Here is a 576,716-nt window from a genome sequence, read left to right as displayed (position 1 = left end):
ATGGACTGTGGTCTGAGCAAGGCTGGCTAGAGTCACTGGCTTTGGATACTTGGTGGTGGTGCCAAATGTTCCAGAATAGTTGAGTGCTAAATGCTTACCAAAGTTATGTCTGGGATATAGAAAGTGGGGGAAAGACTATAATGGGAGGTTATAGGGTATGGCAGCTAAGCCTTGGAGTCAGACATATCTGGATTCGTATATAAACTCTGATAGTTACTAGTTAGTATATGCATCCTTGGTTGGTTATTTAGCTTCTCTAAGCTCCAGTTTTCTTATCTGTAAAATAGAGACAGAAGTTCTGAGTTAGGTGGAAGTCATACAAAACAAGACTCAAATTAGCAGAATAAAAAAATAAAAATTATTGGGGCCGGCCGGCCCTGTGGCTTAGCGGTTAAGTGCACGTGCTCTGCTACTGGCGGCCCAGATTCAGATCCTGGGCATGCACTGGTGCACCGCTTGTCCGGCCATGCTGAGGCGGCATCCCACATACAGCAGCTAGAGGGATGTGCACCTGTGACATACAACTATCTACTGGGGCTTTGGGGAGAAAAAGGGAAAAAAAGGAGGAGGATCGGCAATAGATGTTAGCTCAGGGCCTGTCTTCCTCAGCAAAAAAAGGAGGATTGCCATGGATGTTAGCTCAGGACTGATCTTCCTCACACACACACGCAAAAATAAATAAAAATAAAATAAAATAAAAATTATTAGTGTGTAGAACTGAAAAGTCCATGGGCAATCTGGGCTTCAGGTAGGGCTTGATCCAGGGGCTCAATTGATGTCTTTCTTCACCTCTCAGCTTTTCTTTCCTCTGTATTAACTTCATTCTCAGGCATGTTCTTCCCTCCTGGTGGCAAGATGGCTGCTTGATGCTCTAGACCCACATATTTTACCCTGTAAGTAACCCCAACGAAGAAAAAAAGTATTTCTTCCCTGCTAGGTAAAAAAAAAAAAAAAAAACAAACAGATCGACTCTCTTGGTTCATTAGGCCATTATGCACACTTGAACCAATTGCTAAGAACTAGGTCGCTCTCCAGCCCTGGATCCCGGAATGGGGTCAGCCCCACCTAAGCTACAAGGACTGAAGGGATGATATTTTTCCAAGTGAAGAGAAATCATGGGGCCAGTACCAGAGGAAGGGAGGGTGAATGCTGAGCAGGCAAAAACTATAGGTGCCCACTGAACAGTAGTCCATATCCAGGTCATCCTTGTGAATAAGGAAGTGGGAAGGCGGGAACAGAAAAACTACTGTTGTTTATAAGGATCTAGTGCCAACAACTCCCTGCCTTGCCTTTCTTCACAGTATGACAGTCTTTGTACTATAGAAATTTGGTTACAGGTTGAGTGTGACATATAACCTACACTGTTTTAAACTCTCAAGGCATCAAGCTTTGTTTTGTTATTATTTTCTCTCAAGGTTTGGTATGTTTTCCTCTGCATTTTCTGGTGTGCCTCTTGGCTATGGATAAGTCCAGATGGTGATTACTGACTGTGGGCATGTGAGGCCGGGAAGTCCAAAGAGTGAGGCTGGCAGTCACTACTGACTGATGAAGAGGGCTCCTTCAGGGGACAGAGGTCAGGGCCTCTCACCTGAGGCCCTTCTGAGCCAGGTCACACAGGCCGGTGCCTCAGGGAATCTGGGGATGAGATTCTGGGATTTCCTGGGAGGCACGGGGCTTTCTATATACCTCAGAGAGGGCTAGGAGTTTTCACTCCCCCTTTCCAGGCCAGTGGCCTACTCTCCATCCTTCTCATGCCCCTTACTCTGGGGCATACATCTCCTTAGCTCCCTCTTGTCTTCTCTACATTATGTGTCTGTTCCTTTGGGGATAAGTCCTCCCAGGCCACCCCTCATCAATGTGGCTGGTAGAGGGACACACATGTGGGTGGGCATCTTCCAACACTGGACAGTGCCAGTTAAGGGATGGACGTAGGACCGGCCACACAGGTGAAGTCCCTGAGGCTCAGAGAGACGGCGGGATTTACCTTAGGACGTAGAGCAGAGGTAGAGCAGGACAGAATTAGAATGGATTTGTAACAACGTGAAAAAGATTGTTCACAAGAAATGTTCCACACAAACTTATTACAAGAACATCAGTCAGAGAAACAGATGAACTCTACCTGGTGGTGGTGGTGGGCTCTGCGTACCTCCCTCAGGCTAGGTTGTGGTGAGGAAGGAGGTGGTCAAGAGAGAATTATAATTTTAGACGAGTTGCTCAAACTGGGGGACTAGGAGAAAAGGAGGCAGGACCTAGGAGGGGCATGGGCTAATTAGGTTGGGTAGGTGAGTGTCCAGATGATTTCACCCAGGAGTCCAGGGGGTGGGCCTGGGAGCGGAGCAGGGAAGACATTTCCTCCTTCAGCCATCAAAAGGGGTCTGGAGGAGATGCCCAGCCCTGGGCCAGAGTGAGAAAGAAGAGGAGAGCTTTGCTCCGAGGATAAGGGTTTAGAGTGGAGAGAGCAGAGACCACCCAGAGAGGGGAGCCTTTCCTGTCGCAAGGCGGGAGACTTGGGAGCCTGTGCGCAGTCATCTCGGACCTTCGAACGCCTCTGTTTCCTTAATCTGTGGTCAAGCTTCGTTTAGTACTTGAACCAGCTGTGTGAGGACAGGCGTGGGAGGACAGGGTGATAAACTGATACTGAGGGAGAATCCGGGGCCAGCGTCAGGGAAGCCTGGGTCTCAGGACTGAGGCCTTTGACAGAAAGCTCCTCTTCCTCCTTATGCTGGGGTGGTGGTCACGAGGTGTGGACTGGGGAACCATAGGCCGTATTATAGGATGGCCCCTTCAGCCCGCTGCGGGGGCTCAGCCTGCCTGTTGCAAGGGCAGGGTTGTGTCCTCTTTCTTACCCTGCATGGGGGCCATTGTGAGGTCGTCCCCCTACTCCGCCCCTCCCCTCCCCCTTCTAAATCATAAAGCACTCCGGGCTCCAGCCCAACCTAGAGGAACTGTTTGTTCTCTTAAGCTTTATTCCAATTTCCATAGCACAGAAGAAAAAAAAAGTCCAAAATGAAAAGTAAAACCATTTTAAACAACTAAGGGTTTTGTTTTGGTTATTTTTGGAAGGGTGTGTCTTGGCGGGGAGGCAGTCAGGAGAGTTCTTCATCCCTGGAGAATCTAAATCAATGAAAAAAGTAAATTAAAAATTGGCTCCCAAGATTACACTGAAAAGTTTCAACCCAGAATAAACTCTGAAAGCTACATTTACAGCCCGAAAAATGAGGGCTTTCTAATGGAAATGTGGGCACTCCTGGCTCTGAGCCCTGGCCCTGGGCAGTGCTGGGAGAGGAGGACGCAGCCCAGGCAGTGGCCCCTCTTGGGAGTGTGGTCTTGGCAGCCCCGAGCCCGCCCTGTCTCCTGTTTGTGTGCCTCTCCCTTCCACAGAGTCCCTCCCTTCCACGCAGCCCTTTCTCTGGGCCCCATCCCTAAAGGGCTCTTCTTGCAGATCAGTCCTGAGCATCTGCCTTAAGTTACCTTTGCCTTTGCAAGAAGGCACTGCCGCTTTCCACCTGCCTCTCTTCAAGGAGGATATTCTTTCTGTGTGCGTGGGAGGGGGTGCAGCTGGGCGGGAAGGGCGAGGGGCCCACTGGCTGTTGAAGTGAAGGGTGAAGCCACAGGAGGCCCCCATGGGACTTGTCTGCTGGTCCCCATGCCCCGTTCCCCAGAGGCGGTCTCCTGCAGGCTGGCCGCTAGGCCCCTCAGCTGTGCTTGGACCTGGAGGGAGAGCCCTGTGTGGCTGTGTGAGAATGGCAGGGTGTGTGTGGGACGGGGCAGAGTGGTGGTGGGGAGGGGGAGAGGGACAAGGACAGTAAGGATAGTGATTAGAAGTACTGGCTTTTCAACAGGACAGAAGTGGGTTTGAATCTTGGCCCCAGGGCTTACTGGCTGTGTGACTTTGTGCTAGTAGCTTGACCTCTCTGTGGACTAGTTTCTTGATCTTTAATACATCGATAATAATATGTAGCCTAGATAAAGGCTTAGACCTTTCATGTCCCCTAACATATCGTGTGATTTTTAAGTCAAAGTCTTGAACTCAGACCTCTAGGCCGTGGTTTATGAAAATCCAAATCCTTCTCCACAAATGGGGCGTATGCTCCGGTGGGCTCCCCTGCCCCAGCTCTGAGCGGCACCGCAGCCTCTGTTTTGCCTCCACATCAGCCCACACTCGGAACTCAGGTCCTCAGCAGCTTCCGCAAAATCCACTCACAGCAAGCATTTGGCAGGTCGGCTGTACTTGATGGACAACCTGGGGACAATGAACAAGCAGTTCCTGTCTTCTTGCTAGTTCTTTCTCCTCACATCTCTTCACTCCTGTCCTCCTGGATTGCTCAGAGTTCCAGATTCTTCTCCCTCTGTTTGCAGAGTGATTCAGTTCTCCCTACTTCCTGCTCCCCATAGTGCAAACCCAAACTTATACAATTGTTCAACAAACAGATTTCAACAGACCCAAATGTCTTCGAAAGCAGTGGAATAGCAAATAACAAATCTGCCCCAAATAGTGCCTATTTCATAGCATTTTCATGAGTATTAAATAAGGTGAAGTAATACTGTCACCACAGTGACCAGTGAGTAGTTAGTGGTCTATGTCTCTAACCATTTGAAAAAGCAGGGGGTGAGTGTGTCTGAGCATCCAGAAAGGCTATTCACACATTGGTGGAACAAAAAAGAGCAAACATTGGGGTCCGCACGTCCTGCTGTAAGTTCACAGCATTTCTCCGTCTCAGTGACGCTCAGGGGAGCTGTGCGAAGTGGGCAGGACAGCTTTCATCACGCTCTTTTTACAGAAAGACAATGTGACTCGCCCAGGTTCACTAACTGGAAGAGACAAGTGTGAAACCGAAACACCCGATGAGGTGGGGCTGCTGGGTGTCTGTCCCAATATCTGTTCCCCCGTCCCCATAATTATCCCCTTGATTGTCAACTGGGGATTGTGGCCACCCAGAAGAAAGGCACCGTGTACCAGCCTCCCTTGCAGCTGGTGTGACCACGTGATGCAGTTTTGTCCATCAGGATGAAAGCAGAGAAGCTTCTAGGACCTTCCTTAAAGGCTGCTGGTGCCTACATTGTACTCCCTTTGTCCTTACCCCTCCCTCCGTCCTGCCATCTGCGAGGTGGATGTGGCTTGCACCCTGGGATGGAGAGCTGTGAGCTGGAAGGAGCCTGGGCTCCCCAGGAGACTGTGGAGTCGCTTTGGCCTCCTGGCCTGGTTTCTCTGCCTTTTTATGTGAGGGAGAAATAAGCGTCTCTGTTGTGTAAGCCACTGCTCCTCTGGGTCCCTGTTACTCATGGCTGAACTGTGTTCTCTGAGGCAGCGGATTTCTTGGCTCCAGGCCCAGCGCTGCCCTATCATGGGCTGCCCACAGGGTGGTGGGCTGCAGGCTCACTGGGGGGCACTGGGGTGTCCTGCACTGACGACAGGAATGGTAAAGCAGGGCTTCAGAGCGTTCTGGGTGGCATTCTGAATGCGGCCTGTACCCCACCCTCTGCTTGGCTTCCATGAGGCCTACAAGGAGGCAGGCAGCCTGTCATTTCCAGGAAGCACTGGCCCCAGGGTCAGAGTTTTAGGTTTATCTTGAGTGCCCCCCTCTCCACCTTCTCTTTCTGCACCTCTGCCCCCCGCCTCCCCCCGGGTACTACCACCCACAGGCTCACTTGCTTCTTGCTCCTATCAAAACCTGCTCCCAGGAAAGGATCTCCATGTCTATCATTATCACAGTGGTCAGAACCACAGCCTACATCCCGTATTAATAAAACGTCATGCTTCCGTGGAATATAGAAGTATGCTGGGGCGACTTGCCCGCTGTGTCTAAACCATTCACTGTATAGCCGGTCACCCACCCTCTCTGCAGTGAAATGGGCCTGCCTCCTGCCTGGAGGGGTAAGGATCACAGGGCAGTGGGATCTGGTGAAAGGACCCTGGGCTTTGGCACCAGCAGTCCAGACTTCCAGTTGTCGATGTGGCGTGTGGAGAAGCCTCAGGTCCTTTGTAGCAGGGGGAGGTTTCTGGAAGCAGGCGTGGAGAAGGAGTTTGCCCTCCAGGATGTTTATTATGGATCAGCGTGTGCCAACTGGAGGGGGACGGAGTAGAGCTGGACAAAGGAGAAGTTGATCAGCAACCCCCACAGGAGCTCTGGAGCGTGCACAGCCCGTCAGAGGTCAGAGCTGTCCTATTATGGGCCGGAATGTCTGGGCCTTGATACCCACCCCACTGTCAGTTGTGCGTGTGCTGCCGGGATGGAGAAGGCATGCCCTTGGGGAAAGCGGCTCTCTGCAGCTAGGCACACCTGAAGGAGCTGACAGCTGGAGGCAGCACCTCCTGCCTGAAGGGGGCTCTGGGCAGTGCGTGTCTTGCTCCACCACATTCTTCCTCTGCAGAGTGGGGGTAATAACAGTACCAACCTCACAGGTTTAAGTTTGATGACGTGTGTGCATGTCCTTTGTAACCTGACACCAGTTATTTCTATGGGCACTGAGGGCATTCTCCTGCCAGCAGCCTTCATGTGGGAGCCCTTCCCAGCGGAGCTGCCCTGGGAGAAAGGCCTGGGTAAGTCACCAAGCTGACACCAGCCCTTTGTGATAGGAGTAATTTCCTGGGAATGTCAGGAGTGGTAAATCCAGAGCCCTCCGAGTTAGGTGCTGTGAAGATGATCATTTTATTGTCTCCACTGCTCCTTCCTTCACTCAGCTGTTTCACATGCAATCTGGGTTCAGAGCAAGATGGTTTGGGATCAAAACCAGTGAAATTAAATATGGGGGAGTCCAGAAAAAGAGGAAAGCTGAAGGAAGCTGTTTCATTCCATTCTGATATATTCAGGGCTTGCATCTCCCTGCTCTAAAGCCACACAGCATGGAGGGCCCAGGTTTTCTATTCTGCGTCATCAGGATCTGAGTCGTCTCAGACCCAAGTCTGAGTTGGGGTAGATGATTAGAATGATGCCTATAGAAGATGTCACAAGGATGGCCCCCAAGGAATTGCTCCTCCGATGTTCACACCCTGCGGAGTCCCTCTCCCACACTGGCTCTGGGCTTGGCCATGCGACTTGTTTAGACCAATGGGACGTCAGCAGATGTAACACAGTGGAGACTTGGTAAGGGCTTGAGCACTGGGATTTGCTGAGGTTTGGGCTGGACTCCTTGAGGATGAAAGACCGGGTGGAAAGAGAGGCCCCACCCTCCTCCAACTCTCAGAATGGAGCCTAGGAGAAGCCAGCAGAGCCTCCCCACTGTCCCACAGAATCACGAGAATTAATAAATTACTGTTAGTATTATCTAATTGACGTGAAATTCACATGACATAAAATTAACCATTTTAAAGTGTGGCATTCACTTTATGGAATTCAGTGGCATTTAGTACATTCACAATGTTGGGAAACCACAACCTCTTTCTGGTTTCAAAACATTTTCATCACCTCAAAAGAAAACCCTATACCCTTTAAGGAGGCACTCCCCATTCCTCCCTCCCTCTGGTTCCTGGCAACACCAATCTGCGTTCTGTCTCTGTGGAGACAGACCTTCTGTGACTGGCTTCTTTCATTTAAAGTAATGTTTTCCATATTCATCCACATTGTAGCAGGTATCAGTGCTTCATTCCTTTTTGTACTAAAACAAATACTGGATGGTCACAGTAGCATTATTCACAAACAACCCAAATGTTCATCAATGGATGAGTAGATAAATATTGTGGTATATACATACAATGGAATATTATTCAGCCATAAATTGCTATTATTTTAAGCCCTTAGGTTTTGGGATGGTTTGTTACTGTAGTAATAGATAACTGATAGAGTTTTTAAAGTCATGGAAGTAATAACAAGAGCTATCAATTCTCACACGGTCTCTGCGCACCAAGCACTGTGTGAAGCACTGTACGTGCGTTATGCTTCAATCTTCACAAGAACCGTGTGGTTTAGGTACTAATATTGATCTCATTTTCCCATATGGGAAAACTGAGAGATTAAATAATTTTCGCAATTTAACCCAGATGTTCTGGTTCCAGAGCTCATGCCTTATCCACTCACTGTACACAATGCAGCCCTAAACGACAGGCCTGCTCTGGAAGACGGAAGGGCACGAGCTCACAGCAGTCTGTGGCTTTGCTATGAAAGAGACATCGCTCTCAGTTTTCTATACAGTTCATAATGAATATCACTGGCAGAAGTGATTGACAGAAATTAAAGCCAGTAGTGTTTAAAACCTGTACCATGTAAAATGCTAATCTGTGAAACCTGACTTGGGGCATTGAACTTTGCAGAAATAATGTCTATAAAGTAAATTTTCAAATGCAGAAGTTACAATCATAATACTTGATATAAACAAATATGCTTGTTTATAAACAAGTATATATACTTGATATAAGGCACACTGATTGATGGGTCAAAGCTTTATTGTAAAATTTCATGGGAACGAATTAAGCCCAATGAAAATAACTTCAGCGAAATACAATACAAACAAAAATGGAAAGAATTGGAAAATATTTAACTGGGCTATTTTTAAAAATTGATCAGGGAATTAAATTGACTTAATGGAGTTTGCTTCAGAAAATACTTGCAGTACAAAAATGTATCCATGATGATATAATTGTGGTGTAAGTGGTAGTATTCTTAGGAGTCAAAGTATCCTCAGGACAGAACATCTTTCATCTTTCATAAAGATTCCTTGAAGCGTGTACAATGCTATCAAAATGTGAGTGGGTCACTCTGGGATGCCAAGACATTTCTAAGACCCTTTGGAGAATAAGAGCATTGGGACTTAGACCCCCAGATACTGGGATTACTTACGAAGCAAGATGAGGAGGTGAAGGCTGCCCTGGGGAGTCAGGCATTCACTCCACTACAGGAGAGAGCCAAGTTCTGGTGTCCCTCTTGAGAGACAGGTTCTGGGCAGGGAGGAGAGTGGCACTGGGAGAAGCCACATGAGCAACCTTGGGACCCAATATTTAGGAAGCTTAATACAAGCTCTCCATAGGAAGGAGCCTTAATCATTCACAGAGAATGAAGAGGAGCAACTCTGTGGGGTGCGGTCATCTCAGGTAACCACGGGACCCAGCAGCACTATTCACCTAGTAGCTAGGATATGGGAGCAGGAGTTACTTGGGATCCACTAGAAAGCGATTTGGGGCTGGCTTGGGTAGTGTGGGGATAGGGAGAGAAGTATGGGGCTGTTTATACATTAGTCCCCATATCTAGGCCTACAAGCTTTTCATGTCTTATAAAAATATTTATCAGCTATAAATATATGAAGAAAATTTCAAAGCTAAAATGAGTGAATAAATAAATTGTATGTAAAATGTAACATTAGGCCATCTAACAATGGATTTTGTATAGGTCTCAGATAGTTATTGTCAATGTAAAAATCAAATTTGCCTGTTATTTTATCCTCAAAATGAGTTTATTTGGGACTAGCCAAAAAATTGCAATTTGGAATGTGCATGCTATGGCAAACCGTAGGCAAATCCAGAAAACAAGGGGAGCTGCTTTTATAGAGAAGAAGGGGGAGTAGCGAGGGGCTGTTCTAAAGGGAAGTCCATTGGGGGAAAGTAACAGTTCAGGGCGGCAGCAGCTTCTGATTGGCTGAGCTGCGGCATTTCTTATTCGTTGGGCTGTTGCTGGGTGGGGAGAGAAATCTTCCTTAGTAGTAAAATAGTTTTACTTCCTGTCCAAGATGCGAGTGTCTGTCTCTTTCTGTTTGGAGTAATTGACAATGTGTGATAGGGTATGAGAGCTCCCCCTACAGGCCTTCCCGACTCCAATTTAGTTAAGGTTTTTCTTATTAATTTCCAGATTATACATAAATATAAAAAGTTTGGATCATAAAAATAAAACGATAATTCTTCAAAAACTCAAATTTATGAAAATTATCCCTTCCAAAAATTTATAGCAAAACAATACAGAATATAATAATATAACTATATATATATACACTATATATATGACTCTTTCTATCCATGAAAGCTATGGGTATGTTTTAATGTATTTGACATGATGTAGGGGTGGTCTATGGCCTACAAAGGTCTTCATCTGACATGAGTGGGAGTAGGGGTATGACTTGAAGGTGAGGTAAGGGTACTTAGCCTGTTAACAAAATTGGGTGGCGTCTGTAGTCAGTGACCTTGTTAATTAGCCCAAGAGCTTGATTTTTCTTGAGGCTGATGTGGCCTAGGAAATAAGAACTGTGTACAATATTATTAGAATTTGAGCAGAAAAAATACTGAGTACACAGGTAACACATAGATCTAGGTTTTAAGATTAAAAATGTAGGTTGTGGTTCAGTGATATACTAGGTGCTAAGTGGGGTTAAAAATAAAACCCCAAAACCACATCCTGGGGCCTTCGTGTGGATGGAGCCTTCTGGAGTTATGCAACATGGCCACCCTGCCACATCCCTTGGATTCATAGAAACATGGAAAGCAGGATAGAACCATGGAGATTGTTCATCCTGCATTCCATTCAGTGTGATCCTACTGAAGATGTAATGGATGGGAGTCACTACAGGGCAGAGGAAAGAAATATCCTCCAGAGAGAAGAAACGCCCAGGTTGAGCCCTACACAAACCGTCACCTCTCCTTCCTTCCTTGTAGGAGCGGGGCCAGGAGCCTTGGGGATGACACGGCTCTATCTCTGTTCCTAGGGAGGCTGAACAGGTCTGCGCAGCTTGTGTGGGCTGGGCAGACAGATTGACATGTAGGGAACACTAATTTGTTAGGAATCCCTGAAGCCCTCTGTCACAGGCCGTGAATTATTTCCTAGATGCTTTCTTACAGGGGCTTCATGAACACATCCATAAACTTAATGCCTTTGTTTTCTAAGAGGAGAGAATGTAAGTCAAGGGCTACCGCAGTAGTTCCCCGCTCTCCGAGCACTGCACACTGGCACTGTTCATCTTGTTGAATGCCGACAGGTTGGCCTCTGTGGAGAAAACAATTGAGTTCAACTTCACTTTTGGAGAGAACTTGAAATTTCTTCTGATTCCCAGCCTCAGTGCTGATTCCCCTGAAACAGGAACCTCTCCCCTGGATGCTTTAGAAGCCAAACGTAACGGAAACACTTCCCTGATGGATGCCGAGAAATGGATGCTCTGCAAACACCACCCTTCCCAAATTCCAGGAGAGCTTAGCAGGAATCCATTTGACCAGTGTGTTCTCATGGATAATCTTGCAGTCACTTGTAGGACATTGGTGGGAATTTGAATAAACGGTCTTTATCCTCTTTATTTTTGCACCAGGTGACAGTTCCTGTTCATTCTAACCTTGCCCACCTTTCTGCCTTTGCTCTTCCTGATTTAGAATCCCAGAATATCAGGTCTGACAAGAACATGGAATTACCTCATTTTTTTTCCCCTGGGGAAACAAGGCCCAGAAGGGTGAACAAAATGGCCAGCAGTTATTCAGCTTAGCATCACAGCTGGGGCTAAGTTTGGTCCATAGAAGCAGGGCTGTTTCCACCAGGGCTCAGGACTTGTGTTCCTTGTTTTTTACCTAAAGAAATTGGGCTGAAGACCCTTTGATCACACGCGTGGTGATCCCAGGCTCCTATTGGGAAATTTGTGGGAATGAGCTGTATTCCAGCCTCACAGATACAGATTGACTAGGACCAAGCTCCGCTGGATATACAGGCTTTGCTTTGTGGACCAAACATGATGCTGAAAATTTTATATAAAAATTTGTTTTTGGTTAACAGTTGCATTTTATGAGCACAATGATGGTGGCAAGTTTAAGGATATCTAAAGGAATCCTTTTGTGAAACAAATTAATGCTTCTTAATCTTGCCTTTATGATAAATCTGGATTTTTACAAACCGTGAGAATCTGTGTATTTGGATACCATAGGAAACCTTGGATCAAGTAACCTCTCTGTCTTTGTTTTCTCACCAATCACATAATATTGATATTTTTCAGCATCCCGAAACAGGACAGTTGTGAGGTTTTAACTTGCTAGGCTATAAAGGAGGTATTAGTTCCCTTGCCTAGTACCAGTATTACCAGCAGTTTCCATTCTGTCCATAGCCTGTTGCTGATGTTAGCTGGAAATCTCCTGTCCTGAAACAGTGAGGGTAGCTTGGTGTGTGTGAGAGAGCCTGGCAGGTAGTTCTCATGTCACAGAAACTGTGCACAGTTAAAAGAAGCACAAAGTGGGGGTGTGACAATCCAATTCAATCGGTGTATTGAGCACCTACTGTGTACCAGGTGCTGTATTGTGCCTGGGGAATGGGGGGCTCAGTGACCGTCAGTCCCTGCCCTCTAGTGGTGGGAAGGGTCAGGGCCCCTGTCAGAGCCCTGCTTGGAGACAATAGAGTAACTCCCCACCTTCTGTCTCAGTTTGGTCCATCCAGGGCAGCAGAGCCATTTTCTACCAAGGTATTTTTGTTGTATTGAGGTGATCCCAGAGAGTTAGTCAGATGTCTCCTGAAGAGCAGAGGAGGCAAGAGAAACACAGAAGAAAGGTATAGAAATACATGGTGACTTGAAGCTGGAATTTTGTCACTCTGAAGTCAAGACTCTTCTTTGGAAGAGTTCTGATCAAGCTTTCACTCTGCAAAGAAACTTCTACCCTACTTGCCTCCAGCACTTGAAGCTGCAAGTTCTGAAGGTGAGCTCAGGCCTTCAGATCCCTCCTCTTGGCTCCCAGGACACCAGTAACCATGACAAGTTGCACCTGGCCATGGCAACAGTCTAATTTTTTAGAAAAGCCGATCCAGAATGCTTACCATGCTTAAAGGAGCAGTGACAGATAAGTAGGCTTCAGGATGCCATTTCCAAAAATCCGTCTCTAACGAGGCATAGCTAACAAAGTGTGTATGGTGATTATTTATTCCACCAGCGAGTCCCAAGGTGATAGAATCAGTTGCATGTGAAATCTGCTTTGACAAACCATCCCTGATTATGTAAGCCCTCCACTGTGCTCCGGACCGAGGAGGTTCCACTGTTGACTGAAGCTTCTGATCAACTCTTCCTGCAAGTGGCAGAATATAGATTGAAGTCATTGCCAGGTCTTCAGTCATGCACCATTTCCTGGGACTGCAATCAGAGAAGCAAGCTGCTGAACAGTGGGAAGTTTAGGGGCTGTAAGATACAGGGCAAAACACTGTCGCCTCCCGGGGGAGAAGCCCGTTGCTGCTTCTGTGGGAGACCAAGAAAGGGTGATGTGTGGGGAGGCATAGAAATCCAGGTGGTAATGGTAGTGACTCCAGGGTTTCAGAGACCCCTGTCAGATCAGGGCTTTGTCTCTCAGCATGTACCTCAGTTTCCCCAGTATCAAAAGGTAAGAAATCATGCCTGCCCTGGGAATTCTGGAACCTCAGGCTGCCTGCAGTTTATCTGACATTATCTGTTGTGTTTAGAAAGCAACATGTTGAGACTTTATGGGTTTAATTTTGTAGCATAGAGATGTGTCAACATTTTTCCAGGACAGAGGACCTGGGGCAAGTGGGTGGTTTACTTTGATTCAAGATAGTAAAGTCTTTCTTAAAAGAATTCATAAATATCATGCAATCTGTATCTGTTAGCATTAGGTCTAGCTGCTAGAAACAGACAATAGAAATAAAATTGGCTTCAGTAATATAGAGGTTTATTTTCTCTCACATAAAATAAGCCCACATACCTAGATAAGTTCAGAACTCATCCTCTAGCTTCCATGGCCCAAGATGGCTTCTGGAGCACCAGCCATTATCTCTCTGTTCTAAGCAGGAAAAGAATGAAGGGGGAAGGATAAAAAGAATGCCTCCTGATGGAATTCATTTCATTTAAAGGAGCTCCACACAATGACTTCATTTACTTTTATTGGCCATCATTAGATGCAAGGGAAGCTGAGAAAGGTATTATTTTAGCTGGGCATATTGCTGCTGAGAATATATTGGGCAGGCAACAGGCAGGCTCTGCCATATCATCTTTTAGTGGCAGCCTCTGAAGCTTATGTGGAAAGAATATTGCTTTAGAACATAGACATAACTGCATTTGAATCCTGGCTCCATCGCTTTTTAGCTGTGTGACAATGTGTAGTTTATTTTGATTTTTCTAGATCTGTTTCTTTAGCCTTAAAAGTGAAGATAATAATCCTACCTGATGGGGCTGTTATAAGGAGTAGACGAGCCAGCTCATGTAAAGCGCTCACACAGGGCCTGACATCTGAACAGTAGGCGTTCCATCACTGTTAATGTCCTTTTTCTGTCTGTGCGTTAGACTCTATTACTGACCTGCATGCAGGCTTCCCCCTCCAGCTTCCTCAGCTGAGGCCCACAGTGCAGATTCCCTGGCAGAATGCCTAAGAGGATGACAATCGTATTTGAACAATTGTACCCACAGCAGCAACAGCAACAATAAGAGTGGGCACGTGTCCTGTGCCTGCTCTGCACCAGGCACTGTGTTAGGTGTTTAACACGAATCATCTCATTTAACCCTCACTGTGTCAGATACCATTCGTCCTCTGCCCCAATCCTTCAGTCTGTTTTAACGTAATGACGTTCCTAATGGGTCACACCTCTGGCTCTTATCAGAGGTCTGCCTGAGGGAGCACCTGGAGTTTGCCTCCCCCTATGGCCCTCAGCCCCTGAGCAGGAGCACAAGGCCCAGCTCCCTTGCGAGAGTAGGGACAAACTGATGTGCAGCATCCTCCCGAGTGCCAGAGGGTCAGGCTGGGAAGCGGAATCTTGCTTTGACTTCCCCCCTGCCCCCGCCTCCCTTGGTGGGAACATGTCCTAAATAAATTACCTACACATGAAGCCTCCTCTCAAGGTCTGCTTCTGGGGAGTCTGACCTAAGATACACTGCAAACTCCAGGAGGCAGACCTATTAGTGAAACTCTTCTCATTTTATAGAAGGGAAATCAAAGTTTAGACAGGTCAAATAATTTGCCTGAGGTCACACAACTAGAAAGGGGGTAGACATGTGAGTTGAACCCAGGTCCGCCTAGCGGCACCCTGAGATCTCACCTTCCCGCTGTGTGTCTTCTCTGAATGGTGGCCCAGGACTTGCGGGGATGGAGTCCCAACGACTCTGGTGTGTCGAATTCCTCAACCAACCTGCTGGTAAGGTGGGGCCTTATTGTTTCCAAGGGGTACTGATGAGAACGTCTAAGTTAAGTCCTTGATGACAGGTCATCAAGGGTGACCTGAAACCCCAGATCTTTTGATTGAGGTTTGGTCCTCTTTAGTGTGAGGAGGGAGCAATGAAGCCACTGGAGTGAACGCACCATGCATCTGCCTCCCCAGCTGGAGTGGCCAGTCCAGCCTGGTGGTCCAAGGGATACACAGGCCATGGCGTTCGTGCCTCACAGCCAGTCCCTGCCACGGCCTCTCCACTGAGGGAGATGGGGAAATAATGAAATTAGTGATAATAATTCAATAATTATAAAAAAATCCTCATTATCTGAGAATGCTTGATATCAGGGAAAAAAGCTCCTTGAAAGTGAATCCATTAAAACATTCACTGAAAGATCATGGTAAATAGTTAAAAAAAAAACAAAAGCCAAGAAAACAACAAAATCCTTGTTTGCAATTTTGCCTAAAAAAATGAAACATTTTATTAAAACTTTTATAAAAATAAGTTTATTTTCTGTTGAACAAACTTTAGGTCATACTGCAAACTATCTGCTAATTCTTAAAGAATTAATAAAATAAACATTTTTCTACATGTGAAAATTTTCCAACAAAATTACAGGATTGCCTGATACTAAATTCTTCACATTTAACTTTTGTAGCACAATCCAAAGAGAGTAATTTTTATAAGATACTTGAGGTTTTTTTTAATCTTTTTCCCTGAGTCCCTTTAAAAGCTTTGCATTTCAAATGGTTTTCTTTGAAGCGTCACTAACCTTGCTTTTTTCTCTCTTTATTTGGTAATTGGCTACCTCTGCCTGTACTCCTTGGTCAGTGGCTCAGCTGACTAAACTGAGTAGTCTCCAACATCACTGTCATTGACCTCATGAAATCTCTCATCTATTGCAAGGTTTGCAGTTTTATTTTGCCCTCCATTTGCACTGCATTTTCAAATAGGGTCAAAGATTATGGGGATCAGACCACCAGGAAAGGGTAGACCTCCTGCTTCTGGCAGGAAGAAGTGCTTATATTAATTGTAAGGAAGTTTGGAGTGGGGACTAATTTTCTTTTTTTTTTGAGGAAGACCAGCCCTGAGCTAACATCTGTTGCCAATCTTCCTCTTTTTGCTGAGGAAGATTGGCCCTGGGCTCACATCTGTGCCCATCTTCCTCTACTTTATATGGGACAGTGCCACAGCATGGCTTGACAAGCGGTGCATTGCTGCACACCTGGGATCCGAACCTGGGAACCCCGGGCCGCCGCAGCGGAGCGTGCGCACTTAACCACTACGCCCCCGGGCCGGCCCCAGGACCAATTTTTTAAGTACTGTACTTTAGCAGTGAATATTTTTGTGATACGAAACCTTTTGCTTTCTGGTGCCACTCCATACTTCAGGCACCCACATAATGAATATTCTGGTAACAGGGCCCTCTCTGTGTATCTGTACAGTGTTTTAAAGTTTATGAAGCACTTTGACATTTCATTTGATCCTCACAGGAACCATCCTTTTCTGGATGACCTTTCTGAGAGCCATAAAGGTTAAGTGACTTGCCCAAGGTCCCACAGGTGCTTGAGAAGCAGAGGCAGGGCTGGACCCCAGGTCTGTTGGTTGTCGGTCCTGGCTCTTTCTCTTGCTCATCCACGGTGCTGGTTTACCCAAGTGGGGAACTGAAAAATCCTCCTTTAGAAAGAATTTGATATTTCTAAAAGATGCATTGAAGTTATCATAGTAGAAAAAATCAGAACATCATTAGAATTCATTGAATTAACTTTAAGGTTTGCTACTATATTATTTTAAATTATGTATTGTGGTGGGCTGTATTTTTTTGGTGCTTACATTCTCTGGAAATTCTTCCTTTGGGCATGCTCACCTGGGCACCCAGCAGAGCAACTGCAGATCCTGAATGGAGGCCTGGAATGCACAGAACCCCTGATTCTGTCTGTCCCTTCTGCTTAGCAAGGAGGCCTATATAAGGCAGAATCTGACACATTGCTCTCCTTAGATCGAGCTCCATATCCAGGTTTAAAAGTCCCATTAGCAAAGCTCGTTTCTAAGCTTCACCAAAACCAAAGTCAGCTCTTCTGCTTACAGAAGAGTCCGCCGTGGGCAAGAAACTCTCTCTCTGGTCCAGAACTGCTATTTGGTTCACCTTGGCAACATCATTTCAATTAGGGTCAACAACCCTCTTAATTATGCACTATTCTTTAAACAACAAGGTAAAGCTTCATTCGTCAGAATTTTATCTCCTAGTTATACTGCTAAGAGTCCCTTTGGTCTGCTCCACTCAAATTATCAACAAGAATATATCCGAGGGTTCGGTATTACTGCAGAGCTATCAGTTCAGTAGGGCTTGTTTTATTAGTTTCCTGCAGTGTGGGGCTGCCAGGAAGTGGGCAGTGGGCTACCAGTGAAGCCTGATATGTTGCACCTAGCTACGCAGGCACGGTGGCCAGGCTGGCTCCGAGGCCACCCAGGGAGTGGGGAGGTGGCTCTGGGGAGGGTTCTGGGGGAAACTGAGGGGGAAGGAGCCAGCCTGTCTTCCTCTAATCACTTCTAGCAGGTGATGCATTCTCTCCCATTTCTTTCCAAGGATGTGACCAGAGAGGTTGAGGACTCCCAAGAATCACCTGGCTTATTCCTGTCCCTCTAAAGCATGGCTCCTACCTGCCGGTCTTGTACCCGGGAGGACTGAGGGGCTATTGCAGTAGGTCTGGGCAGCCGTGAGTGCATCCAGCACTGTATGCACGGCAATTTCTCAAATGTTTCCAGATGCCTCTGGGATGAATAAAATAAAAATTCATTTTAGAGCTATAGAATTCACAGGAGTTGTTTCAACAGCCTTTTGAGGGGCATCTTCTCAGCCTCCAAAGACTTTTCCTCTGAGAACTAAGCTTCTTCTCCCAATAGAAACTGGCCCCCGGCCCATGTTTATATCACGTGAGCCCCCTTCTTCCAGGCACAGCTGATTGGACCCGGGGACAATGCCTTGTCCATGCTTAGTTGACCAGAGTCTTGCTTTCAGAACTTGGAATTGGGATCCAATGGACTTTGGGTGCCGGTGACTGGTGCAGAGGTAACATGTAGTTGGAAACCTGGGGCAGCATTATCTTCCTGTTTTAAGCATGGAAAGCGGGGATGTGGGGGGACAAGTGTTGCAAACACATGGAGAGAAGCAGAAATTGAGGCAGCCACAGCTGGATCCCGACCACTCTCCTGCTCTGGCTTTTCTCTTTCCAGAGGATTGAAGGCTTCCCAGGAATCCTTCCAATACATAAAAAATTGACTAAGGTAACTGAAACATTGACAAAATAGTAATTTCTTGATATGTTTTCCTCATACAATAGATACTCAATAAAACTTATTATATGGGGATTCTGAATTTTGTATGTTATAAAGTTGCCTTAACTCTTAATAAGAATGTTTTAGAAGGATGGTGGTCTCTGCTTTGCCTGAAAATTCTCTATAGAAGGAGATGCATCATTTACAGGAGTGAAATTCATGCCAAGCACTCAGTTCAGCATCGTTCATAGACTTTGTGCTCAGCAAGGTCAGTAGTGACTTTCCTAACCACCGTAGACTCATGACCAGTGCTCACGGTGACCAGGTCCAGAAACATCTTTCTGAAGTCTGTTCTATATCCAACTGTCATAATTCGAGCATGTCCCCTCATCTTGAATATCTTTGCAGCCACAGTGGACTCCTGTGCTTTTAGGGGCAGGAAGAGCATGCGCAGGGATTGGTTGTGGATGTGAGCTGGTCTCACAAGCATCACCTGGAGAGCGTGTTGAATTAAAATGCCCAGGCCCCATCCCAGACCCATTGAATAGATGCCCCAGGGGAGGAGGCTGGGGAGCTGCAGCTTAGCAAGTGCTCCAGGTGGCTCTCACGGTCAGGGAAGTGTGGAAAACACTGGTCTGTGGGGATCGTCAGTCCCTGTCTCTAAGGGGACAAGCCACAGATCTGAGGAGATGTCTTAGGTGCAGGAAATCATCTCATGTTTAACCTTGGGGGCACTTTTGTTTTCACAATTACCCAGCGTCCACTTGCCCACATTTTCCGTTCCTAACAGTATGAAGATTTTCATTCGATTTTCTTCTTCTTCCCCACAAAGCCCAAGTGCTTCTGGGAAGCTGACGCCCCTCCCAGGTCCAGGAGTGAGCCCTGATTAAATCAAGTGAATTGGTACATTCAATTTCCTGGTTCAAGTGTGGACATGTGACCCAAGCTGGTCTCATCAAGGGGATTTTAGGACTGTTGCTTGGAAGGGATGGTGTGCTATAAGGATGTGAGGCCTGGAACTACTGCAGCTATTTTGCCACCACGGGGGAAATAGCTTTCAGATGACTCTGACCCTGTGGAAAGCAGAGTAGGAAAGAGAAAAGAAGGCAAGCCCTAATTGGCATTATTAAGGTGCCAAAGCTCAACTTACCTCTGTACTTTCCATTTGTGGGGATCAAAGATCTCTAGCTCCATCTACCTAACTCTCCCAGTGCTTTGCTCACACTTCTCATGTCCTAGTTAGCTGTTTATGGGACTCCATTCCTAGACTGTGCATCCTCAGCTTAAAGGCTCTTTATTGTTTTAGTCACTGAGTTGGGTATTTGAAACTTGCAACAGAGTGCGAATAGGTACACTTCACAACATTTTAAAAAACCATTAAGTTTATTTCACATATTGATGCAAATTGATCAAGGCATTAAATCCTTGGCAGATCCCTAAACAAGAGGGAATGAATTTGAATTTCAGCAAGAGGGATTTGGGTTAGAAAGAAGGAAAACTTTTCTTCTCGCGAAGGTTGTGAGGTATTTAAAGGGGTCATCCAGGGAGGTTTTAAGTTTCCTATTCTGGAGATTAAAAGAGAAAGATGGCGAATTTTCTAGGATAATTTCAGTGCTGTCCTGCAGAGCAGTGGGGAGATAGATTGATGATCCTCACTTAGGATCTCTTCTGCTTCGTGATTTCATAAAAACATCCAAACTTTATTCTGGATGAGATTCCTGATTTCAGTTATGGAATTCATCATCCCAGCTCTCCTAGAGTTACTCGAATGACACTTCACAAACATTCTCGGGCAGACCTGCCCGATACGTTCTCCTAGGCTGCTGAGAAATGAAAGAGTTCCTTCTCTCCCTCGTTGTGACTGACCAGATGTGTCACTTGGCTAGCTAGGAATATTTTTATTGTAAACTCGGCTGTTTTCACTGACCATAATTCCAAAGCCGTTAAGACAAAAACAGAAAAAAAGATCATATTCTGGTTTGTTTGATTTTCTAATGTGGACTTGATGAAGCAGACATTATTCCAGGGTCTTAAATCTTTCCCATTAAAATGTCCCACAGTGTCCAAAGCCTGCTCATTTATGCAATGAATATAGCAGTAGAGATAACTTTGTTTTTTCTGTACAGGGTGCAACAAGACCAGAGTGCTTTTAGCATGTTGGTTTGACGGCTCCAAGGGCCCAGCCCAAGTTCATTCATTCATTTATTATTTATTATTCATTTATCACACTAGGCATGGGGTAGTCAGAGTTGAACCACACACTGGCCCTGCCTTTGACCAACTCACAGTCTAGGAACGGAGTCCCGCAGACAGCCAACGAGGACGTGAGAAGCGTGAGCAGGGCCCTGGGGAGTGACGGGGTGGAGCTAAGGACCTGCCAGGGCCAGGCTCCCGAGAGGAGGCCAACCCGCTTGGCTCCCAGCGGACACCTTCAGCTGAAGAGAACTGAAAATAACTCTTGTCCGGGAGTTAAAGCTGTGGCCTCTTAGTCCTGACTCTGCTGTGTTTGGTTTTTTTTTTTATCTTAAGCCGGTCACTAAATTTTCCTGAGCTCCTTTCCTCAACAGTCGGGCAGAGTTTGTAAACCTACCTCACAGAGCGTGTGACCGTGCTTTATAAAGCATGACGTGCCCCTGCAGGTGAGTTGCCTGTGAGGCTGGGAGGGGCTGGATCGGGATCTGCCTTCCGTGAAGAGAACGTGGGCTGAGGAGAAGGGCCGAGCGACCGCAATGACCTCAAGGACAGGTCAAGGGGTTCCTGCGAGGCCTGACAACGAGGAGCGCTCTGATGGCCTGTTGCTGGTCTCTCCTTTCGGCTGAAAACAGCAGAAACTGTAGGCTCTCCTAGATGGTGGGGTCAACTGTTTCTATGGGTGGGAGTCAGAAATCAAAATTCCAATCCCACGTCCCTGGCCAAGCAGAAAGACTCAGTTTGTCTGCTTGGGTTGTTTTCCACTCTCTGAAGGCTCAGTGTTAATTGGCAGACCAGGCATCGTCACCAGGGAGACGCGAACCTGCCCAGGCTTCCCTGGGCAGGACAACACAGACCTCGAGGATGCCCAGCTCGGGGCCTGACTTCAGACTCCAGGAAGGCCTCAATTCCTTACTTTCTCCAAGACCCTCAGGGCTTGCTTTTCACTTTTTTTTTTGGACCTCCTCACTAGAATATATATTTCCTTTAATGAGGATAAAGCCTTTTGTTCCCTAATTTGCTATAAGGGCTAAGTTGCCATTGTCCCCAGGGAAAGAAAGCGTGATGTTGGCGCAGAGATATAAACAACGTATATGACATCCTTTGAGAAGGATGTTGGTAGCTGGAAATGGGGGAGAAGAGGGCCCAAAAGTACTCAGTGTTTGGGTACATAGGAAGGGCCCCATGGCAAAAAGAGAAGGGAGCAGAAAGGCTGCTGTCAAAATGATTCTTGCTTCACAATTTTCTCTAGGGTTGGTGATATTAATGGTGCCTGAAATTTGTGGCTGCTACATGTCTTCTGTCAGAAGACTGGAGTGATCAGGCTTATATCTCGGTTTTCAAAACAGGAAAAAAATGTATTTTTGGGAAAATATTGGGTTTACTGTTGATCCTCACGTAAATTCTGAAATAGATTATTTGGTAGAAGTTTGTGAGCCCCTTTCAGAAGAAAGTAGTTACAAGCTCATGAGTTACAAGCAAAGGCCGAATTACGAATTGATAGCCTATAGCTCATCTCCTTCTGGGCAAGTGCTGTGGGAGGCAATGAAAAGTATTTGTTAAATGAAGACAAATTTGAGGTGGTCTATAATAATAAAAATATATCCTAAAATAGATAATTAGATATAAGAAAGAAAAAATAATAGAGAAACAGAAAAAATAGGTAAAAAAGAAAGAAAAAGCAGAAATAAATATTTTAGTGTTTGGAGTGGTTGAATGACTGCAAATGAACTTGAGATGTTGCTTCCAAATTCCTGGAAGCCAAAGCAAAAGAGTAATTTTTAGGCTTTCTTATTCTCTTGATGTTTGGCCAAAAAAATAGAATTGCACCTGAATAGATGTTTTAAATTTTTTTTCCTGGCATAAATTCTATGTGAAATTTATTGCATGAAAATTGTATTTTACAATGAACGGTGAGCAACACAATATGTTTCAAAAGATTCAGAAACATTCTTCAAATAGACCTTGTAACATTGATTCTCTATAAAAACTGAGGACTTCATATAGAATCATAACTCAGTTAAGACCTTTTTGCAGGGAACTATTAAAATACAGACCAGATAAATTTCTTTAGAGACCCTAAAGGAAATAAATAAATAACATGTCTTTTGTTATCTCTTTCTTTAATAGTAGATAGGAAGATGGAGTTCTAGATCATATAATACTAACAGAAGCCCGAAATGTCCATATTCTGTATTTGTGATGAGAGAGAGAGCTAAATGCTTTAGGTATCAGACATGCAGAAGCAAATTTGATATTATGTTATAAAACCTTAGGAATTTGATAGAAATTCTCACCTAGAGAAGCAATGTGGTATAGAAAAATAAGAACCCAGGAAACTGTTCAGATAGACTGGGTAAACCTGCCTCAACAATTATTATATGACTACCTTGGCTAAGCTACTTAACTTCTCTCAGCCTGGGGATTCTATTTGCCAAAATATTGATAATAGACCTTACTTTCAAGGTTGAATGAAAATTGGATGACATAGTATATTAGTTACTATTAGTTTCAGCTATGAGTAGCAAAAAAAAAAAAAAAAAACAAAAAAAACAAAGTAGCAGTGGCTCAAATAAGATAGAAATTTATTTCTTGCTCATGTTCTGGACCACAAACAAGGCTCTTTCTAGCTTTTTGCTCTACCATGAATGGCTTCCATTCCTAAGATTATCTCATAGTCCAAAATGGCTGCTAGAGCTCCAACATTACTCTCATATTCCAGCAGGCAGGCAGGAAGGAGAAAGAGGGGCACACCACTTCCTTTAAAAAACGTTTTTATTTATATTCCTTTGGGCAGAATTTTGTCATGTGGTCTCACCTAGCTTCAAAGGAAACTGAGAAATGCCATCTTTATTCAGGGCAGCCCAGTGCCAGATTTAACAAAAAAACAAAACACTTAGGTAAATTAGAATTTTAGATAAACAATGAATATTTTTTTAGCATAAGTATATCCCATGCAATATTTGAGACATACTTTTACTAAGAAGTTTTTCACGTTCATCTGGAATTCAGACTTAACTGAGAGTCCTGTATTTTATCTGGCAACTCTAGCCCCATTAAAAATCCAGGGTCCCACTGCTGAGGTGGGGGGAAAGAATGAATAGTTGGGGACAGCCAGCAGTCTCTGCCCCAGGGGCGTGTGTGGAAGTGTGTTTCACTGAGTGGGTCTCCAATAAGTGTTGACTGTCTCTCCCGTGTCCCTATGAGACAAGGCAAAGCCAGAGGGCAGTCTCAGGATAGCTGCTGGTAGAGTCGAAATTTGTTTTTGAAATAGAACTTTGAGGCTGGTTTAAGCACATGAAAGCACGTGTACCTGGTTAAGACCTCAGAGATCTATGCCCTATGCATGAAAGGGACGGTTTTGGCCGAAAAATTAGCAACGCAGTGCCCTTTTTAATCACAAAAATGTGCAGTCTCCTATCTGCAGAGTGTCCTTTTCTGAGCACATCTGTAAGACGGTGGACCTGCCAACTGAGTTGGCTGCCAGGGATGAAGGACAGGCCTGCTGGGTAGGGAGGGGGCAGGGGAGGTATTCAGTCTGTTGCTTACCGGCTTGCCCTCACTTGCAAATATTTTCACTTCAGCATAGCTGATGCGAGATTGTTCTTTCTAAGCCAAGTTAACCAAATGTTTCAGCTTCTTCTCAAGGCCACTCTAAGTTTCTACCATAAAACCATGTCATCAGGACAGCGGAAGAAGTCTGCAAGTGTTGTGGCAGGGAGAGCATGAGTTCATTTCAGTTAACTAGTGGAAATAAATTATTTGGGTTTAAGGTAAAACAAAGTGGAGCTAGGTGCAGTGTTGTTTTGCAGCATTTAGAATTAGAATTTGCTTTGTCAAAAGACTGTTCTTACTAGCAATATTGTGTTACAGGTTTTGACAAAAAATTAATTGCCTGTAATCTACTTTGACAATGGCAGATTCACCCCAACCTTGAGTTTTCAGATTGGCAGTAGCCTCTGAACTGGTCATCCTGGTGCCACTCTCCTCTCTCCTCAAATCCATTCTTCACCCAGCAGCAAGAGTGACCATTGTAAAATATGTCTCAGTACGAACCCTGCCTGAGACCTCCAGTGGCTTCTCCTTGCTAGACTAAATCCCTTGCCAGGCTGAAAACATCCTACCCCATCTTTCTTTTTATTCTTTGACCACACTGTAGTAGGTTGAATGGTGGCCCCCAAAAGGTATGTCGAAGTACTAAGCCCTAGAACCTGTGAATATTACCTTATATGGAAAAAGTGTAAATATTACCTTATATGGCAAAATATGTGATTGAGTTAAGGATCTTGACAGAAGGAGCTTATCCTGGATCATCCAGGCGGGCCCTGAATGCAGTCACATGCATCCTTATAGGACAGACACCCAGAGGAGAAGACACAGAGAAGAGGGGGAGGCAATGTGACTACAGAGGTAGGGATTGGAGTGATGTGGCCACAAGCCAAAGAACGATGGAGCCACCAGAAGCTGGGAGAGGCAATGGACGGATTCTCCCCTAGAGCCTTCAGAGGGAGTATGGCCCTGCCACCTTGATTTTGGACTTCTGGCTTCCACAACTGCAGGACAATACATTTCTGTTGTTTCAAGTCGCCTAGCTCGTGGTAATTTGTTACAGCAGCCACAGGAAGCTAATGTACCTGCCATGAGTATTACAAGTCTGCTGGTTCTTCTTGTCATTCAAGGCTCAGCTAAAAAGCCACCTCCTGTGATGTCCAGTCTTAAGATGTCCCCCGATCGTCCAGTCTTAAGTCAGCTCCCATTGACTCCTCAATTTTTCTTTGGGTGTTTCCAGAAGGCAGACTGATCAAGTAATTACATGCCACTACCAGGAGAAGTAAGGTTAAGTATTGAGAACTGAGGAAATGAGGCACAAAGAGGGTAAATAACTCGTCCATTGTGGCACATTAAGCGGAGGGGCCAGGGACTAAATCCATGCCTTCTGACTCCAGAGCTGGTGCCCTTTCTCACGAGCTGAACAGCCTCTCAGCAGTGGGAGAGGATACTGCCAAACGGCTCTTTAAGCAGCGTAGGATATATTCTTTTGTCCACCAACATATATATAAAATTGCAGAGACCCTTGCTGCACTTGATCCTTCTTACATTCCTCTCTAACAACATCATCTCTCCTGCTGTGCTTGCATACAGAGGCAGAGGAAGCATAAGTGGGAAATGATCACTCACTTTCACCCACATAAAATAGCCATTCTGAAGAGTGAAGATAGTGCAACAGGGCTACATGCTGTTAAACCATCAAAACTGATAGTCCATAAGGTGCATAATTGGACATGGACTTACTGGTCTTAGCAGTAGTGATTAAATGAAGGTTATAAACGTGTTTGATCTGGGTATTTTCTTCTTTGCTTCAGGCAGCTCACCCTAATTATTCCTGGAGAAATTGTCTAGAGAGAAGCAGTATTCCCGATCTGGGCTCCCCAAGGGGAACTGTTTGACAGAGCCATTGTCAGTTTTGGCATTCGTGTGTCAGAGTTAACAGATGTTTTGCAGATATAAAGCTCAGAAGAATGGCAAATTAGGTCCATATATTTCTAGAATGTGTATGTATTTTTGTAAGATAAGGGACAACAAGATGGCCTTGGGAGCAGCATCAACATCAACATTTAGAGGGACAAGATACCAGGCATGCAGAGATGACCTGTAATTTTCAGACTATTACTTTTAATGAGAGGACATAGATCTTAGTGATTAGGAGCTTTGTGGCAAATTAAATATGGCCACAAATCCTTTGACTCTCTTCCCATTGAGAGATGAGATCCAGTTCATCTCTCTTTGAACCTGAGCTGGCCATAGTGTCTTGCTTAACTAATAAAATATATGTTCTGGGATATCTGAGGTTATGTCATAAGAAGTGTTGCAGCCTCTGCCTGGGGCTCCTGGAACGCTCACTCTCGGAATGCTCCCTCTTGGAACCAGGTGTCATGCTGCCAGAAGCCCAGGCTACATGTAAGTGCTCCACTTGAGCTCCCAGCCACAGCCAGCCTCAGCTGCCAGCTGTTTGAGTGAGCCATCTTGAACATCCACCATGCCAAGCCTTCAGATAACTGCAGCCCCGGCTGCCCTCTGACTGCAATTGTATGAGAAACTCCAAGTGGGAACCACCTGGCTGAGCTCAGTCAATCTATAAAGCCATGAGAAATAACAAATTGTTGTTTTAAGCCACTAAGTTTTGAGTGGCTTACGATGCAACCATAGATAATTAGAACATAATTTGGTACCTGGAAGTGGAGTACTGCCATAATGTAAAACTTAAATCATGGGACATTGGCTTTGGGGCCAAGCAGCAGGAAGAAGCCAGGAGGTCCTTGAGGAAACTATAAATGAAAATGGGAAGAAAAAAGAGGAAATTGTTATTGGAGACTAGAAAAAGGCATATTTTTGTAATGGTGGATAATTTGGTACACTATTGCTTGTGGTAATGTGAAAAACAGAAAATAAACCTATGAAATAGCAGATTTGGCTAAGGAGACTTCCAGTCAGAATGTTGAAAGTGCCTACTGGGTTTTTTTACACAGGTTTAATAAGGTATGGATATAGAGAGATGAGCCAAACACTGACCTATTCAGTTTCAAGCAAACTTAGATGAAATATAAAGAAGTAGACTTTCTGGGTTTAGAAATAAAGCTGTTTCTCATTCCCAGCCTCCCTAGTTGGCAAAAGGTTCTTAAAGTAAGACATGATGTGAGAGTACTGATCATCTTGAAGGTATGGCTATAAGATACTTGTTAAGCTTTAGAAAATTTTAAGAGAATGGCTCATAGACCTTCTCAGCTAGACAGAAAAGTTTCAAAGGAATCTGAGGGCATTGTTCCACAGCATGTGACTCTCAGCCCAAGGCAGAAAGGGGCTCATCTCAAAGAGATTTGTGGTTGTATATTTTGACTAATGGAGGGAACCCAAAAGAGGCCTTAGGAAGCTCACAAAAATGTAAGAGCATTGTACATGTGGAAGCACCATCAGCTTGGACTAAAAAGGACAGAGACAGTTCAAAATGCAGAGAGCCTTCTTTGGGTAGGAAACAGGATAAGAAGGCTACTAAGCTGCAAACACGGCCATTTCTTACGGAAAAGGAAGAATGATCCAGAAGGCAGAAGCAAAACCCCAGTGAATGGAGCTGAGAGCCACGGAAAATCATTCCCAGGAAGCAGGACTGGGCACTCGTTAATCTAAAGACCTGGCAACCTGTGCTTGGCTGGATTTCAGAATTGCTATGAGTCAGTGACTGCTATGTGCCTCCCATTTCCCTCCTTTCTGAGTGAAGTTGTCCTACCTCTGTGTCACCACTGTGTGTTGTATGTGTGTGGGGATGGGACAGACAATGAGTCCCTTCATTTCACAGGTCTTAACATTAAGAGGTAGTGTACTCAGGGCACTGCACCCAAAAAGCCTCATCTGCATCGGGACCTGATTTAGGTGATAAAATCCTGGATGTTAAGCCTGAGCTGATGTCATAATGGCATGAGACTTTTGGGTCTTGGGAGGGGATGCATATATTTTCCATGTGGGAGGAATATAAATAATATGTGACCAGAGGGCCAACTTTGGCAGATTAAAGATGACTGCAAATTCTTTGACCCTCTTCCTGTTGAGAGGTTGTATCTAATTTCCCTCCCCTCAAATCTGAGCTGGCTTTGGTGAATTGCTTGACCAATAGAATGTACAGGAGGTGAAATTCTGGAGCTTCCAAGGTTAGGGCATAGGAAGCCTTGTAGTTTTTGGGTCTCGGGACAATTTGCTCTTAGCTCACTCCTTTTTAGAATCCACTGCCATTCTGTGAGAAGCCCAAACCATGTAGAGACCACATACTAGTGCTCAATTAGTAGTCCCAGAAGAACTCCCAGCCCACAGCCAACACTAACTGGCAGCTATATGAGTTGCCATCTTGGACGTCCAGCCCAGTTGAGCCATCAGATGCCTGCAGCCCTGACCTCCATCTGACAGCAACCATATGAGGGACCATTAAGTGGAAACTTCTCACCTCAGCCCAGTCAACCCATAGAACCATGAGAGATAACAGTAAATTGTTCTTTTAAGCCACTAAATTTTGGAGGTAGTAATAGATAAACAGACAAGGTTGAATGTTAGAGGTCAACAGTCATGGTTTCAAATCTGAAGCCCCTCACTTACTAGCATGTGACTGTGGGAAAATCACCTAAAATCTCTGAGCTTCCTTTTCCTCATCTGTAAAGTGAGAATCACAGGAGAACTTACCTAATGGGTTTGTAATGGGGGTTAAAAGAGAGAATGTATAAAATGCAACAAGCACAGTGACAAAGTCTTGGTGAATGGGTCAGTAGGTAGCTACTACAGTTAGTACATCAGTGTGAGACATCTGCTTTTGTCCAAAAGGTAGATGAGGAACTTGGCACATGTGGGAGGAATTAATTTAAGAGTCTGGTCTTTTGGTCTTTTGCTAATGACCTGAGAGTAAGGTTAGGTCATTAGCACCTTTGCATTTGCTTTCCATTTGTTCCACAAACCAAGAGAGGATTTTGAGTCACTGGAGAAATGTTCCAAAGAAATTCTGGGGTATGAAGAAATATTACCACATGGTCTTTGAAAATGTGGCTGTTATGATCCCCTAGATGGCACTTACCACCACCACATGAGCTGAGCAGGCCTGGTTCATAAGGGGCACAATGAGCAGTTGAGCAGACCTGGTTCTTGTCTCAGTGAGATCTGTGGGCTTCCTAGCGTAGAGAGGAGGAGGAGGGCTCCAAAGTCCTGTGGGGGCCTAGGATGGTGCTGTCGTCCAGTGTTATGTGTGTGTGTGTGTAGGGGGGGTTGCTGGAATTCAGAGTGGGTGAGGGCAAGCTTAAAGAGGCAGGACCCCAGCAGAGAGATCTAAAGGAACATCATATTGATGTTCAATGCATCATCATACTGATGTGTTCCAGCAGAGTTTTGTCATTCATTCATTCATTCATAGATGCATTTGTTCATTCAACAACTATTTATTGCATACCTCTATGTACTAGACTCTGTGCTATGCTCTGGAGACCCATGGTGCATAAGAGACAGTCCCTCCCCAAGGGGCTCATAATCTAGTGGGGGAGACAGACAAGCAAACAGGAAGTATAACCAGCAGGTAAGTACCACAGGAGAGGTAATGTGAGAATGCAGAGGAGGGGCCCCAATCCTGACATAAATCTGCTCCACTTCATCACAAAGTTCTAAAAGGAGCAGCGAGTGGGGCATGAGCTGTGTGTGGAGAAAGGGACAGGCTCAGGATTGACAAAATGTGAGCTGCAGGCAGAAGCCACAAACAGACCAGAGGCATCAAAGGACAAGCTCCCACTGGCCTCTTGGGGGCCATAGACTGACCCCTCTGAGGCTCTGCTCCTGGAATCTGGTGGGTCTGTTCCAAGCCTCCCATGGGGCCTACAGAGAGGGAGCATCTCTCATAGGCACAGATGTAAAGCAAAGCATCTCAACTATGTCTTGGTTTTGGATCCGAAGACGACTTCTGTGTGGGCGAATCTTTTTCTTCAAGTGTTCTATTACTCTTTGTTGTCCATGTTCTAAAACATTTTTTTTTTTTTAAAGCTAAAATAAACTTCCACAGAGTTCAAAATGGCAGACTGTGATTAGAGCCAATGTCCTTTTCCTTCCAATGTTGGCTTGTCTGCCAAGTGATCTCATACATACTTGGTGAGACTGTGCCGCCCCCTCCCATCTTCTCCTTCCTCTTACCTCCCCAAATTCCCACCCATATGAGTTTCATCAACAACAGCTGTGGTCAAAGTCTAAGACCCGGGGTGAAGTTTACCCTGAACTCTCTTTGGGACTTGGCTGAGGGACTTTACTTGTATCCCTATTTGGAAGTTGAATTCCCTACATGGGATAGGGACCCAAGATGACATTTCTGTCAGTGATGGTATGGAACTCTCTCCTTCCTTACCCAACTAACTGTCTAGCCTGAGTCAGGAATTGATTTCTCCCTGGAGTAATAACACAATGTGGGCCAGAAGCCACGGTCAAGTCCAATCCGAATGTAATGTTCATCAGCATCAGTTGATGGGGGTCCCAGTTGGTCTGAGAGCTCCTGGAGGGCAGGAACCAGACCTTCTTGCCCCATTTGCCAGCACCTAGCAAGCTCTCTGGCTTCTGGAAGGGGCTGGTAATGTTTGTTGAATTCAACCTGGATATCACTTAGGCAGACAACAGCCCTCAGGTTCAGGCCCCTTCTACAGCCAAATAATAATAATGATAATGGTAATAAAAAAACTAATACCATTTATTGAGCCCTACTGCTTTGTCAGGTACTAGGACAAGCACTTTACATGCATTAGCTCATTTGAGACTCAGAACCTCTGGTGTGTAAGTATCATTACCCTCATTCTATAGATGAAGAAACGGAATCTCAGAGGTGAGGCGTCTTGCAATAGCCTGGTTCATGGGACTTGGACCTCAACCTAGGATGGGCAATTTTGAAGAATGACTCTCAACCGTGACATTTTGTTCTGGATGCCTGGGCTAATACTACTGGAGGGGCCCAACCCTGCAGAGTATGCCAGGTACCAGGGGACAAACTGACACCCTGGGACCCTGTCAGGTGTCACCTTTGTCTAGGCTATAATCCCAACTCTCTCTTCCTATGGAGGCCCAGGAAGCAGAAACCAGCTGTATATATGCAGTGGGCAGGTGAGTTTTGGTACCTAAGTAGCAAAGAGATAAAGGCCATCTGAATTCCCACTCAAAATAAGCAAACCAGCCCAGGGCTCACATGGACAGAGCAGGGGGCTGAGGGATTCAGTAGGTCTGTTTATTTCAGTCTGTATTTGACCTTGCACTACGTTCGCCAAGCAACTCCCAGTGAATGCAGAAACCTTTCCCCTGCCCTGGGAACATTTCCATACAAACAGAAACACTGCACAGATGACAAAAATTAAGATGTACTCTCCTACTCGCCTTGCTGTATTATTTAAAACAATTACTGTATGATTTTGCTTTCACATAGCCATGGAAACTCTGCTGAAAGGATTTAATACAATTTATTGTGTGAAGCTTAAGAAGAAATATGTTTCCCCAGTGCTGGAAAACAAAGCAAGCCAATTCCTCCCCACTTCCACACAAAGTGTGATGGATGCAAATTGTGGACCGGTGACCTCGCGCAGCAGGCGATGGAGCTTTGGGAAAGCATTCTGGAGATAAGTGGACCTGCTTCCTTTAGATGTGTGGGAAAACAAAGCCGGTGCCAGAGGAACGATAATCTTCTTTGATGTGCCCAGAGCTGATTTACTATTTTGGAAAGGGAAGCGCAACTCTGAGTGACAAGACCACAAAGCTTTGCAGTAAACACAATACAGAAATTTCCCCTGCCAGGTTACCCCAGGAGCCTCCATTCACAGGCTCCTCTTACAGGTATCTCAGGCCACAGTGATGGGATCCGTGAAGGAGGGTAGCTTCACATCGGGGTCTCATAAGTGAACATGGGTTCGCTCTGGAGCCTACTGATACCTATGGCGTAGTTTTACAGCATTGGTTCTCAACCCTGGCTACATATTAGAACCCCCTGAGGGGCTTAGAGAAATACCAGATGCTTAAGCTCCAGACCTTATTGATTAGATTAGAACCTATGAGGCTAGGGTAGGCAGTGGTATTTTTAAAAAGCCCACCAGGTGATTCAAAGGTGCAGCCAGGGTTGTGAACCACTGCCCCAGGGCTTGGACTTCTTCAGGCTGAACTCTTTTATGCTTACTCTGGTTCCCAGCAAGAGGCGCAGTGCCTGATGATCTGTCAACCTAACAGCCCGCTTTAGCACAAAACTCCAGTCTCTGCAGTTTAATTCTTTATCCCTAGTTTCAGTGGGTGGTGGGAAGAACATTAATTTGCAGGCAAAGTTGGGGAAGCTGGGTGAAGGATTTCTCTGTACTATTTTTGCAACTTCTTGTGTATCTATAATAATTTCAAAACAAAACATTAAGCAAAATTGCAGCTGAAGACTTGGGTTCAAATTCTGGATTTGTTCCTTATTAGATATGGGTCTTAGGGAAATTACTTATCCTCTCTGGGCCTTTTCCTTTGGAAGATGAGGGTAATTATGTCTATTTATTGCATGATCAAAAGAGATAATAAAAGTGTAAAACCTAGATGTTAGCCAGGGTCTCTGCCCCATAGTGGCTGGATGAGATTGTTCAAACCCTCAATCTACAGATATGGAACATCTAAATACTTTCTCAAGAATCATAGGAATTTCTGAGCAACTTAAAGCCTTGTGGTCACCTTATGTTGTGAGCTCCTGCTTCCACTATATTAGTCAGTTCAACCGTTGTCTCACCACCTCGCCTGGGTTATTCAACCCAAATGTGCAACTCAGTCATTTCTCTTACCTTCCCCAAACAAACCTCTCACAGGCATTTTTGAGTGTAGGTGACTTTACTGAAGGTTTGGGAAGATAAAGAGAATTACACTGTAGCATCAGAAATGACTTATAACCCAATGTCATGCAATCTTGTTTCTAAAGTTTCTTGGCCACTGTGGGGAGATCAAAATTGGCCACCCCGAAATATGTCTCTTTACATTGATTATTTTCTCTGACGGATATTTGACCTCCCCCAAATTGCCTAAAGAATTTAACATAGAGGGCCTGTTTCGGGAAGGAGCCACTGCCATATGATGGCTGTAGTATAATATAAAATAGATGCTGCAATAGGAAAGGCACCAGCAAGCCCATCTTATTAAAAATTCTGTCTCTCCCAGGCCACATTCTCTAGGTCACCCTGTAAAGGCTTGTCAGACAAACATTTGCATTTCCATCTCCATGTGAATTGTCTTCTTTCCCCCTGAAATCCCCCATAGCTGTCTCCTCCCCCACCCCCAACATCCTCCTTTGTCTGCATCTAAATCTATTTAAGGTGAAAAACCTCTGCCATTTGTTGAGAAACTCAGTTTCCCTGGTTTCTCCCATGTATACATGTTGTTAAAGTTTTATTTTCTCCTGCTAACCTGTCTTTTAATGATTTGGCCAGCCATAAGAACCTTAAGGGAAAGGGCAGAGGGGGATTCTCCCTCTCTCCCAACACCACTTCCACGTTACTGAGTCTTCATCTCTTCTGCTCCTGTCTTCCTGTCTATATTTTTCCTTCATCCTCAAGTTTCTGTGCATTTCTAATGTGGAACATTTATTTATGTCATTTATTTCTTTGGCTCTCAGTCTTTTCTCCAGAGAGGTTATCAAAATATTTCCTAACACATCCAGTCCCTCCAAAGCTCCATGGAGCTTCAGTAGGTCAACAAAAGCCAGCCCCGACTCTGACTGGGTGTGATGATAATAGCAGGACTGTGCTCTCAGCTCAGGCTCACGGTCCACAGAACCCCCACCCCCCACCCCCACGTCTTACTGCTAATCCTGTGAAAGCCCCAGGTGTCAGGGGTGGGAATGGGTCTAACTCAGACTTTCTCTGATTTTCCAGGTTCAGATCTGAAGACACATTCTGGACTTTGAGGTTTTAAAAATGCAGACTTTTGGGGGAATAAAAAAACAGCTTTCCAAGAGAGTGGATCTTAAAAGTTCTCATTACAATTAAAAAAATTATTTTTGTAACTGTGTATGGTGATGGATGTTAACTAGACTTATTGTAGTGATCATTTCACAATGTATGCAAATATTGAATCATTATGTTGTACACCTGATACTAATATAATGTTATATGTCAATTATACCTCAATAAAAAAAGAATAACCAAAGTGACAGAAAGTTTCCAAGGAAGCATCAGTAATAATAAAAAGTGTTGCAATGATGACCCAAAAAGTGCGTCAGCATTTGTAAACAAACAAACAAATAAAAACAGCTTATAGAGGCTTCTGGTACCTTGAATAAAGAATGACAGTTTGAGGAATATAAACAAGTCAGAAACCCAAGAATGACATTTCTTCTGAAATATACACGTTTACAAAAATTGAAGGAAAATGCACTGGGCAAAGTGCCCCCTGGCAAACCCCAAACATTCAATGGGAACTTGAGTGGTGCTGCTGCCCATAGGCCTCCTACCAGCAAGCCCACCTGGGAGGGCCTGGGCCCTGGAGGCCAGGAGGGGCTGGTGCTCAGCAAATGGTCCCTCTGTTCTCCTTCCTGGGCTGATGACGGGAAACTAAGAGTCTTGAAGCAGATAACTAAAAAACAGAGGGGATCCAATTGGTTCCTACTGCCTAGGAATAGCTCCAGAAAGCTTCTCTCCCTTCCCTCCCTTGCGCATGTTTCTCTGCATCCTGCCGGACCCAAGGCGGCCTCGCAAGACAGTGTTCCTGAGAACTGTCTCCTTAGCAGGCAGAGCTGATCAGCCTCCCCCGCTGCCATGGGACACTGTTCATCCCTCCATCAGAATAGACTTCCCCTCTGCTTACATGTTGGTCCCTCTCTTCCCCCACTCCCCGCACTAGCTCGTGGGGTCCTCAAAGGCAGGAAACATGTCATTTCCAACACATAACACAGTCCTTGGTGCAGAAAAGGCATTTGATAAATGTTCGCTCTAAGAATCAGTGAATGAATGAGGGCTCACCCAACAACAGCACCGAGTTTGCTAGTGTCGTTTATTTTAATACCATGCAAAACACAGAGTGGGCATTATCTCCTGCTCCTGACTCTTGTGATTGGTTTATCAACAAGCTGTGACTAAAGACAGCTGCAGCCTAAGAACTAGGTGAGAGGGAAGCAATGGTGACCATATTCTTGGAAAGGTTTACAATCAACTGTCAACAATATTGCTACATGACGTTGTTAGAGCCATTCTTTAGGGCTCAGCCATTCTTTAGAGCTTATAAAGTGCTTTGCTTAATTAAAAAAGATCTGAGCAAGGATAAAGGACAGCACATTTTATAATCACTTGCCAGTAATTACCAGCTAGCCTGTGATAGGGCAGGATTAAAATTCAAATCTTTGGGACTTCAGACTCTGCTCTCATACGCTTTTCTTGGAATAATTTGTTTCTGGAGAGAGAAGCTCAATACCTCTAGCAGGCAGGGTGTGTCTCTTAGTAGCACAAGGCAGGGCTCAGTTCCCAGCAGCCCCGTTGTCCTTCTTCCTCTGGGATCCTCTGAACCTGGCCTGTGGCATATCTGGACTTCTCTGCTTCCAGGTCCATGCTGGCACCGGGGATGGAGAGGGCAATGGGTAGTTGTGGAGGAGTTTGTCAAACCTCAGTGCTCGTGCTTCTTCAGTGACATTAAATTGAGACAGCATGACATGTACTCGTCTATACTTCATGGAAAGTCAGTCCACACATATTTATTGAGTACCTTCTCTGTGCAAGCACTGTTCTAGGTGCTGAGGTTTCTGAAGCGAACAGAAAAATCATGGTCCCTACCCTGATGGTCTAGTGGAGAGGATGGACATCTAACACACAAATGATTATAAATGTGCAAATTGCTGTGAAAGAGAAGTGCAGTGCAAAAGGGTATAATCAAGGGAGTACTGGTGGAGGCTGAGAACAGGGTCACCATGTTGTGCAATCTGTAGTCTATGTGAATGGTGCCCCCTGCAGTTGTATATTGTACCTCTATCTGTCTGATCAGTATGGCAGTCCTGGCTGAGAGGGAGAAAATGACATGTAAACTGAAAAGGATGAAAAAGATTGGCCAGGTGAAGAAAGGAGGAATGACGTGTAAAGGCCCTGAGACAGAAAGGAGCTGAGCATGGCCAAAGAAGTAAAGGAAGAGTAGTGTAGAGTAGAGGGGAGTGAGGGACAGCGTGGGGGGCCCTGTGCCTGGAGGAGAAGGAGGAGCCGGATCAGGCAGGGCCTCGTAGGCCACTGGAGGTAGTCTGAATACCATTCTAATTGCAATGGGAAAACATTGGGGGATTTTAAAGCTGGGAATGACATGATATGATTTACATCATTTTGGCTGCCATTGAGGGATGGATTGGGGTAGAAGCAACAAGATTGGAGGTTTAGAGAGTGCTTGGGAGGGTACTGCCAGGAAGATTTGCAAAGTGCCTGGTATACACTGTGTGCACAATAAACTTTGGCTTCCTTTTTCTTCTCTCTCTTACAGTTGTGACATGCTTTGCAATTCCCAAAGCACTTCAATTCATTATTTCATTTGATCTGCATAATAGCCCTAGGAGGTGAGGTGGGTATTATCCCTCTTCACACCCACAGTAACAGAGGCTTAGAAGGAAAAATGGCTTTCCCAAGATCCAACACCCTGAAACGCCTGGAGCTGGTTCTCAGATCAAATCCAGGAACTTGACTGATCTCTAATTCTACCACATTGTGCAATATCCAAACTAAATTATATAATTGCTTACTTTTTTAAACACTAAGAAGTAATTTAAAATTTCCAGGAGTCATGATTAGCAAGCAGAAAAAGAAAGAAAGAAAGAAAAATACCAGTGAAAGAGCTGATCTTTTCCCAGGAACAGCCCAAGTCATGCAAACTTCAGATTAATTGAGTTAAGAACACTATATTTCATCGGAGCCACAGCGGCTCGCTCTTCTTTTCATCTTTATTTACCCCAGTGTGGCCCACTAAAAAGGATCCAGTGTGCTCTAAGTCTCAGAAGATATATTTTTGCTCATTAATCACCAAACAGAGGTTAAGACATAAACAAATCAACATTATTTATACTGAATGAGGCAAACATTCCTTTCAAAGACTTTCGTTTCCTCTGGGAACACGTGCTACCTGAGCCATAGCCACCGAAATATGTATTTTCTTTCCCTTTTAAGGAAATGCCACCTCATTGCCAAACCTCAAACACAACATCCCAAGTGGAAGGAGATGTTTCAAGTGTAGCAGGGAGAAAATTCAGATTCAAAAGCCTCTCAGTTCTCCACTAGGAACGCCATCCGAAACTGTCTGTGGATAGTGTCTAACGTTCTGCAAATCTTCTACTGAAAAGAGATTTTCATCACAATTGCATTATAGTGTTTTTCCCCAAGATCCCTCCTTTTCTAGGAGCCAACAGCTCAAACTTTGAACAAATCGTTCCCAGACCTTGTTTCCAATGCCCTCATTAAGAAGAGGGCAGGCGTGAAGGAGGACCAGGCTTATTTCGCCTTTGGGGAACACTGGATAAGTTATGAGTTTGAGGTTTGAGGACTATAATATGAAATTGGCCCTCTTCCTTTTTTTTGGCTAGAGTTTTGTCAGGATTAATTCACTTGAATTTGTTGTTTTGCTAGAATCTCTATGGAAATTACTAATCCAGAGCATTACAAGCATAGTCCTCATGAAAGTATAAAACTTAGATGTGGGCCAATATGGCCCTGGGGAAATGGAGAATGGTAAATGGGAAGAGGGGATTTTTTCCAGCAAGCTGGGGTGGGGGGAGGGGTGGAAGGTACTAGAACCCAAAGCTGCCATGGTCTCAAGGCGTGTTCAGTGGAAGGTCTGGGCTTGGGCACTCAGGAGAGACTGCTTATGAGGATGCAAGGCTGCCAAACACACCCTCCTTGGCTTGGCTTCACTGTCACCACTGAGAACACCACCCCCTTTTCCTGGGGCCCCTGCCCAGAGGTGGAAGGAAGGGGTGGGTGCAGCTGTTGTGTGGCTGCATCTGCTGGGGTTTGTCTCAGTTCTGGGAAGGAAGCTCAGAGGAGGAGACCTGGCTGTGGCTGTCACAAGGAGGCAGCAACAGAGGTGGCACTTGGGACAATTGCAGGACTTATTGCAGGCTTCCTGGATCTCTGCCCCTACCATTCTCCCTACCTGCTCCCCCCACTGCTACCATTCTCCTCCTCCCACACAGTTTTCCTCTCTCAGTGGCACTTGGTGATACCATTAGCATTTACCACACCCACTGAGGATTATCTGTACACAAATTTGTATCCTTTAGGGTTCCTTGATTGCAAGTGACAGAAAGTGATTCTGATTAGCCGCGGGGGGTGGGCGGGGGAAGGGATTTTATTGGGAGGTAGACCAGGCACTCACAGAATCAACAGGACTGTTGACACACTAGGCTAGGAAACAGACAGGAGGCAAGGTGGCCCTGGGGGGGCTGGAAGGGAAGCCCTGGGAGTCACATTTAGCAGGACTGTGCACTCAGGATGGCACCATGGGGGTGGAAGGACCACATCACTGCCCCTTGGGACACCCACCCAAGACCCAGAAATGGAGGAAAGCATCTATTTACTGAGCTTAGTCCAGTCTGGTCCCTGTGACATGGGAGCACTGAGGGAGGCTTTGGGGAAAGGAGCTTCTGATTTCTCTATTTGGAGGGCAGGTGCGTGGATTTGCTACCCCACTAAAACCAAAACTAGAAGGAAATCAGGTGCTGTTAGGGAAGGTGCATGGATACTGAGCAGGGGGCGGGGGAGAACGAGGGTAACTACACTTCTCAGTCTCCCCCACCAGACGAGCCCTTCCAGGCAGAGCACCAGGTGCTGTTTCTCTCCTCTTTGTATCCCCACGGCGAGCCTCTGTTTAATACAAATATCCCAAAACAGAGGGTAGACCTGAAGAGTCTCATCCAGGGAGCTTGGGTTGGGCTTGCTGCTGCAGGTTCAATGCCAGAAGGGAGAGGCCCTCAGAGAGGAGGTAAGAGGTGTCCACGTGCTCCTTCTGAGTAACTCTGGCTGTGAACACTCCTCTCTGCAGGAGCTTAGGGAACGGGTCACAGGCCTCTGGGGAACCTGGGAGGCACCTCTCCCAATCCCTGGCAGTTGCCAATCCCAGCTATTCAGGCGAATCTCCAGGAGCAAGTGAAAGGCAGGAATAAGTGCAGCTGAGAACTTGAGAGAAAGCACACCTGCCGTGCCTCTCTCTATGGATCCCTTGCTACCCTAATGGCAAATGATGGCTGCCTTCTCCCCTTCCCTTCTTCTCCTCCCACAAGCTAGGACACCAGAATGCATGTATTTATTTCTGAAGCAATTAGAAAAATGATTCCTAATGATTGGTGATTGAGTTACAATTTTAACCCAGGCTGAGACTTATGTTGTAACTGTGGGCCCTCCAGGACCAGTTCACCTGACCCCATCTCTTATCAACAGAGTGACTAAGAATTGCCTTTTCAGAAAATCTGCAAAGTCATGTAGCCAGGGCACGTGCAAAAGAAGAAATCATGACCTGAAACAACCGCAGAACTAAAGATCCTCCTTCCCACGGAACCCAAGGACCAGGACACGACTAGAACTTGAAAATCAGACTCTTATCAGAAGCAAGGAGTCCCTTATTCAGGAAGATCCAGTGTTAAAGTTCCTTCCCCACCTCATCAGAAATGTCTAGAAACCTATCATAAATGTTTAGAATCCTGTCAGAAATGTTTAAAACCTTAACATAAACACTTGAAGTCCACCAATCAAAACCTGTCCCACCAGCATTTCCACATGCCAGCCTGTTCTCCCTAACCTCTTAAATTTCCCCCTAAATCCTGAATCAGGGAGACAGATTTGAGGGCACATGCCCCCCGTTCTCCCTGCAGATCTATCTCACAGAATAAAGCTGATCTCTTTTCCCAAAGGCTGATGCCATAATTAATTGGCTTGTTTATGTGCATTGGGCAAGTGAACCCGAATTTTGTGCAATAACAATGTTTTAATGAGAAAAGCATTGGCACTGTGATGTTGGGAAAGCCACATCATCTCCCTGGGCCCCTGTTTCCTCTTCTCTAAAGTGGTAGGGGCAGAGGGGTGAGCTCAAAGTGCCTGCATTCTCAATGGTCCACCATGCTAAATGAGTGGTCCCACTGCTCAGCTAGGATGCACTTGAGCCTCATTTATTTGGGGGCTGCACTCAGAATTGAGAGGCACAGCTGGTCTCCTAGGTGATTGCCAGGCAACACCGCAGTAATCTATTACCTGTGCCTGCTTTCCCCTGTAAAGGGCTCTGGTAAAAGATCCCAGAGGTGCTGCAGAGGGGGGAGAAGTGGAGATTTTAGCATACATGCGGAGACTTTTAGGGCCACGTCAGCATCTCCAAGCTGAGCTAGCACACGCTTACAGCTCACAAGATGATGCCTTTGGCTCGTGTTCTGTTTAAAAACAAAATGGAAATCCACTAGGAATCTAAAATATCCTGTAGCAGAAAAGGAGGGACACCTGATACAAGTCAGGTGTTTGGGTGGGTCGAAAGGAAGAGAGATTACAACTGATACTCATCTTGGAAAGTTGCATATTAACATATTAAAGACCCCTCAAGGTCCCGACTTAAAGAAAAATGTTTAACTTTTTATAACCTAGCACTCATGAAACTTATTTGAACATGTAATATTTTCTTGTCATGGAATACTTGTTGATTGCTGGCAACTTTGCATTATCTATTTGCACACATACTTTTGTATGGGATGGGAACTTCCCATGTGAACTGACCCAAGGCCTCTCCAGCCTCTCTCCATAGAGTTAAGACATGTTAGGCAGCTTGTAAGGAAATGACTAAGATAATAAGGTTATCAAATATTCTTTGAGTACTCATCATGGATCAGGAACTACGCTGGGTATGAAAATGATAAATTTGTAAGAACATGTAATTTCTTTCCTCAAGGAGCTTATAGAATAGTTGAAAAGAGACACATGAAGAATGACATGAACTTGCCTTCAGTACTGCTATGGACTGAATGGTGTCCCCTTGTTATGGACTGAATGTTTGTGTCCCCTCAAATTCATATGTTAAAACCCTACCTCCCAATGTGATGGTATTAGGAGGCGGGGCATTTGGGCATAATTAGGATTAGATGAGAACATGAAGGTAGAGTCCTCATGAATGAGATTAGTGCCCTTATAAGAGTCCCAGAGAGCTTGCTTTTCTCTGCTCTCTGCCATGTGAAGATACAACAAGAAGTCAGCAGTCTGCAACCTGGCAGAGGGTTCTCAGCAGAACGTAATCATACTGGCACCCTGATCTGGGACTTCCAGCCTTGAGTACTGAGAGAAAAAGAAATGTCTGTTGTTTATAAGCCACCCAGTCTACGGTACTTTGTTATAGCAGCCTGAACTGACTAAGACAACTCCCAAATCATATGTTGAAGCCCTCACCTCCAATTTGGAGGTAGGGCCTATAAGGAGGTAATTAAGGTTAAATGAGGGTGTGGCCCTAATCTGGTAGGACTGCGGCCTTACGAGAAGAGGAAGAGAGAGAGAGATCTATCTCTCCGCACATATCGAAGAAAGGCCAGGTGAGGACACAGAGAGATGCTGGCCATCTGCAAGCCAGGAAGAAAGACCTCACCAAGAGACCAAACTCTGCTGGAACCTTGACCTTGGACTTTACAGCCTCCAGAACTGTGAGGAAATAGAATTCTATTGTTTAAGCCTGCCAGTCCATGGTATTTTGTCATAACAGCTCAAGCTGACTAATACAAGTATGGTACGTGTTAGGGCAGGAGTGGAGGATTTGAAGTCAAAAGCGGGCAGCCACGGAAGTGTCAGAAACTAGACCCGGGTGAGCTGTGCCTGTTCCCTGCAGTATACCGTCCTTGCCGTGGACTCTCTGTGGACTTTTGGAAGCTGCATCTCTGGGCCTCAGCTTCCTCATCTGCTAGGTCTCAATGGCTCTAACAGTCTGTAATTATGTGGCCATTCTATTAGTTTCCTAGACCTGCCATAACAAATTACCTCAAACTTGATTGCTTAAAACAATAGAACTTTATTGTCTCACAGTTCTGGAAATCCAAGTGTCACAGGGCCATACTGCCTCTGAGACTCTGGGTAGACTCTTTCCTCGCCTTTCCTAGGGTCTGGGTTGCTGGCACTCCCTGGCATTCCTTGGCTTGTAGCTGCCTCACTCCAATCTCTACCTCCTTCTTCACATGGACTTCTTTTCTGTGTGTGTGTGTGTGTGTGTGTGTGTGTGTGTTCAATTCTCCCTGTCCTTATAAGGTCACCAGTCATTGAATTTAGGGCCCACTCTAAACCTAATGAGCTTAACTTGATTATATCTGCAAGGATCCTATTTCCAAATAAGGTGACATTCACAGGTACTGGGAGTTAGGACTTCACATATCCTTTTAGGGGACACAACTAGGGGAAGGCTTTCTACTACAGCCTTCCATAGAAAGACGAGATCCACTTGCCCAAGGCTTGTTGAATCACCATGTAGACTATGTCATAAGCCAAAAAAGATTCATCAAGATTGGCCATGTGTACAACCAAAAATATGCAAGGTGGAAAACATGGTATTCTACTCCTGACTGGTCCCCCTGCTGTTTGTCTCACCCTCTCCTGTCCATTCTCCACTGTGCTTCGAGAATGATCGTAATAAAATACGAATCTAATCATGCTACTTTCCTCTCCAAAGTTATTTGGGGCTCCACCTTGCCTGAAGCATAAGCACTTTATTCCATTGTAGAACATGCCACCCCTTCATGACTTGATCACTGCCCAGTTCAGCGTGGGTTTAAGTCCTTGATCCTCCAACTCATCAGAGCACTGGGATGTCAGGAGGCACAGTCAGGTGGACAAGAGGCAATAGTCACCCCCAAAAGCTCCACAGTTCGGGGTGCAAAGGGTAGACGGGGTGGGGGCTGCAGATCGGTGGAGGCTGCCCCAGAATGGAGCAAAGAGGAATGCAGTGGGAGTTCTGCCAGAAGAATCTCGAAAGTGACCAATCGATGCCTAAGGATTTCCCTGGGTTAGGGGTCGTCAGCTAGTTTGTGTGGCCCTCCCGTCACTGCCAAGTCTAGAGACCGAGTCAGATGAGAGTGCTGACCATGGCAAGAGGACAAGAAACTCACCACAGGCACTCGCATGAGGAGGTGCCTTCCCGCCTTCTCCTCCTCGCCCAGCACCAGAAGATGAGGACCTGGAAGAGGCAAGGGGAAGAGGGTGGCGAGAAAGCAGGTCCTGACCCACCCCTGCCCATGCTCCCAACCCATAGGAGCTAGAAATCCAGTCAGCACTGGAAGGCCGGCAGGAGAAGAACTTAGAAACAACTATGAACTTGCACTTTAAAAATAGATAGCATCAACTCCTACTAGAGGGAACACACAATGTAATGGCTGAAAGTGACAGAGTGTGGTTGCCTGCAGTTACTGAAGAAACAAAATTGTGCTATCTTTATGCCTAGCAAGTTAAGACTCTTCAATAATCTTTTAGAAAAGGAAACCGAGGCAAAAAGATGTTAAGTAGCTATCACATTCAGTTCAGAGGAAAATTAAATTGTGCATGGTTCTTGGCATATTACTAAGCACTCTGTAGATCTTAGTTTTTATTATTTCAGGCAGAGAAAAACACGGCATGCTCTACTGAACCCTGTATTGCCACCATTTGGCGGTTGTCATACACATTCCAATTCTTGCTATGCATGTCTGCTTGCCTCCTTGACTGTGTGTACTGTGCCTGGCACATAAGTGATGAATGAGTGAATGAATAATGAATGAATGGAGTAATAAATTGAATGGTATTCCTGTTTCAAATTGCAAGAGTTGAGAGGAGACTTGGCTGGTAGGTTTAGCTAAAATTGTTGGGATGCTGAATAAAGATGGTGATAAACTCGGGTTTTGGAATACTTTCTTTGAAATGTAGGTGTTAATAAACTTGAGTTTGTGTGAGAATAGGTGAGAATGATCTGACATCTTTAACCCAAGCTTGACCAGTGAGGTAGGGTGCGGGGGAAAGGGTTGTCTCTCTGGTTTCTGGGGAGCCCTAGGCAGCTTTAGGACCAGTGAGGTAGGGTGTGGGAGAAGGGGCTGTCTCTCGGGTTTTTGGGGAGCCCTAGGCAGCCTGGAGTAGATGGTGACGAGTGACAATGGGAATGCAAAGCTCTCCATTTGCTATTTGTGCTTCTCCTGTGTTCATTATGTCAAGTAGTTGTGCATCAGATTCAGTCCTTTAGAGATCGATGTGACATGGAAGAAAGTGTTCCATGTGAGCCCGTTCTGCTGCAATAGTAAAAGAGAACCATGGGAACCCAGCTTAGAAAGGCAAACTTCCAACTAAAAAGGCAGTGCTGGCCCTGTTTGCTGAAATTCAGCAAAGCATTTTGCTTACTTAGAGTTTTACAGAGACATTCTCAGAAGAAGAAATTATTCCCAAGCAGTTGTCCTTAGAAGAGAAGCACTGTTCGTGCTGCTGGAGCCTGAGTGTCGCAGCCTTCACCAAGTGAAGTGTGAGCTGTTCTGTCCCCAGCTTCAGAGTCTGGCACACAGCGGCTGCTCGATAAAGATGTGTGGATTAGAATGGAATTGAGCTGGAGTCCCAGGGGGAAAATAGCTGGCTTGTATAGGGCAGAGCTCACCGCGCTCACGAGGCCATCTTCTTACCTGGAAATAAGGGGCAGACTGAGAGCATGATCGCACAGAGCAGGCGATGTGGTCCGTGGGCCTCAGGATCAGCTTGGTTTCAGAAGATTTTAATGACCAGTCCTTTCTTAAGGTGAAAGGCCTGTATCCAGGGTTCTCCTCTCTGCCCCTTTGATTTTAAAAGGAACCAAGTACGTTTATGTAGCACCTCCAATGGATGTCAGAGGCATATAGATCTTATTTAAAGCATTGAGACTGATTGAAATAATCTACAGAGTGACTATAGTTGAGAGAAGAGAAAAGGTCTGACGACAGAACCCTGGTACACTAACAGAGTGCAGGGAGAAACCAACAAAGGAGACTAAGAATGAGCAGCTCATGAGGGTAGGAAAACCCAGGGAACGTGGTGTTCTGGAAGTCAGGTAAAGAAGGTGTTTCCAAGAGGAGGGACGATCAGCTGGGTGAAATCTATTGAAATGGTCAGGCAGGCTGAGGACTGAACAAGGACTGATTTAGAGACTTGGGCGTCATTAGGAAACTGTTTCAGAGGGACAATGGGAGAGGAATTAAGGCCAGAGTGGGTTCAGGAACGAATGAGAAGAGAGGAATTGGAGACAGCAAGTAGAGACAACGCTTTTAAAGAATTTTGCTGCAAAAGAGGGAGCAGAGAAATGGGACTATAGAGAGGGATGTGGGGTAAAGGGAGTTTTTTTATGGGAGAAATTATATTTGTGTGCTAATGGGAAAGTTCTAGGAATGAGTAACAAATGAGCGATGCAGGAGAGAGATTAGATAACCGCTGGAGCAGGGGGCCTTGAGCCGGCAAGAAGGCGTGCCCAGGAGGCGGCGGGTCTCAGGGGCAGGAGAGCTCATCCAGAGTAACCACAGGCCGGCTGGGGGAGGGAAGGCCACGCCTCTGAGCCCACGAGGAGGGGGTACAGCAGGTGACCGGAGAGGGTGCAATTTCTTTTTGGCTTGTTTCAATTTCACAGTGGATTAGGAAGCCGTGAGTGAGGATAGGGAAGGGGTGTTTGAGGAGGAGAGAGTGTGAAAGATTCGTCTCTGAGAAGAATGGTGTGAGCGTCCAAGGAGAAGATTCTTAACTGGCTCTGGGAAGCTTTTAACAAGATATCAGTGCCGAGCATGAAGGACGCCTTCCCCAACTCCATCCAGGCCTGGTTGTCCTATGAGGGGTGTGGGAGGGAGAAGAGGCATCATGGGAGAGGCCCTCAGAGGACGCAGTGCCTGTGGGGGCAGTGGCATTCAGTGAGAGTAAGAGAAGACGGTGAGGACCAGGGGTTTGCTGCCACACACCACCCGCCACTCTCCATCCCTTACCCCGCTCTGTGCTCTTCACAGTTTCAGCCTCCCGACGTGGCTGTCTCTGTTAACTTGTTTATCTCACCTGACTGGAAGGACCACCTCCCGAGGGCGGGGACGAAGGCCTGTCCATTGCTTTATTCCTAGTATCCTGGACACTGCCTGGTGTATACCAGGCCAACGGTTCTCAGACTTTTTACTCTCGGGACTCTTTTACACTCAAAAAGTTGTTTTTATAAGGGCTATGTCTGTCAATATTTACCATATTGAAAGTCAAAGCAGAAAATTTAAAAATACTTAATTTAAAAATATTTATTAGTTCATTTAAAAATAATAATAAACCCATTGCATGTTAACCTAAATAATCTTATTTTTATGAAAAATTACTATATTTTCTAAAGCCAAAATAATTTAATGGGGAGAATGGCCTTGTTTTACAAATTTGCAAGTCTGTTTATGTCTGACAGTAAAAGGCCAGGGGATTCTCAAATCCACTCACGCCTTCACTCTGTTATGCTATCCCTGGTCGTGTAGCCTCTGGAACCCTCCACGGACATTTGTGAGAGAATGAAGGTGAAAGAGACAAATAACGTCTTAGTGGTATCATGAAAATAGTTGTGAGCATTTGGATGTCTCTGAAAGGGTCTTGGGGCTCCCTGGGGTGCCAGATCATGCTTTGAGAACTGCTACAATCTTTAAATATTTGCTGATTGACTGGATGCCTGACCGACTGAACAAATGCGTGAATGACTCTCTCATGGCAACACGTTAATAGTTTTCTAACTGGGCTTCCTGCTGCCACCCAGGTCTCCCTCTCTAATTCACCTTCCAGATTGTTGCAGAGTGACCTTCCCATTGCACTCTCTGTTACCTTCAGGGTCAAATGCAGTTTGGTAGCATGACATCCAGATCCAGCCCCTGCCCACCTCTCGGGCCTCTTCTTTCTATTCTCCCCACCTCAGCCCCTCGCTAGCCTCCAGCCATACGTAACTGCTTCTTCTTTTACTCACATTGTTCCCGCTGCCTAGAATATCTTTTCCCATGTCCTATTCTCTCCTCAGTCCCCACAACACATTGTCTGGCAAACTTGTACAGCTCCTTCAAAACCCTACCAAAGGCCACCTCTCTGAAGCCTTGCCTGACTACCTGTCACCTGACCCACAGAGAGACGAAGAGGCACTTAGTCCAGACTTTGTTACGTGGAGCACAAAGACCTTTGTATTCATGGTGTTGACCAGAGTATTGCAAACACTTGCCTTACGCCTTTAATCCTCGCAGCAACCCTGTGACTCAGACACTGCTCCACAGTGGCAGAGTGGCCACATTGGGGTGGGACCCGGGCCCCTTTAGGTTGATGCTGTGCGGCCAATCAGCTCTGAATCAAATCCTGAGAAGCTTAGTCTGAAGCACCCCACCTGTATGATGTTAGGCACGTAACTTAAATAGCTAAGCCCCAGTACCCTCATCCGTGAAATGGGGTGCTATCTGGACCTATTCCAGAGGGTTTTGTAAATTTAAACCCAGTAATAAATGACAGTGGTTTAGGACACACAGCCTCTGGCACAGAGTAAGTGCTTAATAACTACTAGCTCTTATTATTTATTGCCATACGTTTATTAGTTCTTCTAAGTGTAGGTAGATATTTCTGTCACTTTTCTCTATTTGACTCTGAAATCATAAAAGCAGGAGCTGGGTCCTGTGTATCTGTGTGTCATGGCATCCACCATGGGGCATGGCTCCCGCAGGTGCTCAGGAAATATATCATCAATGGAAGAATGACTGGGCGGCAGAGCTGCAGCTGAATCAGGGACGTGGGTCCCCTGTTGACGGGACTCTGTGCTGATGAACTTTCATCTTCCCTGTGTCTGCTGAGCTACACATTCATGTCAGCATCTTGGAAAGGGTCTTGATGGTGCCTCCCTCTTTTAGGGTGACCAGAGGAATTTCCCCAGACATTCCTCCCTCAGAGGGAACCTGCCGGGGGGTATAATTTGAGGAGAAATGTTGGTGAAGGCAACACTGAGATGTCCCTTGAGATGTGCCCTTTGAAAGCACATGCATTTTCAGAGGCAAAAGCAAAGTCAGGGCGCCTGGTGGCTCCAGGTGCAGACCCTGCTGGACACCGTTGTGCTCCCAGCTGACACAATTCTGCTGCGCCCCTCCTGTTGTCGACCCCGACAGTGCCCTCTGACCTGCTCTGTGAGAAGAAAGGCTGGCCTTTGTGGCCTTGGCTCTCATGTGGGCATTTCACACTGAGATCCTCGGGCCTTCTCTTTGGGGAATGGCTGGGGTGGGGCCTGACTTGGAGGAAGGAGAGCTGGGTTCTAGTCCCTTCAGACACTCACTGCCGGCCTTGCACACACCACTGCTTGTCATTGCTTTTATTATTGTCATTGTTGTGGGAGTGTCATTACAAGTCTATCCCTGGTCAGGAAGAAAACAGCCTCTAGTTCAGGACTGTGGACTAGAGGCAGGTTATACATTGCAATGGCCAAGGGCACCAGTTTTGGGGTTGTTGGGGAAGAGGGAGAATCCCCCTCCACCTTTTCCCTTAAGGTTCTTCTGGCTGGCCAAATAATTAGAAGACAGGTTAGCAGGAGAAAATAATACCAAGTTTAATAACATGTATACATGAGAGAAACCAGGGAAACTGAGTTTCTCAACAAAATGGCAGAGATTCTCATCTTAAATACCATCTTCAGCTAAAGACAAAGGAGGATGTTGGGGTTGGGCGGAGTCGGTTATGGGAGATTACCAGAAAAGCACAGTAAACAAGAGTAAGGTTATTATGCAGATTTAAGGTCTCACTTTCCACATTGATAAGTTTCTAGAGATGAAGTCATCCCCCCTCTTCCCAGTACAGAGAGGGAGATACCTTTACTAATGGAGATTTCTCTTATAAATGTAAATGTTTGTCTGGCAACTCTTTCCGGGGCCAACTAGAGAATGTGGCCTGGGAGAGACAGAATTTTTGATAAGATGGGCTTGTTGGTGCCTTTCCTATTGTAGCATCTATTTACATTATATTACAGCCATCATATGATAGTGGCTCCTTCCTGGAACAGGTCTTCTATGTTAAATTCTTTAGGCAGTTTGGGGGAGGTCAAATGTCCCTCAGAGAAAATAATCAAGGTAAAGAGACATATTTCAGGGTGGCCAATTTTTGATCTCCCACAGGTTCAAATAAAACTAAACACAAACCCCAACTCTGCTTCTTTCATGTAATCTCCCAAGCCACAGCTTCCTCATCTGCAAAATGTGGATAAAGATATTTCCGTCAGAGTGTAGTTGTGAGACTGAATAAATTAGAATAGGTAAAGCTCTGGGACATTCCTCAGCACTCAGTAAATCTTCCAGAAATTCTAGCTATTATTGGACGTAAGATCACAGGATAAACCAGGTACATTTTTTTCTGGGAAATCAATTTTACTCAGAGAGTTGGGAAGAAGTTTTGAATTTTGATTATCTTAATAGAGCAAATACATGATGTAAATATTTTATAAATCTAAAGATAAAATAGAGCCTTTGGAGAAAATAAAATTGTGCTTTCAGTGTCTGTTTTGCCCTTTCTGAACCTGACTCCAGAGCTCCCAGGCCTGAGACCAGAGTTCACCCTCCTCTGGTGGGGGCGTCCTTCAGGTCTGCACATCAGGCTCCCCTCTGTGGAGTGTTAACAAATGTAGAGACCTGGCCCGGATCTCACTTGGAGGGACTGTCCCCCAGCAAGGCAGTCCCCTTAGGGCAGGAGAGGGGGCAGGGTTTGCCCTCTCTTTCAGGGACTCTAACTTGTCATGATGAGTCGGCAATTAATGTGCTGCTGAGGCCAGGCCGGAGCTGCTCCCCCAGGGAAGGGGGTGGCAGTTTTATTCCTTTCTCTACTCTAAAGTCCTTCAATGCCCCCAAATGTTTGTATCCCCAGAATCCATGCCCGTATCATTTCCTCCACCCTTGAACTCACTTCGGAGCTTTGCCCTGGCTGTCTGGAAGGTGGACAGGACTGTTAAGAATGTGGCAATTACCTCACCCGCCCCTTGGCTTTTTCCTTGCCTTGGTGGCAAGGCTTGAACATATGGTTTTCAGTGGCTCCTCCAGGGTCATTAGATACTAAAGGGCAAGTGGGATAGCAGATGCGGGCTAGGGAGCTGCTCCACTCACATCTCTGCAGGGCCATGCTGGCAGCTCATGGCTTTAATGTGGGGGCACGGGACAACTCGAGGTCTCTATGTCCCTGGGTCATCATAGGTCTATTTAAGGTCAGTTACAACAAGCTCTGAACAAAGGATTAATATAAATCTGTCAAATCAGGTTAGGCAATGTATTTGTTTTCTCAGATTTCCCGAGTAGCAGCGTTTCTCGGTTCAGGCTGAATGATGGCATTCAACGTGCATCTCATTCATCTTGACAGCTAACAAGGTAAACGTGTCAGCATGTGATTTGCCAAATACGTTCCCAGGGATTTCAGATAGAAGTCGCCAATGGTAGGCACTTTGGAAAAGGGATGAGTGTTGCCTTCAAGGTAGTAGATGTAAAACAAATTGGTTTCTGCCTGCTCTGCCCAGGTGTTTGCCTCTGATGGCCGGGGCAGCCATGCCCGTGCCCAGCTGGCGAGCTCAGGATGAAGCATCGTGGTTAGAGGGCCACTGGCGGGAAGCTGAGAGCCTGGTCAGGGGTGATCTGTGGGTACTGCTGATTTGCATCTTGGGGCACTTGCTTCGTCTATGGCATTTGCATAGCCACTGGTGTGCTAGGAGCTATGGCACAGGACGCACCTGGCACTGTCAGACTGCCCAAAGAGCGCCAGAATCCAGCCCTGGGGAGGACCTCATGGTCTCAGAAGGAACCTAAATGGCCGGGGCCTGGCAACACAGCAGACAGGGGTTCCAATGTGGGGGGTTCCCTTTGATTCTTTGCATTGCCCGCCGGGCATTGGCTTGTCAGGGACCATTTCCCTGGGGGCCGCACTGGCAAGACAGGGCACTTCCAGGTTAATTTGGTCCTTTTCCTTGCCTCCGGTTCCTGTTGATGGGTGCCCATGGACTCAGGATGTTTTCAAGTTCAAGGTACAGTGGACCTGAATTTGGAGAACATACTTTCACAAGAGGGTCATGCTGGTGCCACAGAAGAGTCGCCCTCCCCACCCACCGTCTCCTGTGGTCTAGACAGTTTCCAGCCATGTTTCTGGTCTCCCGACTTAGAATGCAAACTCCCGGATGGGAGGGGCCCTGGTTTCCTTTTAGTCGCCCCCACAACATCCAGGTAGGTGTTCAACGCATTCTTGTTGGTTGACCAAGTTACTGAACATACTTCTCATTTTGCCCAGATAGAAGGCGACCGATAGATAAGGCAGTCTTCCATTTTCTCAGTGAGATTTCCCCAAAACTGTTTTGGTTTTTCCCAACCTGAATCTACAAACTAGAATCCTACTAACCTAGGATATAGGTTAACTAGTTAGGCAGCTACTTAAGTATTTAATCTATTAATTTAGGGCTGTACACATATTTAAAATTACACAGCACATAAAGTATTTTATTTCATTAAAATATTTGATCACATACAGTGTCTTTGGCGCCAGCGTCCTTCTCTTGCCAGAGCTGCGCTGGCCGTCAGCTTTCCAGATCTCGTCCCTCGTCTTTTTCTCCTTCTACCCTGCTGAGCTACAGCCCTTCTGAATCCCCGTAGGACATTGGCAGGAACCTGTCCCTTGTGTGTATGGGGCATTTCAAGGGAGTCACCGACACTGTATCACAAGGGCCCTTTGGCATGCTTGTTCACAGTGTCTAACACAACTGGGAGACCACAACCCAGCAATAATCACTAGTTTTGTGTTATATTCCTCTGCCTTCTTTTTTTTTCGCCAAATTTATATGGTCATCTCTGTAAACATCCCTATAACTAGCACCCTTGTATAACATTTCTGTCCACTAGCATCTACTGAGGTGGTGTCAGCCTAATACACTTGCTCTAACTAGGCCTTTGTTGGTCCAGATAAAGTCTCAGAGACAAGGCTCTTTGCTGTGAGAAATGAGACTTTCTAAAGACTCAGATACAAGCAACTCCTCCTTCTCCTTTTTTTGAAAGGCAATTTTTGTGGGAAAAAAGAGCTCAGCTTCTTTGAGGGCATATATAGTATCTCCTGTTTAATAATGAGGGAGTATTATTACTACTCACTAATCACAGCTGAAGTGCCTCTTCTTCCAGGAAACCTCTCTGGCTCGGTTGGCACAGCTGCTCCTGCTTTATCCCTAGAGCACCCGCCTTGCCCCATTGAGCATTCGCCATGCTTCACTGTGATTGCTCATTTAGTTGGGTCTCTCCTAATAGATTGTAAATTCCAACAGGCCTTTGTTTTACCCTCAGTGTCTAGCAGAGGGGCTGGCATAGGTAGGAATTTAGTAGTTATTTTAGAAAGTACAGATAAAGCCAAGCACAAAAAATAGGTGATTTTGGTGGTATGATGATTTCCACCCTCCCTCGGCAGAAGAGGTAACTAATCCCTCCAGCTACATGATCAGGGCTGTACAAAGGGCCTAGGGCCCCCTGAGGTCAAGACAAGTAGCCCAGAGTTTCAGCTAAGGTGGTGACACATCTCCCCAAGGCTTGGTCGAGTTCTCTTTCAGACCTGACCTGAGCCGACCTGGTCAAGATGGCCGAGCCTTATTCAGCCCGCGGGCTAGGGGTCTGGACTTAGTCTTGGTGCTGAAGGCCTGGTGTTGAGGAATCGGGACCAGGAGGCGTGTCACTCATGAGTGGGCTGGAGCCGCTGGATCTGTTGCACGCTAGTTTCCCATTTCTCCTTTTCGGGCTGAAGACTGCCACTAACACCAAAGGGCAGGGCTGACTCACTACCTCTACGTCTCCTCTCTGAGTGTGAGGTGGGGGCACTAGATCTCTTCCCGCACACCAGGGGAGTGGACTGATGGTCCAGAACCACGGCATGTCATTCCCGAGTGTCGCCCACCACCTGAGTTCACGCTGTTTTGTTCCCTGGGCCAGAGCCGGTACAGGTCTTCACAAGTTTGAACAGAGTAACAGCTATTTCAAGTCTTTACCAGGTGCTGGACATGGCTCTAAGCTGTATACCTGTCTCACAGCAATCCTGTGACTAGGGTTATATTATTCCCATTCATTCGACAGAACTGTTCACTTACCGAGTGCCTCATATACGCTGGACTCTATCCACAGATCAGGAAGCTGCAGCTGAGAGGTTAAGTAATGTGCCCGATGAGAGAGCTAGTGGACGGCAGAGCAGGTGTGCCCTCGGGCAGTCTGACCAGGTGCTGGTGCCGACCCGCGGTGTCTGATGACGGTCTGTGCTGAGCTGAGGGGCCAGCTTTCAGCTAGATTGTTTGAGCGGCCCCGGAGCCCCTTCAGTGCTTTTAACTCAGAGGATTGATGCCCTGGGGCTCTGGTCTGCCGCTCTGAATCCCAGGGTATAGCTGAGTTATTCACAGAGTCCCAAGAACCATCTGGGGGAGGGTGGGAGCTCAGACTTCCCTTTGGCCTGGATTATTTCAGCCCTCACATGGAGATCTTCCTCTCCTAGACCACATCGACCACACTTCAGAACCACCATATTCATTGTTTGGGGTTAATAAGTCTTTTCTAAAGGTAGAACTTAATAAGTATTTCTTTTTATTGAGGTAATTTTTATGGTTAGTGGTTTTCTATTTATAGTAGTGATATAAAATTTGCTTTGTAAGAAAACGGATTTAAGGGGTTTTTTTGCATTTAAAAAATATACATAGTATAACACTTACCATCTTAACCATTTTTAAGTGTACAGTTCGGTAATGTTAAGTACATTTACATTGTTGTGCAACCAATCTCCAAAACTCTTTTCATCTTGCAAAACTGAAACTCTATACCCATTAAACAACTGCCCGTTCCTTCCTCCCCCTAGCCGCTGGCAACCACCCTTCTACTTTCTGTCTCTATAAATCTGACTACTCTAGGTACCTTATATAAGTAAAATCCTACAGTATATGTCCTATGACTGGCTAATTTTGCTTAGCATAATGTCCTTAAGGTTCATCGATGTTGTAGGATATGTCAGAATTTCCTTCCTTTTTAAGGCTGAATAATACTCTGCTGTATGGATATACCACATTTTGTTTATTCATTCATCCTATGTTAATGGACACTTGGGTTGTTTTTACCTTTTGGTTATTGTGACTAATGCTGCTATGAACATCAGTGTATAAATATCTCTTCAAGACCCTGCTTTCAATTTTTTAGGCGTATACCCAGAAATGGAATTGCTGGATCATATGGTAGTTCTATTGTTAATTTTTTGAGGAACCACCATACTGTTTTCCACAGTAGCTGCATCGTTTCACGTTCTCACCAGCAATGCACAAGGATTCCAACTTCTCTACCTATTTGCCAGTGTTTATTTTCTACCTTTTGATAGCAGCCATCGTAATGAGTGTGAGGTGGTATCTCATTGTGTTGTGATTTGCATTTCCGTCGTGATTGGTGATACTGTGGATCTTTTCATGCACTTGATGACCACCTGCATATCTTCTTTGGAGAAATGTCTGTTCGAGTCATGGGCTCATTTTTAACAAGGTTGTAAAGTTAACAAGTTTTTAAAGCACAAATGCCCCTGGGAGAGGCAACAGACATCATCAACCTCTGTTGGCTCAGTTGACTGAGTTCAGTAGTATTTGCTCCAGAAGTATTTGAGCCAGGGACACTGAGAGCATGGGGATTGGATGAGGTGGCAGGAAGATTATGGGGAAATAGAGGTGCTTGGGTTGAGGGGGTACCAGACAGAGAGAGGTGTCCTGTGGACTCTGGGAGAGAAACACCAAATGGAATGCAGGAAAGAACCAAAAATAAATTTCACTGCCTTCTCAGTTTTGTCAAAGACTGATCACACTTCTGGGGATCCCCAGAGAGAAATGGAGATGAGAGGCCTCTGGGTTAAATTCAACCCCTGCCAGGTTTCAGGAAAGACACAAAGAGGCCTGTAATGAATGAAAATTCTCCTGGCCTGGCTCAGGACAGCTGAGCCCCTCTGGTCCCACGTGTCCCACAGCCACCTGGAGGCCCCACCCCAGCGGTGGGGTGCTCCTGTAGATCATCTGTGTAGATGTGTGGGTGCTGTGGCAGGAGGGGAGACTCAGAGCCGGGCTCCAGACTGAGCGTCTTGCCTCTCTGGGTCTCTGTCAGGTAGTTCTCAAGCGGGCCACATGGGGGTGCTGGAAATGTGTGGGGTGGTTTGGGTTGTCACAACGACAGGAGGATGCTACAGGCACTAGGGATGCGGGTCAGAATGCAAACGTGTGGGCAGTACCATTAAGGACAAATTGTCCTTCCTGAGTCCCAACAGTGTCCCCACTGAGAAATGCTGGTCCATACCTTAAAGGGACAGCACATATAGCGGAAAGACCACCGTCTGCCTTAGTCACCAACAAACTGCATTGGAATCCTCACTCTGATACTTACTTGCTGGGCTGCTTTGTGATAGTTCTTAACCTCTCTGAGCCTCAAATCTCATTTGCAAAATGAGGATGATTGTACCTCACAGGATCCCTGTGTGGCTTAATGAACAGGCTTTGCTCTGGATAGACCCTAGTGAATAGCAGTTCTTATTCCAGATGGAGGGAAAAGATGTTCCATGTGCTGTGATTCTCCTGAAGAGAACATGGGCCTGGCTGCTGCTTTGAAGGAAGCTGATGGTTACCTGTCATTTGACAGTCAAGCGGTGACCCTTAAACTGTGCCTTACCACCTTCTTATGCTGGGAAGCAGGGCTGGCCTCCTAGGCCTTGGAAATGGGCGCATCAACGCGATATTCCAACCTCTCACAGCTGCAGAGGTGGGAGGTTGCTGGCAGACAGAAGGGCTACACCAGCAAAAGTGGGCAGTGTCCACCCACTGTGTTGGCCCGGCATCCATTCCCTTGGCAGTGCCTTCCCTCTGCCCTAGAACAACCCTGCCTGGGTCAGATCAGCTGGAAATCACAGCCCTTTACAAAAAGAGGCCACCCCTGTAGAGGAAGGTCTCCCGACGGGCCAAGGCCCTGCGATTTCACCTGTGCCTTTCCCGACGCAGAGAGAAGCTCTTGGTGCTTCTGTTTGACGAGCTGCTGGCAGCACCCCTTGGGGCACTCAATTACAGCCTGACTCAGCTGAATGCTTTTGGTCTCAGGTTATGAAACAAATACCCACTGAGCCCTGGACGCCCGAGCTCTGAGGCCATTCAGATTTCACAACATCACTCTTGAAAAATGAAGTGACAGATCTCCTGTCTCATTTAGATCCTTATCAGTCCCCCATGTCATGTCATCGCATTCTTGCCTCCAGTTCTGGCTTTGGAGAACGCTTCCTCACACCTTTCCCCCACCTCCTGTCCACGTGCATGTTCTCCCTGCACGAGAGCACGTAGCTGCATACCTGGGCTGGTAAACTTGGGGCTGCAGCTCGGGGTATGGTGCGTCATGGGGTGGGTGGTTGTATCCAGGATGTTAGTGGCAGAGCATTTCTGTCTTCTAGCCTGTGCAAAAGTCCATTTATCAACCACCTTTCTGGCACTTGCTAATAAAGTCTTGTGATCTTGCTCATCTTATGGGGGCTCAGGTGAGCTAGGTTCAGCTGTTCAGGGGACTTGGGATAGCCCTCTCTCCATTCTCTGTGCTCTCCGAGGATGGTGTCACTTGGTGGCTGTGCTCTCTACTAACTGCAAATACATTGCAAGTTCACTGCAAATAGAAATCCCAAATCTTGGAAAAGATGCATTGTTTTGTGAAGCTGATAAAAACAATGTTGGAGAATTGCTGGAATCACATACAAAGCCATCAGTAAACGTTGTTTGGCAGGATCAGGACAGTTGACGATGAAACAGGAGAAACTCAGCAAGGGGACGTTATGGAAGGTGGTTTAAAAGAGTAGGATATTAAAGGGTAAGAAAGGCCTTTGGGGAACATGATGAAGCCCTCAAATATCTATGCGATGCTTTTGCAGAGGTCTTCATTATGATCATGCTGCAATTCACATGAGAACATTGTCGTGTTATGCCATCATATCAGTCACCTCTGATGGCCAGGCTCACATGCTCTTGGCCTTACCTTGACCACAGCCAGGGCTTCAGGATGGAAGAAGCTTCCTTGTGGCCTTCCATACTCATGGCTCCTACCCTTCACTTCCTTCCTGGGCTTCTCTGATGCTGTAGACCCCAGCACTGCTTTTCGAACAGACACAAGTAGCCCAGAGTGCTGGGAGCATTATGGCCCCAGGAACAACCCACAAGCAGTGTAGAGCAAGGAGCTGATGGACAGGTAGTCCTCCTGGTCAGTGGCCAGGTGGACAACTCTACGAGCATTCTCTGCCCTCCTCAGAAGGTTGCTCGTGGAATTATGCCCCAGTTGCTCCCAGAAGTGACCTTGATAATGCACCCTACGTTGTGTTCCTTCCTTCCCTTCCTCTCCAGGGTCCCTCAGCCCTGCTACTTGGGATTCCTCCTGAATTAACAAGCAGCACACGAGTCCTTGACTCGGGCTCTGCCTCCGGGAGGACTCAAGTCACTATCATGTAGTTTGTCAGAAAGATTATATCCAAACCTCCTTTCAATTTGGGTTCTAAGAATTAGCTCAAAGTTTTAGTTATAACCTATATATGTAGTGTTAAATATAAGAGAAAATAAAATACTATAATTTTTAATTTTTCAAGATAAAACTCTAATCAATCCTTTTCTTGCTATTCATTATAACACTTGTTTATGTTTTAAGTGGATTTACTTTAAGTGGCCTTTTCCCATCAGATAATGGGAACCTTATACATATTTTTGTCCCAGAATTCTATAACTGATTTTTTTTCCACTCACATTGTATGTCTTTGTCCATTCATCAAATATTCTTCTAAAACATGCATTCCACCATATGGCTGTGCCACCATTTACATACGCAATCCTCTATTACTTTATTTTGAAGTTATTTCCATTTTTAAAAATATCACAAAGGTGAAGAGAATAATCTCAATGTATGAACACTGGGCAGGTTTTCAAGTCTTGTGGCTCAGTTTTCTTATCTGTTATATGGGGACAAGAATAGCACCTATCTCATAGAGCTGTTGTGAGGATTAAATGTGTTGTCACTTGTAAAGTGCTCAGAATAGTGCCGTACCCATGCTCAGGGATCTATAAAGGTTAGCCGTGATGGTGATGATGATGATGATGATGATGATGATGATGACGATGATGACGACGATGATGATGACTCTCATTTTAATGACATCATCTCCCCAGTTACTCAATCCAATCAATTACCAAGACTTGTGAATTCAGTCTTGAATTCCTCCCCACTGCCTGTAGTCCTGCCCCCAAGTGGTCTCCTTGCCTTCAGTTTTGCCCCTTCCAATCTGTTCTGCCCCTTCCAATCCATTCTGCCTCCTGTAGTTAAAGCGCTCTTTCCAAGACAAGACTCTGAATAAGTGAACCAATTTATATTCCTACTAGCAGTATATGAGAGTACCTAGTTCCCAAACATTCACTAATATTGTCTATAATTATTTAAAAAACATCTTGAAAAATGGTATCATTTTATATTTCATTTCTTTGCAAAGGCTGAACTTCAAAAAAACACACGCTTGCCATTTTTATTACTGCCGTTGGATAATGACTGTTCATGTCCTTTGCCCTAAAAGGCTTTTATTATCACAACTCAGTAGATGCTATCTGTGCTGTGGAGCTCAGTTTTGGGTCCTGCGACATTTGCCCTGGCCAGCCTTGGCTCTGGGCCTGGGGCCATACAGAAAAGCCTCTTTTAGTTGCTTCTGATCATACAACGTCACGCGCCCATCTGTTTTAATTTGGCCCGGCCTATGAGGACTTGAGACTAGGACCCCTTGAAGCACACAGTAATCGTTTCTTCTAAGTGGCCTGTTCCTCATCCCTGGATCACTTTTATATCCAGCTCCTTCTGGATGGCCATTTTTAGCTCAGATGACCATGCCATTTTGAAGCCTGCTGCTTTTGGGGGCTAAATATAATTTCTCTGGGAAAGGGGCCAACTGCGACAGTTTATTTCCATTTGGCCTGTGTTTTGAGGCAAGACTGAATGTGAGAGGAAATGTGGAGCCAGCATGAAGTAACAGTGTGGCACTGCTGAGTGCCAACCACTGCTGCACACAGGCCTTCTGGTGACAAATGGGACCAGAGGACAGGTGGAGTGTTCCCACTTTTGAGCTTTCAGAGGGTATAGGCAACTTAGTCGTGACGTGTGACCAGGTTCTTTCAGTCTGAAATGACAGGAGTGTTTGGGTGTGTGCCTACTCAAACCCTATTGGAAAGTTCTGCCTGAATTCACTTTCTTATTCTGATAGTTCATTCTGCTTGGGATAACACAGACAGCCATCCATAATGCAATCTCTGACCTTTCAGTCTTGACACAGCCCATCCCAATTACTGCACACACCTCTCCTGCCATATTGAGCAACTACAGTTCCCCAAGTGCTTCAGGCTATTTCACAGCTCTATACTTTTGCATGTACTATTTTCTCTGCTTGGGTTACAACTGGGAAACTTCTACTCATCTTTCCAAACCCACACCCAATGCGCCTTGACCCATCCAAACAGAAGCAATTAGCCATTCCTTTGTTTCAGTATGGCTCCCAGTTCACACTTTTGTTGTTTTAGCACTGAATTTTCCATGCTTGTGTCTCCTCTATTGGAGTGTGAAAACCCTGAGGGCAGAGACTGTCTTCATTCATTCATTCATTCATTCATCCATTCAACACACGTGTGCTGAGCATCTACCCTGTGCTATGCAGTACTCACTTATCTTTGCATACCTTCTGCTGAGCATGCGCAGGAACACGGCAAGTGCTCAAGAATGGATGGTGAAGAGGACAGAGTTACTGGGAATGGCTACATAACCAGTACTGGAGAATTTCCCTCAGGTGCAGTGTATTTAATTATCCTAGGCATTCACTCACTGCTCACGAGTGGGGGTTCTTAATGTGGTCTCACTGTGTGGAAGAGACGCACCATCGTCTTCCCCCTCCACCCCACCCCCAACTCCTCACCACTTCCTGGCTGCCCAGCCTCATTCTGTGTCTAGAGCTGCCAGATGCAATCAGGAGAATCACCTGGACTCGCACCCTCTTCCTCCACAGCTGTCTTGCTCTCCCAGTGGAAATTATGTTTCATGTTGCACATGCTACTTCATGGCACGACTCTGGCCAGAATCCTGGGAGCTGTGCTAGGACAGCATGATACCAATGTGTAGCAGATAATAGAAGTGGGTGTTGGCAACAGTCACCATTTTTTTAATCAGAGAGAGAGGATTGTAAGAACAAGGCACACAAAATTGGTTTTAGTGACCCAAGTCCTGTTAGTGTTTGGAACATCCTGTCCTTGGGGATGGAGTTGGGGGGAAGGGAATGAATCTGAGAACAGACAAATGACAGACCCACTCTGCCCACATACCACTGACAGGAGTGTGGGCTGTGCTCTGTCTTCTGGATGCACTTGCCATTGTAGAGTCATGTTCTCATTCTTGGTTTCCAGACTCTAGACCCCGTGGCCCCTCCCGCCACTGAGTCCCTCTGCCCTCTCTCAGCCTGGTCTGTTCTCTGAGAGCTCTAAAAAGCCTCGCTGAAGGAACCTCTTTGTCTTCAACCTGTTCTGTGATTGAACTCCACATTGGCATTGGGCATAGAGCAGCATCCTGTAACCATTAACTTTAGTTAATTACTCATTTTGTAAGTTTTTTTTTCTTTTGGGGTCTTTTTTTGGTATTTGTGTTTGACATATATTTTATGCTACTTCTTTTAAAAAATAGATTAAGCCCTTCCCTAATATGTAGTTCTATACTTCATTTTTTCCAAAAGGAACATTTATTATGTAAATTCATAGTAACTGTTTCATCTTTTTTTCTCTTATTCCAATGACTGATTATGAGTTAGTATGGTTTGAAATGGGATTTCAGAAACAGAGCACAAACTTTTTTCCAGTTTTATTGAAAAATAAGTTTTATAACATTAAAATATACTGTTCATTTTTTACACAAGAACTTTAAATGTATTTTTTGGAGCATTTGTACTAAAAGATGACTTTCAGTGTTTTTAAACAGAATTCTTGTTAGGATGTCCTAAGAACCCAGAATCTCACTTTAAGTTGCTATCCAAAACCAATAATTTTCTTTATAAAACTCAGTGTCTCGCTTCAGATTCTTTATAAGAATGTTGGGAAGATCCCTCTGTCCTCTCCTCTGGGCCCACCTGTCTCCTGCCACAGGCTAGCTGCCCAAGCTCTCAGGCGGGCAGCGCACGGGTTTGCTCCAAGTGGACATCCAGATCACCACTGCTTCCTCGATGGAGTGATTGGTCTTTTAATGTGTCCTCTCATCTGATCAGAAATTCCTACATGGAAATCAAGTCTTGGTAATGCTTTTCACTGTGTGGTGGCATCTCTAGGGGAAAAGTCACATCACAGTCCATCTGGGAGGGTCACTGAGCCACTCACTTTCAGGTTTGTTTCCAAGTCTCAAGGGTGTGAGAAATGAGTCATTGGACATCTTGGGAGCTATGGTGCACACTGGTAGATGTAAAATAAAAGTCCTTTCAAACAATTTACCCTTTTAGGTATGATTACCCAACTGGATTGAAGATCCCACAGCAGTGGCATTGCATCCCACTCCAGACTCTTGGTAAAGTGAAAAGCAGATGAGAACTCAGACTTGACCTTAAAATATATGTGCTTTTACTTTTCATTCCTTAGAATGAAATTCATATATGAGATAGTAGAAGGTATTGAGTAGAACCAAGGGTTCTTGAAAAACCCGATTTAAAACCTTAACTCCACACTTCTTAGCTGGGTGACCTTGGGCATATTGTTTAACCTCTTTCCGTCTCAGATTAGTCACTCATAAAACGGAGATAATGACACTGACCTCAGAGGGCTGTTGAGAAGATTCAAGGAGACAAATGTATTGAAGTGACACCTGGTGGCTAGTACTCAATAAACAGTAGGCGGTAAAGAAATGAAAATGGACCAGGCTTTGGAAAGATCTGGAATATCGAAGGCAGATTTTCTTGTCTAACCTAGGCCTTGAGATTTCTTCTTTTGCTTGGTGCCTCTTCACATTGCTCTCCTTAAGTCAACTGCAGGGCAACCACAACACGTGGAATGAGGTCCATGTGCGGTGGGGGCATCAGTTCAAGGGTGTAGATGGCTATGTGCCAGCATCTTGATTTATTACTGCCCTGGGTCATTCTGTGGAATGCTGTAGTCTTATAATAAAGTCCCATTATCTGAGGTAACTTGAAGGCATTCTTTAGAGTTAACATAGCTTAAGTAAAATATTGATCAAGTTCAGGGGTTGGAAATCTTTTTCTATAAAGGGCTAGATAGAAAATATTTCAGGCTTTGTGGCCCATATGGTCTTTGCTGCAGCGACTCTATCTTTGCAGCATGAAAGCAGTCAGAAAAAACAAGTAAATGAATGCGTGAGGCTCAGTTCTAATAAAACTTTACTTGTGAACACTGAAATTTGAATTTCATACAATTTTCACGTGTCACAAAATATTCTTGTTTTTATTTTTTTTAAATGTAGAAAGTGGGAGAGGAGGAAGTCAGGATGGCGGTGTGGGCAGGCTCTGAGCTCACCTCCTCCCGCAGACACAGCCAATTTACAACTACTCGTGCAAAAATTACCCCTGAGACAGAACTGAAAACTGGATAAGAGGAATTCCTGCAACAACGGACAATCCTAACTGAGGTGGAAGAGGCAGAAACTCCCTTCTGGAGAGGAAAAAGGCCATCTCCACAAGCCTCAGTGCCTCACCGCCGCCCGGAGCAGCCCACAGGTATGCAGCCTCCCTGGAGGAGCAGGGCCCTGAGCCGGGGAGCGCCCCCGCTGTGGGCATTTTGTAGACCCAGCACAATCGAGACGAGTGGCATAACATCTGACTTTGCCTGCTACTAAAACATTGGGGAGTACCCCCAGAAAAGCTGGTTCACAAAGAAATTAAAACCGGCTCTTAAAGGGCCCACGCGCAAACTCATCCGTTTCAGAAAGCAACCTAAAATCACCAGAAAGAAAGGTGCACGGTGCTTTGGTGAAAAGAGACTCACCTGATAGGCCCTGAGTGCATCTCGATGAGAGGTGAGACCTCTCCAGGGACTGGGACATTGGTGGTGGCCATTGTTGTGGCCTGGTGTGGGCGTGCTGACACAGATGCCATTGGAGTTCTCCCTGAGGCCTGCTAGCCCACCCACTAGAGCACCGACTTAATCCAGCTCAGCCAGGGTGGGCAGCCCACCCTAGAGACTGGCCCCACCCAACAACAAGCCCTCAGGTAACCTGTGGGTCTGCATAGATTGGTGACTGGATTCTCTGCAGCCTGGCGACTGGGCCCAATTCAATGGGGCAGGGTGTGCTCAAGGAGCGGGTAGAGAGTGTGGGGCGGTGGTGGAGTGTGTGGGGCTCCCACCGTGGAGAGACTGGGTCCGCTTCGGGAGGTCGGGGCACGCACACAGGGCAGGACTGTGTTGACTGTGTGTGTGGACCTGTGGGTGGCAGGGCTTCTCAGCTGCAGAAGACTTGTGCTTCTCAAAGACCCACATAGGGGGTTTGCCCCACCTTCCAAAGCCTGAAACAATTGGGTGCTCCCGTGCCTGAGGCCAGCCCCACCCAGCTGCAACCCTCACAGAGCTGACAAGAGACCTAAAGGCTGGAGACTTATAGCAATTGTAAGGCCCTGAGCCTAACAACCTGCCACACTGGGGGCCTACTCACTTAAAAGAAATACTGCAACACAAATGTGGTATTAGAACTTGCAGCCAACTGTGCTGGGGCTCCTCACACCTGATAAAGAGACTGAAGGGCCCACAACAACTAGAAACAGCTGAGCATTACAACAGATGGCCAGGAGCATAACTCAGCCTCCCTGGTTACCTACAGGGAGAACAAACAGGCCACAACAGAAGGACACACGTAGCCCACATAGGGGTCACCCCTGGAACATTGAGAACTGAGGGAAGCACACTGCAGGCCTCCTAAGCCATCACTTACATAAGGTCACCTATCTAAGAGCAGGAGACGTAGCTGACCTACCTAATACGTAGACACAAGCAGAGGGAAAGAGGCAAAATGAGGAGGCAAAGGAATACATTCCAAGTAAGGGAACAGGACAAAACCCCAGAAAAGGAACTAAATGAAACAGAAATGAGCAACCTACCCAACAGAGAGTTCAAACAAAGAGTGTTAAGGATGCTCACTGATCTGGGAAGAAGAATAGATGAACTCAGTGAGAATGTCAACAAAGAAATGGAAGATATAAAAAAGAACCAATCAGAAATGAAGAATACAATACTGGAAATGAAAATTTCACTAGAAGGACTCAAAAGCAGAGTAGAGGATACAGAAGAACGGATCTGTGAACTGGACGAAAGACTAGAAGAAATTACCCAAGCTGAACAGGTAAAAGAGAAAAGAATCAAAAAGAGTGAGGACAATCTAAGGGACCTCTGGGACAACATAAAATGCACTAATATCCATGTTATAGGTGTCCTGGAAGGAGAAGAGCGAGACAAAGGGGCAGAGACTCTATTTCAAGAAATAATAGATGAAAACTTCCCTAACCTAAGGAAGGAAACAGACATCCAGGTACAGGAAGCACAGAGAGCCCTAAACAAGATAAACCCAAAGAGGCCCACACCAAGACACATCATAATCAAAATGTCCAGAATTAAAGATAAAGAGAGAATCCTAAAAGCCGCAAGAGAAAGTCAAGTTACATACAAAGGAAATCCCATAAGGCTATCAGCTGACTTCTCAGCAGAAACCTTACAGGCTAGAAGAGAATGGCATGATATATGTAAAGTGCTAAAAGGAAAAAACTTACAGCCAAGAATACTCTACCCAGCAAGGTTATCATTCAAAATGGAAGGAGAGATCAAAAATTCCCCAGACAAGCAAAAATTAAAGGAGTTTGTCACCAAGAAACCAGTGCTACAAGAAATGTTAAAGGGACTGATTTAAGGGGAAAAGAGAAGACCACAAATAGGAAACATTATCTATTTCCATGATAAGAGGGTAATAGATACAAATGCACAAAAAGGGGTTAGATATGATATCAAAAACATAAAAGGAGGGAGGAGGGGAGTTAAGGAGTAGAGCTTTCAGACAGAGGTCAAACTAAAGAGACCATCAATTCTGTATAGAAGAAGAAAGGAACAGAGAAGGACTACTAAAACACTGAGGAAAAAAAAGTTAAAAAATGGCAGTAAGTACATATTTATCAATAGCTACTTTAAATGTCAATGGACTAAATGCTCCAATTAAAAGGCATAGGGTGGCTGACTGGATAAAAAAACAAGACCCATATATATGCTGCATACAAGAGACACACCTCAGACCTAAAGATACTCACAAACTGAAAGTGAAGGGATGGAAAAAGATAATACATGCAAATGGCAATGAAAAGAAAGCTGGGGTAGCAGTGCTCATATCAGACAAAATAGACTTTAAAACAAAAACTGTAAAAAGAGACAAAGAAGGGTATTACATAATGATCAAGGGAACAATCCAACAAGAGGATATAACACTTGTAAATATCTACGCACCCAATGTAGGTGCACCTAAATATATAAAGCAATTATTAACAGACATAAAAACAGAAATAGACAGTAACACAATAATAGTAGGGGACTTTAACACTCCACTTACACCAACGGATAGATCATCCAAACAGAAGATCAATAAGGAAACATTGGCCTTAAATGATACACTAGAACAGATGGACCTAGTAGATATATAACAGAGCATTCCATCCAAAAACCGAAGAATACATGTTCTTTTCAAATGCACGTGGAACATTCTCCAGGATTGATCACATATTAGGCCACAAAACAAGTCTCCATAAATTTAAGAAGATTGAAATAATACCAAGCATCTTTTCTGACCACAATGGTGTGAAACTAGAAATCAACTATAGTAAGAAAATCAGAAAAGCCACAGATACGTGGAGATTAAACAAAATGCTACTGAACAACGACTGGGTCAACAAAGAAATCAAAGAAGAAATCAAAAAATACCTGGAGACAAATGAAAATGAAAATACGACATGCCAGAATTTATGGGATACAGCAAAAGCGGTTCTAAGAGGGAAGTTTATAGCAATACAGGCCTATCTCAACAAACAAGAAAAATCTCAAATAAACAATCTAACAATGTACCTAAAGGAAGTGGAAAAAGAAGAACAAACAAAGCCCAAAATCAGTAGAAGAAGGGAAATAATAAAAATCAGAGCAGAAATAAATGAAATAGAGACCAAAAAAACAATAGAAAAAATTAATAAAACCAAGAGCTGGTTCTTTGAAAAGATAAACAAAATTGACAAACCTTTAGCTAGACTCACCAAGAAAAAAAGAGAGAAGGCACAAATAAATAAAATTAGAAATGAAAGAGGAGAAATTACAACAGACACCTCAGAAATACAAGATTATAAGAGAATACTATGAAAAGCTATATGCCAACCAATTCGACAATCTGGAAGAAATGGATAAATTCTTAGAATCATACAACCTTCCAAAACTGGATCAAGAAGAAGGAGAGAATTTGAATAGACTAATCACCAGTAAGGAGATCGAAACAGTAATCAAAAACCTCCCCCAAAATAAAAGACCAGGATCAGACAGCTTCCCTGGTGAATTCTACCAAACATTCAAAGAATACTTAATACCTATCCTTCTCAAACTCTTCCAAAAAATTGAGGAGGGGGGGAAGCTCCCTAACTCATTCTATGAAGCCGACATTACCCTGATACCAAAAGCAGACAAGGACAACAGAAAAAAAGAATATTACAGGCCAATATCACTGATGAACATCGATGCAAAAATCCTCAACAAAATACTAGCAAATCGCATACAACAATAAGTTAAAAAGATTATACACCATGATCAAGTGGGATTTATTCCAGGTATGCAGGGATGGTTTAACATTCGCAAATCAATCAACGTAATACACCACATTAATAAAATGAAGAATAAAAAATCACATGATCATCTCAACAGATGCAGAGAAAGCATTTGACAAGATACAGCATCCATTTATAATAAAAACTCTGAATAAAGTGGGTATAGAAGGAAAGTACCTCAACATAATAAAGGCCATATATGAGAAACCCACAGCTAATATCATCCTCAATGGTGAAAAACTGAAAGCTATCCCTCTAAGAACAGGAACCTGACAAGGATGCCCACTGTCACCACTCCTATTTAACATAGTACTGGAAGTCCTAGCCAGAGCAATCAGGCAAGAGAAAGAAATAAAAGGGATCCAAATTGGAAAGGAAGAAGTAAAACTGTCACTATTTGCAGATGACATGATTGTATATATAGAAAACCCTAAAGAATCCACCAGAAAACTTTTAGAAGTAATAAACGAATATGGTAAAGTTGCAGGATACAAAATCAACATACAAAAATCAGTTGCATTTCTATACACTAACAACAAAGTAGCAGAAAGAGAAATTAAGAATACCATCCCTATTACAATTGCAATAAAAAGAATAAAATACCTAGGAATAAACTTAACCAAAGAGGTGAAAGAGCTGTACACGGAAAACTATAAAACATTGCTGAAAGAAATTGAAGAAGACACAAAGAAATGGAAAGATATTCCGTGCTCTTGGATTGGAAGAATTAACATAGTTAAGATGTCCATACTTCCTAAAGCCATCTATAGATTCAATGCAATCCCTATCAAAGTTCCAACAACATTTTTCACAGAAATAGAACAAAGAATCCTAAAATTTATATGGAACAACAAAAGACCCCGAATAGGTAAAGGAATCCTGAGAAAAAGAACAAAGCTGGAGGTATCACACTCCCTGATTTCAAAATATACTACAAAGCTATAGTAACCAAAACAGCATGGTACTGGCACAAAAACAGACACATAGATCAATGGAATAGAATCGAAAGCCCAGAAATAAACCCACACATCTATGGACAGCTAATCTTTGACAAAGGAGCCAAGAACATACAATGGAGAAAAGAAAGTCTCTTCAACAAATGGTGTTGGGAAAACTGGATAGCCACATGCAAAAAAATGAAAGTAGACCCTTACCTTACACCGTACACAAAAGTTAACTCCAAATGGATTAAAGACTTGAATGTAAGACTAGAAACTTCTAGAAGAAAACATAGGCAGTACGCTCTTTGACATGGGTCTTAGCAACCTATTTTCAAGCAACATGCTGACCCGGCAAGAGAAACAATAGAAAAAATAAACAAATGGGACTACATCAAACTAAAAATCTTCTGCACAGCAAAGGAAACCATCAACAAAACGAAAAGAAAACCTAACAATTGGAAGAAGATATTTGCAAACCATACATCTGATAAGGGCTTAATCTCCAAAGTATATAAAGAACTCATGTGTCTCAACAACAAAAAAACTACCAACCCAATTAAAAAATGGGCAAAAGACCTGAACAGACATTTCTCCAAAGAAGTTATACAGATAGCCGACAGACACATGAAAATATGTTCAAAATCATTAGCTATCAGGGAAATGCAAATCAAAACTACAATGAGATATCACCTCATGCCCATCAGAATGGCCATAATTAACAAGACAGGAAACAACATGTGTTGGAGAGGATGTGGAGAAAAGGGAACTCTCATACACTGCTGGTGGGAGTGCAAACTGGTGCAGCCACTATGGAAAACAGTATGGAGATTCCTCAAAAAAATCAAGGATAGAACTACCATATGATCCAGCTATTCCACTGCTGGGTATTTATCCAAAGAACTTGAAAACACCAATGCGTAAAGATACATGCACCCCTGTGTTCATTGCAGCGTTATTCACAATAGCCAAGACTTGGAAGCAAGCTAAGTCCCATCAAGGGACGAATGGATAAAGAAGATGTGGTATATATACACAATGGAATACTACTCAGCCATAAGAAACGATGAAAATCAGCCATTTGTTACAACATGGACGGACATTGAGGGTATTATGCAAAGTGAAATAAGTCAGAGGGAGAAGGTCAAATACTGTATGATTTCCTTCATTAAGTAGTAGATAATAACAACAATAGACAAACACATAGAGACAGAGATTGGATTGGTGGTTACCAGAGGGGAAGAGGGGAGGGAGGAGGGTGAAAGGGATAATTCGGCACATGTGTGTGGTGATGGGTTGTAATTAGTATTTGGATGGTGAACATGATGTAATCTATGCAGAAATAAAAGTATAATGATGTACACCTGAAATTTATACAATGTTATAAACCAATGTTACTGCAATAAACAAAAAATTAAAATAAAATAAAATAAAATGTAAAAAAGTGGGCCATACAATGATAGAGTTGACTCCTACACCATTTTGCTGACCCCTGGTCTAGAATGATGTTCTGTAAAGGATAAAATTTGGATGTACATTGGCCTGTTTTAGCTTTCTTCCTTTTAAATGTGTGTGTTTATTGAATGTTGACTTGTGCCTGTGCTGTGTTAGGTTCTCTATATACATTATAAGAACTTTAAGAAGAAATCAACAAATCCACCATCATGGTGAAAAGTTGCACACTCTTCTCCCCATAAGTGACTCATAAATAAGATATATATTATCTCTTTTAATATTCACTCAACACTTCAAGGTAGATTTTATCATCCCTCTTTTACAGTTGAGGAAACAGAGGTCCAGAGTGGCTACTTAACTTGCCTAGAGTCACATACTGAGGAAGTGGTAGAACCAAGATATACCCCAGTTTGCATTATACCCTCAATGTCCATCCATGTTGTAATTAGTATTTGGGTGGTGAACATGATGTAGTCTATGCAGAAATAGAAGTATAATGATCTACACCTGAAATTTTTACAATCTTATAAACCAATGTTACTGCAATAAACAAAAAACAAAAAAAAAAGATATACCCCAGGATTGCGTGATTTCAAAGCCTGGGCGCTTTGCATTGGCATCACCCACCAACCTCAGAATCATTTAGAAACTCATGGGGTAGCAGAAAAGAAGACCGGGAAAGATGGGGGCCGTGTTGAACAGTGACGTCACTTTTTAAAACACAAGTCAAGATTTTTTCCAGAGATATGGGTTCCATTGGGGTAACACTGAGGAAGTTTGGTCAAATGACTAGCAACTGAAATAGCAATTTATATTTGGTTTTGTGTTTTTAATCACACGACCAAGCATTACTATTAGCCAGGAATTGATGGCCACACATGGTGAGACACCCAGTAGTGGAGCAACGATTACTGAGGTCATAGATCTCTTTGGGGCAAAGCTGACTCAGAGGTCTTATCACTGATGGAAGCAATGATGGGCAAGCCAGTGAGCCACCCTGGATATAGTTCAAGGCTGTCTGCATTAAAACGGTGTCAATTAAACTGAAGGAATTCAGAGACCAGAAAGATAAATAATAATGGCTTTGGAAGGAGCTGATTCAGGAAGCTCAGTTTCTGATTTGACAGAGTTGCAGTGATGATGGAAAGTTCTCTAGGAGAGCCATTGGCCTGTATTTGGCTTGAGAGTAGAGGAAGGAGGCCAAGTGATCAACTTGAATTGTTCTAGATGTCATTAACCAGTCTCTTCTAAGAAAAAAAAGTAAAAAACAACAGAGAGAGAGAGAAAGAAATGGGTAAAAAATGAGAAACAAGCAAAATAGGTAGAAAAACTTGAGGTTTACCATACACTGGCCTTGGAATAGCTTCTGAAAGGAAGTACGTGTGTGTGTTTGCTGGGGGAGAAGCTAAACTAGGGTGTAAAAATGAGATAATAAGCGAGCAGGAGGGAACCGTCTTGTCTGACAGAGAACAGTAAGGAGATGCGGGGCCACATCCACTTTCTCACACCATGACCAAAGGACCAGATTTCAGGGTGGGAACCTGTCACAGTGGATAGGAAAGTTGCTCCTCTGAGGCACCATGCCCATGGGCATGTAGGGAGCACAGGTGGTCCCAAAGTGATGACAGGAGGATGTCCTAGCTCGGGTGTCTCCCAGAAGCAGACTCTGAGACAAGTATTTGAGTGCAAATAGTTCTTTTGGGAGGTAATTGCAGGAAGCAATAGGGGAGTGGGGAAGTGAGATTGAGATGGGAAGGCAGCCAAATAAAGGTACCTCATCCAGAAATTTACCACTGTAGACAAACAGCTTACCCCCACCAGGAGGGCTGGGGGCCAGTGTAGAAGGTGGGCCTTGGAGTTATTCTGCCCGAGGACAGAGGGAGCTGGGGTATTTGTCCGCTACCTGTCAGCAGTTAGTCAATAGCCTTTTCCTGAGCAGTGTGTGATTATTGACTCCTCATGGGCTCCAGGGGGCACAGCGGGTGGGGGGCTTTAGCAGCCAGAGAGAGCCCTGGGGCCAAGTGTCACAGGTGCTGGCTGGCAGTTGGAGTTGGGCTGGCGTTTATGGCAGTGTGAATGCTGAGAGGACACGGCCGGGGCACTGACAGCATCTGCAGCATGGCATCCTCCAAAGAACCACCTCGGAAGTGAAGATCTAAGGGTTCTGGTACACATGCCCCCAACTAAACAAGAAGGGGGTGAGTGGGAGAGAAGAGAAGGAGACTAAAGTTGTAGAGAAGAAGGACAACCATAGAGAAGGAAGCAAGTTCATGAGAGACTAAAGGTGTCAGTGTGAGGACCAGAGCAAGAAAGCTGAAGTCTAGAATTTTCTTGCCTGTTGCCCATTCCCATGAAAAAGGAAAACTGGATATTGTTCATCAAGCTCAATAAATTTAAGTGCTCCATGTTTTCATGCTGAGTGTTACGCTGGTGGATATGAAGATAGATGGTTTTTTCCTTGAGAGTGGAGCTGGACATGGGAGAAAGTGTGTCATGTCAAAAAGGTTAAGCTGCTTTTGTTGGCGTGGAAAACTCCACAGATCAGGAAAAAGGAACCTCTGAGTCTTCCCTTTTAAGTGGTCTAGTAGTGAGACTTTTTCTCAAATGAATTCCTGGGCCAATATGAACTTCTGCTGGGGCTGACTCTGCCCCTCCTCTCTCGACCCATCCCCCCAGAAGAATGAGGCCACCCAAGGCCTCTTTCGATACAAGCTAAGCTTTTGGAAGGTGTCCAAGGAGTCAGGCTTGTGTAGGGAGAGTGTGTCTTTGTTCAGCAAACATGCCCCATTCATCCGCTGGCTCGTGGGGTGGGCTCTCTCAGGTGCCCACACGGCAAGCTCTCTTCCCATTGGTGGGGCTGTGATTGTCGCTGTTACCCAGGGATGATGTGAACTCCTCTGAACTCAGGGCATCAGCCCAGCCCAGGGAGCCAAGTTGTGGGAGGCCAATTGTGGCCCTGATTCCTGGAACCTGTAAATGTTACTTTATTTGGGAAAAGGGTCTTTGTAGATGTAAGTAAATTAAGGATCTGGAGATGAGGAGACTATCCTGGATTATCCAGGACCTAAATGCTGTCACAAGTGTCCTTATAAGAGAAAGGCAGAGGGAGAGCTCACATACACAGAGGAGAAGGTGATGTGAAGATGGAGGCAGAGATTGGAATAATGCAGCCGCTGGCCAAGGAGTGCCGGCAGCCCCTAGAAGCTGGAAGAGGCACAGAATGGATTCTCCCCTGGAACCTCTGGAGGAAGTGCAGCCCTGCTGACACCTTGATTCTGGCCTTCAGAACTGTGGGAATAAATTTATGTTGTTTTAAATCAAGTTTATGATAATTTGTTACAGCAGCCACAGGAAACTAATAAATGAGTGTATAAAATTTCCGATCATGGGGCCGGCCCGGTGGCGCAAGCGGTTAAGTGCGCGCGCTCCGCTGCGGCGGCCCGGGGTTCGCTGGTTCGGATCCCGGGCGCGCACCGACGCACTGCTTGGTAAGCCATGCTGTGGCGGCGTCCCATATAAAGTGGAGGAAGATAGGCACCGATGTTAGCCCAGGGCCGTCTTCCTCAGCAAAAAAGGAGGAGGATTGGCGGATGTTAGCTCAGGGCTGATCTCCTCACAAAAAAAAAAAAAAAAAAAAAAAAAAAATTTCCGATCATAAGCTGTTCTGGCTACAGCCAACTGTGGATTGAGTTGGGTAATATCTTAACAGCGGCTTCTTCTGAGTTCTGGTGAAGGTGGGGAAAGGAGAAGGTAGGGAGATGTTTGTTTCTAGCAGTAGCATTCCTGTGGTTGCAAACTTGCTCCCAGAGGCCTTGGGGAAACTAAACAGGTCCTGAATTTTATCTACCAAGTGGCCATGCTGCTACCTAAGGGGGGGGTGACCCCATGAAGGAATATGAGGTGTGGTGTGGCTCTGGGCCCGGGGTCCAGTTCCAGCTTCACTGCTTCCTCACTGTGCAGTAAGGTGACTGGCTTGGGGTAGAGCTGGGATTTGTACCCAGGTCTCCTGAGTCAGTCGTGGATAGCACAGGGACAGGAACATTTCCATCTGCCACTGGGCTGTGAGGAGGCTGTTGGTCTCAGATCCTGTTCTTTGGGGGAACCAAAGTTCTCTTATAGGTAATACTGAACACTTATAGTGTACCAGGTACCATCCTGAGAACTTGCCGATATCTTTGCAAAGTAGAAATTCTTATTCCCTGTAGTACTCAGGGTTCTCCAGAGAAACAAAACCAATAGGATGTATGTGTGTATGTGTGTGTATATACACACACATACACACATACACATACATACACACACACACACGGAGACAGATTTTAAGGAATTGCCCCAGGCAATTGTGGAAGGCTTGGTAAGTTCAAACTCAGCAAGCTAGAAACTCAGGGAATTGTTGATGTTGCAGCTCAAGTCTGAAGGCAATCTACTGGAAAATTCCCTCTTCCTTCAAGAAGGTCAGTCTTTTTCTAAAAGCCTTCAACTGATTGGATGAGGCCCATTCACATTATGGAGGGTAATCTGCTTTACTCAGAGTACTGGTTTAAATATTAATCTCATCTAAAAAAATTCCTTCACAGCAACATCCAGATGTGCTTGACCAAACATCTGGGTACCATGACCTAGCCAAGTTAGCACGTAAAATTAACCATCACACTTCCCCCAGCCTCCCTTTTTTTTTAACAGATGAGGAAACTGAGGCTTAGAGAAGTAAAACAACTTACTCAAGTCGTGAAGCTAGTGTGTGATTTGGCTCAAAAGTCATGCCTTCACCGCCATGTTATAGATAAGTAGATTTGTAGATATACCCTGGCATTAGGCTGAATTGGCCGTGCAGTGATACCTCATTCTTTGAGCAGGTGGGTAGTTCACTCATTCTCCTTTGTCACACCCAGTCTAGACAACAAGCCTGGGTGACTGTCATCAACTCTAATTCTTTTTCTTCCTTGTTGACTGCTCACCCTTAACCTTCTGATTCTTTCCTTCAGCGAGCGCCTGTCACTCAGACTTCTCTGTTCGCTAGCTAAGTTCCCTTCAGCACATGCTTCCCCCATTTGTGTTCTAGCTTTTTCAAGTTACTTCTAACACATGACACAGATTTCAGGTACCATATATTTACTCAGAGAAAGCTCTCTGTCTCCAGCAATGAGTCAATTAGTTGGACACATTTAGTTGTGGCTAGTGTGTGGGTTTTTCTGTACTCATCACTTAGAGAGACGTGAGAAGAGAAACGAACCCGAATGTTCTTGCTCTTGAAGGGCAAGACAGCCGACCTTGAAGGCAGGGCCACCCCTTAGACATCTTTGTGCTCCGTGTCAGTCAGTGTCCAACCAGGAAAACCGAAACATTTCAGAGATTTGAAACAGAGACTTTGATTTGGGGAATTGATCAAAAAATCTGAACAGCACAAAGGGAAGGGTAAGGGAATCCAAAGATTAATAACTACTGGCAGCTGGTGCCACTCCCCAGGCAGGGGAGCAGAAGGGAAAATGGCACATCCGGAGTGTTCACTGGACCAGAGAGGCGGCTGCCTTGGAACCAAGTTGCTGTTGCCTCTGTGGCGCTGTAGTCTTTGCTGCCCTGGGTCTTGTCTTGACCCCCGGTATAGCCACAGCCACTGCTGCTGCCACCGCTGCTTCTAGAAGCTAGAAAACATGGCTTCTCCTGGATTTGCAGGTGTGTTTTTGGGGAGATGCCTGAAATTGATGCAGAGGAGGAGTGAAGCTCAGGGTACAGCTATGGTTACAAAGCTCCGTGGATATGTGTATGTTAGTGGGAGTGTGGGGGCTTTCACCACCTATTACCCAGATTGGGTTGGGTCCCCATTTCATGCTCCCATAACCCACTGTCTTCCCTCACAGCACTTGGTACCTGACAATTATTCCATTTCCCATTTGTGATTATTTATTTTAGCCAGCTTCCCATCGAGGCTGCCAGTTCCAGGAACTAAGGACCACGTCCTCCTTGTTTTCTCTCATCTCGCCCGTGCCGGGCACTCAGTGGCTACTCAGTGTGCATGTGTTGACCGACCACCATCTGGGACCTCAAGAGATATCCTTTTCTCTTCTCATCTAGACCATACGCAGAGAATCAAAAGGCCTTGGTCGGAGCACATGGTTTTTCAAGAAGAAAGCTGGATTTGCAGTCTGTGTTTCACCTCAGCTATGGCTGTATCATTCAACTTTTCACAGAGAAAAGGCAGTGAGAATACAAAGGCAAAGTGCAGTGGAAACAGAATCCAGGAGGACACACACTTTTTCTGGAGGCATCTCTGAGCAGAGATTTGGTGGTTACTGAAGCAGGCAGAACCAGGAGGCAGCAGCAGCCAGGAGCCTGCCCAAACACCCTCCCATCATCCTCTTCTCCCTTCAACCCTTATTCACAGCTTGCGGCCGTGATCCCACAAGCTCCTCCTCACTCCCAAAGGAAAAAGAAGTAAAAGACATTGATAGGGTGCTCTCATCTGTCTGAGAGTCGGTATGTTTTGCCCATGAGCCCTGTGGGAGTCGGCATTCTGAGAGCAGCTACCATTCTCCCAGAGAGGACTCTCCATGGTCTGGGTGTGGACTCTCCCTGAGAAGCTGCTCTTTCTCTCTCCTGGCTGAAAGCCAATAGACTAATTCCTGTCTTCAGAGGCATTAAGCTCTCACAGTGAGAGCTTATGAGTGTGACTGTCAGATCTGACCGATGACCACAGCTTGGGCTACCCTAGATGTATTTTAACCTTGTCCCTGGCAAATGCATTTAGCAGGCCTTGCACTTGCCCAAGAGGCTGCCACCTGTCTGCCATTTGACCGCTAAAGTATATCCTTGAGACATCTGTAAGGTATATATATATATATATATATATATTTTTAACCTAGATATTCTTCTATAGGAGGGATATAAAATGCATTTTATCTTGCACATGCATTTTGATCATTTGTTGGTGGCTGTCTGGGGCACTGTGTTGAGAAGGATTCTGAAGTGCTGTGATCACTGAGTTATGGGCACCAGAAGACAGACTCTTTTATAAGAAATACGCTTAAAACCAAAAGGCTCAATAATGCTCATTTCTAAGCTACCCGGGAGGAATTCTGCTGCTTCTCTAGAATGCTGAAGTGGCTGCGGGCATTTCTCTCATTCTTCTTTTTGTTAATAGCAAAATTTCCCTTCCCATCACCCAGACATGGCTTATCACCAGACATGGCATATTTCATGGTATCATCGAGTGTTAGAGCTGGATGATTCTTTAGAGAACCTTTAGTCTAAGCATCTTGTTTTACAGAAGATGAAAATGAGGCCGTAGGAGTCTGATTTTCAAAAGGTCAAACAGCTGGTTAATCCAGGTCCTCTGTCTCCCGTTTGTCTTCTTTTGGATCCTCTGCTTCAAGGCAAGAAACCTGTCTTGACCTCGGCTCTCTAGTGTTGTGTAGGACTGTACCAGCAGCGCATCTGGAGCCATGGAGTGCCATCTTCGAGCCACATAGTCTGGCTCTCTCAGCCGAGTGGACGTGAGTAAGGGCTTAATCTCGCTAAGCCTCAATTTCCTCCTCTGTAAACTGGAGATGGGGGTTGTGAGGATTATATGAGATAATGAATCGAAAATGTGTAGCACTGGGCCTGGCTCAGCAAACGTTCGCTATTTTTATCATCTGTAGAACGATCTGGTTGGACTCAATGATTCCTTCTTGTTCTGAAAGCCTACGATTCGGAACGTCAGCTGATGATATACGGGATTGCCTCCAACTACCAGTGATGAGACCCAAGCTTTCATCAGGACTGTTCTGTCAAATAAGATGATATGTGGAGAGTGAGTTCTTTGCTAACTATAAAGCATTATTCATTGTTTATTTGAGGTAACTTATTTATCATCATCATTATTACTACTATTATTTATAACTTCCAGGGTATATTCTATGAATATGGCTCTGATTCCACTGGCAAGTTTCACATCCATGAAGGACTCTGCGGAATTCTCAATCCCCCTAAGTACAACCTCTTTTACCAACCTTTATATTCTGACTTGTATCTTTAAACTGATTCTTCGCAACAGGGTGGTATTTTTAGACTGATCTTTATATTTTGCTACAGTTTTAATTAGTATTATATTTATATTTGCTTTTTATTGATATCTTATTCCTGGGCTTGCATCTGCAGTTGTTTCCTAAAGGGCCCAGTTTTTAAAAACCTAATAAATAAATTATAAGTGTGTGTGTGTCTAGGCTTAAGTCAGCACCAGCTTCTGAACAGTGAGCATTAGGTATTTGTGAAACGGGATGGCATCTTGAGGCAGAATCATCTCTTGTGCCTCAGGATGTTGTCTGGGCACAAGTCTCAAAATGTGTCATTTCTCTGCTAAACTTCACAGGGAGAGCGTAGTCTCCAACCCAGAACTATAGTCCTGATCCACACATGTGTACCAGGAAATCGGCTGGGAATGCTGATTCATTAATTTATGCAACACATAGTTATTGAGCGTCTGCTGTGTCCCTAACACTTTCTGGGAGCTGAAGATATAGCAGCGAACAAAACAGACACACAAGTAAGTACATAAATAAAAAGATCATTTCAGATACAGATTCAAAGTCAGAGTTCCGGGTGGGGCCAGGACTCCGCATTTTAGCAAGTGAGTCTGAAGCCACTGGTCTGTGGTCCACACTTTACTGGAAGGTATAAACACAGTATAGAGAATGTGCTCCAAAGGACCAGGGAGCAGCATTTAGTACAAGTCCCCCTTTTGCACTGGGAAGTTTGCAAAAGTGAACAGTGTGGCTAGCAACACACCAATGAGAGCTACAGGATGGACAGGAAAACAGCCTGTTTGCTTGAAGGGCAGGAGTGGAAACTGTAATTGTTTAAGGTATCACTTCTCACCCCGGAAGGCCCCATCACCACCCAAGCCAACACTCAGTTACTTCCCGCAGATATAAAAATGAGGATTTGTTTGCTTCCTCCCTTTCCAGCTTAAATATTTGTAAAGATTCAGTCTGTGTGTGAACTAAGCATTTTGTGCTCTAGATGCAGGTCTACTGGTTTAGGGTCCAGTATTCATTTATTGTGGTTGATGATTATTCCACTAGCTATCCCTCCTCCTTCCCTCCACTCTTCCTTTCAGGAAAGCCTATTATATCTCATTTCCTTCCCATCCTCTAGAAGGCAAATCCTTGCCAAAAATGTTTCTATGTGTGGTGGTCTAGAGGCTTGTTTCTTAGAGGCAAAGAGTGAGAGAGGCTTTGAAATCTGGTTTTACAAGCCTCCCAGTTTTGCCAAAGGTGAGAAACCAAAGCAGAGACAGAGTAATGCCAGACAGCACTTCTGGACCCTTTCAATCAAACTGTCCCGAGGCCACTTCTGTACGCTTCTCCCGCTCCTTTCCTAGCTCCTCCTGATTGCTTCCCAGGGAAAAATCTTTATGCCGTGTGACCTTCTTTTCCTCTGAACTTTCTCTCTTGCATTCCAGCCTTTGGTCACTATCTTTCCCCTCTCTGAAGATCAGAAATAGAGGCCTTGCCATGTAGTGTATATAGAAGTGTTCAATGGATGTTTATCAAGCAAATGAATGATTGCCACAGTTGAGTGTGGGGAGGGGAAGATAATTATAATGAAACAAAAGGAGGGCAGGGCACAATACCCTGGAAATAAGCAAGTAGGCGAATCCTTACTGGATGCATTAAGTATTATATGTAGAATAAGCAACTGATGTGATACCCCTTCCTGATAATAGGGAAGAAGAGGGTTGGAACTACTCCTTTAGAACCCTCCTTCTGGATCATTCACAGATCAGTCACTTAAACCGAAGCACAGATTAAAAGTGGAGACTTAGAACTCTGAGAGAGCAGAGTGGAAGTGCCTCAGAGCTCATCCTGTCTGGGCTCATTGGACAAAAGAGGGAGGTGAGGCTAGCCAAGTGGGATGGTTTGACCAAGGACAGCCAGGACCTTTCACTGACAAAGCATTGCAAGTCACAGACTGAAGCTGGGGAGGCCAAGTGTGGCTAAGATTCACCCAGGAGCACAATTCTTAAAGTCTGTCCAGTTATATAATGAAGAAAAAGTTGATATCACTTAGTCATTTATGAATAAAGGAATGATATGAGTCAAATTCGGCTTTTCTCACAAGTTCTTCCCTTTGTGGCAAGATGCTTGATAGAGTGTGGACAGCTCCATTTGGAGCGGAGAATATTTGGAAATGAAATGGCAGCCCCTGATTTCCCTCTGTGCCTCAACAGCCTCCTGACTGATGACCTCTGGTTCTTTTGGGTCTGGCAATTTCCTCTCTTTTTGAAGAGTGTCTTGAATAGAATCTGAATCCTAATTATAAAAACAATAATAATAAAATAAAAAGATGAAGTATTAATTCAAATGATATGTCATTTCCTGCCTTCAACCCTCCAATCCAAAGTTCTTAGCAAGACTTTGGTCCTTAGCCAGTCTGCCCTGCCCACTCTCTGAATATGTCACCAGTTTGAGCCACTGGCTTCATTCTTCCTAAGACTAAGTTATGCGTTGAAATTCATCAAGTCTGGGAAAGTGGGTTATCTGTTACAATATGTGAGAAATTATCTCCTTTTTAAAATTTTATTCGAAATAGTCAGATGAATTGTCAGTACTAATGCCTATACTATGAGAGTTGAATCCAAATGAAATGGTGGGGGGGGGGGTGGAGAGGAGAGAAGAAATACAGTCAGGCATTCACTTAAAAAATATTAGCTTGACCTTGTGTACTAAGGTGAATGGGGGTCGAAGTTCCTGAAGCCAAGTTCAGATGTGACATCCTTTCATAAAGAGGCCCAATTAGGATCATATGTCAAATCACCTCCCAGATTAGCATGTGAAAAGGTGTAGTTATTGCTGTAGCAGACTGTTTGCACAACAAATTATAAGGAAATGTTTCTTCCTTCTGTCATCAAGATACTATTTCAGCCATTTCCATATTAATTTTGTAGGCTGGAAAGCCCTTGTTGCCATTAATTATGTCTGTTCAAAACTGGAAAGAGTGGAGATAGGTTGGTAATAAAATAGGATGAGGCAGAAAATCTTGCAGAATACCTCAGTAGCTGAAAGTGCTGGGAAAGGGCAGGTTTGGAATTATTTGTGCAAAGACCCCAGCCCGCCAGAAGGCAGGAGAATGAAACGCTTTCAGGAGCAGAAGACCCCTTTCACATCTCCTAATCCCCATGTCTTCTCCTCTTGCTCCCACAGGGGCAAGTTTGTAGAGTCACTCCACAGTGTTGGGGCCCTCGTTTCCCTCCACCTGCATCTTAAAGCACTAGCCCATCCCTTTGCCACAACGTTTTCTTGGTTCAGTTTGGCTGACAACACTCAGGTAGATCCATTCCAGCCAAGATGAGTACTTTGGTTCTCACACTCTCTGTGCATTAAGATCACCTAGGGAGATTTTTAAAAATACTGACGTCCAGAGTCACCCCCTGAGGGTCTGGTGGGTCTGGATGTTCATTTTTTTGTTCTGTTTTGTTTTGTTTTTTTAGCTTTCCCCATTCTAATGTACAGGGAGAGTGGAAATTTAAAGCATTTGAGAAAAGCATAAACACTTTGGAGAAGCTGTTGCTTTCATAATTCTGTTTGGTTCCGCCAGGGAGCCCTCAGAGCTGGCGCTCCCGGGAAACATGCTGGATGGAGGAGGCCTGTTTCTAGACTCATCACCCCACTGGCCAAGAGCCTCAACCCCTCTGGGCTCGGTTTCCTCACAAATGAAATTAGGAGGGAGGGCTGGTCTCTGTTTCCTCCAGGTCTCCAGGAGGTGACACTCTGACTCCTACAGGACTTCCACTCCTCTGCCCAACTGAGGTACAGTTGGAAAACCAGCCCTCTTGCTTCGTGCCTCATTGAGCCCAGTTGGTAAAAGGGACCCCACTTTACTCTCTCTTCTCTTAGATTTCAGTTTTGGTATAACTTTAGGTTGGTGATTGCATTCTGTATCAAAACATTTTCTTACATTCAACCCTAATTGGTTTGAGAGGGGCATCACAAGGCCTAATGCAGGAGGAAAACGGTCAGGATGTTAGGTCTCAGATGACCAGCAAACCCAGCCCCTATCAGAGCTAAAAGGGTGGGGCATCAGATCTCCAAGGGCGCCTTGGACTTGACCTCTCTAGCCCGGTAGCCCAGATGCCCACGACACTTAGAAACCTCAGAGTTGAAAAAGAAATGTCCATCTCTTGGAGGCAAAAAACTCCCCACAAATCCCTGGTTTAGATACAAAAGACGTAAATGTCCACTTAGCCATAGGAGACTGGAGTTGTTACACAAGAGCAGCTGTATGTGTTAATAAATAAAAGGTGGGTTAACAAATCTTAAAATTGCCTTAAGATCTTAAGGGCAAAATTGAAGTGGAGGCAAATTAGAAAGATGCAGATTACATTTTCCTTGAAATGTAGCACACGGTGAAAAATAAAATAAGACACGGGCTTTGGGCTGAAATATGCTGAGGGCTCACTGAATCCAAGCTGTGCACAGAAGCAATTCAAGGTGCTTCTGTATGCGAGTGTGTGCCTGGTTCTTTTTTTGTCTCGCTGAACCTGCTGCTAGAATCTATCGTCCTGTCCTTTTTCATAACCTTCTCTGCGGGTTAGATGTACTTTCCCCACTGGGGCTCTATTTTCCCTGCCAAATCGCATTCTGAAAATCAACTTGTGAAATGGCAGCTTTAAGGGGCCACAAACAAGGCTGAAAACCAGGAAGCGACCTAAAGGAATGGTTTGAGTTTGGAAGTTAAAGAGAATCTGAGAAGCCCTGTGGAGCAAGCTCATATTTCCTGAGGACCCTGCTGGCTTGTGCCAGTTGAGGTGACAGGTCTCTCCAGATGGGACGTGCGACTTTGTGCGCTGGGCTGTAATTGCCCATGACAATTGCAGTCTTCTCACTGCACCAAGAAAAAGAGATATACCAACAAAAGCAGCAACCAGAAACCCACAGTGTTGGAGGCGGATGTCCTATTAAAACTGTAATTGTCTCCATTAGAGAAATTCCTCCCCATGTTCTCATTTTTTCTTTCATGTACCTATTTTTCAGTAGTCTTCCTCCAACCCCCTCCCTCAAATCTCCTGGTATCTCTTTTGTGGAAGAGAACCAAAAGTATTGTTAACCTTGGCTTCTCTGACTGTTTGAATATGTAAGAAAGTATTTTTTTCTTGTAATTTTCTCATCATAGAGACCCTTGCCTTGGGCATTGAATTTTTGCATGTATTCACCCATCCATCCATCCATCCAACCATCCGTCTCTCTATCCAATATTCATCTGTTTACTGAACTCTGTGAGACAATTGGTTGTTTTTGCCTACCCAGAATTGTTCCCTCTTCTTTTGGCAACAATTCCATTTTCCTCTGGGGGAAATGCCCTCATTCATTTTCAATCCGTGTAATTCAAGTGAGACTGACCCCAGCAGCCAGCAGCAAGGGTGGGTACATTACCCAGGCCACTGCCTCGCCTCAGTGACTGGATTAATTGGGCAAATCAGAGTCAGTCCAACTCCTTGATCTATGGTTAGAACTCTTGGGAAAGAGAATCTCTCATACAGCTGAGGTTGCCAAGCTGTAGGAATGTGAGCTTGGAGTTGCCAATAGCCAGGAGGGAAGAGAGGCCAACAGAGAAGAAACAGCACTGAGAGATGATGAGTGGGCGGCCAAGTGCTGACAGCTTGGTTGAGCCCCTGGATCCAGCTGTTTCAGTTCTATCACCTGAAATTTTCAGATGTGTGAGTATGTAAATATTTCTTTTCACTTAAGTCATTTTGAGTTGTGTTTCTGTCACTTGCAAGTGAAAGAGTTCTGTCTACTCTGTGCCAGGCCCTGAGACCAAGACAAACCAATTTCAGAGCGCAAGCCACCTGGTAGAGTGGTTAAGAGTGTGAACTCCGTCACCTGTATTTGCATTCTGGCTCCACCACTGACAAAGCTCGCGACTCACACAAATTCCTTTGTGTCTCCATTTACTTGTCTACAAAATGGTGAAGGTGTAAACAGTACCTACCTCTTGGGTTGTTGTGAGGATAAGCTAATTCATCTAGAGTATTTAGTATGGTGCCTGGTCTGTAGTGAGCTTCCAATACATGTGAGCCAGAGGCAAATCGTGGTCAGCAGTGCCTAGAGGCAGTGAACAAGACCACAGCCATAGCGATACTCTCATGAATCCGCTTCCTTATCTTTCTCCTCCTATCTATATCATTGTATTATTTCTCCTCCTTTCCATCCCACTTACATAGATTGTATTATTTTTCCTAATTCATAACAAACCAGGGTGGTTGTAAGCATTGGTATTGTTTGCTCCTGTGGCATATCTCTGCAAAAGTTAACTAATACATCACCTCTGTCCACCCACCCCAACAAATGATGAAGGCAGGACATATCATGTGGGAAATTAGCCCCAAGTACATGAAATGGTAGCCTCTAAATCCACTATCAGGCAAGCTACCCCAGAAAGAGTCACAGATCAAATTAAAATACTTAAGTCACAAGTTTTGTTAAATGTATTTAAAACACACAGCAAGGAGCAAGAGGAGAAAGATGGGGAAAGTTAATGCATTTAGAATAGGGTGCAAGTAGGGTGGAAGGACCACATTACCTGAATCCTGGCGTACACAATGTTCACATGCCCTGTCCCTCTCTGCCACTTCAGCTCTCCCTGCTGACAGGGTGGTTACCAGGACCAGAGTTGAGGTTTGAGCAAGAGGACTATGCAGTAAAAGGTTAACTCAGCAGGCTTGGGGTGTTCAAACCCTGTACATTGCAAAGAAAGGACTGGACCATGATCAGCTCCTGGGAGATCATCCTTGAGCCTTTGGGATATCCTGCCTGATAGGAGTATTTTTGTTTACCTGGGGCCTTGGGCCCTGCTAGATAGTTTATGCTAACAATGTGATTTATGGTAGGAACTTGGGCTTCACATTATCAGTTGGACCTCTGGGGGGTGGGGCCTGAGTAGTTAAGGTCAGTCACATGGGTTCTCCATGCCTTTGTGATTGAATCTCAATAAAAACCCTGGACACCAAGGCTTGATTGAACTTCCTGGTTGGCGACACTTTGTATGTGATGTCACACATCACTGCTGGGAGAATTAGGTGTTGTCCATACAATTCCACTGGGACAGGCAACTAGAAGCTTGTTCCTGGTCGCTCCTGGATTCTGCCCTATGCACCGTTTTCCTTGGCTGATTTTAATCTTGATCTTTTTGCTGTGATAAACCATAACCATTAGTTTAACTGCTTTTCTGAGTTTTGTGAGGCCTAGCAAATCATCAAACCTGAGGGTAGTCTTGGGAACTCCTGACACAGGGGCCCACAGATGAAAGGTGCCCTGAACCAATGTCACATACTTGTTCTACTAGAGAGATGTAGGGACAAGTATGCCTGGCCTCTGCTATACTTGCCAATTAGCCAGATGAATGGCTATGCGATCTATTTGAGTTTTTTGGGAAGAGGACACATGGGACCAGAAGGGTATAACCAATAGGTTGCCAAATTAGGAGATCATGAATATTAAATGACCATGTATATTTAATAACTCTAGATATTTAGTCTTATGCATATTTAGTACATTACAAATATTTAGCACTCAGGGTCATCATAAATATTAGGTATTTCTGGGCTCTTCCATCCTTCTTTACCTGTATTTTACAGGCACATGTTCTACTTGCTAACTACTTATGTTATACTAAACCATCCCATGAATTCTGCCTATGAAAACCGTACTTTTTGCTTACTAGCTACTTATTTCTACCTAAACATCTTAAGATAGTTTGTTAATGTTTGTAAACTACAAGCTTATTCATTTACTAGCACTGAATATTCTCAAAAGCATGCAGATTACAGAGCACTGTCTGATAGGGGAGGAGAGTCATTGGATATATCACTAAACGCTTTAGTTCTCTGAGTACGTCAGTTCTGGAAAGTCATGGTGGTAGAGCGTAACACATACAAGTCCTGGCCTCATGGTGGCTGCCTCCCAAAATGTCTAGCTCCTATTCATTGTTCTTGCTGAATAAGGATACTAGTGATATAGTAACAGGAATCACATGTATAGAGCTACGATGTTCCAGGCATTTTTCTAAGCACTTTCACATAAATTAATGCTTCACAGGAACTCTACAAGGTAGGGACAATTTTAACCTCATTTTTACAGAGGACGGAGAACATAAGATGCAGACGAGAGAAGTAACTTGCTCAATATCAGCAGCAGAAGTGACGGTATAGCCAGGAATCAAACTCAGGAAAGCTGGCTCTAGAAACCATGCTCTTAGTCACTGCAGTGTGAGTGCAGAACAGTGTCAGCCCCTCATCTGCACACTGCTTTGGCTAAACTCAAGTGGAAATGCCTTATAAACACTGTTAAGTGTAAAATATTTGAAAACTAAAGATGCTTAGGCTGAATGTTGTTAAGAAACTAAAGTGAAGGTAGAAATGCATTAATTTCTATTAACCCGTGACAAGGCCGTTGTTCAGGAGGGTCTCTTATAATTACCTTAATTGCAGGATGGATATGAAGAGCAGAAGTTCAAAATGGTAGAATTTCATCCAGTGCTAGCACAGTGAAGTAGATATTCTTAAGAGATCATTCAATTTGGAAGTGTTATGAGGGAAAAAAATTACTTATCTATACAGATACTAAAAATATATAATAAAAATGGAACATCAACACACACAACCACTTCAGATTTGCCAGATATTTGACACAAGATTTACCTGCCTATTCACTTACTCCATAGTTGGGAAGAAAAAAAAAGCTCTAGCAGCATGACCAGGTGAGTGAGATTGGAGGATGTCACACTCAGAGGTAGACATTTTAAAATTCCTTCCCTTAAGCTATATACTTTTGAATGCTTATGGCAGTGGCTTAACTTCCATTACAAGTAACTGTTTGGGTCATTCCATTGAGGCAGAGCCAAAGAGTGGAAAATGACCAACATCAGCCAAGGACTTGAAAACAGATGCTGGCTCTGCTCTCATTGTATGGCCTTTGGTGGGTCTGTGAGCCTGACTTTGGGTGTGTTCATCCTGCAGAGCTGGTGACTGTACCCCGTGCTAGGGAGTTGTGGGCTCTGTGAGTAGAGTGGAGCAAGGAAGGAAAAGTGCTCTGTACAGTGTCTGGCATACAGTAGGTGCTCAGTTAACAATAGTGGACTCAGAAATACACATTTTGTCAAAAATCCCCTTTGGAGATGAGATCTTCAATTTTGCCCATCCTGGATTCCTATTTGTCCTCAGAATGCTGGTGGGGGATCAGGGGAGCAGGGTGGGTTGGGAATTGGGTTCGTGGCTTAAAATAAAATTATCTTGAGAAAACACAACATTTTGTTTTCAAGGGCTTCCGAAAAAAAAAATCTCAAGCAGTGTCTCGGAAATAAGTGCTTCTTACGAGAGCATGTTTTAAGGCACAGCTGAATGCAGAATCGTCGGGAATGGATGAGAGTGGGGAGTAAGATCTGGTAAAAAGCTGTCTATACCTACTTAATAATCCTGACAGATCAGAAAGCCAAGATCCAAAAGTCTGTTTAGAGTTTTACCAAGATCCTAATTTTATAGAATGAGAAACTCTGCTGAGTCTCACCAGTTCATCTTGCTCCTGCCCGCTTTCCCCGGGCCACTAGTTAATGATCCCCATGGGCACTAATCCCTGCAGCCAATGAACCCAAACAAACAGGCCTCCTGGTCCCCACACAAGCCCAAACACTGCACGTGGCATCAGACTCCCCAGTAAGCCTTTGCCCAGGGAGGGCTGTTGCTACCACAGGGGGCCTCCTGATTAGCCCCCTCACTGGGGGGCTCCCTCAGCTTCGGCCACGAGCTCTCCTCATAATTAACCTCTCTTTTTATAACTAGTGGTTCTTACAACTGGGCCTCTAATGTAGTGCAGTCAGTACTTCACCCTGAGGGCTTCTTTCCTCATATGAAACCAAATCGTTTTTTAAAAGAGTCTTTCTGCGGCACAGCAGCAGCCTAAAAGTTGCTTAGAAAGCTGATGGGAAAGGCTTTTATTGCTCTGAGGATAGTCCCACTCGACCTGTGTCTGATTTCCTTGTTCTTCTTCCTCTTTATCTTTTTTTAACCAAAAGAATCAAGTTCATTCCCATTTAAGTGTGTTCTGTGATTGCAAATGTGCCCTTTTGGTGTTCCTGGGACTATCTGACTGTGGGTTGCTGGAAGCTGGGATTTCAGAGAACTTCCAACCTGAGAGTGACATTGTCTTCAGGAAGCCTTGAAAGACAGAGAAGCTATATTGCCCACTTGTGAGTTCAAGGACACATTTATTGAGGCTAAAGGACAAAGGCTAGAACCTTTCAGTAGACAACTTGCTGATAAATAATCCCCACCAGAATGCCAAATAAATATAAACAAAAACAAACATGCAAATGAACAAACAAAAATTCCAAAATCCTGAAACAAGAAAGAAAATGAGTGTGGCCTGCTGGCAGGAATGTAAATTGTGCACCCACTGTGGAAAAAATATGGAGATTTCTCAAAAAATTAAAAATACAACTACCATATGATCCAGCTATTCCACTTCTGGGTATTATCCAAAGAACACAAAAATACTAATTCAAAAAGATAAATGCACCCCTATGTACATTGCAGCATTATTTACAATAGCCAAGACTTGGAAACAACCTAAATGCCCATTGACAGATGAATGGATAAAGAAAATGTGGTATATATATACAATGGAATACTGCTCAGCCATTAAAAAGATGAAAGCTTGACATTTGCAACAACATGGATGGACCTTGAGGGTATTATGCTAAGCAAAATAAGTCAGATGGAGAAAGACTGTATGATTTCACTCATATGTGAAGATAGAACAACAATAACAACAACAACAAACAAACACATAGACACAGAGAACAGATTGGTAGTTACCAGAGGGGAAGGAGGGAAGGTAGGAGGAGAGTAAAAGGGGTAAAGGGTGACATTTGTATGGTGACAGATGGAAACTAGACTTTGGGTGGTGAACACAATGTAGTCTATCTATACAGAAGTCGAAATATAATGATGTACACTTGAAATTTATATAATGTTACAAACCAGTGTTACCTCAATAAAATAAATAAATATATTTTTTAAAAAAAGAAAATGAGCATGGCATTTTCCAACTCTATTTGTAAGAGTAATCAGTTTGATGATAATCATAATAAGAAGAGCTAACATTTATTGCCAACTGAGGCCATGCCAGACACTCTTCTATGCACTTGATAATTGTTCCTTCACATAATCCTCAGGACAACCCTATAAGATGGAAGCTATTAGTCCTATTTTACAGATGAGAACACTGAAGCAAACACACAGGAAGCCAAAAAGTGTCAGCATATGGCCATGAGCTGGCTCCTGGCCATGCTCCAGCCAAGTTCGTACAGTTGCCTGTGTAAGGATGTCCTCTGAGGGCCAGTCTTGGGTGACCTGCTGGTCTTCCTGGCTGTATGTGGCAGCTGATGCTATATTTTCTATTGCACAGCATTATAGCTCCAGGAAAGTTCCCCCTTCTAAAACCACATCTCCAGGCTGTTCTGTCTGAACTTCTCAGCCCAGTTGGGCTCTAGATACAAATCCTGCAGCTATGTCAAAGCAGAGGGTGTGTAAGAGAGAGCATCATTCACTGAGCATGCACTGGGCTCTTGCAATGTGAGACTTTTCCATCTCGGGGACACAGAGATGGAAAAGTCAAGGTCCTTGGACTCAAAGACTTCATAATCTAGTGGTGGAGACAGAAGAGTAAACAGACCATTTCAATACATGTAACAAATGTTATTATAATAGGTACAAATAGCACTTAATTTGTACCAGGCACTGTTCTTAGCACTTTTCATACATTTTTCTCATTTAATCTTCCCAACAATCCCATTAGTAGTTGTTGTTAACATTTTGCAGACAAGGAAGTGGATGCAAGAGGCTACGTGACTTAGCTGAAGTGGAAGAGACAGGATTCTGAGTCCAGGCAGTCTGGCCCTAATCCTGCACTTTTAACCAAGCTGCGCTGTGGCCTCTGTTCTGATGGAGGCAAGCACAGAGGACTGTGGGAACACTGAGGAGGAACACTCCACCAGGCAGGGAGGGGCTTTTCCAGATGAGGGGGCTCCTAATGTGGGTGATGTGATCCATAGAACCCACTAGTCCATGACTGGACAAGACATGGGTTGGAGGAAAAGTAAAATGTGGTGCAGGCACATCATGGAGTATATGCTGTGGCCAGAAGCCATGGGCTAGCAACATGGCAACATGGATATAGCTTATGAACATCAGACTGAGTGGCAAAAGGAAGACACAGAATGGGACCTATAGCCCAATGTCATGTGTGTAAAGTAAAAGTGCATGCACACAATATACATTATCTAAGAACACGTGAAGAAAATACTATGATTCCTATAAAGCAAAGTAGAATGGTTGCCTTTGGGGATAGGGAGGAGAATGGGAGTGGAGAAGAGGAATAAGAGGAAATAAATAAAGCCAGAGATGCATCATGATGATAGTGTGCTGTGAAATGAAGAGAATAATTAAGTCAACCTCGGGCCCCTGAGAGAGGAGGAGGGAGAGGAGGAAGATGACCCTTATGAGTGTCTGTCAAGCATTCCTTTGGGAGGATTTGCCCCTTCCTCCTTCCTCCCACAGGGTGTAGCAGGAGACCAAGTTGCTTTCTACAGTGTGATCCCACCCACTTCTCATCGTTGATTGGTTCAGAGGTGGGCACCTGATGCAAGCTTGTCCAATCAGATCACTTCTCAATAGAGGCACTATGGCTGAGGGTTAAGGGAAAACTGGAGCCAAAGTCAATTCAAATCCTGTCTCCACCATGAGCCACATGACCTTGGGCACATAGCTTAGCCTCTAAGTACCTGGGCTATCTTGTCTGTAAAATGGGCAAATATACTACCTGCTTATAGGATTGTGTGAAAATTTAATGAGTGAATGAAATGCACATACAGTGTTTAGAACAGCGCCTGCCACACAACAGGAGCTCAATAAACATTGGCCATAATTGTTTCCTAAAAACTTGGGAATTGAGAGACTAAAAAGGCTTTATCTGGGTGGCTGATCAGTATGCCAAGGAGTAAGTCACTTTCAATTGCATGGAGAAGCCTCGTTCTTTTATCCCCATAGGCCATAGAAATATCATAATTTTATATAATTTTTGTGAGGTGAAAAAGGTTGGGAAGCACTGCTGAGCAGGAATCAGTCTCTGGTTCAATTCCTGAAGCCTCACTGTGTGCAAGACCTTGAGTTCACATGATCCTTCAGTATTTTTCCATTCCATCTCTTATTTTTTCTGAAGTGAGTTTAAATGTATTTCTGTCACTTACCTACAGAATCCTGATTAAGAGGGTCATAATCACAGTGAAGACCCCAAAGCCTCTTAGCTTGTCTCAATACATGGTAACTTCAGTGGTGTCTTCCTCACCATGAAGAGAGTGAGTCAACCTCAAGGGCTGATTACTGAGTTAAAAATTGTTGAAAAACAAGTAGAAAATCATATATCCCTCCCTCTGCCATGATCAATCCCCAGTTCACACAAATGGTAAAGTACCTACCTCAGCACACTGGATTTACATAGAATTTTCTAGTGTAATAATGCATTTGGGATTTTTGTCAACTTTAAATATGTTGGTAAAAGAATCAGTTCCTGCCCTTCCTCATTTACCTCTATGCTGGTAAGTTCTATTTACTATTTCCTAATAGAATGTTTATACAACTGTTTCAAAAATAATCATTTTCAGTCTTTAGAAAAGTTGCGCAAATCTTTACTGGAAATTCAAACTTGCATATCAAACAGATAAATGATGGATTTAAATTTTCTAGAACAAAAGTACCTAGAAGAGAATGTGAAAGTGTCTCTGGAAGGAAGAACAAACAGAAAACCTTCCCTGACCTTTGGCAGTCAGAGGATAGTCAACAAACTGATTTAGGCAATTTCACTTTGAAGGGTTTCAAAGAAGACTGATTTCTGTTTGTTCAGCCGCCATTTGAAAGTGCAAAGATCCAGGACATCAAAAGCTTTATCTGAGCTTTTGAGTGTGTTTGTGAAAGCGCTAGTATGTCATGGAGGCAATTCTCAGAGATCTGCATCGTGGCAGCTTTTATGTGTCAGTTTGGCAGGTGCCATCTGATCAAGGGAGTGGTCCTTCCCGCCTAGCAAGCGCCTTCCACATGCCTTCCAGAGGCATGCCAGAGGGAAAGGAAAACCAGCCATTTCCTGTGAGGGGGAGTCAGAGGCAACCAAAGGGGTCTATAAGGACTTCCTGAGGATGTTTAGTCAAATTACTACTGTGGCTGAAAGCTTGTGCTGAAGCTTGTACACTTCACAAGTAGCACTATTAAATCTTTAGAATCATAAAGAAGCCCAGTTCCCCTTTAGTAGGAAGTATGACTTCAGTACAGTTTATCTGAGGGAGACAGTCCAGAGCTGAAATGATACTCCAAAGTATCAGGGACCCATACTCCTTCCTGTTTGCTTCTCTGCCATGTGTGACTTCCATTCCCAAGTTAACTTCATGGTCCAAGTCTGCTGCTGATGCTTCAACCTTCCAAGAGGAATGAGGATAGAGGAGAGGAGCACGCCCATACCCGCAGCTCCCCTTAAGGAGACTTCCTGGAAGATTCTCATGCCACTTCCAGTTATAACCCATTAGCGAGAACTTACTAACATGGCTATACCTAATTACAAGGTGGGGTGGGAGAATAGAATCCAGCTAAAATTTAGGGGTGCCGTTACCATAAAAAAAGGTAGAATGGATTTTGAAAGACAATTAGCTGTCTCTGCTCCATCATCCTTCAGGACTCAGCTCAGATGTCCTCTGTAGAGAGACCGTCTGAGCCCATCCTGTCAATAGCAGGCCTTCACCACTTACTCTTTCTCATAGAACCTATTCAGTTCCACCATAGGAATTATCTTGTTTATTTGTATATTTTTACTTTTTATGGTCTTGCTCCTCCACTAGAACAAAGGTCCTTGAGTGCAGGGACCTTATCTGTCTTGCTGCTCACCACTATACCCCCAATGCCTTGAAGTGCCTGGCATGTGGTGGAAACTTAATAAATATGTGGAATGAATGAATAAATCATGAATGAGGGTCCTTAACAGAGAAAACCAATGTGACATTGAGGCTAAATGTATACGCTGGGGTTAAACTGCTTTGACTAAAATCCTGGCTCCACCTCTTATTAATAACGTGACTGTGGGCAAGTGACTTGTCTAAGTCTTGACTTCTTTATTTGTGAAAACGGAGGCAAGGGCTTTTGGGAAGATGAAAAGAGTTAGTACATATGAAGTGCTATCTCTCTGCCTATTGGATAGCAAACACTCAATAAATGTTAGTCTTTATACATGACCATCAAAACAATTATTATTTTTGTTATTATTGGGATCTAGCTAGTCCAAAGATTCAAAGGAGGCTTCCAGGAGGAAGGGACCTTAGAGATGAGTCCAATAGATGGGTAGGAGTTAACCAGATGAAGAAAGGGTAAGGCAAGAACATCATAAGGAGAAGGAACCACATGTGCAGAGGTCTTGGGGCAGGAGAGGATATGCTGGAAGAACTAGAACAACGCCAATGTGGCCAGAGTGAAGAGAGAAGGAGTGATATATAAACTATTACTAGAGAGGAAGGCATGGCTAGAGCATGCAGGGCTTCCATATTATGAACTTTATCCTGAGTGCAGAGAGAAGCTACCAAAGGGCTCCAAGCAGGGGAGTGCATAATCAGATTTGTAATGTATAAATATTATCCTGGTTGCAGTATAGGGAGGGGATTATCTCATTAAAGTAACTTCCATAAATGGGAATCTACTGTATTTGCACTTTCAAATGCAAGTCTGCTCCTAATGTTTGTGGGGCTCTGGGCAAGGAGAGCACAGATCTGAAGACCAGCCCAGGTGGGCTATTCTTGGGCTTCTTGATTGTGAGAGAGAAACTTTTAGATATGCCTAAATATTTAAAAGTTATATAAAAAACTAACAAACTGTTAAACTAAATGTGTTCTAGCATCCTGCTTTGACAAATATACATTCATGATGACTAAGTCAGAAAAATATCAGAGATATTTTGATTTTGATATTTTGAATTTAATTATTATTGCCCATGCCTGGGTATTTATTATTGCACCAGTCAAGTCTGGATGATAATAAAGACATACATAATTCACAATTGAATATATATATATATTCCATAAACATTATTTTTCTTGTCTTCAGTTCCGCAAAATCATGAATTGTGTTCTTATAATCCAGATTTTTCACATAATTTGTATTCTGCTGAAAGTAATGCTTGAAGGACTAAAAAATAAAATGCATGCATATTCAAAGCATAGAAAATTTGAATTTATTTACTAAAAATGTAAATTAAAGTATATGTAAATAATTAAAAACATTTTTGTGTGTGTGTGTATGAGGAAGATCAGCCCTGTGCTAACATCTGCCAATCCTCCTCTTTTTTTTGCTGAGGAAGACTGGCCCTGGGCTAATATCCATGCCCATCTTCCTCCACTTTATCTGGGACGCCGCCACAGCATGGCTTGCCAAGCTGTGTGTTGCTGTGCGCCTGGGATCCAAACCGGTGAACCCCGGGCCGGCGCAGCGGAGTGTGTGCACTTAACTGCTTGTGCCACCGGGCCGGCCCCTAAAAACATTTTTGTAGATGTTTTCAAAAAAAGTTATTTTTCTTCTAAAATATTCAAAATTAATTATTGAATCCAGAGTAGCTAGTCAAAAAAGAGAAATAAAAGGCATCCAAATTGGAAAGAAAGAAGTAAAATTATCTCTGTTCACAGATGACATGATCTTATATGTAGCAAACCCTAAAGATTGCACAAATAAACTGTAAGACCTAATACACAAATTCAGCAAGGTTGCAGGATACAAAATCAACACACAAAAATCAGTTGCATTTCTATAAACTAAGAATGAACAATTTGAAAAGGAAATTAAGAAAACAATTCCATTTGCAACAACACCAAAAAGAATAAAATACTTAGGAATAAATTTTTTTTTTTTTTTGTGAGGGAGATCAGCCCTGTGCTAACACCCATGCCAGTCCTTCTCTTTTTTGCTGAGGAAGACCAGCCCTGAGCTAACATCTATTGCCAATCTTCCTCCTTTTTTTCCCTTTTTCTCCCCAAAGCCCCAGTAGATAGTTGTATGTCATAGTTGCACATCCTTCTTAGTTGCTGTGTGTGGGACGCTGCCTCAGCATGGCCTGACAAGCGGTGCGTCAGTGCACGCCCGGATCCGAACCCAGGCTGCCAGTAGTGGAGCGCACCCACTTAACCGCTAAGCCACGGGGCCGGCCCCAACTTAGGAATAAATTTAACCAAGGAAGTGAAAGACTTGTATGCTGAAAACTACAAAATGCTGCTGAAAGAAATTGAAGACACAAATAAATGTAAAGACATCTGCTACGGACTGAAAGTTTGTGTTCCCCCAAAATTCATATGTTGAAGCCCTAATCTCCAATGTGATGGTATTTGGAGGTGGGCCATTTGGGAAGTAATTAGGGTTAGATGAGGTCATGAAGGTAGGGCCTTCATGAAGGGATCAGTGCCCTTATAAAAACAGAAAGCGACATGGGATCTCTCCATGGGCACACACCCAAGAAAGGCCATGTGAGTGCATGTTGTGAAGGAGGCTGTATACAGGCCAGGAAGTGGGCCTTCACCAAGGACCAAATCTTCTGGCACCTTGATCTTGGACCTCCCAGCATCAAGAACTGTGAGAAATAAATGTCTGCTGTTTAAGCCACCCAGCCTATGGTATTTTGTTACAGCAGCCTGAGCTAAGACAACATCCTTTATTTGTGGATCGAAAGACTTAATACTGTTAAGATTTCAATACTATCCAAAGTGATCTACAGATTTAATGCAATCTCTATCAAAATTCCAATAGTGTTTTTTGCAGAAATGAAAAATCCATCCTTAAATTCATATGGAATCTCAAGGGACCCCAAATAGTCAAAACAATCCTGAAAAAGAAAAAAGTTGGAAGTCTTACACTTACTGATTTCACAACTTATTATAAAGTTAGAGTGAATCAAAACAATGTGATACTGTCATAAAGACAGACATATAAATCATTGGAATAGAACAGAGAACCCAAAAGTAAACCCTCTGTTATGTGTGGTCAAATAATTTTCTACAATGGTGCCAAGACCATTCAATGAGGGAAAGACAGTTTTTTCAACAAATGTTGTTGGAAAAACTGGATATCTACATTCAAAAGAATGAAATTGGACCTTTACCTTACACCATCTACAAAAGTTAACTCAAAATGGATAAAAGACCTAAATATAAGAGCTAAAACTATAAAACTCTTTGAAGAAAACATAGGAGAAAAGCTTCATGACATTGGATTTGGCAATGGTTTCTTGGATAAGACACCAAACGAATAGGCAACAAAAGAAAAAATAAACTGGACTACATCAAAATTTTAAAATTCTGTGTATCAAAGGACACAACCAAAAGAGTGAAAAGGTAACCCATGGAATGGGAGAAAATATTTGCCAATCACATCTCTGATAAAGGGCTAGTATCCAGAATATATAAAGAACTCCTACAACTCAATAACAAAAAATAATCTGATTCAAAAATGGGCAAAGGACTTGAATAGATATTTCTTCAAAGAAGATATATACAAATGACCAATAAGCACATGAAAAGATGCTCATCATCTTCCCTAATCATTAGGGAAATGCAAATCAAAGCCACAATAAGATACCACATCATACCCATTAGGATGTCCACTATCAAAAAAACAGAAAATTACAAATATTGGTGAGGATGTGGAGAAATCAGAAACTTTGTGCACTGTTGGTGGGAATGTAAAATGGTGCAGCTACTGTATAGTGGAAAACTGTATGGTGGTTCCTTAAAAAATTAAAAATTGAATTACTGTATGATCCAGTAATTCCACTTCTGGGTATAAGCAGGGTCTAGAAGAGATATTTGTATACCCATGTTCATAGCAGCATTATTCACAATAGCCAAAAAGGGAAACAACCCAAGTGTCCATCAACATCGATAAATAAATGGATAAACAAAATGTGGTATATACATACAATTGAATATTGTTTAGCCTTAAAAAGGAAGGAAATTCTAACACATCCTACAATATGGATGAATCTTGGGGAATTATGCTAAGTGAAATGCCAGTCATAGGGCAAATACTATATGATTTCATTACGTAAGACAACTAGAGTAGTCAGATTCATAGAGACAGAAAGTAGAAGGGTGGTTGCCAAGGGGGCAGAGGGTAATGGGGTGTTATTGTTTAATATGTACAGAGTTTCAATTTTGCAATATGAAAAGCGTTCTGGGGATGGATGGTGGTGATGGCTGTACAAAAATGTGGATGTACTTAATGCTACTGAATTATATACCTAAAAATGGTTAGGATGGTAATTTTATGTCATGTGTATTTTACCACCATTAAAAATAATAAGAAATTAACTACTGAATTAAAGAGAAATATAAATTATAATTACTGAATATAAAATTTTTAAATAAAAATATTTAAATAAAGAAAACATTTTCTATTTAAATTTAAGAATGCTTGTTGTATATTATTAATTTTACAAAAATAAAACTATCTTCAATTCTAGCATGAAATGTCCATTTTGTTACCAATTTAAGTTATGGATATTAAATTTAAAAAGTGTTATGCCTAGGCCAACAGACATCAAATTTATGAGGAATATAAATTATTTAATATCACAAATATTAAATAATGCAATACGCCACCATGTACGACTGTTGCAAATACCATGCTTATTCAGGAGTACCTTAAGAACCACAAATTGGAACATGATGAGAATCCAAAAAATAGATGCTCAACACTTCTGGGTAACAATACCTCATTATGCAAGAATCTATTGTATTCAGGCTCTCTGAGAGGAAGGATTTGACAAGTTAATGAATTTGTCTTTTCTTCTTGAGTACTTTTGTTCCTCAAACCTTCTTCGTGCTGAGGCAGTGTCTATGTTCACAACATTCAGATGAAGTCTTCTCTCAGAGGCAGGCTCTGAGCAGCAGCATTTCTCTGGAGCCAGAATGGTGTTAGCCTGAAAGTGGATGCTTACAGTCGTGGGTCATGCTCTGCCAGCCCTGAGTGTCAGATCCCTGGTGACAGAAGCACCCATATAGTCTTTAATAAATTTGTTGTTGGTGTGTGTTTGTGATATGTGGGGACCTCTAAGAGCACAAGACCCCTCTTTCTTAAGCCAAAGCATGGTGCTGTTCAAACCCCACTTTCTATTCTTTGAAGTGAAAATGCACCAGTTAGACTGGGTCTCTCCACAGTGTGAAGGATAGAAGGGTCACTATCCAGAGAATTTATATTTGTTTGAGGAGGATATTAAGGTTTGAATTTTCTAGATTTCAGCCACATTTTATCAGCTCAGTGACCTTGGAAAAATTACTTGTGAGCTGTATATCCAAGCTTTCTCATCTCTAAAATGGGGATTAAAATAGGACCTGTCTTATTGCATTGGGTGAGGATTAAATGAGAAAATGCATGCAAAGTTCTTAGCAGCATAACTGGCCCAGGGCGGGTATTAGCGATAATGGTGAGATGATTTGGATGGCAAGGCAGAGCTTGGGGAAAATTCATATTCCATTACAATCTAAATACCAGCCAGTGGGATAGACTGGCTGGTATTTAGAATTAAAAGAACTAATTGGATGGGAGCATAACTTTATCAAGATCTAAGGCAAAATGTTCTTTAAATCGGAAAGAACAAGGCTTTCTGAGGTACCATCAAACTCATAGATTGTTGTATGGCAGCTTGAGCAGACCCGGAATGATCACCAATGATATTAAGAACGTCAGGTTCTCTGAAGGACTTGACCACTCAGGAACTGCTGCAAAAGTGTTTATCTGTCAAGTTTCAGGGCCACAGCAGGGCCCTAATGTCCAGAGAAAAGGTCTTTGCCTTAAGTTGAGTAACTGATTGATTGAAAGACCTGATTTGATGAGAGCTGAGTTCACCTGTCTCATTTTGTGTACAGAACTGCATTAACCATTGCTTTCCAGCATTCCTCTGCTGAACTGTGAGGCATGTAAGGGAGAGAAAAGGAGAAAAAAAAGACAATTCAATGGTAATTTCTTTCTGCTCCAAAAACAGTCTTGGGTTTTCTGGTTTAACAGAGAATTGAGAAGTAAGCATGCATCATTAATTTCTACGCAAAAAACATTCTTCACTTCAAATGGCAATTAGTGATAACATTTCTATCTCGTGTCATGATGAGATTTTTATGCTAATCATCACATAGCAGTAAATTAATCATTTGGGCACAGTTAGAGAGGATGTATATTTCATGAGACAGATATAGATATCAAGATCTGTTTGATATTTACTCAAGGTAAATGGGAAGCATCTCAAATTATTATGAAGGAAGCATACTGAGCAAACAGGACTGCATGGCAACAAAATATATGCAGTAGAGACACATGAGGATTTTGAAAACACTCTTGGTGTCATTAGTGTAATTATTGTGAGGAAGGTGGAACACTCCGGGGAACTTAAATTCCAAATCATTCATAGACACACCAGAACCCTCAAAACCACATCTTAACAATGTCAAGGGCAAAATCAGCAATTGACTTCCCTTTCATCTAATACTCTCCTTTTTCTGTTATAGGCTCCATCCTTTTCACATTATACAATATTTAAATGGATTTCTCTCCTCAATTTGCACTTAAGTCTACTCAGCCAAATGAATCAGAAAAGCAACTTGACCCTAAAGTCAAATTGGAAAGCTGCAGAATGCACAGGAAATAGGCCACTGCTCAGATGAGACACCATTTCTTAGCAGATGAACAGTTCCTTTTACAGCAATTTATGGAAAATAAGAGAATTGTACTTCAAAACACCTATAGCTGTAGTTATTCAATAGCATGTGCCAGGCTCCACAGCTGGCTGGGAGACCTAAGCAGTTATGATGTGCAGGTAGAATTGTCACGAGAAAAACTCTATAGACTCCTCTCTTTCTTCATATTTCTTCTTCCATCCTTCTGCTTTCCAACTCCCATGTACTTCTCATATCTCCTCTATCAGTGCTACTGATAACCACACTCAGCGACACACTCCTCCACCTGCACATATTCACATTGTCCCGGACCCAGTCCCTCCACACTCCTCCAGGAAGGCAGCAGTAAATGGCCCAGTTAGGAAACAGGACATTTCTGCTATCATTTGGCCCTAGGTAATTTTTTTTTTTTTTTTTTGGAGAAATAGACAACCTTATGGGGAAAGTCAAAGAGATGGGATAAGATCTGTTTCCTCAGAACCACTTCTAGGATATAGGCAATGGGAATACAATCCTAAGCCCAGTGCAGAAAGTGGGGGTGGAGAAAGAATTTAGTTTCCTGGAGGGAATAGGTGGGCGCAGTGACTCAGGAGAAGGTTGGTGGGGGAGAAAATGAGTTTTGCCAACTGGTGGGAATTTGAGACTAGAATACAGCTTTGTGATAGTCTTCCTCTTTCAAAGTTGCTCTAAAGTTTAAAATTCCGGAGTGAGTGAGGAGGGTGGGGGTGGTAATGAGTGGAGAATACAAAGTGGAACTTAACTTTGGGCTCCACCCTCACAGGGACGATCTGAAGATGTTGCTCAGGGCTGACAAGCAGAAAGCACAGTAGCTCCAAGTCAGGGAGGTGGAGCTCGTGAGCATGGCTGTCTTCCTCGTGAGAAGTCCTTCTCTGCTGATCTTGAAGAAAATGGAAGCAACTAGTCCATAAATGCTCCATTTTAGGAAACAACAAAGAAGCAACCAGTTAGCTCATGAGTTTTTAGAGCTGAATATAAAACTGGATATATGCTTCCTAGAAAGCAACCCTTGGAACTAAGAATGCTTACCAGATAAACTATGGATTATCCTTGGGCTCTGATAATTCATAGATACCATGAATTTTAGCTCAGTTTTTGGACAGTTCATGAAATCCCTGAGAATCTACATTACCAAATTGGAGTCAGGTAGTGAAAAAAGAATGAATCAAAATGTACAAAATGTAAAAAGAATATTAGTGTATACTTTAGACAAGTATTAGTGACTTGACACCACTTCTGACCAAGAGTAACAGCGATCAGACTTGTCTTTATGTATGAAATAATTAAAAATCCAAATAAAATGTATGAAACAACATGTTCAAGAGACCAGGCATCAGGAAATGAAGGACAAGAGTGCTCAAGAGACGGAAAACATATGAGGTGAGCCCTATGATGGCCCTAGCTTACCGCCTTGAGGGAGTTTCCAGTTGCAGTGCAGGGAAGGGAAACCCGAGCAGAGCCCAGTGACGACCCTGAGTTGAAGAGAGGAATCTGAATGTCCGGGGAGGCCAAGGCAGCTAGAATTCACAGGACACAGTCCCAGAGAGGAGAGAGCTTCACAGAGTGACAATGCCAGAGATCTCAGAGGGTCTCCCCACCCACCCCCCCAGGCCCTCAGCTGAATCTTGATTAGTGCGTGCGTTGGAGTAGACTATCAGAGGCTGGGGAAAGAACCAACGGAAAGGAATAGAAGAAACAACACTAAGAGCTCAGAGAAGGACAGAAATAGTTCATTCCTCCAGTCAGAGAGGAAAACCTCATAATTGATGGGACATTAAGTGGAGTACTCAAAAGGGTTTAGCCTCAGTAGTGGGGCAAAATTAGCCCTACACTAAACACTGCTGTAGCTCCACCTCATAGATCTTGGTTAAAGAATCAGGATGGGCTATGTTTCTCAACCTAGCGTGAACCTGAGTGATTGGATTTTGGATTGAGTTGGAAGACCTCCTCCTGTAAGCTGCATGATCAATATTACTCAGTCAAAAGATCTTCTGTCTCTCCAGGGCTACTGTAGTAGGAATTGTTACCCTTGTGGCTTACTTGGTGGTGCCTTCCAATCCAAGTCTCCATTTATGGCTACTTGTCTCCTTTGTGAAGATAGGAAACAAATGGTACCACCTAAAGCACAACTGTGATGAAGACCTCCCACTCTGGCAGTTTCCACATTTCCTGCCTAAGCCTGTTCTCCCTTGAGAGAATTCTAAGACTTTCACGCTGACACTCAGTTTAGCTCTCCCTAGGAAGAGAAGAAGTGATAAATGGAAACTGAGAAATGGATTTGTCATAAAATAGAAGTAGTTGACATTCCCCAATCAGAAGACATTTACTGTGGATCTACTATGTTCTGGGCACTGTTCTTGGTGCTTTCAGATATGTTTCAAGGGACTGTGCCCTTAAATTAGGGAAGTGATTCAATCACTTGTTTTCAAACTACAGTATTCCCAACAAAAGACTCTACAGAGGAGGTATGAGGTGGGAGTACAATTTAATTATTAACTTAGAGATAATTGTTCTAGTATTTATTGAAAAGTATGCCTTTTTTTTTTTTTTTTTTGCTGATCTTCTATAGCAACCTGGTCATAAACCAAATCTTCATATGTGTGTGTGGTTCTGGATCTGGACTCTCTGTTCTGTTCCATTGGTCTATTTTGTGTGTGTGTGTGTGTGTGTGTGTGAGGAAGATCAGCCCTGAGCTAACATCCATGCTAATCCTCCTCTTTTTGCTGAGGAAGACCGGCTCTGAGCTAACATCCCTTGTCCATTGGTCTATTTATCTATCCTTGTGCTAATGCCATGCCATCTTAGATACTATAGGTTGATAATAAGTCTTGACAGCTGGCAATGTAAGATAAAAAATCAGTCAGAATCCACTGTGGTGACAAAATTCCCACAAAATTATCAGTGGGTTAACACGATACAGGTTTATTTCTTGTTCATGCTTCATGTCTACTATGGACTATGGGTGGACTGGAAGTTCTGCCATGCCTGGTCATCACTCTGGATCTAGGCTTCTGGAACAGGCACTATCTAGAACATTGTCATCTGCCACTGAAGGGGAGGAAGAGAATTCCTCTACCCTCTCCGGCCTTCTGGCTGGGCTGAATTGACATGAGACAGAATAACAACAGGAGAAAATCAAACAAAGCTTTGTAACATGTAACATGGGAAAGACTCAGGAAAACTGAGCAACTCAGCCATCTGGCCGAGGTTGTCGTCTTAAATAGCATCTTCGGCTAAAGACAAAGGAGGATGTTGGGGGTAGTGGTTTGGGACTTCAAAGAAGAGAGAGGCAATTCACAAGGAAATGGAAAAGCAAATGTTTGGTAAACAGAACTTTGAGAAGGATGGGCTTAGCAAGGACCCTCATAGTCTACCGATAACCAGAGTTATCTATGGAGATGGCCCGTCCTGGGGACAGGCCTTTTATCTTAAATTCTTTTAGGCAGTTAGAGGGAAGGCCAAAGTTTCTTTCTGAGTCTTTTGTTCTTAAAAATAATCAAGCCAAGTCAAAGAGACACATTTTGGGGTGGCCAATTTTGATCCCCCACACCATGATGAGGGAAAAAGAGAGTGTGGCATATCATGCACTGGATCTTAAGATTTCCATCCAGAAGTAACCACTTCTGCTTATATTTATTTGCCAAAAGCCCATGGTAATACAAAATTACAAGGGATCAGATGTAATCTTGCCTAGAAAGAAAATGGAAAATATTTGGCAATCACATTAATAGCTACTATGATCCCCTACTTTTAAATATATTAAATATTTCAGGAATGTTTGGGTATTCTTAGTCATTTGTCATCCAATTACATTTTAGAATCACCTTGGCATATTAAACAAACAAACCAAAATCAAGAACTCAAACCCCAAAAATCTCAATGTGAAATTTTGATTGAGATTGTATTGACTCCATAGATAAAATCTGGGGACATTTTTACTATTGAGTCTTCCAAAACATGAACATGGCATATTTCTCCAATTATTTAGTTGTACCCAAATATATTTCAATGACGTTTTATAATTCTTCTCTAAAAGAATGTTTCACATCTTTTTTGTAAAATTCATTTCTAGATATTTTATATTATTTGATGCTAATGTAAATAGTATCTTTTTGGTTGCATTTTCAAAGTATTTGTACAGAAATGCTTCTCATTATACTTATTGATTTCTCTTCTTGAGTAACTTTCTTAGACTTTATTTTTAATTCTGATTTTTTTTGTAGATTCTTTTGGATTTTATACATAGGCAATCACATCTATCTACAAATAAAAAGTATTTTTTCTTCCTTTCCATTGCTGGTACTTATCCCCCCCAGCCTTATTGTTGTGGCTAGGACATCCAAGGTACTATTGATGAGAAGTAGTTCCAGTGAACACCCTTATCTTATTCCTTATCTTAAAGGAAACATTTTTAGTATTTTATGTTATTATGATATTTCTTTACCTTTTTTGTTGATTTTTTTAAATCAGGTTAAGGATGTCTTTAATTTTTATCACAAATGGATTTTGGATTTTATATGACTTTTTCTGCATCTAGAGATAACTGGATAATTTTTCCCCTTTAATTTGTTAATGTGGTGAATTACATTAATAGATATTCTAATGACAAAGGAATCTTGCATATTTGGCATAAACCCAACTTTGTCATCATGTGTTCTCTTTTTATTCAGTGATACAGTTTGTTAATATTTTATTTAAATTTTTTTCATCTATAATCTTGAGTGAAATTGGCTTGTGATTTTTCCATACTGTCTTTAATCAAATTTTAGAATCAAGATGAATTGAGAATTAGTCCCTCTTCTATACTCTGAAATAATTTTGTAAAACTGAAATTATTTTTTTATTCAAAGTTTGGTAGAACTTGCTTATAAAACTGTCCGGCCCAAAGAATTGGGGAGGGGTGGTGTTTTAAATTAGTGACTCAACTTATTTAATATTTCTAGAGTTATTAAGACATTAAGTTTATTCATCAGCTAACTTAATTTACATTTTTTAAGAAATTGGTCCATTTATTCAAGGTTCCAAATTATTGGTGTAAATCTTCGCTTAAGTATTTTTAGCAGTATTTTCAAAGAACCAACTTTTGGCTTTGTTGATCCTATTGAATGCTTGTTGTTTGTTTCACTGATTTCTACTCATATTTATCATTTATTTCCTAATTATTTTTTTGGTTTTATCCTGCTACTCTTTTTTCTTCTTAAGTTGAGTTCATTAATTTTTTTGCCTTTTTATTTTTAGCATTTCCAACTTTAAATTTGCCTCTAAGAAACTGCTTACCTGCATTCTACAAGTTTTGATATGGAGTTGGTTTTTTTGTGTGTGTGCTATTATTCAGTTAGAGAACTGTTTTAATTTCAATTATGATTCCTTCTGTGACTCATGGGTTACTTAATGGTCATTTCTACATTTCATTAAGTCATTTCTTATTTTCCAAACTAATGAGATATATTTTTTAGTTGATTAGTGCTATTGTGGTTACTGAATATGGTATCAAATTTGTTGAGCCGTTTTTTTCTCATTCCATTTTTTTGGGAGGGGATTGTTTTGTTGTTATACACTCTACCTCTATTTTTGGTGGCTATCTCCCCAAATTTAATATTCATACTTAACTTAGCAAAGCCTAAAGTGAGACAGTACATTTATTATCTTCTAGAGTAATATAAGGACCTTAGAACACTAATTCTCGTAATTTCCTATTTTATTTATATGCTACTCTAGCCAAGTATCTCCTTTCTTTTCAAATACCACATTATTATTATTGTTTTATTTAGTCCATGTTTGTTTAAAATAATTACCACTTTCTTTGCTCTTAATTTCTGTTGAGCTGTTAGATTGAGGTAATCAATTAAGACAAGGAGCCAAACTGAAATGAACAATCAAGCCTTTATTACTTATTTATGGAGATAGTATAAGCAAGAGGCAAAAATAGGCACCAGCTCTCCCATGAACAGCACTGGGCAAGGGTCAGGTCAATCAGCTAGATGGAGGGGAATCATCTCACTGCGGAAGAGCTCTGAACAAAACATTGTTCAGAGCCCTGACATTTTATGGGGAGTCGGGGAAGGCTAGGGAGAGGGAGAGGGGAAAGGGCCAGAAGTGGAAAAGGACTGAGTCAGTGTGGACAAAAGTGTCTTAGTCGAGACCCTCAATAAGGAGGCCTCCGAATGGAGGTGTCTGGGCTAGGAATACAGATACGTGTATGATCATGGTTGGCCAGATGTCCTGAGTCTTTGATTGCAACTCCCTTCAGAAGACTATAATACACTGGCTGTGCACCAAGCCTGTGTTGGGTAGCCTTCCCCCAGGCCTGCCAGGCAAAGCCTTCGTAATTGCCTATAGTTGGGCCTGAAAGATCACACATAGATTTTTGGTGTGGATAATACCTTCACTTCTTGTTTATTGGTCTTTATTCTAGGATCATTTAATTTTGCCAGGAGCACACATTTTCAAATTTCCCTTAATGAAGGTCTACTTATGGTAAACTCTCAGTTTTAGTTTATGTGAAAATATCCTTATTTTGTTCTCATTATGGAAAGATATTTTTGCTGAGCATAGAATTTTTAACTTGATAATTGTCTTAGCATGTGGAAGACAGCATTTCACTGGCCTGCATTGTTGCTATTATTAAGAAGTTATCTATTATTAATTGTTGCTCCTTTTAAGATAATCCATCTCTTCTCTCCTGCTTCAAAGATCTTCTCTTTGTCTTTTGTAGTCTGTAGTTTCTCTATAATATGTCTTGGTGTAGATTTCTTCTCATTTATTCTATTTGGGATTCAGTGGGTTTCTTGATTCTGTGGATTGGTATATTTCATTATTTCTGGAAGTTTTTCATTTATTATTTTTTCAGATAATTCTTTGTCCTATTTTCTCTTTTCTGGAACCTTGATTAAACATATATTAGATAATATATAACTCTATCCTTCATATTTTCCACATCTTTTTCTTTCTGTGCTAAATTCTCATTAATTTCTCCACTATTATCTTTCAGTTCATGAATTCTCTCATCTGATTTTCAAATTTCACTTGCTATAGTTTACATTTCTACAAGTTCTATTCTGTTCTTTTTACAATATGCTTGGTCACTTTTTATAGTCCTTTGCTCTCTATTCTATTTCCAAGTCCTTCTTTTACTTTCTTAAACATAAGGACATAGTTTAGAAAATTCTCAATCTAAAAATTCCAATACGAGAGGACATTGTGGGTTAATACTGCTGTTTTCATTTTTGGTTTGCTCTTGCTCAGAATGCTACGGTTCCTGTTTTTTATTTTTAATTTTTTTCACTTTTGACTATGAGTTCATATTTTTTTTTCTTTTCTTTTTTTTTTTTTTGTGAGGAAGATCGGCCCTGAGCTAACATCTGCCAATCCTCCTTTTTTTGCTGAGGAAGACTGGCCCTGGACTAACATCCACGCCCATCTTTCTCCACTTTCTATGAGATGCCGCCACAGTATGGCTTGCCAAGCGGTGCGTCAGCGCGTGCCCGGGATCCGACCCAGTGAACCCCGGGCTGCCACAGCGGAGTGTGCACACTTAACTGCTTGCGCCACTGGGCTGGCCCCATGAGTTCATATTTATTATAACTTTATCTGTGGGAATTTCTTTGGACCCTCCACTCATTACTTATTTAATAATGGTAATTTTCCTTGCATTCTTCAGAGTTATTTTTAGTTCACCATTGTACTGAGGTATACAGGCACACCTCGTCTTATTGCACTTCACTTTATTGTGCTTCACAGATACTGCGTTTTTTACAAGGCCCTCCACCAGGAAAATATTATGACTCGCTGAAGGCTCAGATGATGGTTAGTATTTTTTAGTAATCAAATATTTTCTAATTAAGGTATGTACATTATTTTTTAAGACATAACGCTATTGCACACTTAATAGACTATGGTATAGTGTAAACCTATCTTTTATATGCACTGGGAAACCAAAAAGTTTGTGTGAATCACTTTATTGCGACATTCGCTTTACTGTGGTGGTCTGGAACCAAACCTGCAATATCTCCAGGGTATGCCTGTAATCCTTTGGGGTCTCAATTTTATTGGGGTTCTCTAGTATCCCTAATGTGGTAGGCTCTGGGATTTGTCTACAGTCCCCTGAGGCCTCAAAGGCTGTGAAAATGGAATTTAAGTTCAACACATTCTGCAAATCTTCTCAAAGAGAAAGCTGGTTTAATGTTCTGTGTATCTCTCTTGGTTTATGCCTTCATTTAAGTTTTTTGTCTAATATTCTTTACCTTTTAACCAGTTTCATATATTTAAATAGTGTTTCTCAGATGTTATCCAGTACTTTTAGTTGTCAGTGTAAGGGTCAGTCAGAGTACCAGTCTGCTGCCTTGCCAGAAAGGAAGGACCTTACTGTGTCTTTCAATCCTTTTAATTATTACCAATTATAAAACTGACACTTTGTCGTCTTCTGGGAATCAATCACATGTATATTAGACCACTTGATATCCAATTGCATGTGTATTAGACCATATATATATTAGATCACAACTCCTGGATGATCCATTCTAGTATGTCTTTGTTTTCCTTTACTATTCCCTAAGTGTTTTAGTTTGGATAATTTTTATTAACCTATTTTCAAGTTCATTGATTCTTTCCTCAGCCTTGTCCAGTCTGCTGATGAGCCCAACAAAGAAATTCTTTATCTCTGATGTTGTTTTTTTTTATTTTAGCATTTTCATTAGACTCTGCTTTATAGTTTTCATCTCTCTGTTGAAATTCTCCTTCTGTTCATGTATGTAGTCCACCTTTCCCACTAGATCTTTAACATATTAATCATAATTACGTTAAAGTCCTTCTCTGATAGTTCCAACATCTGGGTTCTCTCTTAGTCTGATTCTCTTAATTTCTTAACTCTTGACAATGAGTTCATTTTTTCTTGCATTTTTTTGGTGTGTCTTGTAATTTTTTCTATTGAATACTGGACATTATGTGTAGAAGAATAGTAGCCATTGCTCCCAGAATGGATGAGGATCAATGTTTTTGCTCTATAGAACCCTATGAATATTATTTAGCCTCTTTGAGCATCAATCCTGTTATCAGCAAAATGTGAATAAGCCCCAACTTCATAGAAATATTGTGTGAAATATATAAAACATAAATGTAAAATAGTATCATTTATCTTGTGTTAGACCCTAGTACTCATCTGTAATAATGCAACTGGATTATACATACTTATATTTTTCCCCAAATGCTGACATTTTTCTCCGTTTAAAAAAACTATATCTCATTTAAAAATTTCTAGTAATGTAAAAATGTAAAAGTTAGAAAGCCAAATGCCTCTATATATTCAATGAAAACCACCCTACAATTGTGTATTCCTCTACTCCTTCAATAAACAACATAAAACAACAAAAAAATTGGTGTCACTGTATTTGATTTAATGTTATCCATACACACATAAAAATCAGAGGTGTTCCAAAGATTTATGCAGTGTTTACTTTCAAAATAGAAATAATATTTTTTACAGGTGGTATAAAGAAATGTCCCCACTGTGATCCCTACCATACGTTGATCCTATGTCGGGGTGGAGATCATTCCCTACCCTAGAAACAGAGAATTTGGAAAGTATCAAGAAAGATAACAGAAAGTATGGATTAGTGTTGTGCTTTGAAAATGGATCAGGCGAAAGTGTTAGGTGAAGAGGGGCTTCCTGAAGCTGCAGACTCAGGATTCCTGCCCAGAAATGACAAAAGTGCCTTCTTTCTTGTTCTTGTTAAGACCTGGGCAGCATTTCTTCCATGTCTGCAATGACGTAAGAGACAACGGCCCAAACAGCAGCAGCAACATTCATCTGCTTTGGATCCATGACAGTCATGGTGTCTCCATGGGAGTGATGGAAGAAGAAATATTTATATAGGTCATCAAGGAGACTGGCTCCTGGGGAGAAAACAGGAAGAATTCTTAGTGAAGTATTTTGACAGACATTGCTGAACAGCTGCTCAGAAACCATTGTCACTCCTTCCTGCTTGTTCTTGCCTGCTCTTACTGTACAGGCTAGAATGGCAAAGTAATTACTTTCCCAGCCTCTCTTGCAGCAAGAAAGGGCCATGTGACACCACTCTGACTACTAGGATACGAGGAGCAGGCTGTGGGAGAGTTCTAGGAAAGCCTTTTCTTTGCTGACAAGAGAGTCAGGAAAATGTCCTAGTGCTGCAGTAAAAGTAGATGAGAAGTTTAGAGCTGCATGGGGCAAAAAGCCCACACACTGAAAATGGCAGAGTGGAAAGACAGAAGGAGCCCGGATTTAGAAAATATTGCCAGCCCACTGAACAGGCTGTCTACTTCTGGACTTCCTGCCACATGAAGGAAAATAACCTTTCATTTGCTTAAGTAACTGATATAAATGTCCTCTTTATTTATAAAAAGACAGTATCTTTTTTGTATCTGCAAGAGTGCAAATTATGTACCTTCCTGGATACAAAAGAAAGTCAATACTCCTTTGCTCAAGTTTTTCTTCTCAAATCATTCATTTACTTCCCATGAAATTCCCCAGCCACCTCCAAGGGTGCCAGCAGGAGTCTGTACCCCACTTGAAAGCTTTCTTCTCATTCCAGAGTGAGGCTCTTCTCTAATTTCAGCCACAGATCAGAGCCTCAGGGAATCTTCACTGCCTCTTATTCATCCTTCAGAACCTACTGGACCCATTTTGTGGATTCCAGTTTGCAGTTCTTTAGGCTCTGGCCTTATTAACTTACTTATCATTTTATTGTGAAATATACCACACCCACTTAAGATTGTAGAGAACATAAATGTATGTTATAAGGAGTGACAATATAAAAAGTACACACAGGTCCATAATTCAATGCAAGAGAGATATTACCAGTACCTTCGAAGCCCATTTTATGAGCCCCATCTTGCAGACCCTTTCCTCCCTTCAGAGGTACCCACTATCCTGTTCTGCTTGTATGTTAATCACTCTTTGCTTTTCTTTATAGTTTTACCATATATATATATATATATATGATTTATTGTTTAATACTGCCTGCTTTTGAACCATATACTCCAGATATATTTCTGTGACTTGCTTTTTCCGTTCAATCATATGTAAGATTTATTTACCTTATTGTGTATTGCTGTAGTATTTTCATTTTTATCGCTGTACATTATCTTGTATTTATTTAACCATTTTTCTGATAATGGGCATTTAGGTTGTTTCCTGTTTTCTGTTATCAATATGCCACTCTCAGCATTCTCTAGGGTCTAAATGTAGGAGTGGAATTGCTAGGCTATAGAGTATGTGTGTGTTTAATTTTATCATGCAATTCCAAAATGTTTTCCTTTTCAATTTATACTTCAACTGTCAGTATATGAGTCTTTCTCTTGCTTCACATGCTCTCTAGCACTCAGTATTGTCAAGCTAATTTTTGCTAATTTTGTGGATGTGAAATATCTCATTATGGTTTGAATTTTTAAAACTATTAATGAGATTGAGCATGTTTTCATATATGTATTTTTTTTGTCATTTATGTTTTCTCTTTTGTGAAAGGCCTGTTCATGCCTTTTGCCCATTTTTCAATTAACTTGTTTGTCATTTTTACTGATTTGTAGGAGTTCTTTATATATTTTAGATACTAATCTTTTGTTGGTAGTAAGTTTGTAAATATCATTTCCCAGTTTGTAGCTCATCTTTTTTACTCTGTTATTGCATGTTTTGCTGAGTAGATGTTTTTACTTTTAATGTAGTTGAGATTATGAATCTTTTCCTTCATGATTTGCACTTTTTGTATCTTGTTTAAGAAATCCTTCCCAACCTCAATATCATAAAATTTTTTCTGAGGTACTAAAACTTTTAAAGTTTTGCTTTTCATTTTTAAGTTCTTCATCCATTTAGAACTGGAATTGATTTTTGTGTAGAGTAGGTTTCTATTTTTATTTTTCATTTGTCCTAGCAAAATTTATTGACTAGCACATCCTCTTTTCCCACTGATCTGCAGTACCAATTTTGCCATATATCAAGTTTCTGTATTTGTGTGGGTTTGCTTTAGGGCTTTTGAATTCTGTCTCATTAGTCTATTTGTCTATCCCTGTGGCGATATCACAGTATTTTAATTACTATTGCTTTCTAATCCTTGTTAACTGACAGGGAGAGTTACCTCAGCTTCTTCTCTTCCTTCTCCTTCAGAATTGTATTATTATTCTTGACTGCTTGTTCTTTCAGATAAAGTTTGGAATCATTTTTAAATTCCACAAAAAATATTTTTGGATTTTGATGGGAATTGCATTAATCTACACATCAATTTGGGGAAATCTAGCATCTTTATATTAGGATACTGTGTTCTTATTCATAAAAACGGTGTGTTAATATGTTGCTATTTATTTAAGTCTTCTATAATGTCTTTAAGATTTTGTAATACGGTTTTGCATACCTTTTGTTAGTTTTCTCCATGGCTTACACTATTTGTTGCTAACTGTAAATTATACACTTTTTAAAATTTGCATTTTCTTTTTGTGGTTTTCCATTTTTAGCATCAAGGATATATCCGATTCATAAAATGGCAAGCGCTCGTTTTTTTCTACATTCTGGAATAGTTTGTGTAAGATTAGAATGATTCATTTCCTGGTTATTTTGCAGAACTGTTTACAAAACCATCTAAGTCTGATGCTTTCTTTATGGTAAAAATTTTCACTAATTATTCAATTTCCTTCCCGGTTATTGGGCTATTCAGGTTTTGTATTTCTTCTTGAATTAACTTTGGAAATTACATTTTTCTAGGAGTTTGTGAGTTTTGCCCAAATATTCAAAATAATCATCATGAAGTGGTCAATAATATCCTGTTTTTATCTTTCTGTCTGCAGCATCTATAAGGATGCCCTCTTTTTCATTCCTGACATCGGTTATTGGTGTTTTCTCTCTTTTTTGTTCATCATTCTTGCCAGCAGTTTATCAGTTGTATTCGTCGTTTGAACAAAAAAAGAAGACAATTTTTTTTTTCTGATACTCTCCATTGTGTAGTAGTTTTTCTTCATTGATTTCTACTCTTATATCTGTTATTTCCCTCTTTCTTCTTTCTTTGGGTGTATTCGCTTTTCTTTTTCTAATTTCTTGAGTTGAATGCAGACTCTCTTGGTCTCTAGCATGAGCAGTAAGGCTACAGTCCTCACCCTAATCCTACTTTAGCTATCTATAGCCTGCCAGTTCTGATGAGGATTTTCATGATCATTCAGTTCTAAACATTTACTAATTCCTACTTCTATTTTTTCCTTTGACTCATGACTTAGAATGTGTTTTTTAATTTTCAAAAGTATGGGGTTCCATTAATTATTTTTCATTATTGATTTCTAATTTAACTGTTAGAGAATGTGGGCTGTATGATATAGATTCTTTGAATTTTGTCGAGCTTTTTCTCTACGGCCTCTTGTGTGATTCATTTTTATAAATGTTCCATGTGTTGAAAAGAATGTGCTTTTGGTGTACTGTGTATGTCCATTAGATCAAGCTTGTTAACTGTGTTCTTCAAATCTTATTCTCTATTTATTCATCAATTTTGAGAGAGATGTGTGAAAATGACCCTCTGTGATTTGGGATGTGCTTATTTTTCTTATAGTTCCAACAATTTCTTTTTTACATATTTCCAAGTTATACTATTAACAAATTTAGAATTATATCTTCCTGGTAAATTGAACATCTTTATCAATATGTAGTCATCCTCTTCATCTGTAGTAATGCTTTTTGTCTTGAAGTCTAGTTTTTCCTCATCTTCCATACAGCCACACTGCTTCCTTTTGCAGAGCATTAACTTAGTACGTCTTTTCCCATCATTTTAGTTGCAGTCTTCCTCTGTCCCTATGTTTTTAGGAGTTTCTCTTATGAACAGTTTAAAGTTGAACTTTTAAAATCTAGTCTAGGGGCCGGCCCCGTGGCTTAGCGGCTAAGTGCGCGCGCTCCGCTGCTGGCGGCCCGGGTTCGGATCCCGGGCGAGCACCGACACACCGCTTCTCCGGCCATGCCGAGGCCGCGTCCCACATACAGCAACCAGAATGGATGTGCAACTACGACATACAACTGTCTACCGGGGCTTTGGGGGAAAAATAAATAAATAAAATCTTTAAAATCTAGTCTAACAATCTCTGATTTTTACTTGGAGAGTATAACTCGCTTATGTAGATTGTGATTATTGTTAAATTGGATTCACTTTTACCAGCTTAGGTTTTGCTTTCTATTTGTTCATTTTGTTTATTAGGTTTGATTTTTTCCTTTCTTTCTTGCCTTCTTTTGTGTTGATTTTTTTTTCCTCTTCTCGTTCCTTTTTTTTAATCCCCACTCTACTAGTTTGTAAGTTACACACTTTATTTCAATTCTGTCAGTAAAAACTTTAGAAATCATAGGTCACATATTTATCTTAATGAATCTAAAGTTAATCAACACCTTATATGAGGACACTAGGGCCCCAAGTTTTGTCTCCTGTCCCACATGCACTCACTGCTCATCGAAGCCCATGCTCTAGGAAAACAGGCATTGACAGATACTCTCAGGAAAATGCCAGGCTCCAGCGTTTTCTTATCTCTATAGATTCTCACTTTATCATTTTTTTCACCCCTATTTTGCCTCTCACTAAGCCATGTATTATAGAAAGACAATTACTGTTTCATCCAACAATTATTTTTTAGGGGGAGGGATGTTTCTATGAACTTCTGGTCTACCACATTGCCAGAGCTCTCTTCTCCTGATCCTCTACTCCTTGCCTTGTGGATTGGACACTGTCATTGTTCCTGAGCCCTTTGTCGCCTCAGGATGCTGTCTAGATTTTCTCTACCCTAATCCAAGTTTTTAAAACTTTATGCCAGGGTTTTCTTCTACCTATCCCCCCAAACTCCTTGCTCTGGAGTAGAATTTGGATTTACCTCATTCATATTTCACACTGAGTTCAGCCACAGTGCTATTAAACACAACACAAGCCAGTGATGGAAAAAAGAATTATAAAATAAAGCTCCACTTTATTGACAATCAGCCTTGACAATTAATGGCTCCAATCCCTGTCAGCGAATATCCAAAACAGGGTCTATTAAGCTGACAATACCTATCAAACCCTTCACCCATATTGAGGAGGCTTCTTTCTCTTCAGTGATTTTTCTTTCTAAACTAGTAAAAGATGTTTTCTATTAGCCCAGTAGCTCAGAAAGGGTGGGATCTCACCATCACCCAGCCTGATAACGTATAACCTTGTGTGGGTGGGCTGGAGCTGAGGCCCATAAATGGTCAAAAGGTTCAATCCAATTCAATTGGACAAACATTTGGGTTTCTACGGTATTCTAGGCAGTGGGCTAAGGACTGAAGCAGACATAAAGGTTAAAAAGACACAGTCTCTGCTCTCAAAATTGTATTCTGTAGTAGAGGCAGAGAAAATGTGTCCATGAATAATAATAACACAGTCAGAATGTACTGAGTGCTATACGAACAGGACCAAGAAATGGTTGATAGTTCATGTAGTTGAATGACCTTCTCTGACTCCTAGACTAGGTCCCTTGCTGTGTGCTCTCCATACTTCTCTTATCATAATCTTCGCTATCCTCTGTTATAATTGCTTATTTCACATCTGTTTTCCCCACTATATTGTAAGCTCCCTGAAGGCAAAGCCTCTGTTTTGTTCCCCACTCTGTCGCCAATACCTATAACATGGCACCAAATAGAAGATGAATGTATATTTGTTGAGTGAATGAATAAAATCAGCAAATTTTATGAGTGAACTGGGCCTTGAGTGTTGCTGTACCAGTCAAAGTCCTTGTAGGAAACAGGTGGAACACTCCATAAAGGTAACTTGGAGAATTTAATGAAAGGCTTGTTTAGAAAGAGTGGTCACGGATAAATAAAACCAACAAGGAATGCTGAAACACTGCAGGGCTAGCAACAAGGAGAGCTATTACCACCTCTAGGCCTAAAAGGGCAAAGAGACAGTAGCTATAGCTGTAGTTATAGCTACAGGAGAGGGCCATCAGAGGAGCTGTAGTTGTTTGAAGAAGCCAGGGAATCAGTCCCCTGCTGGTGCCTCCCATATCCTATGGGGCTTCCCCTTGGCTAAACCCAATCATAAACCAGAGGGCAAGGGTGACTTGTCAAGGCAGTCCATAACAGTTAGCCTCCAGGGGCACAGTATAGGGTGGAGAAAGGTGAGGAATGATATGGAGTAGTAAAAAAGAATATCTAGCAAAAGTATTTAGGATGTCAACAGACAGAGATGGGGCACAGACATTCCAGGTGAATAGAGCATGTGAGCATTCCAGTTTGGGTGATGTCAGGGGTAACTTGGGTTAATTATTGGCAGATCAAGTTGGCAACCAACTATGGAAGGTCCTAAATGTAAGGCTGAAAACAGACTGAATGTAGTTCATAAATGGGGAGCCAGTGGGGCCAATGGGCAGGAAGATGGGGAGACTGGAGCTACACCTCAGGGAAATGCTCCAGAAAAATGTAGAGGTGGAGTTGTGCATATGATCATGGAGGTGAGGAGACAGCTTGGGAAGAGGTATAGTCTGGGGGACAGGTGGCAAAGACCAGGGCCAGAGGATGACATTCCAGCCTCTGAAATTCTCTGGAAAACATGTGGATGAAGACAACCAAACTTCCCAGTGGAAAGGCCAGAGGTCCATTTTAAAATTAGAAGACTCTTTATGCCATGAGCTCACAGCACACTCAGGAGAGACAAATCTGTGTGTTTGCTTTGGTAGTAGCTAGAAGCATTTAAACAGAAACCATGACATTTTAGAAATAGTCGGAGTTGGTGGGGAGCATATGCTCTTCGGATCCCAGAGAGTATCAAGTGGATCTAATTCATGTACAAGTTAAGGACAAAGTCAAGGAGTTCAAAGAATGGAAGTCATTGAGGGTGGATGGAAGATGAATCAGAATTGTGGATGTCAAGAAAGACGCAAGGACATTTAATTCCAGCAGACAAAGTGTGGCTTTCTTGAAGCTGTTTTCCTCCCATACAGACCTTCTTAAAGACACTGCATGGTGGCCGACAAAAAAGGCTCCAAAATCCATACTGAAAAAATAGAGGCAAGAAATATTTGTGCATGCCCTCTTCAGGCCTCTGACATTCCTTTTCTGTCTCAGACTGAAAGAACTTGACTGCCAGATGGGTGGGAATTTGGCTGTCTCCCTTTAGAACTAGTGACTTAAGGAAGGCATTTCCTCAGAGATCATCTAAGTTCCCATGAACATTTTACAAAACTAAAACAACTCCAGAAAGTCCAGTTTCACCAATGAGAATGCTCATAACTACAGGAGATACGAGGGTGTGCTTGTTGGTTGCCTTGCAGCTTTGTCTCTGCAACTCCAAGGAGACATTTTATCAGTGATAGCTACTGATCTAAAAGACCAGCACTGAGGGAGAGCCTGCATTTCAATTTCTGAGAGCACCTGACATCACAGGGTGGGGGGAGTTTTAACTATCCCTAGGGATAAATTGTACAGTATCTTTTGGCAGGTGTATGAGCTCTGAACAGGGAATCATCAAATGACTTTTAGAAATAGAAAGCTAGTAGGAAGGAGCCTGCTCTGAAGGCCGAAATTCACCTCCTGGAAACAAACTACAGCATTATTAGGGCAGTTCACCATTAGGAAATGATTTCTAAGGGAGGTTTAGAATTTAAAGATGTGAAGACATAGCCTTGAGCATGTCAGTCAAGGGGAAGTTGGACCTAGGCAGGGAGATATAGATGAGAGAACAAAGGGGTTAGAGTCAGATGGGCCTGGTCTAAATTCAAACTCTTCTGCTTAATGACTGGCTGCCTTTGGGTGAATCATGGAAGGTCATTCAGCCTTAGTTTCCTTATTCATGAAATAGGGCTAATGATACCCACCTTTCAAGATGCTGGTGAGGATTAGTAGGCACTCAATTAATACTTTATTACAGATGTTATATATCCACAAGGATGACCCAACATATCCAAAGCAGCATGATCAATTAAATACAACTTGAAGGACTTAAGGGGCCAGCCCAGTGCCATAGTGGTTAAGTTTCCATGCTCTGCTTTGGCGGCCCTGGGTTTGCGGGTTTGGATCCTGGGTGCAGACCTACACACTACTCATCAAGCCATGCTGTGGTGGCGTCCCATATACAAAATAGAGGAAGACTGGCACAGATGTTAGCTCAGAGCCAATCTTCCTTACACACACACACAAAATTCTAACTTAACAAATCAAAGTTCTGATATTTGTTCTTAAAGATGGATAGTTGGACTGTGAGGTCTATTCTATATGATCCTGCCTTGACCCTGGTTTGGATTATTTTTCCTTCTCCTCCCTCCCTTCCCCCTTCTATCCTCTCTGAATCTTTTTTGTAAACATTCATCTCAGAAAATATTTTCTAGCTGTGTAGTCAACTGGGTGAAGATGGTCCAATGAATATTGTAAGAAATACCCGACCTGCCCCATACTGTTCACAGCAGATTCCAATCTTCACAGACAGATCCCAGTAATGACTGTGATCTGTGCAGGATATTGGAACAAGATTGAATACCTGCTAATTCCTGGAGAAATGGGTAGGTAAATACACAAACATTCTCATAGCCCCGTTATTGTAGGTTGACTCTCATTTATATGTAATCAGTGGGTTTTCATGTACACAAATTAAGCAATTCGTGTTATGAGAAGTTTTTGAAAGGCATTTGAAAGCTTGGAAAGTTTAAATTCAAGTCTGTTATTTCAGTGCATACATTGGCTGCTGCAATGTTGCATGAAGGATGTGCTCACAGGCAAGCAGCTGTGAAAAATCTTTTTCTCCCTTATAAACAGATCTTGAACAGTCTGGGGTATGCAATTTAATTGCAATGGAATGTATTACAGACGTTCCCCTGATCATTATAATTACGGGGTTAGAGAAGAACGTTATGGTCTTAATTTATTCCCTGCAAGAAAACTTAGTCTCATTAGAATCTATAAAATCTAAAAGTACATTTAAAATTTAATTAAAATTATTATTTCTTTAGCAACATTATCAAATGAAAAAACATTATTGTCAAAACAATTAGAAAATCAATTCATAGAATTTGCAGATATTTAATCTCTCTTTTCAAAAAGGGCAGTTTTATCCCTACTGTATTAAATCTCATTGAAAATTAAAGTGAGAAGCAGCTAATTAGTAGCTTCCTAACCCATAGCTCTCCAGATGAGAAAGCAACCTGTAAGAGGGAAGGGAAAAAACAGCAAAACAAAGGACAAGATGGGACAGGAAAGGGAAAAACATACCTGATCAAACCTTCATGAAAAGTATTATAATTTCAGTTTCTAAACGCTCAATCCACCCAAGAATCACACACCCAATCAACAGATCCAAGCTTGTGCTAAAAAGTTTCAGGTGTGCCGCTAAGCCCCTGCACTTCCCTCTCTTTGGAAAACTTGGATTGGTTGCTGGGATAACTTTGACCACACAGCTTAGGTCAACACCAACATACGTGGAGGGCCTCCAGTTCACATGTACCTAAACTCTGGGATAATGATTCATCTTTCCATAAAGTTGAAGAACCATACGGCAGTGGTAAGACTAAGTAATCACTATTACATGAAGATGGTACTACACTCTCCAAATGTGGGAATAACAAGAATAATACTCTTTGTTGAGTGCTTCCTTGTGTGCCTAGGGCTTTTTGGAGATTATTTCACTTAATTCTCCCAGTGACCTCATGAGGTAGTGATCATCTTGTGTCACGAATGGATGGAAAATAGATTTAAGCAACTTGTCTAAAGTCGTATCGTAGTAAGTGGTAGAGAGAGGATTCAAACTCAGGTGTCTCTGATCTAAAATCCATGCTCCTACCCAGTTTTCTGTACCTTCTCTCACTGCCCTATCGCAGGACACCTGTAACTGCTTTTTCCCCAGTGGGAAACTATCTGCATGATTCACTCCATTCGCTGCTCTGGTCCCCAATCCCTATTTCTACCTCATGACAAGGAGATGGAAATTCAAGTTGGAGGTATCTTGGGCCATGAAACAGAGTGAAGACTTGAATTATGTGCATACAATGGGCTCAGGCAGTCTGGGATTATCTATCAGAAGATGAACAGCAGAGCCCCACCTGACACCAAGTCCCCTGCTCTGGCTGGTCACACTCTGCAGGGCCTGCCAATCCTCCTGGGAGTTCCCAACCGTTCTATCTAAAACCCATGCCTCCTCTCTCATCACTCATTATCCCCTTTACCCTGCTTTTTTTTTTTTCTTTTTCATAGTATTTTCTACCACCTAAAACTATATTACTCTTGTACTGGTTTTATTTTTGCTGCCTGTCTTTCCCACTAGAATGTAAGCTCCACAAGAGCGGGACTTGGTCTCTTCACCCCAATTCCTGGTGCCTGGCATGTAGCAGATGCTTAATAAGTATTTGTTGAATCACTGAATGGATATATGAAAGAATTATTAAATATCTAATGGGACAAATGCAGAGATGAATATTGGCTTCATCCTCCCTCTCTACAGCAACTTTTGGTAAACGAATCCTACTTTCTGGGGTATCTACTTTCAGCTCCTGCCTTGGGGAATGACAAGTAGGTTCTTATTACCAAAAACATGGGATATATAAGCTGAGATCCAAATGTTCTATCACATACTATGCAATATGTTCCTATACCTTTCACCACTGTTATGGAAATTATCCACAAAGGCAAAAAGGTGGGCAGCACACCCTTTCAATGTCATTTAGGGGCAAAGTCCACCCAAAGATTAGCTAGGAGAACATACTTAGTTTGACTCATTGCTTAGTATTGATTAAAGGTCCCAGACTTAGTGAAGTTACATGTTAACTCATAGATTTTTGTCTAGCAGAGATGAAAATTTCTGTCCCACTGAACAGATAATTCCGAGGTTAGTTTATTGGCCTCTAAGACATTAACCAGTTTTAATCTAACCTAGCAAGCTTATCCTACTATTTCTTTATTAAAGTGCATAAACTTGGTTTCTCAAATGCTCTGTAAATTGGTGTTAATGTCTTACTGATTTCCTCATTAATTAATTGAATAAAATCTTTGATATGTTCATTTCATATTTGCATGACAATCATGAGTTTTACCTTTCAGAAAATCATAACTTAATACCACTCACCTACAAACCTTAAAAGAACAATCACATTCATGTTTCTTCTCAAAAGTTAAGTGACTTATAAAGTCACCATTGATGATTTTATCCATGATTACCCTAATAAGCAAGAGCACTGAGCAAACTGGTCGCTAACATAGGGCTGGCCTTCTGCCTTCTCCCTGTATGGAGTAGATGGTCTCCAGGTATGAGGAGGATTGGAGGGAGAATAAATATAAATTTTATACACACAGAGAGATACACAAATATAAATGTGTGTGTACATGTCTGTATGTATACATATAGAAAAATAAATATATATGTCTGTGTCTGTTTGTGTATAATATTGGGCTTGTCCTCAACACCTACCCACCCCTTAATATCCTTGTTTCTCTGTGGACCTGCCTCACACCTTCCACATGAGAGTCATGATTTTCCCTTTAGAAAATTATAATTTAGTACCATCCACCTACAAACTTTAAAAGATCATGTTCATATGTGATAGGGTCCTTGTCTTTGAGTTTATGATTTTATGTGTGTGCGTGTGTATTCATAGCTTCATATATAGCTATAAAGAAACACCGATACCACTTTCTCCTTCTCCCTGGCTTTGTAATATGAACTGATATTGACACTTCTTCTGAGAGGGGTAATTTTGAATCTTATTCATGTTTATATATCAGTCCCAATGTATTATTCTCCCTTTGTCCATACAGAACTTATTGCCCACTCTTTCTTCATGGCCTGATGTCAATAAAGTTCCCACCTATCTGAGCCAGTGCGACTCCTTGTAAATGCCTTTCTGCAGTTCTCTCCACACCTGGGGAAAGATGATCACTAAGAAAACATCAGTAAAAATTGTTTCTGGCAGAGTATGTCATGAGAATATTCAATGCATGTGGGTCTCTGACTTGAAGACTCTAAAGATTGTTTCCAGTGTGGAGTTTATAATGAAAGCCTTAGAATCATCATGGTTTTTCTATAATTGTGTTCAAATCGACAGATTTTGATTTCTGGCTACAGACACAAAAAGGTTACAAAGGCCCTGTGCAGTAGAAGGCAGGTCTTAAGATACAAACCTTTGTTTCTGCTTGTCACCTCCTATTCTGTTGGCAAGCAGAGACAAAGGAATGAGACAAATTGGAAGCCTTACATGGACATGCTATCCTAGACCTACTTCCCATACTGAATGTTGATAATCCTGCAAGGCTGGTGGGCAGGAGTATTGCAGGAATGCCTGGGTGACATGGTAGAGCTAGAGTCCCAATTTTGTCACCCACTGTTAAAGGATTATGGTATTTGAGGCCAATTGGTTGATAGGAATATGTCCATTCATGAGAGAGGTCACATGTGAAACTCTCAATGTCTGGCCAGTGATTCTCAGTTCCTCGTGGCCAGGCTAATGGATTTATAAAATCCAAGGTTTATTATTAAGCACTTAAGCACATAGTTTATAGGGAAAAGGAGATCATGGCTTTCGTAAAAGGAAGCCTTGGCTTATTTTTACAATCTTTAAAAAGATAAAAAAAAAAAAGTTGTAAGCAAGGAGAAGGGAGGTATTTTACCTATTCAAACAACCTTTGATTAAATGATACTGACAATCAAAAACGCTGGGCTGCTGTGAGATTGAAGGGAATGTTCTGCTGAGGATCGGGAACTAACTGGCTATGGGACAAGGAACAGAAGCAACAGGTATTTCTCTACACCACCTGGGGATTGACATCATTATTTGGATTTGGAATCAGTCTTGAAAACCTGCAAAGGCTCTTCCATCCACTTACCCTGTGGATCACCATTATCTCCCCAACACATAGGACAGCCTAATATTGTCCCTTTTAAGGGATCTAGTATAAATTCACAGCTGATTAAGCCACACTGGGTTACAAAGAGAAATGAGACTATTTTGAGAGGGTGCACCCAATAATTTCAGGTCATCTTAAGGTGGGCAGCCAAGTCCTCCACAAAATGCCTCTGGGGGCCATTACCAGAAGTAGAATTATGGGCTGGATGGACCAAGAGTCTGCACCAAGATGGGCTTTTTTCATTTCTGGATACCATACTGTCAAGGTTACAGGAAGCTGTATCATGGAAAATAGGAAATAAACATATAGAAGAAAGTTTTACTACTAAAAAAATTACACTGAAAAGACGCTGCATTAAAAATATAATAAAATTTTGGGCTGGCCCCGTGGCTTAGCGGTTAAGTGCATAGGCTCTGCTACTGGTGGCCCGGGTTCGGATCCCGGGCGCGGAACCAGTGTGCTGCTTGTCCGGCCATGCTGAGGCCGCGTCCCAAATACAGCAACTAGAAGGATGTGCAACTATGACATACGACTATCTACTGGGGCTTTGGGTAGAAAAAGGGAAAAAAATATATATATATAATAAAATTTAAGTGCTAATGAATAACATGCATCATGTCCAGAAACCAGGGGTATAGTGTCATGTGAATTAATTTAGAGGCACCTCAGGCCAATGAAGAAAATTGATATGGGAGTGAGGGCCTCTGGATTCCTTTCTTTTTTTTTTTTTTTTTGTGAGGAGGTCAGCCCTGTGCTGACATCTGCCAATCCTCTTTTTTTTTGCTGAGAAAGACTGGCCCTGGGCTAACATCCGTGCCCATCTTCCTCCACTTTATATGGGACGCCTCCACAGCGTGGCTTGCCAAGCAGTGCGTTGGTGTGCGCCGGGATCCGAACCAGCGAACCTGGGGCCGCTGCAGTGGAGCGCGTGCACTTAACCGGTTGTGCCACCGGGCCGGCCCCTAGATTCTTTTCTATTGTCCACATTTGTTTATATGTCAGACAGCATGGATTTATCCAAAAGCAGTGCATCCATGCTTTTGTGTAAGGCAGTTGGTTACGAAAAGATGACAAACTAGTTGGCTAATGCTGTAAAATATCAGTGAAGTTTCCTCCACCTCAGCTTTGGAAGAAAGAACCACAAGGAGGACAGAAACATGGTGAATAATCCTTGCCTCAAATCCTAATCCTTGAAGATGAAGCAGATTTAGCCATTGACAATGGTGAAAAATTTGGTGATGTTGGCTCTGTTATTCTAATATGCTTTCATTTTATTTACGCAAATAGCCTTTTTCTTTCTTGGTCACCTGGCAGGTTCCCATTTGTCAGCTAAATTCCGGCCCTTTGATTGACTATCTGCAAAAGGGATGCAATTTTTTTTTTTACACAAAACCTTCTAAAATATAACCTTCTAAAAATCACTATGCAGTGAGGGAAAAAATGAGCTAAACATGGAAAGCTTTGTGAATTCCAAAACAAAGGAAACAAATGTATTAAGAAGGAGCCTGGGAAATGAATATGCTTTTAATGCACACACATTTCACTTAAAGTAAAACATCGGTTCAAGGAATATCCATTAAATGCCAACCCTCATGAAAAGATCTGGGCCCATGGCAATCCATTTATAGGGAATCTACAGGGCTGAGATGCAAATTTAACATTTAAATGTAGCTCAGTTCCCAGTGCCATTATGGTTGACCCTCATTAATGTAATTTTTAGGACAATCTTGGTAATGAAGAAACAGTGATTATTCTCAGTAGCCACCCAAAATATAATTACAGTACATTTGATTAAATGCTTCTGTGGTGAGATAAACTGCAATTTACACATTTCTGTCTGTTCTTTAAAAAAAAAGGCTGATTATGATAAAGGAAGCTAATGCTACTTTGTGGGATAACATGTCATTAGCTGTTCCATCATTAACACTCAAACTCCAGAATTATGGGGTAAGGTAAATGATGCTTGAGATTCGCTGCTACAGACCCTGAAATAGTTTTCAGCACAGAGTTTATAAATAACACCAACAGTCCTGCTGTTTCACCTCTTGAGTCATTTTTCTTAAAGCCTTTAGAATCCTTGACAAAAGGTGGAAAGTATGTTGTCCTTTACTCACTAATTAAACTGGTAAGAAGACCTCATTATGAAGGACATGGAACATGAAGCATGAATTATTTCTTGTTCAATTTCATACAACTGAGCAATAATCTTCCAATAGCTGCGAACAGGTTAAATGACTACTCAGGAAGATCCAAGTTACGTTTACAATGCATTAACCTTGCACTCATTGCTGCATAGCAAGGCAGCCACCAGGGATTCTGTCAAACATGACTTGTATACAAGGCTTTTAGAAAGGAGATCATATTCATTCATTTGATATCTATTAAGCTCCTACCAAGTGCCAAGCACCTTCCTAGGCCCTGGGCAAATAATAGTGGGTATAACTTACAGGTGTCTGCTCTCCTGAATTTTCATGCAACTTTCAGTCTAGTGGAGTACATCTCTGTAGAAATGAGGTTGACTGGAATATAGACGATCACATCCAAAATTGCTTGGGACTCCACAGACAAAGCTTAAAAAGGAAAAAGCCTCAATCTTCCCAAGTCTCTGATTTTAATGCAGTAAAGATTGTTTATGAGCATGTTAGAGGATGGCACAGGCTGTTTCACTGTGGGCATGTACCGAGACTGGGAAATAGCACCCCTACTTATTGTCTGTGGAGTACAGGGTATGTACAATGATGTATCATTTAATGATGAAAAGATAACAAAATCATAACCATAATCATAGCCAGGATTTACTAAGTACTTTCTATGTGCCATGGCCTTAAGTAAACATTTGACATCCTTTATCTTATCAAATCCTCACAATGATTTTATAATTGTAATTATCCTCATTTCACAGGTGAGTAAACTTAGGCTTAAAGGTTATAATGATGATTAAAAGCAAAGGAGTCTAGTGAGAGGATCAGTAGACCTTTATATGTGTGCTGAATTCATCCCACAGGAGTGGGGAGTCTTGGCCTCATAGAGTGGAGTGAAAGGGCAAGTCTATGAATCTGCCATCATGCTCACACCACCATTTATCTTTTCTTTCCAGGGAACTTCTCACATGAACCTGTGTTTTTTGAAATTCCTTCTATTAGATTTCATGATAGAATGTATGACTGCATTTCCAAAATTACATCCTTTCCTTGCTTCTAATTCAACCTCACATGCTTGGTAACAGATATCTAATCTGACTCTGCTGGTTTAGGGTGAACCCCACTCTGCCTGTCGTCAGTGGATTGTCAGGATGGCTACTGTCCCTTTTAACTTGTAGGATTACTTCTCTCTGTGGAGGAACACTTCATCCCCTTGGAACTTTCTTTTCACATAAATCAGAGCTGGGAGAGAACATCTCTAGTCCAACCATCATCTAATGTTTGAATCACTTCATAACATTCTTAATATATGATTGTTCAGTTTTCTCTTTTTTTTTTAGAAATATTTTATTGTATGTCATAGTTGCACATCCTGCTAGTTGCTGTATGTGGGACGCGGCCTCAGCATGGCCAGAGAAGCGGTGTGTCAGTGCGTGCCTGGGATCCGAACCCGGGCCGCCAGTAGCGGAGCGCGCGCACTTAACCGCTAAGCCACCGGGACGGCCCTCAGTTTTCTCTTGAACACCTCTATTGACAGGAAACTCAGGACTTTCCAAAGTAGCCCAACCCAATTGCTCTCCAGTAATGCATTCATTCAACATTAACTACATTCATAAAATGAGCTGAGGGGAAAGTTTTAAGCACTGTGATAGTTGCACTAAGCCCCTGCCCTTGAGGAGGCCCAACTAGGGGAGCTAAGATGAGCTCTCCACCAAGAGCTAGAACACGAAGTCCAAAATTCTGTAAGAGCTCAGGAGACAGAAATGTCAATTCCAATTGTGACACCCAACCAGGCCAAGAGAATCCATGCTAATCTCTCAAATCTCGGATTAACTAAAGAAATTCATGGTACCGCACAACCTTGGGAAAGAGCTAGATAATAGCGAGTACTCACATTGCTTATGCAACAAAATGATTAGTTTCTTTTTATACATAATTTACATACTATAAAATGTACACATTTTAAGTGTACATTCGTCAAGTTTTGACAAGTTGTAACTATCACAGCAATCAAGATGTAGAACATTTCCATCACTCCTAGAAGTTCCCCTGTACCCCCCTTTCAGTCCATTCCTTCCTATCCTCAGGCAACCACTGATTTTCTTCCTGTCACTACAGATTAGATTTGCCTTTCCTAGAATTATACATGAATGGAATTATAGAGTATGTAATCTTTTGTGTTTGGCTTCTTTTATATAGCATAATAATTTTAATTTTGGAATTCATCCCCATCGTTGCATAGTTTGTTCTTTTTTTTTGGCCATTTTAGTGAGTACGTAACAATGTCTCAGTTTTAATTTGCATTCCTATGACGACTAATAATGCACCTTTTCATGTAATTATTGGGCATTCATGTATCTTCTTTGTGAATGTAGTGTTTGTAAAAATATTTTGCCCACTTTTATTGAGCTGTTTGTCTCTTTTTGAGATGTAATAGTTACAAGTCCTTTGTCAGATATATGTTTTATGAGTATTTTCTCATCTGTGGCTTACTTTTCATTTACTCAATGATGTCTGTCTTCCAAAGAGCAGAAGCTTTTAATTTTGATGAAGTCCAACTTATAAATATTTTCTTTATGGTTAATGCTTTTTGTAATCTAAGAAAACTTTGCCTAACCTAGGTCAAAAAATTTTCTCCTATATTTTCTTCTAGAATTATTGTAGTTTTAGATTTTAAATTTAGTTTTATGATCCATTTTGAGTTAATTTTTGTGTATGGTGTGAGGTAAGGGTTAAGATTAATTTTTTTCCCATAAGAATATCTTTTTGTTTCATTACTATTTGTCTTAAAGACTATCCTTTCCTCATTAAATAATCTTGCACTTCTGTAAAAATTACATGACCATATATGTATGGATTTATTTTTGGATTCTCTACTCTGTTCTATCAATCTATTTGCCTACTCGTATGCCAATATACCACACTGATTTAATTAGTGCAGATAGGACATTTTAAAATCAGACAAAGTGAGTCTTCTAACTTTTTTCTTCTTTTTCAAAATTGTTCTGAAGATTCTAGGCCCACAGCATTTCCACATAGATTTTAGAATCAGCTTATTATTTTGTACAATAAAGTTTACTGAACTTTTTTATTGCAATTGCATAGACAGTATGTATCCATTTGGGAGAGACACCGTGTATCCATTTGGGAGAGAATTTTAGCATATGTGCTGCCGAAACGAGCACTTTTGGGGGACAATTAATATCTTAATATTGAGTCTTTTATTCATGAACACAGTATATTTCTCCATTTATTTAGTTCTCCTTTAAAGTCTCTCTGAAATATTTTGTAATTTTCAGCATATAAATCTTACATGTATTTTGTTAAATTTATTCCTGAGTGTTTCATGTTTTTGATGCCGTTTTAAAAAATTTTATTTTCTAGTTGTGGTTAGTATACAGAAATACAATTGGTTTTTGTATATCGTGACCTTACTAAATTTACTTATTAGTTCTAGCAGCATATTTTTGTAGTCTTCTTAGGATTTTCTGTGTATACAAATCATGGTCTTTATTTATAACAATAATTTTACTTCTTCCTTTTTAATCTATAACCTTTTATTTCTTTTCCTTGGTTAATTGTACTAGGTAGGACCTGCAGTATGATGTTGAACAGAAGTAGTGAGAATGGGAATCCTTGCCTTCTTCCCCATCTTAGGAGAAAAGCATTCAGTCTTTCATAATTAAGTGTTATGTTGGCCATAGGTTTTTCACAGCTCCCTTTTATCAAGTTGAGGAAGCTTCTTACTATTCTTAATTTGCCAAGAGCTTTTTATTTTTTTTAATCATGAATGGGTGTTGAATTTTGTTCAATGCTTTTTGTGCATCTCCTGAGATTATCATATTTTTTATCCTTTATTCTCTTAATGTGGTAAATGGTATTAATCGATTTTTAAATATTAAACCAACCTTCAATTATTAAGATAAAGACCACTTAGACATAGAGTATTGTCCTTTTTACATATTGCTGAATTGCATTTGCTAATGTTGTGTTAAGGATTTTGTTACGTTCATGAAGGATATTGATCTGTAGTTTTCTTATGATACCTTTAACCAGTTTTGGTTTCAGTGTAATACTGGCCTTGGAAAATGAGGTGGGAGTACTTATTTCCTCTTGTGTTTTCTTTTTTTTTTTTTGTGAGGGAGATCAGCCCTGAGCTAACATCCGTGCTAATCCTCCTCTGTTTTTTGTTATTTTGTTTTTTTTTTGCTGAGGAAGACCGGCTCTGAGCTAACATCTATTGCCAATCCTCCTCCTTTTTTCCCCAAAGGCCCCTGGTAGATAGTTGTACGTCATAGTTGCACGTCCTTCTAGTTGCTGTATGTGGGACACGGCCTCAGCATGGCCGGAGAAGCAGTGCGTCGGTGCGCGCCCGGGATCTGAACCCGGGCCACCAGGCGCACTTAACCACTAAGCCACCGGGCCGGCCCTCCTCTTGTGTTTTCTTAAAGTTTGTGTAATATTGATATTATTTATCCCTTAAATGTTTGATAGAATTAACTAGGGAACCACAAGGGTTTGAGGTTTTCTTTGAGTAAAGGTTTTAACTTATGAATTCATTTCATTTAATTTATAGGGCTAATTAGGTCTTTTATTTCTTCTTGAATCAATGTTGGTAATTTGTATCTTTTAAGGAATTTGTCCATGTCAACTAAGTCGTCAAATTTATTGGCATATGTTTGTTTATATAATAGTCCCTTATTAACCTTTCAATGGCATGATCTGTAGTGATGTGCCCTATTTCACTCCCAATATTAGCGGTTTGCATCATCTCTCTTTTTTCTTGATCTGCTAGTTTATCAATTTTATAGATTTTTTTAATAAACCAGCTTTAAAATTCATTCGTTTTCTCTATTGTTTGTTGTTTTCTATTTCATTGATTTCTACTCTTTCTTATTTTCTTCTTTCCCCTTCTCTGGGTTAATTTATTCTTTTTTTTAGCTTCTTAATGTGGAAGCTAGATCACTGATTTTAGAACTTTCCTATTTTCTAATATAAGCATTTGAAACTATAAATTTTCATCTAGGCACTACTTTAGCTTCATTCCACACATTTTCATATGTTGTATTTTTATTATCAAGAAGATTCAAAATAATTTCTAATTTGTTCTTGTGATTTCTTCTTTGATCCATGTGTGTGGTTAAATTTTCATATATTGGTCATATTCTAGATAGCTTATTGTTTTTGACTTCTTATTTAATTCCATAGTGGTCAGCAAACTTAATTCATATGATTTCAATCCTTTTAAATTCATTGAGACTGCGTTTATGACCTAGCATATGCTCTATCACGGTGAATTCTCCATGTGCACTTAAAAAAAAGAATGTGCATTCTGCTATTGGTGAACGCATCCATAATATGAATTTGATCAAGTTGGTTGATAGTGTTGTTTGAGTCTTCCATATCCATACTGACTTCCTGTCTACTTGTTCTAACAATTATGAAAAATAGTGTTGAAATCTCCAACCACACTATGGATTTGTCTATTCTCTCAATTCTGTCAGTTTTTTCTTCATGTATTTTTGAAGCTCTCTGAGTGCATTCACATTTAAGATTTCTATGTTTTATTGATGAATAGACTATTTTATCATTATAAAATGTCTCTTCTTAACAATATTCTTTATTTTTGATGTTTACTTTTACAGATATTACAGTTATTGTAGTATTCACATGTTCAGAATTTGCTATATATCTTTTATCTATCCATTTACTTCTAATCTACTTGTGTCTTTATATTTAAAATTTATTTTTGGGGCCAGCCCGGTGGCGCAAGCGGTTAAGTGCTTGCACTCCACTGCGGCGGCCCGGGGTTCGCCAGGTCTGATCCCAGGTGCACACCGACGCACCACTTAGCAAGCCATGCTGTGGCGACGTCCCATATAAAGTAGAGGAAAATGGGCACAGATGTTAACCCAGGGCCAGTCTTCCTCAGCAAAAAGAGGAGGATCGGCAGATGTTAGCTCAGGGCCGATCTTCCTCACAAAAAATAAATAAATAAATAAAATAAAATTTGTTTTTTGCAAACATTATATAATTGAGTCTTGCTTTTTTATTTGGTTTGACAATCCCTGCCTTTTAATTGTACAATTTAGTCCACTTATGCTTAATGTAAGTATTTATATGCTTGAGTTTCAGTCTACCATCTTGCTATTTGCTTTGTATTTGTTTCATTTATTCTTTGTTCTTCTGTTCCTCCTTTCTCCCCTTCCTCTTAAATAATTGAGTTTTTAAAAATTCCATTTTATCTCCTCTATAGCTTATTAGTTATACTTTTTTATTTTTTAGTGGTTGCTCTAGCATTTACAATATGCATTTTAACTTATCATAGTCTTCATTCAGATATTACTTACTTCATACATTCAAGAATCTTACAATGCTTACATTTCTTCTCCTGTTCTTTGTGCTATTGTTATTACACATTTTACTTCCTCATATTTATAAACCTCAAAACATATCATTATTTTTGTTTTAAACAATTACCTTTTAAAGATACTTTATAAACAACAAAAATGCCTTTTATATTTACTCATATATTAATCAATTTACACACTCTTCTCTTTTGTGCAGATCTGAATTTCTATCTGACTTTAATGAAGTCTTTTTATTTCGGCTTGATAAACTTGCTTTAACGCTTTTTGTAGTACAGGTCTTCTGGAAAAGAATTTGCTCACCAAACTTTGTCTAAAAATTTCTTAATTTCATACTCATTTTTGAAGGATATTTTTGCTAAATATAGAATCCTAGGTTGGCAGGTTTTTGTTTGAGTACTTTAAAGATGTCATCCATTGTCTTCGCTAAGAAATTAAATTTACCAAAAATATCAGTGCTTATTCTTACCTTTTTCTCCTTTATGTAATGTGTTTCTTCTCTCAGAAGCTTTCAAGATATTTCTTTATTGCTAGTTTTCAGCAAGTTAATTATAATGATTTTCTTGTTATTTATCTTGTTTGGGTTTTATTGAGCTTTTTGGATATGTGAGTTTATAGTTTTTATTACATTTTGAAAAATTTTAGCCATTAACTCTTCAATTGTTTTCTTCAGCCCTTCTTTGCCATTTGTTGGGACTTCATTTATACATATGTTAGACTGCTTGACTTTGTCCCACAGGTCACTGAGAATCTGTTCATCTTTATCAGTCTTTTTTTCTCTCTGTTTTCAGTTTAGACTGATTCTATTACCATGGTTTCAAGTTCATCAATCTTTTATTTGGTGGTACCCAATCTGCTGTTGAACCACTTGGTGAATTTTTAAATTTTACATATTGTACTTTTCAGTTATACAATTTCATTTCTTTTACAGTTTCTATTTCCCTTCTCATTATGTTTTTGGTTTCCTTTAAATTCTTGAATGTATTTATAATAGTTGTTTATATCCTTGCCTGCCAATTTCATCATCACTATCATTCCTGGGTCTGTTTCTCTTGACTGAGTACTCTCCTGGTACTATGTCACATTTTCTTGTTTCTTCACATGTCTAGTAAGTTTTTGATTGAATGGTAGATCTTGTAAATCTTAAACTGTTGTCTAGATTTTCTTGTCTTCCTTTAAAGAATGTTTAATATTGTTTTGACAGTTACAGATGTGCACAATCTTTTCAAGGCTTGTTTTTAGGTTTTGTCAAGGTGAGTCTAGAGTAGTCTTGATTCAAGGGCTAGTTTAGCCCTCATTAAAGTGAGGCCCTTCTGTGGTCTCTGCTGAATGCACCTCACACTCAACAAGTTTGTTCCATTTTCGCAGATCAGAATTCAAAATTTGGCAGCCCTGTGGGCTCTGGGAATTGTTCAGCCTCTAGCTCCCTGATAGCTGTTCTTTGCTGAGTCTTGTGGAATTTTCTCCTATACATGCTCAGCTTACTATGCAGCAAAAGACTTGAGGGGACCCTTTCTATCTTCAAGAAGCTAATAACAATATCTGCTTCAGGCCATAAGAGAGAAACTGGTGTTAGACTTGTCCTTTGCAAAAAACTAGGAAATTAGACAAAATATATCAAACAACTAATTCATCCTTTGGACATTTCTGGATGTCCAGATTTCTGGAGCTCTTTTTCTGTATAGCTCCCTCCTCTCTGGTACTCTGTCCTACAAAACATAGCTGCCTCAGACTCCCTGAACTAATCTCTGTCTCTGAAATTTAGTGAGACTACTGTGCTATGCTTGAGTTTTCCCTCCTTGCTCTATGGTCTGAAATGAGCTTCCAGACAGAAAACTGGGGCAATCATAGGGGTCATCTTTTGTTTTCTTTACCTCAGCGATCATACTCCTCACCTTCCTGTTGTCCAATGGATGAATTAGTTGTTTGATATATTTTGTTTAGTTTCCTAGTTTTTTTTTTACAAAGGACATGTCTAATACCAGTTTCTCTCTACTGCCTGAAGCAGATATTGTTATTAGCTTCTTGAAGGTAGAAAATATGACATATGGTGCTCCTGCTCCTACATTTCAGCACCTGACAGTCGCTTTACCTGTCAATATAGCACAGTGGATGATGGCACAAATTATAAAGCCAGCCTCACTGAGTTTGAATCCTGACTCTGCATGTATCAGCTTGTGACATGGGAAAGGATAGTTTACTTCTCTGTGCCTTAATTTTCCTGTCTATAATATAGGAGTGGGAATAATTGCACCTAGCGTTTAGGTGAGTTTGAGCTTCAATGAGATAATGAGTTAGAATGCTGCTTGGCATAATGCTCAATATTGTGGCTATTGTTAATATTATTATGACTCATCATCAATAGGCCAGTTAGCTTATTCCTGTATGACTCATCCTTCATTTTTTTTGAAATCTCACCCTGACAATCAGAGTGAGTTAGTCAACAAAATCACATAATATTGTTTCATTGTTGTAGCAAAGAATGACGTACCCCATCTCTCCTGGCCAATCATAAGTAACAAGTAACATTAAGCTTCTAGTCTGAGAAAAAAAGGCCTTGACAAAAGCCACGTCTTAAGATCTAAGGGGATTATAAATGCACCCTGCTCTGCATCTTTCCATCCAGGTTAGCAATGAAAAAGCATATGTGTGCTGCATTTCTATCAATGAGATTTTATTGGAACTGCACTAGTGGCAATAGATCAGTAAAGGAACACGGCAGTGAATCTGCTTGTAAAGTGAAGACTCCTTTTATAGAGCAAATGATTTCCCTCTGATTTATGTATGCCATAAATCTGGAGTTTTGTATGTAGGGTCTGTAAATGGGCTGCACCTGGGCCAAGGGAACTTGCAAACACCAGGCTTGGCTTCCTTACATGGCTGCTTTCAGACACATTAAGCTCCTCCCTGGAGCTTTGAGGGAGTTCTTGGGAAAGAGGAGTTCCCAATATTTACATGTGTTAGGCAAAGGTTTGTTAATCACTTGTGCATGCGCTTAACCAGCCTGGATATCAGTCATGCATCCAAGAATCAAAAACGAATTCAAGTTTTAACATGAACAAATATCTTTGGTATTTGCTCTGCCAACTAGCCCATGTGCTATCACCACCACTGTTCTTCTGTCTTGGGAGTAGTCCTTCCTCATGTGCCTGAAGGCCCTTCTCTCTTGGTCCTGGATTAAAATGGCCAGCTGTCAGGTGACCCCAGCAGAAATGTTGGCATGGTCTGAAGTTCATGTCTTATAAATGTTTAACGATAGTCTTCAGAGGATAAAGGGATAAAGAAGCAATTAAAACTCACTCTCCTATTGGATACTGTGATTAAATTAGATTCTGGTGCATTATTGTAGCTTTTGATGTAGTACCACGGTGCAGGGGTCTGTATATTATCACTCATCTAACTAATCCCCCACTGATGTACATGAGAGAACTAATATTATGGAATAATAACACACCAGTCATCATTTCTGAATCATCTAACAGCATCCACCTTATGAATAACACTTTGAATTTAAATCATCTTTCCTTCAGAAAAGGTCAATGCTTTTGCTTTCTTATCTATCTTTACATTTCTGTGAGGAAAGAAGGTGCTGGATTTGTATTCCCCTCTTTTTAAAGTATGAGAACCAGAGAACCAGAGAGAGTAAATCCTTTCCTTGAGATCATACAGTGACACAGACCATAAGAGAGTCCTGGACCTTGGAACATCAATCTTGCAACTTTTCTGCTAGATCAGGGTCAGCGAAGTAAAGGGCTAGAGACCAAATATTTCAGATTTGGTGGGCCATACACTCTGTTGCAACACAGCTATTCAAGTCTGCTGTTGTAGCATGAAAGCAATCATAGACAGTGTGTAAGTAAATGAATGAGCATGGCTTCTTATGATGACTCTCTTTCACTCTCTATAAATAAATAAATATATGTATTTATATACTTTTTTTTTACACAAAACAGGGCCAAATCTGGCCCATAGGTCATAGTTTACCAACACTTGTACTAAATCATGACCCATGTTAAATGCTACCTTAAGCTGTAAGGGCCACTAACATGATAGCAGAATATGACATTTGTACATGCTTCCTGCATTATGACTTGATCTTCACAAGAATGCTGCTACGTAGGCTATTAATGACTTTCCATTTTATATATGAGGAAACTAAGAGGCTAACTCACTTGTCCAAGGCCACATGGTTGTAAATGAAGTGTGAAGACTGCTTCCACCATGTTTACTCTCACAGATCTGATATATTTCTTCACATCTACTCAATATATCAAGTATTGAGTCACACCTCCTCCTGATACTTGAAACTCACTGCACAGAAGTGAGTTTCTTCACTGCTAGCTGTCTCATGGGAAATTCTCACCTACACTTTCATTTTCAGATGAGGAAATGCTAGGACCTGGGGAGGCTGAATGACTTGTGTGGAGTCAATGGTCTGTTAGTGTCTGAGCCAGGACTAGAACTACCATCAGTTGGCTTCCAGGCTGGTCTTCTATCTCTTCACATTATTGTGAACATTTTCCAGAAAAAAAAGGTGTAGCTAGATGGAATGATGGTATGTCCATTGTATTTCATTCTTTAAACTTTCTGAAATGATACCGTTTTATAAGTGATCTCTTTGATGTACCAAATAGTATCCAAATACAGAATAATGATTTTTGATTCACTTTATGTTTTTGAATGTCTAATTTTCATATCCCAATCTGGATTATAAAATTCTTATTGGCACATTGCAGTACCTTTTGTTTAATTTTATTCTTTAATGAAGTCTGATGATTACATCTTCCATCATAGTACTTAATTATCTCCTCAATCCAGGGAATATGTGAATCAGAAGGAAAACAAATTGATAAAGAGAACTCCTTGGTTTTAACTAGCACTTTAAAATGAATAGGTAGGAGTCACTGTGATTTATAGGGTCTCTTCTAGCTCCATCAGAACATGGTAGATGATAGGGTGACCAAGTGTCCTAGGTTGCCTGGGACTGAGGGGTTTCCTGGCATACAGGACTTTCAATGCTAAAACCAAAAGTCTCAGGCAAACCAGGAGGAGCTGGTCATCCTGACTGCTGAATGATCTGTGTTGAATGAATTGACCACTAACCATAGCTCTGCATGCCTGAGGCACCGATCCCCATCTGGAACAGGGACTGCGGACAGAAACAGGAGGGCTGTCCAGCTTCTTAGCAACACTTGAACACGATGGGGCCTCAAGATTTTATAGAAAACTAAACCTCGCTATATTAAAATAACAAAGTATATGCATGAAAGAACAGCCCATTGACAAATATAAATGTCTGGATTATTATTGCTGTATTTCCCATCCATTGGTGAAAATCGTGTAATCTATCACCTAAGAAACATGTAAACAAAGAGGGCTTTTAGCTCCAACTATAACAGAAGGCATCTGCTCAACACGAGAACTATGCTCAAGCTACTGGTGATCATCAATTCGCAGACTCAACAGAGCACCCAGTTGGCAGCACAGGATCCACAGTAAGCCCAGGAAGTGGTGCCAAGTTTCCAGACTCTGGATCTGAAGCCATAGGCCAAATGACACCTTCCCGAGATTTCTCTTAGGCCTCCTGCCGTTTCTACCTTCCTCTGACAACTCTGGTTTTGCAATTTTGGGCTGGCTGAGAAGACCTGCTCTGGATTTCCCAGCTTTGGGGAAAGAAGTTTCTGATGGTCCCATTAGAATCCAAGTCCCTCAAAAGTTCCTTTGTTACTGATAGAGTTAACGTTCCTGCCAAGTGGCTTCGCTTACACCACAGGTGTCAGCCACTCTCCCTGCCCTACAGAATGTGAAAAGTAAATACTAGAAGGATCCACACAGTCCAGCAATGGAACAGTTGTTAACATAGTAGCCAGGGTTACTATGGCTGTGACCCTGTGAAAACCACAAATGACTAAAAAGTTTGGAAAAAGCAACGTGAAAGATTTTCAGACTTTTCCTATAGAAACACTCACCACTGAAAGCCTTATTCTAATTTTCAGTTACATCTGGTGACTGTTTATTTAAGAACTCGGTTAGAAAATTCAGTTTAAATATGCATCAGTGAACTCTGTTGCCATTACAGGCTGGCCAAACTCAGTAATGAGTCTGGCTGGCTCTTATTTCACAGTCTGAATTAGCATACGCAGGGACGGTCCTTGACTCTCAGTCTGTCCTGAGGAATTCAGAGACCTTACTTCACTGGGGATAGACAGATCTAGCCCCTCTCCACGTGCTCCCAGGCCACCAGTTACCTGCAATTCTCAAGAGCTTGATGTCTCTGATTTGTTTTCTCCTTACTTCTTACTTTGGCCTTCACTTTTTCTATTTCCTTCGTTGAGTCCATTACTCAAGTCCATCTCATTTCTTTTCCTGTCTCCTTTCTTCCCTTCTGGCTCTTCCCTGACCCTTTCTCGCCTTCCAATTTATCTCGTCTCAACCTCACCCACTTTTGTTATTTTACTCTCTTTTTTTAACCATCCTGTCTTTATTACTTAATTTCTCTTTCTCTTTTGCAAACTGTTCCTTGTTTTCTGCTTGGAATTTCTTTAATCATTTTAAAAACCAATTATTACCATGTTGCTTCATTTTTAATAAACTTGATTTTTAAAGTGGGAACTCCATTTCCTTAGTGTGCTATGGCAAAGAGGTAAAAACACAAATTAACTAGAGCTGGCTGCGATAGGGAGGAGAAAGCCAATTTGTAGCTCTGGCCGGAATGCATATGAAGCAGGTGGCGAGTGGCATGAACACACACCTATACCCAGAGCTTAGCACACACTGTACTCACCAGATATATACAGCCTGTCCACGCCCAGACAAAACCCATTTCTCCTCACTGAATGCCAAATGGAGGCTGTCAAAGTCAGGTACTGATCAACTGCTTAAAGAAAACAAATTAAAAAATGGCACATAGCTTTTTGAAATTGCTATGAAGTCCAGTTTCAGAAACATGAGTCCCTGAGTCAGCTGAGGATATTCCTACAAGGTGACTGAGGTCTATGAATTGGCTGGAGGGCTCTGGTATATTCTCCAGATCCCCAAACATTCTGCTACCACAAAATCTGAGCAACACAGGCCCACGAGCTGGAATAAAATTACTTCAGGTTGATAAGCCTTCAATAGCTTCCCTGAGTTTTCAGCAGCCCCTGACTCACACCTGCCAATACAGCTTTTGATTACAAAACACAACAGTTGGGCAGTGCAGGTAACAATAATTATCTTGGTAATTAGATTCTGTCACACACTGTATACTCAGGGCCTTAGGCTTTTGTGGAAACAGAAGAGGCACCCGGAGTATCTTTAGAGTACTCGGTCTCTTCCAGCGAGCGGGCCGCTAACAAGCTCTTCCTGAAACAATGAGAAGGCAGATTGCCTCTCCTTTCATACCTCCCTCCTCCCCTTTCTGGTTCAGCGAATTTCAGTTGTGTTGCAGAATGGAAAGAAGGGAGAAAGCTGTAAACGAGGAGGGGAAATGGAAACTGTCCAGGAAGAAATCCAATTTCTGTCTTGTGCTCTGTGCATTTCAAAATGGAAATGCCACACTCATTAAAGTGCCCATTAAGCAAACAATACAGGGACACAAGACGGGGTTTAGGAGGCTGGGAGGGAGGAGAAGAGGCAGGTTAGAGAGAGGAAACAAGATGAGGGCATTGTTTTTAAAGGAGAATGCAAAATGTTCACCCAGGGAAAAGAAAATGCCTACACACAATTCACTGAAGAATGAAGGAGTGCACCATTTCAATAGTGACAACTGCAATGGCATCTCTGTTGCAGCCACACAAAGATCTGCTCGTGTCTAACAAGACAGTGGAGAGTTTAGGTAATGGTGTGACTTCTGTGCAGTGAGTTTAATGCATCAGGAGGAGGTGTCACTAAGTACTTGATATACTGAGTCGATGTGCAGAAATATATTAGATCTGTGGGAGTAAAGATGGTTACCTGGGAGTCAAAATAGGGATACAGAGAAGGGGGAAGAAAAAAACACTGAATACCTACTGTGTGCCAGGTACTTCCACACATGTTCCCTCATTTAATCCCTAAGACACACTGGTGTGGTGAGTATTATCAGACTTCATTCACAGATGAGGAAAAAAGGCTCAAGAAGATATGTAAATAGCCCAAGTTCATACTGCTGCTCAACACGTCAGCCAAAATTTGAGGGCAAATCCCATCTGGCTTCCATCCTGCCATGCTGCCTTCCGAGAACACAGTCTAGGTACCTACCAGAAAGGAAACCAGCACTTATGGATCACCAACCATGAGCCAGCTACTTTGGAACATACTCTCACATTCCTCATTTCCCATAATTTCAGCTCCACCAACATGCAGACGATTTGACAGACAAACAGTATGGGGCCTCTTCAAAAGACAATTCAAATCTCCACCACTGCAATTACACAAATCTGGTGTCTGGGGTTGGGAGTGTTATGAAATCCCCAGCATTTGTCACCCCTCTTCAATAGGGAAATCTCATTTGAAAACCAGAGGAAAGGCTTTGGAAAGAAACCAGGTAGGAACCCACAAGAGATTTCTTGGCTGTGCAAGTACTGCCTTCATGATGGACTCTTCTGCTGCCCCCACTGCAGCCAATCAATACAAACATTAAGTGTTTCTGTGGACTGAATGGGCCCAGCTCTTGAGGACAGGTCTGATTTTCAACAGTTTAGAAAACAATGGCACAAGGACCTGTTTCTCGGTATCTTTAGCAGCCCGGGAGAGAAGCCACTAGATAAGTTCTTTTCCTGGAACTTTATGCTTCAGTAGCTGATTAGAGCTAACATTTATTGACACTTGTCTACTACGTGGCACTGTGCTAAGCACTTTATATGTCTTGTCTCACTGAACTGTACGAGAACAAAGAGGTGGGCATGATTATCTCCACTTCAGGAAGAGATTAGGTAACTTGTCCAAAGCCACGCTCAACTGGGAATGGAGCACAGGGGTTTGCTCTAGGACCTGTCCACTATGTTGCCTCTATCACTTGGAACTGGGTTCTCTAACTCTTTTGCAAACTGGGGAGTCAGCCCACCATCAGAGAATTTTGCCATTCTCAAGTGAACATAGTGCCTGTATGTTCCCATCTGTTATTTGCTTTATATCCCACAATTGCTCCTCACCACCGATTTCATTCGTCTTCCTACCCCACTCTAAAACACATTAAAGTCTTGTTTATGTCTCTCCCATCTTAAGAAAAAAAACAAAACCATTCTTGTACCCCATACCCTCTCTAGCTACTGCTCTATCTCCTCCCTTTATAACCAAATCTCTTGAGAGTTTCCTTTCTTGCCATCTTTATTTCCTCATTTCCCACTCACTTTTCAATCTACTTCACCCCCACTATTCCCCTGAAATTGCACTTGCCAACCTCACCTTTCTGGTTGTTAAATCCAATGGGTATAAGAGTGTCTTTTGGGACACTGAACCTGGTTAACCATCTGTGCTTCTTGAAAGACTCTTCCTTTGGCTCCTGTCAGGGTCATCCCATCTCCTGGTTTGCTCCATCCTCTGGCTGCCCCTTTTCAGTCTTCTCTATATTTTCTCTTCATCTGCCCATTCCCTAGTGTCCTCAACCCTCTTCTTCTCCTGGGCTGTCTAACCCACCGGTGTGGCAGTATGACCATCGAGTACTGATGACTTACACCCCCACTAGCCCAGTCTCTCCTGAGGCCCAGACACATATCAAACTACCTAGAGGATGTCTTGCCTCTGTTCCCTAACATGAAGCTCTTGTGTTTCTTGTTTCTGTGAATGCACCACCATTATCCAAGCCTGAAACCTGCCTCATCCTTTACTCTTTCCTTTCCCTCCACTGTCACATCTTATCACCAGGCCATGACACTGCCAGTCCATCCATCTTCTCCACCCACCCTGCTCTCCTCTTATTGAGGGCATCATCATCCCATCTGGTCTTCCTGCCTGTTAGGGTTTTGCCTCCACAATCCATGCTATTAAAGCCACAGCCAGAGTGACCTTTCCAAACGCAAAAGGGGTTCTCTCATTCCCCTACTTAAGCTTTTGAAACACTCTCCTTTGCTACAAGAAGTCCCTGCTCCTTACCAGAACTCACATGAAAGGCCTGTTATAATGCCCTTGCTTATCTTTTCAGTTTCATTTTTCATCACTGTCTCTTGCATTCTGCTCTCCAAACACACCAAACTTCTTTCAGCTCCTTATTGTGCCATGCTCTCACAGTTTCTGGCAGTTCTCACATATGTCCCCATGTGAAGCATCGCCTCCACTCATGGCTTTCAACTGACTTCTGGGTAACTCTTATTAGCTTATATGTCACCTCTTCTTTGAAGCCTTCCCAGATCTCTCGAGCCTGGACTCAGTGCTCTTTTCATGTGTTCCTACAGCCCTCTGTACTTTTAATAAGACAGCAGTCAGGACACTGTTTTGTGGTTGTCTCTTTGTGTGTCTATATCTCCTAGTAAATAGGCTCCAGAAGTAGGCACTGTTTCTATCTTGATTATTGTTGGACATCTAACTCCTACCATAGTGTCTAGCTAAAAAAATCAAAAAAATTTTTAAAAAGGTGTTCAATATTTTTTTTTTAAGGAAGATTGGCCCTGAGCTAACCTCTGTTGCCAATCTTCCTCTTTGTCTTTTTTTCTCCCCAAAGCCCCAGTACATAGTTGTATATCCTAGTTGTAGGTCCTTCTAGTTCTTCTATGTGGGACGCCGCCTCAGTACAGCTTGATGAGTGGTGAGTAGGCCCGCGCCCAGGATCCAAACCAGTGAACCCCAGGCCGGGCCGCCAAAGCAGAATGCGTGAACTTAACTGCTATGCTACTGGGAGGCCTAGTGTTAAATATTTTTAAATGAATAAATATTTTGTAGGCACGAGGAGATAAGGAGAAAGTGGAGTACCATAATCAGGTGAAGAGATGACCTGAAAGGGCAAAATAAGGAAGTATAGGCAGGTAATACTCCTGTGTCCTCCAGCTCCCATTTTCCAATGCTAAAGATGAAGGATTTTTCTGGTGTCCATTGTAGACAATGGGAATTGAAAGAGAAGACTTTGCTTTCCAGGCTGTCTTTAGGAAGACATCTGGGATAACTGCCCAGAGTGTATGAGGGAACAGACAAGGTGCTGGTTTGTTCTGAGAGAGAGCGAGAGCGAACAGAGCAAAGAAAACCCGGAGAGTTGTTAGGCCCACTCTTTTGTTTTGTTCAAGATATTTGCCAAATTTAAGCTGACTGTTTCTAAGTCTCCCTTGGAAAATGAGCAGCCTGTACTGATGACATGAGGCAGAGCCATATTACTCAGTGCCTTCCCACACACCCAGAGGACTGAATGCTTTAACATGTGCTCTTGAATGCAACTCAAGCTCTTGACTGAGTAGTGAGTGATGAAACATGGTCTGAAGCAATTTATTGCTTCAAGATGACAGCAGGAGGCAGATAGTGCTGGCTAGAAGTGGAGTGGCTCATTTTCAGCGAGGGATGTCAAAAGAGAGGTTCTGCATAGCAGCTGGCCCTCTGGAGCATGGCCACAGACATCTGGGATACACTTGTCATTTAGGGAGCTCTCTTCTGCTCTGGGATGCCCTTATTAATCTAGAAGCCCTGGAAGCTAGGATGAGGGGCATCACTCTATCCTGGGAAGGTTACAGTAATTCATAGGAGTGAATAGCTACTGAAGGATGAAACAGCTGGAGAAAGCTTCATAGAGATATTGGCATTTGTGCCAGGTCTTGAAAATTTAGCTTCTAGGAGGGAAAAAGGGAGGGCATTCCAAGTAAGAATCTTCCCCATATTGTGGGAAAAGGCATGGAGGAGGATATGAACGGGGTATGGGAATGCCCTGGGAATAACGATTAGACCAGCTTGGCTGGAGAGGCAGGCTCCCGTCATAGACTATTGGAAGTTAAGACAGGACAAAAATACCCTGCAGTGTTCTACAGGTAAGATCAATGGCTCATTTACCCAGCTTCAAAAGGCTGAAAATAGCTATTTTTTATGTTGGAAAAGAAATCCAAAAATTTGTATCACTTGCCGCTATGAATCTAATAAAAAGCCTTTCCTGAAGACTGTAACAAATGGCCACAGGAGCCCTGCATTCAAGCTGCAATATCGTAATACGCTGCCAGGAGAGTCAGAGCATATTGATTTCCTTGGGCCACTCGGCTGTCTGCACAGAACTCCCAGAGCCCCTGGCTCCTTCACTGGGTTCTGTTTTATCCTGTTTTGTACAGATTTAGAGAGGGCCAGCTCTATCTAAGGAAGGCTAGACTGTGAGTGTGCAAAGATGACTCAGGCCCAATCGCAGTCCTTCAGCTCAAGTGAAGAGGGAGATAAGAGGAGATGCTCTAATAATGCAGGGCAACACGTCAAAGAAAAGCATGAATGAGGACACGACAGTGGGAGATAAACATGGAGCCACTGGAAATCTCATACACTGCTGGCGGGATTGTATAGAATGAAAAATGGTAAAACCACTTTGGAAAACAGTTTGGCAGTTTCTTACAAAGTTAAACATACCTCTACTCTATGACCCAGCAATTCCACTCCTAGATATTTTCCCAAGAAAAAATTAAAACACACATCCACAAGAACTTGTATAAGAATGTACACAGTAGCTTTATGCACAAATGCCAAAAACTGAAAAAAAGCTAAATGCATATTTAACAGGTAAATGGACAAATTATGTATATTCACACAATGGAAAGTACTCAGCAATTGAAAAGAAAGAACTACTGACAAATGCAACAACATGAATAAATCTCAAAAACAGGATGTAGTGCTAAAAAAATATGACAGAGTACTCAGTGTGTTATTTCATTTATATGAAGTTCAAGCACAGGCAAAACTAATCTCTGGAGATACAAATCAGATTAGTGATTATCTCTGGAGATGGGGGTGAGATTGGGGTTGACTGGAAAGGAGAATGAAGAAAGTATCTGGGGTGATGGAAATGTTACATCTTGATTTGGGTGGTTGTTACACAGGTGTACGTGATTACCAAAACTTATCAAACTGGGTGCATTTTACTGTATGTCAATTATATGTCAGTAAAAAATGAAAAAAATAGGAGTTCAGTAAAGGACAGCATGGCTTCAAGGAAATGCTGCCTTGAGTAGGCTTCACAGAGAGTGAGCCTCAAAGAATGTCTGGGGGAAAGGCAATCCAGGGTATGAAACAGGAAGATAGAAGGTCAGGAGTTGGCAAAGTGTTTTGTGGGTCTCCGGAAGGGCTACGTTGGGCATGGGAGGTAAGGCCAGAAAGGTAGGCTGAGGTCACAACAGTGGGTAGGGGGGTAGGAGCAGAAAGCACTGACTATATATGCCACAAGATTCACCAAGAAGGAGAAGGTAAATAGAAAAATAATCTAAAGGGATTAAAAAGCCTAGGGAATTTTTGTTTGTTTGTAGGCCAAAGGGCAGAATCACTGAGGAAGAGATATTGAAGAGAGGAGATCATCTATAGAGCGAGGTTCTGGTAGACAGGATGATTTACTTTTAGAAAGGAGGGGGAACCTGCTAGCTCTCTGCTGGGAGAGAAGACAGAGGACTGAGTGAAATTGTGAAGCACGGGGGAGAAGAAAATCATGAGAGTTCATGATGGATGTCCTCTGACGTCTCAATACAGCGGGAGAAGAGCCCTTCAGTGAAAGTGACAAAGAGGTAGGGCTGGGGCTTGAGGAGCATGAAAAAGTTCAGCAGAGGGTGCTATAGAGAATTTGAAAGGGGGTTTTCCTGAGATGAATGGAAAAATTCTGCGAGTTATGTACCATGGTTTGATAATGGAAATAATTGCCCAGGCTGGGGACTGGCAAGGCGTGGAGAATGAAAGCATGTGGTGGCTATCGAGAACACATTTGAAATGGGTCATGGCTACAGGTGGGGATGAGACAGGGCAGGGCCAGTGGAGATTAGGGTCTGGAAGTCAGGAAGAAGAGGAGCAGGTTCAGGAGGCATGAGAAATTTGATAAGTATAAGGCAGTGTTGATCAGTGAAGGTGGTTTTATGGCTCAAGACATTTTGGAGGAGAGCAATTCTGGATGATGATGAGTTCCAGAGTTATGCTGAAGGATGGGTTGAATGGTGATGACATCCAGCATTGGAAGTTGGAGTCACTAAGGATGATGGCAGAAGACGTGTGGGAGGGAGACTGAGCCAAAAGCTGAAGTATTTGAGAAAATGTGGTGATGTTCCCACTTATAAGTTTCTCTCTTTCCCTAGATGAACTGGAAGTTGACCTGAGCTTTGGTGACAAAGTACTGTTTCAAATACTATGTTATTGGCTATATTTAACTCCTTTTATTCTATGAAGTTGAAAATGCTTCAGGGTACGTTTTATCTTAATCAAGTCTCTGTGAGTAACACAAAAGTGGTTTTTATTCTCATTTTACAAACAAATGAGGAAACTTACTTCAGTGCCCCTCTCACAGCCTTCGTTCCAATAGGGGAAGGAATTGGGTGCACAAAAGTATTTGCTGAAATCACTTAACTATTCAGAAAATGATTGCATTAGACAAAGAACACAAAATGTCATAGGTTTTAGTACCTGAAAAGAAGTCAGGTTTTGACACTTAAAAAATAAAATTTATGAGAAGAAAGGAGTTGTTATGTACTTATTCATCTTTCCAGTTCTTTTATTGATTTTTTTTATTGGAATAATTCCTTCAAGGCTTTAAAAACAAAAATTCTTATTTAGGGACGCCCAGACTCATATATCAAGAATTATATTCAAAAAGCCAGTGGGGACTTTGTGGTGTATCATGAGTCAGAAGCAAATGGCAGCAGAACTGTTTCTACCACTCACTGGTTGAATATCTCTTGACAAACTACTGCCTCTCTGTGCCTCGATTTCCTCATGGAGAAATTATGCAAGTGAAAGAGCTATACAACGTAGGATATATGTATTTAATACACTAAAAAAACAAACAGTGAATCATTAGGCAGTCCTTAAACAGAAATTAAATTAACAAAAAAGGTCAACTTTGACCTGAAACAGCACTCTGGCAAGGCATTCCTAATCAGAGATCTTCCAGAAATGAGTGGTTATTAATGAGATGAGAACTTCCACACCCTCCCACCACCACATCTCCTTCCTCAGCAGCATCAGCACCCACATACTCTGCCTTCCCGCCTATTACCATAGAAGAACTATTCAAGCTTACATCCAAGCCAATTTCCACACTTGTGATTAGATCCTCTCTCTTTCTGCCTACTCAGAGAATTGCTTTGGTCATTCTTTTCTCTTCTACATCATCTGTTTTCTGCTCTCTACTGGGTTGTTCTTATGAGCAAATAAACATGTTATTTCTCTATCTTAAAAATCTTTTTCTCTATTTCCCTTTCCCCACAAGCTCAGAGAGCCAGTGAGAGGGTCCCTGACCTTGGCTCTTGCCGTAAAAGGCCATATTCTGGTCCTTCTCCAGCCATACATCTCCCTATGGGGTGAGAAGTCTGTTGGGCCAAGAAGTGCTTACCCAGATCTGATGCTTCCTGCTTTTTAGACCATACTCTGGGTACCCTGCCCCCCAGAATTCACTGCCCACATGGTCCTTAGCCCCTTACAGGGTGTTCATAGTCCTCTTCTCTGGGTCCATCTCCCCTTAGGTAGACCATGCTGCTAATTTACACACTTCTATTGATATTCAGGGATGGTCACTTGTGGGAATGTGAACAGAGCTGGGACATGCAGGCTGGGGTGTCCCCACCCAAGCACACAAAGCCCCTCACAGTATGGGATGGAGGTGGGGCTGGGAAAGGAAGGGATGTGGGCCACAAGCCCTTTCCCTGTGCTACCAAGTTATGGCATGGAACTCCAAAGTCCAAGAATTCTAAATCTGAACTTGATTTTCCAGATTCTTGTGAAAGTAAATTTGTCAATGTAATGGAAAGAACATATTTTATTTAATAGTTTGTTACCTTGAAATATAAATTTTACGTATTGAAAATATTGTTTGTAGGCCTCCATTTTTTCTTTTGTCTTGGACCCCCTAAATATTAGGGGGTGCATCGCCTATCCTAATACCCTAAAAAGGACTGCTTTAAAAAAAATTCCCCTTTGCAGCAAAATTTCATCAAAGAATGGTCTATAATCGATAGCTCCAATTTCTTTCCTCTTGTTCTCTCTTAAACACGCTCATATCGTCACCATCTATTAAAACTGCTCTTGTCAAGGTCACCAATAACTCACTTTGTTAAATCCAATGATTGGTTCTCAATCCTCATTTTACTTGATGTTCTAGCAGCATGTGACACAGGGATCATTCCTTCTTCCTCAACATACTTTCTTCACTGGCCTTCTAGGATTCCACTGTCTTTGGTTAACTTCCTACTTTACTGTCGTCTTTCTCACCTCTTTGCTGATTCCTTCTTTTATCTTATCCCCAAACTCTTAATGTTGGAATTGCCAGGGATCAGTCCTTATACCTCTTTTCTTCTCTGTACTCATCCCTTTATGATCCATCCAGCCCATGGCTATATTGCTGGTGATTCCCAAATGATTTCTCCAGCCCACACCTCTTTCTTAGCTTCATACTTTCTACTTGACATCTCCACTTGGATGTCTAACAGGCATCTCAAACTTGCACATGTCCCGACATGAATTCCTGTCTTCTTCCCGAAACCTGCTCTCATCACAGCCTTTCACATCCCAGTTTACGTCAACTCCATCTTCCACTTGCTTAGACCAGAACAAAAACCTTGGAGTCTTTTGGAATCATCTTTTACTCTTGCAATCTATCAGGATATTATATTGGTTCTACATTCAAAATATATTTAAAACATGACCATTCCTCACTGCTTCCACTGCTATCACACCCTGGTCCAAGGTCCAATCATCTCTTGCCTGGACTACTGCAATAGCCTTCTCACAGGTCTCTCTTTTGGTCTATTCTCAATGCGGACACCAGTGTGATGTCATTTAAATATAACAGATCATGTCATTCTGCTCAAGATCCTACAACAGTTTCCCCATTTCACTTACAGTAAAAGCGGAAGTCATTAATAGTATTCAAAGCCCTACATTCTCTAGACCCTGATGCTGTCTGGTCACCTCTCTTACCATTCTCTCCCTTGTTCAGTTAGCTCCAGCCACATTGATCTCCCTGTAGTTCCCAGAGCATGTCAAGCACGTTCCTGACTTGGCATGTTGCTCTGGCTATTCAGTCTGCTGGAATGCTCCTCCCTCAGTTATCTGCTTAGCTAACATCCTCACCTCCTTTGAGTCTGTTTAAATCTCACCTTCTCAAAATACTTACCCTGACTACCCTGTTTAATACTACAACCTGTCTCTATCTGCTTCTGGCACTCCTAATTCCCCTTACTCTTCTCTTTTCCATAGCATTTACCACCTTCTAACATTCTATAGTTCATTTATTTATTATCTGTCTTTCCCACATCATCATCCAATAGAACTTTCTGCAATGATGGAAATGGTTTATATCTGCACTGTCCAATACAGTGGCCACCAGCCACACGTGGCCATTTAGCACTTCAAATTTGGCTAATGCAACTGGAGAATTTAATTTTTAATTTTACTTAATTTAAATTTATATTTTAATTTAAATAGCCACATGTGGCTAGTGGCTACCAATCAGAACAGCTCTCAGCCATGAGAGCAGGGAATTTTATTTCATTCACCAAGGTCTCCTAAACACCTGGCAGAGTCACTGACACATAGCAGGTGCTTGATAAAAATGTGTTAACGCAGGTATGATCAAAGTCTGAGGCCAAGTTTTCCAAAGCCTTCTGGTCTATCACTGGAAGAGATGGGGGTGGAACCCAGGAACTCATCACTTAGGAAACCTCCCTCTTTCCCAGCGTATCAAAGAAAGATCCAGAAGTCTGGGCAGGGGCTTTCTGACAGACATGCCCTGTAAGTAAGCACAGTGCCCCGTCCTTGCTTTACCTGATTTTACAAACATGTATGCTGAAACATATAAATTAAGAAACAAACAATCCCTCCTGCACAGAATCCAAACCTCCAGCCTCTGCCAATATGTAAGCAACTTGGTTCACTTGTGGTCATCATCAGAATTTATGACAGCTGCTTTCCACAGTCATGGTCTTGCAGAGGAAGGTTAATATAAATCCATAAAGTATTGTACCATCCCAATGGTGAGGAAGATGAGGGCACATTTCAGCATTTACTGATGAAAAGGTTAGTATCACAGAATATAAGGTTTTATGCAACTGCATCCTGGAAACCAAGCAGAATTACCAAATGCCTGTGGATATTTATGTGATTTTGGCAGAATGAAAGTACCATATAGGAAATTAAATAACTATAGGGTGAATGATATTTTAAAAGCTATTTTGGAGATAAATTATAAAATCAGTCTTACAATACCAAATCAAGAGTTTCAAACTGTTTCCTTCCACAATCTTATTTTGAAGATCCATAAGACCAATGTTTTCAGTTGTACTAAGGTAGTGAAGAAGTTACAAGTGCTTTACTAAACTGCAATAATACTAAGGATTAGGCAATATTCTGCTTGTATTATCTGCTTAGTTCCTAGGAAAAGTGGCAGATTGTTATGTCTGTACTTTACTTTAAAATACTTCAGCAAATATTTGTACACCAATGTTCATAGCAGCATTATGCGCAGTAGCCAAAAGGTGGTAGCAACTCAAATGTCCATTAATGGATAAACAGATAAACAACAAGTGGTATATACATATAATGAAATATTTTTCCATTTGGTTCTCTTTTAGAGTTTCAATCTCTTTGGTAAAGTATTCCTTCTGTTCATTGATTTTATTCCTGAGCTCATTGAACTGCCTTTCTGAGTGAGAAATGAAATGCTGACACATGCTACAACATGGATGAAACTGGAAGACATTATGCTAAGTAAAATAAGGAAGACAGAAAAGAAAAAATATTGTATGACTTCACTTACCTGAGGGACCTAGTGTAGTCAAATTCATAGAGACAGAAAGTAGAAGGGTGGTTGCTGGGTGGAGGGAGGAATGGGGATTTATTGTTATTATTGTTTTACGGGTACAGCGTTCAGTGTTTTAGTTTGGAAGGATGAAAAAGTTCTGGAAATGGGTGGTGGTGATGGACAACAATGTGAATGTACATAATGCCACAAAAGAATACATGTAAAAATGCTTAAAAGGGTAAGTTTTATGTTATGAATATTTTATTACAATTAAAAAAATACATCAGCAAGTGCAGTGTGATACTATGTAGCCATTACTTAGGTTACGCTATAACCGGGTACTGCCTTCATTCTAATCAATAAAGCACAATGCAGAGATGGTCTTTCCAATTAGCTACCACAGGTTTCTGTTTTCTGTATCTCAATCCATAAGCAATGCTTTGCCAATTAATATACTGAAGTCAAAAATAGTTTGTTTGGGTTTTTTTTGGTGAGGAGGATTAGCCCCTGAGCTAACATCCGTTGCCAATCTTTCTCTTTTTGCTGAGGAATACCAGGCCTGAGCTAACATCTGCCTCCATCTTCCTCTATTTTGTATGTGGGACGCTGCCACAGCATGGCTTGATCAGCGCTGTGTAGGTCCATGCCCGTGATCCGAACCTATGAACCCTGGGCTGCCGAAGTGGAGTGCGCAAACTTAACCACTATGCCACCAGGCCAGCCCCCCAAATAGTTTTTTCGTATTGATTAAATTAGTAGTCTGTTATGTAGCACAGTGAATGTTAGGAATGGGCTCTCAGTGAAATTGAAAGTATTCATTATATTCATATGTGGATTGGTAGAAATATTTTAGAGGCATTCCCCACACTTGCTCCACAAGGGCATAAGAATCCAATTAGGGCTGTAGCCTTTAGTCTCAGGGATGACGGTCTTGGCTAAAGCCCTAAATAGTGCTATGCCCAGCCAGGAACACTGGGAGATCCTGGATCCCTGATGGTAGCCATAAAGGTGACTGAATCCTGGCCTTGGAATCTTTATGATGGCCTTCAGTGAAAATTTTGTGCAGGATGGGGGTCAGAGCACCAAAAAATAGAGAGCTGGAACATACTGAAGTTTACAGAACAGGTCAGATGAACTGTGTATATGTGTGTTTACTTGCTAATAAATGTTTACTGAATGGATGTTTTGTATGCGACAGTATTTGCCTGAGATTTCTGTTCATTATAACCTAGCAGTGAAGTCAGCTAAGTAGGAAACCCTTACCTCAAAACTTCTTCAGAGGCTACCATGATTTACCAAAAAGAATCTAAGGATCACACATAATGAAATCAGCCCAGGTCAATTCACAATCACAGGCATAGAGGCCAGAAGGAAATTCTAGTGTCAAAGAACATGGGAAACCAAACCATGAAGAATTAGATTACTAATCCTGGGAATACAAAATGGATGGTTTAGTTTACCTCTTCCCTGACTTTAGAGAGAAAAAACAGGGGCTCAGAAATGTTGATCTTCCCACATGCAAATGAATTTCATAAGCAGAAATTAAAGGGAAACCTTTGATATCATCATTACTTAACAGCTACCAGTTATTGAGTGATTATTATGTGCTGGGCATACTAGTGGGTGCTTTAACACATGATTGCTAATTTTCACAAAATCTCTGCAAAGTGAGTACTATTGTCCTCAGTTTTCAGAGGAGGGACTGAAGTTCAGAAAGGTCACGCCAGCAGATGGGGTCAGTGCCCCATCCATAGCCCCAGGCACTCAGCCTTCCTCACCAGATGTGGCATCCTACTGCAAACACTTTCTCAGGGAGTGGAGCAAGCTGGAAGTTCTGGAAATAATGCCCCTGGCATCAGCCCTTGGCCAATGGAGAAAGCTTCCTCCCCCCAGGTTGAGTACTTCTGAGGCATGTTCCACACTGGTTCCCAGCCCCCAGAGTTCACCAGTAGCCCACAAGAGTAACCTGCTCGATAACACACTGCTTATTAGCTGCCTTCCATTCTCTGACTCATTTCCTCACTCCCTGTCAGTGATGGGATCACCTTTCAAATAAAATACCTGCCTGAAATCCTTGTCTCAGGGAATGCTTTTGGGGGAATACAACCCAAGGCAATCATGTAATTTTCCCAAGGTAACCCAGCCAGCCATCAGGTTGCAGAGCTGGACTGTGAACCCAGGTCTACTGTGTTTGAGGTTCACACTGCTCTTCTGCTCTACATATTTGAATTACATCTTCCTTCCAAGTAAGTAGAGATAAGATAGAGGTGAAAGGAGAGAATGGATGTTACAGAAAAAGCTCTTGAGTTTTCTCAATGATTTATTTGTTTAGCATCTCAAGCTCTCATGTCCTCAGAGTTTATACTCACCACTCCACATCACAGCAATATGGAACAAATTATCTCAATGACGTTCAATAATCTGATTAGTCAATGTGGTAGGTTGAATAATGGCCCCCAAAGATGTCCACAATTCTAGTCCCCAGAATCTAAGAATGTTACTTTATATGGCAAAACAGAACTTTCCAGATGTGATTAAGTTAAGGATCTTGAGATGGGGAGATTATACTGGATTATCTGGGTGGATCTGATGTAATCACAAGGATCCTTATAAGAAGGACCTAGAGGGAGTCAGAGAAGAAGGCAATGTACTGAGGAAAGCAGAGATTAGAGTGATGCGCTTGGAAGATGGAAGAAGAGGCCACAAGGCACCAGGAGCCAAAAAAGGTAAGAATATTAGTTTACCCCTCAGAGCCTGCAGAAGGAACCATCCCTGCTAACACTTTCACTTTAGCCCAGAGAAACTGATTTCTGACTTGTGAACTCCAGAGTTGTAAGAGAACATATCTGTGTCATTTAAACCCAATAAGTTTTTTGGTGATTTGTTACAGGGGCAACAGGAAACTAATACAGTCAGCTAAGCATTACCAGTGATAACAATAGTATAACAGTAGATAATATTGACTCGTCCCTCACAATGTCTAGGCACAGTGCTGGGCACTTTATGGGACCATCCAGCAGCGCTTTTGAGGAACTATTTTTAATCTGCTCATTTTACAGACGAGGAAACTGAGATTTAGAGAGGCTCAGAACTTGCCTCAAATCACACAGCTACTACCTGAACTCAGAGCTTTCTGACCCCAAAACCATGTATCTAATAAAAAAAAAAAAAAAAATCTGAATCCTTGAACCTGTGAGTAAAAGAAGTTAAGTGAAAGGATACTGATCGCCAAGGTTGCAAAGCCGGCGGCCTTCAGTCACATGTTGAATAGAGAGAAGCAGCAATATACACAATGTTCCTGTTAAACACAGGTCACTCCACTCCGCACCTGGTTTTCCCAGCACAGAACTTCTTCCCTGTTCCCCTCTATGTTTCTGGAAAAGGGCTGCTTAACCCAAACAGTACTGCTGGTTGGATGGTGATAATTTAGTAATTTGATGTTTTGGTTTCTAAGGTCTTCTTAGCTTCTAGCTTCTACCAGAATTGAGCTGACAAGAAAATCCTCCAGTAGTTTTCTTGAAATCAGAAGTGGCTTTGAAAATCCAGAAAGAAACACATCCTTTTTACTGTTTTTCAGTTTGAGTGCATTTTCACTTTTAAAATAAACAAAAAACTCAAGTGATCACATTCAATTTAAAAAGGAGCAGGATTTTACTGGATCACATAGCTAGATCTTGTCTCCCTAACTATACCACACTGCATGCCTTTCCAGAGCAGGAAGTGGGTCTTATATACCTCTGTTTCTCTTTTTAGTGCCCAACATAAGGTGAGTTATTGGTAAACTGAAAGTGAGAGAGAAAGAGAGAATGAATCACTAGTCAAATGAATAAATAATGAAGAGCCAAATAAGAGAAGAAAGCAATACGTGGGAAGGGAGGTCGAGATACTACTTGCATATAAGTCCTGCATTTATGTATTTTAATCATAGGCACTTTGTACACTTGCGGGCCATTAACAGTGATAAGGGGGTTTCTTTCTTTGAAATTTTGTAGAGCCATTCTTTACTCCAGGATAGTAAGTAGTTTTCATTTTGCCTATGCCAACTCTGACCTACTGATACTGGCTTCTAGAACCCTAAATGGCAAAGAGAATTAATGGCCAAATCAAGACTCAGCTGAAAAGAAAGTGCGATTGATTAGTGATGTCTGCTTTGGACTCAGAATAGAGGAGTTGTGGAGTGCTGTGCCTTTGCTGAAACCATCTGTATAATCTGGTCAACTGTGGGCAAAGCATACTGCCCAAATTTGTTTTTAGACAATGCCATCATCTCCGAAACTATCTCTACAGATCAGCAGTTTTCACTTCTGCTTCTTCAGTAGTTTCTTTAACTGACAACCAGCAAATCTTACTTTTTGCTTCTAGGCTATACTCAGAAACAACGACTTTAATTTGAGAATGTATTTGAAAAGCATAAGGAATATTATACATGCCAAGAATCATTAACAAAAAAGCTTTGTCTAACATTCCTTAACAATACCAGTGTGGTTGGGTATTGTTCTAATCAAGTTCCTTCACTGACTCAGTGAATGAATGGATCTTTACTTCCTACCTAATAATTTTGTGAAATGAATGTATACAATTCATAATAATTTAAATAAATTACACAAATTTAAGTCAAAGTCACTTCTAAAACTTACTTAGGAATCTTAAAAGAATTTTTCTCTCCTGTCCTGTTTGGAAATTATTCAAGAAGCAGTCATTAGATTTCATATTTTTACCTATTCTTCCCAGGCACACATCCTAGGGCCATTCAATGAACAATTTTCCCACTCCAAGAAAACTATCAAGAATCAAAAGGCAACCTAGAACATTGTTTTCATCAATAATAACAATAATAATACTAACTTTTAAATAGCTCAAGTTTACAACTTTTTCATCTATCATAATTTCTTGATTTTTATTTAATGTGTGTCCTATAGTATTGTTCCAAAGTTATAGATATTAAGTGAGGCTAAAAGAGATTATTGAATAAACAGCAGAGCTAGGACACAACCCAGATGGTGTGACAGACACCCATGCATGATCTGCCTGGTTTCTATTACATCACCATGTGATTCCTCTTACCCAAGTTAAGCCCATCTCCCCAGTGCACCATGGTAATTCCCTCTTCTACTACTTCTCTCTTCTTTTCTCCTTGCCTGGTCTACCCACTCCTCTCTCCTCCATCTATTCAAAGTTTATAACTCTTCATTGCTCTGCTCAACTCTACCATCTTCAAACATCTTTGCTATTCTTGTGGAACAACTTCAGCTCTTACATTTTTAATACCTGATGATATATGCCTCTATGCTGTTCAATCTCCATTCATTCAGCAAATAATTATCGAAGATCTACCATATGCCAAGTACTACTCAGGCACTAGGGATTCAGCAGTGAATAAGGCTGTTTCTCATGGAGTTTATGTTCCAGTTGGGGTTCCTGCCTCTGGTATTCACATCTAGATTTTAAGCTCCTTTACAACAGTAGCCATGCTTGTGTTTTCTCTATCTCTATGAAGGAGCAATGTAATTTCACTGCTGGATAGCTTATCACTAAATTAATAAGGTAGTGTCCAGGTGGTGTAAGTATATAGCTCGCTAAAATCAGAGGATAGACAAGTAAACTTTCTTGCGATACCAGCTCACTCCATTCTCCCATAACTTTCTAACTCTGGGAAATCTACATTATTGTTGAGTAAGGTACTTGAGGAATTCTCTAGGAAGGAACTTGTAAAGGAATTATAAGGAAGAACTGCCTGGAGATTGTCTTCCTGTATATGTGAAGCATTTCTCAGAGATATGGCCGGGAAGTCTCACCACACTTGGGAACTACATTTTAAGAGGTTTTGAATTATTGTGCTCATTAATATGTTTTTTTTCCCTCCTTTTATCTTTTCCTTGAGGGCAACTAGAGCTGCTCTTACAACATTTTTGGGATGGTGAGAATTTAGCATTAGGAGAAACCATTTGCTCAGAAAAACAAATTTTAAGATTTTTTATTATAACCAAAATGAACAAGGGTGGAGTTGAACCCACCAAAACGAAACACCTTTCCCTCCCAAGTCTGATAGGAAGTGATCAAAGAGGGAATTTTAGGACTTCTTCCAGAGAATTCATCTTGGGAAATTTGGTATGTTGAGTGTTTTAAAATTTGGTTAAAAAAATACTTGATTGCTATGTTATATTAAACTTCTTATATTTAACAGGCCTAAGGCAGTCTCCCCCACAAAATTTCTCTCTGAATTTTGTATATATACACACATACACACAGACACACACACACACACCCTCACGTTATTATAGAGTTTAGTTTGCATGTCTCCCTTGAGGAGTCATGGAATACCAATGGCTGTTCCTGGGACCTGATTTGCATAAATACCCCCTTTTCCTTATAAGAGGACATATGAAGGGGAACTTGGGACTACTGCCAATTCTTCTAACTATGTGAGAGCAAAATTCCTCTAGAGGCATGTGATGTGAGCCCTAGGACAGCCAGATTCACTCAAATGGTATAAGATTCCACTTTTTGCCAGGAACACAGTGAATTTGTGTCATGCCTCAGGATGCAATCAAAAGAGAATCTTAGTAATAAGCAGGAGTATGGCACTGGGTTGTATTATCTAGGCTTATCTTTCAAAATTAATTGTAGGGATATTCGTAGAAGGTTTTTGAAAACACAGAGTGCCCCTAGAGAAACATGTAGGGTTTCTGTAGAAAAGTGTTGTCTAGAGCTGGTATGGAGAAGGGAATATGCCTTCTCTCTGAGGATCTAGAAGCAGTGTGAGAGGGAGAAAGTCACTGGAGAAAACCTTTTGGAGTTGATGTTAGGACATGATACAGTAGGACTGCCCCCCACTAGACTGAGCATCTTGAGAGCAGCAACTATCTTGCTCGTGATTGACTCCCCAGGACCTAGGACAGTGATTGGCTCATGGTAGGACCTCAGTTAATGTTTTTGAACTGAACTAAATAGGAAGTGGCAGCAAGAAGCAATGATTGAGGAAAAAGTAGGCAGAGCAAAATTTGGAAGAATGTATTATTTGTGTATTCCCAGCTCTCTCCACCAATCTTTTATGAGGCCCCATTGATATCTGAGATGGAGGGTAGGGAGACTTCAAAACTTTCAAAGTACTCAGAACAACTGGAATAATGAAGAGGATAAAGGCTGTGATAGAGACAACGCTATTTGTTCACCAAATCATTTCAAATTTTTCTCCTAGACACATAGGAAGGCTACATTTCCTAGCTTCCTTACACCTGGACAGGGCTATGTAACTTGTTCTGGGCAATGAGATTTGGGCAGAGGTCATGTGTGCTACTTCCAGGACTGGCTCCAAAAGCCTCTCTCGTAAGCTCCCACGTTCTCGCTCTCTCTCTGCTTGTCTGCTTGACCAGATGCAGAGGTTTCAGTGGAGCATTTCAAGGATCTGAAGCCTTAGGGCACAGCAAGGTAGTAGATAGAAGGAGTCTGGGTACCTGAATAACTGTGTGGTGGACAATATCCCCTCCCAAACACTGATCCCCACTGGACTGTGACATGAGTGAGAACTACATGTTTATTTGTTAAGTCACTGAGCTGGGGTTGTTTGTTGTAGCTGCTAGATTACATACCCTGACTAATACAGAGGCCAGTGAATTCTGTGTTAGTTATAGGGACCTTGAACCCTCTGATACCTGACAGAGAGTAGGACTAGAAAATGGGGATTACAATCATGTACATATTTGCATATGTGTATACTGAATCACAAATGCAAATTTATTAGGCATCAAATAAATAGCAAGCAAGGCATTTCAAAATGATTCTTTATGTACTCAAATTAAAAGAAAGGAGTCTAAGGTTGACATATTCATCAAGTAGTCATGTCAGAGTTGGCCACTACCAACTTCAGGTTACCTTTGATCATTAACTATTTTCTCTAAGAAAATGCACCCAAAAAATAGTTCTCTACTGAACAAAAAGGGAACAGACTCATTGAGTAACAGCACATGCAGTCTCCTGAGAAACCCACAGAGTAGAAGAGCCAAGCTCACTGGGCTGCTTTCTGGGCAGGAGCAGCACAACTCCATAGTTTGGGAAAAGAGCACTGACAACTTTCTCAAGGCTAGAACTATAGTGCTCAAATGTGAGGCCTCAGGATAGCTCATTTCTCTCCTGGGATGTTAAGCTACATTAAAAAAAAAACAAAAACAAAAAAACTCACTGCCCAGGGAAGTGGGTACAGATAGAAGGCACTAACTAAGGAATGGACTGAGTTCTGGGAAGGAAGCATATGTCAGTTTCAAGTTTCCTGGGGCATACTTCCTTGACTCCATAGATGCCTGCCTGGCAGTAACCAAGGGATTCTGAGCCATGAGTGACTACATTTCCCTATTCCCTTCCCTGTAGGAGGAAAGGCTCTGCCAAAGCTTCTTGCCTTTGTCTTACTCCTTTGCCATAAAGCAAGGTAATAAGAGGTTGTTATTCCATTCCCTACAATTACACTTTAAATCCCATCCACTCTTCATCCCTTGGCCATCTTCACCCATTAGGACTCAACTTCTCAGGCAAACATCAAATGCCACCTCCTCCAAAAAGACTTTCCTGAGTTTTCTTCAACCAGGTTTAAACTTTCTCTCTTTTCAATTTCCGTAGCACGTCTAAGTTTTACCATTTATAATATTTTGCCTACTTATTGAGGTATGGTCATATCTTATTTCCCTTTCTAGGTGGTAAACTTGAAGGAAGAGTTGTTTTTTATTCAAAGACCTAATTCAATCACAAAGTAGATATATAATAAATATTTTGAATTGACTTTCCAGACTCTCTGTTATAGAGTAATAGGATGGAATAAGGTTATTATCGGGACTTGGAAAATATTTTTTCTGTTTTTTTGTATTCTGGATGACTACTTCATGTGTTCAAATCCTGACTCCACTACCTATACTCTGTGTGACACGGCTAAGGTATTTGCCTCTCTCATCTTTAGTTTCCTCACCAATTAAATGAGATTAATAATAAGATTATGCATGTAAAACATTTAGAAAGTGCCTAGCACATAGTAAGAACTCAATAAATGTAATCATCATCACCACCATTGCCGCCACCACCACCACCACCACCACCACCACCACCACAATTTCACTAGAAAATTGTTGATGATCTTTGTTATTTTAAACAGGGATAGCAAACTCAAAGGCTGTTAGGGTCCAGGTAGGTAATGTAAGTGAGTAAAGTAAGCAAAATAGTTGAAGTTCAGAACTAGGTGGTGAGAAAAACAAGTAGCCAATTACAATATATATCTATAATAGTATCATTAACACAATGTTATAGGTTTACTATAAGAATACGGAGGAGGGGTACCAGACAGCCTTAGATTAGTATCTAAATGGAGGCATAATAACAAAAACAGCAACAATAACGATTGCTAACATTTCCTGAGTGAGGGTGTCAAGAATCTGAGCTCAGCCTTAAAAGATAAGTAGAAATTAGCCAAGAGGGTTAGAAAGGAAGAATGTTAGAAGCAGAAGCAGCAGCATACAAAAGAAGGAACTGTGAAATAACTTGGTGTTTTTAAGGAACTTCTAGTAGGATGTTATGGCCAGAGTGAAGGTCCACAAGGAAAACTGCTAAGAGACCAGGCTGGAGAATTTGGCAGGTGTCAGGTCTGGAAAGACCTTGTAGGACATGCTCAAGAGTTTGCGTAGAAAGCAATGGAAAGCCACATTTTAGGAAGATAACCAAAAACAATGTAGTAATGAGAAATTTCAAGAGCCTTAACTAAAGCAACAGCACAATGAATAGAAGAGAGGCTACATTTAGAAGGTAGAATTGGCATATCTTGGGGATTGATTGAATGGAGAGGGCTGAATGAGGAAGAGAGGTCTAAGTCAATGCAAAGCTTTCAAGATTGAGTGACTAGGATGATAATGTGCTATTCCTATAGATGGATTGGAGTAAAAGGGAGAAAATAGTTCAGCTTTGGGCATGTTGAGTTTAAGCACCGACAGGACATCCAAGTGGTAATGTTGACTACGTTGATTTTAACACCTGTAGATACAGATTTGGGAATCTATAGAGTTATCTTCTAGGAAAAATGAACTGAATAAGAAGAGAAGAGTCCAAGGATGATACCCTAGATACATACTAACAATTAAGAGACCTGCACAAGGAGAAACCTGAAAAAGAATGAGGAAGAGGGAGGTGCAAAACCGGAGAAGAGAAGTGCACAGAAGCTAAGAAAGTAACGAGTTTCAAGATGTGCTCAACTGAGCCAGTGCTTCAGAAAAATCAAGAAAGAAAAGGACTAGAATGGGTCCATTTCATTTGGCCAAAAGGAGGACCTTTGAGTCCTTGGAAGGGTAATCTTGGTTGTCTGCTTCAGGTAGAATTCAGAATGCAGTGTGAAAAGGAATGAGTGGGAGGAGACAAGCTTGGCTGCAAAGAAAAGAAAGCCAGGAGGGTCACACAGTTGCATAGGTGTTTACATTTTTTTTAAATGGAAAGGACTTGAGAAAATTTTATATTCTGAAGGGGAAACTTTAGTGGAGAGAGAGAATTGAAGCGATAGGATAGAATTAATTGCCAGTTTGAGGTGCTTGAGGGTGTAGAAGGGTATAGGACCCAGAACAAAGCCCTGGATAAGAAGAGGGACAAATATTTTATTGTATCCAAAAGGGAGAGTCGGAATGGATGGATAATGGACTGCCCTTTGCTGATCAACGGAGGAAATGGAGGGTGGGAGAACGAGGTCAGTGGTGACAGTGTGGGAGAAGAACTGACTGGGGACATGCAGCAGGAGTATGAGGCCTCATCTAGGGCCTAGCTAAGGTTGGAGGCCATGAATTTGCAGTGGCACCAAATTAGTGTGTCTGTGACTTTCTCAAGCAGCCCTTGGTTGCCCAGGATAGATAACATAAAGAAGGTGGATGAATGAATTGACCTAAGATGTCCAGACATCTGGGAGAAAAGTTCACGCTCATGAACTGTTTAGTGATTTCCTCAGCCTGAAATTTCATTATGAGTCTGAACAATTTGCAAACTTGCAAATCATCTGAGATTTTCCGAAAGCCTTGTTGAATACTAATTCATCTAGATAGACAGTGTAACCTGCAAGGGAATTGGAGCCTTTAAATTCAATTCTCTCCTGACACTTGAGAAATGAAAGGAGAATTATGCATCCAATTCTTAATCCTTGGAAAGCCAAGCACAAAAATATTTTATAAGAGTTATCAGAGAAGAGTTTTGTTCTTCTCAGAATGCTCATTCTGAGAAAAGAAAAAAGGAGCAAGGAGGCTTTTGCAGACCCCCAACAGGAGAAGGACGGGCTTACCAAGGGCATTCCCTATCTCTGTTTGTGAAGCCTCATAGCTTACGGCACCAGAGACTCTAGGTATTGGCTATGACAAGACTTTAGACTTAAAGTAGAAGGCAAAGAAATAGCAGGCAGATGGTTTCCCTTAAAGATTTTATATTCTGATTGGGGGTTTCACCTTTCAGTAGGCTTAGTCCTTACAGAGAATACAGAAAGGAAGAGGGGCCACTGTCCTCTCTGCCAAGGGTAATAACATCAAGTGTGAGTTCAATTTCTAGAGTTTTCTATGCTTCTCATGTGGCACAACTGGGTTCTTTCCCACACCTCTTGAGGAAGGATCCCTCTCTACTGAGTGTTTCCAAAAAAGTACCTGCTGGAAAAGGAACACATCACCCCACACCCTGACTCCATTCTATGTTCCTATGAAAATGAACATTTCGTAGGCTTGAAACCTGATTCTGAGGATAACCACAGCTGACAAGAGATTTCTGACAGATTTCAAAGGTAATGGGTGTCAAAACTAAATGTTGTAGACAGTTTTCTACCGAGTTTTCATCCTACCTGCTTTCCTTTTAGTTATGAAGCAAGGAAATCTACTGGAACATTAGTTGCTTTTCCCCATAATTTTAGCATCCCGTAATTTCAGTATTGTGTGTCAATACCAGGTGCAATATATACATATGTACATAAACAAATAAATGATAAAATGGCAGGAATCATGTGTTTTGCTGGTTATTGCTTCTAGAGGTATTCAGAATAATTGCAGCTTATCTGGGGTAGTATGAAGTTCAGTTGGGCCTGATATTTTATATCCATCAACTCATCCGTGTATCCATTCCTCACTTGACAACTTTGGCAACCATTTCATTTCCCTTGCTCTTCCTTATAATTTCCCGACTGACCCACTGCTTCATGGAGAGGAGCCTCTCTTCACTCTTCCTACTGTTCCTAAATCCCTAAATGTCTCTAATGCATAAGTCCCTAAATGCTAGGGACATGCAACTCCAGATCAGATAAACTGATCTTAAACAAACAATGGCAAAGCTGAAGATAAATTAGCAAAACAGCACCTATGAAGAGAACCTGAAACGTTCACACACACAAAAAAATCATACCTCTCTAAAACTGGTTTTGTATTACAAAGACATTTGATCTGAGAAAGAAAGCAGCCCCTGACATCCAGGACCTGGCCTGACACTTACAGGTAGGTGTGAGGGCTGTGAAAGAAGCCAGGCCATCTTGTTCTCCTGCTGGACGCATAAAGAATCTCACAGAACACGAGCATCATACAAGGGCATTCTGTGACTGTGACGAAGTGAGTCAAAACAAGCCACTTCATAACTTAGTGCAAGCCCAGATTAAAACAAAGTCACTGCGCAAACCACAAAATACTAAACATCCCTCTTTTCTGAGTAGTGTGAGTGACTGCTGCTTCTTTACCCACTACCACTTTAGTCTCCATCTGGTCTGCCCTCCCTATAGATAAGACGTACTAAGATAGCCAGTCATAGAATTGTCCCCTTTCCAAAAAGCACCCAACCTAGAGCAAACCTCTGCTTCCTTGGATCCTCCCAAACCCTCCCCTAACCAAAACACAGATCCTCCAAGTCTTTTCTAACACCCTTTGACTGAGATGCCTCATGGTTCCTCAAGGTGTGTGTACTCCCTCACTGCAACGAGTAAGAAACTTGCCTTGTTCAACCACAGGTATCTTCCTGGTCTTCAACAGAGCAGAGGTCACAGGGACTCTTGCTGCACACTGCTCTGCTGTGACGTGCACACAGTGTTTGGAAAGGATGAGGTGGGTCTTCCCTAGTGAGGGTGGGCAAGGATGCTTCCTGTCCAAAATTCCAATTCCAAAGAACCACTTGAGAGCTTTCTCCCACTCAGCTCCTTCTCTCTTGCATGAAGTCTTGTACAGAGGCACCCACACACTGACTCATGATTGGGAAGGCTTTGTGGTTTAACCTGACGTTTTATCCCAAACACTATCCCAGGCTGGCTCAGCAGCTGTTTGTTATTTTCTGCAAGTCAAATATGGTTGACCTCCTGGGTTCTGAGTGTGGGAAATGTAAGATTTCCAAGGGCACCAGTTAGAGGGTGGTATAGAAACATGACATGTGATCTGGCATCTCAATATCTTTATAGAAATGAATTGAGACAGGATGAAGGTAAAGTAGAAAGTTATGGGGAAAGTCTCTGAGGAAGTGGTTTTACAAGCCATCATCTAAAACTGAGGGAAATTATTATAAAACAAGGAAAATGCTGGGTTTTCTTTGGGTGTTTGGTTTCTGGAAATCTGTTACTTATGTAACTATACTACCATGTAGAAATTAGTCTATTTTTACAAATTGTGCCGCAACATTTGTCAGAGCATTGGTATTATGTGGGTGGAAGGCAAAGATGATTACCTCCACTCATACGCTAGAAAAGTGAGTCGTGGTAATAAGTCACTCAACACTGCCAAGGCTTCTTCATCAGGGCCCTGGAACTCGCCCAGGTCTTCCCCCTCCAGAGCACTCTTAGTAGCCACCAAACTGCTGTTCATGCCAAGTAGCCTAGTTGTTATCCCTTTGGTTCTGGACCTGAGAACATCAATAAACGTGGGAAAACACTGCCCAGATCATGTAATTCTTAGGTGGTTACAATAGGTAGTTATTGTTTGAACACATGAGGAAGGACTCAGAATCCATCCTGTTCCTCAAAGGATGGTTCCCAGATGCTCTATATCTTAATTATCAGGAGAACTTAAGCAAAATGAAGATTCAGTGTTCCACCCTAGACTTACTACATTAGTATTTCTGGGTATGAGACTCAGGAATCTTCATTTTTAACAAGCTTTGTAAGAGATTCTTAATTACATTGTTTGTATACTACCGGTCCAGGGTAAGTGTTTGCAAAAGGCCACTCAAAGTTAAAGAAAGGATCAACACCCCCAACCCCCATCCTAAGTTGAGTTCAATATACATAAGGGGTAGTGTTGAGAAGAAAAAAGTGGCAAATGTTTAATTCAGGAGTCACCAAGCAAAAATTTCAGAAGGGACCCTCTTTGTTTTTATTGATTACAAAATAAACAGATCTCTAACAGAAAGGGATCCAGAGTTTTTTCAGATTCTTTTGTAACAAAACTGCTGTTCTTATGCACATGGGGGGTGGGGGTGGGGAGGGACCCTGTACTAATAGCAGATGAAAAGAAACCAGCAGACTATTCTGATGTTAGCAGAATCTGCGGCCTTAGGTCTTGTCTTGATTGAAGGGGAGACTAAGGACTATATCCTGCATCATTAAAATTGCTTCTAGCCCTGTGCTTTTAGAAAAGAAGCAAACATACAGCAAGGGTAGATAGAAGCAATGCAATTTTCTAATAGCAATGGCTGCCTAGGTCTCTTGGGAGTGGTAATATTATAAATTATTATTATTTTTTAAATTGAAGGGTTACCTATAAAAGTTATTTTAAACATAGCTTGGACTTCATATTTCATAGCTAAGCTTTATAGCTAAGCTACAGGCAATCTATTTCCCGTATATGTAGTAGTTTTAATCAAGCTGTTCTTTTAAGCTATCTATGGCCAAAATTAATCAAGCTTGAAAAAAATAATGCTACAAACCAGTCTGTTACCCTAAAGTAGCATTTTTAAAACCAGGCCCTAGGTTCTGAATGCAAAAATCTCTGATAAACTAATAAACACAAGGGAGTGAGAGGTCCTGTAAAACAGAGCCAAGAGAACCATCAGCCTCTAGCATTTAATCTCAATTATTCTCATTTTCACTGTTGAAACTGGCAAATTTCAGTTCTTGAACAACTGTATAACATTTGAAAACTTACAGTGAAATCACATTCTGGTTTTTAAAAAGCCATTCTAGATTATACAGTTTATAATAAGGTAAGCAAATTGTATAAAATTCCTCTTTACAAAAGTCTAACTTGGGACTTGAAGCAGCATATACAACCAAACAACAGGTATTAGGTGAAGCCAATGAACATTTTGGCTTCCTTTTCCCAAATAGTCATTTTGAACACAGAAGTTTAAAATGTGCCACAGATGTATAAGTCAAGGTTTATAGCTATTTATAAAATTAGAATTCCATTAGTCAAAGATGAAATATTTACATTTTTACCCCACTACCAGCTTGGCAGCTAGTTTGGTGAAAATTAACTCTACTTTCATGAAATTTATTACCACTGCTTTCATCACTACTGTTTCTTCTTCACCACCAAAATTTTTAGGGCAAACACAAAGTGTGAAATATTGTCAACGAAGTAAGTACTTTCTCTTCTGAAATCATATTATGAAGAAAATGGCTGAAAAAAAGCTCATTTTCTCTCTTTTTTTCTCTTTGTTTTTAACTTCTGTTTGGATGTAAAATGTTTAATAACTGAAAGTCAAATATCCTTTGATGACAAAAGAAGTTTCCAATATTATCATATAAACTGTGCTTGTGTATCACCAGAACAAAATAATAACTGTAAGTATTTCAATTTAAAATTTGATCAAGTGCTCTAAATGTATAATTTCTTTTTAAACCAGGTACTGCAAATAGGCATTTTTTAAACCAGGTACAGACCACGAATATAAAATATTGCATGCTAGCAATAACCTTTTGTGTTTTTTAGTGAGATCTTTTCAAATTAATCTTTCAACACTCATATCGAGAAATCCCAGTTCTTGTCAGTTCTCAAATTTAATGACAGCTTTTTGCATTTGTGATGTTGAGGATTAGAACAAGGTAATGAATGCACAAACTTGGCTAATTTAGCTCACCTTCGGTCCAGAAAATTAATGCAACTGGGTTCCTAGTGGAAAAGCTTTTTAAATTTAAAATTCTGTTTTGGATTTCTTAATTTACTATTCAACATGTAATGCTAATTACCATTATAACAAAAGATTAAAACAAAGAGAAGAGCCCCCTACTCTTTGGGGTGGTGAGAACTTGCTGAGGAAGGCCTGCCATTAGGCAGGGGTGAACGCAGGTGACCTCACTTCTCGGCCAGCACCAGGGAGAGGTGTGATCAGTGAGGCAGCTGCCTGCCTGAGCCAGAAGCCACAGGCTGTCTTGATTCCCCTCCATTTTTTCACAGTGCAAGGCCATTCCTTCTGTCCCATGTAATTTGCAGCCATTATCATAGATATTAGATGTGGAAAGACTTGGCAGTTCACCTAATTCTCCAGACCTTCGCACAGAATGCCCCTGTTGAATATTTATGAGGCAGTTGTTAGCAGGCGCCTGTGGAAGCCAGTCTATTAGCAGTCATGGTCATTTACCAACACCTGGGGGGCAAACAACATCAAAAGAGCCTTAAAACATAACCATAAGTGGAAAAATAAATAATGAAGGAATGCTGTATTCTAGACATTTGACTAATTGTCAAATAACGAGGTTTATTAAAAAGTTCCATAGAAGGAAGATTCATCTTATGTTTGGGGATCAGTTGAAAGGGCTCTGAACAATATGTGGTGGTAGCTTTCTTTCCTTTTGTGTAAGAAAATCTCAAAATGGGATCTTCCCATGCCAGAGACAGAGCACACTTCAAAAGCCAATCTGAAGGATTCTTGACTTAGGTACCATAAATTTAATTAATATGAGACAGCATAGCATATACTTGATTAACATAAGGCAACGTTCTTAGTATTCCTCTGGGACAATGAGAGTTTTGAGACATCTTAAGCTGGCTACAAAGCAGAAACTGGAGAAAGGATCTAGCATTATTTGATATATGGGATAATTTAGACACAAATCCAGATAAATCAGGCCTCAAGTGGATTTGTGTGTGTGAGGCTGGGTGTGTGTCTTTGGTGAATCAGGCTGCACTGATTGTAAAGCCTATATGAACTAAGAAGCTGTCACTCTTCGCTGTTTTCAACATAATCCCGGGGATGTGAAGACAGCAGAGAAGGAAAACAGGCTTTGCCATCAAACAGAGCCGGTTTCAGACCTGCACTGCACCTCATACCAGTTAGGTAAGTGCTCCAAGCTGGGCTTAGCCTCAGCTTCCTCATGCGCAAAACAGAAAGGGTATATCTACTCAAAACGGATATTAAGAGGAGCAGACAAAATCATGACTGTAATACATTTAGCACCACGTAGGTCTTCAATAAATGTTAGCTTCCCTTTCCCCTCTAAGCATTCCCTAGTTGCATTTAAATGACAGATTATTTGGGTGTACAGCAAAAATTTATTACAGGTAAATTTGCATGGCTCAAAATGCAATCAAATATTCAAAATATTTCTAACCCACTGAAGAGTAGAGCAAGTTTTTTAAGTGCCAAGCAATTAAAATTGCTTCCTTCATGTATCCTTGAGTTGAACAGCAAACCAAGGCAAAATTGAATGCTGGAGAAGAGGCACGTTCATGCCTCCTTTTTTCCCCTTTTGAAGGATGTGGTAGCCTAGGATCTTACAGCTTCTCCTCTTCTGCAGAATTCTCAAAGCTCCTAACATTGCTCTTCTTCAATAAACACCAAAGAATTTGTAGGTCACTTCCTCTTTTCTCCAATATGGTGGTAATTCATTTAGATATTAAGGATAATTAAGCATTACAACACACTTGATATTTAAAGATTAAGAAACACCATTAACCGCCATGGATGAAGCTATCATTGACTTTAACCTCAGTCTCAGCTTCTTTCCCTCCTAGGTCTTCTTTCGGCCGTTAAATAACTGCTTCAGGCAGTTCTTCTACTAGAATTCATGTAATTGTTCATAATATTAATAAGAGATGCTCACAATGCCCAAAGGCAGTACTTCCCTTTTAAATGAAGAAAAATTAATGTTACTATGGTCATGTATACCCAATGTTAAATATTTGAATGAAAGCAGGAAAAAAGGTCAATATTTTGGATATTGCCAAATATTCCAAGTATTAAAATTAGAGAGATAAAATACCTGGGTAGATGACTTGTAGATTCAGCTCCACTTTTCTAGGTTCTAGATACTTTCTGAATAATATGGCTTATGGAATGAAAAATGCTATATGCTTATAGATCAGGAAGAGATGCAAAAGAAAGAGGGCATAACTCCAGAGAGGGTCTCAATTACTTATAATTACATAGATCATATTTAAAAAAAAATATGACCCAAATCTTGACTAAGAACATGAGGAAATAAAATCAGAATTAAGTAGTATGAGAAAAACAGACAAAATCCAAGAGAAGCCAAGAAACACGCTATTAACAAAAGAATGAATAAAAAATAAAAACAGCAATTTACAAGAAAGGTTGATGGCTACGTAGAAGAAAATCTTAATGCTTATTACCTGGCATGGTTCCTTTTTGGTGCAGACACACACACACATGCCATAATAAGGGAAAGCAAAAGGGAATGACTGGTTCCTTTACAAGGTGTATAAACACATTCTCAGGCAAAATTAAAAACTTTTTAGTTCCAGGACAGTTAAAAAGCACATACTTTGTAAATGTCCCTGAGGGCCTATGACCCGAGGCATAGGGAAACGCATGCCACGATATGAATAGTATGTGCCTCTGTAATCGTCAACAGATGTGGCATGCCAACAGACAAACACAGCTTCTACTTAACACATGCTTTTTGGTGACTGACAGGACGGGGGTCAGAAAGATGAAGGTCTGATGAATGAGGCATCCTGCTTAATTGTGCTAAACTGTTTAGTTCAAATTTTCATAAATGGATCCAACAGTTGAGAAATAGGAAACCTTTTTCTGATTCTCTCAAGAAAAAAATAGGGGAGGGGTAGGAAGGAGATGAAAGAGAAAAGCACAAGATCACGTTGCCAGTGGATGCTTAAACTGTACAAATCAGGCATTTACGTGGTGATATCAACAGAAATTGAAATAAAATTGGTACCAAGACCAGATGTTAAAAAAAAATTAAGACAATATATTCCTTCATTGCCAAGATTTGCTCCCTACATTTTAGTGATGTTGAGTTACCAATCTTTTGAACAATTTAAAATCTATGTTAACCTTTATTCATGTTTGTGTGACACAATGCAATTCTGTGCTATTTCATTTCTTGCTCCTAAAAGGTAGAAATTCATGAGTAGACTGCTCCTTCATTCAAAACACTCCTGTTTTACATTGAAAGCAATTTTCACTTACGGGAAAATATGGGCTTCTGGTTATAGAGACTTAGCACTAGAAGAGGCTTAGAAAGGTAATTCCCTCATTTTCAGGTCGAGAAGATGCATACTATATATATTTTTTTGATGCATACTATCTTACTATCACTGTTTGGGATGAGGATCCTTGCCAATAGAGAATAACTAGTCAGTCCATAGTACATAATCTAGAATTTGATGTTGCCCATGAGAGTCAGTTAGAATGCCATCTGTATCCTTGGCCATGAGCCAGTTGGCTTTTACACATTCACTCATATAATCGTCCCACCAACTCTTATCAACCCATAGTCAATTTACTTTGGCTGAACAGGAACTATAAAGAGGCCTCAAAATCCCCAGAAGCATCATTTGACATAGAAGAGCTAGTAATGCTATTAATATTTGACTTTTTCTTCTTTGCTTCCTTCTCTGAAGTGTTACACTATTTTATGGTGAAGTGAGTCAGGTGCTTTCCTAAATAACGCCACTGAACCAGGAAAGTAGCAGGGTGATTTGAAGTGAATGCCAGCAGCTTCATCACTCCTCCAAGTAACCACAAAGTAAGTGTGCTAAGACTCAGAGGTCAGTGAATACCAATAATAGTCGTGCATCTTTTGCAATGTTTCCTAGGATATTCAAGTATATGCCAGTCATCCTCTCTACTGGGTCTAAATACATGAGAGGCATGTCCATAGCAAGGCCTCTTCAGTAATTTTTTAAATATAAAACTATCCCTCAAACCCTGAAAACACTTATTGAAGATGAACTGTGTAGAGTGTAATTGACTTGAATACATTATCACTTATCAAATAAATTCAATTCTCACAATAGTCCTGTGAAATATTATTGCCCTCATTTTACAGATCAGGAAACTGAAGCTTTGAGAAGTTAAATGACTTGTCAAAAGCACACTGTTCTAAAGTGATGAATTCTGTGCCTCTTTCATGACACTTGCTGCCTCTCCACCACAAGTGTTAGGTAAGTGGCTAGAACAATTCGAATGTTCAAGGGTGTCTCTGGGCCTTTTGTGATTGTTCTTCCTCATTGCCTCATTCTTGGAGAACATACGCAGCAGAGTAGCTGTAGAGTGTGTTGCTATAACTAACTCTGCTAAGTGTTCCCATTCGTATGGGTAAGGAGAGACTGTGGGGTGGGAGGGGGAGGAGAGAACACTTCAGGTTTTAGGTAATGCAGATTGCTGGGAGGCTGGCATCAACCCGTCAAACTCCTCATCGCCCAACCAACCTGAGTGTCTCAGGTAAACTAGACCAGAGAAGCTAAGGAATGCTTTTTCTTGTCCTAAATACATCTTAGGGGTGATTATTGTGTATAGGTCATGCAGAGCAGAGAGACTAGGTGTTTTAAATTCAGGGTATTTCTTTATTGCTTCTGGGACTTTACTGCTGTCCTTCCTTATCTGCTAATAGATCCTAGCATGGCAGAGGTTTTATGTATTTTACATATTTTGAATTAGGTCTCAACAGTTTTATTTTCACGGTCACTGTGGTGGTTACTGTGCTCATCTGCACATTACCTCTTCTCCTCATTTTAAGGACTACACATCTTGACCACAGAGATGCACACAGGAGCCAGGTTGGGCCACTGTGATTTTTTTAACTGAGTTGGACGGGATGAATTACTTGCCTCTTCTGTGCTTAGGATGCTGTAAAGATAGGTCTTGAGCTGCCTATGCTCATAGGTTACCCTCTAAGGGGACAGCTGGCTTGAGAGAATGAAGGCACCATGAAAGAAGTTGGAATAAGAACCAGAGAGAGAGAATATGTGTTGTAACAGCATTCAAATGCCAGAATCCATGAAACCAAATCCAACCCTACCCTTCTTGCGGCTTGCTTAAATTCCTCATTTTTGCTTCAAGTAGTCTGAGTTAGATTTCTATCACTTAGTACTGAAGGAGTCTGAAATAATACAGAAATCTTGCTTTAATAACTGAAATAATAATAGTGGCTTATTGTGCGTTAACTTTGTGCCATGCATTTCACGTAGACTGTCTTTATTTTTTCTTCAATATAATTTCATGAAGTGGGTGTTATTATCACCATTTTATTTATGAAGAAATTGAGGTTCCAAGAGGTTAAATGACTTTCTTAAGGTCACACAGCTAGGGAGTACTACAGTAAGATTTTGAATCTACTTCTACATGGCTCCTAAATCCATACTCACAATGTCTAAGCTATTTTATACCCCAAAATGGTTCTCAAGTCTGGCTGCATATTGGAATCACCTAGGGAGCTTCTGAAAACAGGTGTGCTCAGGCCCTCTCTCTACGCCTCCAAGTTTGCACAAGTACAGCAGGCACCATTCACATAGAATACAATGGACTTGTGCCCCGGGAGGTTGGGGGTCCTAAGGGATGAATATGTTCTCGGTAAATGGTGCTCCCTAGACTTGTGCAAGTGTTGTGGCCTTGCAGCCAGACCAATTAAATCTGAAGCTTTGGGAGTGAGGCTCCAATGTTGATACATTTTTAAAAGCTCCCTAGGTGATTTTAAAGTGCAGTCAAGGGTGTGAACCACAACTGTAACCTAAACATGTACCTTGAGTTTATATGGGCTCTGACTGGGTCTACAATAGCACAAAATGAAAAATTAAAGCTTATGGCAGGGCAATTGAAATTAACATGCCAAGTGACTACAGTTATCAGGGTATCTCAGATAAAATCTTCTTTGAGGAATAGTAAGTGTGGAATCACTGACCCATCTGGAAAACGGCCCTATTCTTTATTAAGCTTTGCAGTACAGTGCTGACTAAAGATATTAAAACAATGTCTATGAGTACCTTCATTCTTTATATATGACATTAACAATAATTAATGAAATACTTCTGCAAAAAATATGGATTTTGTAAAGATGTGTCCAGCAAACATTTTTACTTAGGTTTAAACCTCCCCAAACTTGATAGTTTTGGGTATTCATAAAGGCCATGCCCTATCTCTACAAAAGATTCTGTTCTCTCACTTGTCAGCAGACTATTTCAGCCATTACAACCAAAAAGAAAGAGGAAGAAAGGAAGGGAGGGAGGGAGGAAGGGAGGGAGGAAGGGAGAGGGAGAGAGAGAGGGAGAGAGAAAGGAAGAAAGGAAGGAAGAATACTGGAGGACATAGTTCATAACTAGTCCTATTATAGGCAACAGCTCACTCCGCTCTCAAAAGATCCCTAACTAATAGATTTCACAGAGCTCAATCATATTTGATTTAAGCATTATGAACTGGAAGAATAATTAAGATAGGAAATATCATATTGTAAAAGGAAGTTTAATTATCATGAATTATGCAATCTCACACTTATAAAAATGGGATAATAGGGAGACTTAATTTATTATGTTAGAAATCCCCATGAGGGGAATGTACAAGAATATCAGGTTAAGCGGTCATTTTTGAATTTTAATACTGAGCAAAGGGGGGATCTTAAGCCAATGAAATTACCCAAACTAAGGAGTCTATTGTACACAATTGAGATATAACTCATTTCCATAGTAAAAAGTCCTTACTCGATTTTACCAAAATATCTTGAATTGTGATGGTTTTCGGTTGTTTCTAATCCCATACTTGTTAAAATAATTAAATTGATAAGCATATTTTTTAGCAGAGCTCTTATAAGAAATTGATGAGCTGTCACAATACTCTGAGACTTATTTGACTCAAAGAAGGTTCAATAAGCAGATTGAGTATGTCTAGTTACAGTCAGATGTCCTTGTTGATATCCGAGAATTCTAGAACAATCACTGCCGATCACAGTGCAGTGTTTCATGGGACTACTCTATGTCTCTCCAACTGGAAGATTTAATTTGGCAAAACATCAAGCAGCCAAATATCAAAAAAACACACATAACTTTAGCAAGAAATTGCTAGAGGACATACAGACCAATCCATGAAATGTGTGGACAGATGAAGCTGGATTTTATCTTGTAATCTCTCAAAGGAGGAGGATGTGGGTTAGACAGAGCCTGCCCAGTGGCTGGGATTGAGCCCCATCATGTCTCATTCCTGTTCAAAACCTTCAAAAGCTTTGTGCTATTCCAAATACTCAGAATGGCATTCAGGTCCCAACTGGGGTCATAGGCAACCTTTTCAGTTTTAACTCTATTTCCCTATTTTAAACAAACTTTGGCCACACCAGACTACTCATGATTTTAAGAACCCATTGCACTTCTTACCTATGCAATTTTGCTTATCCTCATCTTTTCACATGGAATGTACTTCCCCTCCATGCAACAAAATTCTATTCTTTCTTGAAATTCAGGTGAAATGTCACCTCTTTTGTGATGTCCCACACAATTTAATGCCTCTCTGGCCTGAAGTTCAATTGCACTTTGTTCTTCCCATGTCTAAACCTTCCATTAACTCTTTGAGGATAGGGAATGTACCTTATATATGACATTGGACAATGTGTTAATTCTGGTTTCTCCACTTAATAGCTTTGTGACTTTGGACAAAGGAAACTCCCTGAGCTCCAACTGCTTCATCTGAAAATTGGTTACAGAATAATAATGTATATTTCAAAAGGTTCTTATGAAATTATGTGAGAATAATGTATGTAAAGCAGCTAGAATAATACTTGATAAACAGTAGACACTCAATACATGTTAAATTCGTTCTTTATTCCTCTTATCTGAATGTCATATAGCATTTACTAGGTATCTCTTGAATGAATGAATGAAATTATGAAATTGTCTGAAGCCATGTCTAAGAAGAAAGAACAGGCAATCTTATGTTCCGAGGATCCAACTATGGCACTCCAAGGTAATTATTTTAATAAGTCTCATAATTATTCCTATCTGCATCCTGTTTCCGATTTTATAAAGAAAAATTATAAACAAGCACTTAAACATTTTAGAAATCAGTAGCTTCAAGTTTTAAGACAAAAATATGAAAGATGAAAATGATATTACATTTGGAGTAATGTGCATTATAGGTTAACAGAAATTTGTACATCCCTAGTGGAATATACATACTAAAGACAAAAAAAAACCCTGCAATAAACAAACTGTTTTCAATAATCATGCTGTTGTTGGTTGTGTGGTATTGTTATTCTGAGACAATTGTGTGTGCATTGTGGGATAAAGCAGATGACTGGTTATATTGTTGCACTAAGAACCAGGATTTTTGGCAAGGGAAAAAGGAGACACAGATATAACATCAGTGAGGTAAAGTACAACCTTGAGTCCTGAACTTGAAGTGGAAATATCGTATCATTCACAGTATATTTTTTTAGAGAAAAAAATTATATTTCCTAGTTCTATCCACTAAAAAGACCTAGAAACAATAACCAACCCAGCAGCAACAAGCACACATAATGTTCAGACTGTGGCCTCTAAATACTGTGACCTAGTAGAAGAAAACTGGGCTTTTTGGAGAAATAGCTGATTCCAGATCTGGGGCAGGAAACGTACAAGATGACCTGGAACATTTTGTCACATCAGAATGTCACACTATCAATGACTACAAGGGTCATGTCAAAAGGACTCAGTAACCAGTTTACAGAGGCTCTCACTGGCCAAAGAAGGGACAATTTGAGCATTAATAAGCATAATTACTGTAACAGAATGAAGCACATCTATATATTTAAATCCATTAGTAAACAATGATAGTAAAAGATAACCCAATTAGTTATCTTTGGAGGATACTAAGGAACCAACTAATCAGTTTTAAAGAAAGTAAATAAAGGGAAAGCATGAAACATTTATACTACCTTTGTTACATGTTACACAAAATTACCTCAGGGTAACCAGATAGTCAATGAGGAGAAAGTTCTTTTTTATAGAATTATTTCAACTAATAATCAAAGTTGCCATTTTGTAACCCCCAATGAAACAATGGATCTAGGCAATAATCTTCAATGACTGCTAACATCATAAAAAGAGAGAAGACTAGACATTACTCTTAAAGGAAATAAACAGAGACACCTAATTAGTATTCTTGCCAAAAAAAAAGTAAAGGAAAATCAAACCTGAATCAGATCAAGCCTCTAGATTTAACTACCAATTCACAGGAAACATAAGGGAGAGCAGGAACATGTTAAATGATTCCATGGGAATGGAATGACCTAAATCTTGACTGTAGGAAATCCCACAGGACAAATTACTTGCTTTCTATAACAAATAAGTGGCAAGAAAGAAGAAAGATGAGGGTAGAACCTATGGATTAAAAGAGACTTAAGAGACATCAACCACATCAACCAGTTGTGTTATTTGAACCTTTTTAGAATCCTGGTTTAAACAAGAAAACTGTGGGGGAAAAAACAGTTTGGAGACAATTAGAAACATTTGAAAACTGGCCATGTATTAGATATGATATTAAAAAATGATTGTAAAATATTTTTAGGCGAAATAATAGTATTGTAGTTATGTACATATATAAAAGAGTCCCTACCTTTTAGAGATACAAAGTAAAATATTTACAGATGAAATGATATGATGTTGAGCATTTGCTTCAAAATAATCTGGATATAAGAGAGTGACTGGGGTATGGATGAAATAAGATTGCCCATGAATAAAAAATTCTTAAAGCTGAGTGATGAGTACATGGGTGTTCATTAGACTATTCTCTCTACTTTTGTATATGTTTGAAATCTTCTGTAATAAAATATTTTTAAAAGCATACTTTAAAATAATCTAATATAATAAAACAGGCCATACTGAATTTTAGTCTAATCACTGAAAGTAGGGATAGACAAAGCTCACACAGCTGACAAAGAGGAAACTAATTTTGAAATCCTGCTACCTTGTACTCTACTGGTTTTCAAGTAATTTTAGATTGTTTTTCTTAGAAAATTTCAATATAGCTTTATTTAGTTTTCTATGATGAAGTCTTCCTTCTTGTTTTCATGATTATTAAGTAAATCAAAACACAGTCAGTCCTCAATTGTGAGCTCCTGGAGAAAAGGGGCCATATCTTATTTTTGTATCCTCCATAATTTATATAATATAGCTACCTGTTGAACAAAGTGTTACATAAGGGAGTCAACTAGAGTATTTGTAAAGTATTGAGTGAAACTGATGGAAAGTTAGATGCATAAGAAGGGGAACCCAGAAGAACTAACCCTGAGACCCTGAAACGGGCAGTTAGAGAAGTAAAACTTTTCTAGGCTACATTATTAGAAGGGATGGGAAAGAGTAGATAGAGAAATTTAAGTCATAGTGTTTTTTGGGTCATGATAGTGCAGAAAATAGAGCAACAATGTAGTGTTATCCTCTGATTTTTTAAAGAAACTGTTTCTAACCCTGTGCTACCACTACAATGTAAACTCCACAGGAGGAGATATCTGGTAAGTCTTTTTCATGCTCTATCCTCAGTGTCTAGAGTACCTGGTTTATAGTGGGCACTCAGTACACGCTTGTTGATTGAATGAAACTGCCCAGCTTTTAAACGAGAGCTACAGTCTCAAACCAAGCCAGTGCCCTTTTCATGTTCCCAGTGGGGTAAGGTCTGCTCACCATGCAGCATCAATCTCTCTAAACATCACTGGCACAGTGTTTTCACCATAAAGGAGGCATCTTTTAATTAGGGACAGCAGGGGACATAGAACTGCTGGGTTGCACTATTCCATCTGGTGACTGGAAAACATATGAGTCCTGGGTCCAGAGGCTGAACCTTCAATTTACTTTACATTACCCTGTCTACTTGTGTCCTGATCTTCTCCTTTCTTGGAAAGTTTTAGAAGAAAGGCCTTTGGAAATGTAGAAATGGAAAGTTTTAACTTAGTTCTGCTTAATGCCATATGAGGTATTAGACAGAAATAAGCAAGATGGAAAATATGTGAAATTCTGAGTAATCTGCATATTTGGTACTTCAATACAGAGTCTGAACTACCACAAAAAGATGAAATAATTAAAATGTGATTTTAAAAACATTTCAATATGTAAGGAAAGAGGACAGCTCAATGAAGCAAAATTACTACCAAAGTAATTGTAACTTATGGTTATGGAATTACAGTTTACAAACCTCTCTCACATTATCTTACTTTCCCTACAAACTTAAACCCTACTTATTCAGCATTTGATTCAAGGACATTTGGTCGAAGGCCAAGCGCTTCTTCTCCGGTACTGAGAATTCTGAGGAACTCATAGTCAATCACAATGATAAGAAAAGGGTAAGTGCCTGGAGGAGAGGTGAACAGGGCATTATAGGAGCATATCCAAGGTACACTTACCCAGACCACTGGGCATCAAAGAAAGCTTGTGAGAGGAGAACAAGGAGCTGAATCATGGATGAGTAGGAATTAGCTGGTGAAGAAGACAGAATAGGGCAAGTCCAATGGCAAGGAAGTGTGAGAGCTCAGGGTGCACTGGGAACTTCAATGAATGAGATTTATATGAATGACAGATGGATAGAAAGGAGTGGGGGACTCATGAGAAAGGAGGCTGCACACCAGCCAGAGGGTGGAACAAGAAAGGCCTTGAATTACATGATACTCTGAAGACAAGGGGGAGACATTGAAGGATTTTAAGCAAGGAGGAGAAATGACCAGGTATTGCAGCTACTCTTACTTGGTTACCAATGAAATCCTCATCTTCTTCCTAAGAATCCCAGTTTTTCTCATACATCAGGAGGCTACATTTTTCAGTGGAGACTGGGCCCCACCCTAGGCCCAGGAAGTAAAATTTGATCAATATAAGCCAATTTTGGTAATTCCACTCCATTGCCACTGCCTGATTTAGCCATGGACATGTGTTACAATTTTGGCCAATGAGACTGAGGAAAAATCTGCTTTGGAGCTTCTGGATGAGATTTCCTCACTGTAAAAAAGGGTTTTCCACTATGGACATTCTCTCTTCTACTATTGCACAATGTGTGAGAATTTGTTGCTTGGAACAACTGCAGCCAACTTGGGACCATGAGGGGACAAGCCTGAAGATAAAAGTCAACATGCTGAGGATGGCACAGTGCAAAAATGTAAAGAACCAAGGTCCTTGATGTGGTTGATGACTAAATTAAGCATTCTGTAACCAAGTACTCCAGAGTTCTTTTAAGTGGATTAAAAATCCTCTTATTGCCATTCTGAGTTGAGTCTTCCATTTTATTTTGCAGCCAAAAGCATCCCAATTGATAGACTGATTTTCAGTTTAGAAAGTTCACTTTGGAAGCAGTGAGCCAATTAGATGGAAGGAAGTAAGAATGCAGGTTGGGATGTTAGTAGGAGGCTGCCGTAGGAAAATCAGTGAGTACTGATGAGAGAAGGTCTGTGGGGTTGGAGAGGAGGGAATGAGTTTAAGAAATAGAGGGGATTTGGAGTAAACAGGACTTGGAGACCATTGGGTTGTGTGTCCTGGATGACTGAGGGGTTTCTGGATGGTGCTGCCAGTCAATGAGATAGGAGAAAGAGGAGGAGGAGGAACACATGTGGGGGCTTGGTGATTACCATGCCCATTTTGCATATGAGATAATCAAGTCTTACTCACTAGGCTATACTATAGTCTGTGAGAGTATGAATCATGTCTATCTTCTTTACTACTGATTCCCCACGCTATACAGTAGATGATTAATAAGAATGCTTAATAATAAATAAGTGAGGGTGAGAAAAATTACATCATTTGCCTAAGATAGCATGTGCAGTTAGAAGCTGTGAAGCCAGAACACAAGCTTTCATTCTTTCCAGGACACTGTCTACCACATGCCAACAATATCAGAAAAAGGCTGACTCTCAGATTCTGAAGCAGAGGAGAAAACTCTTATTGGTAGATATGGAATATGGGTGGGCTCACTCCCTCAGGTCACATTAAGAGAGTATCTAATTTTTTTTCTTTAATGTTTATTTTATGGAAGAGTTTCTAAAGAAAGAAGATGTTCAAGAAGGATGCATTTAAGGACATCTGAGAACCACGGATTATATCCCATTATTGACCTATTCAGAAAGAAATAGACTCCTCTCCTTCTAACCTGGAACTCATAATGGGAGAATCAGGTGAAAGCCTCTCTGCTGTCTGGAGTGAATGGAGACTGACCTAAATCCCTCTTAAACTACTGTATATTACACTCTGAAAGAGTCAGGGAACAACTGCTTACCATTTTATGTATGAGACTCATTAAAATACTAGAAAATACTATTCAACATCTTCTCTCAGTCTTTACTCCTTTAAGAGAAACAATCCTAATTGTTCTAGTCTAATTTATATCATTCTTCTAATATTTTTTCTATCTCTATGTCTCTTTTCTCAGCATCCTTTATTTTCTTCACACTCTTAAGCTGAAGGACTCAAAGCTTGCCGTGAAAATAATTATTTCTTCCAAGTCTTGGCTATTGTGAATAACGCTGCAATGAACACAGGGGTGCATGTATCTTTACGCATTGGTGTTTTCAAGTGCTTTGGATAAATACCCAGCAGTGGAATAGCTGGATCATATGGTAGTTCTATCCTTAATTTTTTGAGGAATCTCCATACTGTTTTCCATAGTGGCTGCACCAGTTTGCACTCCCACCAGCAGTGTATGAGAGTTCCCTTCTCTCCACATCCTCTCCAACACATGTTGTTTCCTGTCTTGTTAATTATAGCCATTCTGACGGGCGTCAGGTGATATCTCATTGTAGTTTTGATTTGCATTTCCCTGATAGTTAATGATTTTGAACATCTTTTCATGTGTCTGTTGGCCATCTGTATATCTTCTTTGGAGAAATGTCTGTTCAGGTCTTTTGCCCATTTTTTAATTGGGTTGTTAGTTTTTATTTTTTGTTGAGATGCATGAGTTCTTTATATATTTTGGAGATTAACCCCTTATCAGATGTATGGTTTGCAAATATCTTCTCCCAATTGTTAGGTTGTCTTTTTGTTTTGTTGATGGTTTCCTTTGCTGTGCAGAAGCTTTTTAGTTTGATGTAATCCCATTTGTTTATGCAAAGTGAAATAAGTCAGAGGGAGAAGGTCAAATACCATATGATTTCCTTCATTAAGTAGTAGATAATAACAACAACAAACAAACACATAGAGACAGAGATTGGATTGGTGGTTACCAGAGGGGAAGAGGGGAGGGAGGAGGGTGAAAGGGATAATTTGGCACATGTGTGTGGTGATGGGTTGTAATTAGTATTTGGGTGGTAAACATGATGTAATCTATGCAGAAATAGAAGTATAATGATGTACACCTGAAATTTATACAATGTTATAAACCAATGTTACTGCAATAAACAAAAAATTAAAAAAAAATTATTTCTATGTTTTTGTTTCTTCTCTCATAGCAGAGTTACAAAAATTTAGATATTTCCCAAAATTAATCTAAGAGATACAGAGGAGGCAAAGAAGTAGAAACCACTGACCTTAATCTCAAAGAACTGATCACTGGGTGTAGGAGGAAGGGTGCACATAACATAAACTCCTAGTAACCCAAGAACAATGTTAGTGTGTAACTCAAGTGCCAGCTTGCGGGCTACATAAGTGTTTTAGAAATTCCGGAAGGCAATAGAGCATCAGGGCTGTTAAGGAAGGATTCACAGACACCGATGAATACAAAGCGACCCTTAAAGAGTGTGTAAAATTTGTAGGGGAAGAATAAGAAGGAGTACGGAAAGAAGTAGAAATGGGAGAAGGCTAGAGTATAAAGACATCTGAAACAGAGAGTTTATGTGGAAAATACATCTAAGATACTTATTTTTTTAACTTTTTTTCTCCCCAAAGCCTTATATTTATGTTGATAGTTATCCTATCCATTATGGACGTCATCTAGATGGATGAAGGACATCATCCCTCCTCTCCAAAGATGATCCTTTCATAAATTGATCTATTTGGCTTCTCTAATTAATGAAAATCATTAATTGAATTTTAATTCTGTGTTCTTAATTAGTATTTTGATATTGAGTATACATGGAACCTTAAAAAAATTGGGGCCTAGTCATCAGACTATAGAAATTTGATAGGCCGAGCACATGGTAGGGGCTCAATAAATATTTATTGAATCAATGGAAGAAAGGAAAGAAAAAGAGAAAGAAGAAGGGAAGGCTGGAGTTTGGAAATATTTCTCATTAATTTTTCAAAAGTTAGATGAGCAGTTATTTAAATCAAAACTTAATTAGTATTTTGAATCCTATCTTTAGGTTTACCTCAAGAGTACAAGGTACACAACTGGTATATTTTTATTTTCTTTTTCAGATTTACTATGGTTCTTCACCTTTTTCTAAAGTTCCTGAAATTTTCAATAGGTAATAAGAGTTATAACATAGCAGTTCCATTATTTCTTCCAGGAATAGCCCAAACTTGAAATATCAAAAGATAGCTCAATAATAATAGGAAAAAACAGCAATAATTTGGTCTTACAATACTCTAAAGGAAATAAAAAAGAATTCCAGGAAACATCAGTTGCAGTCTAAATGAACCACTGACTTTATATAAACCCTCCTGATCTACAGAGGTAGAGAGGGGAGTGGAACAAAGAATGTGAGAAGAAATAAGTAGTTATTTACAATAACAAACTCCTTTCCCCAGGGGCAAATTATTCTGGAGCAGGAATGAACTGAAATCCTTTGCATAAGCAAGAGCTGAATAAGATAAACATTTCAGACACTGCCATAGATTTAGAAGTCCATCTCAGCATTCCAGACTCCCCTGTGTTGTTGCATATTGTGGGAAAAGGGCCACCAGCCTTGAAACCAAAGTGGCCTGTTCTCAGGGTGACCTCTGCACTTAAGAGCAGGAGAGCCTTGGGCAAGTCATTTAGTCCCTCTGAATCTGTTTCTTCATCTGCAAAATAGGGATAATTGTACCTACCTTTTAGGATGGTTGCATGGATAAAAAAGACAGTGTAAAAAGCCTAGATGTCTGATAAATAGCAGGAGCTCAATAAATCGTAACTCGTATTAATACTTAAGCAACCATAATGGGGTTCAAATTCCCCACTCCACCATGGCAAGAGGGAAAGGCCTCCTTACCTTTGTGAAGACAATAAAATCAACTTGTTAATTCCAAACAGAACCATTCTTATGGAATATCTACACATAAGGAATAAAGCTAGAGCCAATTCTCAATTATCCAAGGCAACAAAAGCAAGAAGTACCTGGAAGGAGGGAGTACATGTTTTTTTTGTTCTACTTCTGCCTTTGGTTTCATCTCCTCACCTGCCATTTAACCACCCCCAGTCTCCACTCTACTTCACCTACAATCTGTCAGTCTTTTCCTTATGTCTACCACCCAGAAAACTTATTTGGCTTTCTCAAATTTTAAGAAGCTTCTTACTGAAAAATTTAAGGCTCAGGAAAAACCTAAAATTCAAACAAATCACTCTATACAACTTGCAGTCCCTTTCCCTGGACTTTGATCACGATCACAAATGACACACATGCAGAGAGTCTTGGATCTGCCCGATGATGTGCAGATGGAAATGTTGTTTTCAGATATTTCAAAATATGGTTAAAATATATACAAACCACTGGAAAGCATTTGGGTCCTTGTATCAGGATAAAGGAAAGTTTCTTCTATTTTTAGTTATGAAAGACTACTATAAACCTTAAAATATAAAATATGCTTTAGAAAAATCTAAAATATCTCAAGAATAAGCTTTTTAAAAATCAAATCCATGCAGTACGCTGTTGGTGAAATCTACTTCACAGGCTGAAAAAAAAAATAGCTGGGGTGGGGTGGATCTAGAGAGACACTCTTTTTTTTTTTAGCCTGTGAGATGTTTTGTAGCCACAGAAATGGTTCTGGAAACAGTAATGGTAAAACTATTCAAAAGCTGGACTTCCTAATTGCATAATACAAATATGGAACAATTTGCAAATAGATCCTTTAACAATGTTTTTGATTATGGATATAATGGTGTTGAGGGAACAACCTCAGGTCATAGATGCTTAATATCATCAATACCCCTTTCCCATGGCCAGTCTGGAGCAAATTTGTCAAATAGTATAAATTTGTCTTCCATAAGACTGTTCCACTTTCTAGTCCTATAACCTCCCAGGCATATTCCTATTACATAATTTCATCCTTGCCCAGCACTTGTCTTAAAAACATCAACCTGATAAATCACTGAGTAGGGTAAATTAGTTTATGTCCAACCTCTTACAGAAGTCTTTGCATTAGGAAAAAAATAATTAGCAGGAAGTACCCCACCCTCAAAGAATAAATTTCTAATGGTAAATTTCAGTTACTGTGGCATTTGGGTCAGAGAAGATTTCCTAGCACAGGACTAGAATTTAGAAGGATATTAGTAGCAATAATTGCCTTCTACTTTATTTCTCAAATTTTGGTCATGAGATCACTTGTGTCACAGTCACCAAAGACACCGGTTTTGGAAAAAAACAGATTTCTAGGCCCAATCCCAGAACCGTTAAATCAGAATCTCTGAAAGTGAGGAACTTATAATTTAGAAAGAGAAGACAGATGGGTAAACAAATACAAACGACCATTATTATCCCAACTTTGGAACTCATCAGATTATACCTTGTAGACAAAAGCTTAGGGTTTCCGTGCATTAACTGCCCTACCTGTATCCATTATGGCATGTTAAAATAGAAATTTTATTTTAAATTTGTAGCAGTATATAAGGAACACATTTTCATCTCTTGATCTTACCAGGCACTCCAGCTTGGATCCAGAAGTTAATGTCTGCCCCTTCTCCAGCCCTAAAGACCCGTGTGATATTGATGGGCTTCAGCAGGCTCATGACCTCTTCCATGATGGCTCTGGCCTTATCACTGCCAGTGAATTGCAGCCCAGAGGGTAAGAAGGTTCCAAGGTCAGACTCCATCACCAGGCTGTAGTTGGAACTATTTGCCTAAACAAAAGAGAAAACTGTTTGGTTCATATCTGTTGCTTCTTTGCTTTCTCCTTGGGAACTATCAAACAACAACAATCAAATACTTTATTTCCTCACCAGTTATTGCCAAAACACATGGTGCTTTGCCTGACTTAGGGTCTGGTCCGCACATTACCTAACTGTTCTGAGATGCACAATTACTCATCCTGGGATTTGCCAAACTCGAGTTGACTTGGAAGGATAAAAAAATATGATAAAAGAAATATAAAGCCCAATATTAAATTTACTCAATTATTTCTACAAGCAATAATATTCTTTCAACCAATTTTCTTAAGTGCCTACTGTGTACCAGCATACAATTCCTCCAGATCTCCAGATTGTGTTAGCCATGTTCAGAAAAAGAAGGTATGACCAGTGGACCTATTTCTCTGCACTTCTTTTCTTTAAATAGATATTCTATCTTGTTTCAATTTTGAGTTCTGCTGAAGCTTAAAGCCATCAAACTGACAGGTTTGTTTTGGGTTTCTGATTTTGTTGTTCCTCTGTCTATTGAATCCCCAGGGAGGGAGGTAATAGAACAAAATATGAAAGGCTGCTCTCTCTGGTATACAACCATGGCACTCCAAACCCCGGCAACTCTGCCAGGCTGCTGCTAGTCTGTAAACTCTTTCCAACTAAAGTCTGGTAAGAAAGCACACAGTGATTTCCTGTAGCCAATATTGTCACTGCACGAGCTTAGAATATAAGAGGCTTTCACCAGGTTGCACAAGTAAATTGCCACACAGTCCTAAGACTTGCAAGTTTAAGGCCCTTCAAACTGGCCAGGCCATCTGTTTCCCAGGAGCCATCCACTTCTTCAAGACTGACTAACTAGTACCTTGGCTGAGTTATTCCCAAGCTATCCTTGGATGGCACTGCCTTTCATTCCTCATTATTCACCTAGTAAAACTCAATAATAACATTTATACAGTGCTTCCAGAGAGCTTTCACATTTGCAATCTCCTTTGATTGTCTTTAATAACCCATAAAGTAAAGGCAGCTTTATGGTTGATGCTATTTTATAGAAAAGGAACTGAGGATCAGAGAGGTCAAGTGATTTGCTCCAAGTCACACAGTAGGTAAATGGTAGAGCTGACTCTGAAATCCTATGCTTTCCAGAACTCCACATTGCCATCACTAGCATGGGATGGAGTGATAAGTAATGCTTGTTCTGAATTAGAATGATTTTTCACTTACATAACAATTTGAGGGTTGTATAAGTATTTTTTTTTTTCCTAAAACAGACTCCTTTTTACAATGATTTCTTAACTATCACCATGGAAGTGCACTGTTATTACAAGGGAAAGAGCAATGGCGGATTCTAAAGGAGGATGTTGCCAGCATTTATAGGACTGAACAAGGTGGCCCTGGGATACTAACATTTTGTTATTAATGATGAGAAGGTTAACAAAGCATAAATCTGCATATTTCCACTCTCACTTTTAAGGAATTTCTGTCTTCATGGTGATTTTCAGAGAAAGACTCAAGGCATTTATAATAAAAAGTGTCACCTCGGCTTTCAGCTGTGGCTACTGAATGGTGGTAGCATCATTAGAGTTAATAATATGCAAAATATTTGCATTAATGTCTTACAACAGGGCTTGTTTCACTAGCACATCGATGCTAGGTCAGCAGGTTGACATGTAATTTGGCGGTCCTAACCCTCTCCCCTTGTATGCCCTGCTACCTCCCACCCTAAACTCTCTCCCTCCCCTGTAAAAAAGAGAAAAGAAATATCACAATATATCTGCAAATAAAAACAGAATTGGGTAACTTTATAAGTAAAGGTTCTCATATTGCAGGCAGATCCCATCCTTCCAACAAGAAAATTAGGCAAAGTACCCCTACTTGTGTTTTATTTAGGTTAAAAGTGGAGCTAGATAGCAGTTTGGCTGTTAGACCCAACCCTAAAGAGCAGCCTGGTGAGGGGGACACAGCCCTGGACCCACTCTATTCTATTCCTGACTCAGCAATTGACATGCTGGGCTGCCAAGGGGGATGACTGGCCTCTCCCTCCATCCCCAAGTCATGTCTCCTTGACCTCTGGCTTCTCCATCAGTAGGCTGGGACAAATGCTCTTTTCCAAAGCTTGAATAATGACCCCGCGAGTAAGGAGCTTTGAGTACCTTCAAAGAAAAGACCTCTGTAGACCAAATTGCAAGTGGTTGCATGAGTTGAACTTGCCAGGGCTTCTAAAGAAGTGTGCATTAAGGGTTTCATGGCCCTCTTCAACTGCAAATGAACAGATGTCCTAGGGACAGGGGACTCCACAGTCTGTGAATACCACTGTGCAATGTCACAGGATGTTGATAGGAAGATAGAAAATAACACAAGTAAAGGAGCTTTCAAAGGTGTCGTATGTTACACATGTGGCAGCCAGTTTAGTAGAGAGATAAAGAGTATGGGTTTTGGAATTATTCAGACTGGGTTTGATCCTCAGATTAGCCAATTATTGCCTGTGTGACTTGGAGTAATCTGTGTAATCTCTCAGTTTCTTCCTCTGTGAAATGGGGATAATAATGATACCCAGTTCATGGAGTTGTAAGAAAGAGTGTGTTGTCAAGCCTGGCACATAATTAGCACTTGATAAACAACTGTTACTGGTCTTACCACTAAGCATTAGTACCTCTCAGATTTTCAACGATGGTCTCCATGTAAACCATTCTATTGGCTGCTTATAATGATGATAGGTAGCATTTTTGTGGTGCTTCTTACATGCTAGACACTGTATGAAATGCTTTACAGCTTATCCCACGTAATGCTCACAATCATTCTATGAGATAAGTGCTATTATATTTCTCATTTCACAGATGAAGCAACTGAGGTGTAGTCAGGTTAACCAACTTTCCCAAAGTTGCCTCGTAGTAAGCGGTGCAGCCAGAACTCAAACCCAGAGATCTGCCCCCCCGAGCCTGTGCTCGCAGCCCCTCTGCGGCCCTGTCTGCTGAAGCTTACCTCCAACCGTCAGGCCACAAGGTCTCATTTTTAATTAAAAAGTACAGAGACTCTAGTGAAACAAATGTAGAGAGTTTTAAAATTTTTCTCATGATGATATTACAAGGTCTACTTGGACAGAATTTATTGTTCCTGCTAATAAAATAATTTGATTAAGCAACGGGGGGAATAAAAAAACAAAAACAAAAAACCTCTTGCTCCACCATTTCCTTCCAACTAGGAATAAAAAGCCTAAAATAATAAAACATCTTTTCGAGCCGAATTAGACAGGATGTGCAGATGTCAGTAAACCAGAATTCTGGCGTAGGTAGAGACATGTTTGATTTCTATTCATGTAGAATTTTATTAGCTGCTGCTAACATGATGGCAGCATTCTATTGTTTTCTATTTATATATAAACATCTCCATATGTTTTCCATAAAAAACTAAGAAAACAAACCACCCACCGTCCATAACACTGCTTTTTCTCCTCATTTATGGAGTCATTGTCTAATTGTTAGCACATGGTGAAAGAGCTGGGAAAACAAAACATCTCTGCACAAAGAAACTGGAAGGAATAAGCCGGGTCACTGGGCTGTTAGATCTGCTGCTTCTCAGGAATGTGTCGTCACAAACATCCGTGTTCCTTACTATGCTGTGAGTCATGGGGGACACAGTGTAGATTTGAAAACCTGATTAGAGCTGGTGGCAGCAGAGCAGAGCCATGCTGGTTTCACTCAACCCTTTTAGCACACATAACAAGATATCTGTCCTCCTGTTTACAGGGTGTAGGAAGAAACCTGCTTCTAGATACTGAATGCTTTATTGCTGAGATAACCAGCAGTGACTGAGACAAGCTGAGACATATAGATGAGGAGGCTGGGCAGCTCAAAGATAAGCTCAGGTATTATCTATAGACCCCCCACTTTGCTCTCTTAATAAAGAGAAACATCTCTTTATTAGGAGCCATGGAAACTGTTGTTCGTTGCCACGTAATCTACACAAGGCAATGTAGAGAAAAGCTCCCAGGTCACTTCCTAGGTTGGGATCATTGGATCAGTTAACATCTGTACAGTGTTGAGGATTCATAACTTTGTCTTGTGCTAAAAACGTGTCCCATAACACTTCTTTTCTTTCTTTTAAGGGTCAGCTTGCTCTGCCAAAGAACAATTTGGTAACCATTAGCATTCTTTGGGTGCAACGCAAGATTAAAAAGAAGAAAAGTGTTTAAAATACATATTGCATGTTTTAAAACGCTTACTTCTTAATATAAATACAAGGATGATGTTTGTATTCTTTGCTTTTATAAAATTCCAGGCAATTCTTCTTCAGAAATATAGACCCAAGTCCAACAATATCTCCTCTACCCCCAAATTTGGCTTCTTCTTTGTTTTAAAGCTTTTATTTTCTTATAACCTACGTGACATGTCCTTGGTTTTGACCAAAAGTGACATCGCAATCCCAAAATCAAATGAAGGGCAAGAGAGACTCCTAATTATTGGAATTAATCACGTAAGTCCTCAATTCAATCTTCAAAGAAGTAAACCCCGCCCTGACACAGGGCAATCAGTCTCGGTACCACTTTCCTGCCCCAGTAAACGTTAATATCTTACAGATGATGGTGGTAATGCTGTTTGGTCAGGTGGTAGGCTCAAAACAAGTTTTCAGAAGCAAACCATCTTATGATATTGTGTGCTGAATTGTTGCAATCATCTTTTCCAGCTGTGCCAGTGACCCTGGAATTCCCAGGTCAAGGGGTAGAGCTGGGGTGGGTGAGTGTTCATCACAGAGCTTCAGCTCAGACAGCTGTCATGATTGGATGATAGGTAGAGAGGTTTCTCCCTGCTGTGTAAAGCCAAGAATGCGTTTTACTTTCTGGTTAGGTCTACCCCGAAGTTCATACTTTTGTTTCTGACAGTCTCTAGCATTCAGTTTTGAATAGCCTTGAGTCCCCAAGGGAGAGCCAGAAAAGGCATGATGACAAGGTGGAGTGCCATAAGTTATTTTTATTTGACAGCTAAACTGGCTGCAGCTTGGGGAAATGGGCAGTCTTGGGTAAGTTACATTAGTACTAACATTGCAGACACCTATTGCGGTTTAGCCACCATTCTGCCTGGAGATGGGAACAGAATAAATGGCTTGTGGATATCCCTTTCCAGCCCTAGCATTCTTCTGTGTGTGCACAGAAGGATTCTATTGTGAGACAAACTTCTGTTTTCAGGCAATCCAATTTTTACAATATGATTTGAAGCACTCTAGATTTCAGTGAATTCTCCTCTTGAGCTGGTTAAGGTCCACAGATAGCCCTTAAAGTTACTGAAAATACATGATCCATATATAAACATCACTATGGTAACAATAGTGAGCCAGAAGGCTGAAAATATGGTATAAACATAGGCTAAAAGAAATAAGAATTTTCTTTATATTATATAGGATATCTGACTGTACTCATTTCTTTTAGGAATAAAAAGAATGCAATATCTAGGGAATTTGGTAAATAGACTTAAAAAAGGCTTATATGGCAAGTTAATGTCAATCTCAGTTTTTAATTTTATTCCTCTATGTTGAAGCAACATAATCAACAGTTAGAATCAGGGAGACTCAATAGCTCCACCATGAAATTTGGATTCCTTTAGTATAATATATTGGTCAAGTGTTTCATGTTTCTAGTTTCATATACATTTCAATATGCAGTTGTAGAAGAGAAATCTCAAACACAGCTGGCTTTGTGAAAGCAGCCTTCTCTGCCTCTTTCATTCTCTAGCCCTCTCAACCCCTCCCTCTCATGGTATCTCCCTGTCAGTCTCTCCTCTCATACCCACTACACACCCATCCTTCCCCAGGCTCAAACTGTAAGAACTAAATTGCCTATACGAGGAACCCTTCCTTCAGTTGACCTTCCTTTGACACTGTTACATGCTAAATAAATATAAAGACATGTTTCTTGTTTTTGATAGTGTTTTACCAGCCAAGACAGTGCTTTCTGGTTGATTTCTAATCCCTTTGTGTTGGCTGGGAAGACTACAGAAGCTTCTTTAAGTCCCTTTCTAAGGTTATAACAGACAGCTGAGTTCATCCTCTTATAAGTAGACAGGTTATTTCTTTTAAAAATACAGTATTTATTTTCTTCTCCTGCAAAAATAGGCTACTCTATATTCTAGAACCCAAATATCCATTTAATCCTAGGGCATATCATATTAAAATGCAATTAATCACTAATTCTTTTTCTATAGCCTACAGACAAGCACAGCATTTTTGGATTATGACAATATCCTCATCTGCTTTACTTGATCAAGCTCTCTTGACTGATCTCAGTAAAGATGCTAAACACAGTTTCAGAAGTAATTTTATTTTTGTAAGCCTTTCCTTCTCTCTCAAAGGCACAATAGTGGATCTGAAACCTCTTTAAAAACAATAATACCCATTTATGAGCTTCAAGGCTCTTGTTCTGCTCAAGCGACTTCATGCCCCACCTCTTCCCCAGCCTTCCATTCCTAACACCCCACACCCCCATCTACTATACTGCATTGTTGCACTTTATTCAATTAGTTTTTTTATACCAACCTTGCCCCTGAAAAAATTCAAGGCTTCCTATAAGAAAAGATCCTAATACCATATTTAAAAAGTATGTAAACTCTCAAGAACCAAGAAATACCATGAAGGCAGGGATCAAATCAGTGTGGCTCTCTGCCATATCTCCAGCTTAAATAATAGAGCTCAGCACATAGTAGGTGCTCAAAAAACATTTGAGGAAAAAGAAAGTCACAATTGGGAAAATCTGACATGATACCCAACAGCAATTTGAGGATATAATTTAGCTCTAGCTCATGCTGCCAAGGGAGAGGGAAGGCTGATGTAGTACGGAACCCCCATTATCTAGGAAAAGAAAGCATACCACCAGCTCCTTGAAAAAAGCAACAATTTTCCCAGCATTCAATTCCAGGAGGAATTATTATTGCTCTTTACATGAGGAAAATGAACAAAATAATGAACAGAGTCTCTAGTAACAGTTTACAAAAGAGGCAGAAACACTTTTCCTAATACTACTTTCTACATATTGATCCTCAGTTAAAGCAAAAATCAAAATATTAAGTCATATTTCAGTAAAGGCGTTTCTTCAGGGAGCAAACTGTATTTATTCAACAGTTATTGAGACAGAAACCAAAGAACAGGGTGACCACACATCCCTGTCTGCCCTGGGCAGTCCCACTTTACATCCTTTGTCTTGGTATGATTATTAGTGGTTCCTCCTTTCCCTTGCAAATGTTTCCTGGTTTAAATAATAGACCATATTGCCAACCTACCTGTGAAGGAATTTGTTTATAAAGATAACTAAGATAGGATTGCTTCCTTATGGGAGGGCAGAGTTTACCAGCAGAGGGAATAACTGGCTGTTACATTAAATGTGATGAGTTCTATGAAAGAGATACATACAAAGCAGGTAGGGCAAATACTGGAAAAAGTTGGAGAGAGCTTGAGAGAGGAGGTGATGTTTGGCCTAAGCAAAGCCTCTCAATTGGAAATTCTCCCATGAGAACAGGGATCTTGTTAGTTCATTAGTGTACCCCCAGGGCCTAGCCAAGAGGCATCTGATAACAATTGTCAAATGAATAAATGAATGAATGATAGTATTCTAAGCATTCAAATAATGTTGTCCAGATATGTCCAGCTTTTTAACAGAGGACCAGAGCTTAGGGAATCTCTAAAATAAAAAATATACACATGCTCTATAGAGTATCCCACTCTTAAATATCAGTTGTCCCTCTTAGAATTTTTGTAGGAGTTAGCAAAAAATTCAAGATTGAGATCACTAGTGAGCATTAAATTGCAAATATTTGACGGAGCTGCATTTGACACTTGCTTACTCCTGCAAACACTTTCTTCCCTTGGCTTCTGGGACTTCAAACTCTTGGCTCTCCTCATGTCTCACGGGATACTCCTCATTTTCCTTGGTTACTTTTCTCATTTCCCTGATCTCTAGACGTTGGAGTGGTCAAAACAGTCCAAAGGCCTCTTCTTTTCTCTATCCACATTCACTCTGTTGGTGCTCTCATCCAGTGTTATGGTTTTAAATAAATCTATATAGTGATGAGCTTTAATTCATATCTCCATGCTTCTCTCCTGAACAACAGACTCATATCTAACAGCTACTCAGCATCTCCAATTAAATGTCTAATCATGTATTAGTTTCCTATTGCTACTGTAACAAATTACCACAAATTTAGTGGCTTAAAACAATACAAATTTATTCTGTTACAGTTCTGGAGGTCATAAATCTGAAATGAGTCTTATAGGGCTAAAATCAAGGTGTTGGCAGGGCTGGTTCCTTCTGGAGGCTCTAAGGGAGAATTCGTTTCCTTGCCTTTTCCAGCTTCTAGAAGCTTCCCCTAGTTTTTGGCTCATGACTCGTCATCATATTGCCTTGTCTCCTGCTTCTGTCATCATATTGCCTTTTTCCTCCTTTGATCTTCTTGCCTCCCTCTTATAAGGAGGGTCCAACTCAGTAAACAGTGAATCCATCCTTCTAGTTGCTGAGTCTAAACATTTTAACTGCCAAAAATTCTTGACTCCTCTCTTTCTTTTACACCCAAAATACGATCTATCAGCAAATCCTTTTGGCTTTATTTTCAAAATAGGCATACTCTCCAACAACTCACCAGCTCCATGTTCTCACCCAGTCCAAGCCACTATCATCCCTCGCCTGGAGTATTGCAGTAGCTTCCTAACTATCTCCCTGTTTCAACACTTGCCATCCTTCAGCCTATTCTCCACACAGAAGCCAAAGTAATCCTGTTAAAAAATCAAAGTCAAATGATGCTACTCCTCTTCTCGAACCCTCCACGTGGCTTCCATCTCACTCAGGTGATGGAAGCTTTATAGGCAAAGTCCTATATTCGCCTGTGAAGTCCTAGATGTAACAGAGCCTGACCTTCCATAACTTCTCTGACCTCATCTTCTACTGATCTCCACCTCACTTTCACTGTTTCGACCACCTTCAGTTCCTCAATAATGCTTAGGTCCTGGAGCTTTCGCACTTGCTACTTCCTCTCACTGTTACCCTCTTCCTTTGGCTATCTCTCACCTCTTTCAGGGCTCTGTGAAATGTCCTTTTCTTAGGGAAGTCTTCCTGACCACATTATATTAAAGAAGACCTCCCTCAACACTCCTCATAGCACTCCCTATCCCCCTTATTTTGCTTTATTTTTCTCCTTTATATCAGCAATAAGTGTTTATCTTTATTGTCTGTCTCTTCCTGGAAGAATGTTCGGTCTCTGATGGCAGGGACTTTTATGCTGTGTTTACTACTTGTGATAGATTATTTAATGGCTATAAGTCCCTCCCTTCCCTCTATCTATGTCCTTTTGCAATGTGAATTTGCCACTCCTTTCATTAAGACGTGCAATCTCTTTCCCAAGTCTCTGAGTCTGAGTCAGCTCTGTGACTTGCTTTGACCAACAGACTCTGGCAGAAGTGACCACATGTGACTTCAGAGCATGGGCCACAAGAAGTCTTACAGCTGCCACCTTGACATTTTGCTGCCCTAAGACTGACATGTAAAGAAGCCTGGGATAGCCTCATTCGGGTTGAAGTACCACATGGGGAGAGCAGCCAGGCTGACAGCCAGCCCCAACTTCCATACATGTAAGTGTGGCCATCTTTGACCATCCAGCCTAGCTATGGTGCCAGATGACTGCAGCCTCAGTGACGAGATAAAATGCAGGAAATTCAGTTAAATTTGAATTTGAGGTAAACAATAAATATTTTTTTAGTATAAGTATGTCCTATTTGGAAGAATGTGGTCTCTCTAACGACAGGGAACTCTCTAATGACAGGGTGCCTGAAACAGCACCAAGAACATGTAACGGGTGGTCAATAAATATTTGTTGAATCAGTGAACATTCTATTTTATTGCTTCAAAGGAGATTTGCGGGTTTATATATAACCTTGATATGTGGGAAAGTTGGAATTTTATCATTTAAAAAATTAAAGAGTCTGATTTGTAATCTTGCCCATGTATTAGATCATCCCTCTTCTGCTGAAGTGGGTTCAGAAGTATATCTACAAGTAGAGCCAAAACCATCTCCTGAAGCACCTTAGTATCTGCTGAAATGCCTAAGTACTTGCTCAGTTGAATTCCCAGAATTCTTCACCAAAAGAATAGAAGAAATTATTTTGACTAGGAAGAATCTGGGGGCAAGAGTTACCACTTATTTGGTTTTATGATTGAAGAAGCCTCAAGTTGTCTATAGAATATTGAATTGAACATGAAGGAAGGCTGAACAAATTAGCCACAAAACCATTCCTATCCAACAAAATCAACTGACTTGTTGAATGGCATGGTGGTGCATCTAATAGCTTTTAGGGGCTGGCAGCTACAATGCCATGGGGGAAGAGGAGGAGAGATAGAGACATCAGGAGTAGGGAGAGAACAGCTCAGAGTTAGGGACTCCCAACAAAGCTCATGAAGATGGGATAGAGAAGGCCTGTGAAGAATGCTGACTCTGGGGTCTAGAGGATATTCAAAATGAAGAGATAGGACCTCTAAGGGCACTATATCCCCTGAAGAGCAAAAAAAGCAATCCCAGTGTTGAGAGTATAGAAGCTGAGCTTCCACCAGACAGGAGGCAGAAGTGTTCAGAGAAGGAAAAGCATTATTGTTGATACAGATGGAGCATGTATATGGAGAAAACTCCATGCCCCTGCCTATCTTCAGACCTCTCCTCTGAATTCCAGACTCTTTTACCAAGCAGTGTACTGGACCTCTCCACATGGGTATCTGATGTCTCAAATTTAACATGTCCAAAAATGAGCTCCTGATCTCTACCTCACTCCCTCAACCCAACTCCTCCCGTTTTAGTTGGTCAGTCCCCAAATTGTGGGGTCACAATTGACTCCTCTCTATCACACTCTATATACAAGCCACCATCAGATCCTATTGGCTCTCTCCTTAAAATCTATCTGGAGTCTGACAACTTTTCACCCCTTCCACTGCTATCATCCTGGTCCAAGCTATCATCACTTCTCACCTGGATTATTGCCTGTTCAATTCTAGTTCACCTTCAGTCTATTCTCAAACCAGCTCCCAGAGTATTCATTTTAGAATGTTAATCCAGATCGTGTTAGTTCTCCACTCAAAAGCTTCCAATAGTTCCAGTCTCACTCAGAGAAAATGGCCATGAGGCCTGACATGATCTGGGCTCCTTGATACTGATGACCTCATGTCCTACTACTTGCCCTTCACTGCTCACTTCAAGCACATTGGCTTCCTTGCTATTTCCTGAATGCCGAGCACACTCCCTCAACAGCAGCTTTCAACAACTCTTTACCTTACCTAGAATGCTCTCTTCCAGATATCCATATAGCTTGCTTTTTTATCTTCTTCCGATATTTACTCAAACATTACCCCCTCAGTGAAGTCTTCCTTGGCCCTCCCCCCAACAAAAATTCAAGCCACTCCCTCACCACATACTCTATCTCTGTTCGCTGTCTGATTTTTCTCCCTGTCTTATATTCTTCATCTAACACACTATTTTACTTATTTATCTGATATGTTATCAGTCTTGATGCACTAGAGTGGAAGCAAGATGACAGCAGAGTTTAAAACAGTGCCTGGAATTTAGAAGGCTTTCAATAAACATGTGCTGAGTGAATGAATTAATATACGTATTTATGCATTTAAACACATATGTGTGTGTATATGTGTCTATGTAAACCCTGCAAGAACATAACCAGATGCTATTTTGGATGATGATGGTGGTGGTGAAGATAACAGTGATGATATTGATGCGGTTGCTGGTGTTGGCGATAAGGCAACATTAGTTTTTCAGAATCTGTTTTTTTTTTTAAATCTTCTCAAGAAAGCATAGGGTTTAACAACTAAAGTCGTAAGGTGAATCTTTAGTGTATATTTTATGAAGTTCTTAAAAATATACAAGTTTTTACAACATCCATTATAAATGCTAAAAATAAATACTTCCCAGAAGACTATTTAGAGTGATGCAATTTAAAAAATGGCCTTCAATGATCCAAATACAAGCAAAACCTCTAAGTTTCCTTCAATAATGGAATAATAAGATACTCTTATTCTGGAGTCTGGCCAGCAGAAGTCATCTCCTTCCCAGGTGAAAACAGGGCTGAATACATCCTTAGTGGATGCTATGTCATTGTCATTTCACCATCAAAGATGAGAACGCTCAACATGAAAGACTTGCCAAAATAAAATGACCATCATTCACAGGAAAAGAAGAGGATGAGCAATAATAACTAAACAGCCAAGTGGACATTTAAATAGAATTTTTAAAATATTAAATAATTTTTTTAAAAAAACCTTAGGTTTGTTATGCTAAAGTTAGTACAACATGAGACCAATAACACACAGTGTAATGAGTAAGACTCAATTACAGAAACTAATAAATGCAACTTGAGATTACTTAGAGCTTTAACAACTGCTTCACATACTTTGTAAGTTTTAAAGTGTTCAGACAAAATGAAAGAAAATAATAAACAGATGAGGCAATTTAGCTTTGAGAAGACTTAAGATAATTTAATAGGTATAGTTTAGATAAAAGGAGGCTAAGGAATTATAGTGATTATGAAAAAAATCCAAATAGGTACCTGTACTGAGCTAAGGGAGGTGTAGAAAAGCAGTTCCTCTCATCTGAGAACAGCAATGAGCAGCAGCAGTCATCTGAAGGTAGAAGAGGAAAACACCTACAGAAGCAGATAGCATCAAATATGTTGGAAATAACGCTCATTCTGCGAGGCCACCCTGAGGACCACTTAGGGGAGACTGAACACTAGAAATGCTTGAGGAAAGGTGAATAAAGGCAGTTAGTCAGGCACACAGACCTCTCCCCAAACTTCTCTGGATATCTGCTATTTGCACCAAGGGAATCACTGGTGTTTGAGGAGGTGCAAGTGATTAGGGTAACAATCCTGAGGGCATCAGTCTCAGAGTGGGGTGAAGACTACAATTCCCACTTCAATGGTGATTGCCCTGGGGAGCTAGAAGAGGTGAGTACAGATGCTAATGTCATTTGACACGTTTCTTGGCCATTGGGTGAAAAATATTAGGCAAGTTATTTAATTACTCTAGGCCTCAGTTTACTCATTTGTAAGATGGGGATAATAGTACTTATTTTGCAGATTTATTCTAAGGCAGGAGTTCCTATTCTGGCATCCCTTGGGGATTCTATACTTGGAGGTGGTCTGTGAACTTCAATGGGAAAAAAACTACATCTTTATTTTCATTAACATCTCCTTCAATTATGAATGTAAGTAACAAACCACAGTAGTATTAGCAGAACCTGTCACTTTGTTGCCAATAGAAATCACAGATATTTTCCTATCACATTAGACTTGTAGAAATTTCAAAATTATCTTTATGAACATCACTACTTTGAAATTACAGTAATAATCAGATAATACTGCAAGATCTTGTTATTTTATTCATTTTTTGAAAACATATGACTACATCATATATTCAGTAAAATAGCCATATAAATTATCACCCAAGCCAGGATACCTTTGAGAGTGAAAGATCAATAATTACGGCAGGACAACGAGTGGAAACTGGACTATCTTAGGATCTTAGGTAAATCAGGAACCAATAAGCCACTAAAATACTACTTTTCTGATTTTTTTATATTTCCTATTTCTGCTACTATAAAATTCAACCAAATTTCCTTGATTATAAGAATCATATTTTTCTCCTATTTTAGCATTTTGGAAATAGGAATGCATCTCGCTATTGATACATTCCACAAGATACTTGCCAAACATCAGGCAAAGAAACAAATTGTGCCATATATTAGTTGTCATTGCTTGTCCATTTGCAAACTTCATCACACAGAAAGGGCCTCTGTAATTCATTTCACACCTTTACATCAGTTAAGTTATTTGCATTAGTATCAACACAGATCACTGAATTTTAAACTTGAGTCCCTAATTATTGATGAAAATTCTTCATAAAGTTTTGATGTACACAGAAGATTGATTTTCACATGTGAGGCAAAACAATTTAAGGCAATAAAATCACCATATCCTCAGATGAGATACTAGAGTGTTCAAGGTTAGCAAAGACTAGTGTAACCAAACATGCATCCTGGAGGCCTCCACTCAAGTACTGAACAATTTGTCAAAAGCTTCCTTACACTTTGAGGAGAAGCTGTATGGCTTTTAGAAATATTAAAATGAAAAACAAAATGAAAAACAACTTAGCCTAATTGGAAATACAGTGAAAAGCCTGTACTCAATATGCCTTATAATCAGACTGTCAACCCTAAAGATGCATCTTTAGCCCCTGTCAAAACAAGGAACACAGGTTATACACTGAGGCCTCACTCCGAATGACCAAAACTTTAGACTCAGATAGACTTTGATTCTAACTACAAAAGTGTGAGGTATTTTATGTTATTGTCAATTTTAAAAGACTATATATTTAATGTAGCTTCATTTTTCCTGAAAAGCTTTATTAACCCTAATCGCACTCCTTACAACTGATAATCCTTAAATCAAAGAAATAGAGAACTGAATCTCTTCCAGACAATGTCACAAAGTCACTCTTGACTTCCCTCTCTCCTCCCTCAGGCTCCACCATTATTCTCTCGTTTAAATTTGAGAATAGAATATTTGATATTCTGTTGTTCTAGCTGAAGAGGTGTGAATGGTTGTGTTTTTTAAAAGTAAAAGGAAGTTTCTTTCACCACTATTCACACATCAACTGCTCGAACCATGTTAAGAAAAGAGGTAGAGTCTGGACTGTTGCAGCTGCGGCAGCCGTACCCCTGTCATCCCTCGGGTTTCTCTGTCAGTAGTCATTTACTCACATAAATCTCACTATCCTACTTTAATGGTAAATATCTGCTAAAAGAAGGTGGTATTATACACATAACTATAGAAGGCATTTTACACTTAATCAGAGTAGTCACGAGAAAAGTGTACTTCATTCCACTTGAAAATTTCAACATGAAAGTCCACAATTGCTGGCTCGTATTGAAGATGATGCTAATTTATCACTTTGCACATGTCACTGCCATATAATGAAATAATTAGCTGGGAAATTATATTTGCATTCTCAATATTTTTGTACAATAGGAGTGTCAGTATAATTAGGCATTAACTACAGTTTTAGAGAACTGAAGGTAGAAGCTTTGTGTACAAGTGAATATTTTTTCCATCTTTATTTGCTCCATTCTTGTCTTGGTGATTCAGAAAAAGATGTTTAAATAGAGCCTTTCCATGGAAGCCATCACTACAGTGTGCCATATTAAGGTAATCGTCTAAAAGATGAGCAGATACAGGTCACGTGGGTGGTCAAAGCCTTTCTGCCAAGCTCCTGTGGAGGCCAGCAGGCTGAGTGCCATAGACTCCAACCATTTGTTTCACTTTTGAACATGTCTTTCACTTCCATTTTCCTTTCCATTTCTGTTGTATTAGACTTCGGCAGGCTGAACTACCCAAGAGAGGCAGCTCTTGATCACAGCCCCCTTTCACTGAAGAGGAGCAGGCACCAATCCATTTTGGCAGGTACGGTTTTCTAACACATTCAGAAAACGATTTGCCAGTTAAAGTAACTAACAAACTGAGCTCTCAATTTTGAAGAAAAGAACATATTAAAGGTTATAAATTATTTTATCTCCTGACCAAGGAAAGAATAGAATCCAATTTCTTAAAAACAAAAACAAGAAAACAGAACAAGTGTTAAATCATTTGTTCTCTGAGTTTAGTTTGCAGATAACGTTTACATTTCTCTTTTGCAATTCACAGTTCATCCCCCTGTCCTCCGATTCACCTATCTCTCCTTAGTGCTTTCACACAGGAACTAAACTAAAGCAGCAGGATTAAGGTACTCTAACTTCTGGAGACCTCACAGCTACCTTCTTTTATAATTACTCCTCCAGTATTCTAAATTGCATCCTTAAATTAAGACACTACTGTACATGGCCTGGGATATGCTTATTGTCTGATAATGTTAAAACATATTGACATAAGCGAAATTTGTGTCACTGGAAATCTTTAAAAAGAGCACAAGCAGGGCCCCATCCTGGTGGATTCCTGTCCTTGGTGTATCAGGCACAGTTAGCCTGGAAGAAGGCAGCTGGACTCAATTTGTGGAGGGTCCTGATATATTTTCCCAGGTGTCTAAGCTCTACACATGTAGAAAAGATATAAACAGATAAGTACATATTCTATTGCCATCGTGCAAGGGTTAGAGTTTTGTTCTCATTTTTCTTTTCTTTTAAGATTAGAAGCAGTGGGAGATGTCCTACGGTGGTATCCTGGGAGTCTCTGATCTAAAGACAACCCTTTAAATAGTGGAATGATCTTAACATTTATTCACGTGAGAAAGAGTTTCATATCACTAAAAGTTCTCTTTGGATGTTTTTTTATTTTATCTATTGTCCAGCTAAAATCTTTACTTAGAAAATGCTATACACTAAGAGAAAATTACAGTGAGGTTAAAATGTTTGTTTTTTTAATCATTGTAGCAGGATTTAGAGTTAACTTCATGAACAAATAAACATTTATTTTTGTACTCTCCAGAGAAAGTGCAAATATAAAACATTGAGAATTATTGGTGACAGCAGATGTCTGCATGATTATACAATATCCTTGGCCTTATACTCCAAAATGTTGTAGAATGTGATTCTGTACTATGTGTGTTTTAAACTAAGCACTTTGAAGTGACTTCTCCATTCATCTATTCGTGTGTTATGGTATCCAGCATGTCTGAATATATTGGTGTATATATACTTCAGACTGTGACAAGTGGAGAACATATGTGTGCGTGTGTGCGTGTGTGTGTGTGTGTGTGTGTGTGTGTGTGTAAATCCTATGTTTAAGATGAATGGCCGAGAAGTACCTGGTCGTAGAAGTCATTATGGTTGAAGCCTAGAGATAGAAAAGCTAGGTTCAAGTTCAGGCTCTGTACCTCATGGCTGGCTTTGTAGCCTTGGGTATATTCTTTACCTCTCTGAGCCTCTTTCTTTCATGTATGAAATAAGGAAAACACTATATGGCTTGGCAACTACCAGGGTCATTACTAGTATCAATGTCTATAAAAGAGGACTCATTTATAAAATGGTCATATAGATGAAAGAGATTACAATGACATCTTGTAAGTAGTAAGAACTTGTTACATATTTGTTTGGGAAATGAGATCTTTCAAAATTCTTGATGGTTTCTTTTCTCTTTATAAGTCTATCCAAAAAAATCTCTAGTATGGGATTTTCAGATCCACTAAAAAGAACAAATTACTTTCCCTTACATGGAAAAAAATGGACAATTTTCACACAGCACTTTTTCCTCTGTCTACTATTATGTTCTCTTCCCTTTGACCTTTCCTAATTCAAACAACAAAATAGCTTGACTGCCTCCCCTTTGGCTCTGCGGGGCATAATAAAGTATTTTCCAGAGCTTTGGAGGGGGAAAATATCATCCAGTTACACCAGTGATGAGGGAAGGATGCATACCATCCTTTCTCCAGCTCTCAGTTAATACCTGGAGTTTCCTGAAACACATTTACAAGTATTTACCATGGCATTGCCTCTGATTTCATGAGGTGGCACATCTCATTGGACGAGTTTTATTAAATTAAACTATAGAAATCAATACAAGCAAATTACACTCCTGTTTTAACTAGTAATAGAAATTCTGTCTAATCTCAAGATAACTCATGTTATGAAACCAGTTTAAACCTTTGTTGAAAGGCCTTGTTAAGCTTTTAAAATTTGAATTGTTGTTTATATATGTTTTGCTGTATGGGGTATAAAAGCTCTTTGGAAATTGATTCTGAGAACTCTCCTTTAAGAGAACTCTGAAACCAAAGCAGTTTAGACAAACTGCTCATTGCTAGGGGTAACTTCAGCTTCTAGAGTGAATAATTGCAAATGTAGGACAAGCATTTGATAAGAGCATGCAAGAATGAGATCTTCGCAAAGAAAAGAAATAAAAGCTCTAATCTTTGATTAGGAAGAAAAATTATGTCTTTATGTTTTTTACACAAATAGATGAGTCAGAAGGAATTATCGATGTGCCCTAATTGATAAGGAAGCTAGAAAGCCAGACCAAGACCAACTCTATTGGGGGACAAGTAGCACCCTTAAGACACCACAGGACTTGGGTTAATACATATAGGAACGGCCCAGTAGGATGAGTTCCAGAGAGAAGGGCAAAGGACTGTGAAAAGTACTCAGGCTGTACTCACAACTGTGTCCCACGACTCTGCTTCTCAGGTCCCTGTTTGATCTTCAGCCCTGAAAGTAGTTTTAGTACTACCTATTGTGGCTTCTGGACACTGTTTCTCAGAGTACAAAGTGAATTCACCACCCAGTAGCTGCTTTCTATAGAGCATTGCCCTTGCTGGCAGCCCTGCCAGTTTTATTCTTCCCATTCATTCCTCAAGCCATCTTCGACAGACCGTTCTTTGATGGTTGTGTATGCATGAGTCTAGCGAAAGTACACAAAACCCACAGCAGCCAGAAGTAGTGGACAAACTTCTAGAAGGGCTACTGATTACCAAAAAACATGATATTCTTAGGTCTCCTGGGAAAAGCCTCTCTCTCAGATAATAATTCACATTTAAAAAAGAAATACTGTAGGCAAATCCATGGTTAAAACTAGGATGTGGTTAAACGGAGATTGACAATTGTTAAGAATTAGTAGGAATGTTTCCAAGACGTATCGGAATGTTCATTTCTTTAAAAGACCTTTCTCTATGTGTAGACTTTTTAAAAAATACGCCCTTTAAAATATATTTTTGAATATTATTACATTTAGTTATCTGAATAAAGGGTTCTGTTCTTGCTTTAAGAAATATTGGGAAAGTATGTTAACTCCTTCCTCCAATCAGGTTACTATGCCTGTTGTGTGGCTCACTGGGCTATAGCTAAGGCAACAGACTGACCTGGTGATGGTGTGTTCTGTTGGCCAAACACCTAAGGGGAAACACAACTTCAACCTCTTGAATGCTGAGCTTACCAACAACAGTCACATTAAAGCCTACCAAGACACATCTAAATGTTAGATATGACACACCCTAAATGTTAGAATTCCACTATGTGCTACAAACCTCTTGTACAAAAAGTGTGACTGTGAGATTGGAAAAGGCTTCAGAAGAAAATTCTCTAAACTTCTTCCCAATAATGTTTAAAACAGGAGTCAGGCACATTTGGCCAGTGTGCCAAATCTGACCACTGTCTTCACCTCCTCCTCCCCCTCTTCCTCTTCCTCCTCCTTCTTCTCTTAAATAAGGTTTTATTGGAAAACAGCCATGCTCATTTGTCTAGTACTGTCTACGACTATTTTTGCACTACAATGACAGAGTTGAGTAAAGAGACCACATGGTCTGAAAGTCTAAAATATTTACTATCCGGATCTTTAAAAAAAGTTTGCCAACCTCTAGTTTAGAAGATAGAAGGAAGAAGACAGTCTCAGGAAAATTAAAATAGTGCTGGTGATCCAAAAGTCATTTGCTGACTCTGTAACTGAGTAAGGCCAAAGTGTATGTGATGGGATAATTTAGTCATAAAGGCTCTGACCCATATAGGTCACTTGTGTGCCTAAGGCATGACACCTCAGTTCAGATTTGTGTATCTTGGTGTGCCAACCTGAGTTGCTTAGAAAGTTCATGCACTAAATATGCTATGGGTCCTTCCAGGTCAGATCACAACCTGGTTAGCAATAAGGAACATCTACACTGAGGCAGAAACTATTTGTGCTAGTAGGCAACCTCTAGTAAGCTAGTAAAACAGGCCAGATACAAATTGAAGTCCTTCTTCACGGTTTCAGGAATGGAGAATAAATGAGATAAGATGCCAGTCACAATAATTTACTTCAGTGTTTTGGCACAATGTTCTCAGAACCAACCTTGAAAGGTAGTTGCCTTATTTGGGTTAGTAATGGTAGCAGAGAAGTTGGGAGATTATTCTTTAAATGAATTGGGCTACAACCAACACTCAAGCCAAACTTTACTACGATCTGAAACCATAAAGCATTATAAGATAACCGTTGCTTCACAACTATAGGCAAGGTCTTGCCATCCTAGGAACATGGAAAGATTCCATTCTAGTTGTCACAACCAGCCTTTTTATTTTAAACTATTTCTTTTCTCTTATATGAAAAAAAAAATAAAAACTAGTTAAGAAGGACTGCTTCTAAAGAGAGATAAAGGAAAGAGGTGAGTCAAAGCCTACTAACGTTCATTCGCAAAGTGGCATGATGTGATTGTCCTACTATCAAAGGGAATATTCTGATATCTCTGTCCAGGCTGACATACATCTATATATAAATACCATACACACAGAAGATCCTGCAGTCCCATAGTCATAATGGAATTCTACACAGGAGAAAGCAAACAAATGCAAAAGACAGCCCTTTCCCTTTTTTTTTTTAATAAAATCCACAAATTCTAATAAGATCCTAAAGAGCTCCCAGGTGTGCTGTAGAAATTATGTGAATGTTGGAACTACAAGGGCCTCTAGACCAAAAACACACTCAGATAAATGAAATTTAAACCAATTTTGTGATGTGCTTGAAAGACTAATGCAAATATCTAGGCATTGAAAGAAAACCACAGAATGCATAAAAGCCCAGCAGTAGTGATTGAGACAATAACCTCTGATTAGTACATCTACACTGCATGGAACATTAACAATGCAAGAAAGGCCGCTCTGGAGACACAGTCCAGACACAATTATGCTGAATGAGCATATCAGGTCTATTATTTTTATAACCAGAGCTGCAGACGAGTACAAAACTGTTCTCACTCTAGCAGTGTCACCTTAGCTAAATTAACATTATATAGAGGCAACAGAGTTGGTGAAATAAAAACACCTAAGAAACCCATTTGCCCAGATAACATGAAGAAGTCTCATAAACATTTCTAACATATTTCTTTATTTTGGAGTGAAATGTGAACCTAAAGTGTGTTGGGAAGTTGGCAAGAAGTTCACTACTAAAAGAAGCTAGCATTTTTGTATATTTACATAAGTAAAGAGAAAATTTTGTTCCTCAGCGTGGCAACACAAGAAATTCTGACAAAACATCATACACATTCATTTTAACTTTTTCTGTTTTAGAGTTGGCTAGAGTTAGGATAAATTGATGTATTTAGAGTGATCATGCATCCCATCACTCATTTACTAAAGCCTATTTAAAATACTGCCCTTATTAATGACTACCAGAACACAGCAGTGTTCATAATCCCTGTAATTCAATTGCCAGTAGTTTGTGCAATAAATCAGGAAAAGGTTAAAATATTTTTCACGCCAGAATAGAACATATCAATCTATTTTATTTGATTACCTTGTGTAATGAGGCTTTCTCCAGGCTAGATTACCTTACTCATTATAATTATGCCAGATCATATTTTTGCTTAAAATGGAAAAAACTAAAAAATGCAATCAATGCAGTTAAAATTGTTCTAGGGTATTTTTCTTACTTTGTACATTTCAGGACATGAGAAATGTCATCCTGCTCTCCTTCCAAGAGTAGAGAAGAAAGTGACATGGTTCCCATGAAAAGCAGATTAGGCAAATGGCATCTGGACAACACTCATTTTATTCACTGATTTGAAAATTCAATAAAACCATCTATAATATTTTTTTAATTCCAAAGTTAAATTCCACTCCTATATGTAAACTCTTAAAAATCATTAGAGCACAATAATATCCTTCTCTATGTGGTGACATTTCCTTCTTAGTGAATGTAAGCTGAATTCAACCAATAAAGAAGCTCATATTTTTTAAAAATAATAATGTCATCAATAAAGAATAACAGAAAGGCATTTTCTGCCATCTTTTCCCCCCATTTCTAGAATAACCTCTTTTCTAGGTATAAGAGAAATCTCCCTCCCCAAACCCTTTTGGGGAATGGTCTTGCCTCAGGCCCCTTTTGGTGCCAGTTGAGTTCCAGCAGCCCCTGGCCTCCATGTGAAGTCTGTGCTCCAGGGAGTCAGCTGTGGTATGAGCAGGATGGCATGGCTATGTCCTGCTCGCTCAAGGTGTTCCTCCAAGTTGAAATAAGGTCACTCCAACCATTAACAGCCCCACAGCCCTCTTGCAAGAGTAAAAAGGCCTTTGATCTCCCTTAAATCATAAGGCAGAACACAGAATGAAGGCAGTAGTGTTAAGGCCAGGAAGCAGGAGAGGGCGAAAGAATGCTGGCCATTAGAAGTGGAGGCAGAACTTTTCTTGGGAATCTTCAGAACTGTACCTTGAAAAATATAAAAATATTACTCCCACAATAATGGCCAGAAATAAAATGTCTAATAATACAACATATTGCGAAGGATAGGGAGCAACTAGGACTCTCATATGTTGCTAGTGAGAATGTCAAATGGTACAGCCTCCCATCTCTTTGGCAGTTTCTAACAAAGTAGATATATACCTATCATATAACCCAGCAATTCTACTCCTAGAAAAGGAAAGAAATGCATACCTCCACCAAAATATTTGTATAAAAATGTTCATAACAGCCTTTCTTATAATAGCTAAAACTAGAAACAATCCAAATATCCATCAGCAGGAGGATGGATAAAGAAGTTGTGGTATGTTCATACAATAGGAAAGTACTCCGCAATAGAAAGGGACAAACTACTGTTAGTGCAACAACATGGATGAATCACAAAACCATTCTGTTTAGTGCAAGAAGCCAGACTCAAGAATACATACTGTAAGAGTCCATTTAGATGAAATTCAACAACAGGCATAAGCAATCTGTGGTGATAAAAATTAGCATAAGAGTTACCTTTGGTGGAGTCAGAGGTTGATCTGAAAGAGAAATTTCCCAGGGTAACAGGCTCTATATCTTGATCTGGATGATGGTTACACAGGGGTGTACATTTGCCAAATATATTGAGCTGTATTCTCAAGATCTATGCCTTTTATTACCGGATGCTAATTATACCTCAATAAAACACTGTTAGCATAAAAAATGTGTTACTTCTAAAAAAATCAATAAACATAAAGCACAAACAATATAAATATAAATAATTCTAAGTTCATGTGCTAACATGAAGAGAGACAGTGAAAAGAACTTTAAAACCAAGAGAGAAAATTTTACAATTTACCAAAATATGTGAAATGACATTTTTTTAATAAGAGAAAAATACATACACATCGTTTACAGGACTTTCTGCTATGAATTGTTACAGGCATGCTGGATGGACCCCAGGAATAATTTCTATTCTAGTTGACTCTAAAATATAGTGAAAAACTCAATATTTCCTTTTGGAATTATTTTACTTAGTAACTGCTGCCAAAATGCTTATAGATCTGTTGGAGCCCATTTGTTTCCTTGGAAAGAGTGTTTTAGACATTACAATAAAGTTGCACATGAGTTTCAAATTTATACACAAACCATAAATAGCCTCACCTATTTTACAACAATTTAGTAAGCCTATCAATTATCATAATAATTTAACAAATATTATAAGAAAGTATAATTATGAAGTAAAGGTAGCTATTAATCTGAATACAATTTTGAAAATTAGTTTGGCAAGAAGTTTTGTGATATAATTTTAAATCACAATTTTATATTTTTCTATGAGTATATTACTAAAAGTAAATTGTAAATAAATATATGTTTACTGAGAAAAGGATAATGAATTATTAATGTTAATTTCATCCCCGTAGAGTTTAGCTATGTGTCCATTAAAATAGCCTTTACAGAACTTTCACTATTGAAAAGATTCTACGCAGAGGAAGAAAGAATACATTAAAGCAACAAAAAGAAGGAACAGTAATTTTCTACATGCTGTTTTTATCCATAACTGATGCTATGTAAGTATAGCCAGCTTTACTATTAAACTCTACCAAATAAGAATGCATAGGAAAAAGGATAGTACACGTACATTAATATTATTACAATAATATCTTCCCGCAAAATACTTAATTGGCTCCAAACAAAATTTATAAAATTATCATTTAGGTCATACAAAGCCATAAAGAAGTTATTGTATGGAAATAACAATGAGAAAATATTTTATGATTTTTATTATACAGATTAAGGGTCAGCAAACTTTTTCTGTAAAGGGTCAGATATTTAATATTTTAGCTTTTGCAGGCCACATATGGTCTCTGTCATGTAGTCAGTTAAAAATATAAAAAACCTTCTTAGCTTGAAGTCGGTACATAAACAGGTGGCAGGCTGGATTTATTTACCCACAGGCCATAACTTACTGATCCCTGATATAGATTACTAATAGCCATAACTGTACTACAAAAATGCTAGCAGAGTTATTCAAAAAGTTCAAATCTTATATTTTTACAATCACGAAAACAGGTCCTCCCCAAATAAAAGTCCTGTTCCTGTTTGGCATCACCCATACCAAAGCCAAAGGCACACCTCAGAACTCAGTTATCATCAGTGTGAAGAGGAGTAACTTTCCCTTTTCTCCCTCCTGATTACCCACTCAAATCCACTTACTCCTCAAGAATGAGGTCCTGAGCCTTCCTCATGACTAACATGCCATAGCCATTTCTCCCTTTTCTAACTCCTTTACATTTACTCTATTAAGCATTTACACCACTCTGCACCCTGTTGATGACAGAGTCCTTCACAAAAGTAAGATACTCATAGTAAATAATTTAGAACCTCATTATATATTGTTATACTAAATTTCTTATGTGTGAGTTTAAAGTTACTTTTTAAGTAGAATGCAAGGTCCTATGGCCCAAGACTGTGACTTCGTTTGTTTTTTTCTCCCTTCCTTCCCTTCTTTCCTCCCTCCCCCCTTCTCTCTTTCCTTCCTTCTTCCCCTCGCTTCCTTCCTTCTTTCCTTCCTTGCTTCCTATAGATTGTCTAGATAAGGTGCTATATTAGTTTCAAGGATAGGGAGATTATGTTCAATCAGGGGTTGGAGATTTAGTCAGAGAATGTTCTATGGAAAAGAGGGCATTTGAGTTCATCCTTGAAGAACATGCAGAGATGGTAAGGAAGGAAATTTAAGGAAAAGGAACTGTATGATTAATGATACAAAGAAAAGCCAGTGTGAGATGTGTAAAGAACTGCTCATTTTTGCCAGACTGGAGGACACAGAGGAGAATGGTGGGAAACCACAGCATGGAAGACCACAAGGGCCAAGAAGCTAAGGAGTTTGGACTAGATTCTATTAGCACCGGGGAACAACCAAAGGTTTGGGGGCAGAGGGTTTACTTGATTTGAGCTGGGCTTCAGGAAGATTAACTTGATATGGTGGGTATAATGGAAAGCTTGAACGCGAGAAAAGACAGAAAGCATGGAAATGGAGGATGCATCTAAAGTGACAGACCGTAGACTCAATAGTGCTTTAGCGTAGATTAGATTAGATTGTGAGGCACAAAGAAGAGGAAGGAGGAAAAAATGTCAGTGACATTTTGATACCTGGCGATGGGGAGGATGATGCTGTCATTAATAGAAATAATGAACAGAGAAGGAGGAGAAAGTGTGACGTAGATGATGGATTGAACTTCTTTCAGGCTAGAGTGTCTATTATAGAGTAAGTTTTTAATAACAGTGGTTTACTGATCTACAGTTGTACTGCTGAAGATAATTTTGCCTTGGTTTTCTCACAGACGATGATACTAGAACTTAGAATGTCATGCTTAATTGTACATTTTAATTGTAAATAAAATTACAATTTATGTTCTTAATAGAGCAAAGCATAAATTACCTGGGACTCTCTCTGCATTGCAAGGGTTGAGAGGGGGAGATAAATTTTAAGAAGATGAGATGAGAAAGCTGAGTCTCTGAGAGACTGAGAACTTCATTGTTGATGTCTCATATCTAGTTAGTGGCAGAACGAAGACTACCACCAATTCTCCTGATGGCCAGTAGCATATTTAGTTTCTTATTTTAAGGGAGAAGGCAAAATGCAAGGCCTGAAAAGCTCAGGTGTGGTAACGATTCTATGCTTGTACTTCAAGTGTTTTGGTGAGTACTTGTTGGAGGAGGAAGGATATAGTCCTTTGCCTACCATTTGTGGTTTATAAGATATAGCATTCTCTTTAAAATGAAATAAAAACTTTTGTCAAGTAAATGTTTACTGATGCCCCTGTTTTTTTAACTTATTTCCTTTCATTATATAACTAATATTTTTACTTCATAAAAATTAAAACAATTCAGTAATATAATTCACTATATCCACCTAATCCTAGTTTTCTCTTAGAGGTAACCATGGTTAATGGTGGATGAAGGTCCTTTCAGAGTTCACTTAAGCAAACATAAACTCTCTGCCTCTCCATGTCCACTTCCAGAACTGTCCCATAAAAACCTCCCACTCCCCTGACTGTCAGCTGGATATTGGTGCTCAAGGCAATATTAAAACCCATACTGTTGAAGAGCCTATCAGCCTGGATCCCTGAATAACTATGTGCAGCAGAGCCCTCCTATAGGCTGGATGTTATGTGAGCAAGAAATAAATTTCTATTATGTTAAGCCACTAAAACCTTAGGGCTTATTTGTTTCAGCAGCTATCATAACCTTATTTAGAACAGAGGATCTCTCTGTTGTGCCTGGAGTGAATTGGATATTGTTGGACCATTTTCTGGATTATATGATGCTATGAGAGAAGTCTGAAGACAATCAGATTTGTCCTCCCTGGCTTGTGACTTGCTTATTATATTTACTTAAAGTCAGCCACCCCAGAAATGATTATGTTCTTGACAATGCTTTTATCAATATGTTAATCATAAGAATACAGAATAAGTCCTTCAAAATCGGCTGTAGCATGTAAAACACGTAGAATGTCTTTTTAAAGGGGAGATAAAGAGCTATCCTAAAACGAAAAGCCTATGTTCCCCCGTTCTGGAATTTCTTCTTTCCATCCCTGAAAATGCAAATCAGACCAGCTACCAGTATATAGACACATTTGTACGAAGGCAACATGGATATCGCCCAGATAAACCAGCTCTGTTAATGTGATTGCACGTCCTTTATATATATATTGGGGATATATGTACCCCTGCCAATCTTTAAAATCAAGTCATTTCTGATTTCATCCATGTATTTTAGTAGACAGTGAAATTCAAAATCTTACAGAGAAATAAACATTCTTTTTACAGATCTAAAGAATTTCAGTGGTTGAGGAAATTTTAAGCCAGATCCATTGCAGCTTAAATCCAATTTTTTTTTCTTGGAGTAGAGTATATTATTGAGAACAAACACAATTCAAAACAGTTCTTTAAGTATTCTGTTTTGTACAGAGTTCAAGATGTATAGAATCTAAAAGCTTCTGCTGAAAAATCATGTAGTCACTCTTCTTGCCTCAGGATAAAGTGCAAGCTCCTGAACATAATTTATACACTCTTGTTCAGGCTGTTTACCTCCCCTCTATGCTCCTGTCACTAAGCATCTTGCTTTCTATGCACCAGCCACTCTGGATTCCTTTCAGCTTCTCCAGTGTGCTGTGCTCTCTTTACCTACAGCCTTTGCACACACAGTTCCCGCTGCCGAGTACTCACCTCCTCCCTGCCAGCTCTTTTACCTTAGCTTACTTTTGCTCAGTCTTCAGGTCTCCACTTAGATGTCATTTTTTGCACTTAGCCTATCCTGACTGCTCCTCAAGGCCAGGTTAGGTGAGTTTCCTGTCTGCCATCAATAATTTGTTCTTTATCAGAAGACTTCCCACGTTATATTATAACTGAAGTTCAGTGGTCGGTGTCTTTCTTTAGATGGCAGATCTGGAATTGTCTCGTTCCCCAGGATCACTTGGGCCAAAAGAATTGAAGTGGTGAAAGAGAAAGGCATAGGCATGGTTTTCTTTTGTACAGTAAATAACCATATTCAGTGACCAAATTCATGACCCTGAGCTCACTACTCGCAAGCTTTGACTAACTGAAATAGGGTCATAGAGACCGACTCTGTAAGATGATCGAAAAGGATATAAACACAATTCAGAAAATAAATAAACCTCTCTCTGATTGGATAATTTCAGCTTGCAAAATCTGTTCCTTCTAATCTGGAGATGCAGGAAAAACAATCTAGCAGCAGCAGCAGACCAGACCCTGCTCCTCTACTGAACCATCACTGCTCAGCAGCACGCCCACTGATTTGGGAATTCCTCTTTGAACTAACATTTGATTTACTTCAGAGTGTTTCTGAGCTTCTACACTTTGCCCTGTCTCAAAGTTGTTCTTGATATTAATCTCTCTGCCCCTCATCTTGAATGTGGTCTTGTATTTCTAATCATGATCTTCCACTGTCACCTTCTTGCCTCAAGCTTCACTTTTGCCTTATTAGGGTCAGTGTCAAACCAACCTGTTCTCCACATTCCCAGGTCTCAGACCTCTGCTGCTGCCATGCCCACTGCCATTATCAATGCTCCTGGCTGACTCAAGGCCTCAGGACTTGACTCTCAAATACCAGTGCTCCCAGAGGGATTTAGGGTGTCAAAGTATGGGAGTAGGCCCTGTGGGGAGAGGCAATGTTTACCTATTACTATTTCTCTGGCATTCGTGGGTGTAGCAGAACTAGAGAGACTTTAAGAAAATGGCAGCATGGCAGTTGGGATTTTTCTAAGGCCACAGACTGATATAGAAATAGAGCAACGCTCAGCTTCACACCCCAGCACCCTCGGTTCACCAGTGCATTCTCCTTTATAGGACTGGACAAAGAAGGTTTTTGCAAAGGGTGTTTGCTGGGGTCAGCCTACCACGAAGTACTGTTGAGAGTAGAGGGACAGTAGAGGGAATTTTGGTGCTTTTGGTTGATTTACACTGGTATTCCACGTGCAAATGCCCAGCGATCCACAGCTGCTGCCTCACCTTGTGTGACTGATAATACTGGAAGGCACCGATGCCACCTTGTTCCTCCGCAGTCCAGAGCACCAAACGCAGCGTCCTCTTTGGACGTAGCCCTGGGAAATATAATAAAACAAAAGAAGTGATTCTTCAGTTGATTTTAAATTTTTTAAAAATGGCAAGGCCCCTCATCTGCATTCTGGAGGCAGGAGGGAATCAGAGGCACATGTATTCATCTCTTGCTGGTGTGGCTGCCTGATTCAGAGTGTGGCTGACACAGCAAAGGAGAACCCTCAGGGCTGATCTCCAGGGCAGGTTAATGGAGAAAGGGGTTGTGCAAATGCTGTCTGAAGGCAAGGAAGTGAGAGCCTCTAAGCATATCCTTAACTGGGCAACATGCCCAGCCGGACCCAATGGATGGCCAAGTTCAAGGGGATGTTAGATCACACACAGAAGATACAGTTGGGAGGACTTTAGGCAGATCATGGGGCCTTCTGATGATTAACTAAAACCCAATCATTTGGCTCTACTTCAAGATAAGGTGTGTAGGGGATTGCTTCTTAGTCTAAATCCACAAGTTCAGCAAGCTGTCCGTGAAGTAATGTAATGTAATGTAATGACTGGGAAGCAGACGCAACGTTTATGTTTATGTTTACCCATGGTCATTTTCCTCTCCTACTTGGAAATATAAGGTCATTCACTTAAGGTCAAGGAAAATTAATTGAATGAGGATGACATTTTATTCATCTTATTACTGCACAAACAGCTTGGTGGCAATTTCATTGACTTGGGAAATACAACTTTGTATCTTGGAGTTATTAAACTTACTGGCAGACCTGGCATATCCAGAACCTTTTTATTTTTGGTAAGGAAGATTAGCCCTGAGCTAACAATTGTTGCCAATCCTCTTCTTTTTGCTGAGGAAGATTGGACCTGGGCTAATATCTGTGCCCATCTTCCTCTACTTTATATGTGGGACACCTGCCACAGCATGGCTTGATAAGTGGTGCGTCGGTCCATGCCCGGGATCTGAACCTGCGAACCCTGGGCCGCTGAAGCGGAGCGTGTGAACTTAACCACTACGCCACTGGGCCAGCCCCTCCAGAACCATTTTTGAGTGACTATGTCTACTCAGTAAAAGTTAACTATGAGAAAGCTCTGTTTCCCAAATTTAAAAAAATGGGATCACAATACACTAAAAGTCCCACTTTGTGACCAAGAAGTAAACCTGTTCTGATTTGGACCTCATAATGTTGTTTCAGAGAAATAACACTGGCAGAAAAGCTGAAGCTGGGCTTAAATCTTATTAAGAGGACCCAGCCTCCTGCCTTACCATAGTGGAGCCACAGTGAAGGACTTTGAGTGCCTCTGAGACAGACACACTACAAATCTCAAGTATAACCACACAAGTGCTGCCACCCAGGAATGTGGACTTAGAGGGAGCAGGCTAGTCAGCTGCAGCTTGGATGATAAATGCTCCTGGGAAATGGAACTCTGTCCTGCCTCCTCAGGGCACCAACAAGTATTCTCCTTTCATAAGCCTAGTGCTAAGGAGCTGAAAAGGAGCTAAGTTTTTCACTAAATTGAATATTGTTGTGACACCACTTTAATCTTGAGAATTTTAACATAATTAAAAGAGCATAGGTCAAGGATGCAGGCTGACCTGAGTTCTAATTAAAGCCTTGACAAGCAACTTCCACATCCAATTGCTCTGCAAATTCCACTGATGTTTTCTTTTAAGGCTATCTAGAATCCAGCTTCTCATCTCTGCTACCACTCTGGTCCAAGCCCCTACCCCTTTTGCCTGGATTGTTGCAGTCACCTCCTAACTGGTCTCCCTGCCACAGCCCTCATCCCTCTGCAGATGATGCTCCACACTTCAGCCAGAAGGACTCGTGTAAAACTTAAACTAGATCACATCATTTCTCTGTTCAAAACCTCCAGTAGCCAGAATATAAGATTCTAAAAGGCAGATGTTTATGCTTTTTGATTCACTGTGATGCCCCCAGTACCTGGACTGTTTGGCACACATTAGGTGCCCAATAAATAGGTACTAAATAAATCCAAAGCTTGGTGTCTTAGAATAAAATTCAAAGCCCTCCACCACTTTTCCAGCCTCATCTCCTAAAATTTTCCAGCTAGCTCACTCCCAGGCATGCTGTTATAGTTCAAAAAAGGCAGACGGATCTGGCGAGCCCTGCTAGCCTTAAGCACTAGCTGTGTAACCACTGGGAAATTGATAGACCTGAACATCAGCCTCCTTATCCGAAAAGTGGAGAGAATATCACATGCCTATGCCACACTGTTACATGGGGTGGTTGTGACGATTAAATGAGACGTATGTACGACCATGCTGTGCCTGGCATGTAATAGATATTCAATAAATGAACTATAAACTACATAATGGACAGCCAGGCACAGAGCATACATTTTTACTCCTAGAGCGAAGGGGCATCTAAATACTTAGAGAGGAAGTTATTCCACAGGCATTCAAATACCTGCTGAAAAAGAATCCTGAAGTGCCCACTGCTACTCCAGAGTCAAACCACCTGCTCACGTTCATAGACTGAAACTGTTGTCAGAGGAAGCAATCTAATCAGTATATCCAAAGATCACGATCTTTGGTTTCTCTAAAAGAAATGTGCTTATTAATGTCAGCTTAAATAAATGACATTTTACTTGCAACATAGAAAAAAACAAGAAAGGATAAAGTACTGCAAATGAAAATTCCAAACATTTTTTTACATCAATAAAAAAGGAAAAAAAATACACTTTCTTTTTACATATCTCTGCACCTACCAGAAAACAGTACCAAATTATTAAAATGACGGAATTCTCTAAATAAGAATAAAGGAACAGCTAGCAAAAGTTAGAAAAAATTCATTTTTTAAAAGCAAATGCCCTGAATATCTCTATAGATTTAGTGTTCCACTTGAAAATCATTCTTGTGCAGGATTAGTCTCCTCCACATTTCAAATCAGCCAGATGGCCAATGATGTTATATTAAAATAATAAAGAAGTAATCAGTTTGAAGTGAGGAATGCTAAAGCCTCCAAACAATAGCATAGCTGTTGGTGCATGGCTGGCCCTAAAAAGACAAACAGTGCCACCTTCTATCTCTTTTTCTTTTCCCAACTATTTTATTGAGGACATGATAATTTATAACATTGGGTAATTTCAGGTGTACATTACTATTTATCAGTTTCTGTATAGACTGCATCGTGCTCACCGCCAATAGTCTCATTTTTATCCATCACCATATATATGTACCCTTTACCCCTTTTGCCCACCCCCAACCCCCTTCCCCTCTGGTAACCACTAATCTGTTCTCTTTATCCACATGTTTGTTTATCTTCCACATATGAGTGAAATCATGTGGTGTTTGTCTTTTTCTGTCTGGCTTATTTCGCTTAACATAATACCCTCAAGGTCCATCCACGTTGTTGCAAATGGGATGATTTTGTCTTTTTTATGGCTGAGTAGTATTCCATTGTATATATATACCACATCTTCTTTATCCATTCATCAGTTGATGGGCACTTGGGTTGCTTCCACATCTTGGCTATTGTGAATAATGCTGCAATGAACATAGGGGTGCATACATCTCTTCAGATTGTTGATTTCACGTTCTTTGGATAAATATTCAGTAGTGGGATAGCTGGATCGTATGGTATTTCTATTTTTAATTTTTTGTGAAATCTCCATACTGTTTTCCATGGTGGCTGTGCCAGTTTGCGTTCCCACCAGTAGTGTATGAGAGTTCCCTCTTTCCACATCCGCTCCAACATTTGTTATTTTTTGACTTGGTCATTATAGCCATTCTAACAGGTGTAAGGTGACATCTCATTGTAGTTTTGATTTGCATTTCCCTAATAATTAGTGATGTTGAACATCTTTTCATGTGCCCATTGGCCATCTGTATATCTTCTTTAGAAAAATATCTGTTCATATCTTCTGCCTATTTTTTGATTGGGTTGTTTGTTTGTTTGTTGTTGAGCTGTCTGAGTTCTTTCTTCAAGCTCTTGAGAAGCTCAGTACTGTCAGCATAGAACACCAGTACCTACTCCACATTCAAGGTGAAGGGCCAACAGAAGAGGGTAGAAAACCAGTGGTTAAGCAAACATCTAACTGAGCTTCAAAGTCTCTTTCTGCTCTGACATTCTGAGTGTCCCTAAACCTAAGATAAATGCATGTGACTTCATTCAATGACTAGACCTGACCCTAGTGTGGAGTTTGGGCCCCCAAGCCACTTGAGTCCATAGATGGGTGGTGTGGGGTACAGAAAGGTGTTTGCAGTGGAATCTGAATAAGCATTGTGTGATTCCCTGCTCTGCCACTTCTGGCTCTGTGACTTTAAGTTAGTTACTTAATCTCTCTGAGGCTCAGTTTCTTTATCTATACAATAAGGAAAATCGTAATTGCCTCATGGGATTGTTAAGAAAATTAAATGAGACAAGGCAAATGTGTATCAAGCACAGTCCCTGGCACATAGTAGGTTTTCAACAATTGTTTGTTAGCCTCTCTCTATATCATTCCATACAACTTTTCGGTATGTGCCAATAATCACCAGGGAGATCTTGTGGGAGAACTAGGAAAGAGGTATACTCCTCGTTCCTCTTCCTTAGGAGCCATAGAACATCTTTGTTTATACAGAATGCATACCCAGCCAAGGGAAAAAGGCAAATTTCACCTAACTTGTAGAAGAACACATAACCTCTTTCAGTATGGAATGCTCCCTCATCCCAACAGAGAGCACATCCAAATCCAAATCAATAGAAACAGGCTCCTCACTTTATAGGTGAGGGCCAATCAGAATTTTTCATTTCTGGATAAAGCCCAAAAATCTAATAAATCTGAAAACTGAATAAAACTGATATGATGATATCTATATTTATCATTTTTTTTTTTTGTGAGGAGATCAGCCCTGAGCTAACACCCGCCAATCCTCCTCTTTTTTTGCTGAGGAAGACGGCCCTGGGCTAACACCTGTGCCCATCTTCCTCCACTTTATATGGGACGCCGCCACAGCATGGCTTACCAAGCAGTGCGTCGGTGCGCGCCCGGGATCCGAACCAGCGAACCCCGGGCCGCCGCAGCGGAGCGCGCGCACTTAACCGCTTGCGCCACCGGGCCAGCCCCTATATTTATCATTTTTAAATGATAGAATTTACTGTATATCTCAAATCCAAACTAGATTTAAAAGCTAAGAATTCTAAGGATATAAAATAACAACAGCAACAACAATAAAGCAATAACAACGATAGCAACACAACAAAGCCAGATGAGGTCAAATGTAGGGATTTCATTTTGGGGTAGAACTGGGGAAATGAAGAGCTCAGTAGTAGGCCTGGCTCACAGTTCTGGCCCTGGCTTGGTGGTAGACAGCACCAGCCCAAGACAAGCATGTGGAAGAAAGTCTTAGACTTGGAGGTGAGCGGGAGGACGCTGGTCTTAGCTGGCTAGGAGTTGGGCTTCGTTGAGGTTTGTTAGAAGATAGACAATTAGTTCCCCTATGGATCTCTTGACCTCCTGGAATTTCTATTAAGAACCCCAGGTGGTGCAACAAACATTTTACAGCATCATGGTTTCCCTCTAAAAGAACATAAACTACTGATAATGTGTCAGAATTTTGTCTGGTTTATGAAATATGATATATGTGCATTTCACTTTCATTTTATTGAGGAGAGTAACAATGCTATTGGGGAAATAGTGCCAATGAGAAAAGGTGAAAGCAATCTGGTTGGACTTTATTTTTCATTATTATAAAAATTAAAGATGAGAAGGCAGAGAGGTGACTATCATTAAATTGAAAAGGTCAGTTGCCTGTCTCATACTTGCACCAAGAGAGAGGCAAAGCAAAATAAACTCAGATTAATTCGGCTTGTAGATAGTCTTCCCAAATCATGAATTCTAAAGAACACTATTTGTTAACAATATGTATTGACCCAAATGCCCATTTACTTCTCAGTTTCAATCCCTCCAGAACTATGTATGAGTACTGTTCTCCCTTCTGTGATCTAACTTTGCAGGGAAAACACAACTTTCTCTTACAGTAAATATACTCATTTTCCACATAAACGCGCTAGTTCATAAATACACTTGTTGTCCCCCTGTCTTTTATCAACAGTTCAGAAAAGAGTGCCTACACTGAGAGATTTCTATTCCTGCAACAAACTTGACTAATGAAAGTGTAGTGTCTGAGTTACAGAATAAATAATGACAGTTAGCATGTAAACTGAATGAGAAGAGCCAGTAAGCACAATGGTTAAACACATGGGTTTGGGGGTCAAGACCGATTTCTACCTTGGACAAGTTACATAATTTTCCTATAATATATAGCACATTATCATGATTTTTTTAACAGGGGGCGTGGTTAGACAAAGATTGATTACTTTAGTGAAGTAAACTGCAGCTACTTCTCTTTATAAGTAGAAACAAAAATCACTTTGAAGAAGGTCTTTTGTTCTTGGAAGAATCATTGGGATTCTTTATTAATCATGTAAATATAAAGCAATGAGGCACTTTTGGGGGGCGTTTGGGCAGGGCAACAACTGTTTTTTAAACTCCATCTCGTAAGCTGCTACCTCTTAAACCGTCTGGAGGAACAACCTGGACACTGGCGGGGAGGTGAATCAGTGTGTAAAAGAAGCCCAGGGCCTTCTGGGAGGAAAGCCCCAGTGTCCTCACCCCTGCTTCCTTGGATTGGGGGCTGGGGATGAGAGACCTGTTGGGTCAGGGTGACAATGATTAAGGCCCAGGGACAGGGAAGGTTCTGGAAACTACTAAAATAGAGTGATCCTGTAAAGGGAAGAGTCTGGCCTATTGATCTAGGCTCAACACAGTGGCCTAAGGCTCTAGGGGAAGGGCTCATTTCAGCCTAGTGTGTGGCCAACTCCAGAAGCTCCTCCAGATCCAGCCACCCTGGCACAAAGGTTATGATTCAGGGAACAATAGCTGAGGATGCGAATGTAAACAAAGGAAGTTGTAACCTTGTTGCCTAAAATGGGCAGCACTGTGACTTAGGAGTGCAAACGATGCCACGCAACAGCCCATGGGAACAGCAGTCAGAGCAGGTCCAGCCTCAGCTTCTGGAGGAGGAGTGACCTATTTGGCCTGAGTCAAGTCCCAGGATTCTTGGACAATCCAGAGGCAGTGGGAGGGACCTCAAGAGGAGATAACAGACTTCCTGCTAACAAGCCTGTGGAGGTTTGGATGATTAACTGTAAAGGAGATTAAAGAGATGTGATCATATTTATAACCTGTGTTTGTGGAACAGGTCATAACAGTTATAATTTCCATAATTCAAAGGGAACAGTCCTACCTATTATAATGATTAGGATTCTATTAGCCAAGAAAATCACAATTAATCATTGCTGAAGTAGAAACACTGTGACTACCAGCGTGTGGACGCCATTTCTGGTTCTAACTCAGTTTTCCACTCTCATCTCCTGCTTCTAAGCTCCAACCACACACGTCTCCTACCAGTCCCTGAACATGCCATGCTATCTCAGATTTTTAGTTTTTGTATATACTCTTCTTCCTATCTAGAATGCCCCTTCACCTTTTCCATCTGGCAAACTCCTATTCACTCAACAAAGCCCATTTCTAATATTACTTTCTCCGGGAAGGCTCCCCTAACTCTAGAGCAAAGCTGGCTACTCCTTTCTCAATGTCCCTCCAGAACTTCAAACATATCTTTATGTTCATTTCAACCACACTTAAATGTTGATCTCCTCACTAGACCATTAATTTTCTGAGACTTACATATTTCTCTTTTTCATAATCCTGGTTCAGTACCTAACATTTTACAAGTGCTGAATAAATGTCTATTGACTGACAATGAATAAATACATTTACATAAGTATAAATAAAAGCCACTGACTTTTCATTTAATCTAAATTATATTACTGCCTCCTCAGTTCAGAAAGTTGGTAAGATATGTCACTTCTACTTAATGTGGAACTTTTAATCTTATCTCCTTTGTTTTGATGCGTCATTATGTTCTACTTTTCTATACTACATTCTACTCATTTTCACCCGAAATAATTATACACACACACACACATGCACACTCAATCTGTAGTCTTTTTTAACTTGATTCAGACAAATGTTAAGTTTATATCTGATGCCTGACTAGAGCTAAAATATGTGAATTTGTTTTTCTTATTTAAATTGCCTGATAGTAGGGCTCTTTCATCAATATATTTCTAAGATAATGTTAATCTCATACAGAGATCACAAGCCTAATCTAGTTGACATTTTAAAACATACTATTTCTTTTTCCCTATCGTTATGTAGAGTGTTTTTATTTGCAAGGAGAAATTGAGAAGCCTGGTTAATGACAGATTTGAACTCTGAATCACACTTCTGTTGAGAGTTCTACCTTGCAAAAACATCAAATGGGGAAGAGTTAAATATATAGTACAATTTTTAAGAAAATGATGGTAAATCAAGTACAAGTATCAAAATTTCTCTTACAAATTCACATTCATCAGTATGGATCTTAAAATTTTATTTCTTGTGAAGGTCACACTGTGTAAGGAAGAAGGAATGTGTTTGTACACGAATCAGAGATTACCAGAAAGTAATACATCTCTAACCAACAACTGAGATAAGAAAATTTCTGCGATCCCCTTTCAACACCAAAGAGCAGACATGAAGCATAAGTTGTATTGTAATGCAGGAGCGTCATTAAGCTGCTTCTGTTAACTTTCAAGAGCTCCCTTTCTAGGGTTATAGTGGAGAGAATGGTATCTACATTTTGTAAGACTTTTCTTGTGTATACAATTAGTTATGAGGTTATCTAAACTTGATTTTGACCAATAATTAATCATAATTTTTATTCCTGATTTAAGTTTAAGTTTGGGTTTTCAGGGCATGACACACTTGGTAGTGTCAATACATTTTCTGCAATCAGTTTTGAACAAAAGCTCATCTTGAGCATTGCTCCACTCTCAGCTCCCAAAGTGACTGATGAATGCTCTTGCTAAGGGAAAATCTCACCATGAAAAGAACAAGACCATCAAAATGTCTCTGGTACTTTCCCCCTCCTTTCCATTCCCACTGTGGCTACCATAATTCAAGCCCTTTGAATTGCCACCTTCGCCAACTAACTGCTTCCTCCAGTCCTCTCTGTGTAACTACTGCCAGATTCATCTTCTTAAAATACTGCTTTGAACATGTCACTGGCTGCGTGAAAATCTTTAATCATTCGTTATTGTCTATAGCAGTAGTTTGTCTCCAAACTTTTTTAAACATGCATCTCTATCAGTAAGACAATTTTGAGCATACATCACCATATAAGTATATTCGTGTGTATATGACACATACACAATATTGTCAATATACAATAATATAATACATATATAATATATATACATATTCTTATAATATAATAATGTAATAAATATTAGTAAAATGTATTTCTTTTTTAAGATAAAAATATTTTCCTGCAGTATGATGGTCCTACACAGTGCTTGGCTTTGGAGGCCATTGGTCTATAGCATAGAGTCCATCCTCATTAGTATGGCATTCGAAGCCCTGTGCGGACTGGTTCCAATCTGCCCCTCCAGACTTGCCTCCAACTACTCCCCTTCCCAAAGCCTCGTTTCCAGGTAAAGTGGTCTCTTCATTTTCTTCCCATCCCTGTGCTATTCCTCGCACCGTTTATCTATCCTGTCTGCCCTTCCTATTTCTCTTGACTTACCCATATCCCAACCATCTTTCAGGACCCAGTTCCAATTCCTCCTGCTCCACTCATTCCTTCCTCTGAATGTCAAAGCTGTTATTTTCTGGTCCACCCATTTGGCAATTGATCATGATTAATGTAGCTTCTGCTGCTGGTTTCCACACACAGATCCTGGTAAATCAAAGAGCCCTATACATATTTGTTGATGAATGGATTAGCATACCTAATGGAAATTGTTTTAAGCTGCAACAAGACAGATATAGATTGGATCTATAAAAAGAACTTTTGGACAGAGGATATTTTTAAACATTAAATCAGTTATCAGTTACATTTGCCTAAGGGAGAGTAAAGCCTGGAAATAAGGCTGGTTTTGGGCAGGTGGGGAACATGGAAATAGACTGGAATCTTGGGGTCTGTTGGATCTAGGATATTATAATTGATGACTCTGCAAATACTGAACCCTACCCACAGGGACATGGAACTGGGATTTTCTCAAGAGAAGTGTTTGACCTTCCATGAGAAGTGCTGTTTATCTTAAACATCTTCATTCCTCAATTACGGAAAGTGTGAGACACATTTGTATTCTCCAGATAAAAAGAAAACTTAGAGCAAACTCAGGGGTGTTTATGTGAAATTTCAATGCTTCAAAATTTATGAACCTTACACAGCCCAGGTAATGGATGATCTGACCTTATGGAGCTTTTGCTTTTCCAGGTCATGATGTCACATCTTATATGTAAAAGCCTTAGGGTAAGGGAGAAATTTTATATAGTCTGTTAAAAGTATTTACAGCAGCTTGTAAAAATTTACTTCAGACCTCAGGGCACTGTCATCTTAGAAAAACCCCCCGAGTTTATCTGCTGCCCTCCTAGGGCCGAGCTGACAGGGATGTGTTCTGGGTCTGTGAACACTCCACTTCTGAAATGAAACCAAACCCGTGGAGAGTTATGTGCTAAGTGTGGGAAGGAATGTGATGCCTCCATTCTCGAACTTTTCCCAGGACCCGCATCCTCAAACCTTAAAATCAATCCACTAGATTTTTTCTCCCTGTGTAGAAACTAACATTTCAAGAACACTTTTCCTGTCATGTTCTAACTTATTTATATTTAATTTCCACAATTAACACCTACTAAAACATATAATCACTGTTCATCTTTGGATGCACAAGCGTACATTTAAGAATTCTATTCCATAAAAAAAGAAACTAAAATTCTGTGATAGGAGCAGTGAACACACAAATCAACAAATACTCATTTGGACTACCCATGCAGAAATCAGAAAGATGAAATGGCACAATCAAAGTGACTCAAAATATCAGACTTATTCATTCAACAACTAGTCCTGGTCCAGGAACTAAGGGATTTAGGGCCGAAGAAAACAGTCATATTCTTTGAACTGATGGAATTTACAATCTAGAAGACAAAGAGAGTAACAATTCCACATTATTCTTATCATCCTTGCCATCACCACCATCATTGTTGTATGTGCTTTGAATTCATCTAAAGAAAACTGATTTTTTTTTAATTAAGTTATCATTGCTCTGGATGGAGAGTGAATTTACACCAGAGAGAGAGACTTGAACTGGGTTCAAGAGTAGAACTGGAAGGTGGGGCAGAAAGGTATAAAGAAAAGAACTGGAGGAGAGCAATGACACAGTGGTAAAAGCATTTACACTGTCGCCAATGTGCATTTAGAGATGGCCAACATTCAGGGCAAGACAGGGGGAGGGGGGACCAAGATTTACTGGGCACTCAGTACCATGCCAGACCCTGTGCTAAGACGTTTCCAGACAATATCTCATATAATTTTAGATATATTACCACATTTAATTCTGCAAAATAAGTAATATTGCCTTCTCCTTTTACAATTAATGAAACTGAGAGGTACAGAAATTAAGTCCCTTGCCCAATTCCACCCAGCTAGTAAATGGCAGAGCTGGGATTATTACCTGGACTGTCTGATGCCCAATCCAAGCTCGTAATCACTTCAGGCTACTGCCTTCCCAAGCAATAAGATGCAAGGAAACATCTAACCAGTCCTGTGCAACCAACCTCTACCTTCTTCCATCATTTTTTAGGCGAAACTCTCACATTAGAGAATGTAAACTAGCAAAGCTACCATATCTATTATTACGAGGAGGTCCATGTTAGCACCTTCAAATTCCATCTAAAACTATCTAATTTTAAGAGACAAAGTAGCAAGAATATGGCCTTTAGATAGTTGATCGGGTAAATGTGTTTGGTCAGTAGGGGTGGGAGCTGGGACCAATGCAAAGAAGGACATTTTCTAGGCTGATGGAGATAAGCAGTCAGACCCTAAGACATTCAGAAGCCGAACAACAGTAGAGTATCCAAATTTATAGCAACAGGAATGACAAAAGTATTGAACTGCTGGGTCTGAAAATCATCACTAACTTGAAACAAGTAGGAGACAAAGAAGGAGAATAACTTATCTTCTATATGGGTTACTGAAGATTCACTTGCATTTTGGGGATCTGAGCCCCAGAAATATTCAAACAATCTAAAAAATTAAAAGCCTAGCACCCACTTAGACAAATCAACAAAATGCATTCTCTGCACACAAAAATCATAGGGCTTCTCAGAAATCAGAAAAATATTACTGTCAAAATTACTGTGAAAAATAAGTTCCAAATGTAAATATATTAATTTTGTTGTCAACACTAAATCCTGTTGGAAAAGAAAAATTCACAAGGACATTGTAGGGGCTTTAAGTTCTTCTGTGGAAAAATGATTTTTTAAGCATCAAGCTTTCACTCTTCTCTGCAGAGAGGGAGATTATACCAGAGAGAGAGTCATAATTGCGTTTAGGAATAATCTGGAGGGAAGGCAGAAAGGTGATCAAGGAGCAGATTGGTGGAGGAGAGCAATTACATAATAGTGAAAGTATTTATAGTTCCACTGATGCTGTGTTAGCAACAGCTGGCCGACTGACGGGGAGGTGAGGCCGGAGGAGAGAAGGGAGAAGCGTTGACTGGATACTTACCACTATGCCAGACCCTGTGCTAAGTTCTTTCCAGACATTATCTCACTTAATTTTCACAACAATCCTATGATACCTAGGAGTATTACAACACCTGGGGGTATATCCCCAAGTTACAGAAAAGGAAACAAAGTCTAAAAGTATGTAAGTACTTACACAGTGTCACACAGCCCATAAGTGCTAGAGGCTGGATATGAATCCTGATTTTTTTTACCCCAGTGTCTGTGCCTTTTTGAATAGACCACTCTGACTTGGGCCCCCTTACATTGAGAACATTCTCTGACATATGAAAGACAAAAATAACTTAGGGCAAATACTAAAGGCATAGGTAGGTCATAGAGGTTGGACTTCAGTAACGATGAGGAAGTAACCGAGTTGCTTTCTAACGCATGTTTCACTAAGTCGGCCATGTATGAGTCATCAGTGTGAGTCATGAGGCATCATCACAGTGGAGGAAATGGCCTGTTTTCAAGTCTTCCCATTCATTTCCACTAGTACCCCACCTTCTAACCCCTCCTCAAGTTTCCAGTGCAATCTTCCCCAGGATGATGAGGACTGAGGTAAACACGAAGTGTGGGGAAGGAAAGAAGCAGTACAAAGGCAGACACAAAGCATGACATAGAAAATCAAACATCACCAGCCTGTTACTTGCAGAAATCACAGGAATTATACAAATCACATTGTGAGCCTCAGGCCTTGAGGCACCACCATCCCCATTCTCCCACTATACAGTATGCACAACACTCTGATAAAAGTTGTCACCTTCTATTGTTATTTACTGGGGCTTACTCCCTCATCTGGCTTAATGGATGGATGAGTGAATGAATGAATGAATAGAAGAACGAAAGAAAGAAAATTAATCAAGAATTAAGAAAATCCAGAGAGCAAAATGACTAGGATATGGATGATATAGACATGATATAGACATTCTTAAATCTCATTTAAAATGATGAAAGCCAGATGGTAACCTGTGTTTCTTTTTAAAGAATATACAAAATAAAGAATGTCTTTTTTCCAGCAGATAAATAATTCCTTAAATAAAAACTGGTGACCATCAACAGCACTATCACAAACTTAAGAAAAGATGTGGACACCTTACTCTGTCTCTTCTTGCATCCCCTGCCAACACCACCCTGGTTAGAGCAGTTGTCAGCAAACCGCACTAACTCCTTAGGCCCTGCAGCCACCCTCTACAATAAGGAAAAATCATATGTGACACGGAAGAGATGAAGTGGAAATCGTCTGGGACCATGTAGAAAGAATGCTGGAACCTGTCAAACATAGAATCCAAGAATCCAGAGATGAAGGTGTCCGTCTGGCCTGGCTCTCGGAGGCATCAGAAGGTGCACTGTGGTTGGTAGAGCCTAGCACAGGGCTCATGCAGATGGAGAGCCAGTGCCCAGGGGCTGATCTGCCAGGGCCCAAGCGGCTGGCTGTGCAGAGACTGCCAAAGCAGAGTGACTAGGAGGGTCGGACAGTAAAGAGACGCTGTGCATAGGACCAGATGGTCTCCAAAGCCAGGGAATATGGAGAGGACAGTACATAGCCCATATCTCAGAGCCAATCAGGTCAGCATGTGAAGAAGCAGTCATGTGAGAAATCCAAACCAGACAGACATACATGGCATCCTTCTGACCCTACCATGGACAGAACACTAACTAGAGAATAGAGATGTTTGGTAATGAGGTAAAGCAAAAAGAAAGCTAGCATTTATTGAGTGCCTATTATGTGCTAAGGAAATATGCTAAGCACTTTATGTGCATTATTTAGTTCCTTTAATTTTTCTCAACTGATCCTCACCATAACACAAGGATGTAGGTATTATTATTTTTCAGAAAACTGAGGCTTAGGGAGGTGAAGCAACTCACTCATGGTCATGTATATAATAGTGGCAGAGGCAGGATTTGAACCCAGGTCCTTTTGATCCCAAAGCCCTGCACATGGGTCCCCTCAGTGAGCCGAGCAGGCTGGGGCCGACTCGCTTGGGAATTAGTCCTGTGGGAGGCGGGCACAGGTCTCTGATGAAGATGACAGCAGATGCTATCATCAGATACACCCTCAAAAGACTCCAATAAGAAAAGTACTCTCTCCGACAGTCATAAAACTGAAAAGTGAGGCACCCAATCCAAGGGAAGAGCTACTCTCTCAGCACTGGATCACTCTGACCACAAGCTGAAGGTACATTTGTACACATTTGTGTAAACAGACAACCTAAAATGTCCAAGCGTAAGTCAACACATGATTACAGGGTCTACTGGGCTATGGATCCCAGCTTCCTGGCTCTCTGTGGCTTGACTCACCACCATGTTGCATAAATGTATTTTTGAATACCGGGGGATCAATAGCACAAAGCATCAAATTGTTCTGAGCAAATAATTTTGTCTTAAATTCTTCAAATGACAACTGGCATTAAAGAGGTTTTAAAAAAATAGAGATGTCTGGCCATTTCCTCAAGGCTTGGACTTCACGAGGACCTAAAGAAGGAAGATGGTTCACCACCCCACCACCCCAGCCACACGATGTTCAAGTGCTCTCTGTACAATGTTGGTTTATTCATTTTTGAGCCTTGAACCTAGAGTACTTTGAGTCAACTGCCTAATCTAATCTTAGCCAGACTATTTTACTGTTCCAGCATTAAATAACAGCACCAGAGTGAGTCTCTTCATGCCTAACAGACCATGGGCATTAAAAGTTGAATAAACAAGACTTATCCCGGTATTTCACAGTCCACTTCTTTATAGTATTAAAACTGTTGCTTCATCCCCCTGAGGTTTCCAAATAAGAAAAACAGCCTGTTCTTTATTATAAGCAATAAAGTTTCCCCTCCCATCTAAGAAAATGCATGCCATTGCCCAGAATGAAGTTTATTTCAAGAAGCAGAGCACCTTAGACTGTAAAGCATAACTGTGTTCTGGCTGCCTGTGCTTTTCAGAGAAATCACAATCCACTTTGAAAATTTACACACATTTATCATTTTAGAAATAGTTCTTTGCTTTGGCTTTTGAGTAAGTAAAGGATTCTTCTAAGGACAGTGTCAAATAGCCCCATGATTACTCCCATTTTGGTATGCTAATCATTATCTTCCATTACCAGGCTATAGACACTGTCAGTTTTGAAAACAGCCTCCTTATGGAAAATAAAATATGAGTCAGGGGGTCGGCCCGGTGGCGCAAGCGGTTAAGTGCGCGCGCTCCGCTGCGGCGGCCCGGGGTTCGCTGGTTCGGATCCCGGGCGCGCACCGACGCACTGCTTGGCAAGCCATGCTGTGGCGGCGTCCCATATAAAGTGGAGGAAGATGGGCACAGATGTTAGCCCAGGGCCGTCTTCCTCAGCAAAAAAAGAGGAGGATTGGCGGATGTTAGCACAGGGCTGATCTCCTCAGAAAAAAAAAAAAAAAAAAAAAAGAAAAAAAAATATGAGTCAGGAGGCAAGCAAGTTCTCAGTGGCATTTGCGTGTGTCATTTTATTCTAGGCAGTAGCTGTGGCATTTCTGCAGGGTGGGCCTGTTTTCATCAGCTGCCAAGGGCATCCTGGGAAGACACTAGCACTCAAAGATCTGGTTGAAAAAACACCACACAGCTTCTGTTGAAACAGTTGGATGCCAAAAATTAAGCCGCACAGAAAACTGTTGTGTAAAACTCCAAATGAAATGGAAGATTGTCTCTCTTGATAGAAGCCCCTCTCATTCCAGAACCGGCCATTAAAGACATCGGTCTACTTAGGGCCTGTTTGGAGTTCTACAGAAGAAACTCTTCAAACAAACAAACATTGGGAGGTGGGAGGAGGCAGGATTGGGAGCAGGACTGTGTTTTTTAATGACTGAGGCTGAATATGCTTTTCTCTGGTTTTCTTTTATGTTTTTTCATAAAGCATTTTTCATGCTCTCCTGCTATTTTGTAGCAGCTTTTTTTTTCTAATATACTTAGGTTGCCAAACTAAAAAAGAATCTCTGCCCCCATGTACTCTATTTAGTTGAAAGACAAGTTTCAACTGTTCCACGCAGGGTAATGAGCCAGCAACCTGCCACAGAAGTCAGGTACCAAAAGGCTCCCTTCAGAGCCTGTCAATTTCAGGCCCTGCTACTCTGTGACCAGATAAGTCGGTCCCTGCGCACCTGGGTCCTCCTGGGCTGCCAGCAAGGTTGTTGGCATAACACATCACGGATTCAGCCACTATATTTACATTGTAATAAATATTTTGTTTTTATTACTTTTTCCTGTTTGTTGCCAGGGGTTCATAAGGAACGAAAAGACACAATAATACCTAACCAACTCCTATAAGGTAGAATCAGCTACATTTGGCTGAACTGTAATTTGGACTAAGAAATCAGAGCTGGAATTTTTCAAATAGGACCAATATTTAGAAGGCGACAAATGTGCTTTGCATAACTTCTTTGTCCTGTTTACTGACTATAACAGGTGTAGTGCAGTAACTGGCCCGTGTGAGGGTGTCTGCAGGATTCAAGCTCCTGACAACTTTTCGGGTTAGGTTTGGATAAATCTAAGAAACAGCAGGATGCGTACGTGGGATGAAATTCAGAAAAGGCAACTCAATTTTTAGATTCTTTCACTCCTATTCAATCTCATTTCTGTCTCTTATGCAAAGTGTAACAGTCTTCTTGGTTTCAACACTGCTTCTTCACTTTTAATGAAATTCTGAGAGCCTTCTTCTGACAACCACAAGTAGGCCCTCAAAAATCCACAGGTGCAAGGATTTCAGACCAGTTGACAGACTCAGCTGCCTGAAACTGAAGGCCTCTGTTAGGGCACTGTCGGGCTTGTTTAAGCTTCCCTTCTCTCACCGTACATTTTTGGGGAAAGTATTCAGGATTCTAAAGTGCCGAGGGTACTTGGGATTTTGGTGGTTATTGTCAGCACATTTTATGGCGCATATGAAATAGGCAATGATCTTCTTTATTTCAAGTTCCCATTATTCAGTGCAGCAATGTGTGCACACATGGGGAATGAATACCTCTGGAGCGGAGAGATGAGTCCTGAAGGACTACAGACTGAGATTTAACATCCAGAACAAAAAAACCAACCACAACCCTGTATACTCACACTCACACATTTAGATTTCACCCCATTAAATCGATAACCTCTTCAATGAAGAGATAAGGTTCATCTGTAATTAGTAACATTTATATGCAGTTAACATGTCACAGCCCATCCAAGAGCTGCTTAGCATAGGTTAGGATCTAAGCTACGATGGCACTTTTCTTGCCATCTTCTTCACACTCGTAAATGTTAGCTTGGGAGAAGTTGTCTTTGCTGGCTATTCAAAACAGATTTTAAATCAATCTATATGAAATGATCATAAATACTCAATTGCTAGAGAAAAAAATCACAATGCTTCCCATTCAAGCCACATTTGTGGAGGCCTTTTCCCCAGCCCCATAAGAAATTGTTTTGATTATATTTTTCTTTCTTTTTTAAAAAATAAATTTCCTTTTTCTCCTAAAATAGAAGAAATCATATTAATCATGGAAACTTTGGAAAATATAGAAAAAAATACTCACAATTCCACTAACAAGAGATAATCTTTGTTAACATTTTGGTATTTTCCTTCAGTTCTTTTTACCATCCTTTTAAATTTCTTTAAGTTGATCTATTACACAGGTACATTCTTCAGTTTTCATTACAACCTAGATATTATCTGTGTTATTTCACAGTCTCTCTAAATTTCTATTTGGCTGCAAAATATTCCAGTATATGGATGAAGCATAATTTAACTGTTCTTTTATTCTTATACTGTTCATTTATTTCCAACTTTTAATATTACAAATAACATTGTAATGACTAGCTTTGGATACAGAGGTTTTTCAGTTATTTGAATTTTTTTGGAGGATGGATTATGAGAAAAAGAATTGCTCAAAGGGTAATTTTAAGGCTCTTGATATACAGTGCCAAATTGCTTTCCAAATAGTTGGTATCAAATTATATTCCCATAGACAGTATATGAAAATGCCTTTTTGTTGTGCTCTTACCACTATTCTCAGTTTTTTTAAATCACTAATTTAAAAGACAAAGAATGTCATTGCATTGTTTTGAATTACATGTATTTGATTGCTAACGGGATTTAACATTTTAAACATTTTTGCAAATTATATATTTTGGGCCTTTGCTCATTTATTTATTACAGTCTTGGGGCTTTCTTATTGATTTGTTTGAATGTTTTATGTATTAAGGATATTATTAGTTATAATATCATTGGAATTCCCTTGTGTATTTTGAATTAAATTCTCTGATTTCACTATTCTGTCCTTCTTAATCCTCAGTCTTCCTGCTAACATTTCAAAGGATGGCCTTGGCTTTCACATAATAAAAATGAATTAGGAGAATTAGAGAAAAAGATGTCAGGATAATTAAATCCAAAATGTAATTCCATCTCTAATGTTATAAATTCAATATTGCTGTTTCTCAACACGTACCACAATTCCTTCCTAAGTCTAACTAATAAAGACAGGTGCATATGTCCTAGATAATAGTGATAATGATCATCAACAAAATAACTTATAATAATATCTAGCAGAGTGATGAAATTTAAGGCAGATGCTCCATAAATGTCCCCCCCCCCCCAGTGACAACTATTTTCTCTCCACTTGATTTGGCATAGTGAGGAGCAGTGCAATTTTAAAGCCCCTTCCAAGCAGAGGTTGTCAATATGCACCCAGGCTTATTTAGGTCATTACTCAATCCTTTAGTGGGCAGATTCACTTGGCAAAGCACACAGAGGACTGCAGATTGAGTTAGGTAGCACCAGACTACTAGGGAAATGGAACAGAGGTAACCCCACAGTGGGAATCTAGAGAGGGGGCCTCAAAGGGCAGCAAAGCTGGTTACAGCTGAAGAAGAGGCCAAGATTCTCAGGCTTCAAGAGAGGTAAATAGGTGTGTATAAGTATATATAGCGTGTAGAGTCCTAGGAAGTAAAGTCAAAGAATTGCAGACCAATTGTATTCATCTAAAACAAAAACTTCAGGGGAATAACAACTAACTCTACACAGAGCTTTGAGAGGGTTCAAAAGGTTTTAAGATTAATTTTCTCAGTTGATCCTCCCAAATATTCAGTCAGTCCACATGATTATATTAATTTTATTGATGCAGTAGCTAAGGTAAGAGAATTTCATTGAGATGTCCACAATCATAGAGCGTTTAACCTGAAGAGCAGGGAAGCTAAGTCAGACCTATAGATTGCAAGACCAGTCAATTCTGTGACTTCATCAATGATTCCTAGTCTTGCGATAGTCCTTCTTCTCTGGCTGAATTATTGGCTTTCAGTTTCTCCAGAAACTCTGCCATGTCTAAAATCTTGATTCATACAGAGTTAATAAAATATTACTTTTCCCCCCAAGTGCTCAGTGGAAATTTGGGAACAAATGGCTTCTTTGGTGGATACGTTTCCTCATTCTGTCCTTCAGTATGACCTTAATTGTCCTCTCCTGACACAGGGAAACCTCCGTGGAGGACTATATTGGGGTAGCTACAATCAAGGCAGCTAGCGCATAGTCTGAAGGACTTGCTTGAAGTCCAAGGAAGTCTGGCCTTTTGTGGATGCCTCTTCTGCAACCTCAATGGAAAGCTCAACCTGTCTTCTCACCCCAACCTTATAAAATTCAAAAGTAGAACCAGCATCTGCTTTCCACAGGAAGACATGAGAGTAGAGAGAAAATGCCCCTCTTTTAGAATCTACTGGGAAGCTTGGGAAGGCCTTCAAGTTCTGGCAACAGAAAATTGTTAGGGATCTATAAAAGGCAAGTAAGTTCTATGTCTCGGGAGCCTAAATAGCTTCTGGTTCCCCAGAAATATATCATAGGGGTGACTATACTGGCTGAGAGAGTACTTATGATGATGCAGCCTGGATGATCTTGGCCAGATGTGGTTCTGAAAAAATAAAACATCTATAAAACCAATCACCTGTCTAAGGATCAAAATTCCAAATCAATGTCAGTGTTCTAGAATACAACCCTGCAGGAGAAAGGCTGTTGAGAAAGGCTGCTGAAAGTCCCAATAGTTTTCCTAAAGGCTTCTCTTTTTCAAAAAGAAGGTTTCATAGAATAGTCATTAAGTATCTGGGCTCAGAATTATACTGACTTTGTTAAAATCTAGGATGCACCACTGACCATACTAGCTAAAGCTATATGACCTTGGGCAAGTGACTCAACTTCTTTAACTAAGCCTCAGGGTCCTCATCTGGAAAATGGGGATGACACAGTAGTACTAGCCTCATGGGGCTATTGTGAAGACTAAATGAGAAAAACCTTATAAAAGTGTCTAGTAGATAGTAAACATCCTAAAAATATAAGCTATTGTTATTCTTGTATTATTATGTGCTGCTTTAAAGCCAACCCTTTGTCCCATAGACTATTCTTATTTATTATTTATAAAAAGTTTCTTAATAAGTAGAGTTTTTGGACTGTCCAGTAAATAGCAGAGAAGAGCAGCAAACTAAAATGAGCTGGAAGACAGTACAATGACTACATGAGAAATGACAGCAGGCAAGTAACTAAATTAATACAGAAGAAAGCTTTAACACAACAGAATTTAAGAATAAATCTCTGATAATCAAGGAAGCTTCAGTGTTATTCCACATTTCCCCATTCGAAAAAGCAAACATTTTGCCCTTGATGTTCTTTAGCTTCACTAAATGTAAACATAAGAAGTTTTTAAAATGTTATCTTGCTTGGCATTCTTTGAACTTTTTTGAATGTGAATGTTCAAGTCTTGCCTTAATTCTAGAAAATATTCAGCAATTTTCTCTCTATTCTCTCCTACTGGAACTATCTACTGATGTATAACAGAACTTCTTATATTTCAAAATATTTAATATTTTCAGTTCTCTTTTCTGTCTTTTACACAATTTGGCAATTCTCTAATTTACATATTTCAAATCATAAAGTTTCTTTTTGACAGCATTCTTTCTTTAACTATTTATTCCTTCTGCTGAGATTTTTCAAAAAATCTAAATGACTATACATTTTTATTTCCAATAATTTTAATTCATTATCTTTTGTATCTGTATATTCTAATTTCATTACCATTAGTTGTTATTTCATAAATTCCTTTCTTTTTAATGGATGCTATTCATTTTTTTATTTTTTGAAGATTTTAAACATACTTGTTTTTTATTTTCAAGTCTTTTCCACCATAATCATGCCACCCTATGATGATTGGGGTAGCATGGCATGCTATAATAGACATAAACTCAGTTTGCTACACAGTATAAGGGAATGTAAGATTGAGGGGGCAGTATAAACAGAAGAATGGAGGTGAAGGAGATTATGTGAGAAAGCCATCATAATTTCCATTTTTCTCAAGTTGGATTTTAAAATATTGGGAGAAAAATGTTGACTCATTTTAAGAAATATGCTAGATTAAGACATATGATAAATGGCTTGCTTTACAAATTCAAAATGCTAACTATCCCCAGGTAGCCTTCATTGTCCATTGCTTAGTGAGAGCTTAAGACTTAATGCTGTTCTCAGTAACTGTGGGTTGAATGGACGAATGAAAAATAGATGGAAGAATATTAAGTGATGTGGAATCCCACACGTGGAAAGGCTCAGTCAAGTGAAATGATTATTAATACCATATCTCTTCAATTCCAAGAGCATATATTTTTACATTTAATGCTTTTGAAATTAGAACAGTCTTATGATCAATGCATACATTCACTGAGAAGGGGTTTTTTCCCCTTGAAAATCTCATATTAAAGATGCATCTTTCAACTAATGTTACTTGGAATTAAAGAAATAAAATATTTTAATATTATAATTATGAAAAGGCTTTACACACATGCATGAAAACAAACAAAATGATAGCAACAATTTGGAAATTTCGAATTAAATGGGAACAACAGAGACCAATCCCTAACTGAAATGGATAGGCTATGTTATACTATAAAGTCAGCAAAAGACTGAGCTCGGTCAAAACCAGAGGAAAATTAAATTATAGGTCTTGAACTCTTTGGAGGAAAATAATCTTTTCCCAGCTCCCTAGGGTCTGTCCATATGAGCAACTTTGACTCTTCTAGCTAAAGTGAGTTTTCTAATAAACCATGGAACTACGTTTATAAGTTTATTCTACCCAGCTAAGAGGACCTTAATTGGCAGAGAAAAAACTTAAAGGGGATTTGTGAATGCTTTTGATCAAAACTGAGGTATCTCTGGGAGAAACTTTTCCCTTGAGGCTAAGAAAACATCTGAAACGATTTTCTAAACAGAAGATCTCAGATAAAAGGCTGCAGTCCAGATTATGACACAGTAATAAATTCTGACTCTCTTATGCCCTAGCAAGACTGGAGGTGAGTGATGGGAGACCTGAGACCTTTAAAAAATAAGGCCATTGGCTCCTCCTGGTAGAATATTTCCAGATGCTTAGTCTACCTTATTCCACTGGTAGCAAACTAACTGCTTTGCTCTGGTCAATAAACCAACCAAGGCTCTGAGGGAAAACATTAAAGTCTTTGAAAAGAATTATTATTCAGTACACCTTATCCAATGTTATGACCTAATGATTTAATAATATTCTTTGGGAAAATCTGAAAACACAGGCATGAAAAAAACATAGTCAAAAAGATCAATTGCATATAAGCATAAGCAACTGGTTGAAAAGAGGAACCAATTAAAGAATAAATTATAAAGGAATTGAATGTACGTGATACTAAAAAATCAAGAACTCTATTCATAAATGTACTATGTATGTATGTATGTTTTGAACCCTAATATATATTTCCCTAAAGACTCAGAAGATCAAATTAAATTCTAACTTAAATTTGTTAGGATAAGACAGAGTTTATGCCTTGTCTACAGGTATCATTCTGTGAAAATAAAAGCTGAACCTGGGAACTTACCAAGAGGAGGATCGTGGAACAACAAACATTTTGAGATGGAAAGGATTTTGAAGGTGATGTAATCTAAAACCTTCCTGATCTGCAAATCCCTTGTGCAACTCTGGAACCAAATGATCCTTGAGGCTCTGTTTTTAAAGAGCCTCCAGCCACCAGCTGACCCTTCCCTTTCCTTCACAGTCAAGTGCCTGATAAATGCTTCATCATCTCTACATCCTCTTGTCTCATTCTCACCTCAACTTTCTGTGACCACACTTCCACTTTCCCTACTCTGTTGAATCTATTCTTACTACAATTACCAATAGACCCCACTTGCTGAATCCCTGGAACTCATTTCTATTCTTATCTTCTTAATCTGTGTTTGGCACTTAACACTGTTGCCCACCCTGTTCTTCCTTCACATCCCTCGCGAGTTCTCTTCCGCTTCTCTGGCTATTCTTTTCTGTCATTTTCAAGGGCTTCTTTTCCTCTGCCCTTTAAATATTAGCTTACCTCAGATACCTGGTAATGGGCTCTTTCTTTTCTCACTCTGAATATTTTAATTGATCTCCCACATTTCCTTGGTTCCAACTGCCATCTACATCCTAAAGACTCACAAATCTAGACTTTAGCTCAGAATTCTATCTTAGCCTCAGACTTAGATATTTAGCTGCCTATTAGACATTGTTATTTGGATACCCCACAGGTCCCTCAAACTCAACATAATCAAACTGAATGTATTATTTCCTCCCACTTAAATTGGCTTTTTCTGTATTTACTCTTTTAGTAATACATCAGACGGTATGCATTATTTCGCCCATATAAATCAGCTTCCTCTGCATTTACTATTTTACACAACCGCCCATCAAAACACCAAGTCAGAAACCTGGGAGTTTTCTTAGATACTTTTCTCATATTCAGCCATTATGAAAGAAAACCTCCTTCTCCTTCTGCTTTTCCTTCTTCTTCTTCATTATTGTGATCGTAACAAATATTTATTGTTACTATGTGTTAGGCACTCATAAACTTTATAAGTTTTTATTTTATTTAATTTTCACAGCAATTGTTTTTTGGCTGAGGAAGATTTGCCCTGAGCTAACATCTGTTACCAATCTTCCTCTTTCTGCTTGAGGAAGATTCACCCTGAGCTAACATCTGTGCTAGTCTTCCTCTATTTCGTATGTGGGTCACCACTACAGCATGGCTGCCGATGAGTGGTGTAGGTCCATGCCCAGAACAAAACCTGTGCCACCGAAGCAGAGTGTGCCAAACTTAACCACTAGGCCATGGGGTCAGCCCTCACAGCTACAATTGAGGCAGAGATTAGTGGGTAACTTCCCAAGCTAAAACAGCTAATAAGCGGTGGAGTGGTATTCAAACCCAGACAGGCTGACTGACTCAAGAGCCTAAGGGTCTTAAGCACTATGCTGATTAGTTATCAAGACCTGTGGTATTCAATTCCTCAACCTCTTTCAAATATGTCTCCTCTCTCTGCTCCATCCTTATAACTATTGCCATGTTTGGGCCCTTATCATTCACTAAACCAGACTCCAAGTTCCTTGAAGGCCAGGATCATGTGTGCCTTTGTTTATCAATGTCCCCAGTGCTTACCACGATGATTAGCACTCAATATACCCTTAATACGTGTCTGCTGAGGAAAAGAATAGAGTATTTTCATCATATTAATAATAGATAAATGGCCATATACTTTCATGTCCCAAACAGGGAAAGTTTGAGATTGAAATAGGGCACTAACAGTAATTACTCTGGGTCAACAAGAATAGATTGGGACTGTTCCAGACAAACTGAGACATATCATCACCCTAATAATTGGGTTACCTGTGTATGCCAGATTGTTTTTTGGCAACTCACCACTATTTTCTCCTGCCATACTGGTATTATAGGATTGGAAGGCTGGGAACTACATTTCCTAGAATCTGTGCCAGCAGGGTTATGAGGTTAGATGCAAGCAATGAGCCACATTCCTGTGAGATTGCAAAGACACAAGATAAACAGAAACTGTCATTCCTCTTTTGAGGTGGGTGGTCACAGGGGCCTTGGTAGACAGATTATGTGAGCTTTTGCCAACAGCTTTCAAGTATCTTCCCACAAATCACTCACTTTGGTGCTGTGGGCAGCTGAAATCACTAGTGACAGTTTCTGTAGTTCCTGTTCTTCATAATTTTCTGAATACTAGTAGCTGCATCCCTGATCTTCCCTCTCTCAGGCCTTCCAACATTTTTATAGCTCCCTTTATTTGTGAGGTAATTAACCCTACCTGCCTGAACAGACAAAACTCTCAAATCTCTGTCTCAGTCCAGTAAAAGATAACTTTGTGCTCATGCAAAGTCCAATGCAGGTTGGGGAGCGCTGTCCTCCATCCGGTGACTCAGACGACCAGTATTCTTCCATCTTTTTATTTCCATATTTTTATATAGCTTCCAGGGTTGCTTCTAGGTTAAGTGACAGTTGGAAGAGGCATATAAGCTCTTAACCATTTTGGCTCTGGGAAATTAATACCTCACTTCCCTTCACAGTCCTTTGGCTAAGACCATCATAAGATCCCAACCTAACAGCAAGAAAGGAGAGAACAATACAGTGTTTGGTAAGCATTAATTCTTTCTGCCATAGGCTCAAATACCTAAATTAAATCCCTTCCTGCTTAAAATATCTAGAGTAGTTTCTATTCTTCTTATTGATACACTATGAAACAGCACATAATTGTAGAACCTAAATATATTAACTTTATGAAGAGGCACTAATCATTTGTTTCCACACCTAAATGTGTAAATTTTGGTTTTACTGTGTATATATATACAAGCACATTATCTTATATAAAATTTTACATACATGCTTTTTGTTTAGCTCATCTACCTACTGATACATATGATTTGAATCAATAGATTCAATAGTAAAGACTAAATTAGGATTAATGTCTTAAATGAAGAGAACAAAACAAAAATGTGTCAATATGTAACCTATCTATACCTATATCTATCATTCCTTTGAATTAAAATGATCTATATATTTTTAGTGAGTAATAATGCTTCTGAAATTTATAAAGATATAGAACTGTCATCCATTGAACCTATAAAGATCAGGGCTCACATCACTATTTTCTTATAATACCAACATGCCTGATGATGCATAAAGTTGTATTAAAGTGAGCAAGAGTGGATGTGAAACAGGATATCAACTCCTGAATTTGGTAATCGTTATATTTTCATATAAAATTATTAGCTTCTGTTCTGTTCTTAAACAAATAATACATACACAAACCCACTCATCAACACAGTATCTTAAAACATTTATATTAACATGGTTATAGATGTGGATGCATTGTGTATACTGTGCTGGACCTTCACCCTTTCTGTGTGAAGGTGGTGTTCAATGGACAGGCACTTGTTTCCATCTCAATGACGCTGGTGAAGAGGGGTTATACCCAGGGATGATGTGTAGTCAGTGCAGGTGGAACAGCTAGCCTATCCCACAAGCAACGTTCAATCCCGGCCTGAATTGAGACACTCCTCATTGTGTTCTGGCTATCCGTGTCTCTGTCAATAAATGAAGATCATGTTCCTCCTGCCAATTTGTGTTAACAGGAAATGTGGGTATAACAAGCAATCTGAGAGATAAATATGAATTGAGAGGAAGCATTTCAGGTGACCCATTACAGGACTGAAGTCTAATTCTGCCACTTTTCATTTGATTTAATTTATGAAAAAGAGAATGAAGGGAAAGAAAGTGGGTGGAAACTCACCTTTATTGAATACTTACTCTGGCCAGACTCTATGCTCAATAATTTCACACATATTTCCTTACTGATTCATCACCACATCCCTTGAAGAAGGCACTATTATACTTATTATATAATAAGGAGGCCTGCCTGTGTCATGTACTCTCTCAAAAACTTTCAGCAAAGCTTCTTGCCTCTCTCAGCCTCAGTTTTCTCATCTGCTGAATGAGAATAATAATACCTGCCCTACATCTAGGCATTCTTCACACATATAATTATTTCTTTACCATTTTCCTTCCCTGCTAGACTATCGGCTACAAAAGTTTTCCAAAAGCAGACCTGTCTGATGCCAAAGGTCCTCTTTCCTCCATATCTCAGAGTCTACCTGCAGGAAGGACTTTAAAATAAAAACTCACCTGGACAATCTAGATCCTCCTCAGACACGTGCACATCCTCAGGCAGAAGCCACATTTAGTACAGTACCATTAGAACCTTATCTTTGCCACTAAAATTACTCATACATCAAAGACCTAACAAGAAAACTGCAGAAGAAAAGCAGCCCATGATGATAAGCAGAGAAGGCTGCTGTTGATGATTGCTGGCACACATGGAACAAGGGACACAGAGCAGACTTAAGTAAAGGTCAGACACATCCACTTTGTGTGCCAGGTACTGAGACTAGGGAAGAATCTACAAAGAAATACCGTGAACGTTCGAAGTTACTCACTTAGGATCAAGGGGCAGTGGTTGGTCTCTGTTGATTCACTGTGGGTCTTTTGCCTCAGTTCCTTCTTAGCCATGAAGTGTGGAAAATGGGAACCAAAACTAAAAACTACCACCCTCTACAGAGCCAGAACAACAACATGAAAGATAACAAGAATGATAATAACAGCTTATAATTGCTTTAAACTTTTCCCTTTCAGTCAACCAACCAAAGAATAGAGTACATACCCTACTATGGGCCAAGTTCTGGAGATACAGTGGTAAATAAGACACATATAGATCCTGGCCTCATGTAGCTGATAATCTAGCAGTGAGGGAAATGTTAAAGAAATCATTATATGTGTGAAGAATGCCTAGACGCAGGGCAGGGATTATTATTCGCATTTAATAGAAAAGAAGATTGAAGCTGAGATCGGTCACAGGCTTTGCATAACATTTTCGAAACAGTAAGTGGCACAGTCAGGCCTCAAACCTGGGTCTTTATTCTTCTGGTCTGGTGCTCTTTTTATATTGCTACACTGCCTGGATGCCTGTCTCTAAGGACCCCTTTCCACCAAGGCACTCTGCCTCAAGTCTACTGAGGGTTGAATCTGGTGAATACAAACTAGGATGGTACAAGATTAAATATATTACAATAGATTCTGGAGGTGATCTTGAGTCCTTCCTTTTCTTGGCTTTAAATCTTAGGACTGCTGTTTTAGGAGGAGCTTTAAAAAGGAGCTAGAAAGCATGCTTATGAGTTGCAGTATGATTCACAGAAGCTCCTTTGCTTAGGATAACTATGGCCTTTATTAGTTTCCATGGAAAATCTTTCTATTATCAGGGCACTTGTGATTTTCCTAGGGGTCAGTCAATAGATGCTCTTGGGGTCAGTCAGTCAATGTCCATTTTGGGCATCTACCATGATATCCATCCTATGGTTTTCATCCCTCCTAAAAGGGGAGCTTTAGATGAAGCTGTGAATCTCAAAACTATAATATTGGCAAGGCCTTTGGGAGACTTCTATACCAACAATGATAGAACTATCTTTTGCTTGAATTGTCTCTGGAGAGAAGGAATAAATGGAAGTGGCTGCTGATGCAGGCGCTGGAAACGTTTGACCAGTGGAGACTGATTCTGAGGAAGACCTAACCTCTGTGCATTTGAGTTCTATATGCGTGGGCCTCTCTCTCCCTTCTTTTACCTGCCCAACATAAGTCTGTTCAACTTGCCCATCAACAAGCTGGGAGTCCACTATATCCTCAACCTGGCAGTACATGCTGGGAGGACTACAGTGCAGAAGACAGAAACTTGAACATTGGAGAGCATAGTCTGGCTGGGAAATTGAGACCAAACATGAAGGAGAGAATGACAATGGGCCTGAAGGAGGGCCAGAGAGAGGAGAGGTTAATTTGGGCTGGAAAAGCTACAATAGGGTTCGGCTAAGCATTGCGGGACGTGACAGGCTTGAGTAGAGGAGTTGGAGAAGAAGGGTATGCTGAGCAGGGCACATGGCATCCACCAAGGTGCAGAGGTGAGCGTGAGCCAGGTTTGTGAAGGACACACTGAGGAGACCCATCTGGTTAAGGAGAAGATGTGTCTTGGAGAGAATGGGATTCAGCTGGTGCGGGGGCGGTATACATAAGTGCCCTGGGCCACAAATCAGAAAACTTGGGTTCTTACACAAACTGTGATCCAAGTCCTTGCACAAGTCACATTCTCTCTGGGTTTCACTTTATTCACACAAACAATCAGATCATTCCACTAGATGATCTTTGAGATCCTCTTCCAGCTCTAGCAACTAAGATCCTTTGATCCTCAAAGCTCTTGGAGAAGAAAGGGTACTTCTCCACTTCAGGATAAAGGTCCAACGGGAAACAGAACCAACGCCACAAAGAACAAAGTGAAAAATGTTCAGTTATTTTTAGTACATTTGCGACCCCCTGGAATTCCTCAAACCAGAAGGAAGACATCTGTGTGTTTTTTTTTTTTTTTTTGTGAGGAAGATCAGCTGTGAGCTAACATCCATGTTAAACCTCCTCTTTTTGCTGAGGAAGACCAGCTCTGAGCTAACATCTATTGCCAATTCTCCTCCTTTTTTTTCCCCAAAGCCCCAGTAGATAGGTGTACGTCATGGTTGCACATCCTTCTAGTTGCTGTATGTGGGACGCAGCCTCAGCACGGCCGGAGAAGCGGTGCGTCAGTGTGCGCCTGGGATCCGAACCCCGGCCGCCAGTAGCAGAGCGCGCGCACTTAACCGCTAAGCCACAGGGCCGGCCCCAGGGTGGTTTAATGTTAGATGCCAAGGTCTCTATTATTTTCCTCCCAGAACTCACTGTCCAAGGTTGGTGGGGTTTGAGGAAATCCAGCTCACATGTTCATTTCTTTTCTCTCTACTGCACACACTTTTGATGGCTTCACAGTCACATCTTGTACAACTGGTCATGCACATTTCTTTCATCAGAATCATTTCCTCTTGAAGATGCTTCCTCACAATCAAAGTACTCAATGGTCACCATGGCAGACTTCATTTAGTGCCTCAAACTGGGCACTGCAGAGGGCCTGCCTTTTATGGGCAGTGCTCAGAATGAGGGAAGTCACCTCCGCCTCCTGGCAGATGAGTGGGATCATTGTGTAGAAGGTATGGTGACAGCCTATCTCCTGCAGACATAATTCACACAGGAGATAATCTTGTCTGAGTCTCGACACAGCCAGGGCAAACATGACATCTTAAACAGGGTTTTATATAAAATAAGTATTTCACAAAAAATTATTTTGATCCCTCAAAGAGAATAAATACATAAGAAAATTCATTTTTGAAGACCAAATAAAAATAAGCACATATACACACACTCATCAAGGGAAGCTTCTAAGACTTTGATTTTATTACTTCTATGCAGCATTCTCAGTTCATATTTAACTGAAGGAAGAGGCATTTCTGTTTGATCATTTTTATCTCCTCCTCCTTAGCAAGTGTCTGCTTTTTAAATTGCCAGCTGTTCTTAACAAGAAGCAGAATGACCAAAGTTTCCTTTTCCTGATGGTGTCTTATAAGGTTTCAACTGCTAATATTATTACTTCCACCACTGAATCACATGAGATCAATCTTCCTAAGTCTGTGAGGTCAACAACCAAGGTTTTGTCAAAGCTGGAAAACACCATCTCTACTTGGATGTTTCTCACGGTTTCAAGCAGTAAATCACAGGGAGAGAGAAATAAAAAGGCATTTATTCAAACTAAATCATCTGCTTACAAACAGTACATTTTTCCCCAGTCTGGAAGATTTGAAAAGAAAACAAAAACCCTGGATGTGTATGTATTAGATGGGGGGAAATGCCGATCAGTCTTGAGAAATGTATATATCAAAATTTTTAGAAATAAGACTTGTGTAGAGTAGTAGGAATAAGATTTATTTAAAAATTGTATGTAATGCAAAAAGATAAAAGATTATTTTTCTTCTCCAGCCATCTCTCAGTAAGTGAAGGGGAAACAAAAAGAGTATGTAGACACTGCCTCTGAATATAAGATTTCGAGACAGCTAAACATGACAAAACTGAACCACACAACTGAACTAGTGAACAGCAATCAGATCCAAAAAAAACAACAAAAAATGTTTAAATCTCTTGGATGTAGATCAACTCATCTCACACATTTTTGAATCTAAAACAAACCCTACATAGTTGCTGACAGACAGTGTGGAAAGAAATATCACTTCAAAGATGATTACAGCAATTCACAATGACAGGACAACTTCCATCGTGGGAATTCACTTCATGCCATTAAGTTACTTTTTATAGCACTTGGAGAATTATGAAAAATTTGCCACTGTGACCACAACTAATCTCTCCACTTGAAAAAATTATTAAATAAAATCAGTCTTCTTCTATAAGAGGAAATGATGGTCACTTTAAACACATGTATATCAAAAGGGACTGAAAGTAACTCACCTGGGAGACTGCCTAGGTTAGAAGTTCTCTGAGCTAACATTAATGTGATGGTTAAGATGGAGGCAAGGAAGGACAAAAGAAAAATGTCTAAATGATTAAACAAAGGCTAAATGATTAACAAAAAGGCTTAAATCCAAAGTCACTGTAATGACGGTGACCAGATCAAACAGGCGTAGATGTGGACTTCCCATCTGACTTCATGACATGCGCCCCAACCTCTCTCCTCCACTTGACTGTGCTTCCCCAAGGCAGGCTCCACTTATACTTAGTTGTGTCTTTACCTTCTTTCTCTTTGCTTTCCCTTTAGTCATAGTTAGCGCTTCCTTACCAGACCTGTGTTTCTGTAAGAGATGAAGAGCTTCTATGGATTGACTCCTCCACTCCCCAAAATGAAGCTTCCCTCTAGGCCCTCTCACTTTCTTGGCCCGAAGCACTTGAACAGGGTCAGTTCTGCTAAATCTGACAGACATTATTGGTATTACCTTGTGTTGGGTGCTGGACATGCAAAGATTTAAAGTCATGCTAAAGGAGCTCACATCTGACAAAGGAAACAACGAGTACACATAGCATATGGAGACATGGTGAATGAGCAGCTGTGAAACAATATGGTTTATTTAAGGATCTGCAAGTAGATGCACCATAAAATACCCTTGAATACAGACAGCAGGCAGCAGCCCCTGTGGAAGGATTAGAAGGCTGCACATGTGCCCATTTCCCATATGACTCCTACCCGAACTCACTCAGGGACCTATCCCCACTCCTTCCAGGCCAATGACCAAGACCACTCCTCACTCCATTCTCTTTATCTCTATTCCCTAGATTTCAATGTAGTAACCCTAAGTGCACTCACTAATATACCCATCCTTCACTTAATGACCATTTTTCATTATGAAAACAGAATAGTACACAGGGGTGAATCAGGTAAGTTAGAAGGCTAGAAGTATGATTCAAAAGTTTGGATAATGGAACTGTATTGTTTATCCCTCTAGCAAAGTCCATTCTAAAAATATGCTCTCTCTCACTACATCAAGCAACAAAGAGATGGCTGCTCCTCCTGATGGCCTCCTGATTCACTCTCCCACTATCTTCCGAGGCTCTCCAGTGAGGAGCGCTTTGCCTGCTGTCCTTCGATGACAGGCTAACTTCAGAGTAAGCCCAGGTGTGAGTGTCACGAGTGGCTTAGATTTGGAATTAGAGTTTTGTTTCCCCTTCAATGCTGGGTGTTGGGGTTGGGAGATGGGGGATGGAGGAGCCCTGCTTAATAAATGCCAAGAACAATCAGTACAAATTTTTCTAAGGCACTATTCTGAACGAATAAATAAACAAAGAAAAACCTATAGTGAAAATCTTTAAGTGAGGGCTGAGTATATAAGTTGTATTTACCAAATCTGGGCAGAATCACTGATAAGAACACACTTGCTTTGATGGCCCAGGAATGTCTAATCTGATAGGAAAAGTGGGGTCATTTGTCATGAGTGACAACAAGAAGATTTCGTGTGATAATCTTCCTGCTGGTCCAAATAACATCCTCTAAAAGCTAATAAATACCTGTGCCTAGGCCACTTAGGAACTGCATCACCAACCTCTGCAGATGCTGTGACTTGAGTCAAGAGGGGGATCAGCAGCGGCTGCAGATGCAGTTTCTAGACCAGCCAGCTAAATCTTGAAGGAGGAAGGAAGCGGGCAAGAATGACCGTTCTCTTTCAAGGTCTCTAATAAGTACGTTTACGCTAGTGTTTCCCAACCCAGGATCACAAAAAGGACTCTACGAGCCAATTTCAAATATTCTTAAAAACATAGAAAAAAATTATACCTTTATAGGTGAAATGGTTTCCTGATAAACTAAATTGGCAAATTTAATTTCTTTGCTCTTAGTGGAAGAATATCAAGTTGATAAAGTAACATTGGTCATCTCGTGATAAATTAAAGTGTGGTGGTTATAAAATTTTGTGACTAACAAATTTTGAAAATAAATCATCATCAGTTAACAGATTTATACGTATTTTTTTTTCTCTTTTTGTAAAATCTTGCAAAGCACATATATAAAGATAAACATAGAAGGGAAATTTGATGGAATAATGATTGGGGACCACTGGCCTTGGCCATTCATGCTTTTCATGGTTCTCCTCATCCTTTCCTCATTATCCCATGACAATAAGTGTCACAGACAAGTCACTGTCCTGATTTTCCAGTTCTTATCTTCTCCAGATATCAAGCACCAGCCGGAATGAAAGCTGTTTTGCTTCCTTAGAAAAGAACTAGGTGGACTTCTGACTGCTCAAGCTGATGTAGAAGGGATCCCCTTCTCACACAAGCAAGTAGAAATGTTTAGAAAGTAGAATTTTAAAAACTATTGTTTCATGCATAGTATAACTCACAAAATGATAAAGGAAGAGAGGAAGAGAGAATGAGACGAAGGAACGGAGATTGGGTGGGGAGGGAGAGGGGAAAAAGGAAGAAAAAGAAAGAGAAGGAGACAGAAATCCCCAGAGACCAGAAACAATTGGGGAATTTAAGCTAGAGCAGGAAGTAAAAGTTGATGCTGCGGTGACCCATGGGGTTTTGAAAACCCCGAGCTGAGAAAGTAACTGGAAGACTGGTCTAAGATCTCAGAAACCCAGAGAGATCCAGCCAAAGCCCAGGTGGATGTGCTGTGCAGGTACCTCCACACTTCGCCCTCTCAGGAAACAAAGGACTCAATGAAAATAAGACCACAATGAAAAACTACATGCCAAAATGTCATGTAACAATCTATGACTTAAACCACACGTAGTTTAAGTTAAAAACTCAATGAAAGAGACAAAAAGTAGAATGGTGGTTGCCAAGAGCTGAGGGGAAAGTAGTGTTTAATGGGTATAGAGTTTCAGTTTCACAAGATGAAAAAAGTTCTGGAGGTGGATGGTGGTGATGGCAGCACAACAATGTGACTGTACTTAATGTTGCTGAACTGTACAACTAAAAATGGTTAAGATGGTAAATTTAATGTTATGTATGTTTTACAATATAAAAATATTATATAAATATGTCGGGGCAGCCCCGTGGCGTAGGGGTTAAGTGCGCACACCCCGCTGCTGGTGGCTTGGGGTTCGATCCGGGCGCGCACGGATGCACCACTTGTCAAGCCATGCTGTGGCGGCGTCCCATATAAAGTGGAGGAAGATAGACACAGATGTTAGCCCAGGGCCAGTTTTCCTAAGCAAAAAGAGGAGGATTGGCAAGGATGTTAGCTCAGGGCTGATCTTCCTCACACACACACACACACACAAAAAAAATTATATAAATATGTGGCTAAATCTAAGCAAATATTGGCTATACAAAATAATAAAATTAATTTATCATGGTGTTTTATATAAAAATATGTAAATAGACAAATGTCACTGTCCTGACTTCCTTCTAAAGAGTACAGAATGGAGAGGGGGATGTTACCGTGGAGAAACCTGATACACACAACTTCAGCCAGGTGATCAAGGACAACACAACAGTCATAAGTCACGTTGAGAGCATGTACTCTCGATACGATATGAGAATGGAACTTTATCTCTGTCATCTTCTTCCACAAAGCTCATAACCCCAGTCTAACCCTGAGAAAAACATCAGACAAAATGCAATCAAGGGGCATCTACAAAATAACTGACCAGTGCTCCTCAAAACTATCAAGGTCAGCAAAAACAAGGAAAGTCTGAGAAACTGTCACAGCTAGGAGGAGCCTAAGAAGACATGACATATGATCCAGCTGTTCCACTGCTGGGTATTTACCCAAAGAATATGAAAACACGAATGCATAAAGATATAGGCACCCCTATGTTCACTGCAGCATTATTCACAATAGCCAAGACTTGGAAACAACCTAAGTGCCCATCAACAGATGAATGGGTAAAGAAGATATGTGTGTGTATATATATATACGTGTGTATGTATATATATATACACACAATGGAATACAACTTGGCTATAAAGAAGATGAAATCTTGCCATTTGCGACAACATGGATGGACCTTGAGGGTATTATGCTAAGTGAAATAAGTAAGATGGAGAAAGTAAAATACTGTTATTATCTCACCCATAAATAGAAGATAAAAACAAATACAACAACACACACACAGATACAGATTTATACAGAGATTTGATTCATGGTTACCAGAGGGGAAGTGGAGAGGGAGGAGAGCAAAAGGGGTGACTGGGCACACGTGTACGGTGATGGATGGTAATTAGTCTTTGGGTCGTGAACATGATGTAGTCTACATAGAAATTAAATATAATGATGTACACCTGAAATTTATATAATGTTATAAACCAGTTACCTCAATAAAAAGAATTAAAAAAAAAAAGACATGACAACGAAATGGTAATGTGGTATCCTGGACAGAAAAAACACATTAGGTAAAAACTAAGGAAACTTGGGGCCGGCCCCGTGGCGTAGCGGTTAAGTGCGGCCGCTCCGCTGCTGGCGGCCCGGGTTCGGATCCCCAGCGCACACCGACGCACCGCTTGTCAAGCCATGCTGTGGCGGCGTCCCATATAAAGTGGAGGAAGATGGGCACGGATGTTAGCTCAGGGCCAGGCTTCCTCAGCAAAAAGAGGAGGATTGGCATGGATGTTAGTTCAGGGCTGATCTTCACAAAAAAACCCAAAAAACTAAGGAAACTTAAACTATGGGCTTTTAGTTAATAACAATGTATCAATATTAGTTCACTAATTATAACAAATGCACCAGACCAATGTAAGATGTTAATAGGGGTAAGATGTTAATAGGGGAAACTGGGTGGGGTGTATAAGTGAACTCTCTGAACTATCTTTGTAATTTTTCTGTAAATCTAAAACTTTTCTAAAATAAAAAGGTTATTAAAAAAAACTCAATAGATGGGTTAAAAAGAATTACAAACTGAAGAGAAATACTATGAACTGAAAGAATGGATCTGAAGGAATCACCCAGAAAGCTGCAAAAAGAAATGGAGAGTGGAAACTATGAAAGTGAGATTGAGAGACATGGGAGACAGAATGAGATATTTATCTTCTGAGGATTCCAGAAGGAGAGAACAGAATAAGGGAGAGCAATATTTGAGGAGATAATAGTTTATGACATTACAAAATCCAAAAGGATAAAAAAGACAAGGTTCTCAAATTGAAGAAGCAGAAAGAAGCAGAGCAGGAAGAAGTAAAAACAAAGGTGCCCCCAGTCAGATCATGGTGAAAATGCACATCATCATACATACGATTAGATTTCTCAAGAGCAACTATAGGAGCCAGAAGAAAATAGAATAATATCTTCCAAATTCTGGGAGAAAATAACTACCATCTATAATGCCATACCCACCTAAACATCATTCAAAGTTAAGAACAATTATTAAGGCATTTTCAAATAAAACTGAGAGTTTATTACTCACAGAACTGTATTAAAAGAACTACTATGGGTTCTATTTCAGGAAGAAGGTAATTGATTAAGAAGAAAGGAATAATAGTTACTAAAAATGTCAATAAACATGTTGGTAATCTAATCAGTACTGACCATAAATAACAATAACAGGGGCCGGGCCAGTGGTGCAAACGGTTAAGTGCGCACACTCCGCTGCAGCAGTCCGGGGTTCGCCGGTTCGGATCCTGGGCACGCACCGATGCACTGCTTGGCAAGCCATGCTGTGGCGGCGTCCCATATAGAGTGGAGGAAGATGGGCATGGATGTTAGCCCAGGGCCAGTCTTCCTCAGCAAAAAAAGAGGAGGATTGGCAGATGTTAGCACAGGGCTGATCTCCTCACCAAAAAAAAAAAAAAAAAAACAATAACAGCTAAAATTTACTGAGCAGGTATTATGTGCCAGGAACTGAACCAGCTCATTTAATTATCATAATAACGATAAGTAGATACTATTACAATCCTCATTATACATATGAGGAAACTGAGGCATAGCACTTAACTCAAAAAGTAACAGCAAGTAGCAAAGCCAAAAAAATAACAATAACCAAATAATAACAAATCTGGGGAGGATTTAGGAATAGGGCATAACTAAATCACTAGTCAACAATAATATATATGATAATATGCATGATGGAAGGGGATATATTGGAGCAATTTATGATTGCTATATTAATTAAGACAAATATACTTGTAATATTTTATTAGTAACTACTAAAAGAATAGAAAGAATGTACAAGTTTTCAAATAGCGGAGGGAAAAATAGGGAGAGAGGGAAAGAAAAACCAATTAATCCAATAGAAAGCAAAAAAAGGTATAAAAAAGAAAAACAGCAACTTTAATAGAAAAAAATACTAGAAAATTACTAAAATATGTGATCACAGTAAAGATAAACAGAACCAACACCCCTGTTAACTGCTATTGTGAGACTATTTAAAAATCTAACTATATGCCGCTTACAACAGAATCAACTAAACCACAATGACCTAGATAAGTCAGAAGTAAAGAAATAGAAGAAGAAAAAGAAACCAAAAAAGAGTTGGTTCCATGATATTAATATAAGATAAAATAGACTTGCAGGGAAAAATCATTATTAAGAAGAAAGGTCTTTAGGCGCAACTATACAAAGCAAACAAGCCTCAAACTATATAAAGCTAAGCTGATGTAAATTCAAGGAGAAATTTATAAAACTTGTAATACACTTCTCTCAAAAACAGATAGATCCAGCAGATAAAAAACTAGTAATGATACGGCAGTTTTGAACAGCACAATTAATAAGTTTGCTCTGATGAATATATGTAGAACCTTCTTCCCAGGAAAAGGAGGCTGTATATTCTTTTCAAGTCAACACAACACATTTTTAAAAAACTGACTGTGTAAAAAGCCAAAATTATGTCTAAATGAATACCAAGGAATTGGTATTCTATAAAACATGTTTAACAATCACTATGCAACAAAATTGGAACTCAATAACTCAATAATAACTCCAATTTTTTTGAAACTTAAAGAAAGCTATAATAAAGAGTCAAAGAAGAAATCATAATGAAAATTTCAACATATTTAATTAGATGGCCATGAAGGCAATATGTCAAAACTTGTGGAAAGCAGCTCAAGCAGCTAAAGTGCTTAGAGAGAGAGGGATGGCCCAAAATGTATACAGTAGAAAATAAGAAAGACTGAAAGTTAATGGACTAAACACTCACTTCAAGAAGATATAAATAAAACAGAATAAACCCAAATACAGGAGAAAATAATACCATTTACTTAAATTCAAAATCACAAAAACTCTATGATACTGTTTTTGGATATACACACTTACAGAAAAATGTTAAAACAATCAGAATACTGGTTACAACTGCAGAGAGAAGAGGATGACTTGTGGAGAGGTACAAAACAGGTTTCAACTGTACTGGTAAGTTTTTATTTCTTTTAAAACTAAGGATCTGAAACAAATATTTGAAATTGTTAACATTTATGAAATCTGGGTGAGGGATATGTTTATGTTTATTATTCAATGCCGTTTTCCAAATATTTGAAGTATTTCTCAGTTTAAAAAATGGGGAAGGGCAAAGAAAAAACTTAAAGAGAAACATTAAGAAAAATAAATAAGAGATTTTCTATTTTTGTACGTTGTAAGTAGCATCAACCTTAGGCCCTTCATCTGTAAAAGGAATAACAGTAATTCCTGCCTTCTAGGCTCAATGAGAACTGCATATCCAGCACTTAGAGCTTGGTACAGCATGCTCTAGAATGCACTGCCATAATCATTTCATCCTAAAATTGGAAAGAGTCTACCCTCATCTTCATCCTCACATCACTCTAAGAAGACCTGGATGAGAAATCTTATTTGATCCTACTTCACTTAAGTCCTAAAGCAAGGGTATTCACTGCTGCTGTCAATTCTTTTTTTTTTTAAAAAAAGAAACTTTATACATTTGTAATTAATAAAAGGATGCTACTGTTATAAAATGTTGTAGGACATTATTGAAGTTTTTTTCTTATTATAACCAGTTTCAGGTTACCTTGTCTCCCTATATCCCAAATCACTTCTCTGCCCCAGTGCTCCATTTGAATTCCAAGTCAGTGAGATGATCACCATCAGTAGCACATTGCCACTACAGTTTTCTTCAACATTATGTGCCACGGATTTTTCATCTTTGCAACTCTGATAGACATGCGTTTGCTAGATTCATATAACAGCCCCGCAAGAACATTGTCATTTATTTTACTGATGAGGAAATAAGGCCCAGGTAGGTGCAGGGACCTGCCAGAGATAATAAGACATATCTCAGAGGAGTGTTCTGAGGATGAAAAAAATCATGTAAAGTAACTGGCACATAGAAGATATTCCATAAATATTGGTTCTTGCCTCTCTTCTCCCAGATGTTCAATTAATGTTTGTTGATATATTGTTCAATTAATGTCTGTTTACCATATTAAATGAAAATACAGGATACAGAGTTCTTTTGGTATATATTTTGCATTTTTATCAAAAATCCCTGCTTTATAAGTTTAACCACTGTTTTTTTGCAACAACATATAGTACTAAGTCTCAGAAAATTCAGGTCAAAAATTCTTTTAACTCCTCATTTGTGGACAAAAATGACATTCAAATGATTTCATTTAAAATTATTCAACTAAAAAGATGAATTCGTACTTCCCTCTTTCAGAAAAGGAGTAATTCCAGGATGAAGCCCTTCATAAAGGGCTATTTCTTTGTTCTAACATGCTGCCTGAGACAAGTGAATATGGGATGGCTAAATGGATATACGGTCTACGGTAATGGGAACAGAAATGCAGCCTTTGAAACACTTCCTGACTTATGTTTTCCCACACACATTAATCAAAGCCATAACTCAGAACAGTTTCAACTACATTTTAAATATATTCCTTTTAAAAGATGCTATTAGTACAGAGAAGGAACAATAATACAAGCATCAGTGGTCATCGTCCTCAGTTTTCTGTGTGTGAGGATCTTCTGAGAATGCCTAGAAATGGTAGGTTTTGACTATATTAAAAAATAGACAATATTACTGCAATAAAAAAAAAATAGATTTCGGGGCCGGCCCAGTGGCGTAGCAGTTAGGTGTGCGTGCTCCACTGAAGCGGCGCGGGGTTCAGATCCCGGGTGCGCACTGATGCACCGCTTGTCAAGCCATGCTGTGGCGGTGTCCCATATGAAGTGGAGGAAGATGAACACAGATGTTACCTCATGGCCAGTCTTCCTCAGCAAAAAGAGGAAGATTGGCAACAGACGTTAGCTCAGGGCTAATGTTCCTCACACACACACAAAAAATAGATTTCTTGAGAATTCACTCAGTAGGGTAAATTGTAAACAGTAAGCACTAAATTTGATTCTTTGTTTTCTCTGCCTTGATTTTTTTCTACATTTCAAACAATTTGCTTTGTACTAAACTTTGTTGCCTTCAACAGCAATGTCCTGTTTTTTTTCTTTAGAAGTATCATAAATCTTTGCATACACAGTGTTACTAGGTTAGGGACATCGGCAGAGAGAGAAAAGGGGACAGTAAAAGATGAAGATTTCTCCATCCTCATGCCTGTGAGTGTTATTTTAATTCTGCATAACAATTATGAAGCATCTATCAAGTGCCTTTCTCTACAGCAATGAGGAGAGAATCAGCCTTGTATACACTCATGGATGCTGGCTACAGTGGGGTGATGGTTTGTGAGTTTGGCTCATCAGAACCAGCTACTATTCTTTTATTATGAGAGCTTCTCTGCTGTGGGGAAGCTGACCAAGCTGAACTGTGCAATGGGATACAGGCATCAAGGCTTGAGAGATAAAGTCAATCCTGAGAGTATACCCTCTGCTGGAATATCCTTACCCATTGTTTTGGCAATTAGCTCTAATAATAATGGTTACTATTATAGATGGTTTATCAGGGACCAGATACTGTCTAAATTATTTCAAATCATGCTATCAACTATTCAAGATAAATTGTTTCCATTGTGAAGAAGAGAAAACTGAGATTTAAACAGTTAAATAATTTGTCCAACTACTAAGAAGCATGGAAGGATTTGAACCCAAGATACTCTAACATAGACTACAAGCTTACTCTACATCCATGCTGCCTCTATTTACCTGCAGATTTTGAGTTGTTTAAGGGTTAAGAAGGAGGATTTAAAGAGTTGAAAAATCCGTGAGTTCTGGGTCACATCAGAAAATGCTGGTGTCAGGCAAGAACATGGGCTTGAGCCTTGGCTCATCAGTGATGATTATCCAAATGAGGAGGTCATTAGTAGGGTTACAAATAAGCAATCTTATAATAGTCAACTTCTTTCAATACTTTATTTAGCCTGACGTTTCCATCTTACACCCAGCACATACCCTCTGTTCCTAGCACTTAATTTTGAGGATGTTCACAGAGTTGAAGGACCCTAAGAATGAACTAATCTAAACTCTTATTTTCCAGGACCATTTTTTAAAGTCCAGTTAACCATAAAGTTCCAATCAGATGTTCACAGTATATTTTCTTGTTTCTTTGTTTGCAGACATCTGTTTTTAGGCAACGGTACTGGAACAGAGTTCATTCTATGCTAGGTAAACCACAGCTTTTGCAAAATGTAGCATTAGCATGATGCAGAGAAGTGCGTAGGCGAAGAACACAGTGTCCCTGGAAATCCCATCACTTCCTCTTTAGTATATTTAGCATAGAAGCGTAGAAGCTGGCTTGTCAGCCACACAGCAAATAAAATTTGCTTCGTTAACTCCAGCACTGTGGTTGTGCAGGCTCGGTATATTTGGGGTCTCCCCAATCCATTTCCTGTGTCTCCATTCTATTCATCACACTTCTTTACAGATTAAAAGGATAACCTATCCAGTGTCCATATTTTAGAAAAAAGTCCTATCATGCCAATCCAATGCTTAAAATCTTAAGTGGCTCCCACTGCCTAAAGAACCAATTCCAAACTTTAGCTCTGCATCCAGTGCCCTTTACAAACCAACCCTCACCTTTCATTTGACTCATTTCCCACTTCTCCTAACTCACCTATTGCTCTAGACTTACAAAAACATCCTCTACTCCTCCAACTATGTACTTTCATGAGCTCTGATTTTGTTCTTTCTTATCCCACCTCCCACCCTTTCAAGGTTTAGCTCAAATGTCTTTATCCATGTGAAGCCACTGCTGCCGACTGTGAGCTCCTTGATGGAAGGACCTGTGTCCTACCCATTTTATCTGCCTGACATGAAGTGGGTGTTCAATATTTTTATTGAAATAGGAGATCGCCTTGTGAGCCAAGTTGTGCAATACTGTGATGATACTGTTTTAATGAGGTAGCCTACATTTTCCAGACAGCCCCACCCTGGATTTATATGGATCCCATTCTTGGGTGGGAGGAAATCCACTGGGGCACTAAGGATATCATTATTAAGTCCTTCCATAACCCTTCTTCTCCAGGATAAATAATACTAATTTTTTAAGCTTCCGTTTCCTTTACCAACACCACATTCCTTAATTTTCTAAGGCATACAGGCCAAATTAAAGCAGATGTGGGGACGAAGCTGAGCATGCTATGCATAAAGGGGCCCCATGAGACTCCTCCTCTCACAGCACTCATCTGCCACCTCTCCAGTCTGTGGCAGATAGCAAGGAATTGGTCACAGTGCTGTATGCCACTGGGCCTGGGTCTTGTCTACTTTTACACAGAAATGGTAGATTTTAACTAAATGATACAATAATAACAGCAATATTCATGCAGTCTAAGGCTCTAAAATGACTACGGAATCTCCCAAACTAAAAGGCAGAACACATTCTAAGTGATTCATTTTTAACAAATCTTATTTTATCTCATGAACATATTTAAACGATCAATCTACATACAGTTTGTCTTTTTACAGATGCCAGTGGAAATGTCTACGTTAGCTGATTGAAATATAAAGATATTAACTGTTTTAGTGAAACTTATGAATTTCACTATGTGAAACTGAAATATGAACACTATGTGATATTGAAATATGAACACTATGAATGTGTTCAAACCTCAAGAAAAGTTCTCAGCAATTTCCAGCTGAAAAAATATATATCTGCCACAGGTCTTACGGTAAAGCCAGACACTACATAACTTGCCACTAGAGGAAATAACATATCTGAATAAAAAATGAGAAGATCATCCTCAAAAGACCATTAGAAGGAGCCACAAATGCCCCATGACCATAAATCTACTTTTAGATGAAAGAAAAAAAGAGAAAAAGAATAAGCAAATTCTTAAAGTTTCTAATTCTTCTTTGTTCTAGGTATTTGCTTCACTAAATGCAATTCTAAAAAGTCAAGACCAAAATTTGTTCAGAAAAAATAAAAGCAAACAACCACTACACATTAAAATTAAAATTAATAAAAAATGAAATTTAATGTCAGGGAAAAATATATTTTTTCTAAGACTTAAAACAAGTTAATTTCTCAGACAGTTCCACAAGCAGATATATTATTCCCTAAAGGTATTGAGGACTGGTGATTTTAACAGGACACCTTTCCCAGGGCTATCAGTCTCCCTTCCTGTATTCACAAAATAATTGTGAAGGAAGAACATTCAAAATGAGAGTAGGGAAAGTTTGTGGAATGTTTTAAGATAAAAATTCCTTCTAGGAAAGAAAAATCCTACCAAATTCTGACTCCTTTGGGGCCATAGAAAAACCCGACAGAGAAAACCCTTAGCATATGTCAAACATTTCCAATAATACTACATTTATTTTAATAAAATAAGCTCAAATAGTGTGAATAAGAAGTTGGTTGTTGGGTAGAGTTTACACTTGAGTGGGTACAAAAGCTCTTCAAGAACACAAGAATAATCTCTATCATGCCAATTTAGGAAACATTGCTTGATTCTATCTTGCCAATATTCTAGCAACTGCAAGATCCCAACGATAGCCTAGAAAATCTAGAAGGAGAACAAATCCAAGGCCATTCACACTCAGTTCCTTGAAGTGTATCTGAGCAAATATTCTTGCTCAGTATTCTTCTTCAGTTCTGCCAACACCAATAATGGCCCAGAGCAGTGTTTCTCTAAAGTACACTCTATCCGTGGAATACTCTCAACAAATATTTTTTGACGAATAAAGAAATTGCCAAGAGGGAGTTTCCCAAACTCATTTGCCAAGAGGACAAATTTTTTTTTCTATATAACATCTCGATATTCTGAGGATGAATGTTCCTAGAAACAGATGGGGAATGCTGTTCGAGTAAAACAATATCATCAAGTACATAAGAATACTGGGTCTGGAGTCAGGCTGCCTGGTTTTCAATTTTTCACATAATAGCCGTGTGACCTTGAGCAGGGTACTTAGCTTTTCTCTGCTTCAGTTTCCACTTCTGTAAAATGAATATAACAAGAGTATCTACTGCTTGGGCTTATTGTACGGAAGAAAAGAAAGCATGTACATAACAGAGTGCTTAACATAATGTCTGCAACACAGCAATATTCAGTGACTGTTAGCTTTTAGAGCTGTTTTGTGCCCAGAGGTACGGCTAAGCCCAGGAGGAGGTCCTTTCTAAGTGGCCTCCTTTCTAGGTCTGGGCTAGTCCCGAGCTGCTTCGGGGCTTTAGCCCCTCTAGCTCTACCCTTTAGGTTTCCACTTCACTGGAAGCTGCTCATTTCCCCCACGCAGTTACTCTGGATTGGACTTCCTGGGACTTTTCCAAGGGAGGCTTGACCAGGGCCTGGGAGAAGGAAATCCTCTTCCCGGATGGATCCCCACCTCTAAGAGAGAACCCACTGCGTTAGGAATGACTGCAGACAGCTCGAGCTACACCAAAGCTTTAGCACGCACTTGGCTGTGTTCCCTGCTGTACTCCGGGCCGGGAAGGCTTAGTGGCTCCTGCCTGACTCTTCCTGCTTCCTGCCTCTGCCCTGTTGCACCTGTTCACAGAGTGTTTATGGTAATGGCAATATCAAGAATCTTTCTTTTCTTTTTTCTTTTCTTTTTTTTTTGTTTTTGAGGATTTTTTTCTTGATTACTAAAGTACACATGCTTATTATTAAAACATCTAATGTTTCATAAATATATCAGGTAAAGAGTGAACATCTCCTGCAATTCTGCAAATGCTCTCCCCAACAATCCCAAGACTGTTACTGTCAACAATTTTCTCCTTGTTTTTAATGATGTGCAGGACTGGAAGCTCTATGCTCTGCTGAGAATTCTTCATTGTGCCCTGTTCGCTTCAGAATTTCTATCTTTATCAAGAAAGCTCAAATTTCACCTTTGTGAAGGTGCCCCGACCCAGCCAAGCCATGGTTTTCCCTCCCTTCACCAGGTGCCCAAAGTAACTTGTATACACTTCAATTAAGGACTTTATAACTATTTCATTGTAATGTTTGACTTAAATGTCTCTCCCATGTCAAGGACTTCAAGAACCATGTCTCGTGCCTCTTTGGTACAAGGCATCTGGCACACTGACATGCAGTCAGCGCACAGTAAATATTTGTCAAGTGAATGAATGAAGGAAAATATAAATAAAATATTTTTCTAATATATTGACTTCCAAGCTCTATAATAATCACAATCAGGATGCTCATATTTAAATTTCTGTAGAAAGATGTTTCAGATATATTCCACATTTCAACAACCAGGTAGTACTGTTAATTCCAGTTTTTTTCCTTTGTTTAGGCCTGAAAACTCAAAATTCTAACTTCACAGAAAATGGTAAAGTTGGAAGAATTTCGGGATGGATGGTGGTTTATTTTTCAAGTGCCAAATGAACATTTTGAAGCATAACATCCTTGGCCATAGGCTGTGTCCACTGACACTAGAACATTCCAGGAAATGACGTTTCAAATAAACAGTTTCAAGTTCAGTAAACCACAAACACAAAAAAGTATTCAATAGCATTTCACAGCAAATAGCCTTCTGTTGACAGTTACTCAAGAATGACTGATTATATTTGCAAAGCACAAACATCTCTTCTGTTAGATTAATTGAATATAGTTTTAGCAGATGGTTTGGGCAAAAAGAGTGAATCTTTAAGAGTGGTGAAAGAAGAGAACAAAGGAGAAAAGACAAGAAGGGTGAATCTTAGAACAATATTCCTAAATACCAGAAAGCCCCACTGGACCAACGCTTCAAATTAACAAGCCCCGCTGAGGGACTTTGACATGCATGCTGCATGACATATTGTTCAAGGAACAGCAGCCAAAAGGAGTCTCACTTTTCTTGGAAAAGGAAATTGCCACAGAGCTTTCATATTTCACCAATTAAACAGTTTGGGCTCAATGTAATTAAGTAATATAATTATGAACCCATTTCTTGGCCTGTAGCCCAAAGTCCTATTTCTTGTTCAAGTATATCAGTAATTTTCATCTATAACTCATATGTCACATGTTGGACCCAGTTCTTCATATTAAAACACATAGGCAATCTACAAATAGAAATCTGCAATCTAATTTTAATTTTAAAATTAAAGAGTAAGACTCAATGGGCGCAATCATAGGAAGGGAGGTGCAGAGTGGAGACTGGGCATTCAACCTAAGCAAGAAGTGGAAGCAGGAAATGACAGGAGAAATTTAGACTCCTGAAAATTTAGTATGAAAGTGGAAAAAAGTGAAGCGGTTAGTGGATCTCCATCATGTAAGGGATGGCGACTTAAATAGTAAAAGGAAAGGATATGGAAGGATACCATAGCAGCTGGCCCTAGAGTTACATCAGTATAACTAACATATTAAGTTAGGAGGCAAAGTAATCCCTAATGGGGGTGGGGATAAAAAAATTATCATCCTCCCTTACATAAAAAAATGGGGTACTGTCAGAGTCATGCTTATTAAATAATAAAAGTTAACATTGAGTACTTATCAGGCAGTGTTCTAAGTACATTATGTGAATAGATTATTTAATTTTCAAAGCAACCCTATGAGATAGGAACTATTATTATCCCCATTTCACAGATGAGAAAACCGAGGCACAGAAAGAAAAAGTAACTTGCTTAAGGCCATGTAGCCAGTATATTGCAGAGCTGGATTTGAACCCAGGCAGTCTGGCTCCAGAGTCTGGTGCTTTTTTAATAGTATGCCATGCTGCCTCTTAACACCTACTCAAAAGAAATATTACTCTTTATTTTAGAGTTTTATTCACATGTTTACATAGGTTTTCAGAAATATATAGGAGAGTTAAATCCTGAATTGAAGGAGACTGATTTAGCTATCAAAGCAACTGAAGTCAGTGTACTTTTGGACCTGGAAAAAAAATACTCAATTCACCTTTGCTTGCTGTTTGACATTTATCTATACAATTGAATTCAACTCAATTAACAGTGATTTAGGGTCCCATGCTGAGTACTAAAGAAGCAAGATTTAATGCCTAGAGAAGATGCAATTTTTACTCCAATCTAGAGCAGATAAAATACTCTGGAAGCTTATAGTTGAATACAGACAAAGAAAACGAAGCCCAGAGAGTTCAAATGACCTGCCCAAGGCCAAAAAAGGAGTTTGCGACACAGAGTGACCTAAAATCCAATTCAGATGGGTCTAGTTCTTTTCTCACTCTACCACTCTGCTTCCAGTCAAGCTGGTTGAACACACTAAAATAAAATTAACTTCCAAAATAAATATATGTGCCCAATAAAGAGGAAAGTGTTTGCTATCTGCCTGCTTCATCTCTAGAACCCACTTCATCCTGGAATAAAGTTAAGGACAGAGAGAACAGACAGCCAAGGGAATATTTTTAAGGGAAGGGGAGGAGGGGAGAATTCACATACAGAGTCTCCCAGATCTTCTCTGAAAGAATGTGTGTTTTTTGGTTTTATTTGCTGGACAATCTCTTAAACCTTACCCAATTCTAAAGGTAGGCCCTGAATTTATGTCTAGTTTGATAACTATGTGTGTAGGTGCGTGTGTATGTCTCCAACCCTATTGTAAGGGTCTTAAGAACAGAGGACATGCTTTAAACCTCCCTGTATGCCCAGATTTTACAAAGTGCTTTTACATAGTAGGTACTCAGTATGATAATGATGTTAAAAGCCTAAGTATCTACAATGTAAGTTTTCTAATTAGTTTGTTTTCTTTCAAAAATAAATGACTCTGTATTCAGGTTTCCTAGGGATTTTTTATTTGTTTATTTCAGTGGGGAAATTTTATGTGCCCCCCTCCCCCCAACTGCCAGGGGACATTTGGCAATGTCTAGAGACATTTTTGGTTGTCACAACTTGAGGGAGGATGGTGCCACAGGCATCTAGTAGGTAGAGGCCAGGGATGCTGCTAAACATCCTACAATGCATGGGACAGACCCCACAACAAAGAATTATCTGACCCCAAATACAGTGCCAAGGCTGCTTAACACTGTCCTATTTAGAAGTAAAAAAATGCACAACCACCTTTCCATTTTTCCATTTTTCAAACACAAGTAAGGCATAACTCAAAATGGTACACCAAAGATTTGCCCCAAGCAAGACAATTCCAGCAAACTACTGTTAAAATGAACAATTATTTAACGGGCCGATTTACAAGATTAGAGGGCTCATTAAAGGCTGGAGGAAAAACATGAATTTAAACACATATGTACATAAGTCAGCAAGGGAAAGCCTTTACCAAAGGGACTGTTCTGATCTTTACTATGTCTGAAACTGAGGTTACTCCGCAGTTAGGATATAAAACATTCTGCTGATGAGGCATTTTAAAACCACCACTGATTTGATTCAGACATGGAATTCAGACTGTTTCATTATTTCTAACCTCACTCAAAATCCACCTTTTTGACCAGCACACAAAGAAGAAATACATGTCTTCTGTCTGCAAATAGGGTCATCAAAATAAACTGCTTTCACTATTAGCCCTTCCTTTTTATGCCTGTCCGTCTTTCCCACAGCTAGGTTTACCTGGAAGGTCCAATTTTTCAGCCTGGATTCTTTATTGTGACTAAAGGAATCATTCCTTCAGTCCTATGTTGCTCTCTTTGACTTCTCTCATGCAAAGACTACTGCAGAAAAGCCATCCTAACAGCCTGATGATGTCTTTAAGATGAACAAGAAAAGGGAGCAGGCGGGGCTGCCAGTTTTTCTTTGCACTTGGTCATGGTTTCCTTCCACAGTCTCTAGCTGATGTGGTTGCATTTGCTAGTTTTATTTGCTTGTTCATTTTCCCCAGTGGCTGATCATATTTGATACTTTGGATGTCTGGTCTACACTTGAATAAAAATTTTTTTCTTTAAGGAGACAAATTAGTTCTTTTCTGGGAATCAACTGACAAAAAAACATATAGACCTCAGGGGGATCTTTGAACATATCACATTAACTAATCTGTTGAGTATTTTGTGTGTCGAGTTAAACATGTCACTACTGAGACCCTCACACATTGATTAACAACTTTCTAAATATTTACCAAGGTCTTTAACAAGCGAGAGTGCTTCCCATGAAATAAAGGCTCCACCACCATCATCCATGGCACCCTGCCCAACATCCCAGCTGTCCAGATGTCCACTGACCAGTACAACCTAGAAAAAATAACAAAAAAACAAAACAAAACAAAAGCAGAAATGACATCAAAGAGGAAGCATTCACAGGCATTCCAAATACAGAAATGATACTTTTACATTTTCTTTTCTATTTCTATGTTTTAAAAGATCTATGTAATTCCTAGTAGAAACTTAGAATAGAGGCATTAAACAAGAGGTGTAAAGTCATCCTAACAGTAGTAAAAGTTCTCACCTCATACTTCTCTATATTAATATAATTTTGAATACTAAAGAAAGATGGTTTATTACTGACAGATGTTTGATAACTTTATTATATGGCTTAAAACCTAAATGACATAAAAATGGAGCTCAAAACTTCAACCACATTCTCAACTGTCCCAAATTCTAGCAGACATATAATAAACATGTGTTGAATTGAATTCAAATGAAAAAATGAGAACAGTTATTTATTTTTTAAAAAAATGATTATGATTTGTGCACTATAAATCTTTCTGATATTGAAAGATTTCAATTTACATTAGTGTTAAATAAATCTGTAGATTGTATTATAAATTTTAAATCACCATAGGCTTAATTTTTTTTCAAGAATCATTAGTAATTCTTTCCAGGAAAATATAAAAAATATTTCATAGAACCAAATTTTATGGACACATTTTAAACAAGCTAAAAACCAAGTAAAATGATACTAGATTAATAGGATATGGAAAATTGTATCTTGGAAAAACTGTATCTTGATCTCTATATCATACAATGTATGAATATCAAATTGGATGAATTTTAAATCTAAATAAAGATGTTAGAGGAAAGCATAGAACAGCTCTGTCAACCTGGAGTAGGCAAAGATTTCTTAAAGTGGACACAAAAAGGGCAAACCATAAAAGAAAAAAAATAAACTGGACTTTTTGAATATTTGCATATCAAAAGACCCTATTACAAGAGTAAAAAATCAACCCATAGAGGAAGAGAAAATATTTATAATACATATATGCAACAAAAGACCCATATCCAGATTATGTAAAGAATTCCTACGAAAGAGTAACAAAAAAGAGAGTCAATTGACAGAAAAATGAGCAAAACAGTCAACTGAACAGACAATTCACAAAAATAGATACACAAATTACTAATAATCATATTAAAAGATGCTCAGGTTCATTATCATCAAGGAAATATAAATTAACCACATTCAACACATACCCACTGGAATGGCTAAAATGAAAAAGGCAGAAAATGCCAAATATTGGTGAGGAGGTGTAGTAACTGGAACTCTCATACATTGCTGGTGTGAGTATAGTATTTACAACCACTCTGGAAAACTTGCTTATCTACTAAATCTGAACAAATGCACACCCTATGACCCAGCAATCCCACTCCTAGCTGTATATACAACAGGAATGTGTTTGTATATGTATCTCTTTCACCAAAAGAGATGTACCAGAATGTTCATTGCATATTCATAACAGCCCCCATCCCACCCCAAAAAAACGAAACCATTCACATGCCTGTCAACAGAAGAACAAATAAATTATGTTATATTGATCAATGGAACACTGCACAGCAGTTAAGAATCAACAAACACAGTACATGATAAATGTAAATCTCATAAATATAATGAAGAATGAAAGAAGCCAGACACAAAATAATACATTGGGTATAATTCCATTTATATAAAATATAAAAATGAGCAAAACAGGAGAGTGGTTTCCCATGGTGAGGAGGGTTAGTGACCAGAAGGGGCCACAAAGAGAGCTTCTGAGGTGCTGGTCATGTTCTGTTTCCTGATTTGGGTACTGGTTACACAGGTGTGCTCAGTTTGTAGAAGTTCATCTTGTTATACACTTAGAGTTTGTGCACTTTCTCTGAGAATATTACACTTCGATAAAAAGTTTAAAAAAGAATACAACAGATTGACATCTATGTACAGCATGTAGTAAGCAAACCAAAGTTGAATAAATCTTCTCGATGATTAAAATGAAAGTACTGCATGTCTTTGGGAAAGCAGGATTTTGGGTTTGAAATATCAAGGTGACCCCTTGCACTGTCTGCTTCCCTGAGCAGCTGCAGGATCTCCCATTGATTCTGTATACACAGACAGACGCAGCCTACTATGACTCCCTTGTAGTCACAAACAAATACAATGCCCCAGACTAACAAATGGCGACATAACGAACCCAAATGGATTGTTTCTAAGGAAAAAAAAAAAGAATAAAGAAAAAAATATGTTGCAATAGCAGGAAATTCTGATTCAAAAAGTGGTGTAATCCCATGTGTGATGAACACGCCCATTAGTCAACATTCTCACCACCCTCAGAACCATTTTCCCAATGAAGTTCAAGTTCCAGTGGATAAAAAGTGTCAAAATGTGTTTTAATGAACTTTTTCTCAGATAACATATAAGAGTAACTAAAACAAGGTAGCTATTATTTTATCCTTCAGACTTCCTTCAGAATAATTGAGGTTGTTTTTCCATCATACTTCTTTATGTTTTCTGAAATACCACCCTCCTCCAATACAGAATTATTACTTAAACTAATAGTTAAAAGACAGGAAAAATGGGGCCAGCCCAGTGGCCTAGTGGTTAAGTTCCCGTGCTCCACTTTGGCGGCCCCGGGGTTTGCAGGTTCAGCTCCCGGGCACGGACCTATGCACCACTCATCAAGCCATGCTGTGGCAGCGTCCCACGTACAAAATGGAAGAAGATGGGCACAGATGTTAGCTCAGGGCTAATCTTCCTCAGCAACAAAGAGGAAGACTGGCAACAGATGTTAGCTCAGGGCTGATCTTCCTCACCAGAAAAAAAAGATGGGAAAAACGGTTTTGCATGATAGTAAACTAAATGATTTCCCATAGGATAAGGTTTTTGGCACAATGCTATGGAAGAATGATTATAAACCATTTGTATTATCAGACCTTGTTTTAATTTTTTTTTTTAAAAAATCATTAAATATATTGGGGGGCCACCATGAAATAGTAGCTGTAATTTCAATATTAATTGATTTTAAAACTAGGTGATGACAAAAAGCTACTTCTAATTCAGTAGCATTTTTAGTGAACCTGAATTTTCCTAATCATAAGAGTTCCTACATTTACTTAGAAAACAGCAGTGCATGGGGTCTCATTCAACATGGGATCTGGCTGCCATGCCTTAATGCAGCCTCACAAAGGATAACCCAGCAAAACATGACAAACTCATTATGCCTTCAGTCAGGGTCAGGCAGAAATGAACATTAATTATAACACATTTGGATCTGATTTAAGTAAACAAAACAAAAACAGACTACACAGAGACATAGTAAACTCCAGTTTCACGAAAAAGAATCACCTGACAAAAGACAGGAAAATGCACAGTCCCTTCACTGCCTCTGTTGCCAGATGTGGAGCTCCTGGAGCAATAACGTGGCCTAGAACCAACAGAGAAGTGGGGCACCCACTCATCCACCCTCCTCGTGTGCTGCTCCCTGAGGCAGAGCACTGACCAATTCCCCACCCTCCAACTTCCTTTTCCAAATGCGGTAAATAAAAATTATTAAAACAACAGCAACAGCAATAGCAGCCACAACAAAACAACTAGGAATGCAGAATGGGAACTGTAATGCTCAGAAATGTCGAGTTTGGGGGCCGGCCCGGTGGTGCAAGCAGTTGAGTGTGCACGCTCCGCTGCGGCAGCTCGGGGTTCGCAGGTTTGGGTCCCAGGCGCACACCAATGCACTGCTTGTTAAGCTATGCTGTGGCAGCGTCCCATATAAAGTAGAGGAAGATGGGCACGGATGTTAGCTGAGGGCCAATCTTCCTCAAGAAAAAAGGGGAGGACTGGCATCAGATGTTAGCTCAGGGCTAGTCCTCCTCCCAAAAAAAAAAAAAAAGAAATGTCGAGTTTGTTGTTTGTCAGGCACACATTAGCCCTAACTACCAAAGACTCAGGCCTTGGAAGGAAGGGAAGAAGCTCCTACACACAGTAGGGTAGAAACGCACTGGGTGAAAACCTCCTAGGATGAAAGATTAGACTGGCAGTGGTACACAAGCACCTGTAGGCCAGCTGTGGGTCTGAGAGAGGAGACAGACTAAAGGGAAGACAGAGAGCAGCCCCAAGGACAAGCCCCTTGCTTCTTTGTTATCACTGCACACAGAGATACGGAGTGCAAACAGATTTGCCTGATTAAAACGAACAAGCACATAATCAAAATGGGACATATGAAAAATACGGCAGAACAAGGGGGAGAGAAGAGCCTCAGAGGAAGTGCAGTCTTATGAAACGAGCTAATACAAGATACTGAATAAAATGTCATGATCTCTGGCATGCATACATGCACTTATTCAACAATTTTAGAGTTCCCACTGTGTGCTAGAGACACAGCAATGACCAAACCAGCAAATATTCTGCCTTACTGGAATTTACATTCTGATGAGGAAGATGGACAATAAATAAAATAATATAATGATAGTTTTAAGTGCTATATAAAGAAAAACAAGGCAGAGAAAGAGAACAGAGAGTGGTGGTGGCAGGGAGAGGAAAAATCGGTTTGCTAACTCTTAAGACGTAGAGAGCCACAGGAAAATGCTGCCCCCACCGTAACAATGAGAGAACAATGGAAAATTTGTGAAATAATAACATTTTTTAGGCCCATCAGAGACCTGAGATTGCAGTTCATCCAAAGGAACTGAATTCCAGAGGATAATAAGCCCCTTCAAGGAGAGATGGGACATATGAACTGTCCTTTGGCAGTGACAAACGGAAGAGCTGACAGTCACAAAAGCAGGAATGAAGAAAACAACTAAAATGTTAACACATTTTTAAAGGGCAAATGTGGGTTAACATGAGAGTTTAGGATCCCTGGGAACCCCTCACAGAAGGGCATTAGAAACCCATTTTCCAGATCTTTTCCACAGGCCTTCATCAGGTGCTCACAAGAAATATTGGGAGCAGGGCAGAAGCCTGGAGAGAGCCCGCCTCAGCGGTACAGGAGTGCAGATGATGACTGGATGCTGCTGGGAGGCAGGCAAGCAATTTCCTGCTTCCGGGAACCTTCTTCATATGAAGCAGAAGTCAGCTGCCCCTGGGGGAGAGGTGGAACACCGTCCAGGGCAGTCCTGGGCAAAGGTCAGCGGCTACAGGGAAAGGAGTAGAAAATTGCACTCCCACTCTGCACTGACACGAGGAAAAACACATATGTCTCTGGGGGAGGGCTGGAAACCCACTCATGCCCAGAATCCTGTGTGATATAAAGCAGAGCTCTGCTGCCACTGGGGGAGAGGCAGGACACTCGCTCCCCCGACACATGGCAGAGTCGGGCTTCCACAGGAGGAGGAGCAAAAATGTCGAGAAAGCCTCACCCTTGAGCTCAGGTGCACAGAGCCTGGCTAAGACTGAGGGATGGAGAACCAAGAAATCACCCCGTCCCCACCAGGAGCCTCTAGTGAGGAACAACCAGAGCAGTGACAGCGAAAGGAAGGACAAGAGCACAAAGGGAGACACCTTCTGTGGTGCAGACATACACAGCCCGCTGAACACTGACGGTGAGGCAAGACACTGAGAAAACTCCTCCAGCAACCCAACCTATACTAAAAACAGAGTAGCAGCAGCCTACTGCTAAAGACATCTGAAGTATGTGAGCACCAAAGGTATGACTAGAAACAACAAAATCCAAACTTAGGTCAGCTATGAATAGATGGCCTCAACCACCCTCACACCAACGGCTTGACAAAAGAAGGGGCCTTCTCATTTTTGGACACAAATACTATTCCCCTCAGGCTCTACTGTTCGCTTACATATGATATCCAGTGTCCAATCAAAACTTATGAGATATAAAACGAACAAGAAATAAAAAGATCCATTGTCAGGAAATACAGTATTCAATAGAACCAGACCCAAATATAGTCCAGATGTTTAAACTATCAGACAAGGACTTTTAAAAAACTATGATTAATACATTAAAAGATCTACTGGAAAAGATGGGGAATTTCATCAGAGAGATGGAAACTATATTTAAGAAGTCAAATGGAAATGCTAAAAATAAAAAATACATATAATTATTTATAGATGGAATAAATACTTAAATGAATTCAAAAATTAAAACTTTTGTAAGAAAAAGAGAAACATCTTTGCCTTTGGAGGGAGGGGTAGATTTCTTAAACAAGATATAAAAAATGCAAAGCATGAGGGAATTGATGCACTAATCCAACTATAAGAAAATGAAGCCTTTATGTTCATCAAGAGAAATCATAGAACGAGAGGAGTTGCTACAAGTTGTGAGAAGATATTTATAATATATATAACAAAAATGGTTTATATTCAAAATATATAAAGAATTTCTACAAGAATCAACAATCAACAAGAAAAAGACAGGCAACTCAAAAGGCAAATGGAAAAAAGACACAAATAGGCATTTTACAGAGAAGAAATTATGAGTGGATATCAAGGATTTGAAAAGATGACCAAACTCATTATTGATCAAGGGAATATAAATTAAATCCCCAAGAAGATACCACTTTGCACTTATCTAATTGGTAAAAAGTTTTAAATTTGACAACGTGAAATCCTGGCAAGTATACTGAGCAACAGGAATTCTCATCTACTGCTGGTGGAGCAGGAAATTGTTCAAATCATTTAGGAAAACAATTGGGGATATCCTTTTAAGTTAAACATATGTACATCTCACAATCCAATAATTCCACTTTAGGTACATATATTAGAGGAATTCTGGCACTTGAGTTCTTGGGGACATGTAGCAAAGTGGTCATACAGAAGCAATCACAAGGCCTCAAACTAGGACCAACCCAAATGTCCATCAACAGTAGAATGGAAAAATAAATTGTAGTATACTCATACAGTGGAATATTATAAAGTAGCGAAATGACCTACAGCTACGTATGTCAATATAAATGAATGTCAAAACAAAAATACGGAACAAAAAGCAAAAACAAAAAAGAAAATCACAAAAGAAATAGAAGAGTCTGATTCCATAATCTAAATTGCAAAATTCTGTTGAACTAAATAATAAAATCTTTAGCAATGCATACAAAGATGGTAAAATCACGATGAAAAGCAAAGTAATGGTAAACCAAAATTAGGATAGTGTTTATATCAGATGGGGGTTGAGGCAGAGAGGAAGAGCTGGTCAGACAGTGGCACACAGAGAGCTTCTAAGGCACTGGTCATGTTCTGTCTCTGAAATTGAGTAATGAGAACGTGTATAATCCTTTCATTATTGTTCTTTGGATTGCATATACATGTTAAATAAAGTCTTTTGCATGCGTGCTATATTAAACAATAGCAAAAGTTATCAAAGATATATCTTTGAAAGACATGGAGCTCAGACAGTTTTATAAGTGAATTCAAACAGACATTAAAGATCAGATATATCTCATCTTATTTCAACTATTGCAAAGCAAAGAAAAAAACTGAAAATATCTACATTTAATTACAATCATAATCTTGATAGGAAAACCTGAAAAACACAGCATGCCACCTAAAAACCAATTAGAGATCAAATATAATTGTAAAAATCTGAAATAATTGTATCTGGCAGAACATTGAAAACTATTGCAATAATGGCTCAATAGTCTCCAAGTACCCATGGTAACTAGGCATTACATATGTAGCAGATATACTAAGAAAGGGCCACTGTTGGGTCATACTTATCTTCATGGTGTGCCTAGCTTTTAACATTCTGTATTTTAAATTGTGAGTTGTATAGGTATTTATCTAAACCTGACCAAATTCTTGATGATCAATCCTCAATAAATGAGATGCCCACTTAACTTTGAAGCATGCTTCATTTTACAAAAGTCTTGCTTAATCAAAAACCAGAAATACCACGACCCCACTTAACTTTGAAGCATGCTTCATTTTACAAATGTCTTGCTTAATCAAAAACCAGAAATACCACGACTTGGTGGTTTTATTTTTTGTTTTTGTGATGTTTTGTTTTGTTTGCAGCTGCTTCATTCTCTTAGTCTCATTTTATTTGGCGTATTTTAAGAGGTAGTGGGAGGAGTGTTAGGGCTACAAAGTTTGAGGCCTAATGCATTTCCAGACACAGGAAATCCCCAATCAAATTTTCAACAACAAAAATCATTAAATAGTTGAAAAATATGACCTACAAAAAGAGGAGGGAAAACCTCCCATTATTTAGCCTCAGAGAAGAAGCCAAGAAGTGATCTAATAATGGGCTTCAGCTATGACAGGCCCCTCTGTGGAGGATATGAACAGCGGATGATAAAGCAAAGGAACCAGGTTTGGACTACAGCAGTCAGCATTAGGTCATATAAGTAATCAAGAATTTTCTAATGGAAGGCTTCTGTAGAAGTTAAAAAATGGCTAACTAGGGAAAGGTTATAGAAAATTCCATTCCTTGGAGGATTTCTAAAATAGGATACATTATTAGGTCTTAGATGGAAAGCTAAAAGAGAATCTTTCAAGGTTCCATCTAGTTCAATATTCCATGACAGTTCTTAAGAATTCTATTCTAACCACTTTAAAGCGGGAAATTGTCCTTTGAAAAGTCTCTATAACCTCAACAGACTTTTCCCTGAGCATCTTCTAGATACTCTGGCTGCCAAGATCTTCCCACAACTTAGAATCTAAACACAGGTGGGCAGGCACATCTCAAGAAATCCATGTTTTCATAATCCCTATCAGAGATAAAGCCTTGGCTTTCTGAGGGCAGTTTCTGAATGTACCAGGCTATTGCCCAGCACAGACAAAAGGAACTATGTTTGAACAAATATTGTCCTCCCCAACGAACAGACTAGGTGGTCTACAGGATAAAGCTAGGCTCCTAACACACAGAATGTGTTCAGAAACAATACCGCAAACATCTGAGCTCCTCTTGAATTGATTTCTTATCTTTGAGTTTTGTTTAGTGAACCTGTCGGGAGTTAATAGCTTGTGGGATACAAATTTCTTTCACAAGAAAATGGCCCATCTGTCCAAATGCTCACGCATCACTACAGCTGCTCCTGAAAGGAGCTGTTTCCACTCCCAGACTGTCCCCTCTTACTTGTGTGGGGCACTCAGATTGGCTTCATAAAAGGAAGATCATGCCTGTTCCTGGTTGAATTCTCTGAGCACATTACTGGACTGATATCTGAGGATAAAACAAGAAGAGCTAATTTATCTGTGACTCACAAAAACCAACTCTTAGATAGATTTATTAAGTATGATTGCAATGTATTTGGAAGAAATGGCTGTAATTGATTAAACATTGATTTGCAGATAGGGGAACAGCAGAGAATATCTATGGAAAAAAATCATTCTGATTAAATGGAGGCAACTGGGTTTCATCCAGAAGTCATGACTAGTTGCAACTGGAGATGGGATTCTTTTAAGTGAAAGAACTATGCTCCTGAATTCCTTCTTCGGCCTAAGCAATCACGGGATAAGTTGTCTCACTTGAGAGGATGGCAGGAGTAGAAGAGTTGAACTACAACATTGTGTTTGAACTTCCTCAGGGCAAGAAAGGGAGACAGAGTTTAGGCAACTTTTTTCTCAATAATGATCATCTTTCTCATGGTCAAATTCAACTATGGTACAGGGCACAGCTATAACTTCGCTTTTCTTACAACCATTCACTCACCACTATGTTTTTATTAGGCATGGTAGGATTAAAAGAAAAAAAAAGAATAGAAGCATTTGATCCTCTACAGACTCTTCCATGGTTCAATTTAGACAAGCTAAGAGAGATATCATCAATTTTTCATTATCGAAAATGGAGGCCTAGGTGTTTCCTACCAAAAGAAATATTTTTTAAGTTATTGTTTTGACATTTAGCTTTACAAGCTAAAGGATTCTTCTTTGTCCCTAATAGTTTCTAAAATCCCAGAAGCCTATGCAGCTTAGAGTACTGTTTTTGATGCTTGTTTGTGTATTGATTATGGAAACTTTCTCAATTATTTAACCTTCTGTGATCTTCTTAATATTCTCTATAGAAGTTAATCTGCAAGATCAGCTGAAGGCTTCTGTCTATACAATATTCTGCAGCCTCCAGTTCTGGACCTATTTGATGAGCCATGAGAAAAAAAAAACTAAACAACAGACCAGAGTTTACCTATTCAAATGAGTCACTTTAAAAAGCACAGTCCCTGGGAGACCATACAATAATTCCTCCTTTACCACCGGTTCCCATAAGGGGAAGCCAAATTAACATGGATTAGTATATAAATTTACTTCTGTATAGTTTCTCCTTAATAGAAAGAAATTTGGTTTGAGGATGGGAGATTTCTAGTTATTTTGATTGTGAATGATTAGAGAACGAAAGAAGGAGGGAGGGAGGGAGAGAAGGAAAGAAGAAAAGAAGGAAGGAAGGAGCAAAGGAAGGAAGGAGGAAGAAAAAGAGGGAGGAAGGAGGGAGGGAGGGAGAAGGGGAGGGAGGGAGAGAAGCAAAATGATGACCAGCACAAAATGAGGAGGTGAAGTAGAAGACAAAGTAGAAGGTGGGACAATTGCAAAGCAGCTTTGGGAAAGGCAGAGGAAGAAAACAGAAAGTAAACCCAGGTCACGATGTGAACCCAGGCTTGTGTCAGGTTGCTGAGGTTCATAGCACAAAGTTAAGACAAATTGTTTTGCCATATTCTGACCATTCATGTAGTTTAAATAAAAGTTACCTAAAGTATTTCTACCTCAAACATCCAAGTTATTCTGTTGGCTTTTGCCTGCCATGTCCCTGGACCACAGTGGTAACGGGGAGTGAGAAGTCAACCATCCCAAGTCCCAGGACTTGGCAGTGAACTTTGGGTTAGCTGCATGGTTTCCTATGATGTCAACACTTGAAGACAACTGTAATTTTGATGCAAAAATTATAGCTTAAACGAAAAACAGTCAAATAATGCTACAGACATCCCAATAGAGGACTTTTCAAGATCTAATTTTTAGTTTCAGGACAGAGTGTCAAGGAACCAAGCCTACTTTGAAAGAAAGGCTCCACGTTTGCACAAGCAGCAGGCTTGCCGTCCACACACAGTACTTCCTGGTCTTTAATCCTCTCATTATACTTGACCTCACATACTAAGCCAGGTCATGTCAGTTAATAATCTCTGTGTTCAGTCTTGAGGAATAAGCCAAATTTCCATTGGTATATTTTGTTTTAGGAAGAGGATGTTGCAAATACTGAACATTTTATTTTCTTGCAACCTTGTGTGAAAGAATACTATTTTGCCCATTAAACCTTATTCTGTCTTAATTTTTATTAGAATTTACTTGTCCTAGGAAAAAAAGCCAGAACACACATCTTAACTAGTATTGTACCTAATATAAATGCTGTGAGAGCCAGAGAAAAGTGTATATTATGTATATTTACCCCAAACGAAAAACTCTTCCCTTCCATTTAAAGTATAATAAATTGAAGCTTAACTTTAATATTCATAGTCAAATAACACGTCTGCATGAAGAAGAGAAGTGGCAATTTTAGTCTCACAAGAATCAAAGGCCATTAATAGCTAAAAAGCTGATTAACCTTATAATGTTTGTGCATAACAACTCAAAAAGAATAGTTTAAAAGTGATTTCTTCGGGGGCCAGCCCTGTGGCTTAGCGGTTAAATGTGCATGTTCCTCTACTGGCAGCCCGGGGTTCGGATCCCAGGCGCACACCAATGCACCGCTTATCCGGCCATGCTGAGGCAGCGTCCCACATACAACAACTAGAAGGATGTGCAGCTATAACATACAACTATCTACTGGGGCTTTGGGGAGAAAAAGGGAAAAAGAGGAGGAGGATTGGCATGGATGTTAGCTCAGGGCTGATCTTCCTCACAAAAGAAAAAAAAATTGATTTCTTCTAAGTCCAAAGCTAACTTGAAGCATGGTCATGTTTTGCACAGCATAGAAAACTTATCTTCTGTCCTCTTAAAAGTAAACTTCAAGGGTAAGGGGCAGGAGGAGCTTGAATGTCATAATGTTTGGTAACGGCAGACCTGCTGGACAACATTAGCCCTAGAGACTGAGAGTCCATGAGGAATGACTATCAAAAAAAGAACATAATGAGAATACAAGGTAATTTTCAGAACTTAACAGAGACCACAAAGGATAATGAATAGTTCAGCTTTTCTCTCTCCAAAATGCAATTACTTAAAACAAAAGAACATCATGATAAAAGAATGCTCACTTTCTCCATCAATGGATATTGTGACATTATTGTCACATTATGGAAGGAATAAAAAAAGGAGGGAAGGAAGAAGGAAGGAAAGTGAACTCTTTCCCCTCAATTGTGCAATTTCTGAAGAAACAAAAATGCTAATAAAAACAAGTGTTTATTAATTTGACTTGTATTTATTAGCACAAACAGTATATTTTAATAGGTTATAAAATTAGAGCAAGATTAAAAGAAATACAAGCATCAAAGTACAATTCTCACTAAATTATATTTCTCACTAAATTCTTAATGTTAGCACTTGCTTACCTTAATTCAGGCCTGGTAAGTCTTGTTCAACATTTCCATCAATACCTTGAAGACATGCTTATAAATTTTAAGATGATAAAAATATAAGATGAATCATTACTATGTTCGACCAAATAATCAAGATTCTAAAATATCCTGAAGCAGAAATATTAGCTTATAGCCAATAAGATAATTCAGCAGGGATAAATATGAAGGTTCACACTGCACTTTGAGATGGTGGGTTGATAGCAGTTCATCTGGGGACAACCAGAAAATTTAGGTGAGCCAAAGCATATTGAGCTAACAGTGTGTCTCAGCTATGGAAAAAGTTAACAAAATTTTAGAGTTTGTTAATAGAAATATGGGGTTCTGATTATGTGAAGTAATACTCTCTCTTTAATTAATCAAACACTTTTTTCCACCCAGATACCGAAGGAGACCTTCTGGAAAACAGACTGTGGTCAGGAAAGAGCTGTCAGGATTTTATAGTGTCTGGAAATAGCATTGTTTGAAGAGTAACTGAATATGTTATCCTGGACAAGAGAAGGCTTCAAAGGGCTAGATGCTTCACATACAACAGGAGTAAATTTGTCCAGAAGGTATACCCAGGCAGCGAGTGAAGGGTATATGCAGGTAGGTTTCAGCTCAGCAGAAGAATAAATCTGAGAGGTCCAGCAAGGGAACAGCATTCCTCAGAGGGGTAAGCTGCCACATACTGGCAGTGTTCAAGCAGAGGTGCAAGGAACATTTGTTGAGTAAAGAATGAATATTTGACCTGAGGTGGGAGTGGGCATTGGAAGCGGGAGGTACGCACTGAGCAAATTAATCTCCAAGGGCACTGTCCACTCTAAGATTCTATGATTCTAAAAGGAAGAGTGGGATTATCTTGGCCATTATTCAGTGAGAAGGAACTCTTAATGTTTTCCGGTGATACTAGTATTGTTTTTCTACTATACATTTATATTATCATGTTTTTTCTTCAACTGGACCCAAAATAAAATTTTAAAATTATATTTCTAGTAATATTTATTCTTAAGGAAATTTGCCATACTAAAAAGAACTCTTTATGACTTAAAATTTTCCTTCTTGGATTGGAGCCATGCTGTATCAACTTCCACTGGAACCTAGGCGCACACTGTGGGAGGGTGTAATAACTACGATCACTGTCAATACCAATCTTTAGGGGTGAACACCACATCTTTAGTTTCCTTTGATAATCCATGATGGACTGTCATTTCTTCATTTGCTTAAATGTTCTCAAAGTTTTTTGTCTTTTTAGCATACATAGGTAGAAAATTCCATTAGTTAATCACTCTCACATGGTACTTTTCTTTATCTGCCCTAAGATTCTCAAGTACATAATGCATAAAAATCATGACTTTGTAGACATTTCTAAACGAGGCATTTTTTTTTTCTTTGCAGGGTGAAGATTCCTACACTCATTATAATGGCCTCATCGTACCATTTTGACAGTTCCTTCTGAACTTTCTGTAGTTCTACTGGATTTTGGAGATGTAGCAGTCAAACTTGTAATGTATAGATACTATAATTTTTTTGAGTATTATATAGAAATAATAACAACCTGTCCGATAGTTCCCAGAATTTACTTGGTCTCTTTAATTGCATAGAACTATATAAATTAAGGAACCTACAATGACTCTGGATTCCTTTTCAGGCTCCTACATTCACACCCTATTATAGCTACAATAACCTTAGGAGATTATGGCCAACACTCTGCTTTTACACAAAGAAGTAAAGTGATTTGCCCAAGCGGCAGGGCCTGAAAATAGAACCCAGCGCTTCCGACCTAGAGCTATGGGTTATTTCCATCATCTCCCTCTGCCTGCTTCATAAAAAACAGTGCAGAGCCTATTTTGATTGCTTTTCCCTAATGCATTACCTTTTACTTGACTATACTAAAAATTAACCTGCTATTTTTTGCCTGAACACATAGTCTGAGTTTTTTCAAAAATTTTTCCCTATCAGCTTGACATGGGCAAATTATTTACCCTCTCTCAAGTTTGTCTCCCTATCTGTAAAGTAGGAATAATAATACAAAGCCACCTTTAAAGTGTGTTGGGAGAATTAAACAAGATGACATAACATGTTCATCACTGTCATAGTCCCTGGCACAGAGCAGGAACTCCTTAAATGGTTGCCATTATTGATTACACAATGATTATTTTAAGGTGACCTCAAACATTGCGAACAATTCTCTCTAGGAAGGACTCACTTGGGAAGTTGGAGAGCACAAGTAGATTTTATACAGACTGCTTCCTCAGGCACAGCTTTAAGTTACTATGTGCTGCCAGTTTGAATTAGAAGGAGTATCAATCACAGGCACATGTTATTTAGAAATATGACAAACATTCTAAAAATGTTGTTTGGTGAGCCTAATTTAAAACAGCATGAACTTATTCCATTCGAAAACATCCATATGCCATGAAATAGCTAAGTTACATTTTCATTTCAATAATAGGTTGCAAAGGGGAAAAAAGTTATAGCTCAAGCAATCACAAACACGCAGCCCTCTCTAAATAACTCGGAGTTACTAGGTAACCAGGTAGCACTGGGTGAAAATGAATTCAAGTGTTTGAACTGATGCTTCCCATGCATCTGAGATGAGTTTTGTCCTGGAAATGGCTAATCTAATGAAGGATTCCACTGTCAATTGCATTTACTGGCAAGAGCTGGCAAGACTGGCCACACAATGGTTTTCTTTCTAGGAGGGCCTAAAATATAGGGAAAGAGTCCAGAACAGACCCTTGGATAAAGCAACAAAAGTCTGGCATATTTCATGTAGAAATGAGAAGCCTAAGTCGAGAACAAAAAGCATATCCTGACATCACATTTGAGCATAATCTCTGTGGAGAAGGTATAAAGATCACCGAGAATGGGGAGTGAATGATAAAGGACAGATGTCAATTTTTTATGCTATTGTGGACAAATTTAAGTGTAGCATTGTTTAAAGATCAAAGAAAAACTAAATGACCTGTCAGAGGAGCGTTGCTTTATCTCTTTCAACTCTATACTCTAATGACTTATGAATTTTAATCTCCATATGTTCCTTCAGTAAACTGCAATAAGGTAGGGCATGTTTCAACCTTGTCTTTGTCCCTCTTCTTGCTACAGAGTAGTTAAGACCACGGACTTTAGGGGCAGACAGGCCAGGATTTGCAGTCTACCTCTCCCACTAACAAGGAAGCTTCAGCAAGCTGCTTGGGCTCTCTAGGCTCCCATTTCTGTGTATCTAGAAACGGATCTTAACAACTGCCCTCAGTGTTGATGTAACAGCAACTGCAAGGAAAGGGCCTAATGCATTGCCTGGTACCCAGTGGATGTTCAGTCCATTCAGTTTCCTAATCCATCTTAGCATTTAACTATATGTTTTATTGTTATCAGAATGCCCAATTGATATGGTATCTGTTCTTAATAAAAGTGGCTCTCTCTGATGGTAATTCTCAAGCAGTTGGGGGCAAAGAATACACTCCCCTGGTGGCAGGGGGCTAGGAAGGAGAGATAGTGTGCAGAGTTTGAAAATAAAAGCCTCCCATTCCTCACTTGATGCACTTCTCCTGGGGAGAGGGGAGGAGTATGCCTTCCATCCCCACCCCTCAGCTGAGAAATGCTAGACTGAGAAACACTACATTCTCTCCTAATGGCAGAAATCTTTTTATTTCCTTCACATGTATTTCTCACAAGACTTGAAATACAGTAGAAAATCAACAACCCAATTTGAGTTGATTTGTTTCTGTTTAGTAATAAAATGTGATTCAGAATTAAGCTAGTTCAATCCCTTAAAGAAAACGATACTATTTTTTGTGATCAACGCACAATTAAAAAAATTTCCAATTACTTTGCCTTACAATTTTAGTCACATAAACTCATTAAAGAAGTTTACTCTCAACTACTGTATGATGTAACTCCCTTTCTCTCAGCTATGAGTATAAACAATGAGTAAATTAAAAAAAGATTAATCTTGAATGTGTTCTTCAAAGGTCAGAACCATACAGAGCTATGGACAAGAAATTAGGACCAGAAATAAAGTAATGCTTAAAAGTTCATTATGAGACTCTGGTCAACACAGTACAGCAAATTCATACCTTCATGAGCCTCCTCTGTTCTGAACATGTGGCAATTAGAGATGCAATATAAAAAATGAAAACCAAAAGGCTGCAGTTTGGCTCCAAAAACCAGATAAGCATCTCTGTGGACTAGAAATGGATTAGGATCACAAGGCAGTGAGCGGGTCTGAAGCCAGGGGACCTGCAGAGCTCCAGATCCAGAAGCCAGCACTGACTGATGGGCATTCTGTTCTTATAGGCAGACATTATCTAAAGTCGCTTCACTGGAGATAGGGGAACCTAAGCCAGGTCAACTGTGCGAAAGCAAGCAAGGCGGTTGGGCTCGTGAGAGGAGGGTGAAAACAAAAAAAAAAAACATGCCAAGAAGTACAGCTTTATAAAGTTTGAGCCTGTGGAGGAGAAATGGACAAAGACATGATTCAGAACCAGGCACTGAATCCAGCCACTCGTCGGCTTTGTAACAGAATATGGGATCCTCACTATCACCATTGACAAGGGCGGCTGATACAACATCATAAAACCTGCTTCTGGACTGGCAATGCTGAAGCCCAGGTGACAGCAATCACGAAACCGTGAGAGAGAACAGGGAGCTCAGAGGAAGAAAAAACAATACAAACTGAATTTAAAAACATCCTACTCAAAATGAGTCAGTAAACCCAAATTCCAACACACATGAAGTATAGTGTTAAAATGTCAATAAAATCAACAACCAGAATAGAAACTCTACTCCAGATTAAATTGGTTTTATGGAAAGATTGTATAATAATTTTTAAATTATGCTTATGGTGATCAAAGGACTAATTTTCTAGAAAAGAAAAATTGCCAAAATTGACTTAAGAAGAAATAGAAAATCCGGAAATATCAATAACCATTAAGAAATCCAATCAAGAATCACAAAGTACTCTCTCTCCTTCTCACACACACACAAACTAAGCCACTAGACTCAAGAGGTTTTACAGATGAGTTTTATCCAAATTAAAGAAATAGAAAATCCTCAAACTAAGCCAACTCATTTATCAAGGTATTACCTTGATACCAAAACAAGACAAGGATAGTACAATAAAGTAAATTATAGACCAAACTTATTTATGAATACAATGTAATATTATTATACAAATTATTAAATATTATGCAAAAATTCCTCTAATTTCAGTAGATAAAATTAGAAAACAAACAGCCAAAAAAGGTAAAAAGTGGGCTTATGATTCCAGTCAATCTATATAATATATCATTGTAAGGTGAATTAGTCATTCTTGAAAAAGCAAATATAAAAATAATATCCTATGTTTGGTCCAAAATGTGAAATATAAGTTAGTGATTCTCTATGAAAAAATAAAATCCACAACAATTCTGATTATACACACGGAGGGTTCTGTAGATTTGTTCATGTAGATATGGCATTTGGATGATTGACTCCAGCTGTTGCCTAAAGATTAAAGAATTATGTTGACCAGAAAATGAGCACACTATCTCATGTACTCCTGCTTTACTACCCATATCTATGAAGCCTAACAGCACTGCACCCAAGCACCACAGTTTGCTTATTTCTATTTTATATATACACTATTGCCCTATCAATGAAATATTGACAATCTAAGAAACCAAAACAACAACAATAAAACAGAAATATAGGACTATGTCCCATTTTGCCTTCTGTACCAGACAGGAGCCCTGAAGCAATAAGTACCTGCCTTGCCCACAGGCTTCTCCTGAGGAAAGAGCCTCAGGAATTCTTTCTGCATAGAGTTGTTAGGGCTCGTGCCATTATGTCAAGAGAAACCAGCTCTGCTTCCATGGTTACAAACAATTATACCAAAATCAGCTCCTAAGTCAAAGTAACATAGATAATCAGACATGAGAGAAGCTTATCTTTGATCCAGCTTGGCTCCAAAACCTACTTAAGAGGGGTGAGTTGCATTGGATGATGATAAGCTAGGCACACACAGAGAGGGGAACTGGGGAGGGAGAAGTCTCCTGCACACTCTGGAGTTCATCTTGGTTCTTCTTTAAACCTTCTCTATAATACAGTCTTAAAAGTATAGGGACCACTAATTACCACAAGGCTAAAAAGTAAATTATGTACCTGCCATCCATATGTCCTTGTATGCTTGCGGTAAATCACTGCATCTCAAGTTAATCTGGGCATACCCCATCCCTCCCATGCTTCCCCATCTATCTATCTATCTATCTATCTATCTATCTATCTATCTATCTATCTATCTATCTATCATCTATCTATATCTATGTATCTATGTATCTATGTATCTATCTATCTACCTATCATCTATCTATCCTTGGGCAAATATATTTGAAAAATGCTATACCAGTATATACTACTCTAGAGAAACCTGTTTAACCTTATTATATCCAGCATTTCCAAAATGTTTTATCCATGCTTTCAGCAAGCATTTATCAAACTACTACATGCCAGATATCATACTTACGTATGTGCTGGGGATAGAGCAATGAACTTTGTTCTTGCCTCTGTTCTTCTTAACTTACATACTAGTTGGAGGACAGGTGATGACAAAGTGAACAAAGATAACTCCAGACAGTGACAGATGCTTTGAAAAAATAAAATCAAATGCTGTGTCAGAGAGTGGTGAGGGGCTCAGTGGCCAGAAAGAGGCCTCTCCAAGAAAGTCAAGTTTGAGTTGAAACCTGAATGGTAAAAGCTGGCCACATGAAGATCTGGGAAAAAGAACTCCAGCCAAAGGAAACGGCTGGTGCAAAGACCTAGGGGTCAGAATGAGTTTTATACTTAAGTCTTTCTTTACAACAACCTGTTAGCATTAAGCAGAATAGTGAAATCAGGGAGGCACATTTAGGAAATACTTGAGGTACCAGAAATACTGGTTTAATCTGAATTTAGGAATTACAGATGGGCACGCTGATTTAGGAAACTAAGGAAATTACTAAACGCTCATAAACAGATCCATCTGGAAATGACGATAATAATTCCCTTTCAAGTAGTGAAATGCAACATATTAGATATAGAAGTCCCAGGAAAGATTCAATATAGCAAACTAAAATGAGGTTTTATAGAATTATTTTTCTAATCATAGACAGTCATCAAATAATTTTGTTTTGGAAAGGAAACTAATGCAAACATCTGATTGTCATAGAAGTACCATGGAAGGGAACCAAAAGGGAAAGATCATTTTTTGAAAAATCTATCTGCCATGGAAAGTTGGGGACCAGCTGAGCACTGGAGGTAGGACCAAAAGGAAGAGGAGTTGGACAACGAGGGGATATAAGCAGAGACATATCTTTTGACAGTCAACTGGAAAGCAGCCCTGATGGGAGCAGTCTGTGGCATTGGTAGCATCAACTGGTCAGCATGCCCCCAGGACTCTGCAGTGCAGAAAATGAGCTGCCGCTGTTCAAGGCAAGTTACCTGGAAGTCGCTTGGGCTGACTACAATTCACAGTGTCAAGAGAGATGGGCAGGGAGCAAACTCAGGGGAATCTGAAAGCAAACTAATAGTGTGGAGACCTTCCTCAAGAAGAGGACGCAGTTTAGGAGCACGTGGAAAGCAGTGAAGGAAGAATTCACACAGGGCAAGTAGGATGAAATGGGGACGAGTGAACAAGGCAACGAGGCGGGCTGTGTTTTGTGTTTTAGTAAGAAATGGAATATCATACCACTACAACAGACTATTCTACAGAATGTATTATAAGTTCCTCCAATTTCAAATCTAACTTGAAAGAGGTGCTAAACTGGATATAAGTGCAAAAAATAACCATGCTGCTGGGTACTCTTTCATCTTGAGAAAAAAACTTGTTTGATCAAATCATTTATGGAATGTTCTGATTAAATCAATTTCCTGATTAGATAGATTAGATTTTTAAAATATAGTTGTCAATCTTTCTTAAAGGTATCAGCTAAGATCAGTGGAACAGAACAGACATTCCTGAAGCAAATCTGTGTATGTGTGTACAACATAATTAAGCATATTATTAAAAATGCTTCACAACACCAACATACTGTGTGTATTATGAAACATCCCCAACAATAGAAATGTAAAATGAGATAAACCTAAGTTTTATATTTTTTCCCAACATCCTCCTGGATCTCGCCATGCCCACTTTGGACACTTCTGTGCTCTCTGCCCACACTAACCCCTGCTGAACGGCAACCATGACCACCAGGAGGGCAGGACCCATGGCTGCCTTGATCATTGTCTAATCTCCAGCACCTTAGAGCACTCAACAAGCATTCATTCTCCCTTGAGCCCTTTCCTTCTAGTGGGGGCTGACACTAGACATAGGAGATACTAGCTTCTCCATTAGCTTTAAGCAATCTAATTCTATAACCTCTGAGGGGCACTGAAGAGAACTTCTCCACAAGTGACAGAATGACAAGCCCTGTGGTAGAAAGTGAGTCCCTCAGTCTAAGACTACCGCCGAAAGCAAAGGAGAATTTTTATACCCTCTAGGAAATGCAATTCATTAAAAAGAGGAATTCGAGGTATTTCCCCACTACCCATGCCACTGGAAAAAATTTTAAAGTTGAAGAGTAAATATGCACACACTGTAACCTTTTAGAAGTACAATTATTTAAAAAGAGTGTACTGGCAAGCTGCTCAAATATTCTAAAACAATGAGCAGCTTGACATTTTTCAAACAAATATTTTAGAACTCAGGTCCACATGTGCACTGGAAATTAATGCCATTTGTTCAACAATAATAGACTTGATTCACATCCACTCTTGTACGTAGGATTATATTTGCTGATTTCATTAAACCTTCAAAAGGTTACAGCTGGTTGACATATGAAAAACTCCACACCTCTAGAAGAAGGAATTTTGTGCCAGTCCTTTTTACACAAAACCACTCCTCAGAAAGAAATGGTAAAGCACAGGGCTCTGTTCCTTACCATCACTGATGATGTATTCAAACTTTTATTATCTACAGATATACTAATAAGGAAACAGAAAAAGGTGATCATGAACAAACTTGAGAGTAAGAACACAGGAGACAGCACTGGGAAGCCCAAGAACTGCCTGGAGGGGACATTGCAGGGAGGTCTGGAGACCTGGGCTCTTCAAGCAAGGGTCACAGGATGCAAAACTGGGCACTAATGGTAATGAGACCACCTTTGCACTCTTGGCTGGTGGGGCCAGGGGACATTTTGATCATAGACAGGACTCCAGAATTCAGTACTTAGCAATGTCAATTGTCTTCCTATATTTTCTTTCCAGAACACTAAAAACAAATCCTCAAAAGAGATTTCACCAGGACTAATAAGGGAGTATGACTCCAGAGAGATTAAAGCCAGCCTTTAAATATGCTTTATAAAGCGACTTGAATCAGAAAAAACTTCTTGACCACGCCAAAAACATATTATGATCAATATGGGTTAAATTAGGGCTTCCATAATCGTGACAGTAATTTTTGCAATAAGATCTTTAACAGCTACTAATGTACAAAACCTTCCAGCCTAAAAGGTTTAGTGACACAAATAACTATTACATTGTCAAATCCTGAGTGACAAGAAAAGTCCTGGAGTTAACCCCACTATGCATTAAAGGTTGCAGCGACTGTGCCTGGACATATTTCTGAAAAACTTAAAGAAAAAAAAAAGCTACAACACTTCTCACCAGTGGTTGTGTTGTGCCCCATCATGCCCTTCCTGTATTTATTTCCTTTCTCTTTGGAAAAAGAAGTCTTCTTCAGATTGCTGGTTTCCTCAATGGTTTCATTCGAACTTACACAAACCAAGAGGGCCAGACTGCTATTTCCTAGTTGTGCAAGTTACTGAACTTTCCTGTGCCTGCCTTTGTTTCTTATCTATAAAAGGAGGATAATAATAATAATACTTAAAGTATTGGTTATTATGAGGCTTAGCTGAACATATGTAAATCATGTAGGACAACGCCTGGCCCATGGTAGTCAATCATTAATATTCGTATTATTTTTATTATTTCAGTGGTTTATGGAGATTATGAAAATAGGTCCAACCATGATACAGGGGAAACTTTCAAATTCTTGATAATTTACTTCCAGGCCTTTCAGCTCTTGTATCTGAAATTCCAGCCTAGGCGTTATCTCTTATTTTACACTGGAGTACTAGAGCGCTTTCCAAAGGAAGAGGATTCAGGCAGGTCTGGAAGCCTAGCGGCTGCCTCCAGCTTTCAATCATACAAACCACTGGACATTACATGGGTGAGGTAGAAGCCATCCAGAAAGCCATATCTCCCGTAAGTAATGGACCCAAGTCCTCTCAGACAGAGTTCCATCAGGCTGGATAAAAGTACATCACAGGAACTCCTGGTTCGACCTCCAGCTGGTGACATTAAAAGAGTCATATTCAAAGTCACTTCCTAAAGCAGAGGCAAAGCGTCAAAGGGAAGAGATGGCAAGAGGCACTAGGCTGGTGTTTCTGCAAATGTGCTCCTCAGACCACTAGCATCAGAATCACATGTGACATGTGTACAAATGCAGATTCCTGGGTCCCACCCCAGACCTACTGAATCTGCATCTGATCATGGGTCCCAGGAATCTATATTTTTATTAAGCACCCAGATGATTCCTATGCATGCTGAATTTTGAGAACCACTCCAGGAAATTCAACTCAGACCATGGTACTGAGCCACAAATCTGTGTTGTTGGTGATAGATCTTTTGTGAAAGCTAGAACTGTGGCTTGGTTGATCTCTGGCTTACCTTTCTCACACTCCAAGGATCACTTTCATTTGCTTCATCCCTGCACCCTACCCCAGCCTCAAACAGAGAACCCAACTCTAGAAATCACACTGGCACCAAAGGAGACAATTGGGCAGAGCTGGCCACCCTGAGAACTTGGCTCCAAGAATATTGCCTCTGTAGGATTCCTTCCTTAATGTGGCTTCTGGTAAGATTATCAAATTCCCATTTAAAAAACAATCATAGAGGTTTAGGCTAAGGCAGTAAGGTTTGCAAAAAAACAACTCAGCCTCTGCCTTACAGGGATGAAAGAAGAGAATGGAAAATGTACCAAACAACTGCTTTTTGTGGTTTACTTGTGAAATCAAGTTAGGCAGTCTTTGGAAAGACAATTCTATTTCAGGTTCTGGTAATGAGAGTAGCTGAATTGTTTCTCTAAATTATAAAACAGTATATACCCCTCTCAGTTATTTAGACACTGCAAAATAAGTTCTCTTGTCTAGAAAAAAGGGAAAGGAGAAAGGATAAGGATAATGAAGCATTCTAGCACATATATCACCATTAAAAAAATTCAATATTTCAATAGTAGCTTGAATGGCTAAACATCTTCCTCTTTCAATGTTATCTGCCTTATTTTCTCTTTAATAAGTTTTCTTGCATTTCTATATTTAAAAAAATAAAGATGATTATATTTGATCCATAGTCATGAGAAGAGGATATATTGATGCACAATGTATGTAAAGATGTGAAATTGTGCTTACTCCACTGCTGTGAGGGGCACAGAATAGTATTACAAACTTTCACTCCAATAGTTTTAGAATCATGGTTCTCAGTTAGGCTTGTGACGTCCCTAGTAGGAAAAGGAAACATCACCTCTGGCAGGAGTGGAATAGGGGATCTGGAGCAGCTTGGTCTCCTATTCGTGGTTCCAGCTCCAAGTGGTGACATTAAATTCTCCAGGGTCCCACAGCAAGTTAGCCGGGAAACTCTCAGTCCTGAGCCATCCCAATCACTCCATCTACTCAACCCCTACTGATGCTCAATAACAACTCATTACTAGTAATAGCAACCATATTGTCCAGTGTTTAAGATACACCGCCATGCTTTGGACAGGAGCCTACAAACAAAGAACTCTTTACAGAGTATGAACTGGGGCAATATATGGGCAGCTGAAAGTCTGAAGCTGATTTACATGCAAGCCAGCCAGGACAAAAGACTAAAGAAACTAGGGACCCAGGCAAATTCAGCTGAGCTCTGGAATGCAAATAAAGTATACAAATGAGAAATATCAAGGTTATAATAGTAACAGTGCAAGGCCAGCACAAGTTCAGCCAACCCCAGCAGCTTGTTAAAAGCAGTTCTCCCCTACCCCACTGAATGTGCTTCCTGATTTCAAAGTTACATAACCCTATCTGCAGCAGCAGCACCACACTCCATCCATTACCCACATTCCATCCAGCTAATTACCAAGCGCCAGACATGCTTCTAGGGGAGAGGGCTGAGTGCAATTTTGTAAATCCCTGTGTTTTCATTAATGTGAATTTCTCAGCTTTTCTAGGTCAGAGAAACACTGGGTGATTACAAGCTCTTACTTGCATGGTAGGAGGAGAAAGCATGCTGGCACATTATAAGCAGCTAATGCCAGTTCCCAAGATTTGGGGAAAGAAGATGGAGTGCTTTAAAGAATGCAAAAAGGTATTTTTTAAAAAGGAAAATAAATCGATAGAATGTTTTACATCTCCCGAAGGACTCAATTAAGAGATCATATAAGGTGCTTGAGTATTAAATCACCAAAGAAGACTAACTCCAGTAATAAAAGGTGGACTAATTGAGGGGAATTCAACTCAATGTGGCTCTTCCTAAACTACGAGTGAAGAACTGAAAACTCTTTATAGTATTCATTCACTCAGCAAATACTCAGTAAAGCCTACCCCACCCCAGGAACTGAGGTGAACTCAAGAAATACAGAGGTAAAATCTCCTTCTCTGCACTCCAGAAGCCATCTATTCATTCCTCATCATACCATTTGCAAGCTACACAGTAATATTCATTTGTCTTCCTCATTAGATTTTCAGCTAGTCAGTGAATGAATACATAAAAGAAGGAAAGATAGAAAGGAGGAAGGGAGACAAAATTCCTTTCAAAGAGCACATAATCTAGTTTGCTGTGAAAGTCAAGGTGGTCTGGAGTTTGGTAAAAAGAGGCCATGGAGGGGCTGGCCGGGAGGTGTAGCGGTTAAGTTCGTGTGCTCTGCTTCTGCGGCCCGGGGGTTCACGGCTTTGAATCCCAGGCACAGACAAATGCACAGCTTGTCAAGCCGTGTGGTGGGTAGTCCTAGATATAGAGTAGACGAAGATGGGCACAGATATTAGCTCAGGGCTAATCTTCCTCAGCAAAGAGAGGAGGATTTCCAGCAGATGTTAGCTCAGAGCCAATCTTCCTCACCAAAAAAAAAAAAAGGGGGTGGGGGCCATGGAGAACTGTTGGTTTTCTTTTTCCTCTTGTGAGCTAACTCTTCCATATGGGACCAACCCTAATCTTCAGCTAATGAACCACAATTTGCATGTGGAGCCCTATCAGAATCACATTAACTTTAGAATTTGAAAGATTTTAAAGACCCATTTGGCATATTTGTTTTCAATATATTAACTATCTTTAAATATATTTAGGCTGTGTCACAGTCAGAGAACAATCAGGCAAATCAAATAGGGCAGGAAAGGGAAAACAAATTTACAGAGAAAAGTAGAATTCATTTTTTAGGATGGCCAGGTTAAAAATATTTATTATGATAACAGAGTCAGACTCTCATTAAGCTTTCACTTGGCATCCCTGAAAGGATGGTACAAATGAAGACATCTGAAAATACCAAGAACTGGGGAGGAGAGGAACAACCAGAACTCTTACGTACTTGTGGTGGGAATGTAAATTGGCACAATCCCACTGAAAACAATTTGGCATTACCGAATATATGCAAAGCTCATGACCCAGAAATTCCACTCCTAGGTGTATGTCCTAGAGCAACTCCTGCATGTATGTGCCAGGAGACATGGACCAAAAATGTTCATAAGCAGCACTGCTTGAAACAGCAAAAATTGGAACCAACCCAAAAGTCCATCAACAGTCAAATGGGGAGGTAAGTTGTGGCATATTCACACAATGGAGTATTATAAAATGAGAAAAGAAGCAAAGCACAGCTGCACACAGCAAAATGGATGCTATGTAAAAAAAAAAAAAAAGCTAACTATAGAAGACTGTATACAATTAAAATAGTTTTTACAAAGCTTTTAAAAAATCAAAAGTATGTAATATATTGTTTAGAGATACATATATGGGAAAACTATTTTAAAAAACATAGTGATTAACAAAAACTTCAGAGTAGCATTTGCAGGGTGAGGGGACACAGAGAGACTACCTAGGAGAGAAACCCAAGGCAGAGTCAATGGGACTAGTGATCTTAGGTTGAGAAGAGAATTTACAGATGATTGTTTCATTTTAGGCTTCATAATTTACACAGATGGTACATATGCTGTTGTACATATCAACTATTACATACACAAAATTTTAAGAATTCTGATATATTGTATGATGAAATACTATGCAACATTAAAATAAATTAATTAAATCCATATGTACTAACAGGAAAAGATCTCAAGACAAATTGTTTAGGTTAACAAGAAAGAAAAACACAGAAAAATACCATAGGACAATACCATCTCTGTAACAAGTTAGCAAAGAAACTAAAAGCTCATAAAACTACATGATAAGTATAGATTTCTACTGGATATCTTCTGTTTGCCCATCCAATCCAACCACCACCCTGCTCTCTGGCCACCATAACAATAGGCTTCCTGCCCCTGGCTTTCTGTAGGGTTCAGTCAACAGGGTTCAGTCAGCAGGAGAGTGGAGGGAGGGAAATGAGGCAGGTCTGTGTGCTTACTCCCTGTGGTCCCTGAGTACTGGCTGCGTCCCTCCACCACAGGTCTCAGCAGAGGATCCTTTCTGCAGCACCTTCTCTGTGTCCAGGTTTCCATGACCACTCCCTCTCTGTGCCCTTTCAGGTCTAGGAGTAGCAAACATTATCTCTTGTGGTTTCCCTCCATCCTGCCCATACTTTGCAAATATTCCCTTTATTAAACTCAACTCAAATTATCCTAATTTGAATGCACCCTCTGTTTCCTGCTGGGACTCCAACTGATACAATTATATATGGATATACGAGCATAGAAAAAGGACTAGAAATATACACAAGAAAGGTTTTCAGTGGTTAACACTAGTGAAAGAAGCTAGAATTAGAGGAAAAAAGAAACACCAATGTTTTAGCCTTTACATTTCTGTATTGTATAACTTATTTCTAAGAGGCGAGTATTCATGTATTATTTGGGCAAAACAAATTTTAAGAGTACCAGAAAAAATAATTTTTTTAAATGCAAAGCTGGGCAGTTTAGTTAAAGGAACAAATCAGGTCCTTTCATCTCTATATCCCCAGTGCCCAGCACAGTGCCAGCCACACAGTAGGTGCTGATAAGGAATGCTGACACTGTAATCCAGTGAAACTTAGACTTAAAGGATTTCTCAGAAGCAAGTAGGGTAGCTTGACCTCTAGCTTCCTAGAGGTGTGGATAATGGTGGCCACCACTGACTACAGGTGCAGGCAACAACTGGGCTGTTAACGCGGCTCCTGTCCTGCATGATGTGCCCACGGCTGAGGCCCCAGGCCCTCTGCAGGCTGAGCTGTGCCATGGTCTCTGGGCATGAGAACTGTGCCTGTCCATGCTCATACAGGTGTCTCTCCTAAAGTCTGACAGACTTCCAGTACTACTATTTCCCTTCTTGGTACCCAGTGTCTGGATGCTTCTCTAAACTATGAATTCCATGGTCAAACTCTTTGGCTACCAGGCTATGACTACTGGACTGAACTCTATCTGGGCACCTGAAGCTGGGGGTGGCCACCAACACTTGCCTCACCCCAGTAGCAAGATTAAATTCAAGCTCAGGATCCCCATATCCAGCCCACTCAGCCATAGAAAACCAGGTCTGGCTAACTCAAATTGTACTTCAAAACTCAGATGAGATATCACTTCCTCTGAGAAGCCCTTCCAGATTCCCTGAGTTTACGTTAAATGCTCTCCTTCTTAAATGGCTCACAGACACTGTGTACTTCCTCTGTGATAATACTTTCTATGCTATATTGAAATTGCCCATTTATTTGTGTGTATCTGTCACTAAACTGTAGGCTCTTTGAGGGTAGGGGTTAAGCCTTAGTTACCTCTGTACCATAAGGAACACTGACACAGAGTAGGGGTTCAGTAAATACTGGAAGGAAAAAAGGAAAGAAGGAAGAAAGGGAGTAAGAGAGTAAGGGAGTGAGGGAGCCAAGGAAAGAAGGAAGGAAAAAAGGGAGGGAGGAGGGAAGGAGAGAAGGAAGGAAGGAAGGAAGGAAGGAAGGAAGGAAGGAAGGAAGGAAGGAGGAAGGAAGGAAGGAAAGAAACCACATGCTGCTGGATCCATAGATATGACAATACAAAAGAGATCACCCTGTTTTGCCTGCTCTAATGACCTTTAAAGCCATGGATATTCAAGAACCAAATAAGGATGAAGTTACTGATTCATTACATACTTACTGAGAACTTCCTCTCCACGAATCACTGTGCTAGGGGCCAGCACTACAATGGTGAGAAAAAAAAAGACCATAGTTCTTTCCCCACCCCATGCTTATATGTGGGAATATTTTGTTTTTCAAACTTCTGATGTTTCTAAATGTTTTGAAATATTTTCCAAAGTTCTCTCTGAGATCTTTGGAGTATTTAGATATATCCGTATATTTCTACTAATTGTTGTCAGGCAAGAGAGTTTGTGAGTGAGTCGATTAGCATTAGGTACAGCTAACAGAGACCTGTACTAGTTCCTCTGTGTCGAATTATCTCAACAATTCTTTGCCAAAGTAACGAAAATGAATGTTTAATGTTGGCCCCCTCTGTCTCTCTGATGGCTTTACAGAATTCTGTGGTATTTGAAAAGCATCAGGGAAAGTAAATAATGAAGGTTTGGTGTTCCTTTTTTAAACCTAAATGAAACCATTAAGCAAATGAGTCAGAAATCATATAAGAGAACATTCGGAATTAAAACAGACTTGAAAATGATTTTTAAAAGAACTTAGGCAAAAATTCCATTCAATTCAATCCAGAAATACTTCATTAGTCCCACCACATTGAACAATGCTACCTTCTAACTGCCCCTCACCACCGTTACCTCCTTCTAAAATGGACCCACTGTACCCCATCACCACACTGCATCAGGCTGAGAGAATGTAAGCACTTCACGCTTAACAAACAAGCCCAGAGTCTTCTCCAAGCACACAAGAACTACACAAAAGAGGCCATGAAAAGGAGAGAAAGAATACAACCAATATGCAAAGTTATAATTTCCTATCTGATATTCACTGCTGGACTTGGGCTCACAAGACATTGGTTATGTTCATGAGTGAGGTAAGAAATACATGGTAAGAAAAGAGGTAGAACAAATTGGGATGCCCAGTTGGGAAGACAGTTAATTAGTGTCAACTTTCAGTTATCCACATGTGGTTAAACGGTGAAGATTTTTTCATCTCAGGTTGATTTCCTGGGCCACCATCAGGATAAGATTTATAAATGGACAGAGTAGATACTTTGTGCTATGATTTGGGAGAGCCTGAAAAATCCTAAAATCCAAAATCTCCACCTTCTCCAACCCCCTCACTGGCCTTTCCACGGTACACAAAATTCCCATGTTATACACATTAAAACATTGATGGTCCTTCACAAGAGGCAAATGCTTTCAGGGATACAATACCTTCAGCTGCTATCAGTTTGTGGTTGGTTGTGGGTGGGTGATGTGTGGGCGGGTGCACACACACTAGCTCCACATCCATTTCCCCTTCTTTTGAAAACAGAAGCCTGGTTTCCTCTTGGGAACCACCTATTCCCCACTCTCAGTCCATGGTTTGCGTGATATTGACCATGACCCCTAGTTCTGGTAGTGGGCATCCTACCTAGTCCTGGACAATCACAGATCTACAACCCCCCATCACAATGAAAGTAGGCAAATGACTCAAGTCAAACTAATAAAAGTCCTATCTAGGACTTTTGCCAGAAAAAACTTCTCTATTTTTCTTGGGATGCTAATAAGTCTGGCGCTATTAAGGCCTTTTGGACACCATTTGTAGGCAGTTTGCCTGAGAATGAAGCCACACTGAGAAAAGTAGAGCCTTGCAAGGGAGAGGCAGACATGTGACATCTTGAAACCTGGATTCAGCCCTACAAAAACTCTTCAGTTACATGAACCAAGACATTTCCCTCTTATTAAACCAGTTTCACTAAGTTTCTGAAAACTAAAACTCCAAAAGTCCTGATTAATATACAGGTATTGATGTCATAATCAGAATGCATGGTGAACAAAAATGCAGTTGTATAGTGGAAGAAAAAGAACATAACTGGAGATCACAGGGATCTGGCTCTGCCCTAATGCTTAACCTTGGGCATATCCCGCCATAATAAAATAAGGAGGAGTTATAATAATGAACTCTAAGCTACCTTTAAGGTTTGACATACTATGATTATAAATATGCTTCTGAGAGTGGGGAGAAGAACCAGAAAAAGGATGCTATAAAAGGCATACTTTGGGGGGCCGGCCCGGTGGCGCAAGCGGTTAAGTGCGCGCGCTCCGCTGCGGCGGCCCGGGGTTCGCTGGTTCGGATCCCGGGCGCGCACCGACGCACTGCTTGGTAAGCCATGCTGTGGCGGCGTCCCATATAAAGTGGAGGAAGATAGGCACCGATGTTAGCCCAGGGCCGTCTTCCTCAGCAAAAAAAGAGGAGGATTGGCGGATGTTAGCTCAGGGCTGATCTCCTCACAAAAAAAAAAAAAAAAAAAAAAAAAAAAAAGGCATACTTTGCAGGCTTGCAAAGTGGAGTGGGAGGGGGAGGCTTGTTTAGCTGAGCTGACAGGAATGTACAGGCAAAGGAAGGTGGGTTGGTGACAGGAATATGAATGATCATGCAGATGGACTTCAGTGACTTGACATGTTGCCAGAACCAGCCCTGACCATCAAAGCAACAAACTTCTGAGCCAAAGTCAAGACCTTTGTATTATCCATTCTCCTTCAGGAGTAAGGCTGCCCCAGAGATGAGGAGATGAAGGAAGCCACTGACACTTGATGTGTGACTTGGCCCTTTTTGCTCCATCATGCTGCTGTCTGGAATGCCCTCTTCATTTAGCTCTTCTTGTCTAAAGCCGATCTGACCTTCAGCACCCAGCCCAAAGCCCTTCTCCTCTATGAAGGCTTCCCATGTCCTTGCACCACACAGTGATCTCTCTGTTGTCCTTCATCCTGGGTCACTTGTTATGTGTTCCTCTCACCTAGAAATTACCTGGCTCATGGATGGGCCTCTCTGCACTGATAGGAGACCCCAGGGGATGCCAGAAAGGACATGCCCAAGCTCCCCATTGACAGAGTTGGGTGAGAACTTAGGTCCCCAGGCTCCACATCCAGAGCTCTTCCTTCCATAACCACTAACGACACCTACTGCTACCTTCTCTTCAAGCTGCTCTTGCCTTTTTACTTAATATTCATTTCAATACCCCTCTCCAACTTTTTACTGAATGCCTCCTACGTTCTAGGCACTGTGTTAGATTCCTTATGAACATTTTCTGTAATCATCACAACCATCCTGAGGTACACATCACCAGTCCCATTTTACAGATGAGGCACAGTGAGGCTGAGTGACTTGTTCAAGATCACAGAGCTAGGAACAGGAAGAGAAACGATCTGAAACTAGGGCTATCTAGTGGTGATGCCATATTTTTCCTTCACTATCATTTCCTTCACTACCACCAATACCACATTATTATCACTGCTACTATTTAGCAAGGAGCAGGCGATTTAAAGACATTACCTTAAATTCTCTCAACCTTGCAATGTGGGTATTAATCTCATTTTACCCCATGATGAGGGTCACTTCCCCCAGACAGCCTTTGCTGACCACCATACCCCTGTCTAGGTTGGTGCCCCTCCTAAGGGCTTCTATACCCACCCTGCATTTCCTCTCCCTGTTTTAGCATTTAGCTACTGCCTTGAAAACCCCAGCTTTCTGTCTCTTCCACTGAATTAGAAGCAAGTTGGGGGCAGGGACAATGCCTTGTCAATTGCTTATTCAATAAATAATTATTGAATGAATGAGGTTGACAAAAGCCCATAAGAAGTCTTTGCTGATTGTACAGAAGCATTTTCCATTTCACCCTGGCCCCTCCAACCATTTATTACAGGAAGGCACATCCACTTCCAGGCAGAGCAAGAACAAACTGGCCCTGGGCTGCCAAGAACAGCAAAGTGAGGAGAAAATTGTCTCCCTTTGACTGGGGCTACACACTTGGCATTTTTCTCACCAAATCTGGTAATCATGACTTTGCTAGGGCCTAGCCAAAGCCAAATTAAAGCTACTTCCAAGGCTACTTGCCTCTATATGGCAAGAGACAGATGGCAGAAGAGCGCAACATCTGCCAGGCCTTTCATATCAACAATTCCCCATGGCAAGAGCTTTGGCTATTTGCAAACATCCAGTGGTCCTCACCGAGCCGTGCAGAAGGAGTCTGCAATCTGAAAGAGCTAACGAAAATCATCTCTTTAATCTACTGTGGCAATTCTTGAAGAATAAACTAACTAGCAAGAAACCAATGGTTGCTGGAGGGTGGTGTGAGTATTTAGGAAAGGGCTTAATACCCACTTACATGTGTTCAGAATCATAGCTTTAAACCCTTATTCTGCAGACACCTGTCTTCACACACACAGATATTCATCCAACAAGTATTTATTGTGTATCTGTTAAGAATGGAGCACCCTCCTCAATGCTGGAGAGAGAGTGGTGAACAAATAAAACGGTATCTCAGGTGAACTCTCCTACCTGGAAGAGGCTGTTCATAGGACATTTGTGCTCACTGCGGTCAAAGTACAGACAATTACTTTATCAGAAAAACTAATGGTTCTTTTGAAAAGCGGGACCAAGAAGGAACTGGACCAAGGCATGTATTTCATGATGACTGGAAAGGGAGGTTGGGGCCAGGTTGTGAAGAGTAGGGAAAGAACACAATCAGCTCTGTGTAATAAAGTAGTATTTAGAGTAACAATGACATTTAGTAAACTCTGGTTGATTCATGTTAAAATGGATGAACTAAAGCTAGATATATCAACAGGGAAAAGTCTTTAAAAATGTCGTAACAATGTTCAGTATAATCATTCAAGTTGCAAAAGGATGCACTTTTACGATACTACTTATTTAAAATTTTAAAACTAAAAAACTATACCTAATTTGTATATGAGAACACACATATGTAATAAAAATAATCAAAATACAAATGGGAATGATATACACAAACTTCAGGAAGTGAGTTCTATGGGGAAGAAAGGGAAGATACAAGGGAAATATGGGTAGAACTTTAACCATATCTGTATTATTTTGTTTGTTTTCTCTCTTTCCTTCCTTCCTTCCTTCCTTTCTTCTTTCTTCCCTTCCTCCTTTCCTTTCTTCCTTCCTTCCTTTCTTCTTTCTTCCCTTCCTCCCTTTCTTCTTTCTTCCCTTCCTCCTTTCCTTTCTTCCTTCCTTCTTTTATTAAGGAGAAACCTGAAGCAAATACAGCTAAGCATTAATATCTGTTCAGTCTGGGTAGTGAATATATACATACTTGTCTTTTTCTGATTTTTTATGGTTTTCTAGTATGTTTGAAACATTTTCTAATTAAAAATAACAAAAAAGAAAGAAACATTGAGACAGGTTAGGGATTGCTACATAGAAAATCCAGATTAAAAAATCTCAAGTTTCCCCCTGGGAAAGTTACTGATTGGCTAGAGGGTAAGAGTCCACAGAGCTCCACAAATATCATTCAAAGCAATAGGACTAAACTAGCACCAGGAAGAACTTGTCTAGTAGACCAAGGTCTACTCAAACCTTTCACCACACCAAGATGCAATCTGGTACTTCTTCTCCTCTCAGCCCTACCAAATGAGCTCCTTCTATTTGGGGCAATTTTGCTCATAGAACTCTTTTTGAAATTGGGAGAAATAGGATGTTTCGGGTCAGGGTGGAGGGGAAGGCAGTAGTCCCAAGGTTTAAGATACTCAAACCACTGCCTTGTTAGTCCCAGGTCTCAAAGAGACCAAGCTACGAGATAGTTGTAGGTGCTTAAGGTAGGGACTCCAGTGGAAGAAAGGGAGGACATACAGAGGCAAGCTAAGACTGTGGCAGCCTCATCTGCTTTCCTCCTACTATGTCTACTCCTTCTCTGAAGGCCAAGCTTCACCCAGCCTAGGTGATCACAAGAGCTGTACAGGGCCAAGGGAGTTAGCTTTCTAAGTTGGTAAATAAAACAGGAGCAAAAGAAAGAGTGGGACTATGATAAAAATGAACAGGCAAATAATGGTGTTGTGGAAACTGTATGGTGATTTCTCCAGGGTTACCATAAAACTACAGAACCAAAACTTCATTTTTGCCAAAACTTCTTTAGATAAGTAGGAGACATACTTGTCCTTTGTGGCACAATAGAAAAGTTAAAGAGAAGTAAAAAGAAAGGAATCTGCAAATGAAACCGCATTACCTATTTCATGTTTGAACCTAGCATGGCTATAAGGAAAAAGGTCAGAGCAGCATTGCTGAACTTCAGTGAATAGCCTTGATCCCTGGAATACTCCATGGGTGAGAGCCAGTTACCCCTATCTGATAACGTGATCTTTGCTTCCACAAATCCTTTGTGAGGAAGAGGCAGAGAGTGGCCAGAGGCCTCCAGCTGCATGTGTGGCCAGAGGCCTCCTCTGAGGAAAGGTCAGTGTGGCCTCTGGTATACACACAGCCGCTGACAGAAGAGGAGGAAGAACATTCTTGGGTTTCCTCTTGTCCCTCTGCCTTGGATATTCAGCACCCACTTGGGGACCACCTGCCAAGGGAGCTAATGCAAAGGAAAGTGATAAGACTTAGCACATTGACGTCCGTCTTTGCCCTGTGAATGTCTCTCTGTGAGACAAACTTCTCCCTCCTCCTGGCAGTGCTGACAAACCCAAGTCCAAGGAGATATAAATCTATCTGACATTCCAATTGCCCATCTGAATGCTTTCCTTATCCTGGCATCCAGCCAGCTATAACTATCTCCATTCCTGCCTTTTTGCCAGGCAGTCAAATGACACGTCTGCTGGTGCGCCTGTGAAGGGAACTGGGATTGTCCTCTTCATTCTGCAGCCCTGAAAACTGAGAGAACCAGGAGGGCAATGAAGGCTTTCCATCTAACCACGGAAAAACATGTGCATGCAAGTTATGCCTCCAGTAAAATAGGTGGTTTAAAACTGAAAATCTCCAAAGAACACCATCCTCACCATCAGAGATAGAATGTTTTGGTAATAGCGTTTGTGAGGATTCGACTTATACTTTGGAAATAGCTAGCCAAAGAATCAAACTTTTGAAACAGCAATTCTATGGACTTCATTCTATAGGGGAGCTGGCAAGTGAGACAAAGTCTCTATTCCAAACAGACTGCACAAATGAACAGGACTAACATTTTAATATCTCCAAAAAATTGTACTAGAAAAGAAAAATGTAACAGTTGCTTTAATTCCTCCTCCAGTGAAGATCTAATGAGTTCCAGTTGCTAGCCATCTGCTGGTCTAAAAGAAACACGTGTCCCTCTTTGCTGTATGACTTTCTATGTATTTGATTCCTTGATCTTGGGCTCATGTGAAGCTGAGGGATCTTAAGGAGAGAAGATGACACGGTGTTTTCCCTGTTCATTTCTGTTGTCATAGAAACCCCAATAGGTTCTGAATACGTCTCAGGAAACCTATTTCTCCCTCTTGATCTCCCAACAGGGAAGTTCAGAAAGGGTAAGCTTCTCCCCTTTTGGTTTTTGACTGCTCCAGTTTCTTGATATACCTCCTGACCTGAACACAGCTCCCCTTGAGTTCTCAGCACACAGAAAAGGCTGTTTTCAAAGCATAGCAATTTGTAAAGAAACTTTTGCGTCTGAGACAGAGGCAAATCTCTGAGACAGATCTACTAAATTCTCTACGCACACTTTTCACTGGATGCTTTCAGTTGGATGCAAGCACAAGTTGTTGTATCTGAGTATAACTCATTTGTGTGCTTACAGACACACTCCTGAAAATAAGAGAATATAGTAAAAGTACATTTTCAGCCCAACTCTATGTTGTAAGGACAGATATAGGAAAAATTAAGCATGTGTCAGAAAGATAGTCAGAATTGGTGGGAGACCATGGCTTTGAACCATGCTGGAGAAAACTGTAGGAACCTCCAACTGGATTTCTGAAATTAAGCCAAAGACAAGTAACAAGAGAGGGACTGTGCTCCAACTCTCCAGGATTGGTGCTGAGAAACTTGTATTTGGGGAAGCACACAAGAAAGCCTAGAAAGATGAGCATTTTGTTTAATCTCATAAAGCAGGTTAAGAGTCATGGGCATAACTTCTTTACAGGATAACATGGCTAAAAACACACATTCAAGCAGAGCAAAACATCTTATCTTCCAGCATTCCTCCTAACCAATGCAATGGGTCTCATCTGCTCACCAAGACTTCAGTCAGGCCTTCTGCATGCAAACAAAATGAACGTTACACATTGTATTTCTTTGCTTTGAAAGGTTCTCTCTAGGAAGTTTTAGTCTCTTGTCTCTCCCCAAAAAACAGAAAGACAGAAAGCAATTGGAATTTTAAACTATCACTCCCTTAAATCAGAATGATCTTCCATCATTCAAAAGCCTGCACAAGCTTGTTAACAGTTCATTAGGAAGTCACGTGCAAAAATGAGGTTGCAAGGGGAGAGCATCATCTCATGGGAAATAAATTACAATAAAAATACAAGTTTTAAGTAATTTATAATTCCTTAAAAGCCACCTGGGTGGAGGAGTTTGAGTTTATTTTCAGACACAGCAGAAAGCCTTAAGGCCCTGGACTCCTCAAATTAAAATCAGACCCAAATCGAAGCAAATTGTTTCTTCTGATTTGCCGCCCCCAGACTTGGAGGATAATTTCCCTTCGTCAGGGTCTGAACTTTGGAAGCCCATCTTGCAGGCAGCTTTTGGTCCATGAACAAAGTGAAGAGACCTCTGCTTTTCACTGGGAGAGTCAGAGATGTGGAGAATCTGGTGGCTCTTCAGAGCACAGCCCAGGTGGGTGCAGACTAAACACGAGGCTGTTTGCTTTCTGTTCTGGAACTGTTGAGCACAGAGGTAAACTGCTTAACCATCTTTGCCTGTTCAGAATACAATGGGCAGGAGAACCTGATCAAGAGGCTTGTAGCCACACAAAGACTAACATCTGATAAGCACCGTTACCCACAAATCACAAGGCTGCCTGTCTGCTGCTGAACACAAGGTCAGCGCCTCCCTCTCTCATGCAATCCTCTCTTATACCAAGGCCTCGTTTCTGGCTTATTCTTAATTCTAAGTAGGCAGATACTAGACAGCTCGTAAGAAAGGAACGTTAACCCCTTAATATTGAATTTCCTGACATTTGATTTATGCTACCATGCCGATGTTAACTCCATTTAATTTAATTGCTTTGGTTTACATTCTTTTGACAAGCACAAAGGAGGAAGGTTATTAGCGCAAAAATGCCCCAGGGTTTGGAACTGAAAGAGCACTTTTCCTTCATTCCTTGTCTTATGATATTAGCAAATGCTTCCTGAGAGTAAGAGATGGGCATGGTCAACCCATAAAATTAATCAAGTAATTGGTTGGCTCTAAAACACCAGGAGGAACTTGAGCTATACAGGATTTGCTGGTCCGGCCCTGCATATTTTCAGTGCCTGTGTCTGTTTTAAGGTTGATGCAACCAGGGGAGAGCACAAGTACCTCCTGGCATAATGTGTACCAGGGGATAAAGTATGGCAGGGTGGAGCAACAAACCAGAATTAACCACCAAAGTGCAAATTTCACTGCACTGATAAACAGAAATTAGAAGGAATTCAGATCATCTCAGGAGTGAGTTAATTTGAGGGAAAGGAAGACCTGGGGTCTAAGCAGACAAGAGAATGGTGGAAACGACTTAGCTAGCCTGATGTCTGGAGTATAAAATGCCTCTCTGGTGTGTTTCTGAGCTGGGGTAATTGGAACCATGTTCTAGTTCTAGGAAAGTGTCCTTAGGACCCCTTACTTTCCCTCTGATGGGACAATATAGAATATTCAACACTTCATCAGCACCAGTTCTTTCATAAGATGCTCATCTCTTCTGTGTCCTAGGGCCACATCCTTACACTACTCCAGGGGACACCATTCTCAGAGCAGTCTGTAAAGTCTATGAACGCAACCCTTCAGGAACAAAACAACGGGAATGGAACCCCTGGAGCTCTGCTGTTTGCAGCCTGCCTTCCCTCTCCTTGAATAAGCCTTGGAAAGCTATATGAGGCCGGTGTGACCCAGATCCGCCCTTAACGTGCTTTGTTTCCCACAAAAACCTTCAGTGTTAGGGAACTGGCATGACCAAGCACTGCTGGACTGAGATTCTCCTGGGAGACCCCAGCTGGCTACTTGCATTGCAGGGAACAACGGGAGGCGAAGCAACCTTGTTTATCTATCCCTCCCCTCAAATTATCAGGAAGGTAAACAAGTATTTTAATTATTCACTCTGGCTTCCCCAGGGCAGCCTCATTTAGAGCCAGAGAATGACTCAGAAGGAACTCTGAGAGGTAACCTAGGATAGTGCCCTCTGCCCTCCAGGTAGCATATAAATGGAGTCACATAAAAGATGTCATATTTAAATCCTCAAGGAAAGATTTCACAACCTTATTCAGAAAACTGTTCCCAAAGTTTTAGTCATAACTGTGCTATGTAAGTTTCCCATGTTGTAGCTTAAGCCCATTTGGTCTTTTATTGTTCCAGCCTAGATAATCTTTTACGCGAGAAATGTGGCAGATTTAAAAGAAAAAAAAAAAAAACCAACAGAATTTATTTATAGAAATGAGGACTGACTTTCAAATCCTCCTAGGAATCCACTTTTATTTCCAGTGAGGTAGCCCACTGTCCAATACATAGTACGCATTCCTTAAATGTTTTCTGAATGAATGGATTGTTCAAACATTTTTAAAACTTTTTGAGAAGGTTTTTTTCCCCTAAAGTGGTAGAAACAGGAAGAATAGGTTGAAGCTACGAAGAAACAGACTTGGATCTGAACTGTTCAGAGCTGCCCAAAGATGGCCTAGCCTGCATTGGGGAATGAGTTCCATGCCACTGGGGGTATTCAAGCTGCAATCAGAATGTTGTGGGAGGTATCTGGGAATTGGAAAGGTGGTTGGGCTAGCTGATCTTCAGAGTACCCTGAACTAGACTACAAGGCCAATTACAACTGTCTTTAAGAGATATAAGCAAGGGTTTCTGGGTCTTCAGAGAAGGGAGCAATCACAGCCAGGAAAGGTAATGGTTCTCAACCTTGGCTGCACATTGTAACCATCTGAGCTTTTAAAAATGCAGAGACTCGAATTTACACCTCTGCAGGCTCTGGTTTAAATGATCTGGGGTGTAGCCTGGGCAAAAAAGATTGTTAACAGCTCCCCAACAGCAGCCAAGTATAAGAAGCACTGAATTGGAAGAAATTGGAGAAGCTTCATTAAAGAAAGAGAAATTATGCCTGGACCTTAAAATTTGGACAAGACTTGAATAAATGGAGAGATAGAGAGAGGCATTCCTGGCATAACCGGGTATGTGTTTGATAAATACATATCATAGAGCATTCATAAATGAACCCCAAAAGGTTAATTTACTGATTTTTGTTTCAGTTCATGGGCATTTGTTCTTAGATAAAAATTCCAAGTAGATTTCTTTCATGCGTTCAATAAATATATCCCAAATATTTATCACTCAGTTATTTTCTCCTCAGCCCAGTGATGTGTAGAGTAGAAGGGGTTACACAAAAGGGCAAAAAAAGAAGGTCAATCTAAGGGTAGTGAAAATCTTTTTAATGGACTCAAAGTAGACGATATTCAAACTTTGACACTTAAAAGTATTAATAGAAGTTTCTTTATTTTTTTAATCAATTTTATAGTGTAAATTAAGTCCACCAAACCAAGCACTCAATAATCAGTCGTTGTATCTAGTCTGGTTTTATATCCATCCCCTCTTCTCTGAAAGATGGGCTGAACCAAATATTTCTCTCCCACCTTTCCATATATAATGTCTGCTTGCTAACACACTATAATTAGGAAGTGAATGGGTGATAAAGCAAACTGCTTTAGCCATTAGAAGAGTTATGTTACATGGATGTAATCATTCTTTGTAAAAAAAATCATGGCACAAGAGTTGCAAAATATTCTTTTCAAATGATAGACAATAAATCAAATGGGCATGATGAATGTCAGTACTGGGAAATTTGTAGTGGTGCTTTCAGTTGCAATATTTTTCTTGTCTGCATAAATCTGCTGAAAAGAGGTTGTAGAGAAAAGGGAAGCTATATATATTTAGGAAATGAGTAAGTCCAATTCTAAACATAAGTGCTGTGTTTCTTCCCATGAAATAGAGTAAACGCCCACTCTGGTAAACTTTACTGAAAAATGGAAAACTCTCATGCATTTCCATTTAAGGCAGTTGGGATAGCCAGAGAGGTTGAAGTAGATGCTATGGATCCCCACCCACCCCCAGCCTCTGGGCCCACCTCTGAGTTCACCTGCAGACTGGGCAAACAGAACCTGTTCCTGTCCCTGTCCTCTGCTTTTCTCCCCAGGGCTTTCTCTAGCACTAAAAGCCTACTAGGAGAGAATCCTGAAAATGCCAGGGATTTAACGCCCCCAAGGTAATTTTCAACCAACGAAGACAAGAGTCAATGGATAAACTCAGCTTTCTCTCCTTCAGTGGGACAATTCTGAAGCATGTTCTACAAAGTTTCTCGAAAAATCCCCAGGAGCACTGAGCCCAGTTGCCCATAGCAATTACCCACATCTTAATGTATCCTTTATTGGTTTTTTCCCCCTTCCTTCTCCCTCTTTATCTCACTTTGGCTCCCTGGAATCACCTATCAAATAAACTACCTGCACTCAATTCTTTATTATAGGGTCTGCTTTTAAAAAATCAAATTAAGAACAGAGCATTGAATCTTTCATTATCTTCCTAGTTTGGCCAGGGAAATAATGATGCTTTGAGATGTGCTTGCATGCACATAGTAGTTGCTCAATAAATGATGGATGACTAGATGGAAAGATGGATGGATAGATGGATGGGTGGATGGATGGGCAAACAAGAGTGTGTTACTGGGGACAATGAATAAAATAATAAGATTAATACTGGAGCCAGGGGAAACAATAGCGTTTGAAGGAAAGAGAGAGAATTAGGAATTGAAGGAGACTGAATTGTTCCCATTGGCCAGGTTCTAGGATCTAGTTGAGTGATTCTGAAGGAAGAGCTATGCTAGTGTAGAGATGAAGGTATTTCATGGGGGACAAGCACATTAAAAAGGTAGTCTCTTGGAATACCCAGACGGTGTGTTTAACTATATAGCCACTGATGATTCGAGTTCATATTTTACACTGCATCTGTATACTTCTTTGCATCATAATCTCAACAATTTCAGTTTAATGCATTACTTTAAACCTCCAGGTTAGAATTCTGATTTCCAGAGAGACGGTATAAAAAAGAAAAAAATCAAGCAAGGGTAGTACAGAAGCCAAAGGAAAAAAGAATATCAGCAAGTCAACTGGTTAAGTGTGCCCCATGCCATTAGGAGGCCTAGTATGATCTCGACTGAGGGCTCACAAAGATATGGTTGAACAGGTTGCAACCTACTACCTTCTGCTTACTTCTGGCCCAAGGAAAGATGAAGCTGCTCTGGTAGAGGCAGCGCCTCCAACTCCCTTCTCCCTACAGGAAATCGATTCTCACTGAGACATATGGAAATGGACCAAGGGGAGGGGTCAATGTTAAGGAGTGGTCTCAATTGCATAGTCCTGCCACTATCTCAGTTTTGAAAGCCAGCTAATCTTACGGGATATGCCACCCCATCGAGCACCAGAGGACTGTTCTGACCCTGTTTTGGACACTCTGAACCCTCCGCACACCATGGGGTCTAATCAAAACCAACCATGTATGCACTCAGCTAAAGAAATTGCCTCTTCAAGCATATTAAGATCTGTGTTAAGTATTCACTTAAAAGGAGTTTCTTTTTGCACTGGAGATAGAGGTAACTACAAGGAATTTAGTTAAAATTGTTATAGATAAATAGCATTGTCCTATTCAATCAGAAAAGGATGAAATATTTAAAAGCCTTTCAGGTTCAGAGAGACATTGATTTGAAAGTTGTAATATATTTTCACTTCTTTTTAAACAAAAAAATCCCTCTATTACATGTGGTCATGAAGAACAGGAAAACAATGAATTATCCCTGCCTCACGTTACGACCACCAGTTAATCAAATAGTTTCCAGTCCCATTTGGCAGCTCAGGCTGAGTACATGGAATTCACAGCAGTCTATCTGCTTCCAAAAGGAAAAGAGAAATAAATGAGGGGGTTAATCCTTGCTTTCTGATGAACTTCCACTATCCGAATCACATGCTGCTGAATAAACAGCTTTAAAGTCTCTTTTGCAAAAAGCATTTTGATTATCATCCAAAGTTTTGTTGTTTTTTTTTTCAAACCCTCTACTTATGTCATCTTGTAAAACAGACAGTTGGGAAAGTGTTAGGGGTTGAGCCTGGTTAGGAAGAATGGGTTGTCATAGTTACTGTTTTATAAATATGGGCTCTGGACCAATTCCAATGGTGATCATACTTAGGAAACATCTTTCTAATTAGATGGCCAGAGAATTAAAGTTACATACTCTGTGTTGTCACACAAGAATAACAGAGGTCTGTGAAATTAAAAGATTAAATTTAACTTAAAAAGACAATTGTTAAAAATTACTGCTACTTTTAGAGGGAAAAATAGGAGCATTCCCATTTCTTGAAGTAAAAAGTTTTGGTGAAAAAAATACAATACACACAAACTTCTTTAAATTGTAGTCTAAAAATAATAGGGAAGAAATCTCAAATCAAAGTTGTTACTTAAATATCCCCTCCCTGTCTATTCACTTTTCCCTCAAGTTACTTCCATATATAAGCAAACAGTTATAACTTGAATTATTAATGACTATGATGATAAACTAAGATTGTATAAGACCAGTAATATCAGATTGCTTGCTATGTTATTTTGAGGCAAGCTTTTTCAAATTCAGATCTTTCTGAGAATGAAGGAGGACACTGAAAGTTTAATTTGGGGGTGGACAATTAAAAAATGCACAAAAGACCTGAACAGACATTTCTCCAAAGAAGATACACAGATGGCCAACAGACACATGAAAAGATGTTCAAAATCATTAACTATCAGGGAAATGCAAATCAAAACTACAATGAGATATCACCTGACGCCCGTCAGAATGGCTATAATTAACAAGACAGGAAACAACATGTGTTGGAGAGGATGTGGAGAGAAGGCAACTCTCATACACTGCTGGTGGGAGTGCAAACTGGTGCAGCCACTATGGAAAACAGTATGGAGAGTCCTCAAAAATCAAGGATAGAACTACCATATGATCCAGCTATTCCACTGCTGGGTATTTATCCAAAGAACTTGAAAACACCAATGCATAAAGATACATGCACGCCTGTGTTCATTGCAGCGTTATTCACAATAGCCAAGACTTGGAAGCAACCTAAGTGCCCATCAAGGGACGAATGGATAAAGAAGCTGTGGTATATATACACAATGGAATACTACTCAGCCATAAGAAACGATGAGATCCAGCCATTTGTGACAACATGGATGGACATTGAGGGTATTATGCAAAGTGAAATAAGTCAGAGGGAGAAGGTCAAATACCGTATGATTTCCTTCATTAAGTAGTAGATAATAACAACAATAAACAAATACATACAGACAGAGATTGGCGGTGGTTACCAGAGGGGAAGGGGGGAGGGAGGAGGGCGAAAGGGATAATTTGGCACATGTGTGTGGTGATGGGTTGTAATTAGTATTTTGGTGGTGAACATGATGTAATCTATGCAGAAATAGAAGTATAATGATGTACAGCTGAAATTTATACAATGTTATAAACCAATGTTACTGCAATAAACAAAAAATTAAAAAATAATAATAATTTGGGGGTGGGGGAAGGTATATTTTCAATACAGCAAAGAAACTACAGTGTAATCTCAGGGAAGGGAGAGGCCTCCCTGGCTCAAGAGCCAACAGTCTTCTGTTCAGCTGCATCTCTCCTTGTGAACAAGTTAGCTCCTACCGCAAAAACTGATACCCAAACTCGGGTGCTCAGTGCGTATCTGTGGAATGAATGAACAACTGAAAGTTGATCTAACTACATGGAATGGCTTAAAAACAGAAAAAAGCAATAGGTATATCAATATTCCATTCTTCATTTTCAGTGGAACAATGACAGAACATTGAAAGACATACAATTCTGGAAACTAAGTAATAAATAAAAATACCCGCTTTTCAGATTTGGCAAGTTTGCTGTTTTCTTCATCCCAGCAGTAGCAGAAATCCACAATCAACAGTGGTAACTTGTCAGCGGTAACTGGGCAAAACTACACTAGGAAGAAACAGGCGCATCCTCTACACTCACGGCAACTGGGAAAGGTAAGGGAGAGACACGGTGGTGAAGTGAGAAGAGAAGGGGATTTAAATCCAATAGCCTGGCTTCAAATCTCACCTGTGCCCTGAGCAGCTATGTTTGTCTAGACTTTCTGAGCCCCAACTGCTTTCTGTAAAACGGACTTAATAACAACACTTACTTTATAGGGCTGGGTGAGATTCAAATGATATGCGTGATAAGTGCTTTATAAACTACAAGAAATAAAATAAAATCAGAAATTCCAGAGTAAATTTTGTTCCTCAGTGCCAACTGTGTTAGCTTGCTAGGGCTGCCACAACAAAATACCACAGACGAGGTGGCTTAAACAACAGACTTTTATTTTCTCACAGTTCTGGAGGCTGCAAGTTTAAGATCAAGGTGCCAGCAGGTCTGGTTTCTGCGGAGGCTCCTCTCCTTGGCTTGCAGATGGCCACCTTCTCTCTACCTCTTCACATGGTTGTTCCCCCGTGCACGTGCACCCCCGGTGTCTCTGTGTGCCCAAATTTCTTCTTTTTATAAGGACACCAGTCATACTAGATTAGGGGTCGCCCTAAGGGCCTCATTTTAACTTAATCACCTCTTTAAAGGCCCTATCTCCAAATAAGGTCACCTTCTGAGGTGCTGGGGGTTAGGGCTTCAATGTATGAATTTTGACGGAACAGAATTCAGCCAGTAACACCAAGTAAATATAAGTTTTAATATAAAAATGTGGTGAGGGGATAAGAATTGAAACAATGCTGAAGGTTGATCTGCTGACTAATTAGCAGAATGCCAGAGTTAAATTATAGCATTTAGAGAGAACAATATATTATAATTGTTAAGAAAACAAGTCCATTACCAAATAACACATTTATTTACACCAATGGCCTCACAACATTAACAGCTAAATGGAGTAGCTAATGGACCTTAGATCATAAGAAATGATTCGTTTAGCTGCTCTTTTCCTTGGCTGCTAGAACACAATCTTTCAATGTAGTAGGGCTCAGTGAAGAAAGTACCACTGCTTCCCTGTATTGCTAAATTTTCTATGCCCAATTCCCAACCCTTACCCCTAAATTTTTTTCACTAAACCTTTTGAAGTTATTTTAGACAAGCATGAAATACTTGCTTGCATTATATTAACTGTCACGATAGATGACAATAAATATAGGTAATATTTATTGAAAGCTTACCTCATGCCAGGCATTATGATAAGTGTTTTACATACCGTATCTTGTTTTATCTTTATACAACCCAATAATGTATGTATTGTTATTATCCCAATTTTAATGTAGACAAAGTGAGGCTCAGAGAAGTTAATGACTTACCCCTTTGGTCAGTGAAGGAGCTAAGATTCAAACTCGACTCTGTCTAAGTTCAGAGCCCATATTCTTAACTGTTGCTCATGTGGCTTTCCAGTCTTAACCCTGACTGGACCTCTAAGTTAATTCCATTGCTAAAGTGATTATTTCTAAAGATTAGGCCACACTAAAATCACAGCAAATCTGCACAGAAATGGTATTAAAGTATGAAAGATGCCTCTATCTAATTAGAAAATTTCAGTTCTTTTGGTAATCTCCCAAATTATAGTATCTTCAACTTCCTACAATTATTTTCCAGGTCACCCAAGAATACCTTCTAGAGGCGGCACAGTTTTGGAACGTAAAACTGGGTTAAAACTTGGGAATGTGAGATTCTAGTTCAGCCCAATATATCACTTACCTTCTCAGATGGCGCCTGAGCAAATATAAGGTATTTCAGAGGTTTTAGTGCCTATTCAGTTAATGTGGCAAACACAGTGCAGTTCACTTATTCTTAGATTCAATAAGCATGTAATGAGTACACCTAGCAGAGCCAGGCCTATGCAAGGCTCATGGTGCACACACATTAGTCAGATGTGGTCCCTGCCCTAGCTAGGCTCATAGTCCACTGGGGAAAATGAACAGATGTATTACAACAGAGTGTGGCCTATGCCCTGAAGAGGTAGTCAGCATGCTATGGAAGCCAAGAACAAAGTAACTTATTTTGCTTGAAGGATTCACGAGTAACTTCTCCAAAGAAGTAATGTGAGCTGGGTCTAGTGTGGGTCATAGACTATGTAGACCAGGCACGAGACCTCTTGTTTAAGTTGGGGCTCCCTCTTCTCTTCAAAACCACCCCCCCCAAAACAACCAACAGCCCAGGAAACACAAAAACAAACTCCATCTTTGATGAAATTTAAAGACATCTGTTAACACTGAACCACATTAACTGAAGGTGCAAAGCAGATATAGAAATTCTTCCTGACTTGGCAGAGTAAAGCATGAGGAAGCTATGTGCCTGCAGACGTATAGCTAAGAGAAACAAGCTGCCTTACTGCAGAGAACCTAAGGAAGGTACAGGAATTAGAGGTACCAGCTACCTCTGAAGCAAGGGTGAGACATAGAATTGAAAGAAGGAAGTCTGCTTGAAAGTATTTGCAAAAAGCAGGAACACCCCCAGGTCCCTACTCCCATAACGCCCACTTAAGCAACTGCAACCCACATTCTCTTGATGCCAGCCAATAGAAGTATAAATCTCACATCAGGTAACACAGAAAGGCTTGGGACTCAGTGACCTGGGCACAGTGGAGGGGGCGGGGTATGAGACAACGAGATCCCCCAATCTCCTTTTCCATCCAGTTCCCAGATACCAGCAGCCTTATTCCTGGCTCTGCATGCTTATTCTCAATGGAGTAGCCCAGAAAACAGAAGGTCCTGGGAGGTGAGAATAGGGGTGAAAAGAACTGAAAATTAACTAATAAGTTTGATCACGTGGGAAAAAAATGTAGGATGGGAGACAGAGATAGGTACAAAGAATGACGTAATTATTAATCCAGGATTTTTAAAAATTAACAAGAAAGTAAATAGTGTAAACATTGAATACTGATTTAATTTTTTAAATTATTTTATTGAGGTCATATTGGCTTATTAATTGTATAAATTTCAGGTGTACATTATTATATATCAGTTTCTGTATAGACTGCATTGTGTTCATTGCCAATAGTGTAGCTTTTATCTGTCACCATACATATGTGCCCCTTTACCTCTTTCGCCTCCCCTCGCTTCCCCCTGGTAACCACCAATCTGTTCTCCTTATCCACATGTTTGTTTATCTTCCATATATAAGTGAAATCATATGGTGTTTGTCTTTCTCTGCCTGGCTTATTTCACTTAGCATAATACCCTCAAGGATTTAATTTTTTTAAATTGTGAAAATAACTATGTTGCAAAGAAATGAGCCCAGAGAAGGAGGTGAAATAAAGCTAAATTTTCATCTACAATAATAGGAAATCAATGGATAATGTTTAAAATTGATGTCTCAAGAGATAGCTATGAAGCATATTATTTAGATGTATGGATACAAACAGCTAAGAGTTGAAAGTGATGCTCTTAGGAAATGGGTCAAGATGGAGTGAGAGTAAGAGGAGGGACTGCTACTTTTTATTATAAGCCTTTCAGCACTATTTGACATCTTTAGCTATGTATTTATCCCTTGGATAAATATAGAACATAATTTTTAACAGATAATGGTGTGAAACAACTACACTGCAGAAGGTGAGGGAATAAGGTGCTCATCTAAGTAACTTTGGAAATGAGTGGGGTCCATAAGGCTAAAGGTAAAATGAACTTCACTATAAGCACTGTACTCTAGTTGATAAAGTTGTTTCCCACAGGGGTACGAGTTAACAATGCTGAAACAACAATACATGTATACTGGAACTGAACAATTAAATAAGTGGATGGTGGGTGGTGGGAGCCAGGTTTCTCTCATTGTTGGGGTAGGAGGTTACAAAAAAAGCAAGAGGACAAGGCTACAATGTGGTGAAGGATTAGAGTTGGAGACATAAGTATGAATTCATGTTTAGCTTAATACAGATACAGATGGTTACATATAGAAATATTTATAGATATGTGCATATAAATTGTCTAGTGTACAAACATATATTTCCTTGCTCTGTCAGCTGAGCGGTGCTAGAAGCAATGATACCCCAGTAGTAACAAGCACACCTAGTGCCAGCTCTTGATTTTTACTGCCATTCTCCAATAAAAAGAACTAGGGCTCCTTGGAGAAATGGCTGATTCTAGAACTGGGGCAGCAAATATGCAACATAAGCCTAGAGCATCTTGTAGTGCCAGAGAGTAAGGAAGTGCTAGGGAAAAAAAACAACAATAATAGGAGTATGACAAAAGGACACAAGAGCCAACTAAAAGAGCTCCCAATGGCCAAAACTAGAACAATTTAAGCAACAAAATAAAGTAGTATTGGATTATAACCCAAAGTATAGAATAAATATCCATGCATCCATATTAATATAAATAAATGACTGAATAGATAGATAGATAGATAAAGGAAAAATAGTCAAATCTCCTGTGCAGAAGAATTACAAGCAATTTATATAGATACTTTACTCTTAAAGAGGTGGAGCCTAACTCTCCAACTCTTTACGTGTGGGCTGTACATAGTGACTTTCTTCCAAAAAATACAGTACATCAAGGGAGAAAAAAATCACACCAAGAGGAGTCTAAGAGATGAGACTTCTAAATTTAGCGTGGATTTCAGGATAAGATACTGGAACAGAAAAAGGACATTAGGGAAAAACTGAAGAAATCTGAATAAAGAATGGGTCAACGTCAATATTGGTTCGTTAATTGTGACAAATGTACCGTACTAACGTAAGGTGTTAATAATAGGGGAAACTGGGTGTAGGCTATATGGGAACTCTGTACTATTTTTACAATAATTCTGTAAATTTAAAACTGTTCTGAAATAAAAAGTCTACTCAAGAAAAAGATTATGGTCATAAATTCCCATAGTTTCTGCTCTAACTCTCCATTTTAAACTCACAAGTTTCTACAACTCTTGGGAAAAATGAAGTGATATAACGGAGAATATTATTTGGTTTAATTCATATCCATGATATCCCTTTGAATTCTAGAACTTTCTGAACCATAGGCAACAACTTTCACTATGCTTTCAACATGCTGCACACCATCGTGACATACAAATGGGCACTAGAAGATAGAGTCTGTATCAGGATATTTTGTCAACAAACAACAACCAATTTTGGGACAAAATAGAGAGATTTATTGGAAAAATATGGGGCAGCTCACAGAATCTAAGGTAAAGCTACCCAACCAGACTTCATAAAGGATGGGAAGCGGGCAGCTTGAAAGCAGGCAGCAGGATCTCCTGCCTTCTCTTTAGAAAACTCCCTTGAGAGGAATCAGCTCTAGCACTTTTCCATTCTAGAGGGATTCTGCTCAAAGCTCAGGTTCTCAGAACAGAGAGATAGAAAGTCTGGGTAGCCTCATTTGAATCCTGTGACCTCCTCCAGGCAGAGTAGAGCAGAATATCTTAATTGGGATGCTATTTAGCCTGCACGCAAAGTGGGAGAGAAAGTTCTCCTGAGTAACTAAGGTGCTATTTCCAGAAGACGAGGAAGCAGATGCTGGGTAGGCCAAAACATCAGCTGTCCACTACAGTTGTTCCTTCAAGCAATTTACAATCCAAAGGGAAGGTTGAAACGAGCAGGAGATTTGGACCTAGGCATCCTGAAACAGAGAACAGAGATGGCAAGTTACAAAGCAGAGAGGTGGGGCCCTCAAGAGAGGAATCTTCAAGATCTGCCCTCAATCCTGGGAGTAGGGTGATGGAGGACACAGATTCAAACAACTGTGAGGTTCTCTGGGAACAAACATTCAGTGAGAAATAAGTATGGAGAAACTCAAACGACTTAAAATTTATCAATGAAGAGAGCAGCCCATTTGGTCTACATGAGTGGGTGATATGTTTTATTTCCTCTTTTGCAAATATTATTTTTAGAGTGATTTTTTTTTTAGAATATGCACAAATTCATAAATGAAAAAGGAAAAGTTTATTCAGTCATAGGTATGCTTCCAATGGTCAGCTATAGTTCTTCTGGTGTTCAGCATTTCAGCTACAGACTTCTGGGTACACAATGTGCACGCTCCTAGAGTAGCAAGTTATAGACACTTCAGGGAGTTTGTATCTACCTCTCCTATATGCCAAGAGCCTTGGACACAGGAAAGATACCGAAAAAGAACTCTCCTAAGGCCCTAACTCTTAAAAAACATAGGCCCCTGCAGTGGTAGGATGGAAAGGGCATCTGCAGGCATCAGTGATCATTGGGCAAGTCAGTGCTGAGGACCACTCAACGGTTCCCTGGCTCTTTAGTTCCTCTCCCCTTTCATGTCATGTGAGGTAGGTAAGGCAGATAACCCAGGAATCCAGCACCCTGTGTGACAATCCATCTTTTTCTGATAACTTAGATTTCCCTCTGATTATTCCATCAGTGATTTCAATGCCAAAGAGCCAGCTGCAGTAAGTAATTTTTCCCACTTTTGACTGCACAATGGACCAAAATTGGCAGAAATACATCCCACAAGTCAGTCTCCAACCTACGATTTAGGCTTACATCAACAAATTCCTCCAAACTGCCGAGTGTTATTCCATCTGAGCAATCGCCTTATTCCTGGCATCCTAGCATGCCACTTCCTGTTCTACACACTGGAGGTGGGGACCATTTATGGCTAGCTGGAGTCAGCAAACTCGGTTTGAAATTAGCCTGCTGGAATTTTGACCAAAAGTCCCTTACTATAATTTTAAAATAAAACATCCCAAAACGATAAAGCAAGTCCAGGGCTATATTTCCCTCACTGAAAACGAAGAAGTTTAATGGGAAGGAAAATGCCAAAGCTGCAGGGAAAATTACTATCACAAAAATTGTATTTCAGATTTCTGTGCACAAGTCAATTATATTTCCTAAACCTGTTCAAAGGCTAGATAAAATGCCAGCCAACCTCACAGTGTTTATGTCTATTAATTTCCTACCACCAATACTTGCTGGAAGTACTGCAGGAGGACTCCTGGAGCTGTACAAGGCCCTGTTCTTGTCCTTCCACAATCTTACACCATTGCCATGCCTCTGTGATGGAGGCATTCAGGGAACGAATCAAAACTATTGCTTTTCTCATATCTAGGTTGCAGTGAGTAACTACAGCTACTTTTTCAAGGCTGTAAAATCCTTGGGATATACTGTCTTCTTTCACAAAACTAATCAAAACAGAAAATAAACAGAAACCTCAAACCCAAAGAGAGGTGAAGTTTCTTTATGAAACACTGAAGGTACTCAATAAATGTTTGTCAAATTAATTTAAAAATGAAAACATAAGCAGCACTAATATAATTTGCCTATTGAAAAGCAAGTAAATTTCTTTTGGCTATGTACCCCAACTTACCACCAGAGTCCCCCAAGACACACATGGCATAATTACATAGAGAAGCTTGAACACAATGAAAGGAATAGGAATTATTTTCTTTAAGAGCCATTTATAATCACTTTGTAAACCTAACATGCTTAGGAAGCATTATTTTGCAATTTCTTTTCAGTGGTGCTCAAGGTAATCATGTAGGTGTGTAAAGAGCAAAGTAATGGCTAAGAAGTAAATGACCATAATATTGTTTTTTTGGTAAATTTTTCAGCAATCAGCAAGACTTTAGACTGAATAATAATAACTTATAAATAGCTAGACAACCAAAACAACTTCCCTTCAATTGCCTCTTTGAAATTTTAGCTGATGAGGATTTCTTCTGAAAGATGGGAAATAGGCCATTTACAAAATACAAACAATTTACTCTCCATCCTGAAATCACAACTTGGAGTCTTGGCTAGAAAGAGAATTGGAAAGCATCATCCCATAAAGCTTGAAAGCTTATAATAGGTGGGGGTCCAAAACACTGAATTAAGAGAGAAGAATCTAATCCATTTAATTTCCTTTCCCGACACGTCACACACGCCCCTTCTCCTTGCAAGGATAGGGTTATGGCAAAGCTCCCTGCCCCTCACTTCCATTTGGAGTTAACTTATCCACCACCTTGTGCTAGGGAAGCACATGGAGTTCACAACTTGAGAGCAGAGAGATATTTGCTCTCCTGGAAACATCATAAGGATGATGTGGTTGGATCAGCAAGACTTGGGAAGCCTGAGCAAAAAGCAAGGGAGCATGTGTGTTATGACCACTTTTTAAAACGCTGCCAGCCCCACCAGCAGTGTGGACAATGGGCCATATGTAAGGTACATCTGGCGCTACATGTGGTTGCCTGATTGCCTTGCTCAATGCTTCTGCCTATTTAGTAGAATCAAAGGATTTAATACAGGAGTCCTCTACATATCAGACAATAATAGTACCTTTTCTCCAGAAATATCATTTTGTAAGCCTCTCATTTCTAAGAGAAGAAGAGTGCACACACATTCATGCACATGAGCTCATGCACATGTGTCACAGGAGGAGAGAAGCAAGGAGAAGGCAGAGGAGAGAACTGTGGGTCCTGGCCTCGATGGAATCAAGGATGTCGTGGGCAGACGAGAGGTCTGTGTGTGGCACGTTTTGCACATTCTCCTAATCAGACTGCTTCTGTTCCACCGCTTCTTCTAATACTGGGCTCAAAACAGCCCCATTACAGATAAAAAGAGGAGGTTTGAGAGGAGAGCATATGGAATCATTCTGTGTGGCTAAGGTAGATTTGATCTTTGAGACTAAAGATTCTAAGCCTGCAGCAATATATCTGGGTTGTTTCTCTTAATACTCCTTCGAGGTAGGTCAGATTCTACTATTTCCTTCAAAGAATTGGCAAAGGAATTCACATTCCTTTATTTTAGCATTATTTCTGTAAAACTCTTTAAAAAAACCCATATAAAGTCATGAATTTGGCTGGCGCATGCCTGATTTAATACAACTACAAAAAATAATAACCTCTTTATATGTCCCCGAGTCCTCAAAAATAGCCTTATCTTTTAATGTACTTTTTAATAAAGATTTTTAGTCATTATTATTATACTGGAACTTTGAGATTTTTCTGACATTAAAAGGCTAGATTAAAACAAACAATATGCTCACACAGATGTACTTGGCACATAAAGGATATTTTCATATTCATATGCAAGATAACAGAAAGTATGCCTTTCTTGCTGCCTTGCTTACAGTGAAGGGATAAATAATGAAAGTAACCTGAAGTGAAAACTTACTGATATTATAAGACTTGACTTCTAAAGTAAGGTACAAAACTTTTAAAATAACATTTTTTATCTCTTTCAATAAAATGAATGCATTTCATATGTTAAAAGAATCCTGCATGACCTTTGTCTAGCTGAAGCTTCCTAATGAGGAAAAAACATCACAAATGAATCACTCGTCTGGTTCTGGGGAGCAAGATCAGGCAACATGCCTGTCTGGAGTTATAGCACTTTGCATGCGGCAGCTCGTTTGATCTCACAGCTCCAGCGGGTGGGTGGGTACCATTATTGTCCCTTTACAGATGAGGAAAGAGAGGCTCAGGGAGCTCAAAGGAGGTCACACAGCTAAGCTGCAGAGCCAGGACTCGACCCCAGATCTGGTTAACTGCACAGCCCCTGCTTTACCTATCACCTGAATAATGCTGCCCTTGTGCTGCTTTATAAACCTGGATTCAGTAAAATGCCCAAAGAAATAGCAGAAATAATGGGAAAATCAGACTAAATTGGGTTACATACGAAAACCTCAGAATGTCAATATTTATGTTTTTAAAATTTGCATGGTTTTCTGCACATGGTCAATAGGAGCGTTTCTGAGATTAAATGACTTAGTTTTATTGCTGGAAAGGACTGCTTTTCAGGAAGCCTGCTTATTCTATAGCAGGGCTGGATGGCTCAGGGACAGCATGACAGGAGGAGCATGGGAGAGTCTGAATGTAAGTGAAACTCATCGTGATGTCGTTATCACCAAGAGTCATTAACCACAGTGTACGGGACAGACAAAACACACGGCCTAGAGGCTGGGAAAGTGCAAAGGGGACTCCACATTTGGATAGGACACTGGAACAAAAAGGCAAGCACAGGCTGACGGACTCCTCTTGTGCTGAGCTCTCAGACACCACTTTGAGAACACGCAGCAGCTTGACCCTTACTGGCCTGAACCTGAACTTGACAGCAACACATGACTCAGATGGTCTCCTCATGTATGAGCTGCATTTTTGAAGTCACAAACTACTCGTTCACATGTTAGAGCAACGGCCTTTTCTGGTTGTTATCTTGTACTTGTTTGGTTTGGTTTTGTAACTAATCCCATTGGAAACCTGCTATCTCTTGCTTTACTTCTTAAGTTACCCATGGGATCCTTCTGGTGGCTAGAAAGCACATGGGTCACTAAAATACTAATATAATTCAAGAAAACTGTTTTGGTCTTCTTGTAGCATCCTCATCCTAAAAAACCCTAACTACAGCTACTGAATTACAGATAATAATATTGATTCCTATTTGTTTTATCTCTCAGCCCTCTCCAACGTGTGCTGGTGTAACAGTGAGAGTCCACTTGGAACAGAGTGAAGCCCACACACTGGAATCTCACAGGCCTGGGTTCAAGTCCTCATGCAATCCTCAATGTGAGCTCAACAAGATACTTGGCCTTTCAGAGTTTCAGTTTCTCTAACTGTAAAATAGAAGTAATGACACAATTATAACATGATTTCAGCAACTGCATATTAAATGGGAATATACATTTTAAAAAGTACTTTGCAGATTAAAAAATATTATACAGATGATAATTATTAAGGTTATTACTCCACAAACATACAATGGATGACAGGGATAGAGAAAGGTAGCAACAGGTCTAAATATGACCTAGTGAGAAAAAGTCTTGGAATATGTTGGTCTTAGAAAACATTACTTCCAGTTATGGTCTACCATTAACTAGATGGACAACACTGGGCAAAGAATTTAACCTCTTTGGACCAGTATTTCTTCATCTGTCATAAATGTGAATGGAAAGAAGGGAAGAAAACCATGGGCCACACAATGGGCTAGGATTTACATGTTCTCTCCCATGCAATCCAAACAGTAGACTTCGCCAGAAGCATTATGATATCCACTGTTACAGAGAAAGAGAACTGAGACGCTGAGAACTCAGTGAAAAGAATACAAAGCACACAGTGGCGGCTCATAATCCAAACCCTGTTCTGCTGACTCCCAAGCTCATGCTCCATCTGCTCAAGTCCCAAACAAAGAAGAAGAGTGACCACAGCTTTGATCTAGGTGATTTCTAAGGATTTCTTTTAATTCTAAAATACCATGAGTCTAGAATTTGATAAGTTTTTCCACTTAGTGAAAAATAAAAGCCTAAGTAAAGCAGTGTTAAATCTCTCTTCAGTTTCCACATGACCTCCCTCCACAAACAGAAGTTCCCCTGCTTTTCAGGGACAGGCAGACTGGCTACTGGTGGGCTGATCAAAGTTCCTAGATGTCACTCCCAACTCTTCTCTGGGGGATGGATGTGACTCACATCATTAGGCTATTACAGCTCATCTTTCTTCTCACAAAAATGCAGGCCAATAACAGCAAGACAATCACACCACTGCCTTCCAATACTGTGAGAAAGATCTGCCCACACATCCCCAGCTCTATGGACAGAAAAACACAGCTCTCTCTCTTGCACTAAAGAAAATTGCTGAATTTATAGCATGATACTCTCATGGAAAGTATATTGAGAAGAGGAGAGAGAAAACCACTGAGGAATACTCCTCTCTGACCAAGGCCTGCAACAGAAGAAAAGCATTAGGGGAAGGCTGCCTTGTGTTAAGTACAAGGGCTCTAACTCCATTTTATTTCCACGGTTACTGATGCAATTGTGAATTCCTGCTGCATTTATAATTAAGAAAGAAACAGATGGTAATGCTTAGTATTAAGCAATAAGGAGTGGCCATTAAAACAATCCAGAATGCCAGCAGTTGTATATGATATCAGAGGTTTAGTTTACCATAACAAAGTTTTATATCCATGGGTAAAGAGGAAGAGAAATTAAGGCTCTTTTTTCCCTCTCAAATCCATTTGCATCACAGCTGTCTCCTCATTGAAGGCACATTGCACATCACAGGCAGACTCCTGGACACATCCATTGCTGGACACAAAACAGGTCACATCTTGGTTTTATTATAAATTGCCATCACAAGCGGCAAAACATAAAATCCAAGATGGAACATTCACCAAGTTATGGCAATGCAGTTGGTGAGGCACTAGAGAATTACTAAAATCACCTGGGTGATGGAGCAGGCTGAGGGTAGAGACAAGAATTCCAGAATACTCTGGGAATGTGGCCTGCAGCCTAGATCTGCTGGAGAAAATAAGAGGCTATGAAATTGTGTTACAAAAATAAAACAAAACACCCCTCCCCCAAAATATATGTGTAAATGTGGTGTGTGTGTGTGTGGGTATAAAACTGAAAAGAGAAATGGCTATATAATTTTTCCAGTAATACAAATGTTAATGACAGTCAACTAGCTGTTAGGAAAGTAATCTATCTCCCATTCTCCTTACACACATGAATGTTTTTCCCTTTAGTAATCTGAGCTTCCTGAACAATCTCTCAGCCCTGAACCTGCCTTCAGATTATTCTTTGAAGTAATTTCATCTCACTGGAGTCACAACACAGTCTCAAAGGGATCCAATGCCCATGGCGGGGAGGTCCCTCTCTAAACCAACGTACCCCTCCAGGCAGCAGCTCTCACGCATCTGAATCTGCTTCCAGTCTCCTTAACAGTGTCTGTCACCTGCCAGCTTTCAGTCTAAGTCACTAATCTTGCAAGGTGCATGGCAGCGGAGTGGCTTCACCTTTGGAACATCCCACGGCAGCTAACTATAAGAACTTCCTGCTAAGAATAGTGCTATATATCACAAAATAATGAGGAACAAACTTTAAGAATTCTGAAATGCATTGTTGTGGTGAAACATTCTCTCTCCAACTTTCCCCCACCCCCAACATAGAGTAAGAGAGAGAGAGAGAAATTAAATAAGGAGGTAGTACAGAATAAAGAATGTGCAGGAACAGGTGGAGCCTGGGGAACCATTGGTAAAAATGTTAAAAATCTGTGAACTCATTTTCTGCTTGGATGATCCCTAAGAAAATGTTTTTAATATTCAAAGCCTCCGTTTATGTGACGATAGTCTTACTTGAGATTCATTATGCCATAACTGTTGGAAAGGCAAATGGAAGACAATTCATACTGGTGCTTTTGTCAACGTTTTCCAACCAACGGCATACTTATTAACTGTACGACAAGATTCAAGTCTTTTCTCATGACCCGCATAGGATACAGGAGAACCTTAAACCTGAGAAAAGGAAATGCCAGCATGCTTATTGCCCAAAATAACTCGCAGGCTTAGCTGGATACTAGACATGAGGTTTTAGACAGGCTGAGGATAGCATGTAAAAGGAAATATGATACCCCACAGCACAGCAGCATCTCTGGCCAATTAGTGAAGCCATGAAAAGTAGTGATTGGCTTCAAAGTTTCCATATACCCTTCCTGTGGCAGAGACTGCTGGTTAGTCATCAACTCTGTTCTCCCCTTCCTCTACAGCATTAATAACAGAGGTATAGCTAGGTATATTGCTATTCAGATAGGCTATATTTCCCAGTCTCCCTTTCACTTAGGAATTGGCAGTGTTTTTAAGCTTGTCAATGGCTTGTAAATGGAAGTGATGTGTGCCACTTCCAGGTCTGAACCTTAAGATGTTCCACACTTTCTTTCCCCCTTCCAGGTGACAAGCCAGCTTCTACAATGCAGATGGTAACAGTGCCCTAGGTGATGGAGCAAAAAGATGGAAGGAAACTCTTCCCTGAATAACCATGGGGAGGAGAGCTACTCAACAGACATGGACTACTCATACCAGGACTGTTACATGAGCAATAAATAAGCCTCTTTGTTATTTGAGCCACTATGTTGTTGGAGTTTTTTGTTACAGCAGCTAGACTTTAACTAATACATTCCCCAAATAGGAACAAAATATATTATAAATATAAAATATATTATAAATATAATTCATTGGTCAGTATTTCTTTTCCTTATCTCCCGAGCTCCCTCTATCAATCTGCCTTGGCAAATTCTTCTTCAACATTACTTTCACAGATCCTATTTTCTAATAGGCATAGAGACATAAATAGCAGTTTTGTCATTTTGACATCCTAGAAATCTTTCAAAGGCTCCTAAGCAACTCATTCAGATTAGGATACCTTCCATATGCATATTCCTGTGCTAAATGCTGGGGGTTTACAGAAGCCCAAGAAACAGACTTTTATTCATGAAGATTTCTTTTCCAAGCAACTAGCACCATCTCTTTCATCCAAACAGTTTATTTTGAAATATTTTTCTGAAACCTGTGATTTTGGCAGGGGAAAGTATCACTATCCATATTACATGAAAGGAAACTAAGATTCAGAGGAGTTAGTATAATCCCCAAAGAATACAAGGCTCTATTCTGGGGCAGAGTTCACCATCTTTCCTCTCATTGTCTAGCACAGCATTCTCAAAGTATGGTCCCTGGATGCTCATGTAAAACGCAGAGCCAGGTGTCCCCTCCATACCCACTGAATCAGAATTGGCTAGGGCCTTGGTGGGAATACACATTTTTGACAAGTGCCTCAACTGATTCTCAAGAAAACTAAGCAAAGTACTGTCCTAGACAATGGACATACTTCAGACCAGCTCACAACATCTCATTAGCCTGTGAGAAAAAAACTCATTTATAACATTTAATCTAATCACAACTACATCCCAACTCTCTTCTCCCAGAATTTTAACCTTTTATCTGCACTACTGTCTCAATTATTTTTCCAGTGTTTTACCAACATAATCTGACTTCTGGCAGCTACTGTGATACCTCTATCCAGGCTTAAGTGTGGACAAATCTTTTTTTTCTTTGATTTGGTTAAGAAAAGCCTGGATTATTTTTTCAAAAGGAACTTCTCAATATATAAAGGGAAAATAAAGCCAAAGAACCCTCAAAGAAGAAAAATTAATTGGCAACTACAAGCTTTGCTTAGCTGGGGGAAAGCCTCGCTTCTCTTGCTCAACTCAACCCTGTCTGGAGAACTCGGACCCAAGGCCTACCTTTTAGGCCAAGCTGCCTTCAATGCCCTGTTTTCTTCACAGACCTATCCTTCGTCTCAGATGGATGCAAGATGTAATTCAGGAGATAATCTGATAGCCAGCTTCCTGTGGGGCAATGTTCATTAGCTGTTCTTAAGCTGCTTTCCACTTTCCTATCCTACTGTCATAGCTACTATGTCTCCACCCTTAACCACATGCTTCTGGGCCACTGTCTACTCAGCACCTCACTCCACTCTACTATCATAAAATCAGAGAATATCTATGCTTGAAAATGACCATCTACAGAAATCAGTTCATACAGGGCTGCTGCGTTGTACAACTCCAAAAGGCACTGTTCACATTCTATTCCATGTGAACAGTGCCCATGGAGTTCATACAATGCAAATGGCACCCCTGGAGTTGTGCTACTGGCAGTCTGCATAAAGTGGTTCCTAAACTATGCATCAGAATGATCTGGGGAGCTTGTTGCCATTATGGATTCTGGGCCTCTGCTCCTTCCCCACTCTCCTTTCTCTTTCCTCTGCCTGAATTGTGATCCATAGGTCTGAGATGGGGCCCTTTTTTAAAAAGCATCAGTGGTGATTCTGATGATCAGCATGGCTTGGGAATAAATAATCTCACTCAACTCTCCCATTTTGCAGGTGAATGAACTGAGTCCCCAAAGGACTATGTGACAGATCAAAGTCACACCTAGCTGGTAAGCCAGAGCTGCCATCAGGTCCCAGATCTTATGACTCTCAACAAGGGCCTTTTGTTTCCATCATTTAAACAACAACAAATAACAAAAACATTAGCAGGGGGAATAAAAAGTGGTTTGAGACATCTCAAAGTCAAATATGAAACGCTAATTTGTATTCTCCTTTGGTTTGATCACCTGTACCACAGCTTCCCTCCATGGCAAATGTGGTCCTATTTATGCACAAACACAAAACTCTGGGGATGTACCGAGGACGTAAAGTTGGGAGATAAGAGCTTCAGATTCAAAGAAATAATTTTAAAGAAAAATTGGCTCTCCTAAGGACACTCATCAAGGAAGGTGTTGAGAAGGAAGTCTGCTGGCTGCCATGGGCTGGGTGACCTCCATAAATAAGGTCACTATGTTCAGAGTTTGGTTCTACCAGGCCGACTTGGAGGACTGATTCATGCCAATCCAATACATAAAAGCATGGCAGCATAGTTATATTTCACTTGGCATTGCCCTCAAGAAGCCAGAGGGCCCACTTACTATTTTACAATGGGAGGTATTCTTGGCTTAAGAAGTATCGACAGTCTGCTATCCAGGAACAGGCACTTTCTTCTGGGACACAAACATTCCAAACATCAGAAGCTGGCCCTACCAGAAGTTGCTTTTGGAGTAGATTAGAACAAAGGGAATAAGATGCTCTCATGCCATATTTTCTCTCCACGTGGCTTTTCCCTGCTGCAAATAACTTCCTTTGATAAGGAAGTTTGCAGAAGGCAGCAGAAAGTATCAGTTATGAGTATAGGCTTCAGAGTTAGACAGGTCAGGGTTTGAATTCTGGCTCTAGCATTCATTAGCTGTTTGACAGTCACTTCTCTGAAATCTGTTTTTCACCTCAAAGGAGTAAATGAGAAAATATACATAAAGCACTTAGTGTGGTGTCAGGCATATAAGTGTTTAGAAAACGGTGGCTATGTTTGCTCTCGGTAACATGAAGAAGAGGAAGAGACAGGCATAACAGGTAAGAAAGCAAATGTGATCTCCATCAGCCTAATCAGGGAGAGGATGCCCTGGTAATGCTCTTCACTCCTAAAATTCCATCCTCCTTCCTAATAAATGCTCACATTATGGTAAAATTCACTTCTTATTAAGTACTGAAAGTTACCCATTAGTCATAATATCAACCTCCACCTCATTCTAAATGTGTTTTCAAAGAATCAGTGTCCTTTCTTATCACTGAACAATGAAGTGTTGCTGAGACAATGCCCACTACTCTATTTGTTCCCACTTTCTAGCCCAGGCCCACTTTCTTAGCTTGGCTTTGATTATTTTAGAAGTGGGGGTAAACCCAGAGCAGCAAGGTTTAGAAAGAAGGAAAGTGAAACTAGGAAAGATGTCAACAATGCCAAGTGAAATATGACTATGCTACCATCACTTTGAGATAAACCACAAAGAGACACAACAGGTCCTCGGGAGGTGAATCCACTAAACACAAGGGACTTTTCTGGATGTGCTAGGAGGAAAACCCATGCCTCAGAGCAGTTGATGGGACAGAGGAAGATGAGAGGATTTATTTGGCCACTTCCCACCTGTCCTCCGCTTTCCTCTGGTCAAATTTCACCCCCACAGGGAGTTAACTCTCTTGCATTTCCGGATTGTATCATCCAGCTTCTTCCAATGCACATGGCGCCTCATCCCATGCCCCACAGTTTCGTATCTCATTCCCGAAGTGGCAGGAAGAGCCAAAAACTCCAAGCCAGGGACTGGCTGGCCAAGGGGCACAGAGACAAGGCTCTCCCGAGGCAGGTGACTGGGTGGTTCCCAGGGCAGTGAGTGCAAGATGCAGTTGGCCCGGTGGATCTGAAGAGGCATTTAAATGTGTGTCTGATACACCCCTCTCGCTCCCCTCCACACACATATTCTGAAGCAGTCTTGGTCTTTCACCAAGGAAATTCATAATATATAAGAAGCTTCTGCCTCAGAAACAGGTAGGTAAGCAATAAGCAATATTTAAAAGAGCTTGAACTTTGGGAAAAGACTACCTGGGTTTGAAGCCAGGCTTAGCCACTTAAGAGCTATGTGACATTGGACAAGTTATCTGACCCCTTTGTGCCTCAGTTACCTCATCTACTAAATAGGTTTGGTAATAATATAGCACCTACTTCATAGACTTGCTGTGAGAATGAAATTACTTATACATACAAAATGATTAGAACAGCACCTGACACATAATAAGTGACATAATAAATATTTGTTATTACTAGAAATCTGTTTTACAGTCTAACCTCTGATTTCCTAGGCTCTCCAGCTTGGGCCCCATCTCTTTCTTTCCATTCAGTCTCCTAACTAGCTTCCTGATTCTGAGATGAGCTTCAGGAGCTTAACCCAGTCTGTCCCTCTTTGCCTTAACTGACCTTCCTCCTTCCATATCTTGGATATCTCGTCTTGTTGACGTGTAGCTCTCACCAGCCCCCGCCTTTGTCACCAACCTCTCAGTCTGGGTCTTTTCAGTCCTGTTACTGCCAAATTCCCAGGATGACAAGTATGAAATTTTTGACATGTTTTGTTAGACACTGCGAGTACTACCAGGACCATGTTACATAGGTCTTGGGGCTCAAAGCTCTCCCCAAGTAAATAAAAATGCTAATTGGCTGTCTGATTACATCTCTCAAATCTCTTGAAGAAAGTCCATAGCTCTGCCACTTGACACCCCAAAGATGAGCTCATTAGGAAGCTACCAGTGAAAAACTATGGCTATGAAATGATGAAGATTACTGTGACTAACCATTTCAGAGCTGAGTCACCAGTGGCTAATTCACACATAAGGGACAGTAGTACTTACACAGGACATGATGCTAAAATAGTGCCTTTGCCCACACAATGAAAGACAATTTTTCATTTGGATTCCAACCTACCTCCCAATTCCCTTACTCCTCACCCCGATTTAATGATAAACCACTACATGGCATAACACCATCAGAGTCAAATCTCTGTGACATTCAAAATGCAGTGGACACAGAGCAGCTAAATCAAGGACATTTAAGGAACTCTTCTACAAACCATTGTTCAAAATACTTGGCAATAAATGTCCACTCTTGGTAAAAAAGCACAAGGAGTATGTGGGCCTTAATATAGTGGTTTCTGCAATTTCTCTTTGTGATGTTTTACTGTCGATAAGTCTAACTAGCCAAGATAAGTACTTTATTCATGAGTGAGCACACCACTTCACTACTTGCAATTCATCAGAAAGCTTCTCTACTTCTTATGATAAGAGAAGAGAAGCCTGGCAATAGTTCTATGGACTTGTTAAGAGAAAATCCAGTCCAGTGCCCTCTGTCCTTCAAAAATCCCATACACAAAGAAAGTCCCAGAACACAATGTTATTGCTTGTGGCTATCCCCTGTATTGGTCCCATCTTGTGCCCTGTCTCACATCTTCTGAGTCCAACTTCTTAGTCCCATGACTGCTGCAACAACCAGTTGTGCACAGGTGTAACATGACAGCATCTTGCCTCAGTTGCACCCAGCATCTCTCACTTTCTGCCCAGGGCTCTTTGTGCCTGCCTCCTGGGAAGGTGACAGGAACTCACTCAGCTGTTCTGAGGCATGCACAAACCTGGAAGTGCAAGAGAGTTAACACCTCATGGGCAAGCCTTGCCCAATGGGGATCAGGTGCTGGTGGATAAATGCTCTCCTCTTTCATCTTCCTGGCATAAGTTTGCCCTAGCTTCTCAGAGGGTCGCAGTGGGAGTGCACTCCAGTTGCCCATAGTGGTGAGTAGCTCAACAATGAACCCTTGGATTGGCTTTCCCTCCTTTGCTGTTTCCAGTCTTCCATTTCTGTTCCTTGGGATAATTTTTCAGAACAAACTACTCACATGCAATCCCCGTCTCAGGCTCTGTTTTTGAGGGGGAAACCTAAGCTAAGATACCTCCACCAAAAGATCTATCTCTCTGTCTTTCTATCAGTGGATTCATATCTTCATATCTTTGCTATGGATTGACAGCAAAGAAACTTAATTTAAAATATTCTTCAGGGGCCGGCCGGGCGGCTTAGCGGTTAAGTGCATGCGCTCCGCTACTGGTGGCCTGGCTTTGGATCCCGGGAGCGCACCGACGCACTGTTTTTCCAGCCATGCTGAGGCCACGTCCCACACACAGGAACTAGAAGGATGTGCAGCTATGACATACAACTATCTACTGGGGCTTTGGGGAAGGAAAAAAGGAGGAGGATTGGCAATAGAGGTTAGCTTAGAGCCGGCCTTCCTCAGCAAAAAGAGGAGGATTAGCACGGATGTTAGCTCAGGGCTGATCTCCCTCACAAAAAAAAAATATTCTTCAAAGCCAAATGTATTATGATCATATAGGAGATTACTCCTAAGTATCCACCCATTCCAGAAGCCCTACCAAAGTGTCTAAATCCATAAACAAATTGGAATGTTTCATGAGAAGACTTGAAGCCATGCATTACAGATTGGGTTCCCCAGGAAGCAGACTGCGCCAGAGTTTAGCATGAAGAATGTTTATGTCTTTGGGATGAACACCTGAGAAAGTGAGGAACGGATGCAAGAAGGACCAGAAGGAGAAATCAAATTGTAATGCAGCCCAACGATGCCCTCAGCTGACCTCACTGGCAGCTCTGAAACTAAAATGGCTTGTCAGAGTTGTCACATAATGGACTGAAATAACTGGGCTTTTATACACCCATATGAATCAGTCATTGGATGTGGATCACGCCAAGACAGGGTGTGACCTTGGATGAATGGCTCTCTGCCAGTGAAACAATCCCTGAAGGAGATGACACTGGAGGCCATCTGCTGAGTGCATTCCTAGAACCTGGGCCAACAAGTCCTTCCCTGAAGGAAGATGTCCCCCAAGGAACAACTGAAGAGATGGAGGAGAAACTCAGCTCAGTAAAGAGAAAACCAGGAAAGATATGAATCCTTTTTCCAAATGTGTGATGACCTCTCATGTGGAGGAGATATTGGGATTTGTCTTCAATGGGTAGAGGTAGGAACAACTGGCGAATATCCGCTTACAGGTAGGAAGATTTTACCTCAAAAGTGAAATCTTTCATGCAGGGAGAGCTATCTAAAGGACAGCCATGTGTCAGTGAGGACCTCACGCAGGTGTAAAGCAAAGTCTGAATATAGAGAAAATCCAAGAAAGAATATTAAGTTCCCTTCCAACCTTGAGATTCTATGATTCCAAGAGTCAGAATAATGCTCATAATACAAAATTGTCACTTATGCATCATTCATAGGCAGCACTATCAGCCCTTAGGCACAAAAAATAAATATGAAAGTTCTATTTGTCATAGTTACATAGTTACATAACGAAATAAAGTTGCTAAGCAATCGGAATACTGACTAGTTACTGCAGACACTTCCCAACTTCCAAACACTCAGCTCACCAACAAACATCTGGCTAGCTAGCAGTTGTCTCTGTCTGTCTATGCATCCACCTGTCTATTCTCCACTCTTCTGCAGTAAATGAAACATTTCACATTCACCCAGCTCCACTACTGGGCAATAAACCAAGCTTTCTCTTGTGACCAGACAGCAGGACATGGCTATCTCCAGGCAGCTCAAAATCAGCACATCTAAAACCAAACTCTCCTTTTCTTCGCCCACACCCCACTCCAACCCGTATTCCTCTGTATACCTTGATTTTGTTAATGGTGGCACTATTAACTCAGACATTCCAAGCCAAAAATGTTGGAGTTCACAAGTTTTTAAGCCAGACATACTTGATTATAAACCTGACTTTTCCCATTTACTTATTATATGGACATGAGCAAGTTACATAAACCTCCCTGAGCCTCCTTTTACCAATTATATCATTGAAATAATACCTATCTTATCAGGTTGTTTTGCAACAAGAAGATTCCGTTAAGGAGAAAAGGTACCAGGAACCATTAGAAAAGGATAAAAAAGAGGGGCTATCAAAGACAACATCATCTTTTTTTTTTTTCCCCCCAAGAGTTGGGCCAAAATCTCTAGATGACAGGGGAAAGTCTCTTCCTCCACCATCCTGTCCCCCTCATACTGACTTATACCTTCATACCTTGCTCTTCCCCTCATAGCTTGTTCTGGTATACCTAACGCTAGATGATGATTTAAAGAGTCATTTTCAGCCTCATGTCTACGTGGAAATGCATTCCAAATTCCAAATGACCTACTTTTTGTACAACTGTTGGTAAGATGGAGATTGTTCAAACTTGAAATAATATCACAAAAAGTCACATTTTAAGTGGGTATGTGACTTTACTTATGGTTTCTGATACCCTCTCCAGGTTTCTATATTAAAGATCAAAGATACATGCTTGATCAAAACTCCCCGTCAGTTCACGTCAGTGTTCCACCAGCCAGCAGGATCCTTTCTTTTTGCACCCACCACACACCCTTTTTTGCTTACAACCTTTCACCAGCTAGAATACACAAAGTCTTGATCCTAGGTTTCCTCAACACAGATGCCTCCTGGACATCTCATTTATAATTCTCTCTATTCTTATTATCAAATCCAATATGCACTGTTTCGCTTTTGAAGTTCTCATCACTCATAGTAGAACGTTTATTAATATGCTGGAGCCTCACAATAACTCTATTCATTAAAAGAGGGACTTGGACACTGGATGGATGGATGGCTACTCCTCTATAGACTACCTTCCTTCTTACTCCCTCCATATCCCCCTCCAAGAGGCCTGAGTTTCTTTCATACCATTAATTTTTTTAAAGAATGAAGTATTGTGAGTTTTAATTGCAGTATTATAACAAAGCAGCAGCACATCACCCCACAGTTCACAATCACCAGATTATCTTTTGCTAGTTCATCATCTGAATGGTAGGATGTTCTTCTCAAGTGCCGTCAACGAGTCTACATTCACTGCCTCCTCAGGAGAAAGAGTCCACTTTTACCTTTCCTTCTGTAGGGAAAAAAAGGAACTGTCCTCAGGACTACTAATCTCAAAGAGTGGCAACTATTATTCATTGAGTAACAACTCTGTGCCAAAGCTTTCATGGACAATATCTCACTGAATCCTCAAACAAGTTAGTGAGGCATATGAACACCATTTTGAGAAGGGAAAATTGAGGCTCAGAGATGCTGAACTGTGCAGGGCTTCATCATCATCACGGATGACTCAGCCCCAACCTCTGGCCCTGTTTGTCTCTGCTCAAGATTCCAGTTCTTAGTAGTGGGAGTTGGCAATCCACCAGAAGCACACATGATGGGAAAGGGGCCATTCTCAAAGGAAGGGATCCTGGACAGACAAAAACACCTTTCTCAAGCCCTGCTTCCTTAATTAGAGGCTCCATATTTTTTTTCTTCACTTCTCTGCCCTAAATATAAGAAAACAGATTTTGAAAGAATGATCTTCTTCAAGAGAGTCACACCTACTCCACTTCAGAATGGTGTATAGATTAAAAGGAAATGTTTAACCACACGAAACAGCACAATTTTTTGAGATTCCCCCTTTCTGTGGTTTCAATAATTTCCTGCAAAAAAAAAAAAAAATCAACCCCAGAGTCCTATTTATCTTTCATACAGCTAATACAGAAACAACTATGTAAATAAAAATCATTTGAGGTAACAGAGTGGATCTGCAATGTATAGTGTCACTGTCAAAGACCACACATTTTCTAACCTCATGAGTAGATGAAGAAGAGCATGGAGGTTGAACTCATGGGCTTCAGGGACTGAATGACTAAGGTTTAATCTGCCCACCTCCACATTTACTAGTCCACTGGGCATGGGTAAGTTGACTAATCTCTTCAAACTTCCAGTTCCCCATCTATAAAATGAGGAAAATAAAAGTACCTGATTCAGAGAGTTGTTTGGGGGATTAAATGAGAAATTGGACAATAAAATCCTTGACACTTAGTAAACACAAGCTGATGGTTATGATTATTGTTTTGATGGCTCACTTCTATTGGGAACTAATCAAGGTCCCTAGCTCCTACTTATTGTTCAAAATAAATGTTTTTTTCAAAATTACTTAATCAGCAATGTTTTTCTTGCCACACAGTTTAATTTATTTGTATTTTTGAATGCTAAAATAGGTAACTGGCACTCTGAAAGTAGAATCTTCCTATTCAGTAATGTGCTTAAAACTCTATATCTTATATTGAAAAGCAATGGCAAAGTGTAATACTGTCTTTGACTTCAATATCTAGATAGTGTAGAATGCGGTAGCATGCTGGAAAAAAAGCATTGATCTGGAAATCAGAAGATGGGGATTCCATACATTCCCTTCTCTGTCGGGATAATCCAATTTATAACTATACTGAGGGTGTTTCATAGACTCAAAACCCATAACAATCTTAAATTTCTATTCCAGTTTAACTATTTTATTTTAGCCATTAGCTTCTCCTGGTAGAAAAGGCAAAACTTTTTTTATTCATTAGTTCCTTTACCTATTCATTCATTCATTCATTTTTTTCTTTAACTCAAAAAGTATTTTTGAGTGCCTACTACATACACAGCAATAAGGTATAGATGTATGACAAAAGAGAAGCATAAAAAAGACCAATGGAAGATCTGAAGAGAGAAACACTGTATATGGCTGAGGGGGTTAGGAAAGGCTTCGTGGGGGAGGTGGCATTTGAGCTGGCCCTTGAACAGTGTCTGGCATGCAATTGGTGCTCAGTAAATATTTATTAAATAAATTAATGTTATTGTATCATCCAATTAAACAGTGAATAAACAAACAGAGAGTTTTCAACAGGTAGATCCAGAAAAAGTCATCAGTATGAGGAAGGCAAAGAGAAGGAAAGTGACATAAAACACATGAAACAAAGAATGTTCTGGGCTTCTAGAACATAGATGACTGGTGGTATGACCAATATACTATCTTGCAGATGTAAGGCTTTAAGTGCCAGATTTCAGGAGTATTGGCTATTATTTTACAGGAGGTGGGGAGCCATTGATTTTTTTAAATAGAGGGTTGACAGAGGCATACTTCTGTGTAGAGGCATACTTAAGGAACATTGGTTGGGTGGTGGTATACTAGACAGATGGAGAAGGTAAAAACTGGAACAGAGATGTTAAGACGGCATGTCTATTGTCCACACAATATCCCCTGAAGGATAAAGAAAGGCCTGGGTCCAGTACCCTGATTTGCACTGAGTCTTGTGCTCTCATATCCAGGCCCACTTCCTAGAGGTTTATTATGAAAATACACAAATGGTGGTTTACAGTATAAACTCAAAAGCCTTCTGATATAAACACTGGGGGAAAATAGGAGAAAGTGCTACTTACAAATCTGGTCAGAATACATTTGGAATGAAATATTGTAATTTTGCAAAGAGATGAGGCATGACTAAGAAAGAACATACATTAACTGGCCATAATTGCTGCTAAAAATTCACATGACATTAAATTAAGTTAGTTTAACCTTAAATTAAGAGTTAAGAATATGCACGGAATAATAATGTTCTCCATCCAGTCATTCACGTTTAATTTAACTAACAGCACAACTATGATAGCACATTCGGCACATGGCCACACAGTCATCTTAGAGCTTTCCAAAGGCAGTTCTTTTGCAGGGAGAGAAACCATGTTAACCTCTTCCTAAGCTTCCCATTGATTATTATTTAAAATTACTCCATTTTAGCAAAGCCCATAAAGAGTTCAAAAGACAACTTCAAAATTCCCTAGGTGGATATTTCTTTAGATATAACATCATTTTTACTGAAAGATTCATATGTAATCAAAACATCAAATAGCAGTTTAAGTAAATTACAGAATACCCATTTGTTAGAATACCTTAAAGATTCTAAAATTTCTATTCCATGGGATATTTTGCCTGATGTTAAACAAAAGTTGTATCTGACACTATAAAATACAATTATATAAAAATACTCATGGAAGAAAATAGAGAGAAGGAAACACAGCAAGATGTTAACGGCAGTTGTCTGAGTTAATGTGTTTCTGAGTAAAAATTCTTTTCATTTTTCTGTCTTTCAAATAGTAGGTATTAATTTTATAATAAAATCCACTTAAACAATAAATGTAATCTTTCTACTAGGAGCTGCTATTAACTCTAGAAAACGGTGAAGCTGGAACTAGGATGCAAAAAGATTTTTGCAACACAAATACAAAGGTTTGGTTTACAGGCCTGTCACAGTGGGTAGCACTCAATAAATAGTCAATGAATGAGATATGGCATGGAATAACAAGTCAATTTGGGCAATTCTCTTTCTAAAAAATTAATTTGGTTAGCATGATGCCAAGCAAAACACATAATTGGTTATAAAATGTTAATTTCTACCTGATTGTTGTAGCAGAATTGGTAGAGTGAAATTCTGGGGAAAATCCAGGTGTTCTTCATTAGCTAGTTCTTGGCCCTACATTTAAGCTTCAAGTTTTCAAAACACGGACCCAGACAGTTTAGTCAAGTAACAACATGGGGAGGTGGCTACTTTGGATAGCCTGGACTACCTTTGCACTAAGGATTTACACAGTACTTTTTTTGTTTTAATTATTGAAGTAACTATTTCAACGTTTTAATTGCTTTCCTATCTTCTTAAATAGTCCACATGGAACTTAATTTCTTGAAGATTTAAGTCACTCTTAGGATTATTAGTTGCTACATTATCATATTATATAGTAAGCTCTTAGTGAGAGTCTCATATCCCAAATGCTATGATTTTTGAGCCGTGAGTTTTTGTCTCATCCTTTATCTGCAGTTTCTGAAATGTGCCTTGCTGTGGCAAACTTTTATACTTTTTTATACTCACTTTTATCTTTGCCCAGAATACCTCCCAATAAATTCTTTGTCCATCTATAAAATTCCTACTCATCTTTCCTATCTTTCAGTAGCCAGCTTTTCTGACAACTCAGATCCAGTTATTCCTGTCTGTGTATTGTGTACTCCTTGATTGCTGGTATTAGTTCACCCCAAAGCTTAGTGGCTTAAAACAATAAACATTTATTATTTCACAGCTTTGTGGCTCAACAATTTGGGAGTGGCTTTGCTGGGTGATTCTGGCTCCGGGTCTCTTATAAGGTTGTCTGGTCAAGATGTTGGCCAGGGTTGCAGTCATCTGAAGGCTTGACTGGAGCTGATGGATCCACTTGCTGGCTAATTTGTGCTGGTTGATAGCAGAAGGCTTCAGTTCCTCACCACGTGGACCTCTCCACAGTGCTGCTTGAGTATCCTCACAACATGGCAGCTGACTTCTCCCAGAGAAAGAACAAGGAGGAGGCCACATTGCTTTTTATGTTCTAATCTCAGACATCACGCACCATCATTTCTGTCACATTCTATTCATTAGAAGCAAATCATCAAGTACAGCCTATATGTAGGGGAAGGGAATTAGGATCCATCTTTTAAAAAGAGATTAAAGAATTTGTGGACACATTTTAAAACCACTAAGATTGCTCCTCTTTCATTATATTGTAATTATTTATTTAAACAATTTCATTTTTTAGGTAATTTTTAAAGGCCCCCCTAAAGCATCTCTTTTTTGTTTTTTTATTAAACTACAGGGCTCTGGGTAGTGACTATAGCAAGTTATAAAGGATTGAAACTTTAAATCTTATCTCCCACGTATTAGATGTGTGTCTAATTTTAATCATTTACTCCGTATCTCAGCTTCCTCAACTTTAAAGTGGAAATTATAATAATCAGCTCTGTTGTCAGGATTACATGGGATAATACAGGTGAGAGTACACTGCAAACTGTAAAGTACTATACAATACGTCAGTACTGGATCAGCTAGGATGCAATGCTGCAGGCCCTGCATTAGTGCTGTAGAGTCTGAGTTCCAGAATTCACTGCATACTTTATTCACTGCCTACTTTGCTCAGCCACCATGCAGGGGTCCCTTTATCATCTCTCCTCTTTGCCTCAAAATATCTCCCAAGCTTGTAACATACAGTTCTACACATAATAGAATAGTAGGTATTCAATAAGCATTTGTTGCTGTTGCTTATGATGCTGACAGTTTTCCTGGTTTTCTTTTCATTTAGGGTAAGGCAAGAAAGTCTTTAGGTAGCAGCATTTCACAAACTAGACTGGAAAGGGACTAAGAAGTACCGGATAATGAATTGTTAAAGAGTACAGGCTGTGGGAGAAGACAAACTTGGGTTTAACTCCTAGCTCACAGAAGCTTTATGAACTTTATGATCTCTCTAAGCCTCAGTTTCTTCACCTGCAACATGGGGATAACAGCACTGCTTATTTGACAAGGTCATAGTGAAGATTAAGGGGAAAATACACGAGAAGTATCCAGAATACTGCCTATTATCTAGTAAGTACTCCATAAATCTGGATTATTATTCATTTTATGATTATGATTATTATTAAATGGCTCCATCATTAATAAGGGAAAGGTGTTCAAACCTATGAAAGACGGCATCCTCCTGCTTGCAAGTCCCATTTTGGAACACTAAGATGACATATTGAGTCCAGGAAAGAGTATTCTCCAAGATTTGCCTTGCCTACCTGGGTGGCTATCAATCTAAAACAGCCTGTCTGGCTTGAGCTATTTCCATTTGCTGTCTTTATGAGGCCAGAGGCATGCACAGCTATGAGCACATTTCAGAAATTTGAAAAATAAACAATGAAATGTCTCATGCTCGCCACACATGTATTTTTCCTTCCATGATTTAGGTTGGCTGGTTCTAAGCCATAAAAAGTTTATAATAAGAAAGAAAAAAAAAGAATGAAACTTGCCAGCTTAAAACTCTTTAACCCCACCCCCCAAAACTTTCCAACTCAAGGTTAAGATGTGAACAAATGTTCCAACCAATATGTTCATGAAAGATTTAATAATTACTTTGCTTATGAAAGTTTAAACAGCTGTTTAAGTTACTAAAAAGGCTCCCACCCAGGCAGCATAACTTGCTGTACCCATTAAGAAGGTTTTACAAATCATCAGACTACATATTCAGATAAAAGGCAAAGCTGCATTTGCTGTACAGCCTCTATTCAATTATGTATGGAATGAGTTTGTCCACCATGTCAATCAGATTTTGTTTATTCCTTCAACAAGGGTCTTGACAGCATCAATTTTAAAGCTGTTTCCAAAGGGATTGCTGAGCTTCTCAATAATTTATTTTTAAAAACACATATACACGAAATAGGCCATGCCTTGTTCTTTAGGTTATTTTATAGCATAACTCCATGAAAACAGGGTTCATTATCAAATGGATTCAGAAATTATAGGAGGTCACGTCACATTCCTTAGAAGAAGAATGACACTACTCTTTGGGCTTTCATAAATACTACTTCTTTTGCTTGGAGTATTCCCCATTCCAACCCCATCTCCATAACCTTTAACCTGGTTAACTCCTCATGGTTACTACTCAAGCTGTAGGAATAAGTTCAATCTCTCCAGAAAGCCTTCCTTGGCCTCCTTGACCAGCACGGTTGCCCCTGAAATGAGCCCCCATTGTACCCTGTAGCTGCCACATTATGGCACCTACTACCTTCTATGGCAGTTACTTGCGTACTTGCCTGTCTCTACCACCAAACCCCAAGTGCTGTGAAGGCAATCTGATATACCCAGCATATAGTAGGAGCTCAATAAATTCTTGTAAAATGAATGAATGAATTCTCCTAGTCATCCAAACTGCACTTCTCCTTCTTTTTCTCCCCTATATCCAAACTTTAGCAACTGCAAATTTTACTTCCTAAGCATTTCCTGAATCCTTCTCTTCTTTTCCAACACTATTTCAGCTGTCTCAATTCAAGTCCTATTATCTCCTGGCTGAATTTCAGTATTTGCCCCTTTGAATGTATACAGTGGCCAAAACGAATTAAATGCAAATCTACTGCTGAAACCCTTCAGTGACTCCCTATTGCCAACAGGACAAAGCCCCAGCCTTTCACATGGTATGCCAGGTCCTCTGTGGTCTGTCCTTCCTGATGTGCCCTTCCAATATTTCTTAACTCCTTGCTTTTGCATAAGCTCTCCCTTCTCCAGAGAAGGCTAATATTTATTGAGGGTCAGAGAGGCAAAATAACCTACCAACAAAATGTTAAGAGGCGGGATTTGAATTCTACCAGCAATGTTTCTAACTAACCACAGCGCTATACTGCTCGCCCAACGCTATTGCTGTAACCCTCGTGCCTGACACATACCAGATACTCTATAAATGTGTGTTGAATTAATAAATGAATAGTTGAAAAAAATCAACATAAAAAACACCAAAACATAAGCTCCCCCGTGGATCTTATGCCACTATCCTACTGTTTCTCAAAAAGTTTGGGGAATATTGCAAACCTACCTCTTAAAAATTCACAGTGCACATTAGCATATTAAAGGCTTAAGAAGTGCCACAAAAAAAGGAGTTTAACTTTTTCAATAGAAGAGTTCCTGATTGTATTTGAACACAGATCATTAAAAAAACAAACAAACAAAAAACCTACCAACACCCCTACTCTGTGAAATAATGAGAGGGCTCCCACTATGTCCTGTTACTATCTAACAGTATACAGTGTGCACCATCAGTCTGATGATAATCTCCAAGTATTTTTTTTAAATAATGAAATTTTAGGGCTGGAAATGACCTTTGAGCTTTTCCAGACAAAGTCTCCCACTCTATAGTCGAAGGATTAAGTGGCCCAATGTCACTCAGCTTATTTGTGGCAGAAATAAAACCAGACCCAAAGCCTGGGAACATCCACCTAGTGTTCTTTCCATGACTCCACACCAGTGATTCTCAGTCTGCAGTGACTTCTGTCTCAGACATTGCAATGTCTGAAGACATTTCTGACAGTCACTGCTCTGAGGGGTGAGGGACAGGCCAGGGATGCTGCTAAATATTCTACAATGCACAGGATAGACCCCCACAACAAAGAATTATTTGGCCAAAAATGTCAATACTGATGACATTGAGAAAGCCTGCTCCACAAAACAGAAAAAGTGAACTGTCCAGTTAACAAACTAGAGCTTTCATTTCAATGTTTTCCACTAGCCTCATAGTGGTGCATTATATTTGAGATAATACTGGCATATGACACCGAAATTGTTCTTTGAATCCATGAAAATAACTGCTGTAGGAAAACGGCATGTATAAAAAAAAAATTCCACTCATCAAGGCTTCATCAAAATGGGTTTGGATATTATCAACCAAAAAAAAAAAGATCTCCAAAACACTTTTCTTTTCCACACAATTCCTTCAGAAGAATTCTTGAATATATTAACATTTTTAAAATATTGCATTTACTAAGCAAGTCCTCAGAATAATGCCTAGGAAATTACCAAGGAGCAAAAGAAATAGCCAGCCCCAAAAGTCAACATTGGAAAATCTATCATGAGAGAGTCTCTCCTACAGGCGCACTAAACCCCCAGTTTCAGGGAATTTGCCAGCTCGTCAGGTCACTTTCAGCACAGTCATCCTTCTGTGTTTGTTGTCTTGGTTGTTTAAGTGGGATACCCTGGAAGCATCATAAACTAAGCCCAGGAAAGGACTATTTGGGCTAATGTCAGGACAGGGTCTCCCCTACACTGGGCACTACACAGAGGATGCCCACAAGGCAGCCCCTGTTTACAGGAAAGCAACTCGCTCTCAGGAGCATCTTCTCACCAGCTTCCTCATCAGGTTAATGTACCGTGGTTATTTAAGACGTTAGCACTGGAGAGGCTGGTCAAAGGTACACTTGAACTCTCAGCACTACTTTTGCAACTTATTGTGAGTCTAAAATTATTTCAAAATAAAAAGTTTTTTTTCAATGATGTGATTGGTAGTCGATTTATTTGGACTTTGTCTGTGGTCCTCTGACAAAACAGAAACACCTAATTATCTGATTGGTGAGCATGAAGGGGTGTGAACAGGAGCACAGAGGAATACGGCATCATCAAGAGTCATTAACACCACAGAAGTGATTCATCCATCAGATTCTCTTCCAAAGTGACAAGGAGCTAAAAACAAATGAGACCTGAGAAAGACTTGATGGAAAGAGGATGCGTAGAAGGAACAGAACAAGCACAGGTAGGTTTCCCATGTAATAACCTTCATGAGAGCTCTAAGGAAAGTCTGAGACGAGGGACAGTAATTATGAGAGCTCTTTGGGCCTAGGAAAGAGATGTCAGGAGAAAAAACAGGAAAGAAAAACACAATCTCTCCTGTGTAATGAGTTGGTAGGGATAGCACTGCCTGTATCCTGAATCAATCTATATCCCACAGATTTAGATGCTATCCAGCTAAAGTGTGCCCAGGCATAATATCTTTGGGGTAGAAAGAAACGGGGGTCAGGAAATCTGGAGTCACATTCCAATCACACATTCGTTGTGTCCCCTGGGACAAGTCACTCATGGATTCGGTTTCCTCATCTGAAGGTGAGGGAACTGGTACTAGATTACTAAGACCCCTACCTCTCTGTCTAAGTTTTAGGATAACCTCTATTGATTCAATGAAAAATGAAACCCATTCATGGATGGCAACAGGTTTCCTATGAATTTTCCAATGCAAATTAGTTTGTTAACAAAGGGGGGTATAAAAAATACTGCTATTTTAGCATTAGGGAGTATCAGCTCAAAAGTCAAAGAGCTCTCATTCTCACTCTCTCAGACTAATTCTCAACCACACACGGGCCTCACAGATACAATGGTTTCCCAGGGATAAAGCTGTCTGAGAGAAAGACGTTCAGAGGCCTGAAGTCAGAGCCTCTAGAGCACTGCTTTCTCCTGATAAAATGTACCCCCTTGAAGGTTCAAAGTTTGCTGAATTTTCCACAACATGCCCAAATCACAGAGGAGCAGTTTCTGAAGAGGTCAGAGCGGAGAGAGAATTCTGGGCTTGGAGGAGCCAAAACGTGCCACTGTGGGTTCCTGAGGAAGAAGATAGGATTAATGTGTATAATATCCCTACTCTACCATTTTCACAGGTTGAAACCCAATAAAGTATTTGCATTATGGGCATTTTTAAAAGCCTGTGGTTAATTTAGTCCAGGCTGATGGCTGGATTATGCAATAGGGTTTTGAAATGTATTAATGCTTCATCAATCACATATACACTTTTCCAGAGCTAAAATTCACCGCACCTTGTCCATGGTTCTTGGGCCGAATCAGACGGATTCTATATGTGCTAATTGTTTTCCTTTCATGAAGGTACTGTGCATGAAGAACGAGATGTAAGGGGTTGTGCTGGGTGTTAGCACTAAAGTGTCTATCAGCCACTGCGTGAGTGTTGGCCCACCTTCAAGTCACCCAGGGTGTTCAACCTACAGGCAAAATAATAGTAATTTCAATTTACCCTCTTCTTTTTTAGAGATAATTTCCATTGCAACTAATTTGCTCAGCATTATTTAGCACTATTCTTTACTATGATACAGAGCAAGGTAGCAAGGATGTGTCAGGGATGAGTTGGTCAATCTAAACTATCAAGACCGACGTTTATGTCACTGTTAGCATTACTGATAATTAAAAATAAAATTGAATGATTTTAGGAAACTTTGCCAGAGTTTAGGACAGCTGAACTTCCTCACTGGCCAATGAAAGAACGGTGCTTAGTTGGCATTTGAATCTCCACCATACATTTACTTTCCCTTGTTCCTCATTCTCATCTTCTGCTCATTTATGAATAGCACTATGTACTTTCCTTTTAACTATAGCTGCCTCCCATCTTACCCTCCCAAACTCGCCTCCCTCTTTGTTTCTTTTCCTCTGTCTTCTGCTCACCTTTGATCACTCACCCCAGCATGTACCTTTATCATAACCTTTATCTTATCGGGAACAGGAGAGAGGGCCTGAAGCAGGGAAACACCATGTGGAGATGAGTGTTTTCAAAGATAACTCTGAGTTGCATAGCAAAAATACAGAAGTAGGGGAGAGATCAGAAGAAAAAGAATCAGGAGGGAAATAGCAAGGACCTGAATTAGGACAATAATATAGTAAAGGCATGGGGGGAACAGATATTTGTTTTTTAATATGCTGAAAGTAGACTGAAATAGGCTGTGGTACCTGGCTGTAGGACATTGATAAAGACGAGAGAATGGAAAGTAACGTGAAGTTTTCTAACTGTGCTGATAGGCAGATATGATTCCTTTAACAGAGACAAGAAACTAAGGTGAGGAATTGGGTATGAAGGAGTTGAGGTGTTTGGGTTTGGACACAGAGCTGCATTAGGGGTGATGTTCAATATGCCAAGGAATAAACAGTGTTCTAAATGGGCAGGAAAACTTGTAGATTTAAAGAGAATCTAGGGAGAGAAGTCAAGATGGTGGCATAGGCAGACTCTGAACTCACCTCCTCCCGTGGACACCACCAATTTACAACTACTCGTGGAAAAATTACCCAGGAGACAGAACTGAAAACTGGATAAGAGGAGCTCCTGCAACAAAGGACAATACTAATTGAGGTGGAAGAGGCAGAAACTACCTTCTGGAGAGAAAAAACACCGCCTTCACAAGCCGCCAGCCTCACGGCCGCCTGGGAGCAGCCCACAGGTACGCAGCTTCCCTGGAAGAGCGGGGCCCTGAGCCGGGGAGCACTCCTGCTGTCGGCATTTTATGGACCCAGCACAATGGAGACAAGGGGCATAATATCTGACTTTGCCTGCTACTAAACCATTGGGGAGCACTCCCAGAAAACTTGGTTCACAAAGAAATTAAAACCGGCTCTTAAAGGGCACATGCGCAAACTCACCTGTTTCAGAAAGCAACCTAAAATCACCAGAAAGAAAGGTGCACAGTGCTTTGGTGAAAAGAGACTCACCTGATAGGCTCTGAGTGCATTGCAGTGAGAGGTGAGACCTCTCCAGGGACTGGGACATTGGCCGCGGCCATTGTTGTGGCCTGGTGTGGGCGTGCGGACGAAGATGCCATTGGAGTTCTCCCTAAGGCCTGTTAGCCCAGGGTATGCCCCACCCACTAGAGCACTGATTTAATGCAGCTCAGCCAGGGCAGGCAGCCCACCCTAGAGACTGGCCCCACCCAACAATAAGCCCTTGGGCAACCTGTGGCCCTACATAAATTGGTGACTGGATACTCTGCAGCCTGGCAACTAAGCCCACTTCAGTGGGGCAGGGCAGGGTGTGCACAAGGAGCGGGCAGAGAGTGTGGGGCAGTGGTGGTGTGTGTGGGGCTCCCGCTGTGGGGAGACGGGGTCCACTTCAGGAGGTCGGGGCACACACACGGGGCAGGACTGTGTTGACTGTGTGTGTGGAACTGTGGACAGCAGGGCTTGTCAGCTGCAGAAGACTTGTGCTTCTCAAAGACCCACATAGGGGGTTAGCCCCACCCTCCAAACCCTGAAACAACTGGGTGCTCCCGTGCCTGAGGCCAGCCCCACCCAGCTGAAATCCTCAGAGAGCTGACAAGAGACCTAAAGGCTGGAGGCTTATAGCATTTGTAAGCCCCTGAGCCTAACAACCTGCCACGCTGGGGGCCTACTCACTTAAAAGAAATACTGAAACACAAATATGCTATTAGAACTTGCAGCCAACTGTGCTGGGGCTCCCCACACCTGATAAAGAGACTGAAGGGCCCACAACAACTACAAGCAGCTGAGCATTACAACAGCTGGCCAGGAGCATAGCTCAGCCTCCCTGGGCACCTACAGGGAGAGCAAACACGCCACAACAGAAGGACACACGTAACCCACATAGGGGTCACCCCTGGAACATTGAGAACTGAGGGAAGCACACTGCAGGCCTCCTAAGGCATCACTTACAGAAGGTCACCTATCCAAGAGCAGGAGACATAGCTGACCTACCTAATACATAGACACAAGCACAGGGAAAGAGGCAAAATGAGGAGGCAAAGGAATACATTCCAAGTAAGGGAACAGGACATAACACCAGAAAAGGAACTAAGTGAAACAGAAACGAGCAACCTGCCCGACAGAGAGTTCAAACTAAGAGTGTTAAGGATGCTCACTGATCTTGGGAGAAGAATGGATGAACTCAGTGAGAATGTCAACAAAGAAATGGAAGATATAAAACAGAACCAATCAGAAATGAAGAATACAATACTGGAAATGAAAAATTCACTAGAGGGACTCAAAAGCAGAGTAGAAGATCCAAAAAACAGATCTGTGAGCTGGACCAAAGACTACAATAAATTACCCAAGCTAAAGAGGTAAAAGAAAAAAGAATTAAAAAGAGTGAGGACAGTCTAAGGGACCTCTGGGACAACATCAAGCGCACTAACATACGTGTTATAGGTGTCCTGGAAGGAGAAGAGTGAGACAAAGGGGCAGATAATGTATTTCAAGAAATAATAGATGCAAACTTCCCTAATCTAAGGATGGAAACAGACATTCAGGTACAGGAAGCAAAGAGAGCCCCAAACAAGATAAACCCAAAGGGGCCCACACCAAGACACATCATAATTAAAATGTCCAGAATTAAAGATAAAGAGAGAATCCTAAAAGCTGCAAGAGAAAGACAAGTTACATATAAAGGAAACCCCATAGGGCCATAAGCTGACTTCTCAGCAGAAACTTTACAGGTTAGAAGAGAGTGGCATGATATATTTAAAGTGGTAAAAGGAAAAAATTTACAGCCAAGAATACTCTGCCTGGCAAGGTTATCATTCAGAATGGAAGGAGAGATCAAAAGGTTCCCAGAAAAGCAAAAATTAAAGGAGTTTGTCACCAAGAAACCAGTACTACAAGAAATGTTAAAGGGACTGATTTAAGGGGAAAAGAGAAGAACACAAATAGGAAAAATTATCTATTTCCATGATAAGAGGGTAATGGATACAAATGCAGAAAAAAGAGGTTAGATATGATATCGAAAACATAAAATGAGGGAGGAGGGGAGTTAAAGAGTAGAGCTTTCAGACAGAGGTCAAACTAAAGAGACCATCAATTCAGTATACAAGGAGAAAGGAACAGAGAAGGACTACTAAAACACTGAGAAAAAAAATAGTTAAAAAATGACAGTAAGTACATACTTATCAATAGCAACTTTAAACGTCAGTGAACTAAATGCTCCAATTAAAAGGCTGGCTGATTGGATTAAACAACAAGACCCATATATATGCTGCATACAAGAGACACATTTCAGACCTAAAGACACTCACAAACTGAAAGTGAAGGGATGGAAAAAGATACTCCACGCAAAGGGCAATGAAAAGAAAGCTGGGGTAGTGATACTCATATCAGACAAAATAGACCTTAAAACAAAAACTGTAACAAGAGACAAAGAAGGGCAATACATAACGATCAAGGGAACAATCAAACAAGAGGATACAGCACTTGTAAATATCTACGCACCGAATGTAGGAGCATCTAAATAAATAAAGCAATTTTTAACAGACATAAAAAGTGAAATAGACAGTAACACAATAATAGTAGGGGACTTCAACACTCCACTGACACCAATGGATAGATCATCCAAACAGAAGATCAATAAGGAAACATTGGCCTTAAATGACACACTAGAACAGATGGCCCTAGTAGATATATACACAACATTCCATCCAAAAACTGAAGAATACACGTTCTTTGAAAATGCACATAGAACATTCTCCAGGATTGATCACATATTAGGCCACAAAACAAGTCTCCATAAATTTAAGAAGATTGAAATAATACCAAGCAACTTTTCTGACCACAACGGTATGAAACTAGAAATCAACTATAGGAAGAAAATCAGAAAAGTCACAAATACGTGGCGAATAAACAAAATCCTACTGAACAACGATTGGGTCAATGAAGAAATGAAAGGAGAAATCAAAAAATACCTGGAGACAAATGAAAATGAAAATACGACATGCCAGAATTTATGGGATACAGCAGAAGCGGTTCTAAGAGGGAAGTTTATAGCAACACAGGTCTATCTCAACAAACAAGAAAAATCTCAAATAAACAATCTAACAATGAGGCTAAAGGAACTGGAAAAAGAAGAACAAACCAAGCCCCAAATCAGTAGAAGAAGAGAAATAATAAAAATCACAGCAGAAATAAATGAAATAGAGACCAAAAAAACAACAGAAAAACTTAATAAAACCAAGAGCTGGTTCTTGAAAAAGATAAGCAAAATTGACAAACCTTTAGCTAGACTCACCAAAAAAAAAAAGAGAGAAGGCTCAAATAAGTAAAATCAGAAATGAAAGAGGAGAAATTACAACAGACACCTCAGAAATACAAAAGATTATAAGAGAATACTATGAAAAGCTATATGCCAACAAATTCGACAATCTGGAAGAAATGGATAAATTCTTAGAATCACACAAACTTCCAAAACTGGATCAAGAAGAAATAGAGAATTTGAATAGGCCAATCACCTGCAAGGATATTGAAACAGCAATCAAAAGCAGCCCCAAAAATAAAAGTCCAGGGCCAGACAGCTTCCCTGGTGAATTCTACCAAACATGCAAAGAAGACTTAATACCTATCCTTTTCAAACTCTTCCAAAAAATTGAGAACGGGGGGGAAGCTCCCTAACTCATCCTACGAAGCTGACATTACCCTGATACCAAAACCAGACAAGGACAACACAAAAAAAAGAAAATTACAGGCCAATATCACTGATGAACATCGATGCAAAAATCCTCAACAAAATACTAGCAAATCGCATACAACAATACATTAAAAAGATTATACACCATGATCAAGAGGGATTCATTCCAGGTAGGCAGGGATGGTTCAACATTTGCAAATCAATCAATGTAATACACCACATTAATAAAATGAAGAATAAAAATCACATGATCATCTCAATTGATGCAGAGAAAGCATTTGACAAGATACAGCATCCATTTATGATAAAAACTCTGAATAAAAGGGGTATAGAAGGAAAGTACCTCAACATAATAAAGGCCATATATGACAAAACCACAGCTAATATCATCCTCAATGGTGAAAAACGGAAAGTTATCCCTCAAAGAACAGGAACCAGACAAGGATGCCCACTGTCACCACTCCTATTTAACATAGAACTGGAAGTCCTAGCCAGAGAAATCAGGCAAGAAAAAGAAATAAAAAGGATCCAAATTGGAAAAGAAGAAGTGAAACTGTCACTATTTGCAGATGACATGATTTTATATATAGAAAAACCTAAAGAATCCACCAAAAAACTTTTAGAAGTAATAAACGAATACGGTAAAGTCGCAGGATACAAAATCAACATACAAAAATCAGCTGCATTTCTATACACTAACAACAAAATAGCAGAAAGAGAAATTAAGAATACAATCCCATTTACAATTGCAACAAAAAGAAGAAAATACCTAGGAATAAACTTAATCAAAGAGGTGAAAGATCTGTACACCAAAAACTATAAAACACTGCTGAAAGAAATGGAAAAAGACACAAAGAAATGGAAAGATATTCTGTGCTCTTGGATTGGAAGAATTAACATAGTTAAGATGTCCATACTTCCTAAAGCCATCTATAGATTCAAGGCAATCCCTATCAAAGTTCCAACAACATTTTTCACAGAAATAGAACAAAGAATCTTAAAATTTATATGGAACAACAAAAGACCCCGAATATCTAAAGGAATCCTGAGAAAAAACAACAAAGCTGGAGGTATCACACTCCCTGATTTCAAAATATACTACAAAGCTATAGTAACCAAAACAGCATGGTACTGGCACAAAAACAGACACACAAATCAATGGAATAGAATCGAAAGCCCAGAAATAAACTCACACATCTATGGACAGCTAATCTTTGACAAAGGAGCCAAGAACATACAATGGAGAAAAGAAAGTCTCTTCAACAAATTGTGTTGGGAAAACTGGACAGCCACATGCAAAAAAATGAAAGTAGACCCTTACCTTACACCATACACAAAAATTAACTCAAAATGGATTAAAGACTTGAATGTAAGACCTAAAACTATGAAACTTCCAGAAGAAAACACAGGCAGTACGCTCTTTGACATGGGTCTTAGCAACCTATTTTCAAGCACCATGTCTGACTGGGAAAGAGAAACAATAGAAAAAATAAACAAATGGGACTACATCAAACTAAAAAGCTTCTGCACAGCAAAGGAAACCATCAACAAAACAAAAAGACAACCTAACAATTGGGAGAAGATATTTGCAAACCATACATCTGATAAGGGGTTAATCTCCAAAATATATAAAGAACTCATGCATCTCAACAACAAAAAAACTAACAACCCAATTAAAAAATGGGCAAAAGACCTGAACAGACATTTCTCCAAAGAAGATATACAGATGGCCAACAGGCACATGAAAAGATGTTCAACATCGTTAACTATCAGGGAAATGCAAATCCAAACTACAATGAGATATCACCTCATGCCCATCAGAATGGTTATAATTAACAAGACAGGAAACAACATGTGTTGGAGAGGATGTGGAGAGAAGGGAACTCTCATACACTGCTGGTGGGAGTGCAAACTGGTGCAGCCACTATGGAAAACAGTATGGAGATGCCTCAGAAAATTAAGGATAGAACTACCACATGATCCAGCTATTCCACTGCTGGGTATTTATTCAAAGAACTTGAAAACACCAATGCGTAAAGATACATGCACGCCTGTGTTCATTGCAGCGCTATTCACAACAGCCAAGACTTGGAAGCAACCTAAGTGCCCATCAAGGGACGAATGGATAAAGAAGATGTGGTATATATACACAATGGAATACTACTCAGCCATAAGAAACGATGAAATCCAGCCATTTGTGACAACATGGGCGGACATTGAGGGTATTATGTAAAGTGAAATAAGTCAGAGGGAGAGGGTCAAATACCATATCATCTCACTCATTAAGTAGTAGATAATAACAACAAACACATAGAGACAGAGATTGGACTGGTGGTTACCAGAGGGCAAGGGAGGAGTGGGGAGGAAGGGATAATTCGGCACATGTGTGTGGTGATGGGTTGTAATTAGTATTTGGGTGGTGAACCTGATGTAATCTATGCAGAAATAGAAGTATAATGATGTACACCTGAAATTTATACAATGTTATAAACCAATGTTACTGCAATAAACAAAAATAAATAAATAAATAAAAATAAAAACTAAGAAAATCTGAAAAAAAAAATAGAGAGAATCTAGATTAAAAAAATCCTCCAACCACTTTCTCCTTTATTTCCTGTCTTCATTTTACTGAAATAAAATAGTTGTTGAAAAGCTATTGCGTGCTGAGAGCTGGGATGGGCATAGGGAAAAAAAGAAAATAAAGTACACAGAGTGTCTGCCTAGGGCACTTGCAAGCTCTGGTGGGAGATGACATCATAATAGTGGCATAAAGTGCTGGGCTTACTGGAGGGCTACCAGAGGAGGCTTCATGGAAGAGATGGCATTTACCAGGGATGGACTGTGCTTACTCAGCTTTATTCACTTGCCTAACACCTGGAGGGGAGAACACATGCTTGCTGCTTCCTGTCACAGTCTGGACATTCCCTGGGGTCCCAGGCAGGCTATAAGGCAGATTCCCCCCAAAACACAGCCACATGGACTTCACTGCACTCATCTACATTCCTTCTGTGGAAGTAATGCTCTGACCTCTTTGTGGGAGAACTTTTGTTAATCTTCTACCTTTTACATCTTGGTAACAAGGTATTTATGACCAACTCTTGGAATGCTATGCAACACCATGGTAGAGGTGAAAGTTTAATCCTGAGTCCCGGGACATCTCTGGAATCTACCCACCTGGAGAAGGTGCTACCCTCACAGAATACAGACACTGAAGCAACTTGACAGAGATCAGAGTGCTTAAAATTCACGTTGGCCCAGCAAGTCCACGCCTAGGCATTTACCCAAAGAGAAATGAAAACATAAGTTCACAGAAAGACTTGCATGAGAATATTCACTGAAGCTTTATTTATAACCATCAAAAACTAGAAACCACCCAAATGTCCAACACTGCTGGATGGATAAACAAATTGTGGTATATCCACACAATGAAATATTACTCAGCAATATGAAGGAATGGACAACTAATACAACATGGATAAATCTCAAAAGCATTATGCTGAGCGAAAAAGGCCAGACATGAAAGACTGCACATTCTAGGATTTCACTTTTATGAAATTCCAGAGAAGAAAAAACTACAGTTCCAAATAGCAGATGAGTGGCTACCAGGGGGCAGGGGAGTGGAGGAGATGGACTGCAAAGGGGCACAAGGGTGATGGAAATATTTTATATTATGATTGTGGTAGTGGTTCCATTACTGTATACATTTTTCAAAACTCATCAAACTGTACACCTAAATTTGGTAAACTCACTTTATGTAGATTATACCTCAACAAAGCTGATTTTTAAGAAAAAATCAGGCTCGGCTGGGGTAGGGTGGAGCATTCCCAGCTGGAAGATGCCAGTGGCCCTTGGAAAGCTGTCTGAGCCAGGACTACTTCAGCCCTCTGGCTGCTGCAGCCCCAAGAACTCATCTGCCTCGATGCTTTAGCCTCAGACCCTGACACCCCCTGGCTGCTTCAGACTAAGGCTCCCAATAACTCACGCGCACCCTGCCACCCACCCTCAGGGCCAGAAGCAGCCTGCTCACCCAGACAACTGATAATATGTTACCCTAAACTCCTTCCACCCTGGACTAGCAACATTAAAATGGCAACACCTTATCCTGGAACTCCTGACTGAGGAAAATACTTGGTAAGGATTACACTTTAAGGAGTCTGACTATTCAGTACTTGGAATATAGACTCTTGGCTCTTCTGTTGTTATCAATTTCCTAAGGGGCAAAGGGCTGGGCTTGTTTTTTTGCTTGTTTTCTCAACACTTGAAACTATAGTTTCTCTATAGCTGTCTGACTTCCTATGGTCCTACTGAGATCCTGCTTTTCCATTATCCCTGTGGCTACAACCCCAAGGCTGAGGCACGTCCAGGTCCTTGAAGCAGGTAATTTGGGAAGGGAGAAAAGTGTCCCGAACATAAAACAAATCTTTACTGCAGCCCAGCCCTCAAGTCTGGGAGAGGTCCTGAGTCAGGACACGTGTAGAAGGTTTGTTTCTCCATCACCAAACTCCATCCCTATTCACTTTTTCCTTCATCTCATTGATCTCCTTAATCAAAACACGAGTCTTAAATTCCTGAGTAGCTTTAGTTTTTAGTGCTATTTTTAGAATTTCAATAACTACTAATAAAGGAAATTTGTACCAGAAACTTCATAAAAACTTTTTTGTACACTTGATGTCATACAAAGTAAACTGACATTCAATGAGCACCTGTATGTGCCAAACACTGTACTAGGCTATTTGATGTGCATTATCTAATCTAGTCCTCACAATAATCCTGTTAGTTACACACATCATCTCTTCCTTTGCAGGTAAGTTCTGTAAGACTCAGAGAATAAGTAACCTGCCAAAATTATTACTATTTTTTTTGTATGTGAGGAAGATCAGCACTGAGCTAACATCCATGCCAATCCTCCTCCTTTTTTTTCCCTTTCTCTCCCCAAAGCCCGAGTAGATAGTTGTATGTCGTAGTTGCACATCCCGCTAGTTGCTGTATGTGGGACACCGCCTCAGCATGGTCAGAGAAGTGGTGCTTCGGTGCGCGCCCAGATCCGAACCCAAGCCGCCAGTAGTGGAGCACGCGCATTTAACCGCTAAGCCACGGGGCTGCCCCCCCCCCCAAATTATTTAACCTTCAGCTAGTATAGATTCTGGATCTGCCTCTAGAACTATTTGATTTTCCAGCTTTGCTAAGACAAAAAAGAAAAACCTCTAGAAATTGCACATAAACTGTGGTTTACAGCTTTTTTTAATATTCATAAGGTCCTGGGTTTGAGTCCCTTCTCAGCCACCTACTAGCTGTGTGGACTTCAGGCAAGTGAGTTTCCCTATACATTAGTTTCCTCACTTGTAAAATGAAGAAAATAGATCCTACTTGAGTGAGCTTATGGATCAAATAGGATAATTCACACAATAAGCACAATAACTGTTAGCTATTGGTGTGATCTCAAATGCCAAGCTGGCTCCAAATGAAATAAATACAACACGTATGTATAAATGCTGCCTTCAGCTATTCGGAGGTTGAATTTCCACACCGTGGATCCTATTCTGTCCTTCAACTAGTCCTGCCTTTCTTCAGTCAATGCAGTAAAACTTTTTTTTTTTTTTGAGGAAGATCAGCCCTAAGCTAACATCCATGCCCATCTTTTTGCTGAGAAAGACTGGCCCTGAGCTAACATCCATGCCCATCTTCCTCTACTTTATACGGGATGCCGCCACAGCACGGCCTGACAAGCGGTGTTGGTGTGCACCCGGGATCCAAACCCGGGCGGCCAGCAGCAGAGCACGCACACTTAACTGCTACACCACGGGCAGGCCCCAATGGAGTAAAACTTTTACTAGGAAAAAATATATATGAAGTGTCTGCCTTTAATGGGTCTATGAGGACCATCTCTGCAAACTCACGTTCTCTCTTTCCCAAACTATCTCTAAAACGCTGAAACTTAGGACCAGCCCTGGTGGCCCAGTCATTTAGTTCGGCACACTCCACTTCTGCAGCCCAGGTTTGGTTCCCTGGCGTGGACCTACACCACTCCTCTATCAGTGGCCATGCTGTGGGTGTGGCTCACATATAAAATGGAGGAAGATTAGCAACGGATGTTAGTTCACGGTGAATCTTCCTCAGCAAAAAGAGGAAGATTGGCAACAGATGTTAGCTCAGGGAGAACCTTGCTCAGCAAGAAATGAAAATAAAAATAAAAAATAATTAAATAAAAAACTGAAACTTAACCACAAGACCCTATTCCCAGACAGCCCATCCGCCTCCTTCACTCACCTGCTCTGGATACTTGCTACCAACGATCTCTGCTACAGTGTTGAAGGAATCAGCATCTGGGTAGTTCTTTGCCCCCATCTTCAGCTGAACAACAATTCTGTTCCCACGAGAAGCCATTCTTGACATCATTTCTGCATCTTCCACTGTAATACAGGCTGTTGGGATCTTTGGCACACCATCCTGGTATTCCTGAATACCTGTGTGAGGACTTGAGAAAAGAAGCTACCAGGTTACCTTAAAAGTGAAAATGGACCAAAAGTACTTTTTAAAAATGTCTGTAATCAAACAATCACATAGAGACAGAGATTGGATTGGCGGTTACCAGAGGGGAAGTGGGGAGAGAGGTGGGTGACAGGGATGATTAGGCACATGTGTGTGGTGATGGACTGTAATTAGTTTTTGGGTGGTGAACATGATGTAATCTATACAGAAATTCAAATATAATGATGTACACCTGAAATTTATATACTGTTATAAATCAATGTTACCACAATAAAAAATAAATAAAAAACAAAAGTGTCTGTATTTGACATGTGACTTTCACTGATCTTTGTTTGCATTTGAAGAAAAGAATGGGTGGGTAATATTGGTTTATTTGCTTTTGATGTAAATGTGATTTTTCTTTATGGTAAAAATAACATAAATTTAATAATCATCTCATTAAAAACATTACATGAAGTTTATTTTGATAATTTGGATGATCCTTTAAAATTGCAAATTGCCTCAAACTCAGAAGAACATTAATAGTGTCTTTATGACCAAAAGGGAACACATGTGTTCAAGAAGACAGCGGGAGCTCTGAAGCCCATCAGGAGACCCAAACATCTGGAACAAAACTGGCCCAGGCATACCCAGCTCTCTGGTCACTGACTGGCTCTGGGGCTACTCCCTTCTCACCCAAACACAGAGGTCTGAATATGTAGCTTTGCAATGGTGGTAGAACACTTGGTAGGAAAACTGAAGAACAATGGGAAATGTTTGTATTCCCATGAGGAAAAGTACTGAATAACCCCAGGTTCCTGACTTTACTGTCACAAGAAAAAGAAAACTATTATAATTTTGGTACTAAAGGAGAAGTATTACCCCAAATGGTCAAGTCTTTCCTGATAATTTCCAGATGCTTCTTACATTACCAGAAACACTTGTGATTGAAGCTTATATTAATCTACTGTTGATTTAATCTCTGTACATGCTAATTGAGTTTATCAAACTCATTTTCTAAAATTCCTCTTTCAAACTGTCCCTTTTTACCCCTGAGGTACAACTCCAAACTCTCCCAGACCACAATTCCCTTGGGACCAAGAAGGCACAGCTTCTGAGTGCATACCACATCCTATTGGTCTATTCTCATCTTCTGTTAAAGCACAAGCTAATAGACTCCCTTTTAAAATTAATTTTTCTTTTCATATTTCCATATTTGTTTCATACTCCCTCATATTTACAGAAAATCCTTTCTCCTCCTTTCAGCCACAACACATTTCTCTCCTATAGAAGTGACTCCAACCTTCACATGCATCAACACAGTGATCTAGTCTTATCATTGTTTTCTTGATGTGACTGTATTGTTGTGACCATTTGTCAGGTGACTATTTACTTACTTAGAGAAATTACATAGCAAAATGATTAAGAACAGAGGCTCTGGAGCAAGACTGTCTAGGTTTAAATCTGGGCTATGCCACCTATTGCTAATTGACCTTGGGAAAGTTACACATCTTTGGTTTAGTGTCATCTATAAATGGAGGTGATAATAATAATATCTATTTCATAGGGTTATTTTGCAGATTCGATTAATTTATACAAGAAAATCACTTACCCTGGAAGATAGTAAGCACTCAGTAAATGCTAAATATTTATTTTATTAATTTGTCTATTACATTTTCCTAGCAGAGACAGACTGTCTAATTTCAAGTCCTTAGTACCATCTGAGTACACCTTTTATGAACATTTCTTAAATGTTAAAGGAAAATGTTATTCTTCATCAGGAGAGAACAAATGACTTATAAACTCAAAACCTATAACACAGAAACCCTGGGAATCTGAATCCCTGCTCTGGACCATGCCTCATCCACTCTAACTTCCGGTTCAGGGAAGGCTATGGAGTCACATAACCCAGATCAAATTCTGGCTCTGCCATTCTCTACCTGCATAACACCAAGCAGCTTAGATTACCTCTCTGTTTCTGAGTTCCACATCTGTAAAGTGGCCAATAATACTCGTGGTGACCTCATAAGATTGCTATGAGAAATAGAAGAGATACTATATGTAAAGGATTTAAAACTATATTTGGTATATAGTAATTATTTAGTAAACACTCATTGTTATTTCTTCAGTGCTAATTTTTCCCACTGAGTTGGTAGAGTGATTAATGACCAAAAGTACTTTGAAACATGTAGGAAGACAATCTAAATATTTATTATTCATATTACTTTACGTGATGTCTAGGATTCAACAAACTCTCCTTGTTCTCAGACTCTCTTACTCAAGAGGAGGCCAGTATAACTCTTCTTAATAGCTCTTTTAAATAATGTTTCTAAACAAACTTGTACTAATAAGTTACAGGTAAGAATTCTCACAGCGCAGGGAGCTAGGCATGTACCCAGGGCTCCAGTGAGGAAAATAGCACTGAAAGTCATCTTCCGACTGTAGTTCTGAATTCAAAATATAAAAGCCTTCTAATTTGTTTCTACAATCAAGCATGTCCTCCAGTTGTGGAGTATCCAGCACTGTTTAGTAGAAGTAGGAAGAATGAAGACTTGACAATTTTATTTGGAGTCCTGTACTTTCACTGTCAATTGTCCTACAAGTGATGATCAGTCTAAACACTACCTTCCTGCCCCCACTTACAAGCACCACCTGCAATTTAACAATACCAAAGGGTAAACTATTAAGGAAGCCATAAAAAATCAAAATTTAAAGATTAATACCAGTTCTTCACAAACTCTTCAAAAAAATACAAGAGGAGAGAAAAGTTACCAACTCATTCTACAAGGCCACTATCACTGATATCAAAACCAGACAAAGACATCAAAAGAAAAGAAAACCACAGACCAACCTCTATTATGAATATATATGCAAAGAAATCTTCAACAAAATACAAGCAAATTGGGGCCGGCCCAGTGGCATAGTGGTTAAGTTCACGAGCTCCACTTCAGTGGCCCAGGATTTGTGGGTTTGGATCCCGGGTGTGTACCTACACACCACTCATCAAGCTATGCTGTGGCAGTGCCCCACATACAAAATAGAGGAAGACTGGGCAAAGATGTTAGCTCAGGAACAATCTTTCTCACCACACACACACACACACACACACACACACACACACACACAAAAATATATATATATATATATATATATATATATATATATATATATATACACTGATACCAGCAACACATGAAAAGGATTATAGCCATGAGCAAGTGGGATTTATCCCAGAAATGCAGGGTTGGTTTAACAGTCAAAAATAAATCAATGTTGGGGCCGGCCCATGGCGTAGTGGTTAAGTGCGTGCACTCCACTGCTGGTGGCCCGGGTTCAGATCCTAGGTGTGCACCGAGGCACTGCTTGTCAGGCCATGCTGTGGTGGCATCCCACATAAAGTGGAGGAAGATAGACACAGATGTTAGCCCAGGGCCGGTCTTCCTCAGCAAAAAGAGGAGGACTGCATGGATGTTAGCTCAGGGCTGATCTTCTTCACAAAAAAAAAAAAAAATTCAGTGTAATATAGTACCACAAAAGGACAAAAACCACATGATCATCTCAATAGATGCTAAAAAAAGAATTTGACAAAATATAACACCCCTTCATGAAAAACTCAACAAACTTAGAATGGAAGGGAACTTGCTCATCACGATAAAACGTATCTATGAAAAACCCACAGCTAATATCATACTTAATGGTGAAAGACTGACTGCTTTTCCCCTGAGATCAGGAACAAGACAAGAATGTCTGCTCTCCTCATTTCTATTCAACATTGTACTGAAGGTTCTAGCCTTAGAAATTAAACAAGAAAAAGAAATAAAAGGAATTCAAATTGGAAAGGAACTAGTAAAACTATCTTTGTGCACAGATGACATGGTCATATAGAAAATCCTAAGGAATCCACAAAACTATTAGAACCTATTGCAGGATACAATATCAATGTACAAAAATCAATTGTATAGTAACAATGAATAATACAATATACACTTGTGCACCACATAACATTTCAGTCAACATCAGACCACACATATGATGGTGGTCCCATAGGATTATAATGGAAGTGAAACATGCCTCTTGCCTAGTGACATCATAGCCATCATAACGTCAGAGCACAACACATTATTCATGTGTTTGTGGTGATGCTGGTATAAAGAAACCTACCGCGCTGCCAGTCATATAAAAGTATAGCACATACAATTACATACAGTGCATAATACTCAATAATGATAATAAATGAGTATGTTACTGGTTTATATACAGTCATGCATCGCTTAACAACAGGGATATGTTCTAAGAAATGCATTGTGAGGCGATTTCATCATTGTGAAAACATCATAGAGTGTACTTACACAAATCTAGATGATATAGCCTACTACACACCTAGGTTATATGATACTAATCTTATGGGACCACTGTCATATATGTGGTCCATAATTGACCAACATGTCGTTATGTGACACATTACTGTATTTACTACATTATACTTTTTATCGTTACTTTAGAGTGTACTCTTTCTACCTTATAAAAAAAAGTTTACTGTAAAACAGTATGCCATGTTACACAGGCAGCAACCTCCCACATCTTGTGTTTACCATGTCTCTTGCTTGCATCATTTTCTCTTGTGCTTGATTTAATCTCGTGTTGTTTTGTTCATCATTGCCCCTAAGCATACAAAATCCACTGTTAATGTTGCCAGTAAGAGGCCACATCAAGTGATTGACCTGGAAACTAAATTAAAAGTGATTAAGGACTATGAAGGTAGATAATCAGTGATGGTTATTGCTTGCTGGACAGGCATGTCCCATTCCACCAGAGCTATGATCTTGAAGAACAAGAACAAAGCGATGGAAGCTGTTAAAGGATCTGCTTCACTGAAGGTGTCAAAACTAACAAAAATTCAAGAAGGGCCTATATCAGACATGGAGAAAATTCTAATGACCTGGATTGAAGACCAGACACAGAAGTGTATCCTCTCAGCACCATGATGATCATGGCTAAAGCAAAAAGTTTGTTTGCTATGTTGAAAGAAAAGGCTGGACCCAACTACGGTGTTGAATTTACTACTAGCTCTGAATGGTTTAATCCATTTAAGAGTCGTTATTCATTACATAATGTGAAAGTGAGTGGTGAGTCTGTGAGTGCTGACATGAAAGCAGATAAAGAATTTTTGGAAACTCTAGATAAGCTGATTGTGGAGGAAAATTACTTGCCAGAGCAAAAATTCAATATGAATGAAACCTCCCCGTTCTGGAAACGGATGCCTGAAAAGAGTTTCATCCATAAGGAGGCCAAGTCAATGCTAGGTTTCAAGGCTTTTAAGGACAGGATAGCAGTCTTGCTTGGGGGAAATGTTGCAGGCTACAAATTGAAACCCTTTGTGATCTGGCACAGTGAGAACCCCAGGCCTTCAAGCATATCAATAAGCACACACTGCCAGTGTCTACAGGAGCAATAAAAAGTCATGGATGACCCAGCTCCTCTTCCAAGATGCCCTCCTGAATCATTATGCCAGCAAAATGAAGAAGTACTGTTTGGAGAATAATACACCTTTCAAGATTTTTCTTATTGTTGATAACACTCCCAGACATCCTCTGCTTATTGGTGATCTTCATCCCAAAATTAAAACAATGCTTCTCTCTCCAAACACCACCTCTTTGATCCAACAAATGCATCAAGGAGTTATAGAAGCTTTTAAGGCCTATGACCTGAGGAAGAACTTTGCCCAGGCTATCACTGCAACCGAGGAAGACAGAGAAGACACTGATGCAATTCTGGAAGGATTACAACATCTATGACTGCATCAAGAACCTCGTCTGGACTTGGGATGATGTCACCAAGGAGTGTATAAATGGTGTCTGGAAGAAGATAATCACGAAGTTCATTCACGACTTAAAAGGATTTGCCAAGAATGAGGAGGTTGCAAAAATCAAAAAGGCTGAGGTTGAGATGGCAAACAACTTTAACTTGGGTGTGGATGAGGATGACATTGAGGAGCAATTTGAGGTGGTTCCTGAGGAGTTGACTAATGAGGAGTTGTTAGAACTGGAACAGAAACACATAGCTGAAGAAGAGGCAAGAGAAAAGGAAACTACAGGGGAAGAAAAAGAAGAACCCTCAAGAAAATTCACAGTGAAAGGTTTAGCAGAAGCTTTTGCAGACCTCAACAAGCTCCTTAAAATTTTGAAAACATAGACCCTAACACTGAAAGGTTTTCATTAATAGAAAGGAACGTTCATGGTGCATTATGTGCTTACAGGCAAATCTATGATAAAAAGGAAAAAAAGGAAACCACCATGGATATCGTTCTGAAAAGAGTGACACCTCCTCAAGTAAAGCCTGAGGCAGGTCCTGAGGAGGTATTCCAGAAGAAGGCAGTGTTATCCTAGGAGATGACATCTCCATGCATGTTATTGCCCCTGAAGACCTTCGAGTGGGGCAAGATGTGGAGGTGGATGATAGTGATATTGATGATCCCGACTCTGTGTAGGCCTAGAATAATTGTGTGTATTTGCCTTAGTTTTCAAAAAAAATTGAAAAACTAAAAAAAAATTATAAATTTTAAAAATAGAAAAAAGCTTATAGAATAAGGATTAAAGAAAGAAAATATTTTTGTACTGCTGTACAATGTGTTTGCTTTTAAGCTAAATGTTATTACAAAAAAGTCAAAAACTAAAGTTTATAAAATAAAAAAGTTACAGTAAGTTAAGGCTAATTTATTATTGAAGAAAGATAAATCTTTTTTTTAATAAATTTACTGTAGCCTAAGGGTACAGTGTTTATAAGTCTACAGTAGCGTACAGTAATGTCCTAGGCTTTCACATTCACTCACCACTCACTCATTGACTCACCCAGAGCAACTTTCAGTCCTGCAAGCTCCATTCATGGTAAGTGCCCTATACAGGTGTACCATTTTATACCTTTTATACCATATTTTCACTGTACCTTTTCTATATTTTGATATGTTTAGATACACAAATACTTACCATTGTGTTACAATTGCCTACAGTATTCAGTACAGTAACATGCTGTGCAGGTTTGTAGCCTAGGAGCAATAGGCTCTACTATATACCCTAGGTGTGTAGTAGGCTATACCATCTAGGTTTGAGTAAGTACACTCCGACGTTCGCACAACAATGAAATCAACTCATGATTTATTTCTCAGAACATATCCCTGTTGTTAAGCAACGCATGACTTTAGTAGCAAAACAGTAGCAACAATCTGAAAATTAAATTAAGTAAACAATTCCATTTACATTAGCAATAAAAAGAATAAAATACTACAAATAAATTTAACAAGAGAAGTGCAAGATTTGCACAATCAAAACCACAAAATATTGTTGAAATAAATTAAAGAAGATCTAAATAAATGGAAAGATGTCCCACGTTTATGGCTTGGAAAACTTAGTATTGTTAAGATAGCAATATTCCCCAAATTGATCTACATATTCAACACAATCCCTATAAAAATTCTAGCTGCCTTTTTTGAAGAAATTGACAATGATCTAAAATTCATATGGAAAGCAAGGAAATCGAAATAACCAACACAAGTTGAAAAAGTAGAACAAAGTTGGCAGACTTACACTTCCAAATTTCAAAACTTACTACAAATCTACAGTAATCAAGAGAGTGTGGTACTGGTATAAGGACAGACATATAGATCAATAGGATAGAACTGAGAGTCCAGAAATAAACCTTTATAAGAATGGTCAATTCATTTGCAACAACACTGCCAATACAATTCAATGAGGATAGAAAAATATTTTCAAGAAATGGTACTGGGGCCAACCAGATACCCACCTGCAAAAGAATAAAGTTGCACCCCTATATCACAACACCTACAAAAATTAATTCAAAACAAATCACAGGCCTAAATGTAAGAGCTAAAACTATAAAACTTCACATTAGGTAAGGAAATTATTTCTTAGATACAACACTGAAATAATAAGCAACAAAAGAAAAAATAGATAAATTGAACCATCAAAATTGTAAAGTTTTGTGTTTCAAAAGACATCAACAAAAAATGAAATGACAAACCACAGAATGGGAGAAAATTTTGGCAAATCATGTGTCTGATAAGGCACTTGTATCTAAAATATATAAAGAGCTCTTTGCCTAATTAAAAGGCAACCTAATCGAAAAATAGGTGAAGAATGTGAATAGATTTTTTCCAAATAAGATACACATATGGATAATAAGCACATGTCAAAATGCTGAACATCGTCAGCCATAAGAGAAATGCAAATCAAAACCACAATGAAATGCCACTTCACATCCATTAGGATGGCTATGATCAAAAAGACAGATAAAAACAAATACTGGAGAGGACTGGAGAAATTTGAACCCTTGTACATTGCTAGTGGGAATGTAAAATGGTGTAGCCACTTTGAAAAACAATTTGATGGTGCTTTAAGGAGTTAAACATGTAGTTACCATATGACCCAGCAATTCTACTCCTGGGTATATACTCAAGAGAAATGAAACATATATTCACACAAAAATTTGCACACAAATGTTCATAGCGGCATATTCATAATAGTCAAAAGGTGAAAACATCCCTAATGTCTATCAATTGATGAATGGATAAACAAAATGTGGTATATTCATACAATGGAATATTGTTCAGCAATAAAGAAATGATGTTCTTATACATGCTACAACATGGATGAACCTTGAAAACATTATCCTACCTGAAAGAAGCCAGTCACAAAAGACCACATTTTGTAAGATTACATTTATACAAAATGTCCAGAACAGGCATATCAATAGACGTAGAAAGTAAATTTTAAGTTGCCTAGAGCTGGTGCTGGGGGAGAGGGAAATGGGGACCGAATGCTAACAGGTATAGGGTTTCTTTTTGGGATGATGAAAATGTTCTAAAACTAGATGGTGATGGTGGTTGCACAATTCTGTGAATATATCAAAAACCACTAAATTGTGTGCGTTAAAGGGGTAAATTTTATGGTATGTGAATTATATCCCAATAAAACTTCTACTATTAAAAAACAATAAGAATCTTAGCGTTCCAGATTTCTTTTTAAGGAGAAACTCCTGGTATCTTTTTCATTAAAAACTCATTCTTCCATGGATCTGGCTTATGAGATGTATGGAAACAAAGCCTGCTGGTCCCTGTGCTTGCAAGACAGTTTACCCAAAACATAAAAGGAGCATATAAAATGTAAGACTTAGGTTTCCAAATTTCATTAAATTTCTTGTGTATCTTGTGTAAAGTGACTTAATTTGAAGTCAGCTGAATATTTTCTATCTAGATAAGTGCAGTGTTTAAACAAATAAGTTTGAAATTTCCTACCTGATTACCACATATCAATCAAACTCCCTTAATGCTAGTCACTTCTGACTAGCTTTTTATAAAAGACACCAGGCACTTTGTTTCTGAGCATTTCAAAAGTTGCAAAGCTCAAATCAACCCTTGAAAGTGGGTGTCAGTATACATGTTAAATATCCAGCAAGAGGACAATTTCGTGCCCCTACTGAGGAACATGTAGGTTTTCACAAGGGCACATAGTACATTGACTAAAATAAAAATTATTCACAACACAATGTAGCCTTGGAAAGTTTCCTGAAGAAAGAGTCCGGAGGTGGGAACGGTTGTGAGGATTGTGAGCTTTTGACGCTAGTTTTGCTTCTATGAGGGATTTTTTTTTTTTAACTTCTTTAGTTAAAAGAGCACTTATTTTGTTTATTAGAAAGATTTGTTTGATTTTAAAATCAGTTTGAAAATAACTCTCTTGGAAAAATTACAATTGACTTTATTAATTTTTTTTTAGATCTAGCACCTTAAGAGTAAATTCATCTCAGACTTTAATACTGTCATTAACAACACAAAAGCAAAAGGATTCATTTACACCATAATGTCACAAAAAGTAAACACTCAAATATTTCCAACTCCAACAGGTGAAAAAAACCTGACCAACAGAGAGAAGATAGGACTAAATTTCATTCCCAATTTCTATGATTCAGTTGAAATGGCAGAAGAGAGACAGGAAAAAGTCAAATTCTTGAATTCTTTTCCATATTGATGACAGATTCCACATGAACAAAACTCGACCAACATGTTTAATATCTTATGTTTACCTTCAGGTCTCAGTAATGAGATGAATACAAACACAGTATCAGAGAGATGAACCTTCTTCCAAATAGAGGAACCCAACCAACACCACAAGAGTGGAGAAAGAAGGAAGATGGTCAAAATGCTTAAAGATAAAACTGTGGTTTTTAATATCCACAGCATACAAGGACTTGTCTTCTCTAAAACACAAAAATGCAAAGACAATTCAAAGATATAAGGAGGTAACTGCCTGTGAAATAAATACAAAAGAGAATTTAAAATAGCTAAAAAATTTGATACTTAATATTTTGTCATCTAGAAAGTATTGCATAAATACTAGTTTCTGCTTTTATTATATACTTTGTAACCTGAAATAAACATCACAAAGTATATTTGTTCCCTTTTTTCCTCTCTAATTTTGTTCTTCTGTATAAATTACAACTTCTGCACTCTTACACTTGTTTCATCATCTTAATCTGGTTTTTTTCTTATTTTCTCCTCCAATCTTTACAATTTTTAAAAGATGTGTTTATATATTAAACAAGATGAAAACTTACCATGGAATAACAAAAATGTTCGAATGGATAATTTGTTTAATAAAGATGATAACAGTGATAAAGATATGGAAGAACAGAAAAATCATTTGGTAAATAAAGGAGTAACCTTAACCAATGAAATCCTCTGTCCATATTACCAACTAAATACTGTGCTCAGTTTAAGCCCCAATAGAAAATAATTCTGATTAACTGGACTGGAAGGTATTTAAAGATCATCTAACCCAGATCATTGTCTTTCCATTCAGAAATATCCTAAATTTCTACTATTTACTCTGTTAAACTACGCCACTCTCTCATTACCTGCAGAGCCCCAACATCCTCTTGCTAGAACAGAAACCGAAGATGTAATTCATAGTACATGCTACAGATTGAATGTTTGTGTCCCCCCTAAATTCATATGTTGGAATTCTAATCCCCAAGGTGATGGTATTAGGAGGCGGGGCCTTTAGGAAGTGACTAGGTCATGACGGCAGAGCCCTCGTGAGTGGATTAGTGCCCTTATAAAAGAGGCCCCAGGGAGATCCCACATTTCTTCCACCATGTGAGGTTACAGTGAAGCGGGCCCTCACCAGACACTGAATTTGCCGGCACCATGATCTTGGACTTCTCAGCCTCCAGAACTGTAAGAAATAAATGTTTATTGTTTATAAGCCACCCAGTCGATGGCATTTTTGTTATAACATCCTGAACAGACTAGAAAGCACATTTTATCAGGAAGGAAACAAGACAAAGACACTTGAATGACTTAATATCCATTCTTGATTAAAACTCGGGGGAAAAAAGGAATGACTGATTTCTTTCTTGACAGGAGGAAAATATTTTTAAAACAGAGGAGAGAAGTCAAGATGGCGGCGTAGGCAGACTCTGAACTCACCTCCTCCCACGGACACAGACAATTTACAACTATTCGTGGAAATATTAACCCTGAGACAGAACTGAAAACTGGATACGAGGAACTCCTGCAACAAAGGACAATCCTAATTGAGGTGGAAAAGGCAGAAACTCCCTTCTGGAAAGGAAACACGCCACCTTCACAAGCCGCCAGCTTCACGGCCGCCCGGGAGCAGCCCACAGGTACGCAGCCTCCCTGGAGGCGCGGGGCCCTGAGCCGGGAGCGCCCCCGCTGTGGGCATTTTGTGGACCCAGCACAATCGAGACGAGTGGCATTATATCTGACTTTGCCTGCTACTAAAACATTGGAGAGCACTCCCAGAAAAGCTGGTGCACAACGAAACTAAAACCGGCTCCTAAAGGGCCCACGCGCAAACTAACCCGTTTCAGAAAGCAACCTAAAATCACCAGAAAGAAAGGTGCACAGTGCTTTGGGGAAAAGAGACTCACCTGACAGGTTCTGAGTGCATCACAGTGAGAGGTGAGAACTCTCCAGGGACTGGGACATTGGCGGTGGCCATTGTTGTGGTTTGGTGTGGGTGGGCTGACACAGATGCTGGTGGAGGCCATTGGAGTTCTCCCCGGGGCCTGCTAGCCCAGGGTCTGCCCCACCCACTAGCGCACCAATTTAATCCAGCTCAGCCAGGGCAGGCAGCCCACCCTAGAGACTGGCTCCACCAAACAACAAGCCCTCAGGCAACCTGTGGGTCTGCATAGATTGGTGACTGGCGACTGGGCCCACTTCAGTGGGGCAGGGCGTGCACAAGGAGCACGTGGAGAGTGTGGGGCTCCTGCCGTGGAGAGACTGGGTCCACTTCAAGAGGTCAGGGCGCAGGCATGGGGCAGGACTGTGTTGACTGTGTGTGTGGACCTATGGGCGGCGGAGCTTGTCAGCTGCAGACGACTTGTGCTTCTCAAAGACCCACATAGGGGGTTTGCCCCACCCTCCAAAGACTGAAACAATTGGGGGCTCCTGTGCCTGAGGCCAGCCCCACCCAGCTGCAATCCTCAGAGGGCTGACAAGAGACCTAAAGGCTGGAGGCTTATAGCAATTGTAAGGCCCTGAGCCTAACAACCTGCCACACTGGGGACTGGGGGCCTACTCACTTAAAAGAAATACTGAAACACAAATGTGCTATTAGAACTTGCAGCCAACTGTGCTGGGGCTCCCCACACCTGATAAAGAGACTGAAGGGCCCACAACGATGACAAGCAGCTGAGCATTACAACAACTGGCCAGGAGCATAGCTCAGCCTCCCTGGGCACCTACAGGGAGAGAAAACACACCACAACAGTAGGACGCATGTGGCCCACATAGGGGTCACTCCTGGAACATTGAGAACTGAGGGAAGCACACTATGGGCTTCCTAAGGCATCACTTACAGAAGGTCACCTATCCAAGAGCAGGAGAAGTAGCTGACTTACCTAATACATAGACACAAGCACAGGGAAAGAGGCAAAATGAGGAGGCAAAGGAATACATTCCAAGTAAGGGAACAGGACAAAACACCAGAAAAGGAACTAAGTGAAACAGAAATGAGCAACTTGCCTGACAGAGAGTTCAAACCAAGAGTGTTAAGGATGCTCACTGATCTTGGGAGAAGAATGGATGAACTCAGTGAGAATGTCAACAAAGAAATGGAAGATATAACACAGAACCAATCAGAAATGAATAATACAATACTGGAAATGAAAAATTCACTAGAGGGATGCAAAAGCAGAGTAGAGGATACAGAAGAACGGATCTGTGAGCTGGACGAAAGACTAGAAGAAATCACCCAAGCTGAAGAGGTAAAAGAAAAAAGAATTAAAAAGAGTGAGGACAGTCTAAGGGACCTCTGGGACAACATCAAGCACACTAACATACGTGTTATTGGTGTCCCAGAAGGAGAAGAGTGAGAAAAAGGGGCAGAGAATCTATTCGAAGAAATAATAGATGCAAACTTCCCTAACCTAAAGAAGGAAACAGACATCCAGGTACAGGAAGCACAGAGAGCACCAAACAAGATAAACCCAAAGGGGCCCACACCAAGACACATCATAATTGAAATGTCCAGAATTAAAGATAAAGAGAGAATCCTAAAAGCCACAAGAGAAAGACAAGTTACATATAAAGGAAACCCCATAACTCTTTCGGCTGACTTCTCAGCAGAAACCTTACAGGCTAGAAGAGAGTGGCACGATATATTTAAAGTGCTAAAAAGAAAAAACTTATAGCCAAGAATACTCTATCCAGCAAGGTTATCATTCAAAATGGAAGGAGAGATCAAAAGTTTCCCAGAAGAGCAAAAATTAAAGGAGTTTGTCACCAAGAAACCAGTACAAACCAGAAACCGATAATAAATACATGAAAAACTAAGAGAAAGGAACCCAAACGTAATACTAAAGAAAGCCATCAAACCACAAGGGAAGAGAGCAAGAGAAGAAGAAAGGAACATAGAAGAACTACTAAAACACTGAGGAAAAAAATGTTAAAAAATGGCAGTAAGTACATACTTATCAATAGCTACATTTACATACTTATCAATAGCTACTTTAAACGTCAATGGACTAAATGCTCCAATTAAAAGGCATAGGGTGGCTGACTGGATAAAACAACAAGACCCATATATATGCTGCATACAAGAGACACACTTCAGACCTAAAGGCACTCACAAACTGAAAGTGAAGGGATGGAAAAAGATGCTCCACGCAAATGGCAATGAAAAGAAAGCTGGGGTAGTAGTACTCATATCAGACAAAATAGGCTTTAAAACAAAAACTGTAACAAGAGACAAAGAAGGGCATTACGTAATGATCATGGGAACAATCCAACAAGAGGATATAACACTTGTAAATATCTATGCACCGAACATAGGAGCACCTAAATATATAAACCAATTATTAACAGACATACAAAGAGAAATAGACAGTCACACAATAATAGTAGGGGACTTTAACACTCCACTTACACCAACAGATAGATCATCCAAACAGAAGATCAATAAGGAAACATTGGCCTTAAATGATACACTAGAACAGATGGACCTAGTAGATATATACACAACATTCCATCCAAAAACTGAAGAATACACGTTTTCAAATGCACATGGAACATTCTCCAGGATTGATCACATATTAGGCCACAAAACAAGTCTCCATAAATTTAAGAAGATTGAAATAATACCAAGCAACTTTTCTGACCACAACGGTATGACACTAGAAATCAACTATAGGAAGAAATTCAGAAAAGCCACAATACGTGGAGATTACACAAAATGCTACTGAACAACGATTGGGTCAACGAAGAAATCAAAGGAGAAATCAAAAAATACCTGGAGACAAATGAAAATGAAAATACGACATGCCAGAATTTATGGGATACAGCAGAAGCGGTTCTAAGAGGGACGTTTATAGCAATACAGGCCTATCTCAACAAACAAGAAAAATCTCAAATAAACAATCTAACAATGCACCTAAAGGAACTGGAAAAAGAAGAACAAAGCCCAAAATCAGTAGAAGAAGGGAAATAATAAAAATCACAGCAGAAATGAATGAAATAGAGACTAAAAAAACAATAGAAAAAAATTAATAAAACCAAGAGCTGGTTCTTTGAAAAGGTAAACAAAATTGACAAACCTTTAGGTAGACTCACCAAGAAAAATAGAGAGAAGGCACAAATAAGTAAAATCAGAAATGAAAGAGGAGAAATTACAACAGACATCTCAGAAATACAAAAGATTATAAGAGAATACTATGAAAAGCTATATGCCAACAAATTCGACAATCTGGAAGAAATGAATAAATTCTTAGAAACATACAACCTTCCAAAACTGGATCAAGAAGAAATAGAGAATTTGAATACACCAATTACCAGTAAGGAGATCGAAACAATAATCAAAAGCCTCCACAAAAATAAAAGTCCAGGACCCGATGGCTTCCCTGGTGAATTCTATCAAACATTCAAAGAAGACTTAATACCTATCCTTCTCAAACTCTTCCAAAAAATTGAGGAGGGGGGGAAGCTCCCTAACTCACTCTACGAAGCCGACATTACCCTGATACCAAAACGAGACAAGGACAACACAAAAACAGAAAATTACAGGCCAATATCACTGATGAACATTGATGCAAAAATCCTCAACAAAATATAAGCAAATCGCATACAACAATATATTAAAAAGATTATACACCATGATCAAGTGGGATTTATTCCAGGTAGGCAGGGATGGTTCAACATTTGCAAGTCAATCAACATGATACACCACATTAATAAAATGAAGAATAAAAATCACATGATCATCTCAATTGATGCAGAGAAAGCATTTGACAAGATACAGCATCCATTTATGATAAAAACTCTGAATAAAATGGATATAGAAGGAAAGTACCTCAACATAATAAAGGCCATATATGACAAACCCACAGCTAATATCATCCTCAATGGTGAAAAACTGAAAGTTATCCCTCTAAGAACAGGAATCAGACAAGGATGCCCACTGTCACCACTCCTATTTAACACAGTACTGGAAGTCCTAGCCAGAGCAATCAGGCAAGAAAAAGAAATAAAAGGAATCCAAATTGGAAAGGAAGAAGTAAAACTGTCACTATTTGCAGATAACATGATTTTATATATAGAAAACCCTAAAGAATCCACCAAAAAACTTTTAGAAGTAATAAATGAATACGGTAAAGTTGCAGGATACAAAAACAACATGCAAAAATCAGTTCCATTTCTATACACTAACAATGAAGTAGCAGAAAGAGAAATTAAGAATACAATCCCATTTATAATTGCAACAAAAAGAATAAAATACCTAGGAATAAACTTAATCAAAGAGGTGAAAGATCTGTACACCAAAAACTATAAAACACTGCTGAAAGAAATTGAAGAAGACACAAAGAAATGGAAAGATATCTCGTGTTCTTGGATTGGAAGAATTAACGTAGTTAAGATGTGCATACTTCCTAAAGCAATCTATAGATTCAAGGCAATCCCTATCAAAGTCCCAACACTATTTTTCAGAGAAATAGAACAAAGAATCCTAAAATTTATATGGAACTACAAAAGACCCCGAATAGCTAAACGAATCCTGAGAAAAAACAACAAAGCTGGAGATATCACACTCCTTAACTTCAAAATATACTACAAAAGTTATAGTAACCAAAATAGCATCGTACTGGCACAAAAACAGACACATAGATCAATGGAATAGAATCGAAAGCCCAGAAATAAACTCACACATCTATGGACAGCTAATCTTCGACAAAGGAACAAAGAACATACAATGGAGAAAAGAAAGTCTCTTCAACAAATGGTGCTGGGAAAACTGGACAGCCACATGCAAAAAAATGAAAGTAGACCCTTACCTTACACCATACACAAAAATTAACTCAAAATGGATTAAAGACTTGAATGTAAGACCTAAAACTATGAAACTTCTACAAGAAAACACAGGCAGTATGCTCTTTGACATCGGTCTTAGCAACCGATTTTCAAGCACCATGTCAGACCGGGAAAGAGAAACAATAGAAAAAATAAACAAATGGGACTACATCAAACTAAAAAGCTTCTGCACAGCAAAGGAAACCATCAACAAAACGAAAAGACAACCTAACAATTGGGAGAAGATATTTGCAAACCATACATCTGATAAGAGGTTAATCTCCAAAATATATAAAGAACACATGCATCTCAACAACAAAAAAACTAACAACCCAATTAAAAAATGGGCAAAAGACCTGAACAGACATTTCTCCAAAGAAGATATACAGATGGCCAACAGGCACATGAAAAGATGTTCAACATCGTTAACTATCAGGGAAATGCAAATCCAAACTACAATGAGATATCACCTCACACCTGTCAGAATGGCTATAATTAACAAGACAGGAAACAACAAGTGTTGGAGAGGATGTGGAGAGAAGGGAACTCTCATACACTGCTGGTGGGAGTGCAAACTGGTGCAGCCACTATGGAAAACAGTATGGAGAGTCCTCAAACAATCAAGGATAGAACTACCACACGATCCAGCTATTCCACTGCTGGGTATTTATTCAAAGAACTTGAAAACACCAATGTGTAAAGATACATGCACGCCTGTGTTCATTGCAGTGTTATTCACAACAGCCAAGACTTGGAAGCAACCTAAGTGCCCATCAAGGGACGAATGGATAAAGAAGATGTGGTATATATACACAATGGAATACTACTCAGCCATAAGAAACAATGAAATCCAGCCATTTGTGACAACATGGACGGACATTGAGGGTATTATGCAAAGTCAAATAAGTCAAAGCGAGAGGGTAAAATACCATATCATCTCACTCATTAAGTAGTAGATAATAACAACAACCAACAAACACACAGAGACAGAGATTGGATTGGTGTTTACCAGAGGGGAAGGGGGGAGGGAGGAGGGGGAAAGGGATAATTAGGCACGTGTGTGTGGCGATGGATTGTAATTAGTATTTGAGTCATGAACATGAGAACGTGAAGTAATACATGCAGAAATAGAAATACAATGTACACCTGAAACTTATACAATGTTATAAACCAATGTTATTGCAATACACAAAAAATTTTAAATAAATATATTTTTAAAACAAAGCATCAGCTAAGTGCTGAAGGAGAAGTACTGGAGCCATGTTTTCAATGTGTGTTCCACAGAATACTAGGCCCAAGAAAGCCTGTAAGGGGGAGAAGATGTCATGGTTAAATGAAGCTGTCATTTTGAGGAGTCATGAAGCACACTAGCCTATGATAGGCTCTGAGAAATAGTATAGTTAAGAAACATGTTTGACGAAGCATTTCCCAAACTTATTTGACCATAGAACCCTTTTCATGTAACACTTTTATTACCTCATAAGCTTATCTGAGAAATACATTTTGTGAAACGTTGATTCAGTCTCCTTTAAGGAGGACCAAGATAAGAATACAGTTTGTAACTGTCCCAATACAGCTTATTAAAATAATACTAGCAATAGCATTTCCCACCCTCCCAGTATAGAGATCTTTCTACAGCCAGAAAGTAAGTTTCAAATCTAAGTACGGTATATAAAATCTTTTGTAATCCAGCCCGCATTACTTTCTTTTGTCATCTCCTGCCACTCTACCTACATTGACTTCTTACCACTCTCAGAAGATGCCCGTTCCTTTACCAACATGGAACCTTGACACATGCTGCTGCCTTTATCTGACTATTCCCTCTCTCACTGCAACACTTGGGCATTTTCCCTCAAGGTTCAATTCAAAGGTCCTTCCTCTGCAAAGTCTTCTGCAAACCATTTGGGCAGAGTTGGAGACTCACTCCCCTGTGTACCCCTGCTTCTGCCTCCATACTTTTGTCTTTAGCCCTTAGTGCATTATGTTATAATCATGTGTTTCAACACCCCATACTAGATATGAACTCCTCAAGAGTCAAGACCATGTCTAACTACTCTTTGTATAGCAAGAACTTATAGATTCTACCATATTTTAAGTATGTATAGTTTCTACCATATTTTTAAGTGCTCAATAAATACATAAATACTGTATGTATTTATTTACATGCTGTATGTATTTGATGATGAAATGTATCCAAAGGATAAGCAATAAAGAAATTCTTATATGATATTGCCTTGTTAGATTTGAAAATATATTACAAAGAGCATTCATCAAAACACATTATAACCAATAAGTAAAATACAGATTCTAAAAAAATTTAAATTATTATAAGAAAAGTTATAAAATACACAAAGGAGGAAAGACTAACTATATAATAAATATTAATATAGTTGTATATTGTGGGAGATCAAAATTGGCCACCCTGAAATATGTCTCTTTATCTTGATTATTTTCTCTGACGGACATTTGACTTCCCCCAGACTGCCTAAAGAATTTAACATAGAAGACCTGTTTCAGGAAGGAGCCACTACCATATGATCACTGTAATATAATGTAAAATAGATGTTACAATAGGCAAGGTACCAACAAGCCCATCTTATCAAAAATTCTGTCTCTCCCAGGCCACATTCTCTAGGTGGCCTTGCAAAAGGTTGTCAGACAAACATTTACATTTATAAGAGAAATCTCCATTTGTAAACGTGTCTCCCTCTCTGTACTGGGCAGAGGAGGGGATGATCTCATCTCTAGAAATTTATCAGTGTGGAAGGTGAGGCCTTAAATCTGCATAATAACCTTACTCTTGTTTACCGTGCTTTTCTGGTAATCTTCAATAACTGACTCCCCGCCCCCCAACATCCTCCTTTGTCTTTAGCTGAAGATTGTATTTAAGATGAGAACCTTTGCCATTTGTTGAGAAACTCAGTTTCCTTGGTTTCTCCCATGTATACATGTTATTAAACTTGGTATTATTTTCTCCTGCTAATCTGTCTTTTAATTATTTGGCCAGCCATACGAACTTTAAGGGAAAGGGCGGAGGGGGATTCTCCATCTACCCCAACAATATCAATATGGAGAAAAATTAATTTGGATTCATATCTTACATTGCAATAAATTCCAAAAGGGTCAGTGTTGAACACTTAAAAAAAATTTATTTTAGTTTGAAGAAAACAGAACAAAGTTTATTACAGGTATTAGGGAAAATTTCCAAAGACTAAAGAAAAATAAAATATAAACAAGCACAGAATATATCAAACGAATAAAATTAACTTTATTTTTCAAAATAAAATGTAATTTTAAAAATATTTTAAAACAATATAATAACATAGAAAGAATGTGACATATGTAGGTAACTAAAACTTAATATTTTGAAAAGAGTTGACAAAAAATTTTGAAAAGATTGACAAAAATTATACCCAGATTCTGCTTGGTTAGGGGTAGTGACAGATAGCTCTAGGATGGCTCATCCAATACCATTCCCAAACACTTTGTCCCTCGCCCTCCTCTACATACAGGCTCAATAGCTGTATGTTCAGTCTCCTAGCTGCCCTTGCAAGTAAAGGTTGGGCATATGATATGGTTCTGACAATGATAGAGGCAGTAGTGTCTGGGGAGCACATTCCTTCCCAAATATAAAGGCAAAGACTCAAAGAAAAAAGAGTCTTTCACCTTTCTGCCCTTCCTATTTATTCTCTGCTTAGAACAAAGAGGAAAGCCTGGAAAAGCAGCAGCCATCTTGTGAGACCATAAGTCAGGAAGCATAAGGAAGAAGGTGTATTTACTAAGAATGGAGAAGCAGACAGACAGAAAGAGCCTGGGACACTAACAGCATCATTGATCAGGTATCCATCACTGATTTACTGTTAAGATGGTAAGTAAACTCCTATTTCTTTTAAGCCACTGTGATAATTAACTTTATGTGTCAATTTGACTGCACCATGGGGCGCCCAGACATTTGGCCAAACATTATTCTGGGTATGTCTGTGTGAGTGTTTCTGGATGAGATTAACATGTGAATTGGTAGACTGAGTAAAGCAAATTGCTCTCCCTAATGTGGGTGGCCCTCATTTTATCAAGGAAACCTGAGTAGAGCAAAAATGTTGAGTAAGAGGAATTCCTTCTGCCTCACTGTCTGAGCGAGGACACTGGTCTTCTCCTGCTTTCAGACTAGAACTTACACCATTGGTTCTCTTAGTTCTCAGGCCTCCAGACTCAGAGTGAAACTACACCATCAGCTCTCATAAGTCTCCAGCTTGCTAGCTACAGACTTGGGACTTCACAGCCTCCAAAATCATGTGAGCCAATTCATAATAAATCTCTCTCTCTCTCTCTCTCTCTCTCTCTCTCTGTGTGTGTGTATATACATATACATATATATATATATGTATATGTATATATATATACACATATATCTCCTATTGGATAGATATATCCTATATATATATATCCTATTCATTCTCTTTTTCTGAAAAACCTTGACTAAAACAGCCACCATGAGTCAAATTTCCTTTTATTTGCAGCCAAATATATTCCCAACATTTGCAATGACCAAAGTAGACAAATCAGTGCACTGTATATTTTAAAATTATAAATATTAAAACTTTCCTTTTACAAACATACAGCTTCATATCAAGTAAATAAATCCAAATTAAAATTACTGAAAGAGGCCACTATAGAGGATTCTGGGAAGATGGAGGAGTAAATCTGCCCCACAAGAAATGCTCAAGGGAGTCCTGCAGAGTGAAATGAAAGGGAGACAGTACCTTGAAGCCATATAAAGAAATGAAGATCACAGTAAAGATAAATAAATGAGCAATTATAAAAGCTATTTTTACTATAACAATGGTTTGTAGCTCCACTTTTTGTTTTCTACATGATTTAAGAAACTAATGCATTTAAAATAATTATGAGTTTATGCTTTGGGGCACATAATATATAAAGATATAATTTTATGATATTAATGATCAAAAAGGGTGACGATGGAGGTGTAAAGGAGCAGAGCTTTTGTATATTTCTTAAGTTAGGCTGGTATAAATTCAAATTATAATGTTATAACTTTAGGATGTTAAAGGTAATGCCCATAGTAACCACAAAGAAAATAGTTCTAGAATCTAAACAAAAGGAAATGGGAAGATAATGTAAACATTCCACTACAAAAAATCAACTAACACAAAAGAAGACAGTAATGCAGGAAATGAGGGACAAAAATGCTAAAAGGCATAAACAAAACAAATAGCAAATGACAGAAGTCCCTACCTATCAATAATTACTTTAAATATAAATGGATTAAACTCTCTAATCAAAAGACACAGACTGGCATAATGGATTTTTTAAATGATCCAACTATATCTTATCTACAAGAGACTCACTTTAGAGCCAAAGACACAAATATATTGAAAGTGAGAGGATAGAAAAAGATATTCTGTGCAAATAGTAACAAAAAGAGAATGAGGTGGTTATATCAACATCAGACAAAATAGACTTCAAATCAAAAAATGTTACAAGAGGCAAAGAAAGACATTATATATTAATAATAGGGTTGATACAGCAAGAAGATATAACAACTATAAACATTTCTGTACTTAACGACAGACCATCAATATATCTGAAGTGAAACCTGACAGAATTGAAAGTAAAAATAGACAGTTTAACAATAGTTTGAGACTTCAATACCCAACTCTCAATAATGCATGGAACCAGACAGAAGATAAGTAAGGAAATAGAGGACTTTAACATCACAACAAACCAACTAGATCTAACAGACATATGCAGACCACTCTACCCAACAACGATAGCATACACATTCTTTTCATGTGCACATGGAATGTTTTACAGGATAGACCATATTTAGGCCACAAACTAAGTCTCAATAGATTTAGAAAGATACGTATCATGCAAACTATCTTCCCTGACCACAACAGAATGAAGTTAGAAATAAATAACAGAAGGAAAATTTGATAATTCACATATTTGTGGGAATTAAACAGCACACTATTAAGCAACCAATGGATCAAAGATGACATCACAAGGGAAATGATAAAATATTTAGAGATGAATGAAAACAAAAATACAACACACCAAAACTTATGGGACACAGCAAAAGCAGTGCTAAGGGGGAAATTTACAGTTATAAATCTTACATTTACAGGCAAAACTTCAAGTCAACAACCTAACTTTACAACTTAAGGAACTAGAAAAAGAAGGACAAACTAAACCCAAAGCTAGCAGAAGGAAGGAAATAAATATTAGAGCTAGAAATAAATGAAACAGAGAAGAGAAAACAACACAGAAAATCAATGAAATCAAAAGTCTGTTCTTTGAAAAGATCAACAAAATTGGCAAACCTTTAGCTAGATGGACTAAGAAACAAAGAGCGAAGACTCAGATTACTAAAATCAGAAATAAAAGCGGGGACATTACTACTGATTCCACAGAAATACAAAGGATAATAAGAGAGTATTATGAACAATTAAATGCTAACACATTGGATAACCTAGATAAAATGGACAAATTTCTAGAAACAAAACCTACAAAGACTAAATCTTGAAGAAATAGAAAATGTGAATACATCTGTAACTGGTAAGGAAATTGAACCAGTAATCAAAAATCCCCCAACAAAGAAAAGCCCTGGACCTGCTGGCTTCAATGGTGAATTTTACCAAACATTTAAAGAATTAACACCAATCTTTCTCAAACTTTCTCAGAAAATGGAAGAGGAGGGAATACTTCCTACCTCATTCTATGAAGCCAGCATCACCCTGATACCAAAGCCAGGCAGACATTACAATAAAAGAAAACTACAGACCAATATCTCTTATGAACATTGATGCAAAATTCTTCAACAAAATACCAGTGAACAGAATTCAGCAGCAAATTAAAAGAATTATATGCCATAACCAAATGAGATTTATTCATGAAATGCAAAGATGGTTTAACATACAAAAACCCATCAATGTAATACACCACATTAACAGAATAAACAAAAAACTCCATATGATCATCTTAATTAATGAAGAAAAAACACGTAACAAATTTCAAGATTCTGTCATAATAAAAACACTCAACAAACTAGGAACAGAAGGAAACTACTTCAACACAATTAAAGCCATGTATGAAAAACCCACAGTGAATATCACACTCAATGGTGAAAGACTGAAAGCTTTTCCTCTAAGATCAGGACCAAGGTAAGGATATTCACTTTTGCAACGTCTATTCAACATAGTACCAGAAGTTATAGCCAGAGCAATCAGGCAAAGGAAAGAATTAAAAGGCATCTAAATTAGAAAGGAAGAAGTAAAATGATCTTTGTTCACAGGTGATATGATCTTATATGTAGAAAACCCTAAAGACTCCACAAAAAACTGTTATAACTAATAAATGAATTCAGCAAAATAGCAGGATACAAACCCAACACACCAAAATCAGTTGCATTTCTATACACAAACAATGAAGAATCTGAAAAGGAAATTACAAAAACAATTCCATTTACATAGCAGCAAAAAGAATAAAATACTTAAGAATTGACTTAAGAGAAGAGGTGAAAGATTTGTACAATGAAAACTACAAAACATTGCTGAACGCAATTAAAGAAGACATAAACGGAAACACATTCCATGTTCACGAATTAGAAAACTTAATATTGTTAAGATGTCAATACTACCTAAAGCAATCTGCAGATTCAATGCAATCCCTTCAAAATCCCAAGGATTTTTTTGCGAAAAAACCCATCTTAAAATTTATGTGGCATCTCAAGAGACTCTAAATAGACAAAACAATCTTGAAAAAGAAGAACAAAGCTGGAAGACTCACATTTCCTGATTTCAAAATTTACTACAAAGTTACCACAATCAAAACAACATTATACTTGCATAAAGACAGACATATAGACCAATGGAATAGAACAGAAAGCCCAGAAATAAACCCTCACATATATGGGATTGTTGACAAGGGTGGAAAGACCATTCAACGTGGAAAGGGGAGACTTTTCAACAAATGGTGCTGGGAAAACTGGATATCCACATGCAAAAGAATGAAGTTGGACCGTTACCTAACATCATACACAAAAATTAACTCAAAATGGATCAAAGACTTAAATGCAAGCCCTAAAACTATAAACCTCTTAGAAGAAAACAAGGCAATAGTCTCATGACACTGGATGTGCAGTGATTTCTTAGATATGGCAGCCAAAGCACAGACAACAAAAGAAAAAACAGACAAATTAGACTTCAGGAAACATTAGAAAATTTTGTGCATCAAAAGATAATATCAGGGGCCGGCCCCACGGTGTAGCGGTTAAGTGTGTGTGCTCCGCTGCTGGCGGCCTGGGTTCGGATCCCAGCGTGCATCGCCACACCGCTTGTCAGGCCATGCTGTGGCGGCATCCCATATAAAGTGGAGGAAGATGGGCACAGATGTTAGTCCAGGGCCAGTCTTCCTCAGCAAAAAGAGGAGGATTGGCATGGATGTTAGCTCAGGGCTGATCTTCCTCATTGGAAAAAAAAAAAAAGACAATATCAATAGGTAAAAAGGCAATACACAGAATGGGAGAAAATGTCTGCAAATCATCTCTCTTATAAGGGATTAATATCCAGAATAAATAAAGAATTCTGAAAACTCAACAACAAAAAGCCAAATAACCCAATTCAAAAATGGGCAAAGGACTTAACAGACATTACAACAACGAAGATATATAGTGGCCAATAAGCACATGAAAGATACTCAACATCACTAATCATTAGGGAAATGCAAATGAAAACCACAATGAAATATCACCTCACACTCATTAGGATGTCTACTATCAAAAAACAGAAAATAACAAGTGTTGGTGAGGATATGGAGAAGCTGGATCCTTGTACGCTGTTGGTGGGAATATAAAATGGTATAGTCTCTTTGGAAAACAGTATGGTGGTTTCCCAAAAAATTAAAAACAGAATTATGACATGATCTGGCAGTTCCACTTCTGGGTATATACCCAAAATAATTAAAAGCAGGGTCTCAAAGAGATATTTGTACACTCATGTTCATAGCAGCATTATTCACAATAGCTGAAACGTGGAAGCTACCCTAGTGTTCAATAATGGATGAACAGATAAGAAAAATGTGGTACATACATATAATGGAATATTAATCATTAAAAAGGAAGGAAATTCTGACATATGCTACAACATGGATGAACACTGAAGGCATTATGCTAAGTAAAATAAGGCAGTCACAAAAAGACAATACTGTATGATTCCACTTATAAGGTATTTAGAGTAGTCAAAATCATAGAGGCAAAAAGTAGCATGGTGGTTTCCAGGGATCGAGGGAAGGGGAAAATAGGGAGTTATTGTTTAATGGGTATAGAGTTTCAGTTTTACAAGATGAAGAGTTATGGAGATAGGTGGTTTTGATGGTTGCACAAAATTATGAATGTATTTAATACTACTGAAATGTACACTTAAAATGATTAAGATGGTAAACTTTAAGTTATTTGTATTTTTAAAAGTCATTACATCCATAAATTAAAATAAAATCCAATATTGTGCAAACCAGGGGGGAAATTATACATATATCCCATGCTGATGGTACTGTAAATTAGTTTGATATTTCTAGAGTGTGATCTCCCAATATGTAGCAAGAACTATAAAAATTCTTCCTTTGTTTGGATCTTTCTCCTTTAGAGAACGAACTCCTTGGCAATATTATAAAATAAGAAAAACAATTTATACTAAGATGTTCCCTGCATCTCTGTGTATAAATGTGGAAATATAGAAACAATCCAGCAGAGGAACTTCAGGAGAGGGAACAGGAAAATGAAAGATTTGCATGGCAGGCAAATGGCCAATGGCAATTCGTGGAAACATGTAGATTAAATAATGTTAAGTTAAACAAAATAAAAGAACTGAACAGTATGCGTATGATAAAGATTGAACATGAATTTGGAGTGATGTAAATTGAGTTAATATTCACTTGATTCTTTGAGAAACTACAGTCATCCTGTTAGACTATAATCAGGTGAACTGCAGCATTACCAATAAATGGAATTAAATTCTTAAGTCTGTGCCACAGCCTGTAAAATAACCTGGAAGCAAAGCCTGAGGCTATCGCAGTAGCAATTTGAATCCTTGAAATTCTAGGTCACAGGCATTTGAGCACCTGTGGCAAATTAATAGAAAAATATCTGTTGAAATTTTCTTTTCTTCCACCATCAATTACATGAAATACTTGCAGCTGAATCCTTCTGCAGTGCCAGTCCATCGATGTGCCATCTAAGCAGAATTACAATGCTAATATTTTCTTGATGTCAATTACATTTGTGTTCAAGGACTCTTCCTGTACACCTGGTGGTGTTTTAACTATTTATTCACATTTGCGTACATCTTCTCAGCCTCTGAGGCAACAGGTACATGTTTTAGTCTTAATCTTTAGAAAGGCCATATATGAGATCTCTGTCCCACCATGACATAGAGGGGCTCAGAATTAATTCTGAAAAGACTGCTGGCACAGATAGGAAATCAGCACTCAGTTACTTCAAAGGAGGAAAATAATGTCTACAAACAGCATCTATGCATCATTATCAGTAAATTTGCTTAAATAATACATTTCCATGAAATAAAAATAATGCCCTGCCCTTTGATTTAAAATTTTCCTCCCCTTGGCCTTTTTTTAAGCTTTACTTTAGTATCAACTTTTGTTTTTCCTTATTTTCAGGCACCATGAAAATGCCTTTACTCAAATAAGTAGTGGAGCTTTGAAACCTAAAGATTTAAGGAAGGGTGATATTCTTGTTCTGTGGATCCCTAAAGCATTTGATTTGATTCCATCAAAATCACAAAATACCACAAAGAGAAGTTAAACTCTCTGACAGAGCAGTCCATGGAACATTCCAAAGACATTAATGATAAAAATAGCTAGCACTTACTGACCATTTGCTACCTGGCTGGCAGTGTTGGAGTGTTTTTACCAGTCACTACAACCCTCCGTAGTAAAGACTCTTTTTGTCCCCACTTCACAATAAGGAAACTGAAGCACAGAGAGGCTAAGCCCGTGGTCTCACAGCTGGAAGTTGACAAACCCAGAATTGAACCTGGCAGTCTGGCTCCAGAGATCCTCTTAACCAATACAGAATATATTTTATATTGCCACTCATCACACTAGAATCAGATGAGGATTTTGATGATGATGGTGGTGGTGATGATGATGATACTGATGATTACTGTTAATAGCAATGAAAATAATTACTACTATCTGTTGAATATTTAAGACATATACTGAGCCAAGCAATTTCATACATTATCTTATTTAATCTGCACATCAATTCTGAGATAGGAACCCATATATCCATTTCTGAAGTGAACTGACCAACAGTGTGTGGACAGCTCAAGTGCTCTGGGCAAGAAATAGTGAACTTTGAGACCAAGCTTTTATTCTTTCCAGGTTCAAGGGAACCACACAGCACCTTTTAATCTGTTATTTTTCTTCTGATAGGCAGACTGAAAGAAATAATATATTGTGATGGAAAGCACTTGCACTGTGCCTGACAGATAACATGTGTCATCACCACCACCCATATTTTGCATATACATCTATATCAAAGTATCACAGAGCACTGTATTTATTTACACATTTTATATCCATTACACGTCTTTCTCTCTTCTAGACCATCAACTCCATGAGAACAAAGACATTATCTTTTTTGCTTTTGTGTACCTGGTGTTACAGCACAATTTTTGGCCCATAATACATGCTCAGAAAACATTTATTGAATTTTACTAACCTGTGGCCTCTGATACCAACTTTCTCTCATCATAATATCATCTCCTTGAACTTTATTTTCAGTTTTTCTCCAGGCAAACTTTACTATTTATTGATTACGTGTCAGAATCCCACAGATGGCTTGCTAAAATACAGATCAGTGGGCTCAACATCCAGAATCTCTGATTCATTAGGTCCAGGGTGGGGCCAGGGAATACGCATTTCTAGCAAATTCCCAAGTGATGTGGATATTGTTGGTCCTGAGTGTTGGAGAATTCAAGCCTTCACCATAAGAAAGGATTTATGCAAAGATAGGTCCTTGTCCATGGAAAAAGTGACTTCTCCACAGAGTACTCGTTTCTAGAGAATCAATCACAAATACACACAAGTATGCCCTATGTGAAAGACACTAATAGAGGTACTGTGAAAGAATCAGTCCCTGCTCTCCAGGAACTGACACGTATTTGGAACAATATTTGTTTTACGCAAAGTGTGACTATAGACTTATAGACTTAATGGACATAGTAACAAACCTACTCAAATTCACATAACAAAAGAAGTGTTATCCCTCCAAAGCCAAGACTGTGGGAGGCTGCACAGTTATTGCAGTAATTGCCATTGCTCTAAATATTTTTGGAATTTTTTCCTCTAAAATTGCCTTCAGAGCATTTGGCAGCCTTCCAAATAGTCTAAATAGAGGCAAAATTTGGTATTTTTAAGTTAGAATTGATTTTTGGAAACAGCCAAAATATTATGAATAAAATGAATGAACGATTTAGGGTCCAAAACCAAGATATGTTATAAAATAATGAAACTCCTTTTTTAATGTGTGGCTAAACAATTGGCTCTAAACACAATTTCAAAAAAGAAGTATCAGAAATGTTTGCATCAATGGCACCTGTGTTAGAATATGTGTGTAGATTTAGAAAGTATTTACACAACGATGCTGATTAGATGTATATATTCTAGCACATTTGTGTAAATTATTTATTCCAACAGTATTTCTTTTTAAAAATGGCAGTAACCCGAAAGCTCAGTCATAAGGGAAGTGCAGTATAAATTATGGTGTTCAATTTCAATGGAATAGTTTGCAGCCAATAAAATATTAATTATGAAGTCTATAAAATAACATGAAAATTTTTGACATAATATAGAGAAAATACCAAGTTCTATGTAAACTATGATATGCAATATAAAATTTTATGCACAAAGAGTAGAAGGAAATATAGGATAATAGAAACAAGTTTAGATGGCAAGAGAAATGACAATTTTTTCTTTTGACCTTTCTCATTTTCATACAACTACAAAATTTAGACTTAAAAAAATGAATTTTGGGGGTCGGCCTGGTGGTGTAGCGGTTAGGTTCACGCGCTCTGCTTCAGCAGCCCAGGGGTTCGCAGGTTGGGATCCTGGGCGTGGACCTACGCACTGCTCATCAAGCCATGCTGTGGCCGTGTCCCACATCAAAAAAAATAGAGGAAGATTGGCACAGATGTTAGCCCAGGGACAATCTTCCTCAAGCAAAAAGAGGTGGATTGGCAATGGATATTAGCTCAGGGCCAATCTTGCTCACCAAAAAAAAAAAAAAAAAAAAAAAACTTTTGTCTTAAAGTTGCTGTTATTGCCAGAATGACAGAAAAATATGGACAAGGATAATCATAAATATCATGAGAATGAAGGTATGAATGCTTGTACTTGTATGTGATATGAGTTATCAAATATGCATGAAGTCAGCTAAAGGAATACTTTGAATACAGATAAGTAGGGGGAAACATTCCCCAACTGTTTGAGATTCTGAAAATGTGTACAGTGACCTGGCACATTATTCATGAAAATGTAGGTGAGCATGGGTCCATTTGATGATCACAAGGTCTAAACCAGATTCCAACCTAACTACATATAATCAGCGTACCAGTCAGGATAGGCTAAATTATACTATGATAACAAACATCCCCTAAGATTCCATTCACTAAAGCAATGAAGGTTTTTAAATTTCAGCTTTATTGATTTATAATTGACATATAAAATCGTAAGACATTTAAGTATACATCGAGATGACTTGATATATGTATACATTGTGAAAGGATTTCCCTCATCTAGTTATGTAGTTAACACATCCATCACCTCATATATTAATCTTTTTTTTTTTTTTTGGTGAGAACATTTAAGTTCTACTCTATTAGCAAATTTTAATTGCACAATACAGTGTAATCAACTATAGTCACCATGTTTTACATTAGATCTTCAACCTTGTTCATCTTACAGCTGAAAGTTTGAAGCCTTTTACCAGCCTCTCCCTATTCACCCGTACCCCTACCCACCCAGGCCTGGCAATCACTTTTCTACTCTATCAGTTAGGCTTCTTTTTTTTTTTAAGATTCCATATATAAGTGATACCATGCAGTATTTGTCTTTCTCTGTCTGGTTTATTTCACTTAGCATAATGCCCTCAAGTTCCATTCATGTTGTCACAAATGGCATGATTTCCTTCTTTCTCATGGCAAATTAGATTTCATTGTGTATACAGTCAGCTCTCTGTATCCACAGATGCAGAACCCATAGATACAGGGCGAACTAAGGGATCTGAGCATCTGTGGATTTTGGTATCTGTGGGGGTCCTGGAACCAATCCCCCACAGACACTGCAGGACAACTGCATTTTATATATATATACACTACCTTTATCCATTCATCTGTTGACAGAATTATACATTGTTTCCATATTTCGGTTATTGTGAATAATGCTGCAGTGAACACGGAGGAGCAGATATCTCTTCAATATCCTGTTTTCATTTCCTTTGGATATATAACTAGAAGTGGGATTGTGGGATCATATGGTAGTTCTATTTTTAATTTTTTGAGGAACCTCCATACTGTTTTCCATAGTGGATACACCAATTTACCTTCCCACCAACAGTGTAAAAGGGTTCCCTTTTCTCCACATCCTCACCAACAGCCGTTATCTCTTCTCTGTTTGGCAACAGCCATCTAACAGGTGTCAAGTGATATCTCATTGCAGTTTTTGATTTGCATTTCCATGATGATTAGTGATATCGAGCACCTTTTCATGTACCTGTTGGCCACATGTATGTCTTCTTTGGAAAAATGTCTATTCATTTCCTCTGCCCATTTTTTAATCAGATTGTTTTTTTGCTATTGAGTTGTATGAGTTCTTTACATATTTTGAATATTAAGCCCTCATCAGATATATGATTTGCAAATATTTTCTCCCATTTGGTAGGTTGCCTTTTCATTTTGTTGATGGTTTCTTTTGCTGTGCAGAAGATTTTTAGTTGGATGTAGTCTCATTTGTTTATTTTTGCTTTTGTTGCTTTTGTCTTTGGTATCAAATCCAAAAAAATCATTGCCAAAACCAATGTCAAAAGCTTACCACCTATGTCTTCTACCAGGAATTTTATGGATTCAGGTCTCACTTTCAAGTCTTGAATCCATTTTCAGTTGATTTTTTTGTATGGTGTAAGATAGGGGTCCAGTTTCCCCAACACCATTTATTGAAAAGACTACCCGAAAGGGAAATCCATTGTATATTCTTGGCTCCATTGTTGTGGTGGAGTTTTTTGGTGGAGTCTTCAAGGGTTTTCTATCTATAATATCACGTCATCTGCAAATAGAGACAGTTTTACTTCTTTCTTTCTAATTTGGATGTCTCTTATTTCTTTTTCTTGACTAATTGCTCTGGTTAGGATTTCTAATACTATGTTGAATAAAGTGTTGAGAGTGGGCATCTTTGTCTTGTTCCTGATCTTAAAGGAAAAGCTTACAGATTTTCAATATTGAGTATACTGTTAGCTGTGGAACTGTCCTATATGAGCTTTATTATGTTGAGGTATATTCCCTCTATACTACTTTGTTGACAGTTTTTATCATGAATTGATATTGAACTTTGTCAAATGGTTTTTCTGTATCTATTGAGATGATTATATGATTTTTACCCTTCATTTTGTTAATGTGGTATTTCACATTGATTGATTTGCAGATGTTGAACCATCCTTGCATCCCTAGAATAAATCCCACTTGATCATGGTATGTGATCCTTTTAATGTATTGTTGAATTTAGTTTGCTAATATTTTGTTGAGGATTTTTGCATCTATGTTCATCAGGGATATCAGCCTGTTATTTTCTTTTCTTGTAGTGTCCTTGTCTAGCTTTGGTATCAGGGTAATACTGGCCTCATAAAGTGAGTTTGGAAGCGTTCCCTCCTGTTTTATTTTTCAAAAGAGTTTAGAAGGATTGGTATTAATTCTTTGGTATTAATTGGTATTAATTCTTTAAATGTTTGGCAGACTTCACCAGTGAAGCCATCTGGTCCTGGTCTTTTCTTTGTTGGGAGGTTTTTGATTACTGACTCAATCTCTTTACTAGTAGTTGTTCAGATTTTCTATTTCTTCATGATTCGGTCTCAGTAAGTTGTACATTTCTAGGAGTTTATCCATTTCTTCTAGGTTGGCCAATTTATTGGCATATAACTGCTCATTGTAGTCTCTTTTGATCCTTCGTATTTGTGTGGTAGCAGTTGTAATGTCTTCTTTTTCATTTCTAATTTTACTTATTTGAGTCCTCACTCTTTTTTCCTTAGCATGTTTAGCTAAAGTTTTGTCTATTTTACTTATCTTTTAAAAAAACCAGCTCTCAGTTTCATAAACTTTTTCTATTGTCTTTTTAGTCTCTAATTTATTTCTGCTCTGATCTTTGTTATTTACCTCCTTCTATTCATTTTGGGTGTAGTTTCTTTTCCTAGTTCCTTCAGGTATAAGCTTAGGTTGTTTATTTGAGATCTTTATTTTTCTTTATGTAGGTGTTTATCACTATGATCTTCTCTCTTAGAACTGCTTTTACTGCATTCCATAAATTTTGCTATGTTGTATTTCTATTTTCATTTGTCTCAAGACATATTTTGATTTCTCTATTGATTCCTTCTTTGACCCATTGGTTATTCAGTAACATGTTGTTTAATCTCCACATATTTGTGAAAATTCCAGTTTTCTTCTTGTAATTGATTTCTAGTTTCATACCATTGTGGTTAGAAAAGATGCTTGATATGATTTCAATTTTCTTAAACTTATAAGCTTGTTTTGTGGCCTAACATATGATCTATCCCGGAGAATGTTCCATTTGCTCTTGAGAATAACGTATATTCTGTTGCTATTGGATGGAATGTTCTGTAAGTGTCTGTTAAGTTCATCTGGTCTAACATGTAGTTCAAGTCCAATGTATCCTTATTGATTTTCTGTCTGGATAATCTAGCTATTGTTGAAAGTGGGGTATTGCAATCCCCTACTATTACTTATTGTGTCTATTTCTCCTTTCAGGTCTGTTAATATTCGCTTTATATATTTAGGTGCTCCTATGTTCCATGCATAAATATTTACAAATGTTATATCCTCTTATTTGATTGACCCCTTTATCAATATATAATGACCCTCTTTGTCTCTTATTATAGTCTTTGGCTTAAAGTCTATTTTGTCTGATATCAGTATTGTTACCTCCACCTTCTTTTGGTTTTCATTTACATAGAACATGTTTTTCCATCCCTTCACTTTCAGTCCTTGTGTGTCCTTAAAGCTGAAGTGAGTCTCTTGTAGGCAGCATGTAGTTGAGTCTTGCTTTTTTTGTTTTTTGTTTTTATCCATTCAGCCACTCTACGTCTTTTGATTGGATAATTTAGTCTATTTACATCTAAAGTAATTATTGATAGGTATGGACTTACCATTGCCATTTTGTGAATTGTTTTCTGGCTGTTTTCTAATTCCTTTGTTCCTTTCTTCTTCTTTTGCTCTCTTCCTTTGTGATTTGATTATTTTAAGTAGTAGTATGCTTAGAATCTTTTCTCTTTATCTTTTGTGTATCTACTACAGGTTTTTTCTTTGTAGTTACCATGAAGCTTACATAAAACATATTTATAGCAGTCTGTTTGAAGCTGATAACAGCTTAACTTCAAATACATACTAGAGCTCTACATTTTTACTCTCTCCCCAACAGTTTATGTTTTTGATGTCACAATTTACATCTTTTTATCTTATGTATCCATTAACAAATTATTGTAATTATATTTATTTTTACTACTTTTGTCTTTTAACCCTCATACTAGATTTTTCCACCACCATTACATCATTTTGAATTTAACTATACATTTATCTTTACCAGTGAGATTTATGCTTTCATATATTTTCCTGTTACTAATTAGTATCCTTTCATTTCTACTTGAAAAATTTCCATTAACATTTCTTGTAAGGCCCATCTAGTGGTGATGAACTCCTTCAGCTTTTGCTTGTCTGGAAAACTCTCTCTCCTTCAATTCTGAAGAACAACTTTGCCAGGTAGAGTATTCTTCGTTGACAGGTTTTTTTCTTTCTACATTTTGAATATATCATGCTACTCTCTTCTGGCCAGCAAAGTTTCTGCTGAAAAAATATGCCTTTTGTTTTATAGGGGGTTCCTTTGTATATATCAAGTTTTTTTTTTTTTTGTTTTTTTCTTGCTTCTTTTAAGACTCTCTCTTTGTCTTTAACTTTTAACAATTCAATTATAATGTGTCCTGGTGTGGGTCTCTTCCAATTCTTCTACAAAGCAGCTCTCTGGGCTTCCTAGATCTGGCTGTCTGTGTGTTTCCCCAGGTTAGGGGAGCTTTCAGCCATTATTTCTTTGAATAACCTTTCTGCCCCTTTCTCTCTTTCTTCTCTTTCTGGGGCCCCTATAATGTGAATATTGGTCCTCTTGATAGTGTCCCATAAACCCCTTAAGCTATCTTCCTTTTTTCTTTTTTCTGCTCTGATTGGATGAATTCCACTGCCCTGTCTTTGATTTCACTCCTTTCTTCAGCTTGATCTAGTCTACCGTTAAGCCCCTCTTTGAAATTTTCAGTGCAGTTATTGTATTCTTCAGCTGTGTGATTTCTGTTTGGTATTTTCTTATATTTTCTATCTCTTTGTTGAAATTCTCACTTTGTTCATGCATTGTTCTCCTGATGTTGATGAGCATCTTCATGACCATTGTTTTCAACACTTTATCAGGTAAATCACTTATCTCTGTTGCATTAAGGTCTGTTTCTAGAGTTTTATCTTGTTGTTTATTTGGAACATATTTCTTTGTTTCTTCATTATCCTTGACTCTCTTTGTAGGTTTCTGCACATTAGATAAAACAACTACCTTTCCCAGTCTTGAGGGAGTTGTCTCATGTAGGAGATGAACTTTATTGTTTAGCCTGGCCCAAGCTCTTGACTGTCTCTCAAACCTTTGTGAATGTCCAAGCTGCCATCTTTGTTCAAAATGGCTCCCAGTAGTTGAGGGTGTGCCAAGACCTGTCAGTGTCTGAAAGAGAGTATCTCAGTCATCACAAAGATGCAGGCAGATTGAAATTCAGAGCCCCAGGCAGTAGCTTTTAAAGTATACAAATAGGCTTCTTTCAGGAAAAGACTGGTAGATGAGTGTTTATGTCTGCTCCCTCTGCACTGGGGGATCACTGGTTAAGAACTGTTTCCTTGTTTGCTACAATTCTTTGGGACTGGCAAAAGTAAGCCCTACTGGCCACCAAAACCAGGCAATCAAGGGATGGCAACTGCAACTCTGGGTGGCAACTGCAAAAGCCAGGGTGCCAGACGTGCACAAGCTCCTTCCAGAGAGACACCAGCAACCTGGAGGAAGCCAGAGGAAGAATGTGGAGATGGTGTCCACTCACCTCCCCAGTCTCTGGAGAGGACTGCAGTCTCTAGATATGTGCTAAATTAGAAGGCTGACCTTCAGGTAGGAGCTTTTGAAGTATGCAAATAGGCCACTTTCAGGGAAATACTAGAAAATGGGCATTTCTGTTTGCTCCCTCTGTGCTGAGCCTGAGATGGATAGCCACAGTTGAGTCCTCACAAGCCTGTTAAAAATTGTTTCTTTATTTGCTGTAGTTTTTTGATCTCATGGACGCAAGCCATGTTGGCTTTCAGTGCTAGGTATTTTGGGGGCCTGTCTCTCAAGTGGAAGTCTTAAAAGCTGGGAGCACTAGATGTTGGGTCCAAACTCTTTGCTCCTCAGGAAGAAGCTGGGAGTTGTGAATTCCCTCCCTACTGTATATCACTGTGCTGGGGTTGGTGTTTATAGTGAAAGTGTGTCTCAGTCTTTCCTATCTGTTTCAATGTGGGTATTTTCTTATTTGTCTGATATGGAGGAGTCCCTGAGCTAGTTTCAGGATTTCTTTCAGAGGGAATTGCTCCATGCATAGCTGTTGATTTGGTGTGTATGCAGGAAGGGGTGAGTTTGGGAGCCTACTATGTTGCCATCTTTGACCGGAACTTCCAAATCAATAATGTTTTATTTTCTGCTCTTATTACTTAGTCATCCCACATCTTCTAGGTGCTCACTTTGGCCTTACCTTCACTCTGGGGTCCAGGCTAATGGAGCAGCCACTCTCTGAAACATTGCCAGTTACTATGACAGAGGGAAAAACACTCTGGAAGATCTCTCTCATCAATAATTAAATGCTCTTCTCACATCTCATTGGGCAGAAAAACTCACATAGTCTCACCAAAACCCAATGGGGCCAGGAAGTACAGTGCTATTTTTATGTGCAGAAGATGAAAAGCCAGAAATATATGGTGACCAGCACTAATGAATACCACAGTGAACTAAGAGGGACTCAGTGAAGACAAAGGGTGGATGCAAATCACCATGGGACTGAGACTGGGCACCACAAAAAGATAGGAAAGACCAAGTAAAGGATGGTAAAGTCAACACAAATAACTCTGCAGCCATTAAACACCATATTTTGAAGAATGTTTAATGACACAAGAAAATGGTTAAAACATATTTCAAAATTGTGCATATACTTCAACCCCAATAGTATACATGTAAACTTATGCAGCAAAAAATGACTCAAAAAATACATGAAAGGTAAAAATTTTTTTTAACCCTCCCAACCTGAATATAAAATGTCAGCTTTAACGTTTTCTTATTCTCCTCTTTTTCTATTTCTTTCTCCCAATATACCTTTCTAAGTCATCTTAAACTGATTAATAGTGATGAGTTAAGCAGACAGATTTTTCAAAGGATTAGATTCTGCTGCTCTGTTTGAGGAATTAGTGGGTGTTCCTCCATTCATTTTGCATAGTTTCAATTAATAATATAGCTTAAGAAATTGAGAAATTAAACTTTTCTTTCAAAGAAGGAATACATTTTGGGGAAAACAGAAGAGTAACGGGAGGTATAAAATGCATTACCAAGGACTTAGTATTCACACAAACTTCCACAAAGCAGGCTGAATTCTTGTCATATGTCATGGAGCAAATAGGTGATGATAGGGAATAAGTCCCTTTAAGGTAGAAGGGGTAGGAGTGAGGGCTGTTGAGTAGTTCGAGTGAAATATTTAGTTGATGTAAAATACTTTCATCTGGTACTTTGAAGTAGGCAAATGTATTTTTTTACCACAAAGTCAAAGAATAAACAGGACATTAGTAAAATGGTGTTTTATAAACATCTGGATAATATGTTCCTAAGGCCCAGGCCTAAAGATTCAGGAATCAGCTGGCAATAATTCCAAATCCATCACTGATTAAAACACTTTTCAAACATAAAACCTCTGGTACTTGCTGTGGTTTCAGATTGCACTGGAACATTCCCTAACATTTAATCTATTTCATAAACACTACATTGAGGTATAGCCTTAAATTTAGAGTTTAAAGTTTAAAAGAGAGGAATAACTAAAATCATCCAAAAAGAGATGGAAGTCAACTTAAAAAATCAGTAATTAAATGGAAACTATTATTTCTATTTTTAGAACTATAATTTAACTTTTGTGAGAAATTACCATTAATTACTCTTTTGAATCATAAAAAATGCCATCAAATATCTAATCAATTCCTCATAACCTGCTCCATTTTTAGGTAATTTCTGCTTTTAAATAGCAAAATAGATGTAACTTTTAAAGTTATTTTCCTAGCTGCCTTGGAAGAATATTGTATAATCTAATAGGTCTCATTTGCTGGGACATTTTCCTAAGCAAACTGGTGTAATGTCTTAAAACTGCCAACAGATTTGCTGAGCTTGTCATGAGCCTTTTGCTTTTATTAAAAATAAATCATCCATCAAACCTGTGACTAAGCACAATCATTAATTACCAGAATTTAAATATTTGGCTACCAGGTTGACTTTGGCAACCAAAAATTTCTATCTCACTAAGAGTAAAAAGGACTCATGGGTTAAATTAACTCATTCTGGCCACTTGGTCATTTAATTAGAAATATTAATAATATAAGATATTATATTATAATAATACATTATTAGAAATATTAAATCAATTCACAAAGTGTCTCGGGTACTTAGCTAAGCCAGATTCTGTGTTAAGGCAATGGAGATAGGCTACATCTGTGAATAAAACAAATGCAATTTCTGTTCTCTAAGGAAAAAAAATTCACATTTTTGCAAAAGCTTGTTGAGCATTTATTTCCCAGACTAACCTGAATGCCACTCTCAGGCTCTTCACTCCACTCTCTAGGACAGGCATTGTTTATACATCTACCTCTATATGTCTAGCACTTAGTATGCACCCTAAGACACAGTAGGGTTTAATAAATTTTTGATGGATGAACGAATGGAAAAGATATAGATTATTATTTCCATGATTACGTCCATTACTAGGGGATGAGGAGTTTCATACTGACAACTTGAATTTAGGAAGAATTTATCCTCTCCTTCTCATCTGTGCTCTCTCTAATTGTTCTCAAACCCCATGGGTCTATTTAAAATCAATATCATCTGAATTTCTAACTAAGTCTGACAAAGAATCAGTCACACAGCAACTCCAGAGAAAGCTCAGCTTAAGAGGCAAGGGCACGTTGCAACCCCTCCAAAGTCAAATGAACTAAAGTTGAGTGGAATAGGAATTCAATAAATGGCCAGCCTCCACAGGCAGCATATTGACCACAGACACCAGGCAGGGTCCTGCTGGGCTCCTCTCACATGCACTTATCAAGGAAAAAGATACTTAGGTATCTCAGCACATCATCTATGTGCTGCTCAAAGCTAAGTCAGACCTCGCAGAGCCTCCTTCTCTGTTCTTCTTCCCCAAGACAGAGCCAGGTCACCATGGTGGCTTACTCTCAACACCTGCCTCTGTACTCCAGACAGACTCATAGGGTCTGGCTGAGTGAGAAAGCTAACCTTTTGAAGTATTCAAACTGGATAGAGCTTAGCTGTCAATCAGGCAACTGTTGATTTTATACTGAATCCTGGAGAGGCAGGGTCATCATATGCACCAGAGAGACCAGGGGTCAAATCCAGCTTTGACACTAACAGTATGACCTAGAGTAGCTTTCATAACCAGGCTCAGCCGCAGATTTCTCATCTGTAAAATGGAGATAATACCTAGCTCAGAGTGTTGGTGAGTCTTCACAATAGCTTATACAAAATGCCTGGCACGCTATAATTTAAAATGGCAGCCATCATTATTATTCTACTTTTTGGAGCCACCTGCCTTCTTACACATCCAGAGGCCCGAAGCTCATACACTCCACGCAAGCATTCCACTCATGCCTTCCTCCACAGACCCCACTGTCTGGCAATGCTCCAATTGTTATTATTCTGTTACTGTCGCTAATAGTACCAATCACATTGAACATTTGAATTGTCACTTAGAATTTACTAAGCAGGTTCTCAAAAATTTTATTTATTTTTCACAACAATCATATAAGATAGGTACTGTTACCCAGATTTAAAAAATAGAGGCACTCTGGGGCCAGCCCAGTGGCGTAGTGGTTAAGTTCACATGCTCTGCTTCAGCAGCCCAGGGTTCACAGGTTCAGATCCTGGGCATAGACCTACACACCACTCCTCAAGCCATGCTGTGGTGATGTCCCACATACAAAATAGAGGAAGATGGGCACAGATGTTAGCTCAGGGACAATCTTCCTCAGCAAAAAAAAAAAAAAAAAATGGAGCCATTCTGACTCAAATTTAAATAATCTGCACACTATCACACAGCTAGTAATCAAAGGCAGTAAAATCTGAACCAAGATTGTGCCAATACTTACAATGAATGTTTTATGGAGGAGGCAAGCTATCTCCCACTCCTCTCCCTATGCTATGCCTCATCTCTCATCCTATTCTTCCAAGTAGCTTCCAGTGCTCATTTCCTTGTGTTTGAAAATACAGAGGAGAGGTAGATTTAGGATGCAGCTTTAAATAATCCTGAAATAAGAATATTTCCCCCAAATTCATTTAACAAGTATTTATTGAGGCACTCTTCTGGGTTTGAAAGATATGGCAGCGAATGTGATATTTTTATCATTGTTATCAAACCACATTATCATGGTTTGTGACCGTTTTAGGGTTGTTATGGTCCTGCACTCTGTATTGTGTCATCTTTGAAAACATGAAACACATAGCTGTTTTGTATACTGCTGCTCAGGTCAACACCCTGTCCAAGATTTCTGTGACCTTTTCAAACAGAGACCTGCCCCTTTAGACTCCTGATGAGTGCAGATAATCATAATTTCTGAAGTTTCTGTGATCTGCAGCCTCCTTCTCTCCTACTGGGGAGAAAGAAAAGCTTCGAGTTGGGCCATGCATAAAGTCTCACAGACCTTTCAGGAAGTCAGGGAACCCTAGATGGCAATAGCTTCCACCCTCTCCATTTGAGAGAAAACGGCCAGCAAATTTGCTGGCTCTGGAGAGTGGGGACTGGTGCAGGGAGACACACTAGGTCCTTAGGTCAGCTTGACCAAGGGCAAGGCACTCTAGGCCTCCAGCTCCAGAACAAGCTGGTTAGGAAGTGGGAGAGGAACAGTGTTCACCTCCTCCCACCCCTTCCTCTTGGTACAAACCATCCTTTCCTTCACGCTTCTCAATATCATCCTTCTTACAGCTATCCTCATAAATGTCTGGTGTCTCCAGGCAAAAGTAATACTGGCTATTACCAGTTATAGCCAGTTACTATATGGCCTGTTATCATGAAGACCAATAATAATTATGCATACTATTACAATGTGTCAAATCCAATTTGTTATTAATTTTATTTGATGCCAGCACCAAAACCATTCATGAGTTCTCAGTCTTCACGGTTTGTTGCTTAAGCAGCATGATCATCTGCTCACAACTTTAAAAGCCATTAAGTGATTTTCCAACCAAGACCATCCATCCTCCATGGAGTTCCTTGGCAATTCTGTCACTGAGACACTTGGTATGCAGCTGCTGTCACCTGAGAAGAGCCTAACAAAACTGTAACCAAGCATTAAAAGCAGAAAACAACTCTGGGCTGGAATCAAAGTCCTCCCTGAAACATTCAACAAAATAGCATTTTATTCATTAACAAATATACACATATAATCAGTACATTCTTGACTATGATAAACCTGAGAATTCCTTTTCCTCTCCCATATTTCCTGCAATGTGCAAAAGAAATAAGCTTCATCAAGTCAGCTCAACCCTTCTTCCTTTTACCTCTCACCATTGTCATGCATCTCCTCCTACCCAACTTTGCTATCTCTGTTGCCCCCTCCTGTCTACGAACAGAGATCTAGCCCAGGGTCAGCTTTCAACTTTTTGTACTCATTTCACACTCTTTTTACACTCTTCTCCCTTGGAAATTTCACCTCCTTCCATGCATTCAATTATCAGAGCTATTTAGAGGCCCGCGTCCCATTCCAAGTCTATTTCTCCAACTCTGACCTCTCTTCCAGGCTTCTAACATTGGTTTCCAGTCATCTGACATCTCCACCTGGGTTGGACCCCAAACAAAAGCATTATCCTTGCCCTGCTCCAAACATGTTTCCTTTATGTTCTATAACCGCTATTGGCTTGAAATCCTAGAAACTAAATTTCTATTCATTTTTTCCTCCATCTCTGAGTTGGCTAAGATTAGATTCTATTGCAAGTAACAGAATCTCAAAATCCCAGTGGCTTTAACATGCAGAAGTCTGGTGGCATTTAGTCTAGGGCTGGTATGACAATTCTGCTCCATGAAGTTTTCTGGGACTCAGGCTTCTTCCAGTTCACCTTCCACTATTCCTAGGGTACAAATGAGCAGCCAGACCTAGACAAAGATGGTAGATTATCTAAGTAGCAGGATGGAAGAAGTAATGGAAGAAAAGGATGTGTGCAAGCCATCTTTTAGGCAGGCTACTGCATGATACTTCTGGCCAGAACATAGTCACGTAGCTACACCTAGCCACAAGGAAAGTTGGAAACTAGAGTCTTTGTGTTAGATAGCCATGTTTACAGCTAAAAATTAGGGGCTTTGTTACTGTGAAAAGGGGAAGAACAAATATTCAGGTGTGACTAGCAGTGTCTGACACCATTCTCCATATCTAATTGTTCTCATCTTTTACATTTTATCTCTACAATAAACCTGGCATCAGCACTGCTATCAGAAGAAAATTTTCAATTCTAAACTTTAATCACATCACTCCCTAGTCAAAGATTTTCAATAGTTCTTCAATGCCTACACATAAATTAAAGTCCATATTCCTAAACTAGCTCAAGATCAACCAAAATTTGATCACAGATTAATTTCCTGGTCTTAGCTAATACCATTTCCCAAAATTGAGAGAGCTTAACTACTTACCATAATATTTGCTACCATTTATTGAGAGCCAGAGTTTACACAGATTATGACCAATCTTCACCAAAAATAATCAAACACAAAAAAACACAGAATCAATATTATTGTTCCCATTGTAAAGAGGAAGAACCTGAGCTTCAGAAAGGCTAAGTTAAGTAACATGAGCATAGTCCTATATTTATAAGCAGAAGGGATTTGAAGACATATCTTTGTGACCCTAAAGTACATTGTTTCTCTGCATCCTTCATCCCCACCTCCCACCCTACAATACACCGAAGTCACGAGACAACCTCTCCTTCTTTATGGCTTTGTTCCTGCTATTACCTCACCCATAATGTCCATATCCTCCATCCCTTTTGAGATCCATCACTCACTGACATTCAAACCATCTTCCATGATCGGTTAAAATACTCTCTCCTTCAGGAAAACTTCTCTAGTTTGTTTGCCTTCCCTCCCTGTACCCAATTCCCCAACAACCAGAAACACTTTTACCCCTAAATGCCCCCAATATTTTGTTTGTATTTCCTTTAAAGTTTTAATCATATCCAACATATATCATGATTGGCTATATCATAGCCTGCTTCCCCTCAAGGCGTCTCATTCCCAGAGTGCTGGACTTGTAGTGTGTCTGTCATGTGCATCCCCAGTGTGGGTAGCACCAGGTGCCAGGCATTCTGGGTAATCATCTAATTTTTGTTAAGTGAATAAATTTGAGTTTAAACATATCAAGTTTGCTTAAGAATAGGCACATCTGTTTATGATGTATCTCCATACACTGTTGAGCATGTTCTCTGCAACAAGTCTGATGCCAGAATTAGCAAAAGGAAGCGAGAATGAAGAATTTATCACACCCCAGTGACAGCCTCGTCATGTCTTCAAGGGTAACAGTGTACTGACTGGGAAATAGAAGTACTTAGTGACCTAAACAACCTTCCTCAACCCTTGTTTCTTTTCCTCCTCCTGTTCAAATTTTGTCCTCTCAGCTCTGTCCCCATTCCATTAACTTCTTGCCCCTTTCATCGTTCTTCCCAATTTTCTGCTTAGTCTTAGTCATAAGATTCTAAATTACTGGTAAAAAGCAGAGCACTTTCTTAGACAACTGGCCAAACAATTTTGCTCCTAATAGGAGTATTTTTGTTTGGTTTCTACTTTCTATAGTCTAAAATGCTCATGCTGCCCTAGAATTCAATCTAGACAATTTTTATGACACAGCACCAACAAAAGTATCACAGTCGTATTCATTTTTCTATCAATCACCAATGCAGAGCCCAATGTCTAATGCATAGTAGGGATTTAACAACTGCTTAATGAAAAATGAATAAATGAATGAGTCCAGAAGAGATACTGCTTTATTTCTGATCCCTCCCTCACTATATTTCAAAGAATTAAATTGACATCACTAAGTCAAAATTCAAATTTTTAAAATTCAAAGTAAACCAGCATTTATTACCAGGCAACTCACATTGAAAATCCATTTACCAGTTTTGAAAATAAGCACTACAGGTTCTTGTTTCAGTACAAAGAGAGTATAACAATGCTGCCTAAAGCTAAGTTACTACAAAGGAAAAAAGGAATAAGAAATTTTCCTTTAGAATTTGAGGTTAACTGTCCAGAGGCCTGAGACTTATCCTACCTCCTGCCTATTCAGCCAAGAGCTTAATTTTACCCTGGAGTGAAAGGAGACCCAAGACAACTATCCCAGCAGATCTACCCTATGAATTGGAGGAGCTTCTATCAGCTGAACATATTTGCACACCCTGTATTCACCGGCTCCGATCCTTCCCACTGCTTGATACCAACCAAAGCCTAGAAAAGGCTACCTTCTCACTCCCCATGCCCTGGCAAGGAAAGGAACTGCTACCGGGCCAAGGAGCTTGAGGAAATCTGAAGAGGTATTCAAACACACTGAGCAAACCACCCAAAGGATTGATTTTATAGCAAACACATGGGAAAATCACTGAAATGAATAAATAGTAGGCTCCACAGCTTCGAAGCAGTGGCCAGCATTCTCTCAGTGCAATAATAGCTAAGCTTTTCAACTGGGAAATTGCCTGTATTGAAAATATGCTATTCTTAGTGATTTGTTTTTTTTCTACTGAACGTTTCCTCAGTGCTTACATCACTCCCCTGGTGTCTTAAAGAATGTTTTGAGCTCTTGTAATCCCCATGGTCATCTAATACATGGTAAAAGTACTGAATGTACCCTAAGGAAAGCACCAGGGTTGGAGTCGCAGACAACATAGCAGGTAAGCCCTCAGTGTGCTCAGTGTCTCTGAAAGAGTTAATAGGCCTCCTCATGTTCCTAGCAGAACTATTTGGTACTAGGTCCAAGCTACCAGATCAGATGCAGACCTAAAAAGTATTGGTCCAGGGGGCTAGCCCGGTGGTGCAAGTGGTTAAGGGCGCGCGCTCCACTGTGGCGGCCCGGGGTTCACTGGTTCGGATCCCAGGCGCGCACTGAGCAGCGCTTGTCAGGCCATGCTGTGGCGGCATCCCATATAAAGTGGAGGAAGATGGGCACGGATGTTAGCCCAGAGGCACTCTTCCTCAGCAAAAAGAGGAGGATTGGCAGATGTTAGCTCAGGACTGATCTTCCTCACACACACAAAAAAAGTATTGGTCCAGTTGAAAGGAAGCTTCAACCTTGAGATTCAAATTTAAATCATTTTGGAGAACAATTTGGCAATATCTATTAAAATTAAAAATCCATATTTTCCAATCCATAAATTCCAGATATTAGTAATTGCCATAAATAAATAATTGCAGAAAGATGCATATACTTGAATTTTAATTGAAAGACAGTAACAATAAAAACCGACAATTATCAGCATGTCCATAAACAGGGAGATGGGTAAATAAACTATAGAAGATAGTATACCATGCAATGAAATAATCTACAGGAGTTAAAAACAATGAGGGAGAAGTTCTACTTCTGGGTATAATGAGTTGTTCATGGCTAACATTACCACTAAAAACAATGAGAGGAGTCAAATAAATTACAAAAATCATATATTTAAAGATATTAGAGAATCATTGAAGCAAAGAGAACTAAAAAAAAGTAAAATTCCAGAAAGAAAAGATTTCAGAGGTGACCTACATATATGCAGTTACCCATGGGGTACATTTGCCACTCTTGAGCTGGCTCACTCTAGACAGTCTAGAGGATAGAATCAGCATAGGCCCAGGCAGAGGACAGCTGCTGGGTCAGAGAAACCAGCAGATCCTTTGGCAGCCATTTGGACTTCCTTGACAAAATTGGAGATTTGAAGGGTCTTGACCACATAGTTGGTCTCCCCATTAAGTTATTTGTCAAGTTCTGAAGCTACACAGGGCAGAAATCTACAGAGATAAGCCAAAATCTCTCAAAAGCAGGCCAGAAATTCTGCATTTTCTCAGTGCTAAGGATTAGAAGATCTACCAGGCTTTTGAATGAAAGCCCTGGATGGCCATGCTTCAGAAACAGGGAGAACTAGAAGTAGTCTGAGTCTTAACACAATTGCAACCTATCCTGATGCAACTTAGTTTGTGGTTGGATTAAGATGATCAGTCCTTCAACTTGATCTGTCTAGTTGAGGAAAGGTAAACCCAGGAAGCCTCTATAGCTTTTTAAAACAATGTCTGGCATTCAAACAAAAATTATTAGGCGCACAAAAAGTTGAAAAAATATAAATGACAATCAAGAGAAAAAGAAAACAAGAAATAAAGCAATGAAAGAGTGCTATATGTGTTGATGTAAAAATATTTCTAAGCTGAGTTGTTAGGAAAAAACACAAAACTACACATTTATATAACATACATACATACATCAATGCATAGAAAAGAAGTCTGGAAGAATATACATCAAACTCACATCCATGATTATATCTAAGGATACTGACTGGAATACAGTGGTAGGGGGTAGTCAAGGGAAATATTTAGCTGTATAGTTCAAATCTTCCTAATTTTTAAAGTAATTAATTCTCAAAACTAGTTAAATGGTCAGTCTCCTTGGAAGTAGAGAGATACACATAGCTTTCTGCATCACAGGAAAGGAGGCATTGATTGCAACAGCTGGGGAATCAGTGAGCCAGAAACCTGTCTGCCTTGATAGAACAGAAGGAAAGAAGCTGGTAAGAGTAGAGGGAATGGGAGTCTCTTCTTATTAACTACCCAGCAGTAGTGATTTTAGTCATATCCATTCTGTTAATACAATTTTGCATTAGTGATTTTCATTTGGGTAGAAAAAAAGGAGTAACATTCAGGATATTTGACACTGCTGTGCAAAGAACTCAGAAGTTAAGCAAGGAATTGGAAACAAAGGGTAAATTCAAAGTAGGTAGAAGATTATCTGGTAAAAGCAAACACAGACACACATACCAGTATTGACGAGGCCTGCCACAAGCTAGAGAAAACTAATAATCCAAGAGGAATACTCAAAATTAGGAGGTGAACGAAAGCATACAGAAGGATCCCTAGTAAGGCCTGGATTCCCCACAGAAGTACTAATACCTCCTTCCCCTGTGTTCTCACAAGACTTCATATTTCTCTTATTAATCTTAGCACATTTTTCCTTGAGATACAGTCTTCATGTACACATCTTCTCTGCACTCAACGCCAAGGCCCCAGAAGACAGACACTGTGTTGGGTGGTTCTCAATATTCTGCCTCACTCCTAGCAGAGTGTCCATACATGGTCGGTGTTCTACACTTGTTTATGATCTAAGACAAAATGAAGAGACCTCTGACCGTGGGGCTTATCAGCAAGAAAACAGTCAGACGTTCACCTTGCAGGGCACCATTCACTGAAACAATCGGTTTTGAATTATGAATTAAGTATGAACAGTCTGCTTAGCATTATGCTAAGCTCAGTTTTTCACAGCAAAAGAATTGTCATCACTCATCTCTTCCCAGTCTGCTTCCTGATCAGCTTTGCTTTCCCTTTCCTCCTAAAGGTGCTAAATGGGTCAGCAATCTTGAGTTATGGAGAACAGGGACAAGAAAAGTAACAAGAAGTCAAACCTTAAGAACGGTTCCCAGTGGAGGACCAGCATACAGGAAGCAGGTAATAAATATTTATTGACTACCTGACAACCAAAAGGTCTGTTCTGGCTGAAATGTGGACAGTGGTTTACGAAAGGAAACTGAAAGATGCCGTGCTACCAAAGAATTCCACGCTTACTCCAGTAAGGGAAGATTTTTCATGTTTCATTTTGATAGCTGACCAAAAGCCCAGTGAAAATTTTCCCCTAACTGTGCATCCTTATCTGAGAAAAACACTGCTTAAGGACAAACAAAGCTTTTTAAAAAATCTTCTGTTCAAAGCAGATGCCGTGGAAGATATGACTTCATAAGAGGAGGTCTAAATATGTTCCTCAAGTAGAGGAAGAGGAGGTGTTTTTTTGTTTTTTAATAAACATGCAGATGCTCCTCAGATCCCTCTGGGCGCTGCTTTCTGGCACTCCATGTTTATTGGCCTAAGTTTATTCCCCTAATAGATTTAATTGTTCCCTAGTGCTTTTGAGGCACTATCTGCTGCTAAATTTGCAGCAAGGCTGCGTGTGGCTGGGCAAATCCATAGGTGGGCTGCCCATGCCTATTAACAACCAAAGCCAGGGGAGCAGTTAAATTACAGACTTGTCCAAGTGGAGGTCCATGGGTCTAGGTATTGTCAACCTACATGAGAAAGGAGGGGCTTGGCCAATTTCCCTAGCCAGTCACATTGCACAGATATCAAAACAGGTACCTAAGGTGCCTCAGGAACCAAGCATGGCTTCCAGGCATGACCAGGCCATTTCTATATCCTGGGTACATACTGTCTGCTTTGCACCATACAAAGAATATAAGATCTAGTCCTTGCTTTCATGTAAGTTACAATCTAGTGAACACATGTAGAACAACAGAACAACTAGAAGAGAGATGTTTCCTTAGTGACCCTATTTTTTTTTCAACACAGCTCTTATCAAAATCTGAAACAAGTTGGTTTACATGTTTATTATCTATCTCTCCTACCGGAATTCAGTATCTGTAGAGGTCGTTTCTGTCTTGCTCTCCTCTGTATTTCAGCCTAAGGACAGACCTGGTCCACATAAAGTACTCAATCAATATTTATATATGCATGCATTCCAGGCACCAGGCACTGTTCTAGACACTGAGGATAAGGCAGTTTCTCAGTATCTGATGAGATAAGCAAGGTTCCTTTCTCACTGTACCTATAGCCGGATGGGAGGAGAGAGCAAAGAAGTACACAAAAATTTAAGCAAAATAATTTCAAATAGAAATAAGAGCCATTGGGGCCGGCCCGGTGGCGCAGCAGTTAAGCGCACCTGCTCCACTTCAACGGCCCGGGGTTCGCAGGTTTGGATCCCGGGCCCACACCAACGCACCACTTGTCAAGCCATGCTGAGGCGGCATCCCATATAAAGTAGAGGAAGATGGGCATGGATGTTAGCCCAGGGCCAGTCTTCCTCAGCAAAAAGAGGAGGATTGGCAACAGGCGTTAGCTCAGGGCTAATCTTCCTCACAAAAAAAAAAAAAAAGAAAGAAGTGCCATTAAGAAAATAAAACTGAGCAGTCATCTTTGAATCCTTTATTTCCCTCACCTCCCACATCCAATCCATCAGCAAGTCCTGAAGTCTTTGCCTACAGAACAGCCAAATCTGGCCACTGCCCACATCTCCACTGATACTACCATAATCCAGCTCTCATAATCTCTCACCTGGACCCTTGCAACAGCCCCCTAAATATCTGGTCTTCTTCCATTCCTGCTCCCCACAATCTGTGTTCCACCCAGATTGTGATTTCCTAAAGTCTAAATCAGATTCTGTCACTCTTCTGCTTAAAACCCATTTCCGTTACAGTAAATGCAAGCTCCAAACCAGGCCGTATATGACCTTTCATGAAGATATGGCCCTCCTGACCTCTCTGCCAGCCACTTCCTACCTCTCTCCCCCTTGCTCCCTCTGTTCTAGACACACGGGCTTCTGTTCAGTGCCTAGAACAGGCCAAATGGTTCTCCTGCTGAGTGTCACACTAGTTGTTACCTCTGCCCAAGAGGCTCTTCCCCTCTGAATGGATGGTGACTTCTCATCATTCAAATCCAAGTGGAAAATGATCTTCTAGAGAGGTTTTTCCTGACCAGTACAGCTAGTGTAACCACCACCGTCCCCAACTCAACACTCTACTGCATTACCCTATTTTATTTCTGATGGCATTTATCACTATGGGAAATTACCTTCTCTATTTGTTCATTTAGTTTCTTTTTGCGCCACTAATATGTAAGTTGCACGAGGGCAGGGACCTTGTCTGTTATTCATAGTCATTGCTGAATCCCCAATGCCTTTCACAGGGTAGGCCCTCAACAGATTTTTGTGAATGAATAAATGAGAGCAGCTGAAATGACTACTTTAGACAGTGTCTAGGGACAGCCCCCCTGAGGAAGTGATATATGAGTTGAGTCTAGAATGAAAAAAATGAATGAATGAATGAATTTTTTATATAGTTTAGAAGCTAATCTACCTATTTCCCAGATCCAGGCATTCTCCTATCAGGGCTGGATTTATTATCTTTGGATCCTTGGGCCTGTGACATAACACCATCAGTCTCCTTTTCCTGGCCCTTCTCAGCAGCCACCTGTTGTCCAGAGCTAGGAAGATATCTTAATGTGACTGATTGGAAAGATGGCTGAGATGGTTAATTCTATGTGTCAACTTGACTGGGCCACAGGGTGCCCAGATATTTGGTCAAACTTATTCTGGATATTTCTGTGAGGGTGTTTCTGGATGAGATTAATATGAGTGGGTCTCATGCAATCAGTATATATACATATACATCCTATTGGTTCTGTTTCCCTGGAGAAACCGGATGAATACCACAGCCTTTTCCCTTCATGTTACAACACTTTTACTGGCCCTCCCATTCCCCCACATTCTTTCTTAAAAAGAAGACACAATACAACTTTTCCGAGTGACTCAATGTTACCCTTATAAATTTCCACCATTATAGGTATGGCAATCCAGCTGTGTGACTACACTTTAGTTTTCCTGTCTCTTCCCTCAAAGTCAAAATGTCCTCTATCATTCCTATGTCTGCTAACTTATGTTCTTAAAAACCAGAAATCTAAACTTGTTAAAAATAATGTGCTAAGAGGGAGAAGTCAAGATGGTGGCATAGGCAGACACTGAACTCACCTCCTCCTGCAGACAGAGCCAATTTACAACTACTCGTGGAAAAATTCCCCCTGAGACAGAACTGAAAACTGGATAAGAGAAACTCCTGCAACAAAGGACAATCCTAATTGGGGTGGAAGAGGCAGAAACTCCCTTCTGGAGAGGAAAAACGCAGCCTTCACAAGCCACCAGCTTCACGGCCGCCCAGGAGCAGCCCAAAGGTATGCAGACTCCATGGAGGCGTGGGGCCCTGAGCCGGGGAGCGCCCCCACTGTAGGTATTTTGTGGACCCAGCACAATCGAGACCAGTGGCATAATATCTGACTTTGCCTGCTACTAAAACATTGGGGAGTACCCCCAGAAAACCTGGTTCACAAAGAAATTAAAACCGACTCTTAAAGGACCCCTGCGCAAACTCACCCGTTTCAGAAAGCATCCTAAAATCACTAGAAAGAAAGTTGCATAGTGGTTTCGGGAAAAGAGACTCACCTGATAGGCCCGGAGTGCATCTAGGTGAGAGGTGAGACCTCTCCAGGGACTGGGACATTGGTGGCGGCCATTGTTGTGGCCTGGTGTGGGCATGCTGACACAGACACCATTGGAGTTCTCCCTGGGGCCTGCTAGCCCAGGTCTGCCACACCCACTAGAGCACCGATTTAATCCAGCTCAGCCAGGGCAGGCAGCCCACCCTAGAGACTGGCCCCACCCAACAACAAGCCCTTGGGCAACTTGTGGGCCTGCACAGATTGGCGACTGTATTCTCTGCAGCCTGGCAACTGAGCCCACTTCAGTGGGGCAGGGCGTGCACAAGGAGCACTTGAAGAGTGTGGGGCAGTGGTGGAGTGTATGGAGCTCCTGCTGTGGAGAGACTGGTCCACTTCGGGAGGTCGGGGTCCACACACAGGGCAGGATTGTGTTGACTGTGTGTGTGGAACTGTGGCCGGCCGGGCTTGTCAGCTGCAGAAAACTTGTGCTTCTCAAAGACCCACATAGGGGGTTTGCCCCACCTTCCAAACCCTGAAACAACTGGGTGCTCCTGTGCCTGAGGCCAGCCCCACCCAGCTGAAATCCTCAGAGAGCTGACAAGAGACCTAAAGGCTGGAGGCTTATAGCAATTGTAAGCCCCTGAGCCTAACAACCTGCCACGCTGGGGGCCTACTCACTTAAAAGAAATACTGCAACACAAATGTGGTATTAGAACTTGCAGCCAACTGTGCTGGGGCTCCCCACACCTGATAAAGAGACTGAAGGGCCCACAACAACTACAAACAGCTGAGCATTACAACAGCTGACCAGGAGCATAACTCGGCCTACCTGGGCGCATAAAGGGAGAGGAAACACACCACAACAGAAGGACACACGTAGCCCACATAGGGGTCACCCCTGGAACACTGAGAACTGAGGGAAGCACATTGCAGGACTCCTAAGGCATCACTTGTATAAGGTCACCTATCCAAGAGCAGGAGACGTAGCTGACCTACCTAATACGTAGACACAAGCACAGGGAAAGAGGCAAAATGAGGAGGCAAAGGAATACATTCCAAGTAAGGGAACAGGACAAAACCCCAGAAAAGGAACTAAGTGAAACAGAAATGAGCAACCTACCCAACAGAGGGTTCAAACTAAGAGTGTTAAGGATGCTCACTGATCTGGGGAGAAAAATAGATGAACTCAGTGAGAATGTCAACAAAGAAATGGAAGATATAAAAAAGAACCAATCAGAAATGAAGAATACGATACTGGAAATGAAAAATTCGCTAGAGGGACTCAAAAGCAGAGTAGAGGATACAGAAGAATGGATCTGCGAGCTGGACAAAAGACTAGAAGAAATTACCCAAGCTGAACAGGTAAAAGAAAAAAGAATTAAAAAGAGTGAAGACAGTCTAAGGGACCTCTGGGACAACATCAAACACACTAACGTGTGTGTTATAGGTGTCCCGGAAGGAGAAGAGCGAGACAAAGGGGCAGAGAATGTATTTCAAGAAGTAATAGATGAAAACTTCCCTAACCTAAGGAAGGAAGCAGACATCCAGGTACGGAAAGCACAGAGAGCCCCAAACAAGATAAACCCAAAGAGGCCCACACCAAGACACATCATAATCAAAATGTCTAGAATTAAAGATAAAGAGAAAATCCTAAAAGCTGCCAGAGAAAGACAAGTTACATGCAAAGGAAACCCCATAAGTCTATCAGCTGACTTCTCAGCAGAAACCTTACAGACTAGAAGAGAGTGGCATGATATATTTAAAGTGCTAAAAGGAAAAAACTTACAGCCAAGAATACTTTACCAAGCAAGATTATCATTCAAAATGGAAGGAGAGATCAAAAATTTCCCAGACAAGCAAAAATTAAAGGAGTTTGTGACCAAGAAACCAGTGTTACAAGAAATGTTAAAGGGACTGATTTAAGGGGAAAAGAGAAGACCACAAATAGGAAAATTATCTAATTCCATGATAAGAGGGCAATGGATACGAATGCACAAAAAAGAGGTTAGATATGATATCAGAAACATAAGATGAGGGAGGAGGGGAGTTAAAGAGTAGAGCTTTCAGACAGAGGTCAAACAAAACAGACCATCAATTCTATATAGAAGGAGAAAGGAACAGAGAAGGACTACTAAAACACAGAAAAAAAGTTAAAAAATGGCAGTAAGTACATAGTTATCAATAGCTACTTTAAACGTCAATGGACTATATGCCCCAATTAAAAGGCATAGGGTGGCTGACTGGATAAAACAACAAGACCCATAGATACGCTGCATACAAGAGACACACTTCAGACCTAAAGGCACTCCCAAACTGAAAGTAAAGGGATGGAAAAAGATACTCCATGCAAATGGCAATGAAAAGAAAGCTGGGCTAGCAATACTCATATTAGACAAAATAGGCTTTAAAACAAAAACTGTAAAAAGAGACAAAGAAGGACATCACATAATGATCAAGGGAACAATTCAACAAGATGATATAACACTTGTAAATATCTATGCACCCAATGTAGGTGTACCTAAATATATAAAGCAATTATTAACAGACATAAAAAGAGAAATACACAGTAACATAATAATAGTAGGGGACTTTAACACTCTACTTACACCAACAGATAGATCATCTAAACAGAAGATCAATAAGGAAACACTGGCCTTAAATGACACACTAGAACAGATGGACCTAGTAGATATATACAGAGCATTCCATCCAAAAACCAAAGAATACACATTCTTTTCAAATGCACATGGAACATTCTCCAGCATTGATCACATATCAGGCCACAAAATGAGTCTCCATAAATTTAAGAAGATTGAAAAAATACCAAGCATCTTTTCTGACCACAACGGTATGAAACTGTAAATCAACTATAGGAAGAAAATCAGAAAAGCCACAAATACGTGGAGATTACACAAAATGCTACTGAACAATGATTGGGTCAACGAAGAAATCAAAGGAGAAATCAAAAAATACCTGGAGAGAAATGAAAATGAAAATACGACATGCCAGAATTTATGGGATACAGCAAAAGCAGTTCTAAGAGGGATGTTTATAGCAATACAGGCCTATCTCAACAAACAAGAAAAATCTCAAATAAACAATCTAACAATGCACTTAAAGGAACTGGAAAAAGAAGAACAAAGCCCAAAATCAGTAGAAGAAGAGAAATAATAAAAATCAGAGCAGAAACAAATGAAATAGAGACTAAAAAAACAATAGAAAAAATTAATAAAACCAAGAGCTGGTTCTTTGAAAAGATCAACAAAATTGACAAACCTTTAGCTAGACTCACCAAGAAAAAAAGACAGAAGGCACAAATAAGTAAAATCAGAAATGAAAGAGGAGAAATTACAACAGACACCTCAGAAATACAAAAGATTATAAGAGAATACTATGAAAAGCTATACACCAACAAATTCGACAATCTGGAAGAAATGGATAAATTCTTCGAATCATACAACCTTCCAAAACTGGATCAAGAAGAAGGAGAGAATTTAAATAGACCAATCACCAGTAAGGAGATCGAAACAGTAATCACAAACCTCCCCAAAAATAAAAGTCCAGGACCAGATGGCTTCCCTGGTAAATTCTACCAAACATTCAAAGAAGACTTAATACCTATCCTTCTCAAACTCTTCCAAAAAATTGAAGAGGGGGAGAAGCTCCCTAACACATTCTACGAAGCCGACATCACCCTGATACCAAAACCAGACAAGGACACCACAAAAAAAGAAAATTACAGGCCAACATCACTGATGAACATCAATGCAAAAATCCTCAACAAAATACTAGCAAATCACATACAACAATACGTTGAAAAGATTATACACCATGATCAAGTGGGATTTATTCCAGGTATGCAGGGATGGTTCAACATTCGCAAATCAATCAACGTAATAAACCACATTAATGAAATGAACAATAAAAGTCACATGATCATCTCAATAGATGCAGAGAAAGCATTTGACAAGATACAGCATCCATTTATGATAAAAACTCTGAATAAAATGGGTATAGAAGGAAAGTACCTCAACATAATAAAGACCATATATGAGAAACCCACAGCTAATATCATCCTCAATGGTGAAAAACTGAAAGCCATCCCTCTAAGAACAGGAATCAGACAAGTATGCCCACTGTCACCACTCCTAATTAACATAGTACTGAAAGTCCTAGCCAGAGCAATCAGGCAAGAGAAAGAAATAAAAGGGATCCAAATTGGAAAGGAAGAAGTGAAACTGTCACTATTTGCAGATGACATGATTTTATATGTAGAAAACCCTAAAGAATCCACCAGAAAACTTTTAGAAGTAATAAACGAATATGGTAAAGTTGCAGGATACAAAATCAACATACAAAAATCAGTTGCATTTCTGTACACTAACAACGAAGTAGCAGAAAGAGAAATTAAGAATACCATCCCATTTGCAATTGCAACAAAAAGAATAAAATACCTAGGAATAAACTTAACCAAAGAGGTGAAAGATCTGTACACCGATAACTATAAAACATTTCTGAAAGAAATAGAAGAAGACACAAAGTAATGGAAAGATATTCCGTGCTCTTGGATTGGAAGAATTAACATAGTTAAGATGTCCATACTTCCTAAAGCAATCTATAGTTTCAATGCAATCCCTATCAAAGTTCCAACAACATTTTTCACAGAAATAGAACAAAGAATCCTAAAATTTATATGGAACAACAAAAGACCCCGAATAGCTAAAGGAATCCTGAGAAAAAAGAACAAAGCTGGAGGTATCACACTCCCTGATTTCAAAATATACTACAAAGCTGTAGTAACCAAAACAGCATGGTACTGGCACAAAAACAGACACACAGATCAATGGAATAGAATCGAAAGCCCAGAAATAAACCCACACATCTATGGACAGCTAATCTTTGACAAAGGAGCCAAGAACATACAATGGGGAAAAGAAAGTCTCTTCAACAAATGGTGTTGGGAAAACTGGATAGCCATATGCAAAAAAATGAAAGTAGACCCTTACCTTACACCATACACAAAAATTAACTCCAAATGGATTAAAGACTTGAATGTAAGACCTGAAACTGTGAAACTTCTAGAAGAAAACATAGGCAGTACGCTCTTCGACATCAGTCTTAGCAACATGTTTTCAAACACCACGTCTGACCAGGCAAGAGAAACAATAGAAAAAATAAACAAATGGGACTACATCAAACTAAAAAGCTTCTGCACAGCAAAGGAAACCATCAACAAAACGAAAAGACAACCTAACAATTGGGAGAAGATATTTGCAAACCATACTTCTGATAAGGGCTTAATCTCCAAAATATATAAAGAACTCATGCATCTCAAAAACAAAAAAACTACCAACCCAATTAAAAAATGGGTAAAAGACCTTAACAGACATTTCTCCAAAGAAGATATACAGATGGCCAACAGACACATGAAAAGATGTTGAAAATCATTAACTATCAGGGAATTGCAAATCAAAACTACAATGAGATATCACCTGACGCCAGTCAGAATGGCTATAATTAACAAGACAGGAAACAACATGTGTTGGAGAGGATGTGGAGAGAAGGGAACTCTCATACACTGCTGGTGGGAGTGCAAACTGGTGCAGCCACTATGGAAAACAGCATGGAGATTCCTCAAAAAATCAAGGATAGAACTACCATATGATCCAGCTATCCCACTGCTGGGTATTTATCCAAAGACCCTGAAAACACCAATTTGTAAAGGTACATGCACCCATGTGTTCCTTGCAGCGTTATTCACAATAGCCAAGGCTTGGAAGCAACCTAAGTGCCCATCAAGGGACGAATGGATAAAGAAGATGTGGTATATATACACAATGGAATACTACTCAGCCATAAGAAACGATGAAATCCAGCCATTTGTGACATCATGGATGGACATTGAGGGTATAATGCAAAGTGAAATAAGTCAGAGGGAGAAGGTCAAATACCGTATGATTTCCTTCATTAAGTAGTAGATAATAACAACAATAAACAAACACATAGGGACAGAGATTGGATTGGTGGTTACCAGAGGGGAAGGGGGGAGGGAGGAGGGTGAAAAGGATAATTCGGTACATGTGTGTGGTGATGGGTTGTAATTAGTATTTTGGTGGTGAACATGATGTAATCTATGCAGAAATAGAAGTACAATGATGTACACCTGAAATTTTTACAATGTTATAAACCAATGTTACTGCAATAAACAAAAAAATTAAAAAAAAAAATTATTGACTATAGTCATCACGCTGTACATTTTTTAAAAAATTATATAATGAACATGAATCAAAATGTTCAAATATGCTGTTTTCAATAAAACCTCTCATTATAACCAAAAAAAAAAATCACATGATTATCTCAATAGATGCAGAGAAAGCATTTGACAAGAAATAGCATCCATTTATGATAAAAAATCTGAATAAAAATGGGATAGAAGGAAAGTACCTCTACATAATAAAGGCCATGTATGACAAACCCACAGCTAATATCATCCTCAATGGTGAAAAACTGAAAGCTATCTCTTTAAGAACAGGAACCAGACAAGGATGCCCACTTTCACCACTCCTATTTAACATAGTACTGAAAGTCCTAGCCAGAGCAATCAGGCAAGAAAAAGAAATAAAAGGGATACAAATTGGAAAGGAAGGAGTGAAACTGTCACTATTTGAAGATGACATGATTTTATATATAGAAAACCCTAAAGAATCCACCAAAAAACTTTTAGAAGTAATAAACGAATACGGTAAAGTCGCAGGATACAAAATCAGCATACAAAAATCAGCTGCATTTCTATACACTAACAACAAAATAGCAGAAAGAGAAATTAAGAATACAATCCTATTTACAATTGCAACAAAAAGAATAAAATACCTAGGAATAAACTTAATCAAACAGGTGAAAGATTTGTACACCGATAACTATAAAACATTGCTGAAAGAAATTGAAGAAGACACAAAGAAATGGAAAGATATTCCGTGCTCTTGGATTGGAAGAATTAACATAGTTAAGATGTCCATACTTCCTAAAGCAATCTATAGATTCAATGCAATCCCTATCAAAGTTCCAACAACATTTTTCACAGAAATAGAACAAAGAATCCTAAAATTTATATGGAACAACAAAAGACCCCGAATAGCTAAAGGAATCCTGAGAAAAAAGAACAAAGCTGGAGGTATCACACTCCCTGATTTCAAAATATACTACAAAGCTATAGTAACCAAAACAGCACGGTACTGGCACAAAAACAGACACACAGATCAACAGAATAGAATCGAAAGCCCAGAAATAAACCCACACATCTACGGACCGCTAATCTTTGACAAAGGAGCCAAGAACATACAATGGAGAAAAGAAAGTCTCTTCACAAATGGTGCTGGGAAAACTGGATAGCCATATGCAAAAAAATAAAAGTAGACCCTTACCTTACACCATACACAAAAATTAACTCCAAATGGATTAAAGACTTGAATGTAAGACCTGAAACTATGAAACTTCTAGAAGAAAACATAGGCAGTACGCTCTTTGACATCCATCTTAGTAACCTATTTTCAAGCACCATGTCTGACCGGGCAAGAGAAACAATAGAAAAAATAAACAAATGGGACTACATCAAACTAAAAAGCTTCTGCACAGCAAAGGAAACCATCAACAAAACGAAAAGACAACCTAACAATTGGGAGAAGATATCTGCAAACCATACTTCTGATAAGGGCTTAATCTCCAAAATATATAAAGAACTCATGCATCTCAACAACAAAAAAACTAACAACCCAATTAAAAAATGGGCAAAAGACCTGAACAGACATTTCTCCAAAGAAGATATACAGATGGCCAACAGACACATGAAAAGATGTTCAAAATCATAAACTATCAGGGAAATGCAAATCAAAACTACAATGAGATATCACCTGACGCCCGTCAGAATGGCTATAATTAACAAGACAGGAAACAATGTGTTGGAGAGGATATGGAGAGAAGGGAACTCTCACATACTGCTGGTGGGAGTGCAAACTGGTGCAGCCACTATGGAAAACAATGGAGAGTCCTCAAAAAATCAAGGCTAGAACTCCCACACGATCCAGCTATTCCACTGCTGGGTATTTATCCAAAGAACTTGAAAACACCAATGCGTAAAGATACATGCACCCCTGTGTTCACTGCAGCGTTATTCACAATAGCCATGACTTGGAAGCAACCTAAGTGCCCATCAAGGGACGAATGGATAAAGAAGACGTGGTATATATACACAATGGAATACTACTCAGCCATAAGAAACAATGAAATCCAGCCATTTGTGACAACATGGATGGACATTGAGGGTATTATGCAAAGTGAAATAAGTCAGAGGGAGAAGGTCAAATACCGTATGATTTCCTTCATTAAGTAGTAGATAATAACAACAATAAACAAACACATAGAGACAGAGATTGGATTGGTGGTTACCAGAGGGGAAGTGGGGAGGGAGGAGGGCGAAAGGGATAATTCAGCACATGTGTGTGGTGATGGGTTGTAATTAGTATTTGGTTGGTGAACATGATGTAATCTATGCAGAAATAGAAGTATAATGATGTACACCTGAAATTTATACAATGTTATAAACCAATGTTACTGAAATAAACAAAAATTTAAAACAAAAAAAAATACATAAATGAAAAATAAATTAAAAAAAATTAAAAAACAAAGTCTTAAAAATAGCCCCAAAGCCCTTGGTGAGAAGAGCTGAAGTACAGTGCCACAGGGGGGTTTTGACAACTCTACAGGAGAGCTCAGACGCCTTTTTCTCTGATTTCCTCCTTAAATTGTTAATGAAACTTCAATGGCCACATAAAGTATGGCATTGCCAGCATTGGTTTTGCCCCAACTATGGGATTTCCAGTACCAAGCACATGTATCAGTTAGTACAAAATTAAATAACAAAGAAAAGTGTGTGTTGTCTACACTATTTGGTACTTTGTTTCTTCACTCACAATAAGTGTTTTCCATGAATAAGTTTCATCACTGAATTATCAACAACATCAAATCTTTTAAAACATGTAAATTCAGAGCCAAAGCTTGCAGGGTGGAAAAAATAAAGGTTCTCATGTGAACCAAATTTTGACCAAAAAAATCCCACAAAAATGAAGCCCAGCATTAAAAACATCTGCTTTGCTTGTATACCTCAAACATCAACTTGTATTGCTCTTTCAGAAGGTCTGTTAAGTGACCGGTAACAGCACAGTGCAAGGTTGAGAGAAAGAATTTCACTGCAAACACAAGCAAACAGCAAACAGCAAATGTCACATGAATTACCAGTGTTCAGAGGATAAATTCTGCCTGTGTCTATAAAGGTTGATCTCTCTCTTCCTGTTCTCATGGTATGCTAAGAATATAATGATTCATAGATTAGAGCCTGCCACAATGCCCTGGCCTTGAATTTTAGAATATTTTACATGGACGAAAAAAAAAAATCTCACCTTCCTCTAAATACCTTTCCATGACATTTATGGCCATAGGTTCACTTTCTGGCAAGGGAGTGCCAACAAAAATGGCAAATAGGAAAGAATGTTTAAGACACTTCAGTCATATCTTGGCAAAAATTACTAAACTTTAGCCAGGGTTGAGAATTATTCAAAATAACAAATTTTTTGTAGCTTGGGTAACATATCTGTTTATTAAACAACTAGCAGGGCTCAAAATAGAGGCTTCTTCAAATATGTGCCCAAATATGTCTGGAAAGTCTCAGTAATAATAAGCATAAGTAATAGTAAGTAAGTACTGGCTATACTTTTGTGGCATCTTACATTGAGTCACTATCAACTCTTTCTTGGCAACTTCCAAGAAAAACTTCATTTGTATTTCAAGGTTTGCATTTGGGTCAACCATGAACAAATAAGAAGAGGGGAGAGAGAGACAGAGAAGCCACCGGGAACGTGAGCTGGGAGCCTGATAAGAGTTTCTCCAGTCGTGCCATCTGGTGTGTCCTGGCACTTGTCATCCAAATTGCTGTTCTCCTGAACAAATTTAGTTTCCCCCAGACAGTTAAGCTTAAATAAGCTCATACTGTCTATCCCACACCTGTCAAAAGAAGAGTGAAAGATTTCTCTAAGCCCTGAATTGAAGGAGAGAGGGAGGCAGAGAGAGAGAGAGAGAGAGAGAAAGGGAGCAGGAGCAAGGAAGAGGGCAAGAAGCTGGGTTATGTGCAGAGCAGAAGGAGCTCTTTCTTGGAGGGTCAGTGCATTTTTATTTTCACCTATAAATCTAATGCCAGAAGGTGAAAAATAAGGAAAAGCACAGCTTCAAATCATATTTTCTAAGAGAAATACGATTGAACACATGAAATATGAAAATAGTACAAACCACCTTCGCTCTAACCTAGTGTCATTTTTGTCTGTTTGTTGTATATGGTGTTTTGTGTTTTTTCTAGTTAAGAAAGAAAGAAATAGCAGTGGAGAAATCTGATCTGCTTTTGACAGCATGACCAATGCTCTTTTTCCATCCCAGCTGGAAGAGAATTCAGGAACAGGCAAGGGCAAGTGGAGGAATGATTTCATTAACTGTCTTGATTTTGAGGTTTGCATATCTGCAGATATGTTTTTCCCTCCCTAGGTCTTGAGAAGCTGCCAATATGAGCAAAAGAACTGATGATAATGGATTGAAGCTGCCATAGGGCAAATCTCTGGAAGGAGAGAGATCATAAAGAGTTGCCAGGAGGGTACTGCCTGTGCCTTGGTCTTTCAAGTTGGAAGGTATCAGGGAATCTAATTTAGTAACTGCTTTTTTGCCACAAGAAGTTGCTGAATAAAGAGAAGGAGGAAGGGGACAAGATGGAAAGGTAGGAAACAATTGGGCCTCATGAAAATACAACCAAAGATGTCTTTCAAAATCTACCTTCCAAAGCAAAGAGCCCAAGATTGTAGAGGTCTCTTCAAATCTGTCCCAAGTTGTTAATGCTGGTGTCAGTACATCTGTTGGCAGTTTTCCTCCTTTCATTCTTCTCATCTGGAACACATTGTTTGGTCTCTTTTGCAACCTTTACTAAAGTGATCTTACAAAAACCTTTATCTGTGTATTTTTTAAATTTCCAGTTTCATTATATCAAGACTGTCAGTTCTTAAGGTGGAAAACAGATAATCAAAAACCTTTTGCAAAATGTCCTAAGATACAATCTTGATCAAGCTACTGAAATGTAACATATATCCGAAGGTCCCTGCCTCCCTAGACTCCTGTAAGTGTTCAATTAAGATGATATTTATAAAGCACCCAATACTTAAAAGCTGTTGAATATATGTTAGCTCTTTTCTCTTCCCCTCTTTGAATTAAAGATTCCTAGAATTTATAGCAGAAAAATCCAGATCAGTAATGGACATTATTTAGGCATACATCTATAAACTTAAGTTTTCTCAGGGGAATAAATCCAATTGAAGATAAAAATTGGTGTAACATCACAATGCCTATTTGGGATATTTCTGTGCATCAGAGTCCCTTTAAAAAATTATTCCAATGGAGCAGTATTTTAAATCCACCATCGAGTTATGGATACAGCTGGTGCTAAGCAACGTGAGGCGTGTAAGCAACGAAGATCTATTTCACAGCTTCTTTCCTTAACAGGAGAAAAAATGACATTTTGTAGGCCTTGCCTCCCTGGAGGTTAAAAACCAAGCCCCAGAGGAAGGCCAAGAGCTGACATATAGGCTCTTCCCCCGCTGAGGAAAGGAAAACACAAACCTGTGGAAACCTCACCTCTTCACAAGGTTAGTTTCCATTTCCTGTGAGAGTGTTCATTACGGTTCACTTTGCTAAAAGTCCTATCAAAACGAGCAAAGCAACACTATAATGTGGCATTTTAGAAGCACATTGAGTATTCTCTTAAAAATATCAATTGCTGGGGTGAGACCCACAGAGATTAAATCAATGCATGCCTAAATTAATTTACACTTAATCCTGGGAGGCTGCGTGAAGTCTGATAGAGATCTCTCCTGAGACTTGAGAGAAAAGAAACATGGTTATCAGGAGCTAAAAGACATGTACTCTTGTTATGCCATTAACTAGCTGAGTGACCATCAGCCCCAATTTCCTCATCTGTAAGATGAAGGAGGGAAGCAGATGTTCTCTAAGGGTTCATCCAGTTCTAACATTTTTGAAATCTAGGTTCTAAAAGAAAAAGGAAGTAGAAATAGGAAGAATTATAAAGAATTCCAAGTGCCAAACCACCAAAAGCTGAAAAGACCACTAAAACATGTAGAGAAATGATGGGGAGGATGAGGGTGAAGATGAGGATGGTGTTATCAACTAACATCTGTGGATGGCTCACTAGGAGCCCAGCACTGGTCAGTGCACTTTCCAGGTGTTAACTCTTTTAATCCACTCGGACTTCCTTTCTGTCATACTTCCCATCATATTGGACAACACTGGAATGAATATAGGCAATCTGAGGATCAAGCTAAGAGGAAGTTGATTTGGGGATATACTAGTTTGGGTTTACATGGATGTCTTCATGTGATTCACAGTCGTCGTTTCCTTCCTGGTACAGGAATGTCTCCCAGGACTACTGGTGTCATGATATATAGGGACAGTGTCAGAGGTCATATTGTGCTAAGAACAAGTCCTGTGACACCTGGCAATGAGAGTATGAAGATAGTGGTAGAGATCTAGAAGTGAGTCATTAGAAAAAAGCTTCCAATTACCAGATGTGTAAAACTCTAATTGAAGGATTCAATTCTCATCAATGCCTACTTAAAATGGAAGTTCTCTCCTGTCAAGAATAGACTCAATAATTCAGAGAATTCTATTACGAACCCATCTTCTAATTTTATATTTTATTTTTCTTTTTTGAGAAAGTCATACAAAACGGAATTTATCAGAATCTCTGCGTTTGTAGGGCACAACCCTGTAGTTGTACTGCAAACAGTGAGTGCACCATGTATGAAGTCACTTGTTTTATTTGTGTCAACATATTGGATCACACGTGAGCATACATAAAATACCTTGTCCTAACCAAGCCTGGCAATACCAGACAAAAGACATACAAAAAAACACGACTTATTGAGAGAAAGAGATGCGCTATGAGTATTCATGATGAATAGTCTCTTAGATTATTTAATGATACAAATAATGTAAAAGATTATTTAATGATACAAATAATGTAAAGTAAGTGACCTTGGAAAAAGACTGAAATTTCTTATTGATTTGACACAAAATACTGACAAATACAAAGGTAACAGAAATTCATTACCTGCCACTAAAAAGAGGATATAGGCAACAAACTAAGTTCGAATGTTGTCAATTCATTGTCACTGTACAAGAAAATTTATAATGTCCTGAAATCTTACAGCCCATACATGAAAGAAATTTGATAGCATCTTTCCAAAATTTGACCACAATCCTAAAAATGTATATTGATATTACCAGTAAAAAGCAGTAAAGCTGAAATAAACTTTCTCAAATTATCAATAATAAAAATTAAATTTCTATCAACAATGCTAGAGGAAAGATTAAATTCTCTTTTTATTCTCTCTTTAGAAAATATAACACAAAAGCATTTTCATATAAAGAGCAATCAGAGTATGCAGGCAAAAAATGTAGAAAAAATATAGAAGCTTAATAGGTAGTTACTTAATAAAAACATTATGATATTTTTCTGAATTTTGTAATGTTTGTAGTATTTGGAAGCTTTCTTAAATTTTTAATTTATTATAATTTCTTTGCTATTCTAAAAAATGTTGATTTTATATCTAAATTAGTATTTGCAACTTTATATTCTTTTTCTTAAAGAGGTCCCAAAATTATAAAAGCACCTATTCCTACAAAACTTGGGTCCTCCCCTGGCCTGGAATATAAAAGACACTTAATAAATGTTTATTTAATGAATAAAGTTGGAAAATGTTAAAAATTAAATTCTTCTCCTAGATGTCAAATATTTAATTTATAGAGCAGCAACCAGTGCAGCAACAGATGTTCACTGAGCTATTAAACTATTAGCGTTGACTTGCTAGCCAAGGCTGGTCACGACCACTGACATCGGGGGGAAGGTGGAGTGGGGGGATAATTTACAGTGTTCTGTACTACACCACACAAACTAGGTAAATTCCTCCCAAAGAGACATCCTTATAGGCCTCTGCAAACCCACACTGAGATAATTAGTTCTCCTGGAAAGGACTCTTTGAAAACACACTCCTCAACATCAACACTGTAGAGCAAAAAAGAAAAAGAAAAGAAAAAGAAAAAAAACTCTGGGGAAACTCAGAAGCAATTGCTGGATTTGACATTTTTTGCTTGTTTATTTTAAAAATTAACAGCAATTATGTATGGGGTGAAGGATCTTCATTTGCATACGGTATACATTGGTAATGGTAAACTCTAAAAATAACTTCAGGAGTTATTACTCCACAACGCATGTTGTTAATGAGAAAGTTCAGAAGAAATGGTATTGATTACACCCTGCTAATTAGTTGACTTACATGGGATAGTTTGGATTCCTTTGGATAAAAAAAGTGAATTCCTTTCAATGCTTCAAATATTCAAGCTTATCATAAAACACTAGCTTTGACATTTATTAAGCACTTCAAAATTTTTGATGCTTGATCAAAAAGAATGACAATAATGAATTTTAATACATACACTGTTAAAAATCTGTGAAGTGATACTCAGAAACAATAAGGAAGCTCTTCATTACAAAAGTGTGCCAGTTAATAAATGTAAGAGGAATAATTGAATTCGAAAAACATTTGAAACCAGCAATGTAATGATTGATTCAGCCAAGGATCATCAACATGTGCTAAATTTTCATTGGGTGAAATTTTATTGGGGAACATAAGATTCACAAAGTCTCAAAGCATCTCACAGTAATTACAATATATTTCCCCACAAAGGAGAAAAGGTACATTTCCAATGAAGAAATCCATAGATACTGCCTTAGACAAGTGATCAAACTTAGCCTCACTAATAAGGAAAACTGCCATTATTTGCTTCCATTCATAATACCATAGGAGGGACACAACATTATCCACACAGAACTCTTGCCAAAAATATTTAATCTGAATCTAATAATGAGGAAATAACAACTCCAAACTGATGGACATTGTGCAAACAGCTGCCCTCTATTCTTCAAAAATTTCAGTGTAATAAAATATTTAAAAGGCTAAGGAACAATTCCAGATTAAAGGATACTAAAGATACATGGCAACAAAATGTAATGTATGTCCTTGATTGGATTCTGGAATTTAAAAAAAAAAAGGAGGGACATTATTGAGAGTGGGGGACAATTAGGGAAATCTGAATATGGATGGACTTTGTATTATGTAACATGTATATAACAATGCTAAATTTCATAGGTATGACAACGATATTGCATTATGTTAGAGAAGGTCCTTGTTCTTATGAAATACATTGCTAATGTATTTATACAATGCTAAAGTGTCTTCACGGCTGTACCTACCTTACTTCATATGATTCAGAAAATGAAAGAGAGAGCAAATGTGGCAAATGTTAAATAATAAATGTAGATGAAGTGTATATGAGTGGACAGAGAAAGCAACTAAAAAATTGATAAATTAGAATTCATCAAAATTTAAAACTTCTCCTCATCAAAAGACACTGTTAAGACAAAAAACAAAACAAAACAAAGAAAGAATAGACAAGACACCAACTGGGAGAAAATATTTGCAAAATATATATCTGACAATGGACTTGCATCTAGAATACATAAAGAACTCCTACTCCTCAATAATTTAAAAACAACCCAGTTACAAAATGGGCAAGACTTGAGCAGACTCTTCACAAAGGAAGATTCAGAAATGACTAATCGGCAGGAGAAAGAGTGTTCAACATCATTATTCATCAGGGAAATGCAAATTAGCACTTCAGCGAGATGCCACTACATACCCACCAGAATGGCTAAAATTAAACAGACTGACAACGCCAAATTTTAATGAGACTATGGAACAGCACTCTCCCCTATGGCTAACGACAATGTAAAATGGTGCCACCTCTCTGGAGAAAGTTAGGCAATTTCTGATAAAGAGCATGTGCGTCATTTAATACTCTTCCAACTCTACCATACGTTGATATTTTTCCAAAAAAAAAAGTTGGGAAAAAATCTGTGACACTTTAGAATGTGGCTTTAGAAAATAGACATGATTCAGTATATATCCATTTATAGTTGGTTTTCTATTCTTTTGATCTTAGGTGATTTTTTAATAGTAATTCATTCAACAAACATCTCTTTAAGATCTGCTGTGTGCCTGGCAATCTCCTGTGCACTAAGAATATAATGGTGTGCAAGAAAGACATGTCCACAGAATTTATATTCTCATGGAGAGAATACTAAACAAGTAGATAGATAGGTAAGCAGGTAGATAGAAGTTACCAAATGTTATTAGGGCTCTGAGCATACAAGGAGCTGCTAGGTAAGAGAATTTGAGGGAGAATGCTACTCTACTTAGGACAGTCAGGAAAGGCTTTTCAGGAAAACAGTTTTCAGTCACCATCTGAAGATTGAAAAGGAGTCAGCCATACAAAAAGCTGGAGAAACAGCATTCCAGATAGAGGGGTTAATGAGTGAAAAGGCCCCGAGGTGGAGAATAGCTTGGATAGTGTTTAAAATAGAACACTTGCTGCATCTTGGTCAGCTGGCCACCCATCACTGGTCGGAGTCACCACATCTTTGGCACTACATGCAAGAACAGTATCAAGCATTGAAGGTGAGACCAGAGAGGGTAGAAAAGACAGGGCAGAGTTTTAAGCCAAAGACTGAGGGAAACTACAAGAGCAGGTTCCTGAAATCAAGAGATAAATAGAACCAAGGCCTCTGGAGCCCACTCTGAGGAGAGTTCTGGAGCTGCTGCTTTTTAAGATGTCAGTTCACATCAATTTACTGCTTTGTCCTATCATATCTAACGATGAAAATGATGATAATGGCACTGATGAAGATAAGATGTCAGTTATAATTCATTGATTGCTTCCCACGTGTCAGGTTCCATGTCTAGTGCTTGATCTCATTTAATTCTCTCAACAAGTCTATGAGGTAAACAGTATTCTACCCATGTTCCAGATGAGGAAACAGGCTCTGAGTGGTTAAGTAATGTACATAAGGTCACATAACCTCCAAGTGGCAAAGCCTACGTCTGAATCCAGGTCTGTCTGATTCCAAATACCACTCTCTATATTATTACCTTTGTTAGTTTCCACATCTTCCTGGTAGTACCTTCCGGCTAGAACTTTCTCCAGGGGGTAAAGAAGCCCAAGGGTCATTTGGATGCAAAAGGACTTTAGAAGTCCTCTTTAGTTTTGATGAGAGAGAGAGAGAACAAAACCACATGCAATAGTGAAAGACTGACTTGAGGCTATTCAGGATTCTTTTGGTTCATATGCTACACTAGACATTTTTCAAAGGGCATTGCATAAGCAAACAACATTGTCATAATCCTGACACATGAATTCAAAATGCATTAATTTCTTTTTACCACTAGAGATTCAGAAAAACTTGCCATGGTGATGTGCTTCTTAAGCTTGTGCTTTCAATAATCAGAAAGCTGGAAAATAGAGGGTGAACATTTATAAATATTTTAAAATTATAAATGCAAAATAGCAGTCAAGAATAAATTTTTGGGGCCGGCCCCGTGGCTTAGCAGTTAAGTGTGCGCGCTCCGCTGCTGGTGGCCCGGGTTCGGATCCTGGGTGCACACCAACGCACCGCTTCTCCGGCCATGCTGAGGAACTATCTACTGGGGTTTTGGGGGAAAAATAAATAAAATTATAAAAAAAAAAAGAATAAATTTTTGTATCAAGGTTATAAGCAGATGAAAAACGACAGTCCATACCAGGAATGCAAACAGACCATTAATTATAGTAGCCTCACAAAACACCATAGTAACATGCAGTTTGTAATACTTTACCAAAATTTACGTAACTATCTAGTCTCCTCTCAGATTCCAGAGATTCTATTTTTGATAAGTAGCAATTCAAAAGATTAGTCACCTCATCTATATTATTCTTCAACTTATATGAATGTGAAATGGTGACACCCTGAATTTACATGTTAGCAAACCAGATGGGCTGCCTCTAACTCTCTTTATTCATTCATTCCAGCACTACAGGGTGCCAGGTATTGTGCACAGCCCTGGGGACACGGAGGTGAACAAGACACACAGTATGTCCCCAGGAGAAATTCCAATCCAGGGAGAGAAACAGACTAGGAAACACATAACCCCAAAAGAGTTTGGACAAACTGAACAGACGGAGATCAAAATGGTAATATGATGTTACGGGTTGTCTCCCAACCAGAGAGCTGCAATTACAAGAGCAAAATTAAATCAAGTTCTTTCTCTCGCCTCCCTCCTTCCTTCTGTCCTTCTTTCTTCTCTTCCTTTCTTTCTCCTTCCCTCCCTCTCTGCATGCTTCCCTACCTTCCTTCCTCTTTTATTCAGTAAGTATATCCAGTTATTAACTAACCAGACTGTATAATAACAGCACTTTACGTGTATGTAAAACTTACTGTATTTCAGGCAATACTATCTCATTTAATTTAATCTCATTAAATCCTCACAAATTGCCAGGAAAAAAGGTACAATTATTTCCCCCATTTTACAGATGAAACCCAGGCATAGTTTACACAATTTGCCAAGGTCGCACATCTGGTGAGGTCGCACCCAGGCCTTGCCACTCCAGATCTGGGGCTCCAAGGTACACTGCCTGCCTCTATCCCTTAGGAGGCAGCGTGCCTGTCGCACCACCTGAAGCAATAATAAGAATTCAGTGATTAAAGAACATTTTGGAATTTTTAACAAAGGCCTTCTAAACAAAGAATCTGCCTTTCAAAAATCAGAGAGAGGGGAAAGAAAAGCATGATGAGGAGGAAAAAAATGCAGCGTTCAGTGTGGGTCTTCTCTGGTTTCCCCTCTTGGGAGCACAGTGGCCCTCCACGTGCATAAATGATGAGAATTGGCATTCTGCTTGATTACTGTGCATTTGTTATGAGCCTCAGAGTGAATTACACAAAAACAAAAGAAGGAAGGAAAAGAACCTACTAACTGAGGCTGGCCCAGTTGCACCATTTTGAGTCACAGTGGTATTTTCCTGATTTCATAATCACCAGCAGGCACAAATGCCCCCCAAATGGCAAAAATATTTCAAAACAATTTAAATCAACTTTGATAGCTAATTATGCTAAGGTCATACCGAAGAACCAAACCACCGGGACATCAAAAATCCAAGACAGTCTAAGTGTGAAGTAGCAGCATTAATTTTCTCCCATTAAAAAACAAAGCAGGGCGGTGGGGGGACCGTGGGGGAGGAGACAAGCTTTTTTTACTCTCTCAGACTGACTGGCTTTCAAAAATCATCCAAAATAGACCTCTTAAGACATTTCACCTCTGCTCTGAATGTTTTAAGCTGGCCCTCTGATTACAAAAATGTTCACGTTAAATCTCATCAAGATGCTTTCTTAAGATGAAGAATGTTTTATAAATTGTAATGGCTTTAATCAGAGCCCTCTTTGAAGCTATTTAACTCTCCGATGTAGTCCAACCAATGCTTCAATTATGTCATTTATCGACTCTGTATTAATTAAGTTTCATTATAGGGATTGATTTATATACCTTTTCACAGCTCTCTTACCAGATGGTATAACATTCTCCCTCTCTGACACTCCATAACATCACCTGGATTCACTCATTGCCCTCTCTCCAGCTGAGTGTTCAATCAGATCTTAGTCATCTTCAATCTGGATTGCTTCTCTCCCTCCTCCTCCTCACTGTACTCTATGGACGCAGTACACAAAGGCCAGTGATATACAACATAAACTAGCAGTATTTACAGAGCCAAGCTCTATCAACAACTCATCCCCACCTCAATGAATTCTTACCCAGCGTGGTGATGCAATTTTCACAGTAAAGTGAAGGGAGAGCCTTCTGCTTCCTCAGCTGATTAAAACTTACAGTGTGGTTCAACTATCTGGGGCAATGGAGAAAATAACTAGAAAAAAAATGTATATTGGCCATGGGAGTACAACAGACAATTTGGACTCAATAGAGTTACTTTCTGAATTACATTTTACTTGGGCTAGTATAAAAATTACTTTGTATTCTTGAGTTGGCATGTAGAAAAAGCAGGAAGCAGAAGTCCCAAGGTATACTGCATTGCAAAGAAGCCAGCCTAGAATTTTAAATTCCCTTGGGTAATCCAAAAAGTGGATAATAGAGAAACGGAAATACTTAACTGCTTTTCTTTCAAAATATATCAAACAGATTAATGGGACTATCTCACAGTCACCTCAAACTCAAAATGTCTCAAAACCAAACTAGTCATGTTGCCTCCAAATCAGCTCCCTCTCCTGACCCCTATATTTCTCACCATTCTCCAGTCCCCAAGCTGGGTGGAGGGAATGGGGAAACTGTGGCAGACTGGAGAGGGTACATCCCATCAACGAAAAGAATTTGGTGGCTAATCCACTCATCTAAAGTTTGCCTTACAGAATATACCAGATGTCACCAGATCTGGTTTGTCTCTAAAAACCACAAACTCCTATTTTTATGTAAAACTCATGATTTTTAAATATTGGACTGAACTGAACACAGACTCATCCCATAGTTTTTGATCCTTGCCTTACTATAAACTTTGACTCCTCCTCCTTCCCCCCTTCAAGTGAAACCAGTCCCCAAGTTCTGATCACTTTTTCATACTATCCCACCTGCTGTCTCTTCCTTTCCATTCCCACTGCCATCATCTATGCTCTCATTATTTCACATCTCCATTATTAGAGCAGTATCCTGTCTTTCCTTCTCAAAGCATGCTATGAAGAGTCACCAGATGGACCTTTCTAAAATAGAAGTTCCCAAATCTGAACCACCTGGAGGGCTGGTTAAACACCAAGCCCCACTCTCAAGTATTTTTTTTAATGTAACGGGTCTCAGGTGGGGCCTAATAATTTGCATATCAAAAAGTTCCCAAGCGAGGTTGAGGATGGTGTTCCAGTGACCATACTTAGAGAAACTTTGCCCTAAAACATCATCCCCCAACTCTAACACATTCAATGATTCCCCATTTCCTCCACATTAAACTTAAGCTCGCCAGTCTGGAACTCTGGATTCTTCATAACGTGGTGTCTTCCTCTCACCCCAAAATTTCATTTCTCTGATCTCCCATGAAACCTGCTGGCTCCAGCCAAACTGGTCTACTTGTGTATTACCCAAGTGCATCATGCACTCCACCCTCTTGCCTTGATCATGTATAGAATGTCCTTCCATCTTCCTTCCCTTTTTCAGGTTCAACTTTTTCATTGAGTACACCCAAACCCCACATTCTCAATGAAGCCAGCCTTAATCAGACTTATGCTACCTCTTCTCAAGTCCTACAGCATTAGTTCTCTAGGTTGCTTGGTGTGATCTAAAGTGCCTGGAATTTAGAACCAGAGACTCTGAGTATGAATCCTAGTTCTTTCATTAGCTGTGTAACTTGACTAGCCATTTAATCATTCTGAACCTGTTTCTCCTTCAGTAAAAGAGAGATACCAATATGTCCTTCTATTGAGTTGCATAAAGAATTAATTGAAACAAACTATTTAAGCCTTCAGAGAAGCATAGTACAAAGTAGGTACTTAACAAATGTTAATTTGCTTCCTTCATCCCTTTCCCCTAATCATGCGTTTATCACTAAATATAAAATATATTACACTAGTAATTGGTATTTTAAGCTTACCCTCCTCTCTTCTAGCCAGATAGAATATTTCTGAGAGACAAAAAAAGATATGTCTAATTTATCTTAGTAACACTAGTGCCTGGCAACTTCTGAGCACCTGGTAAGTTCTCAATAAATATTTGCTTAAAAAAATATGATTCATTTGAGAAATAATGTAAGATAAATGGTTCCATAAAGAAGCTTTCCTCGACAGAACTTAAATGCCTTATTGATTACATTTATCCTTAAAATACTTTCCTATAAAAAAGGCAAAAGGTATTTTACGTACAGAAAAACTAAAAAAGATCTAATGGGAGTCCCAGTTGATACTCAATGGTGAACAAAAGAAAAGTCATTATAAAAGCGTCAATGATGGAAAAATCTTCTCTTTGAAGTTAGTTTGAGCGCAAGAACACTAATGATGGGAATATAGAGAAATAACAACAATGAACCTGGAGCTAATGCTGGCAATAAGTAATGGGCTTTTTACAGATGTATTTTGAGGACATCTGTCATGTCACCCTGTGACTGTTGTACTTCCAAAATGGCTGACAAATACTGATAATTGCACTGACAAGTGTCAAGTCAAATAAAACACATTTCCTGTCCTTTAGGTGATTCTCTAATTTTGAAGTCAAGCAGCAACAAATTACAATTTATATTCTGTTCTCTAGTGTTGCTGACTTCTACGCAATTCCTAGACAGAATACAATATCACCCACTCCCATAGAGCTAAGGGTGAAACATCTGTCAGAGAGAAGGGAACTGTTTTATCCAATCAGCAACTCAAAACATCATTGCTCATGAATGTTGTGGCAGAAAAAGGATCTAATCTGGAATATTGGGCATCTGGATATTTTCCTCCAAATACAGAGCAAAGTGCCCTAAAAGTTCAAGTTGTTTTGAGCTTACTATACAGAGGCTACACAGTTTGGTCAGAGAGCACTTGGAATCAGGTCACATGGTTCATCGTAAGAGTCCTGCCACGATTGACTCTAGGACCTCAGACAAGTCCCTTCAATAGACATTTCTTGGGTGACTATTATGTAACAAACATTGTATGAGATGATGGGGGTACAGAGATAAAAAAATATAATCCATGTCTTTCTGGAATTTACAGTCTAGTGTAGACTCAGGCAACTGGGACAGACTGGACAGTTCACAAAACTCATTTACCTTTCACTGTGGGCATAAAGATAGAACAAACTCCCAGCCTCCACATAATTACATTCTGGCCAGCAAAATGAGAGTAGAAGTGAGGTATACCATATCCAGGCCTGGCCATGGAAAACCTCCCTTTTGATTATGGACTTTCTCTCTCTATCTCCTTACTTGCCAGTTGGATGCAGAGGACACCGCAGAGAACTCTAAGATCTTAGAAGTGATGAAGCCACAAGATGGAAAGGAACAGAAGGCCACCTGCTAAACTCTCTCTTGGAACTATTTTGTGAGCAAGAAATCAACTCCTATTTTGTTAAGTGATTGAGATTTGAAGTTGTTTGTTACAACAGTTAGTCTACCCTACCAAAGCATGAACCAAAATTACCCCTAAGACATTATGATAGAGAGTATGCACAGGATGATGTAGGAATACTAAAAAGAGGTAGCTGACCTGGGCTATAACTAGATATCAAGGAGGGCTCCCCAGAAGAAGAAACACTGAAAACAAATCTTGAAGGACAGTGTGAGACAGTGAGGAAGGGAATAGACAGTTGCAGAGGAGAAAGCATATGCAAAGTCATGAAATTTTGAGGAAATGTGGGGCACTGGGAAAGTATTAGTGATTCCTGCAAACTAGGATGTGGAGTGATGCTGGGAAATGGAGCTGCTCAATATATATTTGTTGAAATGCCTGATAAAGAGCAGAACCTAGGAGATGTAGTAACTACTAGAAATGATGGATAAGGGAAGAGAAAAAAATAATCAGGGACCATCTAACTTAAAAGGCAGAATAGGTGGCAGTCTCCTCACTAAGATAGAAAATGCAGGAGAAAGAGCTGAAAGGATGAGGTCAATTTTGGAAAAAAACTGAGATAGCTATAGAACATCCAGAAGAAGAATCAGCAGGTAGTTGGATGTACGGGCCTAGAGCTCAGGCAGTGGTATGGAGAGGAAAGGTGGGTTTGGAAAGTGTCACAGTATAGATGGTGGTTGAAGTCATAAGCATGATGAGATTGCTCAGGTAGAATATTCAGAAGGAGAAGCCAGAAAAATTGCGAAGAAAGAGGGAAAGTAGGAAAGAAGGAAAGAGCGAGAGAAAGAGAGAATATGAAAAAGAAATCATGGAAGCCAAAGAGAAAGGATATTGAAAAAGCAGTCAATAGTGACAAATGCCTCAGAGAGGTGAATAAGGAGATAGCCTGAGCAATGTCCATTATATTTGACAACTAGGCAGCTATTTGTGACCTTAACAAGCTCCATGTCAGTACTGGCAAAAGCCAGGTTAAAAAGGTCTACAGACTGAATGAGAGATGAAGAATTAGAGATAGGAATATAAAATACTATTTAAGGAAAATTGGCTCTAAGAAACAACTAGCTAGAGGTGGACAAAGAGTTTGTTTCATTTTGTTTTTTATTTTTCAGGATGCACGACTTAAACGTGTTAATATGCTGAATTCTCTGAGCTTCTATTTCCATATGTGTAAAACGGGGACAATAATGCCCCTTCTGCTTGGTCCATTGGGTTGTTGTCAGAACAAATAAGATGACACACGTGAAAGATTCTAAAGTACTATGTAAAGGCCAATGTTATTATGTATTTATAAATGCTGAAAATATGGAGTTATAAATGTCAAGACTCCAGTGAAATATGGTTGGCTATAAAATTAATAAAAATTATAATCAGTCAGATCTATAAATATTAAGAAAAATGTATTTTTAATACACACTACAAATGGCTCACTTCAAATCTTTGAGGCAAACAACAGATTTCTAAGGCCTATGTTGGACAAAACTCTTCTGGGGCTCCTAGGTTATAGCCTGGGTTTCCAGATGTCTTCATTACACCAGAAAAAAAAATGCCAATTAGCCCTGGCAGATTGCAGTGCATTAAATCACCTGGGAATTTATTAGTCTTATGAATAGCAGTTCTTAAATAAATATTTCTGGCAATCACCCAGTCTCACAAAGCAACAGGTTAGCTCCATAATTTAGGTCTCATGACCAGTGAAATTCAGGGTGAATGACCACAGCTTGCTCAGTATGTTTTCCTAAGGAGTGATTGAGGTATTCTGGGAAGTAAGCTAGCCATTTGAAGACTTCCCTCTTGGGAAGATTAACCATCCGAAAGAATATGGCCCTATTATTATTTCACTAGTCACTAAACCTTTAAAGACTCTACAAAGAACATTATTTTTAGCACTATGACATCAGTGGAACTAGTTTTTCTCTCATAAAACTTCTAACAAATGGTTTTAACATGTCCCATCTTCCTCTCCTGGGAAGATACCTTATCCCTGTAAAAGAAATATGTCCCTTTCTTTTTTTATCTGCACTTTTGGACAACTCCCTTCTGACTTGGTTTCCTAGTTGCTAATGTCTCCTCCTCAATTACTTTATTTTCAAGGGTGGAGGGTACTAATTAAGGTCAAGCAGCTGTGTCTCCAGCTCCAAACAGCAATTGTGCAAAATAAATAAACTTTCCTTTACAATAGATACTAAAAATCTAGTTTTGAGACCCACATAAACCCTATTTGTAATTATTTTTTAATGTTTTTTTTACCTGAGAGACCAGGTGACAACACTAAAATGGTGCTTCTTTTATCCATGTTTCTCAAATATTTTACCCTTAATGTATGACACTACCATGTGTAGCTATTAAACTAGGCCAAATGTCTGCGAGTCAATTTTTAGACCTTTTATCCACTGCAATGTTGAATTTCATCCTAAGACTGAGGGTCAATAAAGCACTTCATACTTACCTCAATCAGAACTACAAAGAAAAAGACAAAACTTATGTTGCCCTCAAACAATACCACCAGACATTTATATAGACCTTTATAGATAATCACATATCTTTCAAAAGGTTTACCTCATTTATTCTCAAAATAATTTTGTAAGTTTGTTATTCTTCATCATCACTGATTTATAGAGGAGAATGCTGAGGCCCAGAGGGTTTAAGAATATTTCCAAGGCCACACAGTTGTTCAGGAGCAGAACCAGGTCTATAATCAAGGTCCTCTGCTTCCTCAACTCTTCCCATTATACAATAGATGGCCCCCATCATGTTATCCACTTTATTTTATTTCACTTCTCTAGCAACAATGGAAAAAAGCCTGGCTTCCTCTGAAGTCATTAGGAATCTTTGATGAAACACAGACATGAATTCAATTCTCCCTCCAATGAAAATACATAATATATTGGTTATATAAAGAATGTTATGGGATCATCAAGGATGTGGAAAGCTTTTTAAAGGAATGCACAAATGATGCTTGGAATCCTGGAAAGGCCAAAGAAGATATTACAAACAAATGACCAAATGTGGAATGGGGGGAAATTCCATGAACAATCAGTATTTTCATTTGAATCGTTTGTTTTTATTTCATAAAGCCTACTCTTTCACGAAAAACCCTAGTTTTTTAAAATATTTCAGATGATAATGACCAACCTGTAGATGGAGAAGGAAGCCACAGATCGAATGAGGGATGCCAAAGCCCCCACTTTAGCAGCTTCCACCGCCCCCTGGACTCGGTATTGCACCGTCCTCGAGTAGTTGGTATAAGGTTGATTATAAACAACAATCTTCCCTCTTGCTTCTGGGGCCCTTCTCTGCAGTTCTTCAAAAGAGGTCACCACCAGAACTTCTGCTGTAATGCCTAGAAATAAAAGTCATACAAGATTAACTTATGGTTTCCGATCAGTCAGGTCGAATTGGCACACAAAAGGTCACACATGCTCTCTCCGCTACATCTGGCAAACGGGTTTGAGAAGATCAAAGTTTCAGAGCCATTTGCCATGGGAGACATATTGTGGGGGTTAGCCAGTTTCCCAAGAGAGCAAAAAGGCATTCAAAATAATATAACATACGGTTTTTCAACTCACTTGACCAGCTGGTATTAAATCACAAATTGCTTGAAAAGATAGCTTTTTTTCCTTCTTTCCCACCCTAAGAAGTCATGAGTTTCACAGAATGACACTAATTATTTATAAAGAAAATGCATTTCAGAAAGCTCCCCTTGGGATTAATGAAACACATATTTATCTTTTCATAAAACTATTTTGATATGTTGCTAAACAACCTTCATTGACATCAAACAAAGGATGGCAGTTCATGAAGAATGTTCTTAGAGGCCAATGGTCTTCATAAATCCAACTTTTAACAAATGGTTAATGTAACCTCTCCCAAGAACCACAAAAAGGCAGCTTGTTTTCTTTCTTCCTTTATACTAAACACTCTTAAAGGATGTGGAAACTTCCCATGCTTCTCGATTTACAGTACTTGTTCATCACCAACCATACTACTATTCTTCAGATAAAAGTTGTGAAGATGTGTAATTGTCCTATAATCCTGTTGTGTCACTAGAAGAGATGTGCCATCTTTCTTCTTATTGTAAGACCTGCCCAGATCTTCCTGATTAGGGAACAGGGTTTCACAGCTTCCAAGAAGTCATTCAAAATCTGCCAGACTACTGAAGATCCAATTTGATGGAGCAGTTAGAGTGACAAGGAAAAAATATTTAGCAACAAAGGCCAGATACAGTGGCTAAATATAACTATCTAAAAGAAAGTGGCAGGCGCCTACTGTTTTGTGGCTTTAGCCATGCAGTCATGAAATATGTCAGTAAAAACCGAAGTATCAACATACATTTGGCCTATTTCCTTAATCTGACAAACTAGAGAACCAGGTTTTTCTGGAAGCGTAACAGACATCATTAAAACATTAACTGTTACTTGGAAAATCCTTTTGAAATGCACTGCAGGCATGAGAGAATTCTTGCTTTCAATATAGGCCTCATCATAATGGACGCTTTTGACTGCCTCCTCTCCTACTTTCGGTTCCACCATCCAGACTGAATTCGTACTTTTACTTTAAAGTGACTGACTACTGATCTATAAACATGTCTCCACCAACATTCAGAACTCAGAACTTAATTTATAATCTAAAAAAAGCAATGTACAATCACGGAGAGTAAAGAAGCCACTAGCTTTTTCACATGATAAATATGTGTAAAAGTACAAATAAGGGTTCAGCTAGACAGACTTTGAGATTCATAACTTTCTGAAACCTGGAGTTACCTTGAAATTTGACTGGCGTTATTGTTGGCATAGTATGGGAATGTTGATGATGGTTTTCAGCTGTTCCTAATAAATAACATGTTCAATGGTCCATCCAAGGGATGTCCCAGCAAGGTGATAATTTTGGCATCTGGATTAGAGCCACTAGAAATGAAGCCAAATTTCTATAAATTTTCATAGGCCAAAATTAAAGACGTATGAGGGTGGTACTTCACTATGGTCTATGCTTCAAGTTCTTTTAACAAATGAGAAAGTGATGGAGTCCTGAAGAGCTAAAACCTAACCTAGATACAATTGCCAAAGCAAATCACTCGTAGCAGCTATAGGTCAAAACCTATCACCATGAACTTGGAAGAATAGTTCAAATTAATGTTTTCCTGAAAGCTTAGTCATCTCTGATTTCGTCTCTCTTTCATCCCCCACGTCTAATCAGTCCTCAAATACTGATAATTATACCCCTTAAATATTGACTGAACCCAGGTCCTCTGCTCCACCCCATTACACTCTCTCACATCAGGCCCTCATTATTTCTCTTTTGGATTGCTATGAATCTTTCTACCTCCACCCACCACCACTGGTGTCCCAACCTCCAGCCCAGCTCCATCAAATTTAACCTCAACAGAGCTGCCAGAGTGAACTACCTGAACCACTAAAAAGTCAGATCAGCCTATGTCACCATCCCCCTGCCCCTCTTCCATCTCTGCTGAAAACCCATCACTTCCAACCTATCTCTACAGACACAGGTTCCCTTTTATTTTAAATTCCATCAATACTAAAGGTAAAGTTCCCGCTCTCACCATGCTAGTTCACTCCTCAGTGTCTTTGTTCAGACTATAGTACATCATATCTTATTGACCCCATTCTCCCAACTTCATCACGTGACTAACATCTATTTATCCCTCAGGATGCCATTTAAGAATCACTCCTTTAGGGAGCATTCTCTGGCCTCTGGTCTCTTGTCTGATCCCCCTCCTGCCTACCCCCCGGGAAGGCTGACTCATGCACCACCCTCCTCTGGACTTTCAGAGTGTGCTGGGCATACCTGGGCCTTGGACAAGGAAACTCTGCCTATTTATGACTCTCTCTACCACCTTAACTGTGATCTCCTCAGGGTTTGGGGCCAAATTCATTTTTGTTTGTATCTCCTGGGCCTAGCACAGTGCTTGGTGTATATGTAGGCAATCAGTCAAAAAACACTTCTTGAATGGCACTGCTCCAAATAAGGGACGATTGACTGGGTCTAAAGCATTTCCATAGAAGTCCCACAATAACTCAGCAGTCTGATTCTCTTATCACCCAGACCACAGCTGCACAAATAACCAAGTAAAAAAGGCCTTGGGGCAGTCAGAATAGGAATATCAATGCCAAGTATGAAAACTTGGGTACTTGAATATAGGAAAGCTCTTTCTTAGAGCCTAGTTACTCTTACTTTACACAAAATTCTAAATCTTGTATTTAGAATTTAAACCTATAAACTATGAGGAACAACTAATCAAAAGGAAGAGATCATTTTGGAAGCTGATAGTGGTACCACAAAAACCAATGTCAGAGACAGGAACACGTGAAATAACTAATAATAATAGAATTTTCTGCAATGTTGGAAATGTTTTATATTTGTGCTAACACAGTAGCGATTAGACATATGTGGTTATTGAGTACTTGAAATGTGACTAATGTGACTCAGAAACTGAATTTCTAATGTCATTTATTTTCATTAATTTACATTTAAATTTAAATAGCCATATGAGCGTAGTAGCTACTACGTAGAATTCACAATCACTGCAGGCTCAGCCATCACGTGGGCAAATAGCTGGCCCTGAGGGCCTTGCTTCCTGACAGTCCAGTAACAGACGCAACAGTCACAGCGATGACCTCCTGCAGCGGGCACAGACCAGGTGGACTGGATTCAGTACCCATCGTTTGGGAAGGCAGGGTGTGTATAAAGCATTTAAGGAAGATTTTGGTTCAAATTGAATAAAATAAAACTAGGCCATTTGGAAAACTTCACTCTTCTCTATTAGTTTGTGTTTTGACACGTTACATAAAAGAAATACTTATGCTCTACTCCAAATCAGCAAGCTCCTATTCTTTCCTGTACTCTCCTCTATTCTTCCCCTTCTCCCATTCTAAATGATAGCACCTGAAAACCTCTAAGAAACAAAACCCATGTAATATTCACAGTAAGGCCTGCCTTGACCTCCCTATTTATAATTGCAACCCACTCCCAACACCCTATCCCTCTTATGTTGCTTAACTTTTCCATAGAATTTATCAGCTTCTAGCTGCACCCAATACAATAATGTAAGCTCCATGAGGGGGTAGAAATTTTTGTCTGTTTTATTCATTAATGTTACCAAAGTGCCTGAAATGTTGCCTGACACATAATATGTAAAATTCACACACACACACACACACACACACACACACACACACACACACTCATAGACACAAATACACACATATACACATGCATATACTGAATGAATGGAAAAAAAACAAAAAAATAAAACTACATTAATACCCCATCTCTAACCACTCTCCAAATATGTATACTTCCAAGGAACTTGTGTGTTTCTGCAGGTCAGAATAACTGATGATAATAATAATAATAGCTCTATTTGAGTGTCTATTGTTTACACTAATGTTTATAGCAACTCTGCAAAGTAGTTATTAGGAGAATACTCAGGTGTAGAGAAATAAGTTTACACAATTACAAGGTATTGAAGCTGAGATTTGAATTATTGGTTGTCTGAATCCAAGGGTCATGCTCCTCCTATTAACTGCATTGCTATCTTTCCTCACAAATGTAAAATATATCAAGAGAAAAGCTCAGTATTTTCATTTTAAGAGGATTAAGAAGGAAAAATAAATAAGCATATAAAAGTCTGCCTCAGTTATCTTTCTTAGTCCACCCAGGATCTTGCTCATAAATAAGAGTGCTATTATCACACTAGGTCCCAATCTATTAATAGGGGAGTTGGGAGGGGTGCTTCACTCTAGGACAAGAGTCATCAGACTCTGTCAGACTAATGAAAAGGATTATGGTAGTTAACTCTGAAGAAAATGTGCGACTAAAGCCAAAATTATTCATATTATAAAGTGACTCTCTTGGCTACAGCTGATTATATCACAAAAATAGTATAAAAATCCTCAGGTTCCTTCTTACCTCCACGCCTAATTTTCAAAATTGATCAATTTATTTTTTAAGCGACTTACCCTGTGCATAATTACTGTTGCGGTCTCCTTGCAGAGACAACATGCTGACTGCTGTGGTGTTGGTTCAGATCATTTATTCTACGGAGAATTTGATAAAGAGACTCCAATCTCAATCTCTTCTGATTTGATTCCTCCCAAGAATAGTTAAGAATAGGAAGATGTGAAGTGAGAGTTTTGTAATGTTTTCTACCATTAAAAGGAACAGACTACAGACAGCAAAACACGTCTCTGGGGCTGAATTCAACGTGGTATGTTTTAGGAAATTGATTCTGATTCCAGAAGTCTTAACCCCCAAACAGGAAATACTCCAGCCCCACCCAAAAGGGAGCCCAGCTTCTTACTCTTATCATGTAATCTCATACTGAGTGCACTATAGAAGATAACTAGGTCCAGAGGAATGGCTGGTTTTTCCGAACTCAGTTGTGGAGAAGGGAAAATAATTGTTCTTGGAAACTCAGTGTTTTGGCCTGAAGTGGTAAGGAAATTGCAAATTCATGGCAAGGCAGATAAAATAACATCAGAGCAGTCCTTCCTGAGTGTCCATTTGTTTACAGAGAATATTATAATTGTGCATTGTCCTTTTCATGGAAAAACAAGCCTTAAAGATTCAAATTCAGGGGCTGGCCCCCGGTGGCTTTGTGGTTAAGTGCGCACGGTCCGCTGCAGCGGCCCAGGGTTCAGATCCCAGGCACGCACGGACGCACCCCTTTTCAAGCCATGCTGTGGCAGCGTCCCATATAAAGTAGAGGAAGATGGGCACGGATGTTAGCCCAGGGCCAGTCTTCCTCAGCAAAAAGAGGAGGATTGGCAGATGTTAGCTCAGGGCTGATCTTCCTCACACAAAAAAAATTTTAAAAATTAAAAAAATAAAAAAGATTCAAATTCATTCAACAAATTTACAGCCCTCCTACTGGACAGGGCTTCATGTTGGGCATTGGGGACAATACGAATTTGATTAAGTTCCAGTTCTATCCTCAAAAATTGTGTAATCTGGGGGAGAAAAATAGGTAAACAATAACTTTAAAAAGAACACAATGTCAAAGTGCTAAATGAAAATGCAAAGTAAAATTTCACAAAATAATAACATAAATCAATATTTAATTCTGACTTGGGGAAATCTGGGAGGTTTCCTATAAGATAAAACTTTAAGTGGGCCTTGGAAGATTTCAACAGCCTGAAAATGAAGAAAAAGGCATTCCCACGTAGAGAACAAAGAGGAGAAGACAAAAATAGATGAAACATTTATTATTTGCAGTGAATAGGAGGCTTTCTGCCAGGCCCCAAAACAGACAAGGGGACACTCTAAAATCTTTTAATTTTTAACCAAGATATTTATGAACCTATATCCTCATTCTGGGAACTCCAAGAAGGCAAGCAAAACAGTCTCCTTGAAACAGTTTTCAGAAAATAAATTAAACCCAGCTATTAGCTGAGTGAAAGTTAGAAGAGCAAGAGGTAAAGTGCAACTCCAAACCATAGCGGGAGGTGGTGACCTTCCTCCCTAGCTGCCTCCTGAGACCTGGCCCAAAGTAAACCTGGTTTGTCAGCCTTGGGAGCAAGCCCAGAGCCAGCTTCATCAAAATCCATGGGCAGAGTAAAGTATCATCTTCTCTAGAGGCAGCTTCTACCTGACAGAGCAGTGACCCACAAGCTGTCTTGCCATATTGACACCTAAAGACAAGCCGCAAGCAAAGCAACTTGTCTACTTGGACCTCTAAAATACAGAATTTACACATTTTGTCATATAATGGAGAGGGACCTACCATTGGACCATTATGTTTAACTCGACATGTAATATAGGACACTCAAGTTGTACAGGGACCCAACTCAGCAACACGCAGCAGCAACAATCATAGAGCACAGACCAATCCTTAGCAGTCTGATCCCTTAGAATCAAAATTGCCTCCACTGGTAAGGCCACACACAGCATGAAAGGCAGTCACACTTTTGGGTACCTTGATTAATTTTAGCAATTATCACAGGGAACATTTATATTCTAAAACATGAGGTGTATCGTGTTTAAAACATAGTTGCTTTGAAACATGGTTGTTTTGAACATGGTTGCTTTCTCTCCAACCCCTGGGTATTTCTTTGTAATGGTGACTGCTGTGGGTGAGTGAGGGCTTTCACAAAAACCACTGTCATCTAATACATCCGTTAAAGCGAGCAGTCGGAAGGTACTATGTACCTCAGTCAGCTTCCGGTGGTATTTAAGGAGTAAAATCCACAGGCTTTAGTGATGGTGGGGATACAGAGGTGAGTTACTGGCTGTAGTAGACCAAAACAGGGCTATTTATCATGGTTTGGGGGATATGGCCGGCCTTGCTGAGAAACTGGGATCTAAGAAGTGAGTGCTAATGGACTAGGGGACATTGGCAGGGAGGCTGGGGAGGAGAAGAGAGGATTGATATTAAAGTAAGCAGAGAGTGAGGGAGAGAATTGCACGAGACAAGGCTGGCAGTTTGTAGGTGACATCACGTGGGAGCCTTGTAGCTGAATTAAGGAATCTGGGTGGGGATAGAGAAGTTAGGCAAATTCAAGTTCTCATCTTGAAAATCACTAGGCTTAGTGTGATGAAAGGCTTGGAGGAGGTAAGAAAAGGCATGGAGGGCTATTTAGGGGACTACTGCCACATCTGGCTGAGAGGTAATGGTGGCTTGGAATAGGGCAGGGCAATGGAGATAAAGAATAGTGGACCATGTTGAGCAAGAGTATGGAGGGGAGACCATTTAATGCAATGGGGAAACTGGCTTCATGGAGTTTTGTACTCCACTAACCATACTGCCCAATCTATATAATGATCGTTTTCCTGGGAAAAGGTGTATATGAACTGAAATTTAGTAATCAGATCATTCAAAATGAAGACGACATTTTTCTAAATTTTAAGGTTAATCCTATCGGTGAAATAAGCATCTTACTCTAAAACTTTCTTACAAACAAAGTATTTACTATATTACATTATACATTCTTCAAGATAGGCTTAAAACAGGGTATTTGTTAGTTAGTAACAATAAGTGTCCATCATTATGTGTCCTGGCTTGAATAATGGCTATAAAGCTTACGCGCCTTTGATCCTGAATAAGTTGCTTAACTTTTCCCAGTCTGTAAAATGAGAATCACAATAATATTGACACCACCAGGATTCTGTGAGCATCAGATGACATGAGAGAGGTAAACATTGCTCTGCATGTTATAAAGCATTATAAGACACAAGAATAAAGTATGTAGAGGTTCTGGACATATGTCGAATAGGCTTAAGCAGTAATTATCTGATTTATTTAAAATTTCACTTCAAACTAATTACCAGGACTAAAACAAAAATAGTGGGTATGATTTCAGCAAATATGGAGCCTACCAGGCTCAGAGCAGAGCCATTCTTTATCACATCAGACAGCTCCAGAGGATGTGTGCTCTCTTGTCAGTTTTGACTAAAGCAATAATTTAGGCACTATATCATAAAGATCCCACATCTGGCTGGGCAGAGAAGCTAAATAGGTTTCATGGGTCTACTCGGCAGCAAAGGGTACAGAAGTGATGGAGGGATGGGTGAAAGGAGCAGGGAAGGGACTTTTTGGAGAAGCATCAGAAGGACAGGGCATGATAGAAAAAGATGCCAGCGGCCATATCTAAAATTATATCTCAGTTATATTCTATTATTTCTTCTCCCCTTCTCTATAAGAGAATGACACATGCCCATCAATTGCCTTGTACACTCCAACGTCTCTCTCGGAAGACACTGACACTGGGCTTGGCCCCGAGACTTGCTCTGGCCAATGGAATGTGAGTGGGCAGGGTGTATGGTCACAGCTGAGCAGGAACTTTAAGAGCATTGCAAGCTTTGACTGTCTCTTAAGAGCCCTTTTCCTTCAGCCACAAGAAAGACGTGTCCCAGACAGGGGCTTCTCCTTCAGCCCAGATCCTGGAGTGAAAAAGATACCTGAGGCAGAAGCAAAGGCACTATCAACTTTACATATATATAAAGTGAACAAGAAATAAATCTTAGTGCTTGCAAGCCCCAGAAATTTGGGGGATTGTTTGTTACCGCTGCATTACTGAGTGAGAGCTGACTAATGTAGAAGCCCTGAATTTAAAGTTTTTATCAGAGCATTCCATAATCTGGAGCTCATAACAGATAAGATATAGAATAAATATATTTAATACCTTAGGGAAGATTGTTCAGTGAAAAATAGATAACTACTTCCTTCCTCCTATCATACATCAAAGTGATTAAATGATCAACACCAAACAGTACAAAACAAACAAATCTGAAGAATTTAGCAAGTGTCAGCAAGTGATTTAACACATGAACTCTAAATGACAAAGAATTTTAAATAGGAGAGAAACCCTAGAGATCATTAAAATAGTCTTGGCAGCTTCAGCTAGCTAACCAACCTGATGTCACTTTTAAAAGAAACAAGCAGCCTTGCTGTACTGTTAAATAATTCTACACACTTTCAGAAGATTTCAATATTTCACATCTAAATGCATTTTCCCTCTAAATTCCATCTTCAAACATCAAGGGCAAAAACGATAGAAACTGGTGTGCTTATGTTTGTATCAAGCACAAAATAATGTTATTATAGTGTTATATCAGAGAGATAAAATAACTCTATGACAGCTTGGCATTCCAAAATGGGCTTTTTTATTTAACTATGTTTTGAAATGTTAACTGTCCTATGCTCTTCCTAGAGAAATAAAACTTGGGGAAAAAATACTGTAATAAAACAGAATTTCTGCCCTCAATAGTAAGAAACCTGGCTCAGTTTCATGATTCAGTTTGATCCAGCAATTTGCCACTAGAAGATTCTAGAGATATGATGGAATCCCATTACAATTACAATTCAAAGCCATCACCATACAGTATAAGCAGGAGAAATTTGAGCACAAGAGCATTAACCACATTTAATAGATGAGAAAATAAGAAGTTTCAGGAAGGTTCAAGTATCTTACCAAACTTGAAAGTGGCAGCACTTGGATTGAATCCAGGTCAGACTGACTCCAAAACCATGCTCACACCCCATCCCACAAAGCTTCCCTCCTAATTAACTTTACTCAGCATGTACTTGTATGTTTTCTAGGACTCTTTCCTCAGGTAGCCAATAATCTTCAAAGAAGCCTGACATCCTGTCTTATTCCACAAATAAAATTTAGAAAGTGGAAAGGAAGGGCAAAGATGTTCTAAAGGCTCACAAGTGAATAAGTATCATTTCCTGAACTTTTCAAATATTCAGAGGCCTTGTGTTCCTGCAGGATGTACAAAGTCACTTATTCCCTGTTTCCTCTCCCCTACCCCTGTTTCAAATAACCCATCCTTTTATTCTCAGCTAAATATCTATTTGATTTGATAAATAGTTGAATCAAACTAGACTCAACTAAAATAATTGTTATTAAAGTAGGGGAAGTGTATTTCCATTTTAAAAGAGACTTTCACTTACAATGATTTATTTATTCAACAAATACATTTGAACCCATCCAATGTGCCAGGCCATTCCAAAGTGCTAAGGATATAGTCAATGATATAGTGACTTCACTAATGAAGATTATATTCTAGTGGGGAGGACTGGTACCTATTAAAACAGCCAACATATTAATACATCATTACAATTTAATAAGTGAAACACACAATGTTCTAAAATTGGAATCCTCGGCACTTGATCTAGTCTGATAAGATCTTGGAAATCTTCTAAGAGAAAGAAACATTGAGTTAAGAAACGAAGGGATAAGTAGATGTTAACTAAGTGGAGCAGGATGGGAAGGGGAGAAATAAAATATTTCAGGCTGATTAAATAACATATACAAAGCTCTGAAGTGAGATTAAGTCCAAGGGAATGAAAGAAGACGAGGGTAGAGTGGTAGAAGGACATAAGATGAAGATGGAGAGGTAGGGAGGAACCAGGTTAGGCAGAACCTGTAGGCTACTTGAAGGAACTTGGGTATTTATCCAATGGGCAGTTGGAAATAATTGAAAAGTTTTAAGTGGGAGCAGTAATAATCCATCCTCTGTTTTTCAAGATCATACAGGACTTCACCCAAGGTGGCAACAGCATTGTAAGTTTATGTTTCAAGCATTAAATCAGAACCGGAAAAGGCTGCTCACTTTCACAACTTCTATTCAACAATATACTGGAAGTCTTAACCAATAAAGTAAGACAATAAAAAGAAATCAAACACTTAAGGACTGGAAAGGAAGAAATAAGTTGTTCTTATTTGAGAATGACATAATTATCTGTAGATAATCTGAGAAAATCTACAGAGAAAATACTAAAGAAATCAGCTATGCTGCTTCAAAATCAGTATACAAAAATCAAAATATCCTATATACCAGGCACACTCTGATTAGATGATGTAATAGAGAAAATTATGTTATTATTTATGGCAATAGAAACTATAAGTTAGCTTTAAGATTGGAAATATAGTAGAGAAAAAAATCGTTTCTTGTGTTCATATTGAGAATGGAGGCCAAAAATAGCCAGGAATATATCGACAACTGCAAAACACACACACACACAGACACACACACACACACACACACAGAGGAAATTACCAGATAGAAGGGCTTATTATAGAGCTTTAATAATGAAATGTGTGATCTTACTACATGGAAAGAAAAATAAATAAATGGAAGAGAATAGAGTCCAGAAATAGATCCACCCATACATGAAAACTTGATATATGTTAATGACAGCATTCCAAATCAATGGGGAAATGACAAATTATCCAATGAATTATCCTAGAAAAATATAAAACTGACCTCTACCTTCTAACTATATAAAAATAAATTATAGAGAGATCAAAGAAATGAGAAAACAAAACCTTTAAAAATTTTTTAAGTTCAACACAATCCCTATCAAAATCACAACAGCATATCTTGCAGATATAGAATAATTCATCCTAAAATTCATATGAGACCTCAAGGGACCCCAAATGGCCAAAACAATATTTAAAAAGAAAAATAAAGCTGGAGAATTCATACCTCCTGACTTCAAAACATATTACAAAGCTACTGTAATCAAAATCGTGTGGTACTGGCACAAAGACAGACATATAGACCAATGGAATAGACTAGAGAGCCCAGAAAAAAACTGTTACGTGTATGGTTACATGATCTTTGAAAAGAATGCCAAGCCCACTTCAACAAATGGTGGTAGGAAAACTAGATATTCACATGTAAAAGAGAAATCAGACGTTTTATCTTACACCATATACAAAAATTAACTCAAAATGGATTAAAGGCCTAAGTGTAAGACCTAAAACTATAAAACTCCTAGAAGAAAACATAGGGGGAAAGCTTCATGACATTGACTCAGCAATGATTTCTAGGATACGACACCAAAATTACAGGCAACAAAAGCAAAAATAGACAACTGGGACTATATCAAACTTAAAAACTTCTTTGCATCAAAGGACACAATCAACAGAGTGAAAAGGCAACCTATAGAATGGGAGAAAATATTTGCAAATCATCTATCTGATAAAGGGTTAATATCCAGAATATATAAAGGATTCTTACAACTCAATGACAACAAAAAAACGAAATAGCCTTATTAGGGGCTGGCCCCATGGTATAGTGGTTAAGCGCACGTGCTCTGCTGCTGGTGGCCCGGGTTCAGATCCCGGGCACACACTGAGGCACAGCTTGTCAAGCCATGCTGTGGTGGTGTCCCATATAAAGTGGAGGAAGATGGGCACAGATGTTAGCCCAGGGTCAGTCTTCCTCAGCAAAAAAAGAGGAGGATTGGCATGGATGTTAGCTCAGGTCTGATCTTCCTCACCAAAAAAAAAAAAAAAAAAAAAAAAGAATCAAATAGCCTTATTAAAAAATGGGCAAAAGACTTGAATAGACAAAAACCACAATGAGATATTACCTCTTACCCATTAAGATGGCTACTATCAAAAAGTGTTGGCAAGGATGTGAAGAAATTGGAACCCTTGTGTGATGTTGGTGAGACTGTAAAATGGTGAAACCAAAATGGAAAACAGTATGATGATTCTCAAGAAATGAAAAATAGAACTACCATATGATCCAGAAATCCCACATCTGGGTATATATTCAAAAGAACTGAAAGCAGGGTCTTAGATATTTGTACACTAATGTTCATAGCAGCATTATTCACAATAGCCAAGAGGTAGAAGCAATCTAAATATCCATCAACAGATGAATAGACAAGCAAAATGTGGTATATACATACAACGGAATATCATTCAGCTTTAAAAAGGAAGGAAATTGGGTCTCATGCTACATGAATGAACTTTGGGACGTTATGCTAAGTGAAATAGAACTGTCACAAAAAGACAAATGCTGTATGATTCCAATTACGTAAGGTATATACAGTAGTCAAGTTCATAGAAACAAAAAGTAGAATGGTGGTTATCAGGGGCTGGAGGGAGAAGAAAAGGGGGAGTTACTGTTTAATGGGTATAGTTTTTCAGATTTGCAAGATAAAAATTTCTGGAGATTTGTTTCACAATAATGTGAATACACTTACCACTACTGAACTGTACACTTAAAAATGGTTAACATGGTAATTTTATGTTATGTGTTTTTTACCACATTAAAAAAAGTTTTTGAAGAAACTATAGCAATAGATATTTATGACACCAGAGTAGGAAAGAAAATTCTTTTAAAAGATACCAAAAATGCAAACCACAATGAAAAGTTTATTAAATTTGACTAGAGTGAAATATAATAATATAAAAACCTCTGTTTGAAAAACACCTAATAAACAAAGTTAAGGTGCCACAGACTGGGAGAAGATATTTGCTTTTCACACAACTAATAAATGATTAGTTTCCAAACTATGTAAAGAATTCTTGCAAATCTATAAGAAAAGACAATACAATAGAAAAATGGTCAACTAATAGGCAATATACAGAAGTAGAAACCCAAAAGACCAATAAACAAAAAGATATTTAACCTCTAATTATTCCACAGTGAGATAATATTTCACATCCATCAAATTAAGGAAAAATGGAAAAGTCTGACAATACCAAGAGTTGACAAGGATTTGAGGACAACAGAATCTTCATACATTGCTAATGGTAGTGTAAATTGGTACAAACATGTTATAGAGAAATTTAGCAATTTCAAGTAAATTTCAAAATGTCCTAACACCCTAACTCTACACTGAAGTATTTACTTCAGAGAAATTAAAGCAACTCTCACACATATGTGCTGTGGAAATGTACAAAGATATTTTAGCAATGTTTTTAATCAAATAAAAGTGTAAGCTACTCAATAAGAGTATAAACAACAAACAAAAGTGTCCATCAATAGGAAAAGGACATGTAAATTATTACACAGTCATTCAAATGAATACATCTGTTGAAATGAATTAATTCGATTCACATGTATCAACATGGATAAATGACAAAAAGAAGAGTTTTTAAAAAGAAGGATTTTTTAGAACAATTTGTTCCATTAAGATAGCATTTTAAAACACAGAGAATACAATCCTGCATAGAGTTTGTGACACATACATATGAAGTAAAAGTATAAATACAAGCAGGGGAAAAATAAACACCAATTTCAGAACAGTTACTACCCCAAGGAAGAAAGGAAAGAAAAAGGAATTGATGAAAAGTATAAAGGGAGCTTCAATTGTATTTAAAAAAAATTATTTCTTTATTTTAAAAAAGTATATGTGAATGTATATGTGTCTGTGTGTATGAAGCAAATATGTGTGTGTGTCTGTATGTACGAACCCAAAATTTAACAATTATTAAATCTGAGTAGAGGATACTTTTTTGCAAGTTTGAAATATTTTAAAAATTCACTCCATTTGAGGGAATTGGGGAGTGGGGATGCTACACTTCCCATATATCCTATATCTTGTCCTCCTGTGAACAAGATATGGAGGAATGCTACTACAAACACATACAATTTATTTTCCAACTTAAATAAACATAGGTTGGTCAACAATCTGATTAAGAAATGAGCAAAAGACCTGAACAGACATCTCATCAAAGAAGATACATAGATGGCAAGTAAGCATATGAAAAGATGTTCAACATTACATAACATTAGGAAACCGCAAATTAAAACGACAAGGAAATTTTAATCTCTGGACCTATTAGAATGGCCAAAATCCAAAACACTGACAAACCAAATGCTGGTGAGGATATGGAGCAACAGGAACTCTCATTCATTGCTGGTGGGGATGCAAAACAGTTAGAAGACAGTTTGACAGTTTCTTACAAAACTAAACACACTCTTATTACACGATCCAGCAATTGAACCCATTGGTATTTACCCAAAGGATATGAAAACTTACGTCCACACAATAACCTGCACACAGATGTTTATAGCAGCTTTATTCATATTTGCCAAAACTCGGGAGCAACCAAGATTTCCTTCAGTAGATAAGTGGATAAATAAACTTAGACAATGGAATATTACTCAGCACTAAAAAGAAATAAGCTATCAAGCCATGAAAAGATATGAGGAAACTTAAAAGCGTATATTAAGTGAAAGAAGCCAATCTAAAAAGACTACATACTATATGATTCCAACTATATGATATTCTGGAAAAGGCAAAACTATGGAGACAGTAAAAAGATTAGTGGTTGCCAGGAGTTGGGGGAAGAGAAGGACGAACAGGTAGAGTACAGAGGATTTTTAGGGCAATGAAACTATTCTATATGATAACACAACGGTAGAAACGTCATTATACATTTGTCAAACCCATACATTGTACAACACCAAGAGTAAACCCCAATGTAAACTATGGGTTTGAGTAATAATGATGTGTCAATGTAGGTGCATCAATTGTAAAAATGTACCACCGTAGTGTGAGATGTTGATAGCAGGGGAGGTTATCCATGTGTAGGGGGAGTGAGTATATGGGAGTTCTCTGTACTTTCCCCTCAATTTTGCTGTGAACCTAAAACTGATCTAAAAAATAAATTTTATTAATTAAAAAATAATTATTTTATATATATATATAAAAGGTTGTGGCCAGTAAAGCCTGCAATCAGAAATGCCCCAGTGGGGAAGGTCTCCTATCCTTGGGAAACACAGAACACAGCCTAGAGTTGAGACCACATATTCAATCAACATATATTGAGAGCTTAACTATGTGCTAGGAACGGTCCTAGAAGACCGAACAGTAAATAAGACAGAAAAGGTCCCTTCTCTCAAGGCATTTCAATAAATACTTGTCATTGGTTAATTTTGTTTCCACAATAATTTTAATCTCTGGATCAAGTTTTATTACAGATATGAATCAGTATTCTATAGTAACACTTGAGTTGCAGGTATCATGAATCTTTTTTCTAATTGCTGAGGTCAAAGAACATGTGGATTCTCATACTTGCAAGTAATAGAAAACCCCAATTGGCTTAAGGAAATTTCCAGTTGGCTTGAGGAAATGTACTGGCTCATGTGAACAGTAGTAGGGCTATTCTTAGATGGTTCCTGGCTGCTGGTACCGCTCTCCTACATCTTCACCACATGTGGAATACTCTGTCCCTTCACAGCTCAAGTTCTCCTAGACCTCACATCCTTATTATACTGTCCAGGGAAAGAGAGAGTATCTTTTCCAGCAGTTCTCACAGGAAAGACAGAGCAAGCTTCATTTTCCCAGGAGCCCCAGGAATCAAGCCTGTTTAAGACTCATGGATTATATGCCCACTCTGAATCCAACACCACGGTCTTGAGGATGGGTGCTGACTACCTTATGCCAAGTAAGGCTCACTAGACTTGGGTAAGGGGGCCAATCCCACCCAAACCATGGCTGAGAGTGGGTGAAGGCCACCCACTCCCAGAGAGAAGGAAACGGATGCTGGGTAGCAAACAACAGACGGCTACCACAGGGGATGTCCCTTGTTATTGCCAGAATATGTGCACAATGCTTTTCCCATATTCTGAGCTCAATATATGTTTGCTGAGCTGAATTAAATTGACCATATTTTTCATGATCCACTTTGGCAGAGTAAAGAGCCTCTAAGGCCATTCATTCCCAGCCACTCGAATTCAACAAAATGAATGGGAAGATTTTGATGAGCTACCGAAGAGCTACAAATTAATGAAAACCAGGCATTCATTTAACACCATTAATAGTTTATTAATCCATACCAGAAACTTAAGCATAAATGCTATGTTAATAGAAATATTAATGCAACAGGAACCCACACCTTGCATGGTTCCCAAGATTCTATATGGACAATCTATGCTCCTTGAACCATATCTGAGAAGCCACTTTTCCATACAACCTTGTGATGGAAAAGTAAAAATTTAAGCATTTGTGGACAGATTGTACAGCAGGATTTTCAAATATTTAAAGAATAAGACATCAAGTCTGTCTATACTCAGTATAAATCCAAGATGTGAAAGGTAACAATTCTTCAGTTCAAAAGATTTGCATGAAATGAATGATAACAGGAGCCAGCCCTGGTGGTCTAGTGGTTAAGATTCAGCTAAATAAATAAATAAATAAATAAATAAATAAATAAATAAATAAATAAATGCAAGATAGCTCTTGCATTTACAGAGTAGAGAAAGGACAGACTTGAAGGGGTGAGACCTGTTGAAAGGAAAAACCTGGACAAAGATGATGGTGGCCTGGCCTGATTTCACAGACAAGGAAAACAAGTGGATAACTTTGCAATATATTTTAGCAATAGAATGAACAGATCTTGCTGAATGATTTGATGTGGGGACAGAAAGAGGGGTACAATGAGAAAAAGGAAAGAACAACTTAATAAGAATTAAAAGCCAAAGAGTTAAAGGATGGATTCTCTATCAAAAACTTAGAATGAATGTGTGTTCCATACTGTCAGTTCAAGGCAGGGCAATACATATTGACAAAACAATTGTTATCCTCTTACAAAATTAAGACTAATAAGGACACATGTCCGAATCCATGACCATCATACTTCTACTGCTGATGGCCAATAAGCTCAGATTTTCCTCAGAATACAGTTTCCCAACACAGGCAAATGGGTAATCAAGGCCCCAAATGTACTGGGAAGGATCTGAATGACACTGACATTGCCCTGACATCAAGGAATTTAAAATGTAAATACTTAACTAGCCTACAAATACATGAGTCTACAAAATACATCAATACATTAGCCTACAAAAGAATAAAAGTAAACAGTGCTAAAAATGTGATTTGGACTATAAGAGTTTCTGGAATCAGAGAATTCAAAGTATCTACATCTTCATCTCGTCTGTCTTCCTTCCCTCCAATCTCAGTAGGCATATGGCCCTCTTTTCTGAGTCAACTCTTCAACTTGTGCTCTGTTTTCCCGAAAACTGAGTTTAATTACCCATTCTGCTTTTTCTTAAGTTGTATATTCTTTGGCAAGTCACTTAAGCTCTCCAAGCTTCAGTCTCTTTTTCAATATAACAACAAATTCACAGCAACATTGTGAGGATGAAATGAGAACATGTACTTGAAACTGTTGTGTAAATTAGATAACCAATATAGAAATCAGACATATTCCTTTACCATCTTCCCATTTCTCTCCTTCCCCTCACTGGCAAATTTTTTTAAAGATCTGTCTACCCCTTCCATTTCTCTCTCTTTTTTTAATAACAGCTTTATTGAGATTAAATTCACTCTACATATGATTCACTCATTTAAAGTGTACCATTCAATGGTTTTTAGTATATTCATAGAGTTATGCAACTATCACCACAATAAATTTTAAAACGTTTCATCACCCCCAAGACAGGCACTGTACCATTATCAGTCATTCCCCATCTGTGCAGCCCCTAGCCCCTAGCAACCACTAATCTACCTTCTGTCTCTGAAGATTTGCCTATTCTGGACAGTTTATATAAATGGAATCATACAAAATGTGGTCTTTTGTGCCTGGCTTTTTCCATTTATCCTAATGTTTTTGAGGTTCATCCATATTTTAGCGTACATCAATATTTCAGGCCTTTTTTATTGCCAAATAATAGTCTATTGAATGAATATACTTTTTTTATCCATGCATTACTTGTTTAAAGACTCATCTTTGTACTCCCTGCAGTGAATCACATGATCCCTTTGAGGACTGTAAGCCCCTGATATCAGCAACTGTGTATTAATCATTTCTATATCAACAGCACCTGCACTCAACCAGCATACACCAGATGTTCAATAAAAGTCTATTCAGTGAATGAAAGAATGATCATTCATTCAAAAATCGTTTATTGAAATAAATTATATTTTGAGGTCAAGATTTAGATAAATGCAAATATCTAGATTCAGATTAGTATATTTCATTCATTAACCCTTAGATAGCCCTAATAACTAATTTTACCAAAGCGAATAGACTGCTTCCTTCAGTGTAGCCTGAACTTCTTAACTTGGAATGAAAACTCCCCTGGAGCATGTGTCCATCCAGAGCCCCTTCACGTTTTGTGCCAAAAGACTTTGGCTTTCCAGCTTCTAATCGTTTTAGTGAAAAATGTGTTGTTTCCAAAATAATCAGAAAAAAAAAATGTGCTTAGCTGCCTTTGCAGTACTCACAATCCTCAATCTAAGTGATAAAGACTCTCTGTAGTTTTGTATTCCATTGACGAGGGGAAAAATAGAGCGTAAGGAAATCAATAGATTGATTTTCTGTCCATTAAAAAAAATTAATAACAAATGAAATTGGGCTTATTGTTTGATCTCATCTTTGATTTAGGTAAGTAGACAGAATAATGACCAAAAACGTGTTATTCATTCAAGAAGTGCTTAATACTTGGTAAGACCTAAAGAAAATAAAAAATAAATGTAAGACATTTCTTAGTCTGAAGTACCATAAATTAATCGGAATGATGAAATAATTAATCATATGCAATATACGGCTACCCAAATATCATAAAGGGGCCTGTTATAATGTTGAAAGAATCAAGACAAGTGGATGTCAGTCTCTGAAAGAATTTGCTCTGTCCAGCTGTCAAAATTAAAAGTCAATCGCCTATAGGCTCTGCCCTACCCAGGATCCTTGCAGCATGCAGAGAAATCTCTGACATAGTATTATGCATTTTATCTGCTATCTGATATGCCAGGAGTGATAAGAGTCCTAGGTACCAGAGTGAGCTGCCATCTTCCTATCCACTCCTACCCCCATCCCTCACCTACTGAGGCCAGTCTGACCGCATATTCCTCAGGCCTTGGTTCTCGTGGTAATTTCCTTAGAGACTCAAGTCTAGCCTTGAACACCAGACTGACAGTCTGGTGTCCTGAGATCCTCACCTAACTCCTATCTGCCCTTTAGGATTGATCCTCCTTTCGGAATCTAATACATCAGCTCACAGAATATGTCCTGACCTATAAGTAAAATGACAGCCTGACATCAAAAAATGTCAGGTTATCTGAACACAGTCACCTAGACAAGTACTGTTCCCTCACCTTGGAAAGGCACCTTGGAAAGTTTATCAGTGTGGGCAGCACCACAGTTCTCCATGCCCCCCCGGACTTGGTGATCTGGGTGCTAATCTTTGTTAGCACTCCCCAGGCCTTGCCTCCTTCCAGCCTTGGCTTATTCTCTCTTTCCCATCAGACATGCCTAGAATATCTCTTGACTAGATAGAAGAAGGGTTGAGCTACATTGAGGTTCAAGCTGGAAGATGGTCAAAGTTAGGCTTAGATTGGAGCCAAATTCTAGAAAGCCTCCACCTGCCACCTACGCTGAAGTGTTTAGACTTCTTCCTGTTGTCATTGTGGGGAAGGGGGAACAGTGGAGGTTTATGAGTAGGAGATGAACAAAATGAAATCACAGTTTACTTTATAACCACATCCTTCTGACCTAAACCCACAGGACCAAAATCACAGGAAGAAGTCTCTCACTCTGTTTGATTGAGGGCCCAAATCACTGTCAGCCTAAAATGACAAACATTTTAGCTTTCTTTAAAATGAGTACGTTGTTTCTTTTTTATAAAGAGAAGAAATAACATATGGTCAGAAAACAAGACACCAGCTCAACTTGAGAAGAAAACCTTGAGAGGGACCCTGCATTTTCTAAGACCATCCTCTGATTTGTTTGTCTCTTGGCTGTTCTGGTAGCAACACCATCCTTTCCTCCGTTGTAAATGGTGCTGTACCAGGCACTTAAGGATTTCACAAAAGATCAAGAAGACCCATTCCTATTCTCAAGGAATTCATTATCTAAGGATCTCTTTTAACCTATCATTCCCCAACCTCAACTATCCTTATCCAGTTTTATGTTTGCACCTGAGACATTTAAAACAATCTGCCTAACAGCAAAGAAACTATCTCCCAATCACACTAACATTTCGATTCCTCAAGCAATATTTTACAGCAATTACTTTCAAAAAGGAAGTTCTTTATTATGCATGAGGCAAGAGACACAGACTAATCACATTTTTTTCATAAACAGGTATAAATTAATACATGCTGTTTAGTGAATAGGCTCATCAATTTTTAAGGTGCTTTTAATCCTCTTAAAAATTAATGTATATTTAAATGTAATTAAAGATGAATGGCTGGAAAACATCTTTGCTACTGCATATAACCCAGTAAGGACGCCAAGCCATCTTGAGAGCACAGAAAGCTCTGAGAAGTTGTGATGTTGCTTTTTTCTTTCTTGGAGGCAAGGGAAGTTGTGAACGGAAAAATACCTGTCCAAAAAAAAGCTATACAGGAATAAAGCACTGTTCCTAAATGCAACTTTTGCTATATTAGAACATTGAAAAGAACTTATTTGGTAAAAATGTAGCATAAGAATATATAATCATATATGAAAATACTAATCTACAAAGAAAAGGAATTATTGAGTTAATATCCCAACTATCAGAGTCACTAATGTGGATTTCTAAATAAAGCCCAGAAACAAACATTTGGTTTATATTCAAGCTTCTTTTTCTTGCCACTTCCACCAGTTTATACAGTCACTCATGGGAAACTCCAATTTATGTAGAGTAAGCACAAGTATTGGATTTATTTCCCAAATATTTTCACATCCTAACAAAAAACACATTTGGATAAATATCTATAAATGCTGCAAGAAGTTAGCGGCCCTTGGCATATTTGAAAGGTTAAATCAACAAGTCAGAAAATTATTTTAAATTGCTTACCAAGATTAGAATATAGGTTTAAATCACCTTGAAATAGAAATTCATTTATTAAAAATGACTATAATATAGAGACTTTTGCTTTCTATTATAATTCTATCTCATAAATTTAAATAGTTGCATAACATGCTATACGAGTAAATGATTTCAGCATCTCTCACATTTTTCACCAATTTCATTTATTTTTATCCTGTGTCTGAAAACAGTCATATTATCTATAATATTATTTTGGTGAATTCTTAATGACTTCAAAATTTATAAATAATTATATATTTTATAATTAATTATAATATTTATAATTATAATTGTAAATTATTTATATAATTATGGTATTATAATAATTAAATATAACAATTTATAATTAATTAAAAACTAATTAGGTTTTCTCCCATTTTGTTCCAAGCTACATCAATAAGGTTAGTAAAAAACTAAAAATAATGATGAACCCAGCCTATTAGAGTGTGTCAGGGGCCTAGTAGTACTTGATCTATTACCTAAAAATAAGGTGTAGTCCTCATTCTTTCTCTAATCAAGGTACAATACTATTTTTTTTAATGAAAATGTCTGTGAAATGCTAGAAAGAATACCACACAGATAACATACTGTAGTTCAGATTTTAAGACTTGTGGAAAATGGATCTTAGATACAGTAAAAGTCTTTAGTCTTACAAAGTTCTGAATGAAGACATCAGTAGACTTCCAAAAATCCAGGACATTTTTATTAGCTTAAGCTTGGAAGGTAACGCAAAATTATTTGAACAAACTCTAAAAATGAGACACAATTACAATTTTATTTTGAAATCTAGCCTTCTTAAAGAAAACTGGATAACATTTCTCTAGACTTCTATGTTAAGCTCTACTTGGTTTGTCATTTTAACATTTCTGGGTGCAATACTTTCTATTAAGCACTGTAGAGGACCAAAAGATAAATAAGACAAGAGCCATGCCTTCAAAAATTTTACAGACTGGTTGGCAATTGCTTCAGTGTGAAATAACATAGGGTGAAGGATTTGACAAGACTATAGATGTTTCTCACAAGCAGAAGAAGTTCTAACTAGATGCCACAAGGAGTCAGGTGAACATATCAATGTAACGCTGAGGCTGTCCTTTAGCAGTTAAAGGTGAACAGACTTTACCTATTTGGTTTGGTTTTGCATCACTATACCCTAGAGCCAAGAAATTACACTCTTCCAATGATATACTAATAATTCATGTGTGCAAACTGTGTTACTATGTAGAGTACTTTCATATACATCCTCTTATTCATGTCCACAGCAATCCTATCCAGTAGATAGGACCATTTCCCTCGTTTTCTATCAGAGAAAGCTGAGGCTGACACATTAAACAACTTGTCCAAAGTTACTCTAAACTCCTAGATATTTAGATCTAGGATTCAACGAGGTCTTCCTTCTTTTCCATTCTTTTCACAATCTCACACCACCTCACCACATTTCCTTGAGGCACTCCCATTCATTCATTCTCAAACATTTATTGACCACAGCAATGTGCTGGGCACTGGGGATAAAAAGTGTGTAAGACATGGTGTCTAACCTGTAAAAGATCACCATCTTTATTATTCAAAAGTGGAAACTGAAATATACAAACTATAGGGGATCTATTTTGATTTGTAATAGAATGTCCATCCTTTCTCTTTCAACATTACATTTTGTAATTTTTTGCAAGCAAACTATTTTTACCTACTTCAATTTTTTAATCAGCTTTTTTTTTTAAATTTTTTTGTGAGGAAGATTAGCCCTGAGCTAACATCTGATGCCAACCCTCTTTTTGCTGGGGAAGATTGGCCCTGGGCTAACACCCGTGCCCATCTTCCTCTACTTTACATGGGACACCGCCACAGCATGACTTGACAAGAGGTGCGTCTGTGCGTACCCAGGATCCGAACTCGAGAACCCCAGGCCACCGAAGCGGAGCCCACGCACTTAACTGCTACGCCATCAGGCCAGCCCCTAATCAGCATTTTATTGAGGTATAATTTACATACAATAAAATTGCTCAACTTTCAGCATACAATTCAATGAGTTTTGACAAATATACGTAGTCACGTAACCACCACCATAATGAAGATATAGAGTATTTCCATCATTTCAGAAAGTTCTCTCATTCCTCTTGCAGTCAATCCCTTCTCTCATCCCTGACTCCTGGCCACCATTGATCTTCTTTCTGTCACTAAACTTTTGCCTTTTATAGCATTTCATGTAAATGCAATCACATGGTATGTAACGTTTTATGTCTATCTTCTTTCACTCAGCATAATGTTTTTGATTTTCATCGGTGTTGTGGTGTGCATCAGTCATCTAATCCTTTATATTGCTGAGTAGTGTTCTGCTATATGGATGCACCACAGTGTGTTTATCCATTTACCAGGTAATGGACATGTGAGCCATACCAGTTTTTAGCTATTATGAATAAAATTACAATGAATATTCACATACAAGCCTTTCTGTGGGCATATGTTTTCATTTCTCTTGGGCAAATACCTAGGAGTGGAATTGCTGGGTAGTATAATAAGCATATGTTTAACTTGATAGGAAACTGCTTTGTAAATAAGCTAAAACTGTGGGGCAATAATTCTTTATTCTCATTAAAGAATCTTTTGGTCAAACAGCCCAAAGCACTTCTCAAATGACTGCTCAATGCATGTATTTTGCATTAATAGCACAGATTTATGTACCCCCTTGCAGTTTTCAAACCATATTCATATGCACGATCCTATTTTACCTTTACGGCAACTCCATAAAATAGTCCTAGTTGATATTCAGCCAGTAAGTATCAGGGACACCGTTACCACATGTGGATGGCATCTGTCTGATTGGCTGACAGCTAGGCCACACTGGCTGTTAGATACTTTTGAAGTAGCTACTATTGGCCCCTTTTGAAAAGGAGGAAACTAAAGCTCAAAGAAGTTAAGAATCTTGACCACCATGAGACCCTGGAAAAGCATAAGGACAAAGGACTCCTGCCTAGAACTTCTAAGCTCCTGTCCTTTCCGCGTCTTATGGGCACCACGAAGAAGTAAACAGGGGGTATTTGAACTATAATTAGACTGATAAAGAGGGCACCTTTCCTGGTGCCGGCCCAGTGGTGCAAGCGGTTAAGTGTGCACGCTCCGCTTTGGCGGCCCGGGGTTCGCCGGTTTGGATCCCAGGTGCGCACTGACGCACTGCTTGTCAAGCCATGCTGTGGCAGCGTCCCATATAAAGTAGAGGGGCACGGATGTTAGCCCAGGGCCAATCTTCCTCGGCAAAAAAGAGGAGGATTGGCATCAGATGTTAGCTCAGGGCTGATCTTCCTCACAAAAAAAGAAAAAGAGGGCACCTTTCCTCCCACAGGCCTTGCATGAGGAGTTTGTCCTCTGATGTTCCCAAATTCAGCTCTAGAGAATTGTAGCAAAAATACATCGGATTTCTCTAAGCAAGGACAGGAAGAGAAAACAATATCAGAAATGCCAGAAGCCTCCATCTTTGAGAGGAGAGGGCTGTAAGCCAAACTCTGATGACAAGGTTCAGGGACTTCCAATGCGCTGTGTATCCAGGCTCACTGTGATCCCACAACAAACTCCCAAAGCCAGGCCAGACACCTGGAGGCTGCAGCTCAACTACTGAGCCCCACTTCACTACTTCATGAATTTTATTTTTCTTTCTTTAGCTCAAAAGAAGATTTAGGTAATTTAAAAGGAGATTTTCCTCTATTTTCATAAAATATACCTATATTGTCACAATCTTACCAACCTTCCTAAAAAATCAGTAACGAATAAACACTTAGTTTGGTAAAACTGAATAGAATACAAATGAAAACAAAATTAACATTATCCGGATTCAACAGCAATCCAAGACGCAATCATGGTGCCAGCAGAGTGAGTGTAAAAGTAGCAATGGCACCCAATCCCAGCCCAAGGCAATAGAGAGTGCACTTTTCTTTGACAGGTGTGAACCCCTCACATATGTTTACCCTGACACTGTCTCTTGTCCTGATCTTAATATATTCAACTGTTTGGCAAACTGAAATGGGAAAAGAGCCTTTCAAATCTGAATATAAATATACTTTGTTTTCAAGGTTGTTCTGGGTCTGAGCACAATGTGTCTGTACAATTTAGTATCCAAAACTGATCCTATGTACTCTATATCAGTGATTCCAAAATTGAGTGTTAAAGAAACTATGGTTGTACTTACTTACCTTCATGAAGCAAAAGTTTCTTGAAAAGAAACTGTCAGAAATTATAGGATGAATGATCTCCAAAATATATATAGTTCAGTGAAAAGAGCAAAGAGCATTAACTGTGCAAGTAGAAAAGGAATGAATATACAATATGCTTCTATATCATAGACTGTCATGGGAAGGATTAATGGGCAACTGCTAAGAGTGGTTTTTCTCTGGCAAAGGGAACAGGGACCAAGAATCAGGAGTGTGATACAGATATTTTCCCTTGTGTTGCTAGAATTTCTCTTTATTGTGGTCGTATATTAACTTCCTCTGCCTCCTTTTCCCCATTTTAATAAATCATGAAACATGTTAATCATATAAAAATAGAAATAATTTAGAATATACTTCAACTTCCTTACGTCTTAATATTTTGCCATCTTTGCTTCAGTTCTTTTTTTCCTTAAATAAATATCCATGAATACATATCTGTGATATTTTATCTCCTCCATCTCATTCTCTTTTTTCTCCATAGAAAATGCTTATAATCTAAACATGGTGTTCAAATTATGCATGTGTTTATACCTTCACTATATATAAATATACAAATATAGCATTATTCACATGTTCTTTAATTTCATATAAATTGTATGATATGTACCTATAACTCCTCAACTCACTTTTTAAAACTCAGCTTTGTTAGATTAATTCAGGCTGATGCACGCAACTCTAGTTCATCCATTTTAACTGCTTTCTAGTATTCCATTGTATAAATCTGCTCCAATTGATTTACTCATTCTCCTATAATAATAATTTCTTATTATTACAAACAACACTGCAGTAAACATTCTCATACAGGTCTCCTTAAGTACTGTGTGAAAGTTTCTTTAGGGTGTGTGCCTAGAATCAGGACACGCTTGTTTGCATAACAGCTCTCTACAGCGGTTGCAGTAGCAACTTGTACTCCTGGTAGCACTTAGACTTTCTGCTGCTCCATAGCATTTTGCTAGAGTCAAACTTTCAAAGTTTTGTTAAACTTAAATATTATCTCATTTTTATTATATTTTCAAAAAATATATAAGTTGGGGTAGGGGAGGAGTAGTGTGAGACTCTAAGACATCCAGGCACATGAAGACAAAGACGCTGCTGAGCCAGTATCTCCAGCTAAAACAGCAGCAAAATTCATCACAGCCTCATCTCGTCTATCCCACCTCGTGCTGGGATGACTCTCCCCCTAAATCCCAACTTGATTCCATCCCTAGACTCCAGCACCCTGTTTAAAAGAGACCTGGTGGCCACTCATATAAAATCCTATGGCTGACCCCATTGCCAGAGGTGACTCAGATTCAGCCTCTAGATCCACCCAGAAGGTCATGTGCACCTCTGTTACCAGCCCCATCCAGCCAGGATCATTCCTACCAAGTCCTATTGTAAAGAGCCTATGAGAGAGTATCATCACTACAGAAACAACCCCATGGCAACAAAGTGGGGTCATATGGTGTGACCAAATCCACATGAAGGGAACAACTGAGAGAAGCCCCAAATTTCAGAAATCAATGGAAAAATTTCCACCTGGGACAAACTACAATGGGGTCAGAGTCTGGCTCAGCAATTCTTTTTGTAACTGAACTGGACATACAGATCAATAACTGAATGGTAAGAAACTTGATGACACCAACTGTGTCATGTAGCTTAGCAAAAATTACATACAGAAAAAAAAAATAGAAATAACTGGAATATCCAATAATGAAGAACTCATATAACATAACTTAAATGCTATGTGCCAGGCATTGAATGCTTTAAATGTATTATCTCATTTTTCCCTGACTCTAACCCTATGAGGTAAACATTATTATTATCCCCACTTTGCAGAAAACAAAACAGAGCCTTTGAAAGATTAAATAATTTGATAAAGGTCACATTGCCAATCAGTGATTGAATCAGGATTCAACCTCAAAGCCAGGTTCTGGAAGAAAGAGGAGAAATGTTCATAATATATTGTAAACATATATAAACATTCAAAATGTACAGAAAATAAGAGTATGAATACAGACCAAAATGTTCATAGCTTTTACTTTTGGGCAACAGGTTTTCATGTGATTTTATTTTCCTACTTTGTGCTTTTCTTTATATAACAAATTTTCACATTTGAAAAGAAATGCATTACCTTTATAATCGAGAAAATATTATTTTAAAAAAACTGTATGGAACTTATATTTCCTGCTTGCACATCATTAGCTGTTTAGTTTTTGTTCAGACCAGGTATATCACTCACAGTGCCCACAGATAAGTGCTTAATAAATGCTCTTCAGGATGAAAATAATGCATAAATGAAGTCTGAGGGCAAATGTCCTGTTCCATGAACTGAGAGAGAGAGCCAAGAGCCTTCTCAGAAAACAAAGCACTGAATGTTTTGTGGTAATTTCCCTGAAATTAAGTAGAGAAAGTACACTTGAAAGGTAAGGTTCAGATGCTGCACAATATGGCAGTCTGAATTAACAAAGGAAAAGAAAATAATTTTTGCAAATAATTAGTTTTGTCACTAAAAGCTGCATTAGCTTTAAAGTCATTTGGATCATAGTAAGACTGACAAGATAGTTTACAAAATGGCAGCGTGAAGGAGGAGGGGGACATTAGTAGGCAATGAGGTTAACAGTTGCCTATGTAGGTGAGACTGAAAATTATTTCATTGATCCTATGTGATCATGAGAGTATGAGCTGTTGTTTGGTTTATTAGATTTCTAAAAACCAAAAAAACTAGATATCTTACTTTAAAAAAAACTCTCAGGAATTTGCATATCAAATACAAATTATGCTAATAATAATATTTATAATTATCATAGAAACTGATCCCAGATAGTTCAGAGAATTTTTATAATTTTGTCCTGATCACATTAGTTAGTAGCAAAGATTAAAACTCAAAACTCTTTATTCCTAGTTCTCTATGCTTCTACTAAGAGATATCAAGTTAGGCTACCATGTAATCTCCCTCCCCTTCCTTCCTCACCCTAGAAATAATTTCTGTCCTAAGAAATGTAGGAATACATAAGACAACCTTAGCAAGGTTTTCTGCATCTACCTTTGTGCCCTTCCAGTCCTATCATCATCCACTTACTTCCATGAACCTGCTCCTCCAGTCATTGGGCAAGTACATCTTACACTCTCATACCCTCATGCCTTTGCTCTCTTCTTTCCTAAGAATACACTTTTTCCCTTAGTCCCAGTGAACCCTTCATCCTTCAATGTCATGTTCCTCTGAAGGTTGTTCAACTCCCAGAGAGAAATAATCCTTCTCTTCTCCATGTTCCCATCTTACTTACACTAGTGCTTTCTCCTTGCTTGATCCATCTGTGTATCGTTGCTACCTAACCCTGTGCTGGGCATACAGGGCATGCCAATGCAATAACCATTGGCAGGTATTACCTTAGGGGCTGGAGAAACAGAGCTTATAGGTATCCCTTGTCTGAATAAAGCTCATAGTACAGTGATTTGTCAAATAAGTATACAGGAATCACTATTGTGGCAGTATCAACAGAGGACTCAATAGTTGGCAAAATTTAACTGAAGAAAATAAGAAATGTCACATGGGTGGGATCAGTGACTACCCTGGTTCATTGTTATCACTTTGGAGCATTGGTGGACACCGTATAAGAGGACATGACTGCTTTCTATGGAATCAACCTCAAAAGGTCAGTGTATTAAAAACTAAACCCATTATCCACCATCTTCAGCCAACTTCCCTCCCCAGCCTTCCTCTTTCTCTCTGTGATATCATTATGGCTTTTCTACTAATGCAGACTTGAAAGCTTTGTAATCTTTGATTCCTCCCATTACTCATCTCTTATATCCAAAATGTATTAACTGATTTTTATTTAATAATATTTGGTTCTCCATTTCTGAGGCCATTAGAACAAACTGTTAGTCCCTCAAATCTGAACTCTCTCTGGTCTTTCTCCTTTCCCAGCCATTTGTCACAGAGCCAAAAGAATGTTTTCTGGAAAACATTTATCCAAAAATTCCCTTATTTGTAAGTGTGCAATAGTTCCCACTGGGTATAAATCCAATCTGGCCCTATCTTATGTTTCTCCCATTATTCAGACATGATCTTCCCTCCAATTTGTTATCAATATGCATCTTTCAGAAATGCCTTACACGTTACCTTATCATGTATAATATGGTATGAAATAAAGAAGAAGTAACAATCACCAACAAAATGTACTTTTCAAGCTCTTCTTGGAAGAATTCCTATGGAAGGTGGACCCAAGGAAAATCTGACAATTTTTGGGCCCAATGGCAACTAACAAAGGGTTAAACACAATTTAACAAAGTTTCGAGAATTTCACCCTTAAGTTCCTTCAAAACTACTGTATGGATGTCATGTGGTGTCAATGGTTTATTTATCACCCACTTTGTCAATCAGGCCTTGAGCATCCAATGCATTTACCAGTGACCTAAACCTCTAAGCCATCTCCTTCTAAAGAAGACAAATATTCTCAATGTTTTCTTCAGAAAAAGTTTCAATTTGATGATACAAAGTTCTGAAACTTTCTGAAAAATTTACCTGCAATTTTTCAAGACAAAGAAAATTAAGAAAGTAAGGAGTCCCATAAGGCCTTGGCCTATTGAGCTCCCCTGGAGAAATCAAAGTGCCTTCAGCTAATTGATATTATTGATGCATTTTCCCAACAGCCATCAAAATGACACTGATTCTTAAGAAAGCACTTCCAGCGTAAAATGCATGACGAAATTTCTCTTTACTGCTGTAAGAGAAAAAAATATACACTCATCAGCTTGCTTCAAGTGACTGTAATTCTAAGAATACAATGAGGCTGTCAAAGAGGACTTTACAGACTAAGAGAAAGACAGAAGTCCCAATTACATCTAGAGCAAGAACTTGACAGAGCTGCAAATACTTCAGCCTTGCACTACCCTGTTGCTGAAGCTATGAACCAGAAACAAGGAGGTAGAAAATGAAAAGAGACAAAAATAAAGAGACAGGGTCCAAAACAAAGAAAGAGAAAGAGAGAAAGAGTGAGATAAAGAGAGGAATAGAGAGAAAGGCAGAGATGGGTAGTAGAGAGAGGTACAGAGAAGGAGACACAGAAAGAGAAGCAGAGTAAATAAAGAGAGACACAAAAAGAAAGAGAAATAGAGAATCACAACTATCAAGAAGAAATATCTAACTTTCCTAGTTCTACATGATTAAGTCCAATACTAATTATAATCTTTAGATTAATGAACACATTTCTTAGATTGACCCACAACAGCAGCTATCAAAAACCTACAGTTATTAACCAATGATGTTTTCTGTTAGAAAAAAGGAGTCAGATTTGCTAAAGGAAAGGAAGGGATGAAATGTGAGCTGGATAAGGGTGTTTATTAAAAAGGATACCTGGGTACTATCAACCTACACTATTTCATCATCAAGTCTCCAGGGAACAATATCCATACTTTTAGGATTTGAAAAGAAAACCTCTTCCTGGAAGATTTTCCATAAAATTAAACATTGGAATTATCACTAATGTGATCTAAAGGTTTGACTATACCAAAGGCTATACAAAGCAAATGAAAAGAGACATCATCTCTGCCTCCAGTAGCTTCAAAACTAAGAAGACAACAATGGCAAAAATATACATTATATGAAAACTAAAAGCATATAAGTAAAAAGTAAAGATTTTACATTGCATAAAGCATAAATCTAAATGCATGTCATAAGATTATGAGTGAAGAGGGAACTGGACAATGTTTAAAGGGTAAGAGAAGTAGCCTCCTTTCCTCTTGGAGAAAACAACAGATTACCAAAACACCTACCTTAACCTCATGACTCGTCGACAGAGAAGAGAATTTTTGTTTTTAACAGCAGAGGCAGAGTGCTGGGTTAATTATACTCCTCAATTCATAGTACATCATCATCACTGGCCTATTCAAGGCAAGTCTTTTTGTTTTATTTGCTTGTTTTTAAAATTTATTTATTCTCTTTTATCTCCATTCTTCATTCCCATCTCTACTCCATGTCCTAAATAGGCAACCATTCTAAGATTTTTTTTGCTTATATGTCTTCTTATAAAATGTGAAATATTATTCTGTGTGCATGCAAAATTGTATTTATATGTATGCAATTTTATTATGTATTTCATTCTACTTTTTAATTTTTTTTACCCAGCATTATGTACGTAAGATCCATCCTTGTTGCTATACATATATTAGTCTGTTGCTTCCAACTTCTGTATAACATTCCCTGGGGGGCATCCACCATATTTTACATGTCTACTCCCCTAGTGATGAACCTCCAGATGGACCCTACCCCCAGAAATAAGACTACCATAATTATCCTTGTATATGTACCCCTTAGGGACCTGTGTGACAATTTCTTTGGGAAATATGCCAAGGAAGTAAATTACTGGGTCATTGAGTATGAAAATATATTTAAGTTGGTTAAATACTACCAGTTTGCTCTCTGGAATGCTTCATGCCCACCAATCATGCATGAGGGTTCCTATGTCCTCACAGCCCTGCCAACACATTTTACATCTCTGCTGTAAAATGATCTCATTATTTTTAAAATATGCATTGTTCTGATTATTAATGATTTGAGATCTTTTTATACACTTGTTAGCTTTTAGGCTTCCTCATCTTCAAACTGCTTATGTAGAGCCTTTATCCATTTTTCCATTAGGTTACTGTCTTTTTCTTGTTGATTTCCAATAGTTCACAGGCTACGTATTAATCTCATAACAATTTTAGACATTGTTAATATCTTCTCCCATTTTGCCATCTGTCTAACAGCTTTGTTCATGGTATCCTTCATTGAATAGAAGTTCTTATTCTGATGCAAATTCAATAACGTTTTTGTCTTATAGTTTGTGCTTTTCAAGTTGTGTTTGTGTGAGAGTGTGAAGGCACATAGGAGATAGATGTGGTGGCCCCATTTTTGAGGAAACAGCAAAGAGGAAAATGGAATACCTGAAAGATGTAAGCAGAAAGAGCCACCAAGAGACAAGGCAAAGAGGGAAGGCTATTGGGAAGGCATGACTTGGGGCAAGACTCTGCCACCCATCAGCTGTGTGACCTCGGACAGAGTGCTACACCTCCCGGAGCTGCCATCTGTGAAGTGTGAATACCTATCTCGAAAGACAAGGTAAGTAAAAGAAACTGCACAATGACCAGCATATAACAGACAGGCAGTCAATAAATGGGAGTTCCTTTGCCCCCTTCCTCCTCATTCCCATTTCTGACTTGATGGGAATTTGCAACCTCTGAAACTTTGGAATCAGATCCTTCAGCTGATCCCATACCTCCACACTCCAAGTATCATCTATGGATACAGGCTCTCTAGAGCACTTCTGCTCATACTGCGATTAAACATCAGACAAAGATTAAGCCCTGAAAAAAAACAGTGAAAATGCTGTTTCCCTGATGAGCCAAAGGAGGAGAAGAGGACAGGTGCAAATAACTAATTATCTGATGATGGGACCTCATGCCTAAATTAGTTAGCACCTCACTAAGAAACGGATTGAAAGTATTGGCTGTGGAATGTCTTCCTTTGGTGCATGTGCTAGGAGTATGCAGGAAAGCTGTTTTAGGTTCCTACGAGATGAATACAGTGAGACTTTGGAATAAGCTTAAAGTGCAGCTTTCCAGACTTTCAGATCCGTGCTGCTTAAGTTTTCAGAAAGAACTGACTGCGGCGAATCATGATTTGACTGATGTTCATTTATCCTCCTCTTTCCTATGTGCCTTCACTTCAGAAGCAAACCAAAACTTATTGCTAGGTGGATATGATAGGGACACAAAAGACCTACGGAAATCACATAAGGCCAAAGGAAGCTTGTTCGAGTATGAATGAGTTTGTAAATATCCTTTTTAAATGTGTGATATTTCTACAATCTACTCATCAGATCAGTGGATATTTAACATGTATCTACTATATACCAGGCACTGTGCCTAGTGCTAAAGGAGACACAAAGATAAGCAAGACGTGGTTTTTACCTTGGAGGATGTCACAGTTTCTCAGGAAGAGATAACCATGTGAATAATAAACTATAATGAACTGCGATAATTGTATAATACAGGCAAACAAAGTGCTACGAGAATAGAGATCCCAGAACAATTAAGTTTATTTAGTTTGGGTTCAAGAAAGACTTTAGAGAAAGATTCATTTTAAATGAGTCTTTAAAAATGAGTAGGAATTCTCTAAGCAGAGAAGGGTTGGGTTCGGTTGGGTCAGGATTAAGGTTAGGGTTAGGGTTAGGTTAGCCAGGGGTCCAGGAAGCAGCTTTTAAGGCAAGGAGGTATGAACTTGTCGAGGCAAGAGCAGTTAGGCCTGTGTGGCTGAAGCATAAGATGTGTGGCTAGGGAGGAACTAGACATGAGCCTAGAAACATAGCCTGGGGTCACTTTTTAAAAGCTCATAAGAATTGAAACTATACCCTGAGCAATGAAAAAATTTTAAGCAAGGGAATGACATAATGAGATCCATATTTTACAAAGACAATTGAAGCAGCAGTATGGAAATTGATTAAAATGAGACTGGAATCAGGAATATGAGTTAGGAGGTGATTAAAACCCTGTAGGCAGGAGATGTTAGCTCCTGAACTCTGATGTGACGGTGAGGATGGAAAAAAGGAGTCATATGTGACATTTAAGGCTTGGTGACCAACTGAATATTGGAGCAAGATCAATGGAAAGACTTACTCACTCAACAAATATTTCTTGAAACTTTTCTGTGTATGAGACACTATGCTAAGGACTAGGGCAGAGTTTCTCAACTTTGGCACTACTGGCATTTTGGAACGGATAATTGTTTGTTGAGGGGAAAGGAGAGGGCTGTTCTGTACATTGCAGACTGTTTAGCAGTATTCCTGGCCTCTACCAACTAAAGGCAAGTAGCACCCTGCCTCAGTCATGAGCATCAAAAATGTGTCCAGACACTGCCAAATTTCCTCTGGGGAGCAAAACTGTGCCCAGCTGAGAACCACTGAAACTTGGATCTCTGACTCTAAGAGGCTTATTATCTAGTAGAGAAATGCTTATGATATGAGCATGTATAGGGTACAGAAAAAGCAGAAAGGAAGAAGAGGTTGACACTTCTTTAAGGATGAGCAAGCACAGAAAAAGTCTCCATAGAGGAGGAGACACCTGAACTAAATCTTTAATTCCACGCAGGGGACAAAAACATGAAAGCAAGATACCATATCAGATATTAGCAGAACTTAGAGGCTCCAAGCGTGGGTGCCTGGATGGATGGCAATGTCCTTAATGAAGATGAGAAACACAGGAGAGACAAGATGCTGAGTTTATGGGGCTCACACGATGTCCAGTAGTTCTTGGAAATGCAGATAGAAGTCAGGGACAATTTAGGCACCTAGAAGAAACATCGGTCTAAACCCCCTGAATTGGTAAGAAGTCTCCATAGTCTGTGATCATGATTTACTAGACACACAGGAATAAGACCATTAGCCATCATTACTCCTGCTGCCTACTTTACGTGGAAAAAATGGCAAGGTTTTCTTTTTTCCTCATTTTCTTGTCTGTAATTATAGATGCATCTACCTGGAGAAAGTCCTCTAAGTTATTTAGTTCAACATTATTTGGCCATAATGATGTGAACTAGTGGTTATATAAAATGACCCTTAATTTCCTTATTAATTCTCAGACTGTATAACATAGTGATGGTGAGAGACTATGGATCGGGGTTAGAGCTAATATTTTCTCAACAAAGATTTATTGTGTACCTACTGTATACCAGGAGACTAAATGACAACATTTGTTTTTGATCTAAACTATAAACACTTTATGTTGTATCTTCTTTGCATGTTTTGTGGAACATCAGGTCCCTTACTGGGCAATAAATGCAATGTACAAAAAAAAAAAAAGTCAGGGACATATATATACACTTAGAAGTCATAAGTATATAGGTGATACTTAAAGCTATGGGACTGGATTATATTACTTAAGGAGAATGTTTATATGCAGAAACCTTTGAAAATGCCAACATTTAAGATGAGGCCCAGGAAAGAGAAGCATGCAAAATAGATAAGGGGGAAACAGTAGAACATATGAAAGAGAACCCACTTTAATTTATATGAAAACTTGACAATCAACCTAGAATATTCCTCTTCAATCCAGGGATGCCCAGGGAGACACACCTCCACTTCATTTCATGATTAGTCTCCTTATATTCTTTTTAATACTATTAAATCCATTATAATCCATTAGCTACAAGAGGATCAAATTGCTATTGGTGGTGTTACTTCTACCACATAACCAATGGCTGTCTTTTTTACTTATTTATTTATTTATGCAAGAAAGTTCATATCATATCGTTGTTAAGAGGCATAATGAAAGGAGCATTGTGTTGGATATAGACAATTGGCATTCAACATCCATTCCAACCTCCTTTAAATGTGTCTTTCTGTCTATAAAGACTAAAAACCTAAAAACTACATTTTTGAGACTTCCTACAATGAGGGTTCTAGAAGTAATTTACGTGTCACCAATTTTATGCACTTGAACAAGATCTGGAAGGCAAAAATTAGGTAGAGGCTACTTTCTACTGCTTCTATTGTTTCAAAGGCAAGCACAATTGCGGAAATGTCTGGATTTTGTAGAGCAGCTTTCTGATAAAGGCCATTGCTTAATCTAGGAAAGGCAATAGCTGTCTTGGTATTGCGGTTCTACAGAATGGTTCCCAAATTCATTCCTGAAAAGCTCAAGTTAAAGTGTGCATCATTAGCTTTCTCAATGATTCTTTAAACCATTTGAAATCCTGTAATATACCCATGTCTGCTTTAACGTTAAACCAGTTAGAGTGGTTCCACAACTGAACAGTAACTACCAGTCAAAGCTACACATTAAGCCCAGTCTAGTGCTGTCTCTACCTCTTCTTCCTCCCATTCCTAAATCATTTTCATAAAGAAAAGCCATGAAATACGTACACTTTGACATGAACCAGCAGAAGTACCAATCAGTGCACACACCTCAAAATCCAAGTCCAGCAAGACTGGGACCTTAAGTTTGTAAGTGCAGTTTTAAGAGCAAGTCGCCACCAATCTGCAAACTATGAGGTCGATGTTCAAAAGTCTGTGTAAACTGAGCTAAACAGCTCAGGTTCTTAGAACACTTTGATAGGACAGAGGGAGCATCGATTAGTCAACTTTGCTGTTTTACAGTCTTTTAACTGATCTCCAGGGCCCTCCTCAAATATGAGAAATAAATAAGCTCGTAAGAAGAAATGAAAAAGGAGGTGATGGATCAATACAGACCATCTCAATAGCTTAAAAAAAACTTCAATTTGAATCAAACGACAATCAAAGAATTTAAATCTTTACTGTGTAATGAGTTCCTATACATCAATTAGAAAATCATTAAAGCACCAATAGAAAAAGAGGAATGGAATATTAACAGATAATTTAAAGAAGAAAAATATAAGTAACCAATAAACACATGAAAATATTAACCTCACCAATAAGCAAAGGAAAAGTAAAATAATAATGAAATATCACTTTTAGCCCATCAAATTGGCAAAGATTAGGAAAAAATATCCAATATAGATGAAGGTGCAGGGATTAGAACATTAAGATACACTGCTGGTAGGAGAGTAGATGTGTACAATCTTTCTGGAAAACAATTTAATAAAATGTATCAAGAGCCTAAAAGTATCAATATTTATATTAAAATTTTAAATAATTAAGTATATGTTTATATTGTATTATAAATAATTTGTGTTATCTATAATGTTATATATATTCTATTGCATTAACACTTTAAGTAATTAAAAATATTAAGACAGAAAAGATGATTTCTAAGAATCTTATTGGCATTTTTTATATGTATAGGAGCAGTTTCAAAACTATTTTTTGTCACCCTCTTAAGACTTCCTAGAATATTCCAGTCATTTCTCCCTTTCTGATATTTATCAAAAGTATAAAACTCTCCTTTAAAAATCTATTCTTACTTCTGTATTAAAGGATTTTTATAGCCACATTATTTAAAATAAGAGAAAAAAAGGAAGAAGAAAATAATCTAGATTCCAGTAACAGAGCTTTGGTTACATTAATCATGGTATATTTGCATTTTGTAACCATTAAAATTTATTTCAAAGGATATTTATTAGTATGTGGTAAATGTTCATGATACACGACATAAAAGGATACAAATATATGCAGTTTGATCTCAAATTTGTAAAATAAAAATATATGTGCATATGGAAAGATTAGAGGGAAAAATAAAAATGTTAGCAATGACTCTGGAGGAAAAGATCAGATGATTTTTATGATTTTTATATATTATGCATATATTTTCTATAATGAAAATATTGTATTTTCTATAATATGTAAATATTAATTCTATAATCAGAAAAAAATCTAAGCAAATGACGATAAGTCAATAACATCATCAGTATGTAGAAGGAAGCACTATTTTTTTAATTTTTACAAGTGACTAATACTCTAAGGAAAGAGCTACCTGAACAAAAACGCACTATTGCTCCAGCATTGAATGAATAACTACTATGTACGGAGTATGTTGCTAGGTGCTGAGGACAGAGAGATGGATAAGATTCAGTCCAGTCCTCGAGGAGCTCACAAACTGATATAAAGTATACAATTTGTAACAATATTTTGGGAAAGCCCATTACCTCTATAGAGATGTAAGTCTCCTTAGAAAATTACTAAGTACTCAGCAATCTGCTGTGTTGAGTTCAGAGACTGCATCATGAAGACCCACAGAGTTGTGTCTACTAAGGAAAAGCAACAACATTCTGCCCAAGTTCCTCTTTCTCGTCCATTTGTCAGTCTCTCCCAGATTTGGCTGCTGATTCTCATTCTTTTACTTGGTCTATTTAAATCTGATATCTGCTGTGTTATCTCAGGATTGACTGGAGATTATACTTTCTTCTGCCTTACTTGTTAAGACTAAGTTTTGCTCAGCATTTCATCTTACTTGACCTGCTTGTATATGTGTCTTCTTCTAACTTGCCACATATAGCTCACAGTGCCCTAACCCTGACACACAAATAAACTAACACATACTCTAATAGTCAAGTCTAGAACTGGAAAGTTAAAAAAAAAAAAATCGCCTCTGGTTATATGAGGAATCTGCTCCATAGCATACACCTGGGAGAACCCTGCTCTCATGAACTCTAGTTTCACTGATCCCTTGTGGTTTCTCATAAAAATCACAGCCTTTCCAATCTGGAAGAGACCCTACAGATTCATATTCCAGTCCTCTGTCATTTTACAGGTGACAAAATTAAGGCCTATGGAGATTAAATGACTGGACCGAGGTCATATAACTAGTAGGTGGCCAAACCAAGGATACGACATGGTGTTCCTGGGAGATGAGCTCTGCACCACACTACCTGCATCTAGAGGTCCCTTTATGCTGACTTCACACTACCTCCTGTGAGAATTTTTCCACACCTGGTCCAGCCTAACTCTGCAATCTCCTCAGAGCTTAAAATAGTCCAGTTGCTAGACAACTGTTTATCTACTTTGAGCCCCATGGAATGAAGAGTGGGGTGAAAGTGAGTCTTGGAACACCACAATAGATTCCAGCAAGTAAAATTCACTTCCCTAGGGTTTTGAAGGCCCCAGGAGCAATCAGTAACTTGGCTCAGTTACTGTATCAGTTTCAGTATCAGGCAGACAGCCAGGGAAGAGCAGGCCCAGTTACAGAATGAGAAATGAGGATAAGAAAGAAATGGGAATGAGAAAAAGAAGGTGCAGACACCAATACACTTGCCTTCACAGTACAGGTATTAGCAGCTTTGGAGACAGATCTGCTTCAGCCGGATGGCTAAAACGGGAAATCTCATAGATGAAAATAACATTAACATTTTTGTATGTGAGGCAATATAGTCTAATGACTAAAAGCACAAACTCTGGAGTTTGACAGTTGTTCATGCCAGAACTTGGCCTCTTACTAGTTGTGTACCCTGGGCAAACTACCTAACCTCTTGGAGTCTGGTTTCCCCATCTTTAAAAAAAAAACTAGAGCTTTTAAGATAGTTGGGAGGGCTTAAAAAGAAAAAAATATATAGGCCGGTGTCTAACACAGATTAGTGCATAACAGAAGGCAGTTGAACAAAACTCCTGGTTGACACTATAGAACCCAGGTTGAGTGGTTCCCTAATACCTTAGAGGACTCTACTACCTATTCTTGCAGCCTAAGAGAGACCATTCTCTACTACCTATTCTTGCAGCCTAAGAGAGACCAAAATTGGCCATTCCAGTGGTACTTTCAGAATGGTGAGGTAAGAAACTTGACAGATCTTCTCCTCTACAAAACATTTAACTGGGAAAATTATTTTTAAAAAATCACTTAAAGTCTCTCAAAATTGTCCTAAGGGCATGCAGCATTCATTCAAGAAAATCTACTAAATCTGAGTTAGAATAACAAGAGTCTGTAGTATTTGGGCCATGACCTGCTTCCTTCTCCCATCCCCAGCTCCATGTTACAGAAACTCTACTATGGGCACTCTACTCCATGAGGACTGAAGCCCCATTCCTCTACCCAGCCCCTACTCATATGGTGGAAACCCTACTCCAAGTGTAGCCACTGAGAATACTGGGACCCCAATCGCCACTGTCTCAGCTCACTTATAGGCAGAGGTCTCATGTTGGGAGAGGCAAGCCGAAAAGACCAGGAGCTATCTACTCTCTCCTTCTAGCACTTGCTAGGGATATTGCTGTGGGAGAAGCAGGCCACTATATTGTGCCTAGTTCCTGGGCAGTAGCTTAGAGGTTCTCCCAGGGAAGAGGCAAGCCAGGAGGATAAAGAGCTTTGCAGTTCTTACCCAGAGTAGTGACTTTACTTGGAACAGAATATAGAGAATTCCTAAGGGTGTTGCTGAAAACAATGGAGAACTTGGTAGAAAGAAATTAAGGGGGCTGCTGGTACCTTCATGACTCTGCTAGCAACAAGTAAAATGGCAGAGCAATCAGAAGTTCAACAGGAAAAAACACAGAAAGAAATAACCTCAGAAGTTCAACAGGAAAAAAACACAGAAAGAAATAACCAAGAAAAACCCTCCTGGGATCACAGTAAACCCTGAGGGTTGGGAAGGCTATGAACATATTCGTACTCAGGAACAATCAAAACAGGACATGGGTCAGATTGAAAACATTTCCCCAGCTGCACAGAGATCAATCAAAAAAGGGCAGAAGCCTCACTGGCACAAGAGGCTTAAGCACAGCCTCTGACCAAACACTGGCTGAAAAATAAACTATTCTGACACAAGGGAAAATATTATTAAGCCAGGCTTAATAATAAAATCACATGCATCCTAGTAGGCTGGAAGACTATGTGCGTACACAAGGCTTAGCCCTCTCAAGATTGATAGGAGAGAGAATTTCCAAGGTACTAGGCCCTAGCTGAACTTGGGGAAAAAATATTAACTCCCTAAGTTTTAATAACAGCCCCCAAACCACATAAACATCCAATAGTAAAGGGTTAAAATATAACTGGCTAAGGGGACCTAAGCACAACTGTTGACCAATACACGGCTTATACAGACCCAAGGGTGACTCCTAGGGAACCAGACTAAAAGTAAAAAGGGGAAAAAAAGCACTCAACAGGGACATCAGAATCTGTACACTGAGGGAGAAATAGACTTCACAGAGTTAGTACAACCAGGTCATTAAGCAAATAAAGGACAAAACAGACAACAAAAATAACATCAACCTCCAGTGGACGGAAGAGGAGAAGAGAGAAGAATCAGTATCCAGAGTTACTAGAATTTATTATTTAAAATGTTCCGTATTCAGTTAAAAAATAATGAGACATGAAAAGAACTAGGAAATTGTGACTGAAGCACAGGGAAAAAAGCAGGAAACAGAAACCCCCTCTGAGGGGGCCCAGTTGTAGAACATATCAGAGACTTTGAAGCAACTATTAAATATGTTCAAAGAAATAAAGGAAATCATACTTAAAAAATTAAAGGAAGTGTGATGACCATGTCTCTTCAAATAGAGAATATCAATAAAGAGATAAAAATTATAGAAAAAAACAAATGGAAACTCTGGACTTGAGAAGTATAATAACTGAAAAGAAAAATTCAGTAGAGGGGATCAATAGAATATTTAAGCTAGCAGAAGAATCAATGAACTTGATGATAAATTGATACGTTAGGCAATCTGAAGAACAGAGAGGCAAAAGAGGGAGAAAAATGAACAGAGCCTCAGAGAAATGTGGGACACCATTTGTGCACCAACATACTCATAATAGAAGTACCAGAAGTAGACCAGAGTGAAAAAGAGGCAGAAAGAATATTCATAGAAATAATAACTGAAAACTTCCCAAATTGATGAAAAACATTAATCTACACATCCATGAAGTTTAACAACCTCCAAGGAAGATAAAAGCAAAGAGATCCAGGGCCAGCCCCGTGGCTTAGCGGTTAAGTGCTCGCACTCTGCTGCTGGTGGCCCGGGTTCAGATCCTGGGCATGCACCAATACACCGCTTCTCCAGCCATGCTAAGGCTGTGTCCCACATACAGCAACTAGAAGGATGTGCAGCTATGACATACAACTATTCACTGGGGCTTTGGGGGGAAAATAAATAAATAAAATCTTTAAAAAAAAAAAAACAAAAGCAAAGAGATCCACACCTAGATACATCAGAATCAAAATGTTGAAAATCAAAAATGAAGAGAAAATCTTGAAATCAATAAGAGCAAAACGATGCATCACATATAAGGGAATCTCAATAACAATAACACTGACCTCTCATCCGAAACAATGGAGGCCAGAGGACAATGGAATGACAAATTCAAAGTGCTGAAAGTAAAAAACTGTCAACCAAGAATCTTATATCCAGTAAAACTATGTTTCAATAATGAAGATTAAATAAAGAAATAAAGGTGGATGAAAGCCTAGAGAGTTTTTTGCTAGCAGACCTGCTTTGAAAAATAAACAAATAAAGAGAGTTCTTCAGGCTAAAAGCAAGTGATTTAGTTCCCTATCCTCACAAAAATAAAAATAATTAAAAGGGAATACTATAAATAACTGTATACCAACAAATTACATACCTTAGATAAATGAATAAATTCCTAGAAAGAGACAAACTACTAAAAATAACTCAAGAAGGAATAGAAAAACTGAATAGGTCTATAACAAGGAAAGATATTGAATTAATAATTAACAGTGTTGCCACAAAGAAAGCCCAGGACCAGATGGCTTCACTGGTGAATTCTACCAAAAACTTAAAGAATTAATACCAGTCTTTCACAAACTCTTCCAAAGAATAGAAAACAAGGTAATATTTTCCAACTGATTCTTTGAAGCCAGAATTACTCTGACACCAAACCAGACAAAGATATCACAAAAAAATAAAACTACAGATCAATATCCCTTATGAATATAGATGCAAAACTACTCAAAAAAATACTAGCAAACTGAATTCAGTCATATATAAAAGCTTATACACCATAACCAAGTATTTATCCCAGGAATGCAAGGTTGGTTTAAAATCTGAAAAACAATTAATGTAACAAACCCAATTCAATGGGGATAGAAAAGTCTTTTTAACAGATGATGCTCAGACAACTGAATGACCACATGGAAAAGAATGAAGTTTGACTCTTACCTCACACCATCTACAAAAATTAACTCACAGACCTAAATGTAAGAGCTAAAACTATAAAACTCTTAGAAGAAAATATAGGAGTACATCTTTGTGACCTTGGTTTAGGCAATAGTTTCTTAGATATAAAGCAAGCAACCAAAAAAAATTTAGATAAATTGTACTAAATCAAAATTAAAGACTTTTCTGCAGCAAATATTACCATCAATAAGTGAAAAGACAATCCACAGAATGGGAGGGAACATTAGTAAATCATACACCTGACAAGGGACTTGTATCCAGAATACATGAAGAGCTTTTTCATTCAATAATAAAAATTCAAGTAGCATAATAAAAAGTTGGGCAAAGGGTTTGAATACACATTTCTCCAAAGAAGATATACAAATGGCCAATAAGAACATGGAAGGATGCTCAACATCATTAGTTATTAAGGAAAACGCAAATAGAAACCACAACGAGATATCACTTCAATTCCACTAGGATAGCTATAACCAAAAAGACAGATAATAACAAGCGTCGATAAATATGTGTAAAAATTAGAATACATTAGTGGAAATGTAAAATGATGCAGTTGCTTTGGAAAACAGTTTGGCAGTTCCTCAAAAAGGTAAATATAGAGTTACTATACCACCCAGCAATTCTACTCCTTGGTATATACCCAAGAGAAATAAAAACATATATCCATACAAAAACTTATGCATGAATGTTTATAGTAGCATTATTCATAATAGCAAAAGATGGAAAAAAACAAATGTCCATCAACTGATTAATGGATAAATAAAATGTGGTATATCCATAAAATGGAGCATGCTTCAACAATAAAAATGACTTAAGTACTGATACATGCTACAACATAGATGAACCTAGAAAACATTATGCTATGTGAAAGAAGTCAGTCACAAAAGACCACGTCGTGTATTATTCCATTCATGTGAAATATCCAGAATAGGCAAATCCATAAAGACAGAAAGCAAATCAGTGATTACTAGGGCTTAGAAGGGAGTTAGGGGAGGGATGGAGAGTAACTGCTAATTAATATGGAGTTTCTTTTTGAGGTGACGAATATGTTCTACCATTAGATTGCGGTGGTGGTTGCACCATTCTGTAAATCTACTAAAAACCACTGAATTGTACATTTTAAATGGGTGAATATTAGGATATGTGAATTATATCTCAATAAGAACGTTTTTCTTCTCTCCTGGGTCTTTCTCTTGGTATTAGAGAAGATCAAACGTTTTTATAAACTTTTTAGAGGAGGTCAACTAGTTTCTATAAACTAGTTCCTCTGCCATAGGAAAATAGTCTATGAATACACGAACAGTCCATGAAGAGACCATAGGAAAACAGTCCATAAATAGTCCAAGACTGACTGATAGCTCACCGTTGACTTGTTATATATCCCTGATGTATGCATTTATACTGTTTGATGAAGCTGAGCCAGGGTGCTGATAAGTAAAGGCAGAACTCTAGCCTGGATAATTCCTTGCATTAGAGGCCTCGGGTTCTGTAAAAGTAATTAACTCAGAACAATTCAATGTGCTCTGTCCCCTATTTCATTAATTTTAATAAATTCTGCACATTGAGGCCACTTAGAAGAAGTCATAGTTTTCGTATCCTATTTACATATATCTCAATTCTCTACAGAATGATACTAATGTTATACCAGATAGAAATTATTAAGTGATAGGGCTGATAAGTATCATGAACCAATAGCTGTAGATTCTTCATTTAAAAAATGACCCCACACAATCAGCTTTCTTTCAGAAAAGAAATAGAAGAAAGAAAGGAAGGAAAGGAAGAAGGAAGTAAAAAGAGGATAAGAGTAGGGAACTCATTAGGCCAATGGAATGGGAAATGATTATATCTTCTTTTTTATCACTCAAATTATAATATGCATCATGCATACTATAATCAATTATGTCACATGACATTAGTTTTATAAAGTACACAGCAAATTGACTTGAAAAAGACAAGCAGAAGCAGTACCTTCTGGGGGAGTCCCAATGCTGCTGCCAAGACCCAAAATAGCCATCTTGTGAATCCTGGGCTCCAGCATCACAGCAGACTCTTCTCCTCTTTCCCAGTGGGGTATTTTGACTGGCTCCAGGTGGACATTCTCCAGCCCATCTTCCTGCAGGTTTTGGTACATGATTTGGATGGCTTTTTCTAGGCTCTTGGATCCACTTAGTCTGGGTCCAACAGTATCAACCAGGAGTGCCAATCGCTCATAGGATCTGTTCTGGGCTTTACCATAAACAGCAAGGTTGATGATTGCTTTAGCAATATCTCCATAGCAGGCTATTTCTTCTTTTATTTCTTGAAAAGTCTTCTGAGGGATGCCATTCCTATATATAGCTTTCCCAGAGTTCATGGAGAAAAGGTGAACAACACCAACAAATGTGAAGAGAAGGAACTTCATTTTTTTTTCCCAATTGGTTTTCTTCCTAAAATAATTTATGTAAGTAAGAAACATGCTTTAGGAAAAAAGAATCTCACAGCTACTTGCCTATAACCCAGGGATTGCTTTTCAAACAGGATTCCCCTTCACTTCTCAACAGTTGCTCAACTTCCACCATCAAATTCAGGCACCATAACTCCCAGGAATGAAGAAGTAAAGAGGCAATGATTGGCCTTATTAATAAGGTAGCATTTATTATAATCACAGAATCATGTCACCTAGTAATCCAGTTTAAAATATGCTAAAAGATTAAAATAAGAAGATAACTAGGCAGGAGAGGAAGAAATAGTGGTAGCAGTAGTGGTGGCAGTGACAGGACGAGGACACTATTATCTGTTGCCCCTCCCTCTAAATAAAGGATGATCCAAATGGGCTTCAGTGTTCCCTTTGCTTGCTGTGCTCTTTCCTCTTTGCCTACTGAACTCTTCCTTTGAGGCCCTCTCAGATGTTGTCTTTTCTTGGTGCTTTCCATAACCCCACCTCCTCCACATTTAATCCTCACAACAATTCTATGAGGTAGTTTCTTACAATTACCTTCATTTTACAAATAAGGATCCTGCGGTAGCAAGAGATTAATTAACTTGCCAAAGATACACAAAGGCTTTCTAGCTCTAGAGTCCATGCTCTAAACAGTGCTACTCAAAGCATGGTTTGTGGACCAATGCCAATCTACAAGTGTTTTTCACTAGTCCACGACAGATAAATACAGAAATTAAAAGCAAACATATCCAGTGCTGTGCAATACAGCCAACAGTCTCATGTGGTTATTTCTGTTTAAATTAAAAAAACTAAATATTCAGTTTCTCAGTCATATTAGCTGCATTTCAAATGCTCAATAGCTACTTGTGGTTAGTGGCTACCATATTGGGGAGCATAGACAAACATTTCTATCATCATAGAAAGTTCTACTGGATATCATTGGTTTAGATACCTTTATAGACAATTGACAAAATAACTGTATAATTGTCAAATCTAATGATTTAAAAATGGTGCTTCTCTTTGTATGTCTGTGTTTCATTTTTCTAATTCACTGCTATTGTATTTTGCAAAAGTATCAGTCTGTAACAAATTAAAATTTAAAAAACTCGTCTTTACCAGAGATAATTTGAGAAGCACAGTCAAAAACTACTATATTATAAGGGTAAATTCCAAATTTAGTCAGCATACAAGGCCTTTCAAAATTTGGCTCCAACGACTACCTCAACTTCATCTTTCTACCTCTCCTCTAGAGCACACACACATTTTCATTCTTTTTCTTCTTCTCTCTTCCTCTCTTTCCTTCTCTCTGTATCTTTCACTCTCTCACACACACACACACATATATCTCTAAGCTTCCAGATACTGAGCACTTGAAATGTGGTTTATCCAAATTGAGATGTTTTGTAAGTGTAAAATATATATGTGATTTGATCTTTAAAATCAAATACTTCATACTTAAGTATGAAAAAACAATGTAAATATTTCAGATGTATTGGATTAAATAAAATATTAATTTCATCTGTTTCTTTTTACTTTTTAAATATGGGTATTAGAAAATTTTAACTTACATATTTATATTGATATTGCATAGTAGTGCTCTAGCTGCGTTGGAGTCGACACTGTTCTTCAAACACCCAGGCCCTTTTATAACTCTGGGTCTCTACATACGTTCATTCTCTTTTAATGCAAGGCCCTTCTCCTCATTCTACTCCCCTTCTGGTAAATGTCTCTGCTGATTCTTTAATGAGAAGGCTTTAAAAATCAACTCTTCTGTGGTGCACCATTTTCTGTGCTTCTACCATAATCAACTATATTCTCAACTAATATATTTGTTTATAAATCTGTCTCTCCTACTCTCGAAGTCAAGGAGGGTAAATTATTCATCGTTATACCCATATATAGGCACTCAATACACTTCTGTTTAAGGAATGAATGAGCCTTTAATCTCTCTAGGTCTTAGCTTTCCTAGGGTATGAGAGTACTTGTCTTGCCTCCTTTACAAAGAAGCTGTGGGAATAAAAACTTGCTATCATATTTAAAATATTTTGAAAAATTATGAAAACTATACATTATTGCTGCTTTATAACTATTTACGTGCATAGGTTCTTGGTTTCTACAGTCCACACTGATGCTTGTTTTTAAAAGCTAAATTTTATTAAGCAATCAAACTATTTCACCAGATTGCAATTTATTCTTGAAAGTACATTTTTCCAATGTGGTGTTGGTGAAACAAAAGAAAAAAAAAGTTACTATGCCATTTATTAATTAACACTAACCACAAATATATACTTCTCATTAAAAATTCTCTAAGTATTCTGCAAACATTAATTAACGATTTCACAATACACTTCTAGTGATGGATTAGAATCATTGTGAAGATCTAGTCCATATCTTTGTTGTGTAGACAGTTAATCCAGGCCTATGTTGTGATTCCCAGGCAGCAAATAAACCAGCAAATACAATCAACCAGGTAGCTGGATCAATGAGCACAGAATTCCCACAGGATTAAGAATTATTTTCTTATAGGAAACTGTATGCATTTACATATAATAGAAACTCAACAAAGGATACCCAACGCAGTCTGAGAAACAAATAACTATAATAAAATATATGTACTTAAACAGACTCAGACACAGAGTTAGCACCGGAACACAGAGAAGAACAAAGGGGACCATGAAGAGGTATAGAAAAGACATGACGTCTGAAGATGCCTCAAGGAATGGTCCGCAGGGAGAGAAGAGGGAATGGTACCCCGCTCAGAGGGACCACTGGAACATCATCCTTAGGTCACATTCTGATTAAAAGATACATACAGAAAATAACAGTGCCTGAGTCTATCATTTGTACATATTTTTGATATATGTCAATTGAATTAATAGATAACACGCCATTTTGATAATACTTAATGCCTCCTAACATGGTCAGTTAAATTAATTTTGACACTAAAAAATGATATAATTACTTTAAAACAGAAACTAATATCTGTGAGTGTTGTACTGAATACTTTAACTACATTGTATCTTCAAATCCCACACACACAATAAATACTTATTTTTAAAAGTAGGTTAATTTAAAAGATGATGGTTTGTTGCCTTTTAATGGATCAGTTTTTCCCTATCAGAACTTTAGATAGTTTACCAAGATCGAAGGCACATAACAACGAACTACATGAGAAATCACCTAGAACGTTTGACATAAGTAAACACTAAATACATATTAGTTTATTCTAAACCTGGTTTTCCCTGGAACACAATCTGAAAATTACTGATGTAATTCTTGGCTAGAATGCATAATTATATATCTCTTCAACAGAGCACTACAAGAATCTTTTATTATTATTGTTTTCAGAAAGGTACATTAGCCCAAGATGTGTTTTCATTAATAAATAGAAAATAATAATTACTACTAACAGTCTATATTTGGAGAGGTAACAAAAATGGAACAAGATATTGCTATATCACATTCCACTTAAGGAAAACACTGTAAAATATAATATGTAATTTAAAAACACAGGGACTATAGTCCGATACGTAATTTGTATATTCTTAGCAAGAAACAGAGATTTATAATAAAAATTAAAATAGTGAAATATATAGACAGAATAAGGCCAAATAAGGCCCATAATCAAGGACAACTTGAAGAAATTCCTTCCTAATTCACAGATTTAGGGTCACCATACACCAAAAAGTTCACTCCAGACTGGAGTCAATCCAAATGAGAAGGATGATCAAAGGTACCAGTTGATTTGCATAAAAGGACTAAAGACACTAGCCCTCGCCAAGCTACATGTGAAAAGACGTAGGCAAAAAGTAGAAATATTTTGGTTTATGAAATCAAGAAGAGTTTGGATAACATGAATATAGATTTACTCACCAAATCTTTCCATATTAGTACCAGGCAATAGCCCTAGTAGCTCACAGCTAATTTTAGGAAGATCAAAATGCACAATTTTACACAATGAGTGATAAACATGTAAATGGTTTACCTAAATAAAAGATGGGATTGGATAAAATCATGAATGATACAGTCATTGGAAGATGAACCCTTTTAAACCTACCATAAAGCATTGGCACCACAGGGACCCAAGTAAAAAGTTCCCCATGGGATAACCAGGAGGTTTTGCTGATCTGAAAGACTGTTAGTCTGCCCTACCTCAGAAATACAAATGTCCCCATACAGTCATTTCAGTCAAATAAAATTAAGCAAGCTACAGGAGTATTTTTCTATAGCCTGCAAAGGGAGAAAATAATTCTATGGTGATCAACAAAGACAAACAGTATTACTCATCTTAAACATTTCCTCTTTATTAACGGTTAATGGTGTTTTGTTCTGGGTCATAATTTCATCTCTCCATTCATTTAACAAAAATTTATTGAACACCGACTAAGCACTGAAGAAACAAATGTATAGGATATACAGAGAGCTGTCAAGTATAGGAGGAGACAGATAATGTGAAAACCTCCATAACTGAGGTAGTTACAAGGTTCTGTGAGAACAGAGGGGAAGAGAGGATTGGGAGGGCACATGCTTGAGCTGAGATTTGAAGAGTAAACAGGAGTTTACTGATGGGCATGTGAAGAAGGTAGGAGTGGCACTGAAGAAAAGGTAACCCAACAGAGGAAACAATCCATGTAAAGTCATAGAGGCTTTACAAAACATGGCCTAGGGAGAAAGGGGCAAGTAGCTGGATGGTAAGTGGGGGAAAATGGTTGAACATACAGCAGTAATAGGAAGGAATTATTCCCCAAGGCTGGACTGAAAAGGCCTACTGTGTGAAGCTCCAACATATAAGGAACAAAATGCCCTAGAGTGCTGTAACAGGGGACACAACAAATGTTTCCCACCCCTCTTGCAGCCAGGAAAAGGAAGGAAGGGAGGAAGGGAGGGAGGGAGGGAGGGAGGGAAGAAGGAAGGAAGGGGGTAAGGGACAAAGGAAGGAAGGAAGGGGGTAAGGGAGGGATGGAGGGAGAAAGGGGGAGAGGAAGGAAAATTTCTTTCTGATCTTCACTACCCCTTGTCTCCTTACCACAGAGAATTCATCCAGATTCCACAAGAAGACAAGGACAGCATATGAAGTTCCTCAAAAGTCCCTAAACAAGCCTCTACTTATTACCTATCTGGTTATTCCTTGGAATTTTCATAGAGGGAAAAGTAACTCATGCTTACAAAAGATGCATTAGTCAAGCAATTCATTTACAAAGACACTCAAGATTTTCTTTCATTTAAAATCTCTAAAATACTAATAACCCAATTGAGAAAAAAAAATCTAGTGCACTCTTGAGCAATTACAGGACATACGACATGTCTAAACTTAAAACTGTGCAACATTTTTTTTAAATACTCTTTATTCTTATACACAAAAGGTTGAAGTCATTATTCCTTTACTTGAATTCATATTATGGAAATATTAAATGTTATACCCTTCAAAATCTTAAACAATTATTTTTAAAACCCATGCTGTATCATGCCTTTGAATTTAGAAAGCTATATATTCAAAGGAAACTTTGGAGCACTATTTGAAAAAGACTTGCTTTTTATATATTGTCTTCATGAGCCATAGTTACAGATTATCTTTTTCACAAAAAGAGATAAAGTTCTTTATAATGTCATTTTCATTCTTTTCTACTTAAATCTGCAAGCAAACTAAAGCAAAACCAACTTTTCTCCTACTGTGAATTATGTTCTCTCTAATAATAGGATTATATTCCAAGGAAACAAAACAAAACCCTTTGCTTCTATTTCTAAATATTCTTCCTAAAATATTATTATTTGAAAATGTCTCAGTCTAGGATAGAAATGCCAGATGAATAGACTAAGTGAAGTGGAAAAGAACACAATGAAAAGAGAATGTGCTGAAAGATAGAAGGAGTAAGATTTAGGGACTGAGATTTTTATTGATTTTTTTTACTGTGTCACCTTTTTTTTCTAAAGACTGAATATACTACTTACATGAAAACTTAAATATTTCCCCTAAACCTTCCATTGCTGAACAGGATTCACTGATATAAATTTAACTCTTAGTCTGCAGTGTAGAGTGTGTAGCAGAAATAAAGACCAGATGTGCTAAATCCTTGCACAGACACTGGCACATCGAAGTTTGCTTCCTGACTTCTGTTAACACCCCTGGATTAACAATAGTTAGCCCTTCAACCATCTTAAGGAAGATTCTTTCCCTTATTAAATTCAAAGTTCAAACAATACAGGGCTTCTATTTTCCTGAGCTTATATTCAAATTATTCATTGTCATTCAAGAAAGTTCAATGAGAACTTACTACATGCCAGGAACTGTGCAACAATTTGAAGAAGATACAAAAATAATTAAGACTCAGTTCCTACTATTAGCAAGCACTGTCAGGTACCTATTCAATATCCATTCACCCTTTTTCTTGCTAATCAAATCTCAATTTTGTTGGGAGTACAAACTGTCCAGCCCCATTAATCTAGTTGTTCTCAATATGGATAGTACTACCTCTAGGAAGTGTTTTGAGTATGCATTGTGTGGGGGGGGTACTTTTGGCTGTCATAAGGGTGTGGGGTTCCTACTAGTAATTAGTTGGCAGGGGCCAGGGATGCTAGACATACTGCTAAATGGAGTATAATCCTGTGTACTAAGACCTCTCCTACATTCCACACAAAGTTTTTAAATGTGAAACACCTATAATCTTGAATCTTGAGCCTTGAATCTAACTCTATTGCACATACAAATACACAGAAAAATAGTTTTGGACAGTTTTAATGCAAGTTGACTTTTTCAAGAAGTAACTGCCGTGTATATCAAGGGAGGACTATGCTGTGTTTGTTCAGGACTTTACCAAGAGCTGTGCATCATTTTAATGAAATGACAATGACTATGCTGCTTCTGGTATTGGAAACACCATCACCACACCCCTGGGCCTGTCTGCATTTGTTGCTGTCACATTTACCACGCAAGCATCTGACTACTTCATTATGTTGTCTAGTGCAGTCATGTCTGGGAATGTACATTTTGAAGTACTTTATTATAAATTACTTGCCTTTAATTTCTCTTTTATATTACAGTTAGGATAGCATATGGATTTATTTGAAAATATGCATAAGCAGATTACCTATGATGCTTAATTCAGGATAATAAAGCAGGCATTATAAATTATTTCGGTTTTTTTGGTGTTTATTTTTTTTTTAAAGGGCATTGCATCTAATAGGATGGGGAAGTGGGGATTTAAGAGAATTCAACAATTCTCTTCCTCATTCTTCCAGCCAGAGGAGACCCTGTGACCCAGTTCTCCTCAAAGAGACTCAAACAGAAGCAGCTGACAAGAAGTGGTCACAATTCTAGAGCTGCATCAGCTACTTTGTAACCATGAGGGCAAGTCCCAGAGAACTGGTCCTGACCTCACTGAGCAGCTGAACCCATACCAGCACTACCAACTTGTCTGTTATGTGAGAAAAAGAAACTCTATTTGTCTTAGCCACTGTTAGTTGAATTTTCTGTTCCTTGCAGCTATGAATACATTTCCAACTACTACAGTACTTTAGGGGCTTCTTGGAGATACATAATTAAATGCATTGTTTATACTAATTAACACCATAAGCAGGGCCTAGGATCTGGCATATGGTCTACCTAGATTTCCCACATGCACCTAAATTCTAAATATCCAACACTAAATTCAGGATCTTCCCTTCCAAACCTGCTCTTCTTTTGTCAGTAAGTTTGAAACTGCAATGTGTTATTGGATTCTCCCCTCTCCCTCAGGGAGAACAGGTGAACAGTTGGCAAGTCCGGCCTGTAATTCCACCTTCCAATTCTTTCTTGACTAACTTCTCTCCTCTCCATCCTTAGCATCACTTCACTAGCTCAGAACCTCATCATCCTCCATTTGAAACACTTCCTCACACATCTCCCTGCCTTAAACTCAGGTCCCTTTCCAATCTTTCTTCCATATTGCTACTAGATCTATCTTAAACCCAAATTGAATGATTCCTTGGCTTAAAACATCTGTTTCCGCACTGTTTACTGTTCACTGTTAGGAGTACGGCTTTCTTCACAATCATTCCCTGTTGTTCCCTCACCCTGAAATTGCAGCCTGTTTACCAGTCCTTGAAGTTACAGAACACTCTTTACACCTTCCTGATTTTGCTCAGGCTGTTCCCTCTGCCAAAAAATGCCCTTTCATCCTTTCTCCATTTGGAGAAGTCACAACCATGATGCAATGTCCAGCTCATCGGTCTCCAACTCCAAGGCAGAACTATTTTCTGCCTTTTCAATAGCTCATTGTATGCTATATATTTTTGTGTCTGTCACCCTGCTAGACTATGCGTCACTTATTAGCAATAATATTTTACTTTTATAAAATCTACCAAGCATGTTCTCTGCAAGGAATGTGTTTTGTTTTGTATACTAAGCAAATAGCACAATACCTGTCAATAAATATTTATAGAATAAACAAATTCATCAAACAAGTAGTTATATTTCACAACAGAATTATACGGCTCTGATTCATCACTTTAATGATTACTTTTCCTGTATCAGACATTAGTTTACTCCCTTAAACTATAACATATTCACAAGTTCCTTTCATAAAGGGAGTCAAGAGACCTGGGACTTCATCCTGGCTGTCCCTCTCTAGATGCATGATCTTGAACAATTTATTTGAAGTCTCTCTTTATGTATAAAATAAAGGGTTACATTTCAGCTCTAACATTCTATTATGGATTTTCTTAAATACTTAATATCAATTACAATTTTCTTCACACGCCCTGTTAACACTTGACTAACTCACCTTATACTGAACTCTAAATTGGTTCAGATATAAAAACCTCTACTCAATCTACTGTTTTATCTCCTCCCACCAGCCAAATGAAATTAAACTCACAAAGGTCATTAAGATGCCCCTGTTCCTAAATCCAATGGAAACATTTCATTTCCTATCATACTTGACATCTGAAACATTTAACATTGTGGACAGCCTCTCCTTTTCCAAACCTCTTCTTCCTATATCTCTTCTCTCCTTCCTAATCTTTTCTAGGATCCCTTTTTTCCATCTATACTTTAAAGTTTATTATTTCCTAGGGCTCTCTCCTTGACCCTCTTCTCCTACTATACATTCTAGCTGGCAAAGTCATTCACTCCAAGGCTTCATTTAGCATCTACAGCTTGAGCTCATCTATAGGTTAATAAGCTCTCTTAATTTGGATGCCCCTGGGCACCTCTAGCTCAACACATCCAAATCCTCCTCATGACTTTTCCTCCAGAGTCTGCTTTTCTCCCTGAACACCCACCCTTGGTGTGTGGCATTTCCACCACCCCACCATCCAGACCATTTGGGATATCTCACTCTCTTTTAAACCCTTCAGTCACTTAATCACTAAGCGCTACCAAATTTAACTCCTAAAAAGCCCTCACATCCATATTTCCCCTCTACATCTTCCTCACCACCTTGGTTTATGGCCATATTACCTTAACCTGAACTACCAGCAATCTCCTAACTGATCTCCCTGTCTCCAGCCCCCTCTTTTCCCATACATTCTCTTTGCTGCGGTGGTTATACTTCCTCAAAACATTTACATTCAAAATGTCAGCCAGCTCCAGTGGTCTAGTGGTTAAGTTTGGCAAGCTCCGCTTTGGCGGCCCAGGTTCGGTTCCCAGGCGCAAACCTACACCACTCATCTATCAGTGGCCATGCTGTGATGGTGGCTCACATACAAAATAGAGGAAGATTGGCAACAGATGTTAGCTAAGGGTGAACCTTCCTCAGCAAAAAATAAAATTAAATTAAAAAAATAATAATAAAAATAAAAATATATATATTCAAAATGTCTGTCCTTCCCACTAAGCTGTGAATTCAATGTGGGCAAAGACTGTGTAGAATCCATCTTTGAGCCTCTAGGATCTAGCATTAATCTGGCATTTAGTAGGTACTCAGTGAACATAGGCAGGCAATATAGTTTCAGAAGCTTCAGAAGACTCTAAAAGCTAGCAGGCAGATGGGCTGTGGAGGAGGAGTGAATATACATTCTAGACTGAAGAGTAGTTCTTCTCTCTTTATAATTCAAAGAAAAGTACTGTTCTTAGTACTTATGTTCTTAGTAACTATGTACTGTCTTAAGCTGAACTTTCCTGTATAAGCAGATAATTCCCAGATATAGGACCACTTCTTCTTATAAGCATTCCTCCTTGGCACCTAATAAATTGGCACCTAATTTACTGCTTTTCACAGTAAGTATTCAGATTGTATTTGTTGATATAGGTTTTCTAGTATCTATTTTTCACATGATAGAGGACAGAAGGGCAAGATAAAAAGAAAAGAAGAGGCCAGGCAAGAACTTTTGCCCCTACTGCACCTTCAATTCTACTTGCCATAAAAAAAATTCCATAGAGTATGAAATCAAAAGTCCCACCGAGTAAAAACTAGTGAAATCTGAATAAAGTCTGTAGATTGTACCAGTGGCAATTTCCTGGTTTTGGTACACTATAGTCAGGTGGAGGTTACCATTGGTGGAAGCTGGATAAAGGACACAGCAGGATCGCTCTGTACTATTTTTGCAACATCTCCTGAGTCTGTAATTATTTCAAAATAAGAAGTTAAAAAGACAAAATAAAAAGTCCTACTTACCTGACAATTTTTAAAGTTCAAACATTTAAAAATATTTATATCAGAACATTATTTATACTTCTGGGAAAACCCCACACAGGAGTGAACCAGAACTGGTCCTACTTGTTATAATCAGCCTCTAGGATAGGGAGAAGAGTGTCCTAGGCCCACTCTCCTACCATCTTGGACTAGGATTCACCTGTATCCAATAGCTTCATCATTATTTTCCCTAAGAACCATGATAAGGAGGCTTCATTTCAAATGTCTCTGCCATTGAACATGTCATCCTGAATAAGGTATGGTCATTGTAGAGACAAGGGAGGAGGACTGAAGGATAACAGACAAATCCTAACAACTAATGCATGGTATTCCATTTTCTTCTCCCATTGGTTCTGGAAGTTAGTACAGTGACCGCAGGTTAGTGAGGTCATGAGAGCAGGGCAAATGGTACACTGACTGGCAGTCCCCTTACCAGAGGGAATCCCAGAAGCTCTGGCTTGGGAGGTGTGGGGATGAGAACCTGCTGGAGGAGGTCCACCGGTAGGCCCCTCTCCTCCCACTGGCTACACTGAATCATTCGTGGCCCGATTCTACAGATGTCAATTGACCTTCTCTCTCTTATCCCTCCTCATCCCATCAGCATGAGCCAGTAGGCTGACTCATTTTGTGTCCCTGACATTTTACTGTTTACCAGGGAGCAGTTTTGAGCTTGCCTTCTAAAAAAACTAATTGGGTTCACTCTACTAATTCTTTTTCTGAATGTCTTTATCCCTTTCAAGTTTCTCAAGTATATAAAACAATGAAGCCTAAATTCCTACTGTTCAAAAGTAGGCATCTTTGTCGTACAGCCAAATGAAACTGACTTTTGACCTACATCATGATGAGACTGAGAGAAATAAAAATGATGCTCCCTCACATGCTGCTTAAGCAAAACAATATGATTAAAATTCCAATAAATGAAATCAACCATAAATCCCAGGACAAACTTTATATTCTTGGTTTGCAAGATCTGTACTGAAATTCAAAGAGGATGTGAGACAGCTCTTAGTCCCTTCATCAGCTGAGGATGCCAGGCTAACCATGAGGGTCAATGCCCTTGACAACAGGGGTCTATGATCTGTGATTCTGTCATATGCGCACACACCCACAGGCAGCAGCCATACCAAGCACGTACAGTCAATAGCAACACAAATAAATCACGAAGAATGCAGTTTACACCCTATGGGACCAAATACAAAATGGGTAACCCTAGAAATTAGCAATTCTAAGATCCTAGGATCTGAAAGAATTGGAAAAAGGGACAAAAGGAAATGGGCTTTTAGCCTTGTAAACTCCTAGTTTTCTAAGACTTGGACCCCCAACATAAGAGTAATAGAGTGCTTTATTTCTGCCAATAAAACCAGTGAAGCATTTGTCTTCGATCTGGCAATATTACAAAGCTGTTACAAGGCACAGCAGCCTCTTCCAGAGGCAGAGCGGAGAATATGGCCTTGCTTGAATCAGACAAAGTGCAGAAGTCTTCCAGAGATTCAGCTGCAAAAACTATAAAGCTAGAGATATATAGATTTAATTACTATTCGCCAATATAGGGTTACAGGAGGCTGACTGTACTAATGTGTTTTTATTGCTAAACAGCATGTTTCCCCCATGTATCTTCCCTGAACTGGTTAATAACAAGTTCCAAGGAACACTCTGGTAGAGATATCAGTAATTTCCTTTGGAACATGCCTTGCAGTTTCCCTCACTTTAGCCAGACTCCCCCATTCCATAAACACAAAAGGAGAAAGACTCTCAGTGAACCTTGCTGCAAACAAAGTTCTTATTACAGCCCAAGCCAGGAAGGCCTGTTCAGCAAGTCACTTATTGCAAAATTTGCTATTAAACCTCTCAAACAGACATGTATGAAAATATTGCTTCACTAAACAGCTGTTGAGTTTCATGAGCTTAAAAAAAAAAAAAATCTAGCTATACACTGTTAATTCAAGAAAGATTTGCCATTCAGTTTTAAAATCTGATATGCCACTACTCTGTTCCCAAATCCTAACATTTGCGCTCTACCATGAGATGGCTGCCACACAGCGCCATTAGCAAACACCTGCTGAGAGCACACACATACTTTGCAACAGTGCGTGCTCCCTCCTTCTGCAACGGGAGCATGAAGCATCTGTTGCTTTAGGCTCTTGCACAGGAAAAAGAGCACTTATCTCAATGGTGTCGAGGGGAAATTAATGTGCTGATTCCTCTATATCCCAACAGTCAGACATTAATGAAAGGTGGCAAAAGAAATGAGTTAAGCCACATAGATTCACAGTGATGGAGCTCAAACAATTATTCAAAGTGCTTAATCAGTCAACATAAAATAAAACCATTGTAGCACTACATCAGTGCACAGCCAGCAAAATTATCCTGAGGAGAAAGAACATTCATAAAACAAGTTTTCTAGGAAATGGAGAAAGCAAGGGGATACAGCAGATGTTTGACAGCAGGACATTAAAAAGGTAACTTAAAAAATTAAAAAAGGAATTAGGGAGACACTTGGAGAGAGAGGAGTTTAGAATGTGGAACAAAGACCATGGTGGAAAACATATCCCAGTTAAAGGTGAGAAGGAAGGAGAAAAGAAGTATAAAGAAGCCTGGGAAACCAGCTCAGAGCAATTTTTCTTAACGGGCAATTTCTAAATCCAAAAAGTAAATTTTAAAAAGATAATCATATTTATCATGAGACTAGGTATATGACTTAAAGGATTATGAAGATAGACTTAAAGAAAGGGATTCTTGGATCCCAGATAGAAACTGAAGAAGAAAAGGGAAAAAGAGAAATGGTTATCTCTGAAGAGAGACCAAAACGGCTTGGGAAGAGGACAGAGAGAAATCAAAGGTACCACAGCTCATGTCAAGTTTTGTGATTTATTTCCCAGTATCTCACTCAAAAGATGGAAAGCCCATTGTCAGGTCACTCAAGTCACTGTTATGGGAAATGAGGGGAGGAAACACTAAGTTTGGAATAATCACCCTGTAATTGCCTTGAGGTCTACTAAATCTGTGAAGGATTGGCCTATTTCCTAAATGTAGTGCATTTGATTTCCCTCCAGAGATGCAGGAAATTGTACCCTTTGAAACAGATGAGAAGTTTTGGATAACATCAGATTCTATTGGAAAGCCCCGGGGTAATGAGTCGGCAACTCACAGCCTGCACCACAGTGTCTGATACAGTTAGTAGCAGATGAGGGAAGTTTGTTGTGACAGCTGTGCAGAAAAAAAAGTCTGAAGGTTAGGTGGATTTGCGACATGAAAAGGTGATTTGGGTTTGTAAAAATCAAAGTCGTCTTAGGAAGGGAAGAATGAGCAGAAAAATGAACAAAGGAAATGCAGAGGGCAGAAAGCAAAGTGTGCCCAGCTTGTCACAGAGTTTTCTGCATTGTTTCCTGCATCAGAAATGCCTGCTGACCCGTCAGAACGTCCCCTAAAAGAGGCTGCACCATTCGTTTTTACAGCCGTTAAGCCCTGGCCAAGAGTAGGAATAACATACTACTTGCAAGAACATAGATACAGAGTAAACGTGAGTTACACTTGAAGATGATTTTCCTCTCTATTTGTCCTCTCTGCTCTCCACTGATGACTGAGGCAATCTTCTCTCAGTGCTCTGCACACATGGGGCGTGACAGCCGATGATGGCTGCTGCCTGCCCCTCCCACACACAGGCCCACACTGGTGTTCGTTCCACACTGCCCTGAGGGTGCTGCATTTGATTCCCATCCTCCCTCTGCCCCCACCACTTGCTCAGAGGCTGGCCATTTCCCCTAAGGAAGTGTCACAGGCAGGACGTGCAAGACCTCGTGCTGTACATGAGCATGGCCCAGACTCGCAACAGAGGGAAAAGACCCTGATGAATTGGAAGCAGGAAGATAAACACCAAGTGAGGGAGATGATGGCTGGAAACCCTCCAGACATTACCTCTGTATAGTCTGCTGTGGAAGTGCTGTTCCTTATGTGATGGAGGCAGGAGGGAAGGAAAAAGGAAGAAAGAAAACCAATACTGACCTTTGTGCTAGCAAGTGACTGGGCTACATGCTTTCATATATATCATCTCATTTAATCCTCTAAAGCAACCACTGAGGGATATTATTACTTCTAAAACAGAGGCTCTGAGAACATAAGTGATTTGCTCATTGTCACATGGGTAGTAAGAGGTAGAAGCCTTTCCTCTGCTTCTTTGAGGAGGTAACTCTGACTTACTCTTTGAAAAGCCTTCCCTGACCCCCATAGTTTGGGTTGGATGGTCCTCCTATAGGTCCCAGGACTACTCTGTTCTAGGTACTTTCTCTTTGGTACATCTCATTCTGCATTATAATCACGTGTTTATTTCTCAGTCTCCATCTCCAGACTGAAAGCTCATTGAAGGCAGAGACTGTCTCTTCAGTATCCTTCAGTGATAAATAAAATGCCTGGTGTATATGTGCTTGAGGAATGCTGGGCCAGAAATGAAAGCCCACCATTCCTTGCTGTCTCTGAATAATACTGCTCGGAATTTTATTTTATCCTGCTTAGGAAAATGAAGAAGAGTAATTGCAAAGACTAAACATGTCCTACTTTAGAGCTCTTACTATATAGTCTCCAGGGTACTAATGCCACTATGTGGAATGTGGCTATGGACTTGTAAAATAAGGTGTTTAAATGCAAGTGACTATACAGCACTGTCGTACTTGCTGTTCCCTTGTTGAAAATGAATGTTAAGTGGAAATGTTTATGTCTGACTATAGGTTTTTTCCAGGTTCTTTTCTGTATAGTAAGCCCTGCTTTCACTCTCAGAGTCCCACAGACACCAATTATTCACACTCAATGTCACAACTTCAAAATGTTTAAGATGCTCTAAACTTTGGTGGATTCTTTCTTCTAGAGATGGGAACAAAAAGAGAGCCAAATTACCTTAACCCATGTTTTTGGAAGTCATTATGGTTTCTACACCATAAAACCCATGCAGTGGTTCCAGCAATCCTCTTCCAGTGCCTGTTTCCAAAGTAGAAAATGCGTGATTTGACCATGAGGAATGTTTGCACCAAGTCCAAGTCCAGAGCAGGATGGCTCTGCCTTGGCTATCACCCCTGAAGCCCCATCAAATACAAAGTCTAATCAACACAGAAAACCAGCAAAAAGAAGTCAGCCAAACAACAAAGTCCAGACTGCAGTAAATCTGCTTCTAGTTACTTTTCTCTCTTGTACCAAATACACCTAGGTAAAGGCATGTGCAAAGGCTGGTTTTACTGAATTCCACACCCAGTGGGAGTAGCAAGTTGTAGACAAGAAAAAAGTAGCCCCTAGCAACTAGAACCAAAGCTGAACATGCATTTAATTCAAAGGTACTGAACTCTGTGAAAACAACTGAACTTTCTCAATTTGTCTTGGCATTTGTGTGGTTCCATACTATATTTTAAGGCTACCAACACTGCGAGGAGTCTCTTCTCAGTCTCCTGACAGCCTGGATAAGATATTTCCTAAAGTATACAAAAACATAGTTGCTAAATTGCTGTGGAGATAGTGGAAATTCTGATAGGCCTGAAAGATGGCTAATACTCTGGTTTTTTTTCACCTTATTCTTTGATTCTTCAAACCATTAGTCCAAATGTTTTCAATCACTTTTTTAAGCACTTTTTTTATTGAGGTATAATTAACACACAATAAACTGCACATATTTAAAATATACAATTTGATAAGTCTTGACATATGTTTACATCCATGAGACCATCACCACAATTAAGATAATGAACATATTCATCACTCCCAAAAGTTTCTTCGTGCCCATTGATAATCCCTCCCCTCTCCTACTCCTCCTTGAACCCCTTCTATCTCTAGTCCAAGGAAACCACTGATCTGCTTTCTGTTACTATACATTTGTTTGCATTTCCTAGAAATTTACATAAATGGAATCATAGAGTATGTATTTTTCTTATGTCTGGCTTCTATCACTCAACATAATTATTTTGAGATTCATCCATGTTAAAATATGTATCAATAGTTCATTCGTTTTTATTGCTGAGTAGTATTCCATTGTATGGATATACCACACTTAATTTACCCATTCACCTGTTGATGGATACTTGGTTGTCTTCAGTTTGAAGCTATGACAAATAAAACTGCTGTAAACATTCGTGTACAAGTCTTTGTATGGACATATTAATGAAGTGACTCGACTACATGATAAGCATATGTTTAACTTTTTTAAAAACTGTCAAATTGTTTTCCAAAGTGGTTGTTTCATTTTACATTCCCACCCACAGTATATGAGAATTCTAGTTCCTCCATATCTTTGCCACACTTGATATGGTCAGTCTTTTTATTTTCCTAATAGTTGTGTAGCAGTGTCACATTGTGGTTTTATTTTACATTTCTCTAATGACTGATGATGTTGAGTATATTTTCATGTGATTATTTGCCATCCACATATTCTTTTTGGTGAAGTAGTTGTTCAAATATTTTGCCTCTTTTTTTTATTGAGTTATTTTCTTATTACTTAGATCTTAGGGTTCTTTATATATTCTGGATGTAAGTTCTGTATCACATTTATGATTTGCAAATATATATATATTCTCCCCATCTGTGCCTTGTCTTTTCAGTCTCTTAACACTGTCTTTTAAAGATCAGAAGTTTTTAATTTTGAAGAAGTCCAATTTATCAATTTTTTACAAAACTTATTATAAAGCCAAAGTAATCAACAGTATAGTATTAAAGTCAGTGAAAGAAATCAATGGAACAAAATAGAGAATCCAGAAATCAACCCACATTTATATGGACAGTTGCTTTTCAACAAAAGTACAAAGGCAGTTCAGTGGAGAAAAGTTTCAGTAAATGGCACTAAAACAATTGAGTAATCATATGCCAAACAAAACAAAACAAAAACTCTTCAATCCATATGTTATGGGTTCAATTACATCCCCCCAAATTCATATGTTGAAGTCCTAACTCCCAGTATCTCAAAATGTGACTGTTATTTAGAGATAGGGCCTTTAAAGAGATAATCAAGTTAAAATGAGATAATTAGGGTAGGCTCTAACCCAACATGACTGTTGTCATTATAAGAAGAGAAGATTAGGATACAGACATGCACTGAGGGAAGACCATGTGAACTCAGGGAGAAGAATGAGCATGTACCAGCCAAAGAGAGAGTTCTCAGAAAAAACCAAGCCTGTCAATACCTTAACCTTGGACTTCTAGTCTCCAGAGTTGTGAGAAAATAAATTTCCGTTAAGCCACCCAGTCAGTGGTGCTTTCTTATGGCAGCCCTGGCAAACTAATACACCATATGTCTTACCATATACAAAAATTGACTCAAAATGGATCACAGACATAAATTTAAAACCTAAAACTATAAAAAACTTCTAGAGGAAAGCCTTTGTGACCTTGGGTTATACAAATTTCTTAGATGCAACACTAAAAGTATGATTCGATAAAGGAAAAATTGATAATTTGGACTTCAATCATTTTTTAGGCATTTTTTTCCTCAAAAAAATCTTACGCGAAGCACATCTACAGAACAGATATAAGCAGAGCTTTTTTTGAAGGGGGCAGGGATCCTGGGTACTGTTTCCTTAGTTCCCCCATCACCTTCCTTTGTGGCATCTAAGATGTCTCTGCATACCTGAGGTCCCAAAGAATAAAACATGGAAGCCACCAGATTTTATTAACAGGAGGTTTGGATCTACCCAAAATAATAACCACTAAATTTTATTTAGAGGCTGTTATGTGTTACATAATGTGATAGATACTTTCTTCAATTTTTTTCTCTTTTAATCCCATTAAGTAGGTATTATTTACATTCACACATGAGGAAATTAAGGCTCTCAGAGCTGGTACATATCACAGCTGGAATCTGAACCCATTCTGACCCCCAAGTCCGTGCTCTTTCTTTATTTTTTTTTTTTTGATAATTTTATTTATTTATTTATTTTTCCCCCAAAGCCCCAGTAGATAGTTGTATGTCATAGCTGCACATACTTCTAGTTGGCTGTATGTGGGACGCGGCAGGCTGGAGAAGCGGTGCGTCGGTGCGCGCCCGGGATTCGAACCCGGGCCGCCAGCAGCAGAGCGTGCGCACTTAACCGCTAAGCCACGGGGCCGGCCCCACTCCGTGCTCTTTCAAGTTCCAATGTTCAGAGACAGCTCACACACAGTGCCTCAAAACCAAACACAAAAGATAAGAACCTAGACTTTCTGTGGACTTAAACCACTTATACAAAATAACTATCAATTCTAAAAAATGAAATTCTTATTTTCCTAGAAAAATAAACTCCAGCTAAAAATAATGTATAATAAACATCCAGGATATATTTCTTATAAAGACACACCAGCACATGATAGAGTGATAATATAGCCATAGAGCAAATATTTTTGGCAAGCCTCCTCCCCCAGACATACACACACGCGCCGGCGCCTTCCCTAATATCAAGCAAGTGGCACACAGGTGATAAATTCCATTTGTTTAATGGCCTAAGTAAGCAAGTTAACTGTGCCACATTCAGAAGAGGGGCAGAATAGCAGAGTGGTTACGAATATATTAATGTCTCACAAACAGTAGAGAGACTGAGCCCTGATTAGACCGAAGGTTTGATGCTATTAGTGGAGGTAACAGTTATAATAATATCTAATCTTTATCAAGTCTTAAGGACTTAATATCTCATTATCTCATTTAATTCTCACTACAACTCTGTGAGCTATGTATCATTAACACCTAGAGGTTGTAGATGGAAAAGAGACTTAGCGAGGATAAATGACATGGTCAAGGTAAGATAGTAAATGAGGGACAGAGCCACAACTTGCACACAGATCTGTGACTACAGAGCTGGTTCTTTGAACTACCACTAGAGTCTATCTTTCTCAGAGAGAGGAAGGGTAAAGAAAACAGGAAAACTCTCCACCGTCTCTGTGGTAACCCTCCACTCCAGTTCCCTGGGGTAAAGCAATCACCGCATAGACCTAGAGAGGGGGCTCCCCATTAGAGAAGTCAATCCAGGGCTGCTCAGGGAGGAAAATGAGGGATGCTGGATCGCAGGTGCAAAGTCCTGGCCCCGGAGGCGGCAAAGTCACATCTGTCTGTATGGCAGTTTATCTGCATCTGATTGGCATCACAGACTGTAGGCCGGATTGTGCATATCAGGGGCAGACATGCAGCTTTCTTCCCAGGAGCCAAAAACCCAGCTGGGCCAGTGTTCCTCACCCAAAACAGCCTCAGACCAGGAAGGTCTTAGAAGGAACAGGAAAAATGCTTGTCACTCACAACTTCTGCACTTTGGCAATAGAGCATTGAAGGTTCAGAAGGGAGGTTTCTACCTGAAAGTTATTAACAGCTGCTTATTCCCTATGAAGTTTCAGGCAAAATGCTCAGCCACACAACAGTTTAATTGACACACATCCTGAGACTTTTACAGCTTTAGTTTTTTTTATTAGTAGATTTTGCCTCTCTCTGACATAACCACAAGTTCCATATTTTTGCCCTAAGGCCAAATGTAAATCATTTCCTGGCATTCCACGACTTCCCAGCATTGACTATATAAGGCAAGACTGCATAGCATTTAAAATTAAAAACATCATTTTCTTAAATGTGTGTGTCATTATGATGTTTACCAGTGTGTTTTTGCTGGTTAAGTCCCAGTTCCTAGGTATTTGAGTCAAAGGCCTGCTGGCATCATGATACAAACTAAGCAACGTAGCCTGAAACTTGCCACAGTTTTTCTTCTCTTTGGATTCTCTTACGAATCCCTGCATGAAACACTTTATGGGGCTCCAGAATATCAATTATAATGCCTCAAAACTAGCAGAGGCGAAATGCATCTCTGTTGGTTAAAGTCCTCCTTAGGCCCCCGAGAAACATTGTTCTTTCTCATTAGCCCTGAGAACATCTCCACTGACAGACCAGGGTAAAACCCTGACTCCTCCACTTATAGGCTTGCACAAATTTCTTCACTCTGAACTTGTGTTTCCTCCTCCATGAAGTGGGAACGATAATACTAGACTTACGGAGTTCTTGTGATACAGGTTTCTAACAGCCCCTGGGCATATAACACGAGCTTAGTAAATGTTAGTTCCCTTCACTTTCTCTGCCCTTCTTATCCATGCAGCTCTCAAGTCTACCCTTGACAATAGGTCCCAGATCTGTAGGAGTCATTGGGAGGAGAATAGCGTTTGTAATCACAGCTCAGGAAACCATAAGCAATGGAACAGCCTTTTAAAAGCTATGCTGTGTTGAACATCTTCATAAGCTCGATCCAAAAAAAGCTAAGAGGCAGCCAAGTGGCTAGGAGCTTGGGTTATGGAATCAGGGAAACCTAGGGTCAGACTGCAGGTTGCCATACTGGCTATGTGACCTTGACCAAGTTACCTAACCTCTCTAAACTGCAGTTTCCTTGTGTGTAATTGGGGGGATTATAGTAGTGGCCTACTTTGCAGGGTTATGAAGAGTATTAAATGACAAAATGTTTATAAAGGGCCTAACACAGTAGCTGGCATGTTGTAAATGCTCCAAGGTAGCAATCATTTCCTGTTACTAACAGTAATAAACAGCACACCCTTGTCATACAAGATGGAGACATGGCTCCTAGTCAATATGCTGCCACTTTACTCACCACATGACTTTCGACAAGTCACTTAAATGTTCTGCACCTAAGTCTCCTCATCAATAAAATAGAATGACAATAGACTCCCAATGTTCTTCACAGTATTGTTGGGAGTATCAAATAAAATAATGGGCATAAAACACTCTGTGAAAGATACAGTATAGAAACTTCAAAAGGTATTATCATTACAATACAAAATGTTATACAAATGCTAATGGATGCTAATCATAAGATTCTTAAGTTCATCCAAAAAGCAAGTTGGTCTGAATAGGGTTTAACTGAGTGCAAAAAAAAAAATCAACCCAGAAGCATCCATTAGTCAGGAAATCACACTTGAAAGAAGGGTTTTAATGCTTCATACATATTTACGTGGTCTATTTCTGACTTTGGAATTCAACAGCCCATTTTCCTAATACTAAAATCTCTTCTCTCACTGGAGGTTTGGGGGAAAGGGAAGAAAGAAGACAAAAGAATAAGTTGAGCCCCCTGAAGGCAGATAAAAGGTAGGACAGGGATGGAGCAAGGTCAGTGAGCCCATCCTGCAGAGCCCTGAAGCAGTACACTTATTGGGTTGGTCCCAGGGGACAGGACTAGTTAGCACATTATTTCCCCCATCAAGAGACTACGAAGCAAGGGTTTTATTAATACATACTAACACATACTAATCCTAAAATCCCTGTTTTTCTTGCATTTTTTTAAACTATAAAGCCTCTACAGTAGGTGTCTGGGTTCCAAATTCTCCTTAGAAAGTATTACTCAAATATTGTCCTTGTCCAAGGTTTAGCTTTGGTGGAAGAAAGAATAGAAGGAACTTACTCATATCCTCTTCATGCAGCTGACCAATTTCTCAGTAGATATGTGTTGAACATCTACTTATGGGGAAAGCAAAGAGCTAAGACTTAACTCCCACCTTCAAGGAAGTGGCTCACAGTCTAATTGGTGACACAAGTGGTAAGCTGCGATGTGGAAACAATAAGAAGACACATACAGGACTTCTGCGGTAAAGAGGTTGGGAGAAAACCCAAGATGATTTAAGTGAGAGAGAATTCAGGCCCCAAGAATGAATTAAAAACACAAAATAAACACAAAACATGAAAAGCAAAGTAATAACTAAGGAGAAAACCACCTGAGATGCCTAGCTCATCAAAATTTAGTAACAGGCCAATGGTTGGACTTCATAAAATGACAGCAGGCTAGATGGGCATGATAGGGCTTCTTCCTACTTCTCATTATAAAACCACAAACACACATAATGACTGGCAAAGTACAGAAAGCCAAATATCAGAAGGAAGAGCCATTCACTCTGAGTGTAAAAATTTCATTTAATACAGCATCAGTGGGAAAGGGTTGGGAAGTACATTTTTAAACCATACATCACATGCTTCATCCTCACAACCAGACAGAACAGATGGTCCCAAAGAATGTAGGAAAAGATCTTAAACATCCCTAGAGTCTACACCAAATTTTAGAACACAGGGCTGCAGTGGTCAAAAATATGGTAAGAAGCACTGGTTTTATGGGAACTCTCTTTTCTGCAGTCAGGGACTCCTACCCAAACCAGTCTTCCTGTCCCTTCCACCCACTCTACTTTTGCTAAGAAACCTCAGTTCTCCTAACTTAGCAGGATCATGAATATAGGTGAAAGCACAGTGTTTTAGAAAAAGCTTTATAAACAGCAGCAAAGACAGGAAGAGCTCACATTCTGGGAGGGCATGTGAAAGAGTATTTAATGTTTTACATTATTTAAATAACTGCAAATTACATGTAACCTTACAGTTTAAAAAAATGTAAGAGTTGTATTAAGAAGATATTAACTGTAATCCACCTAAATCCATCATAGATGAACCCCTGTTACACATAAAAATAAGAAATAAAGGAAACATTAAATTAAATTTTCAGGTTAAATCTGAGCAGAACAAGTGAACAGTAAGTGGAGTAGAAAATAATTCGCCTTTCTTTTTGTTAATCAAGACAAAGCCTGGCTAGATCTCACATAATTCAAGAATAAACAAACAGAAAAAGAGCTAACAATGGGGTTATAGAAAAAAAAAAAACTTCAGCAAAAGAGAAAAGGGATAACACTCTAAAACCTCAAAGAAAGAGAAACTTCTAAAAAGTTTTCTGCAACAAGTGAAAAATTAAAACATATTTTGCAAGTGAAAAATTAAACCATATTTTGTTGTCTTCATAAAGATGTAAAAGGTTACCATCTCTATGAAACAAGGTCAGAACACAATAATTACAGAATAAACTGGCAAGAGAATTGGCTAAAACATGAAGATATAAGGAAACTCAAAATGCAATCATAAGTTTAAAAATATTAATAACAATGAGGAACAGAACGACATTGCAGAAAATATAATTTGTGATAGAGCAGTGCTTCTCAACTAAAGTTAAAAAGAAAATCTTAGAATCTTCCAGAAGGAATAATTCAAGTTACCTAGAAAGTAAAGAGAATCAGCTTGGCATCAGATGTTTTATCAGGAATGGTACATGGTAAAAGACAAAGGAGTAATGCCTTCAAATTACTGAGAGGAAAATATTTTAAATCTAGAATTCTATACCTAGCAAAATATCAATCAAAAAGAAGACATTTTCAGGGGCCGGCCCGGTGGCGCAAGCGGTTAAGTGCGCGCGCTCCGCTGCGGCGGCCCAGGGTTCGCTGGTTCGGATCCCGGGCGCGCACCGACGCACTGCTTGGCAAGCCATGCTGTGGCGGCGTCCCATATAAAGTGGAGGAAGATGGGCACAGATGTTAGCCCAGGGCCGTTTTCCTCAGCAAAAAAAAAAAAAAAGAGGAGGATTGGCGGATGTTAGCACAGGGCTGATCTCCTCACAAAAAAAAAAAAAAAAAAAAAAAAAAGAAGACATTTTCAGAAAAGCAAGGACCCAGAAAGTTTACCTCCAATGCAACTTTTCTGGAAAAAAAAATATATCACTTGAATATGTACTACAGAGGGAAAAAAGGAATAAAAAAAGAGAAATACACAGGATATAAGAAATAGTGGAACTAATCCAAAAATCAAATGAAGAAAAATCCCAGGATGATAGCTCTAGACAAGACCTAGAAACAGGTCAATACATACTAAAGCATTCAACAAATACTATGATTAACAGTTGCAAGATATCGGTAATATGGTGGAAAGGCATGTGTTTCTTTTGTCAAGAAAAAGAAAATTAGAAACTCCAGAAAAAAAAATTTCCAAGAATGCTTCAAATGTGAAACAAGTTAAATCATGGCATGAATGTCAGTAATATACGGAATATTAAAAGAGAGAGAGACAATCCATCTTGCCTTGACCTTTGGGACATTCCCCTTAAAGGGGCACAGGTGTTGAACTGCATTGCCTCCTCCACATATCCAATATTCCCTCCAAATATGCAGTAAATATTTATGTAACTATTATACTAAAATGCCGTGTCAGCTTTTAACTTTCAGAGTCAATCTATAGGAAAAGTATGGAAGATTTATTATAATTAGAGAAGAGAATGCCTTAAACCACATAAAAGTGATAACATAGCTAACAGAAGTTGGATGGTAGAGAAAGAGGGGCACACAGAATGTTAAATTGGGAAATCCATTTCCCCAGATTAAATAATAAAGAGTCAAAAAATGTTTAAAGCTGATAAATCAAAAAGTTGGAGTTCAAGTATTTTTGAAAATTATAAAGGTTACCAAAAAATTAGGAGGGATTTGAGAAGGAGACATAAGGGTAGTATAAATAACTTAAACCTTCATCTTTCATATTGAAGCATCAATAGATAATATCTACAGTTAATAAATTAAGAAAGATATAAACATATTATTCAGAGTTATGAAAGTAACCACCAGAAGAAATAAAAATTCTTCTGTGTGAGATCGCAGGTGGGGAGTCTGAAAACAGATTGTACTTTTCCATTGATATCCTTCTCTACTATCTGAATTCTTATTTCCAGGTATAAGTGTTACTTTTAGGATTTTTTTTAAAAGAACTAAACGCTACAATCCAGAATAAATATATGAGAATTATTAGACTTTATGTGCCAAATATTATGGTATAAAATATAAAACACAAAAATTATTAGGAATATAGATAAAAATTGACAAAAGTTCAATTTGAGAAGGAAAGTAATTTATCAGTCTCTATAATAATAGATCAAATAAGCTACAATAAATAAAAATTATTTTCAATTAATAATTATATACTTTGTGCCTTTAGAGACTGTACATTTTTAAATATCTATGAAATATTTATAAAAATTGACCATGTAATTGATCACATGATGAATCTCAGGAATTTCCAAATAGCATAAGTTATATAGACTCTGTTTTCTAATCACAATGCAAAAAAATAGAAATTAATAACAAAAAGAGTTATTTTTTTATCAAAAAAGAAGAGTTTTAAAGCCAGTCTCTTATTATTGTATCAAATGAGAAATTTAAATTAAAAGTAGAGCCTATTTAAATCTAGTGAAAATAATAACTAAGTAACAACGTTTGCATTCCTGACAAAGGTATACTCAAAAGCCAGAGCCACTTACAGTAGCTCTGGAGGGAAACACAAGAACCTGGGAACTGTGGTCGCCTCCTGATGAGGAGAAGACTGGGCAGGGAAAGGAAGGGGACTCGCTTTTCTCTGTAAGCCCTTTTGTAAACTTCGAATGTTGCACCGCGGGCAGGAAAGACCACAAAATACAGAGCTATTTTTAATCAAACTAATAGACAAATATTTTCATTGCTAACCAAGAATTTTGTTTAAATGAACTATTCAATCAACTCAAGAAGCTAGAAAAGAAAGAAAAAAAAAACCTGTGAGGGGGCCAGCCTGGTAGCATAGCAGTTAGGTGTGCGTGCTCTGCTTCGGTGGCCCAGGGTTCGCAGGTTCAGATCCTGGGCGCGCACTGAAGCACCGCTTGTCAAGCCACAGGCTGTGGCGGCGTCCCATAAAAAGTAGAGGAAGATGGGCACAGATGTTAGCTCAGGGCCAATCTTCCTCGGCAAAAAGAGGAGGATTGGCATCGGATGTTAGCTCAGGGCTGATCTTCCTCACCAAAAAAAAAAAACCTGTGAGAAAAGCAGGAAGAATAACATGAAAATCTAAGCAGAAAACAAATGAATTTTAAAACAATAAAATAAATAGACAGATATAGATAGATAAATAGATAAGTAGAAGGGGTGGCTATAGGGGAAAACAGCTTTAAATTGACAAAGTTCTGACAAATCTAAAGAAAAAAGAAAAACAAAATGAGAAAGGAAGTAGGAAACAGAAGAGTTCACCATTTACTAAGTGCCATGCGCTGGCTGTGTTTCAAGCATTCAGTGTAGATTGTTTATTTTCATTTTATTTACCAACAGTAAGTGAACATGTCTTAAGAATTAAAGAGATTTCTACCCATAACTATATTTTAACAAATTTGGAAATCTCGAGGAAGTGAACACTTTCCTAGAAATACGAATCAATAAAATTGATTCAATAGAACAGGAAAGCTGAATATTCATGGAAAACATAGCAAATGTTATCAACGGATAATTTGTGAAACTGGCCCAGACAATGCTATAGGCCTTTCAATTTTTCAAGAAGCTGATTAACATCCACATTGCATAATCTACTCCAGAGAATATAAAATTATGAAAAGCTATCCCAATTCATTTTATGAGGTTAACATAACTGTGACACCAAAATACAACAATGACTAGTATTTTCTAAAGAGGATTCTATGGAAATTAGTGTCATTTTCTGAGGGACAGAAAGTCCATTTTGAATTAGTTTGGAAAACACTGTTTCAGAGATTTATAGAATGTATTAGCATATTAATGTCTCTGAGAGGCCCGAAGTAAAGAAATTTGTTTAAATGTTTTATGTACCTTTCTCAAACGTATCAGACCATGGAACCATTTTTTTTCCTCATAATATTCCTTCTTAGAAAACACTTCAAGAAATGGTACTCCAGACAAGATTCATTTATGGATACAGTTGTGAAAATCCTAAATGAGGAACCAGTGACATTAAGTCAAAGTATATTAAAATAATAAGCCAACACAATCAACTAGAGATTACCTCAGGAATGCAAGGATTATTTAATATTAGAAAATATATTGATATAACACATCACATCACTAGGTCAAATAAGAAAGAGCACGTAATTATCAAAAAAGGACAAAAGATCATTCGACAAAATTAAATACTTTTTTTCTGAACTAGGGCGTGAAGTAAGAACTAGGAAGCAAAGTATATTTCCTAATCTTTCTTAGACCAATTGCCAATACCTCTCAGCAGCAAATTACTAAAGCTGTTCTCATTAAAATCAGGAGGAAAGTAAGCATGTCCAGGATCACTATTGACATTCAAGAAAAGAAACAACATATATAAATATTTGAAAAGAGGATAGAAATTATAATTATTTGCACAAGATGATATGATTGGTTTTTTTGAAAAATAGAACCAAAAAACTATTAAAGCCAATAATAACACTCAACAAAGTAGCTAATTGTGAACTATATATTCAAGAATCAGTTTTCTATATACTAGAAAAAACTAGTTGGAAAATGAAATGAAGGGAAGGTCCAATTCACAATAGCTACAAATGACAAATTACTTAAGCAAAACCCTGAGAGATGAAACAGAGAAGAAAATTTAGACAAATGGAAAGATAAAACACTCCTGGAGGGGTAGACTAAATAATGGAAAATGTCAATTATTCACAAATAAATTCATATTTTTTACATGCCAAGCATTGTATATGATATTGTGTGTGAAGATAGCTATATTAAAAAAAGAAAAAGTAAAATCAGTGAAAATGTATCCAAACTAGATATTAAATTGTATTTTAATCCTTTAATAATTAAAACAGTATAATGCTGGTATGAGAATTAATGCAACAAAAATAGATCAATGCAACAAAACAAACAGGCCTGAAACAGACTCATATACATTATAACTTAAATATGACAAAGTACACATCACAAGCCTATATGGAAAAATGGATTACTCTATAAGTGACTTGTGTAAAACTGGCTAAGTATTTTGAAAGACAAAAAAATCAACTTATAGTCTAATTTCAAACCATTCAAAAATGGATTTCAAATAAATTTTAGAATTAAATGAAAAAATATTTTTGAAGCAGAATAGATAAATATTTGCCAAATTTTAGAAAGGAAGAATTTTCTAAACCTAACAGCACTGGAAGGACTTACAGGATAAAATGATGGAATAACATGGGATCATGAAACCTGACTCTCAAAACCTTTTAATGAAATGAACAAAAATAATTAATGATCAGCCAGAAACATACCAGCAACACACAGACAAAGGAAGGGGCATACTTCACACCAAGGAAGGGAGGCAACCTCACACATATGGTGGTGTCTGAAAAGTGGAAACCAGGGAAGGAGAAAAGATCTCAGGAACCAAAAAGCAGCTGTCCTGCAGAAGCAGGTCCAGTGGAAGAAGATGAATGAATAAAATTCAGAGAAGTCTCTCCAATATTACCTAATACTGCCAAGCTGGAAGTAAAGCTGTTTGCCTACTCGGTCATTTAATTTGCTAAAACATGTGATACATTTATCTATTCCAAGCACTATTCATACACTCTGGAGAATGCCAATCTGAAAGAACTATCCTTTCTTTAGGTAATAATTTTGAAAAAAAAATTATCATCTCTTTATAACTCAAGTATTATATATGTTCTCTGTAGAAAATTTGTAACCCTAAGACAAACCAAAAGAAAAAGAATCTCTCAGCGTATAATTCCCAGAATTATTTGGTACATATATACATAAATATAGATGCTTTTTAAAAATCAATCATAATCTACCTATGGTTTCATGGACAGCTTTTTTATAAATTTGACAATATATCATGTACCTATTTCCTTTTCCATAAATATAACTCTACATTATTATTTGAATGCCTGTGCAATATTCCCTTGTATAGATGAATCAATTTGTTTGAACAGTTCCCTATTTCAAGACCTTCGGATTGGTTCTAAAGAAATACCCTTATACAAATACCTTAGTACACTTCTCAGATTATTTCATTAAGAAAAATTCTAAGAAGTGGAACTGGTAAGAAAAGAAAGTATAAACACCTTTAAGATTTTTAATATGCATTGCCAAACTACACTCTAGGAAGGCTGTACCAACGTACACTTCTATTCCCACCAATAGTTTAAAGTGCCTGTTTTCTCACACCGGAGCCAACGCCCAGGACTAAAATACTTTCCTGACTACTGCGTTCCTACATTTCCCTCATTCTCAAATTCTTTACCAGACTTGAACTAAGCTCCTTTCCAGAGTTCCACACTGGCAGAAGAGTACCCCTTCCAAGCCATAGGCTTCCTCCCTCTTACATCCTGTCCTCGAAGGTCTTTGTTGTTTATTGACAAAGCATTTCAGCAATTTTCAGATCAGAATGAAAGATTATGAATTCCTAAATTCTGATCCTTGCTGATTGAGATTTCAAAGCACTGGCCCTAATCCAGATTGAGACAGACACGTCTATTTTTTTGTCTGATAATTAACATACTTAAAAAAAGTGGCAAAATACACATAACACGAAATTTACCATTTTAACCATTTTTAAGTATACATTTCTGTGGCATTAAGTACAGTCACACGGCTGTGCAACCATCACCACCATCCAAGTCCAGAATTTTTTCCATCTTCCCAAACTGAAACTCTGTACCCAGTAAACAATCATTAATCTACTTTTGAATCAGAAAAAAAATATTTTGAATTGGGAAAATAAATTTCCAGAGTATCCTAGCATGTAGTTATGACTTAAAATCTCACAAGTTCTCCTCTTCACCTTCAACTATTAGTGGAGCATCGCATTATTTTCGGTCACTTTTACATAGGAACGTTTTGTTCATTTTCAAGCTGCTGGCACTTTCTGTTTTCAGCCCTCCATCCCTGGGTGTGCACTTGCTCTCCCCTCGGCCGGACCCGAGTCATTTTTTTTTTAATCATTTAACAGGTACTTATTGCTATCATTTTTTCTCCTACTTTGTGCTTGAAGTACGTTTTCTTCCTCCTAATGCGTTGTCTTCTTTCTTTTTTAGGTGTACATCAATATATTTCAATTTCTGTGTAGAATACCTCATGTTCACCACCCAAAGACTACTATCCAACACCACACACATGTGCCCAGTCACCCCTTTAGTCCTGCTCACTCCCCTCTTCCCCTCTGGTAAGCACTAATCTAATCTCTGTATCTACGCGTTTGTTTGTTGTCATTGTTGTTTTAATCTTCTATTTATGAGTTAGATCATACGTATTTGACTTTCTCCCTCTGACTTATTTCACTTAGCGTAATACCCTCAAGGTCCATCCATGTTGTCACAAATGGCAAGATTTCATCTTTTTTTATAGCTGAGTAGTATTCCATTGTGTATATATACCACATCTTCTTTATTCATTTGTCCATTGATGGGCACTTATGTTGTTTCTATGTCTTGGCTATTGTGAATAATGCTGCAATGAACACAGAGGTTACGTGTATCTTTACGCATTCGTGTTTTCATGTTCTTTGGATAAATACCCAGCAGTGGAATAGCTACATCATGTGGTACTTCTATTTTTAATTTTTTGAGGAATCGCCATACTGTTTTCCATAGTGGCTGCACCAGTTTGCATTCCCACCAACAGTGTTTGAGAGTTCCCTTTTCTCCACATCCTCTCCAACACTTGTTAATTCTTGTCTTGATAATTATAGCCATTCTGATGGGTGTGAGGTGATATCTCATTGTAGTGTTGATTTGCATTTCCCTAATCATTAGTGACGATGATTTTTTTCAGGTGCCTGTTGGCCATCTGTATATCTTCTTTGGGAAAAAATGTCTGTTCAGATCTTCTGCCCATTTTTTAATTGGTTTGTTAGTGTTTTTGTTTTTGAGATGTACGAGTTCTTTATATATTTTGGGGATTAACCCCTTATCAGATATATGGTTTGCAAATATCTTCTCTCAATTGTTAGGTTGTCTTTTCATTTTGTTGATGGTTTCCTTTGCTGTGCAGAAGCTTTTTAGTTTGATATAGTCCCAACTGTTTTCTCTTTTGTTTCCCTTGCCTGGTCAGACATGGTATTTGAAAATATGCTGCTAAGACTGATTTTGAAGACCATACTGCCTATGTTTTCTTCTAGAAGTTTTATGGTTTCAGGTCTTACATTCAAGTCTTTAATTCATTTTCAGTTAACTTTTGTGTATGGTGTAAGATAATGGTCTACTTTCATTCTTTTGCATGTGGCTGTCCAGTTTTCCCAACATCATTTATTGAAGAGACTTTCCCTTCTCCATTGTATGTTCTCAGCTCCCGTGTCAAAAATTAGCTGTTTATAGATGTGTGGGTTTATTTCTGGGCTCTCGATTCTGTTCCATCGATCTGTGTATCTGTTTTTGTGCCAGTACCATGCTGTTTTGATTACTACAGCTTTGTAGTATATTTTGAAATCAGGTATTGTGATACTTCCAGGTTTATTCTTTTTTATCAGGAACATTTTGGCTATTTGGGGTCTTTTGTTGTTCCATATAAATTTTAGGATTCTTTGTCCTATTTCTGTCAAAAATGTCATTGGAATTTTGATAGGGATTGTATGGAATCTGTAGATTGCTTTAGGAAGTATGGTCATTTTAACTATGTTAATTCGTCCAAGAGCATGCAATATCTTTCCATTTCTTTGTGTCTTTTTCAATTTCTTTCAACAATGTTTTATAGTTTTCAGCATACAGGTCTTTCACCTCTTTAGTTCAATTTATTCCTAGGTATTTTATTCTGTTTGTTGCAATTGTAAACGGAATTGCATTCTTAGTTTCTCTTTCTGATACTTCATTGTTAATGTATATAAACACAACTGATTTTTGTATGTTGATTTTGTATCCTGCAACTTTACTGTATTCACTTATTATTTCTAATAGTTTTTTGTTGGATTCTTTAGGGTTTTCTATATACAAAATCATGTCATCTGCAAATAGTGACAGTTTTACCTCTTCCTTTCCAATTTGGATCCTTTTAATTTCTTTTTCTTGCCTGATTGCTCTGGCTAGGACTTCCAATACCATGTCAAATAAGAGCAGCAAAAGTGGGCATCCTCATCTGGTGCTTGTTCTTAAAGGGATAGCTTTCAATTTTTCTCCATTGAGTATGATATTAGCTGTGGGTTTGTCATATATGGACTTTAGTATGTTGAGGTACTTTCCTTCTATACCCATTTGATTTGGAATTTTTATCATAACTGGACGCTCTATTTGTCAAATGCTTTCTCTGCATCTATTGAGATGATCATGTGATTTTTATTCTTCACTTTGTTAATGTGGTGTATCATGCTGATTGATTTGCAGATGTTGAACCATCCCTGCATCCCTGGAATAAATCCCACTTGATCATGGTGTATAATCTTTTTAATGTATTGTTGTATTAGATTTGCTAGTATTTTCTTGAGGATTTTTGATTCAATGTTCATCAGTGATACTGGCCTATAATTTTCTTTTTCTGTGTTGTCCTTGTCTGGTTTTGGTATCAAGGTAATGTTGGCCTCACAGAATGAATTAGGAATCTTCCCCTCCTCTTCAATTTTTTGGAAGAGTTTGAGAATGATAGATATTAAGTCTTCTTTGAATGTTTGGTAGAACTCACCAGGGAAGCCGTCTGGTCCTGGACTTGTATTTTTTGGGAGGTTTTTGATTACTGTTTCAATCTCCTTAGTGGTGATTGGTCTCTTCAAATTCTCTATTTCTTCTTGATTCAGTTTTGGATGGTTGTATGATTCTGAGAATTTATCCGTTTCTTCTAGATTATCCAATTTGTTGGCATATAGCTTTTCATAGTATTCTCTTATAATCTTTTGTATTTCTGAGGTGTCCGTTTTAATTTCTCCTCTTTGATTTCTGATTTTATTTATTTGAGCCTTCTCTCTGTTTTTCTTGGTGAGTCTAACTAAAGGTTTGTCAATTTTGTTTATCTTTTCAAAGAATTAGCTCTTAGTTTCGTTGATTTTTTTCTTTCTTTTTTTTTTTTTTTAGTCTCTATTTCATTTATTTCTGCTCTCATTTTTATTATTCCTTCCTTCTACTGATTTGAGGCTTTGTTTATTCTTTTTCTAGTCCATTTAGGTGCACCATTAGATTGCTCATTTGAGATGTTTCTTGTTTGTTGAGGTAGGCCTGTATTGCTATAAACTTTTCTCTCAGTACCATTTTTGCTGTATCCCATAAATTTTGACGTCATATTTTCACTTTCATTTGTTTCCAGGTATTTTTTGATTTCTCCTCTGATTTCTTCATTGACCCAATAGTTGTTCAGTAGCATTTTGTTTAATATGCACATATTTGTGGCTTTTCCAGTTTTCTTCTTGTAATTGATTTCTAGTTTCATACCATTGTGGTCAGAAAAGACGCTTGATATTATTTCAGTCTTCTTAAATTTATTGAGACTTGTTTTGTGGCCTAACACGTGATCTATCCTGGAGAACGTTCCATGCACATTCTAAAAGAATGTGTATTCTGCAGTTTGGGGATGGAATGCTCTGTATAGATCTACATCCACCTGTATATATCCATCTGTATATATCTAAGTCCATCTGGTCTACTATGTCATTTAAGGCCAATGTTTCCTCATTGATCTTCTGTTAGGATGATCTATCCATTGGTGTAAGTGGAGTGTTAAAGTCCCCTGCTATTATTGTGTTGCTGCCTATTTCTCTTTTTATGTCTGTTAATAATTCCTTTATATATTTAGGTGCTCCCGTGTTGGGTGCGTAGATATTTACAAGTGTTATAGCCTCTTGTTGGATTGTTCCCTTTATCATCATATAGTGCCCTTCTTTGTCTCTTGTTACAGTTTTTGTTTTAAAGTCTATTTTGTCTGATATGAGTATTGCTACTCCAGCTTCCTTTTCATTGTCATTTGTATGGAATATCTTTTTCCATCCCTTCACTTTCAGCTTGTGAGTGTTTTTAGGTCTGAAGTGCATCTCTTGTATGCCGCATATATATGGGTCTTGTTTTTTTTTAATCCAATCAGCTATCCTATGTCTTTTCATTGGAGCATTTAGCCCATTGACATTTAAAGTAGCTCTTCATAAGTATGCACTTATTGTCATTTTTTTACTTTTTTTCTAAGTGTTTTAGTAGTTCTTCTCTGTTCCTTTCTTCTTCTCTTGCTCTCTTCTCTTGTGGTTTGATGGCTTTCTTTAGTATTATGTTCGGGTTCCTTTCTCTCAATTTTTTGTGTATTTATTATAGGTGTCTGGTTTGTGATTATCATGAGGTTCATATATAATAAGCTATGTAAATAGCAATCTATATTAAGTTGATGGTCTCTTATGTTTGACCTCTTGCTAAAAGCTCTACTCTTTTACTCCCCTCCCCCCACATTTTATGTTCTTGAAATCATATTTAACCTCTTTTCTGTGTGTGTATCCATTAACTTCTTATCATGGAAATAGACAATTTTAGTACTTTTGTCTTTTGACCTTTATATTAGCTTCATAGGTGTCTGATCTGCTACCTTTACTGTATATTTGCTTTTACCAGTGATTTCATTTTATTTTTTATAATTTTCTTATTTCTATTTTTTGTCTTTTCTTTTGCATTTAAGTCTCTTCAACATTTCTTTTAAAGCTGGTTTATTGGTGATAAAGTCCTTTAGTTTTTGCTTGTCTGGAAAACTCTTTATCTCTCCTTCCATTCTGAATGATAACCTTGCTGGGTAGAGTATTTTTGGCTGTAGGTTTTTTCCTTTCAGCACTTTAAATATATCATGCCGCTCCCTTGTAGCCTGTAAGGTTTCTGCTGAGAAGTCAGCTGATAGCCTTAGGAGGTTTCCTTTATATGTAACTTGTTGCCTTTCTCTTGCAGCTTTTAGGATTTTCTCCTTATCTTTAATTCTTTACATTTTAATTATAATGTGTCTTGCTGTGGGCCTCTTTGGGTTCATCTTGTTTGATGCTCTTTGTGCTTCCTGTACCTGGTTGTCTGTTTCCTTCCTTAGGTTAGGAAAGTTTTCAACTATTATTTCTTAAAATAGATTCTCTGCCCCTTTGTTTCTCTCTTCTCCTTCTGGACACCTGCAATATGGATGTTAGGCCACTTGATGTTGTCTCAGAGGTCCCTTAGACTGTCCTCTTTCTTTTTAATTCTTTTTTCTGTTCAGCTTGAGTGATTTCCTCTAGTCTTTCATCCAACTCACTGATCCATTCTTCTGTATCATCTACTCTGCTATTGATGCCCTCTAGTGAATTTTTCATTTCCATTATTGTATTCTTCAGTTCTAATTGGCTCTTTTTTATATTTTTCAATTCTTTGTTGAACTTCTCACTGTGTTCATCTATTCTTCTCCCAAGATCAGTAAGCATCCTTATGACTATTAGTTTGTACTCTTTATTAGGTAGATTGTTTATCTCTGTTTTGTTTTGTTCTTTTTCTGAGGATTTGGCCTGCTCCCTATTTGGAATATACTCCTTTGACTCTTCATTTTTCCTATTTCTCTGTGTTTATATCTATGTATTAGGCAGATCAGCTATATCTCCCAATCTTGGAGAAGTGACCTTATGTAAGAGATACCTTATGAGTCCCAGCAATGTGCTTCTCTCTCATCACCAGTTCCAAATGTTCCAGGAGCTTCCCCTGTGTGGGCTATGTGCGTCCTTCTGTTGTGGCAGGCTTGCTCTTACTGCAAGTGCACAGGGACGCTAGGTTGTCCCGTTGGCCAGCTGGTTGTAAGGCTCAGCTGCATGCAGCTGCTATGGTCTCTTTAGTCATTTTATTGGGCGGGGGGAGCTGCAGCACAGTTAGCTGCAAGGTCTAATAGCACATACCTGCTGCTGTTTTGCTGTTAAGTGAGTAGCCCCCAGTGTGGCTATGTGCTAGGCTCAGGGGCTCATGACTGAGGCTGTTGTCAGCTCTATGAGGAGTTGTCTTGACATGAGTACAGCCATGTTTGGCCGCTCCATTGACCTACAGCCACCAGCACAAAAAGAAATATAAAAGCTGCTTTCTGCGTGGTGGGAACTGGCCCTTCTCCCACGGACAGGGTTGCAAGTTGTAACATTTCAAGGCTCTTGGAGCATCGTAGCACGGGATGGACTGGCCATCTGTGCCGGGCTAAGACAATAACCAAAGAGAACAATGCACGTACACAATTACTGGGCTGGGACGTTAGCCAAGGGGCTCAATGCACGTACGCCACTGATAACCATTGGTGCACGGGAACACTAGATGCTTGCTCTGCAAACTCTGTAACTGCTTATATAAACTGCTGGAGACTGAGACCCGGTGAGAGTTCCACCTGTGGAAGGGACACCTTGCCCAGGACGTGTGATCCTTGCCCAGCCATGTCCGTTGACAGGACTCTCCCGGCAGTGGGGCGTGGATGTTGTGAGTAACTGATTTATTGTGAAGTAATTGATCTGATGTGTTCTCTTTTTGGTCAACTTGGTGTTTCTCTTTCCGGTTGATTTGTGTCATTTCCCTTCAGTCGATCTGGTGTTTCCCTTCCCGATCAATCTGATGTTTTTCCCTCTTATTATATGACCTATTCGGATCTGCTGCTATCTCAGCCGATGTGGATGTTTTCCCTTTCCAGTCGAGCTGGTGTTTTTTCCCTCTTATTATTTGACCTATTCGGATCTGTTTGCGGACTATAGCCTTTACCATCCTCTATATAATAAAATATACCTTCAGTCCATTTGTTTGGAGTGGAAAGTTTCTTTTACGTCTCCAATCGAATCCCTGAACCTCTCATAACAGGAGTGCAGCTGGGTGAGGCTGGCCCCAGGTGTGGCAGGACCTAATTGTTTTAGGCATTGGAAAGTGGGGCAGATCCCCTATTTGGCTGTTTGAGAAGCATAAGTCTGCTGCAGCTGACAAGCCCCACCATCCGCAGGCCCACACATCCCATCCATGAAGTCCTGCCTGGTGTGCATGCCCCACCCCACTGAAGCAGCCCCACTTGCCCACTGCAGAGGTCCACACACCCCGCCTATGTGTGCCCACAAGTTGCTCGAGGGCTTGCCGTTGGGTGGGGCCAGTCCCTAGGGTGGGCTGCCTGGCCTGGCTGAGCTGGATTAAATCAGTGCTCTGGTGGGCAGGACAAACCCCTGCACTAACAGGCCAGGGAAAGAACTCCAATGGCATCTGCCAGCGTCTGTGTCAGCACACCTGTACTAAGTCACAATATTGGCTGCCGCCAATGTCTCAGTTCCTGGGGAGGTGGTCCTAGCCACCTCCTGTCTCCCTGAGATGCACCCAGAGCCTATCAAGTGAATCTCTTTCACCAAAGGACTGTGCACCTTTCTTTCTGGTGATTTTGTGCTGCTTTCCGGAATGGGTGAATTTGTGAGTGGGCCCTGTAAGAGCAAGCTCTTCTTTCTCTTATGTTCAATAGCTTTTCTGGGGGTATTCCCTGTTGTTTTTAATAGCCAACAAAGCCAGATATTATGACACTCATCTCGGTTGTGCTGAGCTCAAAAGCTGCTTATTGTGGCAAAGCTCTCCTGCTCAGATCCCCCACTACTCCAGGAAAAGCTTCATACCTTAAGACTGCTCCCAGCCGTGAAGTGTCACAACTAGAAGGTGGCTTTTTCCTCTCCAGAAAGGAATTTTTGCTTCTACTACCTCAATCAGAGCTGTCCCTTGTTGTGGGGGTTCTTTTTATCCAGTTTCTGGTTCTCTCTCAGGGGTAATTAATCCAAGGGTAGTTGTAATTTGTTGTGTCCATGGAAGGAGGTGAGTTCAGAGTCCTCCTATGCTGCCGTCTTCCTAGAAATCCCCCCAACACAAGTCTATTAAACTAAGAAGGTAGTTCCAAGCTTTTCAAATAGCCATCATCACATCGCTCTCAACATATGAATTTTTTTTGACTGCTCTTTGACAGAGTTGAACTATTTCCCAGAGCAAGAAGAGAAGCCAGATCACTTGGCCAGTCTATTATTGTCAAATGGGTTCATATAAAAACCTGTGTTCTAGGTACTACAGAATCAAGTAAGAAGGATAAATTTCTTGAGAGACAAACATCTTAGTCAAACAAGACTTTCATTTAACATCAATTACTGAACATCAACTTTGTGCCAGATGCCACAGAGGCACTTAGGTATAAAGTTGAATGAGATATAACCTAGCAAGAGAGGCAGAAACAGAATAATAATAATTATTATTACTGCATTATGATGTTCAATATTAATTATAAAAAAAAGCATAGACAAATATCCCAAGTAACATGGAAAATATAAAGGAAAGAATAGTTTATTCTATATGTACGGGTCAAAGAAGGCTTCACAGAGAAGGTGACAAATCCACTGGGTCTTGAACAACGAGTAGGAGTTCTTCAAGAGAAGAAACTTCAGAAAGGCAATCCAGAAAGAGAGAAGCGCAAGGACACATGCCCTGCTACTTAACACTGTTCACAGAGAACACTGGTGCTCCACAAACTGAATCAAGATATTTTATTGTTTAAATCATAGAATGGCAATCTGTTGGAACAAATATTTTTTCTAAAGTAATATATAGAATATTCTTTTTTAAGTTATTCTTGCACAAATATTTCTTTGGTACTTGTTTTCAATTTTCTAATAGCAAAAAGTAGCACACAGTAAAAATAAATACACAAAAATATTTATAAAGGACTCAAAAAGCCAAACTCAAACCAGTGCTTGCTTTCTCTATTAATAAATGCTTATGGTTTGATGTTTTAGCATATTTTCTGTGAATAAGATTGTCCCTGGATCCAACGATGGAGTAAAACATGAAGATATTTCACATTAAAAAAAACAGGAACAAGATGACCAACTCTAGATAATCAGCTTCCTACACTAGTTTGAGAACCAAAGGATTCCTTCAAGGGATGAGGGTGAAAATTTGGGAGCGAAAACTACAAAGATAAGGTATGATGCAGTTCTTGAAAAGCCTTAGTAAGCCATGCTGAGAAATTAAATGTTTTGTAATGCAAAACAATAAGACATCAACTGTGTGAGGGACTTCTTTGTGTTTGTTGTTTTATAGAACAAAAAAAGATCTCTAACAGCATAAAGGACACAGACTTGCAGGAAAAGAGATTGAAGGTTACTGTAATTATGCAGAAAAGAAGCAGGACCAAAGCAGATAATAAATTGGGACAGGCAAACATAAATAATGAAAATAGTATATTGTCATCACATACTAATTAGTTGATTTCTGGCAAACTTAAAACAACTATAGAGTCTCCGACATCAAAGAAGAATAATCATTTATGGCCAACAGGTACATGAAAAAGTGCTCAACACCACTAATTATCAGGGAAATGCAAATCAAAACCAAAATGAGATACCACTTCACACCTGTTAGGATAGTTATTATCAAAAAGACAAAGATAACAAATATTGGAGAGGATGTGTAGAAAAGGGAATCCTTGTGCCCTGTTGGTGGGAATGTAAACTGGTGCAGCCACTATGGAAAATAGTATGGAAGTTCCTCAAAAAATTAAAAATAGAATTATCATATGATCCAGCAATCCCACTTCTGGGTATATATCCAAAGGAACTGAAATCAGGATCTCCAAAAGATATCTGAATTCCCATGTTTATTGCAGCCTTATCACAATAGCCAAGACAAGAAAGCAACCGAAATGTACATAGAAGGATGAACAGATAATGAAAATGTAGTATTTACATACAATGTAATATTATTCAGCCTTAAAAAAGGAAATCCTGCCATTTGCGACAATATGGATAAACTTAAAAGACATTATGCTAAGTGAAATAAGCCAGACACAGAAGAAGAAATACATGATCCCACTTACATGAGGAATCTAAAATAGTCAAACTCACAGAAGCAGAGAGTAGAATGGTGGTTACCAGGGGTTGGGGGAAGGGGGAAATGCGGCAGTACTGGTCAAAGGGTGCCAAGTTTCAGTTATGCAAGATGAGTAAGTGCTAGAGATCTACTGTACAGCATAGTGCCTACAGTTAACAATACTGTATTGTATATTTAAAAATTTGTTAAGTGGGTAGGTCTAATGTTAAGTGTTCTTATCACAATAAATAAATAAAGCAGGAAGAAACTTTTGCAGGTAATAGATACATTTATGGCATTGACTGCTGTGATGGTCTCACAAGTGTACACTTATCTCTGAACTCACCAAGTTGCATACATTAAATATGTACAGCCTTTTATATGTCAAAAAAAGTTTGACACACACGCACAAAAAAAAAGAGTAAAGAAATCTCTGCCAAAATTAAATCTGTAATTGCTGTCTTTCTTTGTCTTTCTCACTCAGACAATCACAGGCTGTCAGAGGTAGAAGGAACCTGAGAGATTACCTCATCCAGAGATGCTCAAACTTTAGTGCATATACTTGGTCAGCTGGTTAAAAGGTAGACACCTGAGTCCCATCAGCAGAGGTTCCAATTCTGTAGGCCTGGGTGCAGTTCAGGAATCTGGACTTTTAACAAGCTCCCCTGGTGATTCTGATACATGTGATCTAAAAACCGTATTTTGAGAATCACTGATCTGGTGCAAGCCCCTCAACTGTCAGATAAGAAAGCTGAGGCCAGGAAAATAAAAATTGGTGAACATGAGAACATGATGTAATCCATGCAGAAATAGAAGTATAATGATGTACACCTGAAATTTATACAATGTTATAAACCAATGTTACCACAATAAACAAAAAATAAGAAAAATAAAAACTAAAAATAAATAATAATAAAAAACAAAAAAATAAAAGTGATGGATCTAATCTCGGCAAGCTCCAGAATTAGAACCCTGGGCTCCCAATTCCCAGTACTCTTTCACTACACATGTCTGACTGTCCAAAAGAGCCCAGAGTCAATGTGGGCCAACTAGATGAAACCAGAATAACCAATCTATAGAGATACAGGATCAAATTCTGAAAGCAAGAATTTTTCTTGGGTATTTTTTGGTCTCATGCATGCAGGTGGCAGCACATTCGCCTCAGTAGTAGACCTTTCTCAAAGTTTGTTCACATTCCATTAGGCCTTGTTTTTATTTCTGTTTTTGTGTTTTTCCTGAGGAAGATTGGCCCTAAGCTAATATCCGTTGCCAATCTTCTTGTTTTTGCTGAGGAAGATTAGCCCTGAGCTAACATCTGTGCCCATCTTCCTCTATTTTGTATGTGGGACACCTGCCGCAGCATGGCTTGATGAGCAGTGCGTAGGTCTGCACCTGGGATCCAAACCTGCGAACCCCGGGCTGCCAAGGCGGAGCACGCGAACTTAACCGCTACACCACTGGGCCGGCCCCTCTAGTACGCTTTTAATACCATTCTACTTTCTATGCATTGGGTAGCACTTGATTAACCCATTCAAACAACGAGCTCTGCCAGTTGCAAATACATCAAACCCCAGGTATCAGCCATGTCATTTAACTTAAACTCCAAGAGTCAGAAACCCGTGGGAAATATTTTGGAACATGACATTTGGCTGTTAGAGCTGTGGAGCTGAAAGATGCTAAAACTCTGCCACTAACTACTTAGCAATTCACAACCTCCTTATGCCTCAGTTTCTTCATATAACAAAAGACTATAATGAGATCTTTCCTATCCACCTCAGAGACATGTCATAGGAAGCAGTTAGCTGTGAAATTGCTTTTATAAGTTTTAAAAGGACTACTCAAAAGTAAAGAATGTGTAAATCCTTTTTCATATACTTTAGCTGCCGCTACTGGATACTTGGAGAGGTACAGGTACAGGGAGAAGCACAGGTCAATAGGAGCCTATGGAAGAAATATGCTTTTGACTGGACTTTGAAAGAAGGGGAAGTGGTTACTGATGGAGTGGCAGTGAGGATAAAGAAAACAAGGTGGACAGACAGAGTCTACAGGGGGCCAGCCTGCTGAGACTGCTGACAGAAAATTTTTTTTTTATTCTTATGGGCTCTTGGCCTTCACAAGACAGAATGTACCAACAAAGCAGACACAGAGGATAGACTCTCCCACCCCCCACCAGTGAATTCTGGCTACTTACCAAAAGCTTTCTATAAAATAATATTTCATTTTAAAAACATTGTATTTAAAATTAGGGATGGCTTTATTTTTAATATAAAGAGGTACGGTGGGGGGCCGGCCCGGTGGCGGAAGCGGTTAAGTGCGGGCACTCCACTGTGGCTCCCAGGGTTCGCCGGTTCAGATCCTGGGCGTGCACTGACGCACTGCTTGTCGAGCCATGCTGTGGCGGCGTCCCATACAAAGTAGAGGAAGATGGGCATTGATGTTAGCTCAGGGCCAGTCTTCCTCAGAATAAATAAAGAGGAGGATTGGCATCAGATGTTAGCTCAGGGCTGATCTTCCTCACAAAAAAAAAAAGAGGTATGGTGATATTAAACGGAGTCTCTCAGCTTTTGCATTTCTTGGCTTCAGCATTTCAAATTAACGAACCTTATGCTGCACTCATGTTTTCACTCTATAAAATATACATGACTTGTTTTTCTCCCATCTAAACAGACCAAGTCAACTTCCATCAAGTCATCATCAAATAGCAGTTTGGTAAGCCCCCAGCTGTACACATCATATAACACTGCAGTGAGTTAAGGAGGCTAAGTGAAGAAAGGACAAGTTCACATTGTGGCTAATTTCAAAAAGTAGGGAGAGTTTTGAAAGGCATATACTTGTTAAGCTTTGGCACAGTTTCAGTAAGGTGATGGAAACTGAAATAGACCTTACTGGTTTTACCCAAGCATCTGTTCTAAAGTACAACTTCCCACTAAAAGTAAAACTCCCACTACAATAGTCTTGATATATGACCACCTCATCTCTACTTGGAAATGTCCAAAGATGGGATGTTCACTATCCCAAATGATAGTTCATTACATTTCTGATCAATGTTAATTAGAAGAGAGTTCTTCCTTTATTTGGAATTTACCAGTTTACCTCCCTGTGATATAATTCAGTGAAAAGAGCAAGATTTTTAGAGTTATACAGAACTGAGTACGATTCCCAATTCTGCCACTTACAAGTTATTTGACCTTGAATATATTCGTTAAGCTCTCTGAGCCTCAGTTTCTTTACTATAAAATGAGGATAATAACCCCTTACCTTAGTGGTTTGTTGTGCGAGTTAAGTGTGAAAAGTACTTAGCAATTTACCTGGCACATAGCAGTTGCTCAATGAACAAAGTATTATTCCACTCATTCGTTCTGGCTCTGTCATTTGCTGCTAATGTTTTAATTCTTCTTTTATATGCATATGATAGTCCTTTACATATGTGATGATGGTGAACTTTTCCTTTCCTGACACTGGTCTTTACCCTGCTAACCATCTCTATTTCCTACATTGTTTTATGGTGCCATTTAATCCCAAGCCACCATATTGTTGGGGCCATAGGGACAATCCAACGTGGGCTAGGTATAGGTGATTGGGTGATTCAGTGATTTAGGACTTCTTTCAACCAAGGGATGTGATACAATCCAGATCAATACTTCAGTCCAAACCATTATAAGATGGAAGAAATAAATCCAAGTATAACATTAATCCACAATCAATGAACTTGATTATCTGGTTAAAAGACAATTATTGTCAGACTGGATTAAAAAATAAAATACAACTCTAAGTTATTTACAAGGGACACATCTAAACTTAACACACAAAAATTTAATGTAAAATTTATGAAAAAGATATATCAAGAAAATACTAATCAAAAAAACTGGTAAAGCTGTATCAATATCAGACTAAATAGATTAAAAGGCAAAGGATTACTGATATACAAAGAATCACTACACAAAAGGCTCAATTCACCAGGAATATATTACAATTTTACATGTATATGCACTTAATTACATAGATTCAAAAGTATACAGAGCAAAAAATGTCTAAACTACAGAGAAATGGACAAGTCCCCATAATAATGGAAGATTTTAACACACTTCCTCAATAACTGATATATTAAGCAAAAATAACAATAAAAAATCAGTAATGATATAAAAATCTGAACAACACAACAAACTTGATCTAATGTCTTATCTATGAAACAATGCATCCAACAACTTAAGAATATACATTCTTTTCAAGCACACATGGCTTATGAAAATTAACCACATTCCAGGCCATACAATAGATCTCAACAAATTCACATTCTCTTATCTCACATACTACGTTATCTGACAACAAATAGTTAAATTAAAAATCAGTAGCAAAAAGAACTATAAAAGGAAATCATATATTTGAAATTCAAAAACACATTTCTAAATTACCCATAGGTTATAGAAGAAAGAAAATTGGAAAATACATAGAACTGAAAGATAACAAAAATAATACTAATCAAAATTTGTGAAATGCAGCTAGAGATAGATTCATAACTTTGGAATAGCGAAGAATGTACTTAAATGAAATTTTAAAAAACAGAAACCATAAAGGAAAAGATTGATCAATTTACTATATTAAAATCAATAATCTTGATTCATAAAAAGACCACAGAATAACTGGGGGAGAAAAAAGCCACAAACTGGGAAAAAACATTAGCAATATAAATACTATCGAAGGATTAGAATCTAGAATACCTAAAAATCTCAAAGAACCTATAAGGAAAAGATGAACAATCCAACAGAAAAGTGGCAAAAGTCACTTCCCAAAAGAGGAAACAGAAATGGTGAATAAAAAAGTTAAAAGACGCTCACCTTCACTAGTAATCAGGGAATTACAAATTTAAATCACAAGATACCATTCACACCATAATACTGGCAAAAAACAAAAAAGTCTGATAATAAGTATGGAAGAAAACATGGAGCAAAAGAAGAATTCCTACACTATTGGCAACAGTGTAAACTGGTATAACCACTTTGGAAAACAATTCAGAATTATATGGTAAATTCGAACATGCACACACCTATAACTGAGCCATTCTACAACCACATGAGCTGGTATGAGGGCCAGGGGAGGTTGGTGGTAAGAGTATGATTATTTTACAAAGCTAAGCTGATGATATTGTGATCATCATCTCAATACCTAGTGGAACTTTCCCAAGTTTATCAGCAGGCTGCCAAAGAAACAGCCTCTTAAAGGATACACTCTAAAATCTTCACAGATTTTTAAATGAAACAGAAGCTGGAACACTTAGTCATATTAACAAGAGGTTCTACAACTTGAAAAGCCTCCTAAAGCTACCAAGCTGCTAGAAACAACAGGCTAAGCACATGCAGATTCAGCTGGAATTTATTGAAGGCTTACTAGACACCAGGCCCTAGGCTAGTACTACAGATACAAAGCTAATGAACAAAGGAGATGTAGTTCTCCCTTCTCATGAAGCTTACATTGGTTAACACAGATATTATATTAAAACTATACAAAAAAATCATATAGATAAAATTGTGATAAGTGCTATAAAGGAGACATAGTGATACTACGAAAACATATAGAATGGGGACCCAAGAGTCAAGGAAGTTAGAGAAGGCATTCCTGAGGAACTCATATTGAACTGAAATGGAAAAAGAGGTTAGCAAGGCAAAGAGAAAGGGCAAACAAGCACTGCAGGTAAAAGTAAGAGAGTATGTGAAGATCCTCATACAGGAAGAGAGAGAAGCATAGCAAAATAAAGAGGAAGGAGTAGTGGATAGGTAGGAGCCAGATCACAAAGGGCTTTGTAGGCCACCATAGGATTCTGACTTTATTCTAAAAGCATGGGAGGTTGTTAGAGGATTTTAAGTGGGAGAGTGGCCTGCTCTCGGACTTGCCTTTTGCAAGTTGCAGCATAAAGAATGGACTGGAGAACATCCAGAGTGGATGTGGGGAGCCAGTTAGAGGCTATTGCAGTAATCCAGGTGGTAGCAGCCTCTCCAAAGAGACGGTAGTAGACACTGAGAGATGTGATCTGATTCTAGATATACTTTGGAGGTAGAACGAACAGAACTTAGTGAAAGACAGGATTGGAGAAGATAAGGGTAAGGATGAAGGAGATGAAGCGTCATGAATAACTCCCTTTCTGGCATGGACCCTAGGTAGTGTTACTGAGATAGTACCACTGCATACAGCCGTGTGCATTGTAATTAGTACCTCTCAGAGGTGTACAGTATCCTACCTGTAAAACCATCTATGGCAGGCCTGTCAATGACAATTACTGAATTGGAGAACACTAGAGAAAAGGAGTTTTGGGGAGAAAAATCACTAGTTTAGATTTAAATATTTTTCACAAAGAAGACAAATTAAAACTAAGCATAAGCTCACGATTCCATACTCTTCTTACTCAGAAATTTTCTAAGTCTATGAATATGGTAGTCACTAGCCACATTTAGCTATTGAGCACTTGAAATGTGGCTACTCCAAATTGAGATGTGCTATAACTGTAAAATACAGTCTAGATTTTTAAAGACAAAGTACAGAAAAAAAGATTATGAGATATCTCATTAATTATCTATATTGATTACATGTTGAAATAATATTTTTGACATTGGATTAAATAAAATACATTACTAAAAATATATTTCACCTGTGTCTTTTTATATTTTTAATGTGGCTACTAACCAGAAAATTTAAAATTAGGTTTGGAGCTAACATTATATTTCGACTGGACAGGGCTGTTCTATGAAATAACTGAACCATGTATTCATTATTATCCATGTCTTCACTAAGTAACGATGGATTGAAAAAGTTCATTGTTAAAACTGCTGAAAGGGAAATAAACACAGGCCTCAAGTGAAAAGGCAGGACCATAATAAATGAAGCCATTTGTTAACTGAATGCAAAGTGAGGAAGTGAAATCCCTACACTCCACAAATTTCATCTCTTCACCAATACAGATAATAGTCACAAGTAGGCAAGAATTGAGACGTCACCAGTGTCCTGGCTTTGGGAAGAATGGAAGGGACTTTTAAATGTCCTAGCAATGGGGAAGTATAGGAAGAAGGGAATTTAGTGATGTTAAGGTAAAACTTAAATAGATCCTGTCTTTAAAATACGTTTGAAACAGAAGACATGCATTGCGATTTGAGAAGGGTCTGTATAAAAGATCCTATGCACCACTCTGCCCCAGCCATCAAATCTATACCTGAAATCCTGAAAATGCTTTGTTAGCAGATGCATTAGTTGGGGTTTACAGGGGACTCCTTTTGAATACTCATATCAGGATAAAACACTGAGTCCTACCATTGATTAATCTCCCACATATACCTTGATCTAAGCTATTTTTATCAAATTCTTCCCTCAGACAACTCAGTAACATTGAGGCATTAAAACATAAAAAAAATTTCCTTCAGAAGGCGAAATGCGGAAGGACATAGCCTTGCAGGGGGTGCTCTCAATGGGACACTGTGGACAAGTGAACTCTGACAGCAGAGCCACATGGGGGACCCGCTCAGCACCCGGATGTGAGTGGAAGTGTGCCAGATGGCAGGAGGATAATATGAGCAAGAGGCTGCTGTAGAGAAAGCATCACAATTTTGCCAGAAATTGCCTTAGTCTCAGTTTCAAATTACAAAAAGAGATTTTATTGTCCCAACTAAGCATTTTTCACTTTTTACTTCTTGGGAGTTTTTTTCTCATCTGACTATTAAGACTGGAAATTAAATATACAGCTACTACATTAAAGTGGGGTAGCAACCAAACCCACATATTTTGGGTAATAATATGTGAATAAGATAATTTTTAAAAAATTTTTAACAGACTAAGGGTAATCCACACTGAGCCCACCAAACATCCTAACTGGCCCAAATATCTACGCTTGGGTGCTATTCTTCCATTTATCTAGACACCAGAAAGAAAAGAAAGCTTATCTGGAAGGTTCTTCATTGTGAATGCTGAGGAAACTAAAAAGCATTTTTCATTCTGTAGAGGTTGCGGGTGTGCAGAGAACATGATGTGGAAATTGATGCCAGCTTTGTGAAAGATAAACAGGAAATACCACCTATGGCCATGTTTAGACTTGAATCACCAGTTCAATGTCATTGAGACAGGGCCAAACCAACACAAGCTTTTCCTGTAACAGATTTTAGATAATTTGATTTGTGTATTCTACTAAACATGATTCAATTACAGATCACCTAACTTTGTAATTCCCCAAGCCTCTGAATTCTCTTTTGTCATCTCCTTGAACACCTCTAGCCATTTCCTACTTACTAATGTCTGGGTGGGAAGAAGAAGAAGGAGGATGTTAAATTCATATCAGTCAATTTAACTTCTTAGCAACACTGTAAAATATTCGCAACGGAAAAAGTGAGGTTTCTATATTCTCTGGGAGTTTTGTTTAGCCATATCAGAATACCAAAATGGGAAAGAATATGTTCACGTTTTTTTATGCCTGCTTAAAATTCCATTGTCCCTTAACAAAAAATTAAAAAATCAAAAAATCCTCCCTCATGAACCTGTTCATGAACCTGCACCTCTGGTCCACAGAGAACTCCTTCCCACCTCAACTCCCCAGCCCATCCACCACTACCATTTTGGACCTTTTTACCACCTTCATGTAGTCATTCTCATGAAAAATGGACTTGTGCCTGGTTACTTCTCCACTGATTATCATAGTTTATCTGATATCTGACATCTGGCTTCTCCTTCATTACACAACAGTGAACAACTCCTCCCCCACCCCATCTGTTCCTATGATGCTGCAAGTCAATCAAGAATTTTAGACCCATCATGAGGAGACGGAATCTGTGTTCATCCTACAATACAAGTACAATATGGAGGTAACTAAAGGTTCCCAGATTAAACCAAACCATCAATCCCATCCCAGAACAGACTTGAAAGATTATGGTGGCCTCAAGGAAAGCCTGAACCATCCAAAGAGCTAAACTCTATTGAGAGTATACTAGCTTATATCCAACTTTAGTCTTCATTACAACTTGTGAGATAGCTATTATCTCTAATTAAGAGATATAGGAACTGAGGAACTGACGGTCAGAGAGTTTAGGTATAGTTGTCCAAAGTCACACAGTTCATAGGTTAAGTGACAGAGCCAGGGTTCAAATCCAGGTCTAGATGGTTAAAATCCAGTAAACTTTAGATTGGTGATTTTTTCAAATAGTCCTTCTCTTTGGAGCTTAGTTCTATGAAGATTCTAGGGAAGAAATGAGAGAGCTTGGAAAAAATGGATAATGGAGGTGGCAAATAGTACCCAATGGGCAAGGTTTCAGAACTACCTTAACTAAACAACCTCTACTTTTATCTTTTTTATGCATTGGGATTCTATAAGGTTTAATGGAGGAGGAGGGGGAGGGTTGAACACATCTTTTGTAAAAACAAGGTTAACATATATATAGTTTGTTGCTCTAGGTCAGTGGGCCTCAAACATAGACACACATTGAATCACCTGGGGAGTCTTTAAAAATTCTATTGCCATGGCCACACCTTAGACAAATTATATCAGAATTTCGGAGGGTAGGACCCAGGGCATCAGTAGGTTTTAAAGCTTCCCAGGTGATACCAACATGCATTCAAGTTTCAGAACCCCTGCGCCAGGTTAAGAATACTAAGGATTGAGTTAGTATTCCAAAACACCTTTAAGATAGAAAAGATTGTACAGGTCCACTGACTTACGGGCACACAATTCTTCTTGGGGAAGGAGAGAAGAGATGAGCTGGACCCCTTCACTGTTTGCCTCCCTCTACTAAGCTTCCTTATTTGGCTGTCTTATTCTTCCCAAGTCTAATCTCCTAATGTCTGTCATCAGCTTCTCCCAAGACACTTGATCCTCTTCAGTTGTCTATTTCAAATTTGGGTTCTCTCTACCTCCAAGAGAGATGAGTAGACTTCAGGAAAGGAGAACAAACTCAAGCTGTCAAGCCACTGGAAGTGTTCTATGACCTTCTCATAGTTTTAGTTTCCTTTCATTCTCCTGTGTCTTGGTTTTAACTTGTTTTATTCAGGATATGCTTTAAAATACGTATCCCACAGGATCATTATATCCTCAAGCTCTGTGCTATGGCCTGGCAAAGTGAAAAAAATGCCTGATTCTTTCTGAAAAGACTATGGCCCTGTGTATTCACATGAGTCTGCATCTGTCAGCTCTGGCAGGGAGCAGACACAGGAACATGGAACACTCCCACTGCCTTTGCGTTTATCTCCCTCACTATCAGAGGCCGTCTGTGTACCGGGTCTTCCCAGCCATTGCTAATCTCCAGACCCAAGGCCATTTTCAACATCAAACGTAAACCATCAAAACGCATCCAGAAAAATCAGACAAATCCAGAAGATGAGACATGGTACAAGCCAACTGACTTGTCTCTTCAACAAGTCAATGTCACGTGTTCACACAAACATACACAAAAGCAGGGGTGAAGAAGGATTGTTCTAAGCTAAAAGAGGCTTACGAGATATAACCAAATGAAATGCATTGACTTTGATTAGATCCTGAACTGAACAAACCGGCTGCAAAAGACACTTTGGAGACAACTGGGAAATTTGAATATGTACCGAGTATTAGATGATATTAAGGAATTATAGCTCATTTTATTAAGAGTTATAATAGTATGTGGTAATGCAAGAAATAGTCATATTTTTAGAGAAACATGTGGGGTGACTTAATGCTAGCAAATAAACATAAACGATGAGGGAAATATGGCAAATGTTGACATTATTAAGTCCAGATAATGTGTATATGGACATTCATTATTATATTCTCATTACTTTGAAACTTTTAATAATAAAAATAATTTTAAAAATTCTCATCCTTGAAAAATAGATACAGCTAGAAAATATTTTTTCCTATAATGAAGAGTTACATAGGAAAACACTCAGGAAATGTGAAACCAGGGTGTGCAAATATACAGAGCATGTAAGGTAGCCATAGGACAAGTCTACAATCCTAGGCCCACACACAACTTGCTCTGCCCTGTCACCCATCCTGCATGAGAAGACAGAGTTGTTTTAGGGTACGTGTGCATGCTTCACACCCAACAAAGAATTGCACAAGAGCTCTTTAGCATAGTCACAAAGTTCCAACTTGGCCATGGAGGTCCACCCCATGTCTGTTAACTATAAGACTCCCCATTTTCCCCCAGATTTCTTGGAAGCTATTGGTTTCCATTGGTTATTTAAAACTTGTGTGCCCAGTATTACGTATGTTGAGAGATTTCACGTGATTCAAAAGTTCTCCCTACATGTAGGTAATACAGGCACTGACTCCATCCATAGCTAACACTTACCACATCCAGCAGGACGTGCTTTGAGTTCCTTTTTCCCCTGGTGATAAGTGATTTGCTTACCCTCTAAACCAATCCTCCTTGAGCCTGAGACCATACATTTGCCAGACTAGCTGAGCCAAGAGTCCCTCCTTGACCTGAGTTAACAGATCTGTATGGGAATCAGAAACGTGACCCTGTGCTCATTAGCACCTTGCTCTAATGAATTCCACTAGCTCAACCTCAGAGACCACAACCATAATCCCATGCCTGGCAGACCAGCAGGGCTGGGTACAAAAATATCCATGTCTGATACTAACTCAAGAACAGAGAAAACTCTGTGATTTATGAAGTGCTTTCTTGCTTTCACAACTTGATACTGACCACTTCCACCTTTAGAATGGGCCAAATAATCCCAAGGAAAGCCATGGTTTTCTGTTTCAAGAAGGCTATGCCCAAAATGCTCAAAAGCCTAAAATCCACAAATCAAAAGGTAGTAAAAATTTCTAAGAGGGTGGATGGTTAAAGTCCTCTTTTTCTAAATAAAAAAACTGACTGCTCTTTAGTCCACCAATCTATTAGGATGAGAAGAGGATAAATCCAGCTTCTAATTAAATTGGGGCCACCTGATTCATATTAGAGCACGATCAAGCAGAGAAACCCTAAAGTGCAAACAGGTTTGAGAGTCACTGAATAATAAAATGCTGGCCTCTTATCATATTTACTTTTTCAACAGTTAAAAAAAAAATCCTTCCACATAACATTTCTCTTCTACTAAAATTATCAAAACAATTCAGGCCTCCCAAGCACCAGCATTTGGTAGAGGCAAGCAATGATACAAAGGCTAAGTAATCAGACAGTGTCCTCCCTGCTCTCACTATCAGATCACTTAGAAGTCAAGGTTAACCTGGCAGTCATTTCTATGAAGTGTCACCCCAGGGAGTGGGTGACACTCTGGCAGGACCGACCAGATGGGGGCTGAGACCAGGCAATAGCCAAAGCAAAAGGCAGATAAGCCAAATCTTGAGGCAAAGGTCACAAATGAGAGATCTGTGGGTGGCATCCAGGTCAGATATATTTTGTTTGGCCTACACTGTGTTTTTCCAAATATCAAATCAATTGGTGACATTAAAAGGTCATAAGATTTCACATAAAAATGTGGATGTCTACTTTTTTCTGGAAAAATCAGAAGATCTGGGAGCAGCCCCATGATAAGAGGCTACCCCATAATCAGATCACCATAATCCCACTTGTCCTGATAGTGTCACACTACTCCTGGGTCACTCATTAGTGTTCCCATCCTGGACTATATAAGCATTTGAATGTATCACCCCTGGTTTAAGGATCCCTCAGCTGCCAAAGGTGAGAAAAGACCAGAGGTCTGGAAGTCAGTGAGCCCCAAGAGTTACCTTTCCACAACATTTACCTGCAAGCTAGGGATCTTGAAGCCAGAAGGCAAGGTGAGATGTAAAAGAACTGTCAGGACTCAAGTAGCTAGGAAAATCAAGATGGCAGCACCACAGAACACAGCAGTGAGACTAAATCTGAAGTGGCACTGAGAGTGTTTTCATTCCTTATGTCAGGAGCAGGAACTGCTAACCAGACCAATTCGAAATTCTGTTCTGTAGATGCCCTAAGCAGTGGTTTTCACTCCTTGAGGATACTACAAAGGTGCCCATATAGGGATGGAGAGATGGGTAATAAAAGAGGGACTGAGGAGACAGGGATCCAAAGCTAGCCCTCTTCAACCACAACTCCCTTTACATGTTTTATAAATTGGGCTTCCTCCTAAGATTTCATTTGTTAAAAGGGTTCCATTGCTTAAAACAAACAAAATAAGGGGAAGGGAGCTTAAAAAACCACCACTCCAAATAAAAATACCCCGTTAACAGGATAAGTTTCAGTCTACACGTAAGAGTTCATAAAAGGATCATCTTATGTCAAGGAGATCATTCAGGTCATTTAAAACATTACTGTATTTCATTTAATTTGCATGACTGACATATTCTTGGAAAATTGTGTCAACTGATTATTTTAAAATAAAATCAATTTTAAAAAAACAGTAGACCCTAATTTTAAAAGAATGTGGCTCTGAATTTTTTTATTTAAAAAAAAAATAGCCATAGACAATATGTAAAGAATGGGCTGTGTTTAAATAAAATTTTATTTACAAAAACAGATAGCAAGCCAGATCTGGCTATAATTTGTCAACCCCTGCTACAGACATTTAAATATTTCCTTTACGATCTTCGGAAATGTAGCCTGAAGAAGTGAAGATTAAGGAACCACAATAGCTATCCTGTTTATGTATAGCAGTCATATAAAAAAGGGAATAAACATGATCTCTGTTTATTCATTCATTCATTCAAGAAATAAATATTAATAGAATACCTATTTATGTACCAGGCATTGTCCTAAGTACTGTGGATACAGCACTGGACAAGACGGATAAAATCCTTGCCTTTATTGAGCTTATTTCCTGTGGGAGTAAGGAGAAGAAATAGAACTGTTAAATAATTACACTAACGTAGTACATGGAGCATAAGCAGGGCCTATCCTAGCATAGGCCTTCCAGAAAAAGCTAAGTCTGTGCTGCAACCTAAAAAACAAGCAAGCATTAGCCAAATAAGGTGGGGAGTCAGAGAGCGGGGATTTCAGACATAGGAAAATAAATGTGCAAAGGCAAGGAGGCAAGTAACACCACTGCATATTTGACAAACTGGAAAAGATCAGTATGACATGTACAATGGTTCAAGATAGCGTAACACAAGCCAAGGCTGAAGAGGGAGATAGGAGACAAATCATAGAGGGAGGCCTGTGAGTCACTTTGAAGAGTCTGAACTCTATCCTAAGGGGAACAGAATGTCTAAGAAGGGTTTCAAATAGTGGAATGACAAGAATGTAGAAAGTTCACTCGGGAGGTTGTGTGGAGGCTGAAAGTAAGGAGAGCAGGAGACCAGTTAAAAGGCTGTTGTTGCAATCCTAATAGGCTGATTATCATCTGTACTAGCTATAGATGGGGACTGAAAGAAGTAGAGGGAGGATTTCTGCTTTCAACAGAATCCAAAGAGAATGGAGTTACTGGTACAGGACTAACCCTTCCACTATAAATGGGCATAGAATCATAAAGCTGGACAAAAATGGGCAATTTTCAGGTATTGGGAAAGAGGTAGTATAAGACTGTAATCTCTAAGAGAAGAAAAACTCACAAGGTGACCCCAATTGCCCAGTTCTTTGCCTAGGGTCAACTTCCCAACCACAGTGAAGTGAGCTAGAATCCAAGCAGAGCACAGCAGTCTCACTAAGCTAAGAAGGCACAGTCCTGAGTTTGAAGAGTTGGAATTTGCAAGGCAGGGCACCAGAACACCAGAAAGTCTTCACTTTAGGAATAAAGACCACATCCTAGAACATGCATTCTCAATAGGGATGATATCATCAAAAGGGTGAAAATTAGTTCTAGTGGGGAGAGGAAGTTAAAAAAATCTTAGATATTACATACTACATAAACAGTTATATAGTTACATAGTTATATCCGTGTTATTAAAACTTCACAGGAGAAGTGGGGAGTGGGAGTCAACGATTGGGGGGAAAAATGTCTAAAAAGTCTCCTTGGAGGGCGATGATGAAAAAAGATTGAGAAACACTGCCCTAGAGTACAGACTACTCTAGACCTGCCCAAGAAATGCTGAAAACTAAGCCTTGACACGATTTTCAGAGGAAAAAAAATTTGTAAGTTAAGTCCCAGTAAGTAAGAGGGTCTTAGGCAACACCTAGAGCTTTCCACAGAACCACTTCAGCAAAGCATAATCCAAGCTTATCCAAGTTCAAGAATCAACTGCCTTATAAAAGAAAAAATTCAACTGCCTTCTTAAAAAAAATACACTTTAGAGAAAAATATTTTCAGAGGAAGATGGATCACACAGTGTCTAAGATGTATCATCTACAATGTCTAGCATACAATAAAAAATTGCTAGATCTGCAAAGAGAAAGGAAAATGTAATCCATAGTTAAGAAAAAAATAATCAATAGAAACTGATTCCAAGATGGCCCAGGTGTTGGATTTACCAAAGACTAAAATAGTTATTATAACTATGTTCAAGGAATTAAGAGAAAATGTGTTCAGAGAATTAAAGGAAAATATAGTCTACATTAATAAACAAATGAGAATCTCAGGAAAAAAATGGAAACTATAAAAAAAATTTTTAATTCTATAACTGAAAAGTACAATAACTAAATGAAAGAAGTGGACAGATCTGAGAGCTATCTTAGGAGTTATATATTTAGGATATTCAATATTGGTGAATGGATACAGGGAATAAAGAAAAGAGGACTCCCCAAAATTTTGCTTGGACAACTGTGTAGGTGGTAGTGCCATTTCTTGAGATAGGTAACACCAAAGGAAAAGCAGATTTACAATGTTTCAAAAGTCAAAACCAGAGGGCTACTGTATGGAGATGATACAGGGCTAGATGATAGGATGACAGAACAATTAGAACTATACAATAATGCAACTGATTTTGTTGCTAAGTAGGGAGTACCCTTCACAGGTACTTGACAGAAACGAAATGAACTATAGATTCTATAGAAGAAAATAACACTGTATGGGATAGAAGTATAGACTAGGTATCATTTAAGTTCCCTTTTAAGTTAAATTTCTATTGTTCTTGAATTATTCTAAGACTCTTGCACTAAGGTGACTAAGATACAAGTATAGGCTCAACAAATAATGTGAAAAAGATGCATAGGCTTAACTTACCCTTTCACTAAATGGCTCCATATTTAGAAGATGATGTGGTAGGCAGAATAATGCCCCTCTCCCAAAGATGTCCAACTCTTAATCCCCAAACCTATGAATATGTCAGATTACATGGCAAAGAGGAATTAAGGTTGCTAACTAGCTGACTTTAAGATAGGAAAATTATCCTGGATTATCCAGCAGGGCCCAAAGGAATCACAAGAGTCCTTAAAAATAGAAGCGAGAAGTAGAAGAGGAGAGTCAGAGAGAGATGTGACTATGGAAGAAAGGGACAGAGAGATGTAACACTGCATGAAAATGGAGGAAAGGGGTCATGAACCAAAGAATGTGGGTAGCTGCTAAAAGCTAGAAAGGTCAAGGAAATGGATTCTCTCCTAGAGCCTTCAGAAAAGAAAGCAGCCCCGCCAATGCCTTGATGTCAGCCCAGTGAGACCTGTGCCAGACTTCTACCCTACAGAACTGTAAAATATAAAATTGTGTTGGTTAAGCCACTAAATTTACAGTAATTTTTTATAGCAGCAATAGAAAGCTAATACAATTATCTAGAACTGTGCTATCTAATATAGTAGCCACTATCCACATGTGATTAAGTTAATTAAAATGAAATTTAGTTCCTCAGTCACAATAGCCACATTTCCAGTGGTCAACAGTCACATATGGCCAGTGGCCACTGTACTGGACAGTGTAAACACTTCTTTTATCACAGAAATTCTATTGGACAATGCTGATCTCTTTAGTATCTCTCCTCAATTATGCTTTAAGGCCTATAACTGTGCAGAGCTACTTTTAAGCTACACGCTTCTTTTTGTTTCCTAGATCGAAAGTAAAAACTATATGTTTCCAGGATAAAATAAATAAAACACCATAGATATAACTAAATCAAACAGGTTCTGGGCCCATTATAGGAAAGAAAATGCCATTCTGGCTGTACTGAGTCAAGCCGTGGGCTTTGTGGAAGGTATTTTCATTGAGCTCAAAGGCTTTTTGCTTCAGTTTTCTCATATATTTGTGGCTATTCCAAAAGATTATGATTGTAAGAAATAAAAATATTGAATAGCAAGATCATTACTGCAATTTAAAATTTGCAAAAATGTAAAAGGATGTAAGTAATGACTATTGAATAAAAAAAATCAAAATCATTTGCTCCTCTATAACTTTTCTGGGTTTTATTCACAGTACTAATATAATGAAACCTGAAGATGTAAAGCAGTTAGTGTCAATGAATAAGGTCATGTTATTCAAAATTGTACTACTGCTTATGAATCATAACTTCTTATTTTAACATTATGCTGTCATTTTAAATGTATGCCTTCAAATGTTTTAAAAAGTGGCCTTCACTCATGTAGACAGAACTTCATATTCACCCTGATTTGAAATCAGTGAAATTTATTTTGTTGCAAGTCTCTCTCCACCTTAGCCCCTATTTCACCTAGATTCTCCACCCCTGCTCCCCTCCACGCACTCACCCCCAACCCTCAAGAGCTAAGTCCTCATCTTCTCCAACCACAAAGCTTACCCCCAAAGCTAACAAAATGTCCAGTCATCCAAGTCACCTGGAGATCAGAAATATAACAGGCAGCAGAAAAGATAACAGACACAGGCTGAAAAACACATACCTGGCTTAACAGAAGAGAGTCATTGTTCAAAACCAGGGACTTAAGAAAAATTCCAAAGATCAAGTAAGCATAAAATTCTACAGGTCAAGAACAAACAGCATGTCTTCAAAAGAGAAAATTTGGGCAGCAAAGATCATGAATTAAAGCAGAGTCCAGGCAACAAGGACTGGATCACCAGCTAACAGCAAAGCTTCAAAATTACAGCTGTTTGCTTCAGTCCAGGAAAAAGAACCAATTTCCCAATTTGGGGATGTCAGGCTAAGCGAGCACAGTCCCCCAGCAGGAATGAGGAATGGTGAGGAGGAGAGGAAGGCCCATTGACCTTCACACACTGGTCACACTACCATCAGATCTATTACCAAAGAGAATACAGAAACCTCACCAAAGGTAAAAATTACACGAGATGGAATAATGTATTTCAGAATGGAAAATGGAGAAGAGAGTTGCTAATAATACAAAAATATTATATTAAATCCTGAGTAAAATAATCCCTATAATTATGAAATCCCTGGGATTCTTTGGGCAAAGGAAAAAGAGGTATTGAGATAAAGTTAGGGAAGTGGCGGTAGGTAGTCAAGAGGGAGAGAGAAAAGGTCTACTAGTAGACCTGAGCAGTCTAAGCTCCAAACTGGTGCGGAAGACACCAAATTCTCTGTTGCAGCAGCTTCTGACAATAACTTCTAGCAGCCATAGGTCTCAGGGTAGGAGCAAATCCATGCAAAGACACTACAAATGAAGAATTTAGACTCCTCTGCCCCTCAGAAAGTGTCCCATCTGCTTGTTGATACCTGAAAATCACCATTTCACAGGTATAGACAAAATGCTTAAAATAAAGTGTCTACAGTCTCTCACACAGAGAAGCTATGCGAGGAGACCTCTGCTTTCTGTTCTTGCTCATCTTTCCTAAGGAAGATCTTTATTCCCACCCAACACAGGCATACTTATGCCTACTAAGCAGTGTGCTAGGTGCTAGGGTTTCAAGCACAATTTTAAAAGACAAAGTTCCTGCTCCTACAAACAAAAAAAAGGAACAGACAAGAACATTTATGATTACAACATGGTAAATTGAGTCCTATTAGAGAGATATGCTTAAGGTGGATAAAATTATCTTTGAACAACTGACAACAAAACTGTTTACAGAGGCCACAAAAACAAGCACAAATAATTTAGCCTTCTCTGCTTTTAAGATTCTCCCCTGTTCATCCTTCCTTATCAAGTCTTTAAAAGTCTTTAAAAGAAGTTCCTCAAGGCTCAGACTGAATGAAACCCTCCTTTTTTCTTAACTCCATACTCTCTCTAGACCATTCCATCAATGCCATTGACTTCAAATACTATCACAATACTGTCACTCAAATGTGTATATTCATCTCAGACCTGTTCTCTGAACCCAAAAATAGTATCCAATTGTCTAATTGACATCTCCAACTGGATGTTTTATATGTACTTCAAATTCAAGATTTCGAAAACTGAACACCTGATCTTCAAGACCATGAATGGTCACACCATCCACTCAGTGGTCCCCCTCCAATCCGTAGAGCAGCAAGATTGATTTTCTGTTTACAGTTGTTCAATTGCTTCCCATTGCTCTCAGGATAAAACTCCAAATCCCTACACAGCCTCCTAATCCTCGAATGTCCTGCCCTCTCCAACCTCCGTAGGTTCATCTCATGCACTCTCCTACCCTTGAACTCCAGATTTGTTGACTGTATCTCACACAGTCCAATGTGCCATGCTTTGTCCTGATCCCTCTGCCTGAAATAGATCCTCCTTACCCCCTTTAGTTAATTCTTAGTTCTGCAGGGCTCAACTCAATCAATATTTCCTTAAAGAAGCATTCCTGATTCCCTGTACTAAGTCAAAATCTCTAGGAATACAGTTCATAGCGTTACCATAATTATAATTAAATAAGAACAAACATTTACTAAGCACATACTCTTGGATCAAATACTATAGGTGATGGAAATTCAGCAACAAGAAAGACAAACAAGTTCTCTACTTGGAGCTACATACTTGTCACGAGGAGAGAAAGACAATAAGCAGATAGACAAAAAAGCAAGATAATTTCAGATTACAATAGGTAATATGAGGACAATAAAACAGGTGATGTGATAAAGAGTGGTTGGGAGAGGGAACAGGGCCAAGGGGGAAAGTACTGCCTTAGATGGATTGTTCAAAGTCTGTTTTTCCTGAAGGAACATAAGCTTCAAAGAGCGGAGTTTTTCTCTTACTGCTATATCCCAAGTATCTTGGACATAATAGGTGCTCAATGAATATTTAAGGAATAGATGTATGAAAGATGTTGCTTTCTAAATACGAACTATTTTACAATATGTCAAAGAATAGGTGCAATCTCAGGAAAGTCACATGTTTATATTACAAATTACACCACCAGTACATCTTCCAAATCCTTGTTGAATAGATGAATAAACGAAACAAAAATATCCACTTTCATAGGTCCCCAGGCATAAATAAAGTCCTTCATGGATCAGAATCCCCTTACATAACCTATCTCTCTGAGTCCTTGATTCTTGACCTCTTAACCCCACTATAGGCAAACAGACTATAGGGTACCCACACAAGTGGCTGATAACCTCTTTGTTTATCAAAGTGCTCTTGGTAAGTCAACAGTGCACTCTTATCCAAGACAGATGGTCCTTAACCTTACGAAGTGAGGAGAAAGGGAAATAAACAATCTATACAGCAAACTATGTAAAATTCCATTCAGAAAATCCCAATAGCCAGTGCTCAACAGATAGCATATAATCAACTAGAAGGCAACTTGGAAAAACTTGCTTGCTATAAAGGTTTCATGGCTTACTTAAAAAGAAAGAAAACATTGATTCCCAGGTCCGTTCCTGTATTTCTTAAGATATAGAATACCAGACTACGTTATCTTGTAGGTTTGAAGCATTCATTTACTCATTCATTTATTCACTCATTCATTCAATAAGCATTTACTCAGCACTGATGACTTGCCAGGCACCGTGTAAGAGACTGTGTATGGAATTTTATGAACTAAGGAAAGAAAACGCGTGTAGTAGCAATGCTTAGCAAAATGACCACATTGCTTGGGAAGACGGCTAGACATCTAACTAAACTTAGATGGCAGGAGATATTTTGTTATCATCTTGGCTAGACAAAGATATACAGCCAAGTCTCATTATTCATGGTAGTTATGTTCTATAAAGTCACCACAAACACTGAATTAGAGAATACTGAACCATGGCTCCTACAGAAATACAGGGTTAGGTTCCCGAGAAACTCTGGTGACGACATTTTTGTCAAGCTATCAATACATAACCTTGCTGTATGTGTGTTTCTTTTCAAGACACCATATTTAATATCTATTGATTCATTAACACTGACCTCCCAGCCAACAGTACTACAGCTCATGCCTGACCAAAGCTTATCTAACACATGTACTTTCTCTGTAAGGCACATCACAGCCTTCTCGTACTTAAGCCTTCTCGTACTAGACAGCACTTCAGCACTATACTTGAGAGTCATTTTAAATATTGTAATCACCCCCAAAAAGCACAAAATTGTGGCAAATATGGCACTAAATAAGCCATGAAAAAGACACTTGTTCACAGTATGAGTAAAGAGAGAAAGAATAGAAGAAAAGAGATGAAGAGAAAAGAAGAGAAGAGAAGAGAAAAAGAAAACATAATTCCTAGGTTTGAAAACTGGCTCTACCACTTACTAGCTGTGTGTTCTTAGGAAAGTTACTTTATGTTTCTATGCCTCAGTTTCCCATTCTCTGAAATGAAGATAATATTACCCACCTCAAGGGTTTATAGTGAATATTAAAAAAGTTAATACACATAAAGTGTTTGGTGCAGTGCCTGGCACATAGTAAGCACTATTTAAGGGTTAGCTATCAAAATAAACAAATAAACATAAAGCAATGGCCATTATCTTAAACTTTCAGTAAAAATCTATGATGGGTATTCAATAGCTGCAGCTTTCATTCAGCTTTCATTTACCATTCTCCCTCTTCTTCTCCTTTTCCTTCCCCACCCCTTTTCTTCTTCCTCATTGCTTCCTTCTTGCCTATGCCTCAGACTCCCTGGAGGCCCACACAGGATGTTGGGAGATCCCCCTCCCTCAAAGAGTTTGCTGACCTAGAGGCAAGTAGCTCTCGTTCCAGAATTACGATGGCACTTGCTTCAAGGGCAGACTAGACAGCTTCTGGAATGAACTCCCTCCCTGCTCTACACCCAGTGGCTGCTGCCAAGAACAAACTGATCATGTGCAGGCAGAAGGAGCCTTCTTGTTAACCCTGAGCTCTGCAACAACCTCCCCTTCCACGCCAGCAAGAGACTAGACAGTCACCATCTTGCTAGCACGACCTCAGTTTCCAGTGGGTCACCAAAGAAGTGAGGATGCAGACAAGTAAAGAGAGAGACATGAGGAGCCAGATGAGAAACTGACAATGCCAAAGGTGGGGCCTTTTCAAAGGAAACCTCCCACATGCATATTCTAACTGGAAGATGTGGAGAGGAAGTTTGGACCAGAGCCAATGAGTAGAAGGGAAGAGACACAATGGCCACTGCACAAACAAAAGTTCCTTGGGTTGGGGATGGGGAAGCAGTTGGGAGCAGAGACACATAAGCCAGCCCTGAGTGGCAGGGCTTTAGCTGGCAACATGAAAATCCTCTCCTGCCAAGGTTGCCAAGGAACGTGCTCACAAGGCCGAGAGTACGTTATTCAGAACGTCTTCCCAGTGAAATGTGTGTGGCACATTTTGAGGCTGCCAGAAGCCCTGCCTCAGATCTCCTCTTTGGAGCTTCCTCATCTTTCTGATCAGGACAAGAGGCCCTTTTTCATGGTTTTCATAGTATTAGCTTCCAGTTAGATACATTTAAACTTCCAAATTAAGCAGAAAAATGCTCTGAAAATATACTGTCTTCACTAAAAATGATAGTTTTGGATGAGAAAACATCAAATACTTATCATATTCAACATATTTAACTACTACAAACTACATTTGATAGCTACACTGGCCATTAGTCCTTGTATTATCAGATCTGTCTCCAATTATAAGAATAATCACTCCTCCTCACAAGGATCTATGCTGCAGGCATCACCGCAGACACCTCCTGAATTTATTTCATTTAATCTACTCCCAAATCCCTGGGAGACTGATGTTATAACCCATCCCCATTTTACAGTTAAGAAAACTGTGTGGAAAGTAATTTGCCAAAAATCCAGTGGAAAGTAAGTGGCTGAGCGAGGACCCAAACCCAAGTCAGTCTGACTTGAATATCTATATTCTTTCTACTATATTGTATATAACCAGGTAATTGTACCGTCTGCACTCATTGGAATACAACTTGAAATGGTTTTATTTACTCCAGTCCCTCTTTCCTGTTGTGCTACAATGAATCATACTTTATTGTCTCTTAACAACATCTGGGCGGATTCCACAACTTTCCGATCACTTTCAGTTATTAGAAGAGTCTCATTCCAGTGTTTAAGACGCAGACTTACTTGTTTTTTAAATTCCAGTTTCACCTTCAGTTTAAAGCTCTTCTCCTTCCATCTCCCCAGGGCCAGCCCAGCTTCAGGTTGGGACTTAGAGAAAGCAGGGGCCCTGGTCTCCTCTTCTCCTCTCCCCACCCTTCAGGTAGAGAGGAAATGTGCTCAATGTCCAGTGTACATTCCCCTCCTCAATCTTCCAGGCCTAACTCCACCAGTGCTTTGGAGCAGGGAGAGTGAAATCTGAGAGGTGGCAGGGTTTGACTTATCAGACCAACTGCCTGTGAGAGGTGGGGAGCTATTTGCATTTCCTCTATAGCTGGGTCTGATTCTCTCTGCTGCCTGTGGTCTTCAATAATTTGGCAATTTCTACCCAGAAGGTGCATGTGGTTTACCTGGAGAGATTCTCTGCTTCACTCTCTCTCTGCCCATGACTGAGAATGCCCTAAGAGAGGGAGGCAACTCTGTTTCCATCTTGTCCCTTCCAGTGGTCCATGCCCCCAACCATCTCGCCAAATGGGGCATCTCCTAACTAGATGTCACCTGATCAGTCCCAAAACTCATGCCTCCCATTCTGCATTCTATGCTTCTTCTGTGGAGCATAGGAACCATGAAAATCCTCTTCCAGGCCTTCCAGTTAGGGTGAGGGATCTCCTCTGTCTTCTTAGACACCTCACCTTGCAGTCCCTTCTCTATCAGCTTTGGTGGACTAACAGAACCAGGCAAGAAGCAGGCACCAATATCCAATTTCACACATGCCTCAACACATCAGGGACCCATGTCAGTCTCTGTCCTTCCTTCACCACACTTAGCTCCACTCAATGCTAATGACAGCACCAAGCAGGGCCTCTGCTGCCTCCTCTCATCCAACATCTAGCCAAGAGTGAGAAGTCAGTCTCCTGTGATACCCGCAGGCTCTTGTCCAGTAGTCCACCTTTCATGGGGCTTTGAGGTAAGCAGGAAGCCCCCATGGTGGAGGGAGCGAAATGTAACATTTGGGCATTTGGTCAGCAACTCACAACTGTAACAACGTCTTCTTTTTCCTCTCTACCCCATATCTTCTTTTATCAGTTGGGAAGGGATGGGGGAGGTGTGGGGTGATAGTTTAGAAGAGTAAGAACAGTTCAGCCACCTCTTACTGAGCCCTGAGGGAAGCATCTGACCCCAGTTATTTGTAGCTCACTTTAAAATAGGGAGTGCTTGATGCCTCTTTGTCCTCATCTTGGGCCCTAGTCACCAATTCCAAGGTAATAGGAAAAGTCCCACTCAATACATTGCAACACAAATTCTGTCCAATTGCCCCACAAGTACAAAGCCCTTCAAATTTTGGTTGAACTTAGTGGAGTACAAACATGAAGCTGTGATTATTTCAAAAGATGTTGAAAGTCTAGTACCTCGGTGAAAATTGTACTTTAATGTTGTCAATTTGTCAGTCAAGTCAGAAGAATACCACTCAAATTGAAACTGATAAAGAGAAATGTCCCTACTGTCTATCATAAGTGGCAGTCCCAAATAAAAGCTAGCCATCAAAAAGTCAAAGTGGCCACACAAAGTCTTCCTCAGCCCTCATCTACCAGGGGTGGTAAACTAGTGGCCAGGATCCAAAAATTGCCAAGAGGCACTTGTTTGAGCCACACATCATTTGTTTTTAATTCTTTTTTTTTTTTTTTGGTGAGGAAGATTGTCCCTGAGCTAACATCTGTTGCCAATCTTCCTCTTTTTTGCTTGAGGAAGATTGTCCCTGAGCTAACATCTGCCCCCATCTTCTTCCGTTTTATATGTGGGACACCGCTACTGCCTCCTTCCACTCTCTCACCTAGTGTATACAAACCTTCCCTGCCTGGTAACAGAGTTACTGACTGGACCGCCCGCTCAACTTACTATTCATTACCTTCCTTCCATTAACTACCATACTTTCCAATATGGCTCCATTTCCTCACAACTCTCCTCTTCCTTAATTCTCTGCAATGTGACTTTCAATGCTTTCCAACCAATCACACACTCACAGTGCTGATATGTGTTATTAAAGATCAGGAACACCAAATTGCCAAAAAGCCCTTCTCCTTGACTTCTCTAAGCTACGTGGTTTTATGGCTCAAGCCACACTTTTGAAAATTTTCTCCTACTTTAGCCCCAATGACTCAAATCCATTGAGGTTCTCTCACCTCTGGTGGCTCCTTCTCTGTGTTCTTATTCTCTGTCTCCTTCCTTCCCTCAATCCACTTTTTTTAACCTTGTTTAGGCCAAGTCTCACTACAAAATGAATAGCAGGCCTAACTATGGAGTATGGGAAAAACTCACAGGCTATGGAAGGTTCACCATTTATTAAGAACTACAGCTTTATTCAGGACAGTCCTATTATTCATTTACAAGTAAGTCTGCAATCTTGTACTTCTACTGAAAGCCTGCAGCAGTCCAACCAGACCAGACCATTCATTTGATGTTCCAAATTTGTCCTAGCTACATTCCTGTCTTTACCAATGTCATTCTCACTACCGGAACATCCTCTTTCTCATTCATATTGCACCCAGCCTTTAAAATTCAGCTCAAGATCCATTTCCCAGAGACAACTCCAACCACAGAGATGTTGCCCTTATCCAAAATTACACGACTTATTAATAGTATCACTGTCTTGCATTTAATCATTTGTAATTGTGTGTTTTAACAAAGCCCAGCTCCTTCACTGGTTTCCAAAGGAAATCCACTCAACAAATTTTCATTGTGATTTCTGTGGTTTTACTGATATTTGTAGAGTAATGAGAAAGGGTCACATTGCACAGAACACAGCGTTTCACATGAAAAATCCCCATTTGGCTTGCCTTGACCTAAAAGCCACCTCTCATACCACTGTCAATGACCCTCTTAACCCTCCTGGCTTTAAGTTCCTTCTTTCAGAAACCTGAGGACCAGCCAGGCCTTAGAGGCTAACTCCTATCCAACCTTATCAAAGCATCATCTCAAGAAAAACATTTTTCCTAGCAAAGAAGTTCTCACACCAGTTACCAAGATGACTCTACTTTGTTTTAGGGTTTTTGTGCTGAGGAAGATTTGCCCAGAGCTAACTTCTGTTGCCAATCTTCCTCTTTTTGCTGAAGAAGATTAGCCCTGAGCTAACATCTGTGCCAATCTTCCTCTATTTTGTACGTGGGTTGCCGCCACAGCACAGCTGATGAGTAGTGTAGGTCCACACCCAGGATTCAAACCTGTGAACCCAGGCTGCCGAAGTGGAGTGCACCAAACTTACCCACTACACGACGGGGCCAGCCTCCGACTCTACTTTGTTTTTTGTTTTAACTTACATTTATTGTTCAAATGCAGTTCTTGAGTCCTCATTAAATTATAAACACCTTGAGGAATACAAATAATACTAGTAGTAATACTAATAATAGTAGTAGTTATAGTCAATACTCTGAAGCCCCTAGAACAGAGTTATTTACAAAGGCAATGCTCGGTAAACATCCCTTGAATGTATGAAGGGAGGTGACACAAAAAGAAACACCAGTGCAGTGAGTTGAATGGTGGTCCCCCAAAATTTACGTACACATCCTACCCCCAGAACCTATAAGTGGGACCTTATTTGGAAAAAGGGCCTTTGCAGATATAATTAGGTTAAAGATCTTGAGATGGCATCAACCTGGATTACCTGGTGGGCCTTAAATTTAATGACAAGTGTTCTTATGAGACAGAAGAGAACACAGAACACAAAGGAGAAGGCCATATGAAGATTAATGTAGAGACTGGGAGTTATGCAGCCACAAGCCAAGGAATGCCTGGAGCCACTAGAAGCTGGTAGAGGCAGGAGGATTCTCCTCCAGAATCTCCAGAGGAAGCACAGCCCTACCGATACCTTGATTTCAGGCTTCTGCCCTCCAGAACTGTGAAGGAATAAATTTCTGTTATTTTAAGTCACCAACTTTGCGGTAATTTGCTATGGCCACTCTAGGAAACTAATACAACGAGCTTCTGTAGATCTGTTCTTCCATTAGGAAAATATTCCCCAAGAGGTTATTATATATAAACAGACACTTGAGGCATTTTAGATATGTAAAGATGTCTTACACATGGGTCTTGCCTTGGAGAAGTTCATATTCCTAAAGCAATTCTGGTTACCTCCTGGATTTGGGGTGTCAGTTGCTAACAGGACATTTTATTTTGTGTTTCATAAAACACTACAGATGTAGTCATATCTTTATGTCATGAGAACAGGAAGTCATAATGTAGCTCTAAAAACACAGGTGGGGCAAAGACTCTAGGCCAGCCTTTCCTAATTCCTGCAATTATCAGGAGAGATCATGAGAACAAGTTAATAACTACAGCATCCAAAAGAGCCGGGCACACATCACTATCCCTGCATTAGACACGTAAACCTTGTGTCACAGCTCAAATGGGGTGGCAGGAAGATGTCAAAAAAGAGCACCTGTGCCTACAGATCTGAGACAAAACCAGCACAGGACAGTTCTCCAAAGTGTCACATTCTGATACGAAAAACTAACCACCTCTTGTTTGGAATAATGATAGTAGGTGGATGAGCTAGCAGCAGATTTCCTGGACCAAAATTGGCACAGAAGAAAGCAGCTAGCTCAGAATGAATAAGAAATCACATGTACAAGCCATATTTTTCAGAAAGCTGAAGGCAAAGCTGTGGGGAGGAAAGTAACAGCTAAAAAACTGTACCCACACATAAAACCCCTTGTCATAAGGACAGTTGTTGTTAGCCTGGAGCACAGCATTGGTCCCTCTCCCCTACCAACTTTGTACAAGTAGTTGATCCAGAAAGAACATGCCTCACTTAAAGATGACTATAAAAAAGAGGGAAAAAATTACATAAAAGCCACAAAAGAAAAAAAATAACAAAAAATGTTGCCACAGAACAGATAAAAATTGTGGGCAAATATAATGCCATGAAACCAAAAATAAGCAAATGCCTCTATAAAAAAAAATTCAATGTAAATATACAAGGGTTCAAGTAAAATAAAGCAAGGCAATAGATGTGATTGGCAGGGTTCATAAATAGAAGAGAAAAATAAAACCATGAGAGCAATGAAGATCATTATTAGAGACAGCCCATAGAGACTAAACACTGCTGAAAACAAAGTAAGGATCACAAAGGACACAGATGGGAAAAAGTGATCAGTATGAAATGTAAATGACTGAGTCAAGAATGATTACGGAAAAATAAAATTTTAAAAAATGATTACGGCAAAAATGATACATATGAAGTCACAAAATTGAATCAAACATATGCATAACTAGTGGCCCCAAAGAGCATAATCTAAACAATGGAACAGGATTCAGTCTACATTTTTTTCCCTGTCTAGGGAAAAATTCTCTAGGAAATACATTAAGACCAAGTATTTTATATCCAATAAAACTGCTGTTGGAGTATAATGACAGCCAACAAACATTTTTTGAGCATGAAAGAACTAAAGAATTTGGTTCCCTCCCTCCCCTTCAGCATCCTAGGAAGAAATTGCTAGTACATTAACTTCAGCCAATCAAGAAATGAATAAAAAAACTCTGGCAAAAATAACTAATAGTAGAACTGAATTCATTATACTAGACCAAAACAAATATAGAGATTATAGTTATAGGACAGAATGACTATGTTATAAACCCTAACATGTAGCAATGTATAATTAACAGAAGTTGAGAGAGCAAGAGGGTAAGAAAGTTGGTGGTGATACACTTCTGCTGATTCCTTATCTGACAGAGGCAAGGGTAGCAGACACCAATGGAGACCTACATAAATCTATCCTTCCCTGCTTCTTTCTTGGTAGAGCTAGGAGGAGGCTCTCCTCAGCTCGAGGGCATGATCCTTGATTAGTCTAAGCCAGTCTTGGTAAATCTATTTCCCTCAACCATAATCGGTTTTAGCATGAACATGTGATTCAACTCTAGCCAAAGAAACACGAGGGGACATTTGTTTCTTTGCTCTTATGAAGAAACGCGAAAAGAAGGCAAAACAGCACTTTCTTCTGTCTCTTACCACAGCTACACAGCAAGTTCATGCCTGTAAATGGAACTAAGAAGAGACAACCATGAAGATAAAAAGTCTACATGCCAAGGACGGCCAAGTGGAAAGATGGAAAAACCTGGGTCCTGATGACATTGTTGAGATTCTAGAATTATCCTACCTCTGGACTTCTTAGTGAGATAACAAAGGTCTTTACTGATTAAGCAACCATTAGATGGGTTTTCAGTTACTTATTAATGAAAACATTCTAACTGATAGATACTAAAGGTCAAAGAGATAATTTAAAACTGAAAATCAAACATTAGAATTACATGTATGTTTAAATGCAAAAAGATACACACAAAGAAATATAATACCTTCAATTTTTAGGTGGGAGTAGTAGGAAGAAGTGAAAATTGCCGAGTTCATCAGTGCCAATGGTAAGGAATAGAGAGAACTGGGCAAAGATATAGTTATAAAGGTAACCGCTAGAACAAAGATACCAATCTTCCAAATTATCAGAAAATATACACACACCCAACAAAGCAGAAATATAGTTCATATTGTGAATTTAACAACAAAAAAAGCAATAAGATACGATGACAGACTAAAACCAAACATTTATTTCCATAAATACACATGGCCTAAACATACCTATTAAAAGAAAAGAAAAAGCTCTTAGACTAAATCTCAAGGCAAAATCCCACTATATGCTGCATACGAGAGGAGCACCTTAGAGTCAGAAAGGCTGAAAATAAAAGGAAGGGCAAAGCTGTAACAGGCAGTAGCAAACAAAAAGAAACAAGGTTCATGATATTAATATCAGATGAGTTTAAACGCTGAGTAAAATGCATTACATGAAAAAAGAAAGATATTTTATAATGTTAAATGGTACAATTCAAAATGGAGATTAATTGTTATGAATATCTAAGTACCCAATAACATAGCATCACTATCCATAAAGAAAAACTTACAGAAAATACAGGTTTTAAATTAGAAAATAAAATCTCAGCAACAGGAAACTTTAATTCTTTCTTTCAGTACGTGACAGAACAGGCAGATAAAATATATCTCAGAATATAGAAAATGTAAATAAAACAAGGTATTCCTAAGCGACATACTCTGAAAATAGAGAATATACTTTCTTTCTCACTGGTAAATTCATGAAACTGATTATTTGGAAACAAAGAAAACTTCAGCAAGTTCCAAAAAAGGAGAAACAATTTGGACATCTATGATAATAATGCAGTAAAACTTAAAAATAGCAAAACTAGAAAATTAAAAAACTCTACCATCAGGATATTTTAAATTCTGTTAACTTTTGCATCAAAGATGAAATCAAAATTGAAAATGCAGGGTATCTAGAAGATAATGATAAAGAACTATATAGATTTTTTAAACTACATAAAAAAACAAGATAACTGTATTCTCTAAGGGATATAGATAAAAATATTAAGAAACAAGGAAGAATGAAAGAGATGACTTAAGCACTTAAGAAGCTAAAATAAAAGGAAAGAAAGGGAAGATAGAATGAAGAAATTAATAAAAAATAAAAATTGAAATTAATGAATTAGAAAAACAGAACATGGAAGAACTAATAAGTAAATCCGAGAGCTGTTTCTTGGGTGGAATACATAAGAAAACCTTTAATTTGCCTAATTTTTTTAATTAGGAGGAAAGAAACAATGATAAGAAAAATCACAGAAACAGAAGAAATTAAAAGAATCCTAAAACACCTCTTTGTTCATTCAACGTGAGTAAATTTAAGAATTAAGATAAAATAGATTATTTTCTAAGAAATCTCACCCTAGATGGGAATGAAAATTTAACAGACTAATATCCATTTAAAAAGTGGGACAAACTGTCAAATATTTATTCCCACCAAAATAGTTCGACACACATTTGGTTTCACAAGGGGAATCCAGACAAATCCTTAAGAAATAGATAACCCCAAGGCCATTCAAACTGTTTCAGATGATAGAAAAAGAAGGAAAGCCTCAAAATTATGTTTATGAAGATATAAAACTCCAATAAAGATAGGATAGAAAAAAGAAAACTACAGCCCAAACTCATTTATGAATATTGATGAAAAAATCCTAGGTGAATATTTACAAACAGAATCCAGGATCACATTAAACTATAATATACCATTACCACATGGAGTTTACTCCCAAATTAAAAGAATAATTCTATAATAAAAAAATTGATTAATATAATTTTCCATATTAATAATAAAAAAGAAAATTAGATGGCCATCTCCATAGATTATGAAAAAGCTTTTGGTAAAATTCAATCATTTTTGACAAAAATTCTTATTGTATACTATACTAAGAACAGATAGATTCTCCCTTAACATGACAAAATATCTCTATTGCATCTTAAAAGCCAGCATATCATGCTTAATGAAAACACTATGAGTATTCTTATTAAAGTCATGTCAAAGACAAGGATGTCCACTACAACCACCACTAATTTTTTGGAGGTCCTGGATAACATTAGACAATAAAAAATAATTAGGTATAGGGGCCAGCCCGGTGGTGCAAGCGGTTAAGTGCACGTGCTCTGCTTTAGCGGCCCAGGGTTCACAGGTTCGGATCCTGGGTGCTCACTGACACATTGCTTGTCAAGCCATGCTATGGTGGTGTCCCATATAAAGTAGAGGAAGATGGGCACAGGTGTCAGCCCAGGGCCGACATTCCTCAGCAAAACGAGGATTGGCATCGGATGTTAGCTCAGGGCTAATCTTCCTCACAAAAAAAAACAAAAAAAATTAGGTATAAATTTAACAAGATAAAGTAAAATTATCATTATTTTCAGACAATATGATTATCATCAAACAACACAAGAGAACCAATGGAAAAACTATAATCAATAAGAAAATTCACTAAAGTGGATGAATATAAACATAGTGACATTACTTCTCTGTATATACAAGCAACACTGATAAGAGATATAAAGGAAGAGTAGATTGCTTTTAAAATAGCAACCAAAAGTTATAAAATAGCTAGGAAAATGTATAACCAGAAATATATACAATCTATATCAAGAAAACTTTTAAGTGTTAGTGAAGGACACACAAGAATTTAACAAATGAAAAGCGAAGCATGTTCATGGATAAGAAAACTCAGCATATTAAAGATGTCAGTTCTCCCTAAGTTTTTATCTATAAACTTAACATGATCTCACACACACACACACACACAATTAGCATTGTTTGAAACCAAAGTGATTCTGAAGTTCACAGGAAAAATAAAAAAGAATAACCAGGAACATTCTGAAAAAGAAGACAAATGATCAGGAATTAGCATTGCAAAATATTAAAACCTAGTGTAAAGCTATAACATTTAAAATGATGAGTTACCAGTGTGTGAACAGACAAAAAGATCAATGAAACAGAATAGAAAGTCCAGAAATAGATTCAAATACAGTTAGAAATTTTAAACGCAAAAAGTGAATTTGATCCCCTGGAAAAAAGTGAATTATTCAATAAGTGATATAAAAAACCTGATAGCTAAATGGGAAAAAATTAAGTTAGATCCCTACATTACACCTTATGCCAAAATAAATACCAGATAGATCAAAGATTTAAATGTAAAAACCATTCAAGTATTATTAGAAAACAAGACTTTTTTTTTCTGAGGAAGATTTGCCCTGAGCTAACATCTGTTGTCAATCTTCCTCTTTTTGCTTAAGGAAGATTCACCCTGAGCTAACATCTGTGCCAATCTTGCTCTATGTTGTATGTGAGCCACCACCATAGCATGGTCGCTGACGAGTGGTATAGGTCTGTTCCCGGGGAACCAAACCCGGGCCACACAAACAGAGCATGCCGAACTAACCACAAGGCCATGGGGCTGGCCCCAAGAAAACTTTTAAAAATAAATCTGAGTTGTGACATATTTTCTAATTATGTCACAGAACTTAGAATCCATATAAAATTGATAAATTTGACTAATAAAAATAGGGATAAAAAATTCTTCATAGCAAAAAACAAAAACACAAAGTCAAAAGACAAATCACCAGGAAACTAAGAAAAACATTTACAAATCATAAAACACTGGGCTAACTTCATAAATTCAAGAAGAATTATCACAAATCAATAAGGAAAAAAAAATAACGTCTTAAAAAAGAGACAAAAGATATGAACAGATGGTTCACAAAAAATATAAATGGCTCTTAACCTTAGGAAAACATGCTCAACATCATTCATGATAGAAATGCAAACTAAAACAGAATACCATTTCCCTCCATCAGTTTATTAAAGATCATAAGGTTCGGTACACACTGTGGTGACAAGAGAATAGGGAGATAGACACAATTACACATTGCTGCTGAGAGTTGACAATTTCTATGGAGAACAGTCTACATATATGCATGTACTTTGTAACTCAAAAGTTCCTCTTCTAGAAATTGTCCTATAGATTGACCAAATGCTCTATGTACAAGGATATTCACTGTTATGTTGCTTGTAACAGCAATAATTTGGAAAAGCCTAAATGCCTGTGTATAGTAGACTAAGTAAATTATGGTACATCCATAAGGTAGAACATGAAGCTATTAAAAAAATGAAATGCTCTCTATCAACAAATGTTGAACAGCCTCCAAGATGAAATGTCAGAAGAACAAAACAAGGTGCAGAACAAAATGTATAGTAAGCTGCCATTTAACTACAAAGAAGAAAATATGCTCTCTCTGGAAGGATACACAAGACACTGATAGCAGGGGTACCTCTGAGAACAGGGGGGGCCTCTCTGCAGAGTAACACAGTGGCTTAGAGCAAGGAGGAAGAGGGAAACTTACATTTCACCATACATCCTTTTTGAGTGGTGTTCCTCTTACATATAATAACTCAAAAGCTATAAAAATTTTAAAGCCTTTTTTATATGCTTCCTTTTATCCAACTCATGTGTCTTCTCAAATTCTCAACAAATATGCACTTAGTGTCTATTCTTCCAAAGTGGGTGTCACCTTTGTGGGTATTCTTGTTCTGTTCCAGGGACAGGCAGGATAAATTCCGCCCTTAAGGGCATCAATGTTTCAATTTTCAGTGTGATTATGATCTCCAGGAGAAAAAAAAATAGACAACACTGACTCTTTTTGAAAAGCCCTTTAAATCATTTCTGTTCTTAAGCAAATCTGTTATCAAACATCAAAAGGTTTTTTTCTACTTTTACATCCAAAGAGAAACTGTTTTTCAAAGGCACTTCTTATTTTACTAAAAACAAAACAAAAATCAAGATTCCCAAAGTTTTGTGGGATGTAGCTGTATCAGAGTACGAAGGGAATGTCTCTTTCTTCAAACAAAAGAAAAGAAAGACTTTGTTCACATTTTGTTTGAATCTCTTTCTTCTTTATAACTGCTATGCCAAGTTTCAACCTGAAAATATGTACCTGTAACGGATATGCTGACAGACCTTTATCCAGAGAAAGGTGAATCTAATGCAATAATTCTTAGCCAGGTGTGTTCTTTTACTCATTATTTTAAAGTCTACAAAAGCATTTCTTAAGGAAATTTATACCCTTAATAACAGTAATTCAACAGTAATTCAAGGTGATATAAGAGTTTATTTAGGTCATGAAGTCTTACACATTAGAGACTAAAAAACTATACTATCCAGCCATATAGATCTGACTTTAATGAGATGTGAGTGTATTTATTAAAGTCTCAATAAACCCACAAAACTGCTTTAAGCACAATATCATTAAGGAAAGGACAAAAAGTTCAGAAAATACATGTATTTCAGTCCTGTCTACTTCTCAGACTCCCTTCCTCCTCAGAACCTTTTCTGTTTCCAACTGGTGTTTCCAGTGGGAGGAATCCAAGCTATAATGCCAGCTTTGGGTATTTTGTGACAATGAAAATTTTAAGATACTATGCTAATGGTTGATATATTGCATTACTTACTAATATAGATCTATGATCAGTCTGTTTTAGACATGACTGTTTTTATTACAAGACTATTTCCTACTCCTGTCTACCTCAACTTTCTTAAAAACAGAAAAGTCTCGTCAAGGTATTGTGTGTTTTTCTCCAGTTGCAGCCCTTACTTAGCATTTCACGGGAATTGCTTCAGTATGGTATTTGAGCCACTTCCTAACTACCATGGCAACGTAGTACTCATACCCAAAGCTATCTAGTCAAATCCTGTTGCTCCTCTGCTTAGAGTTCTCAAATTGCTTCCCAACTCACTCAGAGTTAAGAGCCGAAGTCCTTAGGATGACCCACAAGGCCCCTGCTACGTTCAGACCTCATCTCCACTACTCCCTTCTGCTCCAATCACTCTGGCCTCCTTGCTGAAGTGCAATGTTCCCACCTCAAAACCTCTGTACTAACTGTTCCCTCTGCTTGGACACTCTTACCCAGAGGAACACAGTGCCTTCAAGGCTTTGCTCAAAATTCACTTCTCAGTGAATCTTTCCTTGACCATCCTATTCAAAATTGCAACAACTGCCCCACTCTAGCAGTCCTTTTCCTCTTCCGTTGCTTTATTTTTCTGCATATAACGTCACTTCCAAACATACTATAAAATTAACTTATCTATTTAGCTTATTGTCCATATTTCCAATCTGGAATGGAAACTCCATGAGGGCAGGGATTTTCACCTGTTTCGTTCACTGCTGTATCTAGAACAGTGTTAGGCACACGGTGGGTGCCCGGGCTGCTGCATAGAACCAGGCTGACCCTCCACTACACAAGCCCAGAGGGCACCATTCCCATGGTCTTGGAGTGGTACAATGGTGCAGCCCTGTGAAGGCACTCAGTATTTGTTAACTACCTGCTTTGTGATCTGAAATATAGCAACTTTCAGAAATGGTCTCAGATGTCCATGAAGCTTTATTTTTGCCTCCATTTTGCTTTTATGGTTTTATTTTTGTTATATAGTAAGCTGGTGTTGGATATTGCATAGAGAATTATCTGATTCTATAAAAGCAGAACTCTTCATCTATTTCACCTGAATCTGTAAGAATTCCTCTAAACCAAGAGATCTGATAGGATCTATTTTTATGCAAGATTCCCTGAAAACCATATTAGTGAACTCTCACTCTAGCTTAAACTTTGTTGGCCCAAGTTTTAAATTTTTCCTCAATTCAAATAAATGTGAAAATAGTTCTTCAGAGAAATTCTACAGGCAAATTAACTGGTAATTAGGAAAGAATCTAAAATGCTAAACTTTCATATATTCCATAAATACAAAGCAAGGAAAAGTTGGAAAGAATTTTATTTTCTTTTTTTCCCCAACATTTGGAAATGAGTTGCAGATTTTTCATGTGATTCTTCATTCATTCCAAGCAGTAGAATTACTTGGAAGAATATTCTTTTAAATATAAACCATTACAAAAAAACCTCAAATTGATAGGTTCCTTGTTGCAGCTGCCAAACCTTAGCTAGGCCATTTGTTTTTCTTTTGTTTTGCATAATTCATAGGGATTTGACAATACAATGGTTAGTACTGTAGTGAAGCTACATATCCTGAGAGAGGATATTCTTCTTGACAAGTTAAGAGCTGAATAGGATTACAAATGCCACTTTACACTGTAGCTCTTACAGTTTACAATGAAACATTAGAAATATTGAAAGAGGAGAGTTATATCCACTCCCTTAGACATACTTGCACATGCTTTTCACACGCTCACACTTTAGTTTGTATTACTCGAAATCTTATGCTTCTATAATTGTATTACTAATAGTTCCAGCCACCATAATGCTGAGTGCAACACAGAAATTCAGAATAAATAAATAATTAAATAAATAATAAATAAATATGTGTATCACTGGTTGACAAAAAGATTTAAGATTATCAACTATAGAGAAGAAAGCTACACTAAAGTAAACCATTTTTTTAATTTTTATTTTGAGATAATTATAGATTCACATGCAGTTATAAGTAAGAATACAAAGAAATCCCATGTACCCTTTACCCAGTTTTCCCCAATGTTAACATCTTACAAAACTATAGCACAATAACACAACCAGGATACTGCCATTGATACAGTTAAGCTACAGAACATTTCCATCAACAAGAGCTTTCCTCATTTTGCTCTTTTACAGCTACATCCACTCCTCCTCCCACCCCTTACCCCTACCATCTGCTCCTTAAATCCTAGCAACCACTAATCTCTTTCCCATTTCTGTGATTTGCTATTTATAGATCATGATATAAGCAAAATCATACAGTACATAACCTTAGAATTGGCTTTTATCCTCCAGGTAATTGCCTATATCAATAGTCTGTTCCTTTTTATTGCTGAGTAGTATTCCATTGTATGGATATACCACAGTTTGTTTAACCATTCACCCATTAAAGGACATCTGGGTTGTTTCCAGTTTTTTGGCTATTGAAAATAAAGCTGCTATGAACATTAGTGTATAGGCTTTTGTATGAACATAACTCTTCATTTCTCTGGGATAAATTCCCTGGAGTGCAATTACTGGATTGCATGGTAGTTTTTAAGAAATTGCCAAACTCTCTTCCAGAGTGGCTGTAACATTTTACATTCTCATCAACAATATATGAGTGCTCCAGTTTCTCTGCATCCTTGCCAACAGTTAGTGTTGTCATTATTTTTTATTTTAGCTATTGTGATGGGTGTCTAATGATATCTCACTGTGGTTTTAATTTGCATTTCCCTAATGGACAATGATGCACATCTTTCCAGGTGTTTATCTGCCTTCTGTATATCTTATTCAGTAAAATGTCTCTTCTTGCCTTTTCTCCAAGTTCTAATTGGATTATTTGCTTTCTAACTGCTGAGTTTTGAGAGTTTACATATTCTAGATACTATTACTTTGTCAGATATATGATTTGCAAATATTTTCTGTCAATCTGTATCTGTTCTTTTCATCCTCTTAACAAGGTCTTCCATGGAGCAAAAGTTTTTAAGTCTGATTTAGTCCAAGTTATCACTTTTTTCTTTTTAAGGATCATGTTCTTGGTGTCAAGTCTAAGAACTCTTTGCCTAGCCCTAGATCCTGAATATTTCTTTCCTAAAACTTTTATAGTTTAACATTTTACATTTAAGGCCATGATCCATTTTGAGTTAATTTTCATATAAAGTGTGAAACTTACATCAAGTTCACATTTGCTGATAGTGTCCAAATGCTCCAGCACCATTTGTTGAAAAGGCTATCTTTCCTTCATTGTATTGTTTTAGCACCTCTGTGGAAAATCAGTTGAACATATTACATGGATCTATTTCTAAGTTCTTTGTTCTGCTCTGTTGATCTGCTCCACCAATACCACACAGTCTTGATTACTGTACCTCTATAATAAAGCTTAAAATCAAATTGACTGATTGTTCCCACTTTATTCTGATCTTGGGGGAAAGCATTCAGTTTTTAACCATTAAGTAAAATGTTAGCTATAAGTTAGCATCTTGTAGATGCTCATTATCAAACTGAGGAAGCTCTCCTCTATTCCTGTCTTTCTGAGAGTTTTAATCATGAACAGATGTTGAATTTTGTCAAATGCTTTTTCTGCATCAATTGATGTAATCATGTGATTTTTCTTCTTTAGTCTGTTAATATGATGGATTACACTGATTGATTTTCAAATATTGAACCAGCCTTGCATCCCTGGAATAATCCCCCCTTGGTTGTGGTGCAGAGTTCTTTTTCTACATTGCTGAATTCTATTTGCTAATATTTTGTTAAGGATTTTTGTGTCTATATTCATAGGATTTCTATGTCTTTTTGGTGGATTAACTCTTTTATCATTATATAATGTCTCTCTCCGTCTCTGGTAATTTTCTTTGCCCTAAAGTCTAGTTTATCTGATATTAATATAGTCATTCTTGCTTTTATTTGATCAATCTTTGCATGGTCTGGTTGATTCTCATTATTTGTGGATTCCATATTTGTTAATTCACCTGCCTTCTTGTTTCATCTCTCAAGCTGTAAATGTCCTTTTCACAGTCTATTTAGTGCCACATTTTTTCATATTTTTGCTTTTATTGGTGATTTCACTGCTTAAAATGGCCTTAGGTATAGTGCTGAAGTGCTGTCTAGTGTTCCTAAGTGCAAGAAGGCGGCAATGTGCCTTCCAGAGAAAACATGTGTGTTAGATTAGCTTTGTTCAGACATGAGTTATAGTAACACTGGCAGTGAGTTCAAAGTTAATGAGTCAAGAACATATACTCAATAAGATGTCTTTAAACATAGACACGCATAAAACAAAAACACACACTGATAGGTTGATGAAAATGTGAACAGAGGCTCACAGGAACCTAACCTCATAATTCCTCTTAGGAGCAGCAATTCAGTATTTGCTAATTCAATGTTCACAGTGACTTTATAGAATATACGTACCACAAATAACAAGTATAGACTGTGCTTTTCCATCCTTTTATTTTCAACCTGCCTTTATTGTTATATTTGAAGTAAGTTTTTTGTACATAGCAAAGAGTTGAGTCATGCTTTTTTATTTACTCTGCCAATCTCTGTTGTTTACTTGTTATATTTATACCATTTATATTTAATGTAATTATTGATATGTTAGAGCTTAAATCTGTCATTTTATTTTTTGTTTTCTGTTTTTCCTCTCTGTTTTTGTGTTTTTATGGGGTTTTTTTCCCCCCTTGCTTGCCTGTGGGTTACCTGAATATTTGTTGGAATTTCACTTTGATTTATCTACAGTGTTTCTGAGTATATCTCTTTGCATAGCTTTTTTAGGGGTTGCTGTAGATATTACATTATTTATATAACATCACAGTCTACAGTTGTCATCACTTTACCAGTTTCAATGAAATACAGAAACCTTACCTCCTATTATTTCCCTTTATCCTTCCATTGTTTATAGTATAATTTTCTTAAATATTTTCTCTACATATATTCAGAATCACATTTAGAGAGTGTTAGAATTTTCATCTCAACCATCAAACACAATTAAGAAAACTCAAGAGGAAACGGAAAGCCAATTGTATTTACCAACGTATTTACTTACCATGTTCTTTCTTTCCTTCCAAACCTTCCAAGATTCCTTCTTTTATCATTTTCTTTCTATTCAGAGAACTTCTTTTAGCCATTCTTTTAGGGTAAGTCTGCTTAAGGTTGTTCTATTTTATCTGAGAATGTTTTGATTTTCCCTTTATTCCTGAAGGATATCTTTTCTGGGTATAAGATTCTGGGCTTACAGTTATTGTCTTTCAGCACCTAAAAAATATTGTGCCATCATCTTCTGGCCTCCATGGTTTCTGAGGAGAAATCCACTCTCATTCTAATCATTTTCCCCCTAAAGTTAAGGCATCATTTTCCTCTGGTTGCTTTCAAGTCTTTTTTCTTTGTCTTTAGTTTTGAGAACTTTAGTTATGATATGTGTTGGCAGAAATCTCTTTCGGTTTATCCTATTGAGAGTTTGCCTAACTTCTTGAATCTCTAGATTTATTTCTCTTACCAAATTTGAGAAGTTTCCAGCCATTATTTCTTTGAGGTTTTTATTCAACCCTGATCTTTTTCTCCTCGCCTTCTGAAACTCTGATGACATGAATATTAGATCTTTTCTTATAGTACCACAGCTTCCTGTTCATTTTTTTTCCAGTCTTTTTTTCTGTTGGTCACAGTGGACAATTTTTATTGCTCTATCATCCAGTTCACTGATTCTTTCTTCTGTCCCCTCCATTCTGCTGTTGAGCCCATTCACTGAGATTTTTATTTTGCTTATAGTACTTTTCAGTTATAAAATTTCCATTTAATTCTTCTTGATATCTTCTATTTCTTTGCTGAGACTTTCTATTTCTTTTTTGAGGTTTTCTATTTTTTCATTTTCAAGAATGTTTGTAATTACTCATTAAAGCATTTTTATCTGGCTGCTTTAAAGTCTTTGTCAGATAATTCTAAAATCTGTCATCTTGATGTTGGCCTTTATTGATTGTCTTTTTTCATTCAGTTTGAGATTTCCCTGGTTCTTTTATTCTGACAAGTAATTTTCAATTGAAACAGACACTTTTATATCATGTTATGAGACTCTGGATCCTATTAAACCTTCTATTTTAACTTGCTTTCTCTGACACCACTGCAATAAGAGAAGGAGGGGAAGCACTGCCTCATCACTGCCAGTGGAGGTAGTAGTCCAGGTTCCCCACTTGGCCTCCATTGACACTCAAGGAGGGGGGTCTCCTTACAAATTCTGAGTGAGGGTAGGAGTTCCAGATCCCCCACGTAGTCTCCACTGACACTGCAGTGTGATTGTCTCATTACTGCTGGCAGTGGGGAAAGTCCTGACTCTCCCCACTAGATCTCCTCTAATATAGGGAAGGGGAGGGATGCATTATTGCCAACTGGGATGCAAGTCTAAGCTCCCCACATGGTCTCACTGACTCCACAGGTGGGGTTGGTGGTGGGGAGGCTCATTAATGGCTGGTAAGTATGAATGTCCTGGCTCCCTACTCGGTGTTCTCTGACACCACCCTGGAAGTGGTGTTGGGATACCCTGTTCCAGTCTTGTGAGGGTATAAGTCTAAGTAACCACTCAGTCTTTGTTGGCATGGGTCACAGTGGGGCCACAGCTCTTTCTGTAATGTTTGACTGGAGTAGAGCGGTTACTTTCCACAAGTTTTCTGTCCTGCTAGGCTATTCCTTTCCTGGTCCTTGGGTAGAGAGAACAGGCTTTTATTGAGGCTTTTTGTGTGTGTCTGTACTCATTGGCATTTCCAAGTTACCAGCTTCTTCAGCTCTAAGTCTGAGATATATGCGGCAAAAAGAAAACCCAGGAACTCAGGTTCCAAGGTCCCTAGCTGGTATGCCTTCTTCTTTCTACCTTTCAGAGTCTTCTTATGTTTGATATATATGTATATATACTATGTATGTATATGGTATATACTGCGTATATATTCTCTATATATATACTATGTCAAGAGTTTTTAGTTGTACTTAGTGGGATAAATAGGAAAAAGTATATCTACTCCATCTTCCCAGAAGCAGAAACTCTTTGGCACGTTAATCTTTAACAACACCCTGTGTAAGGTACAAAATTTTCACAAAGTAAACATAAGTGTCAATGCTATCTCCCTACATGCTTCTTTTTTTTCCTGAACGTTATCTCCTCTGTGAATCCTTTCCTGAACTATCCAAGTCAGAATGAATTACTCCTTTCTTTGTGTGTCCACAGCATATCATTTCCTTTTCTGTAATGCCTTATAATCATCCAATGGTGTTATCACTGGTCACGTAAGTAAAGCAAATTGAGGATAAGGACCATGTCAGATTCATGTTTGGATTCTCAATGTCTAATAATAGACATTTGTTACAATAACTCACACAGTGTGGGGCAAATAGTGGATAACTCAATAAATATTTGTTGACTGAATACATGAACAAGTGAACATTTATTCAGCACTTGCCCATATGTTCCAGAACTCAATAAGGGTTTGTTAAATTGAACTAAACTGTTTCAGCATCTATCAGTCTAATCAATCCACAGTTATTTCTTCCCATGGGGAAAACAGAAGCTCACAAAGTATATCCAAAGTGCAATTATTTCAGATTAGTACTTTCTCCCAATTAACAATTAATCAATTAGCAACTATTTATTTAAAACTATATGCCCAGAACTATGCATAGTACAAAAGAAGTAAGAGTCAGGATTCTTGCTTTCAGAAGTACAAAACATATTGTTGAGAATAAAACATATGCAAAAATTAAAGAGTAAATAATCAGTAGTGATGATTTGGATAATTAAAAAGGACTTCAGCAAAGAGGCAGGACTTCAGTCAGGCTTTGAAGGATGGTTAAGGTTTAGCTGACAGAGAGGAGAGCAAAGAGAGGGGCATTTCAGATTTGGGAACAGTACAGAAAGATACAAAGATAGAAACAATCTTGGGCTAAGTGTGGGGACAGAGAGGAATTCACCTAGAAAAGGAGATAACGTTGAAAATTAGAGTTTGAAAAAGACTTAGAATTCATACAGCATAGAATGAGAAAGAAATCACCATCATCTAAACTACATTACAGTTTACAAAGCTTTTTCAAACATTTATTTGCTCATTTAAATATCTTTGATGAAATGCAGAGGAGGAATGTGAAGTGACTTGAATCTAGATCCTCACACATTCAGCCTGGTGCTATGTACAACGCCATTCTCTCTCTGTAATACTCAAATAACTGTTTTTTTTTTTAGGAGGGAGTAGGGTAACTCTTCCCCAGTGAGATAAATCTGACAATATTAAGAAAGACAGATTAAAAAGAAGAGACTAGAAATGTGATGAGGATCCTAATTAGAAAGGCAGCACCAAATATGGGTAAGAAAGGAGTATATCTAGGAGATATTTCAGAAGATAGATGACTTGATAGAGGGGGAAGAAAGAGAGTCAAAGACGATGGTAAAGTTTCCAGTGTAGGCACTGAGGAAAACGTACCTAGTCAAGAGAATTGGAAAACACAAATGATGAGTTTACTTTTGGACACTGAGTTTCAGGAACTCTATAGGCTTGTACAAATGCAGGACAAAAGAAAGGCATCAAGTCAGGGAGCTGCGCATGCTGTGCAATGAGGGCTGTTAAAACAAAAAGGCCCAGAGCCACATTTGAACTGCCACCTGGTCAGCTCAACCACGATGGCCACAGGCACCTTGTAGTAAGCTACGGTAGCTGTAGTTTTTGGCTTGCCAGCATACTTTCCCATTTTCTGTTTTCTTTATCTTTAAGATTATCCTCCCTGATCCTCACTCTCTGGTCTACACTGGCTGTCAATCACAGTACTATTTCCTACCCTACACTCCACATCCACACTACAGAGATAGGATGACCAAAGCAAGACCAATCAGAATCTGCCCTGACATTGATATATGGTATATTAACTATATTTTCTTATTTTCTGTTTTCTTGATGCTCTGGCATCTGGGCCCTCACTGACCGGGAGAAACTGCTCTTCCTAGGGTTAGGAAGGGTTAGGTTAGTCCTAACCTTCCTAGGTCTTCCTAGGGTTAGGTTAGGGTTGAGATAGTCCATGCACCTCAGAGCCTGCTGAAATTATTCAAACCAGTCAATCCTAAACCTGTTGACCTTGCCTCACCCATTCTTTCTTGCCAAAATCGCAATAAAGTCTTTTGCCCATGCTTTCCCCTCACTCCTTCTGCCTCCTAACTGACCCTGGTGCTTCCTCATGTAGCCCTGCATGGCATGGCATGCCCCTCCTCTTGGGAACTATGAGTAACAGATTATCTTTTCAATGGCAATCATTTACAGATCTGTTGGCCTCACTATACCTGAATAATAATGAAATATATTTTAAAACATATGGATGTTGCCAATAAAAGTTGTTTCCATTGGGATTGCTAGGATGCGAATCTGGAGCTTTCGGCACCCATTTTGCCTACTGTATGCTGAGAAACTGTCTGCAGAATGAAACCAAGCATGACAAGCTGAGTCAAGAGATAGAGACAATAGGGATAGAGATGGGCACATATCATAACATTTGAGCCCTCGATCCAGCCATGCCTAAAGCCAACTGTATCTCTGAACTTTCCAGTTATGAAAGTTACAGATTCCCTCTTTTGGTTTAATCACATTTTAGTTGAATTGCTTTCACTTACAACCAAATGTTCTGACTCAACATCTCCAAATTCATCATCTTCCCCAGTATCTTCTCTAACTTGAATGTTTATGAAACTATAATTGTCCCTATCTTTCAGGCTCAAAACTACAAAATCATCTATTCATTCTCCCACATATTCAATTAGTCACTAAATGTCATCATTCTATCCTCTTACATCTCTTTCTTCTGTCCCTACCAATAAAATTTTTACCACTTTAATTCAGTTCTTCTTTATTTTTCTCACTTAGCAATAGTATCATACATAACTCACCTGAATTATCACCTTCTCTCTGAAACTTTTTCTTATCTGCCCTGGCCAAACCAATCCCTGCCTTATAAAAGGGAAACTAGAGAGCTCTTGCACCCTCTTTTGCTGCCATGTGAGGATATGAGAAGGTGGCAGTCTGCAATCCAGAGGAGGGTCCTCATCAGAATCCAACTATGCTGGCACACTGATCTCAGACTTCCAGCCTTCAGAACTGTGAGAAATAAATTTTTATAAGCCACTCAGGCTATGGCACTTTGTTATAGCAGCCCGAACTGACTAAGACACCTCTCACCTCCAGTCTGTCTGTGCTTCTATCCACCCAACTCACCATTTCAGGTTAATCTTGGCTCACGACCTTACTTGGTGGTTGATGATCTAACACTGCTTTCATTAGCACCTTAGAATGCCTTTGCCTTTCCTCCTCACCTACTTGCCTATTCCTCAAAACTAATTTTGAATTTTCTCTGTGCTCGCTCCAGGGTGCATAATACCACCATCAATATTTACATAATCATGCCAAATGTCTCCACTATAAACTAAGGCTCTCTGATCTCAGCTGGGTCTTCTGCATTGCTTGGCAACCCTTATATTTATCTTCAGCTGACTCCTATCGAATTCCCCAGAGCAGCTGCTACCAAGTTTTTCCACTCTCCTTAAGCCCCAAATTCCATCCCTACTCCCCTCATGCTCAGCACAAGTTCCCCTCATGTATGTAACTGAGGAGATAGTATTACGACCATCAGATGCCTTGGCTTTCATCATCGTCACCTCAGAACTTTTCTATCCTTTTATCTACACAGTCCTTCTCAGCTCATGTCCCAGTGAAAGAACCGCCCACCCTCCTTTCCAAAGCCAAATTCTCTCTTCATATTGTACCAATTATCTAATTTTTCTCCCTCTCCTGGGCTTCTTCCCCTAGCCATACAGGAATGCTTAAACCTCCTCTGTCCAAAAAGTGATTAACATTTCATTATTAGCTAACATTTGTTGAGCATTTACAATGTGGCAAGTGCTACTGTGAGCAGTTTACACAGATCATTTTATTTAATCCTGATAATAACTTTTGATGTTCTTCATATTATATTCCCTATTTTATGGATTAAGAAACTGGCGCCAGTAGAACTGGGAAATTTGCTCAAGATCACACAGCTGTCTACTTCCTTATACACTCGAACTTTTCCAAAGAATACCTAAATTTCTTTGATTCTTCTCCCTTTTCTCCTTCCTGTCTTCCTTTCTGTTTCTACATCATGTGTGCAAAACCTTCACTGCTGTACCAATCACCCTGACTTATAGTTGAGCATTTCTGTGTCTTCAGCAAGGATAGGGACATACAAACACTACACACACATAAACATACATCACTATTAACACTCATTCAATACATACTTCTTGAAAAAATGAATTATGTCCTTAAGAGAATTATTTTTAAAAAATATCAGCACTGCCTTTTTCTATTTTTCTTAGCTGCTATCACTTTTATAATTTTTCAAACACTAAGAGTTTAGAACTGTGCAAAAAAAACTAAAGCCCTAAGTAGGTTTTCTTAGGTTTGAAAAGCGCTCACAACCTTTTCTTTAAGATATTTTTCTTTAGTTACCTAACCTAATGTCATGGTCCACAGCTTGGCACAGTTTCCACGGCTTTCAAGAAGAATTCTGTCTATACAAGAAGGACAAGATCAGGTCTAGAAAGGAAGAGCCTACAACAGTATCAGCTGAAACTGCTTCCCCATCAGACAGGCCAGGCTGACAACAGGTCAGCTGAGGAAATAAACATTTCTTCCATTGACAAGTGTTTAATTGGACATCTTGAGACTCTAATGTCATGTATGCAGATGCAAATGTTTGAAGAGTTGTTTACAGTGTAGTTTGTGCCAGACAGGCTCCAATGCCAAGCCAGCACACAGCCTCCCATTATTCTGCTGGGCTCAGCTTCTAAAGATGTTTCAGGGCTTTCTGAACCTTGTAAATTTCCACATCCAAAGGCCCATCTGTATTTTCAAAGCAAAGTCCTTCTTCCCTTGTGAGTAGACATCAGTCTTACCCTGCCAACCTCCGTGACTGCCTGCCCTGGTTCAGAAAAGGCTTTGGAGCAATGATTTGAGAAGTGATTATTCCATATCTAGAAAGTATAGGGTTGAAGTTGTAGTAGTTGTTGGAAAATTAACAAAAAAGGAAATGCCAGACTCTAGATCCCTGCCCAGAAACTGGGTGTTAGCTGATGTACTTATTTCAAGAATTGTTTCTGTTATTCACTGACCCAAGAAAACACAGCTTATTAGCTCAGCTAATAGACAAGGCCACCTTAACATGCCAGCTATAAGGAAGCAGTTCTTGATTGGGAGGATATACAAGGATATACTACAAGTGGACATTGGGGAATTCATTTATCTTTAAGAATCGGACCATCCATACTCTGCCTTGAAAAATGTAATGCAAAAAAATGCCATTATCACAAATTGTTATGATACCTTCACTGTATCCTCTTCCTATTATCAAATACCTTCTTCAAGAGAAATTTTTAAATTTTTAAAGTCCTAAACTGGAAATATGCATTAAGAACATTGTTCATGTATCATGTTAAGGATATTTTATTCAAGAATAAAAGTCTGCCACTTGTTTTAAATTTGATAAGCTTTTTTTTTTAATCCAATGGTCTCTACTCTCTACTATTGTGTAACAAGTCATAAGAAAATTATTAGCATTTATTAATGATTTCATTCAATTATTCATACTACAAATCTTGACTGATTACCTACTATGCTCAGAGCAATAGCAACTGCTTCAGATATACAGAAATAAAGAATATGTCATCTTTGGCCTCAGGACATTAGTGAAAGAGGAAGGCAAATGCCTATCCTACAATACAAAAGGAAATAAATTCTCAAGTGCTTATAATAAAGTATTGTAGGATTACTGCAGGAGAGACTAAGGAGGAAAGAACAGAGAAAATGTTATTTTAGCTCAGCCTTGCAGGATAGATGAATTTTCATAGACATATGGTGGGAAGGGTATATCTAGTGGAAGAACAATCATGAGCAAAGGTGTGAACATTTATAATATGTTCCTCAGAAATGGTAACAAGTCTAGGGAAGCTGGGGTATTATAAAGCACTAGGGAGAAATTTAAGTGCACTCACATGCACGCAACAAATGTATTCTCAGTCCCATTTCAGATGTACTGATTCAGAACCTATACAGAGTTGGGTGGGACCCAGGAATCAGTATTTTTAAAATCTTCCCAGGTCATGATGTGATCTGATACACACATATAGAATACATGGAGGGATGTAGTAGATGTGATGAGCTGAATTGCGTCCCCCTCCTCAAATTCATATGTTAAAGTCCTAATCCCCGGTACCTCAGAATGTGACTATATTTGGAGATCGGGCCTTTAAAGAGGTGATTTAAATTAAAATGAGGGCATGAGGGTGGGCCCTAATATAATTTGACTAGTGTCCTTATAAGAAGAAATTTGGACACACAGACGAGGGACGCACGTGAAAAGAAAAACGACTATGACGAAACAGTGAGGAGATGGCCATATGCAAGCCAAAGATAGAAGTCTCAGAAGAAACCAAATCTGCTGACACATTGATCTTGGACTTCCAGCCTCCAGGATTGTGAGAAAATAAATTTCTGCTGTTTAAGCTACCCAGTCTATGGCATTTTGTTACGGCAGCCCTAGCAAACTAATAAAGTAAGTGAATGCACCAGGAATGCACCTAGAAATATATTTTAATGCCAGATCTTTAAGAATCTTAAATGCCATATTAGGAGTTTAGACTTTATTCCACAGACAATTTCTCAAAATGTCAGTTTTTCGAGAAAGGAATATGATCCACCCTATGATTCAACTCTTCAGGCAGTGTGGACGATGAAGTAGTTTAAAAGATTCTGCCTGGCCAAGGCAAGAGACAATAAGGGGGATGACTAGGGCAATGATAGAAAGGATGTGGTGGGGGAGGGACAGAAAAATTCAGGAGCTATCACAGGCAGAAACAACAGCATTTGGTGACTTATTGGCTTTGGAGGATGAGGAAAAAGGAAGAGTTAAGGATAACCTCTCAGAGTTTGAGCCTGTTTTGTACCCTATATTTCAGACACATCACATTACCTACTATCCCACAGATTAAGATGCCATTAACCAAAATAGAAAACACAGAAAGAGCATGTTTGGGAATGAAATTGATGAGTTGAAAGCCAGAAAATAGAAATCAGAAAGAAGTCAAGTATAGAGATGAAGATCTCTTGAGTATAGAGGAACTCCTTAAAGCCACAGGGTAATGATAGCACTGTGCTCACTCCCCACTTCAGCTCCAACATGTAAGTGCTCGGAAGTCGTCACTTCTGTCCTTACAACAGCAAATAAAACTGAGCAAACTGAAAACCAACAACTTTCCTTGGACCCAGTAGAGAACTGATGGTGCAGAGCAAACCACCATCCTAAAAACTAGAGACAGGAAAATCCAGAGTCACAGCTCAGATCTGCTTACCTGGAGTAGAAACCGCTGGAGCCATAAACTGGTAGGAATACATAATTGGTAATTTTGACAAACTGCTGGAGACTGAGTATGGACTACCATGAGAGTGAGAAATGCCTAGGGCCACAGTCTTGGGGGGAGGGGATTTTCCAACCCTTTTGGGTAATCACAAGATAACCATGACAAAGAGGCAAAGACAGCAGGGAAACTAAAGTACCAATGAATATAATAATAATAGTGGCTAATATTGCCTGAGCACTTACTATGTGGCAGGCCTATCCAAAATGTTTACACTTCTTAACCTTACAATAAACCTATAGGACAATACACTAGTTTTCTATCACTACTGTAACAAATTACCATAAACTTGGTGGCATAAACAATACAAATTTATTATCTTACAGTTCTGTAGGTCAGAAGTCCAACACTGGACTCACTAGGTAAAATCAAAGTGTTGGCAGGGCTGGATTCCTTTCTGGAGGCTCTAGGGGAGGATCTTTGCCTTTTCCAGCTTCTAGTGGCCACCCACATTCTTGTCTCATGGCCTCTTTCCTCCATCTTCAAAGCTGGTGATATTGCATCTCCCTGGCCATCCTTCCATAGTCACATCTCCCTAACTTTCTGACTCCTCGTCTGTCCCGGTCTTCCACTGTTAATTGGTCCCACCCAGTATTCCAAAATTATCTCCCTACTTGAAGGTCAGAAAATTAGCAATCTTAATTTCATCTGCAACCTTAAATCTCCTTTGCCATGTAAGCTATCATATTCACAGGTTCTAAGGATTGGAGCGTGGACATCTTTGGGGGAGGACATTATTCTGCCTACCACAGGCAGTTATAATTATTATCCCCACTTTACAGATGAATAAACTGAGGCATAGAGAGGATACGTAATTGGTCCATAGTCACACACGGGTTGGTGGCAGAGCTGAGATTTGAACCTAGGAAACTGGCTTCAAAGCCCATGTTCTTAACCATTAAACTACAGAGAACACAGGGTGCTAGTGAGTGATTAGTTTAAGTGGTAAACTCTAAAATTTGAACTGAGTACGTAGTGAAATGGAATCAGAATAGTGCTGACTTCCATGAGTTACCCTCTGCTTCTCAAACAACTTAACTGGGGTTTGTGATCCTCCACTCATTCTCTAGTTTTCCAATGGCCCCTGGTTTTCTGCAAGCTTTAGCTCAGAAAAGCTAATGAAAAGAAAAACCCTGTAAAAGAATAGCCAGATGTTTCAGACAGTAAATTTTGCAATGCAACACACATGGCATTAATGATTTAGAACACTAAAATGTAACAAATGCATCTTCAGATTAGTCATGGATAACATAGATCCAATGTATTTTGATAATGGTAAAAGAATATCAAAATGATGTTCTGGGCACAAAAAAGACATATGTATATGAACATGGAAGATGAATTATACGAGTGGCTTGACAGCATCACGAAAAAAAGATGTTTCCTTTTTATCATTTCAACCTATTACAGAGCTAACTGAAAACATGGGCTAAACCAGAGGACTGAGGCATGAGGCCAGCATGACTCTGGAATTCACTGAAGTCTTCATTTGACTTTTTTTTACAATCTTTCATAAATGTTCCAAGGAAGAAATTAATTTTCTGCAAATAAGAGATTATATATACATATATATACATCACACACATATATATTCACATATAATGTAAATAACTATATTATTTTATTAATATTAAATAAGCATATTATTGAAACTTTCTATATCTCTATTCACCCTTATGAATTATATTTTTCAACCTCATTAGTCATATTATTCAAATCTTACCATTTGTCTTTTGTATATTACCATTTGGCTTTTGTTTACTTGATTTGTCATGTAAATGACAGATCTTAAGGTCTCCTACAATTTGTTTTGGTCATTTTCTCACACTTCTAACTACTTCCTTTATATATTTTGAAGATAAGTATTTTTAAATGCTTGGTCCATAAAAAGTCTCAACTATTTCTGTGTTCCTTATAGACTTTATCTTTTATCAACATAAAATAACTCGACCTAGTATAATGCTCTTTGCTTTGAATTGTACTTGGTTTCACTTTAATAATGATATGGAACTCAAGGTCCATAAGAGTTTCTGGTTTCCCTACCCTGGCCCACTATGTTGGTGGATTTACATTCAAGACTGTCTCTTGTGGGTCCCACCGTCAGGGCAGGGGCAGTGCCAGTGCTGAGCTCGTCTCTCCAGATCCCAGCTGAGCTTCACCCCAACCAGTGTCCTACTTGTAGGTGATTTGTAAGCAGTAAAGGTAGCTACATGAATTTAACTGCAAATCATTATGTTCAATGTTTTATTTTATTTATTTATTTATTTTTTTGTGTGAGGAAGATCAGCCCTGAGCTAACATCTGCCAATCCTCCCCTTTTTGCTGAGGAAGACTGGCCCTGGGCTAACATCTGTGCCCATCTTCCTCCACTTTATATGGGACGCTGCCACAGCATGGCCTGACAAGCAGTGTGTCGGTACGCACCCAGGATCCGAACCCGGGCCGCCGTGGCAGAGCGCACACACTTAACCACTATGCCACGGGGCCCGCCCCTCAATATGTTTTAAATGGTCTCTAGTGATTAGGGGATCCAGCTCCAGATCCCCATCTTCATATTTGATACTCAAGTTAGAAAAGTCTTAACATATAATATAATCAATGTAGATGTAGCTTACTGCAGATACATCTTGCTTTAAGCAAATCCCATATTTGAAAGTCTAGATTTACCCAGACAATATATTAAGGAGTGATAAATTGTTCACTTTATAAAGAGGTTATATGCCTCATAGAAGATTTAATCATAAGACTGCTTTATACTGTAGACTCTCCTATTGCATTGAAAGTGTCATTTGATTTCCACAGATATTCTCTCGATACAGCCCTTCCTGACCATCATGACCATACTGCATGTAGCAGAGTTGGTGCTAAGGATCCTTTCCATCACTGCCTCTCCCCAGAGAGCTTGGCTTTGTTGGCCTTCAAATATCTCCGCTTTACTTTTGCACGATATGACATGGTGGGGGGTTGCAAGGGATACACTGTAAAAGACCAAGGCTCTGAGGCAAAGCAAGGCTATGATACAATGGACCAGCAGTGGACTGAAAGTTAGAAGGCTTGGAGTTCTTGCCAGCCATGGGATCTGAGGCAAACTCAGCCTCCTTAATACCCAGATTTTTAGTTTATAAAAGAAAGATAATAGTTGCCTGGCTGCACCTACTTCTGAGGGTTCATGTATCAATCAAATGTAAAAATTATTTTTAAATATAAGGTGTTATGCTAATATATTCTTTTTTCCAAGCTAGTCTAATGCCACAACACTAAAAGAACACTGCATCAATCTTTTTCTTTGTTAGCAATTATTTGTCATAGAATTCATTAAGTGTTCTGAAAATTCCTCCTAATCACTATCCTTTTCATTTTATCTTCCTCTCCTCTGTTATTCTTCCCTTAGTTCAAAGCCACTCAACACTTTTTCTGCAAAATAAGATCAAACCCTCTGCCTAGCACCTCTGACAATCTCCTATTTGTCTCTTCCTGACAAGTTGAATAAGATGAGAAATCAAAGCCTGTGATATTCTTACTTTTAAAGAAGTACAGTTATTTGGAAGAGCCAGCTCAAATTTCTCCTCTGTATTCCAAATCTGCTTATACTTGTATCTTTAGCTATCAGTCCTCTCTGCTACACTCCTGCCATTTGCTTTTGTTCTTTTGAACCACTCGTGTCTGTGTTGCTCCATTTTGGTTTCTCTTGGTGGCTTACAATAACCCCTCATTGTCTGAGTGTCCAATCTTTTTTCATTCACTGGAACTCACATAAGAATTAGAGTTCTAAGAAACTCACCTGAAATATGATGTAACTGTCAGTAGTCAAGTCTAATGTGTCTTTTTCTTTCTCTGTAAGTGATTTATTGAACGATCTGTCTTTTTAGAATGAGGACCTGTAACAAGGTTTGGCAGGTCTCCACTGTATGATGTCACAGTACAGCTACAGTCAAGGCTGTATCCTGCAGTCTCCCCTGGATGTTCCACAGTCACCTCTACTCAGTGCCTTTCTCCCAAAACCTCTTCCTCATCTTATATTTATTAGCCTCGTTAGTGGCATCTCTATTCATGCAGTCAAGCAATTCCAAAACCTCAGAATTATTTTCAACCTTATTTCCCATATCTAGCTAGTCATTAAATCCTGCCCTCTCTATTTTCTGAATGTTTCTCAAACCTATGTTAGTTTAGACCCTTATCCTATTTCATTTGGACTAGAGCGACAGCATCTTCATTTTCTTCTGGCCTCCCGGCTTTTCCCTTTCCAGTTCCTCCAAAACATTATGGCTGAAGCTATTTTCTAAAGAAAATCCAATCATAGCACTCCTCTGCTTAAAAATTCAGCTTAATAAAACTCTAAAAGCAATTATCTACGCTGTGAAAAGGTACTCAAGGGCCTTCTCTCTCTGGCCCCAACCTCACAAGACCTCTCTACTACAGCCACACTGAACCCGTCTCGCCCGGGGAGGCCATGCTCAGACTCACCTCCTTTTCTCTGCCCAGGTAGTTTTCTCTGCTTGGAATGCCCTTCTCCGTCCTCTTGGCCTTGAGCCTTCAAAATCCAGTTCAAAAAATATAGGCAACACATTATTTGACATTGGTCATAAAGGAATCTTTTCGGATGCCATTCCTACTCAGACTAGGGAAACTAAAGAAAAAATAAGCAAGTGGGACTTTATCAGATTAAAGAGCTTCTACAAGACAAATGAAACCAGGATCAAAATGAACAGACAACCCACCACCTGGGAGAAAATATTTGCAAAACATATATCTGACAAGGGGTTAATCTCCATAAGATATAAAGAACTCACACAACTGAACAACAAAAAAACAAACAACCCAATCAAAAAATGGGCAGAGGAAATGAACAGACACTTCTCCAAAGAAGATATACAGATGGCCAATAGGCACATGAAAAGACGTTCAACATCACTAATCATCAGGGAAATGCAAATCAAAACAACACTAAGATATCACCTCACGCCGGTTAGAATGGCTATAACCACCAAGACAAAAAACAACAAATGCTGGAGAGGATGTGGAGAAATAGGAACCCTCATACACAGCTGGTGGGAATGCAAACTGGTGCAGCCTCTATGGAAAACGGTATGGAGATTCCTCAAAGAATTAAAAATAGAAATACCCTATGATCCAGCTATCCCGCTACTGGGAATCTATCCAACGAACCTGAAATCAACAGTCCAAAGAGGCTTATGCACCCCTATGTTCATCACAGCATTATTCACTATAGCCAAGAAGTGGAAGCAAACCAAGTGTCCCTCAACTGATGATGGGATCAAGAAGATGTGGTATATATACAATGCAATACTACTCAGCCATAAAACAAGACAAAATTGTCCCATTTGCAACAACATGGATGGACCTGGAGGGTATTATGTTAAGTGAAATAAGCCAGAAAGAGAAAGACAAACACCGTATGATCTCACTCATATGTGGAATATAAACCAACACATGGACAGAGAAAACTGTACTGTGGTTACCAGGGGCAATGGGGGTGGCGGGTGGGCACAAGGGGTGAAGGGAGACATGTATATGGTGATCGACAAAAAATGCACAACCAAAATTTTACAGTGTTATAGACTATTAAGACAAATAAAAAAAATCCAGTTCAAAATTCACCTGCTCTGTGAAGTCTTCCTAAGCATTAACCTCCAAGCTCTTCCTTGCTTTCCCAGGTGAATGAGTGGCCACTACTTCCACATCACCCTTCAGTGCAATTATTTGCGGATGAGTCACTTTCCTACTTGAACTCAGTATCTCATTCATCTTTATCTGGCACACAGTATGCACTCAATAAATGGTTACTAAAATTAGTATGTGCCGAATAAAATAACAACTAAAGAAAAATTCCCGAGACCTAGAGGCACACTACCAGTCCTCCTTCTTTATTGCATTAAAGAAACAGGGCCCAGGAATAAAAGGAAAGAACTAATAATCTGACTATAGCAAACACATGAATGGGTTGTTTGTTTTTAAAAGCTAAGTGGTTTAGGGAGGGTAGGGGGAGACTAAAGTACACTTTAAAGCTCTAGCTCCAGGGCAAGTAATAAAAATTGTTGCTTTAATGTTTTTTTCATAACATTGTGAGCAAGGGGAAGGTCTATTCCATCACACCAGCCTTCAGGGCAGAAAGTTTCAGCCTCCTGAGCTAAATCAAACTGGCATCGGCTCTCAGTTTTTCAGGCGGTTGCAACTGGTCTCAGCCTTCTGTAAGGCTGAAATTGACTGACGAGATAAAAAATAATTTCCCACCTATTTTATGGGTCTCTCTCCTCTTTTGCTCTCGTCAATTAATTATAAGGGTCCTGGAAACTCATTTTGCATTCTTGTCCCTGGATTACAGGGATGTAGGCGTCATACTTTTTCTGCATTAGGAATTGTTCTTATAAAGGAGGTTGAGAAGCAGCACCTTACCAAAGGCACGAAGCTAGCCCAAGAAACAACATAGCTTGGTACTCACTGTTCAAAGCCCTTAAGTGCCACTCGCTGATGACAGCTCTTGATGACACTCATTTCATAGTCCCTAAATTGTTAAGTCTGAACACATTTAAAATTAGGACATGTGCATCTAGGTCAAAGTATCAGAGTCTACCAGAGTCTCATCAATCCAGTCTTAATCACTCAACCCCTGAGCTCTCACCCTAAATTCACTTACCCACAGTGCCCCAGAGTTTATATACATCCTGGAACACACACAGAGACCGCATCCTCCAACATCACACAGACTTACCTAGCAGGGATTGTCTGTTTCTGGAAGAAACCCTGCCTCCATCTGCCTGTGTTTTGAATACCTGACTCTCCCATTTTCCAAGCTCTGTTTCTGTTTAGGAAGGCTGAATAGGGATTACAATAGTACCTAGCTCTTAGGTTTATAGCGAAGATTAAATGGGGCAATATAAGTAAAAACATTAAATACAACAGTTCTTGGTGCGCAGTGAGTGCCCCATAAATATCAGCACTGTTATAGTCCATACCTGCACTACACATGACCCCGTAACTGGCACTTTGGGAAAAGAGTCAGAGAAAGTTGGTCTTGTTCACCAAGTACCACGTTTGGCTCCACTTCTCCCAAGAGACTTGAAATAACTGAAGTAGGTAACATTAATTTTATTTTACTTTTAACACATTTGGGACTTTGTGTTTGTTAAATGTAGCATGCAAAAAATATTTTAATATGTATGTAAAATGACTTTTTAAGTGCCTTTAAAAAATCTCTGAGGTACTTCCAGCTCCAAAATGTTGTGATCTATGAAAACTAATCTCAAATGCAGGCAAATTAACAGTGATACAATTCCCTAGATACACTGGAAATATATGGCATTGTCAGGCTGAGTTGCATTGGAAACAAGTTAAACCCAGAACCAGGAGCTTGAGGTTAATCTTCCCCTCCTTTCTCCCCACCAGTCCAGAGTCTATTATTGTCATCTTGAGTTCCCAGGACCTTTTGTAGCAGATACGAAGAGGAAGAGGAATAGCTGTAATTTGCAGAGAAGAAAGTAGGGCCAAGATTCTACAGAATCCCAAGCAGAGTAGCTGAAGTGAGCAGAACTCCAGGAAATCATCTGCAATTTCACCTTTTACCCCTCATAAAAAAGAATCCTAGAAGTGTAACTCAGGAAGGGGCCCCACCTAACCTCCCTCATCTTGGAGGTGAAGAAACTGAGACCTAAAGAGAACAAGTGTCAAGTGCAAGTCATCCAGCTTTTCGGAAACCTGGGCCTGGAAACCTAGAACTGATGCAGTGATGAATCATATTAAAGCAGTCTCAACCTATGTAACTTCCACAGTGTCCACACACAGATAAATGTGTCTTTTCCTCTTGGACTACGTTCAGCCTTCTTCAGTCACCCACAAACCAGGCAGCACCTGTCTCAGGAAAACAAACAAGAGTCTTCACAATCCTGAATTCAAGAGAAATGTCCCGTCTTAGGAACAAGTTACTAAAAGCAATGTGGTTCTACCTTTAGAGTCAGCCTTATCTTTCAAAAATACATAAAATAATATTATGGTGACATTAATTCTCCAAAAGTCAAAAACAAAACACAAGCAAGAAAAAGCCTGGGAATATTTCGTTTTAAGCATCTCATATATGAAAAGCTACCTAAAGTGGACTATGAGAGCGTGCTTCTGATGATTACTTTCTTTAAAAACAGAATAGAACTCCTTTTAAGTAGCCACAATCTGAATGACTGCATTTACAAGAGCACAACAGTTATACAGCTTTTCAGAAAACTATACACCAGAAGATAAGAGTTGTAAGCCTGTGTCTCTACTGCCTCCACGTCGTATTTATATCCATTCATGTATTCCTTCCTTCAGCACGACTTCATATGTCCTCATCCACTTACTCATTCGTTAATTTATCAGTTCTACTTCATAGGTACTCACTCATTCATTCAGTTACTTACTGAGTACTACTGAGTACCTGACAAGTCAGACGGGGGCTCTGCCTTCATGGAACTTAGGAGTCTGAAGGGAGCCTAGCCGCGCGCACCAAAAGTGAAAGCACAAGATAGAAAAGCGAAAGGAACCTCAAAGGAGCCGGGATACAGCACGCTGGAGGCTCAGGGAACTAGAGATTTGCTCCAGATGGGGGTGAGGGGCGCTCCTTGGCGGCCTGGAGCTGGGCCCGAGACGAGAGGGAGGAGGCCAGATGACGGCCCCGCTCGCCGCCGCTCCGCAGCATCCTCCTCCACCCCGAGGCCCACTCTCGGCTTCCCCGTTTCTGCGCCCGGTGCCTCCCTCGTCACGGAAGCCGCAGGCCCCGCCCGTCTCCCGGTGGCCTTCCAGCCCCGTCGGGCAGTCGCTCCCACGAATGAGCGACTTAGGAAGTGCATCCCGGGCCGGCACCGGCCTCGGCCCGCCCGCCGGGAGAGCCCGGGCCCGGCCCAGCGCCCGCTGACCGCGGGGCCGGCGGCGAACGCACCTGCTGGGGCCGCTCGGGCGGCGCAGCGGCGGCGGTGACGGCGGCGGTGCCCGGGGCCAGGTTCGCGGCCCAGCTTCCAGCGGTGGCGGCCACACCCCCGACGCGGCCGGTACCCTTCGCGCCGCCCTGTGACCGCGGCCCTGCCCTCTGGCCGCGGGCGGAAAGGCGGGGCGCAGGGCCGGGGGCGCGGGCGCCCGGCGGGAAGGCCGAGTGGGAGAGGGGGCCGGGCGCCACCCCTAGAAGGCCCGCGGGCCTCGCCGGGACTCAGGCGCCCTGAGGGCCGCGGGTCGACCCGACGGCTCTCCTTCTGGGTTCCGGCTCGCGTTAGAAAATTGAGGCTCACACCCTAGGTCCTGGGCCCGTGGCCCTGCCTCTTTATACAGGGGCGAAAGGGACTGGAGCGTCGCCCGCAGACCCTCTCGCGCCCGCATGGCCGGGCCTTGTGGGCTGCGGTGTGTTTCAGAAGCTGTCGCCTCAGGTCGGGCGAAGGCCTTGGCAGAGATGTCGCGTGCTTTAATGAGTGGCTGTGGGGTAGGGAAGGAAGGGGTCCCTGTGAAGCTAAAAGGAAAATGGGAACGGTTGTGGTCTGTCTCTGAGCCTGGCGAAGGTTCTGGAAACTCCATGCTCTGGGAGCTGTCAAATGCCGCCCACGAGTGAGCGATCTTACACCGTTCTTTCCCCATCCTGCCAGGGCAGGATTGTGAGAGAGGCAGCGACAACCCAAAGGAGGAGATCATTTGGTTTACGCATTGATTATATGAGGGTGCCCAAGAAGAAAGGAGGCTCATCGGATTACCCGGTGTGACATCTCAACAAGTCACACGCATTGCTGGTCACAAAGTGTGTGCTCACGTATTTTCAACGTTTTATGTTTTGATAAGTTTGCATTCCTTTGTTTAACTACGCTTATCAAATACAGTGATCTTTGTGAAACAGAATTCAGGTCTCTCCTCTTAACTAGAAAAAAAAATCTTTTAATTAAAAAAAAAAACCACATGCTCACTGAAAAACAAAAAGGTGCAAAACGTGCAATGTCTGTTTACCTACATACACAAAACCCTCAGTTAAAAGTCTCTCTACACTTTTATTAATCCCGTTGCCCACCAAATAAAGTATAAACTCTGAGACATTCAAGGTTCCTAGAAGTTTCTCACAATGTGATCTGGCCCACCTTTCCAGGATCATCTCTAGGGTGCTATATCCAGCTCCACTGAATTGCTGTTTTTTTCAAACGATCTGAAGTAAAGGACAAATTTTTATTACTCCAATCAGTCATGGACTATTATTTTTGTAAGATACAATTAAAAACTTGCTAGAAAAAGTGAAAAAAAGACATAGAAAACTACAAGCCCCCGTTTTCATTATGAGTATACAAGTATAAAATTACTCCGTCAATTTGTTTTTGTTTTCTTTTAATTTCTAAATATTTACTCTCAATTTATCTCATCATGGACTAGTAAAAGCAGTTCATAGGTTAGCACTGATGACCATACTTTAATTGGCACTGGCTTGCTGTTCTTTACATGTGTCAGACGCTTTTCAACTTCTGGGCCTTTTCTCATGTTATTCCTTTAGTGCTGATCAAAGTTATTCTTTTCACCCAAGGCTCAACTCATAATGTAATAATAATAATAGCTTAACATTTATTGAGTGCTTTATGCTCAGACTTTACATGCATTAACTGTGAATTCTTATCAGCAATGAGCTAGGTATTATTATTATTATTATTACTATTATTATTATTATTGCTTTACAGATGAAGACATTGAGGATTTGAGAGGTCAAATCACACAACTAGTGAGGTACAAAGTTAGCATTCTAAACTGAGCCGGCTTGATTCCAGGGCCCGTGCAGTCAACCATGATGCTGGGACCTCTTCCGTGAAGCCTCTGCATTTGCTTTCGAGTTGAAATTAATCACTCCTTACTAGTACCTCTGCCACAACATTTTTTCCTGTTGGCTTTCATTCATATGTTTTCTACACTAAGCTTTAAGCTTCTGAGTACAGTGACATTTGTGTATCTCTATAGTTCTTAGTGCTGCTCTCTCCAACTGGAACATCCTTATGCCCTCAACCCTGCTCACAATAACCACTGGAAACCAAGCTCATTCTCATCGTGTGTTACCGCTATCTTTTGTGCTTACTTCATGTTATAATTATTTGTTTATGTCTGCATCCCCCGTTAGACCACAGGCCACATTCAGTTATCTTACCAAAGATGTTTTTACTTATTTAATTGAGCAAGCACTTCCATAACATTCATGATGTGCCAAAGACTGTTCTCAGAGCTTTATAATCTCATAAACAGCCCTATAGGGCAGGCATTATTTTATCACCATTTAACCCATGAGGAAACCAAGGCACGGAGAAGTTACTAGTAAGATGCTAGTAAAGGGCAGAGTCAACATTTTAAGCCAGGCGGCCTGGCTCCAGAGCTGATTTCAGAACCATCATGCTTCCACTACACCATGCGCTCTTCCTGCTGAAAACACTTCAGTGACTTTCCACTGATCTTAGGATAAAGGTCAAACTCCTTAGTAGGGCCTGCAAAACTCTGTGTGGCCTTAACTCTGCAGCTGCATCTCCCACCAAGCTTGCTGGCTCCCTTCTAGCCACACTTATCTTCTTCCCTTGCTCCTGAGGGTCTTGCTCCCTCTGACCACAGCACATGTTGTTCCCTCAGCCTGGAATGCTGTTCCCTCACCTTGTTCCTTCCTTAACCCAAAATTATCCTTTAGATTTTAGCTCAGGAAAAGCTTCCTAGATTAGATCAAATATCCTATTATATATTTTTAAAGCTTTTTTAGTTCTTAACATGATTATCATGTTATATTTTATTTATGTAAATATTTTACTAATGTCAGTCTCCCTCTTTCAACACTGTAAGCTTCATGATGGCAAGGACTATCTTATTTGCCCACCTTTATGTCCTCAGCAACTAAAATGGTATCTGACATGGAGTAGGCAGTGAGTAAACATTCACCGAATGAATGAAGAAATAAATGGTGTTC

General features: G+C 39.5%; 1 protein-coding gene across 1 annotated transcript; it reads right to left on the bottom strand.

Annotated features, from left to right (window-relative positions):
- Positions 1-108,414: 108,414 nt before the first annotated feature.
- On the bottom strand, positions 108,415-573,773 carry CPQ (carboxypeptidase Q). Its single transcript, XM_058564673.1, has 8 exons — positions 573,705-573,773; positions 474,982-475,439; positions 429,396-429,603; positions 351,144-351,351; positions 262,078-262,189; positions 211,972-212,063; positions 183,070-183,271; positions 108,415-108,934 (listed from the first exon to the last, which is right to left on the bottom strand). Exons 2-8 carry the CDS (start codon positions 475,412-475,414, stop codon positions 108,771-108,773), a joined length of 1,419 nt encoding a protein of 472 aa, XP_058420656.1. The 5' UTR covers positions 475,415-475,439; positions 573,705-573,773; the 3' UTR covers positions 108,415-108,770.
- Positions 573,774-576,716: the final 2,943 nt, after the last annotated feature.

This window comes from Diceros bicornis, chromosome 21 (assembly GCF_020826845.1).
Source record: "Diceros bicornis minor isolate mBicDic1 chromosome 21, mDicBic1.mat.cur, whole genome shotgun sequence".
Taxonomy (NCBI): domain Eukaryota; kingdom Metazoa; phylum Chordata; class Mammalia; order Perissodactyla; family Rhinocerotidae; genus Diceros; species Diceros bicornis.
Note: the sequence above shows the minus strand (reverse complement) of the source record. Positions and strands in the feature narration are given on the sequence as shown.

Coding starts and splice junctions, on each gene's coding strand:
- CPQ (XM_058564673.1), bottom strand. CDS start 475,414: ATGAAGTTCCTTCTCTTCACATTTGTTGGTGTTGTTCACCTTTTCTCC. Junction 429,604..474,981: donor CATTGGGACTCCCCCAGAAG/GTACTGCTTCTG, acceptor TTTTATTTCTAG/GCATTACAGCAGAAGTTCTG. Junction 183,272..211,971: donor AGTATTATCAGTCACACAAG/GTGAGGCAGCAG, acceptor TCTTTTGTTTAG/GCAAATAGTTCCAACTACAG.